Source organism: Apis laboriosa, unplaced genomic scaffold (genome assembly GCF_014066325.1).
Source record: "Apis laboriosa isolate Shangri-la unplaced genomic scaffold, ASM1406632v1 scaffold23_cov150, whole genome shotgun sequence".
Lineage (NCBI taxonomy): Eukaryota > Metazoa > Arthropoda > Insecta > Hymenoptera > Apidae > Apis > Apis laboriosa.
This window is the reverse complement of record NW_025222452.1, coordinates 4,177,948-4,713,980: the sequence shown is the minus strand read 5'-3', so window position 1 is coordinate 4,713,980 and position 536,033 is coordinate 4,177,948. Positions and strand designations below refer to the sequence as shown.

General features: G+C 33.5%; 42 protein-coding genes and 3 non-coding genes across 72 annotated transcripts in view; 19 read left to right on the top strand and 26 right to left on the bottom strand.

The window, feature by feature from the left end:
* The window catches only part of LOC122713299 (glypican-4), a 103,861-nt gene extending 57,122 nt beyond the window's left edge, over nucleotides 1–46,739 (bottom strand). Inside the window, exon 1 of the mRNA XM_043933635.1 lies at nucleotides 46,384–46,739. Coding sequence (XP_043789570.1) covers nucleotides 46,384–46,534 — 151 coding nt within the window. The 5' untranslated portion in view covers nucleotides 46,535–46,739. The remainder of the gene's footprint in view (nucleotides 1–46,383) is intronic.
* Nucleotides 46,740–47,440: 701 nt separating this feature from the next.
* Nucleotides 47,441–51,205, bottom strand: LOC122713261 (WD repeat-containing protein 35). Its single transcript, XM_043933524.1, has one exon. It carries the CDS (start codon nucleotides 51,191–51,193, stop codon nucleotides 47,636–47,638), a length of 3,558 nt encoding a protein of 1,185 aa, XP_043789459.1. The 5' UTR covers nucleotides 51,194–51,205; the 3' UTR covers nucleotides 47,441–47,635.
* A 720-nt stretch (nucleotides 51,206–51,925) lies between these two features.
* On the bottom strand, nucleotides 51,926–56,652 carry LOC122713308 (tonsoku-like protein). 2 transcript variants are annotated; one of them, XM_043933647.1, is made up of 6 exons: nucleotides 56,511–56,652; nucleotides 55,912–56,169; nucleotides 55,629–55,797; nucleotides 55,127–55,542; nucleotides 53,043–55,022; nucleotides 51,926–52,970 (listed from the first exon to the last, which is right to left on the bottom strand). In XM_043933647.1, exons 1-6 carry the CDS (start codon nucleotides 56,521–56,523, stop codon nucleotides 52,012–52,014), a joined length of 3,795 nt encoding a protein of 1,264 aa, XP_043789582.1. In that variant the 5' UTR covers nucleotides 56,524–56,652; the 3' UTR covers nucleotides 51,926–52,011. The 2 variants fall into 2 exon arrangements, with proteins under 2 accessions (XP_043789582.1, XP_043789583.1); XM_043933648.1 differs by lacking the exons at nucleotides 55,912–56,169; nucleotides 56,511–56,652 and having other exon boundaries at nucleotides 55,661–55,797.
* A 13-nt stretch (nucleotides 56,653–56,665) lies between these two features.
* LOC122713309 (guanine nucleotide exchange factor for Rab-3A-like) lies at nucleotides 56,666–60,913 on the top strand. Of its 5 annotated transcripts, none has more exons than XM_043933653.1 (10): nucleotides 56,666–56,802; nucleotides 57,146–57,320; nucleotides 57,430–57,471; nucleotides 58,166–58,469; nucleotides 58,554–58,766; nucleotides 58,847–59,082; nucleotides 59,214–59,597; nucleotides 59,684–59,786; nucleotides 59,859–59,925; nucleotides 59,988–60,913. In XM_043933653.1, the coding sequence occupies exons 4-10, from the start codon at nucleotides 58,245–58,247 to the stop codon at nucleotides 60,065–60,067; spliced, it is 1,308 nt and encodes a 435-aa protein (XP_043789588.1). In that variant the 5' UTR covers nucleotides 56,666–56,802; nucleotides 57,146–57,320; nucleotides 57,430–57,471; nucleotides 58,166–58,244; the 3' UTR covers nucleotides 60,068–60,913. The 5 variants fall into 5 exon arrangements, with proteins under 5 accessions (XP_043789588.1, XP_043789585.1, XP_043789586.1 ...); XM_043933650.1 differs by having other exon boundaries at nucleotides 58,160–58,469; XM_043933651.1 differs by having other exon boundaries at nucleotides 57,146–57,327.
* A 2,313-nt stretch (nucleotides 60,914–63,226) lies between these two features.
* LOC122713468 (juvenile hormone epoxide hydrolase 1-like) lies at nucleotides 63,227–68,015 on the top strand. Its single transcript, XM_043933949.1, has 8 exons — nucleotides 63,227–63,376; nucleotides 66,122–66,233; nucleotides 66,315–66,507; nucleotides 66,586–66,827; nucleotides 66,909–67,024; nucleotides 67,081–67,280; nucleotides 67,375–67,609; nucleotides 67,689–68,015. The coding sequence occupies exons 1-8, from the start codon at nucleotides 63,318–63,320 to the stop codon at nucleotides 67,903–67,905; spliced, it is 1,374 nt and encodes a 457-aa protein (XP_043789884.1). The 5' UTR covers nucleotides 63,227–63,317; the 3' UTR covers nucleotides 67,906–68,015.
* Nucleotides 68,016–68,084: 69 nt separating this feature from the next.
* Nucleotides 68,085–69,009, bottom strand: LOC122713349 (trafficking protein particle complex subunit 4). The gene is made up of 2 exons (XM_043933708.1): nucleotides 68,720–69,009; nucleotides 68,085–68,645 (listed from the first exon to the last, which is right to left on the bottom strand). The coding sequence occupies exons 1-2, from the start codon at nucleotides 68,892–68,894 to the stop codon at nucleotides 68,167–68,169; spliced, it is 654 nt and encodes a 217-aa protein (XP_043789643.1). The 5' UTR covers nucleotides 68,895–69,009; the 3' UTR covers nucleotides 68,085–68,166.
* A 263-nt stretch (nucleotides 69,010–69,272) lies between these two features.
* LOC122713364 (gem-associated protein 6-like) lies at nucleotides 69,273–69,922 on the top strand. Its single transcript, XM_043933729.1, has 2 exons — nucleotides 69,273–69,430; nucleotides 69,513–69,922. Exons 1-2 carry the CDS (start codon nucleotides 69,282–69,284, stop codon nucleotides 69,847–69,849), a joined length of 486 nt encoding a protein of 161 aa, XP_043789664.1. The 5' UTR covers nucleotides 69,273–69,281; the 3' UTR covers nucleotides 69,850–69,922.
* A 471-nt stretch (nucleotides 69,923–70,393) lies between these two features.
* LOC122713236 (serine palmitoyltransferase 2) lies at nucleotides 70,394–79,969 on the bottom strand. 2 transcript variants are annotated; one of them, XM_043933486.1, is made up of 11 exons: nucleotides 79,713–79,849; nucleotides 76,782–76,878; nucleotides 75,928–76,104; nucleotides 74,059–74,213; nucleotides 73,189–73,334; nucleotides 72,905–73,123; nucleotides 72,660–72,823; nucleotides 72,417–72,578; nucleotides 72,070–72,332; nucleotides 71,822–71,951; nucleotides 70,394–71,731 (listed from the first exon to the last, which is right to left on the bottom strand). In XM_043933486.1, exons 2-11 carry the CDS (start codon nucleotides 76,833–76,835, stop codon nucleotides 71,624–71,626), a joined length of 1,578 nt encoding a protein of 525 aa, XP_043789421.1. In that variant the 5' UTR covers nucleotides 76,836–76,878; nucleotides 79,713–79,849; the 3' UTR covers nucleotides 70,394–71,623. The 2 variants fall into 2 exon arrangements, with proteins under 2 accessions (XP_043789421.1, XP_043789420.1); XM_043933485.1 differs by lacking the exon at nucleotides 76,782–76,878 and having other exon boundaries at nucleotides 70,395–71,731; nucleotides 79,713–79,969.
* Nucleotides 79,970–82,079: 2,110 nt separating this feature from the next.
* Nucleotides 82,080–98,131, top strand: LOC122713511 (reticulon-1-like). Of its 2 annotated transcripts, XM_043934057.1 has the most exons (7): nucleotides 82,080–82,261; nucleotides 82,435–83,187; nucleotides 89,381–89,416; nucleotides 96,296–96,503; nucleotides 96,709–96,917; nucleotides 97,275–97,380; nucleotides 97,989–98,131. In XM_043934057.1, exons 2-7 carry the CDS (start codon nucleotides 82,461–82,463, stop codon nucleotides 98,038–98,040), a joined length of 1,338 nt encoding a protein of 445 aa, XP_043789992.1. In that variant the 5' UTR covers nucleotides 82,080–82,261; nucleotides 82,435–82,460; the 3' UTR covers nucleotides 98,041–98,131. The 2 variants fall into 2 exon arrangements, with proteins under 2 accessions (XP_043789992.1, XP_043789993.1); XM_043934058.1 differs by lacking the exon at nucleotides 89,381–89,416 and having other exon boundaries at nucleotides 82,080–83,187.
* A 3,743-nt stretch (nucleotides 98,132–101,874) lies between these two features.
* Nucleotides 101,875–109,053, top strand: LOC122713473 (glycogen phosphorylase). Its single transcript, XM_043933958.1, has 11 exons — nucleotides 101,875–102,472; nucleotides 105,466–105,567; nucleotides 105,733–106,047; nucleotides 106,122–106,233; nucleotides 106,311–106,470; nucleotides 106,672–107,142; nucleotides 107,236–107,350; nucleotides 107,409–107,591; nucleotides 107,660–108,007; nucleotides 108,145–108,474; nucleotides 108,601–109,053. The coding sequence occupies exons 1-11, from the start codon at nucleotides 102,230–102,232 to the stop codon at nucleotides 108,754–108,756; spliced, it is 2,535 nt and encodes an 844-aa protein (XP_043789893.1). The 5' UTR covers nucleotides 101,875–102,229; the 3' UTR covers nucleotides 108,757–109,053.
* A 474-nt stretch (nucleotides 109,054–109,527) lies between these two features.
* On the top strand, nucleotides 109,528–113,476 carry LOC122713255 (galectin-8-like). Of its 2 annotated transcripts, XM_043933513.1 has the most exons (8): nucleotides 109,528–109,816; nucleotides 110,781–110,906; nucleotides 111,373–111,458; nucleotides 111,607–111,811; nucleotides 111,882–112,079; nucleotides 112,161–112,249; nucleotides 112,332–112,526; nucleotides 112,667–113,476. In XM_043933513.1, the coding sequence occupies exons 2-8, from the start codon at nucleotides 110,868–110,870 to the stop codon at nucleotides 112,815–112,817; spliced, it is 963 nt and encodes a 320-aa protein (XP_043789448.1). In that variant the 5' UTR covers nucleotides 109,528–109,816; nucleotides 110,781–110,867; the 3' UTR covers nucleotides 112,818–113,476. The 2 variants fall into 2 exon arrangements, with proteins under 2 accessions (XP_043789448.1, XP_043789447.1); XM_043933512.1 differs by lacking the exon at nucleotides 110,781–110,906.
* Nucleotides 113,477–114,252: 776 nt separating this feature from the next.
* Nucleotides 114,253–116,799, top strand: LOC122713323 (N-acetyltransferase ESCO1). Of its 2 annotated transcripts, XM_043933672.1 has the most exons (6): nucleotides 114,253–114,282; nucleotides 114,675–115,705; nucleotides 115,772–115,991; nucleotides 116,060–116,233; nucleotides 116,315–116,520; nucleotides 116,614–116,799. In XM_043933672.1, the coding sequence occupies exons 1-6, from the start codon at nucleotides 114,280–114,282 to the stop codon at nucleotides 116,735–116,737; spliced, it is 1,758 nt and encodes a 585-aa protein (XP_043789607.1). In that variant the 5' UTR covers nucleotides 114,253–114,279; the 3' UTR covers nucleotides 116,738–116,799. The 2 variants fall into 2 exon arrangements, with proteins under 2 accessions (XP_043789607.1, XP_043789608.1); XM_043933673.1 differs by lacking the exon at nucleotides 116,614–116,799 and having other exon boundaries at nucleotides 116,060–116,198; nucleotides 116,315–116,477.
* Nucleotides 116,800–117,561: 762 nt separating this feature from the next.
* On the bottom strand, nucleotides 117,562–121,320 carry LOC122713303 (probable ATP-dependent RNA helicase DDX43). The gene is made up of 11 exons (XM_043933638.1): nucleotides 121,154–121,320; nucleotides 120,784–121,009; nucleotides 119,830–120,051; nucleotides 119,533–119,751; nucleotides 119,318–119,444; nucleotides 119,072–119,237; nucleotides 118,713–118,955; nucleotides 118,438–118,585; nucleotides 118,107–118,348; nucleotides 117,875–118,037; nucleotides 117,562–117,791 (listed from the first exon to the last, which is right to left on the bottom strand). Exons 2-11 carry the CDS (start codon nucleotides 121,006–121,008, stop codon nucleotides 117,660–117,662), a joined length of 1,887 nt encoding a protein of 628 aa, XP_043789573.1. The 5' UTR covers nucleotide 121,009; nucleotides 121,154–121,320; the 3' UTR covers nucleotides 117,562–117,659.
* A 3,818-nt stretch (nucleotides 121,321–125,138) lies between these two features.
* Nucleotides 125,139–127,547, bottom strand: LOC122713240 (serine/threonine-protein kinase fray2-like). Its single transcript, XM_043933492.1, has 2 exons — nucleotides 127,467–127,547; nucleotides 125,139–126,532 (listed from the first exon to the last, which is right to left on the bottom strand). Exon 2 carries the CDS (start codon nucleotides 126,481–126,483, stop codon nucleotides 125,671–125,673), a length of 813 nt encoding a protein of 270 aa, XP_043789427.1. The 5' UTR covers nucleotides 126,484–126,532; nucleotides 127,467–127,547; the 3' UTR covers nucleotides 125,139–125,670.
* Nucleotides 127,548–128,166: 619 nt separating this feature from the next.
* On the top strand, nucleotides 128,167–137,897 carry LOC122713238 (RNA-binding protein 39). 4 transcript variants are annotated; one of them, XM_043933491.1, is made up of 10 exons: nucleotides 128,185–128,251; nucleotides 128,334–128,407; nucleotides 128,671–128,744; nucleotides 130,834–130,898; nucleotides 132,471–132,788; nucleotides 133,634–133,841; nucleotides 133,911–134,177; nucleotides 134,271–134,446; nucleotides 134,518–134,688; nucleotides 136,176–137,890. In XM_043933491.1, exons 3-10 carry the CDS (start codon nucleotides 128,727–128,729, stop codon nucleotides 136,471–136,473), a joined length of 1,521 nt encoding a protein of 506 aa, XP_043789426.1. In that variant the 5' UTR covers nucleotides 128,185–128,251; nucleotides 128,334–128,407; nucleotides 128,671–128,726; the 3' UTR covers nucleotides 136,474–137,890. The 4 variants fall into 4 exon arrangements, with proteins under 4 accessions (XP_043789425.1, XP_043789424.1, XP_043789423.1 ...); XM_043933490.1 differs by lacking the exon at nucleotides 128,671–128,744 and having other exon boundaries at nucleotides 128,167–128,251; XM_043933489.1 differs by lacking the exon at nucleotides 128,671–128,744 and having other exon boundaries at nucleotides 128,179–128,407; nucleotides 133,637–133,841; nucleotides 136,176–137,897.
* Nucleotides 137,898–138,152: 255 nt separating this feature from the next.
* Nucleotides 138,153–140,594, bottom strand: LOC122713293 (2',5'-phosphodiesterase 12). Its single transcript, XM_043933628.1, has 6 exons — nucleotides 139,599–140,594; nucleotides 139,376–139,518; nucleotides 139,001–139,287; nucleotides 138,756–138,908; nucleotides 138,531–138,651; nucleotides 138,153–138,433 (listed from the first exon to the last, which is right to left on the bottom strand). The coding sequence occupies exons 1-6, from the start codon at nucleotides 140,420–140,422 to the stop codon at nucleotides 138,171–138,173; spliced, it is 1,791 nt and encodes a 596-aa protein (XP_043789563.1). The 5' UTR covers nucleotides 140,423–140,594; the 3' UTR covers nucleotides 138,153–138,170.
* Nucleotides 140,595–154,144: 13,550 nt separating this feature from the next.
* LOC122713181 lies at nucleotides 154,145–174,632 on the bottom strand. 3 transcript variants are annotated; one of them, XR_006346464.1, is made up of 8 exons: nucleotides 174,495–174,632; nucleotides 171,399–171,872; nucleotides 162,875–164,020; nucleotides 157,415–158,086; nucleotides 155,680–156,961; nucleotides 155,054–155,241; nucleotides 154,735–154,827; nucleotides 154,145–154,618 (listed from the first exon to the last, which is right to left on the bottom strand). XR_006346464.1 is itself a non-coding variant. In XM_043933390.1 (6 exons), exons 2-6 carry the CDS (start codon nucleotides 171,564–171,566, stop codon nucleotides 156,125–156,127), a joined length of 2,757 nt encoding a protein of 918 aa, XP_043789325.1. In that variant the 5' UTR covers nucleotides 171,567–171,872; nucleotides 174,495–174,632; the 3' UTR covers nucleotides 155,310–156,124. The 3 variants fall into 3 exon arrangements, 2 of the variants coding, with proteins under 2 accessions (XP_043789325.1, XP_043789324.1); XM_043933390.1 differs by lacking the exons at nucleotides 154,145–154,618; nucleotides 154,735–154,827; nucleotides 155,054–155,241 and having other exon boundaries at nucleotides 155,310–156,429; nucleotides 156,496–156,961; XM_043933389.1 differs by lacking the exons at nucleotides 154,145–154,618; nucleotides 154,735–154,827; nucleotides 155,054–155,241 and having other exon boundaries at nucleotides 155,310–156,961.
* A 4,405-nt stretch (nucleotides 174,633–179,037) lies between these two features.
* On the top strand, nucleotides 179,038–184,136 carry LOC122713519 (leukocyte receptor cluster member 8 homolog). 4 transcript variants are annotated; one of them, XM_043934077.1, is made up of 7 exons: nucleotides 179,038–179,132; nucleotides 179,212–179,350; nucleotides 179,768–180,162; nucleotides 180,254–181,425; nucleotides 181,521–181,854; nucleotides 181,937–182,144; nucleotides 182,748–184,136. In XM_043934077.1, the coding sequence occupies exons 2-7, from the start codon at nucleotides 179,283–179,285 to the stop codon at nucleotides 182,908–182,910; spliced, it is 2,340 nt and encodes a 779-aa protein (XP_043790012.1). In that variant the 5' UTR covers nucleotides 179,038–179,132; nucleotides 179,212–179,282; the 3' UTR covers nucleotides 182,911–184,136. The 4 variants fall into 4 exon arrangements, with proteins under 4 accessions (XP_043790012.1, XP_043790013.1, XP_043790011.1 ...); XM_043934078.1 differs by having other exon boundaries at nucleotides 179,041–179,129; XM_043934079.1 differs by having other exon boundaries at nucleotides 179,077–179,129; nucleotides 179,215–179,350.
* Nucleotides 184,137–185,533: 1,397 nt separating this feature from the next.
* LOC122713521 (cAMP-dependent protein kinase type I regulatory subunit) lies at nucleotides 185,534–192,156 on the bottom strand. 3 transcript variants are annotated; one of them, XM_043934081.1, is made up of 6 exons: nucleotides 189,919–190,383; nucleotides 187,355–187,463; nucleotides 186,713–187,022; nucleotides 186,342–186,608; nucleotides 186,052–186,255; nucleotides 185,534–185,945 (listed from the first exon to the last, which is right to left on the bottom strand). In XM_043934081.1, exons 2-6 carry the CDS (start codon nucleotides 187,364–187,366, stop codon nucleotides 185,773–185,775), a joined length of 966 nt encoding a protein of 321 aa, XP_043790016.1. In that variant the 5' UTR covers nucleotides 187,367–187,463; nucleotides 189,919–190,383; the 3' UTR covers nucleotides 185,534–185,772. The 3 variants fall into 3 exon arrangements, with proteins under 3 accessions (XP_043790016.1, XP_043790015.1, XP_043790018.1); XM_043934080.1 differs by lacking the exons at nucleotides 187,355–187,463; nucleotides 189,919–190,383 and adding an exon at nucleotides 191,977–192,156; XM_043934083.1 differs by lacking the exon at nucleotides 187,355–187,463.
* Nucleotides 192,157–195,513: 3,357 nt separating this feature from the next.
* Nucleotides 195,514–199,322, bottom strand: LOC122713269 (gamma-1-syntrophin). 2 transcript variants are annotated; one of them, XM_043933535.1, is made up of 10 exons: nucleotides 198,701–199,322; nucleotides 198,024–198,128; nucleotides 197,747–197,945; nucleotides 197,191–197,316; nucleotides 196,955–197,119; nucleotides 196,682–196,866; nucleotides 196,433–196,591; nucleotides 196,120–196,344; nucleotides 195,835–196,038; nucleotides 195,514–195,769 (listed from the first exon to the last, which is right to left on the bottom strand). In XM_043933535.1, the coding sequence occupies exons 1-10, from the start codon at nucleotides 198,761–198,763 to the stop codon at nucleotides 195,662–195,664; spliced, it is 1,539 nt and encodes a 512-aa protein (XP_043789470.1). In that variant the 5' UTR covers nucleotides 198,764–199,322; the 3' UTR covers nucleotides 195,514–195,661. The 2 variants fall into 2 exon arrangements, with proteins under 2 accessions (XP_043789470.1, XP_043789471.1); XM_043933536.1 differs by having other exon boundaries at nucleotides 197,747–197,942.
* A 427-nt stretch (nucleotides 199,323–199,749) lies between these two features.
* On the bottom strand, nucleotides 199,750–201,355 carry LOC122713348 (mitochondrial nicotinamide adenine dinucleotide transporter SLC25A51). The gene is made up of 3 exons (XM_043933707.1): nucleotides 201,160–201,355; nucleotides 200,762–201,022; nucleotides 199,750–200,674 (listed from the first exon to the last, which is right to left on the bottom strand). Exons 2-3 carry the CDS (start codon nucleotides 200,906–200,908, stop codon nucleotides 199,961–199,963), a joined length of 861 nt encoding a protein of 286 aa, XP_043789642.1. The 5' UTR covers nucleotides 200,909–201,022; nucleotides 201,160–201,355; the 3' UTR covers nucleotides 199,750–199,960.
* Nucleotides 201,356–201,805: 450 nt separating this feature from the next.
* Nucleotides 201,806–204,908, top strand: LOC122713268 (very long-chain specific acyl-CoA dehydrogenase, mitochondrial). Its single transcript, XM_043933534.1, has 8 exons — nucleotides 201,806–202,082; nucleotides 202,600–202,804; nucleotides 202,906–203,124; nucleotides 203,186–203,614; nucleotides 203,686–203,949; nucleotides 204,007–204,363; nucleotides 204,430–204,645; nucleotides 204,709–204,908. The coding sequence occupies exons 1-8, from the start codon at nucleotides 202,006–202,008 to the stop codon at nucleotides 204,835–204,837; spliced, it is 1,896 nt and encodes a 631-aa protein (XP_043789469.1). The 5' UTR covers nucleotides 201,806–202,005; the 3' UTR covers nucleotides 204,838–204,908.
* Nucleotides 204,909–207,238: 2,330 nt separating this feature from the next.
* LOC122713317 (leucine carboxyl methyltransferase 1) lies at nucleotides 207,239–209,299 on the bottom strand. Its single transcript, XM_043933665.1, has 4 exons — nucleotides 208,920–209,299; nucleotides 208,179–208,362; nucleotides 207,740–208,091; nucleotides 207,239–207,651 (listed from the first exon to the last, which is right to left on the bottom strand). Exons 1-4 carry the CDS (start codon nucleotides 209,127–209,129, stop codon nucleotides 207,447–207,449), a joined length of 951 nt encoding a protein of 316 aa, XP_043789600.1. The 5' UTR covers nucleotides 209,130–209,299; the 3' UTR covers nucleotides 207,239–207,446.
* A 1,189-nt stretch (nucleotides 209,300–210,488) lies between these two features.
* Nucleotides 210,489–224,653, bottom strand: LOC122713173 (putative uncharacterized protein DDB_G0282499). Of its 2 annotated transcripts, XM_043933379.1 has the most exons (9): nucleotides 224,518–224,653; nucleotides 218,093–218,228; nucleotides 217,595–217,769; nucleotides 217,151–217,440; nucleotides 216,892–217,072; nucleotides 214,377–215,495; nucleotides 213,598–213,801; nucleotides 213,403–213,511; nucleotides 210,489–212,001 (listed from the first exon to the last, which is right to left on the bottom strand). In XM_043933379.1, the coding sequence occupies exons 1-9, from the start codon at nucleotides 224,522–224,524 to the stop codon at nucleotides 210,674–210,676; spliced, it is 3,549 nt and encodes a 1,182-aa protein (XP_043789314.1). In that variant the 5' UTR covers nucleotides 224,525–224,653; the 3' UTR covers nucleotides 210,489–210,673. The 2 variants fall into 2 exon arrangements, with proteins under 2 accessions (XP_043789314.1, XP_043789313.1); XM_043933378.1 differs by lacking the exon at nucleotides 214,377–215,495 and having other exon boundaries at nucleotides 210,491–212,001.
* A 689-nt stretch (nucleotides 224,654–225,342) lies between these two features.
* Nucleotides 225,343–236,964, top strand: LOC122713507 (guanine nucleotide exchange factor DBS-like). Of its 3 annotated transcripts, none has more exons than XM_043934046.1 (16): nucleotides 225,343–225,719; nucleotides 231,148–231,243; nucleotides 231,378–231,492; nucleotides 231,560–231,650; nucleotides 231,789–232,019; nucleotides 232,085–232,344; nucleotides 232,465–232,699; nucleotides 233,892–234,086; nucleotides 234,155–234,331; nucleotides 234,421–234,606; nucleotides 234,675–235,010; nucleotides 235,102–235,419; nucleotides 235,517–235,714; nucleotides 235,774–235,982; nucleotides 236,060–236,258; nucleotides 236,348–236,964. In XM_043934046.1, the coding sequence occupies exons 1-16, from the start codon at nucleotides 225,548–225,550 to the stop codon at nucleotides 236,573–236,575; spliced, it is 3,246 nt and encodes a 1,081-aa protein (XP_043789981.1). In that variant the 5' UTR covers nucleotides 225,343–225,547; the 3' UTR covers nucleotides 236,576–236,964. The 3 variants fall into 3 exon arrangements, with proteins under 3 accessions (XP_043789981.1, XP_043789982.1, XP_043789983.1); XM_043934047.1 differs by lacking the exon at nucleotides 225,343–225,719 and adding an exon at nucleotides 226,863–227,058 and having other exon boundaries at nucleotides 236,348–236,963; XM_043934048.1 differs by lacking the exon at nucleotides 225,343–225,719 and adding an exon at nucleotides 230,834–230,852 and having other exon boundaries at nucleotides 236,348–236,963.
* On the top strand, nucleotides 227,527–229,759 carry LOC122713508. Its single transcript, XM_043934049.1, has 3 exons — nucleotides 227,527–227,893; nucleotides 228,283–228,482; nucleotides 228,662–229,759. Exons 2-3 carry the CDS (start codon nucleotides 228,330–228,332, stop codon nucleotides 229,667–229,669), a joined length of 1,161 nt encoding a protein of 386 aa, XP_043789984.1. The 5' UTR covers nucleotides 227,527–227,893; nucleotides 228,283–228,329; the 3' UTR covers nucleotides 229,670–229,759.
* A 3,029-nt stretch (nucleotides 236,965–239,993) lies between the features above and the next one.
* On the top strand, nucleotides 239,994–241,488 carry LOC122713290 (adenylate kinase). Its single transcript, XM_043933626.1, has 4 exons — nucleotides 239,994–240,270; nucleotides 240,360–240,596; nucleotides 240,779–240,946; nucleotides 241,067–241,488. The coding sequence occupies exons 1-4, from the start codon at nucleotides 240,154–240,156 to the stop codon at nucleotides 241,301–241,303; spliced, it is 759 nt and encodes a 252-aa protein (XP_043789561.1). The 5' UTR covers nucleotides 239,994–240,153; the 3' UTR covers nucleotides 241,304–241,488.
* A 978-nt stretch (nucleotides 241,489–242,466) lies between these two features.
* On the top strand, nucleotides 242,467–247,279 carry LOC122713237 (cullin-4A). The gene is made up of 11 exons (XM_043933487.1): nucleotides 242,467–242,925; nucleotides 243,574–243,937; nucleotides 244,026–244,214; nucleotides 244,294–244,440; nucleotides 244,529–244,715; nucleotides 244,787–244,979; nucleotides 245,049–245,350; nucleotides 245,478–245,708; nucleotides 245,796–246,074; nucleotides 246,143–246,295; nucleotides 246,376–247,279. Exons 1-11 carry the CDS (start codon nucleotides 242,622–242,624, stop codon nucleotides 246,469–246,471), a joined length of 2,445 nt encoding a protein of 814 aa, XP_043789422.1. The 5' UTR covers nucleotides 242,467–242,621; the 3' UTR covers nucleotides 246,472–247,279.
* Nucleotides 247,280–248,738: 1,459 nt separating this feature from the next.
* Nucleotides 248,739–252,956, bottom strand: LOC122713472 (mitochondrial intermediate peptidase). The gene is made up of 11 exons (XM_043933957.1): nucleotides 252,853–252,956; nucleotides 251,984–252,137; nucleotides 251,599–251,861; nucleotides 251,325–251,511; nucleotides 251,135–251,214; nucleotides 250,874–251,062; nucleotides 250,647–250,788; nucleotides 250,216–250,554; nucleotides 249,671–249,892; nucleotides 249,349–249,579; nucleotides 248,739–249,268 (listed from the first exon to the last, which is right to left on the bottom strand). Exons 2-11 carry the CDS (start codon nucleotides 252,119–252,121, stop codon nucleotides 248,975–248,977), a joined length of 2,085 nt encoding a protein of 694 aa, XP_043789892.1. The 5' UTR covers nucleotides 252,122–252,137; nucleotides 252,853–252,956; the 3' UTR covers nucleotides 248,739–248,974.
* On the top strand, nucleotides 252,467–260,228 carry LOC122713471 (histone deacetylase 6). 3 transcript variants are annotated; one of them, XM_043933954.1, is made up of 19 exons: nucleotides 252,467–252,631; nucleotides 253,375–253,551; nucleotides 253,622–254,044; nucleotides 254,128–254,225; nucleotides 254,770–254,943; nucleotides 255,035–255,227; nucleotides 255,351–255,410; nucleotides 256,123–256,212; nucleotides 256,301–256,407; nucleotides 256,517–256,660; nucleotides 256,734–256,840; nucleotides 256,937–257,106; nucleotides 257,221–257,561; nucleotides 257,632–257,827; nucleotides 257,919–258,048; nucleotides 258,119–258,667; nucleotides 259,329–259,495; nucleotides 259,611–259,898; nucleotides 259,972–260,228. In XM_043933954.1, the coding sequence occupies exons 1-19, from the start codon at nucleotides 252,620–252,622 to the stop codon at nucleotides 260,047–260,049; spliced, it is 3,504 nt and encodes a 1,167-aa protein (XP_043789889.1). In that variant the 5' UTR covers nucleotides 252,467–252,619; the 3' UTR covers nucleotides 260,050–260,228. The 3 variants fall into 3 exon arrangements, with proteins under 3 accessions (XP_043789889.1, XP_043789890.1, XP_043789891.1); XM_043933955.1 differs by lacking the exon at nucleotides 252,467–252,631 and adding an exon at nucleotides 252,717–252,863; XM_043933956.1 differs by lacking the exon at nucleotides 252,467–252,631 and adding an exon at nucleotides 252,919–253,020.
* Nucleotides 260,229–263,039: 2,811 nt separating this feature from the next.
* On the bottom strand, nucleotides 263,040–265,495 carry LOC122713298 (GPI mannosyltransferase 4). The gene is made up of 4 exons (XM_043933634.1): nucleotides 265,125–265,495; nucleotides 264,649–265,049; nucleotides 264,035–264,573; nucleotides 263,040–263,946 (listed from the first exon to the last, which is right to left on the bottom strand). The coding sequence occupies exons 1-4, from the start codon at nucleotides 265,300–265,302 to the stop codon at nucleotides 263,040–263,042; spliced, it is 2,025 nt and encodes a 674-aa protein (XP_043789569.1). The 5' UTR covers nucleotides 265,303–265,495.
* A 764-nt stretch (nucleotides 265,496–266,259) lies between these two features.
* On the top strand, nucleotides 266,260–270,188 carry LOC122713505 (transmembrane protein 214-A). The gene is made up of 9 exons (XM_043934043.1): nucleotides 266,260–266,466; nucleotides 266,633–266,826; nucleotides 266,933–267,616; nucleotides 267,701–267,911; nucleotides 267,977–268,116; nucleotides 268,944–269,070; nucleotides 269,221–269,486; nucleotides 269,560–269,711; nucleotides 269,795–270,188. Exons 1-9 carry the CDS (start codon nucleotides 266,340–266,342, stop codon nucleotides 269,919–269,921), a joined length of 2,028 nt encoding a protein of 675 aa, XP_043789978.1. The 5' UTR covers nucleotides 266,260–266,339; the 3' UTR covers nucleotides 269,922–270,188.
* Nucleotides 270,189–270,436: 248 nt separating this feature from the next.
* On the bottom strand, nucleotides 270,437–272,652 carry LOC122713506 (putative deoxyribonuclease TATDN1). Its single transcript, XM_043934044.1, has 5 exons — nucleotides 272,471–272,652; nucleotides 272,136–272,315; nucleotides 271,308–271,701; nucleotides 271,043–271,246; nucleotides 270,437–270,918 (listed from the first exon to the last, which is right to left on the bottom strand). The coding sequence occupies exons 1-5, from the start codon at nucleotides 272,508–272,510 to the stop codon at nucleotides 270,813–270,815; spliced, it is 924 nt and encodes a 307-aa protein (XP_043789979.1). The 5' UTR covers nucleotides 272,511–272,652; the 3' UTR covers nucleotides 270,437–270,812.
* Nucleotides 272,653–272,974: 322 nt separating this feature from the next.
* On the bottom strand, nucleotides 272,975–274,924 carry LOC122713286 (dolichyl-diphosphooligosaccharide--protein glycosyltransferase subunit 1). Its single transcript, XM_043933620.1, has one exon. It carries the CDS (start codon nucleotides 274,856–274,858, stop codon nucleotides 273,032–273,034), a length of 1,827 nt encoding a protein of 608 aa, XP_043789555.1. The 5' UTR covers nucleotides 274,859–274,924; the 3' UTR covers nucleotides 272,975–273,031.
* A 408-nt stretch (nucleotides 274,925–275,332) lies between these two features.
* LOC122713264 (ATP-dependent RNA helicase DHX30-like) lies at nucleotides 275,333–280,954 on the top strand. Its single transcript, XM_043933527.1, has 14 exons — nucleotides 275,333–275,365; nucleotides 275,473–275,599; nucleotides 275,753–275,800; nucleotides 275,868–275,919; nucleotides 276,022–276,401; nucleotides 276,503–276,687; nucleotides 276,780–277,766; nucleotides 277,841–278,182; nucleotides 278,439–278,683; nucleotides 278,747–278,951; nucleotides 279,042–279,231; nucleotides 279,317–279,402; nucleotides 279,473–279,721; nucleotides 280,670–280,954. The coding sequence occupies exons 2-13, from the start codon at nucleotides 275,495–275,497 to the stop codon at nucleotides 279,672–279,674; spliced, it is 3,027 nt and encodes a 1,008-aa protein (XP_043789462.1). The 5' UTR covers nucleotides 275,333–275,365; nucleotides 275,473–275,494; the 3' UTR covers nucleotides 279,675–279,721; nucleotides 280,670–280,954.
* A 1,400-nt stretch (nucleotides 280,955–282,354) lies between these two features.
* Nucleotides 282,355–352,019, bottom strand: LOC122713503. The gene is made up of 12 exons (XM_043934041.1): nucleotides 351,806–352,019; nucleotides 350,930–351,264; nucleotides 350,619–350,822; nucleotides 301,991–302,117; nucleotides 300,356–300,526; nucleotides 287,223–287,336; nucleotides 286,967–287,100; nucleotides 286,181–286,331; nucleotides 285,694–286,025; nucleotides 285,300–285,518; nucleotides 285,055–285,157; nucleotides 282,355–284,945 (listed from the first exon to the last, which is right to left on the bottom strand). The coding sequence occupies exons 1-12, from the start codon at nucleotides 352,017–352,019 to the stop codon at nucleotides 282,355–282,357; spliced, it is 4,695 nt and encodes a 1,564-aa protein (XP_043789976.1).
* An 823-nt stretch (nucleotides 352,020–352,842) lies between these two features.
* On the bottom strand, nucleotides 352,843–352,914 carry Trnae-cuc. Its single transcript has one exon. It is a non-coding gene; the product is annotated as a tRNA-Glu (tRNA).
* Nucleotides 352,915–353,387: 473 nt separating this feature from the next.
* Nucleotides 353,388–353,510, bottom strand: Trnal-caa. Its single transcript has 2 exons — nucleotides 353,473–353,510; nucleotides 353,388–353,422 (listed from the first exon to the last, which is right to left on the bottom strand). It is a non-coding gene; the product is annotated as a tRNA-Leu (tRNA).
* Nucleotides 353,511–353,889: 379 nt separating this feature from the next.
* Trnav-cac lies at nucleotides 353,890–353,962 on the bottom strand. Its single transcript has one exon. It is a non-coding gene; the product is annotated as a tRNA-Val (tRNA).
* Nucleotides 353,963–355,016: 1,054 nt separating this feature from the next.
* LOC122713504 (kinesin-like protein costa) lies at nucleotides 355,017–357,971 on the bottom strand. Its single transcript, XM_043934042.1, has one exon. The coding sequence runs from the start codon at nucleotides 357,706–357,708 to the stop codon at nucleotides 355,153–355,155; it is 2,556 nt and encodes an 851-aa protein (XP_043789977.1). The 5' UTR covers nucleotides 357,709–357,971; the 3' UTR covers nucleotides 355,017–355,152.
* A 918-nt stretch (nucleotides 357,972–358,889) lies between these two features.
* Nucleotides 358,890–363,007, top strand: LOC122713278 (lipopolysaccharide-induced tumor necrosis factor-alpha factor homolog). 2 transcript variants are annotated; one of them, XM_043933605.1, is made up of 4 exons: nucleotides 358,890–359,128; nucleotides 360,351–360,536; nucleotides 360,623–360,908; nucleotides 361,457–363,007. In XM_043933605.1, the coding sequence occupies exons 2-4, from the start codon at nucleotides 360,353–360,355 to the stop codon at nucleotides 361,557–361,559; spliced, it is 573 nt and encodes a 190-aa protein (XP_043789540.1). In that variant the 5' UTR covers nucleotides 358,890–359,128; nucleotides 360,351–360,352; the 3' UTR covers nucleotides 361,560–363,007. The 2 variants fall into 2 exon arrangements, with proteins under 2 accessions (XP_043789540.1, XP_043789539.1); XM_043933604.1 differs by having other exon boundaries at nucleotides 360,348–360,536.
* A 62-nt stretch (nucleotides 363,008–363,069) lies between these two features.
* On the bottom strand, nucleotides 363,070–366,921 carry LOC122713404 (acetylcholine receptor subunit alpha-L1). 2 transcript variants are annotated; one of them, XM_043933822.1, is made up of 8 exons: nucleotides 366,578–366,921; nucleotides 365,865–366,092; nucleotides 365,729–365,773; nucleotides 365,533–365,642; nucleotides 365,260–365,440; nucleotides 364,444–365,137; nucleotides 364,131–364,339; nucleotides 363,070–364,025 (listed from the first exon to the last, which is right to left on the bottom strand). In XM_043933822.1, exons 2-8 carry the CDS (start codon nucleotides 366,042–366,044, stop codon nucleotides 363,819–363,821), a joined length of 1,626 nt encoding a protein of 541 aa, XP_043789757.1. In that variant the 5' UTR covers nucleotides 366,045–366,092; nucleotides 366,578–366,921; the 3' UTR covers nucleotides 363,070–363,818. The 2 variants fall into 2 exon arrangements, with proteins under 2 accessions (XP_043789757.1, XP_043789758.1); XM_043933823.1 differs by having other exon boundaries at nucleotides 363,882–364,021.
* An 11,308-nt stretch (nucleotides 366,922–378,229) lies between these two features.
* Nucleotides 378,230–485,757, top strand: LOC122713378 (acetylcholine receptor subunit alpha-like 1). The gene is made up of 7 exons (XM_043933755.1): nucleotides 378,230–378,839; nucleotides 419,460–419,735; nucleotides 448,768–448,812; nucleotides 455,317–455,426; nucleotides 470,502–470,682; nucleotides 476,802–477,890; nucleotides 485,023–485,757. Exons 2-7 carry the CDS (start codon nucleotides 419,478–419,480, stop codon nucleotides 485,224–485,226), a joined length of 1,887 nt encoding a protein of 628 aa, XP_043789690.1. The 5' UTR covers nucleotides 378,230–378,839; nucleotides 419,460–419,477; the 3' UTR covers nucleotides 485,227–485,757.
* A 35,522-nt stretch (nucleotides 485,758–521,279) lies between these two features.
* Nucleotides 521,280–534,564, bottom strand: LOC122713345. Its single transcript, XM_043933705.1, has 5 exons — nucleotides 534,368–534,564; nucleotides 525,400–525,551; nucleotides 524,856–525,184; nucleotides 522,162–522,272; nucleotides 521,280–521,650 (listed from the first exon to the last, which is right to left on the bottom strand). The coding sequence occupies exons 2-5, from the start codon at nucleotides 525,538–525,540 to the stop codon at nucleotides 521,416–521,418; spliced, it is 816 nt and encodes a 271-aa protein (XP_043789640.1). The 5' UTR covers nucleotides 525,541–525,551; nucleotides 534,368–534,564; the 3' UTR covers nucleotides 521,280–521,415.
* On the bottom strand, nucleotides 534,164–535,331 carry LOC122713347. The gene is made up of 3 exons (XM_043933706.1): nucleotides 535,078–535,331; nucleotides 534,547–534,752; nucleotides 534,164–534,478 (listed from the first exon to the last, which is right to left on the bottom strand). The coding sequence occupies exons 1-3, from the start codon at nucleotides 535,249–535,251 to the stop codon at nucleotides 534,331–534,333; spliced, it is 528 nt and encodes a 175-aa protein (XP_043789641.1). The 5' UTR covers nucleotides 535,252–535,331; the 3' UTR covers nucleotides 534,164–534,330.
* Nucleotides 535,332–536,033: the final 702 nt, after the last annotated feature.

Here is a 536,033-nt window from a genome sequence, read left to right as displayed (position 1 = left end):
AAAAAAAAAAAAAAAATTCCTAGCTGGAAATTCCTCGATTCGAGGAAATCGAGACTCGATGAAAAAAAAAAAAATTCGCAAAGATGATAGAAATTTAAAGGAACTCGATGAAGAGTTCTCGATGTCCGTCGAGAGGTTATACCCGTGGACGGGATCGATAACCGTTCGATTCGACGTGTACACGTGTGAGAACGGATGCGACTATGGTTCCTCCTCTCCCTGCTCGAAAACGTGGCATCGATTTCACGCGTTCATTGATCCGTTCGTGCTTTTAAAGCAAATTAATCGCTTTGAGAAAGCATCGAACACAGGTTGGCTGGTAGGTTATGAGGCCGACGTGCATTAATTAATGCAGGAGACGCATTTCACAACGGCTCTATACCCTCTCTCGATCGATAATCCTTGCCTAAATAAGATTTCATTCATTCCTCTTTCTCTCTTCGTTATATTATTCACTCATGGATCAAATGGATTATATATTTTTTTTTTCTTTCTTTTTTTGAAATGGAACCTCATTTTATTCGGCTTCGTTGTGAAAGAAAGTTAACCGCGTTAACCCTTTGAGAATTACTTGCACTTTCGAAACGAGATTATACAAATTAAAGAATGTTAAAAGTTTAATTAATATCCATTTAATCGAGGAAATTTTATTGTTAAAGGCTGAACTGTTTAACTTGCTTTAATTTTATTTTCTCTTATCTTCCTCTTCGTTATCATTCAGTCACGGATTTGCAATCAAGTGGAATTATATTTATTTTTTTCTTTTTTTTAAAATGGAATCTCATTTTATTTGACTGTGAAAGAAAGTATTGGAAGTTTTCTGCGTTAACCCTTTGCGGTAGCACAAGTATACGAAACGAGGTTATATAAATTAAAGAATGTTAAAAAATTAAAATATCCATTGAATCCAAATCAAGGAAATTTTATCGCAAAAGATTGAACTTGTTGTAGTTGCTTTAATTTTATTTAAAGTCGGTTTCGACGTCTCTGTGACACTCGTCTCGAAAAGAGTTAAGTATCCGTCGAAATTGGATTGTAATTAATTTTAACGTAATTGGAATTTCTTCAGTTTGAGTCGTTTCTTTTTTCTTTTTTTTTTTTTTTTTTTTCCCCAATCTCGACGGTCCTCGATTCGATTTGGCCCGATTGCTTCTAATAACTCCATCGTTATTGTCGCACGCGGTTGCTCGCTGGCTCCAGGTGTCCCCCAGTAATTGTAGCTTCTGTCTTTTTACCCTTGTCGTTTTGCCTTTCAATTAAAAACTTCTCCGTTCGATCGATCGCTGTTTCCTCCTTTCGTAAAACTTTTACATTATTCCTATTATTTTTCATTTCCAATAAAAAAAAAAGTTATCTTTTTAAATTCGACGACAAAGAGGAGAGAGAGAGAGAGAGAGAGAGAGAGAGAGAGAGAGAGAGAGAGAGAGAGAGAGAAGTATAGAGATATCGAAAATTAAAGGGAAGAAGCTCAAAAATATCCGGATAAGTTTCAACGGAAATGTTATCCGTGTCTTCCGGAATTACCCCCTAATACGAAGATTATTTACGAGAGCGATATGGCGAAAGCGATTTTACCGTTCCAAGCGTGTACGCGCGGAGAGAGAGAGAGAGAGAGAGAGAGAGAGAGAGAGAGAGAAGGATAAAAGAAGATGGAGGATGAAAATAGTGGTAACACGGTTCACCATTACCTCCAAACACAATTTTCTCGGTTAACGACCGGCGTAAAAGCGGAGGGAGAGGTTGATACACACCCTGAAACAACAAATCGTCCTCGCGGAAGGGAATTCTAAAGCTCGCTCCTTTCGAGATCCGCACGTTCATCGTATTGCAGTGGACCAAACACCATAATAATCACCATCGAGAAACAGATTCCCTCCGGCTAAATATAAAAATCCAACAGGAAGAATAATAAATCTCTGGACGAGGCTGCCATGGGATACAATTTTAATACACGTTGCCCTAAAAATTGTTACAAAAATCTCTGTAATAATTCTCTTTTTTTTTTTCCCCCTCCCCCCGAATAATAATAATCTTCGTCGTCTTCGTCTAACTCTCTCTTCAGGTTAAATTTCTCCTCGAAAATTTTTCTTCTTTCCTCCGAGTCTAACGAGTCGAATTTTGGTCGGGAATTTCTCTGTTGGAAAGTCGGGAGTGGGGGAGAGATGGAGGATCGAGGTAGCTAGGAGCGTGAATCGAACGCTCCGGAGAGATCGTCGACGTGGAAATTGCGGACGAGGCTTTACGGTCGGGAAGAGGAGACACGTGCTGCGGTTCACACCCATCAAGTTAACACGTGTCAACGAGCGAGACGTTGGGCGAGGAACAAAGAGGAAGAAGGAGAGGATGTGGCAGTTAGCAGCGGTTCGATCGGTACGTGGCGCAGTTCCTCGTTAAAGCGTGCGTAATTTCTGGCGGGGTGCGAACGTTTCGTGAGAACGCGCGAAATGTCAATGGCAAACAAACATATCCACGTTGGTTGGAAAGGTTTTAGGTGGGTGAGTTGGGTGAGAGAGTTATCCGTTCTCGCGATAAGCGTTGATAACGAACTTTTTATGTATTTGAAACTTAGATAGAACGAGCAAGTAATCTCTATTCGGGGATTAAATGTTGACAAAAAGTTGGAGAACAAGTTGTTCGATCGAGGATATATTCTTTGCTTTCAATTTTTCTCTTCTTGAAGAAGAAATGAACGTAGGCTAACATAATTCACGTCTGTTCATTTTTGGTTGTTTGAACTTCCCTTTATTGGTAATTTCTTGGACATACACATGAGGAAAATGTGGATAGAAATTTTGCAGAGAGAAAGAATTCGAGATAGAGGATTTATATTTATATTTTTATAGAATCGAATCAATCGAAAATTTCCAAAGTAACTTCGTCCAAAGCTTTAGTAGTTTTAAAGATTCCAAATTATACCTTCTTTATTCTAAACTTTTCTCTCCAAAAGAGATGAACACGATTCACGTTCGTGAAAAATATTCCTCTAATAAATAATTCCTCGAACATAGTGAAATTTAGATATCGAGGAATTTGAAAATATCCAAAGTAGCTTCGTCCAAGTTTTAGTAATTTTAAAGATTTCAAATTATACTTTCTTCATTTGCAATTTTTCTCTCCAAAAAAGATAAAGGTGAACATGTTCGTAAAAAATATTTCTCTAATAAATAATTCCTCAAACATAGTGAAATTTAGATACCGAGGAATTTGAAAATATCCAAAGTAGCTTCGTCCAAAGCTTTAGTAGTTTTAAAGATTCCAAATTATACCTTTTTCACTGGCAATTTTTCTCTCCAAAAGAGATAAAAGTAAATACGATTCACATTCGTGAAAAATATTCCTCTATTAAATAAAATTCCTCGAACATAATGAAATTTAGATACCGAGGAATTTGAAAATATCCAAAGTAGCTTCGTCCAAAGTTTTAGTAATTTTAAAGATTTCAAATTATACTTTCTTCACTGGCAATTTTTCTCTCCAAAAGAGATAAAGGTGAACACGATTCACATTCTTCTATTGAACAATTCCTCGAACATAGAGAATTTTTATACGTGAAATTTAGAATTCGAAAATCGAGTCAATCGAAAATATTGAAAGTAGCTTCCTAGTCCAAAGCTTCAGTAGTGGTTTAACGCGCAAAGATTCCAAATTATACCTTCTTCATTGGCAATTTTTCACTCCAAAAAAGATAAAGGTGAACACGATTCACATTGGTGAAAAATATTCCTCTATTGAACAATTCCTCGAACATAGAAAATTTTTATACGTGAAATTTAGATACGGAGGAATTCGAAAATCGAGTCAATCGAAAATATTGAAAGTAGCTTCGTCCAAAACTTCAGTGGTTTAACGCGCAAAGATTCCAAATTATACCTTCTTCGCTCGCAATTTTTCTCTCGAAAAGAGATAAAGATCGGCGAACACGATTCACGTGGCCATTTTTGGTGGTTCGTGGAAAAATTAAGCGTTCCTCGGGCCCGGTTGATAATTCCTTGGACATACACACGTTGACCGGGGCAGAAACCGTGCTCATTTACGAGAAACAGGTTGGCGGGCGGCCGATACTCGTCCGTTGTACGGTGTACTCGTTAATAACTTAATAATATAGCGTGTAATAGAACGCACGGCCGATGCGCGGCCTTAACATGTAAAACACACAGGCCGAGCATGAAGCTTTTTCTTCAACGCGACCGGCAACAAGCCGATATGTTATTTCAACTCGAGCCATTAACGTTCTCTCCAACCGTGTTTGCACAACCGTGAAACACTTTGATTGACAAACCGAGGAGAACTTTTCTATCTCCGATATATCGGCGATCGGTGTTAAATATACAACCAGAGATTGAATGTTTTATTGGGAATCGATTTCTTCCTCGGCCCAAAATTTTTCCAATTTTTCGAAATTGCATCGCAAAATCAATTAAGATCGTCCACTTCCATTGTGAAAATTTTTTTAAGAAATAATAAATAGAAAAGATAACTCTTCTATCGATAATTAAATTCCATTTTATTTCGCTAAGTTCCAATTTTTATTTCCTCGAAAAAGAGACATCGAGAACAATGATACGAATGGAGAAATTCGAAGATTATTCTTATATTAATTAAACTCCATCCTTCGAAATTTTCTCAATTTCGATTTTTTCGAAATTTTCAAGTTTCAATTTTAATATCCTTGAAAATCCTGAACGAGAGATCATCCAGACAGAACGATGGTACAAATGGAGAAATTCGAAGATTATTCTTGTATCGATAATTAAACTCCATTCTTTGAAATTTTCTCGTTTTTCTCTTCCTAATTTTAATATCCTCGAAAATCCTGGACGAAATCATAAAGGTAGATAAAGAACAATAATACGAATAAAAAAATTCAAAAACTATTCTTATATCGATAATTAAACTCCATCCATCGAAATTTTCTCGAGTTTCAATTTTAATATCCAAGAAAATCCTGAACGAGATCGTAAAGATCATCCAGACAGAGAAATTCGAAGATTATTCTTGTATCGATAATTAAACTCCATTCTTTGAAATTTTCTCATTTTTCTCTTCCTAATTTTAATATCCTCGAAAATCCTGGACGAGATCGTAAAAACATTCAGACAAAAAACAATAATACGAATAGAAAAATTCTAATACTATTTTTATATCGATAATTAAACTCCATTCTTCGAAATTTTCGCGAGTTTTAATTTTAATATCCTCGAAAATATTGATAGAACAATGATACAAATAGAGAAATTCGAAGATTATTCTTATATCGACAATTGAACTCCATCGATCGAAATTTTCGCGAGTTTTAATTTTAATATCCTCGAAAATCCTGGACGAAATCGTAAAGACATTCAGACAAAAAACAATAATACGAATAAAAAAATTCTACACTAACACTAATCTTATATCGATAATTAAACTCCATCCATCGAAATTTTCTCGAGTTTCAATTTTAATATCCTCGAAAATCCTGGACGAGATCGTAAAGACATTCAGACAAAAAACAATAATACGAATAAAAAAATTCTAATATTTATATATTAGAATTCTATTTTTATATCGATAATTAAACTCCATTCTTCGAAATTTTCGCGAGTTTCAATTTTAATATCCTCGAAAATCCTGGACGAGATCGCAAAGATCATCCAGACAGAGAACAATGATACGAATAGAAAAATCGAAAAACTACTCGCGTATCGAGTAATCAAGCTCCTCCTATACAAAATTTTCGCGAGTTCCAATTTTAATATCCTCGAAAATACACGCAGACACGGTGTACACCGTGTATATCCTGAAGGGGCATCGCAGATAGATGCATCGAGATAAAATGGAACGGCATTAACTCTCTGGCGACAAACCGCGTAATCAACCCCCTTCTCCTCCTCCCCTCGGGTTCATTGTCGTCGAACGTTTTTTAACTTTTCCTTTATCGAAACTTTCAGATTTTCTCCTCGGTCGGGGATATTGTAGCTCCATCGAGAACGAGAGCAAACGACACGGGTCTCGACACAGGGTCTCGCCCCTCCCCTCACTCTTTCCAATTCTTTTCACGGCTTACAATCGAGGAGATCGTCGTTAATCCGAAGGAACGTAAGAGAAAAGAGGCTGGAGGAGTAGTAATTAAAGAGCAGACGAGTGTCTGATACCGGCAGTTCCTCCGGACGGGAGGAGAGGAGGAAAAGTCGGGAGAAGTGAATGCCGAGAGACGGGGATTGCGAACATTTAGGGAAAAAAGAGGATAATGGAGAGACGAGGAAGCGGAAAGGATAACAAGAAAAGAGAGAGAGAGAGAGAGAGAGAGAGAGAGGGCAGAGCGGAAAATAAAGGACGGCGAGAATCCTCGGTTCTCCTCTTTCATCCACCGGCGAATATTTTGTCTACAGACGTGTTCGCCTTTTTTCCTCGCCGACGAATATGCTCGGCGGATGAAAGTCGAATTCATCGTTAATCGTGGAGAGGTTAAGTGGATGGATCGAGTCGAAACGGTAAGTCGTGTTAAGGAAGAAGCGGAAGAGGATCCTCCTCCGACCGAGGAGAGACGATATCTCTCGAGCGATATATTCCATTTATGTCAACCTTTTCGCGGTATCCGCGAGCTTGGAACGCGAGAGAGCGATTAGTCGAATGGAAATTTTCCAAGGTATTTGGAAAATTGGAATAAATTATTCCAGAAAGAAACCGAGAGATACGCAGAATCGTTTCAAATTTGTCGTGAAAAGGAAAAAGAAGGAGGTTCAACAAAAATTGAATCCCGCCACCGAGAGAGCAATCTTTTAACCGCGAGAGTTAACCGGCGCTGAGAGCTTCTCAGCGGAGAAGAAAGAAGGAACGGTTTAACGGTTGAGAAAATTGCAATTCGACGCGGCCATCGATCTCCGCCACGACATAAATCGGGCTTCATCGACATTCCGCATTCAATTAGCCGGTGCGTCTCATCTCGAATTCATTATCGATGCAGTCCTTCCTTCGCCTCTCGCCGCGCATACGCCGCGCCGTGGCGCAATGCCAAAACGCGTATCGCGTGAAACGATTCGCCACGAAGCGGTCCGCGAGCCACGGCATTGACGTTAATTGCCCCGATGATGAATGAAGAAAGCGTCGATTAATCGAACGCGACCTCTCTCCAAAAGGTATCCCCTCCTTTTCCAAAGGAAGAGAAACTGGTATCTCGAGAGAGAGAGAGAGAGAGAGAGAGAGAGAGAGAGACCAGGAAGATCGGTTGCATATCCTGAATAAATTATTCAGCAAATGGGAAGAAATGGATGGAAACGTGTATATAAATGGAACGAAATAAGCATTTAGTCTTCTCTGTATACACGAGTTCTTAACAGAAAGAAATGAATGTCTTTGAATATTGATTATTTGATTATTTTTCCACGTGAGCTAATAAAATATGATTTTAATCCATTAGTATTAGAATTAATTCATATCCAACGACGAAATATTCGAAAAATGGAATGAATTCTTATTATTACGCGTTATTTCATTTCTGGATAACGTGTTCAAAGAGGATGAGGAAAAGGAAGAGAACATTCAACCATACTTTTTACAGAGCTGCGTACGTAATTTTTAAAAAATTTTAAAAGAGAGAGAGAGAGAGAGAGATAACACAACGTTGGAAAGGCGAGACGATTTCGCCGAATGAAACGTTCCGCGACGTAAATTACAGCCCCAATAAATCTGCTATCCGCGTTATGAACGATCGGAAAGGGATTGTTCGCGTAGGTGATCGCCGATATACGAGAGGATGGGAGCATAAATATGAAGCGAGACACGCCATTAAAGGGAAAGGAAGGCTTTTTCTCCCACGGAGCGGAGCGGAGGTGAATGTAGGACCGATGCGAGACTAATTGATTTCTCGCGTTAATCACCGGCCAGATAACGCTTACATGTGTAAGTATGGGGATAACACGCCCTTCTTGATCCTGTTTTCCTTCCAACTTGTAATTATTCCACGAAATATTTCATACACGCTTCTCTTTGCGACGCAACTCTCCTTTCCCCTCCTCAAGCTGGACAAAAATTTCTTCCAGAGGAATATTATTTTCTCACGAATACTTTAATACTTTTTACACCCAACTTTTCTCTCCTTAGAAGAGCTAGAAAATAAAAAAGATACCCTTCTCATACAATTACACGTAAAAATATAATAATAATTCCTTCGATTATTATTTTAATCGAATGAAAATGAATGCCTGCGAATAATCAGAAAGGTCGGGAGGTCGCGATTCCCACAGATTCCCCCCTCCCGGATCGGAAAGGAATTCGCAAAAATCTGATACAACGAACCGAATGGTCGGCGAATCGGTTCGAGAATTTGGCCGGGGTCCCGAAACGTCCGCTTGAATTAATGCGTAACTTCGTGGGAGGGGTAGGTAGAGGGAAAGGAGATAGATAGAGGGAGAGAGAGAGAGAGAGGGAGAGAGAGAGGGAGAGAAATGGGGAAGGGTTGAGTATGAGGGAGGAGGGGGCAGATGGTGCTGTCGACTCTCGAGAACGAAAGTAAAAGAACAGGGGCCCCGGAGGAACGTAGGTGTGCGTTAAATGAAAGAGACGGAGAGGAAGAGGAGCGTTTCAAGGCATGGGAGAGGAATGTGGTCAACGCATAAACTATACCACCGTGCATTCCTCGGGCCAAGGGTGCCTATAGTTCGCGAATCGTATAATACGTGCACGCGCGTGCACCGTGGCCACCTAACCTAAAAATCCATCCGAGCATTCCTTCCTCGCGCTACGAATGTTTCTACGTTCGATAGATTTTCTATCTATCCACGTTTCCTGATTAATTGATTATATTCGTGGATGTATCTCTGAAATTAGAGCGGTGCAAAAGTTGACAAGGAGCACTAAGAAAAATGAGAAATAAAATTAGTTCAAAGTAATAACTTTCACGGTATACGTTTATACACGCTTTAAATAATAAATTATTGAAGTAACTTTATTCTTAAAGTTCAATATTTTATCGCCATCTCTGCTTGAAAAAATCTCTTTAACTCGTGATATATTGTCTCTTTTTATGATACGAGTGTGCTAATTTGATAATTTGTGAAATTCATTTTTGAGATGTCGATATTTATTTCGGAGATCAGTTTGATTATAGAAAATTGTTTTGTCATTGTATGAAAATTGAATATGGAGAATAAAATAACGTTCGTTCTACGTTCTACTTATGAATAATTGGATTGTGAATAACGCGCATAAAGGAGACGATATACACGGCAGAGTATCGTTGGCGGAGGAGCTCTACTTGAGACTCTATTCCTGATTGAAATAAAAATCATTTGAATTGTTAACAAATAAATCTCACCCGTTAAAAGTGTTTCCACGAATATATTAATACTCGTACAAACGAAACTTTCACCTTCGCCCAATCTCGATCGTCATTCGTCGTCTCGATTAATAATTATATCACCAAACGAATCACCAGACGAGCCTCTCCCATTTTCGATCGATAAACCTCGTCACGTCGATCGGCGTATTCCTTTGAATTTCGAATGAAATTCCTCGCAAAGAACGAAGAGAAAAAGAGAATGTAACGGGCAATAAACGATATAAATCTCGAATATAAGATTTATCGAACGTTATCTGCCGCGTATAGTTCACGCATAATCGCCGTGCCAAGCCCTCCCCTTTCGATCGTCCGTTCGTTCGAACGAAATCGCGTCGGGTTATCATTTTACGCGCTGATTCCCTTGCTAATTAATCTCCTCTGTTTTGGCGCCGCTTCACGGATACGGATTCTCTCGACGTGAGAAGAAAACGAGCGAGGATGGATGCGATAGGATCGAGGACAGGGAGCCGAGGTTAATTAGGTAAGTTGAGGAAATTCATCGCGACTTCTGATGGAACGCCGCACTGCTTTTTCACCTCCTTTCCGCGATCCTTATCTCGATTTATAAAATATTCCTCGAGAACGATATTTAAAAAAAAAAAAAAAAAAAAAAGAATATCGAGGAATTTTCGAAGCGCGCATCGAAACTACCCCTCGCGCAACTTGGTTGGAGGGTGGTGGAGGTGGGCGAGAGAAAGGCGGACGATTAAAACATAAGCAGGCAGGGATCCACCGGGGCCTGCCGGAGTTGAAAAGCTCCGGATCTCTCCCATTGACTCGAAGTGATTGTCGGCAGCCGTGGTCGTTTTCGGGACCCGACTTGTGTTGGCCACCCTTTCACAAACACCTTGGTGCCTCTCTACACGCGAGCGAAACGTGTAGTTAAATGTGGGAGCGCCTCGGGTCAGACATAATAGTGTGTTGGGCTGCAGGTTAAACTGGCGGCGGGCAGCAGGCAGGTTGAAACGGGCCGAGGAATGCAGCCGGGGCAACCAGGAGGGTAAAACGGAGACCGAACAGGAATCCGGTCTCCTCCGCTGTCTTTCTGTCCGTCCTTCCTTCCTTCCTTCTTCCCTTCCGCCCCGCCGATCTCTTCGCCCGCTCTCTTTTCCGCTTTGTCGAAATGGATCCTTCCTCTCTGCATTCATCCTCCCGAATTCGAGTAGATATTTAATGCTTTTCGCTCATATTAAAATGTAAAATGGAACAGAAGTTGAAGAATTGAACAGAAGTTTTCTTTGTCTTTTTCTGCTCCTTTCCTCTTTTCTTCCGCCTTGCCAATCGTTTCTTTCTACTATCATCCTCTGATTCGAGTAGATATTTCTCTCGTACTAAAATGTAAAATGGAAATCGAACAGAAGTTTTCTCTGTGTTTTTCTACTCCTTTCTTCTTTTCTTCCGTCTTGTTCAATCGTTTCTTTCTACTATCATCGTTTCTACTATTCGTTTCTACTATCATCCTCTGATTCGAGTAGATATTTCGCTCGTACTAAAATGGAAATCGAACAAAAATCTCCTCTGTCTTTTTCTGCTCCTTTCTTCTTTTCTTCCGCCTTGCCGATCGTTTCTTTCTACTTTCATCCTCTGACTCGAATTCGAGTAGATATTTAATGCTTTTCGCTCATATTAAAATGTAAAATGAAAATTGAACTGAAGTTTTCTTTGTCTTTTTCTGCTCCTTTCCTCTTTTCTTCCGCCTTGCCAATCGTTTCTTTCTACTATCATCCTCTGATTCGAATAGATATTTCGCTCGTACTAAAATGTAAAATGGAAATCGAACAGAAGTTTTCTTTGTCTTTTTCTGCTCCTTTCTTCTTTTCTTCCGCTTTGCCAATCGTTTCTTTCTACTATCATCCTCTGATTCGAATAGATATTTCGTTACTAAAATGTAAAATGGAAATCGAACAGAAGTCTTCTCTGTCTTTTTCTGCTCCTTTCTTCTTTTCTTCTGTCTTGCGATTGTTTCTTTTTATTTTCATTTCCTCTGACTCGATATTTAACCTTTTCGCTCGTAAAATGTAAAATGGAAATCGAATAGAAATTTTTCTCCGTGTTTTTTTGTTTCTTTCTTCTTTTCTTCCGCTTTGCTGATCATTTCTTTTTATTTTCATCCTCTGACTCGATATTTAACGTTTTCGCTCGTACAAAAATGTAAAATGGAAATCGAACAAAAATTTTCTCTATTTTTTTCTACTCCTTTCTTCTTTTCTTCCGCCTTGTCAATCTTTTTCTACTTTCATTGATTCGAATTCGAGTAGATATTTGATCTTTTCGCTCTATTAAATATAAAATGTAGTAATACTAATGTAGTAAAATATAAAATTGAACCAAAAAAATTCAGTCTTCTCTGCGCTTTTTTGTTCCTTTCTTCTTTTCTTCCGCCTTGCCAATCTCTTTCTTCGTTCTCTTTTCCACTTTTTTGAAGTGACTCGAATTTGAATAGATTTTTAACACTTCCACTTTAATTAAATTATAAAACAGAAATCCAGTTTATATCTTTCTGTTCCTTTTTTCTTCCTTTTCTTCCATTTTCCGTTTTATCGAAATGGATTATTCCTTTTTATTTACTCTTGAATTTTAGATATTCGATCCCTTCGTTGCATCAAAATAAAACAAAAATGGAGTCTTTCTTTTACTTATTCCATTTCGATATTCCATTGAATTCGATATGGATATTATTTAAACGATATATTTGAAGAATAATCGTCTTCTTATTCGTGGTCAATTTTTCCTAAGAATTTTTCCAATAATTTCTTATTTTTCCAGTCTTAAAACGCAATCATCGACGAATGTAACGAAACTACTTCCTTCTATTCTTTTATCTTCTTATCCTCCACATTTTTCTTCGTTCCTTCGCAACGTGTCCTTTCGATTTTGACTTTTCAATGCAGAATAGAAAAAGATTGAAGGTTCAATCTGAGGAGGCATTAGTCATCAACGATCCTGTCCTTGAATGTCGAATTTTTCTTTCAACCTATTCTTTCGAGATGTTGTTTGCTCTGAGATTCAGATTGATATTGGGAGGGGGAAGTTCTCACGGTAAGGTTTAACGGGTTCGAAGAATTTCGTGCTATTAATTAGCAAGATATATCCTAGTAATATTCTTCTCCAAACTTTAACAAATTAACCCTTTTCAGACATAATTTTTACAGACACCAAAAATTACAATAGTGTGAAATTAAATTAATAACATATTCTTCTTTATTCCTGAATATTTAATTCATAACCACGTTTCATCTGAGAGAATTGGACACGATCAATCGCTTGACCTCATCATCGTATAAAATTCGTTCAAGAAAGTTTTATTTTAATCGCATTACTCTCTCTAATTATTTTTCTTTTCGTATTACTTCACGCTTATTCCCTCGATCAACCATGCAAGACAAATTCAATCGATCTCAATATAACTATTAATAACGAAATACGAATATTTATTTTTTCCTCTTCGAAAAACTTTTAACAATTTCGTATATACGAATAATTCATAAATAATTCATCCACGATTTATTAATTAATATAACGATGTGTCTCTTTATTATTATTAGCATTTATAATTCCAGATTTTGAGAGGGAGAAAGAAAAAGGAAAGACCGTAAGAATTGCCGGTTTCCGCGATCGATTCCACCGATAGTTGCACATTAATGATTCATTATATTGCCCGTGGCCTGTTCGCTCCGCTCGATGAAGCGATCGCTGGCTTAATGCCACGTTTAATGCTACTCGCTCGACGACGATCGTTTCTACTCCTCATCCTCTCCCTCAACGTCACGATAAAATGGATAGCCTGCTTTCGTACAGCCTTTTCCTACGCTACTTCATCCTCAACTTATATCGTGTGTATCGTGAAATTACACTCTCTCTTCATTTTTTTTTCACTGACAATTTTTCGATACGGTACAAGTTGCTCGCGATAGAGGCGTGACAATTTCGTAAACGTCGATTAATCGAACGGAATATTATAAATAACGTTCGAACGTTTGGATCAAGGAATAATTATTAACGTGTAAGCGACAGGCTTAATATATAATTATTATCTGAATCTGAATTGGAATTTCAGAAAAAAATGTGATAGAGAATTAAATGTTCCTCTTGAAAGTCTTAATTATTATAGAAAAATCAAGGGAATAATTATAAACGTGTAAGGGACAGATAATTATTAATATCTGAATCTGAATTGGAATTTATATTTGAATCTGAATTGGAATTTCAGAAAAAAGTGTGATATAGAATTAAATGTTTCTGTTGAAAGTTTTAATTATTGTAGAGAAAAAAAATAATGCTCGAATAAAACGAGGCGAATTTCTCGGTAACAACCGAGACAACAGTTTCAAAGACTGTAACATATTCGATGCAAGATATACGGTGGCGGCTAGTGCTACTTCGGAATTTCAACAAGTGAGAAACAGGATCGAAGTTGCACGAGACATTGCGTTTAACGATCGTCCGACAACTGATCCAACCAGTTTGCTACTTTCATATTGAATTCCGTCGACCTTCCCCCGTTAAATCCATCCGTGCGAATAATTTTCCATCGAATCTGCTATTTTAAATACTATCCCTCTCCATTCCTTCGAATTTCTAATCTCTTTCGAAAGATATATAAGAAACGAAACCCGCGTGAACGCGTATTCGCTGTAAAAATTCAATTATCCCGAAGACGAAATGAGGAAAATGAGAGATGAGTTTACAGATTTTACTCCGTGAAACACAATCCCTTAACGGGTAAAGTGAGTGAGAGTAAAAAGAAAATCTCGTGCAAACAGTCACCTGACTTTCGAGAACCGCCTCTCTATATCTCTCTTTCTCTCTCTCTTTCTTCCGTAATTAAACTTTCCAATCTCTCGAGTCTCTCCAGTCCTCTGAAAAAGGGACACCGCGGGTCGAGACATAAATTTTTCCCTTCAAATATTTGAACATCGCCACCAGAGAGAAGAAGCCTAGTTTTTACCTTCACCGATAAATCCTCGTCCTTCTTTTCTTTCTTTCTTCCTTTCTTTCTTTCTTTCTTTCTTTCTTTTTTCCTCCTCCGTGACGCGGTGCACCGAGGATAAACGGCGGTGAATTACGCCTCGATCTTCCTTTTCGGTTAATAAAGTCGGATTGTAAAAGAGTTATCAAAGGCAAGCGACGCGGATGGTCGAGGGCACGATAGCGGAGGCAACGAAACGAGGCTCGTTTAGGCGGCGCGTCCCTCGGGAGCCGAACATAATCACCTCGGTTCCTCCGCCACTACGGTGGTAAACTGGCGGCATATTCTACCGTGCTTATCGTTTATTACCGTGGCTAACGATACATTAAATTGCACGACGACACGGGGGCAACGCCGAACACGGGTCGCCGAGACACCGTCTGGGAAAATTGATTCCGACGAATAAGGGAAAACGCGTTCGAAAATAAATTTCGCGTTTAAGGGGTTGCTTTGTAAACAAGGAGTAACGAGGGATCCGGTGTTTGAGCGTAAGTAGCGTTGAAAGAGATTTATATATATATATATAGTTTCTCTTCGAGTCAAGGTGCGAATTTCTCTCCATTAATTTCTTTCTTTTTAAAGAGATTTTGTATGAAAATTCCAATATCCAATGATTTTTACGATTCTAAAAAATTCTACTTAGAGAAATAGGGATCAAGTAAAGAAATCTTAAACAGTAATTTATTTTATTCTTTGAATATCATTATATCTATATTATACAATCTGTATTATGAACGAGATGAAAATTTCAATATCCAATAATTTTTACAGTGATTCTCAAAAATTAAATTCTATTTAGATAAATAGGGATCGATCAAATTGGATTGCAGAATAAAATTTGCACGTGTAAAGAAACAAAGCTTAAACAGTGATTTGTTTTAATCTTTGAATATCATTGTACCTGTACTATGCCATCTGTATTATGAACGAGATGAAAATTCCAATGTCCAGTGATTTTTACAGCGATTCTAAAAAAATTCTACTTAGAGAAATAGGGATCGAACACGAATAGAAAAATCTTAAACAGTAATTCGTTTTATTCTTTGAATATCATTACACCTGTAGTAAAATTCCAATATCCAATAATTTTTACAGTGATTCTCAAAAGTTAAATTCTTTAGATAAATAGGGATCTATCAAACTAGATTGCAAAATAAAATTTGCACGAATAAAGAAACCAAGCTTAAACAATGATTTGTTTTTTTATTGTTTGAATATTTTGCACTTTTTTTACACTCGATGTGCCATCTACGTATTATGAATAAAATAAAAAAGAAGAATATATATATATATATATATATATAGACTCGCATGTAAACTAATTGAGGACAATTGAACCGCTAAACGAATGCGAATGCGCCGAGTCGGGGAAAATGCGGTCGTAATGCGCGACAGCCGGAAGAAATTTCGAATCGAATCAGAGGTCCGGATTTGCCGAGTTTCGTCTGCGTCGCGACGCGTCGACCTGTAAACGCACACGTCCAATTTTTCCTTTTCCCCCCTTTCGTTCTTCCTTCGTATTTTCGAAACTGCTAAACGATTTGGAGGAGTGGAGGGAATGATGAGAAGGAAAAAATAATTCGATGTACGAATTATAATACGTGGTTCCAATTTTTATTGAAGACGAGAGAAGAAATATTTAATTTTCAGCGAAAAGAAAGCGAGAGAATTTTGGCGACGAATACTTTAACATTTTTTTTTTTCTCTCTTTAAAGACGAGACGTTGCATCGATCTAAGCATTTCCAAGTGAATAAAAATTATTTCATTGTTATTAGTTTCCAAAAAGAAGAAGAAGAAGAATTTTAACAATCTTCAGAGAAGAGAGGGAGAATTCTTCAGGATCAACGTCTATCGATCGATGAAAAGAAGGAGGGGAAAGAGAGAAGAGGAGCCCTTCGATCTCTCACGTGGTAACGAAACGAAACGTGAAACGAAATTTCACCGACGTACGCCTCACACCTAACCACCTCCTGCCGGATCAATTTAAATGGCTATTCAGAACTGGCTGAGTTACATTAATTGCACCGTCGAAGGAAGTCCATTCATTAGTTTCATTGTTATTTCGGATCGGACAAAACCGACGAATGGCTGCCACCGTGAAAAAAAACACGACCACCACCGCCACTTCCGCCATTCACCGACCCACTCCCATTTTCTGCCCGCGGAATCTGCTCGATCATCCGACAGAATGTTTCATACGTCTCGTCCAACGATATCCATTTTTCCATTTCTTTCTTTCTTTCTTTTTTTTTTTCTCGCTCATCCCGACATTTCATTCCCGAATTAATAATTGTCACTAACAATTGCTAGAGTGACAATTCGTAGATATAATATGTCAATCCTCAAAATTATAGAAAAATTCGTATGGAAACGATCCTCGAAGCTTCTTAGACCAAAATGGGTGACGAAGGAGAATAATTATAAATGCGATGTAATTGTAATACGATGAATGGCAAAATGGCAAAATTGGGAATTTATAAATACAATATTCTCTTCAAAGTCTTAGAAAAAAAATTTTCGATGAAACAAGCTTCTCGAAACGAACTTCTTAAAGTGGAAGAAAGAGTATAAATATAACTTCTCTCTCTGTTTCTCTCTCCTTTATTACCATTTTAAGAATAATCCTCACTCGATAATTACTTTAACGCCAACAATTGACAATTTACGAGTATCCTCAAACTCGCGTGGTAGAAAAATTCTGTACGGTAGAAAATAGAGGAAATAGAAGAAACTCGAGAAGAAAAACAACCCCCAACGAAGCTTCTTGTACGCAAAGTGGGTGGAAGGGAAGAAGGTGGTTGGAATAAAAGTATAATCCAAGGAGCGCAGGAAAGCGGGTGTTGTATAAATGAGAGATGAAGGCGGAAGGAAAGGTTGGCGAATGGAGCGTCGATCGTTGGCAAGGAATAAATAAAGGGACTGCCGTTGCTTGCTTCGCGGAGTTTACTCTTATTAAAAAAAGACGAGGAGAACTGGGAAAAATCGGCGAAAGCGGATCGCGTTAAAGCGGATAAAGAGGAGAGCCAAGAACAAAACGGGTGAATGGAGGAGGAAGGAATAGAGAGGGGAGGAAAAAAGAGAGAAGGAGAAACGGAAGAGGAGAAGAGGATGTGTAGCTCGGGGCCGGAACAATGGCCGAAAATTGCTGGAAGGAAAAAGCTGCGAGACGTAGGATTTACAAGACGGAAACTCTTGGGGATAGGAGATACTTTGGCCCATTGTTCCCGTATTGAAATGATATTCGAGAACGAATATGGGAAGAAATGGATGATATCAATAATATCTCGCCCATTTCCTTCTTTATCGACCGATACTTTTGCTCCATTCTTTTATTATATAATATATATATGTGTATATCTTCTACGTGAAATATTCAAGTTTGTACAATTACTTGAGAATTATTTTCGACAGATTTAATCTTATCGCGATAAATCGAACCGCCTCTCCAAAAGAGAGAGAGAGAGAGAGAGAGAGAGAGAATTCTTCTCGATCGAAAACTGAGATCGGTTAATTACCGATCGAAAGAGGAGAAGTTGGACGCGATTCTCGGCACGATAACACCCTCCCCCTCCCCCTCCCTGTGGTTGATTTAACGAGGCCTCGCGCACGTCCCCAAAAACCCTTCAATTAAGTGATAACGTTACAATGGATCGGCCGGTTCCGATCCTCCGATATTATTGACCGAGGGGCCCCTGCCCCTGCCTCTTCTGTCCCCGTTCCATAGCAACGAATTCGCTAATTATCCTCCGTCCAACCGAACAAAGCTCTTTCATTAACGAGGGCCACCTTCGCGCAACGGCTTCGCATTTTAAACTTTAATTACACGCGGCAATTCGACACGTTTTAATTTGGTCGCGCGACCTATTATCGGCTGCCAAAGAAACAAGACGCGAAACAAGACGCGTCTCCATTCTCATTCATCACTCATTTCAAACCCTTCGAACAGAATATTTCTTGCTCGAGAAAAGAATTTAATTTTTATTTATTTATTTATTTATTTATTTTCTTTAGAATTCCTTCGCGCGGAAAAAAAAAAGGAGGAAGGAAATCTGGATCACCTGACGTTTCTCTCTCTTTCCATCGTTTTTTCCCATCTCTTTCCTCCATCTATCTATTTAATAATATTGTGGTTTAAAAAAAGAGGGGGGTGGGGGGAGAAGAATAGACAAACGATTCGATTTCAATCGGCGGAGCGAAAAATCGTGATCGATATCTAAATCGATACACTTGAACGAAGCGATGCGAGTGTGCGCGGCAATTAATTAAATACGCGCGCCATAAATATTTAACAGCGTTTACGTAAGCGGGTATTTCGTGGATTTGCACGGTGCAGGCTGTGCACCGACCGAGACAGAGATATTTATCGCCGCGATAATTAAATCCCGTGTAATCGAGACAAAAATTTCGATCCGATGATATTCGACGTCTCCATGGTTCAACTCTTTTTTTTTTTTTTTTTTTTTTTTTTAAAATTCGGGAAATCGAGCGCGGAAAAATTATTTTCGACGAAACAAAGTCCAGACGATATTTTATCCCCTATCCGATTTCGAAATCGATCCAAATGCGGGAAACGGAATACGGATTTTAAATTTATTAACTCTTATCGAATATTGGCGTTTAAATAAAAAAAAAAAACACGTCACGTAGAACGTGACGTATATTCAAAGATTGGAGATTGGCAAGAATGGAAGAGAATTAAAAAAAAAAAAAAAATAGATATAGATTCCCTTAGAAATGGGTCAATTTTTAAATTGTTAATACGAGGATATTTGTATCGAAACAGGAATCGAATCGATTAGATCCCGTGAAAATTCTTTTAAGTTATAAATAAATGCAACTCTTATCTAACCATCTTATCGCTTTACGAGCCTCGTCCTTATCTCTCGTGAAACAATCTCGTGGAATATCAATTACAAAGAAACGTTAAACCTCTCCAAATTCTCTACAATGAAATCAAATCAAAATGAAATAAAGCTTTTCGTGATTCGAATTTTATCGTTTGATTACACAAACAAAAAAAAGTAGAAAAAGAAAACAGGAATCCATATCTTTAAAATCTTTCTTGATTTTATCGTTCGATCACATTTCTTTCAAAAAATTTTTGACTTCGTTACTTCATCAACTTCGATCGCATTTTTCCAAAAAGGTAAATATCCATTTTTTTCCTATTCGAAAATAAAAAAAAAGAGGGGGGGGGGAAGAGGGGAGAAGAGTTTCGACGAGAAAACCATCGTCGTATCGAATAGTCATAGATATCGGCTCGATACGCCAAATACGTTTTACGAAATTGCGTTTGCTTTCCAGATAACCACTGTCCACTCGGCAGCCTAATCGGACAATGGCTCGTACAGTTTAAACAACTGTCTGACAAACAATCACGACAGTTCGATGCCGGTTATCAGATTTATTGCCTGGGAACATGGCGCCCCAGAATCGAAACGGAGAGAGTGTGAAGGACCCATTTCCTTTCTTTCTTTCTCTTTCTCCTCCCTCTCTCTCTCTCTCTCTTTTTCTCCCTTCCCATCTCGACCCATTGAATCTCTCTCTCTCTCTCTTTTTCTCCCTTCCCATCTCGACCCATTGAACCGCGTCCGATGATATTCAAAATCACATCTCTGCTCGAGACAGTTATAATTAGCCAGAGATTACGGTCATTCCTTTTTGCGAATGGAATCGATTCCAATTCTGTGTCGCTGTGAAATTCGCTCGACTCATCGTTCCTCCATCGATTAATTAATAAACACCTTGGCAAAGAGGACATTTTAGTTCGTTTTCGACGAGAAGGGAGATAGAATTTCGATAAACGAAATTGTGGCGGAGATAAAACTAATTCTCTGCTTCTCCTCCTATCTATCTCGGTAATTATTTACATTGTATTGCTCTGTCAATTTGAAATACGTATTATGTAACGCGATATAAAGGTCAATGGCCTGACTAATACCGGGTGTCTCACAATTGATTCTATCAAAACGTCGAAATTTTGTGAGATTGGTTTTCTTCGAATTCTTTTTTTTTTTTTTTTTTTTATTAAATCCTTCTTCGAAGATAGAAAAAGTATCTACGTGTGTATAGAGGACGAACCAAATCCCAAATATTGATTTTCATTCGAAAAATTCACAGCTTCGTGAGTGATACATATTTCCATCCCACGATCTTCATTTTTCCAGAGGGAAGGTAAACAAAACCAAGATTAAACCAAGTTTAATCTTTTCTCCGGGAAATAAGGTAGCCAAAAGCACAACACGAAATTTCCAAATCCTGTTTGCGGATCCTTTCTATCTATCGTCCTTTACTTACTTTACTTTTGCTTGAAAATTTAAATCTCTCGATAAGTTGTAGGAACGAAGAAATGATTCTTTATTTCTTTTACGGTGGAGACATTATCCTCTACTTCGTTGAAAAGATTATCGTTGTTTATTGGCAGTTGGACAGAGGATTCCCCCGAACGAAGGGAGGGAAAAACGTTGATAATTAACACGATGATAAAAGGAACAGAACAATCGCATTAAGAATTCGCGTGTATCCTCCCGTCGGATCTCCGATGATAACGCTATCTCGTGAAGTTTTATTCCACGATCCTCGGACCGAGATAACGGATCTAGAGTTCACGATATCTCGATATCACGTTCCCTCGTCCAAGTTTCGAGAGTTTGAACCTTGATTCGAAAGAAAAAAGGAGCAAGTACGATAAATAGAAAATCTTCGAGTTTTCACGATTCGACCTCCTCGATTTTCTCCTAGGATAAAAACCTTCCAGTTTCACAGAGTATTATTATTATTCCTCTAAGTTTATTGATTAAACCCGAGCCGATATTACTCCCCACCGAACGAAACTCCCTCGGAATGAAAAATCATCGTGATTCATCGATTCCTGGCTAAAACTCCCATAGCTTTATTACTCATCCCCGAGGAATGCCAATCGAACGATAATCCCTTGGTTACTTCCGGTCGTGGAGATCCGCCGTTCTCGATCGTTCTCGAAAAAGAAAAAGAAAGAAAGAGGAATAAATCCTTCCAAAAAAAAAGGAACGAGCGAATAAATTGAAGAAAAAGAGAGGGAGAGAGAGAGGGTGGAAGAAGGAAAAGGGTTAAAGGAGAGAGGAACGAAGGCAAAGATTGACCTTCTCTTGACCCAGAGGATTCGTTCCTCCTCCTCCTCCTCCTCCGTTCGAGCGCCATTTTTCGATATAGGGGAATGAAGGAGGGAGGAGGGGGAAGGAGGGGGTAAAGAGGATCGCGACGAGAGGCTGCTGCCTTCGAGAAGGACCCTGAGACGGCTATAAATTACCGGCTAATATCTCATAATTACCGAGCGAACCAGACTCGAGGAATGCCACGGCACCGAGTCAGCGTGCAGGTAAGCCGAACAACTTCGGGACCCCGAACGCGTTTCACGCCAACGAATATCCTCGATGGAAGGGAACCGTCCCCCTTCGTCGCCCACTTCCGCCCATTGTCGTTCCACCAATTTTTATTTTTGGATCTTCGCGTTTATTCCTGGACTTTCCTCCCCCTCCCTCTTCTCTTCTCTTTTTCTTCTTCTTTGCGAGCGAGCGTATCTTCATCCTTTATCTTTTTCCACGAGTGAATTTTATTTATTTAAAATTTATTTAAAATCTATTTTAGAATAAAATAATTCGTTCTTACTTACGGAAGTATTGAATATAAAAGGAATCGTTTCGATTTTTCATCCTTTTGGGGAGGAATTTGTTTTTATTTCGGTAATTCTAAATACGCGTTGTTTCTTTTTTCCTTTTTTCTTTATAAATCTCTTCGTGCCAAAATTGTTCAGGAGGTTTTTTTTACAAAATAAGCGGGGTCGGGTGGAAAATTTGCATATATTCCAGAGGAATATATGCCCTTGTTCTATCGGTGAATCGGCCCTCGCTCAAAGAATCTACGCGTGCATCACGAAAATGCAATTAACTTGCAGTGTGAACAGGTCCGACGAGTTCCGCGGAACAAACATGGAATGTTGGGAAGAGAGGAGGGCGATTTACAAGGGCGTGGAAAAGGATTCTAGGATCGAGGATAAAATCGAGATATTATGTATTCACGATTTAAAAAAAAAATAAAAAAACAAACCTTTTTGCTCCTGAACTTAAACCAATTAAAACGTTAAAAAAATTAGTTTGGAAGAAAACTTCTGAAGAAAATCATTTAACTGGTCGCAGATGTGTAACGATTTGGAATAAATATCTCTCTTACTTCGGTTTACTTCAATCTTGGATCTTAATCGACGTTCAACGATCGTTCAAAGTTGCTCGTAACGCGGGAGTAAAATTTAAGTTCGAGCGTCTAATAGTAGTATCTGTATCGCTCGAGTGCTGTTCCAATCTTCGAGGAAGACTTCTTACCAACTTGGTAAGAAAAATTTCGAAACTACTTCGCACCACTTTGATCAACACTAGCCGCTTGATTCGCGTGTTTTTTCTCGACTATGGCCGCTGTTCTCCTTTCGTAATCCAAATCTTTTGATTCTTCAACGCGAGTGATAATTAATTAATCGTTTAGCGATTCGAAGCTTAATCTTTGATTGAATATCGAAATTTTTTTTATCGTAAAAGAATAAATGTATGTTATTATATCGTGATATAAGCATCGATTTGAGAAGATTATATTTTTAGAACGTTTTGCACACGCATAGTGGTTACGTTATGCTCTCGAGTCCCGCCGCTTCTTATCTTTATTCCTTGCACAGAGGGAACATCGTCCGACGTTACCGGATACTCAACTTCTTCTCGTTTCTTTTTTATTCAATTCGAAAGGGAAAAACAGGTAACTCATCCTGAATTAACAACGATAATACGTAATAAATGGATAATAAAGAGATCGCGTAAAAATTTATTTCTCGAGATTACAATGAAAACAAGTGGACGTTTCAACTTCCGCTCGCATCGCGTTGTTATTTATTCTTTGTCAAAATTTTTATACCCATACCAGTACCTTGAAAAAAGAACATGATACATTTTACGTGAATCGTGGATTTTGGAATGTCCGGCTCAACGTAAAAAAAAAAAAAAAAAAAAAAAAAAAAAAAGGGGGGGAAAAAGTCCAACGAGCGCGTAAAAATGTCGAGAGAGAAAAAGTACAATACGAAAAACAGTCTGATTCGTTCCCCAAATAAATAGAGACAGATGGGGAGTATCGGGCAAGTTTCCTGCGGAAAAACGGTAGGAAAATGGCCGCGAAAAGCAAACACGGAAACTCGTCGCGGGCAACGAGCGTTTCCATGTTATTTCTCTGATTTTTACGGGGAAAACGATGCGCGAATTTCGATCTCTCTCTCTCTCTCTCTCTCTCTCTCTCTCTCTCTCTGGATTTCGTTCGATTTGAACGAAAGAAAGAAAGGGGGAGGGGGGAAAAAAGGAAAGAAGAAAAAATTTAAACGAAACAGGAAACACGTTTTCGAATATTCGAGTTTACCTTACCTTAGATTCTTCGCAATGCACCATGGTTCTTGGTGCATCGAGGGGATGACAAAATCTCCCTATCGAAAAACCATTTCGAAAACCATTGTTCCGATTCTGATGGAGCATTCTCTCGTAGGAAGGAAGAGCTAAAAAAAAACCCGCTCGAATTTCACTTTATCTATCCCATCGTCTCAATAGAGATAGAGGAAAAAAAAAAAAAAATTCAATATTAAAGAAATTCTTCCTCCGATACTCCTTACTCATCCCCTGGTTCAACGCTCGGTTTGATTCGCGCGATTTTACACTTTATCTACAGAGGTACAATTTATCGTGAAAAAGTGGCTCGAAAAAGTTGGACCTTATATACGTCCGATCCGATATAATACACCATGAGATAAATCGTGAAAAAAAGGAGAGAGACGCGTTAAATCATTCGTGTGGCACATTGAGAGGGGAAATAAAGAGGAATCTCCCATCCTCTTCTCGCGATCCATTCACGGATTGAGAACCGTCGGGGCGTCCGCGAGTTTCCCTGTGTGTCGAGGAAAAAAAAAAAAAAAAAAAAGACACGAAGCGTCTCGAGGAGAAACGTGATTCCACGTTGGGGAAGGAATAAAAAAAAAAAAGGAAGACGAGCGTTTCATCCAATTTTCCAGGGCGGCTCGGATCGTCGGTCGGCAAGATGTCCCCGCGCTAGGCCACGGGGAAAGAAGGAGGGGGAGGGGGAAGAAGCTCGCCCCGATGTTTACCAAAGGGATGGTAGTGGAGGGCGGTTAAACAGAAACCCGGTCTATAGATAATGAAAACGCGACGTTCGCATGGACGCCGGCATGAAAACGACGAGACGGGGAGAGAAAAGGCTAGTCGGCCTGACGGAAAAGTGTCCGAGCGTTGAAAGGGCGTCGAGAGAGGGGAGGGGCGAGGAGGCGGCTGATAACGCGAGGGGATGCGGCAGGAGAACGGTGGCAGAGGATAGGAAAAGCGGAACTCGCGAATAGATGGACACCGAAGCCGGAGCCGAGCTTCCGTCTGCTTTTACCGGCCAATCTCTTTCCAAGCCGATTTTTAGACGTCATGGTTTTCCCGCTTTTGAGGAAAATACGCAGCCGAGTAAAGATGGAAATAAGAAAATTTTGAAAAAAGGGAAAAATTTATTAAAGGATTGAATCATTGATAAATAATAGTTAGGAATATATTTATGTTTCTGGAAAAAAGTCGGACAGAGAGATATTGCCATAGAATAAAAGAAAGTTATTGAGTTACAATTAAAAGAAAAAACGGAAGCTGCGTTTACCTCGGCCGAGCTTCTGCTTTTACCGGCCAATCTCTTTCCAAGCCGATTTTTAGACGTCATGGTTTTCCCGCTTTTGAGGAAAATACGCAGCCGAGTAAAGATGGAAATAAGAAAATTTTGAAAAAAGGGAGCCAGAGGAAAAATTTATTAAACGACTGAATAAAGATATCATCTGGTAAACAATAATTAGCAATAATATATCTATGTTTTTGGAAAAAAGTCGGGCTCGAAAGATATTGCTATAAAATAAAAAAAAGTTGTTGAGTTATTGAGTTACAATTAAAAGAAAAAACGGAAGTTGCGTTTACTTAGTGCAGAGGCCGAGCTTCCTTTGGCTTTTACTAGCCAATCTTTTTCCAAGCCAATTTTTTGAGGAGAATACGCAACGTGGCGAGAAAAGAAGAAAATTTTGAAAAAAGAGAGCCAGAGGAAAAATTTATTAAACGATTGGATAAAGACTGAGATCATCATTGGTAAATAATATATCTATGTAGAAAAAAGGACTTAAGGCTTAAGAGATATTGCCATAGAATAAAAGAAAGTTATTGAGTTACAATTAAAAGAAAAACGGAATAAAAGAAAATAAAAATGGAAGCCGAGTTTATCTCGGTCGAGCTTCCGTCTGTTTTTACAGGCCAACCTCTTTCCAAGCCAATTTTTAGACGTCATGCTTTTTCCGCTTTTGAGAAAAATACGCAGCGTGGCGTGTGCCGAGTAAAGATGGAAATAAGAAAATTTAAAAAAAGGGAGCCAGAGAAAAAATTTATTAAACCGAATAAAGAGATCATCATTGCTAAATAACATATGTTCCTAGAAAAAAGTCAGGCTTAAGAGATATTCAAACTTATCTAATTGCCATAAAATAAAAGAAAGTTATCGAGTTACGATTAAAAGACTAAAGATTGATCTGGATCGATCAACGTGGTCTATCAAAAATTCCAGAAAAATCGATCAATCACTCAGAATCCTCTTATCATCTCTGGCTCGAGAGACACCTGGTCTCGTTATATCAGCAAATCAAACGAATATAATTAAGATAATAAAGAACGATTCGAAAGATGATTCGAAAATGCCTGTTGGCTTTATTATAATTGGAATACGAGCGACGATAAATTCGAGAGACTACTTTCGAAGATACCGCTTACGGATTGATGATTTAGGCCAATTTGCCGACGAGAGACGAAGCTGACTCAAAAGAGCGGCGGAGGATCGATACGTTTGTCCAGATAAGTATCTTGACGCTATCGATCAATTAAAAGAAATGACGAAAGAGATTGAATTAATTACGATACGAGTTGGTTAATTAATTTTCTCGTGTGGTTCACCTATTGGATAATAACGCGTTCCACTTTTATTGCTCGAGGGATTCTATAGATTAAATATCGAAGAAATACATTTTTCTCAAACCATCGAGCGTAATTCATAAAAAGAAGAAGAATTGCTTGGTCATCGAATATTCCCACCACAACGCCCCCTACGTCGAAGAACAAGAGACGGGGATGACGCTAGCGTAACTATGCGAGTTTTTCCATCTCCATTTCTCCCCATCACCAGCCGCCCGTGTTATTTCCGCTGTATTTATCTAGGTACGCGATAGGGTGGAGAGAGGCTGGATAAGAAGAGGGTTGGATACACGCTATGACGCATTCCACGGCCCCCAACCTTGGTATTGCGCACCTTCGTGGGCTTCACGACCATGTGTCTCTCTCGAGTGCCTAGTTAACGTTCGTTCGCGATGCATAGATAAGAGACAGGAGTCGAGAGAGGTTCTTAGGTAAGCGTGCTCCACCAATGACTCCTTTTCCAGAGATCGAACGTCAGTGATTTAGAGTGCGTGATGCACGGCCACGGGATGATACTACTATTTTTTTTTTTTTTTTATCTTTAAGAAACACACTGTGGAACATGTGCGCGGTTCCCCAAGCGTTCCTTTTAAAAAAATGTTACACTCTGTGCAACTGTAAACAGGTTGGTCGACACATCGAGGAGAGGGATGTTTGGATGCGTGTCGTGTATCATTCAGGTGGTGTGCACGCCAGATAAACCAGCTTTTTTATTTGAACTTTGAGAACGTAACGACAGATACGAAAGATGTATTCTAACTAGGGTGATAATTGTTCGCAAGAAGAGTTTGAAGATTCGTTATCAAGTGTAATAGAATGGAGCCAATAATACGATTAAATCGACTTCCTATACGTGGTTCTGATAGACTAGTTGTATACTAAATAACTAGTCTTTATTGGAACTTTGAGAATCTAACTTTTGAGAGATATATTCCTACGAAGGTGGTAAGAAAGTACAATATTCGAGATTGAGCTAATGGAGCCTATAATACCAATTTCACTTAGGATTAAACCAATTTCACTTTAGTTATACACTAAATAATCTTTTTATTTGAATTTTGAGAATTTTATTAACTTTTGAAAAATATATTCCAAGGAAGCTAGCCTATAATATTAAACCATAATACCATTAAACAAACTTCATAGATATAATTCTGACAGACTAGTTATACACTAAATAATTTTTTTATTTGAATTTTGAGAATGTAACTTTCGAGAAATATATTCCAAGGAAGCTGTAACCTATGTAACACTTCACTTTAGTTATACACTAAATAATCTTTTTATTTGAATTTTGAGAATTTTATTAACTTTTGAGAAATATATTCCAAGGAAGCTAGCCTATAATATTAAACCAACTTCATAAATGTGATCCTGACAGATTAGTTGTACTTTAAATAACCTTTTTATTTGAACTTTGAGAGATATATTCCAACGCAGGTGATAAGAAAGTACAATATTCGAGATTGAGCTAATGGAGCCTATAATACGATTAAACCAACTTCACTTTAGTTATACACTAAATAATCTTTTTATTTGAATTTTGAAAATTTTATTAATTTTTGAGAAATATATTCCAAGGAAGCTAGCCTATAATATTAAACCAACTTCATAAATGTGATCCTGACAGATTAGTTGTACTTTAAATAACCTTTTTATTTGAACTTTGAGAATATAACTTTGAGAGATATATATTCCAACAAAGGTGGTAAGAAATATTCGAGATTGAATTAATGGAGCCTATAATACCATTAAACAAACTTCATAGATATAATTCTGACAGACTAGTTATACACTAAATAATTTTTTTATTTGAATTTTGAGAATGTAACTTTCGAGAAATATATTCCAAGGAAGCTGTAACCTATGTAACCCTTCACTTTAGTTATACACTAAATAATCTTTTTATTTGAATTTTGAGAATTTTATTAACTTTTGAGAAATATATTCCAAGGAAGCTAGCCTATAATATTAAACCAACTTCATAAATGTGATCCTAGACAGACTAGTTGTACACTAAATAACCTTTTTATTTGAACTTTGAGAAAACTTAACTTTTGAGAGAAATATTCCAAGAAAGGTGTAGCCTATAACACGATTAAACCTCGTAGATATGATCCTGACAAATTAGATGAAATGATATTCGGATGTAATGTGCCATACATTACTTGAACTTTGAGAATGTAACAAAATGATAAGAAAACTATTTCGAAGATACATCAAACACAATATTCGACGAAGGGATTAAATTGACATTACCTCCAACCAGCGCGTATTCCTGACAGATTGCGGCAACCCCGCTCGAAAAGTTTCTAAACCCTAAACAGAAATAAATAGTACGCACACGTCGAGTCTGTTAGTTTCAAGTGGGCCAGATGTGCGGGGACAATTCGATCTTGCTTTAAAAAGAAAAAAAAAAAAGAAAGAAAGAAAAGAAAGAAACGATTAACAACGACACACGTTGCCACCCCAAATAGCTATCCTGTTCCTGGATACGAAAGCAAGGAAACAAAACGAACGCCACACACGTTGCCACGATTGATCGATCGCGAGATCAAAGTTTCCGCGTAATGAGCTCGCATTTGATCCGCGAACGATCACGCGACGTTGGCCCAAGGCCAAGAGGAGAGGGGAGGGGAGGGGAAGAGGATCGCAGGAGTGACCCATTGAGGGAGGGAGAGGGAAGGCATGCGTTTGACGCGTGTCACGTGCACATGTCAGAGCGGACTACAACGCGTCATTCATTCTCGCTCTTTCTCCCGCCCCCTCCCGCCCCCTGTCGACAAGCTTTCCGTCAAGTTCGTTGCACCCTGTCGCATCGATTTTCTTCCCGACCACCGTCCCTTTTCGCGCGATCGTTTTTCCGTTGATCGCCAAGCAAACCCAATCGTTACGTCGATATCGACCTCCTGGAAATGATACCCGACCGGCAATTTCTTGTTTCGTTCAACAGCAGCGCGGTTATATTAGGTATCTTGTCTCTTGAATACTGGAAATCGAGTTTCATTGATAATAGATCGAATAGTCGAATCTAAAATATGAATGTATGTGGATAGGTTTAAGATAAATATACGTCGAACGTTTCAACATTTCAATTCGTCTTTTGTCGGGAGAAACTTCAATTCTGCGAAACTTCAATATCATCGTCTCGAAAAAGATATACGATGAAAGAGAGAATGGAAGAATGTACAAATGATCGAATAATTAAAATATCAATCGTCAGCGTTAAAAGAAAACTTTATTCGATCTACGATGTATCGATGATTAATCCTATACGTTCGTTGTAATAAGAAAGACTTCAATTCTGCGATATTTTGAAAGAAAGAATGGAAGAGCATATGAATATTCGAATAATTAAAATATCAGCATTAAAAGAGAAAAACTTATTCGACCCACATTCGTATACCCATATTCGTCGTAACAAGAGAGACTTCAATTCTACGATATCATGAAAGAAAGAATGGAAGAATATATGAATATTCGAATAATTAAAATATCAGCGTTAAAAGACAAAAAAAATTTATTCGACCCATAATGTACCGATGATTAATCCTATACCTTCGTCAGAATAAGAAGACTTCAATTCTACGATATCTTGAAAGAAAGAATAGAAGAGCATATGAATATTCGAATAATTAAAATATCAGCATTAAAAAAAAAAAACTTATTCGACCCACATTCGTATACCCATATTTGTCGTAACAAGAGAGACTTCAATTCTACGATATCATGAAAGAAAGAATGGAAGAATATATGAATATTCGAATAATTAAAATATCAGCGTTAAAAGACAAAAAAAATTTATTCGACCCATAATGTACCGATGATTAATCCTATACCTTCGTCAGAATAAGAAGACTTCAATTCTACGATATCTTGAAAGAAAGAATAGAAGAGCATATGAATATTCGAATAATTAAAATATCAGCATTAAAAGAGAAAAACTTATTCGACCCACATTCGTATACCCATATTTGTCGTAACAAGAGAGACTTCAATTCTGCGATATTTTGAAAGAAATAATGGAACATGGAACAATGGAACATATGAATATTCGGATAATTGAAATATCAGCGTTAAAAGACAGAAAAAATTTATTCGACCCACAATATAGCGATGATTAATCCTATACCTTCGTCAGAATAAGAAAGACTTCAATTCTCACAATATCTTGAAAGAAAGAATAGAAGAGCATATGAATATTCGAATAATTAAAATATCAGCGTTAAAAGACAAAAAAAATTTATTCGACCCACAATATAGCGATGATTAATTCTATACGTTCGTCGTAATTAGAAAAGAGACTTCAATTCTGCGATATCATGAAAGAAAGAATGGAAGAACATATAAACATATAAACATATAAAGAATAATTAAAATATCAGCATTAAAAGAGAAAAACTTATTCGACCCACATTCGTATACCCATATTTGTCGTAACAAGAGAGACTTCAATTCCGCGATATTTTGAAAGAAATAATGGAAGAACATATGAATATTCGGATAATTGAAATATCAGCGTTAAAAGACAGAAAAAATTTATTCGACCCACAATATAGCGATGATTAATCCTATACCTTCGTCAGAATAAGAAAGACTTCAATTCTCACAATATCTTGAAAGAAAGAATAGAAGAGCATATGAATATTCGAATAATTAAAGTATCAGCGTTAAAAGACAAAAAAAATTTATTCGACCCACAATATAGCGATGATTAATTCTATACGTTCGTCGTAATTAGAAAAGAGACTTCAATTCTGCGATATCATGAAAGAAAGAATGGAAGAACATATAAACATATAAACATATAAACAATAATTAAAATATCAGCATTAAAAGAGAAAAACTTATTCGACCCACATTCGTATACCCATATTCGTCGTAACAAGAGAGACTTCAATTCTGCGATATTTTGAAAGAAAGAATGGAAGAACATATAAACATTCGAATAATTAAAATATCAATCGTTAAAAGACAGAAAAACTTTATTCGATGTATCGAAGGAAAACAGAAAGAAAGAAAACGAATAGTTCACGAATATACATCGAATCTAAATTGAATCTAAATATTCGAATAACCGAGTGTACAACTCCTATATTAATCCTTTACGTTCGTCATAATTAGAAGACGGAAACTTGGTTTCGACTCGATCTGCTACGTATCGAAGGAAACGATATAATAACGGAAAGAGTGGAAGGGTATGTAAAAGGGTTTACTTAACGCTTATCGAGATAGAAATCACGAGCATCTGCGGGAAAGTATAAATCGGTGAATGGCTCGGAACGAGAATGTTCACGACAAGCAGGGAAACGAGGCTGGTTGATTAATATTACGCTCGGAGTCGCGATCTGCATGCAAAGTATCGGTCATCGCATCCGGCCCGGCTTGTAATTAACCGGTACAAACCCGCTTCTCGGACTCGTCCACCATCATAACCGGTAATCGCGATCTTTCCAGTGTATCGACTCGTTATATCGCGAATAATCGACCATACTTTTATATATATATATATATATATATATATATGCAATCGATAAAACAAAATAGCCTTTCCGTTATTTAATAATAACGTAACATTTTCTCGAGTATATCTCTCATCGTTTTCCATTTATCCGATAATTAGAAAATATAATTGAAAAAAAAACTCGACGTGTAAGCAAATCGAGAATGAACGATCTCAAAAATTGTATATGATTATATATAAATACATCGTTGAATTTACCTTTTCCTTCCTCCAATTTCTCTCTTTCTATGATTGACAGTTACATATTCCCGTGTATAATATCGAAATTGCATTAAAGATATTACATTTTATCTGTTTCTGATAAATCGTGGGGAGAAAAAAAGGAGCAGATCCGCTTCCTGCGAAAAATACGAGGACAAAAAAGGATGGGCATGGGAACCGAAACCATAGAAGTTCGATAACCGAATGCAGAGCCCCGAATCTGGTCTCTCCGGCCAAATTCACGAGATTGCGCGCGTGAATGGTGGCCGCAGAATGCACATCCTCCTCCCGAAGGAAACCGGATATTCCTGAGGCTCTCTGGTGACGATAGCGGCACCCAGAGCCACGCATTGTCCCCTGAGAATTTCCTTCTGCCGTGCGGTTTTTGTGCGACGCCACAAGACAAAAGTGCACACGCATGCACGCGCCTCCGAGCAACCCGCCTACAAAAAACGACCATCGCGTCAAGGAATCCGTGCAGATTCCTTCCTCGCTCCTGTCCGCTATGACTAAACTTCCAACCGAGCCCGGCTCTCAAAGCCACTCCTCCGTGAACCGTGCACGGCTAGCTTTTTGAAAGAATATTTGAAAGAGATATTTGAATATTGTCTCGGGGGGGAGGAATTCTTAAAGACGTGCGTTTAATTTAAAAACCTTTGCCCTTTGTCTCGAAATCTTATCTCTAATGCGACAATCTTCTATTAACGTTCGATTTTTTGAAATCGGCGGCGAATCGTGAAGATTAACTCGTACGTCTCTTAACTCGTTCTAATGTTTTTCAATGAAATTTATGAAGAAGTCTCATCTTCTCAAAACGCGTGTAAAAATATTTTCAACGTTTATTTTTTTTTCTTTTTTTTTCTTTTTTTTTTTTGCACCAGAAATCTCCGAGGGGCTGAGACTTGACTCGACGAAAAAATTTGTAAAATTTCATTCATGGAAAATAAAAGTGTTGAAACTCTTGGAAACACTTTCCAATGTGTTGGAAATAGATTCAGAGTTTAAAGGAGGGTTAATATTCCTCGGTTCGTTCACGGTGAATCACGGGCATCCTTGAAATTTCTTTCTCGCTATCACGGCGTCTTGTTACCGGGCTAAGTGGATTCCTCGACGAGTTTTCCGGTTCCTCGAGCGTGTGCAACGGGGAAAACTTGGATATTTATGACACGTTGTCGCGTCCTTTTCCCTTCACGCATTGCGTTTCACGACGTAATTCGTCGCTTTTTCTTCTCTTTCCATTTTTCCATATTGTTATTAAACTTCCAGGAACACATTTTTTAAATTTTCCATTCGACGAAATTTCTGTAAAGATCTTGTATCCCTCTCAAATTATTGATTCGGATCAAAGAGCGGTTTTATTCGCGTTTGAATTCGTGTGACACGAAGCCATAATTCTTCGAAATATTAAGAATTATTAAGTTTCCAGCGAGGGGAGGGGATTATAATTTCCTTTTACCTCGAAATTATCACTGTTCTTCCTTCAAATCTTCTTCCTCTTCTCCATTTAATCCACATCTCGAATAATATCTCATAATTTATAATATTCTGTCTGTCGTTTGGTAATTAATATACCGTTTTTATTTATTCGCGTCGATTTTCCATCCGGATAATTTTTTCTTTTCTGGACATTCTGGAATTTTCGACGGAAAATTTGAAACTCGACGCGATATTTGTATACTCGGAGGAAAAAAAATTTCACACAAATGTGCCGTTGCGAACGTTGAATCGAAATTATTTCGACGAATAAAAATTTTCACTTCGCGTATATCACTTTTCACGATCACTTCGAGACTTTAAATATCGAATAAAAATCAAATACCGATGAATGATCGAAGTCGAATACATAAAACGTATATATAATAATCAATGGATGATCGATCGATCCTCTTATTCTTTATCCCAATGATTACATTCTTTACAACGAAACTTTATTGGAATATTGGAATGAAAAGAAGACGGAGGAATTAAAGATGATATAAAAAAATTCAATCCAAAAATACGGGGAAAATTCAAAAATACGGAAAGAATTGAAACGAAGAAAGAGGAGACGATCCTTTCGACTCGAAGTAACTCGATCGAATGAGCGATATGGAACTGTTCCCGTTTGTTTTGTTTCTACTTGTTGTTATTCGAGCCACGAAACCATCGCAAGATCACGGCAAATTAAATCCGATTATCATTAATCGGATTTAAATACGAAATTCTGTTCCCTCGAAAAATTGTAAACAAATACTTCTCCTTCCTTTAATAAAATTTAAAATCTATTATTCGACATACGATATAATTCTATTATTCGAAGATACGTTTTTTTTTCTTTTTCATATTATTTTTTATTTCATATTTATTATTTTATATATATTTATTTTTCATATTTTTCGAATTAATTTTTTCGAAATTAAATTTTAAAAAGAAGATTAGATTTTACACGTCAGTACGATTGTTCGAGTTTTCGATTATTCTTTAGAGAAGAATTTTAAAAAAAGGAGGGGGGGGGGGGAACGATGGACCGGTGGTAAAAGATACGAGAGGATAAGAGATCGAGACAGCAAACGATCCGTTTCCACGCCAAACAACGCCACCAATCGAGTAATCTACAGTCTCCAACCCCTTCGCGTTTAAAATAGACACGTGAGGAGGGTGTGATAGCGAGAGGAGAAAAATAACGTCGAAGGCAAACGCGAGGGTTAGGCACAATGGTGGAAAGAAGTGGTGCGCGAGGGTGGAGTGGTGGCATAGCATCGCGATAGGGTCCTTCGAAGCCATATTACGTTGCAGCGAATCTACCCCTTAAAGCGAGTTTCTAACGATGAAAAATTCGTTGAAAATCTTTATTGGACGGACGCCTCTTTAACCGTCTTTATAAATATAAATGTATGCTTCGTTCTTAAATTTTTCCTCCTTTTATAATTTTATACGCCGTGATCTTTAATTCCGAAACGAAATAATTTTAAATTTCTGCTCGAGAAAGCTTTTTTTTTTCCAAATTACTTTTACAACGATATAAAAAGAAGAAACGTTTTCCTACAGTCCACGAGATTCACTTGTCCAGCCTCAGCAGAAAGGGAACAAAGTTACAAAGTGATAAAATTCACGACGAAAATTCGATTACGAGAACGAAGCGCTTTTTTAAGCGCTTGCTTTATCACGATTCTTCTTTCTATTATGATTCTTCTTTTTTTTTTTTTTTTTTTTTTTTCGTATAAAGTTCTTCCGACTTCTCGCCACGAGCACGCGGAGAACAATCGCCAGACAGGCAGGATTTAAAACTAGAAAGTCGATGGCGACGCACCGCGTAAGAACCACGTAAAAATAATAAAGTTTTCAAAGGATGGCGAAGGCAGACTGGTGACTCGAAGCAAGGGTTTTGAACACCCGCGGCTGCAAGAGATTGTAGAGTCGGTGGGGGAAACGACGAGTGGACAGAAACTCATTTTCTCGAGAGACCCGTGACGGATCCTCGTCGCCGTGTTGCCAATCTGAGTGGAAATCGCAGCCGCGAACAATCGTTTATCGCGATGAAATCGCAAAATAATTAGAATCGTCGTCTATGGAAACACTGGTAACATCTATTTTTAACCTTTTGCACTCCAGACTCCGTTTCGAACCAGCAACTCCAGACTCGGACCCGCGCGTTCGCTGCGTTCGATGGCCTCATAAGATTACCATAAGATAATTACTCGTAAGATAAGATTACACCTCATAGGATTATAAAGAGCTTAGAAACCTATTTATGAAGCGATATTCTGAAAAAAAATCAAACCTAAATAAATATCGTTGCCGCAACAATCCCAGTGCTGAGTTATGGCATTAACTCGAGAGTCACTTGTTGGAGAGCAAAGGGTTAAAGTTCGTCGAGGAAGCGATTCGAAGGGAGGAGAGAGAAAGAGTAGGAAGTTCAAACGACCGTCTCGAATTTGAACTCCTCGCGCGAATTAAAAAGAAGAAATAGAAAACTGGTTAACATTGCCCCGCATGAATATTTATATAAAGATACGACGTCGATCGATTTTATAACGTTTCGAAATCGGGATATTTATCCATCTCCCCGACAAGACAAATCTTGTACACAAGGAAAGTCGTAAAAAAACGATATACTCTTTGATAAATCTTGCCAACGTTTACAGCGATCGAGTTGGAACGATGAAATCGCTATAATATCCCTCTGAATCTCCTTTCTCAGTGATTCGAACGAAGCGACGAAAGAAATCGTGCCTTCTCCTATTTTTTACGAATTTTAATTGCCCCTCGAATATTCCTCAATAATCAAAGGTTGATACAATAAGCCCTTAAGAAATCATATTTACCAATTACCTTATTTCAAAGAATATGTATAGAATAGATGAACGTTATTAATTTCACATTTTAATGATTTTCAAAAAGATCGAAAAGAGGAAAGAATGGAATGGAGAGGAGGAAAAGAAAGTTTCGGAAACACGATGGAGGCTCGATCGTCGAAGATTTCTTTCGCTTCCGGTTTTTCTCTTGCTCAAGGTTCGAGTCAACGATCGAAAAAGATTTTTCCCTTTCTTTTTTTCTTTTTTTTTCTTTTTTTCTTTTTTCTCCACGACAAAGGAAGACGCGAAGAACCGCGCGTGTAAATACCAGCGTTGTCGTGCAGCAGGAGGCTTTTAATCAACGCGCATGGAAAATTCTCTTTACGCGTTCGCGTACACCCCACAGGTCGCCATTATACGTCCCTATCTGCCTCTTTACACCTGCACACGCGGCTCCATTACACGCCAGACCAACGTTTCACGATCGACTCCTCGATTTCGAGCGAGTTCGTTTTTCTTTCTCCCCTTTTCCCCTCTTGGATTGGATTGAAATTTGGAATCTTTTGACCGATTCGAATAGACAAAGATTATTGATTTGATTGATTTGATCGGAAAATTTGTTTCGAAACTCGAAACAATTGGAGGATTCTCAAACGAGGCGAGAAAGAAAGTTTCTTTTCGATTGATTCCTGGAAAGTTTTTTTATTACAAATAAAATCTTGTCGAAATTTTCGAGGGAGAAAGGTGTGATAAAAACTTTCTTAATTCTTCAATCGTGACGAATTGAAAGGAGAAAAAAAAAAAATCAATCGATATATCTTCGATATCTATCGATACATAAATTTAAAACTTCGAGTATAAAACTTTCGACGATAAAAATTGTTCGACCGAGGAAGAAATATAATATTATATCTGTGCGATAAATATATATTCGAGTTAAAATAAGTTTCGATTTATAGAAATCTTTTTTTCTTTTTTTTTTTTTTTTTTTAGAGATGCAGCGGAAGATTTTAAAATTTAATGATCCTACTCGAAAAATGATAAAAAAGAATGAAAGAAGAGACAGGCAGCTCTCAAGCACAACCGGTAGCGAAAGAACGACTCGATGAGGAGTCGAAGAGGATGAGGATGGACAGCTCGAAAGTTGTCGAAAGGCTATAAAAAGAGAGCGGCTGAACAATTAATTTGTTGGATTAGCAGCAACTTCCTAATCCATAACCGGAGGATCAGTCGTCGCCTTTGGATTAAACGAGCGTTATACCTGGTTCACGCGAGCGAGCACAACCTGATCCGCCATTTAATTAGAACCGGTGGTTTAAAGGAGCAATGGAATATCATATTTATGTCCGATCTCATCTCGCCTTCCCGACATGCCGTGGCTTGTCATCTTAATTAAACTTAATTAACCCAACACGGATTTCCAACGTTGTTCCGCGATACACACACAAACATCTCTCAATCAGAATGTTGGTAGTATCATTGCATAGGATAAAACGATCTCTTTTCCCTTCTTTTATTTTTCCTTTTTCGTATTTATTAAGTATCGATACAATTCGTTCGCAATCTTGTATCTACAAGAAAAAAATCATCGTAAGAATTGGTTGGAAAAAATCGAAACGATCCTTTTGTCAATCCTCTTCCTATTCAAATTCTCGTCCTTTTCCTTTCTCAAATTCAAACATCTATAATACGGCCCAAGAAAAAATATAAATAATCGCAAGAATTGAAGGATTTCAGAAACGTCAAAAGCAAAAAAAAATTTCAAAATTGCAGAAAATCGAAACGATCCTTTTTCAATCCTCTTCCTATCCAAATTCTCATCCTTTCTTTTGTTTTCTCGTATTCAAACATCTACGATACACGCAGGTCCCAAAAAGAAATGAAATGATCTCAAGAATTGAAGAATTTGAGAAACATCAAAAGCAAAATAATTTCCAAATTGCAAAGAATCGAAACGATCCTTTTTCAATCCTCTTCCTATTCAAATTCTCGTCCTTTTCTTTCCTTTTCCATTCTCAAATTCAAACATCTATGATACGGCCCAAGAAAAAATGAAATAATCGCAAGAATTGAAGGATTTGAGAAACATCAAAAGCAAAAAAAAATTTCAAAATTGTAGAAAATCGAAACGATCCTTTTGTCAATCCTCTTCCTATCCAAATTCTCATCCTTTCTTTTGTTTTCTCGTATTCAAATATCTACGATTGCGCAATACCCAAGAAAAAATGATCGCAAGAATTGAAGAATTTGAGAAACGTCAAAAGAAAAATAATTTCCAAATTGCAGAGAATCGAAACGATCCTTTTGTCAATCCTCTTCCTATCCAAATTTTCGTCCTTATTTTCTTTCTATTCAAACATCTACGATTGCGCAGTACTCAAATCCAAGAAGAAATGATCGCAAGAATTGAAGGATTTGAGAAACGTTAAAAGCAAAAAAAAAAAAAAAAAAAAAGAAAAAAAAGGAAAACGCACCAACACCGAAGAAAACTCGAAGTTTCCGAGCGGCGCAATTGGGACGCAATTCCGATGCAAATTGCGCCATTCTTCCCCCACAAAATTTCCATCCGGAAGGCAGGAGAGATTCCACTCCATAGCCCAGATAACTTTCAAGAGAGGACAAAACTTGGTCTCGACCGGGGAACACGACTTCCTCGCGCGTCCCACGACGTTCTCCCCAACGAGTAGTCCTTAGGACGGCTTTTAGCGAGGGTGGGTGCAGAAGCGCGTCGAGAAGGAACAGGGGATCCGCGTATCCCTATCCCGGCCCGAACGTAAGTCGCGTAATGACGCATCCTCGATTGCTCAACCGGGGAAGGAAGCTGCTTCCCCGTGGAAGCGATGAAATCCTCGACAGGAGGCTACTGTCGTGAGTACGCTGACGAGGTGGATATCGGTGATGCACGCTTTGCCCTTCCACCAAGCTTTTTTACTCCGGCGAGTGATGGCCAAAATTATGGAAAGAAAAGAGACAAATCCGAATTTTCGAGTTTTCTGAATTAGTGATTCGACAATTCGACGCAGGAGATAAGGTAATTCGAAAGATTCTTTTGGAGAATGATTCGATTCTTTTTAGAATAATTTCGATGATCGAAGATTATTTACGACATCAAAGATTTAAATATATATATATATATATATATACATATATTTTTTTAATAATTCTTTGAATCGAGTTTTGTTTCTTTCTCTCGAATCCTTGAACGAAAAGAATAAAACCCGATTGTGATTCCCTTAAAGAATAGAAGAGGGAGGAACTTTGGGAAACCTTCGAACGAGAATCGAATGACAAATGGCCATTCATCGGCGCAGAAACATCGGACTAAGTGACTGTCCGACACGGGCAGGCTGCCTTTTTGGAAAACCTACACGGAACGGATCCCACGAACGCGACCTGAAAGGTCTGCGGCCGGCCTTGAGAGAAAGTAGCGGTTTCAAGGAGCCGCGAGGTCGTGTCCACGACGTGGAAAACCCTTGAACGACACTTTGCGTTTTACCTGCCGCCCGTATCACCGATCACCGATCAAAGTAACGGCCAAAATTTATTCTACGTTCCGTCATCGTTTGGAAGGAAAAGAAAGAAAGGAAATATATATGTATATATACACATACGTGTATTCCCCCCTCCCCTTCTATGATGAGTTTGCATACGAAATGAAAGAATGTCCACCACGTATAGAGGACCGCATACACATTTCTACTCGGAAACGTGTTTCTCATTTTTTCTCCCCGCCCGATGCATATGCATCTTCCTCGATCTTCGCGTGCAACTCGAATGGCCACTCGTCCCTGTATACATCAGAATTTCTAATTCCGAAGATGCATCGGGGAAGATACGAACCGTAGCTACACGTTTCTTTTTCCACCAATTTTTATGCCTTTCACAAATTTCACCTCCCTTCACAGCCACAGAAATAACGCTTATACGCCATTTGATCAAATGTATTATATATTCTCTATATCCCTCACTTAAAATCATAATCCTTTAACTGGAAAATCTAATATTCCGTCTAATAACATCTAATATCCCAAAACAGTTGATCGATCCTTTTCGCGAGATGCCCCGTTAAACGAAGAAGAAAGAAAAGAGGAAGAGGAGGAAGAAAAGGTTAGAGGATCACGCGTTGAATTCTCGCGTTGAACGACGTCGAAAGGAAGATTCGAATGGGGCATAAATAATAGAGAGAATCGTGCGATTGTGTCGTGTGTGCATTGTACCACGATGCTCCCGCCGCGCATAGATATCGAGCGGAAAGTGATCGCACGAACAAACGTGGCAAACAAGGTGAGCTGCTTTCCAACTTGTACGAGAGAGAGAGAGAGAGAGAGAGAGAGAGAGAGAGAGAGAGAGACGGAGAAACACGAGAGCTGGTTATTTCAAAGTTGCGAGTTACAACGGTGACCATTAAACGTGGTGGCCTGCCGCCTGTGGAGTACACTTGGGCCAGAGATTGTGTATCTCTCTTTACGAGAAAAGCCTCCTTTCTGCATTCCACGGGATCCTCTTGCGGTGACGACGTGTTTCAGCCTGTTTCCACGGAACTTGTTCACTGTCATAACTTACTCTCGCGACTAAGGATCGTTACATCGTTGCCTCCGTCACTATCCCACCCTTTTTCCCCAACCGTCCGCACACAGCTTCCGAGGAAATTTTTCCACGGGATTTATGCACTCGACTTACCTTCCCTTGTCCAATCCTCGATCGCCCCCCGGATAATTTTCTCTACTTTTCCTTCGTGGCCCACGGTTCTTTATCCCGATTTACGTTTCGATCGTTACGCGGATAGAGATATAGTGAAATACGTACTACGTGGATATACATACGGTAGAAGTAAGTTTTGGTCGATTAATAAGAGTGGTTTTGAATGAATAATAAAATTATCGTATGGTATTGAGAATCTAATGTGAAATAATATTGTTGGATGTAAGAGAAGGAAGTCTCGGATCGTCGGTTTCTTATTTATATTTGGAAAAATAAGTTTCGTCGATTTTCGAAAATGCAACAATGAAATTTAGTATATATGTATATTATAATAAGCATTCTACTCAAAAAAGATCTGAAACCTTTCTTCTGCGTTCAATTGAGTACAATCTGATGGTGTTGTTAAAAGTAAGGAGGCAAGTCGAGAGAATGTAAATAAGATGCAATTTCTTTCAATTCTTTCGAAAGTGAATGATGGTCGGGAATCAATCATTCTTGAAAGAGTAAGTCGAATGTAATTTAATTTAAGAAGTTAAATATTTGCAAGATTTTTCACTTGTGTTCATAAATGAAACGAGAAACTGAAGATAACCTCGATGAGTTATCTCGGTCTAGAAATCTCCAAGTAAGCAGTAACATAATCAGAATGCAAATAAGCTTTATTGAAACATCCTGCGATTAAGATAAGAGAAACTACTGTGAATCGATATTTGATACGTATAATGATCGATGATCGATATTGAGAAAAGAAAAGAAGAGAGAGAGAGAAAAAAAAAAAAAAGGAAAAAAAAAGAATGAAATTCGCATGAAATCGAAATAATATTTAATATTTATTAGGACGATTAATTTATGTATACCGGTTCTTGAACGTTTAATGAAGTAACGTAGTCGTATATCAATTCCGATCCGGCATAACGTGATCTATAAATCAATTGTTCGAACGGTGTAATAGCTTCCAATATTAGTTTCATTTATTTATTTGGACAAGGTGAATTGACTATTCATTTATTGTCATCGCGACTTACATTCTTTTTTTTTTTTTTTACGATAATGAGAAGCTAAGAAATAAAATAAAAAGTAAGTGAATAAAGATTCAAATTACTTTTATCTTTGCAAATTTAACACCGAGATCGAAACTTTCAAAACTAAGAAATCGGAGAAAGGATGATTCATATTGAAAGTTGATTACAGTTTACTCCAATCTAAAGACGATAGCGCTAAGGGTTGATAAAGCGGAAGATGAATCATTCTCAATTTTCCTTATCTTTCGAATACAAAATTTACCAAGAATTTAAAAAAAAAAAAAAAATAATTGATTTCCGATATTGCGTTCAATTATATCTACAAATTAAACGAATAAATAAAAATCATCAAAAGAAATAATGAAATGGAATCAGTTTTCGAAAAGATGTAGTTTCGAAATGATATAGAAGAGGAACAGAGCACAAAAATATTTCGTTTTACAACTCATTGTTTATCCTAAACGGAATTCCAAAGAGGAATATTCTCGTCAGATCTAAGAAAAAAAAGGATGGCAGAAAATTCGAGCCGATTTATCGGACTCGAGAGTGAAAAAAAACCCTCTTAACGCTAGTTTCCATAATGATCCTCGCTCTATTCTATCATCTTTAAGAACACGCTCGTGGAAAAACTAGCGTTCAAACACCTGTTTCAACCTAATTTTAACCTTTCTCCGCTTATTGTTCGACAATTCCTCGTGAAAGAACCAATGGAACCTTATGGAAGAATAAGAAAAAGTCCTCCCTTCGACCGAATGAATAATGAAAAAGGAAAGAAAAACTCACGGGAGGTCCCTGAAAATACCGTGTACACAGTCACGCCAAGGTTGTTGAAACAAATTTTTTCCTTTCAATGGGTAATTGGAAAAAAAAAAAAAAATTGCTATTAAAAATTTTTATCATTCATATCATTGAATTAAAAAACATTAAAAACATAGTGTATTCTGACTGGGTGGTTATTTTTAATTGACAATTTGTCCGAAACTGATCTGACATAATATCAAAGAAATTTGAAAAAAAAAATTGAAACATTTCATGAATGATGGAGCAAAACTTCGAAATAAAAATATCGTCCTCGATAAGTTAAAGATCAGAGATATTCACGAGAGAGAGAGAGAGAGAGAGAGAGAGAGAGAGAGAGAGAGAGAGAGAGAGAGAATTAATCGCGCCGAATATTCCAGTCGAGCAACAGTAAAATCCCCAGATAATACTAAAGACGGCTCGCGTAGAACGTAGAACTCCTTCATAGCCTGTTCAACACGCCGGAACATTTGTTAGCGTCTATGGTGATCCTAAGCCCTGACGGAACTCCCGGAGAAGCCGGTCGAATAGGATTTCTTGCCGGTTTTACAAACTCCGTCCATTTAATCCGCTAGATTCTTTACACTGGATGTACGATGTATGTGAATAATGAACAGGAAACAGAAACGATTCGCGAGGAATATTTATTATATTGAAAAACCGGAATTATTATTATTATTTCTGAATAGATGCCAACTTTTTTTTATTGTTCATAAATTTTTAATATTATCTACCATCTTCAAGAAGTAAAATTCTAAAAAAAGAAAAAAAAAGAAAAAAAAATCGAATATGAATATCAGTCAATGAAATAATTATTTTCGGTTCATCTTTAATAAAATTATTTCTGATTGAGATAGTAAGAAATCGTGATAGTAAGAATGAAAGCGTGACACGATAACAAATGTAAATTAACGTGAAAGTAAATGTATCAAAGTAAACGAAGAATTGTATCAAATATCGCAATTACTAGAATCGAAAAGTAAATGTTATCTCGCGAAATAGTAAGTCTGAAAGTTTAAATAGCAATTTGCACAGCTATTCGTCGCCCTGAATATTGCATTAGGTAGTCGACACATGAGAAAAAGAAGAAATTTCGAGCAAAAAATAAATAGTGAAATAATGAAATAGTAAATAGTGAAAATAAATAGTGAATCGTAAATTTAAAAATTCAGGATCAAAAAAGCGTAATGCTTCTCGGATCCATTTCATTTTCGGATCCATTTATTAATTGTTAAACGCATTTTTTTTTTTTTTACGATCGCGTTGACGCGACGAAATAAAACTGTTCATCGATTTAGATTAATTTTCATCCATACAGAGTTGGCAACCGATGATGCGTCTGGAATTCATCGCTAACTTGTCAACGCGAACGAAATAGAGGGAGTACGAACGATTACGAACGATTCTTGGTTAGAGACCGTGTTTATGACAGGTTAGATAACGTTCATGATTTGAACAGTTTCGAGCTCCTGATGGAATGTCTATGGTTTTGGATTTCGATACTGTAATATAATCCAATCTATGATAACAGTAGGGAGTTTAATGATCACTATCCTTGATAAATATCGCTTTGATTTGATAACATGAAATTAATAAAATAACAAGCAATCTTTGTTGCACAAAATCGTACGAATAAATTATATCGAAACTCGCATGCTTTTTTGTGCGCATGCGCAACGTAGTTAACGTGCACGTTCAACACGGTGCACTATGATAAATCGCGGAACGTCTTGAATATTTTTCTTTCTTTATTTTTTCGTGATATATCATTTGCATTCACTGCTTCATATTCTTCCACGGTTCTTTATCTACCCTGTAAAATCCACACAACTTTCTTTTCATCTCGCCGATAAACACGAATATGATTATATGGAAAAACGAATCAAAAATAAAAATGTTTATAAATGGCGAAATGATTGTACAATTGAACGAAATGTATATGAAATATCCTTGTATATATAGATTTTAATAATTTCAAAAAACATGTTATAACATATATACAATAATAGATTTCTATTAATTTTGCATCGTTTTCTTTATCCGTTAAAAAAATCGAAATTCAGATATATGAATTATTTTTTTTTATTAAATAAATATGTATAAATTATGAAATATAACATATCGATGAAAATTGTTAATGAAGAAATTACAAATGAATTTTTTAATAAAATTTACAATTTTCACCGATAGAAATGTATATATGTTGTATAAAAATTTTCATAGTTATTTATGTATATATATATTTAATATTTTGTATAAATTATTTATAATATATAAATGCATATCATTTATAATGATAATAATGCATTCCATAAGATATGTTTACCAACAGTTATAGAAATCTTCTTAATCACTTATAGAAATCTATAGGATCAATATTTTTTTAACAATTATATACAATTGTATGTATTTACATATACATATATATATTATTTGTTTCTAATTAAAATATTAATCTAATTTAAAAATACCTATTCCGCTTTCACCATTTTAAAAATTATATATCATTTGATCACACTAACGGAACATACGATTCCTTATTATCTATTCGGCACAAGTAAATATACTTTTGAAGCTGGATGTATTTGATTGCACCCACCGATAAAGTCAGACAGGTTCTTTGTACTCGTATAAAGTGTATATGTATATATATATCCGGGTGATAAACCAATGTATTTAGTTATATAGGTGTGAATACTCTTATCCATTAGCTAACTTACGTAGGATAAAACATAAAATTTTTGAACTATATTATAATATATCTATTATAATATATCTAAAATTTTTGACAAACATTTAAAAACATCTATAAATAAAATGAAATATTTGTACAATACATACATCCAATTTCAAGATGCGAAAATTTTTCTTTTATTTGTTTTTCTTTTACGAATCGAGTCCCCTTCGCGAAGAAACGCAACTCATAATTCATCAACTATAAATATTTTTACGTTGAACGTATTCTTCTGCTTTTGAATCATTTTAATGAAATACCATCGAATAAATTATAGATAACTATAAATTATGAGTATGTTTATTCTAATTCTGAACTTCAAATTTTATTATTTGTTTTTTATTCCTATGTTGTACTTTTTTTTCTTATTCTTTTGAGAAATTTCATTGAACATAAATATTATAAATTCAAGCAATTTTTATTAAAAATTTTTATTAAAAATTTTAAAAACTGTCTATTATACACGAAATTTGAACGATAAAATAATTATAATATAAATAATATAAAAAAACGAAATTAAATTAAAAAATTTATCAAATATGATTCTATTCAAAATAAATATAAAAAACTAAAACAGTTTTAATTTTATTTGTTTTATTAATTATTTTAATAATATTCAAAAATAATCAAACATTACCATTATGAACTTTTAAATTACGTCGCAATTTTCAAATTTTCTACTCTCGCGCCATCTTTAAAAATTGTTGTCAGTTTGTTCGGAATGAATCATAATTTCATTCGAAATTGAAATTCGTGATATTAAATAGAAAAAATTCAAATAAAAACTTACATGAAATTGCCTCCTTGGGAATGTCAGTGGCCGGAAAACCTTGCGACTCGAAGTACGATCTGACAGCGTCACATTTCAATCCGGCGCGCACCGTAGTCGTCGTGACGCTAAGGATCAGGATAACACATAATATCGGTAGCATAGCACTCATAATTATTCCCGTGGCGAACACTCGCGATACACTCACGAACTGACGCGACAAATACGCGGGATATAACACTCACGTTTGTACATTCGCGAATAAATGACTTCGTAATCGTGACTCGGTTTGGCAAGCACGTTAGACAATTCCAGGCGGATAGCGCCACGATGATTTCGGTAATTAAAAAATTATAATTCGAAAGAAATGCCGAAAATATTCGTGAAAAAAGAACGATAATCCGATACGATATCTCCTTCCTCCTCGTTCGACGCGCACTGACCGACTCGTGGAAGGAACGCGTGCCGACAGTGGTGCGCGCATGCGCAATATTCAAAAAACGTTTGAATAGAAGAGATTGAAATTTTGTAATACAGTATTTACGCGCCAAATCAGTTGCCATGCGCAAACTGAAAAATTTATTTAAATTTTTTATATGAATTTAAATTTTTATAATCTGGGAAAAATATTCATCAAAAAATATGTTTAAAGAATTCCATAAAATTTTTAATATGGATAATACATAGTACTAATATTAATAAATATTATTATAATAATGGACGGTATTAATATTTCAACTATTGGACGGATATTACAAACTAAATATAATTATACAATTAAATTGCACAAATACATTATTCTTAATAATAGTATATAAAAAATACATTTGAAATGAAAAATGCAATAATTAAAATTAATTAAATTAAAATTAATTCCTAAAGAAGGAAATACAAATATAATTTTATAGATGAGATCAAAAATTATTCTCTTTTTTAGTCACAATAATTGTCACCAACTCGCATGTCTTTAAATAATATATTCTAAAATAAAAATATCATATATTTGCTCTATTATTTATATTATTAATTTAAATAAGCATTGCTATATAATTTCGAATACGAATTCTATATACATATAATAAAGAAATTGTACAACGTCGATTATTTAAATAGTAAAAAGAATTAGAATCAATTCTTTTAGCAATATATAATACATAACTATAAAAAAAATATATTCGACGCAAGTCTAAAGTTCGCTAGCATATTTGTTAAAAGCGCAAACATAAAATATTTATTTGGTAATGCATGCTTAATGCATTCTTATAAGCTTTCATTACATATATGTAACTGTACTATGACATAAGGGACAAGCATTAATATTAACCACATCTCGTTCTGTAGCAACATGATGTCTGCAAACAGTGCAAATCCATGCATTACTTAGATCCATTAATGGTTTTCCAGACATGATACAAGGAGGAAATCTGGTCATGCAATTAGGACAAGCAACACACCAATCAGGCACTAGACTTTCGCAATTTGTACATTCTGCTTTAGAATTACGAACATCTTGAGGACTATGTTTGGTAAAAATTTCCACAGCTAAATCCTCGTATTCTTCTCTGGTCGTCTCTGATATAGTTTCTAGAGATTCTAATTTAACGAACGCCTTGGAGCAAACTGCAAAAGCATGATTAACTGCACTTGATAGAGCAAGCAAACAATAAATATCTTCAGGTTGTAAAATCTCTTCGTATTCCCTTAATCTCAGAGCTGTTTTCATGGCTGCGTCGAAATTTCCTAAATATATCTGTCTATTGGTTAATAAAAGAAAATGATAAGCCTCTGCACCTTTCCAAGCATTTTCTATCACTTGACTATCTTCGTTATTCTCTGTTAATCCCATCACAACGTTGCTTCGACCGCCTTTAATAGCTGGAGTACTATTGATGTGGTCCTCAATTAGCAAAGCTGCTAAGATATAAATCTTTTTTACACGTAATGGATTCATTCTAGTTTTTGCTTGCTCTTCTGCTAATTTAAACAATAGCTTTGCTGCTTCTAAGTTATGATTTGCTTTCTTGTATAATTCTATGGCTTGCAATTTCTTACCATTAGACAAAAGATGATTGGCATATTTATTCAATAATTCATCTATTTGAGCCATTTTATATGTTTTTGCTAATTCAACTGCTTGGTCCCAATGGTTTAAGCGGACACACGTATCCACGGCTAATTTCACATCTCCGTATTTTATATATGCTGCCACTGCCTGGGAACACATACCTACAGAACCTAACATTCTTGCTACTGTTTTTAAAAGAGGACTTTTATCTGGTAGCTGTTGTACTATTCCTGCTAATTGAGCGAAATCTTCTAATTTGTAATAACATTCTATAAGTTTTTCCAAATTTCTAGTCTTTTCATAATATTCTTTTGCGCCTTCCCAATTCTGTATTTCAGTATAATATTCGCCAATTTTATTGTAAGCATATTCCATTTGTTTATCAGATCCGCCGATACCCATTTTCATTAATTGTACAACTCGAAAATAATCTCCTAATTTTTGACGCAATGAAATAGCAAGATCTCTTCTATCCATATCTAAATATAACTTTTCTGCTTCATCATAGTTGCTAAGAAAAGCAGCTACTTCGGCTTTTTTCAATTGATCGTTATGCACGTTCTGCAAACGTTTAATGAATTGTATTCCCAAATAATCTGTGCAACGAACCATTGCATTTTCTGCAGTCTCCAAATCTAATTTTTGTAAAGCTGATTCAGCTAATAAGCGCCACAATCGTGGATGTGGATTGTCTTGAATGAAATTGTTAGCTTCTTTTAATCCTACTTTCATCAACAATTCTCTAGTATCCCTTAAGGATTTTACTTCTAAATCTACTATTAATTCATTTTTTGTATCTTCCGGATTTTGCATGAGATCATCCAGTAAAACGCAACGTATTTCTAAATCTTTAAATGAGCAAATATATCCAGAACAAGATATTGGTTCTTCAGGATCGAATTCTCTTAAAACATACATTCTAGTTTTTTCTATAATTGCTAATAAAGTGGGATTATCTTGTGCCCAGCACATGGCCCATACATCTTTTCTTTCAAACTTGTTTATTTCATTCTCTGATTCTTCATCTTTCGAAATAATATTTTTTCTAGAATCAGTTTCTAAATCTAACATAGTCAAAATACCATTCAAATCCATAATAGCTACCCGCGACGAATCACAATTAATTGCAATCTTGTAAAGCTTACAAGATGTATTGTATCTATTTGTAAGAGTTATTTGAGATAAAGAATATCTTTGAATCATTCCTGATTCTCTACCTATCAATAGAATTTTATCAGTTGCACACAAACAACAAATTGGATCCATAGTAGCTTTAGTATTAATAGGTGCTTCAAAGGATCTGTCTTTATCTAAATCTTGAATGACTTCTGTCACTCCAGTTGGAGTTTCATCAATATGGTAAATCTTGTCTCTTCTAATTCTTCCTGCATGTAACATGGAATTACGAGGAGTACGATAACTCCAAACTAAAAAATTATTCTTGGATGCTGTAATAATCACATTGTTAGTCATTGTTACCCATAATGGGTCCAGATCTATATATTTCGTATCTATTGGAGTGGCAATTGTATTGCATACTAAAAGTGCAAATTGTTCTGATCCTTGAGCAAGATCATTTTTTACCGCTAAAACACAATGATCTCCATATGAAGCTATAGAAATCAATGCTCTTACATTCTTAGTACAATAAGTATTATTTGTTGTATTCCAAAATATAATGCAAATGCCATCCTTAGTGATCTTTTCATTCGTATATACAACAGTGTTACTAAAGTAAGTCCATTTATAATCTAAACGAATATTTGCAAAATAAATGTGAGAGTCAACTGATAAAGCTACTCTAAGGGATCCTCCTTCCCATGCACAACATGTGACTTCTCTACCAGGTATTTTTAAAGTTCTCATATGTTTACCAAATGGAGTATAAAATTGAATAACATTAATGTCTTTTGCTTCTCCATTACCTAATAGTGGTATCATACCAGTTACAGCTAATATGGATCCATAACTATTCCAACAACACCATGCTGCTGTCATACCAGTTTCTATTACAATTGGATTATCATCATTTGTATCTTTCATGAGCTGTATTTTGCCATTTCTGTAACAAACAGCTAAAGTAGGAGAATCTAAGCCAATATAACCATTTCTTCCATCGTACCATTGCAAAGAAACTATTGTTTGAATTTGACCACTATTAAGTGGTAACATATTTAATTTTGTTAAAAATACACCTTGATTGTCAAAGAGATGAACTTCTCCATTTTTTATACCAAATAATAATAATTTTCCATCTGGAGACCACTGTACAGCAGCAAGAGCTATATTTTTTAATTCTTTTCCCCAAATTCTATTGCCATCAACTGAACCTACAATAACTGCTCCATCTTCATAAACTATACATATTTTTAACCCATCTAAACTCCATGCCATTCCTTTAACTATTGATTTATTGCAATTGTTTATCATTTCATCATACCAGGAACCTTTATATAGCATCCAAACTATGATTACACCATTCTGATCACTTGAAGTTAATTTCTGATGTTGTTCATTCCATGTAATTACTTGTACATGTCCATTGTGACCTTCCAAAGTTTGATTCATACTTAAATTACTTGCAGCTGTTAAATTTCTAGACTTTGCACCACTAATAGAACCACTGACATTGGAATCTACTCTAAGCACTTTTAAAAGACCATCTTCTCCACCTATAGCTATATAACCTTCTCTTTGATTCCATGCTATACAATTTAATCGAAAATTATTTGGTATTGCTATTTTTTTACTCAAATATACAAACATCTTTTTCACATTTAATTATCATTAGCTATCTTATATTCTTTGTTAAACTTCTGAAAAGTTAAAATTTCTGAAAGAAATATATTAATATATATATAATTTACAAAACATATGCTATAATTTATTTATTGTAATTTTAATTTTTACAATTGGAATTATTATTACACTTACATTATTAAACAATATTAATATCATTCATTAAAAAACGAAATGATCGTTATTATCTGTTATAAATATTTATTTGTATTATTGTTTTATAGATTGTTTCGTATTTAAGAAAAATTTTTAAACATATTATTTAAATACTCATTTATTATTTAATCATATACATTTTATATAACTTTTACCTAGTTTAACTGAATGTTAATTTTAAGGTTATAAACAATTAAAAAAGCGTGTATACACTTATATATATACGTATATACATATATACTTCAGCATTGTATTCAAAACCGATGAAGTTTCCATTCACATCGATGCTTCTTATATTTCGATTCTTTGCACATATAATAAATGAATAATTGAAAAAATATTTATTTAGATTTAAATAATATATATATTTATTAAACATATATATATAATTTATTGATTTAAATATATATATATACATATATATAAATAAAATACTATAATGAAAAATATTTTTAATTAAAATAAATTTAATCGATAAAAATAAACTTAAAATCAATGATTTACATAAAAATACAGTACTTTAAATTATCAATTAAAGACAATAATGTAAAATACAAAAAATATTTTAAAGTGAATAATTTGTCTGTAATTTGTAATTTATTAAAATTATATATATAGCAAATAAAAATTCAATTTTCTATTTCTACTATGGGTTTAAAAATAGTAAGATTATGTGGCAGTTTTTTCATAACACCCTTTCCTCGCCATAACTGAAGCCAACAATCACATACATTTGAATACATACTTGCAATTAACGTACAAATTTCAGGTTTTTCAATAAATATTCCGGAATTAGGAAAATTAACAATATTCTCGCATCCACTAATATCGATATGTCTTAATGTTGGTGTATGTTCTAAAAGTAAATTCAAAGATTGTACTCCTATTTTTCTATTTCCTCTGAGCACTAATTTCGAAAGATTTGATACACGCGATAATATATTTTTAATATCAATATCTAATAATTCGCAAAAAGTAAGTTCTAAAGATTCTAAATTTATAAATGAAATATTTGTTTCATTAAAAATATTTTTTACCACATTGAATTCGTTAGAAATAGTGTTTGATAAATTTAAATTAAGCAATTGTCTTTGTAAAGTAATATAGAATTTATCTTTATTGATACTATTCCAAGAAATATCTAAATTCGCTAAACTAAAGTTGTTTGAAAGAAACTGAAAATTATGCAATTGACAATATCGTAAATTTAATGTCCGAAGTTGCGTCAAAGGAGTAAAAAGTTTGCACAAGATTTCTTGATTACATGACCCAAGTGGATTATAACTAAGGTCTAAAAACTTAAGTTTTAAAGGTAATTTTTCTAATTTACTTAAACATTTAGAATCTATATCACATCCCTGAAGGCATAATTCTTGCAAACTTGACAATCTTAAAATACAATCATTCAGAACTTCTCCGATTTCATGTAGTTCACCACCAGATAAATCTAATATCTGAACATTCTTCTGATATTCCAAAGTTTTTAATAAAGATATAAGTTCCTCCTTTTTAATATTTTCTTGTTTTAAGCGTAAAATGAATGTGTTTTCGCATGATTTCAAACATTTTAATATACATTCTCGAATATCTAAAAATATAGAAGATACTTAGTATGAATTAAAATTACAAATGTATTAAAGATACTTTAAAGACTGCTTACCTATATTAAAATTTTTACATATCGTTTTATATCGTTCAATAATAGAAGGAGTTTCTAAATGAATTATTTCGCATATCAAATTTTTAACAACATCTCCTTCATTTAATATTGTGAACACGTTATTGCAATTAATCACAATACCATTCATAGTTTTTAATTCTAACTTTACTCTACATCCACTATCATTATAAAATTTAGTTTCAATATCAGTTACAATTTCTTCTATCAATGGTCTGATTGTATTTGAAAATTCTATTTGTATTTTAAATATTTTTCCATCCACAGAGATATTTAAAATAACTGATTTCATAGTATCGATTTCTCCTAATTCAAATCCTGTGTTAGTTGGAATTATAGGTGAAGAAGTATGAGAAGTAGAATTTTTAGTAAATCCAATTGATAACAAAGATATTTGCTGATTTTTCTTTTGAATTTTATTTTCACTAAAGGTTTGTATTGTTTCAGTATCATAATCATTACTATCCTCTTGTATCATATTATATTCATTATCTTTTATTATGAGATCATTTATTTTCGATCGTTTTAAATTTTTTTCATCATCAATGTCTTCGTTACTTGATTTTCTTTTTATTATTGAAGAAAAATTTTCATCAGAGTATTTTTTGTTACTAACACTTTCATTCATATCATCTTCTAACCAATTATCTAAAAGGACCTCCTCACTATTCAAAAGAGGATTCATATTTTTTTTCACAGATGACAAAGATGTTCCAATTGGATCAATTCTATGTTTCAAACTAGCTATAGTTCTTTTATAATCTTCACCTGCAGAAATTTTTTCTATAATTACAGCTTTATCTATGATATGAGTTCTTGAATTACATGGAGATTCATGAATGCGTTTCGAAATTTTTTTTACACTTATCGGTATCATAGCAGATAATATTTTATGTATTTCATCATAATCTCTTTGATCTTCAGGAGATAAAAAATCAACGCGATCCTTCCATTGTTCTAAACAATCTAATACAGTATCGTCTTCATTCGTTTTAAGAATTACATTTGCTCCATGTTCAATTAGAAGCTTCATCATGGTAAAATTGCCACAGGAAGCTGCATCATGAAGAGGAGTAACACCCTGACACATTAAACTTCCAGGATCATTTACATCTGCGCCATATTTCAATAATAATTTAGCAATTTCTACATGACCATGATTAGCAGCTTCATGAAGAGGAGTCCAACCAAAATGATCTCTAACATTTATTAAATGACCAGATTCTAATAATTTTTCTACAATTTCAATATTACCATTAATACAAGCCACATGAAGTTGTGTTTCTCCTTTTTCATTTCTTTTTATTGCAATTGATTTTTTTCTGGTCCGTTTTTTATTTTTTATATTTTCTTTAATTCTCAATTCTGCTTCAACATCAGACAAATCTTCTAAACAAATATCTTCGCCGATATGATTTTCTTCTGATTCGCTTTCACTATCTATATTGCTACTTAATTTCTCTAACATATCTAATTTTACTTTAAGTGCTTCTATTTCTTCAGTTTTACTAGAATTGTTTAAATAATTTAAATGTTCTTTTAAAACACTAGCTTGTAAAGAAACATCATTACAAGCTTTTGCATTTTTCAAAGCTAAATTATAAACTTCTTGAACCTTTTTATCATTTTCTTTAACAGCTATCAATAGATCTGCTAAAAATAAAGCAGATCTACATATTTCACGTGGATCTGTACATAATTCTAATTCTCTATGAGCAAAATCCAGTGCTTCGTTATATTGTTTAACATCTTTTAGAGTTTGTGCTAAACTTAATAAAGCTGCTCCTCTACGATCACTTTTAATCTCTTCTGCGCACACGAGCATTTTTCTATAATATTTGATGGCTTTTTCAAAACACTGTACAGCTACTGCTGCATCTCCTAATGTTTCATATAATTTCAACTTACTACTCGTATTTTCTTCTGTACATAAAGCTTCTTCACTTGTTTGTAATGTTACAACTATAAACAAATTATTTTTTAACATTATATATATATATATATCTTAGTTTTTGTAATTTATTAAAAAAATTTATTAAAAAATTCATATTTAAAATCAAAAATACCTATCCTAAGACATTTTTCTATTTGATTCTTAAAATCTTGCGGTAAATTATTCGTAACATAAAGAGATACCAATATTTTTCGTGCTTCAGACCATCTTTCTATTTTTAAAAGTAATTCTGCTTGAAAAAATCGTGCTTCTGCTTTTAAAATTGAATTATCAATTTCAGTTGCATTTTCAAAATGTTTTAACGCCAACTCATAATCATAATTTCGTTCGCGAATTCCTGCAAGAGCAATTTGCGTTCTATGAAAATCTTCTCGCAAATTATGTGTTTCACATAATACTGCAGCTTTTTCCATTAAATCCACAGCTTCTTGATGATTTTTTTCAGCTTGTAATACCAAACCCAAATTTAACAACAATCGTGCCCTCATTGTAATTAATTCCTTCAATGGAATATCAGTATCTCCCAATCTAAATAAAACATAAGTATATTATTTGTAATTTGCTTATATATATTTAATATTAAATTAACAAAAAAAAATTTTAAAAAATATAACTCATTGCAAAGACGTATGCTCTTCATGTATACTTTTCTTGCATTTGTGAGAATATCAATTTTTTTTTCGGATTTTTCAGGCAAACTTTCAGCCCAACAAAAATATGTTCTACCTAATGTTGCATAAGCTCTTTGTTCTTCTAATAAATTTTTTATATTCTTGGCTCCTTCTATCTAACAAAAAAACTTTTTATAATTATATAATTTTCTAACAATATAAATTTCTATTAATATGAACATTTTGAAAATATTTTTTATTTATAATAAATATTTTAAACACAAACCCAAGTAAAGATTTTGATGTTTTAATGCTTCTTCGTATGTACCAATATTTATATGGATCTCTCCAATCATTCTATGAGCTATTGCTATATTTAATTTATCTCCTAATATATTACAGATTTCCAATTGCTGTGTATACTCCTGTAAAGCTTCTTCATACTTGCTATTTTCAAAATATACATCGCCAAGCTCTTTAACAATTTCAGCTAATTGTTGAAGATTACCATCACGCTTGATTCGTTTCTTTTTTTTAATTAACCCTATTATCAAATCAAGATTCATATATATATATATATATATATAAAATATGTTTAATTATATATAATAATATAAAAAATAATATAAATAATATAAAAAAATTATAATAAAATTAAAATATATATTATGTATATTTATTATATATATTATTATTATTTATATTAATTATGTATATTATTATATAATAAATACAAATTCTCTTTAAAATATTTCAATTTCAATATTATATTTATATTTACCATTTCATGAATATTATATTTACCATTCATAAATATTAAAGCACAGAAAAATAATTTTTAAAAAATTATTTAATTTTTAAAAATTAAAGTAAAATGATACTCACTATCGATATCCATTATTAATTAATATAAATTATTATAAAAATAAGTGATTCACAATTTATTCATTATATCCGAATTTGAACTTCATATACTTAAGAATATACTATCACACAAACACAAAGAGGAATATCAACTGAGAACGTAGGCATAAAGGCACGCACGAAAATATTAGTATCACACGGCAGCAGACGCCTCATAACGGTAAAGAAGAGAGTATAAAGTGCCATTGATGAAGAAACGAGACAAAATTGTGAAGTTACTAGACGTCAAAATTATCATTGATCGCTGAAAAAAGTAAGTGTCACAACTCAAAATTTTTATCTGAAATATTTAAAAAATTCATCTATAACATTTAAAAAATTCTGAAATATCTATGAAGTCATCGATAATTATATTATTGAAATAATTCAAAATTAACCGTGAGAAAATAATTAAAGATTAATACGACATTGAGCACAATTGATGAAATCATTTTAATGCTAATTATATTAAAAAGGCGGCAACGAAAATTCATGTGAATCGTAACGTAGTTCAATTCAATATATATATATATATATATATATATATATATATATATATATGTATATATATGTATATGCATCGGTGTTCGCTTTCATAATTCATCGCCTAATTCAAGATGTGCGTGAACTTCAATGACTTCATAATCTACGGAGCACAAGTACGAGCTGGTACGAGGTAGTACGAGCATTTAACAGTGGGTAACCTGTGGCGCATGAAAGTTCATTCTTCTTGCTATGTGACTATGTGACACTTCAAGTCTTCAGTCGGGCCGTGTTGCGGGTCATGAAAGGGTGATGGGTATTCTTTCATTTTACACATTGACACGAAGTTGACATATTGCGGAAAAAATCTTATGTCGTTCCGCTTTTCTCTCTAATATTATTTGATGATTTTCGTCAGATCCACTAATGGCAGGAGAGTTGCGTAAAGGAAGGTTTATGGGTAAGTTGTAGGATGCTGCTAAGCTTAGAATCACAGCAACTTTGGATCAATAAGCGCGAATTCATTTTTTATCAATGAATTTTACTGATATTATTTAATTGCTATATATTAAAATAAAATTAATAAAATTTATATTATAATAATTGTATGTATTATAATGATTTGTTTATGTAAATAAAAAAATGTTTGACTAACGGAATTATTTTCGCCATACTTTTAATTGCCGAAATAGAGTATTCTAATATTACTTAAAGTATGAAAGATATGCAACAGAGTTATAATTAAAATACTTATGTTTTTGATATATATAATAGAAAACATTAATAAGAATTTATTATCTTCTTTATTTCAATTTTTTACGAAGTTAATAAAATGATATATTTTATTAACATGCATTTTTCTTTTGCAAAAATTTTTATCAAATTAAAATAGATTTATTTAAAGAAAAAGTTACCAATTAATTTTTATTTTAATATAGCAATGTGATTTATATAGCACTATTTCTTTTTTTAAACCTACAAATCAATATATGTATACTATTGTGTAATATACCTGTATTTATCTTAATCATTTGTCACTACTTACAAAAATATTTTAGGAAATTATATTTTTAAAAATGTTGGTGTTAAAATAATTTATTTTTAGATTAAATAATATTTCTTTTACTTTACTGATTAATCTTTTTAAGTTCCAGTTCAACCAAGACCACTTCTGTATTTACGTATATTAGAAAACTCCACAATGTTCTATTGCGATATTGAAATTCACCAACGATGGAAGAAAGAAAACTTACAAACTCCTGTGACACTTTGGCAAGGTTAAACAAGAATGAACATAAATTATATGAAAATCAAAATCATTGTATCAAACCATTATCTATCACATTTGATGAAGAAGATGCCGAAATAATAAACCACAAAGATTCTATTAATGATTCAACAAAACTCAATTATTGCAATAATTCCTCAAAAGCATTATTATATACTAAGGAACCTCAAGTAAATTCTCGTAATTCAATATATTACATCATTAATCATTTATCATATTATATTATATTACAATAATAATATCAATATTTCCAGAATTCTCAAGAAAAAGAACCACCCTCACCAACTACTCTACAATGGGGTAGAGCTATAGCTGAAGTAAAAGAACATGCTGTAGCAAAATTACAAGATGAACTCAAAAGAGCACATGAGGAGTTAAAATTGAAAGATGAAGAAGTTACAAGACTTTCAAGAATTAAGCAAGATGTTGAAGTTGAATTGGAGGAACTCACTGCCAGTCTCTTTCAAGTAAATTTCATGAATGATATTTGTTAATATATTATATAAAAGGAAATAAAGAATTTAACCAAAATTTTATATATAAATAGGAGGCACATAATATGGTGCGAGAAGCAAATATTCGTCAAGCTACCGCAGAACGTCTATTAGAAGAAAGTCGTATGAAAGCTGAAGTTTTAGCTGCTGAAGTGGCAGCTTTAAAAACATTGGTATTAACTTCGACGCCGGCTAAACCAAACTTTCATTTACATCCGCAAATTGATACGAAAAGTCGTCCTAACAATGAGGATAATCAGCAAGGACTTTTTGCAAGAAAACATAGAAGGTGCAAATATGTTTATAATTACTATAAACATTATATTAAACATTTTTTAAATATGTTTTCTTAAATATTAAAAATATCAATAAATGGAATTAATGGTATTTAAATTAAATTTTAAATATTTTTCTATTTAGATCACCATCACATTTCAATTTAAAATATGGTCGAGAGAGTTCTCCACCAGATTCTCCACTAAAAGAACAAAGACCATCTTTACCATCAGATCGAGAAACATTAGAAAGAGATTGGAAAAAAGATTCAGAAAAAGAGAAAGACAAAGAATGCAAAGATTTTGGTCTTGAAGTTGATCCTAGAGTACATACAGAATTTCTTAAATGGAAAGCCAATCCATGTGTAGATAAAGGTGATCCTTTCGTTGACAGAATTTTTAAAGAAGATATCGATCTTTGTCTTGATTTTCCTAACAAAGAATTGGGTACAAAAGTTAGACAAGCTGTTCTTGATGGCATCATTTTTATCGAAGCCATCAGTGATAAAACTAAATTCACTTTTCCAAAGTAAATCTTGTATTTTAATATCGATATATTATTTTTTTTTACTATTATATGAAACATAAATATTTCTTCTTTTTTCATTTTTTTAGAAAATGTGTATTACTTGAAGCACCACGTCAATGTTATTATCGAATGAGACTTGGGGATCAAGAAAATCAGTGGTATAGCATATCACAAATCTGTCGCAATCGAGTGAGTTTAAGTTCTGTAAATAATTTATTAACTGTAAAATATTAGATATTGAACAAAATGATATTTTTGTAGATCATAGCGGTCTGCGATTTTTTGAATTATTTACGCTATATTGAGCGTGGCCTTGTTAAAAGCTCAGGTAAATATTGGTTATTTTAGTTTTCCTTTTATATAATATAAAAAATTTAATTATTGTTATAGTTCACGATGTTTATTGGGAAATTACTCGATTACGAAAGGAAATGGCATTTGCTCGTTTGGGCCTTGCATTATCATCTTAAATGCTTTCCATGGAGGACTTTTTCTAGTCTTAAATGTAACAAATTAGGCCATGGACTTGTTATTATTCATTTATAATTATGAACTGTAGGTTGTTCAAAAATTTTAATCGTTCCAACTCGATCTCTTTTTTTATCTATTGATCGAGATTTTTTTAGAGTAAGTGTTAAAGTTTTAATATATGAAAGCTCTCAGATTCCTCTATTATAGCGTAAAACGCTTTGAGTTATTTAAGAAGAGAAAAAGAATTTATACAAATCAATCTATGAATCTTTTTGATTGAGATTATAATTCTTAAAGTATCAACATATATTTTATTTATAAACGTAATATATTAAAGATTTCTTTATCGATCTGAAATTCATACTATATTATTTTCTAATAAAAATATGTTTTAATCAGTTTTAAAGTGCAATCAAGTATTTCTAAGATATTGGGGAACATGGTGCCTTTTGACTTTTCGCTTATTAATAATGCGTGATTAGTTTTTAGTTTAAGCTTTAAAGTATAATGATGACTTAATCACAACACATAAAAAAAAATGATTACATTAGTTTTCTAATTTATTAGCAATTATAATTATCTTTTTTAAATTGTATAATGGCAGCAAATAATATAAGCCATTGTTTTATTCAAAAAAAAGTATAAATGTTGTAATTTAAAAAATCATATAGAGAAAAATTTCTAAAATTTTTTTTAAATTATTTTTATTTATTTATATATATATACCTTTGGACATAACAAATAAGATTCTAAATTTATTTTTAAAAAAATTTTGCAATTTAATATAAAATTTAATATAAACGTATCATTGAACATTGAAGCACTAAAATTTTTTATATATTAAAGATTTCAAAAAATGCCATAAATTATTTATAAAAAAAATTAAAATATAAATATTTACAATTGCGTTTAATAATAAGTTACATAATATAACATATTTAGAATTTATATTTTTAATTCTATTTTAATTATAAATGATATTTTAGTAAAAATAATGAAAATTATATATCATTTTTATATATAATAATTAATATTTTTTGGATTATTATGAATTTGAACATGAATTTTGTCCAAAGGTACACAGTTTCCCCCAGAAAATATTGTATCATATTCATTTTTAATAATGTTTTCTTTTATTACAAATATTAACTAGTACCTGGTAATTAGTGTGCATATTAAAAAAATGTATACTATTTATGGATTAAGGATTACATAGAACATATATATTATGTCAATAATATATGATTAAATGATAAATATTTGAAATTATGAATATTTGGTTGTGCAGTAGTTAACAAATTATTTTTTATAATAGCAAATTATAGTTATAAAATAATTTTTTATTGTTATTTTTTAGTGCAATGTTTTATTCATTTAATTTATAATAAACTGAAATTAGATATTTGATATACTATATATTTACAATCAAATTTTGTTATTGTTATATATAAAAATTTATTTTAATTTTGGTTGATAAAAAAAATCTATATATGCTATATTTCATCTTTTATTTTAATATGCGAATCAGAATTTTTTTTATTTAGAACTTAAAAAAAACATTTATGCTTTTATTCTATCATAAAAATCTAATTAAATATGTAAAATTGTTTTTATATATTTACATAAGTAAGCATTAANTAAGATATATATATATATATATATATATATATATATATATATATATATTATATGTCTTGTATATTGATGGTGCTTTACAAGAATTATATTTGTATATAATACTTCCAAACCAAACATCTTAAATTAATTTTAAGAATTTGGTCTCTTAGCATGGTTTACATAGTCAATCAAAACAAAACATATGTTTGAATAAAAAAATATAATACATAATAACATATATTTTAAATTAAGATAATTTTTTGCAAAAATCATATTTTTAAAAATAAGATTTTCAAATCAAAATAAATTTTAGTTTATTTTGTACGAGTAACTATCTTTGTGTCTTTATATGGTATACAGATTGATATTCTATAAAAACTGAGTTAGAATTTTTTATTATTTTTCTATATTTAATATAAAATAATAATAAAATATATGTTTGAAAATTTTTAATAATATTCATGCTGTATATATACAATGTTATTGTAAAAGGTTGAACTATAAATATATTAAATATATACAATAATCGAAACGAAATTAAAATAGTAATGACATGTAAATCTTAAATAGTCTTAAATAGTCAATTAGAAATATCAATAATACTTGTTCAAATTATTCAAAGTTGCCAAAGATTGCTTCCGAATAATTTTTATTAAAATATACTGAGTTATATTACTAAACATGATTTTTAGACATATTTAGATTCGGAAAAACTAAAACAATTTTCGCATAATTATATAAAGAAAATATAATAGTGATTATCTGAAAAATCAGTCATAATATAACATCATAGTTATTTAAGTTTAAAAAAAAATTTTCATGTTTATTAGGATAGTATTAAATGTATGATCTTTCGTTATTAACAATCTTTATGTATTGTAATTGTAATTATTTTTTAATCTAATTATTAATTAAATAAAAAAATTTTTTTCAATATTATATTTATTTTTAAGCCTTTTTTTTATAATATTGTTCTTTTTAATATTATTTCATATTATAAATAATGATTAAAAATAATTAGAATTAAAAATAAGAAAATAAAGAACATTTCCAATTGAAAATTTGAATTTGAATTTTCTTATATTTAAACTTATTTATATCCTAAAATTATTTCAAAATTATTTAAAAATAACTTTGTAATTAATATGAACTCAATACATATATAAATAACCGAACTATCGAACTTATTTAAAATTAAAGATATTCATTTATTAAATCAAGCAGCAAATTATTCTATTTAAGAACAAAAATTAAAATTTATTTTCTATTATTTGATTATAATCATGTTTTTTATATTCCTAAAAAATAAAATATAAAAAATATAATACTATTATTTTTATATTTTGTGTAAAAGTAATTGTATTCATACTAATTTCAATTAAAATAACTAAAATAATCCTTGTGTTCGAAACATAACAATTACATAATTATCTTTTACATATTCATATCTTGCATATGATACTTAAAATCGACCAATAGATGGTGCTGAGAATCAAATTCTCTCTCTTATTCTAATAATACTTTGTTGACTAACGTTATTTTTTTCTTTAAATACTAGTATAAAAGTTTGTTGAAGTCTTATTCTATCACGTATTGCTAATTTAGTCAAAGTGAACAAACGTGCGGTACAATATGTGGAAAACAGTAGGGATGTTAGGACTTTGTGTCGCTGGAATATCTATTTATTTATCGTAAGTTTATCAATGTTATAAAAAGATTAATATAAATTGAATACAATATCAGAAATATATAAGTATTTATTTATATAATTTTTATATAGAATATCTATCATAGATATCAATAGATATGTATATGATATATATTTTTTAATTGATCGATTTTATTTTATTTCATGTAAAAAGTACTCCTAATAATATTCAATCTTCATATATTTTTGTAAAAATTATAATTATATAATTTATTATTACAATTTTATATTATATTATAATTATATTTATATTTTAAATATAAAATGATTTATGATTTTAAAATTTTAATAAAAATCTTTTTCCTTACGTAAAATTAATATGATTCTTTTTAATATAACATATTTTTATTTTCTGAATTTTTTCATATATTCATTTATAATTCATGAATTCCGATTTGTATACGTAAGAAAAATGTAAACTTTATTTATACAAATTTATATATATAAAGAATTTATTCATATCATATAATAACTAATTATAAAATTTTAATATTATTTTTAAATATTTATAATTTTTATTTTACGTTTTACATTTAAAATTTATTATAAGAATTTAATCCTTTCATATCTATATATTATGTTCAAATATTTAAAATTCTTAGTATATATTTATATATCAAATTTATTTTTCAATTTTATTTGTATAATATCAACAAATATTGATTCATTCAATATATTATTACAAATTATAATAAATATTAGTAGCTTTAAATATTATTGATTAAAAATCAGTTTAATGCCGTTAATTGATTATAATAAATATAAATTCATCTTTAAATAAAATCAAAATCAATATTCATTAAATATAATTATATTGAATTTAGAGAAATTAATAAAATTCATAGTTATTTCATATTTTAAATTGAAAATGGAAGAGATACATTAAACATCAAAATTAAAAGTAAAAAAATTCTGATTTTTGAATCATTTAATTTTATACTATTATGATTTTGCAAAAAAAAATTATATAATAATTTGCTTAGAAATACTTTACACGATAAAGATTTTATTTTCACTTTATTAAAACAATTTTCAATAAAGATGTTTTCACATTAAAAAACGGAATGAAAAAATGAATATAGTCTTTTTTTTTCAAAAATTGTAAAAAATTAAATTAATTATGGAATTTGATAAATTTTTCTAAGATATAACGAAGAGTTATTTTAAATTTATAAATTCATCATTAGTCATTATTAGTAGTTTAAAGTCCATTCTTTAAGCGGATTCATAATTTAACAAGTAATTTTATTATAGTTTGAATGAAAAGTATGCTATCATCATTAGAATAATAAAAATTATTTTAAGTTTCTTTATTATTTTTCATTTACACACTTTTTGGTTCTTTCGATATACAGATTGTTTTATAATTTGATACAATAAATATATATATTATAAATACATAAATATATATAAATATAATATGATATAACTGAACAGAAAAAAAAAATCAAAAATATAAAAAAAAATTGTTTAAATTCTTGTTTTTGGAAAATCAAGATTAATCGTATATAATCAAGAAATAGATGAATTTTCAAATTCTTTCTCTTTTTTTGTTTTATTTATTTCTAATATTTGATCGAGTGATTAAAATCTATTTTATTATTAATAAATGTCATTAATAAATTTCTTATATTATTATCAATTTATTATTTATTTACTTCTTATTATCATATATTTGTATAATTAAACATATTTTCAAATCATTAATATTCTAAATAATATATAATAATTCATTTAATACATATAAAAACTGCTTATGCAACGGAAATAAGAAATGTCCAGTAAACAAAATTAATGAAAGATGGTTGTAGAAAATTATTGTTTTTATTTTACTTATATTTTAATCATTATTCAAAATCTAATTATTCTATTATTAATATATTTTATTTACATTAAAATATAAAATTCATTGATAATAATAATAATAATTATCAGTTTTGTTGCTTTATAAATACTTTGTAATGATATTTAATCGTAATGTTATCTAATCAAAAACTTGTAGTTATATAAATGATTAATTATTACTTTTAGAACTAAGATTAGATTTTTTAATTTCAAAAAAAAAAATACGAATATTTTAAATCATATTTCATCACTTGTCATGTTCTTAAATTTATGATATTCATAAAATACTTATACTATATGTATATAAATCGATTTTTAATAAGCATCATTATTAAAATATTATGTAAAAAATATTTATATATATAAATAAAAATATTTATATATAATCATTAATATATGAAAATATCATATTTTTAAATTATTAACTTGATTAGAAAATTATCATTTCATATTAAAAATATAAACAGAACAAAATAATTGGTTAATTATTACAAAATGATTATTAATTATAATAATATTTGTCAATTCGAATGATATGATTCTATATAATTTGATAACTGATAATTCTATAATTGAAACGCATAACGCTCATTTAAAAAAACTTATTTTTCAAGATGAATCTTATCTCATCTATCTTCTTTATTATTTGATGAAATACTTATATTTAGAAATTTAAAAAAAAAAAAGTATCGTGAATTCGATTTCATGAGGTCATGACTGAATTTTTTAAAATTATCGAGAGAGAGAGAGAGAGAGAGAAAGGGAGAGAGGGAGGAAGGGAGGGAGAGAGAGATTATACATAATTGTGAATATGAATAGCATAATATATTAAAAAGAATATAATCTATATTTATAATTTTACAAATATGTTTAATAATTTTAGTTCTGTGAATGAACTTAACGTTCCAACTTTACCGGAAACAAATTGGGGATCAAAAAAAAATGAAAAGGAATCTATAGAAATACGACCTTTCAAAATTGATGTATCAAAATCGGTAAATAATCAAATAAAATTATAATTTATTTTTGAATTCTAATTTTTCCATTCATTTTAACTTATCCAACTATTCTTTAAGCTTTTAGATGATTTGAAATATCGCCTGGCACACAGAAGAACATATAAAAAACCATTGGAAAATGTAGGCTGGACTTACGGTATTTCAACTAGATATTTGAATACGGTACTTGATTACTGGAGAGATAAATACAACTGGACTGAGAGACAAGCTTTGTTAAATAAGTATCCTCAGTTTATGACTACTATTCAGGGTAAGGAAAAAAATTTATGCATTTTTATAATTAATAAAAAATTTAATAAAGAAGAAATAAAATACGTAAAAATTTTAGGTTTGGACATACATTTCTATCATGTAAAGCCAACAAATTTACCAAATAATAAAAATTTAAAAGTTTTACCTTTGCTAATGCTACATGGATGGCCTGGATCTGTTGTGGAATTCCAAAAAATTATACCCATGTTAACAAAACCTTGGCCTAATCAGAACTTTGTGTTCGAAGTTATTGTACCGTCACTTCCTGGATACGGTTTCTCCGAAGGTGCGGTACGACCAGGCATGGCTAATGCTCAGGTAATATTGCACTTTCTGTTTTTACAGACATATAAACTAATGTATTTAATGATTTTTCTTTCAAAACTACTTTTTATTTAGATAGCTGTAATATTCAAGAATCTAATGCAGAGACTTGGTTTTGAAAAATTTTATGTTCAAGGAGGAGATTGGGGATCTATTATTGGTTCTGACATGGCTGTTCTCTTCCCAGAAAAGTTAGTAACTACAGTAACATAAAACTTTAAGAAAATTTAATATTATTTTTTTTTAGGATAATTGGTCTACACAATAATATGTGTACTTCTTTAAAATTATCTAATTTTTTCTGGTTATTTGTCGGTACCTATTTCCCATCGTTAATAGGAGCAAATGAACATTATTCAAAATTCTTTCCTGTGAGTGAAATTTTGTCCACTTTAATTGAAGAAAGTGGTTACTTTCATATACAAGCTACAAAACCAGATACTATAGGTATATATTTTGTTTAGGATATTCAAAACTTTAAATAAAATACATAAATTATTAGAAATTAAAATTTTTAATATTAATAAAACTTGTTCATCAGGTGCTGCATTGACTGCTTCACCTGATGCATTAGCAGCATATATTTTAGAAAAGTTTTCTGTGTGGACAAATAAGACATATAAAAAACAAGATGATGGTGGTATAACAGAAAAATTTATGCTGGATGAGCTATTAGATAATATAATGATATATTGGATCACTAATAGTATTACTACAAGTGTTAGACTTTATGCTGAAAACTATAGTTCATCATATAGATCTCTGAAAATTGACCAGTAAGTTAACGTATTTAATTTACAAATTTATAAATTTTTTATTTATACAAAGCATTTAAATGTACACATTTTATTTCAGATTGCCTATAAAAGTGTTTACAGCTTGTGCAGTCTTTCCCAATGAAATACTTATTCTGCCTGAAAGTTTGCTTAAACAAAAATACCCTAATATAATTCAATACAACATTATATCACGTGGTGGACATTTTGCAGCTTTTGAAGAACCCAGACTTTTAGCTGATGATATTTTCAGTTTTGTTAAAAAGATAGAGAACCTTACATCAAAATTCTCATAGAAGCAATCTTATTAAGAAAAATATTCAATAATTTTTATATATACATATAATTATTTATATATTTTTTTAAAATATTTTAATAAATTGTTATGTTTACTATTAAATACAAACAAGAGAATTATCTTTATTTATATTCATTGTATCATTTACATTTTAATATGATATTTCATAATATCAAGTAAGATTTAATCTAATTAACATAATCATATTTTATATATGTTTTACATTTCTAATATTACTTATGAGATAATAATTTATTACTTATACATTGCTAGAACCAGACTTTTCAATATTTTCTAGTAAACTTTGTAAATTAGTTTCAAACAATTCACATCTGATTGGCATTTCTAATGAATAAAAAGGATTTTTTAAAGCATAATCAGCATATAATTCATATACTCTTTTTAACAGAATTTCTATTCCACTTTGAGTGGGTTCTGCCACTACTATGAATTTTATTCCAGTTAATGTTTGATAGCAATGCAACCTGAATGTATCAGCTTCTAAAACTTCAATGCCAGAACAACGTGGTTCAGGACTTAATTGACTGGCAATTGCAAATAAAGGATAAAACATTGAGGCTAAAAAAATTTTTTCATTGGTTGTCATTCTAGCACGGCTAAATCTAAGTAATACAGGAAAATTTTCTGGTTGTTCTAACAGTTCAATCACATCTTTACCATTTTCTAATTCACGTCCTACAACAGGACTATTATTTACTGCAGTTAAAACATGACCCACTACAATAAATAAATAAAATATAATATATATAAATTTTATAATCTTTTAAAAATTAAAGAAATATTATTCTTACCGTTAATTCCTTCTTTTTGTCCAAATGAAACAACAATTTTTTTATTTTCATAATTTAATTTTATATCAAGTGGAAAATTAAATGTTTTTTCATTTTCGATTCGCGGAACATTATGATCATGATTAAAAATTAGTCCGCCTGATTTTGATACAATATAAACACCATAAATAACCATGATTAAATTTTTTCAATTTGCTATATTTATAATTAATATATTAATATATTATATATAATATAATAATATAATATTAATAAATATGCTATAATTAATTATCACTTTTTAATTATACATTGTAAGTTTTTTGAATTTATAGATATCTCAACTAATTGTATATTTACGATAAAGTTGTCAACATCAATTATTTTTTAGGTTATGTTATTTAAATTCACATGAAATTCACTAGTTGAATATTTAAATATTACTACTTAATTTCTATACTATTATTTCTAGTTAATTTTCAGTTAATTAATTTTAGTTGAAAATTTCAATGTTACTAGAATTTAGTTCTTATGATATCATCTATACTATACTTTATTTGCGAGAAAAGTTTTTGTTTATATTATGGGAGAGAATTCGCATTTTTCCCATAAAATTTATAAAAATGATCCTTTATTATTTAAAAGTTACATTGGTATGAAAGTGAACATTTTAACTGAAGATAATACTATGATATCTGGTGTTGTTTATACAGTTGATCCAGTATCGGAAAGGTTAGAATCGTTTATACGTTAATATTATTTAAAATTTTCAATTATTTCTTTATTCATAAATAATTTATAAGTTGTTTTGCAGTGTTGTATTGTTACAAGGCTGCCAACAAAATAATTTAAAAATCATATTTGGTCATGCAATAAAAAATATAAATATCTGTTCAAATCAATCATATGAATTACCAGAATTGTTTACAAACGCTCCAGTAAATATTCTTCAAACCACATTAGAGGAACGAAAAAATGCTGTGATAAAATTACTTCGAGAAAATAGATTCCCTGTAAAAGAACAAAATGACATTTTAACAATAGAAAATATACTTTCTATAAAACCACCATATGAACCTTCTGACTGCATATGCGATAATAGCATTATTTTACGAAGAATTCAAAGCTTTCTTTCTCGTATACAAATTTGAGATTTATGCTTTTTTAAAACAATATTTATACTCTTTATTTAATTGAAACATTAAATAAGTAATTATAAAAAAATACAAATTGTTTTAAAAAAATTGCTTTATTTTTTAAAATCTGAATTATATCTCTTTTTATTACCATAAAATATTTTATTTTTCGCACATCACATATCATCTAAAATAAAATTTTATTTGATATAAATTAATCGCACATGAAAGTGTTTCATTTACAATTGAATTGAATTTTAATATAAATATATAGATGCTTAATATAAATTTTCATTTTTTTACATATATATATTAATGAGAAATAAATCAAAATAATAATTTCTTACAAACTATTTCAATTTGTTAAAATAATACTCATTACTTTTTAAAAATAAATAATTAATTTAATAATTAATTCGTTTAGTGAATTATGAAAAAACAATGTTAAAAAATTTGTGCAATTTTATGAATTTCTTTTATAAATGAATATTATTCTATGATATATAATTGTTTAAAATCGAATAATTAATTATAAAATTATACTATCTGTGAAATTGTCTGAAATTATCACTATTAAAAATGTGCGCGTTTTTAGGTCTTATTTGGAAACAACTATTTCTATTTTTTTTTTTTTTTTAATGATGCTTGACTTAAAGAATGAAGAATAAAAAGAAAACTATAAAACTATAAAATTATTTTTAAAAAATAAATTGTTAACTATAATTTTAATATAATTATAATTTTAATAAAATATAAATCTATTTTAATTATCAAAAAAAAAAAGAAAAATATATGTATTTTTTTGCCTTAAACTTAAACTCTTTGCTGTGGTAATGGAAGTAAAAATCACTGTTTAGATATATTTTTTTTAATTCTAAAATTCTATTTTCTGTATTTTTATTATGAATAGATGAATAATTTTTAAAATTGAATATGTCAAGTACTTACTGTTCGTTTTGTGTGCGTTTATATGTATATGTGCGCGTATTATTAATTTTCTAAAGCATATACGTAAATATAGCAATGATAGAGAAGCAATGATATAAAAAATAGATAAATTTGTAAAGCTTTACACTGCTACATACAGTGATATTACATAAAATATGTACCACAGCAAAAGAGTTAAATTTTGATATAAAATGTTTGATATAAAATAAATGCAATTACAATAGTGCACCAACGCAGAATGCGTCAAAGAATTGAATATTCGAGGAAAAATCTTGCTTCGATTTTTTCATTTCTTTTAGAAAAATATCGAACTGTCTAGCTTCTCTACCGTAGGAAGAGGAAACTATTTCGGATGAATTTTACTTATTAAAACTACCTTGCATATCTAGAATCTGTTGGCATATCACAGCCACCGATATGTGTATATGCCTCTACGAGCTTGGTGCACGTAAAATAAGAGGACAACTGAACTCTGACGCATTTCTAACTTCTCCATTAATATTTTTTAATTCGTTGTACATTGTGCAAGAAGAAATTTGATATTTTTTTCTTCATAAAAATTTCTAATATCATTATAAATATCCAAGATGTAGAAGAAGTATTTTCTTCTAAAATTATTAATTTATAATTTTATATTTCACAATAATGATTTCAAGACGTTCAGAAATGATATTGTTTTTTTCTTATTTGTGATTTAATTAAAAGATATATGCACATCAATGGAAAAGCATATAAAAGAATGCGTGTAGAGTTCTTCCAAGGCAGTGTTTCTCCATAGAAATACCAGGCGCTTCTTTGGAGCAAAGTAAATATCCTAAAGAATCTATTTTTAGATAACAGGTCATTCGGCCTCACCATCGGAATAATATTCTATGGGGGCAGGATCGCGAGATTTACGAGAATATCTTAAACCCAAGAAATCTGCAAGACTTTCAATATGTAATAATACCTAAAGAAAAAAAAAGAGAAAAAATTAAAAATTTCAATTAGAAAATCGATGGCAAAAAATTAAATTAATAAAAAAAATATATATACTTACGTAATCTAATTGTTGTTTAGTATGTGCAGCAGAAAGACAAAATCGTATTCTGCCTTCCATTAATGGGGTTGCTGGAAATCCAACTCCAACTGCTGCTATGTTATATGTTGTTAAGGTTCGTACAACTGAACTATTAATTGGAATAAAAATTATAGTTTTAAGATTCAATTCATTATTTTACATTAAAATATTAATTATAATAATAATATTAATTATAATATATATTAACTAAATATTAATCTACATACCCTATTTTTGAAAACAAATAAACTAACATAGGTACAACAGGTGAATCTTCATTTCCATAAATGATAACTCCAATCTGATTAAGTCTACGTCTGAAGTATCTAGTGTTTCTCGCTAATTGTTTTGTTCTTCTTTTTCCATCATCTGTACCATCTTCCCCAGCTATTATTTTCATTGAAGTTATAATTTGCTGTGCTATTGGTGGAGACATAGCTGCCGCATAAGTATGTGCATGACTATGTATCCTTAAATGATTTATTAATATCTAAAAATATAGAATTATTATTGTTATATTGATATTATAAACATTGTGTTTTTAATTATAAAGATAACTTGAAAATTTTTTTACTTTTGTTCCGGCAATATAACCGCCAGCGGATCCAAAACTTTTTGTAAAAGTTCCCATAAGTATATCCACCTCTCGTGGATCAATTTCATAATAATCACAAACACCTCTTCCACGTTTGCCTAATGCACCTGTGCTATGAGCTTCATCCAAATAAAGATAAGCCTATTATATTAAATTAAATTTTAATATTTTCTAGATATATATTAGAATGGAATTATTATATATGCAAATAAATGTACATACTTTGTACTTCTTCTTGAGCTGCAAAATTTCAGGTAGATGTACAATAGAACCTTCCATAGAATAAACACCTTCCACTACAATCACTATTTTTTTCCAAGGTTTATGAGATTCTGGTTGACCAAAAACTATTGCAGTTTTCAAGCATTTTTCTAAATGCTTCATATCTATAAAAAATAAAATTCAATATTTAAGCTAAAAAATAAGTTTAATGAAATTTTTTTCAGTTTGTTATTTTATAAACTTACTATTGTGCTCAAATACTCTAACTGTAGCACCAGACAATCTCAATCCAAGTATTAATGAGGCATGATTTTTTTCATCGCTTAATACTAAACATCCCTTGCTCAATAATGAGGGCAAATTAAGAGCATTTGTAGCAAAACCCATTCCGAAGACTATAGCGTCCTCCACACCCAAAAACCTAGCCGTTAATTGTTCTAATTCTTCGTGAATTGGCATATTTCCTGGATTTAAAAAAGAAGTTAAAATAAAAATAATATATATTATTACATAAGATAAAATTAATTACCAAGTTCTAGACGACTACTGCAACTAGCACAACCAAATTTTTTCAAAGTTTCAATACTTTGATCAGCACATTTACCATTCGCTTCTGCAAAGCCTAAATAATTGTACGATCCTAAATTTATACATTCTGATGTCGTTCCCGTGAATCTGAATATCAAATTGGTAAATGAAAAATTATAATTTAACTTTAATTTATTTTAGTAGACTGTCATATATTTTATGTTATTTAAAATGCTAAAATGATGCACATATATATTAATCAATTTATTTTATGAAAATTAAGTTAAAAAAAATTAAATGAAATGTTCATTAATAAAAAATAAAATATTATATAATAAAGTAAGATTTCTACAAAAAATTGACAAAAATGAAGTAGAAGTAGAAATGTTTATAAAAATTAAACAAATAAATAAATGTAATAAAAAACAATGAAATTAATCGAAATCCATTTAATTTAATTTTCAAGTTATAAATCTGTTTTCTTGCTCAATCTCTGGTCGTCAAATCTCCTTGAGTTCTTCATTACATTTAATCAAGATAGATGCTTGCCTTCCTGTATCTCCAATCGAGTTGTTACGATTTTCGAATATGTGCATTTGAAATTGAATAACAATAATATCAAAATTAAAATTATAATAATTTCTATTATTTTATAATAAAAAAATTATAATATAATAGTTGTTATATAACTTTAATAAAAAAAACTATATCAAAATGGATTATATATAAATAGAAAATACTATGATTAGTAATTTCTTTTGTTTAAAATAAAATTGCATATAATTCTCAATTTGCATATAATTCTCATTTTAAAGATTTGTAATGTATTTTAATTTAAAATTGACGAATTATTTTTAAAATTTCAACTTACTGAAACGTCCATCCATAATCTTTTGTTATTCTATCCTTAAGTGTAACCGTGGCACCTGGAACAGAACATATTGGCCTGTTCCAACAATCCCTTACTCTCCTGTAAACGTATCGAAGATAAAACTCTTCGAAATGCTCATATAAAGATGCATAACCCTGGAAACAAATAAAATTGAATTAAATTTTTTTTTAATTAGTATTTATTTATATAAAAAAAATTTTAAAAATGATAAAAAATATTTAAAATTAAAATTATAATATATATAACATAAATATAAATAATAAGTTTTATGTAGAAAAATTAGTTTCTAGCATCGGCTGAAATTTCAAATTTATCATTTAAATATTTCAAGGCCGAACAATTCATTATCGGTCAAGCTGCTTTATAACATGCCATATACGGCTATACAGTAATGCGTAGCACTATTCTAACAAATAGAAAAATCAGTATAATAGAAAAATCTATAGAACATTTCAAAATAAATGATATAATATAAAAAAGATTTTAATATATCAATATGAACGTAATTTAATTTAAATTTAAAAAATTTGATTCTTTTGAATTATATTTTTTTAATGCTTTATATATTAATCATTGTTTTAAGTTTAAATTTATATAATGAGTTTCCTTTAGAAAAAATTTTATTTGATATTATGATATATAAATAATATTAATAATTTTTAATTGAATGAGTCATATCATAAGATTTGAAACGTATTATATTTATTATTATTACTTAAACGTTCATTTATATGATAAAACGAAAGAAAGACTTTTGTTTACAAAATGTAAGCGCAAATTTTCTATTTTTCTTCTTTTTTTTTTACTAATAGTTGGTAATTATTTGTCAAATATCATTTTTATATCCTAGATTTATATTTTTTTAATATTATAAGTATATCAAGAAAGATTAGATATCAAAAGCTTCATTTCTGACGCTTCTGTTATTCTAAGATGATAAAACATTTCTAGAGATTTCGTAAAAAACTATTAAATAATATTTATTTTCACAAGTTTTATATTTTCATATTTCCCTTCGTTATATATCATTTAATTATTAATCATTTTATATAATTCTCAATAATACACACGATTAGGATAATTAATTAGGATATAATTTAAAATTATTGTCATTAATTTTTTACATGTATCTCGATAAATCTTATCATCGAAAGTTTTTTTACCTTTTAATAATAAAATAAGTATATATATATATATATTATAGTAATAAGTGTATTGTAGTTAAAAATTGTATTTAAGAAAATTAAAAGCGTAAAAAATCATAAAATCGTTTACTCCGCTTGAAAAAATCTTTGAATGCATAAGTTTTATAATTATGATTGTTTTAAGTTACAATCAATCGAATCTTTCTTTCTCGTGAACAATCGTAATTCAACTCGAACGGAATCGATTTAATTTTTCTTTTATGCGATTCTGTTTCTCGATTACTTTTCATTTTTGACTTAATTATTATTTCATTTTTTTTTCATTATACATTAATAATATTTGAATCAATTCCATTTTTTATATCTATTTTTAATTAAATAATATTTTCAAATCATTGTTTATTAATTTCATCTCAATCTAAACCAAAAATATAAATTGATTTATTATCTTAATTTATAAATTGATTTATTTTAATTTTACTAAGACAAAGATAAAAATATATATAAAAAGTCAAGGATTTTTTAAATTTTTTAACTTAAAAAATTCCACTTTTTGAATTTGATTATAAAAACATTCTATGTTTATAAATTCTTACATTTTTACAAAATAAAAAAATCGATAAATGATCAAATTAAAAGATATTTTAAAGATATTTCAATTTCAAGTTATTTAACTAATTTTTAAATATTTGTTTATTCTTACCTCTCTATTGTATTCTTTTGCAACTCTTGGGGTGAAAAGTAATTGATTTATAAAACCCAGAAACATAAGAATACAGAATCCTAAATGGGTCAATACTGCAGTAATAAATGGTATTCTTTCGAATGACTCCTTTGATCTTAATTTCGTCGGTTTCACCTTTGTTTTTTTCTCTGGAAACTAAATAAAATGTTTTAAACACATTTATATTTATAATAAACTCTTAAATACTGAACAAAAAAATATTTTACATATATTACGCATTACATGTATAGTAATGTTCTGTTTAAATCTTCGAAAATGTTGATATTGAAAAATCTTTTAAACAAAAATTCAAAATGTGAATAATCTTATAAATATCTTATGAATATTTTCTAATTATAATTAAATGTATAAAAGAATATATGATTTAACTAATTTTATAAAATTTATTGTACATCGAAGATAGAGAACATATACAAAAATACTGCATTGCATCTTATATTTTATTCAAATTGAATATTGAAATTTGTTTGAATTTTTAATTTAATCAGCATATTTATTTAAGATATTTTTCAATATCATCAATAGTATGTGGATATTTGAGTAAATCAATTTAAATTAAGCATTTTATATATAGATTAATAAATAAAAATTTATTTCTATTTACTTTATTAAAAAAAATATTTCTTAAAAAATATGAATTTTATATTACATTACATTTAAAATTTTTGAAAATATGTTGATCCTAAATTTTTAAATAACATTGTATATTTCTTTCAGTACTGTATTTTAATTGATAAACAAATAAATTCAAAAATTTGTAATTAAAGTGACCTTGAAGTAAACAAGGACAAGAATGTATTGAAAATACATACGTATACTGTATCGGTTACTGCAGAGGTGATGAACTGGTGGTTTACGAGCCGCATGCGGCTTTCTCCCCTACTTGCTCAAAATCAGACTGCAACTGACCTATTCGAAGTTTAAAGTACGTGGATTTTTTATAGACCAATAAATACACATTCCAATTATTACATATGTTATTATGTAGCATGAATTGATTGATTCATTATTAAATAATATTGCTTCATTTTATTCAAGATTAATTTAAGGTCATTTTAATACAGATTGTCGAATTCATTTATTTTTTTTTGGCTATAATACAGTATTAAAAAAAATATGTAATGTTATTTAAATAATTAAAATCAATTTGATATTTCAAAAAATGTAAAATAAAAAATAAATATGCTTTAATTTAACAATTTCTTTTTAAATATGTGTTTCATAGAATTAAAACATTTTTTTATAAAATAAATAAGAAGATATTTTTTATTAACATCTTATATTTTATTATATTTAATAGTATCCAATAATTCCATTACATAAAATAAAAAATAATTTCAATTATTTAAAGTTTGTTTAGAAATAATGTTTAGAAATATATATTTAGACATAATATAATTATATTATTATATTAAAAATAAGATGGACAGAAAATATATATAATGTTGTTATCATAAGGTTTCAATATAAAAACTAAAAAAAAAAACCGATAAAATAAAAATTTAGTTTTTAGTTTTTATACAAAAAAAAATCAAAAATCTTAAAATGAAATGTTAGTAATATTTAAAATTATTAAAGCTGTTTAAATTATATTTTTTTTCATTGGAAAATATATTTTTCTATTGTTATCACTTCTTGTAAATTCTAATTTTGCAGTTTAATAAGCCAATATATAAAATATTAATATATTATATAAAATATTATACAAAATTGACACTTATAAATTGACACTTATAAATATATTATGTTAAAAGACATTTTAATTTGATTCATAGATGATAATCATGAAAAAAAATTTTCAATAAGATGAAACTGCATTATTAAGAAAATAAAAAAAGTTTTTTTAAATAAAAAATTTGCAGTGGTTTTCATATTTCTTCGACCTGATTGTAATAGAAAACAAAAATATAATATAAAATAAATATAAATATAATATAATAATAAATAAACAAAAATGGAAAACAATATGGCAATATGAAATTAAAAAATAAAATAAAATAAAAATGAAATCAAATCGTTAAACATTATAAATATTAATTTTTATTAGAAAATAAAATATATGAAGTTATTAAATATAATAATCGAAGTATCAATTATTAATATTATAAATATACTTTTTTTTTAAATTTATTAGGAAAAAAAATTATTTTTATATAAATTTCATTATTATACATTATACATTAAATACACAATTATACATTAAATTGTTATATTTTATTTATATATAGCAAAAATAATTCGATTTCCTTTAATTCTAATCAATTTTCTTATTAATCTTTTTTTAATCATATTATAATATTTAATGTTTTTGTTAAAAATATTTTTACAAAAATTTCAACACTATAATTGCTTTAATTTATTGATATTATTTTAAAGTTTATTGCGTTCGTAATTAATTTAATATACATTTTTTTTTCTTAAATTTAATTAATTTTATTATTAAAAATAAAATTTTAAATATAATAAAAATTAATATTTGAAATCTGAATAATTTAATAGATCAAATGAAAATATGATATAAATATGATTTTTAAATTTTTGTTCCTGTTTTCAAATTTTTTACTTTAACTGATATTAATTATTTAATGAGAATATTAAATTCTCTAAATTTTGAGGTTAGTTTTGAAAAAATATTACAAACTATTGAAACGTAATAAAAGTTCATATTTTATATTATTACTTTTTTTTGATAATTGCAAATATTTTTTTGGCAATTGATATTACAATATATTTGTAATATATATTTTTTTCATTGAAATTGATATCTATAATTTTGTTTTCTATATTATGATCATTGATAAGAATTAGGTTAGAAATATATACGTCGAACTGATAATCAGGTCTTTGATTATATATACTTGAAAAATACGAAGAAAAAAATTAAAAAAAAAATATTAATTAATATGACAAATGCGTAAATCTTTTTAATTATCATATTTAATACGTTATATCAGTCATATTGAATGCAAAATTTAATTTTTAATTATTCATTTATTAGAAACAACTCACTTATTTAAAAAAATTAAGCCTTATAATTAATTACAAATAAAAAATTTCTTCTTATAAATTCGTTTTATTACATTATCATATTTAAAGGCATGATTAAAAATTAATAATTAACTTGATTTTTTCAATTTGATTCGTCTAATAAATTCAGTTCTTGCCATTAATATTATAACTATATCGCGAAGTATTTCAACAAATATTCTATGTACAAATAACATACAAAAACATTATTAAAAATCATTAATATGAAAGTAATAAGTAAATAAAATGATATTTAATTCAGTAAAATAAAATTAATTAATGTTAATTTAATAATAATTATAATATCAAATATATGCTTATAAATATTATATAAGAAAAGAGGACTGTTTTATATTGCAATTTCTTGAATTGAAAGTTATTCGATATATCTTACAAATAATCGAAATATAATTAAACACATTTCGTTTGCTCATATGACAAATTTTAGATTTAATTTTTATATACTTTCTTAATAACATTAATATTAATGCACATTTAACAAAATACTTTTGCTACTAACATTAAAATACTAACATACTAACATTAAAATTAAATTAAATTGTATTATATAACGAAATAAAATATATTTAAATCAAAGACATAAAAATCAATAATCATAAACATTATACTAATTTTTAAACGAATTTTAATTGTCTCAGAAATTTTATTTGATAAACTGAATTTTAAAATAAACGCGTGACAGGTAATGATCTAACCTGTACACGTCCATTGCTTTGTAAATCAGCATGGCCGTTGGCTAGGATGTCCTCGTGAAAGGTTAAGCCGTTTCTGCTTATTTTCTGCTCGTATGTATTTAGTCTTTTCCGGATGATAGCCTGAGTCGCCATATTGCAAAGGGCGAATCTTTCACTAACCGTTGTAGGACCGGAGAGAGAAGAGAGAGAAAGAGAGAGAGAAAAGAGAGAGAAGGAGAAAAAAGAGAGAGTAAATGCGTCAGTACAATACGAAGAATAAGCAAAGACTGACGCTCAAGTAAGCCACGCGTCGCGATCACGATACTGGTTGCGCATGCGCTTCGATTTTGCTGACTCTATGACCGCGATTTATGGAGAAATATAGGGATAACGCAAGAACGTACGAGTATGCGCATGCGTACAAGTTGAATTAGCCTGATTATTCTTAAGATTAATATAATTAAGAACAGTAATAATTTTAAATTAATTTTTGTAAATTAAAATTAATTTACTCTTTTTTATATTTGATAATTATAAGCTATGTTATATGATACATTATATATGCTAATAATATACGTCTGTTTATGTTTATTTAAGTTATGATTTATAAGTTATATAAAAACCAATACACATATATTAAATTAGATACATAATTTGATCAAAGTTAAAAAGAAAGAAGATAGTAAAGAAAGAAGATAAAAGAAAAAGAAAAAGAAAAAGAAAAAAGATAAAAGAAAAGAAGATAAAAAGAAAGAAGATAGTAAAGTTTATTAAAATATTATAAAAAATAATTTGTTTATATTAAATTTTCTCTTAAAGCTTTGATAATAAATATTTTTTTAGTTTTGATCAAAAAATATTTTTAATGCAATATTTTTAAAATTTATTTATTTTTTAATTAAATATTTTACAAAATTTAATTATTATTCATCACTATGAAATTGTAATTTCAATTTCAAATTGTGTAATTTAAAATATTGTACATGCGTACTAATGTTTTGCATGTACATAATGAATGTATAGAATTAAACGTTGTAAAGAAATGTGTATTTGATACAATTCAAACGAGAAATTATCGGTAATCATCAAATAATTTTTCGATACTTTTTTATTCAAATTCCATCGTTGACGAATCATATTCGAGGATCAGTTTTTTTTCAGACATCATTAAAAGTCGAAAATATTTATAATTTATAATTAGTAAATAAAATGTTTGTAAAAACAAATTGTAATTTCAATTAATTATTATTTTACAAATTTCTCAATTTACAATTATAATTTGAAATAAATAACATAATATTAAAGTATACAAATGTAAAAATATTTTTATTAATATAAAGGTAATATTTGTTTATTTATCTGAAAATTGAAAATCTTATTATAAAAAAATACAATGGTGATATATATGTAAAGAACAACTCCATTACATATAAAATTGTACTCAAGCATAATTTCTTGCAAGATAAATTACAAAACTGAATTAGAAAACATTATTAAAAAATTTAACTTCTCAAGGAATTCTATTCTATTGAATATAGTAATTTTGTGATCAGTATTAGCATTGTTTTAGATATTCATTTTTATATTGATTTCAAAACATATTCTTTTGATATTCATATTGATTTTGAGCTACAACATAATTAAATTAGATAAACAAAAATAAATTTTGAATCAAAAATTTTTCAAAGTTGAGTACTTTTATAAATTTAAATTAAACAAAATTAATAATCTTTCATTGTTTTTAATATTTTTTTATTATTATTTAATAATATGCTATTAATTAATAATATATTACAGGTATAACATATTATCGCATCTTATTAAGATTACATCATAAGATTATCACATACTTTTAATTTTTCCAATGTGACTCATTGTCCTGACTGACAAGTCCCCTCCTATTCCTTCTTTGCAAAATTAAGTGGTGGGGACAACCAACTTAATTCTTATTGGTTCGAAGTCAGGAGCGAACATTACGTATCAGATCCCTTAATAATAATATTATGTAGTTTTAATATTTTTTTTATTATTGTTGATGTATAAAATTTATTTATTTTTTTTTTAATTTAATAAAAATAAATAATATGTAATATATTATATTAAAAATTTATCATAAAAAAAGGATGCTAGAATTATGATAATTATGATATGTTAATATATATGTATATGTAGATATGATATGTAAATTATTTTCATTATTATATATAAAATTATAAATTAAAAATATATATATATATATAATACATAAATATAACTCAATATTAAAACTTCTAAAAATTTTTATTTTTGCGTTTATTGTCACCCAATATATATACATTCCTGGTACAGACAGGAATAGTGGGGCAGAAACCCTCTTACGCACACCCCGTGAGATATTCCGTCGGAGAACATGCTTCAGAATCGAATCTACCTGAAATAGTGAACGTTAAACCAGTTTTTCATTTTCAATGTCCACTGCTTATCGTTAATCTTTGAATGTGCATCGTTTTAATAAAAAATAAAAAGTTAAAAAGAATAGAATAATTTTTTTAATATTAAAAAATTCAAAAAAGTGAAATTATATAAAAAAGGTAATAAAAACGCAGTGAAACATCAACGTTATAATTGCAAATTACAATTATTTACAAATACTATTTTAATTGTTAAATATTTTAAAAATTATATTAGAAAAAAATATTAGAAAATTACAAAGAAAAGAAAGAATATTGAAAGTATTCTAAAGAAAAGTCAAATTCTATGACAGGATAACACTCCTCGCGTGCAGCAAAGATGGCCGAGTTAAAGGAGCAACCAATCAGAAGGGAGCACGATTCGATGGACGATTTTGAGCATCTCGAACACGTCCAGGATGGACAATCAAGTCATCTTGAAATTCACAACGAGAAAATAGAAAAGAGTTCGAAAAATAATTTCGATATGGAACAGGATATGATTAATTTTTCCTCTAATCAATCATCAAACGAATTAGAAGATCCTAGAAAAGCGACAATGTTACTATTAGAGTCAGAGAAAGAAAGACCGGCTGAAGAAAATAACTTTGAGGTTAGATCAAAGGAGCTCGACTTCTTATCAAGTAAAATAGATGACCAATCGGAGGTTATGACGATTCAACCGGTTAATAAAAAAGAAGAAGAGAAACAAGAAATTGCAGAGAAAGAAGAGGTTAAGGAAACCAAGATTCCGGATCGCGAATCAGAAATCGTTCTTAATACAGAGAAAAAAATAGATAATTCATGGAATATTATCGAAAAATCTCCAGTTCCGGAATCAATTTTGAAACCGGAGAAAAGAGAAGAATGTGTAAGTGAGAATGTGCTTGCTGATATAGAGAAAAAGGAACGAATCAGTGCAACAGAAACTGGAGAATCTGAATTTGAGTCAGAAGTTGAGGTATCTCCAGTAAAAAGTTTCAAATCAGTAAAACAGGAAGTGAAAAGAGAACCAGTGGAAGAAGTGGAAATTGCACCGAAGGAGATATTTAGTAGTATGGGAATAGGTAAGTAAATCTAGTTTTCTATTTTATTGGAATTTTATAAAAATAGCAATATAATTTTTATATTTTTATATTATCATTATTATTATCTAGTAAGTTAAAAAAAATAGTTAAATCTAATATACTTTTTTTGTATTTTATATATATTAAATATTAAATATTTTAGAAGTAATACTCATAAATATTAATAATTAATAACCTACAAAGTTCCGAAAGCATAAAGCGATTAGTGTGAAATTAATTTAGCATCTTTGCACGAAGTGAACTTCCGGTTAGTTACAATATCATTGTTATTTTGAACAGTAATAATGTGATTAGTTATTTTAGATACATCATATCCCTTTTCAAAATATCTTTATTCTCTTTCATTAGCTTATAGCAATAAAAAATTCCACAAAAAATATCTCATATTAAATATTTTACTTTGAATATATTTTTTTGAAATGTATTTAAGAAAATAATGTTATCGTTATACCGTTACTTACGTACAACTGTACATCAAATAACGGTAATTGAAGATTTTACGCTTGAATTTCTATGTAGATTAAATGTTTATGATTCTTATTATACCGCCATTATGTTCTTAAGAATTTTAATAGATTAATGTTATTTTTTTTATGATTATAATTTTTATATAATGTTTATATGCATGTAATAATTAATTGTAAAATGATTAATTTTTATCCATTAAATTTAATTTGAATAAAATGATAATAGCCAAGTAACGAATTATCGATTTTTGAATATATGTAGGTGTATAAAAGTTGAACAAAGTTATAAGTATACAAAGTTGAACAACTATGTATGAGTAATTATATGACATGCGTCAAATGATGTAATATTTTTAGCTTTTTTGTATTATCAATTTTTATTGTTTTTTATTTAAATAATTCAAATAATCCTTTAAATACTTTAGCTTTTTAATATCGAAATTTTTATTGAAAAATAATATAATAAATATGTTATAAATAGTATTATATTGAACAATAGCTAGAAAAAATTAAATATTTTATGTTTTTCATAGAATAATTATTTCTTCAAGACTTTATATATTGATATTTATTAAAAATAAAATATGAATTAAGTGAAATTACATGTTACCACATCACATGTCACCATAGAAGAAAAATGAGTATATTTTGTATATGGTTTCTATACTATGGATCGAAGTAACTTGTATCTTCTCTCTATATTGATCCATAGCAGAGATACCTTACGACCTCTTTTGATAGAACCAATGGGTAAAGCCAACCCATGGGAGAAAATATTTTGCATTAAAAATATATTTTATAAAATAAATTATTAATAATAAATAATATATTATATAAAATGTTAAATTGTTTAAATTTATATCAACAAAATCATATTAATTCAAAATTATCTTTTGTAAGCATGAAATAATTTTTTCATTCTTCTTGAAGATATTTTTATACATGATTTCAGAACGAAAAATTCCATGTGTCTGAGTCATGAATTATTTTCATCGTCATACATTATTATAACATATCACGTTTTTCTTGTTAATTATATTAAAATAAAAGCGAAATAATAATTTTATTTATTATAATATATTAATAATCATCTTATAAATTTAGAATGTAATTAAAAAAAAAATTTAAAAAGCTTATTTTAATTAAAAAAAAAACTACACATTTTAATAAATTTAAGAAATGTAAATTGTATACAATATTTTTTTTTAATTTTTCTCAAACAGATATAGACAATCAATTTATTGAACAAGTTTTTTTTTAATAATTTTTTTTATATATATTTATTTCTATTTAAAGTCTTTAGATAGTTATATTTTAAATTTCGCGTCATCTATCGTCTTACTTTGGAACTCACTAGATTTTCTCACTATAAAACGCGCCATCTTTTATCAACGAAAACAACTACTTGTTTTTCATTCGAAGCCTTATCGCTTTTCAGTGCGTAGCAATGGCGCATTGGGATGGTGGGGATATCTGGAACTGTCCATGGGTCGATAATACTAGTTAGTCTCGTTCTCACCTCGAAGCATAGTGTATCGTTAGGAAGTTGCAATATAGAAATTAAACGGAATATTTTATTTTCCTCAGAATTTGTTTTAAATCATTTTGTGCATTAAAACAGACGAAACAAATCAAAAAGATTTATTTGAATGTGCGTAGAGGATAAAATCAGTGAAAAATAATAAAAAGGTGAAAAAAAAAAAAAAAATAAAGAGTTTGAATCGAAAAGTGCGTCATTTACAACTATCGGCTTGAATTGTTAAGCTAGTGTTCGAATGCAAGTCATCTTTGGTTCTATTGAAACGCAAGGTTAGGAAAAAATGAGAATGGAGCCGGCATGTCCTATGTCTCCTGGGAAGGAGAAAGAAGATGCTACCGCGGTTTGCAAGGAATCATGCTTCGTTGTAGCCAATGGCAATTCTTGCTTCTGGAATATTCTTGATCCATGTATGTTCATTTTTCATATTTGTTTTTGACGTAAGATGAAAGATGTAAAGTATTTAAAATAATATAAAGCACAAGTCATGTACTTGTTTGACGTAGGAAACGAATTGCAATTCATAATCAGTAGAGTGCGTATTAGTCGCAACAGTAGCTTTACAAGCAAATGACAGATTATTATATTGTATTATATTATATTATCTAATATTATATATATTATACTATTTATATTATATATTATATAGTAGAAATAAAGGATTATTGTATAAAATAAATATATTTTAAAAGAAAATATATTATAATACTTTACATTGTAAAATTTATTGAGTAATTTAAATATTATTTAAATATAAAAAATTGGATATTCTTAATTAAAAGATTAATAAAACTCAGCTTTCTTTTATTATTTTAGAACAAGTACCAAAAAAATATGATAAAAGAAAAGTATATTAATACTATTATTGTATCTTAAATTTAAATATCAAGAAATTTCCTGACATAATGTTCAACAATAAAATGTAGAAGAAATGTATATTTCAAAAGAAAATATTGCAGTCAATCTTAATTTTAAAAGGCTGATTTATTATAATAAATAGAGTTCTTTGTTTGTTTTATAAAACTTATATTAATTCCTACATAAGTTAATTTATTAATAATTTGTTTTTCATTAGTAAAATATTTATGAGTAATGAGTATTTTATATATATATATATATATATATATATATATAAAATATAATAAATAAATATATATATATATTGATAAATATATTGATAAATATATTTTTGTATTATTTTTGTTATTATAAATTCATGTTTTTTATTTTTTATTATAAATAATTATAGCATTTTTTAATATTTCAATTTTAATATTTTTACGTTTTCATGAAAAAAAATTAAAAAGGATTAAAATTCATTTTAATCTTATTTAGAATTAAAATTTATTAGTAAATATAATAAAATTTGATAAAATTAATTTAATTAAAAAAAATTTAATAATACATGTATAATATATGATCTATTGTACTTTAAAAAGCTTTCTTTCTTCCTTATAAAAGAGGAGAAATATACATATAAATATACTATGATATTATTTCTGTATACTTTCTATTTATATGTTTTTTTTACTTAAAAATTATTATTCTTAACTCATTGATTTTATTTTAATTTGGATATTTTATAAAGCTAGTTATTTTAATTATGCTTTTAAAAATTTTATTTTCTCTTGATCTTAAAATTTATTTTCTAAAAAACAAATTACAGATTACAAAACAAATTACAAAATACAGATTATAAAAGAAGGGAAAAATTGCTTAACTTTAGAATATAAATGGCTGCTCTTATTGCAGAAGCCTGATTGTTTTCGTTGAAATATAAATTATATACATTATCAAGAAAAAAGTAAGTAAAAAGAAAGCACAAAAAAAAGATAAAAAATAGATAATTATATAGATCCGGGTGCATCGACTATTTGACATGCGCAGAAGAAACGCGATTTGCAAGAGGATTATTGATCGTCGACTATCGGTTTTTATAAATATATTGTACATTCTACATTGTAAATAGCAATTTTTGATAACAAAAAGAGGAAAAAGAAATATTCGAATAGATAATTCTAATATGCCTAAAAAAATGGAACAAATATATACTTATTGCTTAAAAGATGTTATTACTTTATTAATTATTTATTTTATATATCGATATATTAAAAAATATATTAAAAAAATTGAAAAATTATTTTTCATATTTAGAAATAAAAATAAATAATTAAAGAATAAATTATAATTTTAAAAATGATACTTTTATTTATTGTTTATTATTTAATAATTTAATTATCTTATCATAAAATAACATTAATAATTTGATTTTTTAAATAACTTTATATTGCAAAGAAACTTTATATCGTTATATAAATTGATATGATTTTTTTATTATTTAATTTATATATTTGATTGACAATAATCACAAAAAAATTATAATTGAACTAATCCTAAAAAAATAAAAAATTACTTTTAAAATTCGTTTAAATAAACGTGGTCTCATATTATTAAGAAATTGTATTTTAAAAAAAAAAAATATTTTATTACATAAATTTTATCAAACAACTGTTTAATTCTAGTTTTCGGATTATGGATTTATAAAAAATGAAAAATATATAATTGTGTAAACAATGTCTGTAAACAAATTCAAAGTATTATTTATCGAAGAAAATCACGAATACGAATTTTAAAAATCATTAGATTGAAATGTATAGATATCGAGATAGGAGAATATTATTTATTGAAGAAAATCACGAATACGAATTTTAAAAATCATTCGATTGAAGTATATAGATATTGAGATAAAAAATATTAATTATCGAAGAAAATCACGAATATAAATTTTAAAAATCATTCGATTGAAGTTCATAGATACCAAGTTAGAACTCGAGGCCAAAGATTGCGCAATATATTCCGGTACGTTAATTACATCAAGTGCTGTCAATCATTTACTATTTAAAAACATCATTTTTTCTTCTAAAAAAAATCGCTTAAAAAATCTTATAAATAATATCCAATTTATATATTAAAAAATGTTAATTTTGTTCGTATAAATCGAATATATGTTTCTTTTTTAATAGTTAAAATAAAATTCATTTGACATAAAGGAAATTCTATTTAATCAAATTACGATTAACATTATATAACTAAAAAAAGGCAAATAAAACAAATAATTAAATCATTAAAAGGAAAAAAGAAATTACAGAATATAAATGCATTTACAAAAAATTAAAATGAATGAGAATTTGATTCATCTATGAATTTTTAATATTAAACATTGATAGTGAATGAATATAATAATGAAAATATAATAATTATTTCCTCAAATAATTTTAAATTGAATAATGTCTTGTGATTTTACGTTTTTTATATTTGTACATTAGATAACAATCTACATATATATCTCTTACATATCAAGCGGTTTGATAAAATTATACATATATCTATCAAAACTTTTTAAAACATTTTTAATTAAATTACTGATAAATTTCACTATATAATCAAATTATTTCATTACGAAACATTCTTCATTTCAATTTGTATCCTATACGTGTTATATAATAAAAATTATGAATGGAGTTTTTAATATAAAATATATAATTTTTTCACGTACATATTATTTACATATGCAAAACAAAAAAGTAAATTCTGAATAAAATGAATAAAAATCGATTGTACATAAGTTTTGAAACCAATATGGAATCGAAAAAAAATAACTGTTCAAGAATCGATATGCGAATCGAAATAGGGATTGAAATCAGAACAAATATGGTTTGAAATTTCGGTACAATCATATAACAGTTATTCAGAATAAAAATTCTTCATAACCGCTTCGATATTATAACAGTTTTTAGGTTCTGATTTGAATTCTAAATTTTATTTTATATTTTTTTTAAATGAAAGATTGTTAAATATAAATTATACATAATATTCAGAATACAATGTTACTATAAAATATTAAATTAACTTTATTATTTTGTTTTCATTTTTCATCCAACGATATTAATTGAAAGTCATTTCAATTTATATCTATTATTATCTCTTTGACGAATACTAATATTAGTAAGATTAATTTTATAGCATCGTTATTTTTTACTACACAGCATTAAAAAATTTTTTTTTTTTTGTTTTTAATTCATTAATTTCTCACAGATCATTGTAGAGTAGTTTATATAGAATTATATTAATCAATTATACTAACATACTTCGATTCTGTTCTTTACAGACGCATGGTTTAATCCTGATAGACTCAATCCAAAAGGTAAGATATCAAATTCGATGTCGATGTCTATCAATTTATTTCTATGTGTTCAACAATTTTATATTTTATATGTATTTTTTATTTTATTAAATTTTTTTTGTTATATATCTATATTTGCATTCATTCTTCGTTATATTCGAATTATTATTTATATATAAATACAGATGTGCGAGAAAGCATTTAAAAAAAGAAATTAATCAAAATTAATCATAAAAATATCTATTTTATGATTATTATTTTTCGAAAGAGATAAAAATAAAATAATTTATCTTAATATGACTTTACAATTTATATATCATAAATTTAATAAAAAATCATAATTTTACAAATTATACTTTTTGATTGTATGAATCGAAGAATGAGTGTATACTTGATTTATATACAATAAATATAAAATAGATGTAAAGCAAAAAAAACTCTGGCTGAGATATTTATTGTATATAGGATGACCCACTTGGAGCTTATAGAAATACTCCTATAAATAAATATAGTAAATATAAAAAATGTCTTTAATGGAAAAAAAATTAAGATTTTAATGTCAATTATGTTATCTAATACGAATAAATTGGAAAAATTAAGAGAAGTTTTGTCGAAAAATATAAAATTATGTTGAGACAAGTCAAGTTTTTGATTTCTTATTACATTTATTTAAATTTAGTTAAACAGAGATTTGCGAAAATTAATGATATACTGAACAACGAATAGTGTAAATATAAGTAACTTACAGATCTATACTACATAAATTACCATGAGTTTTGTTTGATCTTTGTACCAGCTACAGTCCTTATTCGACAAGATTATTATATCGACTATTAAACATCTATTATTAAACATTCTTGTATTGTGTCTTTTTTCTTCGATTATTGGCTCATAATTTAACACTAAATCTCGAAAACAATTTAATTTTTAAAGAAGCAATTATTTTAAATCAAACAATGAAAATGTAATTGTAATAAAATTTTTGAAAATTGCTATCTTATGAAAAAACTAATTGTATGCAATATCATTATCCATAAATTTCTGAAACATAACTCTCGTTGTAGAATTTAGTTGATGATGTTTTCAAAGCGCAAAAGCAACCATAAAGATACCACTTTGATGATACAATAGACTACTTTCATCGAATTTCCTTCTAAAGATATTGTCAATTATTGCTTCTTTGTGATCCAATATACATATCTTAGTGCAAATAAACCTCTAAATATAATACTATAATATATTATGATTTGAAAGTTGAGGTCATCGACTGATCTCCGTTTTTAATTTCTTCGTTCAAAATTGAAAGTGTTTTTAGTTTTCAAATCGAAGCAGTTTTATTGCAAGAAAATATGCACAATGCGTTTAAAAAATTTGCATAATCAATTATAACGTAACGTGCATAAAATATTTTGTATAACAAATAATCATCTCATTTCAATTTTATAAATTATTAAATGCATATTTCAATGATTGAGAAATATGTAATAGATCATTTTCAATATCATTCAAAATTATAAAATTCGTTTACATTTAATAGTATAAAATGGAATATGACCTAAAACTTTCAAATACTTTCAATTCTATTTGACATAGATCTCATTGTAATTTCAGAAAAATCGACTCCATCGGTAGTTTCTAGATGCTACTTAAAATCTGGTTTTTTTGTTCCCTCGAGTGTAATATTGATTTTCCCTTTGAAAACTGAAACGAGAGCAGTTCGTACATATGTATATGTGTATGGGTCAAGTACCTTGCAAAGAGTATCGAGAAAATGTGTCAATTGTTGAAAACTTGCATTTGAGATGATATTAAAATTATATTGATCTTCCAAGGTTCGATGATCTGTCTTTCGTTATGATAATTCAATCTTGTTTATACAGTAATCCCAACACTTGAACAAAACGTTGCACAGGAAAAATGGATTTGTTTCTCGAGTATTAAATTCTGTATTATGATTAACTTTCTGACTATGGATAATGTTACGAATATGCTACTTATTCCTTCCTTTTGATTTGCAACTTTGTATTGGAAAAGACAGATAAAACAACAATTTTTGTATTGATAATTTGTGAAATAGAGTAAACTTAGAGTAAACTTTGCCAATTGTCCATCTCATTATTCACAAATTTTAATTCATTGTATTTTCAGATAGATTCGAATTAGAATTATAATATTAATAAATATTTAATGGATATTCCGTTAATTTTTTAAGAGATTAGCAATAACATTAGAATAATTTTGAATTGAAACACTTATAAGACAATTCTATTGAATCTCTATTCGTCGTAAAAATCATGACATATTGTGTGATGTATTCTAAAAACAAATCTTAAAATATATTTAACTAGAGTACTCGTTTCCAACTTATTCAGAACAACTGAATGAATATTTCAATCATCGAATCAAGACAATATTCATCCGAATACCAATTTAAGTCTCAGCCAAATGAGCAATTTTGTTTTTCTTCTCAGATATCCTTTCGTTCACTCTGTTCATCTATTCATCCATAAATCTTCCAATCGTTCGAAGAAAAGTTGTTAAAATTTTCCAGAGTGATTTTCTCTTCTCTTTTCCCTTCTCTTTTCATTAAAATTTCAATCGAATGAATTCGTGCCGCGGTTAGAATCCAAAAAAGCCGGAGACGGTTGGCGACCATAGCCGAAGTTAAATATAGTATCCAGCCGGGTTCGAGGCTGTTGGTGCTCTGCCAGAAATCTCGAAGGGAACTCTCGCTTTTTCTTCGGCGAGTCCACAGTATCTATGTCTACCAGAGAGTGTGTACCGTGTTTCTACCAGAATTTTTTGAGTTAATTTCTCATAATCGGTAAAATACGAGTTTGTAGTGTTCGCTGTTAGTGTTCTCTCTTCTCTCTTGTGTTGCGCGAGATCTAAGGAAGGGATAAGTGTATAATCAGCGGATAGAAACATGGCCATCACGAGGGAGGAACGTGAGTAAATGCTGAAACGAATCTGAATCAATTCGATGGCAGGTATATGCTGGTTGTGAACATTGACAGACTGCCAGTTTAACTTTGCTGCGCAGACGCAGTTACGTCAGAGATTTAGAGAGGGAATTTTTGGAAATGTTAATGATTTTTTCTAGTGTCTAAAACTAGGCTAAGATTGGTTATGGTATAGAGATATTCTTAAGATGTAATCTTCAAGATATTATTAAAGATTCTTTTTTTTTTTTAAAAATAAATAATGATAACAAAAGAGATTTTTTATTTGGTTAGAAATTGATTAAAAGTTTTTTAAAAAAACTTAATCAATTATTTTTATTATAAGTTAAGATTTTGATAGATTTTGAATAGATTATAATAAAATTAGATAATAATATTCCGAAAATATTAATAATAATTATTTAATTATTTAAAAAATAAATTGCTGTTAATTGTAGAAATTTTTTGATCGATAAGTGTGATTTTCTAAAGATTACTATGAATAATCAGAAAAATTTCTTAGAGATTTTTTACTCCTCCAAAGATTGGAGCATTGCACTGTTTTCTTTGAAACAGTTGTTACTTTTAGAGCTTGGATGTGATCCAATTCGCCAAAAAAATCGAATTTTTTGTTAAATTTTATTGTGAAAATCATTTCTGATTCAAAAATTTTTTCTTTTATTTCTCATTTCTCATCATTCTATTGTTGCAATGCGACAATTTTATCTAAAACTGAAAATAAGAATATTTTTTTTTATATATATTTAATAATTATATTTAATAATTTTTTCTATCGAAAAAAAATCATTCTATTGTTATTTAAAAAGATGTTTTTTTAGTATTGATATAAATTTTATTTAAATATTAGATTTTATTTGGAATTATCAACAATCAATAGGAAATTGGTACTAAAATCTCATTATTAGAACTATCAAAACTATTTAAACAGATTTTATATCTTTTGTTTTTGTAATTAAAAGATTTTTATTTACAAAATTAATAATTTTTATTTAAATATTCATTATAATAATGTATATATTTAAAAAAATTGCAAATTGGATATTTTAATTTTAAGATAAATGTCACAAATCATTACATATTATTCTGAAAATTTATTTCTATTTTATATTATTAAAATAGAGTGCAAAAAAACAATAACTTTCTAGAATAGTTAGCTAATTAATAGTTATTCTAAATAATTAAAGAAGCTTAATGTGTAACATGATAATAAAGAGAAAATTGTAATTTAGGATCTTTATAGTATATAATTTCTTATGGAAGAAAAGAAATAATGAAAGGTCAATAAAGGGTGAATTCGTCAAGGATAGAATACCAATTGGCAGGTGTATTTCTGAGAATAGTAAAAGGGATAGAGGCAATGGCCGACACTGCGACGCCGGGCGTCGTACTACCGGAGACAACTTATTGATTTTCTACCATCAAACCGCGCCCGACCGTTTCCCTTTATCCTCTTCGTTCGACACGTGATGCTCATAGACGATGTATCTCTATCTTTTATGCTCTAATAAACTCTTCTTCATATTTGAATCTGCTCCAACTCTTGACTCTGATTGAATCTCTTTAATAGTTTGATCCATTTGAAGATGTAAACAATTAAGTGAATTAAATCAACTTTAATATTTTGTATATTATTTGATTTTTAGAAAGTATCATATAGTAATTGTTTGATAAATGTTATATTCAGGTAGATCTTTTGGAATTATAGTGTGGTATTTTTAATAAGTTATTGAAGAAATATTTAAGTTGAAATAAAATATTAAAAAAAAATAAAAAAAGAAATATAAATTAATCGGCAATGAGGCTTTAACTTTAAAAACCTTGTAAATTTTTTACCAAAAAATAATTGATAATTATTTTATTAAAATTCAACCTAAACATTTATTTTTAGTACATTCTTTAATCGTTAACAAGATATTAAATTTTACAATTTTAAATAATATTTTATTTTAAATATAATAAATATAATATATAACATTTTTATATTTGATGAATATTTTAATGCATTTATTCTTTAATATTATTCAATAAAAAACCGTCAGTTGACAAGAGCAATAACTTGAGTATAATATAATAAATGTTTAGAATATATTGAAATTTTAAGATTCATACAACAGAACTTGCACATATACTTCTATGGCGTATCATATAATTTTCCATACAGTCTTCTACTTGACATATTAGTCATCGATTCTTTATCCTCACTTTGAGGACTTTGCTTTCAAAAGAGAAATGATAAAATATGATGATTATTTATTTGTATATTAATGATGACGAATTAATCTTATAAAATATTAAATTATAAAATAGTAAAATTGACAATATTGAAAGTTTTATAATGCTAAATAATTTTAATAAATAGTTTTAAGAAATACTTGAAATAATTTACATTTATCAAGAAATATAAAAAATATAATATATATATATATATATATATTATCAATATTTTAATACAAAATAATATATATCAATATTTTAAATGAGTAAGTATTTCATACAATGAGACGTTGAATCTTTCTTTTTTTTATATCACTTTAATTTTTTTTATGAATTTAAATGATATAAAATTATTCAACTTTCAATGAAATAGAATTCGATTAAAAATTGGGACAAATGACATAAATTCGTTTGGCAGAATTGTACGATGTTGAGTAGGCCTTGGAAACAATTTAATAGAACATCCTTTTTGGATTAGAGACAAAGCCGCAGCAAAATTTGAGAATTTCTATTATTAGGTTCATTCAAGGCTATCCACAATTAGTCGCATCAATCATTATTTCTCAAATATTTAATTAGAGTATAATTAGTTTTATTACCTAAATTTTTGAATTTTTCCATTCATTATGCATTAATTCTTAATAATTTTAGATATATATATACATTATAAAATTATAAATTTATAATATATTTTTTAATTTTTAATTATAAACTGTAGAATATAATAAAAATTTTATTATTAATAATGTAATCATGAAAAATATAAGATATGTTCAAGAAAAAAATAAAACAATACAATACTAAATATCGAATATTACACAAATTAAATTAATTAGTTATTTAAAAAAATCATTAAATCATATTATATTTATATATAAATAGTAGAAAATTTTTTTTTTTTCATTGTAATGCTTATTTTATTTTTCCAGTTGTTCTACTGATTCTTTTTTTTTTCTTTTATTCCATTTTATTGGTTTCTATTTCCCTCTCCCACTTTACTCATTCTCGTATATCACATATCTCTTTAATATTACTAAGATATGTAGAGTTCCATGCGCGAACGAAACCGTGGAAAGAGGTGGCAGTTCTTGCTTAGCTTTCCATGCTTTCAATTTCTTTTATAACGTAGCCTCTTCTCTCGTTAGTTGAAAATGGTGCGAAGAAATAATTCAAGAACACCTGTCGAGGAGTTACCCGATAGAAATAGCGGTGAGTTTATCTCTCTTCTTTGAAAGAGATTGATATCTGATTATTTTCATTAACATATGGTTCAGGAGCACGTGTCTGTAGAAAAATATCAGGATAAAAAGATTTATTTTGTATTAAATGATATTTGAAATTTTCGGAATTTTTATAACTATTATAAAATTATTAGGATTTTTATCATTTTGATCAATATCTTAAATGATATATCATTGAACTTGTCTCAACATTTTAATTGGATTTTGTTGATTTTAGTTGGAAATAAATTATATCTAAATATGGAGTTTATATTTTTAAGATAATTTTATCAAATATTACCCTGTATATGTATATAATATTTTATACAATCTATGGAAATTATTCTGAATATTGAAATAAGAATATTATTTCATTGTTATTGCTTCGACTACTTGTACTATTTGTAAATTAATAGGAGTTTGAAAAGTGTATAGATTACATAATAAAAGTATGGTAATAGTAAGTTTGAAGTTTCTAATAGTGATGTATTTTTCTATTTTAGTGGCAGCTTTAATTTATTGGCGTGATCCAAAGAAATCAGGCCCCGTGTTCGGCTGCATACTTGGCGTGCTCCTCTCGTTGGCCTACTTCAGTCTGATAAGCGTTCTTGCTTATTTGTCTCTTCTTATCCTCACTGGTACCATTGCTTTTAGGATTCACAATACCATTCTTCAAGCTATTCAGAAGACTTCCGATGGACATCCTTTCCAGCAAGTATCATATTTTTGAAAAGATAAAAGTTAATAAAAAAATAAATTTTTTATTTTATACAAATTTGAAATATATAATATTTTTTCTTTATCTTTTTTTTATAAAAAAATAATGTATTTAAATCGTTTCACATTTTATTTTAGAGAAAAAAAATTAAAAAAAAAAATTAGAAATGAAGTAAAATATTAACATTTATAATTTTAGAAATATTTTGGAAATGGACTTAACATTGCCTGCGGAGAAGGTGCATGAAGTAGCAGATGTGGCTGTCGCACATTTAAATGCAGCAGTTTGTGAACTTCGTAGGCTCTTTCTTGTCGAAGATTTTGTCGATTCTTTGAAATTTGGTGTCCTTCTTTGGTGCCTCACCTATGTGGGTTCTTGGTTTAATGGCATGACTCTAATTATAATTGGTAAATTTTATTATTATCATTATCTGTATATGTTTTAAATAATTTTCAATATTTTATAATATAATAATTATATTTTATAAAAAGTTAAATATATAATTTTCCACTGAATATTTATAGATAAAATAATTTTGAGCGAAATATTCTGTTTTTTTTTTTTTTTTTTGCTTCTATAAACAAAAAAATCATATATTCGTTTACAAATATTTATAAGAATGATAACTCAACGAAATATTCAATATAACAAAAAACAAAATTTATAATTAAACAACATATTTATGCCATTATATAATTATTTAAATAAAAATGAGTTTTGAAAAATGATATGATTATATTCGATTTAATCATTATTTTTTACAGGAGTAATCGCCTTATTTACATTACCGAAGGTCTATGAGACAAATAAATCACAAATAGATCAGAATTTAGCATTGGTACAAAGCAAGATCAATGAGCTCACTGCTAAGTAAGTATATTTCAATAAATAATAAATATCAATATTTCACAATAAAAATAATAAAAGTTTTGTGTCTATAAAACGTTGAATTGTTCTTATCAAATGAATTTTTAATATTTAATCTTATTAAAATAATACAAAATTTATTAGAATATTTCTCATTAAATAAAGTAGGATATGATATGATATTGTATTATATACATTGTAAATTTTCCTATTTGAAAAATGGCATATATTTTATTTGTAGTCAGCAATTTATTGTATAAAATATATAAATATAGTTTCGTGATAAATATTGATTGATAAATTAAATCTTTTTTATGTAATTAGTAATTAATGCATTGATAATAAATGTTCGTCGATATAAAATATATTAAAATAATATCTTAAATCAGTTTCAATGAAGTGGAGATTTAATTCTTTTAAGTATATTTATGTAAGTTTACATAAATCATACATATATACATATACATCATACATATATAGATAAATTAGAAGATGTATTTTATATGTATTTGTCATTGAAAAAAAAAATAAAAATATTTTGAAGTGAATTTAGATTAGTGAATTAGAAGTGATTTTAGATTTTCTAAGAACTTGTATTTTAATTGTTTTAGAGTGAAAGCTGCGATACCATTTGGCAAGAAAGAACCAAAAAAAGAAGAATAAATATGAAAGTTTACCACCACGCGGGAACAAAAGAAATTTAAGCGAATTTGCCGGATACTTGCAAAATCCACGCAAGAATGAAAAAAAGAACAGTTATACAAAAGAATGGAAATGATTATAAAAAAAAAAATTTAAAAAAGATAAAAAACAAAACATATAGAGTTTAAAGAAATGATGAGAAAGAAATATTTACAAGAAAATGCAGAATAGATAAAATGAACAGCAAAATGAAATGTTATACCAATGTTGAAAAAAAGAACGCTGAAAAAACCTATTAATTTATAATAATATTATGATATTATATGATATAATATAATATTATAATATGTATATATTTTATTATATTATAATATTATGATATATATTATATAATATATTATAACATATATTATAAATGATTCACGGAAATAAAAGATGTTTTTAGCGTTGTAAGGTTTAAAAACAGGATAATTTTTTTTAATTCTGAAATTCCTATGTACCGAAATAAAAAATGGTAAAAAAAAAGTAGTTACAATAGAAGCATGGCTTGCAAAGAAAATGTAATGAACAAGCATTGAATATATGTATATGAAAAAAAAGAAAGAAGAAAAAATAGTTATATAAAATGAGAAGTATTTCTGAAAGTATAAGAAGATTGAAATGTGAATAGGGTAACGGCTTCTAAAGAAAGGAAAACGAGAAAAGATCACAAGGTAATATAAAGGGAAAAAAACTCGACAATTGGATTTTAATGTCTGATGATGTCGTAAAACGAGTATTCCTTTTTTGGATTTACAAACTGTCCCTATTAATCGAAATAAACGGAAAGAAATAACATTTAGCGATTATATTAATTTGCGATAAGGGAGACGAATAGAACCCTTTGGTGTACTCTGCAAAAATCATGAACGGTGCAATGCGTGTATCTAAGGGTTTTCCGATTTTCCTTCTATTTTTTGTTTTTTCCTCGCACTTTCCCATACCATTCCGAACTGATATTTCTTGTTTACAAAATGATATGCGGTCCCATTAAAATTAATTTTAATTAATTGTTTATTTTTCAGTAAATTTTTTTCATTATATATAATTATTGAAAAATATATTTAGCACAAAGATACATTTTTTTTTCTCCTAATCTTTAATTTTTTGCTTTGAAATTTATATTTTCTTATTTTTCTTTCTTTTTCATTTATTCAAAACACTATGAAAAATTCAATTTTTTATTCTTAAAAATTTTTTATAATTAAAATCAGATATGTAAATAGAATTAAAATAATTTGTTTTATAATACATTGCTTTATTTCTCTCTTTTAGAAATTTCAAATTTGCATTCATATTCTTTAAGCTTGAGTTTTATAATAAAATTGTAATGTAAGATTTTTTAATTTATAATATTATATAAAATATGCACACATTGAACGTGTGACAATAATAGATTACATTAAAATTATATTAAAATGTTAAGAATGAAATAATATAAGTAGTTTAAAGATAAATGGAAATTCTTTTTGTTTTCAATAAATTTTATTTATTTTGAAAAATTTAAATAATTTCGTTAAAGGAAACTGATTTAAAATTTATATTAATATTTTTTTTTAACAAAAATTTCTATAATGATATTTATTATTCTATAATATTTCCATTATTTTTTTTTAGTATAAAAATTTAGATCAGTTTCCTAGATTTTTATACACTTATATATAGTTACATTTTTTCAGTTTATATAAGTCCATATTCTCTTTATCTATTTGTAGTTTTGTTCCATTAATAAAATTTGTTAATTTTATAATTACCAATTATCAATTTTTATCATTTTTCAATGATGATTGGTATTTTCAACAATTTTTTATTTATAATATGTATAATATTTGTTTAATATTTGTACAAAACATGTTTAAATTTATTACTTAAAATATATGGTTATATTTATGGTTATATTATATCAAAATAAGATATATCAAAAAATTAAATTTATATAATTGTAAATATAAATCATGAATTTTTATTGTTTCAGCAAATATCTCTTAGTTTTTACTACTTTTAAAATTTCATTTAAAAAAAATAAGCAACGAAAAAAATAGTTATTAAAAATAACAATTAATTATAATCTTTAAAAATATTAATAAATATGCATAAATTTTGCTTTATGCATAACTAATTGACATAAAATCAATTCTTCATAAAGAAAGAAAATGCACATATGATTCTATGCATGTGAAAAAGAAGGAAAAAAAAATGAAAGAATAAAAAAAGACGAAATTTGTTATTTGTTTTTAAAAATATTGTTATGAGTATTGTGCGTTTTAAATTATTTTTTAAATAACGCTATATATAATGTATTAATATTATTTAATTAAAAATTAAATTATAAATTTATTTATTTTATATATATTATAATTTTATTAATTAAAATTGATTTTTAATATATGTATCTAAAATTTTAAGATTTTATTTATATAAAATTTATACATAGAAATTTACATACGGTTCAATTAAATTTTATTGAGGATTAAAAATCAATTAATTTATATCAGATTTAAAAAATTATAATTTGAAAAATAAATTTTTATTTCTTTAAAATAATATTTTAAGAAATTTGTTTCAGCCTACATGATTGATTAGTAAATAATTATAAGTCTTTAGTGGAATATATATATGCTTGATAAAAAATTACTTTTGAAAAAAAGCTTAATTGTTGTATAATATAGATTACAAATAATGTATTAACATAATATTTTCATTGTCAATTTGAATCTTATGAATAGATTTATTTTCATATTTGATAATATTAAATATCTTGAAGATATAAATCTTTATGGCAGCAATACGATTTTAATCTATAAAAAATAAAAAAAATTAATTTTTTGGAAATCATAAATGGGCCCGCATATCAAATTATTCTGTAATATCGCTCATTACATAATTATTCTTAAAAAAAGAAAATAGTTGAACATGCGCGTGCGTGTATTTGTATCTGTGCGTATGTATGTTGTGTATATGAGAATAAAAAAAGTAGCGCCGTTTCCTCTTCGGCGTTTTCGAAGATTTTTTCTTCGAGTAATATAATTATCGCTATCATATTATTAAGTGTAACAATATCGTTAAACATTACAATGGAAAGTTGTTGGCTGAATTGCGAATTTTTATTATATGGTTCGAAACAAAATTGCGGATACCTGAAATTTTATTCATATTTTTTTAAATCGTATTGCATCATTGATCAATGTATCGAACTATAAAAATTCATACATATAATTCCTTACGATGAATACGATTTAATAAAATATCGATGAAATTTGATTGAGTATCATTACATTTTCAAATATGACGTCTCTAAAAAAGACGATTATAATGGGAAAGGAATGCGAAAAAAATAGATAGAAACGGAAGAAGAAGAATCTTTTTCAGAATGCAAATTGTAATACGCGTATCGCTTATTGACGTTTTCATTATTGCATCTGCATCCGCACGATTAATTTATAAATAAATTATATTAAACAAGACACTGAATCACGAAATATGCTTTCTTTATATCCTTTAAGATATTTAAAACAAATCGAAATATTATTTTATTTAAAATAGTAATTAGATATATATAGTAAATTATAATTTAAAAGAAAAATAGAATACTTATATTAAAATTATTTATATATTGTTAATTAAAAATGGTAATGAAGAGGTAAACCAATATCAAAAAATCACCATAGATGGCGGAAAAGTGTTTAATTTTTCAAAACCCGATCGGTATAATCGTTACAGATCACGTGACAGATAAGACTTTTAATGCGCCTGCGTGACCTTCATACAAGGTGACCGCTTCGAAGATTGCCAGAGATAGGCATGTTATTCGTCTCTGGATAGCACAAGCGTGTGGATCTTCGGAGCACCGGTATTTGTGCATGTGTCGTGAAAACCGGTCATTGTGTCTGACAATTTTCAGAATTAATAATAAAAATATTATATTATATATAGAATATTATTATCTGTGAATGAATAATTCTATAATTTAATTCAAAATATACAATTACGAATTTAATACAGGAATTTTTACAAATAAAAGAAAAATTCATAAAAATAATAGAAATTTGAATTAAATTTAAAGTATTAGAATTGTTGATTTTGTGTAAAAGCAAAATAACAAAAATTGAAAACAAAATAGTTTTATATCGATAAGCACTGTATTTTAAGAAAAAAAAATAATTAAAAAGAAATGTCAGCTTCAGTAACAGATCAAGAAAAAAGGAAACAGATATCTGTTCGCGGGATTGTTGATGTGGAAAATGTAGGAAATTTCAAGAAAACTTTCAATAGACATCTTCATTATACCCTTGTGAAGGATCGTAATGTGGCTACGAGCAGAGATTATTTCTTCGCCTTGGCACACAGCGTCAAGGACAATTTAGTTTCTAGATGGATACGCACTCAGCAATACTATTACGAGAAAGATCCAAAAGTATGCCATTATATTTTTATCTATCTTTATGTATTTAATTTATATATTATATGAAATATTTTATGCATGTAAATTATGATTATAATAATTAACAGTGTCAGTTTCATATAATTCATTTAATAATTACCGGTAAGTATAATTTTCATACTTACCTTATATTCATTGCAATTGTTATTTATTTATTTATGTATAATATTTAAAGAATCAATGAACGAAATTTTATTCTGCATTTTAATAGAATTCACTTTCTAAATTATCTTTTTTTAAATATTTTTTTAATTATTTTAAAATTATTAATTTATTACTTTTTGTTCATATTATCTTTAAATTAATTATATTTAAATAATTGATAATTTTAAAATAAAAATGCAAAAGTAGATAGAAAAGTAGAAATTTCCACTTATTTTTATTATCAATTAATTTAAGTAAATTAGCTCATATTTATCAATGAAAACTTATCTTCTAAACTTATCTTTGTGAAGTAAAACATTGTATGATATTAAATTAAAACAAATAAACAAATAGAAAATAAATATTTGGTCGTAATAAAAATATATTCATTATTAGATAACGAAGTTTTTAAGTAAAATAAAATTAAGTAAAACATTATTTGATAATCAAATATAATTAATATCAAATATAATTAAGTAAAATATTATTTGATAATCAAATATAATAAAAATCAAAACAAACAAAAGGAAAATAAATATTTAATCGTAATAAAAATATATTTCATTATTAAATAATAAAGTTTTTAAGCAAAGTAAAATTTCTGATAAAATTTTTAAATTTTTGTTAATATAATGATCAGTACATTTATATGCATACTATTTATACTTATAGAAGCACTATATTGCAATGAACCTTCAAAATGCAAAATGCAACATGTTGTTGTGTCTATTTTCGGTTGGCCTTATAATCGCTTCATCCTGAGGTCTCAAGCCAAACCATTTTCATTCTTTTCGAAGCAATGTCAAGATAAAATCATTCAATTTTTGAAAGTATTCCAATTACATCTATAGATTATTAATAATTATTTACAAATTTATGATTATTTCATATATACATCGTATATATATTGTTTATTATTATTAATTATTATTTTTTTAATATAATAAGATTTAATTTAATGTAATTAAACTCATATTAATTATCTAAATTTATCAAGAACAATTATTTTTTATCAATAAACAAATTAAATAAAATATTATAATCATTGGATAATTTTTTTATTTATTCAAATATAAATTTTCTTGAAAATATTATTATAAAAAAATCATATTTTAATCATAATATTATTATAAAAAAATCATATATTTAGATTATAATCTAAAAATATAAAAAAAAAACAAAAGAATACGAAGATAAATTTGAAAAATAGCTACAAAAGAAAAAGATGGAAGAATAACAATTATACTATTATATTATAAAACTAAATTATAAATTATTAAATAATAAAATTTCAAATAAAGGAAGAAAATCCTAGAATAGAATAGAATATATAAGATGGAAAAAACATATCTTTAATTAATAATAAATAAGGAAAAAAAAATAAAGTTAAAATTGGGAAAAAGTAATAAATATATTCAATTATAAAAATGTTGAAAAGAAAAACAATTCGATACAAAAAAAATGAGGCCAAAAAAACAGAACTATGATCCATATTCATAAATGTATGAATAGGCGAACAAAAATAAAATAAATATAATATAAATGAGAAATGCTATTATGATTGTTATACAACTACACAAATTTTGATTGAAAATTATTATTAATTAAAATTAATGTCATTATAGCATTTACATATATAAAATAGAATAGAATAGAAATATATAACATATTATTACATAAATAATTTGTAATTATATATATGATTAAAAGAAATAAAGAAAAATTGAACATGAAAAACATCACAAATAATATTTTTTTATGAAGATATTTATAACACTAAATTACAGAAATTGAATAATATGAATCACGTGATATGACTATTAAAGTTTAAGAAGTCACGTTTAATTTATCTACGATTTACATTTGAACAAAGTTATATTATACAAAAGTTTTGAGAATGCTAACTAAGCTATTTTATAACTATTTTAAAAACTATTTTATAAACTATTTTAAAAATTTATATATACAATCGCATTTGAGAAATTGATCTTAAAAAATGAATCAAATTTTATTAAATGAAACAAATATTGTAAAATAATAAAACAATATTATATTTTATATGTAAAATATTATAAATTTTAATTTTTTTCCATAAAAAAAAATAAAGAATATAATAATATTGCTAAAAAAAAAGTATAATTTTCAAAATTCTTTATATACGTATAAAATAAATCGATAAATGTTTGCTTTATTATCTTTTCCAAGATAATTTTTTATTATTTTTGTTTATTTTTATTTATGCAAATATTTATTCAATTTTTATGGATATTATAGTTTTTTTTAAAAGTAAACATCAATAATTTAAGCTATAAATATTATTTATATTATTTTATTTTATTATATTAGCTATAAACGATTCTTAAACATATGAAGAATTTTGGAGTCAATCAAGATCAATTTCAACTAGGCATTATCTTTCATTTCTTTCTCAAATTATTTCAAAATGTCTGCTCAATTTATTTTTATTTGTATCAATGGATTATCAATCACATAATACAAAATCCAATCATTAATTAATTTCATAATAAATATAGAAAAGATACAATAAAATTAAATTTAGATCATTGCAACATGAAATCGATTTTTTTATTGCATTTCGAATCGAAGTTTTCTGTATTTCTTTAAAAAAATATTTGGTATATTTGTATATATAAGGAATACAATTTTCTCTCAAATTATAATTGAATATATTTATTACTTTATTTTTAAATAGATTATCTCTAATTTTTTAAAATTTTATTTTATAATTAAAAATTTTCATAATATTATTATTATCTTTCCTAGTCTATAATATATCTTTAGTCTGTTTTTTTTCTGTTTAGAGAGTTTATTATCTATCTTTGGAATATTACATGGGAAGAACTCTTCAAAACACTATGATTAATTTGGGCATTCAAGGTGCTTGTGATGAAGCTATGTATCAGGTTTGTTTCAAATAAAATTTCTTATTAAAATTTAAAAATTAATTATTAATAAAAAATTTAAGGAAAATTATATAAAAAAATTAATTATTATATTATATTATTATATTTTAATTATATTTTTATATTTTTATATTTTTATATTTTTATATTTAATATTAATTATAGATGGGTTTGGATATAGAAGAGCTTGAAGAGCTTGAAGAGGATGCTGGCTTAGGAAATGGAGGTTTAGGAAGATTGGCAGCTTGTTTCTTGGATAGCATGGCTACTCTTGGTCTAGCTTCTTATGGTTATGGTATTCGATATGAATACGGTATTTTCGCACAAAAAATAAAAAATGGAGAACAAGTGGAAGAACCAGATGATTGGTTACGTTATGGAAATCCATGGGAAAAAGCAAGACCAGAATTTATGCTTCCAGTAAATTTCTATGGACAGGTGATTGATACTCCTGAAGGAAAGAAGTGGATCAATACTCAAGTCAGTACAAATAAAATAAGCTAGTTAAATGGTTAAACTTATTAATAAAATAAAAATATATGTTTTATGGTCAGGTTGTATTTGCAATGCCATATGATAATCCAGTTCCTGGATACAAAAATAATGTTGTCAATACTCTCAGATTATGGTCTGCTAAATCTCCTGTGGAATTTAATTTGAAATTCTGTAGGCAATTTTTTTTATCATATTTTATATTTTAAAAATTAAAATTATACCATGAAAACAAATTATTCTTCTTTTAGTTAATGATGGTGATTATATTCAAGCTGTAATAGATCGCAATTTGGCGGAAAATATCTCTAGAGTATTATACCCTAATGATAATTTTTTTGAAGGCAAAGAATTACGTCTAAAACAAGAATATTTTATGGTAGCAGCAACTCTTCAAGATATTATACGAAGGTTACTATAAATTAATTTTATTATTAATAAAATATATCTGTAAAACATGTAAAATATTTTATAATATTTTTATTAATAATTATATTATATATATATTATCAAAAAAATATATTTAATATAATTTTTAATATATATGATATTTAATTTCAATATTAAATTATTATTATTAATATTTAATAATTTTTAACATATTATTTATAGGTATAAAGCCAGCAAATTTGGTTCAAGAGAACATCATAGAACAGACTTTGACATGTTTCCTGATAAAGTGGCTATTCAATTAAATGATACTCATCCTTCGTTGGCTATTCCAGAACTTATGAGAATTCTTATCGATGTTGAAGGATTACCTTGGGAAAAAGCTTGGGACATTACAACGAGAACGTGCGCTTATACTAATCATACAGTTCTTCCAGAAGCTTTAGAAAGATGGCCGACAAGCATGTTAGAAAGCATTCTGCCAAGACATTTGCAGATTATTTATCATATTAATTTCCTTCATTTACAAGACGTTTCTGCTAAATATCCAGGAGATGTAGATCGTCTTCGACGTATGTCTTTGATCGAAGAAGAGGGTGAAAAAAGGGTTAATATGGCGCATCTTTCGATTGTTGGTAGTCATGCTATCAATGGAGTCGCCGCACTACATTCGGAAATCTTGAAACAAAGCGTGTAGGTATTTTTGAGCATTTGAAATTTTTATTAGTTTAATTTCTTTAATAAATAATATTTTTGATAATAAATTTCATTTTATTTTTATTTCAGATTTAAAGACTTTTATGAACTAACACCTGAAAAATTTCAAAATAAAACCAACGGTATTACACCAAGAAGATGGTTGCTTCTGTGCAATCCAAATCTCTCAGATATTATCGAAGAAGTAGGTATTAATTATTCATAATTTTTCATTTTCAATTTCAATTATTATTATTATTTAGAAAATTGGCAGTGATTGGACAGTACATCTAGAACAACTTTCTCAATTAAAACAATGGGCCAAAGATCCAGTTTTCCAGCGTAGTGTTATGAAAGTGAAACAAGAGAATAAATTAAAATTAACGCAAATGCTTGAGAAAGATTATGGAGTTAAAGTCAATCCTGCTTCCATCTTTGATATTCAAGTAATTACATTAAATTAACCTTTTTTTATATATAAATTTAATCTGAAATATATATTTTTATAAAATAGGTGAAACGAATACACGAATACAAAAGGCAACTTCTGAATTGTTTACACGTAATCACGTTATACAATAGAATAAAAAAAGATCCAACTGCATTATTCGTTCCTCGAACGGTGATGATTGGAGGAAAAGCTGCGCCCGGTTATCATTTAGCCAAAAAAATTATCAAGTTAATTTGTAGTGTAGGAAATGTTATAAACAACGATCCTATTGTTGGTGATAAATTAAAATTCATTTTTCTTGAAAATTATCGGGTTACATTAGCGGAAAAAATAATTCCAGCAGCAGATTTGAGTGAACAAATTTCTACTGCAGGTACTGAAGCTTCTGGTACAGGAAATATGAAATTTATGGCAAGTATATTTTATATGCAATTTATTTTTATATTATGTATTTTATATACAATTTATAATTTTATGAATAATTTAATGAATAATAATATATTTTATGAATATAAATTCATTTTATAATTCATTTTATATTCGTTTAGTTAAATGGTGCCTTGACAATTGGTACCTTAGATGGTGCTAATGTAGAAATGGCCGAAGAAATGGGTAATGAAAATATATTCATTTTTGGTATGACTGTTGATGAAGTAGAAGATTTAAAAAAAAAAGGATACAATGCTTATGATTATTATAATAGAATACCAGAATTAAAACAATGCGTTGATCAAATTCAAAGTGGCTTTTTCAGTCCTAATAATCCAGATGAATTTAAAGATATTACTAATGTTTTATTAAACTGGGATAGGTTTTATTTATTTGCCGATTATGAGAGCTATATAAAAATGCAAGATCATGTCAGTAAAGTTTACCAGGTGTGTCAATATATAAAAATATTTATATATTTACATAAAATCTATAAAAAAATATCATGCAATTTTTTCAGAATAATGATTATATTTTTCGATTATTGTATTTCATATTTTAATTGATTTTTTTAGGACGAAAGCAAATGGATTGAAATGGCAATTAATAATATAGCTTCTTCAGGAAAATTTTCATCGGATCGAACTATTGCAGAATATGCTCGTGAAATTTGGGGCGTTGAGCCATCTTGGCAACGACTTCCTGCACCTCATGAGCCACGAGATATTTAATTCATGACTTTTTATTACGTATATTAATAATAGTTTTTTTTTTATTTTATTTTATTTTAGTGAATATCTTCTATAAACGAGCATAATTTTACATCAAAATCAATAAAATAAGAATATTAATATAAAATTTGATTAAAATGATTTAGAATTTCTTAAAAATTTAATTCATTACTTATTTATTTATTTATTACTTCTGCATTGAGTGAAATATAGAATCAAATAGCATATTGTAAATTATTCACTTAGTAAAGCATGTACTGCCTTAATTTTTCAAAAATTTATATTAACACTTATCAACTGATAATTTAAAGCAAAATTAATATAAAAAAATAATTTATTGTATTCTTAAATTAAAAAAGATAAATATCAATTATGGATATATACAAATATATATATCTTTTTTAAAAAAGAAGAAAATATATTTCTAATAGAACAATCTAGTCGAAAAAAAAGTCACAGTAGCAATGAAATAATTTTACTAATTTTTACTAATATTTTTCTACTTGTAAATAAAGTATCTGAAATAAAAATAAAAAATAATGAATTTATTGATTGTTGAAACAAAAAAAAAAGGAATTAAAGAAAAAATACATATCTATACATTTGCAATATAAAAAAATTTACAAATATTAATATAATGTTTATTTTCAAGTTTTGAAAAAATTATTATATTTAAAGAAAAAATATAATTCTACATAATAAAATATGTTATAAATACATTTTTTTTTATTTTTTAATGATTATATTCTAAGAAAAATTAATATTAAAAAACTTTAAACTTCATAAAAATGAATCGAAGTTTTTTAATAAAAAAAATAAATTGTTTTTTTAAATAAAATTGCTTTTTATCGAATGAAATATATATTTGTGAATAAATCAAAAAACTAAATAAAGATATCGCTATTACATTAGAAGTGCGGCTTAAAACGAGGCGTTTCAATAAATCATCCTTGAAACTTATTAAAGGAATATGTCTGTATATCAAGTTGAAATTTTCATACAAACAAAAGAAAATGCTCTTCGTGAATTTTCGTTTGTCGATGAAGAAACAGTACCATTAGTGAGTATTGATCGATAATATAATTAAGTCATAGATAATAGAAATCTAGATTTACCAATTGAATAAAATATACATATCTTACCTATTCTTTCAAAAGAATAGGTTATAAAACTGAGTCCATCATTCAATAATGGAAGAAGTTAATTGTATAGTATATAGAGAAATAATTGAAGTTTTAATCAAGCCAAATTTACATTGCTTTAAATATAATTAATAATTAATTCTGACCAATTTAATGTTCATCAATTAACAATTGTATATTTTATTCAATTAACAAAACAAATATCTGCTTTATATTATTTCATACAAAATAAATTTCTATCAGTTCTGTTTATTAATTTGAGTTATAAATAGCTTGTGATGAATTATATTACATTATATATTCAATTAGGTAAATATAATAAATGTATTGTGAATATATTATTATTTTTTTTTTGTAATTATATTTAAATATTAAAACATAGATAATATAAAAAAAGATTGAATTTTTATTTATAACCTATTATGTATATATGATATTAAATATAAAAATATATTTTGAATTTGTTACATTACAAATGTTTAAAATATTTTCTTATTTTTTAAATTTAGATATATATATATAAATATTATAATAAATCTCATTACATTGAGAAAAAATTATGAATTGAAATATTCTATAAAATTGATTAATAACTATAATCATATTGATTATGCTAATTTTAAATTATAAGTTTAAAATATATAAGTATCTATTAATTTTTTTCTATTTTAATTTTTTTTAATCTAAAACTTAATTTATCTAAATCTTATAAAAAATATTAAAATACAATTTATTATAAATTGACAGAAGATTATATTTATAAAAATTATATTTTTTATATTAAAAATTATGAAATAAATATAGCTTTAAGTTAGATATTAAGATATAATATAAGATATAATAATAAAATGTTTTTTTAATTCTGTCTTTCTCTTCATTTAGATTCAAATAATTGTGAATACTTATCTTATATTAAGAAAATGAAGATGAATATTTACACAAATAGTAAAATAACCCCAATGGCGACTAATGTCGAAGATTCGTATCCGGACTCTGACTAGTTTATATGTACTGTTTTACAAGCACTTATACTATCGTATTACTATCCTTTTTCTAATTTTTCTTTTATCTTTATTTATGATCTAAATATCTTTAATAAAAAAAATTATTTTATTAATAATACATTTCATCGGTCATCATTCTCAGAGTAAATAATTATATAATAATATAATAGGGTAAATAATTATATAAATGATTGAACAGTATTAGATTAATGATTTTCCGTAATGCAATAAAAATACATTAAAAACACTTAAAATGAATGCAGTTTATTATTTTTAAAATCTTATCTCTATATTCTGGTGATTGCACACTAAATAAAAACATTAATTAATTAATATGATTTATATTTATTCTCATATGGAATGTTTTAACAATATAATTTTCGCTGGTAATTTATTTATTTTATTTTAATAGTAAATTTTTTTATATAATGTATTTTTCTAACTAAATATATGCACACATTATATTCTAGAATGCTTCAAAACCTGTTCCATTACAACCTCTGAAACCAACATCAGCTATCGTGATTACAGGATATATTCCTCCTGATGCTTTGAGGTGATATCTTAGCGTAAGAAAAATCTTATAATCGAAATTTTTATAAATTTTAATAATCATATATATATATATATATATATATATATATATAAAGAAATCAAAAAATATATTTGTTAAACATATTATAGATTGTTAAATATTCTTATAGATTTTCAGTTAATTTATTGTGCAAAAATGCTGAAAATATTGCATTGCATTTTAATGCACGATTAGACAGAGGTTATGTGGTTCGAAATTCAAAATTTAAGGGTTGTTGGGAAGAGGAAGAGACTTGTTCTCCTGCAGGACATATTGCTTTTCGGCGCAATTCCTATGTGCATGTTTTAATTTTTTGTACTGCTAATGAATATCAAGTAAGAATTAAAGATTGATTGATATAATTATAAATTTTATAGCAATATTTTTCAAAATTAATTTTATTAGATTGCAGTAAATGGAGAACATTTTTGTGCTTTTGCATATAGAATACCTCTTGAAGATGTAATAAATTTAGAAATTAATGGATCATTAGAAGATGCTAAATTTAGACAATTGGAATTATTCGTTTATCCTGATCCAAAATTATGCAGACCAAATAACATTTTAACTTTAAAAATTGATCAACCACTCGTCGATTTTCTTGTAGGTTTTTTTTTAAATACTATATTTTATATTTGTTTTTATTAATTGAAATTACTACTAAATATCAAAAATTATATATAGAGTGTTCCAATCACGGTAAACATTGAAAATGAATTTAAAATAGGAACCAGACTTTTCATTGCAGGAAGATTAAAACTTCTTCCACATTCGTGAGTTTTTATGATTTTTAGGATTAAAAAAAATTCAAACAAGAAATAGGGAATAATTAATTTTATATATATTTGATTATAGATTTTACGTAAATCTACAAAAAGGAAAAGCAATTTATCCACATCCAGTAATTGCATTACATTTAAATCCTCGTTTTTTATATGGCAGCAATGTACCTTATGTTGTAATGAATTTCTGGACAAATGGATCTTGGGGATACGAAGAAAGACACTCAGGTCATTTGTCATGGATGCCTGGTCGTGATTTTCTTCTGACGTAGGTTAAAAAAAATACCCTACAAAAAATTTTATTCAAACAAATATAATTAAAGATATTATTAATTAATTTTTAATTATTTTTTTTAAAATTTTTTTTTGTTGAATTTTTAATTCACATTTTTATTGTTTCTTTTGTAGAATTCGATGTGAATTCGAAGCATATACAATATGGTTAGGAAACAAAATGATTGGTGAATTCAAACACAGATTACAACCATCCATCATTGATACTCTTAAAATATCTGGAGATATTGTGCTTCACGAACTAGCTATAACATATTCAAATTAAACAAATTTTTGGTTTGAAAATTTTTAATTATTTGTTATTGATTATAATGATTTTTTTTTATCCTATTTATCTTTCCCGCTATTTACAAAGATAAACTTTTTGGAATAATATTTCATTATTGATTAAAGTTTATTTATATTATTGACAGATCATATATGATTCTCAGCTCAGAATAATTGCACAATCGAAACACAAATTGATAATGTTTTATCAATATTTCATTTTCTTTACTTGAGTAGTAAAAAGTTTGGATGAAGATCGAATTAGTTTAAAGAATTGTTATAAAAAAAACTTGAAATTACATATAAAACTCGTCCATGCTTGCTATGATTATCAATTTTTTCAAATAACAATTCGTGTTTTGATTGCACAACTATTTAGAACTTGTTGATGTATAAATAGATAATATATTCATAGGATATTTTTAGAACAAATCAAATATAGAAATCAAATCGAAAAAGTTAGTATATAAAAATGTTCTTTATTTATTAAGTTTGTATTAAATGAAGCGAAATGAAGATAGAAAAGTTCTATCTATCATTTCATTCTGTTTCTGCCTCACTTCATTTAATGTAAATTCTAAATTGATTATAATTTAATCAATTAACATTTTCGTGTATTAACTTTTATATTTAATTGACTTTATTCTTCAAAATTGATCCGCGAATATATGTTATGTATAATAAAATATATCTTGTAGATAATAGTAGATTAATATATATTTGTTAAATAAAATTTTAAATATAATTTATATTGTACTTTTCAAAAATCAATATTTCTCAAATATTATGTTTATCATTTTTTTTCGAAGAATGTAATATAATATAATAAAAAAAATAATATAAATTATAACATTTTACATTAATATATTAATTTTTGACATATAATAAAGAAAAAAAAAAACTATTCTAAAAATTTATATATGTAATAGTCATAATCAAATTTAAATAATGTATATAAATAAAAAATATATATTATAATTTTATTCATTAAAATAAATATTTTTCGAATACTATATTTTAAAAATTAATTACAATTATAAAATATATTTAAATATCTACATATTATATAATATTAAAATAAATTTGTAAAATAATTATTTTCATATTAATTTATTTTTAATACCAAAAATTTAAAACTTAATTTTTAAAATATATTTTAATATTTTTAAATATGTATATATATTATATGTATTATATATATATATATATATATATATATATATATATATATATAATGACTTTTACATTCATTTTGATCTTTCATATTTTTTACATAGTGTTTCCAATCACTTACATATATAGTTTCAGGTAAAAGTAAAAAAGCGCGAAAGCAAGGTAAAGTAAAGAATCAGAAAATTTTTAGCGGTTTTGAATTGTCAATTGTTATATGAATGTGTTATATTGTTTTATAATAAATTTTATTATTATTTATAGTTATTATAGAAAAATAAAGAAATCTAATGGTAACATACTTTTAATTAACTATTGAAAAGTTAAAAAGAAAAAAAATAAATAAAAATATTTTTATATCTATTATTTTTAATATCGAATGATTCTTTATGCTTCTTTAGGTTATTTTATTTGTTCACTATAATCTTCAAAATATATTTTATTCGTTTTTATTAATAATAAATATAAAAAATATATTGATGTTATATTGTTTTAAATATAATATCAATTTGAAAATATTATGTTCTTTTATAGTTTTTTTTCATTATAATTATAATATCTTTAATTCCAAAATCAAAAAGATTTTATTCATTTAATAATTTAAATAATAATAAATCAAAATAAAATTAGAAAATTTTTTTTCATTTTAATGATTTAATAAATTTTTGTCTTTTTTAATCAACAGAATCTTTATCAAAAACAACTTTCACCTGAAAAGAAGGAAAAGATGTCAAAGAGATGTGCTTTAGATAAATTAGAAAATACGCCTACAAAATTATTAAAAACTGATACAAATCATTTAATGTCAAAAGTTAGAACAGCTTTATTTCAAGATAAAAATTGTGAATCAAAACTAAAAAATGTAACATTGAGTACTAAAAATTTTTATAATTATTCTGAGACAAAAATTTATAAGATCAGTCCTGAAATACCAAAAGAAAAACGTCAAGAATATCATATAAGACGTGTGCCTTATCATAGGAAATATATTAAAAGACATTCCATAGGAGGTATCAATGCTGGTGTATCACATAGTATCAAAAAACCAAAACCAAAAACAAATTTAATTAGTACAAAATATAATAATAACATAGAAATGATTAATGATATATCAAACAATATACAAAAAAATTTATCACAAAAAATTAAAATACCAGAATTGGAAATAGTAACTAATACATCACCAGAAATTGATCTTAATAAACGCTTTTTCAAAATTAAAAAATCGTCAAAGAAAAGTTCTTCAGCTATAGTAACTATAAGTAATAATGTAAAATTAAAAATTGAATCAAATGGTAAAATGGTATTAAATCAAAAGAATGAAAATCAATCTCATAAACAGCAAAAACTTGTAGACATTTCTTTTGATGCAACTGATTTATCAGTAGATGAACCAGAATTAGAAACTACAATAGAAAAAGATAAAGTAGCTAATATATTAAAAATTCTAGAAAATGATTGGGCTGATGATGATTATGATACTATGGAAGTATTAACTAATGAAAAACTTGAACATGTTTCACCATTAAAATCAGTATTAAATAATGTCACAATGTCACCAACAAGTGAACTAAGTAATATGACATTAACTACAAATATCAAAGATATTAGTATACCAACTGTTTTGAAGAATATTCCTTTAGATAATAATGAAAATACAGAACAAAAGTATTATCCATTATTTAATAAGGGATATTCTGCTAATAAAGAGTTTAAGTAAGCAAAGTATTTAAAATATTTAATTAATTTCTAAATCATTTCTTATAATTGTATCAATTTTAGTGAAATTAATAAAAAATTAAATAATGGAAAAGAAAATACAAATTGGCAATTATCTATGAAATTAAATGGTTGTGATAATCAATATCAACTGGATGTTGGACAAAAAAATTTTGGAGCAACACAATGTATAGAATGTGGTATTGTGTATCAAATAGGAGATCCAGAAGATGAAAATGCTCATTTAAACTGTCATAATAATAAAAAAAGTTTAAAATTTCCGGTATGTATAAATTATATATATATAGCTCATTTAAATAATAATTTGGACATTTTATCTTGAAAATTCAGGGTTGGAAAACGGAACGTGTAGTTATAGAAGATCCTCTTACATCAAGTCGAGTAATCTTAATAGAACCAGGTGACTCAAAATTATGTTGGAAGAAAGTGAATGAAGTTTTAGTATACGTAGACAGAGATTTAGGATTAGGTGACACAAAATTATCAGATTATGAACAAAAAAAAGTAATAGCAAAAAATACAAGATAAAATAATTTTATTAGAAATTTTATTTTTAATAAAATTTTAATACAATTAATTATTTAGGTTTATTTATATATAAGAGATAAAGTCATCATAGGAGTGCTAGTCGCAGAACATATAACAACTGCATATCGCATGATACCTGAATTATTAGAATTAGATTGTTGCACAGCAGAAAGTAGTCCTGCTAAATGTGGTATAAATGTTGTATGGACAGATTTAAGTCATCGTAAACAAGGTATAGCTACTAAATTGGTTGATATATTAAGGTAAATATCTATATTACTTAAAAATAATTTAGAAATTTATAATTATATATTAAAATATATATTAATAATTAATAATTTTTTTAATTATTTCAGAGCTAATTTTTATTTCGGTTATGTTATGTCTATAGATGATATAGCATTTTCAATTCCAACTCCAAGTGGAAAAATATTTGCTGAAAAATATACCAAAACACGAAATTTCAAAGTATATAGTTAAAATTTGATATTAATAAAAAAATTCAAAATTTATAATAATAGTACAATAGCTAAATTTATAATAATTTGTGTACAAAAAATATATACTGTGCAAATTATTATCAATATATTTTATATTTACAGAGAACTTATTTTTTTTTATTGTTTTACTTAGTTTACATTAATTAAATAATTTAAAATTTTTTACTATGTTTATTTGAAAATTTATTAAAATTTTATTTTATTTATTTATTTCTAAACAAAACTTTAAATATTATAGTTATAATAATATAACATTACTATTTTTACTATGAAATATTTTTATTTATTTTAATATTTTATTACTATGCAAATTCAAATATTTTATTTAAATACGTAATTTATTATTTTTATAGTACAAATACAAATAAAGATTAGTTTATTAATTTTAATACTTTATTTTTTTTTTGTATTTTTATTTTGTACACATTTCTTTTTTAAATATTTTATTACATCGAATGTTTGTAAAAAAAAAAATAAAAAATAATATCACACAGTTTTTATATAAGTTATATTTTTATTCAGTTTATATCCAAAATATAAACAATTAACGGTAACATTTCTTATAAAACTACTTAAAAATTACTTAGAAAATAATAATTAATGAATTTTAATTGAATACATTTACTATATAAAAAATAAAATATAAAAAGGAAAAAATACTAATTTTACTTATGGTACAGAATAATTCTTTATCGAATCATCGATCATTATAACATTATAGTGTTATCAAAGGCAAATATTTTTTTTCGATATTACACTACAATATTATAACAATAGTAAGAATTAATTACTTTTGAGGAAAAGATTCGATTTCTATATAATTGTATGAAAAATAGTTTTTATAATAATGATTAATTTAAGAATTGTCAGAAACATATACTTATAAATAATATAAACAGGAACTACCATCTTCTGTTTCTTGACGAACGATTATAATCATATTTATCTAATCGTTCAAAGTGTTTATCATTCGCTCGCTTTCCTTTCCATGCTTTATGACGCTCAGCCATTTGATATAACTCCTCAGGTACTTCCTGTATAAATAAAAATACATATATAAATATATACATATATAAAAGTTGAATCAATATAAGTATATAAATATATTAGAACATACTTGGTTTGCTTCTTCTAAAATACTAATTAGATCCTTTGCGTGTGTCCAATCTTTCCTGGTCATGAAGGTAATACTTTCCCCACTACGTCCTGCACGACCGGTGCGACCAACTCGATGAACGTATTCTTCTATATCTCTCGGAAAGTCATAATTTAATACATGTCTAAAATAAATTTATTTGATTAGAATTTAAGTTTGATTAAAATTTTAAAATATATAAAATTAAACATACGTAATATCTTCGATATCGATGCCTCTACTGGCAACATCTGTGGCTAATAAAATTTGTACTTCACCAGTTTTTAAGTCTTCTAAAGCTTGTTCACGATCTGACTGTTCTCTTCCCCCGTGTATGCTTTGACAATTAACACTTTGTAAAGCTAAATCACTTGCTACATCATCAACTTTAGTTTTCTTTCCAAAAAATATGATAACTTTATCATTCGGAGACATTTTACGGAAAAATTCGTACATCTATTAAAATAAGAAAAGAATGTTATACACAATTTTATGTTTTAAAACATTATTCAAGGTATTTTTCATTTGACAATGAAATTATATACCATATCAGTTTTTTCTTCTTCGTCAACAATATAAACTTTTTGCATAACAGTATGCACTGTGGCTAGATCAAGAGATCCTACAAATACTTGAATTGGATGTTTCATATATGATTGAGCTAAGCGTCTAACACCTTGAGGCCATGTCGCACTAAAATACAAATGTATTATTTGGTATTGTTACATATACATATTGCTTATGGTATTATAATATTATATTGGTTATGGTATATAAATAATATTTTTTTAATTTTGTTTTAATACCAAATTTTGTATACCTTGTCATTACTGTTTGTCTATCAGGTCTAATGTCTAATAAAGTTTTTCTGATTTGAGGTTCAAATCCCATGTCGAGCATACGATCTGCTTCGTCTAATACCAAATATGTAATTGAACTAATATTTAAAATTTTTGCCTCTACAAGATCATTTAATCTTCCAGGTGTTGCTATAACGATTTCTACACCTTCGGTCACTACATTTACTTGTTTTTTACGACTTCCACCTCCATATAAACACACCCTAATAATATATTAATAATATATTTATAAAAATATATTTATAGATATATAATTTTAAAATGAAAATATATTAATTATATATAATTATATTAATTATATAATTATAATTTTACTTACGCTTTTATACCATGATAGGAATATTTATTTACTTCTTTTTCAATTTGTAATGCTAATTCTCTAGTTGGTGCCATAATAAGGACATTTGGTCCTTTTCTTTCGACTCTAGGTATTTGTTGACCTTCAATATGAATTAATGCAGGAAGTAAGAATGCCAAAGTTTTTCCTGTAAATATATTAATAAAATAATTTATCCTTTACAGATTATATCATTATATCACAATATTATATCATTTATTAATATACCTGTGCCAGTTTGTGCTATTCCAATAAGATCTCTACCACTAAGGAGAATCGGCCATGCCTGTGATTGAATTGGACTTGGTTTAACAAATTTTTGTTTTCTAATTTCATCGAGTATTTCAGGATATACCTATAATATTTATTTAAGTATTATATTTTTTTTATAAATATTCATTCAGATATATAGATTAATAATTTAGATCAATAGATAAATTTACCTCGAAAGCTTGTTCAAAAGTTTCAATGGGATTAGGTATTTTTAAGAGGTCTGAATTATTTCCTTTTTCTTCAAATACATGTTTAACTTCTATATTATTATTTGTTTTTCTAATATGAGCTACTTGTTCCTTTGTCATAGCTGTAACTGTTGGATGCTCTTTATAAAAGTTTTTAATAATTGGTGCAAACTTCGACCATTTTTCTTTTTGATATTCATCCTAATCAACGAAAAAATTTATAAATAATATATATAAATTTATTTTATATTATTTTTTATTATATTTTAATTAACTTACGCATTCTTTACTCGCTGCTGTCCAGTCAAAATTGCGAAAGTCAATCTTCGGTTTAGTTTCATCTTGTTGTTTTTGCTCTATAGAAAATAAAGGTTTTATTTCTTTTTGTTCTATAGGAACATCTTTTAAACTTTCTTCGATTAATATTTTAGCCTGCTTTTGTGCTTCTTTGGTCCCAATGATTGTAACTGCAGTAGTACTACTACCAGTAGATCTGTCAACCTATGATATAATTATTTATTTTTTATTTATATAATATTTATAATATTTATATATATATAATATTTTTTATTTAATATATAATAAATTAAATTTTGATTTTTCATAGTTTATTATTATATAAATATATTTTAATATATAGATTTCAAAATAATTTAAAAGATAAAAATATAATTTCTATTTTTTATTTTAATGTATAATAATACATAGTAATATTCAAATATTATTAGTACTATGTTGTACATTAAAATAAATAATTTAAATAGTAAGATAAATAATAATAAATTAATATAAATAATAATAATTAATAATAAATTAATAATTAATAATTAATAATAATAATAATAATAATTTAAATAATTTAATAAATATAATTCCTACTATTCAAAATACAAAATACGAAAAACTATATGAAAAATTATATGTCATAACAAAATATTTTTTATTTAAATATTATTATTCTTATTATTTTAAAATATATTCTAATATTCTATATATTATAATATATATATACTTATAATATATTATAATAATATATATATATACTTATAATATATTATAATAATATATATATATATACTTATTATATATTATAGAGTTATTATATATTATAAATACATTTTAATATTCTATATATTATATTCTAATTATTAGTCTTATTATTCTAAAATATAATTAAATATTGTCTTTATAAAAATAGAAAAACAAAATTTATAATATTTAATTAATACTTACGTGAATCTTAGTTTTTGTTTTATCTTGTAATTCTCTTATGTTACTACCACTTTTTCCAATTAATTTTCCAATTTTTTCAGTATTAACTTGTATTACAAACTTTTGATTGGAATTAGATGAAACAAAATTTGAATAATGTTCTTTTTTACCAGTTCTATAATTTTTAAAATTATTTCCATTGCTATGTTTTGAATGAACTTTTGTATAATTTTGTTGGAATTCCATTCTACAAATAACGCACAAGCAAAATATATTTTTATTTGATTTTTAGAATTATATAAATTATGTAAAATTAAAGAATAAAATTATAAGAAAATTAAGTTATATTATAATGAAAACTATAATTGTATTTTTCTTAAAGTTGTAATACCTTTAATACACTATTGATTCTTGAAGATCAAAAATCTAAATCAACAACTTCTAAAAAACACTCGTGACGATTGAAATGGCGATTCTAACCACTACTAAACTACACAAACCACTAAACGTTCACAACTTCAACCGTTTTCGGAAAAAAAATCTTCCCAAAACAGACTGCTGGAGTTGCAAGCAGAGTTGTTACTACTACCCTACTCTAGCTATTAACTAGCGTGGATAAAGTTCGTCGGTTAATAAATATCCGTAGAAAAGTAAAAGAGTGGGGAAGTAATGTTATACCACGTGACTTAGTCGAGCAAATCATCGCCTCTCGCATGTGCAACATTACTCCCCCACTCTTCTATTCTTCAAATCCCTTTTGAATTTGCCACATGCATGATTGAAGGAGTGGGAGAAAGTATTAGTAGTGACAGAGCTTAGAAATAAAAGGAGGGAGAATAACGGGTATTCCATTTGTATTGTATTATCAAGGAAGGGATGAAAAGAAGAGATGGAAAGAGATAGAAAAGAAAAAGAAGGGAAAAGAAAAGAAAAAAAGGAAAGAAAGGAAAAATCTTATTTACATATTTAAATAATTTCTAATTCAGGTAACAAACAATGTGTAGTAAATAAAATAAATTGTAGTAATGTGTATATAACTTTATATGAGATTTTGTTTAATTGATTGTATAATCAATGAAATTGATAATACAATATTAGCGGCATTTATTATTATAAGTATCTGATTTTATAAACTTGTATAAAAGTCTTTTAAATTTTAAATTATAAAAATCTTTTATTTAAAAAACATATTTATTATTTAATATATTATTACTATAATATATATATATATTAATACTATAAAATATTATTTATAATCTTTTATTAAAATTATGTTTAACAGATCAATTCATTTATATATTTTATAATTCATATAGACTGCTGAATAGAATATAGATTCTTCCGTGATTGATATACTTTATCACATGCTTATTTATTTTAATAAAAATATAAAAGTATTTTCTAAAGTATGACATTTGTATTTTTTTTTAATATCTATGAAATTTAATTAATATTTTTAGTTAATGAAAAATAAAAATTTTATATTTTACAGAATCATTCTTTTATTAGAGACTTCAAAAGCAATAGTTGGGATCCAATTCACATAATATTATATATAATAACATCAAATATGAAAATCATGGTTAAAAAATCATTGCTTTCGAATAATACTTCTTGCGAGAGAATTATTTTATATATGAATTTTTTTATATTAATAATATTAAACTTTTTTAAAAATAATAATGTTAATAAAATTTTTAATATTTCTATACATATTTGCGTTTCACTTACTATTCCGTTTTCCTATTTTATAAACTTTATTTATATACAAAAGAATTATACCTGATTTTATTACCCTTTATAAAAGATGAAAAAGAAGAAAACCATTAAATCTATTGAAATTTTCAAATTATTATAGGAACAAAAGAGAAGGGAAAGGAAGGATTTATTTAAACAATTTCTACCACAGGTAATAAATAATATAAATTATAATAACGTGTATATAGCTTTACACAGACGAAGTTTTATTTGCGATTTTATGAACAACGAAACAGATAATACAACATTAAATAGCGGTATCTTTCAATATAAATATCTGAATTTATAAAAATCTCTTAAATTTTAAATTAAAATCTTTTGTTAAAAAAATTTATTTAAATTGTTTAAAATATTATTTACAGCTTTTTATTAAAATTATAGCAGTTCAACTCATATAGATTCTTTCATAATCGATATATTTTATCACATGCTTCTTTATTTTATATAGAAATATAAAAGTATTTTCTAGAATGTGATATTTGTATCTTTTTTTATATATTTTTTTATAAATAATAAAATATATCTACAAAATTTAATTAATGTGTTTAGTTAATAAGAAATAAAAATTCTACATTTTACAGGATCATTCTTTTATTACAAGCTTTAAAAACAATCAGGATCTAATTCTCAATATTATACATAGTGACATCAAATAATAATATTATTGCTTTCGAATAATGTTTCTTGCAAGAGAATTATTTCGTATATGAATTTTTTTATATTAATAATAATTTTTAATATTTTTATATACATTTACGTTTCATTTACTATTCCATTTTCCTATTTTATAAATGAACTTCATTACATTGTATACAAAAGAATTATACCTGATTTTATTATCCTTTATAAAAGATGAAAGAAAAGAAAACTATTAAATCTATTGAAATTTTCAAATTATTATAAAACGAGAAGGAAAAGGAAAAATTTATTTAAACTATCTATTATTTAAACTGGTAATGAACAGAAAAGTAAATAATATAAATTATAATAATATATATATAATAATACAGACAAAGTTTTGTTTCTGATTTTATAAATAATGAAACAAATAATACAACATTAAATAGCGGTATCTTTTAATATAAATTGAATTTATAAAAATCTTTTAGATTTTAAATTTTAGATTAAAATCTTTTTAAAAAAATTTGTTTAAACTTATTTAGAGTATTATTTATTTTTTTATTAAAATTTTATTAAAATTATACATAGCAGTTTCATTGATACTATTTATTTTAAAATTCATGTAAATTCTTCTGTGATCGATATATATTTTATTCACATACTTATTAGTAGAAATATAAAAGTATTTTCTAAAGTATGATATTTATATCTTTTTTTTATAAATAATAAAATATACCTAAATTAAATTTAATTAATGTGTTAGTTTATTTTATTAATTTAGTTAATGACAAATAAAAATTTTATATTTTATCTATATTATATATAAATCTTTTTTTACAAAATCATTCTCTTATTAGAGGCTTTAAAAGCAATAGCCATGATCCAATTCATATAATTACAATATTACATATAACATCAAATAATGATACCATGCGAATCATGATTAGTACTTTCAAAATCTCTTGAATGAAAATTGCCTTATATACAAATTTTATAATATTTTTAACAATATTAAAATTTTAAAAATAATAATGTTAATAATATTTTTATATACACATTTACATTTTATTTATTCTTTCCTATTTCATAAACGCGCCTTGTATATAAAAGAATTATATCTAATTTTATCATCTTTTATTTAAAAGGTGAAATAGAAAAAGAAGAAAAACATTACATCTATTGAAATTTTCAAATTTTTATTCTTTTAATCACCGTAAACAAAATATACCGTTAAGGGATAATGTACCGTTAAAGGATAATGTACCGTAATAAAAGTTTCTATTTCGTTATTCTATAAAATTTATGGTTTCTAAAATTATATAGATCTTCACATTATATATTTATTTTCTATATTGAGGATAGGGATTAGAAATATTAATTTACATTTTTACAAAATTTAATAATAAAATGTAATATTTAAATTTCTATTTGTATTTAACAGTTGCAGTAAAATAAAAAAAATATTAATTAATAAAACTAAATAAGAATTAAACTATGATCAATTTATTAAATATTATTTTACAAACAGGAATTATTTGATATTTTAAAATTGTAAAATCCTGTTATTATGTAAACAATATCACTATAGAGGCAGTTATAATTTAATGCCTCTTGTATTATATATTTCCTGGAAACACTCCGTTTGCAATCTGTTCATTCCATTTTTCTATCCAAGCATTTGGGCACATCGCATTAAATACTTTTTTGAAATATTGACATGCTTCATAATCTTCACCATGTCGTTTTTTGCAACGGTGAAAATCCAAAAAACTAGTATAACAATATCTGCATTTAAAATAAACAGAAATAAATAACATCATATTGAATATTTATAAATATTGGAATATAATATCAATTTGTTCTTTGTTTACCTTGTCTGGTTTTGATTTGGAAATCTTGGATCATATGGTGCTGTGTTTGGTTTCAATTCGATGGAGGGAGTTATTGGTGTCGCATTTCCAAGTTCTGTATATTTAACCATATTGATGCTGCTTAACAAGTTACAAGTTATTTAATCTATTATATTTATTGAAAGCGCTACAAACAGTCACCCTCCCTTTTTCCCACAAGGCAAACTCTTTACATGTTTGTCTCTCGCTCTAGTCCTTTTGTCTCTTGCATCACTTAATACACTATCACAAACATTAATTACTTCTTCACTTGCAGTCCGTATTATATTAATAATATTTTTTAAGTTGAAATATTTAATAATTTGATACTATATATATCTATAATTTCTCATTAATATATACTGTACATTCTATCTAATAATTGAAAAAAAGAAAAAATTTTGCTTGTATATGTTTTTACAGAGATTTTTCTTGTTAAATAATGAATAGATGTACTTAAAAGCTTTCTCAAACTTAAATAATTTTAGTACAAGTAGATGTCTTATTTAAACTTGGTTCATAGCTGTTCTTCTATATTTAAATGCAACCATAATTTAATTAAAAAAACACAGCATCTTTTGAAAGCACATTCATTGTAGATAAAACAAAGTAACAAAATAGGAAATAGAACTAAAATCAGCTATTTAACCAATGGTCTTGTGTTGTCTTCTTCCTGACAACAAACTTCTCTGTATTTTTTCACTTCAGCCATATATAGTGACCAGGCATCCTTAGGTTGTTCAACAGTTTGTTCAGTCTTTGGCTTAGCAACCATTCCAGTTTTTAAAATTCTGCCTCCTCGCCTCTTTCCTACCATTAAAGGTGGAGGAATAACAGTCTTCTCTTCCAAAACAGAAGTCATTGGTTTTTGTGCAGGTTGCATTTGTTCCTGCATTTTTTTAAACATTTCCATAAAGCTACCATCATTTTTAAAAGCATTAGATTGTGGAGGAACAACTGGATGAGATATAGTTGTTTCTGTATTATCTTCAGCAATATCCGATTCATATGATGGTGCTCTATGATATCTACGGCTTTCTCTGCCTCTATGTCTATCTTTACTTCTATTACGACTACGACTACGTCTCCTATCTCTAGAACGTGATCTTCCTCTTGATCTAGATCTTGATCTATCTCTTCTAGAATATTTTCGTGATCGATCTCTATCTCTATCTCGATCTTTGTCTCTATCAGGAGAACGAGATCGTCTGTGTGATCTACTTGGTGGAGATTTTGAAGTACTGCGTCTTCTTCTACGCCTGTCCTGTGGCGAATCATTTCGGGATGTTCTACTGCTTCTATAGTCCGAAGGTGAAGGTGAACGACGTGATGACATTCTGTTTTTGTACCCATCATATGTTGTATAACTTGCACTATACATAGGAGGCGAAGGCGGAGCTGGTGGTGAATCTGTATTGGACTTGGAACTGCGTTCATGCCGCTTTGAATCCATTGTTGCGCTTGTGTGCCTCTCTCGCCAGGCTGAATGGATAGATGGACACCTATAAGGATAGAAACTGCCTTCTATAAGTACACTGTCCATTTCTTCTTACCAAGCCTTTATCTGATTGGTATTTAATGTACGCGTTTGCAAGAGACAAGCAGACTTATAGCGAGAGAACAAAATGTATTTTAATTGCCATTAACATGAATAAAATTCAATCAAAGCTTAATTAAGATTTTATCTTCAGTTATATTTGAATTATTGAATTAAACTTTATCTAATCATTTATTATATTATAAAATATATTATAAAAAATCTAGCTTTGATTGTATTTTTATTTAAATATATTTTAATATTTTATTACAAATACTAATTTCTAATAAATAACCTATTTTTTTTATAAAATAATTTTATATTGTTATATAATTCTATAATTTCTATATTTTGATATAATGATGTTTATAATATTCTTATTTATGAAATTAGAATTTAAATCAGTTGCATTGTATGATAATTTAAATCTAGTAGTAATGCCTATATTAAAGTTCTGGAAAATATATGAATTAACATTTGATATGTTAAAAATTAATATAGAATATATTTTCAAAGATAAATTTCAAAAAATTTCAAAAAATTTAATAACATTGATTTACAATTAAACGTAACATATATTTTTTATTTTGATATTGTAATGAAAAAAATTAGTAAAATTAGCTTCATTATTTATTTTATTTATTATATATTAAAATATTTTAAAATTTTCACCGACATAAGCAATAAAAAGAAAACAAAGAAGCATAAAAAGATAAAGGACATAAAATTTGATAGAAAACCTTTATCCATAATTAAATATGATCTTCAATTATTATATAAATTAGTTTCCATAAAAATATAAGTAAAGTTTCTATAAGAACTTTCTTAAATATGACATTGACTATATTACAGTTACCTAAATAGCTTATAATTACACGAAATATCTTTATATAAAATACCTTAGTCAGCCGTGCGATTGAAAACAAAATGGCCACTAGGCAAACTGCGCCAAACTGTTACGTCATACATGTATGTCTAAGCACAGTTAAATCTGATTTTGAGAAGATTTGTAAGAGTAAAGAATATATTTCTATATTTCTCCGACAGAGTTCGCTCAAAATTTAATTGTATGAAATTTAATTTTATAAAATCTTTTACTCGTTAGAACAAAAAATATCAAATTATTATTAATTATTAAAAAAAAAATTTTAGATATTATAAATGAACTTAATAAATTTTATGTATTTTATATATATATATTTATATACATATTATATCACAATTAATTAAAATAAATATTTTATGAAAATTTTTATAAATTATATTAGAAATAATATCCATTTACAATATAAAAGATGTTAAATTTTATTTATTTATAGTAATATTCATAATGCTTTTCTTAAGAAATAGTATTATTTGAAAATATTTCAACAACAACAGTTAATAATTATTAAACAATTAATAATATTAATTTACATAAATTATTAATAAAAATTAATAAAATATTAATAAAAAAATCTTGGAATATTTTTGAAAATTATAGATAAGAATTTGAAAACCGGATAGAAAATAAAATATCTATTAAGTAAGGATGATATTTGATTCGAGTATTCATATCCGGTCTTCCATTTTCTTTTCGTCATCATCGCATATAATTGCGTTCTTGTTCAGTCACGTTTGTTATCGATCTTGCGTTTTTAGTAATTGTAAAACATTTAAATTGTATACGAGCGTTCGTTAGTCTGTACGTTATATAATATCTTCATAGAGTTTTCATTTCGTCCATCGTATTTTGGATTATCGAGTGCTAATGCGTGGTATTTCAGAAAGCTCTCCGACTCGCGCAATGGCGGAGGATTTGGATGTCGAGGCAATGCTGGAGGCGCCATATAAGAAGGGGGTAAGGCTTAATTTTTTTTTTTCTCTTTTTCTGTGTGTCTCGGTTTGTTCCTTCGAGATCCTGATTTTTTTTTTATCCTATAAAGTTTACCTAATCTCGACGCACAAGAATCCAATACGGTGCGTACCGTTTTAGATATGTTCTTTTGTATTGCGATCGAGAAAAATGAATCGTCCTTTCCTTTCCGTATATACATGTAGAACAAAGTACGTCCTTGTCTCATACCGACTATTGATCAATACCTCCGTTTTCTGTACTTATAGATGGTACGTAACATGTACCCTCGCGCTCGTAGGATGTTCGGCAGCGAGTTCCTAGAATGCACTTGAAATACGAGGTATTAAGAAAAGCCATCACTAACATCATTTTTACTTAATTCTTTTTTCTTTATTTATTTCTGATTTTTTTTAATTTCTTTTTCAAAATCGTAACGTTTATTATTTACGACGTAGATAGAATTACTATTGCCACCATATCACAATTATAAAGAGACAAAAAATATGTAAAACGAATATTCTTTATTAATTTATATAAAAAGAAAAGAAGAAAATAAATATGAAAGATGGATCTATTAGGTGCTGTTCTGCCATGTGCCATGCTATTCTATTAATTTTTATTATATGTGGAAAAATGAATTAACTGGTTTGTATAAGTATCGAATACCTTTTGTATGTAGAATCAATAGAATCATTGTCTATAATATCTTTTGCGATAGAAGGGCATAATTCCTATTGATTTCTACTATATTTTTTTGCATTGTTAGGTGGAACAATAAAGGTATTTGTTGGATTTCAAAATCTCTAGCACTCCCACATTAGCTTTGTTTTCTTTCAATTCATAGGAAATTTATTAATATATCTTTCTTATAATTATATGTTGATTCTCCTTTTGTATAGAATTATATATTAATATAATTAATTATGAATAATTGAAAAGACAATAGGTAATGAAGAATTATATTTTAATTAATATAAGTATTTGTAGTATTTTAAATTGCAATATATATACATAATATAAGAAATGAAATATAATTTTTATTAAAAGTTCCACATTTTTTACAAATAGGAATATATAATCAGATGTAATTTATTTGGCAAATTAAAATTAAATACTTAAATATATTTTTTAGCATGTAAAATATATATTAAGAAATAATATATTCAATATATTATATATAATATTAAAATTATTAAAATCTATTTTTTTATTCACAAAATGAACTTTTATTTTTATTAACTATATGATTATAAATTAAGAATGGTAATATATAGAATGTTATTTTTTGTAATGCTTATCATTTTTCGTCAACATAATGTATTTTATTTCAAATTTGAAAGTACATTATTAATATTTCATAAACAAAATGCATGGTAAATTGGCAAGCAGGAATAAATTATATGAGAAAATCAAATGAGAAAATGTTTTAAAATTATGGTTAAAATTATGGGAGATTGATAAATTTAGGGGATCGGTTTTATTAATGATAGATTGAAAGAACATCAGTAACATATACATGTAACACCATTATCATCATTTCATTGTATTAATGCCATATACCATGTGTATGTTCGCTTTTAATTATGTGAAACATTTTCTCTATACAGCTAAATCATCTTGTGATATATCTACTGGAAGCTGCAAATGATCGTTGATCGTTTTATTCCTATTATGAGATAATTCAAATCAATTATACATTCAGGGGCTATAGGTTAGCAATTAGGGTTCACATCTCGTGTTACATTAAAAACGTACTGTCTTTGATGAGGGCTCTCTTTTACAGAAGAAAAAGGATGTGTGGTTGGCCATTGGTAGTTTAAAGACCAAGGCATGCTCAACCCAAGATTGCAATGCTTTCCTAAAACCCGATAAAACGATTGGTAAGTTTGAGCCAGGTGTATGCGAGGCGTCGCAACACTATGCTCGCCCCGTCTCTGTCTCTCTCTCTGTCTGTTTCTCTCTCTCTCTCTCTCTCTCTCTCTCTCTCTCTCTCTCTCTCTCTCTATCTCTATCTCTATCTCTATCTCTATCTCTCTTTTTCTCTTCTCTCTTCTCTCTTCTCTCTTCTCTCTTCTCTGTGTCCTCATCTCAGCCCCCTCAGACCAATATAATCAACCTGGAAAAAGAGAAAGAGCACGAGAGTGCACCATCGTCCAGCAGCAAATAGATCTTCGATAACAGTGTTCAATGGAGAGTTATCTACATGGTTACAAAATTAAAAAATTTTTTTAAATTAACAGAAGACAGAACAATTCATTATTGATATATTTTATTTTGAAACTACTGTTAAAATTTAAATTGTACAATATGTACACAGTTTATCTTTATAAAATTTACTAACGTTCTATGATTTGCTTTTTGTCCCCTTGATCGCGCGTCCCTGCCACATCGGCTGGCTGGCATGGCATTCAACTGTTTGCTGTTCGTAGGAGCAGGACTCCTCAACCAAAGACAAATCATCCAAGGAAAATGGGTCTAGCCGTAAATCATCTGGGTAAATATATTTTAAGTATTATAATTAATACAAATGATTTGTGTTTATTATCAACATTGTGTCCAATAGATCATTACATGATTTAAAAACATATAGTAATTTCTATATAAAAAAATATTTTTAGTTGATTCTAAAATTAATTTTATCTTCTTTTTTTCTTTATAAACCAGTACAAATATTCACCATTTATGAAAATAATTTAATAAAATGATATGCTGAATTTAATATGCTTAAATTTATCCCTTTGATTTATTACCAATTTCTCATGTATGTCAATTCTGAATGTTTCTTGTTATTTTTATTAGATTTTTATATATTAGTTTGATTTTTTTTTAATATCTAAAATATAAAAAATTTTATTTTAATTAAGAAATAATAAGCAAATGAATTTCAAGATTAGTTATTCAAAAAATATTATAATTTATGAAATAATGTAATTAATGAAAATGATAACAAACATAAAAAAAATTAAGTTTTGATTTTTATTTTATTTTATTTTTTCTATATATCATTGTTAATTTTTTTGTATACAATACTATCATAGTAGATATTTTAAATAATACTCTCTAAAAAATAAGAAAAATTTAAAGAAAAAAAAATTTTAAGAAAAATTATAAAAAAAATTAATAAAAAAATGAATTAGATTTTTTAAGTTTTTGTTTCAAATAAATTAAACTTTTGTTAAGAATTGTTTTAAATAGAAAATGTTTTTAATTACAAAAATATGATTTTTTATAATATTTTAAAATTAAGTTCTGATTCACTTTTCTTATGTAGAATGATTTATAATATATTAAAATCTTAAATTTTTATAAATGAACTACTTTGTCTGAACCTTTAGCTTTATAGATTGAAATATATATTCAATTGTCAATGAATATTTCAAACTATAGTCATTTGGTACGTACATATAGTTGTTTGAAGTTATATTCTCTTTGTTATAGACCCCATACAATTAGTGTAAATGCTGGTTATTTTCATAATTCCAAAGGTTAGACCTGAAGATGGTAAGTGTTTAGGAAGAATATCTGTAATACAGATTCTGTTAAAAATTAAAAATGTAACCAAGAAAAACACAATAATAAACAAAATAAGAAAGGTTATTAAAATATGAAATATTTATTAAAAATATTATTTAATAATATATTATTAAATATAATGATGTTAATTATTCTTATAATATTGATTAATTTATTTGTTTATTTTATATATTGATTAATTTATTTTTATTAAATGCGTACCTTTAATTATATCATTTAATAAATAATTATTAATATTAGCTATATATACTTTTTTGTTTCTTCATTATTTATTTATCAAATTATATAGAAAGTATAAACTGATAAAAATTTTGAATAAATTTCTTTATTACTAAGGGTTCGGATTAGTAAGTTAAATTCTATGACTTAAAATATTACATTATACAAAGTAAACTTAAAATAATCAAAATTCATTTATTATATATTCAAATAAGCATATCACATATATCGCATATATTATAAATTATAAATTACTTATATAAATTTTATTAAAAAATATTTTAATTTAAATTATTTATTTTTTTCTTTATAGGAAGAGCAAGCATCGTTCTCGTTCCCGTTCTCGATCACGAGATCGTCGAGAGAAAGATCGTCGCGATCGCGATCGAGATAGAGACAGAGAAAGAGATCGTGATAGGGATAGAGATCGTGATCGCGATCGTGATCGTCGACGTAGATCAAGATCAAGAGATCGGAGAGACCGCGATAGAGACAGAGACAATAGTGATAGAGATAGGGATCGTCGGGATAGAGATCGAGATCGAGACAGAAGAAGAAAACGATCTCTCACACCAATTACACTTCCTAGAGCAAGATTACCATTTGGAAAAGGTGTCAGTCCCCTTGGCATGTAAGTCCAAGCGATTTTATTGAATATATAGAATGATATAAGAATAATTCATTCTAAAGTATAAAATTTTAATATAAAAATTTTTATTAAGAATTGTATATATGTTACGCCAAGGCAAATTTATGACACGATCAACAACATCGCTATTTTTGAGAAAATCCATTTTTTTTAATTTTTATTTGTTAAAGGTTCAAATGGGTAATTTTAATTAGCCAATTAATACATATAGTTTTAGAGTCATAAATCAGTTTCAGGACTCAATAGCGAAGGCCGTGCCATAAATCTTGGGCTTAATGAAACGAATATTGTTAATAATTCATCACTAAGCCTAGTAATACATCTGTTAAAAGTTTTAACTTCAACTTCAAATCTCAAGAAAATTCACAGAGTCAACACTTTTGTATATTGGATCTCTGTTCCTTTTCTCTTGACACAATGGATGCAAAAGGATCCAAGAATAAGACAGGCTGAAGATCTTAAAAGTGTCAATATTTTTCTTTTTGAATAAATTCAAATATAGATTCAGATTCAAGATTGAGATACATCAATATTCACTTTGTATTCACATTCGCAAAACAAAAATAATTCGGAAATTTATTCATTTGATTACAGTTACAAGTCATATTATAAATATCAATTCTTTAAGAAGTCAATAATAAAAAATATAGTTATATCATATAATTTCGAAAATAAGACAAAGATGTCAATGAACATTATAATCTAAATATTAATCTGTATCCACAACAATTTCAAGAGTATCATTCTAAATATCTTTATATAATATAATAAGTAAATTTTAAAAATGTTAATATATTTTTAATTTTTATATTTTATATTTATTTTAGCAGAAATGATGAGTTAACACCAGAGGAACGAGATGCCCGAACTGTTTTCTGTATGCAATTAAGTCAGCGCATACGTGCTCGAGATTTGGAAGAATTCTTTTCCAGTGTTGGGAAAGTTCAAGATGTCCGACTTATAACATGTAATAAAACAAGAAGATTTAAAGGTATAGCATATGTGGAATTCAAAGATCCTGAAAGTGTTACATTGGTAAGTTGAAATATAATTTATATTTAATATTAAATTTATTATTAATTATTAAATTTTCTTTTTTCATAGGCACTTGGTTTATCAGGTCAAAAGCTTCTTGGTGTTCCTATAGTAGTACAACACACTCAAGCCGAAAAAAATCGTATGGGTAATTCCATGCCAAATCTAATGCCAAAAGGACAAACTGGACCCATGAGATTATATGTTGGATCTCTTCATTTTAATATCACAGAAGATATGCTTCGCGGTATTTTCGAGCCTTTTGGAAAAATTGACAATATTCAATTAATTATGGATCCCGAAACTGGACGGAGCAAAGGCTATGGATTCTTGACTGTACATATATATATATATTATTATTAATATATATACTATTATTAAATTCAATGTATTCATGTGTTTATTAAAATATATTTATTTTTATTATAGTTTAGAAATGCCGATGATGCAAAGAAAGCTTTGGAACAATTAAATGGTTTTGAACTTGCTGGAAGACCTATGAAAGTTGGTAATGTTACAGAACGTACAGATTTAATACAAGGTCCATCTCTTCTGGATACAGACGAATTAGATCGAAGTGGTATCGAACTTGGTGCTACTGGAAGGTACAATAAAATTAATTTTTTTTTATAAAAATTAATCAAATTACATATAATGAACGTTTAAAAATGTTTAGGTTACAACTAATGTTTAAGCTAGCAGAGGGAACAGGACTTGAAATTCCTCCTGCAGCTGCAAATGCATTGAATATGGCTCCAGTTATGTCAACGCCACAACCACCTCCACAAGTTGCTCCTCCTATAGCAACACAGTGTTTTATGTTATCGAATATGTTCGATCCCCAAAAGTAAGTTATTTTTTTAAGATAAATAGAGATAAGTAGAAATTTTAGTATATCTCTAGATCTAATGTTAATTAATTTTATTTCCATGAAATGGAATAAATTATAAAAAAATTTCATATATTGTTATATATGTTAGAAATAATAACATTTTTTTTAATCCTTAGATTTCCAAGTGAAGATTCTAGAGTCTCATGAATTTTTATAAAGTTTAACATTTTAAATATATCCAAAATCTTTAAAATATTACTATATATTAAAATAACTTAAATTATAATTAATAAATTATATATATAATATTAATTATATAAATAATTATAATTATAATTAATAAATTAAAATAATATAATATTACTATTATATTAAAATAAATATTGAACAATTTTAAATGTAAAATATAAATATTTTTGAATATTAAAATATTTAATCCTTTGCTCTCCAACGGTGACAGTCAACATTTGAGTTAATGCTATAATTCCAGCGGTGACTCTCCGGTACCAGTGAGATTATTGCGGCAATTTGAACAGCAACAATATTTATGTTTGATTTTTTTAGAATATCGGTTTATAAATAGGTTCCTAAGCTCTTTACGTATAATCTTATGAGGTGTAATCTTATCTTATAAGTAATTATCTTATGGTAATCTTATGAGACCATCGAACGCATCACGCGCGGGTCTGAGTCTGCTAGTTCGAAACAGGAAGTGCGAAAGAGTGCAAAGGGTTAATATAAATTTTACAGAAAAAAATAAAATATTTAATTGTGGAAAATTGCAAATTTGATATTCTAAGGATTAAACGGTCAGAGCATATTTATAGGCCCAATGGTAATTACTTTTCTTTCCATTGAGGGGATTGAATATGCTAAATAAACTATGTTATCTAAAAACAAAATGTCATATATATATCATATTATATGTATATTCAAAAATGATAACATAATATTTTTTTAACTTAGTATTAATTCAATTAAGATTAGTTTAATTAGACTTAAGTTAATTAGGAATTAACTAGAAATAAACAATTTAACTTAGAATTCTAAGTGGGGTCATTAAATTCACAGATTTGTTAAAAGTAAATTATTTTTAAATTTAAATCATTCTGAATGTATAAAATTTTTAATAAAAGTATAAATTAATATTTATATTAATTAATATTTAGCAATTTTATTAAATATACTTTTATATTAATAATTATAAAAAATTTTAAAACATAAAAAGAAATTTGTAAATTTTGCAAAATTGTAAGAGAAATTACGCTGCTTAGTGTTCTAAGTATTAAAAGATAGGGGCATATCTGTAGACCCAGTAGTAATTATTTTCATTCTACTGGAGGGAATGAATATGCTAAATAAACTATGTTATCTTAAAAAGATTTCATACATATTGTTATATGTATGTTAAGAAATGATAACATAACATTTTATTAAATAATTAAATAATGCTTAATAGTTGTGAAAATATTAAACTTTAACAAAATAAATTTTCATTTCAGTGAAACGAATCCAAATTGGGCAAAAGAAATTCGTGATGATGTTATCGAAGAATGTAATAAACACGGTGGTGTGTTACACGTCTATGTGGACCAAGCTTCCCCTCAGGGTAACGTTTATGTTAAGTGTCCGTCAATAGGAACAGCAGTCGCAGCTGTCAACTCATTACATGGTAGATGGTTTGCTGGCCGAGTAATTACAGCCGCTTACGTGCCAGTTGTAAATTATCATTCGTTGTTTCCGGATGCGATGACCGCTTTACAGTTATTGGTTCCGAGCGCTCCGCGAAGGGGAATGTGATCTTAAACAGTGCAAATGCCAATTACAAATATGTAAATTCATATAGTATTACATTTTTACAAAAAAAATTTTTGTTACTATAACAAAATCGTTAAGTGTCGTTTCAGATTATACAGGTGTTACAAAATAACAGCGATGCATCTGCATAAAATTTTCATATATGAAGATAATTATTATTTTTTTGTTTTATAAAAATCTTCTATTATTAAGTATCTTGACCAATTAATACAAACTGAAAACTTATTTTTAATATATTTCTAAACACTTTAATTAGAATATAGAAACAAAATTATCTTTTGAACAGTTATTTATTAATATAATTCAATTATAAAAAAGTATTTATGTATATCTACTCGTGTATCGACTTATATTTCAATAGATTCAGTGCAGCAAAATCAAATGACTATTGCTTTATTTAAGTATATATGCAGCAAATATTTAATTATTCTTTGTTATTACCTGTAATAATTAATAAATTGAATAATTTTTGACGCTTAACTTGTTAAAGTAAAATAAAAGCATTGTTTTACTTTTTAAACTGAAAACAAATTATTATGAATTATAAACAAAGTAAAACGATTAATAGATAGTAATTCTCAATATATGTTGAAGATGATAATATATATATATATATATTATAATATATATATATTATATTATATATATATATATGTATATAATAAACTTTTCTTTACAACTTCGTGATTGTTGGAAAGTGCACAGCAGAAATTCTTTCTTTAGAAGATAATAGATATGATGAAGTAAATAGAAAATTCTTTTTTTAAAAAAAGAGAAGATCTGCAGACAATGAATGTTATTAATAAATATATTTTATTAAATGTAATAATGATAAATATAATGTTTAATTTAAAAAAAAAATATATAAAATTAGTTTAAGGTACTAATTTATACATTGGTCTTTTATATATATACATAATAATATACATGTATGATCTTTGTTATTTAAGGATAATTTGATGAGCAAATTTTTAATATAAAATTTAAAAAAATATATTTATAAAAACTCTTTATTAAGAAGAATTAATAGAATAATTAATATATATAAGACAATGAGAACATATACATTAATCGATTCTATCGAATCGTATTTCTTTTATTCCTGCAGATCTTTATTAATTAAAAAAAAAATTATTACAATAATTATGTAAAAAATTTTGTAAATTATCACTGTTCCTTCATATATGATAATATACTATTGCAACTTCATATTAAAATGTGAATGTATACTTTCGTAATTATAAATTAAAAAATTAATGTGATAATATCATATGGATGTGAGGACTTTCTAGAATATAAATGTAAATGCGCAAATAACATTTCTTCGACAACATTTATTCATTTACATTACTTTAAGTAAATTGTAGTATAATTAAGATTTTCATTTCTTATTTTAGAATAGAATATAAAGATTATTTTTTAACTATTTGCTAATTATGTATTTAATAATTTAGATTACAAATAATATTTTGAAAAACAAAAAAATAATTTTATTGTGTACGTTTTATAAAAATTCTACATACAAAATTGAAATTATTATTTAATAAATTAATAATAATTAAAAATAATATATTTTGAATCATATATAGTTAGATTAAATCCCTTAGAAAAAAGTGATAAAAATGTGAAAACATATTTTTAAATAAATTTGTAAATGTCAATTTTGATGATATATATTTTTATTTTAACCATTTTAAATCAACACACAATGCTATATGATCACTTGGGCATACTATAGATGGAAGACCAGTATATGTACTAAGTTCTTCTTTACTTGGCATTGGTATAACTTGTTCAACTGCCAAATAATCTGTTTGATAAAATATATAATCTAAACAACCAGAAAAGGTAGCAGTATAATTTGTATATTCTGGAATACCACATGCACTAGCCAAGTTTAAATCATGTTTAATAGATATATTTTGCACATGTTCTTGAGGATCTATAATGATAAATAAATAAAAAATATGTTTATTCATTTTTATACATTTTTATAAATTATATAAATTATTATAGAAAAGAAGAATAATAAAACTAACCAGATATCCAATCACTATGATTACTTGATACATAATTTTGGGTCATTAATTGGTAAATTGCATTTTGTGGTGTACTATTAAAATCACCGCAATATAAAATACTGACATTGCATTCAGGATTCTGTAAATTTTTTATGTATAATTAAAAATAATATTATATTTTTAATAGTAAATTTATATTAAATATTTCACAATTTTTAATTCATTAAAATTTTCCATAAATACCTCTTTTTTTATTTTTTTAGAAAATGTATGTAAATATAATAAACCATAATAAGCTTGTAATAACCGTATATGATCTGCTTTTAACCGAAAATATAAATGTGTATTACCAACAATTAAGATTTCATCATTTTCTTTAGATCGAAGTACTATTGACTGTAATATATTATGTATATTCTAATTAATTATATTGAAATATTAAGTATTATATTGTATCATATAATAAAAGAATAATCTTATTTGGATACCTGAATAATTGTATTTCTGTTTAAGAATGTTTGTTTTATACTATCATTCTGAATTTGTGACCAAACAATATTAAATTCATTTAAATTTATACCTTGAGAAATAACACTATAATTATGAGATAATTTATCAAATTTTTCCTGGTTATAAAATATAGCAAGGCCTTCTTTCAAATCATTTTTTAAATTATATACACTATTATAATTTAATGCAGTTAATGACAGTTGTAAATCGTTTTTATAAATTGTAGCATCTACTTCTTGAAGACATATTATGTCACTGTTATATCCTATAGAAATTCAAAATATCAAAAATTAATTTAATTTGTACAATGAAATATTTATTATATTTAAGTTGAAAGAAAGAAAAATAAATACCTATTAATTCTTTAAGAATTAGTAATTTTCTATAATCCATAGATAAAGCATAATGTGGACAATATGGATACAATGTATCTTTGGAAATAGAAGTTTCTGAATATATATTTGCTAATATGTTATATGAAGTTACTCTGAAACTTCTGAAAATTTTGTTTTAATAATTATATAATATATTTTTAATAATGATAAAATGAATAATATATATTGAATTAATACTAACTTTTTATTACATAATTTATTTTTAGTAAAAGCATGTCTAGTATCAAAAGGACATAAACCAGGTCCAATTTGAACGACATTATTTGATATAATTTCAATCAGAGGTCCATATTCCATATTATTTCTTGGTATGCATGATATCTTTAATTGACATCCTACATCAGATATAGTTGGAACATAAAAGAAACCTTCTCCCACATGTATCCATTTTTTGTTTTCTTTTTTATACCAATTAAAAATTGAATTTACTTTATTCACATTTATTCCTTCAAATTTAGAGGGATAAATCGGAAAACCAACTAAAATGCTTGTTGGTAATTCTATTTTTGAAATATAAGGTACATTTTGTTTCAATACATATTCTGTATCAAAAATCACTAATTTTATGTCTGCATTATTTTCTAAAATTGATTTACATGTTAAATCACCATTAAGGATAGAATGATTTTTTATAAATTTTATTTCATTATCTTCATTCATTATATTCATTTCTATAAAATTTTCATTGTGTTTTTTTTGTTTTCGATAAATTGTTTTTATTATATATCCATAAATATTTTTATGTATTCTTTGAATAAAACAATTTATAGATTCATCCACTTGCCTTTGAAAATTAAATTGTCTATTCACATTTAAATCAGGATTAACATAACGAAATGACATTTTAAAATTTTTACTTCCTTCTTCGTGAAATAAAATAGCTTCATTCATTTTTAATTGTATTATTGCTTGCGAATAATTTTTTAAAAGTGTATTTTGTATTTTTGGAAATAATGAAAAAGAGGTTAAGTATCTTACATATAAATTACGAATTAAGATTATCATTTTGTAGAAACATTATTTTTATCTATTTTTTAGCACAATTTTTAAAAAAACTATGAATGTTTAAATATACATACACATATATGCGTAAATAAATTGGAAAAATGTGAAACCAATAATCAAACTACTTTTTATATCGAGAATGAAATATAATGTTCGAAACTATTAAACGCCATCTTTTGAAACTACACTAATACAAATACAAATACAAACTATATATTAATACAAATACAAATTAATACAAATTATATAATAAATATTATTGATAATTAATTACATTATATAACTAGAAATTAAAATTTTTTAATTTAGAAGAATTTCAGAAAAAAAATCAAAAGAAAAAAAATATTATGCATAGAAAAATATAAAAATATATAAAATATATAAATATAATTTAACAGAAATATATTTTAATGTTATTAAAACAAACATTATTTGAATATGTTATCTTGTCATGTATCAGGAAATATTATATTTTGTGAGATCGTCATTTTAGAAAAATATATCTTAAAATTTAGAATGTATCTGTATAATATTTATATTTTTTACATTAAAGATTAGGAAATATTATAATTTTAAAAGAGAAATAATAAAAATATAAATTGTACTTTATCTATGATTATATGCAAAAGCAAATAAATAAACAAGAAAAGTAAATGATGGTAAAAAAATAAAGATATAATAAAAATTAAAAAATCATTAAAAAATTAAAAAATCAATGCATTTCTAAAGTACCGTAATAAATAATATATATATATATATATTATACATTATATATATATATATATATATTAGTTTTTGATTTATAACTATGTTAAAATAATCAATATATGATAATTTATATAGATTTTTTAATATTTTGTTATATATTTAGTTAAATTTTTCTATTTGCTATAACATTTTATAATAATTTATTGATTATATAATATTAATTATGATATTATTGTAGCTAAATTATTGATGTACTAATTTTATTTAAAATATATTTCAAATATTTCAATTTTTAAATAGAAATTTAAAATTTATATATTATGTGTCATTTCATTATATATTGTAAAATTGATAAATTATATTACCAAAGTAACATCTTGTCATAGTTGTTTATTATATCTCTTTTCTTGTTCCTGTGTAGGAGTGGAATAATGGAATTATGTAAAATGCTAAGAAGCTGTGTAACAGATTATTGTCCAAACAAATGGTAATATCAATTGTATTACAACCATGCCACGCCTTGAATTTTATTTATTGTCTCTAACTTTGCATGAGGATGTATTATTTATTCTATATATCCTAAAAATCTTTTGATATCAAAAAAAGCTTGTTATTTGTTATTGTTTTAAATAGAAATGAAATAGAATGATATTTTCAGAAAAGATGATATTTAAGTTAATCTATTATAGTTATAGAACGAATTCATATTTTTTAGGTATTGATTCAGCATTATTATGGAATAAATTAAAAAATTAGTAGAAATTAGTCTGCTAGTTAAGCAAATTATATTTGCCATCCAAAAAACATAATTTCTACAAACTATTAACTTCAGATACATAAAAAAAATTTTTTGCAAATAAATGTTTAAAAAATAAATATTAAAAAATAATTATGAAAATGAAATTAGATGTTTTTAAATTATATATATATATATATATACATGCAATTAACTGATAAAGAAAGATATCCTTTTTAAAGTTATACTTTACAGTACTGAAGCAAAAATGAAATAAAATATATATAGATACAATTGATGTCGCTTGTTTTCTTTACCCTTTAATCTTACTTACACTACAAATTGTTTTTTACATTTCGAAAAGATTTTTTGCAGCAAATATGATCGTGAAATTATACATGTAGATAGTATCTTCATTCATCGAAAATTGAGCAAATTAATGATAATGATTATGATAACGATGATGCACAATAGCTATCAGTTTCTCTTTTATAACTTGTTCGAATAATTATTTATTTGATACATTAAAAATAATACATTATTTCATACATTTAAAATTTTACGAAAAATAAATAATTTAATTAGATCTAGATGTTTGCTTCTAACGTGTTTTCTATCAGTAGAAATATATGGAACAAGAAATGACATTACTGAAGAAAGAATCAATGTGCAAATTAAATTAATTTTATATAAGATTTTATAATTTTTTATCGATTAGAGATAATTTATGAAACCACTTGATTTTCACAATTAAATTTAAATAGAATTTTTAATTTTAAATAGATTATTTAATGACAAATTAAACGATAATATATTTCTTATAATTTCTTATAGATGTAATAAAAAATTATTAACGATGAAAATTATATACTTGAATATAGTAAAGAATCAAGTATAGACCGATGGAAGGCAGAATTATAAAAAAAAGACGATCATTTCCGTTCATTAAAGACTCTTACTTAATCATTTTCAAATAAAAAGAAAATAGTTTGAAGAAACTTCCTGTTATGATACAACATAAAAACCGATATAATAATTCTAAGCAATTTTCTTTCGCTTCTTATTGATACAAGTTTATTGATTAAAAATTTTGAAAATAGTTAAATATCTAAATAAATCACAATAATGACATTATCACAATGTGATAATGATACAATATAATATTAATATTTATTCCTATATTTTTTATCGTATAAATTGTTTAGATTAAATGATAAAAAAATAGAAAATTGATAAATCTTTATATATTTATATTATCAATGAAAATCATTGCACAGTTGTTAGACAAGATTTAGATTTATATATTCCGTTTAGATTTATATATTCCGTTATATGAAAACTAGAAAAAAAAGTTATATTGGTCATTATAAACATCCAAATTATTACAAAATTATTTCACAACTGCAAAATTAGATAAACATTTTTATTCTTTCCTTATTTTTTCTGTTTCTTCTTTTTACATTATATAAAAATGAATTTTATCTGTTATAATTATTTTTTTAAAATGAAATAATAGAAAAAAACATATTAATTTTAATTTAAACTTCATATATATTTTATATGAATTCATTTATATTTACATATATTTTTAAATTTATTTTAATATTGTTAGTATACATATTAGTTATATGCTACAATATTACTATTATATAAGACAGAAATTACTAGTTAAATCTATTTCATATCAATTTTCTATTTATCGTTTACATCATCATTCATAATTTACGTAGAATATAAAAATCATTTCTTTTTGTATAATTCTGTCAAATTTCAAACAATTTCTAATCAATGTTTCGATACAAAGGATCAAAATTATGATAAATTGATATCAGTAAAAACTATCCGCCAATTAATCAAATAGATTGATCTATTTGCCGATCTATTTGAAATTATATATTCATGAGCTCCTTGAAAATCCTTGTTCTAATTCTTTGCTATGATTCATAATTAATATTTATCATGTTATAGCAATAGTATTAGTATCGGCAATAAACTTTTTTCTGCGAATATTATGTGAAGTTTATCGAATCGATATGCGATGAATCATCAAGTATCTTCAGATAATGCAGAAAAGTTACCTGTAAGCGCCCTCGAATAAAAAGACGCGTATCTTTTTTTGCTAGCAGAAAAAACTCACTCAATAATTTTTTATTCGTTTATCTGATGTATAAGGATAAGAAAGGAACATTTTGACATTCGTTACTGATTTTTATTATAACATTTTTCAAGCATTAAAAATATAAAACACGGATAACACGATCGACAATCTTTCTATGATTAATATTCCATCTCGTTAAATTTGTCATGCTTCATTCGACTAATTTAATATTAAAATTTACAATTAACATTCCATATATGACTATTTAAAATGCAATATATTTTATTAATATAATTATCTAATATTGTTAATCTTAACCATGGAAATATTTTTTGAAAAGTATATTACATTAAATCGATCATTGTATAAATATTGTTGTCGAACAATTGTATTATTTTTTATATTTATATATATATTTTTTTTGATAATTCCAATTTCTTTGAACAATAGAATCTTCACAATTATAATTTCCAAAATCGAGAAACAATTGTGTTATCAAAATGTTCCGTATACTGAATATTCAATACTAATACATAAATGTAATTAGATGTATAATATACATGCATATGGATAACTTTAACATTAGGAGAACGAAAAAAGACTATCATTCAATCTCTATATTCATTCGTGAAATCGTTCAATAATAAATATTGTTTCAAATTTTTCTAAGAATTAAATAAAAAAAAAATAATAAAAAAAAAGATAACTATAATTCCCGTAATAATATACGGTGGAATGTAAAATTTGGAACAACGTAAAATTTTTTCAAAATCTCACGAAACCTTAAACCTTATCATGCCACTCATTCATTTATCTCAGCATCTTTGTACATCCTCAAAAAACAAAATTTCACGGACTAAACCTGTAATCCATATTTAGAACATGACGCAGTTCGGTTAATTTAATTAAACGTGGTCACAATTTACAAGACGTTACAGTTTCAGTTTTCTGGCCTTTCGTTTTGGTGGCCCTTTCCCATGATCTCTTCAGCTGGAGCCTTCTACCGGCAACGAACATTCAATAAAACACGGATTTTAATGGGCTGAAACAATTAACTCGGATGAGTATGCTCTAAGAAAGTGGACAAAGATCTTTATGATCTTACGATCTCCTAGGAAACATCTGCATTTGTCAAGCGACTCTATTACTGCTTGAATCCTGGGCATTAAGCGACAGACGCGTTCACATTTAATTAGTGACAGATGGAACAATTTTATCTTCTATGTATTTTACTCGCAAAAGAAAGTGTTTTGTTGCGGGATAGGCTAGATTTGAAAATTTTTGTTTGAAAATTTATGAAAAGATAACTTGATTTATTGATTTTTTTTTTTCAGACATTCTTGTTTTTCAGCAAATTTTAAACTTTAATTGTTAAAAATTTAATTTAGATTCAACAGAATAAGCATTATTACTCGCTGAAATAATTTCGAACAAAGTTTACTTTAAGTGTACAATTAACTTTATTTAAAATGTTTGGACATTTATTCATAAACTATTATAGTTTCCGCTTTTTATCCGCTTTTTATATAATCTTTAATCTATCTTCTTCATTACAATTATCTGGTGATTCGATACTTTTAATAATAATCTATTGAAATAATTTTATCTTTAATTTGGACCGTTAAAATTTTCGTTCAAAAGATAAAATTTATAGTTTTATATAATGTACGTAGAAAGTACTGTATTGTACTATGCCTGTACAATAATAAATTTCGATAAAGCCGTTTTAAAATTTTGTTTATTAACAAATTCACAATACGAATACTTTACGAATACTTTCTCCATTTATTTGTATGGTCTCTTTTATTTTTACAGGTACAGGTATAAGGGATATGGATTTGAATTTATTGCGATATTTAAATCTTTTCTTAGAATTTTTGTTAGAATTTTAGAAGAGTTTAAGGAAAGTTTGAATTTGACATTTTCCAGATTTGTGAAAGTTCTTTTAAGATTTGAAACTAGGTAATTGTACTATTTAACAAATAGTTAACAATGCCACGGCATTTGAAATTTGAATACTTAACAAAAAGAAATTAGAAACATAACAAGAATTTATTGTTACATAACAATAATAAAAGTGCTTAATTGTTATGAATAATTTTTACATTTAACATGAACCTTTATACATTTTATCTTATCTTTTCTATAATTTAATTTGCAGATTATCCAATTCGATATATTTTTCTATATTCTACATTCCATTACTCTACTGCATAATTCTTACTGCATAACTCTTCATTCGACAGAGATCGCATTTTTCACGGAATCGAATCACAAGGGATTATCGATTAATCGTCAAACGCGATTAATATTGCGATAATGATATTGGAATCGAAGAAAAAAAAAAAATATTAAATCGCGTGTCACGTATTTGGAACATCGATAGATAATCGAGATGGTGACACGTTAATCGAACAATGCATTGGTGGTGGCGTCGAAAATAAATCAATTCGCCATGCGAAGAAGTGAAAGAACACGCGGCAGCCGGCGGAAATAATTTATTAATTATTCCGTATAAATCGTGGCGAAAAAAGGGCATAAACACGGGTGTCCTTTCACTCCAGAAACACCTTGACATTTTGAGGCATGGGACGGGATGATTTCTCGCGTCGGAAGACGATGGAAAGTCGTCAACTTACTTCTCGAACAACACGTCCCGGAATTCTATCTCAATGTAAATTGCATGTCTAATTAGCGTCTATCATTTCTCGATTCATTCCTTAATTTTTTGCTTAAGTATATAGAGGTATACACGTAGGATATATACTTAGATTTGTTCAATTTTCTGCATCATCATCATCATCATCATCATCATCATTATCATATATGGAGAACACGCGCGTTACATTAATCGCCATTTTTGTATCTCTTCTTGACAATCGTCGTATCATTTTTCCAGGCATTCAATTAGGAAATAATGATTGATACACGCACTATCGGCTACATGATGAACAGAATAAAATTCCACTTATCCTCATAATGTTACAGTTTGATTTAGTTTTTATTAGAACATTAGTAACTGTCGGTGTATATTTGTTCGTTTAATGAAGCGATATCCGCATTGCTAAACATTATTATTATTTTGCTACAAAGTGTTATTCATTCTACAAAAAAATCTAGATATTAATAATGCTCGTATATTGGAATTCGTTGAAAAAATTAAAAAAAATTTTTCGCTTTTATATTTTGAAAATTAGTAGGATTATATATTCAAGAAACGTAAGCTTCTTGGTTGAGATGTTATCCAACAGAATGCTGACAGAAATTTATGAGCTATTAACGAAATATTACGACGAAAAAGAACGAGACTAGTTCTATAATGATTTTATGAAACGATTAAAGTGTATATTAATGACTAGATCATTATCAGACAATTAGTCCTCCTTGGTGGACGATCGTTTGGTTGATTGGTATGGTCAATAAATAAATTATATTCTTAGATTCTTGGTCGTTAATAAAATAAAATCACCATGATCTCATCGGGGATGAAACAAATTAGGTTGGTCTCTATTTTGATCATAAATTTCGCTTGTAAAGTGACGCGACATCCGGTTTAAAATGCGTGCATAATTTTTATAAAATAAATCAGATAGTCGGAAGAGATTGCAACGTCGAATAAACTACTCGATCATTGCAGAATCATTTGTAATTTAAGTTATTTTATTAAGAGAGAATATATTAATCTCTTCCGTAAAGATTAATTTATTAAAAGATAAGCTCGAAGCGAGCCAAGTCTATGCAAATAAAATTGCAATCTAATGAAAGTTTTTATCGTCATAGTCTTGTTAATCCGAAGCCATTTCTAATTTGCATAACTTTACTTAGGAATACATACATCGGTCTTCTTCGGCAAGAAATATGTACGTAATGACGATGGAAAGCTGGATCGTGTATCGTCGAAGATAATATAACTATCTCGAGTTTAGTTTTCATATAATATGATCAATAAATTAATCATATCATCAAGAATGAGAAAAATAAAATTACTGATATTATTGTTCATCCGTTATTAAAATTATTCTTCTTCAACAGATGATTATCTCGTTGAAATCGGGCATCAATTTCTTCGAAAGAGAGATAACTGATACAAGATATCGCGTTTTCACGTCCATATTAGGAATTCCTTTTTCTTTACACGGCTTCTCGTTCTTTGGAATCGAATAAAATCTCGTATAGGAAAAAATGGTTTCTGGGTGATTTATAAGGCTCGATATTATGGACAACCGAACCAACGAGGTGAACGTTCCGTTCGAAAACTTTCCTCCTCACTTTGAGACAAACCGATTGATAAAAATAGTTTCGTGTTTCTATGAAGCAAATTGCGATCAGATTCCATAGCAGGAAAGTTCGTTTTCTTTGAAAAATTATTCTTTTAACTTAGTTCATTCACGTGTTGTTTAATCTCTTAATTGATCCTACATCGAATCTACCGATCATGATTATTGATGATTCGTTTCACGATTCGAGCATGTTTCTCTCCGCGTATAATTCTCATCGTTTCAAATAAATCTTTCATTCAACGTCATTAATCGATAAATCATTCATATTATTAATGATTTAAAATTCTATCCCGTATCATTGCTTATTTACAATCAGATATCGATACGGATAAATAAAAGAGTGATATCCGACGATTTAAGAATTCGAACGATCCAAATAAACGTTAATAATAATAAATCTTGCCAATTGGACAAAATTAAAAGATCAATTTTCTTCACACACTTCCTAGACAATTAACATTATACATAAAACGTGTATTCTAATCTTTCGACAAGCCGGTTTTTCTTTAATTTAAATCCAATGATAAAATTCGTTGAAGTGCTATAATTTCTTCCTTCTTATCTCTGGGTGCTACACGCACCGCGTATACATCGTGAATCGTTCTCGAAGAAGAGATTACAATCCGAGGTCAAACGAGGCTGCATAACACGTAGAATACTACCCTGTGCCGTGCTCTTCGTGAACGAGAAACCGGTGAACCTGTTTCCCAGAGAAAATATGCACCGGGGGAATGCGTAACTTAACCACGTGGTGAAATATATTTCAGCCACTAAATTATGATATCGAAACCATGTGTACAAAGTGCCGAAACGGCTTTTTGCACGAGGGACAATTCGAGTTTTTGCGGTGAAAGTCATCGGTCTTAAATTATCTGAAACTTTAATCATCCAGATTGTACATATCCGAAACTTTAATCATCCGAAATAAGAAGGAAAGTTTGATTGGACGGGAAGTTTGGACCGGGGGCTTATCTTCGCATCTTGAAAAATATTTTTAATCTCTGTAATTCTAGAAAAAAATCTATGGATTTAAAAATAGAACAGACACGACTGAAATATATTCGAGGAGAATTAACATTTTAGAAGTAGTGGTTATTAATATTCGAAGATTCGTTTAGAATTAGCCGATTCATAAATTTGGAAGGAAATTTATTTAGAATCTCATTAGAATCTCATTACAATAAATCTAACAATTTATCATCGCGTGGAAGAAATATTAATCTCTCACGGAATCAAAAGATCCACGAGAAATCTTCTCAAAGACAATCTTCATCGTGAACAACACATTTCTCCAAATTAATTTATTTATTTTGTTGTATATTTTCTACTTGAAACGAGGTTTTCGACTTCGTTTTAATTAACTTGTTGATCGTTCTACACTTAAAAGTCATCGAGTATCGTTGATATTTATCGAAGTGCAGAAAAGAAAAGAAAACGTACGATGTTGTTGGGCGTGTTATACCGATTATTACTTATTGCACAACATATGATTTACAGAGATCTGACATTAGGCTCCCAGCATGTCGGCCCCGTTACCGCATTTCAATGAAAATTGACAGTTAACGTTGTAAATAAAAAGGAAATACGCTTAAAAAATTGGATCGGTATTTGCGATATTTCAGTGTCAATGAATCGGGAAATATAACCGTATAACTTTTCGAACGACCATGGAAAGCGAATCATCAAGAAAATCGATTAGATCTCTCCTTGTCAGAAATGTATGTTAAATGAAAGTGAGTACGAGACATACAAATACAGATTATCGGATCTGATTTATGTGCTGTCAGGCTATTGTTTCGTTTAAACAGAATAGAAAGTGAATTTTGGATTGACATAATTTGTTCGTTGACCAAACTTTCGATGGACAGGCAATATTTCTTCTGGCGATGTATCTCTTTCTTTTTTTTTTTTTTTTTCTTAAAATTTTTTTAATATACACGCACAGTATTCTTACGTAAGGTAACGTACGAAATTTTAATATCCGATCGAGCGTACATATTGTGGAAAATTTGATCGAATTTTCGATTTCGTGGAAAAACGTTTTCTTTAATAAAAACTTCTACTAGATTTTAACGTTATATCTGAGAAAAAAATATATAATTTCTGAAAGTTGAGATCGGTGAAAGATCCGAGTGAAAAAATCTCGAGATCGGCGCACAAATAATAGAAAAAAAAGCATGGATGAAGATCGAATTGCAATAGATGGAATACGTGCAATCATTGGATAAGAGGATCAATAACCTCTTACAGTAATTTTGCTTCTACTTCTACGCAGCGTGTTCACCGTAAATGATATACACACGATTGCTTCTTCGCTTGTTCGCGAAGATGTTATTTAACTTGTTGGAGAAAATTCTACTCGATAGAATCGGTTAAAAAGATAGTCGACGATCGTTAATTTAATTCCTTCCAAGATATTCACAAGATACAATTAAACGATAAAACTAGTCGCTATACTTTTTCTATCCTATCCTTTAAATTGTACAATATATTAGAATTAATCGTGAAAGTTAACAGTGGATATTGATGAGTTTTTCAATCAAATTGTTAATAACAAGCGACCCGTTATCCGTTCATCGTTTGGTGAAATAAACGAGAAACGATCGCAAAGGATTATCGTTAAATTTCTAACCGAATAAAACAAAATAGAAGGTAATATAAAATACGGTCAATGGATTATCCTCAAGGACAAAAATCCAATAAATCACCGGTGACAATACTTGAGTCGATCAAATAGAAATATTATCGTAGAAAAAAATTCTAACGGGCAAAGATTGGTATGGCGTGCTATAATGGGCCAGGGATCGGTACATGCTATTTCGTAGCCGTCATGCAAATCGAATCAACTTTTTCTTGGAACAGACTCATGGACAATCCGGGACAAGCAGGTTCCCTTGAGTAACCACGGCGAACTGGTTTTAACATAATATTTGGCCTGCGTTCATATGTGTGGAGATATTTGTTACGCGAACGAGGTATAATTATCGGCGACAAACGTGCTTTCTTTCGTATCTCAAGGCTATTACCGAGGGATGCTATTACGATGTTAATCGAGGTGAAAACGTGGCATCGTCTTCTCGAAATTAGAGATCTCTCAATGGAGGTACGTACGCTTTACCTTGGATTTTAATTTTAGAAAAGAAAACGTGTCGTTTTACGTATAAGTATGAATAAATATTAGATCTTAGATATATTTATAGATTCGCTAGCTCGTTTAAATTGAGGAAAATTAAAACTGGTTAAGGATCGATTGAATTTTATTGGAAGATATATGAAATAATTTTTCGTTGAATATCGTTATTATGTTTATTTCATTTGAGAAGATTAAGGATAGATAATAAAGGATTGATCGATTATTTTAATCGAGAATAATCGATTTCGATAACGCGATCTGAAAAATTATTAGTAGAATATGAATTAGAGAAAACTACATTCCTGTCATATTAGCTTTGAATAGAATGTATAATATAGAAAAAGATATTTTTCAGGTAATATAGAGAACGTGTTAAATTTCTAACCGAATAAAACAAAATAGAAGGTAATATAAAACCGGAATGAGGATTTGCATGTACAGGATGTGATAATGGAAGAGAAAGGTTGAACACATGATTGGCAATTTTTAAACCCGAAATTCTGTGTATTCTGATCGAAGCTTATTCACGTGACAAGTATCATATATGCGAAACAAGGCCGGTTGCTTATATTCAATGCTGATGCCTGTATGAACTTGATCCATTAGCATTGTGCAACGTGTTGTAGGTGCGTAGGCTACTCGTTTTACTCGTTCGATTTAAAACAGCTCACGATTGCAAACGTGGCTATTTGCGTTTCATGATTGCCTTAACGCTCGTTTTTCCTATTTACTAATTCTAATCAGATTTAATAAATTCATTATTTGATAAATCCTACAAATGCATCCTTAATATTATTTGATAATTTTAAAGAGGAAAAGCAGCAAACTTTCTAAGAGAAAAGATTCCAAGATTGAAATGGTTCGAAGATGATTCAACATCGAGTGAATATTAATACCTTGTTAGAAGTAAATACGTGAGTAATGCGTTTAAATTATTATATATATATATATCTCGACGATCGAAATAAATGAGGTGAACGCAGGTTAATTAAACGCGGTCTAATGGATAATGGAAAATAACACCGCTTTCGAATCGATCGAATTATAAAACTCGATAACCGGCAATCTTGTTACAGTATTGCATAATATTTATCTCTGTCACATTAACGTTGAAAATACTTTCAAGATTATCGAAAGTGCGACCGATCCTTCTTTTTGCCAATTAAATTTTACAAGATTTATCGAACAAGAATTATGATCGATCTCGCGCACGAAGGCTGCGCCAAGCTCATCTCGATCTCGCTCACGCAAACTTCTAATTATTATCGATTCATATGTGAGACGTAGCTTTAATTTTTCACTCTAAAACTGGTTGGTCAGGTTCCATCGAGTTTTCTCTCCGATCATCGAGTTCACGAGGTCAGTACGCGATTCCTAAAGGTGAAACGAATCCCGGCGATCATCATCAGGAACAGGAACAGGGCAATGAGATCGTGGCAAGCGGTATTGTTCAAAGAATAAATGAATGTGTGCCATTTTAAGATCACGAATCCACGAGAACGATGACCTTAAAAACTTAACCACGGCCACTGACCACGATGATTCATCTGTTTGCTCGCGCGTTAGAGAATCGTAATTAATTTTCAAAGAGATTATAACGACGCTTTCTTCCGAAATAGAGGCTCAAAGAGGTCATTTTTCAACTCTTTCTTATATATCTTATACCTTGATCACGTTTTATTTTTAAATATATAATATATCGAATCATAGTGCTCGTTACGAATTATGAAAATACTTAATCCACAATTTATTTAATTCGTTTCGTTTGGAAACGTTTCTTACTTTCGCGAGGAATGAATCTATGGAGGGTTTCATCTCGAAAATTTTATTCATTTTTCAAAAGTGAAAGGATTATCGAGATGCTCGAGATTTACGTTTTCCTGGATTCTATAAAAAACACGATTACGTACTCGATTATGTATTACGGTAATTTTAAGTTAAAGTTAAAAAGGAAAAAAATCTGTATATTAATTAATGATCGTTTCCTTTCACTGAATCAATTGAATCGTAAAAATATTGATCGCGGCATCTGTATTCCGTGATATTTTTTCGAACTCTGAGAAAGCAGTATGAAAGGAAACTTTTTAGGGTAACAAGCGTGATAAATCAAGGATACGACGAAGAAACCACTTTCGATCTACTATCTTCTCTTTTTTTCCCTCTTGTACGTTATAACAGAAATTAACAATAATTGTTAAGTAATTCTCTCTAACGCTACTTTATATAATACATTTTACCTCTTTTGTTATTCGTTTCTCAATTTCAAACGCAGCTGCGAAATTTATCGATCTTCTCTAATTATACGTTTATTTTATAAACCGTCAATCTAACGGAATATTATTAGAGATCATTATTCATTTCATGTCAATTAGGAATATTATTGAACAAGATAATCGTGTTTAAAAAGAATTCATGCCAGATAATTCGTTTCGAGCCATCGTGGTCTTTTAATGATTAATAACCATTAGCTACGAATGTTGAACGATAGAATTTCGAAAAGCTCATGAAAGCTAGACAAATTGACATTACATTATAGATCCTTCTGTTCATATATCATCGATATATATATAGATTTTTTTTCCTTCTACGTGGAATTTCGTGGTCATTTTGATTCAAGGCAAAGAAGACATATGATCTTTGAAAGCAAATATTAACTTGCTGTTTGTGGAACGTTTATCAAACATTTACATTGGAGATTCGATGTAGATTACGAAGTAGATATAAACTTGACACGAAATTTTTGACTATGAAATTCAATAATTATGGGGGTTTTTCGATTCTTAAAAATATTTTTATATTTCGAAACTGTGTGGACATGGGTGATTCGAATTCAAGATCTGATAAAATATTTTTCTTATCTGATGTATCATTTTATATGTATTTCTAAAGAAAAAATAATTATTTTGAGATTATAGAAAGATACATTCCCTAATTGCAAGAAGGAAAGGATTTCTTGATTTTTTTTCGTTCGCCATTTTATATATTGGAGTGATTATAATCTTTCAAGTCCAGATATTAATTTCGATCTCCGAATTAAAATCTCTTATATTTAAATCAAATAAAGTATAAATTCTTACCGGATTTCGTTTATTAATTCGCTCTTGGCCTCTTTAGATCGCTAGAATTTCATGTCGTTCATAAATATTTCCATAAAATAAGGTCACGAAAGGTCCCGCAAACGGAACTGTCAGATACTACAGAGCAACGAGACGTTTTCAATGAGATAGTAGCTTAGAGTCGTCTATAAATCAGAAATAAATAGCACATCGTTGTATTCTAACGTTTAACGGAGCTTTTAGCAAATATGGTAGCACACAGAGGTCTTCTACGATTAAACGATTGAGTGTTAGTACTTACATATATATATATGTATACAAAACTTCCGTTCCTCAAGAGAGAGTAGAAGAACTATCTTCGATACGATACGATCTTGAACAGCTCGAAGAAACCCTTTAATTTAAAGAGAAAATAACGTAATGATTGTTATATGTTTTCGATAAATCACAAGAAAGTCTATAGTGTTGTCTTTTAAATGAGAACATAATTAAGAATCTAATTGTAAGAAACTAGTCATTGTATTAGATTGATTCCACGATTAAAGAAATTTAATTTTGATATAAAAAAATGACAACCTGATAATTATGATTGTATTTTAATAGGGCCGGTAATTCATTACGTTTTTTTAAAAAGGATCCTCTATCCAGATGCTTTTACTTTGATCTTGACTAGAAAGTTTTTCTAGATGAGTATATCAAGATAATTCCAGGATGGAAATGGTTAAGCCGTATTAAGTTACCTTTGATTGATAATGGAATTAAAATTATTCTTTCCTGCTGAAAAATATTTGTTAAAGTACTTATCAATCTGAAATGAAAATAATAATTTTTCAGTGATTTTCAGTAATGTTCATCGCTCGCAAATTCAATTTTATTGTTGCGTATTTTTTTATACAAGTAATATACTTATATATATATTACAAAAAAAAAATGGGAATTCATTTATAACAGATTAAAATACAGAATGTCACAAACCTTTCTCATTAAATCTCATTCTTCAAATTCTGAAATCTTATTAATATTCATCATGTACGCATGCGAAGAAAAAAAATCACATTTTTTACATAATTTTTTTTTCCGCAATTACAATAATTATATAAAAATTTGCAATTCTTTCAATTATGAGTTAATAACGTGGATAATACTTTTTGAACAGAAAGAGATAAAAAGAAAAAGGAAAAAGACATGAAAAAAAGGAATTCAGGATCTGATGTAATGATTTACAGGTTAAATCGATACGTCTTACCGTAAAACAACGATTTCTAGGAAAAGGCGGTCGTTCGTACTGTTATGGTAACTCTCGGATTACCAATTGACAGTGCTACTTTCAAACGAATCTAATACTTTCTATCGTTCGATTACATTTGCAGGCTGTAGCAATTCGATCGATTTATTCATTGAATTGCCTCGTCAAGCACTTATCGTTTTAACCACTTATCTTGAAAACACCGGGCAAAAAGCATCTTTGTACAATGGTTGCTCCGTTGATTATAAAAACCAGCTACACATTTTGCGATTGTCAATCCTATAGAGAATCTAAATTTCATGATACAAGTCTGATTCATAACCGCGACGTGTACTTCATTTCTTCAATTTGTCACACAGATTGATTTCATCGAGTCGAAGAATATATGTACTTGTTATTTCTTTATCTAACTAACCGCTAAAATATCTCTTCGAATACTTAACAATCACATAGACGGTTTAATAGCATCTCTTATGTTATCGTTACAATTCCCTTCTATTCCATTACTTTTAGAAATCGGTGTTAAAATACTTAATTCTTGATCCGAATTAGGTGGTGTTAACGTATCAGTAGGTGTTCTCGAGATTATTCGCGTTTGTACAGTCTTAGACGAGTCTCTCACAATACCTTCCAATTGTGAACTGTTCGTTTCCATCAGATTATTAACGGTACATTTTTTAAAATGAGTCCTCATATTACTACTTTGAGAAAATCTTAATCCACAATTTGGACAAGAATAAGGTTTAGTCCCTGTATGATAATTAAGATGAGTTTTTAGATGATGTTTCTTCGTGAACGCTTTAGAACATAACGTACATTGATACGGTTTTAATCCAGAATGTAATCTCGTGTGTAACGTCATATTCGATCTATCGGCGAAAGCTTTTTGACAAACTTGACACTGATAAGGCCGTTCCCCGGAATGCGTTCTAAGATGTTGTTTTAACAACATTTTCCTAGAAAATGCTTTTCCACATTGTTCACATTGATGCGGTTTTACTCCGGTATGGATTCTAACATGCATATTGTAAGCGACTCGCTGATTAAAACTTTTACCACATTCCGCGCATCCATATTCTTTTCGGTTACGATGAATCTTCATATGGGAACTTAGATAGCCACGGTCGTTGAAATATTTGCCGCATTCTGGACAGGTCGCTGCGAATTCTCTAGTGCCCTCATGCACGCTTCGGTGGTACTTGTAATTTCGTAGTTGTGAAAATTGTTTACCACAGTCGGTACAACGAAAAGGTTTTTCTCCTGAATGCGTTCTAACGTGCACCTAAATTTGCAATGGAAACGACGAATTTTTATCACTTGTAGATTTTTTTATTAATTGTAGCTAATTTTAGTAATTAATTTAGAGAATTTTTGTAATAAAATAAAACAAGAATTGTAAGTTGCAAAAATTTGTTATAATACTTAGAAAAAGCAATAGTTCGAGTAGATAATATAGAATAAGAAATTGTAAAGAATTATAAATAAAAAAAGCAGAATTTTCTTATTTTGTAGGAATTATTTTACAGGATAAAAAAAATCAAACTTTATTACAGTAATTTGTTCCAATGATAATTATTTGAAATTTTAGCAATACAGGATAAGGAAGTGTCAAAAAAAATCGCAACAATACCTTATACCGACAGTCGTTAATTATAAATGTCAGTAACATGAAATATTAAACAAAAACGAAAAAAAAAGAAGCAGAAAAAGTTATCGGAAGCCAATCAATCAATACCTTTAGAGAGGCTTTGGTAACGAAAGTCTTGCCACACTGATCGCACCTATGATTCTCCTGTGCTCCTTTTCCCCGTTGAACAGCATCCTGACTAACGATGGCATCATTATTGTTCTTATCACTGTTGATAATAACTCTCTCAACAAGCTTATCATCGATTCTCGCCTCTTTCTCCGAGTTCTCAACTTCTAGGTTTGTAAAACGATCGATTTTACCGGTCGACTCGATCGTATCGCAAAGTCTGCTAACAGGATGAGAAATTTCTAACTTCTGTGGCGATTGAGATAGCGTTTGCCCGAAATAGCCACCCTTTTTATTGATATTTATCTGACTATTCTCCATAGGACACGGCAACGTTCTCGTTGTAGAAATTACGTTATTTTGAGATTGTAATATCGTCTCATTGTTTATGATATCATTGTTTATCGATGTAACCATTTGCGTAATCGTCGACGAAGGGATTTGAGGGGAATAAAACTCTTGAGGCCTCGATACCAAGGTAGAATTTGCTTCCAATAATTTGCTACCATTATGGTACGTGACTTCGTGAGTAGTAGGAACTTCAACACCGTAATAATGATCCGCAGAGTTTTTAGAGAACTGTCGATTAGGACTGATAGAGATCACAGAAGATCGCGTAGTTTCCAACACACGTAGGTTTTCCTCGCTTCTCTGAAACAAAATCATCGAAACCTTTACTTCCTTTCTCTATTTTCTATCTTTCATCGCTGGTAATTAATGTTATTAATTATACAACTTGTACACTTTAATTAATCTCCTCTCTCTCTCTCTCTCTCTCTCTCTGTTTATCCGATTTTTTCGTTTAAGTTTAATCACTTTTTTAAAACGATTAATTGATTAGAGAAAATCATTAGAAACGATTGAATTTAATTCAGCTCGGAAGAAGTGTAAATTCGATCGATATAATTATCAATTCTTAATTAATTTTTGTTTTCAAGTTACAGGATCCAATTTAACTATCAATTAATTCTGATTTGTAAACATTTCATACATCTATATTTGATTTTACTTTATCGGCTTCGATCCGGTTTTCGCAATTTATCATTTCGATAACATAGCATCCATGGATCGGTAATTCCAACAAAAGCAGATGGAAATTAGAACGTACGGTTATCTAAGTGGAATATTACGCGAGGAATATATTAAATGATAAAAACAGTAATTTAATACTACATTCTCTAATGATATTTAATGTATTATCAAATTATGTTTACGGAAATAGCCAAGCAGTGACAATTATTTTAAAAATATAACGCAACATGAGAAAATAATGTTGCACAAGATTAAGTAGCAATAGTATGCATCATATCCTTGCATGATCTTAATTGATAAAGCAAATAAATTCGTAATTTTTATTCCCAAAAATATTAAAATCTTTCACCCGATTTCTACTTGATTTCTACGCCGCTCAAGTATCAATTTTCGCATTTCGATAAAACCATGCGTGCACGCGTATCAACAACACACTTTTTTAAAAAGAAAGGTGCATCTTGTTGCAACTGTGAGTGAAAGAAAAATAAAGAAGAAGATTTCGTGTTGAGATACGTAGAATCAGGTTGCGCAAGGTTGTAAAGTAATCGGAAAAAATCTGGAGCATATCAGTGCACGTGTCGAAAGAGAAAACGTTCCTCTCCAGATTACTTGTAATAACACGTAAAAGGGTTTCTCGCAGCTGGCCGGTGCTACCAGCTGGTCTGGCACCTTCTGGCACCAATCTGGAAAAAAGAAACGGAGTGGGAAAAAAAAAAAAAGCAATGCGACAGAGAATGGGGAAAAAAGGGGGAGGTCCAGACGGAAAGGGAGAATGAAGGAAAGGAAAAAAAAAAAAAAAAAAAAAAAAAGAGCAAAGAAATTCATCGTGTGTAACTGATAGTTTCATTAATAAGAATGACATTGGGCCAAGCAGCTGGTGTTGTGGACACATCTTATCACCTGGCACCATCGAATTAACCGTGGCCCGTTAAATGAGTGGCCTGCAGAGAAGTGCACACCCGGAGAAGCACTGATTCCTCTGCATATTTCAGCAGAAGAAAGCAAAATGAACGGCTGGCATATCGGGACGCGCACGATTCAACGGCGTGCTTTCATTTGTGGTGAAAGGTCGATGAAGAATAAGTGGGTTCTGCTTGTACTCCCGACTCTTCTCGCTTCTTTCTTGTTTCCTTTATAAATAACAAGCGATCGGTTTGTACAGGGTGGTTTGCATCAATCGGTCGTTATGATTTTCGAGCAACCGTATCGATAATTTAATAAAAAGATTAATAAAAAAATCGAGGGATAATACTTCGAAAGTATAATTCTTCTTTTCTATAAAAAAGGAAATCGTTTAGTCTTTTTTTTTTTTTTTTTTTTTTTAAATCGTATCTTGGATTAAAAATCACTTTACAATTCTCTCACGATCATTTTATAACCGTGTCTTGTCTCTAAGATCGTAGCAATCGATTTTCATTAGAACGTCTGGTACACATTTGATAGAGACTTCATGTTGTTCCTCTTATTTTTTTTTTTTTTTTCTTTCTATATCCCTCTCTCGTCGAGATCAAAATAACGATGTATTTTGAAGATATCGTCGATGAAGATGCTAAACTGTAACACTTTTAACAATATAGAATGATCGAAAGATACGGATTTGACGGATCACGTTCGATCGATCAATAATGAATTGTATGCAAACGATTAACAAGGACCTAGTTTCGTTTTACCGATTGATCCCTCTATACCTTTATAGTTGGTACGTTCTAACGTCAAATGAACAATTTCTGCTCTACTTGCATCAGCAACGATAGGTACATTCTTCTTTTACGATTGACAAGGAAGATAACGATTTCAGTCATGAAGCAGAAATAGGATTGGCAAAGTTACCGGCCCGATTAACCTTTTAACCGAATGATTTGGAATAAACAATATTTCATGTGCTCGGCATGCGAATAGTTAAATCACAGATGGCGGTTCACTGATCGTAGTATCGCGTGTGCATTCGTTGCAAATTCAGCAAGTAACGTGCTTATGTAGATTTTTTTCTTCTTCTTTCTTTTTTTTTAAATAAAAAATAAAATTGGCAATACAACGTTGGCAAAAGTCTAGGTTTAGTTGGAACAAAATTCGAAAATTTTTATTTTCAAATTATTCGAGGAAATGCACTAACGATGACGAAGCGGTGATGTTTAACTTTCGAAGCTTAACTATTAGATATTATTCGATCAAATTGAAAAACACCGGTTAAAGAAGAAATCGAGTTCTGAGATAAATGAGTAAAATATTTTAGCTATCCTCTTCGAAGGAACGAGTTCAAATTTTAATAAAATTTTAATAAAAGACAAATGGTGGAAAATATATTTAAAAGCCATATAACGTTAGACCGATCGCGGACTTTCCATAAGTGTTTTATTCCTGAAACGGGGACGATCTCGAGCAATACAGACGGGTGAATGTTATGCAATGACCCGAGCATGTTCGAGAGATCATCAAACGCGAGAGGGAAAAGGAGGAGGTGGAGAAGCAAAAGAGCGGAATGCTGAACGCAGTGATTTCGCAGTAAAGATTTACAAAACGAAGGAAAGGGGGGAGGAGGAGGGTTAAAAGAAGAAAGAAGGTAAATATGCATTAAACGGTCAGCTGATTTTACGATGAAAATACGATCGATATATAATAAGGAATCCCGTCTTCTTTTTGGCGCGTCTAATTTGCAAAAATAAGAAAATATCCGCGATAATTCTAAAAAATAATTATGGAAAAAAGAGAAGAATTAGAACGTGTATAAAACATCTACGTGATGTTTCCACTCGATTAGCTTTTAAGACGATTCATCCTATCAGCGATAGGATGAATCTCGTGTCGCGGAAGAAAAATGCAAATATTTTGTTAATCATTGGATACATTGACGATTCGAATCAGTGACATTTCCAACTTCGAAGAAAAAGTTTCAGAAGTTGCTTAAGCTTTCATCTCTGATCATTAGTTCCAAGCATTTCCATTTCCTGTACAATTTTACTTTAAGAATGAAATAACGGTCCTAGATAAAATTGCTTCGTCATTTGCCACGAATACTAATAATTTAATTAACGATGGAATAACGCGTTCAAATTAGACGCTTCAAATTTTTGTGCAAATTCTTTTCAGAACGAGGGAGAAACACGAGGGAAGAGATTGTATTGGAATTGAAAAAATTAAATTCAAATCTTGTTTTAAAAATATTAAAAAAAAATTTCCTTGCTATCACTATAGCCTCCGTATGGTAGGGAATCTCGAAGGATGAGAGCACGGTCCCTCCTTCTTCTGATCAAAAGCCACGGATAAACAAGTTACTTTCTGCACGAAAGGATAGAGATTGCTACCGAGTAAGATTAGTAACCCGATCTAAGCGAGATCCGTGTATGCAACGTGATGTAACAATATGAAGGCACGGAACAGAAATCGGTAATTGTATCTGGCCGATAATCGACCGAACAAATTCATCGAGCGTTGTGCAATTGAAAATCCGACGTATTACGAAAAACTCCTCGAGTTACTTTATCGTGCCGAATTTTCTGCAATCTCTCTCTCTCTCTCTCTCTCTCTCTCTCTCTCTCTCTCTCTCTCTCTCTCTCTTCCTCAGCGCATCAAAACTCAGTGCTCTAATTTTCATGAAAGTAGTGAAAGGAAACAGCTATCTATCTTGGCAATATCTTCTGATCTTATTTTCTGATGGAACAGTCCGACAACCGAGAGAGAGAAAAATCTCAAAACTGTTATGAAGCGGCTCCATTTTAATTTTTTATCACTTGGAAAGATTATAGATCAATTGTAGAAAACGTTCTAAATTCGTTTCGTGGATAGGTGCAAATGTATCCATAACATAACGAGTTCTCGTTCATTATTCCTCTCTAATATATATTCAGAACATGGAATCGAATGTTCGAAGAACGATAAGTTTACGAGATAAATAATATTCTGAAAGGAATAGTGTAACGGAGAAGTGTAATGGGCACCTTGAAACAGAAATCTCGACTCGCGTATAACTTCAAGCAATGCGAGATGTTTTCAGAATATTCAATCCCGTGTAGAGCTAATGGAAGCTGCGGAGGATCATTTAAATACTCTTCTATTATTTACGCAACGAAAAATTCACCGTTAATATTTCGAAGTTCCTTCGAAATATTGCTCCCCCAATCAAACGAAATCGTACGTGAATAATTTTGCAACCGTATTAACTCTACAGATGGATAAGTAGATTCTTTAAATATCTTTTATACGAAATATTACCAAGCTGGTTCGTTCAAGTTACTTGATACATATCTACTTATAATTAACATCTCTTGATCCATGATTTTTCTTGCAGAAGAATCCTAATCTCCTCCTAATCATCTCTAACATTTGTAATACCACTATATCCTATTCTACCGCAAAAAGCAGGATTATCGCGCAAAAAGAAGAAAAAAACAAATCACAAAAGACACTTACAACGTTCTCGACGTGAGGCTGAAGAAGTGCCATCGGCTGCATTTTCGGCAAATGATAAGGCTTGACAGTCTGTTTCCACGGCGAATCTATCACCCTGTTTGCCACTTGTCTCCTCGGCGATCTCCAGACGAAACAACTCTCACGACACGTCAAATCTTCGCCGAAATCCGCCCTTTCGCAGGATCTAGTAGATTCCGATATGGGCGCGGTTCTAATCTGAGCGGGGCCGATCCGAGAACGAATCACGCTAAGACGATCCTCGGCAATCTTCCCTTGCTCCAAATTACAATCACCATACGTGGATAAATCGTTTCCCAGAGCGTCTTCTTCGTCCCCGATACGGGGACTTCGGCCACTTCTCATCCTCGCCTCGGGCTGTTCCGATCCACCATCGCGAGGAGGATCGTAGGTCGTCCCCGTCGAGAAGGATAACAACTCGCCGCGCTGTCGAAAAGCCTTCTCCGAAAAATCACAGCCGTTAAAATGATTTTCCCAGTGGCGATTCCCAGTCGGGACGTCGCCAACCCTATCGATCCTCGCCACCACGGAGATGGGACGATACCGCGCGACGTCCGGCTGACTCGTCCTCCCCTTATCCTTATCCGAATGCTGATCTACACCGTGAACCGTCTTTTCCCGCGCGACGCTCGCGAAAGGAGGAGGAACGGGCCAGTACGAGGTTGTAGAGCAATATTTACTTGGCCCGTATCTCGATCCGGCAAAGTTCATCGATTCAGGAAGCGGTCCGATTTCTCTCGCGGTTTCCAAGGACTCGATCGCCGGATAGGATTCCCGTTTGGCCGCGGGATCTTCATCTTGATTTATAGAACGGGGACGGTTCAACCAACGGTCGCAGCACGGATACTGATCGCACCGAAGGTACTTGGGGTTGATCTTCACGTCCTTGATGTCTTCCTGCTTGCAATCGGATTGCGCGCAAGTCATTACGAGGGGGACGGGCGGAAGCGCGATGTGGAGGGCCTCGGCGGCGTGGAGGAACGCGTTGAGACGAGGGCGAGGGACCGTCGCGCTTCCCGTGTACACGAAGCCGAGGATCGCTGCCAATTCCGGGGCCTCCACCCCTGCAAGGATCACCGTGATGGGCTCGCAATGGGTGGACGTTTTGCTGTGCGCGAGCAACACCTCCTGAAAGAGAGAAAACAAGGTCGGAACTGGATTATTCGATCGAGAGAGAGTTTCGCGAATATTTTTAACGAGCATTCGTGCCTAGATTATACGCGAAATTGTGAAATTTCGCTGTGACGTGGCCAACTTCCTGGCTTCGGAGTTGGACGACACGCTGCATTCCACGCCGAGAATTTAAATTCCGCGTGTGCGTTCCAGAGGGGAGACCTCTTTCGGTTCTGGGAAAAGGTCAGAGATGATCTCGTATCCTAGATTCGTTCGTTTTGAAAGAGTACTCTCGTCTCTGCTAATTTTATTCAACGTGCGGCCAAGAAAGAATTTAAGCGACCGTTTCTTGAGATTTTATAACGCGATGAAAACGGTCTTTTTCGCTAGATGAATTATCATAAGTTTATCTCTCGAGGTTTTAACGTAACTCAACTTTTATCATAGATCGAAGACAGTTTTAGTTGGGACGTTTACTTTCCTTAATGAGCTTTATAATTCTATTGGTCGTATAAAAAGAATTTTATACAGGAATTTATAATAGTTTATAAAATTTCATCGACTATCTGAAAAGATTTTACTTCAACCACGAAAGATATTTTAAATGAAATTATAACGAGTTCACCTCTTGATCTCATCTGTTCACAGAGAGACTTCATCTTATCTATATTATAAATGAATTTTCGCTCGAAACGAGAGCGAAATGAGTGGTATCCTTGCGATATCCTCTTCCAATGCGATTAGAACGTGCAACTATGTTTCTAATGCAACCGAACGCGTAAGTAGAATCGGTGCGAGTTCTCTAAATGGCTCGGCCGGATCGCGATCCACGTCCGTGTGCGCGATGCAAAACATTCAACGACGTAAGCGTTATCTTGGATCATAAATCTTCAGAATAGAAGAACGCAGAACGATCGTGCATTTCGAATTGGCAAGAAAAGAATATTCCGACTGGTTGTATGTGGTGAATGAGAAAATTAAATGAATCGAGATATTTAACCGTATATAGCATACGGTGTAATAAGATTGTGAAAAGCTCGTTGTGATTATATAAATTACTTCAAAGATAATCGAATATTAAAAAGCAATAACTTAGAAAGATAAAAATAAGTAAAAAAGTTCAAGGTAGACTGGGTTAATAGGTTGTATGCCTTGTATAACACCGCTATCGATAAATTGCTCGTATATATAATAGTATAATATCATTTTTATGTTATATTTATAACGAAAAATAATGATTTCTTGATTGCTTGATTGATATGTCCTTTTCGATTTCCTATGATTTTTTCTTATTATTTCGACGATTCCATGATTCTGAACAGAAAGCAAAAGAATGTATTGAATGTAATTCCTCGAGTACAAAAATTTTGAGTCTGAACTTATCAAATGGACCAAGCCATTGAAAATGTCAAATGTCGCCAACTCTGTTATCAATTATACGTTTTTTACTTATTATAAATGCGATAGAATTAAGTATCATTGCTCAGAAAGCAGTCTGTCGTTCTTTTTTACTGTATCATACAAAATACATTAATAAATGCAAATAAATATATCGGCGAATCTATGAATAATCGAATATAAAGATAGCTGCAATTCTATCAGATTTGAATTTTTCATTTTTTTTCTTTTGGATTGCTGTACGTACAAATTAAAATGAATCCAAAAAATTAATGATATTTCGCAATATGTCGTTCGTAAAATGAATAAAATAGAATAATTTTCCAATAATATGCGAGATATAAAATGGATATAAAAAAAAAAAAATAAAATAAAATAGGAAAAAAACCCTAGAAATCGGTAAACATTACAAGAATTTAAAACGAAGAGAAAAACCAATTGAAAGTTTCGAACACTTTTAACACGTAATTCATAGTAGAAAATAATTTAAAAGATAAATTATTCGATATCAACGACTCTTTTTACACGTAATAAGTAACGTATAATTATTACACTAATTTTCTAACGAGATAAAACCGTGAACGATAGCACAACGTAAGTAATGGCCATCATTAGAGAACCGCAGTGAACTTTTCTTTGATGCATAACCAGCCGATGTCACGATGAGAGAAGCACGCGGATGGAGAAAGGTTGCCGATCGATTTCGTATCTCGAGAAATCATTTTCAAACGTATATACATAATTATCTAACCCATAATTCTGTTTTTCCTTCTTTTCCCATCTATAAAATGTAACAACACCTAGAGAATTCCATGAACATTCTGAAAATAACTGTTCCATTAATCTATATTAAAATTAGAACGACGTGATTAATAAGTTTCCGCTGTTTTGTACGAATAAGGTCAAATTAATTAGAATTAGCAACAACGTGATTATTTTTACTACCATTTTTTGCCGGTACGATTATTTTTGTGAGAAATGTAGAAAACATTTTATTTCTTTCACTTTCTACAATTTCCGGTATTAAATAATTAGTAGAAATCAGCTCGATATCGACGAATTCACGATTATATTTTAGTATTATACATAATACCTTTCCATTTATAATCAGATTAACTAGTCTCTTTTTCTATTCATTTTTCCTATCCATTCTATCATGAGATATGACGCATCAAAAAGAGAATTAGTTTTCGAATATTTGTTTTATAACCAATGAATCAATTGAATGAAATGTTAATGTGGCAGATTTAAAGTAATTATTGTATTAAATTTGTATTAAAATTGTATTTATAAAATTGTATTTATAAAATTGTAAAAAATCAAAGAAAAATTTTTAAATAAAATTGTAAAAAATTTCTAATTATTCCTAATTATAAAAATTTTGACAATAACAAATCAATAATTTGATATGAAACTATTGTGAAACTATTGGAAAATACAATTTAGATAATCCTATAGAATCAAAAATATCTCGATATTAATTTTCAATTATATCAAATTAAAAATATCATTTAACATTGAAAAAATAAAAAAAATCTCTAAATATGTTTTATCAATCATTTAACTAGTTGTAAATTATAAATTGAAATTATATACTTGTTGCAAGAAATGTTACACAAGATGTAGTTCCTGGATCATTTTATTATTTCTACTTTTAGTAAATAATCATCCATAATAAATTATTCTATTAAAAAGCGGTACTATATTGTTGCATTATTAAAGAATCTAACAAATGATATTAAAAAAAAATTGATTCGAATCGAGATCTCTTATAAAATAATTTCCGATGTTGTTGCACGTAAGGATTAATCATGGTTTTACATAAAAAGTTGAACAAATATATATCTGTAAAATTTTTGTTATACATCTAATATAATATTAAATTGTTTTACAATTAATTCTATTTTTAATTACTAAAATTTTGCAACAATTCTTCAATTGACTTTTTCATATAATATTATTTATCATTATTTATCATTTATTTTCATTATTTATCATATATTTTTTAGAAAATATTTTGTCGATAAAATAGAAAAGTAAAATAATTATTGAATAAACGAGTAAATTTAGGATTGCAATAATTTAAATATATCCCATGTATATACATCCATTTTTATCGATTTTAATGTCGATAAAATCTTAAAAGCTTTTTTTGTCAAGTGATTAGAAGAGCATATATTAAATCACACTATATATATATATATATATATTTAATAAAAGAACATTTAATTTCATTTTATGAATTCATACTATGTTTTACCACTTATACCGTTAAATCTATAAAAAAATAAAAAAAAATGTTTTGCATGATTATCATTAATTAGAAAGAATTTAAAAATATTAAAAGTCCATCCGATGTGACTATTTGATTTTAATTTTAAATTTTCGACTCAAAACGAAGATAAACACATTCCATCGTGTCATCATTTTTCAGTTCTCTAAAAATCAATTTACCTATTAATTTCTTGACTAATTATTATTAATTGATTTAATTTGTGAATCCAAGATAATAAAATTATTAATTAATTTCAATGAAGAATTTGATGGAGATTACAATATTTATATATGTACTGTGATAAAAAGATGATAACATATAAATACACACATATACATATATAAAAAATAAATAAAAAAAAATAATGAATGAAATTTTTTATATATCGTTCAAAAATATTTAAATTATAAATAGGAAACAATTTTTAATAAAAAAAAACAAATTTTACAATATAAATACATAAATCTGTAAATACAATCTTAAAAATATAACAATTAAACAAATATTTTAACCAAAATTTTCATTTTCTTAAAGATAAAATATAAAACAGTGAATGGAGTAATTTCAATGCATTTATAAGAAATAAACGAGCATAATATAAATAATATATATATATATATATATATATATATAGATAATATATAATATTATATATTATATATATAGATAATAGATAATATATATAGATGTATGTATAAATATATATATATATATATATAATATATACATATATAGTAGTATGTAGTAGATAGTTGCAAAAAGATAATTTCATTTTCCATTTACAAAAGGCACATTGTACATAGAAAAAGATCAACAGCTTGCATACACGAGACACGTCATTCATTCTTGTTTATGACAATTCCCTAGAGAGGCGACAACGTGTACTATCTTGAATATAGTGAATCAACTGCTATAAAATAGCTGCGTGCAAGTATTTTAATGGTACCGTAAGCCGCTATCTGGTAGATCAAGCGCGGCGTTTAGCATGCATCAACTGGCTTAACGCGTACAGTCCTACGTGCTAGAACCTCTCTTGTGCTCTTTTCAAGTGACCGAAACGGTAAATGATATCATTAGAGTGCACTGACCCACGAATATCGAGATAGATTATCAACATACACATATATTTATAAATGCCATTGAATTTTTTCTTATAAAACTGTCTATCAAGATAGTATTTCAAAATATATTCTGTTTATCGATTAATTGATGAAATTAATTATCTTAATTATCTTCGCATTTTGTTAATTACAACAAAATTCTAATTCTAATTTAAAATTAAATGAATGCTTTATCTCGAAATTATAATTTTTAATATTAATATTAATTCCAAAATTAATATGGAATTAATATGGAATTAGGACAATCATAAGTTAAATTATTAAAAAAACTAGTTTTGATATTCTCATCATCAATTTCTAAGATTAAAGATGAAGTTATTCTGATCGAAGATTAAGTAACATTGTTTTTCTTCTTGATTACGAAATGATTCGCTGTGCATGGAGACACATTAGATTTCTAACTCAACTACCTATCATTCCAGCTACTTTTCTATTTAGTTCGTCAATTATTTCAAACGTAAAACATGTTCCATCGGATTTTGGCGTTGACTATCTAAAAATGGCTCGAGTCAGGAAGCGTGACATTGAACAGTAATAGCCCATACGCGGTGCAAAGAAAATTTCTGGAATGGCATAAAATAAAATGTTTAGTTATTTAAGTCATCGACGTAACAGAGAAATTGTAACAGAGTGTATAATATGGCAATTAACCGGATGACAAAAATGGTAATGAAAGAAAACGAATCCCGTAAATAGTATTCATTATCGACCGGTTAAACGTGAAATCCGAAATTAGCAATATCGAGACAACTTTGTCATTTTGTATGTTTGTTTTCTCAGAGAGAGAAGGGGGGGGAGAGAGAGAGAGAGAGAGAGAGAGAGAGAGAGAGAGAGAGAGAGAGAGAGAGAGAGAGNAGAGAGAGAGAGAGAGAGAGAGAGAGAGAGAGAGAGAGAGAGAGAGAGAGAGAATGAAATAGAAAAGGGAAAAGGAAAAACAACAAATTGTATGATGCATGAACCAAGAACCTTTCACAGTGGAGATTTGCAAGATATAATTTTTAAGATAAGTTCTCCAATGTTTATCGGGTAAGCAATTGAACTGAAAACGATTACCAGAAAATTGTAGACTAAGTCGACAGGTAAACTAGAAACTTTGCAAAGATGTGGGATAGAGAATGATGATTATGTAATGGCATGGATGGATTAAAGTTCGATGAAAAGCATATCAGCAAATAGAAAGGAAAAAAGAAAAAAAAAATAAAATCTATTTCACGTATCTATGGAAAATATATAAAACCTACCATCGAATATTTAAAATTAAAATTAAAGTAAATGTAATTGTTTAGAATAATTTCATTATTATTGAATATTATTTAATAAGAGAATAAGAGAATATCTCTTGATTTCTAATTCGATTTGAATTAATTAGCATCATGATGATATGAAAACTGAATGATTAATTTCTTTTGTTTGAAGATTAATTTCTATCTTTGTTAGAAATCTAAAATTGTTATTATAATTATTTTAATACATACTCATTGAATATATCTGATTATCATAACAGAAATTAATGTACAAATAAATAAATTTTAGACCTATGATAATTTAATTATTTCAATTAGTTTTGTTAACGTCTAAATGATTTTTAATTAAGAATTAAAAATTAATTTATAAGTAGCATTATTCTATGAATTTTTTGATTTATAATATAATATTAATGCATATTTGTCTCATAATTATATTTCATATGTATGTAATACTTTCCTGTTTCTTGTTCAATTTCTTAGAATATCCTTTTCGTTTCAAGAATCATATTATTAACGATAAATTCTACGCATTTTATTAAATCAATTTAATAAATATAATCATCAACTTTGTATTTTATGATTTCAATGACTAAACTCTTCAATCATTAGACTTTTAAAATGCAATTTTATTGATATTATTTGTGTTTATTGATCTTCTTTATTCGTATGTTTAATATTTAATATTTAAATTACTAAAATATTATAGCATAATAAAATTTATTTAACGAAAGTAAAGTTTTTAAAAAAACGAGAAGAAAAGAAAAAATTAATTTCAATTCGCTTTCATTATCTATTTAATTTCACATAAAGCGATTCTATTTGTATCGTTTATTATTCTAATTGAATTAGAATATCTAATATCTAATAGTTAACGATTAACGTGATTCATCATATCTTTAAACAGAAATTAAATCATTTTATGATGGACTTTAATCTCCATTAGTTATATTATAAATATTTGATTGCAATCAGTATATTTAGAATGGTATTTTTTTCATATACAAGCAAAGAAGTTACATTTATGAATGGCCGATATAACGTATATGCGTTTCTTTTTTTATTTTTCAGTATTTGAAACACTGTTGCTCCCGTAAGTAGCAATAATTTATGTTTTTTATTATAAATTTAATATGATATTACTATTCTATATATTATTCTATATAATTATTGATATTAATTATTAATTATTAACTAAATCATTTTAAAACAAAACATTTGCATAACACACTTATATTTGGATAAATTTTGATAAATTTCTTATTGTATCTTGTAAATTTCATTATAAAATTATTTTGTAAATTACAAAGTTTTTTCTTTCTATTAAATTCTCAAAAGTGAAATATAACACTGACCTGTAAATAAGGACTGGCAGCTGAAAGAACCAAACGATGTGCCAAGAATTTTTGTCCACCAGGACAACAGAGAGTCACATCGGCAAATCTTTGGGACAGCATCGCTTCCTTTAGAAATTCTCCAACATCCGGCGCCCGTCCAGAAACTCGGATCACTTCTCCCATCATGCTCCAATTTGATTACGATAACACACTAATTTTTATATTTTTCAGTCGGTTTAAAACAATTTGAAAAATCACCATGTGTTCCAGTTTCTTTCCATAATATGTTTCATTAGCAGAATATGTTTGTTAAATGACGTCAATTAAGATATGATTCCATTTTGTTGATTCACGTTTCACTTTAAAACACTGATTTCCTTATTAAACGTATCCATATGATGAAATGATCAAGAATTGTTATTGAAGTTTCTTGACGTTATAAACGAAAATCAATTATCTGTAGAATAATTTCGATGTCCAATATAACCAGTGCTACAATAGAAAGAAACAAATTCTGATCAGATATGAATTCTAATAAAAAGTTTGTAAAACTTTTAAAAACTTTTAAAAAAACTTTTAAAAAAACTTTTAAAAATGATTCGATATTCAAAATTTAATTTGTTCAAATAATTTTTCTTATAACTTTTTATTCATATATATTTTTCTTATAAAATGCAGCTGACATGTAATTGATAACTTTTCTTGATGGTTTGATATATTTAAAACATTTTATAAAATATATTATGACTATTAATTTTAGAAAACTTCATTTAATAAATTTAAATTTTATTAAAAATAAATAATTAAAATATATATAAAAATCTTCTCCATTTATAGCTCAAAAATAAACAATAATATTTTATTAAATATAAACATGATTTGCAATATTCTGTGTATCACAAATGACAAAGTATATATATATATATCATTTATTTATAAGCTATAAATATCCACGTGTAGAGAAATAAATTGCCTAATAATTTCTAGAGTGAGATATCATCACTTTATATTATAATAGCAGAAATTGATGAAGGCTTATATTATTATTATATTAGTTTATTACTTGATCTAGCGGTATGCAGACCACGACTAATATCATTGTACTGTGAAATTAGTTTGTGGCCAAGAAATTGATATTCTATAAGATACCCTAGCAAGCAAAACATAAAACACGTAAGTAGATTAGACCCTGTCATATGCGTGGTTGAAAAATTTCTCACGTGTTTGCGATTTTAATATATACTAATTTTAATATCACTTTGCATATGCTTATCAATTAGAAATAAAAAATATTATATTCTTAAAATTTTTATAATTAATATAATTTACTTTTAAGATTGTTATACTCTTAAATTCTTAAAGTTTTTGGAATTTTAAATTCTTTCTCGATATTGAATTTTCAGAAAGTCATGAATTATTATGTTTTTCAATTTCCAAATTTTTTAATTATTTAGTATCTAGATTTTGAAATCTTTGAAATTCATAAATTTTCACATTCGAAAAGTTGCATAGAAATAAACAAAATATATACATACTTATTGTAAAGTAAACTTATTAATCTCTTATTAAAGAAATTAACTGCTAAATTTATAATCGAACGTATACTTGTTCCCTTGTCAAATAATTGCCAAAATGATTTAGAACGATTTGGTAGCTTTGATACGTTTAGTTGTTATTACAATAAAAACACTAAGCTTTCAATTTGTATCGATACGGAATTATTACTTTCAAATTTATTTAAATTTACAGAATTAAAACAATTAAAATATAGAATATATAGAACATAAATTGGAAGATCAATCTTATTGCAAAGTTAATATTTTATATTAATTGTTGTAGAAATATATATATATATATATATAAATGTTAAATGTTTTAAAATTATTTACCAATTATCATAATTTATTCAAAAGAATCAATAATTAATGAATAATTATGTTAAAAGATTTCAATATTGTTTAACAACTTAAAAAATAATTTGCAATATTTTTGATAGAATAAAAACGAAATGTGTTCCATTAAGTACAGCAAAATGTTTCTATAATACATATATTTAATATACAATATTTAATATTATATCCATTATTTGTTTTTTAATTTGAGTTATATTTTAAATTAGATTTGTATAATCTATATATATATAGAATATTATCACAATAATATTAATTAAATTTCCACACCAAATACTTATTCTCATAATTAATTAATTGATCACGATTGATTAATCGTGATTGTACAAATTTCGGTATAATCTCGATATTTTCTTCATATTTCTAATATAATTGCTACGTTATTGCAAATCAATTTATGCTATAATATTATAAAATAATTCGTTAACTCGTAAATTTTGTACAAGTTTTTGTACATATAATGACTTTTATCTTTGATTTTCCACTACACTATTTTTTCCAACTTATTATCAATATAGAAATTTATCAAAATTTGAAAATTTTTACATTTATCTTAGAATTATATAATTTTATTGTATATTGAAACATATTTATCAATTTATTAATTTATTGTTTCACACACTTCGCTATCTTTATACACTCCATATAATTTTAGAATTCATTTATTTATATCAATCACTTTGTTAAATTGTACTATACTTTACACTACAATAACAGAAATCAATCGATATTCAATTATTTAAATTCAAAGTTTGTAAACATCTTCATTGATTTGATATTTCGATAATCGAAATCTATAATCGAAAGAATTTAAGGTAAAAATTTTAAATTTAATAAAAATTTAACAAATTTATCAAAAAACATAGATTTATTAATATTATATAAGTAAAATTATTTAAATGAATGTTTAATTTTTATCATATAAAAAAAACACTCTCTAAGAAATGTTCACTTTCGTTGATTCCAATGCAAACATTTCGCATTGCATCTAACCTCTTTATGTAATTGATTAGTTCTTTAAGAAATTGTTTAATCATTTATTTTCATTATTTTTTTATGTTTTCGGCAAAAATCATTATAATAAAACAATTAAAATTAAAATATCAATCAAAGATTTTGTTGTTAGATAATAATCTGTTTCGAAAGAAAATATTTCCGTGAGAAGAAAGAGTTTTCAAAAGGGATGACAGATAAAATAACTAACCGTAGAGAACGCGTTTTTCTCAGATGATTCAATATTGTACGTGTTAAAACAAGTATAAAAATCCAACATGATAAAACAATATGCAGAATAGAATAAGAGTTCACTGAGAACTCGCGGTAATTCTGTGAATCACAAAATGATTACGAGATACCCGTCGCTGAACAACTCAGCACGGCGACTGCCATATGAAATCTTCAGGTGAGTAGAAACCACCTCTGCTCCTTGCAGTTTCTCAACGGAGAGAGAACTCGAAAGAACTCCTCCCATATCAATGTTTTACTCCCTCCTTAAAAAGTTACGTTTCTCATTTTGCTACCACAAGTCACCAATTATGACATCAATTCAAATTGATTAAGTAAAATATAATTATTGTAATTTTTTCGATACTATTATTATTTATAAATTGAAGTTTCCTAATTTCGTTGTATTATTTTTTTTTACAAAAAATTCGTTGATTATTTGATTAACATGTGAATAAAAAAATATATTGCAATACAATAAAAAATATTAAAATCGAGTAAATTACATCTTTTAAAAAAAAAATTTTAATTTTTATTATAATATATAATTTTATTAATATATATCGTCATAATTTATTATTTGATATTTTGCAGGAAGAAGAAAGTAGAAATCTATATATATGTATATGTATCAACATTCCATTGAGAGCGATTCGATTTTAGATAGGATTCAATTGCTATTTTGCATCAAGAAATATTGATGAACTCTTTAAATTTTTTAAAAAATCATTTACGATTAAGTTAATCATCTACAATAAAGTTAATGGATCAAGATGTATAATTCTTAAATAGAAAATATGTAAAAAAAAAGATTTAGAGTGAAAGCGATAACATCATATTGCAATTTACGTATATTTTAAGGAATATTTTATCAGGGTCATGGTAATTAAGCGAATACGAATATTCATTTTCATTTATATCGTTCAAAAGACAAATCCCTAACCTATCTTATTATCCATTTTATAGAATTTCAAGAATTTAATTCAATTATTAAGAATTATATTAATTCATCTATAAAAAATAATCATATTGATTAATATTTAATTAGCAAAATATTCTGTATCCAATAAATTGTGAAATCTATAATTTCGATACAAATTCTGCAAAAGATTTGTAGGACATTGCTAATTTCGTCTCAAACACGTGGTATTCGCATGTAACATTAAATTTGTTAACACAAGGTGAGAATGTTTTCCAAATTGATTATCGGATAAATACAAGTTGTGTCAGTTCCCGTTTTACTCATATATTAATCTCGTTGATATTCATACATTTATATTATGAATTATTGAAATTCTAATTTCTCAAATTTTTATTTGTACTATTATTATTGTTGAAATAAAGGAGGCACGTATAACATATATATTTACTAATTTCATTTCTTTCGTAAAAAAATGTTAATTTATTTTAATAATATCTTGATAAAGTTACTTAATAAAACTCATATTAATGATAGATTAGTTTTTAAGAAGTCACTTTAATTATAATATAATATGTAATATCGATAAAATTTATCGATTATTATAATGACATTTTATTTTATAATTATATCGATAAAATTTTAATTTCGAGTTTGATATCGATATTTATCGTCACTTGTTTAATTTGATTCTTTTTAAATAGTTCATCGTTTTTATTGCGTTTGATTTTAATAATTTGCAAACGATCTTAAAATAATGAGCACAGATACAAAGGTAAAAACATGGTCACCCGCGGTTCCTTGTAAAATTCCAGACAATATTATATCTTCACAATTCGCATCCCAAAAAGTGTTTATTCCATCTTATGAAAAGTACGTAAATTAATTAAATTATAATTAGATTCAATATTTATATTTTTTTTATTAATATATTAGAGAAAAACGTCCTTGTATAGAACAATTATTAACGAATGAATATCAACGCATATGGTGGCAAGAAAAGGAATTATGGGACAAAAGATATGGAACAAAGAAAACTACTAAACAATTATTGCAACGTATGGTAAAATAATAATAAAAAATCTTTTTTGATAAGAAATATTTATATAAAATATTGATTAAGTTTATAAAAAATAATTTTATATAACTTTTATTAAAGATAATCAAAAAAAAAGTAAAACCTGTTATCGATATATTAACAAAAAATATAAAACCAAAAAGGAAGAAAGGAACAACAGTAACAAAAATAGTCCAAACAAAAGAACCAAGAGATATTACGGAAGAGAAAGAAAAAGTTTCTCCGAAAAAAGAAAAAACAGCAGATGAAATCAATGAAAATAAAAATGAAGAATCAATATAAATTTTATAAAAAATTACTACTATCTATATTCAAATTTAAATTCAATTTTTAATTCTATAATAATATATAGAATATATTAAAATACTGTGGCTCATAATTCAAGTTCAATGCTCATTGTTATTATTATTCAAATTTGAAAAATCGCAATAACTCTGATGCAATGTTCATTAATATTAAATTATACTTATTTTACTTCTATTCACGAAATATTTTTTGTATTTAGAAAAAAAATAAAAAATTTTAATTATTTTTAACTAAACCATGAAAAACAATGTTATTCGTCAATTAATTAATCTTGCTATTTTTTGACTTTTCTACAAGGAAACTGAATTATAATCCTAGCAAAAATAGATATAAAAAAATAATATTTAAATTCAGAATATAATAACAATCGTATATTAATGACCACTTGGTTATATAATTTTAATGATATTTTTTTATTTTTACAAAGATTTTTTAATTATTACTTACCAATCTGTTCTGATATGATAAAATTATATAAAATCGCATTATTACATGATTGCACTTTGTTGAAAAACGAAAGTGGAAAATGCTGATGCAATTAGCAACTATAGTTGAGTTTGATTTTCAGCATGAATAGAATTAATTTTTATGGGGAAAAAGAATGTCGTATTCAGATTTCAGTTTTTCAGGTTTTAAGTTTTTCGCAATTATATAAGATTTACCTTATTTTATAAATACTGAACAAATAACACTTTTATTTCTCTTAATATTTAAAAAAAATATATTTTAAAATATGTTAAGTATATATAAGAGAAAAGTACTTGTCTTATAGTACTTATCTTCCATTGTTTATTGTATTACTTTAAATATTACTTTCTTGTTTAAATATTTTATGTGTGTTCATTTTTTATTTTTTTTTTTAATCTTGAACAATATTTTTGAAAGAAAGGTCCACAACTTATTCAAGGTAAACAACATACCTCTATCTATCAATTAACTACCTGATATTTCATCTATAAAATAAGATGAAATAATCAACATTATTGCATCATAATGAATTTATTTATAAAATAATATATTCTTTATTTTAAATAATAGTATGATAGCAAAAATATGCTTTATGATAATATTCTTCTGAAATATCAAAAAAATATCGTCAAATATGTGTATATATATAACATATGTATATATTAAACAAATATATTAATAGCAATATATAACGTAATTTGCAAAAAATGATATATTTAAAAAGTGCTAAATTTATTTTTTATATATTTTTATATTTTTAATAAAAATATAGATAAATTTTAAATAAATTTATCTATATTTTTTAAAATTAAAATTATTATATAAAATTATATAATAATTATATAATAATTATTATATAAAATTATTATATTATAAAAGACTGATTCTAATAATATGTGTAATCAATTTAAATTTTGAATGAAAAAAATTTTTATATTTATAGAAATTAGATTATTTAGATAAATTAAAATATGATTAAAAATCAAAATATTGTTTTTATTTCCATAAAAAGAGGAAAAAAATAATATACAAAATAATATAACAAAATTTAATCACAAGATTTATTAATTGTGAATTAAAAGATTAACAGATTACAATTTACAATTCTATGTATATATTTGAATCTATCTTTAGTCATTTCAGCAAGAAAAAAACAACATAACTACGTACGTACAACTTCATTCGATATCCTTCGAATATAATGTTACAATTCGTGCTAGGCCATATTCCATTTCTATCATTTTGTTGCAAAACTAGATATTTGATTACGTTATACTATCGCATTAAATAACAACTATCGACAATTATTTTCTATATGAATGAAAGGGAAATTGAAGTAAATTATCATAAGTACAATGCAATTTTGCACTCGATCGTACATATCTAGATGCTACTTTAACAATAGAAAAAAATTAAATTTATAATGAAAAAAATTACATAGTTTAAATACTATGTTTGAGAATTATTTATTTTTAAAAATATTAAAATTGAATTATTACTATTGAATTATTACTATATTGAATTATTACTTATAATGTTACTTTAAAAATTTTTGATATATTTTTTACAAATGTATTGCATTATAAACCAATATAATAATTATTAATAAATATATATATATATTTATTAATAAGTTTTTAAATTTATTTATCAAATATTAAATATATACATATTTCACAAAATTGGCGCGTGAAAGATGACAGTGCTGCCGTCTGACAGAGAATAATATATTCCTCAGCACCATTTTAGTTCATTGAAACGGTTAGTCATTTCGAAAGCGTTGCAATTCGATAAAATGTATTCGAGAATATTTTAAGAATTTTATTTCCTGGTCTAAAAAATCCGTGGTAATACAAAAGTTACGGCAACGGAACGTAAAGTGTACAATTGTTTAAGCAATTCTGATTTTGTTCTTCGGTATGTCAGAAGGCGAGGCTACAGCGTCGCAGAAGAAACAGCAGCCATTTCAACAACAGCCACAACTTGGAGTAGGCTCAATGGCGAATATGGCATGGCAATATCCCTCGCCAAACAATATCCATAATATGTTTTCTCCATATTCAGGGTAATTACTGATTACAGATTTAATTATAAAAATTATTATTTTATAAGTACATAATGAATAATATGATATTTTGAATAAAAAAATCTTATAAGCGTATTAACAACGCATATAGGCGTAACATTCAATGATTTAATAGCTTCTTACTTTACCATTGTTTTTACATTTTTTATCCTTTAAAAAAATAAAAAATAATTACCAAAAAATAATATTAAAAACGAAAGAAATGAAATATATGTGATATATATTATATATGATGTATATAAACATTTTATAATAGCCTAATTTTAGATTAATGTATATAATATATATATATATATAGGAAATTATAAAACTGAATATTTCATAAACAAAATAAATTGCAATATATAGTGAATCAAAACTAAAATAATTACTTTTATATATAATTTTTTTTTATAGACAATTGTATGGACCAGGGTATCAAAGCGTACCTCATCAAGGACAAACATTTAGTTATTATCATGCAATGATGCCTGGATATGGACAACCTTTTACTCCACAGCAGATGCAACAGCAGCAGCAGCAGCATCAACAACAACAACAACAACAACAACAACAGCAACAGGACAACAATCAAGGAAAGCAGTTACATCAGCAACCACCAGTACCTGGAACTCCAATGTCTTTGGATGATGATTCTGAACTTCCTCCTTTACCTCCTGGACCTCCACCATCTGTGCAAACATCTCAGCAACACAATAATCAAGTACAACCAACAATACAGCCTCATCCAGGTTATATGTATAATGCATTTTCATATGGTACTTGGAATGGAATGCATAATGATATGTCTCGTAAGTTTACTTTTCATAGAAAATATAAAAAGGAAAACATTTTCATTTTATATATAAAATAATATTTTGTTTTTATCTTTTTTTGTTTTAGAATATAATAATCAAATTCGTTTCAATGTATACAACAAAAAGAATGGTTTAACCTTTCTCTCTCCATCTGGCAATAGTGGAGCTGCAAAGAAAAAACGTAAGCGGAATAAAAATTTAGCAGCTCAGTTCAACAATAGCTTTCAGGCAAACAATTCAACGACGAATTTTGTACCGGGTCCTAATCTGAAGACCGAGTTACCACCTTTACCTCCTGCACAGCGTGAAGTAGTGGCTCCTCTTCCACCAACTGAAGAATCCTCCACTCCTACTACACCCACTATCACAACTGTTAATAATACAATTCCTAGTGCTGGTACACCAGCTGTAGGTACTCCCTCTATTGTGACAAATCCCAGCCCAGTTGGTGATTGGCCTGACAGCTTGAAGAATTATGTAAATAGGTGTTATGAAAAATGCAAAACAGCAGTGGATAAGGATCAAGTTGAGATTATATTAAAAGGAAAGATTACGCGCGCCGCGAATGATGGCTCACTTTGGGTGAAAGATTGGGACCAAGAACCTTTGCCTAGCATTCATAGTGAACGTATGACTATGACGATAAAACCTCAAAAACCGGCCTTGAAATTAAATAATTTACCAAATCCACTGATAAATGCACAGGGAGGCTTGCGCAAGCCAGGTCTCTCCACTTCTCTCGGGGCTCGGCTTGGCGCTCGTCTCTCTGTGAATTACAAACGATCAAGGTCGAGGACTAGATCAAGATCAAGATCAAGATCAAAATCAAGATCGAGGTCGAGGTCGAGATCGAGGTCAAAGTCGAGGTCACGTTCAAATACACGTAGCCCACCATCACGAAAATACAGACGTAGTACATCGTCGTCGTCGAACGTTAGTGATCGGGAACACGATTATAAATCATTAAAAACGAAAAAATCTACTAAAAGCAAACCGAGTCACAACAGCAAGAAAACAAAGAAGACTAAACAGATGAAATCACATTTCTATTCAGAATTTGGTTTAGCTACAGGAAACACTGAGGAATTAGGATCCAAGGAGAAATTACAGCAACGTGCTGCAAGATTTAACGATACTATTTCTAGGACAGTCAGCAATGGTGTTAAAGATGATTCTTCTACAGATTTTGATTTTACTGGACTTCACATTGTTGGAATATGCAAGGATATAGAAAAACCATATTTACGTTTAACATCTGTAAGATTTTTTTTTTTTACTCAAATTTTCATCAGTTATCAAATTTATTTGAAATTAATCTAAAATTGATTTAAACATTTGTTACTTTTATATAGGCTCCAGCTCCGTCCGCTGTTCGACCGGTAAGTGTACTCCAAAATTCTTTGGCACATGTCAAGAAACGTTGGGTGGCTGATCAGGACTATAGATATGCTTGTGATCAACTTAAATCTATTCGTCAAGATCTTACCGTCCAAGGTATTCGAGATGCATTTACAGTCCATGTATATGAAACACACGCTCGCGTCGCTCTAGAAAAAGGAGACCATGAAGAATTCAACCAATGTCAAACGCAATTAAGGATGTTATATCAAGATGTTGGGGGAGAAAATCGATGTGAATTTATTGCATATAGAATATTATATTATATTTTCACGAAAAATACTCAAGGTTTTTAATAATTTTATACAATTTAATAACAATACAATATTTTTTATATATAGAAATTAAAAAATTAATATTTTTATTATAGATTTAACAACCATTTTAGCAGCTTTATCAACAGAAGACAAGAATGATGAGTGCATAAAGCATGCACTAAAAGTACGTTCAGCATGGTGGTTAGGCAACTTTCATGCCTTTTTCAAGTTATACACTTCTGCTCCAAGGATGGCAGCCTTTTTAATGGATTGGTTTGTTGCAAGGGAACGCAAGAATGCACTGAAGAGCATGATAAAGTCGTATGTACTAAACTCTTTAGAAATCATTCGTATTTGTTTTTATTAATAAATATGTTTAGTACTTTACAAAAAATTAATCACAATGCAAAAGAATATAATCAATTGAAACATAACATAATTCTATATGATTAGATATATTTAATTGATAAATTGCTAGTTAGTATAGTTTTTTTAACTATAAACTAATTTTATTTAATAATTTTTTTGCAATTTTTTAAAACTAATGAAATATATTTTTTATTTTTAGACAATCTTTAAGTATATTTCTATAAATAAAATTGACAGAAATATATTTAATTGTTTTTTCTCAAATTTTAATGGATAAATACTATCTATTGTTAATTTATAAAGAAATGGAAAACTATTTCAGAGATTAAGCTTTTCGAGAATGGGGAAAGTGAAAAATTGCAAATAATTTTTTTACCAATTATAATTATATAGATTTCTGTTACAGGACATCGTAGCCGAAAAATGACTAGTTTTGTAGTTATTATTTATTTTCATTGTACTATATATATATATACATATATATATATGTTTGTACATTTTTTATATACATATATTCAATGCATGATCTAACGATACATTTCTTCTGCTGTTTAGCTACCGGCAAAATTTGGCGGTTGATTTCATCGTAGCAGAATTGGCCTTTGAATCTTTGGACAAGTTTTATGAATTTGTCAATGAATTGGGGTTGGTTTATGCTGATCCTGAACAACATCTAATCGACTGCAAGACAAGCAGTGGTTCTGTAGGTGCTTGGTAAAAAAGCAACATCACTCTTTTTTCGTGGAAGATGTATAAACAAAAATCATTATTGTGCACATTCATAGGCACAAATTTGTGTGTGTATATGCATATGTTTTCCAATTATGCATATGTAGGCTTAACATATGCATATGCATGTGCATATATTTAATTACACATTGATCACTGATAATTCTTACCATCCCCTAATCATTGTTCTCTTCGTTGATCGACGTTACAACAGTCGAGCAACAATTTGTAAATGAAAGTTTTCCCCGCAATAATTTGTACATATACGTGTCTCAATCTCAGCCCAACGCAAACGAAGAATGCATTTACAGGCTGATGTGAATTGTACAAAAAAATTAGGATGACCGTTTTAAAGTCGTCCGTAACTACCTCAATAGACTTCGGTATGAAACCGAGTTCGTAGTAAATTACGAAAAGAGAGAGAAAACAATAGAAAGTTATCTTCAGAGAACGAATATTTCTTGTTTGGTCAAAACTTCAAATTTCTTTGGTCACAGCTGATCAATTCTCTACAATTTATTCATGTCATATGAATTTTTAGTCTTATCTCTGGTAATTCTTTTTCCAAACAAGATCCACTAAAAGAAATCGGATTTTTTTAACTATTTATCAAATCTTTTGCTCTATACAAGGATCTACGTTTCGTCATTTCGAAGAACTATCGATTCGTAGTATGAATTTGCAATTATTTCTACGATAAAAAATATAAAGAATTGGAATCAATGAAAATGAATATATGTAATTACTATGAAGGGTTTTTTGGTAAAAATTAAAATTATTGAGGGTTTGACAAGAAATTGGCATGCTCGACATTTCGTTGATGAAGAAAGAAGAGAAAAAACATGGGAAGAACAAGTTTTGATTTGGTGGTAACAACAACATGAAACATATGTTCTAAGAAAATGAAAATATTCGATGAATCGTGTTCAAGAATCAACAATTAGAAACTTTTAACGGGACAAATGCATATTGGTATCTAAATCATTCTCGTGTGTGAAGAGTGATTATTTTTATCTTTCTAAGTGTTTACTACAGGACAATGCTTTTTTTCCTTAACAGTTTGTTGTCGATTCTCGAGTGTCGAGAATTTTATCTTTATGTTTTATCCAAAACACAGGAGTACAGAGGTATATAATGAAAGAAGAAAGATTTCATTGTACGATCACATTTGAATATAGTGTTGTACGTAATAAATTATTTAATTTTTGAATATTATATTACTTTTTAATCTATGTTTAAAACCTAATATATTTAGATAAATCTAAATTATGATTTTATTATTAATAAACATAAAATTTATTATGTATATTTAATATTTGAACAATGAATAATTACTAAAATCTATAATTTTTTTCTAAGTCATTAAAAATTATATTTTGATATATGATAGTCAAATCTATTCCCAAATTATATATAGAAGTATAATGGATCTTTCATAAATCATAAATCTTCAATCATTTAATTAACATATGATTTTATATTAAAAGATTTAATTGATAATTAAAAAATAAATACATACTTTGCTATAACTTTTCTTTGTGTTAATAATTTTCTACATAGAACAAATGAGTTTATTTCAATTTAATATTTATTTTTACTTTAAAAATAATAATAATACTTTAAATAATATATATAAAAATTTTTTTTTATATTTATATGAAAAAAAATAAAATTTTTATTATACAATAAAAGTAATAAATGTTCAGAAAAAATTTAAAATAAATATATTGTATTAAAAAATACAAATTTGTTGCAATTAAATTGTTAATTATATTGCAGATATGGAAATTGAATAAAGCATATTTTAATTAATTAATTTCAATGATCAAAACCTGTTTTTTTATTGAATTTATAATGTGATAAATTTGTATAAGCAATCAACGCAATTACTTAATATAGAATTTTTTTAATCAGTTCTTGTGCACAAATTGCCAATAAAATTGTGCGATGTTACAGCTGAATTTTAGTTTTTAAATTCATCGCCACATAAGTATTTAAATTACATATTTCTTTTTATAATTTTTTTCCTGATCTCATATACGTGTAAATTAATCATTCAGTCGTGTAATACATATAATAATTCTACTTCACACGTTTTCAAAACTATAAAATTCATTTAAAATTTCATTTAAAATAAATAAAAATATTACTATAATAGAAAATGAAACCTATGATTCAATAACATAATAACATTTTTTTTATTCGTTCCATTAAAGATCGAAAAAACTTGTCAACAAGTGGAATTACAGTTATTAAATTGTTTCCAAATACTTTCACAGGTTTCGAGTATTTTAAAGAAATATGTTTGTGTAAAAGTAGCTAAGATTTGATTTCTATGACGCCTGTATAGCAAGTTATAAAGTACGTAATAACCTAATATATTACGAAATTTAATTATTCATTTTGCATTATAAGAATTATATATGTTTTTGCAAAAATATATATCAATTGCAATATAATAAACAATAAAAATTCGTATAACAAAAAAATTCACAAAGAAGAAAGATAATGTTTTTAAATTTTAAAAGAATCATTTAAGTTAAATTTAAATTTAGTTATTTAATAATAGTTGTAAATAATAGTTGTATTTTTGTCAATTTAAAAAAAAAAATTTTTTTAATAAAATTTAGATTTGTTACGAAACTTTTAAATCATCATTTATCATAATATTCATGATATGATAAGTATAAATTTAATAAACAGTTATATATTATTTAACATATATAATTCTTAACACGACTATATCGTTATTTGATATGATACAATTACTTACATTATTCAAATAAAAAATGTTAATAATGAAACGTACTAAAAAAAAATTAAAGGCTGATAATATCGCTGATACAGTAATTTATACGGATAGGGACACAAAACTATTATATTGGGTGATGTTGCGTTTCAAAATATCTGCACACGGTCCTAAAACTCGTTCAAATCTTGCTCTATCGAGTTTTACACACTTTAAAGGACCTCGCGCAACAACAGTTGCTGCCCTTGGCCTATCCAATAGTAATGCAATTTCACCTAAAATCAATAGAAAATTATTACTAGCATACCATTAAATTTATTTTAAAAATTTATAATTACTTAATTACATAATTATTAATAATAATTTGAAAATAGAATATACCAAAATAATCAGATGGTCCTAAACGACCAACTTCCGCTGGTTCTTCACCTTCTGAACGTTGTTGTAAAACAACAGCTGTACCCTCAACAATTATATAAAAATCTTCACCTGGTTCACCTTGTCGAACTATAGTCTCACCATCATCAAATGCCACTGGTTCTAAAGCATCAGCTACTGTGAGTCGTTCCCACTTATCCAAAGATTCTAAAAATAACAATTTTGTATAAAATTAATAATTTTAATATATTTTCATGGAACGTAATTGTTATTGTATAATAAACGTTATTTACCCAAAATTGAAACTCTGGAAAGGAATTCTTCGTACATCTTTCGTTTTCTTATAGTAGAACCCATAAGGATTCTTCGATAAGAATCTCTATCAATACCCCATAATTTCACATCTGTTTTTGCACGAACAGTTGCAGCACGAGGAGTCCCGTATATTAATGCAAGTTCACCAAAACTTCCACCTTCTCCTATTGTTGTGGCTAATTCACCATTAACAAAGATTTCAACTTCTCCTTGATCGATTACATAAAAATTGTCGCCTTCGTCGCCTATTAATATTTGACAAAAAATATTTGATTCAAGCAATTAAAAATACTCGGTTAATTAATTAATAACAGGAATAATGTATTCAATATATATTTTTTTTAAGTACCTTGCCGAATAATTGCTTCTCCAGGCAAAAAAGTAACAGGGAACATAGCATCAAAAATATCAGAACGTTCATTCTCATCAAGATGAGCAAAGAGGACGTTTTTAGCAATTGCTTTACTCAGGGCAGCCATTGTTTTATAATCCTTAGGTACGACTTTTTTGACATAACTAGTCGCATCTTCTTCGGAGACTGGCTCCGCAGAAATGCCTCCTCTGCGTCTGGGAACTTGGGGACCTTGTTGCCCAGCAGGTATGTCCTCGGTATCCTCTGGACTAGTTGCAATTTGTTGCTTAGCATCATGAGCTTGTTCCTGAAATCAAAAAAACAAAAGTCAATTAATTTTATTTTCAAATAAAATATAGTCAAATAATTTTTATTATATTCAATATATGTTACACATATTTTGATTTTTCAAAGAAAGAATTTATCAAAGAAATTTTTTAAATTTGAAACTTTTTAAATTATTAAAAAATTTAATCTAAGAGAAAAAAAAAATAAGTATATATTGTTCTATTTAAGGAATATCCCTTATTCGATTAGATAATTTCATTTTCATATCTACTTTCTTTTGTTTATATCATGTAGATTAAAATATTATCAATTAGAAAATTCAATGCTGTTCATGTATTTTGCTTTACTTGCCTGTTGCACCATGTCGAAAGTTGATGTTTTCCTATCTTCGATTTTATATCAAATCAATAAATTTTTTTTTAAACTTTTGCTTATTTATTTATTCCAAAACGATGCAACCCTGAAAGATTCACGTAAGACAAACAAGCCGCTTTTATAAGTCAATTTTGCTTAGACATGCGCAATACATAATATATGTCCTTCTTTCAATGAAATCATATATTTTCAATTTCTTAAATATATATTGCAAATATATTAATTAGATCACAAAAAATATGCATTATTTTTTCCACAGAAAAATTTGATATGCCAAGATTTCTACTTTTTTAATTCATAGTTAATAATTTTTAAATGACAAATAATACAGTTTATTTTATTTTTAGCATTCTTAACTTTTTTCAATGATAAAAAATATCAAATCTTTAAAAATTATTCTTTTTTAATGCATTTATAAAAATTTAAATGATTAATCTTTCAATAATAAAGAATAATGAAATAGCTAATACTTTATCAGATATTTTAAAATAAATTTCGTTATATAATAAAAGTAAGTAAGCAAGTAAAAAAATTTCTATTAAATATTTTTATAAGTATCACTTTATGTTCTTCAAAAATTGACTACTTATTATAAAATTATATTAGATAAAATATTACACAGCTTATGAACGATGAATATCGATGAAAAGGTGAGCAAATAATGTCATAGGTCACTTGCCGTTTTTATAGATGAATGCCACCTTATAAATGCGCAATATAATATAAAAACATTATAACAATATGATTTTTTCCTGAATCTTGTATATTTTATTAAAATTCAATTAAAAACAAAATCGATGTATAACACGTCGATGTATAACAAATTTTCATTTCATACATAATTTTTAATTCTCATGAATTTTGGTAATGTTTAAATATTCAAAGATGAGATTTTGAATTTTTTCTTACATATACAATCGTTAATTGGCCTTTTTGATATATTTACAAACATAATTATTATAATAAAATTTAGCATTAAGCAAAAATTATCACATTTTATATTATATCCAAAATATAAAACAATCGATTGAAATAACAATGATAAATATAAGGCACATTTTAGATACCGACAATTATAATAAATCGCATCTCTATATTGACTAAAATTGTTCATAAACTATTTGCAAACTGTAAAACTATTATATGGTATTCATATATATTAAACAATTCATAAACAGATTCTTATTATTTATATAGAGATATATAATTATTATATATATAGAGATGAATTTGTAAACAATTTATTTAAATATTCACATTGTTGCGATCATGTTTTATAAGCTGTTCGTGAATAACAGTATGATACACATATTGTCAAGGACTTACAAGTGAAATTCAATATAGTAGTAGCATCATTTTTTGCAAATATTTTAAAAACAAAGATTAACTGAAGATTGTATATAAGAAAAAGTTTTTTGAAATTTTATTTTCTATAAAATATTTAAAAATCATCAAAATTTATAAATTATCTGTCGATATATTGATCAAAAATTTATATACTCGTAAACACTAAAATAAATTAGGAGTTATTCGTTTTTTTTAAAATTATAGATATTAAATATATTATATAGATTATATAGATATATTATATAGATTATATATTATATAGATAGATAATTATATAGATATTAATTATATTTATTTTTTTTTAATTTATAGATTATATTTAGAAAAGTTAATCGATTAAATATTAATTTATATCGAATAAATATTAGCGATTACAATTGTTTCAAATTAATTATAAAAAAATTTTGTTAAAAATCAATTATAATTTTTAATTTTTTCTTTTATTACTCAGAATTATACAATATTATATTTTTATGTTAATAAATTCTTAAGCATTTGCAAACTATTAAACAACAACTATTTATAACAACTCCACATTTATTTTATATTTTTTAGATTTTATTAACTGATATTAGTTAAACGAATTAAATTTTTTGAAATAAGCTATAATAAAATAATATCTTTACATAAATTATATGATAAACATATTAAGATGATTTGCATGATTTGCAGAAGAAAAAGATATGCAAAAATATATATTTGAAACATTTAAAATAATACTATTTTATGAAAGTTACAATAATATCAAATTTGAAATAATAAAACAATAAAGATCAATTGATCAATGATTTTAACACATGCTGAAATGATATTTGACATGCGTACAATTAAATATTATGTGCGTTATATTATAAAAAAAAATTCACATCTATCATTCGATATCATTTTTAATAAATTATAATAAAATTCCATTTCATATTTCATGATTTATTTCTTCATAAAAATTGTATAAAAAAAATATAAAATATTATCATTGATTGTTGTTATTATCGTTGTTATGCATAAATTGCTTAATAGTCATTAAAACAATAAATAATATAAAGTGTCAAAGTAAATTTGAAATTGTTCCTTACTCAATAAACAATACATTCAAAAATCGGAAAATTACATATAATGATATTAATATGCACAAATGTTAAAACATATAAAATATATATTGAACAATATAAATCTTGTATAAGATTCTATCATACCTCGTTCATTATTTGTTGATATTAATTCGATATTTAACACAAAACAAGCAACGTCTTTTTTATTCAATTATTATATAAATTTCTTCACTAACACTTGTTTCACATACCCGAATAATTGTGAACGAAAAAAACATACAAATCACAATTACGAATCTTTCCTGATCGCGCGTTATATATCTAATGTGTGTCGCTTGAATTTTCTAAGGTCTCGCCAAATTCGATTAATACGACACAATCTTTCGTAGTATTTACTTGCAAAGTTGGTACTGTGTGCTAGATGATATTTTATGTTATAAAATAATGATATTTTTCGTTAATGCAAAATTGAATCGATAGATAATTTATTTAGAGATGAAATCCGAATGGATGACAACATACTTCCGGTATTGCCCGTTTTAAACACATTATTGCAGCGCGCTTCGCACATTTTCGAGGACGACGCATTAAATACCTATACAACTTTTGTAGTTGTTGGCTAAGGTTGTGCGCTTAGTTATATTTCGAGCATATGCTATATTTAGAGCAGCCCCTGTAGTCACACATACTCTCTTTCGATATATATATATATAGTTATACAGTAATAAGAACTGATGTCAAGTTTCTTTTTTTGTTGCTCTCATATTATGTTTATTTTAAATGAGAAATAAAAAATATTAATCATTTTATGCAATATGATTTTATCCATTATACAATACAAAAAAAAAAAAAAAAAGAAATAACCAAATATCCACTGTTTATGAAAATTTTAAATCTTAAGAATAATGTTGCAGAATTCCAAGGAAAATATATATATTTAAAAATTCTATATTTTTAATATAATTATTTTAAAAACATCTTTTTTCATTATAATGAAAATTAATTAAAATATAATATTGATTATTGTTAAAATAAGTATTGCTTATAAATATTTATATATAAAAACACAAATATTTGATGATAAAAATTATAGAAAATAATAGTGTATAATATTTTTATAACTAACAATATTTACCGCCATTCTCGCTATTTATCAACATCTATTTAAAAAAACTAATAAAATGAATATTGAATAAATAAATAAATAGTCAAATAGTTAAATTAATATTAAAAAAAATATTTAAAATTTTGTATATAAATCTCTAAATTTTATTTCGATTTATTTCGTGATCACATTTTACGCTTTATTTTAATTCATTCAACAATGGCAAATTTTTAAATGGTTGTTTGTTTAGTAAAAAGTTCCTTATAATATCGAACATTTATTATAATATTAAATATTACGCACATATTTAATATATATATAAGATTTTTTTCTAGCAGCATTGATATATCAAAGCATGATATACAAAAAGAAAATAAATAAATAAATTATAAAATGTCAAATTAAAAAGAAGTAAATTATTAGAAAATATAAAATATAATATTATTTTAAAATTAAAATGAAAAAAATTAAATTTTTGTTACATTACTTTATTGCATTTTATTTATATTATATTAAGTGCATTGAATACATTTTATTTTTATTATACAATAAATACAACTTTCAATTTAATTATTTTTTTTAATTATTTAATTATGTATATAAAAAATCTATTTAATTATATATAGTATAATTTTTTTAAATATAAAATTTTTAATTATAAAATAAAATTTATTAAATTGATATATGTACAGATTGATATATATCAATCTATTTGTATTGATCAAAATAACTTGTTTATAAAATTGTAAATAAATTCTTTTTATAATAATTTTATGTTAAAATTTTGTATTAAAACAGTAATAAAATAAAATAAAACAGTAATAAAATTTATTGTATAGTATAACATATATGTATGTAGTTTTATTAATCTTAACATTTACTAATCCTTTGACAAATCTATAATGTAATGTATACAATTTATCTAACATTTTGATATTTTTTTCTCACATTTATTTTATTATAAATAAATAGTCATCTTTAAAATATGAGAAAATACATCATAAAAAAACTAGATTACTAGATTTATAAGTAACGATTAAATAAGTAAAAAATAAGAAATCTAAGGTTATTTTAATAAGACATGATTCAATACATACCCGTTCCAGTTTTTGAAAGTATTCTCTCAAGAAAGATATGGGATTTTCAGGACGACCTACACACAGCTGCACTATACAGTCTTTTAAAACTTGTTGAATATTGTGTCTTTGTACGTATTCCTCGCACTCTCTTAAACTTTGCTCTTCTTCGAGATTCGCCGCCATATTGATACACGAGTTGACACGTTATAGCAAATACCTCTTCAACAATTCCGTTCTTGGCTTTAATAGTGTAAATATATTATTTCTTATAGATAACTTCAATTGTTTTATATAAAGAATATCGATACATCTAAATATTTATATTTCTCATTACAGTCTATAATTAACTTTCTATAATATCTTTTCCGAGATTTTAATTTAATAAAGAATATTGATATTACATATATGTAAATTTGAAAATAAATTTTCTTTTATTTCATTTTTGTTTCAAAAACATATATCTGTAATTGTTTAAATAATTTAAATAATATAATAAATTTTTTATTAAAATTTAATAAAAATTTTCTAACTCATATTTCTATATATAAAATATTATTTTTTATACATAAATATTTATATTATATATATAATTATATATTATTAAATATATATAATATATATATATATATATTATATATATATAAATATTAAAAATAATGAAGATTTTTTTTCTATGATGAAAATATAAATAAAAATTCTCTACATATTATAAAACAAATATAATTAATAATTAATATATTATATATGGATAGGTGGTAGGAAAATTCAAAAAAATATTATAAATTTACATTTATAACTTTCTAACAATAATATATTTTAAAACATATTGTCAATGGGTGGATAAACATTATAATACATAAACTATATTTTAAAATATAAGATAAATATTTTTTGTATGTTTTCTTGTCTTTGATAATTGTATTTCTGTAATCCCATATCATTCTGATGTCAATTTAAACAAAGTTTTTCATTATTTAAATAAAGAAAAAGAAGAAATGGGATTTCAGAATTATCAGTTTTAAATTAAAATATTATTTAAAAAATGTATATATATTCTATATACATAATGTATAATGTATTTAAAAAAAAATATTTATATGTAAATATCAATACATTGTAGAATTCACAAAAATTATATTAACATTATAATGAATTTAATTTAAAATAGTTATAATAATATAAATTATATCATCTATATTAGTATTTATATTTATTAAAATTATATTTGATTGTATTATATTTTAATTAAAAATTTACCAAATTAGATATATTCTATTCTTTATATTTATGTATAAATAAATATTTATTATTAAAAAATTATAGAAATTTTCGTGAATTCTTCAATGATTTTATTTAAAAAAGTAATTTCTTAAATAATAATTAATGATAAATAAATATGTTTATCATTGTTCAATTTTTATAGTTCAATTACTTATTTTACTTATTTAATCTAATTGTGCAGTTTTTTTTAATAATAATCTAAATTTAATTATAGAATATATGCGGTGTATATATATAATAAAAAATAGCAATGTTATAGAATATTGCAACATATGCATTTAATAATTGCAATTGTTTTAAGAATGTATTGATTTGCGTACATGTTGGAATTACTGTTATGTTCCTTTATATTTTATTAAATTGCAAATCTAACAAGTGATTGACTATGAATAATAATTCCCTGTATCTGAATTTTTTTTTATAGTTTTGATCTTTCTAACAACATTAAAATTTATAAAATTCACCGCAATGTTTCTGTAATTAAATTCATTAATTAGTTGCACTTAATATCTAAATCATATTATTATTTAATATTATATGCATATGTTTATTTTATAAATAAATAACATTAAAAAAACATTATTTTATCAAAAATATTATAAAATACTAAAATATAATAAAATAATTCTTTCTAAAGTGCCTTTTAACTATGATAAATTATTATAATATTAAAAATTCTGATAACAATTTAGTAGTTTAGTTAACTTTTGAAAATAAAACAAAAAAAATTAATTATATTTTATATAAAAACAATTTCTTTTATGATTGTTATTGTAATATATATATATTTATAGGCACTTTCTACAATTTTAATTGAATATTTTTAAAATGTGCAAATTAGAAATAAAATTTTTAATAATTTTTTTATTAAAATTCTATTAAATTTTTTTTATTAAATTTCTATATAAATGCTAAAAATATGTCTTTTTTAAATAGTAAATCATTAACTAAGAAAATTGAATAATTAATTAAAGAATAAATTATATATATTTTTATATGTAATTATAAGCACATACAGTTTTATTATTTTTTTGAAGTAGTTATGATAAAATTGTCATATTTTAATAATAAAAATTGTGTACCATGATTAATATAAAGTGCAGTTTGTAATCTAAACAGCATTTGTTTTGTTTCTTGATTTATTATACATTTATTGCTCTAAATAGATTTGTAAATTGATAGATTAATTGCATATTGTATTATTATAAATTGATAGAATAATCACAGAATGTGATATTTGTTTTAAGTAACTTTTAATGTAATTAGTATTTTAAATGGGAATGAAATCATACAATGTAATAAGTTATCATGCATAGTAGAATTTTCATATAATAATAAAAAAAATATCTAATAAACAACATTTTAAATCTATTTAGATTCATATTGAATGTAAAAATGAAAATTTATTAAAAAATAATTAAGAATTTAACTACTTATTAAATTTATTAATGCTAAGTTTCAATAAATTAATTTTTTTTCTTATAATTTCTCTCTCATTTATATATATATTTGTAAATAAAGTTGTTTAATAGATGATCACCATGATCTACTGTTATTACTACTTATTGCTATTAGATAATTACACCATAATTTATTTCGTCTTAAGTAATACTGATTTATAATTAATATCAAGTTAATATAATTTTGAATCTGTGTTTAACATAATATGAAATTTTCTAATATAATGCATATTTGTTAATATTAAATGCATAAAATTTGCTGTTCTAAAGTATGCTTAACTAATGAATTTTTTTAACTTATTAATTACATCTTGTTCATGGTTTTTAAGGCACCAGATATAGATGAAAAAAAATTTAATACATAATATGCAACTTATTGCTTAAAAAAGATTGCCTTATCATTGGAACTTAAAAATCATGAACGAGCACAAGTTTTTTTTAAATTTCTAACTTAAGATTTTTCTTTTCATAATAAATGCAAATATGATTGTTACATAAAAGAAAATAAAAATTTTAAAACAAAAGTAATAATATTTGTATTTTATAATCAATTTAAAATATACCAACAAAATATAAATTTATTAAAAAATGTTTAATATATTGAATATAAAAAATAAATAGCAGTGCTTTAAGTTATAATGCTTTAAATTAATAATAAGATACACAATAAATAAAGTAATTTTTAGTAATAAAATCACTATGAAAAATATGAAATTTCACTATTATTTTATAGAAATAAAATTAGAAACATAAAAATAAAATATTTATATAATTTTCAAAAACAATAAAGAGCTTTTTTAAAAATTGACTAGTATTTTATGTTATTAATCTAATTTATTAATTAGAATATTTCTGTTTATGCAAATATGCGAATATTGAATAGTGATCCATTTTCTGATTTATTTGGCATAATACTTACTTCATTTTTAATTACTTCATTTTTAATAATACTTACTTCAATTTTATGGAGTTGTTGATGTTAAAAATGTTGGATCAACTGCAGCAACCTTTGCAGTTAAAAATGCATGCATACAGAATAATAAATTCTGCAATTGAGAACATTCCAATTCCTACAAATGAAATGTAGAGATAATAAAATTTATATATATTAATTCTGCTTATAATAAATAAATACCTTTGTCTCAATAGCAATACTATCCGATTCTTGAAAGTGTAATTTTAATCTACTTTTTCCATCATCACTAGATCCTCTTAATTGTGAAAATTTATAACGCCATACAGTCTCTCCAATGTCATCATAAGAAAGTGTAAAACCTTGAGTCCATTCTAGAGTCAAACCTGCACTTTTTCCATTAAAAGTAACTGGAAATGTTTTACTCTATAAAAAATAGAAACATGTATAATAATAATAAATTTTAAAAATAATTTTCAACAAAACACATAAGAATCAATTACTAACTTTCAAATGTGTAACAGCCGAACATACTGCAGTATGCCATGCTGCTTCTACTCTTAATAGTTCTTGTCTAGTTTCGACACTTAAATATCGCGGTGGTTTACCTGGACTTTGTGCTAAAAAACAATGTTGTCTTTCATCAACATTTTCGGATTCTCGCATTACGCGAAACATTGTTTGATATACTTTAAAAGTCAATGCACATCGTGACCAATCTCCTATATTGCACTAGAAATAAATTGTTAACATTTATGCACAACATGAATTGTTAAAATTTATTTAAATATATGTTAATTATAATATTAGTAACACTTACAGGAGGTGTTTCAAATAATAACAAATCAGGTCCTTTTAATGCTAAAAATCTTGGTCTATAACTTTGCCATGGTTGATTACTATTACTTACTGCTTCATTAACCCATCCCATATATTCTATACGTTCACCAACTCCAAAATTGCGGTTATATAATTTCATCTAAAAAATAAATAATTTATAAACAATTATATAGTTATTACTAATGATAATTAATAATAATAAATTAATTCAGAAAAGAATATTTTTCACCTGTAAATGCGTTAAACCTGTAATATTATCAGTTATATATTTTAACCACTGACTTAAAATGGCACTATCATCACAATGAATTACACCAGTACGTGCACCATTTAATCCTCTTACTTCAAACGCATTTCTTCTTAATTTATCTGTTCCAAAGATATATCTTGTTACATAAGCCATCATTAATGGAACTGAAATTACATAATATTTTTTTAGAAAAATTTCATCTTCATTTTAAAAAATTATTAATTTCTTCAAAAAAAAAAAAATGATTAAAACCTGTTATAACATCTATCCATTTTTTATATTGCATTGAAGTAGCAGATGCATTTGAACTTTGTCTACTATGACCACATCTAGAACTATCATTTTGTCTATTAGATGATGATAACCATTCATCTTCTGATCCTCCATTTGCAACATTATCTAATTTCTCTTCTTTTTCTAAAAATTATACTATTATTTTAAACCAAAATTATAAAAAAAATGCTTAAAATTTATTAAATAATATTTACCATTTTTTTGTAGAAATGGCTTTGCTGCACGATAATGTTTTACTGTTAAAACTACTATATCACCAGCATTTCTTAGAATGTTGACAGCATCATCATGATTACATGCAGTTATATATTCTCCATTTACTAAAATAAAAATATTATTTATAAAATTAAAATTATATATTTTACAAATAATTTTATAACTAAAATTATTTATTAAAATTTTATAAGATTGAATTACTTTAAATAATTCTATTATTATATATATATAATATATTATTATATATATTATATTATATATATTATAATAGAAATAATTTCTATTATTTAAAAATAAAATTTTATAATATAAATAGTATAAATGAATAGCCAACAGAAACATTATTTCAAAGAGAAAAGCCAATATTGACAGGTCTGACACAAATAGGTATTCAAGACTATCTATTATATATATATAAACATTTACTTTTTTAATATAAAAAAAAATATTTAAAATTTTATGAAACTTTTTAATAATTAGTATTTAATATATTATATTAATTTTATTAAATTTAATAATATATATTAAATTTACCTTTAATAATTGCATCTCCTACAAATAGTTGGCCACATTGATCAGCTGCTTGGCCTTTATAAATTCTAGATATAAGTACAGGAAGTTTATGTTCTGCTCCTCCTTTTATACTTAATCCTAAGCCTCCAACTTTTTGTCTTGTAATTTGTACCATTCTTTCTTTAGCATCTAATGGTGGTTTATTATGATTCGCTGTCTGCTGAAAATCAGTAATGTTTTTTATGTATGCTGTATAAACAAATCTTATGATATAAAACAATGATATTATAAACTTTACCTCTAAATCTTCTCTTTGAAGTTTTAAAACTTCCATAGACAGATGTAAACGCATTGGTACTGGTTTACTTTTTCCATCACTAACACTCACCATCCCTGTTCTTACCTTTTCAAATGTATAATAAAAATTAAATCTTGCATATTTTAGTTAAATTAAATATCTTTAAATTAAAAATAAAATTTTATTAAATTATATTATAATTATTATATTGTTCCAATGCTTTGTATATTTATTATGTTTTAAAAATATATTTAGTATTTATAAAATATATTTATTATATATATAATTCATTTTACATTCACGATTTCATATTATTATTTATATAATAAACTAATATCTTTTTTTCTTATATATTTTATTATTTACATAATTGCAATTGAAATATGAATATAAAAATACTATTATATTATATAAATATTATTATTATATATTATTATATTATATAATTATTATTATTATTATATAATTAATAATATTATTATTATTATTTTTAAAATGCATTTGTAATATAAATAATTTCTAAAATTAAAAAATATAATTTTATGTTTATTTTATTATTTTAACTCAAAGAAAATCAACAATAAATTTGATTGTAAAACAAATATTATCTTTCATGAATTTAAAAAAAAATAATAAGTAAAATATATTTAAAAAAATAAAAAATATTAATTTCTCACCTTCAATTTCTGATCAATCTTCTCCTCGATCGGAGTACTCATTTTCGTTGCGTTGATTCTCATTATTTAATATAATTATGCAACTAATAAATGCAAATCCCCGTATTGCTGAACGCAAATTGCCGGGGTTGATAAAGTTTGATAAATTGGTGGTATAATAAGGAACATATTAATTTCACACAAATTGTTCAACACAATTATGACAAGTATTTGAACAATGAAAAAATGAGATCATATTCTTATTGCTTATTAAAAAAAATGCATCAACATATTCATAAAATATATATAATCGAGAGTATTTTAATATAAGACACATTATTTATTTTTCAAATTATACATTATGATGTTTTAAAACACTCGAATGAAGCAAAAACCTCGTAAACCGGGACGCAGAAAAATTGGAGTAGGCTAAAAGTAGCTAAAAGCCCGCGGCTGAGACGCATCGATTTATACAATGCAGCGCGCATCAATGGTATTTCATTTGCTTCAAATTGCGGGAAACACAAAAATTGAAAATTGCAATCTTAATATCAATTATTCGAATGTTATTTAAATTTTATGCATTATTTGATAAAACTATAATATACGATATATTCAAAAACCTTAATTCATAAAAAATAGAAAATAATATACAAACAAAATAGATACTATTATATTATATTCTTTGTAAATTTAAATTACTAAAGCTAATATTTCGTTTGTTGTATTATAATATACAATAAATTACAATATTTAATTCTATTTTTAGAAACACAAAAAAAATGTGCATTACATATATAGAAAAAGTTATTAAGACAAATTATTAAGACAAAATATTTTATCATATTAAGTAATGCACATTTATTACATGAAACAATATTAAACAAAATACATAATACGAATTTTTATTAAGTATATGACTTGATTATCATTTAATTTTCTTTTTCTAAATGCATAATTAAAGGAAAGAAATATTTTTTTCTTTAACAATGAATAAAAAAAATAAATTTATACAATTTCGTACTTTCTTTATATAAATCACTTTATAAACTAAGTTTATTAATTATAATTTACATTGATTTGTTTTTAAATAAAAAAATAATTTTTCATAATATTTTTATCATTATTTTTACATTTGTTATGTTTTGCACTTTGCTATTTCATTGCAAGAAAAATGTGCGAATAGCTTGAATGAATTAAAAAATATTATATGTATATATATCGTACAATAGAAATATTTTTTATTAAATAAATTTAAATAACAATTTTTGAAATAAATTATTATGAGAACATGATTGTTTTTAGAAAATCATAGGATGCATTTATAACTCCCCAACTTATAAATGATCTTATACAATTTAAATGTACACCTTTGTAAAATGACATTACATTTCTATTTCTTGCAATGTATATTTCTCGAGTAACAGTCATAAACTTTTCAAAGTTGCCTCCTATTTTTGATTGCATATGTATTTTTATTACATTCATAGGATAAAATACAGTACTTGTGAAACCACCTATTAGAGCACCATTAATAAAACTTGTAGATAATGATTCTTGTTCACCTATCAATTTTTTTGATTGTTCTTTCAAAATAAAGAACATAAGATTAGAACAACTATTTCTATATATAATTGGGACTAATCCACGATAACATTCTGATATACCATGGTTTTTTAATAAATATTTAAATGCATGAGAAGTATTTTTAAATTTATCATGATACCGCCAATCTTGTAACAATGTTTGTACCCTTTCAAGGGGCATAAGTATAGCCTCAACAGTACCAGCAAAATGCGCTGCTAATATTCTAGTTAATACATCATTATTTGTTAATGTACACAAACGTTCCTTGCAACCTTCATACATACTAAACATTACACTAACCGAAAGAGTTTTTTGGCAAAGAGGTGGTAAAATTCCACGATATATTAATCTTATTCCCTCTCTGGATATTTGTTGAAACGCAGTATTGACTGGAACATCTTCTAAAATCTGTCATAATGATAAAAATTTATTTAATATATATTTATTTAAAATATTAAAATATTATTAAATAATTTTTTTTATTTTTTTTCTTACCTGTCTAAATATAATTTTATTAATAGGAAAAGTAATAGATACATTAATTACTGCAGCTCCCCAACCACAAACAAACTCTTTGAAATCATTATTATTAAGTGTTAATAACGATCTTAATGAGACATTTTGTGAAGCAATGTTACTCATATTAATATTTTATGTAATAATTCTTTTTGACTATAATTTAGAATGTACAATCAATCATATTTATGTTTTTCAAATCATTCTCCTTAGAAGATTTGAACTAAATACATCGTTTATCTGTAATTAATAAGTAATTATATAAATTCAATATTTAAAATATTTAAAATATTTCATTATTGTTCACATTATGTAGTTTTTAAATATTCTGATTATCATAGATCACAAACATATGATTTTATAAATATATAACTTACATTTTGTGCGATTCATAATTCAACCCATATCTTACTTTATGTATATCATAAATTTGACGTAAATATACTTTTTAATTCACCAAATTTCTATCATGCATTTCCTTTTCAGTACTACGAACAGTACTAATTATTCATGTGTTGGTTATGTTATTAGGATTTTAAACTTCTTTAAAATTAAATAAAATAACCAATTAAAATATACATAATATGTATGTGCGAACCAATCAAAATTTTGAAATAAAAATATCAAACTTCAAAATCATTTAGTAATAATGTGTTATATTTAGAAGATATATAACTGTAAAAATATTGTAAATTTGTAAACGTTTATAAAAATATATATATTTTTTATATATTTTTTATATAAGTATATAATTTTCTAACAGAATATAAGATGTTAAACTAATATAAATAATATTTTTTTTTAATATCAATACATTAACATCACATGTAAAATATCTTTATAAATACATCTATAATAATCCATAAATAATCAATTAAAATATAAAAATATAATTATAAAATAAATGTATATATATATATATATATATATATATATATATAAAATAATTTAGATTAGCTATTATTGTATAGTTAGTTATATGCATTTCTATATTATAGGTAAATACATAAAAATCAGTGTCTTTTTAAGTTTAGTTCTCTTTTTGTAATACTAATATTGAAAAATTAAAAATTCTTGTTTTAATTTCTTCTAAATATAAAATATATTATTTTTTATTATTATTTTAGTTTTATTTTAAAATATAAAAATAATAAAATCATTTTATTATATATATATATGTATATATATATTTAATCAAATTTGTATATTATAAAATCTTAAAAATGCTACAAATTTCAAATTATATTCGATTAAAATCGCAAAATTTTATCAAAATCATGAACAAACACATGAATCTAAGGTAAAGTATTTACTATTATTATTAATTGTAATTGTATAATTTGTATCATATCGCATAATATTAACGAAATTATTGCATTTCATTTATATGAGCAATGATTTATACATACATATATATATATATATATATATATATATATATATATGGACTTTGAACAATTATATATATTTATACATATATGCAAACTATACATTTTGTATAAATTAATATAATAATAATTTGATAATTAATAAATAATATGTATAAGATGCATATATAAAATTATGATATATATTTATATATAAATTATATATATTTAATAAATTATATATATTTATATATTTAATATATAAATTATTTAATATATAAATTATTATACATTAAAATGAAATAAATAGATATAATATGTAAAAAAATGAATAATGATTTATTTTTGAATATAAAAATATAGATTTTATATAAAAAGTTATAAAATTCTTTTAATATTCTATAATTTAGAATTTAATTTAAAAAAATTATTAAAAATGATATGTTTTAGATGTTTAGCAACTCAAGCTGTTGTAGAAAACATAGTAGAAGAAAAAACAGAAAAAAATACAGCTATAAAATATCAATCTTTTGTCAGAAATATTTTTATTAGTCAATTAGAGAGTAGTCAAATATTTCCATTTCCAGAAGTATTAACTGAAGAACAAAATGATACATTAAGATTATTAATTGATCCTATGGAAAAATTTTTTGAGGTAATAAAATTATAATAAGAAGGAAATGAATAAAAAATCTTTTTTTTTTTTAAATTTATAATTGCAATTTATTATTAATTGATTTAAATTTTTGTTTAAAGAAAGTAAATGATCCAATGAAAAATGATGATAATGCATCAATAGATGAGAAAACTTTACGATCAATGTGGGAACTTGGAATATTTTGTCTTCAAGTTCCTCAGGAATATGGTGGATTAGGATTAAATAATACTCAATATAGCAGATGTGTTGAAATATGTGGATATAATGATTTAGGTATTGGTATCACTTTAGGTGCACATCAAAGTATAGGATTCAAGGTATATATTTATTTATACATAGAATATTTTACATGGATATAATTTAATTTAATTTATACAGGCAATACTTTTATATGGTACACCAGAACAAAAAAAAAAATATCTTCCAAGAGTTTGCAATGGTGATTATGCAGCATTTTGTCTCACAGAACCAAGTAGTGGTTCAGATGCTGGTTCAATTCGTTCTCGTGCAATAAAATCTGCAGATGGTTCACATTATATTTTAAATGGCAATAAAATTTGGATATCAAATGGTGGTTTAGCAGAAATAATGACAGTTTTTGCTCAAGTTCCTGTACAAGATCTAAAAACTGGTAAAATTAAAGATAAAGTTACAGCATTTATTGTTGAAAGATCTTTTGGTGGTGTAATAAGTGGACCACCGGAAAAAAAAATGGGTATTAAATGTAGTAATACAACAGAAGTATATTTTGAAAATGTTAAAATACCAGCAGAAAATATTATAAAGGGCGAAGGACAAGGTTTTTCGGTATCAATTTATTTACATAAAAAATTATAAAAAATTTAAAAGGATATTCAATATATTTTGTATTTTATTAGGTTGCAATGAATGTTTTAAATAATGGTCGATTTGGTATGGCTGCTGCTCTTTCTGGAACTATGCGTTATTGTATTAAAAAAGCAATTGAACATGCAACACAACGAGTACAATTTGGACATACAATAGATTATTATGGAAGTATTCAAGAAAAATTAGGTCGTATGGCAATGTTACAATATATAACTGAAAGCCTTGCATATTCAATTGCGGGTAACATGGATAATGGAAGTCAAGATTATTATTTAGAAGCTGCAATTTCTAAAGTAAGATTAATTTAAAAAGATAAAGTTGATATCATTATTTTAAAATAATTGTTCTAGTGTTTTGCATCAGAAGCTGCATGGTGGGTTTGTGATGAAACTATGCAAATATTAGGTGGAATGGCATATATGAAAGATACAGGTCTCGAACGAGTTATGCGAGATTTACGTATTTTTAGAATTTTTGAAGGAACTAATGATATTCTTCGTATTTTTGTTGTACTTTCTGGACTTCAACATGCAGGAATTCATTTGCAACAATTAATGTCAGCAATTAAGATTCCTACTATCAATTTAGGATTAATATTTGAAGAATTAAGCAAAAGAGCAATGCGAACAATTGGATTTTCATCAACACGTAATCTTATTCAATTAGTTCATCCCAGATTACACAGTAGTGCTACATTATGTGCTAAGGTTTATATTAGTTTATAATAATCGATATTAATAATTAATTATTAATTTATAAATAATCATTTATAGAGCATAGAAGCTTTTGGTCAAATTATAGAAGGTGCTATTATTAAATATGGACCAAGAAATATTGTGGAGCAACAATTTATTCTTAACAGACTAGCTCAAGCAGCATTTGATATATATACTATGGCTATTATATTAAGCAGGGCATCTACATCTGCAAATAAAAATCTTCCAAATATGGAACATGAACTTCTTATGGCAGAAACTTGGTGCAATGAAGTAAATATACTTAAAATTAACTTCAATTTATTTTTATTTTTAATAAATATTATTTTATTGTAGGCAACTAATCGTGTGAATAATAATTTAAAATTTGATAAAAAATTGAATATATTTAATAATTTAAGTAAAATTTCAAAGAATATGTGTGATGTTGGTGGATGTGTTCAATTAAATCCATTAGGCTTTTAATAATAAAATCAATCAAATAACTAATCAATAAACATAGAATTGTAAATTATTTACTTAAAACAATAATAATTAATTTTTAATTATTTTTTTAATTATTACAATAATTTTGAATATATATGAACTTTAAATGCATAAAATATTCCAATATGAATTAAAATGTAATATTAAAGTTTAATAGTTTTGTAACAAAATTAAAATTTTTTATATGAAATAGATATTATAAATAAACTTATATAAAAAATATACACATGAAAGTAGATACTGTTTATTTTTCATTGAATCTCATAAAATAGTGAATTGAATGCTTAAAAAATAAAACAACGTATAATAGTTCTTTATATAATAAATTAAATGTAAGTATAGAATTTTGTTTTATCATACATTTCAAAATGTTTGATAATATTACTCTATATATAAAAAAAAATACTATGGTATTTTAATTTATAATTAATATTAATCTTCGATTATCTTCATTTAATTGTAATATAAATGCATAATTTAACAATATCACAACATTACACAAAGGTAAGAATATATTTTTTGACAATTTTTTTATCTGTCTATAATATGGAAGCACATAGAATATAGCCATTGTATGATTTAACTTTTACAGCATCCATATAAGACATTAATAACATTAAGTGAAGTGAAATGAAGTACATGCAAAAACAAAATTGCATCTCATTATTATGAGAAATATACTTAAGTTTGAGAATCAAACCATCAATTTTTTTTTTATAGTGTATAAAAAAAAGAAAAAGTTATTATTGATTATATAACAATAATTTTGATCATATTGAAGTATAAAAATAAAATAATATATTATGCCTGTTATTTTTTTTTTAAATATGTAAAATTTTATAGATAAATAATATGATTTGATAATAAATATGTTGTTAAGATTTTGTAACTATACATTGGCAGTGTTTTTCTCCAATTTATAATAATTATTATTTTTAATTTGAGTCTCAAACTTTAAGTTATTAAAATATTTAACACATATAATAAATATTATTCAAATGTAAATAAGATGGCATGAAAGTATTATGATGAGGTATGATTTTATTATTAAATGTTAAAACATGAAATTGGAAAGAATTTACCATTGTGGACAGATATAACTGTAATTCATAACTTTTCAGAAAAATAGAATATTAGATTATTTCTTGATATTTGTGTTACTCCAGGTATGTAATTTTATCTTTAAAAACATATGAATTCCATAACATGAATTCATAATCTGTAATATATTTGTGTGTTTCTCCTATGTACTATACCTTATGGTCTAATAAGCCTTTATAAGAATATCAGTAATTATATTATATCATGAATAAAAAGAATAATTAAAATTAAATAAGAATCAATGTATTAAAATATAGAAACAAAGAACGATTTCACGATTAATTATTAATATAACAATTTTTTAATATCATGTTTATTTAATAAATTTTCTTCTTTATTAATTTTGATTTTCATATCAAATTGAAATTTTTTTATAAGAAAACAATATTCTTCATATTTTATTAAATTATATTTAATATTGTTCTCAATAATTTCATGAATTAACTTGAATTCATTAGAAAATTGATTCAAATATTATATAATTGGTGTATTAATCTTTTATTTTTTAATGGTAATGTTATTTTTTTTTTTACATTTTTATAATTTGCCTATTATATTTTTACGAAAATAATAATAATGGAAATGCAACTTTCTGCATTTTTTTAATAATCTAAATGATTGTTTTGTAAATATACAGCAATTGTATTTTAATTAAATCTTAAATTTATATAAATGAACATTTATAAAATATATTTTAAAAATGAACATTTTAAAAATAAATTTTCAAAATATATATTATTTTTTTTTCATGTTTAGTGAAATCACTCTTTCGTTGTATCTATTATCTTCATAAGAAACTGCATATATAGAACTAATCAATAATTTATAATATTATTTAAAGTTACGATTTAGTAGGAAATTTATAAATGTAATATATAAAAGCTTCCAAGTACAAAGTAGTAAATAATATAGGAAAACAAAATTGTTAATGCTGAAATTAGTTTTAATTAGAAAATTAATTTTACAGAAAATATAAAATAGAATTTTAAGAAATTAAAGAAATATTACATAATTGAAACTTTGTATTTTTTAATGTTAGATTATATTTAGTTGCTCAAAAAATATGAAAGAAAATATGAAAGAAAATTTAAAATTTCAATAATACTATTTTAATATCATAGTCACAATATTTATAAACTAAAGATTATTATTACCAAATAAAATTAATTAAAATTAATTTTTATGTAATTTTAATGTAAGTCATCATGTAATTCTATAAATTATTTCTTCACAATTTAAGGATATATGAAGTATCTATATATATATATATATATATATATATATATATAACGGAAAAAACTATATTATCATAAAGCAAACATTACATTATTATAATAATCTATACTATAAATTTATGATTAAAACTTATTAATTTTAATAATAAACAATGATTTTGTATCATTAGTTACCACATATGTACTTATAAGCTTAAAGATTTTTAATGACACAGTATCACTACCTGGAGTAACTTATAAGAGTTAGAAAAGCTAACCCTGTGCTATAGACAAATTTTTAAATGTTTGTCCATTCCAAGCAACTGAGATACAATAATGTTGCAATAATTGAACTAAAAGTTCTCGCTCATCCAACATTTCTATATGTTCGATTCGACTACGATCATCTTGAGGCAGTGAATCATAGACTTCTACCATTGTCCATGCATTAGAGCCTTCCCAACTGTTTATTATAAAGCTGAAATATATAATTTTATTTATATAACTTTTATAATAAATTCTTATAAATTTTTCTAAAAAATAAACATAAAAAGAGATAGATATACCGTCTTTGTTGAGTTTCCAAAGATTCACAATCTTCTACACCTGCTAACAAACATCCACGACTACGTAAATTAGACAACATAACTTGGCCAAATTTATCTTTCATGTTCACTTGTTCATAATTAACAAAAATACTATTTGGAAATTTTCCAGCAAGCCATTTTAACAATGCAGAAGCTGCACTAGTGTCTATATATACTAAAACACATTCTGCAAGGAACATGGTTGGAAGATTAAAATTAACTTCTGCTTGTGTTAATTTATTAATAAGTTCAGATATGTGCCGCAGATCTATTCCCACCAAATGATAATTGGCAGCATGTAGATCTGTTGTTGAAAACCTAATTTCTCCATCTGCAAAATAAATTTTAATTAATAAAAATTTGCATAAAGATAGAAAAATTATAGAATTAATTAGAATTTAATATTATAATTATGTACCTTCTGTATTTAACATATCTATCAATTGTTTATGTTTTTTGATGTGATAACATTTTCTAGCAGTAATGCTAGGAAAATCAAGTTCTATAAAATTTGCTGGACTCTTTCCTGTTTCCTTAAGTCTCCAATAAAGTGTATCAAATCCAGCACCCAAGTTTATAATTTGTCCTTCTTCACCAGATAGCTATATTTATCACAAATTAATTTTATTTGTACATTTTAGATAAATAAATTTATCTATATATTTATTTTTATTTAAATATAAAATTAAAATAATAAATATAAAATTTATTCTATATTTTAATGTATTTAATGTATTTTTTCTTTTTATATAAATTAGCAATTATAAAAATTTATAAATAATAATATGAAAGTATATATACATTATGCAGTTTTATTTAATCATTATATTTGAAACATAAATAATTAAAACAATTTTTTTCATCTTTTGTTAATTAAAAAAATTTTAAAAATCATTTAAAAAATAATGTACTTTCAATTGTTTGTTATTTCTATACAAAATATCCAATGTGTATATAAGATTGACCTATTTTATTGTTTCATGATAAAAGGAGGACTTCGGAAATTAGGACAGGGCCTCGGCCAGGTCAAGGTTTCCGGCATTGCATGTCCTTTGCTACTCAAATCAGCTGTATCCCGGATTGTTTCTATCATGTTCTAGGTTATGCCAATTTTGAAGATACAAAAACGAAATCTAAAGGAAAAAAAACTAGTACATACCTTAAGGAATTTGTCAACGAACACCTCAATTCCTTTTACTCTCGCATAGTAACCGCGATTGATTTCAGGTGCTTTTCGACCAGTTTGTTTTACGAAAAAGTTGATAAATGGATCGGACCAGTAACTAAGTTGCACAGCATATCTTTTACACTCACTTGCATCATCATTAGTGGCCTGTATGGCCTCATCATCAGCCATATCTTTGATCATTACACCAATTTCGGTTCACTTCAGTTATGATAAATCATTATTCGAAGTTTTCTTAATGTAAAAACCGTTACTTGTCACTCATAGAAAATTGTACAAGCGACCATACTACTTAAGACTATATGGAGACTGCCGTAGACTCGCATCGCATCTACTTGCGGCGCAAGCTTGCACCTGCTGTGCGCGTTATCTGACAATAGGGATATATTCCCTAACCAATATTTTAATACGTAATAAATTTTATGTGTATAAAATTAATATATTTTAATATAGATTATTGTTATTTGTAATTTATTTTAACTTGCAACTTTCATTAACTATATTATATATATGATATATATGATTATATATTATATATATGATAATAATTATATTTATTATTATTAATTAAATTAATCATATTAAATTGATCAATAAAATTATTTTATAATAAAAGATTTTTAAAAATGAGTTTGAAGTGTTTTTGGAAAATTGAAAAAAAAAAATAAAAAATGAAATTAATATAATTATAATTGATATTGAATAAATTATATTTGTAAATTAATCAAAAAAATACATTTTTTTTTTTAAGCATTTCTATATAATAATGCATTAAACAAAAAAATATGTAATTTCATTATTTATTTATCATAAAATTAAATATAATAAAAAATAATTTATTATAAATAAATTTTCTGTTCTATATTATATACTGATATGATTATATATGATATATATTGATATTACATATGATACGATATGATATTGATATTGATATTTAAATTTAATTATTAAATTTTGCTTACAAATTAAAATGGATTATTTTTAAATGATAATAAATAAAATTATATATCTTTTGATTTTAATAAATGTATTTAAACACAAATGTCTGACAATTTTTTAAATTAAAAATTTATGTGATGATAAAATGATTGCATATTATATATGTTATGTGTATATGTATAAATATAGGTACAAATTGATACATATAAAATGTATAAATATATAATTATTTTTTATAACATTTTTTGATCAATTGTTCTGTAAAGATATTTTTGTGCATTTTTATTAAAATAATGTATATTTTAATTAAGTTAATCAATCACAGCTACTCATACATATGTTATTAAATAAGTTGAAGCTAATATATGAGTAAAAAATTAGTTAAGACACATTAAAATAATATATATCATTATAATAATTATACAAAAAATTATTCCTTCAATTGTATTTCATTTCAATATATGCAAACAAATAGATAGGGATAATATAAAAAAGTTTTATTTAGTACTGACATATAATTAAAAAAAGAACATATGTAATGTAATAAAATATATATAAATTATGAAACAAAATATTATATTAAAATATAATATTATCTAACAAAATTTCAAAATTCAAACAAATATCAAATCTGTAGGTGATACTATTTAACATATATTAAAAGTATAAAAAATTATAAGAAAAGACTAGTGAGTATCACCTTTTATTCTTTTTATAGCTTCTAGAATTTTTAAACTTTTATGTAAAATATTTAAATAATTATTGTCAATTTTTATGATTTAATTCTATTCTATATCTGATTTTTTAATAACCGATTTTGCAGCTATAGTTTTCACTTTTCTTTTAGGTGGAACTGGAACTAAATCAGAAGTACTAGATGTTGGAATTTCAGAAATAGTAGTATCAGTAGAAGTTCTTTGTGACGATTTTATACCTTTTTTAACAACTTTTAAAGTCTTTTTTTGTTTATTAAAAGAATTGTTGTCTATTGTATTATCATCTAGTCCTTCTTCTGATTTTAATTTTTTCTTTGTATTCTTTTTTACTATCTTTTTTGTTACTTTTTTTTTAGTATCACCATCATTTGTTTCTACAAGTTCTCCTACTGATTTTTCTGTAGATTTTTTTACTATTTTTTTTATTAATTTTTTTTGACTTATTGAATCAAATTGACCAGTTTCTTTAATATTTGTTGAAGATGAAGAATTTAATTCTTTTATTCTTAAAGGTCTAACTGGAGATTTGTTTAATATTTTATTTGTTTCATATTCTGATCCTATTTCATTTAATTTTATTGTTTCTTTTATACAATATTCATTTTTTTTTTGTTGTTCTGTTTGTTTTTGCAATAATTTCTCTGGTATTTCAAAACTATTTGAAGATAATGTAGGTTCAATTTCTACAAATTGAGGTTGAATTTGTTCTACTATCAATGAGATTTGTGAAGTTTCTTTTGATTTTATTGACAATTTATTTAATTTATTGATAGCATCAATACTTTTTATATTTGTGGTATTATCTAAATTTAATTTCTCTTTATTTTCTATTGAAAGTTTTGAATCATTAATATGCATTTTATTTTCTGTTTCTGTTAAATGAACTGATGTTATTGTAGAAGAAAGATCTTCTTGCGATATTATTTGAGAATCTAACACAGATTCTGCAACTTGAATTGGAACAGGACTAACTGTTAAAATTTCAGATGCAGTTAATAATTCTTTTGCATATTTTTCATCTTTAATATCTAGTTGATTCATTTGATGAATATCTATAGTAATTTTAAAATCTTTATTCTGTAATTTGTTTTCTAGTTCTTTTGTTGAAATTATTATTTTCTGTTCTCCAATTGAACAAGATTGATTTAAATCAGATACTATAGGTATATTAATCTGTTGTGAAATTTTATTTAATAATTCAATTGTATTATGTTTTGTTATTTCTTCATGAGATGTTTGTAGAGAAAGATTTGTTGCAGGAGAAACTATAAATGTATCATTTTGTGATTCTCTCGAAATATCATCTTCATTCTTTTGATCTTCCAATAATTTAGGTACATTTGTGGTAGGAACATTATTAACTAGAGATTGTTCTTCAGTATGACTGCTTGTTTGAGCTAAATAAAGAAAAAAAATTATATTATATTTACATTTATATAACAATTTACAGAAATGCAATTTAATATATTTCTTGCTTACATTTAAATTTTATATCTTAACAAGATATTTAATAAAAATGAATTCTATATTAATATAAAAATGATCTGCAATATTAGAAATATGATATTACAATATGATGAATTTATAAATAATATTTTATCTATTTAGTTATTTTTTTAATACATATGATATGAAAAATAATTTTAATTTTAATTCTACAAAGGATGATGATTATGAATGAAATTGTTATAGCAAAAGTGCTCTTATAAAATACTGTTTAATATACCAGATATTTTAAATTAATTTAAAGCATATGGAATATAAAATTAGTACTACATTATACAAGCTTAAAAATGCAATGATAAAAAAAATGATAATAAAAATATCATGCATATATGCAGTAATTGTTATTTTAATTTTTGGTGCAATATTAAATATATAGCAAGCTTAAGGTACTTTTGTGATTAATATAAATAAATCACATATATACAATACAAAATCACAAAACATTTTTTATAAATTATTCTAAAGAATTTAAAAAAATTTATCAAAGAATAATTTCAGAAAAAAATTATATTTATAAAATTTTATGTTTTACATTTCTTTAACTTATAAATTAAAGAAATTAAAATCATATATAATATTAGAATATTATAAAAAAATATGATTTATTATAAAATGTATTATAAAATATTATAAATGATATAATTTTTATGATGCAAGTTTTAACATATAAATGTGCTTGTTTAGTTATATATCACAAACTCTTTTAATTTATTTAAAATTCGCGAATTTATGATGATGCGAGTTCTCAAAATATTTACCCCATTAAAGCAAAATGACATTACAAGATGTAGCAATGCTATGGCGCCAGGATCTGTTAGTTGCTGTCCTCCGTTCCTGTTTCAAACACTTAAACTTGATAAACTGTATAAAAAACATATTGTTTCATTTGTTTAAATTATGTCAAAAATATGCATATATTATTAAATACAATTTGATTGTGTTCAAATTAAATTCCTATAAAAATCTTCATGAGTGTAAATGCCACATGCTGTATTAACAGGGAATAGGGAGGAAATAAAATCGCAAAGCATCTTTATAAAAACAGTTAATTAATGGCTTTGCATTACGAGCACTTTAATTTTTAATTTTATATGTATACAATTTATATTATCAAAAAATTTTATTACATGAAACCAATATTTTGAATTCTTCCTGCTTTTATATAATAATTATAATTATTATAGAATAAAAATTTATTAACTTTAAAAATTGTTTTTTTTTATTATTTTTAATTAAATAATTTCTTCATAAAGTATTTATAAGAAATAATATAATATAAAAATAATACATACCGGTTCTTTTATCCATTTCATCTGTAGACTTAATAAATTGAGTAGTTTCAGCAGATTTAATAAATTCATCAGTTTCATCAATTGTAGTTTTAACAGATTTTCGTATTTCCTAAATCATATATTATAAATATATTTCTGAATAAATTTTATTTTCCAATTTTATTTTGATTTATTACATATTATTCAATTAATTACTTTAGGAGGAGATGGTAATCGTGGAGGTGCAAGAGCAAGAGTTTCACAAATTTTTTTCCAAATGTTATCAAAACTATCTCGACCCATATAATCTATTTGGCCTTGTTCCCAACTTTGTTTTCGCATATGTTCTTCTAATGCAATTTGTTCAGAGCTTCTCGGTTCACCTAATGTCATTTGAGCCAAGGCACCAGCAAGACCAGCCTATAGAATCAAAAAAAGTTGTTCTATTTAAAAATTTGCAATATAATAAAATTAAGAATATAAAATATAAGAATATAGATTAGAATTATCAATATACATTCATATATACATTCATAAAAAATTACCTTACATGATTGTCATATTTAATAATGAGACTATATAATGCATATACCACAAACATGAAACAACACAAATTTAATAACACAATAATAAAAATAGATCATATAAAATCAAAATTATAAAGTTATTTTAAACAATTATTATTTTCTAAAATCACTTTCTTTTCTCTATTATAATATAGAATATGGAATAATATAAAAGAAACTAAATTTGTACTAATAATATTAGTATTGTAAAAATATATAATAAAAAAAATTTAGGCAACTATATTAAAGCTGCAAGTAATGTCCCAAAAACTACTAAATATACAAGCAATATATTTAAAATTATAATGCAAGTACTAAAGCAATACAATAAATGAATTTTAAAAAATATAAATAAAATTTTTTAAAAAACAATAAAAAACAAATTTTAATTTTAAATTAAAAAAAAAATATATGGGAATAATTACTTACATTTGAATTATTTAGATCATCCATTATATGTGGATCAGATTGCGTTGCTACATTGTGGAAATCTATACAAGGTTTGGAATCAGGATGAGGACTAGTAGATATTAATGTACATGTTTGTTTGTCTGTAATGTTCATATTTTCATTTTGTTCAATATTTTGTTTAATTAAAATATTATTCTGATAAGTTATATTATTTAGCATAATATAATGTTGATCATGAATAATATTGACATTTAAAGAATCATAAGTTTGATTTTTTTGTTCATGATGTTGAAAATGTTGTTTATTATTTATATTATCGAGCATTTGATAGTAATGATCATCATGATGATCACTATAAAGTTTATGTGGATGTTTTACTTCTTCTGACAATGATTTATTATTATTATTAGAAGAATGTTGATAAGTATGTTCATAATTAATATCTTGTTGTTTTGTTTCTTTTGGTAATATATTATTATTATTATTATTATTATTATTATTATTATTATTATTATTATTATTATTATTGCAAGTATTTTGAGAATTATATTGATAGTTGATAGATTTATGTTGATATTCACTAGAATGATGATTTTGTATATGATTATGTACAGGTATATATTTTTTTATATTGTGTTCAAGTTGAAAATAATTTGGCTGTATCTTTAAAATAGTTGTATCATCAGAATTAGAAAATGAATGTCGTTTTTCAATTTTATTGATAAATTGATTAGATTGTTCTTGATTTTGATGATATTGAGTATGTAAAGAAAAAATATGTTCATTATATTGTTGATTATGTTGTAATTCCCTATTATATTTTGGAGATGATTCATGAGTCTGTTGAATAGGCTTTAAGTAATTAAATTGATTATTTAATACAGATACAGGTGAAGAATTGCTGTTTACAGAATAATACTGTTGTTTTTCATTATTTTCTGCTTTATAAATAATTGAATTATTTTGTACATAATAATTTTCCCATGGATCTTGAAACTCTGAGAAATCTGGTGGTTCCAGATATATGTCATTTTGCGTTTTGTCTTGTATGTCTGTACAAATGGGACTTTTTGGAACATAGGATTCAAAAAACATAGGAGAAAATTCGTGCCAAATTGGTGCCAATGTGCTGGTAGCCTATACAAGCATCATGCCAAAACAGAAAAATGCACATTCAATTGGTTAGTGGGAAAACTAATTTAACAGTGTCCATTTTTCTAATATTAAATTTAATAAAAAATACTATTAAAGAGTAATTATAGAATAATTTTTAGCATACTTAAAAATTTATAATTATAAATTTATATGTTTATTTATCTTTTATGTATTTGTATATGTATTTTATTTTTTTAAATAAAAAAATAAAATATAATTTACATATTATACTTACATTCTAATACAAGTTAGGACACTATTGCAACTACTACAATAATTACATAAGATAATATATATATATATATATATATAAAAGAAAATAGTAAATGTTACAAATATATGTATGAAGGAAGAGAAAAAATGGACACTGATCTAAAAAAAAGATTACAAAAAAAAATGAAGTTAAAATATACTAATAGCTGTAATATTCCGACAATTTATAACATTTAATAATATTCTACAAACATAATTTTTTTAATATAACTTTTTTTATATATATTTATATATATTTTTATATATATTTTATATATATTTATATAAATATATATATATATGTATACAATGTACATGTATATATATATATATATATATATATATACACATATACACATATATTATTTTAATTCAGCTATTAATATTTAAATTGAAAAATATATTAATATGAAAAATTATAAATATATTTTAATAAATGTAAAATTATAAAATACCATTCTTAATTAATAAAAATAAATGTAATAATATATTTCTAATAAAAATATTGTGTAATTATTTTTAAGTAGTTATAAATAGTTCTTAAATCAAATATCTATTTCTAATTCTATTTAAAATTCTATTTGAAATAGTTACATGCATATCAAATTTTAAAAATTTAAAACTTCTAAAACTAAAGGATTAATAAAGATTAGAAAATTAAATTTTTTAAAAATCTCTTAATTACTTATTAATATTAAATTCTTAAATATCTATTAATATTGTAAAACATTAATTTTTATATACATAATAATAATACATTTTTATTATGTACAATATGTACAGTTTTAACTATATTTTATTAAGCATATTTAGATATAATAATGCATGATTGTGTTTTTTAAAATGTATCTATAATATTTCTATTCAGAAAATTTTTACAATATAATAATATGATACTAACAAGAGCAATATATAAAAGCATAATATGTGAACCTTACCTGTTTTTTTAATAAACTATAGTGAAACTTATAAAAAAGTAAAAAAAAAAAAAAAATTAAATGTTAAATTCTATAATTTTAAACATTTATAAATTATATATTGAACTCACTGACTAAATTAAGAAAGATTTATTAAGTTAATTATAAAATTAAAATAAGATTAAGAAAAGATTTATTAAATAACTTACCATTACAGGTGATAATTGAGAATGGACTTTTTCACAAAATATGTTCCACCATAATTGTAATAATGGTTGCAAGTGTGTAGAACCCATTGGTGGTTGAACAACACCAGTTAATGTGTCGAAATACTGTAACCATGGTTTTGTAATACCAATAAAATGAATTATTCTAACATCATCTCCAAACCTAATAAGCAATATATATTATTATTTTATTTTTGTTTATGTTTATTCCTTATATTAATAACAAAAAATATTTTCTTACTGCTTGAATGCAGGTAGATAAGAGTATGTAGCAGTAGAACACATATTATAAATAAATGGTAAATGTTTAGAAATATCTTTTCTAGCCCAATCACTAAAATACATATTCAATAATCCTTGGTCACCACCATCAAATGAACCTTTAGCAGCAGCAAATGCAGTAATAGAAGTGAAAGTTTGTTGAGATGGTCTATATACAAATACACCAGAATTGAAACAATCAGGCCAACCCACATCAGGCGCAGCAGATAATTCTTCTCTCTCAAATAGTTCATCACAATTTCTGACAACCTAAAATATAAGCAATATAAACAAATTACAAAATTCAAAATTGTTTTAAAAATAAATTATGTAATTAAAATTAAAATAGAAATTAAAAAACTCAAAATTCTTTTAAAAATACAAATAAATTTTATGATTAAAATATGTTATTTCATAAACTTACAAGTGTATCTGCATCAAGAAATACACACTTTTCATATTGAGTCAATCTCCAGCAATGAAGTTTGGTGAATGTAATACCTAATTCTGGTCTAGCTAAAAGTGCCAAATTAGCTTCATCTTTTGAATCAAGTACATTTACTTCCATTACTACAGAAAAGATTCCTGAAAGTTTTTCCCTAAATACAAATACACCAGAATAAATACAATTGAAATTAATATTTTAGTTGTATAATAATAATAAAAAAATATAAATAAATCATAATTTTATTATAAAATTTTATTATATTATTATAAATTATAAATTGCATTTACAATATGAATAATATATAATAATAAATGAATTTACAATATGAATAATATATAAATACATTTATAATCTTTTTTTTTTCGTTAAAAAATATTTATTGAATTAATTCTTTTATTATGTACGTACATATATGCACATGCATGTCTATTGAAAAATATCAATTTAATTAAAAATCATTCAAATTTAGCCTACCTCATTATCTGCGTTACTCCAGGAGTAATCAAAACAGCTAATTCATATTTCGTACCAACTCGACGTAAAGAATGTGCCAAAACTAAAGCTCCCAAAGAATAAGCATCATTGGTAGCTAATGTAACCCAAGCATATTCTTAAAATGAAAATTAAATTATTATCAGAAATAATTAATTAGTTAAATAGTTAAAAAATAATTAATATTATTTTTTCATAGTTATATATATACAGTATGTATTCATATAAATTTATAATATAATATAAATTTCTTGTTGATAATCTTATTAATTCACTGTATTTTGCATCTAAGTTGATAAGCCATGCATGAAATGAATAATCCGACATTGAAATATTCATTTGTGAATAATCTTTAATGTTATATCATTAAGAATAGTTAAAATTGTTAGATTAAATAAAAAATGCATTTTAATATATTTAATAATAACTATTTTAATAATAATATATTAAAAATAATATTCTAAAGTCTGCTAGTACTATTGATACTATTATTTATTTCTTATATATTCGTTTTATTTATTTCTTAAAAAAAAAGAAATTATTATGTAAATTTGAAAATGATTCAAACAATTATCTAATGCAATTAATATATAATAATTAATATATAATTAATAATATACAATATATAATAGCAATAGAAACAAGAATAACTTCGAATTGAAATAATTTTTCAATTTTTTATACTTACTATAGGGATTTATATATGTATACAATATTTATATACAATATTTACAAATATTTAATAAATTTTTTTTATTTAACAAATATTTAACATATAGAAATTAATATTTATAATTATATTATAAATTAATATTTATATTTATATAAATGAATATATTATATTTTTTAGAAAATATTTTAAATTTAATTCCAGAAGCACAGAAAGTATGAATACTTTGAATCTCTAATACGATAAAAATAGAGGAGGATACGCATGTCAGAGATTCATTTGATCTAAATAGACGAACTTAAATGTTCAACTTGTTTTTCAGCAATAAGAAATCCAACGTTACCGTTTTATTTATAATCCTTTCTATTTCTATTTTGTAAATGTCATCACTTAATTTGTTTTAGTTATGTGATGAATTTTAAGAAATTCAATTCTTAATTGAATAATAAAAATAATATTTTTACTTATTTATCTAAATAGTATTTTTATTCCAAGAATATGATAAAAAGAAAATATAAAACTTAATACATACATTGTAAAAAAAAAACATTTTACTACATTCTTATATGATAATTAATTATCAACTTTTCAGTTTTTTTAAAAAATTTTTTTTTAGAGATAGGATTATAATAAAGGATAAGAAATATTTTTTATTTATTTCTTGCTACTTCATATTCAAGAAAAAATTATTTGGATGAAATTAACATATCAGACTATCTATGAAATAATTCTATATATATGGAAGCAATAATTAACAAATTAATTATTTGAATAGATTTATAAATACTTATTTAATAATTAATTGTTTTCTGGAAATATTCATCTAAAATCATAATAATCAACATAGGAAAACAATAAAATTCAATCAATTCAAAATTTACTACGCAATATGTGTTTCATGAAACGAAAAGTAGCTTCATATAGTTAAATCATATACGTAATAATTCTAGAATTATTCTCCCCTTCTTAAGCCTTGAAAATATACCGTTCACGTTTCTGGAAAGCGTTATACGTATCAACATTGAATGAGATATTAAGTTTCCAACGTTAAGTAGATTTTATGAAATTATCATTATAATCAAAGGAGAGATACTTTTGCAAAATATTGTCATTTAATATGATGAATTGAAAATTTCTCCAATAAATAATTACCAAGTTATTAAATTACATTAAATAGAACTAATATCAATCGATTCTATTGTATAATTCATCAATAAATATAATTTGCATATTTAATTATATTATGATATAAATATTAATTCCATTATCAATATTATCAATATTATTTTTTAAATCTGAATTCTAGAAGCATATTTTACTATAGATTTATCATTATTATTATTATTATTATTATTATTATTATTATTATTATTATAGAATTTTATATATATATATATTTCTATACATAAATTATATTTCTTAAATATATATTTCTATATATAAATACATATATATATATATATATATATATATATATATATATATATATAGAAAAAAATGATTTTCATTAGCAATAAACAAGTATTCTTATAATCGTTATTTGATGAATTTTTTTGAATGATTAATAAAAATTCAGAGTGATCAAATAAAAAAAAATTCTTTTATTTTTTTTTAATATTTATAAAAAATAAAGTAAAAGAAATAAAATCTATTAATTCTAGGGACGTTTCAATTATTATCTATTTCAGTATTAGTGTTAATTTAAATTATGAGATTAACAGTTTGTTATCAAATTCATGAAATACTTAATAGCGTTTCAGAGTTATTGTGAATAACATTGATAGAATTTCGTAATTTATCGCATGATTTTTTAAATATCCAATTTATAAAACATTATTATTAATATTTCTTATTTATTACAATTGAGAATATTCACGAAAGTAGATTACAAAGATTTAAGTAAAATTAAATGCAAGGAATGCAAAAGAACTATAAATTATGAACATAAAAAGAACAGTGAAAGAAAAAGAATAAATATAGAAGAAAAGCTCGGATTTCTGCTACCGATATATACCGAAACACAATGCGATAGATCGCATCGAATTTTTATTTTTTTATAAATCTTAAGCAAAATTTTTTATATATATATATATATATATATATATATATATACAATATTTATATTGATATTATATAATGATTTATATATATATATATATATAAATCATTATATATAATCAATATATATAAATCATTATAAAATTCAAATCAAAATTAATAATAAAAAACTTTTAAAAATTGAATGTTATTTAAATTATTATTATAATTCTCAGTAAATTTATCTATAATATAAAATATAGTATATTATATAGATTTATAAATAATTATTAATAATATTTTTAATAATTATTAATAATGTAATTATATTAATTACTTAATATTACAAAACAAATCTTTAATATTAAATAAAAATATTATATTGAATATTTTTGTCATTTCTAATATTCATTTACTATTTCTACACGATACTTAGAAACATCAAGTGTATTACTAATGCATATTAACTTAATATTTTTATTATTAATTATATTATTTGAGCAAGAATAAATAAATTTGATTCAAGTTACAATATAATAAATATAAAAATTAAATTCATTTTTTTTAACAATATCCTGTGAAAAAATTCTTATAATTTGTTATATTTATTTCGTAATTACATATAAATCTAAGATAGTTGATGATTATGATGCATGTTAATCTCAAAGCTTCTGACTTTCCTTGAATTTGGCAATGATGATTCTTTATTTATTTCTGATATGTCGACATTATTGCAAGGTAAAAAACATTTATCTTGAGTATGAGAAAGGTAGTACTCGGCTTCTCGCATATTGTAATACGCAGACGAAACCCGAGAGGCAGAGTGCCGGCGTCGTTGTGCCACACAGGTTTATATTTATACAAGCCGGCCAGCTTATAATAGCAACCCAGCCTCGCGTTTGTACAAAATGCATTCATATAGCTTGCCTTAGGTCAAGCACTTGTCTCTTAAGTCTGACCAGATTTCCTTATACAATCATACTTCAGATATATGTCTACGAATCGACACTTTCTCCCGCGTGCTTTTCTACGAATCAAATAATCCATTGTCATTATTGCGCTTATCTTGATATGATGTTCATAAGATATAATTTTCTCGATTACACAGTTCTTTTAATTAGAATATTTATTCATGAATTTTTCATATTTTTTCGAATTATATGTATTACGATATTAGAGATCAAATCTTTTTGATTGAATACTTCTGAGAATTTAAAATTATTTAAAATTTTTTTTTTGGAAATTTTTAGAATTCTAAAATTAGTTTATATTCAAACTTTCTAATCTCTATCTTGTTTTGTTTTAATGAAAAACTTAACGAAAAAAATATAATTTGCAAATAAAATTGTGAAAATTAATTTACTGAATTGATTTATTGAATAGAATTTGATCATTAATATCTATTATTTGAATTTAATTTTATGAATTTATATGCGAATTGTTGTGAAATTCTATAATTGGAAAAAAAATTTGTGAAATGAATTAAATTTAAATTGTTGAATTAATCATTGTCTAATAAATACAGATTAGTAAATACAGATATCGAAAAATTTTTATGAAAAGCTTTTTGATTTAGTAGATGTATATTTATAGAAAATGGATGATATAAAAAAATTTTATATGTAACTTGTAAAAAATAAATAAAAGAAAATAATGAAAGTTAATAGAAATTTAAAAAAAAGAGTATTTGAACAAAAAAATTTAGATTACTTTAAAAATATCAAGATATATTATGTTTAATTAGAATTTTATAATATAAAATTTATATAATTATAGGAATTTTTAATAATAAAAAAATTCAATTCAATGATCATATAATCAGATTATCAAGAATATATAGAATGTATAGACTCGAAGAATGATTTTTATTAAGTTCAATTTAGATAATTACTATTTTAAATTATATAATTAATTTTTTCAATGATTTCATATTCATAATAAATTTGATTTTGTCAAATCATACTTTTATTTTTTTTTTCTTTTTTTCAAATATTATTAAAAAATACCTTTAAATTAAATGTCATTATGTATTTCGTGAAGAACATTCTGATCAAACGATACATAGAATTAAAGATAAAAAAAAAAGAAGATTTGCACTTAACTAGAAATTCATTCTATAAAAAATACGATTACAAATCATAAGATGCATCTAAACTCTAGACGAACATTGTAATCTAGAATTCCGTCCACTCTAGACAAAGGTCAAGATTGAATCTATGTGTATAAAAATAGTGTACGACTATTTCGTGTCGATCATAGTACAATGAACTTAACGATTTAAACTTTTGTTCTATTTTTAATATTTTTTATAATGATGTTTTTATAATGATGTTTCTTCATATGTAATACTTTTTTTCTAAAAATTGTATTTTAATACATTTCATAAAACTAAAATTTTAAATAAAAAAAATCCAAAAAAAATTTGATGCTAAATTTTTTTTATTCTTTTTTTATTCAAATGAAGATTCCTTAAGCACATATCATAGCTTATGGATTACGTCATCATAACGTGTCGATCGATAAATGTATTAATATTAAGTAATCATTAATTATTGAAATTTTCTATTTTAGTACAAAAAAAAGGTATTAAAACTAAAAATAAATATTTATACTAAACTGAACATAATGAAACGCAAAAAATAATATCTTGTTCTTTTAAATAAATATATATATATATTAGATATAGATATATAATATATAATGTAATATACATATATATATACACACACACATATATATATATAGAATAATATTAGTAGAAAAAAATAGATTTTTTTACTAAGTCGAAAAAAATTTCATTAGGTTCAAAATAAATATAAAGAGAGACGAGATTTGGCAAAGAGCCGTAATTTCTCCCTCCGACTGCTAAGAATAAACTAGTAGGAATCCAACACTTATCTTATTTTATGCAAAAGAAATCTTATTTTTATAACGAAAAATAATAAAAAATGAATACACATAAAGAATAAAATCTTTATAAATATTTATATTTCACATTTTAAGCTGATGCAATGTGTATTTAAATATAATTTTTTATAACTTAAAATATAATTTTTATGTGATATTAATATAATATATAAATTAATTATATATATAAAAAAATTCTTTTATTAAAATATCGAAATATTATAATTTAAAGTTTATACTTTAAATTTTAAAAAATATGACACATATATTTGTTTAATTATGCTCATATAAGAACATAATTATATTTTTTATTAAAAAAAAAATTATAATTTATACATATAATCAACTTTAAAATAAATAATAAAAAAATTATAAAGTACAGAATATCAAATTCGCGCCAAGTTTCTATTCTAAGAAAGAAAAAAAATTCACGCATGCGTATAAAGAAAACATTGTAAAGCTGAGCGCGAATTGGACCAATTTTTGTGAAATAAATCAAAACGAAATAAATGTAATTTAAGTTGTTAGACAGATATTATAAAAGAATAGTTTTTTCGAATGTAAACAATAATTTACATAATTACAATAAAATCTAAATGCGCACGTTTTTATGCATTAAGAGGTTATTGTACATTCTCTATGGAAGATGTAATTCATATGAAGGTCATTAGGTCAAGACCGGTTACCGGCGACGTTATCACAGATCCTAAATGAATTCTCAATGAATGTAATTTTTGAACAAAATACGTAAAAGAAAAAAAAAATAAGATACATAAATAAGAATTCAACTTACCACCCATGGTTTTAAAAGTTTTATTTCTTTGTCAATAGATTGATTTTATACACTCAACACTTGTTGTTGACCGCTAACAACTAACAAGCGGTACATCAGTATCTTATAAGCGCTACAAAACGAGTGACGACTTGCGACTCTCCTTCCATGTCACATCGCTCTCCCCACTCTTAATACTACTCAGTACTTATTCTATATTATCGACTGAAGGTTCTGCAGATATTATTACTTCTACCATGAACAAAATATATGATAGATTTTATGATATTTATTTTTATTTTAACATATATAGACATATTATTAACTATCTTGTGATTTTAATACTCCAATTTGGTTAAAATCCAAATTTTAAAACGATAAATGTTTTGAATTGATAAATGATCGTGATCATTTTTTTAATCATTTTTGAATATATTTAATAAATTATATATAATATAAAATATAATTTATAATTAAAAGAATTTATATTTTATTTTAATTTTATTTTAAATTTATTTACAAAATTTTACATAAAATTTTCATATTAAAGAAAAATTTTTAATATATCTTTATATATCTTTCTCTATATCTAATAATATATTAGACAAATAAAAATATGTAAAATATATTTAAAAAATAGATAAAATAAAAAATTTAATCATTTATCTTACACATAAATCGAATAAAAATTAGAGTTATAATAAACAAATGCAATAACATTTAATAATTAATATTGTAAATCTGATAGCTATTCGCGACATCTATCGCAAAAATATTGCAGTAAGATGCGTTTAGTTCCGGGCGTTGCTCAACACAAATAAACATGTATCGTGTAGCGGGAGACGATACGATAGTGAACGAAATTAAAGCGATTTGTTCGCTTGTGCGCTATAATTCTTCAAATTTTAGTGCAAATAGTTTGACATTGTAAAATGTAGCTAATCCTTTAGAACGAAATCGTCGTGGCAGTTGTAAAACTGCAACTCCATGAGATCAATTCCATTTCCATCTCTAGCACGTTGACATTTACTGAGGAGTGGCGCGCAAAAAGATGGCTAGCTCGCCGACCAGTATTGAAAATCAAATAGACAGTTTTTTGGAACAGTTCAAACGCAGTGCCTCCCGCGCGATGGAGGACTCTCATAGATCTACTTACAATGCATGCAGTAGTAGTATCAGTCATAGTCGGAGTGGGAATCTGGATCTCGAGATCTTGGAAGCTGGTAAGTTTTCAAAATTTTGTAATTTTAAAACAATATATTGTTTTTCTTTTATCATGTTTAAATTTTAATTATTTTTTATGATTCTTCTTAATATTTCATTTGCTACTTTCATATACTCTCTTAATTTCCTACTATTGTCGATTGATTTTTCGGGCGTTTCTTGTATATTTCGATGCATTTATCTTTTAACAATATTGTCAATATGAATATATTTAAATTTAACTTTTTCTATGATTGTTATTATGATTGTTATTAAGTTACATTTAGTATAATTTTGTTTAATGTGCTTTATTATTATAATATTATTACAATATATTCAGTTTCTTAATGTTATTAATATATATTTTTTGATTTAATTAATATCAATAATACACACACACACACACACACACACACATTTTGAATAGAATAATAATTATTTGATTATATTTACTTTTATGATATAAATTAAAAACTATAATATATATAAACAAAAAATATAATTATATTTTATATATCTTTTGAAAATAATTTTTATTATAATTATATCATATAATGAAGAATATAACGAGAATATTTTTTAACGTATAAAAAAATATATTAATAATTTTAAATGAATTTTTTATAATTTTTGAATCGTCGTTTTCAAATTGATAGTAAAGTAATATCTTAATGAAATTGTATGTACTTTAATTAAACACTGACAGTGACATGCTGCAAGTCACGTGTAGTTGCCCCTCTTTAGCAATTGAGTCTTTTGTGATTGGTTGTTTCATCATATCTTTGCCTTTATCATGCATTATGGCGTTATACCTTTCTTAAGTTACGATAGAGGTCGTCGTCTGCTGTAGCTGTTTTATAGTGAGAATTGAGGAGTAATAAAGCCGTAGTATAAGATATATTCAATAGGCTCGTAAAAAAAGTATTAAATCAATGTATATTTATTTTATAATTATAAATTTTGCATATAAAATATAGTAAAATTAATTCAATATTTTATTCTTGTGCGAAGTGAGAAAATTATAATTATTTTGAAATATAAATGTGCATAAGAATAATTGAAAATATATTACAATGTTCAAATAAGAAATAGAAACCGGCACCATCATGAAATTTTGTTAAATTATTATATATGATAAAAATTAGAATGTAGTATGGTGTATTAATAAAATAATTTTAATTTAATATAACAATATTAAATTTTTCCGTGAAGTGTTGATTTTAACAATAATATCGTGTAATATTTTGTAACATAAAAATCGAATATAGTGAAATAAAAAAAACAGCATGATTCTTCGACGAAAATCGATGCATGGTTGCAATTGTCCCTGTCATCAGCATTGCTCAACGAAATGTACAGGTTTGAATTATATAGATTTTTAATATTATCTAATTTAATTTTATCATTAATTTCATAATTAGAATTGTAACAGACTATTTTATTTCCTTTTTATAGTTTGAACTAAAAACAGATTATTGATTTATGGGAATATCTGATTTATTTATATGTAGCTATAGTTATGTTACAAATAATCAATATCAATAATTCAATAATTATAAATTTTTAATATAATTTAATTTGTTTAACAATTTATTATGAATTTTAATTTTATATTATATAAATATGTTTTAAATATTTGTACAATGTAAATATTTTTACAATGTTAAAATATATGTACATCATATGAACAATTATACATATATTTAACATATCTCAAAATTTTCACTATTTAAGTATGTTTAAATGTATCATGAATTGAAACTAAAATAAATTATTCTTTAAATATTTAATTCATAAATTTTATGCAATGTAAAATCTCTATATAATACATAATATAAATGTCATTTGTATAATGTGATGATTCAATGCAACAATAGATTTTTCTTGATTAAAATTTTTAAAATTTAAATAAATTATTGAATTGTTATTTAACAATATTTTTGCTTTATTAATATATACGAATAAGTGGAGATTGTTCCATTTATACGGGACTGGTATCGTTATCCCCTCCACGAAATATTAAGAACTATATAGATTCGCTATCTCTTTGAACGTAGTGCTTTATAATGTTAACCGGTATTCGAATTTATGAGAAATTATTACTATGACAGCATATATTTTTAAATGTGGCATTTTTTAAAAGATATTATAATTAACTTCGTGAAAATAATTGTGAAGTTCAGTTAAAAAAAAGGTAAGTAAAATTTGACTTGCCACATACCATAAAAATGAAAAGCCATTGTTACGTGTAGCGATTCTCAACCATATCGATATTAAATATATTTTTTTAAGTATAAATCGAAAAAATATAAATTTTTATTCTTTTCTTCATTTATATTATTTATTGAATTTTTTTATCGTTCTTTATTTTTAAAATACTTTTTTATTAACAAATATATTTTAAACAAATATCATAATTAACATGAATACATAAATAATATTATATCAGCTGATTGTTTAGAATCTTTTTATTCGAAATTTTTATTATAATATTCTCTAAACATGATATTTAATTTATATTTTTAATTTTTGTAATTATTTCTATTCGTATAAATTTATCATTGAAATATTATTGTTTACTAGAATACATAGAATATTAAGACACCTAACTGTATAATATTAAATGGAATATGGATACTAATTTATGTGAAAAAAATGAGAAAAAAATGCAAGCAGATATATCTTTACAAGATACTTTACATAATAAAAATCACAATTTAGAAGTATCTAATTGTCATTATATGGTTAATGATGAGTTGACATATATACAAGCAAGAGAAAAGGTAAGTAAATTTATTTTAATCATATAAAATAGATTAAGATTTATATGACAATATCAATATCAATATCAATTAATCATTATTTTTATAATTTTATATTAATATAATATTAAAATATAAATTTTTGTTAATTATATATTTTTAATATTTTGCATAATATATAAAAGTTTTTTGTATTACAGAAGATACATATGGATACAACAAGTAATATCAAGCAAAAGAAGAGAATAACAAAAATGAAGGTGAAGAAATATAAAAGTGAAGGAGAATCAAGTTATGAGTCAACAAAATTAGAAGATAATTTAACTCAGGTATTGGAAAAATTTAAAAGAGGATGTGAATGTCAAGATGATCAGTGTTTTAAAGGTTTAAATCCTGAAACAGTATATCGTCACAGACTAAATATTGCAGAATTAACCAAAGCTGAACATGATATGTATTTAATGGGTGTTACTATGGCCTGTTTAACCAATCCTTATGAGACAGCAAGACATACAGAACGACGTAGATTACGAGCACAATATGTATATCAGGGTAGAAGAGTTTGTTTAGATGCTTTTTTATATTTAGAAAACTGTACACATTATCAAATAAAACGAATTAGGAAACATTTAATGACCCATGGTGTCACTCCACGAGTTCATGGAAATCATGGAAAAATTCCACATAATACATTTTCATTAGATATTTATAAAATTGCTACAGAATTTTTAAAAAATTTTATTGAATTACAAGAAACAAAACAAAAGACTAAAGTTGCAAAAAATGCACAATTACATCTTCCATCAGATATTACACGTAAAGTAGTATATGATTCCTATATACAATATTGTAGAAAAATATCTCCTGATATAAAAATAATGGGATATTCAACATTTAGAAGATTTATGAAAGTCCAATTTCCACAAGTAAAATTTGCTAAATTAGAATTTATGATTAGAAATCAAAATATGCAGAATCAAGGATGTAATAAAATTGAGTTGGACAAGAAAAATGGAACTAATGATGGAACATCTGAATCAGCAGAACTAATAACAGAGGGCAGTGCCTTATTACCTTTATTAATTGCTAGTGAAACAGGACAAAGTGATACTTATTTTTTAACACCAATTAGCAAATTACAAGATGGTATGAGTTATCAAATAACTACAAGTGGATTTCTAGTCAATAAATCACCATTACCTGTTTAAGATAATATAATTAATATAAAATAATATTTAAAAAAAGTCATTTATATTATAAGTACAATCATAAATATAATGTATATGAAAAAATATACATTTAAGAAATTATTTAAATAATATTTTAATCATTAGATTTTATATAATAATGTATAGATATATAATATAGATATATAATATATAGATATATATATAATAAAACATATATTTTCTTCATATATTTATATTGTCATTATTAAAAATATATGAAGAAGAGAAGAAAAACTAACAAGAAATAACATTAATATTTGCATTAATATATAAAAAGTTATTAGTTATTAAATGTTTTATAACATTATTCATATTATTTTTTAATAAAGAAAATAAGTATCATATTTTTATGTAAAATTACATTTTTCTATACATATATAAAAAAATAATTGAAAATAATAATTATAATTTATGTAATTGTATTATATATTATGAAATTATGTATTATGTAATTATATTATTTCAATACTTACAATTTAACAGATATGTAATAAATAATAGAGATAATAAATGATTTATATTTTTGCAATTTGAATTTTTTCTTTATGTAATCCTATATGTAAATAAGTACACATATACTTATTTGTAATGTAAATGAGTAATACAATAAATAAAATTATTTTATTAAATATATATAGTTAAATTCCAATATATATAAATGTTAAGAATCTTTGCAAAAAACATTTGAAGAATCAGTAATGCAGTGTTTCTCAAATTATTTTTAAGATGTGTTACACATTAAATTAATATATTATTTTATATATTGTTAATTAAAATCATATATCTTTTTATGAAAACCAAAAATGAACATAAAAAAATTGTATTAAAAATTCAAAATAAATAAATATAAAATAAATTCATTTATAAATTAAAAATATATGTATATTTATTTTGCAATACTTTTAAATATGATATATTAATATATTTTTATATAAAACATTTTTATATAAAACAATATTTTATAATTTATGTAATGTTAATTTAAAATCATATATCTTTTGAAAGCCTTTTACTTTACAGTTATAGAAACATTGCAGGTACAGCAGAAAACTGTAGTTTTAGTTAGTTGGAATCAAGGTCACATAAGTAAATATTACATAAGTGATTGTCTATATAATTAGATAATATTATCAAAATATTTATTTTAAATAACTACATAATTGTAAGATTCAATAATCATTTTTGCCAGACATTATTAATATTTATTTATAATTTATTTATAATATAATTATTTACAATATTTATTTAAAATTTATTTAAAATTTATTATATATTATTATTTAAATATATTATTTCATGTTAATTTCATTTATGTTATATTAAACATTATTTAAACATTATAACTATAAAAATAATATATATATATATAAATATAAATATTATAAATTATATGTAATATTATTTTGTATTTTTAATTTTTAAATATGTAATTCATTTGAATTCATTTGATTTCATAGAAGATGTAGAGAGTATGACAGGTGAGATTGAAAATGGAGATTTGGCAATCCGTGATGTTGCAGACCTTCTTCAATCACAATATGCTATCATAGCAGGTAACATTAGATAAAAATTAATATTAGATAAATATCAAATAAAATTTAGTCATATGAAATTTAATGCATTATTAAAAAATATATTTTAAACTTATTAAATTTTTTAAATAATATATTTTGCATAATATGTTTAGGAGGAAAAACTCGAGAAGGATGTCCCATAATTACTTTTCCTGATAATGGTAATTTTCAAAATTTATCTGATTTGGATTATCAACGTCTCATGCTATATCTTACATCTGTACCAACGTAAGATTTTAATTATTATATAATATTATATAAAAAATAATTTAAAACATTATTGGATAATTTTTAGATTACAAGAAGCTGATCTTGGATTTCATTTAATAATTGATAGAAGAAATGATAAATGGAATTCTGTAAAAACTGTGTTATTAAAAATTTCTGTAAGTATATATATATATATATAAATATATACTTACAGTATATAAATATATATTCTATAATATACTATAAGTATATATTCAGAAATATAATAATAACAACATAATAAAAGATTTTAATGTCATTATTTTATATTTTAGGGCTTTTTTCCTGGTTTAGTTCATATAGCATATGTTTTACGTCCAGCAGGATTTTTACAAAAAGCTATTTCAGAAGTGTCAAATAAATTATTTAGAGAAGATTTTAAATTTAGAGTTATATTTTTAGCAAATATTGCTGAGCTTCATGAATTCATAGATAAAGATCAACTAACTGAACAATTGGGTGGTACTTTGCCATATTGTCATCATACTTGGATACAAAACAGAATTGTAAGTAAAATAATAGAAATAATCACTTATTTAATTTAAATTGTATTTTGTATTTCTCTTTTTAGAGCTTAGAAAAATTTTCATCAATGACTCAAGACGTATCTTTTGCATTGGATTCTTTCACACGGCGCTTAGCCGAAATTGAATTTCCTAATAATACTGTTGCAACTACATCTTTATTATCTCAACAACAAGTAGAATATAATGAATTAAAAGAAGAAATTCTTAGTGCTGCAAGACATGGTGAAGCATTACTTGATAGTGTAAGACAATTAACTGGCAAAGGAACAGCTGATAGATTAGGAAATGTGGCAGCTATAGAAAGGTTTAAGATAACTTTACATAATAATTTTCACAATTTACTTTCACATTATAAAGTTTTAATTATTTTTTATTATTATATTAACAAAAGAAGAATTAAGAATAAATTGTTATTTATTTTTAGATTACTTGTTCAATTAGAAGAAACAGAACGTACTTTTGATTTGTTTTGGACACATCATAGTTCTCGTTTGAGACATTGCTTAGCATTGAGACAATTTGAAGCTGATTTTAGAGAATTACAAGCAATATTAGATCAACATTTAAAAACTATAGAAGAAATGACGGAAGTAGGAGAAACTCAAGCAAGAGTTGAACAATTACTTTGTGATACATCAGCATTTCAAAGAATATGTAGAGTATGTATTTATTTATATATATATGTTTGTGTGTGCGTGCGCGCGTGCGTGTGTGTGTGTGTGTGCGTGCGTGGCGCGCGTGTGTGTGTATGTGTATGTGTGAAAGAATGTGCATATATGTGTGTTCGCGCGTATATGTGTATATATATATATTAGTTTATTATTAAAAGAACACTTTAAATTATAATGCAAAGCAACAAAAATATATAATATATATTTATAATATATATATATAATAAATATCTTCAGTAAAAAAATATATTTTAATAATATCTAAGATAAAAAAAATAATTTATTTAACAAATGATTTTAAATATATATATATATATATATATATATATGTATATATATATATATATATCTTAATTATATTATTTTCAACTATATATAATTATATAATATATATAATTATTGAAACTATAATCAAAGAAATATGAGCAATATTAATATTAAAGCTTTAAGTTTGAGAATGTTTACAATGCACTAAGGCAACAAGGTATAATATTCAAACCAGTAAAATAATAATAAAATAATAAAATTTAAAAATATTAGAATTATGATATGTAATTAAAATATTTGTTATAAAAATAGACAACAAATTTTAATAGAAATTCTGGTTTGGATAACTTTATATGTAGTTACACATACATATAATGCACATCATGCACAAATGTTATTTTGCACCGCTTTTCTCATTTTGTCGATAGTCCTATTTGTTGCATACCATGTGGATTTGGGTCTTGGTAAGCAATCCACTCAACAAAATACATATATTTTCTAATAGATTTACATTTTTAAATATGATAATAATTTAATATTTCAATTTTTTGATTCTATTTATTCTATTTTAAGATACAATAAAAATTACTATGTTTTACAATTCATAAATTTTATGAATTAAATCTCTATCAAATCTTTAATTATGTAAAATATATATATTCAATTATTATAAATTAAAAAATTATTCAATAAAAAGTAAAAATATAGAGATTTAATTTATGTTTTATATTGGCATGATGGATTTTGAGAATGAATGTCATAATTATGTCATTTTATATGCACGTAAAATAGTATCTTTTTTAGAATATTTTTTTAGATCAAAAAATATCAATTGATAAAAATGTTTGATAATTGTAGTTTTTTTTATTAATGTTATAGTTTTAAACATGAATAAAATTAAATAAATTTATAGGGAGATATAGAACGAGCAGAAGAGGTAATATCTGCTGGTCAACAATTATTATCTGGAAGGCATCAATGTCCTACAGATGTTGTAGAACCAAAATGTGTGGAATTACAAAGAATTTGCACTATTTTAAGTCAGAAATTGGAAAGGCGATTACATATGTTAACCAAATGTAGAGAACTCATGGAACGTATAGATAAGGTAAATATTTATATTTAAATTTATTTAAAAAAAATCTATTTTTAAATATTTGTATTGTATGTGTATAGGCAAATGCGTGGTGTACTCGTGGAATAGAATTACTTGCATCACAAAACAATGCAACACCACCTGATCAAGCACTTCAAGAGTTACAAGAATTAATAGAAGCTGCTGAAGAATTTCATCATCCAAGATGTATTTTTCAAGATTCTATAATGCCAGAAACTAAAGCTCTTATTACTCAAGTATGTTTTTTTAAGGAATAATCATTTATATAAAGTTATTATAATAGTTATTATAATAGTTTTACTTATAAATATAATAAATATAATAGGTTTTACAAAGAATAGAAGATGTATCTTTGATGTGTGATAAAAGAATAATGACATTAAAACAACAATTAATTAAACCAGCAAGACCAGTTCAGACTGTAACACCTGAACCAATTAAACCATTGCAATCACTGCCACAAATTGTTAAACCTGGAAGAATTCTTAAAAAGGCTAACACTATGCCAAAAGTAAATTATTATTTTATTTAATTTAATATTTTTATTTATTATTTATTAAATTGATTATATTCTTCTAGATGGAAATGAGTCCTATAGAAGGAGAATCTTCATCACCAGAAAGTGAATCTAAGGATATAGAAGCTTTACGTTTAAAACGTGGACATGTTTTAACAGAACTAGTTGAAACTGAACGAATTTATGTTGCTGAATTGGGTTCTATAATCAAAGGATATAAAATGGAATTAACAAATGAGGGAATGACTCATTTAATACCAGCAGTATTAATAGGCAAGGGAGATATTTTATTTGGGAATTTAGAAGATATTTACATTTTTCATGGAGAAACATTTTTAAAAGATTTAGAAAATTGTATTTCAAATACTGAACTTGTTGCATTATGTTTTGTACAAAGGGTAATTATTTATAGATATGTGTATATATATATATATATATAATTTTAATTAATTATTACACAAAATTTATTTAAATTTTTATACTATTTAGCGAGAAGTGTTCTTCAGATTATATAGTTACTACTGTCAAAATATTCCAAGATCTGAAAGATTACGAGAACAGGTACAAAATGAACCACAATTTCTTGCAGCTTGTCAGCAAAGACTTGGTCACAAATTACCTCTTGCTGCATATCTTTTAAAACCTGTTCAACGTATAACAAAATATCAATTATTATTAAAAGATCTTTTAAAATATAGTGATGAACCATCGTGTTGTACTGAATTACAAGAAGCATTAGATTGTATGCTTGTTGTATTGAAATGTGTTAACGATAGCATGCATCAAACTGCAATTACTGGATTTGGTGTAAGTTCATTTTCAATTTATTAAATTTTTATTTTTTTTTATTTAATAATATTATTTTATTTAATAACATTATGATAAAAATGTATATTTTTTTTAGGGAGATTTAAATGCACAAGGTGAACTTTTATTGCAAGGTTCTTTCAGTGTATGGAGTAGCAGTAAACGAGAACGACTTCTCAGGTTAAAACCATCACAACGCCATATATTCTTATACGAAAAGGCTCTTATATTTTGTAAGCATAGTAAACCCCAAGCTCATAACAAAGCTACATATCATTTCAAAAGATATCTAAAGGTAACCTTTAACATTTCATATTTTTTGTATCATATCTAAAAATATTCTGTTTTTATTAGATGTCACAAATTGGACTGACAGAATCAGTAAAAGGTGATGCAAGACGCTTTGAAATTTGGTTACAAGGTCGTGCTGAAGTGCATACGATACAGGCATCTACAGTTGATGTCAAACAATCGTGGGTGCGTCAAATTAAAGGTGTTTTAATGTCTCAATTAGCTGAACTTAAGGGAAAACAAAATTCTGCTCTTGGAAAAACAAATCACAAGTATATATTATTATTATATTATATTATATGACAAATTAAAAATCTAATGATAATAATTTTTTGTAAAATATTTATAGACCTTTACGACAAACGATTTCATGGGAAGCTCAAAGCAGTATTTCAGGATCATTGAGAACTCTTTCAGTTGATGGTAGCAGTGTTATATCGCATATTACAGATATTTCACAATTAACTGAAGATGATGTTGCATGGAGTTCAGAGAATAGTAATACTGATGATGAAGATGCTTTTAGTGAAAATCCCGGTCCTGCTCCTGTAAGTTTTATTTCTGGTAATTAATTAAACAAATAAAGATTAATTAGATAAAGATTAGTAATAAAGTTATAAATTTTATATCTAATCAGGGTGGAAGATATATAGCATTAGCTGATTATTGCGCAGTTGGTCAATCAGAAGTTACAATGCGCGAAGGAGATAATTTAGAACTTCTTAAAGTTGGATGTGCTGGTTGGTGGTTTGTAAAATTAATAACTACTGGAATAGAAGGATGGGCACCAGCAGCTTATTTGGAACCAATAAATCGAAAAACATCACGCAGTTCACAATCAGTTAACAGTCAAGAAACTATTTGAAATAGGCGTCTAACACACTAGAATTTCCTAGTGTGTTAGATTCATATTTATATTCAATAAACAGTATCACTTATTGAAGTGTAGCATTAACAATCATATATTGGAAAGTTTTGTAATACAAAGATATAATCAAGACTTTAAAAATTTTGCATAAATATATATATGAAATATATATATATAAAATATATATATGAAATTTGTTTTAAACTGTATAATATAGCAATATATGTTTGATTAATTGATTAATCTGTGAATAATTACAATTATATATGATATATATGATATCTGAAATAAAAAATTAGATTATGTAATCCATAAATTTTAAATAAGAAATCAGGGAATGAAAAATGCATGAACTTTTTTACTAGATAAAGCATATTATGAAAAAATTTGTTCATGAAAGTGCTTTATGCAAGCAAATAAAATTTGCATTTAGATTTATTCTTACAAAGTAAATAATATTTATAGAAATATATAAAATATATTTATAGGAAGATAGATTAAAGAATATATGCACGCACATATATGAATATTTAAATTTACATGTAATATGTTTGCTATAAGTTATATAGATTTTCATTCGACTTAATATATTTCAATATTGCAAAAAAATGAAATGCAATCATTTCAATTATATATTTCAATTATTATTTCCATAAATTATAAGGAATTAACAGTGCAATTTGTAATATGTAATTTATCCATACTTATGACTTGTGTAATATTATATGCAAATATTCCAAAATTTAGATTAAATTTGGGATATTTTTATTTTGATAATTTATTATTTTGGTAATCTATTACGCTTGTAACATTTTTTAAATAACAAAAATCATGAATAAGAGAAAGAAATTAAATATATGTTATTTATATTTTTTACTAAAATTATATAGATACATATTATATGTATTAAATATATATAAAATTTATTTATAAATTTATTATATTATTATTATATTATTTATAATATTTATTTATTCTTATAAATATTTATTAATTATTTATTCTTATATATAATACATTATGAACTATTTTCAATATTAAAAAAAAAACTTAAAATATGTATGAAATATCGAAAATCGATTAAAAAATTTTTAAAATTTTTAAAATTAAAATAAGTAATCATTAAAATATTTATTTAATGATTTTGTAAATGAAAATTTAGCAGTTCTTGTTATTAGCATAAGCGAAAATAAACTGTTAATAAATCTTACAACCAAATAACTTTATAATAATATATGATTTTAATTTAATAAATAGCTTATTATATATTTCGTTAAAATTTTTTACTAGATTTAACAAAAAAAAAAAACAAAAGATTATAAAGTATTAAATAATATATATATATAAATTTCCAAAATTATAAAAATTAACACCAAGTATCATGCAATATTTAATACTATAATAAATTCTAGAAATATATATAATATAATATATAATATAATATATATATATATATATATAATGTTTCAATAAAGAAAGCAATTTTAATTAGCAATTTAGAATTAATAATTCATTTCTTAAATATTTAATAATAATAAAATAAATGTAATATATAATTTATACTGAAAATTTATATAAATGTCAAAGAATTGAATAAGAAATTGTTAAATATCAATTTTTAATTTGTAGATAAATATGCAATAATTATTTTTATTTTATATTTATGTGTATAATTGAAATAATAATTTAATTACTTGAAAAATGTTATTTAAATATAATTTATATATTATTTATATATAAAAAAATTCTATTGTGATTATAAGATAAATATATATTCAGTACAAATAATTTATTTTAATACTATGAATATCAGTAAAATCATATTATAATATATGGCTATAAAATAAATATGATATTTGAATAATTTGAATAAATTGAAAATTAATAGTTACATTATTAATATTCTATTAAAAAAATGTTCATTTTTGAGCAAATGAAATGATATTTTTCTTTGGTAAAATGAAACAAAAAACATAATTAATTTACAATAATAATGATTTAATTTATTGTATATTTTTATCTATTTATCATTATATACCGTCCTAATATTGACTATTATAAAATTTGATAGAATGAATATATTTTATTTGATGATCAATATCAATAATTTATTTGTTTTGCATATCTATTAATATTAATATTATGAGATACTTTGTATATTGAAATATAACGTTAATGAATTATAATAAAATTGAAAGAATATGTTAAATATTTTTAAGAAAATATAGCTTTAAATTTGATTAATTAATATTATTTAATGTAATGAGTAATATTATTTATTTTCAAAGAAAATTTTAAACAATACAATTTAAATATTTATTTTTTACAGTTTTCATTATTATTTTTATTCAATTTTTATTTTGAAATATGTACTTTAGTATAAGAATATTTTAGAATTTTTTGTAGATATATAAATTGACACATAGACAATAATTATATACCCAATAAATGAAATAATTCCATTACAAATATATCATAGATATTATAATAATAATAATAATTTTTAAAACAAATAAAATAATATTAATATATTTCTGTTTAGAAATATAAGCAGACAAATTTTATAGAAAAAGAATATTTTTTACATTTGTCTTTCTCTCTATATAAATGTATATATTATGATGTAATATTATTAGAAATATTAGCTTTATTTAAAATTTTGAAATCTGAATTGAGTTAAAAAAAATAATTATAATTAAATTATCGATTTGCGTATAAAGTATTGATTAGTTAAGTTATAACGCTTTAATAAAAAATTTCTTTGTTTTTTTTAAATAAACTTAATATTTAATTTATTTTTATATATACATAAAAATAACAGAAATATTAAAATTTTTTTTTATGTAAAATATAATTAAGTATTGAGAAAATTTTAACAAAATTTTAATAAAAAATAATTTAATAATTTTTTGTTCAAACATTGAAATAAATTAATTAAATTAATATTATGATGGTATAATAATATTTTTATTGTATTTAAATAAGAAAAGTTTATTAATCTTTAATGAATATGTTAAAACTTATAATATTAATATAATTAATATTGTATTTTGTTTAATATATTTTGTATGACATTAAAATATATATATTAAAAAAATATTGTTATTTAAATCTATTTTAATATAATTTTATTTATTATCATTTCATGATGTAAATAACTAGATAAATGTATATCTAAACTGCAATAATTTAAAAAAGACAAAATAATGTAAATGTGATTATATAAATAAAATTTATATTTTTTTAATTAATTAATAAAAAATGTTGTCTATTAATGATTAGTTAATTTTATAACATCTAAAATTACAATTTAATTCTATATCATAATCATAATCGATTTAATTCGATTTAAATCGATATTAATTTAACTAGAGAACGATAGATGAGGTAACTGTATATACATGATATACAACGAACCATTTCGTTGTATTCTTTTGGAAGATTGAGAGGAAATTGATATTTATTCGTTACACTATTTATAATAGTGTTATGTACTCTTGATAGTGAACTTTATATAATCGGTTTTGTAAATTTTATTCTTCTTAAATTTTATTAACTGTGATTAATAACAAAAAATGGCTCCGCATGTAGAAACAATACCAAAAGAAATTTTAGAATTTCCAAAAGATGTACCGAAAAATGGGATTAATGCAGTTTTATTAGGACCACCTGGTAGCGGTAAGGGTACACAGGTGAAATTTATTTAATCTATAAAATTTAAACTTAATATTTTTAAAATATCGGTCCAAATTATTTAATTAAATGTTTTATTATATTTTAGGCACCATTATTGAAAGAACGTTATTGTGTATGTCATCTATCTACAGGCGATATGCTTAGAGCAGAAATTAATTCTGGATCTGCTCTTGGAGCTGAAATTAAAAAAATAATTGATGAGGGTAAATTAGTCAGTGATGATCTTGTAGTTAATATGATTGATCATAATTTAAACAAACCTGAATGTAAACGTGGTTTTTTGTTGGATGGTTTTCCTAGAAGTGTTCCACAAGCTGAAAAAGTAAGAAAGTTTAATTCAAAGTTAATATCATGAATAATTAATTTCTTTTTATTTAACTTATAAAGATTATTATATATATAATAATCTTGAAATAATATTAAAATATGAAAAGTAAAGCAAAAAATATTTAATTTTTTAATTAAAATTATAATATAAATTATTTTTTTTTTCTATTTAAACAGCTTGATCAAATGTTAAAGAAGAGACAAACTAAATTAGATGCTGTGGTAGAGTTTGGAATTGATGATAATTTGTTAATAAAAAGAATCACAGGTCGTTTAATTCATCCTAAAAGTGGTAGATCATACCATGAAGAATTTGCTCCTCCTAAAGAATATATGAAAGATGATGTAAGCAATAATAATTATTTTTATTAAATTTGTAATTACAATTTTTTTTACATTATAAATTACAATTTGTAAATGAAATTAAAAATTATGTTGAGCTGCAAATAATTTTTTTGTTAATAGATTACTGGAGAACCATTAATTAGAAGATCTGATGATAATATAGAAGCATTGAAGAAACGATTATCCACATATCATACAGAAACTGTACCTTTGATCGATTATTATGCTTTACAAGGGATTCACTATTATGTTAATGCAGCTCGATCTAGTAAAGATGTTTTTAAAGATATTGATTGCATTTTCCTAAAAGCAACTAAACAACAGGAAAAAAAAGGTTTCTTTAGTCGATTCTTTTAAGATGTTGAATGAAAAAAAATTACTCCTCATTTTTTTCTTGTAAGTAAAAGGGCAATATGTAGTTAATGGGAAATAGTTTTAGAATCAAAATAACTTTCAGTAAAATTTAGCACACTTTAATATGATTTTGAATATAAAGATAATTTATGTTACTTTTAATCAATAGAATATATATTTTTTGTATATCTATAGAGTATATTTAAGACAAAATGTTAAAAAAGGAAAAAATTAATGACTTTAATATTATTTTAATTGCCAACAATTTATATATTCAAAACATTATCACAAGCTAATAAGTCAAATGCACACATTTTAATAATAGAACAAGTTTAATTTAATATTTTGACATATGATTTATTATTTGACTGCATAATTGAATGACATTTATTTTTATATAATAAAATGCATTATTTGTTTTAAAATTCTGTTATAGAATATATTTTCATTTTTTTCTACTCTTTTGTTACTTTTGTTATTATGTTTATTTTGAAACATACATTTCTTAAGACTTTTATATCTTTTGTATAAAATATGTTATTTCTTACATTTTTTTTTTAATTTAAGTTTATATTTGGCAATTTTTAATATGAAACAAAAAATCCAATAATTAGGATATTTATATAAAATGTAAATATAAATGATAAAATTTTAAAAAAATAAAATTTCAATATTATTTTTTATGTAAGATTTTAATACATATATATATATATATATATATATATATATATTATATACATATACATATACATATATATATGTATATAATATTTTATACGCACATATGGTTTTATAAATTTTAATTTTGCATTTTAAAGCTAAAGGAAGAAATGTATGAATAGAAGATAATATATGTTTTAAGATATATTACTAATACATTAGATTAAAATGTTTGTGCATTCTTAGATAATTTTCCAAGATGGCTATAAAATAAAATACAACATATACTAAAATCTATTTTCCATAATTCAAATATATATTAGTATACAATATTTCTGTATGTATATCGAAATATAGAATAAAATTTCTAATATTCTAAAATATTTTATTTTGTTTCTTTGAAAAAAGTGTGAATGAAATTATAATGATTAAAAGTGCGCGGTAAGCGCGCGGAGAGCGCCGCGTAATGTATCGCGCATGTGCATAGATTGCCAATTGTTCGTGAGTTTTGTGAGAAGCAGAGTTTGGGATAAATAAGTTTTTCCGCTTGTCGATTGGAGGGATAAAGGGGTAGAACCAGAGAAGGAGAATTTTTTCAATTTCTCAGTGGAAAACTGTGTTTTCCGTGTGCTGAGGGCCGGTGGCCGAGTGATGCACGCATATGTCTAGGCTCGGGGGAACTCAGGTTCTAGCCACAGCACAGGTGAAGAGGACGGCTGCTGATCACGCAGCGGTGTTAAACTTTGGTGCTGCAAAACGCAGCAAGCTGTCCGCCGTTGCGGTCACGGAGATCAACGAGATTGAAAACATGACGGATACGGCTGCAGCCACGACTGATACCCAAAAGAGAGCCAATTTCTCAGCTTTAACTGTTGGGAATCCAAACGGCGTCAACAAGATTTCACCAAGTTTGGCAAGCGCAAAACCTGGTACAGCTAGAAAACTCGTCATCAAAAATTTCAAAAGTAAGCAAGACCATGGGACTACTTAACCTCAAAATCAGCTGCTACTGTTCATGAAGATTTTTGGTGTAATTTATGATTGGCAATGTGCCTTCGTGGATTACGACATCTTTTTTAACATGATTTTGTAATTTTTGTGATATTCTTTTGCTTCATATTATTTAACGAAGGTCAAATTAATTCTAAATGCGATTAATAAAAATAAGCTGACATAACCTAACTTGACATCATGAAAGAATGAAATGAATAAACGTCTTTAAGACGCATTACTTGTTCTTTATATATTTATTAAAAATTTCATATTGATTGTATAATTAATTAAATATGTTAGTTCGTGTATTTATATTTTTAATTTTATTAAATAAAAATAAAGAATAAGTACGAATGAGCTATTTTAGTAATAATAGAAATTTCAAAACGTATTTATGATTCAATTTATATTTTTCAATTTATTATTATTTTTTTATTTTATTTTAAAATAAATTATTTTTTAAAAAAAGGATATAAAAGACATTGTATCTTATATATGTATTATTAATACATATTGATTATAAAAAATATATTAATAAGTAAAAATATTTATAGAAAGAAAATTATATTTACATAAGAAATAATAATAAATACAAATATTATATTAAAAATTTTATATAGATAAACCAAAATTACCAGAAAATTATCAAGAACAGACATGGGAAAAATTACAAGAAGCTGTAATAGCAATACAAACTAGCAAGAGTATTCGTTATTCATTAGAAGAGCTTTATCAAGCAGTTGAAAATATGTGTAATCATAAGATGGCATCCACATTGTATACAAAATTAACAAGGTTAACAGAAGCACATGTGCAAGCAAATATAGAACAATTTTTAGCAGAATCAATGGATAGGCATATATTCTTAAAAAAAATGAATGAATGTTGGCAATCACATTGCAGACAAATGATTATGATTAGAAGTATTTTTCTATATTTGGATAGAACATATGTATTACAAAATCCAAGTATTTTATCCATTTGGTATGTTTAAAAAATTTAAAAATGTTATTAAAAATTATTAAAAATAAATTTTTTTATATTTTTTTGCTCAGTATTTGTATTATTTTAGGGATATGGGTTTACATTTGTTTAGAGTGTATATTGTTTTGAATAACTTAGTTCAAACACGTACAGTAGAAGGATTACTTATGCTCATAGAAAAAGAACGTCAAGGTGATACAGTGGATAGAACACTTCTTAAATCATTGTTAAGAATGTTATCAGATCTACAAATCTACCAAGATGCCTTTGAAACTAAGTATGATTTTATATATATATATATATATATATATATATATATATATTATATATATTTTATTAAATCTTTATTTCTATAGATTTTTGGTTGCTACTGAAAGACTATATGCTGCTGAAGGACAACGACTGATGAATGAACATGATGTTCCTGAGTACTTAGCACATGTGGACAAACGACTTCAAGAGGAAAATGAACGTTTGTTACATTATTTGGATGCATCTACAAAGTGAATATTTATTTTATATCATATCAATATTTAACTAATTATACTAACTATAGTATTATTATTAATTAATATTAATTTAATATTATAGATGGTCCTTAATACACACAGTAGAAAAGCAATTATTGTCTGAACATATTACCAGCATTTTACAAAAAGGATTAAGTGGTTTACTGGATGAAAATAGAATTAATGATTTATCTTTACTTTATAATTTATATAGTCGAGTGAAGAATGGCCTTGTAGAACTTTGTCTAAACTTTAATTCTTATATTAAGGTATTTTATAAATTGTTCAAATATTTACAATTTTAATTATATGTAGATACATTCTTTATTTTTGTTCATAGAAAAAAGGTAAAACCATAGTTATAGATCCTGAAAAAGATAAAACTATGGTTCAAGAACTCTTAGATTTCAAAGATAAAATGGATAATATAGTTAACACATGTTTTCATAAAAATGAGAAATTTGCAAACAGTTTAAAGGAAGCTTTTGAAGCTTTTATTAATCAACGTGCGAATAAACCTGCTGAATTAATAGGTAATATTGTATTTTTATTTAAATAATAATATTTATTATCCATATTTAATTTATTTTTTTTAATTATAGCGAAATTTGTTGATTGTAAACTTAGAGCGGGTAATAAAGAAGCAACAGAAGAAGAATTGGAAAGATTATTAGATAAAATCATGGTATTGTTTAGATTTATACATGGAAAAGATGTATTTGAAGCATTTTATAAAAAAGATTTAGCTAAACGTTTATTAGTTGGTAAATCAGCTTCTGTTGATGCTGAAAAATCCATGTTATCCAAATTAAAACAAGAATGTGGAGGAGGTTTTACTAGTAAATTGGAAGGAATGTTCAAAGATATGGAACTTAGTAAAGATATTAATATTGCTTTTAAACAGGTAATAATAAAACTTATGTTTAATTACTTATTTTTAGTTTATTTTTAATTTAATATATTTACAAATTATTTTTTATATATTATTTATTTAATTATATGATTTAAACTTTTTTTATATTTTAAATTAGTATGCAGGAAATTTGCAAAGTGAATTGTCTGCTAGTAATTTGGATTTAACTGTTTCAATACTTACAATGGGTTATTGGCCAACATATCCTGTAATGGAAGTAACATTACCACCAGAAATGGTTCAATATCAAGATGTATTTAATAAATTTTATTTGGGGAAACATAGTGGTAGAAAATTGCAATGGCAACCTACTTTAGGACATTGTGTATTAAAAGCTTGGTTTAATCAGGTATTATTGATATATGAATGTATTAAATTTATATTAAATAGTTAATTATATATTCCATAGAAATATTTCACTTAAATGTCAAAATAGGGCAACAAAGAACTTCAAGTTTCATTGTTTCAAGCATTGGTGTTAATTTTGTTTAATGATGCTGACAATTTGTCCTTGGAAGATATAAAAACAGCAACAAATATAGAAGATGGTGAACTTAGAAGAACTTTACAATCTTTAGCTTGTGGAAAAGCCAGAGTGTTACAAAAAAATCCAAGAGGAAGGGATGTTGCAGATAATGATAGATTTGTTTTTAATGCAGACTTTACAAATAAATTATTCAGAATTAAGATAAATCAAATTCAAATGAAAGAAACGGTATGATCTTTTAAATAATTATTTTCTTTTACATAATACATAATTAAAAAATATATTATTTATTTTAGAATGAGGAACAAAAAGCTACAGAGGAAAGAGTATATCAAGATAGACAATATCAGATAGATGCAGCTATTGTTAGAATTATGAAAATGAGAAAAACACTTTCGCACAATTTGTTGATTAGTGAATTATATAATCAACTTAAGTTTCCTGTAAAGGTATTGCGATTTATAAAATAATATATATTATGAAGATTTTAAATATATTGAATTATATAATTATGAAAAAAATTTTTCAGCCTGCAGATTTGAAAAAGAGAATTGAATCTCTCATAGATAGGGATTATATGGAACGAGATAAAGATAATGCAAATGAGTACAATTATGTTGCATAACCTGAACCAAATACCAAAGTCATTTTAGACTGGGTGGTCACTGTGTTTTTTAGCAAAAAAACCAATTTGTTTTGGTGTTTGCTCATTGTGAATGTGACATGTTGAACAAGAAAAAAATGAAAAACTTATAACTGATTGAATGTTAGCATAATGTTGCATTATGTGATCAGTTAATAAAAAAAATAGAGTGGACTCTATAAATTCGGTTTTTATAGTGCGTAATGAATACTGGACAATTGAGGTCATTTTTAAGATAGTGCTTTACTGTTATTATTCTTCTGTTTATGGATTTCGCTAAAAAAGGACCATGTGCAAAATATCTAATACAGCATTTAAATATATCAACAGTTTTTTATGCAGAACAGTTTTTCACAGCATACAGGTCTAAGAAGATAACATAGAATATTCTAAGAATTAAAAAAAATGCAATGACCGAAAGTGGGAATGCGTTATTTATAATAAATAGAAGAGATAGTGTATTATGGATATTGAACTGGTCATTGAAATAATTTTAAACAAATAGAAAATATATTATGAAATAATAATTCATGTACTGAATATGTTCATTACATGAAAAAGTACTTCATTACAGAATTTTAAGAATACCGAAAAGGAAAAACTACGGTACGTTCATATTGAAAAAAATGAACAAAAAAATATTTGAAGAAATCTTATTAAGAACATAATATTATGAATTTCTATAACAAATTTTTGTATATTACCTTATAATACAGAGTTTATAAATCCAATAGGAAAACACATACAATTTGTACAAATAATGTCCATTTTTGTCAAAAAAAAAAAAATAGTAAAGCAATACATATGTAAATTTATAATAAATTTAATAATAATATGAAACATCTTTCAAATAGTGCATGTTTTATTTATAACCTGCATATTATTAAAATTAATATTTTTTAATGTATTTTTCTCTATTAACAAATGTATCTTTTTTATGAAGATAAAAAAAACAAATAGTAAAAGTGTTTCATATTATTATAAAATAAGTACTCTGCCATTAGCTTTACAATTTTCACTACATATGATAAATTATAATAACTATTTAAATATAAATACAAATAATATCATATTTACTTGATACTTACTTTTTGCATATCTTTTGAGTGAATTATAGCTTGATAAAGTACAAGTTTATAAAACTATATGAATCTTCTATCTTTATATATAAATTAAAAATCAATGTGATATAAATTATTCTTGACTAATTATCAATTTAATTTATATAGATCACGATATAAATTAAAAATTTTAATAATTCCGTTTAGAATAAATTTTTTCAATTTGTAGATTACAAAAATATTATGTTTTACAGTATTTTCATCAACTATGATTTATTAATATTTCAGGAAATTTTAAAATTATGCTTTTAATAACATATTTCTTTATTTTTTATTATGTAAAATTATTATTCTTTTTTTTAGTAACTCTGTATTACAAGGTTATTTCACAAATGAATGTTAAAGAAATAATTTATTATTCATGTAAATGCTGTGCAAAATAAAATTTCTAGCAAGATAAAGTATAAATAAAATTACTGTAACTATATGCTAAATTGAATACAGAATTTCTTATTATCTTATTTACTGTAATTTAAAGATGAAAACAAAAAATTATTGTAAAAAGAAGGTCCAGTGCTTTTTTGTGAATACAAATATCTAATTATATTCCATAAACTACATAAGAAAACATTTTCAAAAAAAAAAACAGAATTTCATAACGTAGAAATCGATTGTTATTGAAAAAAAGAAAATATATATATAAATAAATATATTATTAATACAATCAATAAAATTTGAATCATCCAGTGGCTTGTTCAGTCATTTTATGTGTAATTATGAAATAGCTTATTAATGAAATTTTGTATAAACAAAAAAAATGTTGATGAACCATTAGGTAATTTTAATGCAAATCCTATGAAAAGTTTTAATATATATTAAAACTATCTCCCAAACGCAGTACATGGTAAATTCATATAAAGAAATCATTTTAAAATAGATTCAAAAAGATAATATTTTCATGTTCTTTCAGAATTTTGTTATTTTATTTGATTTCTTTTAGAAATAATGCAAGAAAATTATAAATGATTTAAATTATATAAATTGAATTTCATAAATTACCTTATACTGCGTTTCCTCTGTATTACATTCAAAAACTTATTTTTGTGTAATCGTTCGTAGATTTAACAGATTGTAAATAGGATAAGATTCCATACTTGTAATAAAATAAAAGAAAAAACTCAAATTATGTTTTGTGCATGATATTTACATTTTATTTACAAGATAAAATATTAAATTATAAAATTATTTATGTTTTTACAATTACGATTGAAATAATGATGTATTTCTACAATACTTATTTTAAACGTACTATAAATTATCATGAATATTTTGTTAAAAAAAATTATATACAAGAAAATTTTATAAGTATTTCATATCTTTAAAAAGATATTTTTCTAAATATATAATCTTTTTTAGTGGTTTTCTTATCCTCTTAATTTTTCTACGTGTTTGGTTTTTATATCAATTTCGTAAAGCAAAGATTTTGCAAGATTATTAGCATTAGCCTGTTTATTTAAAAAATCAGATACTAATTTAGAAGGAAGCTTTCCACCTCCGTGAGCTAAGCATTCTTTCCAATATCGATTGCCTGCCATTCGATTGAAAGGATCTGCTTGAAAATATGTTTGCCATATCCATGAAGCAATTGCTCGAGATACTAAATAAGAATAATATTTCGCACCATATCCAACTAAATGAGAAAATCTTAATTGCCATGCCTAAAAATATAATTTTTTATTTATAATTTTTATGATTTATAATAAATTATTATAAAAACTAAAAAAAAAAAATTACATACTGTATTTTCAATATAAGGAAGTTCATAGTATTTTCCTTGTATTTCTTTCAAAATTTCAGTTGATGATTTTTCTAATTGTCCACTGTGATAAACTTGATCTAACATGCTATAATATATTTGATTTTGTAATTCAGAAGCACAAAATATATTCTTTGAAGCATATAATTTATCTAATAATGTTATTGGTATTTGTTCAAAAGTTTGAAAATGTCTAGCAAATGTGGATACAACCTAATAATATATATTAATATATATAAATTATAAATGATAAAATTTATTTAAAAATTATTTAAAAAGTTGATTATAATTTTTAATAACTTACTCTTGGATCACTTGCAAAATATTCCATTAAAATACTTGGAACTTCTGCAAAATCTGTACTGCATCTAGTTCCTGTTACATGCTGATACTTTGTTCTACCTAGCATAGAATGTAATGCATGACCCATTTCATGGAATAAATTTTCTACAGAAGAAGGACTAAGTAGACATGGTTTGGACCATGTTGGAACTGGTAATGATAACATTAATACTACTATAGGATTCTAAAATAAACATTTGAATAATGATAATGATGAAAAATATTATTAAATTAAAATGTATATATACAAGGTATTCTTTATTTTATTAAATTAATAAAAAAAGTGATTTAAATAAAAATTAATCAACATTCGGTTAGCAATTATAAAAGTTATTAAAACACATTTACTAGAAAATTAAAGTTATCTTATCAAAATACTAACTAATCTTTTTATTTAAAATATTTATCGGTTTATTCTAAAAAATTATGTGATTGTTATAATGAATACCTTGTATATGTATATATATTCTATATAAATTTTCTATTTTTTCTTCATTTAAATTATACCTGATAAGATCCATCAGATAATTGCCTTCCACCTCTAATAGTAAAATGACAATCTTGATTAGGTTTTCCTTCTCTTTCAAAAAAATCACAATATATGTAACCCAAAACTGCTTCGTTTTCATCTATTACAACAATTTTATGTACATTATTTGCCCAAACTTCACCAGATAAAACTGGTACATATTCCAATCGGATACCATATAATGCTTGTATCAATATATTAATTCCATCCATACAAGCACCAAGTGAAAAATATGGTGCAAATTCAGTAATAGATATATTTAACCAATTTCTTTTTGCTTTTGCTGTAAAATAAGCTGTATCCCATGGCATTATTTTCTAAATATAAAAAATAAAAAATAATGTAAATTATTAATTTAATAACATTTTTTTAAATAAAAATATTATAAATATCTAATAAATATCTAAACCTGTTTTATAGATGATTCAATATTTTTCATTTTTTGCATTTCATTAAAATCTTGTTTTGTTTTAGACTTTAAATTATCATTTAAGATATTAAGAAATTCATATATTACTTCAGGTGTTTCCATAGTACTTCCTTTAACAGCTCTATAAATTGTTTACTTTTAATACATATAAGTATACAAATAATACATATTAATTTTAGTTTTATCAATAAATATTTATGATCTACCGATGAGCATAAGATGAAAATCCACATAGTTTAGCCAAAGTATATCTAGAATTTAAAAGTTCTTGTAGGAGATATTCTTGTTCTTCATCAGGATATAGAAATATGCGATATGCTGTTTCTCTAAGTAAGCAATTAGGAGAATCTACATAAAGTCCTTGAACATATATTTTATTATCCTTTTCTGTGAAACTAAAATATTTTTTAAAAAACATTTTAAATCTCATATTTTAAATAAAAAAATTATTTACTTACGAAACTTACTACTGTCTTATATTAGGTGGAACAATACTGGAATCTACTGCTCTTGTATTATTAGCACCTGTCATAAATTTTTGACCTATCTATTTGGAAAAAAAAATTATATAATAGATGTTTCTAAATATATATATATATATATATATATATAGTATAAACATTTATATAAATAAATAAAATATACTAATCTATATACTTGTAATATATAATAATTCAACTGTACAACTTTTTCTCTTATAGATTCTGGTAAATGAATAGCACATAATTCAAAATCAGATAAGAATAATGTTGCAACATGTTTATCTACTATAGATGTTTTCTGAATATCTTCATTATATACTATGTGTTTCAATGCATTATATAGTTCACGATGAGTATTTAATCTAAAAAAATTTGTAAATAATTTTTATATTTTTTTGAAAAAATTATAAATATTCATTAATTTTTTTAATATTTTTAAAAGTAATTACTTCTCTACAATACCACTAACAGAGAGACAAGTCTTCTCTGCAGCTGTAACAAACTGTTTTTGTGGATGTGCAATTCTAATAAACTCTGCTAAATCTGCAACTTTACATAATGTATCAGACATATCATCAAAAATTTCTACCATTTTTCGTTTTCTATTTTGACTCATAGCTTCTGTTATAAGTGCATCTGTTTGAGATATTGCTTGATCTCTTAAAACATTAAATCCTTCTGATGTTTTTAATTCAGATATTCCAAATAATCCCTATAAAAAATATCAAAATTTTAAAACTTAATATATTTTATACAAATAATTATGAATATTTTAAAAAATATATATTTTTTAAAATAATATAAAAAATATAATAATGTAAAAAATATACTCACAGTTTCTTTTCTCAAAAAATCAAATCCATATTTTTCTTTATTAATAGAATTGAATGCTGTTGCAAGAGATGACCATGTATTTACATTCCTATATCTTTTGCAATTTCTTGGAAATTGTTTCTTCAACATTTGGATCATTTTTTATAATAATATACTATAATATATTAAAAGTTTTCAAGAATAGAAATTATTATATTCATTCAAAATATTATAAGTCAAAACACAATTTAAAGAATTTTTATGCAAACAACATTTGAATATTAATTTAAATTATAATGATAAAACATGTAATTAAAATTTTTTTAAGTAATAGAATAATTCATATATAAAAAAATAAATAAAATAAATTATTAACAAATTATTTAATCTTTATTTTCACATATAGTCATATGATTATAATATAGTCATTTGATTATAATATTTATTTTTTATGAAATGACAAAAATATTTTTAAAAGTAAAATAAGTTTGTTATTGTACATTTATTAGAAAACGATATGCTAGAGGTTATAAATATGTATAATGATTTATATAGTGTATTTAACAGAAAGTAACAATCTTAAGATATGTGATTCTATTTTTGACTGAATGATGGCATTACTGTGATTTTAACTAAGTCTGTAGTTACAAGTTAAAAATGGTGTTACAAGTAAAAATATAAATTTTCATTAGAATTATATGAAAATAAAATTGAAAGTGAAAATGAAGAAAAAACAGAACAGATATGTTTTAATAAAAAAAATATTCAATTTATAAAATAAATTTCTTTTGATTGACAAAAGTTCAAAAATTTTTCATTTGAGTATGATTTGTTTATTGAAATAATTTGTTAGATAATTCAATTTTCTATTAAATTTTGAGGTTACTTACGAATATAAATGGTGAGAAAATTAATTTTTTCAATCATATGTAGTTATTTGAACAAAACGAATATAAGAGGTTTCTATATGTCAAGTAGAAGGGGTATATGTTCTTGTGTACTATCAAGGATATGTCTTATATTGTTCATATATTACTTGATATCACTTAATTTATTCCGTAATAATTTTTTTAATTTATATAATTAGACATATTTTTACTTTTGATTTTATTGAATTGTGTAATTTTTTCAATTATGTTATTTTTATTATATTTATTATTTTTTATATTTATTATTGTTATTTTTATGTTTAATAATCTTTTATAATATTTGATTTTTTTTTTATATAAATTATTTTATTCTTAAATTAAATTACAATATCATATAAAATTAATATATATATATATATATATTATCCAATTCAGGATAATATATTTATTTTTATTTTTTACATTTATTTGTTGAAATCTATTTTTTTATTTTTCATTTATATTTATCTTATCTAAAATTAATCCCGTTTTGTTTTCTTGCAGTCTAATTCTATGATATGTAAAGATTTATTCACTGCTGTTAAACAATTAGCAGACAGTGAGATTGAATTAATAAAGACTATAGAAAATTCAAAGAAAACAAATAATATTAAAAATATTAAAAATACTATGTCTACGACAGATAAGAAAAGTGTCAAAAAGTCTACAAAAGTATTCAATGTAAATATAAAAATCATAAAAGAATAATTTAATGATAATTGTAAATTTTTTATTTTTTTCATTTGATTAGGTTCGTCCATCTGCTGCTTTAATAGCAGCTAAACGTGAAGCAGCTCAACAACGTATATTACAAGGAAAAAAATCTAATGATGTTTTTATACATGATATATATCAAAAAGCTATTGATGCATATAATATAAAAAGAATGGAAACTGGTATTGTATTTGATCATTCTATGGCAGAACATAAATGTCTTTGGGATTCAAATTATCCAGAATGTCCTGCTAGATTGATAAGAGTTTTACAGAGATGTGAAGAATTGGGCTTAATAAATAGATGCAAGTTGATAACACCGAGATTAGCTTCAGAGAACGAAATACTTATGAAACATAGTCAAGAACAAATAGATATTTTAAAGAATACTGATGGGTGTACAGATACAAATAATTTAGAATTATTATCATCAAAATATGATGCCATTTATATACATCCTGTATGTAAATAATTATTAATTATGAAGTAAAATAATATATTCATTTTAAATATTTATATTTAAATCATTTAAAATTGCTCTAGTCTACTTATCGATTGTCTCTATTAGCCGTGGGTTCAACAATAAATTTAGTAGAAAGCATTTGCAAAGGAGAAATCCAAAATGGAATGGCTATTATAAGGTAATAATATATAAGGTAAAATAATATTATAAGGTAATACATATATATATAATTCATATATAATATTTCAAAAACTAACTAAAAAACTTTTTTAGGTATGTTTGGTAAATAATTTTAAATTAAAGATATATACTATATACTATGATTCTTTAAATTTTTTTGATTCATTTAAAAAATAAAATTTTATATGTTAAACATTATATTAATATTTTAAATATTTCTGGATAATTATCTTTGAATATTATGTATATTATATATATATTTAATATTATGTTATAAAAGGATAAATTTTTATTTTAATTTTTAGAATAAATTAAAAAAAAAAAGGTTATAAATATATATTGTAAAAATTTTATACAATACTATAAAAAAATGTTGTTTTCTTAAATAATAATAAATGAACTAAGATCCATAACATATATATGAATATATATTTTTTTATTTATAGTGATTTAACATGCTGGTAAAATTTTTCAATTTTTTCTAGAATCCAGAAAAAAAAAATATTAATGTTACTTTTTCCATTTTCTATAATATACTCTAGACCACCAGGACATCATGCAATGAAATCAGAATATTGTGGATATTGTTTTTTCAATAATGTTGCAATAGCTGCAGAAAAAGTTTTATGTAATAATTTAGCTAATAAAATTTTAATTGTTGATTGGGATGTACATCATGGGCAAGCTACTCAACAAATGTTTTATGATAATCCACGGTATATAAATATTTTTGTAAACATTCTATTATCTATAGATATTATAATAGTATAAATTTAACTAATAATTAATTATAAATTTTATATATAGAGTAATTTATTTCTCTATTCATCGTTACGAAAATGGTGAATTTTGGCCAAATCTTAGAGAATCTAATTTTCATTTTGTTGGAGATGACTTAGGAGAGGGATATAATTTTAATGTGCCACTTAATAAAATTGGTATGACTAATGCTGATTATTTAGCTATATTTCAACAAGTTTTATTGCCAATGGCCTATGAGGTAAAAATATTACATTATTATAATTTATTTTAAGTAATATAATTTAAATAATGTAATTGAAAAAAATATTAATATAAATTCTGAATATGATTTTTGAAAAAAGATCATTTTTAATTATTCCAGTTTCAACCAGACCTTATAATAATATCAGCTGGTTATGATGCAGCTTTGGGTTGTCCAGAGGTAAAATAATAAATATTATTTACTTTTTCTTATTTGATTTTATCTTAGTTTAATTCATATCTTATCATTGTCTGGATTTAATTTGATGAAAAATAAAAATGAAAAAGTTTAAATATATACATATCTCAGAACAAATGATATGAGAGAATAAAAAATAATTTTACATGCAAAAATAAATAAATAAAAAAATATATATATTTTTTTTATTTTTATTTTCGAGTTTGAGAATTTATCATTTAATTAATTTTCAATTAGATAATTAGAAAAAAACATCATAAATATAAAAATGAAAAAAAAATTAGTTTTAAAGGAAATAAAAATTAAAAATTCATTTAATATTAATATTTGGTTACTTTTTAACTGTATATATTATATTCAATCTCTATTTTTCAAGAATGAAAAAATTAAATGTATATAACATGTAAAATAAACTTTTATCAATAATTTTAGAAATTAGCCAAATTCATTTGTAAAATTGTAAACTGATACACTTTGATTTATTTGAGTTGTTTGTTAATTTTGATTTACTCATTTGATTTCACTTAAAAAATTTTCAAATTTGGTTTTCTCAAAAACTAAATAAAAAATAAAAAAATGTTATCCTTTCCCTTTGATTTACAAAAAATCGTATATTAATAAAGTATATATATCTATGAAGAATTTTAATATTTTTGTTTTATTATTATTATATTTTTGTTTTATTAATATTTAGGGTGAAATGTTGATAACACCTGCATGTTATGCTCATTTACTATCATCATTATTATGTTTGGCTTCTGGAAAAGTTGCTGTTATATTAGAGGTATAATATATTTTCATTCTATTATTGAATTTTATTGTATATCTATAATTTTTCAAATATATTATTTTCATTATATTTTTCATTGCAGGGTGGTTATTGTTTAAAGTCATTAAGTGAAAGTGCAGCATTAACATTGCGTACTTTGTTAAACGATCCATGTCCTATGTTAGAAACTCTTACATTACCTTCAATAAGGTAAAAAATACAATACAAATACAATACAATACAATAAAAATACAAATATGTATAATTATATAATTATATAATATTTAATCATGATTATATATATTTAATATAATTTTAGTATACGTGATACAATTTTGAATACAATTTATACACATAAACCATATTGGAAATGTTATCAATATCAAGATACATATAGTATTAATAGTACACCAAATAATAAAGAAGAAAATGCTAATCAATATTTACCTATAGTTATATTCAAGTAAGAAATTAAATTATTTTTAACAAAATTTATTATTATTATTTTTAATTATATAAATATTTATCTACTTCAGAGAAACTGATGTTAGACCAAAAGTATATGAAACTCAAAATTGTTATCCAATTCAAACTCAAGAAATTATTGAAATAATAGAAAAGCAACTGAATACATTAATACAATGTAAGTATTTCTAATTTGATAATTTAACAATTAATTATATACATATAATGTATATATATAATAATATAAAGTTTATAAATGTAAACTTTCTTTTAGTTACTAATTTGTCTAAAGCACCTAATAAAGTATGTATTGTTTATGATGATAGAATGCTAAAACATTACGATATATCTGATGATAATCATCCAGAAAAACCACATCGTATTAATATTATTTATAAAAAATTTCAAGAATATAATCTACTTGATCGAAGTTATGTGCAACAGGTATGTAAATTTATTTTTAAAAAAGAACTTTTGCACTGTTATGCTGATTGCAATGAATGCTAACATCAACATTTTTATTTGAAGTATTAATTTTCATTATCGATTATTTTGAAGGGACGAAGTGCAACAAAAGAAGAGTTATTATTAGTCCATACAAAAGAATATATTGATAAAATAAAAAATATAAAAAATTTAAAATCGAAAGAGTTAAAGAAGCAGGCAGAAACATATAATTCAGTTTATTTACATCCTGAAACATGGTCAAGTGCTTGTGTATCAACTGGATCATTATTACAAGTAATTGATAGTGTTTTGAATGGAGAAAGTCAATCTGGTATTGCTATCATTAGACCTCCAGGACATCATGCTACAGAGGATGCAGCATGTGGTTTTTGTATTTTTAACAATGTAGCTATAGCAGCTAAATATGCCATAGAATTTCATCATGTAAAAAGGTATTACAATTGACTTATTTTATATATTGACTATATTGACTATCGATATAAATAATAATATAATTTTCAGAGTATTGATAGTAGATTGGGATGTACATTATGGTAATGGAACTCAATCTATTTTTGAAGAAGACTCTAAAGTTTTATATATATCTGTTCATCGTTATGATAATGGTAGTTTTTTTCCAAATTCTAAACGAGCAAATTACTCTTATGTTGGTTCTGAATCAGGAGAAGGTTTCACTGTTAATATACCATGGAATAAGGTTAATCTTAGAAGATATTCTGCGAAGTTAATATTAATAAAGTAGAATTATTGTAATTATTTGTATTATTTGTATTATTTGTATTATTTAGAAAGGAATGGGTGATGCAGAATATATAGCAGCGTTTCAGCAAATAATAATGCCAATTGCTTATCAATTTAATCCAGAATTGATTTTAGTTTCTGCAGGTTTTGATGCCTGTATTGGTGATCCTTTAGGAGGTACAGTACTATTTTATGAATATTCTTTATTATTCTAAAATTTTATATTAATATTTTCTTTATTTTTAAGGTTGTTTTGTAACACCAGAATTGTATGGACATTTAACACATTGGCTATCTTCTTTAGCTAATGGCCGTGTTATTCTTAGTCTTGAAGGAGGTTACAATACTAATTCAGTTGCACATGCAATGGCTATTTGTACGAAATCATTGCTTGGTGATCCTTTACCAATATTAGAAAGTGGACAAATTCCATGTGCAAGTGCTGTTCATACTATCCATAATGTTTTAAAAACGCAAAAACAATATTGGCCAAATTTAATATTTAATTTATCATTACCAAAAGAAAAAATTCTTTCTAAACCTAAAGTGTCATATAAAAAGACAAATGAACAAATTATAAACAACGAAGAACTTTTAAAATATTCTGAATCTAAGATAGCATTGGAAGAAATTGAGACAGAAAAAATGCAAAATAAAAAAATTGCAACCTGGAAATTAATAAACAAAATTAAAAACGTAGATGAAAAAGATCTTAGTGACAAATTAAATGAAGCGATTGATTCATATTACGAGTCACAAAATACTCAACTTAATGATAATACTTTCTATTACGAAGGTATGATAAATTAGAAATATATGTATATACAAAGTATTAAAAAAAAGATCTAAAACTTCAAGGGCTTCTAATATTTAAAAAAAACAAAAAATATTCAATTATGTAAATTCTTAATTTTTTCGAGTAAAATCGATTTTTATCATTTATGAATATTAGATATCGTAATTAAAATTCTTTGTTGAATATAAATAAAGAGATTTATTTAATACTATATTAATTCAAAATTATAAATATAAAATTATTATTAAAGATTATTCATATATGTAAATAAAATAAAAAACATTGGTAAGATCATATATAAAATATATTTGTCATTTCCATAATAAGATATTAAAGACTGAAGAATAATTATTTTTCATATTATATAATATTAAATGCATTGAAAATTTATATTTGTATTTGAAGCAATCTTTATTAATATAAATAATAATCTTATGTTGAACAAATATATTTCTAAATCAATCCTTCACATGATATTGAATGTATATGAATTTTTATAGTGATAAAAGATGATTTTATATCGAAAATGATTTATATTGATTGGATATTTTTGTTTCTTGTGTATTATAAGCCTTTAAGCTTTTAAACTTATTAATTTCTTATATATCTATAAATCTAATATCTATAAAATAGTTTATCACATAAAGAATTATTTTTATAGTTTCTAAATATACAAAGACATGTATGAATCAAGATCAAAAAGAAGGACATTCTAATGAAAATTTTACCAATTTTGCTGCTGGTAGTAGTGGTAAACAGAATGAAAGAATAGTTAAACAAACAAGTGGCAATAAAAATTTATATGATTATTTTTCAGAAAATTTACAAGTAATTAGTATTTAAAATTTTTAATATTATATATTATATATTTAATATTATATATTAATTAAATATATTATTAAATTAATTTTCATTATTTGGAATTTTTTATAAAATTCTATAGGCACTAATAGCTGGAGACATGTTTGCAGTGATACCTTTAAGAGAATGTCCACATTTAGATAATATTAGGGATGTGCCAGCTTTGGGAATTGATGTACATTTACCTTGTGTAGAATGTGGAAGTACTGCTGAAAATTGGATCTGTCTACAGTGTTATATTATTCATTGTGCGCGTAATATTAATCAACATGGTGTATTACATGCTGAAAAAATGGAACATCCATTGGCACTAAGTTTTAGTGATTTATCAGTTTGGTGTTATAAATGTGAAGCATACATAGATAATCCAGTAAGTTTTAAATATTTGTTGTAAAAATGTTTATTTTAATATGATCTTTTTTAATGTTTAATAATATTTGTAGCGATTATTTGCTGCTCGTAATGCTGCACATCAAAGCAAATTTAATGAGGAATTGCCATGGACATATAATGATGACTGAAATAAAAATATATTTAAAAAAATTTGCAATTAACTATGTATTTTATAATATCTGTAAATCTATAAAGTATATACTTTTATTTCTGTATTATGTTTAGATAAATTGTTAACATAATTTATGTATTATAATATTTTATAGCTTTTATCACAGACAAGATATAGAATAGATCTAACATTTAATGCATTTTTTTATTTTATGCCTTAAAGATAGAATTTTTTAATCATTTTAGTATTCTTAACATTATCAATTCAATTTAAAATAATATTAAAATATTAATAATAATTGGAAATTAAATTTTCATATAAAATTAAATAAAAAAATAAAAAATAAATTTTTATATAAAATAAAAAATAAGAATGTTTATATAGAATTAAAAAATATTTTATTATTAGAAAATTTTTTAGATATATATAAAGTATTACATATATAAAACATTATATATATATATATAATTATATTTCTATAAATTATGAAACAGGTAAATGATTATTCCACACTTATGTACATATACATATCTTTAATTACAAAAAATTGCTTTTATTAAATGAAGATTAGAAATAAATTTTTATTTTGTAATTATTTTAATAAAATATTTTTAAGAATTATGAAAAATATTATAATGATATATTATACATATTATTTATAATTTATTTTTTATCTTATTAGATTTTTATTTATAATTTATTTTTTATGTTATTATATTTTTATTTATAATTTATTTTAAAAACGATGCTCAGTTTTAATCAATTACAATATTAATTCACAAATTAGTCTCATGAAAATTAACATATTATATTTTTTTTTTTAAATGAAATTACATATTTACTATATTCTTAAATTAATTGTTTTCTAAAATAACATTTGATTTTTTTAAATATTATAAATTATTTATAATATATTTATATGAAGTAATACGATGAAATATATATAATTATAAATTAAAGAATTAGACACATTATAGTTTTAAAAAAAAAGTAATAATAAAAGCATATTCAATTGACAATCGATATTTTATGATCGAGGATATATCGAGCAAGTGAAGAGATAGTGAAAAAAAAATAAAGATAAGATAAAAATTCAGGATTTATTTAAAATATCGCAAAAGAAATACAAAAACAGAACAGAAAATAATAGAAAATAGAAGAATAGAAATGGAATAAAAATTGATCTTCAGAACTCTGATGCTAAAAATATTTTCTTAAAATAGAATAATTTTAAAATAATTAAAAATTAGTCTAAAATTCAAATTAAAATAATAAAATTAAAGACCATTTTCGGAACACAAAAAATTGTATATTTCTTATAAGATGTTTCTTATAAGATTTCTTATGTTTAAAAACATCAGAATACTGATTTTTATTCTATATTTTTATTTCTTCTTCTATTTTCTATTATTATTATTTTGATAAAATATAAAGATATTTTTATTAGTATTTTTATTAGTACCTAAGATATGCTGAAAATCAATTTCTTATCATATAATTATATCATATAATTATATATAATATATAAATATATCATATAATTTCTATCTTTCCATCATTTTTTTTCTTTCTTTATATGTTTTATTCATTAATTATATGTTAATGAAAATTTTTATAAAGAAAAACTTTCGTTAAAATTGTTTGAAATTACCTAAGAAATCTTCACATATACGTGTGTGTGTGTGTGTGTGTGTGTGTGTGTGTGTGTGTGTGTGTGTGATGTATATATACACATATATATATATATACATATTAATAATATACATATTATAATTATATATTATACAATTATAATATATTATAATTAATAATATACATATTAATAATAATTAATAATATACAATATTAATAAATATATATATATTATATTTATAATCCATATTTATTTATAATCCCAATTTGTTTAACAAATATATATAGTGTATTCTAAAAATGTAGAAATATTGATTAACTGAAGATTTCTGAAATAATTTCAAGTAATAATTTCTTTTTTTTCAGCTTTGTTAACGAATTATTAATAAAAAACATTGGCCAATTATAATTTATGGATTAATCAAGTATTAGATATGTGTTATTGGTTAAGCACGAACAAGTTCAAATAATATGTGAAAACTTGAATATAATAGAAACTTGAATAATACTTTTTTATGGAAAAAAAAATTATATCAAATTATATTTTATTCAAAATAAATTAATTTGACTACGTATTCTGTGTTGGCCAGCATTTTTTTTGTTAATAATTTATTAATAATTTATTAATAAAGTCGTAACAAAAGATTTTACAAAAGAAAACGTTGCTTGAAATTATCTTAGGAATTTTAAATTAACTAATCTTTTTATTTTTAGAATATCTTATATATGTTATATGTATAAATTTAGTTATCAAAATAGTTATATTAATTATTTAAAAAAAATTGAAATATACATTATTTTTATTTATTAATATATTTTACAAAATTATATTCAGTAATTTTATTAATCTATTTCTTTATATTAAAATAAGTTAGATAAATAACCTTAAATAAGCACAAAATAAAATTATCAAGATTTTAAAAATTAAATTTTATGTTATATGTTATATGTAATATAATACATATAATGAATTTAATTCTAAGAAATTATTTATTTTAAGAAAATAAATAAAAATACTATATGATAGTAGTTTTTATATGTTCTTGTATGCAACATTATAATTTGTATATTATGCAATAAAATTTTATTTTTAGAAAAATTTAATAATATACAATTTAAATGTATTATTTCTCGTATATATCAAATATGTTTATAGTTCTTAGTTTAATGATATGAACTGTTTAAATGTAATAATATTTTTCTGTTAAAAATTTTAAGAATATTTATACATTATATGATATAATCTTATATATTTAATACTATTGCATATAATAATAAATGTAATTATATTATATCGATAAAATATTAATAAATATATATATATATATTTTATAACCTATTTAAATTTTATAGTTATAATTATAACAATTTTTTTCAGGATATATGTACAGTTTTATATTTATTATCTATCAAATATTCAATTCGTATTAATAATAATTGGAACTGTTGAAACGTTTCCAGTATATTATTCATAATTTCAGTCAATTTTTCTACTGAAAATATAGTTAAATGCGTAAAACGCGTAATATTCTTAGTAACTTTTGAAAATGGTAATTTTTCAATGGTAACATGTGGATAAAATTTATGTACAATATGATAATCAAATAAATTTATATTATTTTGAATAAAAATAAACTCTTCCAAATCTGTAGCTGGAAGAGCATAATATAATCTATATGGTACTTTTTTAGTAGCATATTTATATTCACATTCATGAAGTTTTAAAGCAATAACATTACATACATCTTGTATAGATTTTGAACCTTGTTCATAAAGATAAAAATCTTTTATCAATTTATATTTATGATTTCCACTACTTACATATGTCTTTCTAGTATTTCTTAAATGTAGAAGTGCTGTTGGTATAGAATAAGTGTGTGATGTAAATAGATGTATATGTGTAAGATCTGGTTTTGCTTTTAATTCATTTGCTATATGAGATGATAAGGGTAGAACTCCACCTTGATGAGCAAACCCATAAAAAAATGTTAATGCAATGTTACATATAAACCATAAGATCTGTAATTTATTCAACTTATTTCTTTCTGTTGTAAAAGTATTTTCATTATTTCCAGTAATACGAGTAATAGTATCAACTCCTGATGTTTGATTTATATTTGGTGCATACAAAAAAGTTAGAGGTAATAATGTTGGTATAATAAATCTAGGCTCTTGATGTGGAAATATTGACAACAACATAATAGGTATAATAAAAGATGTTGTCATTAGACCAACAACACTTTGTATCCGCGGCAAATTTAACCATTGCGCCTTTAAACCACTGTAAATCAAAATTAACTATTTTATTAATTATTTTATATTTCATATTGTATACAAAATATTATTACAACAATAATTTCAATATTTACCTATATAACATTTTTCCAAATGTAAGAAGGCCAATAACTCCAAGAACATTATATAAAAGAGGTACATTTACTATAAAATGTAAATAATGAGGATGCAAACCATGATTTTGTAAATTTTTAGTATTTGAATTGTATCTGAGAAAATTGAGTGGTGTTACCACAAAGTTATTCATGCTAATGTCAAGATTACCTATTTCTGCCATTGTTAAATAGCCAAAATAAAAACTATCGACTAAAATAAAAAAGATAGTAGTAGGTATTCCACAAGCAATAAAAGTGAATATTCGGACATGGAAATGCCCAAATCCTACACTTTTAGAACCTAAACCTCTTTGTAACCAAAAGAAGATAGGAATGAAGGCAAATGCAATAAATGTTGGTCTATTAAATATACCAATTACAGTGATTGTTGCAATTTTTATACAATGATTTAAAGAATGAGGAGGCAATGAAGCTTTAAGTTTATAGTATTTTACTCTTTCTATTCCAGTTTTTGCTTTACTATATTTATCTGATAAATAGTCACTTTGGACAACTACCTAAAATGATAAATATTATTATTTTATAAATTGTATTTTATAACTTATCAACAAATTTTATTATAAATATAATACCTTTTCTGAATGTGCCATAGAATATGATGCATAATATAGTAATAATGCTGTTAATACCAATTCAATGGTATTTGATAATGTATGAGTAGCATAAACAAGCATAACATAGGAACTGGCATAAATAATCAGTCTTATTTTGTAATTTTGTCCATATATGTAACAGATTTTATACAAACAATAATCTGATATAAAAGATAAACCACATACTAATAAACGTGGAAATAATATAAGAAAATATGGTGATTTTAATGATATATCCAAATAAAAAAGTGTATATTGTGAAAGTTTTTTTAAAATCGAATATGGTATACCAACTATGATTTGAGATATTAAAACAGTTCTTATAGGAAAAGTTGAATTAAATTCCCATGGTTTATTAACATCAATGTCAAAATGATCTCCTATAAAATGATTTCTTAAACTTTTTATAATTTATTATTTAATTATGATCTAAATAATAATAATTTTTTACCTACCAGATATAACTTCAATAGATTGAAAATATTCATCAGGATGAATGTATCCTGTTTGAGGAATGAATGTCAAAATAATTCTTACAATAACCAAGATCCAATAAAATCCCATTTTTCTTTTTATTGGTATAGCAGGTTTGTATTCATCTATAGATCTACGATATTCATTTTTGAAATGCATTTTTATTAATAAATAATTCAGAACAATAAAATTAATCAATTTTTTCGAGATGTCACTTTAATAAGGTTAAAAAAATTGGCAAGAATCTTTGATTTATTAAATTAATCATTATTTTTAATTATCATAAAATATCTAACATATGTTTCAGTCAAATATATTTTGTTTTATTATATTGTTTTTATTCAATCACGAAATATTTAATGATTATTGTTGAAACATAATGTTCTTTTCTATAATTAATTGTTCTCGGATTCATAAACAAAACCACGTGATCAATATATAAAGAAATTAGAATCGAATACATGTAATGTATAATAAAATAGAAAATTATTTTAAGTTACTATTTTTATTCACAAAATTATATGTTGTCATTATAAATATGAATAACATAAATATAAATTTCTATATTATAAAATCTATAATAATCAACTATCAATCAAATATAATATTTAATTAATTCTAAATATATATTTTTGAAAATAAAGCATTTATGCAATTGGTATTTTTTATTTCGATTTTATTTTGTGCTCTAAAATCTTTCTTATTTTATTTACTGTTATGGATGAACACATAAAATTAGATTATATTTGAAAACATTAAAAGTAAACCTTAAGTAACAAAAAGTAAAAATAATTCAGAACAATAAATCTTTTAAGTTTTAAGTGAATAATTATTGTTAATAAATTTTAATTAACTTAAAATAATTATTTAATAAATAATAAATTAGATAATATTTTATAAATGTTCATATTATTTATAATAAATAAATGATAGTAAAAAATAAATTATAATTTTTTATAATTAATCATACTATTTATAATGAATATAAAAATAATAAAAGTATTATATTAATTATTTTTTTTTTATAGAAAATTATTAAAAAAAATTATTTCATATAAACAAAGCGCGTGGCAATTTATTACGCATGCGCGACCACGTACGATATTTGGACGACAACACAACTGCCAACAAACACTTGTGCCTTTTGATAGTGTTATTTTATTAACTGTTCATTTGTTTATTGCATATATTACATTATGTCCAGTGGTGGATGGGAATTAGTTGGAAGAAATAAGAAGGATAAAAACAATGGAAAAATTAATAAACTTACAAAGGCCGAAAAAAAGAAATTTATCGAAAATGCACCAAAAGTGGAAGATTTTCGTAAGCAATTTTTGTCAATTTTTAATAATTTTTCATTTTTTTTATAATATCAGTAAAAATTTTTAACTTCTTTATATAACTTTTTTTATAAAATTTTTCTATATATGTGTTTGAAAATATTTTAATATTGAATTACATTATATAATAGTAATAATGTTTTTTTCAGTTCCTTTAAGTCAAGTAAAAACTTTATATGATAACTTAGATAACAATAAGGAAAATAAAAAGCCATCAAAGGAGAAAGAAAATAAAACAAAAGAAAATGAAGAAAAAAAAAAACAACAAAAACAACAATCTGAGAAAAAAAAACATGAACTTAAAGAAAAGCCACCAAAGTCTATAAAAGATGCATTAAATATGGTATATATATATATATATATATAAGATATATATATATTTTTTAAATTTGTCATTTTTTTTAATTTAAATATAATAAACTTATTATATAAAACATTATTTTTAACAGATTAATGTAGCAGAGCTTCACAATGTTTTCATTAATAGCCAAACAAGATTTCCTGAAGCTCCATTAATTTGGTTGAAAGATCTTGCTGCTTTTCTTAATATAAAAATACCTGTTGATAAAGAAGATGTAATCTTCTCTGGAAAATCTAAAGATTATCCTTTAAGTATAGTACCTAAATCAATTTCTTCCATATTAGAAAAAGCGATTGACATGGCAGGCAAACAAACAGTACAACTTTTTTATGAAAATACTCTTACTAGTATGGCTACTGATATGGTAAAAGGATCACCTGTTTTGGGTCATAAAATATTTTTGCAACTTTTAGCATATATTAATCCTGAAATGACAATTGCTAACATTTCCAAATTAATCAGAGTAAAAAACTCTTATCAAAATAGAAAAAATATTGGTCTCTCTATATTGTGGGCAATATCACAAGCTGGTAGAAAAAACTTAGCTGTGGGTTTGAAAGTGTGGCATGAAGTAATGTCTCCCATGTTAGAAATAAAAAGTTATTGTAGTTATGTAGCACAAATTTTAAACAATCTTGTGTTTGGACATGAAACATTTCATGATCTTAAACCAGAACTTTATCTTGATATTATAGAAGATATATGTTCTGGAAAACTTAATATTTCTGCCTCTATAGGCAAAGAAATTAATAATAGCATTGAAAAATTAAGAGTATGTTTCAAAATTTCAATTATTGATTATTGACTATTATAAGATAATTTTACTGAAATATATAATTTTTTTTTATTTTTTCAGTCAATTTTATTTAAAAATAAAAATATAAATTATGTGAAATTATTTGAGATATTAATTACAAAAATTACACAAAAAATACATGCAAACTATAGGGATGAATTAATTAAAACACTTGTGACTTGTTTGGCTACAGATTCACTTTGTTTTTCTGTTTGGAAATCTATTTATGGCAAAAATTTATATCAATCTCATTTGATTTTATCATATATTGGTAAGATTATATTTTATAGATGTATGAAATAAAATTTAATTTATTTACTACTTAATTTTTTGTAGATACTAAATGGCATGTTTTATATGCAACATTGGAAATAAAATGTTTGAAAGAAACATGTATAGTATTTCAAACAATTAATGAGAGATGCAAAAAGAGTAAAGATGAAGGTTTTGCTAATAATTGCAGTAAATTATGCAAGGTAAAATTATAATTGTTTTTGTATTGAATATAAACATCCATATGTATTATATAAATAATATTTTACTTTTAAAATTAAAATGTTACAAAAAATGAATAATTACTTTAATATGATACATATTCTTTATATATAATAATATATTTAAAAATATATTTGAAATAACCCGCGTTACTTCTGTTTATGTCTTACGTATGCGCAAAGCAATGTACTGTTAGAATACGCTACGTAATATATAAATCGTGTTTTGCTAAATTTTCTAGATTTACATATAAAAAGACGTGTTTAAACATATATATATAATTTTTTAGTCACAAATTATAAAATTCTATTTATATTCATATTTATTTTCGCAAAATTGTGTGTGCGATATTTAAATAATTTCATAAAATTTAAATCTCAAAGTTTAGGGGTTAGGTAAGTTTGTTTTTTCGAGAGAAGATTATCGATCGCATATTGTCTCTTCGACATTATTACTGACGATATTAATATCATTCATCGCGTTATACTTTTTTTTTGTAAAGAAAAAAAAAAAAAACGAATTATAGACAATATTTTAAAATAAATAATTTAAAAGTTATTTTCATTCTTTTTTATCAACTCTGTGGGTAAGAAGTACGTATTCAAAAATCAAGAGTGTAACATGTTTACATATATACTATATATATATATACTATATATATATATAGTATATATATATATATATATATCTATGATACAACTGTTTTTTATATTGACCTTTAGACTTGTTAATAAAAAGAATATTTCAATGTTTCAAATGATAAAGAAATTACTACAACGTATAGTGTTTTATTAATCATTTATTACAGGTATTATTATTGAAAATGACAGCCTCTGCCAATAAAAAATTTCCCTGGAAAAAGGGAATTATTTTGTTATTACTTTTTATTAGCGTCATTCTTGGTTATGATATTTACAAACATGATGATTTTAAAGGTAATAGATAAAAAAATATTTATCTCATTTATGATATTAATTATTTATTAATTTTCATATTATAATTATAATATAATAATTATTATAATAAATTATATTATATTATATTATATTATATTATATTATATTATATAATAAATAATTTTTTAGCATCTAATACAAATAAGTTCTTGAAAAGAAGTGGATTATTTGCCTGTGGACAACAATCATGGATTATAATGCAAGAATATTCTTATAAAGCGCTTGAATTTATAGAAGCTACTTCGCCTGAATATTATAAAGCAACTATTGAAACATGTCAACCTTATATTAAATTAACTGGAAATGTTTACATTATAATAAAAAATCATTTTCTTAAAATTTATGACTATATTCTGGAATATATTGAAAAAAATAGTCCTTTGATTATACAAACAGTAAGTATTAATGATTTTAATATATAAATTATATATAAATAACAGTATTTTATATATTTTATACATTTTACAGATAGAACATTATATTCCGGGAATGTTAGATGAAATTAAATTACGAAGTAATCAAGGATTAGAATACATGAAAGTGTATTCAAATTTATGTGTAGAAAAATTAAATGAACATTCAATTGCAACTCTTCAATGGTTAGAACATAATATTTTTGTGTAAGTATAAAAGAGATCTTTGATTTATAAATAGTTATGAAATATTAATAATAAATAGCTTTAAAATATTTTTATTTTTTTAGTGGAAAATTGAGTCCAGAAAATTTGCAAAATTATGCTTCAAAAGCTATTGATACTACACAGACATTGGCAAGTCAAACTTATGATTGGGTTTATGAAAAGGTGCAAACTCTTTCTAAAGTTCCATGAATGAAATTTATCAAAAGTTATGTACCAGTTTTATTTTGGTGATAAGGAAAATCTCCTCTCATACCTCTGCATTTAGTTCTATAATTCCAAAGTTAATATTACATATTTCCAAATATATTGTGGTGGCCATTTTGCCTGTGATAAAAATGTATTATATTCTGATTGATTATGACATTTTAAAGATCTACATATTTAATGAAAATGTCAGTTTCTTTTTTACGTTAATATTGTCAAAATACTTATTAAAGTAATATATAGACTACACTATATGTTGTACAAAACTTAAAACTTCTTTATACATTCACTAATATATTTTCATTTAATTTCTCCAATATGGTGTTCACAATGATAATATAAAAATTGATTTATGATCAGACAGTGTATTTAATGAAATTACTTTTTGGTATGTTTTTTTTTTTACAAAAATAAAAGAGGAGTATAGAATAGTGGTTAATATTATAATACATATAGAGTATTAAGTTAATATCATTGGATACAGCAATAAAAAGAATAATATTTATAAGACATATAGAATAATGTTGATAAATATAGATATAATAATATAATTATTATTTTAATTATAATTATAATAATGCTAATAGTGCAACTCTGATGATGATTATAGTGATAACAATAATTTTAACGAAGAAAAAAATAAAATTAAAATTTTATATGAAAAGAGATCTATGAAATGTGACATCCATCACATCCATAGAACTATGCATATAAAAATGAATTCCTTCATTTCCTTGCTTTTCAGAAATGAATTTAGTAGAAATTATTTTTTTTTTCTTTATATAATTTCACAGCATTTTTCCCTGATTATATGTATGAGCATACAATACTAAAATGCACACTGATTACAAAATTAAGTCAGTCTGAATTAATGTGTTAGAGCTCATGAGGAAAAAAAACTTTCATTGTGTTTTTATATATTTGATTGCATAAATATTCTTCTTCTTCATCTCTAATTCGTGCAAGTATTTCCAAAATTTGGCTGTAAAGAAAAAAAATCAAAATTCATTTCATAATTAAAATCTACTTGTCTTTTATTATATAATCAATGTGAATGTAATTTAATCATTTTAAAATTTACTTTAATAATTGATTAATATATTTACACTATGGTACATGGTTCATTTCTTCCTTTAACCATTTTATCGGGTTGCCATTTTTCTTTTTTAATACATGGAAAATTGGTAATAATATCTTTTGCAGATGCATGTGTAGGTCTTATTTCACACCATGGACAATCAGTTTCTATCATTAATTTATCTGATGGTATAGTTGTAACAGCAAAAAGATTTTCTTCTGTTTTAAGAGAACTATAAATAAGATTATATTAATTATTTGATTTTGTATAAATTTATTATTTATATAACATACCATCCATTGATGCCAATATATAATCCCATTTGTAAAATGGAATTAGCTTCTTCTGGATTCCCATCAAAAGAATGTACAACACCAGCTGTTAAAGAATCTTTATGTTTTCTTAAAATTCTTATAAAATCTTCAGTAGCATTACGACAATGTAAAAACATTGGTAATTTCAAAGTGGTACATAAGGATAACTGCATTTCAAAATATTTTTTTTGAATATCTTTGGAACAGAATTGTAATCTGTCATAGTCTAATCCTATTTCACCAATAGCTACAATTTTGTCTTTATTGCCTGCAGCTAGATCTGACAATGATTTCAGATATGCTTCTGGATCATCATTTTCTTCAAATTCATTACAACGTGTTGGATGACAACCAACTGTAGAAAATAATCGTTCTGTAATATATATAAGAATTAATATGTAAAAATATTCAATAAAATAAAAAAATAATATTGTAGGTACCTAGATATTTCCATTGACATGCATTTTGTTGTTGGAGTTAAAGAATAGAATTACAGCAACCATTGCATCTCTCTTTCACTGGTTTCTTCATATGCAATGATTGTATTTCAGTTTAATAATAAGAAATAAATAGTAGTTGTACATTTTAATACATATAAGTTTTACCCTCACAGTTGAAAGCCTGCAAGGTGTACAAAATGTTAATTGTATCAAAATCATTATATATGTCTCTAAAACATTAATGTCTTTATAGAAAAATAAATTAAAACTATAAAGTATTATTGCCTGTGATAGAGAGACGCGATAGTATACTATAAATTAAATTTAATAAATATTTTTTTTCAATATTTTTAAAAAAATATCTCACCATCTGTTCGTGCTATTTCGAGAGCTTTTTTACTTTCTTCTATATTACCGGCAGTGATTATAATTTTTGAAATATTGTTATTCCAACTTCGTTCTAAAACTTTATCCAAATCTGGCAGATGTTTTTGTGACCCATGATAAATTCCTTGATACATAGGATCTGTCAAATTGGCCCCAATATCTATATTGAAATTAACAACGGTACAATATATTATCTGTTAAACTATAACCTTTTCGAAAATATCTTTAAAAATAACATAAAGATACACTGTAGTTTATGTAAAAATATTGATCATTAAAATGTTAATACAATCACTAAATAAAAAATTTATTTACCTATAAATTTTCTTAAATTACTCATTCTATTTCTAAGCATTCAACTATCAGTGAAATGACAATTTTCTTAAACACGATACTGTTTGAAAGGTTAGCAGGTGTCTTATTTAACCGGCGTTGTGTACTAATACACGAGTTTAGTTGATATTCGATGTTCCATGAAAATAGAAATTATACTTTCTTATCATTTTATATATGCAAATTTAACAATAATAGAAATTAATATAACTTTTATATTATTTTATATTATTTTTTATTCTACATATTAATTACATATTTTTACATATTATATTCTTATAAAAATTTCAATTTATAATGAATTAAAATACGCATTTTTTAAATTAATATGTTATAATTTTTAATAAATGTTAAATGTATAATTTATTACAAATTATGTTTATTACAATTTTTTGAAACAAATTTACATTCATTACAAATTTTAATTCATTATAGAAGAAAGGTAAAACTTATTATTTAAAAATTTTAGCTATTGCTAAATTATTTTTATAGAATTTTTTATTCTCAAATATTTTTTATGTCAAAATATTTTGAAAAATTTTGTTACTGTAAAGATTTTATAATAGAATTTATTTTTTCAACACAGTCTTCTTTTTTTTTTGTGATAGCTGCTTCTGCTTCTACAAATTGTTGACGTCCTATCTTTCCTGGTACTAATTTGTCTACATATAATGCTTGTTGTTGATTATAAAGTTCTTTCAAATTTCTATCATATTTTTGTAATTCTTGAACACGATCATATACATCTATTGATTCTCCTTTTAAACGTTGTATAATTTCCGTAATAGAACTTGTTGCATTCTTATACTCTTGATTAATACCTTTTACCACAGATAAGAATGCATTGGCATCTTTATTTGCTTTAAGATATGCTAATTGATCATCTAATTCATTATAAGAAGTTACTCTACGATCTTGTGCAGCTAAGATCTTTTCACACTGTCCAGCAATTCTTAATTTACTTTCTGAAACTTCATCTTTATCAATTGAAAAATCAAGTCTAACATAAGTAATTACTAGCAAAAATAATAAATATAAAGCAGCAGCTACAAGTAATGGTTCTTGTAACATTAATATACGTGGAAATGTATATTTTAATTTAAAATTTTGAATATGATTTTCAACTAAATTTTTTTTAGTAACAGAAATTACTGGACGACCAGTAGTATCTAAATAAGTATAATGAAGAGAATCTGGTAAACGTGTTGTAGGATATGGCAAGTTAAGTTCAATATTTTTAGAACCTTCTGGCAAAATAATCTTTACAATTAATTCATCTATAACCATATCATCAAAAATATGATCCAATAATCTCATTTCTAAAGTATATAAATCTCCAGAATGAAATAAATATTCATAACTAGGTACATTATATCCAACTATATATTTAGTTTTCCAACCTCCAAAAAGTGGAAATCTTGGACGAAGATTTAATTCAACTGAATCTTTCTTAATACGAGTATGTGATGTTGAAATGTTACCAATTTCATCTCTGTAGTAAATATCTGAGGCAGCTGCAGGTAAAATAGTATCAAAGCTTTGAATACTTGCTTCCCATGATTTTGATTCTCTGGCAAATTCATATCGTGAAAATGAACCTTTCAGTAATGCTCCAGTATGTAATAAATCAATGTGTTCTTCTACTGCTATATTACCCCAATGTGATATTTCAATATTTCTTTCAAGTTTGGTAACGGTAAGGAATTTATTATTGTTTTCAAAATGTATGTTTAATTCCTCATAAGAAAATGGACTAAGTTTCTCATATGGACCATATGTGATAAATGAATCACTTTGTGAAACAGGTTTAAATTTAGTATAGCTTTCAATATTACGTGATGGTAAAGATACAGTAGTTGTTTGCTTTATTATAGTATAAGGTGTATAAAGATAAATATTTCCTATGTATTTTACTAATTGCTTTTCTTTTTGTGTAATCTCTTTGGGATGAGGTATAAGCTCATGTGTCAATATCCATTCTATTTCAACAGACATAGTTCTCCCAGGAGACAATGGATCTTTTAATTCAATTTGATAAAAAATTTTATCTGGATAAGCATTTACCTTTGCCTCGTTTAATTTTAATTCAACTCGTACTGGTTCTCTATAAGCAGCTATATAACTAAGACTATTCTTTTGTTCAGGTTCTAATGAAAAAAGAAAATTTCGTATATGGCGATCTTTACTTCCATTTTCTAATACAAGTCTAATTGTAATTTTTGTTAATTGAGATTGCAAATCGATATGTTTTTCCACATTCTTAAAGTTTAAATCAGGATCGATGATATTGATAGCAGCAAAAGATTGGATATATAATCCAAAAAATAGCGCGAAATTCCATATTAATATAATTAAATTACTATTAATCATATTTTTTACGTAGGAATTTATTTCACTGCTGTTTTACACTTTTAACTAACCGGCAAACAGGTTACAGTCGACATATCATAGACGTGGCGTTTATATGAAACTATGTATAATCTAGATAGGAAACTAAGTTACAAAAAACAGGTTTTCTAACAAGAAAATAAAGTTTTTAATTTTAAATTTTTACTATATAACAAAAAGAAGAATAAGAGAAATAAAGAAGAAAAAAAAAAGAAAAAGACAACGATAAATTATAATTTTATATTTTATATATGCAATTTCATATTCATATTTTATATTTTAATTTTATTATGGAGAATCTAACCTTTTAAGTTTAATAATTTCGTATTGCAATATAAATATTCGTATTGCAATAGAATAATAAGTATAAGTAATAAGTATTCAATTTGTATTAATTATTTGAAAGAAATATAAATGAATAATAAAATTAATTAAAAAAATGATATTATCCAAAATTATACCTAATTTAAAAAAATTATTATGTAGTCAGTAAGTAATATACATGTTTATAAATTTATTATATAAATATAAAAATAAAATATAAAAATAATAATTGGAAATATATCATTTTAATATATCATATTTTTATTAAACAGTTTATATTACACAAATCAATATATGTGTAGATCAAGTTTAAAGAAATTTTACAAATATCAAACAATATTTTATTGTCGTTACAATGAACAATCGAAAATAAATGCACAATATAATTCATTTAATAATGTAAGTCATAAAATTTTTATTTTATTTAGAAACAAAACAAATTAATAATACTTAAATATTAATTATATTTAAATATTTATTAAATATTATTAATATTTAAGTATTTATATAAATACTTTAATATTAATATAATTTTATTATTTTTTTTTTAAGCTACATGATAATAAAAATAAAACTGAAGAAATAAAAAATTTTACACAGGTAAATATATTAAATTTAATTATAATATCAATTTAAACATGATATTAATATTAAATTAATATAACAGGAATACAAAAAAGATATAATAAATTCTAATAACTATATGATTACAGAAAAAGGTAAGTAAAATAAAATAATATTAATTTATATTTAAGCTATATTTATAAATATTATAATATATTAAATTTTATTAATAAATATTCTTATGTAATAAATTTCAGATATTGAAAAATTACATCCAAATCCTGTAAATGATCTTACAAATATTTATAAGATTGTAACTAAAGAATTTAACGAGCAATATATATTATATACATATACAAAATTAGCAGAAATGAAAACGAAATGTGTCATTCAAGTTACATGGCCTTACAAAACATCCTTTTCCAGTGTAGCATCTAAAAAAAAAACAGCTGCTAAAAATGCAGCATTACAATGTTTAAATTGGTTATATGAATATAAGAAGATTAAAGGATCGAAACCTATATTATATGATCATCAAAATGAGAATAATTTATTAAATTCTCAAAAATATCTCAGTATTGATCTTACATCAGATTTAAAAATTGAAATAAAATCTCTAATTGATATCTTTGATAAAGTAAAGTTTGCAATATGTAGAAATATATATTTAATATTATATAAAATATATAAAATATGTAAAAAAATATTTTAATATATTATAATATTATATGATTTTAGGAAATGAAATCTATAACAACAGTGCCATGTACTATTAAAAATAATGAAGATAATTTGGAAAAAGTAGTAGAAGCTGATGTAAATGCCAATTCTTTAGATTTCAATCAAATGCATTATAATCAATTTAGAAAAAATTCTAAAAAAAGAAAGGATCAAAATAAAGATTTGCCTATTATTAATTATAAGTATATATATATATATATATATATATATTTATATTTATACATAAAATTTATTATAAATTTATTTAAAATTCAAAATAAATTTATTCTTTCAGGGAAGAAATTCTTAATAGTTTACAAAATAATCAAGTTTTGGTGATTAAAGGAGATACTGGATGTGGCAAAAGTACCCAAATTCCACAATTTATATTAGATGCATATAAAGAACACAATAAAATATGTGAATGTAATATAATTGTGACTGAACCTCGTAGAATATCAACTATTTCTTTGGCTCATCGTGTTGCATGGGAAAGAAATGAAAATATAGGCAATACAGTAGGTTATCATGTACGATTTGAAAAAAAAATACCACAAGTTCAATATGGTTCAATTTTATATTGCACAACTGGTATATTTTTGCAAAAATTAAAGTATGATCGTACTTTAAAAAAAATATCACATATAATTATAGATGAAGCTCATGACAGAAGTTTACAAACTGATATATTATTGAAATTACTTAAAGATATATTGAAACATAATTCACATAAAAAACTTATAATTATGTCTGCAAGTATAAATGCAGAAATATTTCAACAATATTTTTCCTCTACACTTATTAATATTCCTGGAAAATTATATGATGTAGATATGCATTTTATTGATGACATTCATCTTTTTGATGATTCATTAAATTTAAATGATCTAATGAAAACAGAAATTCCTTTTGACAAAATAGTAAATTTAATAATATGGATTATTACAAATAAACCACCTGGAGCTATTTTATGTTTTCTCCCAGGTTGGCAAGAAATTAAGTATTTGCATGATATGCTTCAAAACACAGAAATGAAAAATTTATTGATATTACCTCTTCATTCTAAAATACCTAATCATATTCAGAAAAAAGCTTTTAAACCAGCTCCTAATAATTTTACAAAGATTATTTTAGCTACAGATATAGCTGAAAGTGGTATTACAATTCAAGATATAAAATATGTTATAGATACTGCTATTAAGAGAGAAGTACAATGGAATGAACAAAAATCTTTATTTAATTTAAATTTTAGTCGCATATCACAAGCTAATATTTTTCAGAGGTAATTTTTATGCCATATATATTGCAATTTGATTTTCAAAGAAAAGATTAGAATATATATTTATTAATATATAGGAAAGGAAGAGCTGGACGTGTACAATCTGGTGAAAGTTATCATTTAATTACTCGAAGTGAATACAATAAATTAGATTTATACCCAAAACCAGAGATACTTAAGCTCCCATTGGATGAAGCAATTATCATCAGTAAAACATTAAGTGATGAGAAAATATATGATTTCTTTAATAGTATGATTGATTCACCTAATGAATCTACAATAATTTCTACTGTGAATACTTTAAAAAATCTTGGTATTCTCGATGATGATGAAAATCTTACAAGTTTAGGAAAATATGTTTCATATATTTCATTAACTCCAAAACTAAGTAAAGCAATAATATTGTCTTGCATTTTTCAGTACGTAATATAATTAATAAGAAAGATTTATATATATATATATATATATATATATATAAAATATACTTTATACTTTTCTATAAAATTAATTATTTAAATAATTTTTTGAAATTTAAATCATATTTATATTTTTTATAATTATATGATTTTATGATTGCACATCTTTTATTCAATATTTTTATAAAATTAAAATATTTTCATAAAATTATTTTTAATTGTATCTATACGAGATAGATATATTTGAATATTTTTTCAGATGTTTAAATCCTATACTATTAATTGCCACAGCATTTTCTACCATTAACCATCATGTTTCATTAGATCAAATATCAAATATACATACAATTTCTAAGAAAAAAAAATTGGAGTATCATAAAACGAGTGATCATATAGCTGTATTAAAATATCTTAATGATATTTTAAAGAAAGATAAAGATAATTCATCATTTTCTTTTATTTATAATTATGATAAAATAATTCAAACAATAAAATTGATACAACGTAAGTCTATTAGATATTCGAAGATATATAATAAAATTGAAATTAATTATTAATTATTTATAGAATTATGTCTAATACATATAAATGAACTTATAAACTGCAAAATGATTCCATCTACATTTGATTTTAATTATTTAAATATAAATGCTAAAAATAATGAATTAATTCGAGCGATTTTATTTGCCGCTACAAATAATTTGATAAAAAGAAATGCTTATGGTTATAAAAAAAAATATTTTACACATCAAGCAAATGTTTTAACAATGGAGTTAGTATAGTATTTAAAAAAATGAAAAAATTTAAAATACAATTATAATATATAGAAAAAAGCTGAAATTTATATAATAATAATTTTTAGAAATAACAAAATTGTTAAAATTAAGAATGAAAGTGTAAATTATAATCGAAAAGAATGGCCAAGTGATTTATTAACTTATATTGATAAAATGGATTATACTACGAGATATTCTTGTATGATTTCTGATACGAGCATGATATCACCATTATCAGTTCTATTATTTAGTCAGAATGATGTTCAATGTGAAAAAGTATATTTTCTAAAATATAAATATTAATATATATTTATAGATTTTTAATTTATAAATTTATAAATTTTTACTTTTTTTTTTGCAGATACAAAATGAAGTTTCTACAGAAGAAGAAAAAATTATTATTACTATAAATGATATAAAGAATATAAATTTGATTTGTGAATCAGAGTTTGTATTTATATTTTTATCTTTTTGAATGATTATCTTAATACTTATTTTATATGTTGTTCTTTTCTAGGACTGCAGATCTATTATTAAAATTTCGAAATATATTATGGAATGTTGTAGATTATATAATTAAATATGAAGGCACAGATGAAAATAATTTAAAATCAGTTAAATTATTCAAAGATCATCTAATGGTTTTAATTTTAAAAATATTGAAAGAATCGTCAAGAGATATTGATGTATTTAAGGAAAATGAAGATATTATTGAATAATGAAAAAATTTAAATTAATAAAAATCAAATATTTTTAAAAACAAAAAGTATGTACATTTTTAATTATATGTAAATATACAAGTAAAAATAATATGCATATAGATAATATATAGATAAAATATAGATAAAATAATATGCATATAGATATATATGCTTAAAATATAAATGAATATTATAACAATTCTTTATCCTTCATTCATCAATTTTAAGAATATAAATTTTGAAATTTATTTCAAAATATTTGTTTATTTATTATAAAATTTAATATATATTTGTTTTATGTATATATTATATATTATATATAAAATTTAGATATAAATATACATATTTATGGGATAATGTGTATTTCATTATAAATCACAATATATAATTTTTCTATAACAATTTATCTATAGTTATGTAATGTTTATATTTTATAAAATTTTATATAAATAATATATAATCTTTTAACTTTAACTTAGTTAAGTTTAATACTTACGTTTTCTTTTTTATTAAATTTTTAAAATCCCCCTTTCTTCTTTTATAAGAAGAATGTTAAGAAATTGAAATTTAATCTAAAATTTATTTTTCTTAAGTCGTAATTATTAATTGTATTAATTTAATGATTTTATCACATGATTTTATACATTCCAATAAATCTTTGTCGAACATTCACAATGTTTATAATTTTACAATACAGTACAGAACATTCATAGTTTTGTTTATATACATATATATATTTATTTTTAAAAAAGATTTTTCAACATGAATTAGAGATAGTTATTAAAAACATTCGAATAATTATATATAATTAATCAATCGTAGAATTTCTATATATATATATATATATATATATATATATATTTCTGTTAAATCAATTTTTTAATATTTATAACAGTATAATAATATAAAGTGCATAATATTTCTGGTTTTGCATAAAATATATTAACACTGATTTATTATAGAATTATAAATATATTTAATATATTAAAATCTAATTTATATACATTTGACAGGTACATTGAAGCGTGCGCTTCTAATATTTTATTACAAGAAACAAAGTGTGAGGAATAATCCTTATTGTTTTGCTTTTAATTGTTTAATAATTTAATACATTTTATTCTTGCATATAGAATTATAATAAATTAATGAAATAACAAAAGGAGATATATATATATTAAAATTTATCATATTATAAATATAAAATATGTATGAATCTATTTTGATAATAACAAATACAGTACGAAAAATGATACGTTTCCACGTCATATGGTATTATTAAATAAAGCGTAATATTTTGTAACAATAAAATCAATAATGAATATTAAGTTATAATTAAATAAAATTTGAAATAAATTTATAAATAATCGATGTCTTGTTTGATAAATATATAAAATATGTTGTTATAATTCTCTTTATTTAATGACTATCAAAAAAATAACAATAACAAATATTAATAACAATGATAAAATAATATATTAAATTTATAAGTTTGAATAACTATATTCTAAAAATGAAACAACTTTACGTTATGTATTTCTAATGTAATCAAATTTCTTATACATATTATTTAATATAAAAATGTTTTTTTATTTCTTTAGGAAATTATTATCACATCGACTAGCAATTAAATTATAATCTAGATATAATATTCTTTAAAGAATAGTAGAAATCATTTTAACAAACATCCATATAATATATTTTTATAAGATAATATTGCACTTCCGGCCTTTTTTCTATTATATTAAATTACAATGGCAATTTATAATTATTGTCAACCACACGTTTTTTATTCGTTTATTCTAAGATAAGTATATAAATATTTTCTTTTTATCAATATCAAGAATATAAAAGTAAATAAACATTCCTTTTCATAAATATTTTTTCTTTTTATAATTTGTTTTTAATATATTGTATAAATATAGTATAGTAAACTATAGTATAGTAAATGCACATTACTTTCAGATTTACTCATTGTCAGACTTAATATTAGTAATTAAATTATATATTTACCCGTTTGACGAACTTTTAAACGCATTTCTGTTTCATATTTAATTTAATTAAATAAATAAAAATTTACGCATAATTAATTTTATATCGAGAAAATGAATAAACAAAATTAATATAAAGTAAAAGAATTAAAATAAAATTAATATAAATAAAAAGAAAGAGATGAAAAGATAAAAAGATAAGTTTATAAATTAAAGAAAACTCTACTTAAGATTTTACTTAAGACTATGAAAGATAAGATGCAATTGTGAAAAAGTAAAATAGATATGAATTTACTGGCCTTAAATAATAATTAAACAATTGTATTATTAAACAATAGTAAATAAGTATGTATACAAAAAGATTCGTAGATTGCCATGAAAATCTTTATAGGATAATCTTAGATGGCAACTTAATTTTGATTTTTACTCATTTCAAATATATTTAATACTGTATTTTTACGTTTTATTTTATTAGCCTTTGAAAAAGACAAAAAAAAAAAAAAAAAGAAAAATAAATAAATAAAAAGAGAAAAAAAAATTAGAAATATGAAGACATAAAAAGATTCTATAAGTTACTATTATAATCACAATTCTTAATTATGATCATTAAACAGGCATAATAATTACCATCTATTCTAATGTATCATTCTAATTTAAGGTTTCATTTAAATATATATATAATTTTAATATTTACTTTTTATCGTGCATAATTAAACTGATTCTTTAGATCCACACGGCGGAAGAACCGTGATAAAACTTTCAGTTTCGCTATCGCTGGTGCTAAAATTTGATTTTTCTAAAACTCTATTCTCATTTTTGGCACAAAATGGTTGAATGTAAGAGTTTTTCGTTCCAATTTCCATCCCTGAATCATTATTTTTCAACAAATTAGACACATTTGAAAGTTTGCGAAAATTTCCAAAGAAAACACTGTCCGTTCCAACACTTTCTGCACCGCTCTCGCTCGCTCCATCACAGACGGATTCGGTTTCATCAGTTTCCGAGACGCTACTCACTTCGTGTTTTAGCAGTTGTTTGTGCGACCCATTACTATCCGTGCTACTTAAATATCCGCTATCTTCTATTTTCATTCGTGGTTGCGGTTGATACCCGAACAAATGATTCGTGGAATAATTGGTAACGGATTCGTTATTTCTGGAAGGTCTTGTCAAATGTTTTCTTTGGAAATCTTGTTTCTGACATTGATCGAGAAATTTCTTTTTATCCTTTTGAATGCGAGAATTATACCATGATGCAGATAAATTAGTCTTTGACTTTTCTCGCATGCAATTGTTTCTCGTTTCATCTATCAATTGATGCTTGCATTCTGTCATCGACTCCTCGGCTTGTTGTCGTTGAACCTTGTCGGAGTAAGAACAATCAATGGCCCCTACGTGGAAATAGTCACAGGGGACAGGAGAACCGTTGCTGGTCGTAGGGTCACCCGCTTCGGCAGGACTCCTGTCCCACCCGTTTTTTGACACAGAGTTCGATGATAATTTCGTATCTTTCACACGCCGTGGAGGTTTTGGATGCTGATAGATATCCTCCGTGGGCGGTAATGGTACCACGTCCGGTTGATTGCTCGGTTGTCGTTGTCTTTTCAACTGTCTTATTTCGGGTGTTAAATACTTACATTTCTTCCAAGATATGGAATCTTCTAAATGGCCGTTCAACGATTTAGTGCTATTATTCAATTCCTTGGAATTGGATTTCAGCCTAGCCTCGTAGATTTCTCGAAGACTTCCGTAGCCACGATGCAAACATGGGCCATTTTTCCCCGAGTCTTGATCACGAAAGCTACCCTTACTTTTGAGAAGAATTTGAGCAGGCCTTTCGAGAGAATCGACATAGATCTCATCGGGAACGTCTTTTTCATAACTCGTGCCGTCGTTGATTTTCAACTTCATCGGTTTCCTGTCTAACGTGTCCGGTTCGTACTCAGACTCGTCCTGTTTTACATAATTTTTCGGCGAATCTTGAACTTTAATAGTCAAATGTCCAGGATTCTCGGCCTCGTATTGAATCTCTGGCCCAGAATCGTCGCTGCAGGCTGGACTATCGTAGCCATCGTTCACATACACCTCGCTAACGAGGGAATAACTCTCCGATTTTTGAGAAGAGATTAACTCCGGTAGATTATTATAATACCCTTTTTCGAAAATATCTTTATTTAATTTATTCGATATCATCATCTCACCAGTTCTTGGATTGATCACAGCATTTTGCATCGTCAATTCTTCATCCATTGGCAGAGCTGTGGACAAAGCTGGGCTCGATTGATCGGTGGATTCTGGCGAATTGGACGATTTCCTGCTGGATTTCGACCGTTCCAAACTATCCACTTCGTAATCAGCGATATTCTCCGATTTCGAGTGATGTTCAACCAACACCTTTGCGTCAACCATTTCACGGATAACGGCATCCATGATACGTTTCGCTGTATTTTTAGCATTTGGAAGCTCGTTGATCATGTCCGGCAATTCTTTTTTCGATCCTGTCGAATTTTCGCCCGATTCATTCCTTCCTTTCCGCAACGAACCCTCCCTCATATTTGCTCTTCCTTCCTCCTTCCCATTTTCATTGCTAGAAACAACCGCCATGTTCTCCTCTTCTTTATTTTCTTCTTTCTCCGCCGTCCCTTTCTCCAGAATGGCGTTCTCTTCCATCTGTTTGATGAACGAATTTTCGATGGCTTTCCTCACCTTGGTGTTGATGACTTCATCACCGTTGCCCCCACCTATCGAAGTATCCCCGTTTCTTCTCGGCGAATAATAATTGGATTCCTCGAACATCGATTTGGTCGAACGTTTCGAAACGCTGTGTCGATCGTCCGTCTCGAGAATTTCGCTCCTTGCCACGTTTTGAAACGTTCTCATCATCATTTGTGAACTCTCCTTCCACGAAGAAACAATTTTTCCCGACAACAAATTCCCTTTCGCATCCGTGTCGAATTCTCGTTTGGCCAATTCCTTTAAATACTCTAAATTCTTGTTGAAGGTTTTCGTGTTCTCTTGAAGGGTCTTTCGAGCTTCTTCCGCGTCTCGCCAACGTTGAGGCGTCGACCTAACGTCCGCCAACCATGCTCGAACCTTACTCTCACCCGGATTTAACTGATCGGATTCTGGAAGAGTAGGCGTGTCTCTGAACGTGTCCGTCGTGCAGCCGGGGCATCCGGTGCATCGTTGCGACTTCCGTGATTTGGTGATAGAGCTTCGAGTCGAATTCGAGGCCGATTGTTGAAGCTGATTCTTGCCCGTCGCGTCGCATTGTTCCGTGTTCGTTTCCTCTTCCGGGATCCCTGAATTTGTCGACAGATCGAAACACTTAAGATCTTTTATTAATTTCTCGAGAGATTTTTTTTTTTTTTTCTAGTCGATAAAGAAAGTAAATTACTGTTATCAACTGACCGACGAGGATAGGGACGAATTTCTTTGCAGCCATTTTGTGCTTCGCTATGGAGATGACCTCCCGAATTTTTATAAGAAATTCGATAGCTGCTGGAGGAGGCGCCTAGAAAAATTCCGGGCTGTCTTCAAATTAAATCTCATAATTAAAATATAATTATAAAAATTATTTCTCTTTTCTATTCAATTATTCAATATATTTTACACGTTATCTTTACGTTTACGTTTATATAATATAGCCTTCTTACGAGCAACAATTGTCTGTCGAAGTAAGCGGGATTGAAGTATAACTTTCTTCTCTGAGCTCCAGGTAATACGGGAACATCCTGTTGATGTTGATTATCCACGGTTTCCACGACTCGCACATCCTCTTCTGGCAATCTTTCCCCTAGAATGGAACCAGTTCCAAAGCAAGCTTCAGACTGTTCCATGTAAATGCAATGGGGATGAACGATAGCCGAAGTAACCTGTTCCGTACATATAAAATCAATCATAAATTCCCTTGGAAATCGATGTTTTACAATATTCGTGCATATGTCCATGCTAGAAGAAATCTGATTAATTAATTAATTAAAAAAAAAAAAAAAAAATGAAAACAAGAATGGAAACAAGTTTTAAAAACAAGTTTTTTTTTTCACGAACATTTTCGAATCCCTGTTCACCGTCGCTAGGTGGAAGATCATCCCCCAGATCGCTCTCCGTTAAACCACTGTTAGTATCGCTCTCGAAGTGTCTCGAAGCAGCGAGCAAAGGGTTGCTCTTCACCAACCCACTCACTTCTCGGCCAGGGGCCAAGTTTATTTCCGGCTCCTCGACGATCTTTCTCTTCGCCTTTTTGCTGTGGAGGTACAGGGACACGCTCGCGACGTAGATCAATGCAAGGATCACGGATGAGAGGCCGATGGCCGTGTACTCGGTCGCGGAGAGCCCTTGCGACAGTTGCGTTGTCGAGGAGAACATCACTTCTCGAACGTCTGCAACGAATCGAAGCGAAAGTAATTATCCTCTTTAATATATTTTTATGTTTTGAGTTGAGCAAAATTATAAGATCAGTGATCAGCCTATATAATTCAATTTCCTTGTTCGAGAGGCGGATTAAAGCGATTTAAAAGAGAGGAAGAATACCGACTGCTTTTGGACTGTGAACCAGCCACCCTGAAAGCCACGCACGGGGTGAAGACACCGGGGAGCTTCGACTTCTGAGAGGCGTCTCTGCACACGAGTTTCGCTGTCACCACGCGACCCTCAGCCGCTTCTCTCAGCCCGGTTTCGCCGATCCACTGCAACGATTCCAAGATTATTCCGTCAATGATAGAAAGTATATGGAAAGTATATTGTTTTTGCGGACGATGATTTTTGAAATGAGAAGACGAATCGAAACGAAAAGATTTTTGAAATATTCGATCGATAAGGAAGTATCGTATCATCATATATTTCGTCGTCCGCGAAAGTTTTTCTCCGATAATGAAATTTAAACGTGTTTAATTTTCTCAGCAATCGAACTCCTTCAAGCTCCCTTAATTAACCTTACGTCGGAGGCTTGTACACGTAATGGAGAGGAAACCAGTAAACGGCTGTCTTTCATTCGCTCCGAGAATAAGTATTTTGAGTGACGTTCAAAATACGACACATGCTTCCCGTTCATCTTTATTTCATTCGATCGTGGAAAGAAAAATTGATGTTACAAAAGAAAAAAAAAAATGTGTGAATAAAAAATATTTCCTTTGTTTTATCGATGAAACGAGGAATTTTAAACAGAGTGGAAGAAAGGGTGGAAGAAGAAAAATGGGGGCATCATAACCTCTTCGAATAGGAAAAATGATTCTGAATCGTTGTAAGAACGCGTGTTTCTTCCTATATTATTACATCAACTCTCTTGATTGACTTGTTTCGCGCCGGTGCAGTTTAAACAAACCTGTAGAAACGTTCTTCCTTCGTCACGAAACAGCCTGAAGGGTGGCTCTGTGTCCGAAAGATTCCTCAACTCTGACCATCCTGCTCGCCCCAATTGCTGAGCCCCAGTTATTCCGCACACCGGCGTTGTCACACCTTTGCGCGAAAAGGGGAACACATTCAACTCGATTTGTATTTACAATTACAGAGTTGCGTAATTGTAATAATAACGTTCGTCAACGTTCGAATTACAGCGAAAAATTAGTAAATTAACTTACCTTCGAAGCGTATTTCCGCGTGAGGATAGATTATCTGGCCACGTTGAGGTAGAAACACGTATGGCACCCTCTCGACTTGGCCTGTGCCGCTCACGAAACCAGCAACGTTGCATTCTAAAATCATCGAGAACTTTACATTTTTTCTTCTGATAAATCTGATATTTATGATTGACAAATTTAACGAGCATCGTTAAATTTTGTTTGATCACAATTTCTCCCTTTATTTGTTCACGAATGGATGGATAAATAAGATTAATGTAAATTGGAATAAAACTTTGGAGGAATATTGGAGGAATATAAATAAAGAATTTTTTAGAATTCGATCGAAGAGAGGAAAGAGTAAATTAAGATGTCATTCTGCCCGTGATGCAGCTTTAAGTTTCCTCGTGACTGACAATTTTCTGGCGTATGCACGAGATGGCGTGCAATTTTCAGACGTTCTTTTTTTTTTTTTTTTTATCGCCCGCGGTCATCTGTGGCGCAATTATGCAGCTCATTTAAAAATTTCGGATGCCCTGCACGCAGGTGCAATGGAGAAAGCGCTTCCTTTGATCGGGAAACGTACAAAGGGGAGCATAAATGTCGGCATTCTGTTAAAAATATTGTTACTTGCCATGAACGTGACGGAGGAATCGTCTTTTTTGAAACAACACTTGCGTCCAAACTTGTAAAAGTTTTCATTCGTGCGAAGAACTTTTCTTTTCTTTTCTCTTTAAAGAACGGAATTCTAAATTTTAATTTAAAAAAAAAAAAGGAGAATAATCTTCCTCGAAAGAAAGTAACAGTCGAAAGAAACTGGAAGAAGAAGAAGTTTCACAAGTTTTATCTGTAAATATATTTCAATTAACCGTTCTGTTTGTCTCCAATATGATCACATCGATTTTTGAGGATTAAAGCAATAGATCCTCGTATTATAGAATTATAAGAATTCCACGTTCGAAGGTTCTTTACGCGTCTATGTCCAGAGATATCGTTGCAAAATACGTTGTTTAATTCATAATTTAATTAAACAGTTACGGAGTTAGAGGAGAACCGGTCGTTAAAATGTTAATCATTTCGTCGATGGCGTCAAATTGTCAGACAAAGTTCATCACGGATAATTCGACGCCTAATAAAAAAAATCTTATAGTCTTAGAACGTTCGAGCTGTTTTTATTGGTCGATATCGAAAATATAAATAATATATCGAACGACTCTTGATCTCTGGAAAAAGAATAGTTCAAATACTTGAATGGATCATTTTTCCCCAAAGAAATTCTTCACATCGTCGTATATTTATAGGAATTGAAGAATTTATAGAAATTGTTTTAAAACGTTCGAACTGGTTTTGTTACAGAATAATGCAAATTAACGAGTGTCGATATCGAAAATATAAATAATATATCGAACGACTCTTGATCTCTGGAAAAAAAAGAGTTCAAATGCTTGAATGGATCATATATTTATAGGAATTGTCTTGGAACGTTCGAGCTGATTTTGTTGCAGAATAATGCAAATTAACGAGTGTCGATATCGAAAATATAAATAATATATCGAACGATCCTTGATCTCTGGAAAAAGAATAATTCAAATGCTTGAATGGATCATTTTTCCCCAAAGAAATTCTTCACATCGTCCTTTATTTATAGGAATTGAAGAATTTATAGGAATTGTTTTAAAACGTTCGAACTGGTTTTGTTACAGAATAATGCAAATTAACGAGTGTCGATATCGAAAATATAAATAATATATCGAACGATTTTTGATTTCTGGAAAAAGATTAGTTCAAATGCTTGAATGGATCATTTTTCCTCCTCCCTTCCAAGATTCTTCACCGATCACACCGTCATATATTTATAGGAATTGTCAGAATAATGCAAATTAATGGATCATTTTTCCTCCTCTCTTCCAATATTCTTCACCGATCACACCGTCATATATTTATAGGAATTGTCTTGGAACGTTCAAGATAAGGTTTTGTTGCAGAATAATGCAAATTAATGTCGATATCGAAAATGTAAATAATATCGACGTTCGAACAACTCTTGTTCTCTGGAAAAGGAAGAATTCAAACGCTTGAACGGATCGCTTTTCCTCCTCCCTTCCAACATTCTTCACCCATCTCACCGTCATATATTTATAGGAATTGTCTTGGAACGTTTAAGCTAAGGTTTTATTGCAGAATAATGCAAATTAACGAGTGTCGATATCGAAAATGTAAATAATATCGACGTCGAACAACTCTTGTTCTCTGGAAAAGGAAGAATTCAAACGCTTGAACGGATCTCTTTTCCTCCTCCCTTCCATTCTTCACCGATCACACCGTCGTATATTTCGTATATATATATATTTATATTTAAATTGAAGAAAAAGGAAGCTTGTGAATTCGTGATAGGAAACAGTAGTGAGCCGCAACAGTCGCAAATCGCGCGACTCGGTACCGGTTCCTTAACGAGAGAACGCCACGCGGACAATATTTTCCTGTTTATCAAGATTTAGGCGTTTGAACACGTATCATCCTATGCGTTCCACGATTCGCTGACAATTGGAAACGAGTTTTTCTGGAAGAACTGCTGCCGTTCCCCGCGGATCTATTTCAGAAGAAATTTCGAAACGTCGAATGGTTAATGAGATTAACCGGGTTTTCAAAATTATACACGCTTTACCCTTGAAATATTATTAGACCTTGTTCTAACGAGAGATCTCGGTAACAGTACCTCATCAACCGATCGCAACAGGTTTACAGACCGATCTCTATCTATTATGGATTTACATAATTTGCGGTAAAAAAAAATAACCATTTAACAGATTCCTTTGATTGCTCAACTGTTCAAGTAAGATCACGCGATGTAAAAATGTATGGATCGAAGGCCGAATAACGTGTCAAACAACTAATAAAAAGGAATAATTGATAAAGAATTATCTATCGAATATAGTATAAATTCAATTCATGAATGTAATCGCGAAAGGAATAATGCACGGGAACCTGTACACTCGAGTAAATTTAAAATCAAGCGGCACGACTGTTCAAGTAAGATCATCCGATGTAAAAATGTATGGATGACGGATCGAAGGCCGAATAACTAATAAAAAGGAATAATTGATAAAGTATTATCTATCGAATATAGTATAAATTCAATTCATGAATGTAATCGCGAAAGGAATAATGCACGGGAACCTGTACACTCGAGTAAATTTAAAATCAAGCGGCACGACTGGGTAACCGTATGTAACCGAATGGAAAGGCTCGACAAGTTACATGTTTGGATTACATTTCATAGTATAGTAGCATTCATTGTTCCTTCCTAAAGGAGAAAGCCGAAGGAAGAGAGTCATTGTACATCTTTCGTCGACTTTTCTTTTTTCGAATACGCAAGATATACACCATACGTGCGCCGAAAGAGAAAATGCACGATCCTGGTCTATCGCATGTGCATTACATATTCATCCTGAGGTCTTGACCCTGATCGCTTGAATTTATCTCAACGTTCTACTAATTGCTCGACTCGCTTGATATACGGTAGCTGTGTCATCGTTCGTTGTGGAGGAACATTTGGAACAGTGTTCGCGTTTCATTTTCGAAACTTTTTCGCAAATTCTTTTTCGTGTAATCTATTTATATTCGTATTCGCGTTTGTCCCGTTTCTCGTGCAGAGAACTAGAACTAGGAAGGAGTTGATTCTGAATAATTTAATCGTTGGAGCAAGCGTTTGGAAAGATTCGATTTTTTTTCTTTTATAATTGAATCAGAATATGGGATTCGTGTTTTTCGAGATTGTTATATAGTTTGGTGGATCTTTCGAAATGTGGTTGATCACATTTCTCAGGATTGTCTCAATTCAGATGAATCCAATTCTTTCTTCCTTACAATTCTCAGAAATGATATAGCGTGTCTCCTCGTGCCTCTCGTTTGGAATTATTAATTCGTCGAATTTTTGAGATAGTGATCGTCACATTTATCCAAATAATCGACAGGAAGAGTTGTTGGTCGGCCTTCAATAATTGAATGGTTAGAACAGTAAGCAAAAGATCCAATTTCGGTTTAATCCTTTTTTTTCTTACGTTGAACATTTGCAAAAAAAAAAAAAAGAATGAAAGATGGACGTTCGAAGCAGCACTTCAAAGTCGAAGAAAAATCGCATTCAGATCGATGTTTCGATAGAATAGGTTAGAATAGAAAAATCCTATTTCAATCTTTTTCTTCTACACGTCGAACATTTGTAAAAAAAAAAAATGAAAAATGGAGTGCTCGAAGTAGCACTTCAGAATCGAAGAAGAATCGCATTCAGATTGATATTTCGATAGAATAGAAAAGCAAAAAATCCTATTTCGGTCCAATCTTTTTCTCCTATGTCAAACTTTTATAAAATAAAAAAAAAAAAATGAAAAATGGAGTGCTCGAAGTAGCACTTCAGAGTCGAAGAAGAATCGCATTCAGGTCGATGTTTCGATAGAATAGGTTGGAATAGAAAAGCAAAAAATCCTATTTCGGTTCAATCTTTTTCTCTTATGTCAAACTTTTATAAAATAAAAAAAAAATGAAAAATGAAGTGCTGAAAGTAACACTTCAGAGGCGAAGAAGAATCGCATTCAGATCGATGTTTCGATAGAATAGGTTAGAATAGAAAAATCCTATTTCAGTTCAATCTTTTTCTCCTATGTCAAACTTTTATAAAATAAAAAAAAAGAAAATGAAAAATGGAGTGCTGGAAGTAGCACTTCAGAGTGGAAGAAGAATCGCATTCAGATCGATGTTTCGATAGAGGCACGCTCCTACTTTCGATCTTAGAATTTACACAGAAAGTGTATTCGAAGAAGAGAAATTTGCGGTTAGGTCTTTTCAACGAGAAACCGTTTTCGCGGACGACATTGTAACATCATGACGCGGAATCACGATCGCGAAACGCGTAAATTGCGGCTCGTGTCCATAATGGTTTCACTCTTCACGCGGTTGTAATGTAAAATCTCGATATTTAACGGGTTCTAATGTTTATCCAAAGAAACGTAACCGTTCAGAACAGGGTATAATATATGTAATTCGATTAAACATCTTGGTTTTCACAACAACACTTCTATCCTTTGTCTATTTCTGCTTTCACTTTTTTCGTGGCTATAATAAGACGAATTCCTCGAATTCATCGTTGCGAAAGAACTTTCTATATCTATTATATTTTATATTAATTCCAACGCAACAAACAATTGCATTTCCTAATGTAACGCGTCTCTTTCAAATTGACGATGGCCGATGCAAGTATTTATTAGTAGGAGTCGAAACCTGGTCGAAACCGGTTATCCGAGAGAAGAACACGAGGCTTATTATTATTTTAAAAAAACTTAACATTTCCTCTCTCCTTATCGCTCTATCGCATCCATCGTTATCATCGTTATCATTTTTATCGACGAAAATTTTGTATACAATGTATGCACTTGCTCGGTTATTCCGAGAAAAAAATTTCTTTTTTCATTCTTCGTCAAAAATCCATGATCAATCCTTAATTAAATTAGACATCAACGACCCAAAACGGTTCTCGTAAAAATTTCACCTCGTTCAGACAATCAACGACGATAATTTTCTCACAAACTTTCATCAAGTTGGAACGAAGGAATCGCTTCAGGAACAGACGCGTCGCGTCTTTAAATCGTTTAAATTAGACACACGACTCACACACACACACACACACACACGCACAGGTGATTCTCTTAAACGATTCTCTTCCCGTAAACGCCGCTCAACGCAACTATTTTCTCACTTTCATCAAGTTTGGCGCGAGGAGGAGAGCCGATCGGTTCTTCTTCGATCCTCTCCTACTCGAAGAAGCGATCCATCTCGTTAAAAGTGTCCCACTCTTCTTCTCGCCGACACGATTTACGATAATCGATGGAAGAGAGCAATTAACGGAAGCCTGCCGTGTCCCCGTTTCGCTCGTAGGAGGATGCTCGATCGGGCTACCCGTGTCTCCTACGATCGAGCAAATGGATAACGAGCAGTTGATTAACGATCGGCAAACCCGACGTGAAACTGGTGAAGATACGATACATGCCTATGCGATGAACCTTGACCTTCGCTCGAAGATCACGACCGATCTTCCTCCTCCTTTTTTCTTTCTTTCCTTCTCTCTTTCTTTCTCTCCCTTTCTCTCTGACGGATAGAGCTTCGTAATGGAAATCGATGAATATATATATATATATATGTATATATATTTGCCGGCGATGGGCGAATATCGATACGATTTAAATAAATTAAACAACGATTTAAGCGAATTCGACTCATTCCAATTATTTGAGCAAAGGAGACGGAGTATGGAAAGCATGAAAGTGTATAAAGCTATATGAAAACGAGAGAATCGATAAATTTAGAGAATTACCAACGAAGGATTCTCGAGTTAAAGTAGCGAAGCGAAGCGAGACGAAATGTGACGTGCATACGATTATAGATACCGAACGATCGAAGTGATAATTATAGAATAATTATAGAGAGAATGAGTTAGCAATTTGGTAATTTTATTTAGGATGATTATTGAGCTATTTCGTATCTTATATATAGCTAGTTCGGTTTGGACGTTAAACGTTTCCATTACGAGAGATTTATTTATCTTAATTAAAACGTTACTTCGTTTACACAGAGGTAATAATCGAGGAGAAGAGAGAAGAGATTTTCAATTCGCGATAGGTATTCGACTTGCCTTCTGTTCCCTCCCCCCCCCCCTCCCCCCCCGATGTACGATACAATAACGTATATAATCTTTCGATTCGATTGGAAATTTTACTTTCTTATTTTTTAACGCTTACGCCGATTTCACGGTCCTTTAATGAACGAAGATAATTTAGAGACGGGGGACGGATATTCCGTTCTGTCAGAATTAGAAACCACGGGTGGAAGAGATATTGTTCCTTGCGGTACTTTTGATCAACTCGCGCGGCCTCCTCTCCTCTACGACAGCAGCTGTACACCAGTGCCGCAAATCTGTTATTTATAGATTGCACAGGACACACACGCGGCCGGGCCTGGAAAACGGCAAAGAGACACGTTTGACACGACCGGTTGACCCCTCGGAGAACGCCGAGGTCCACTAGCTTGTGCTCAGACTTTTTTAATTACCGGCTACCACGAGTTACGTGGTGTCGTGTACGGCGCACGATGAAAAACAGATACGTACCTATTAATACGTCCTCGCGTTTAAAACGTTTCTCGCGTTACGTGTTCAATCCATATCCACGTATCCATCCTATCCATAAATTATTCCTACCTATCTAGGAACGAGAAGTCGCGTGAAATTCAGCCATTATTCACTATCCACAAGTCGAATAGAATCTCTCCCTCCTTCCAATCATCCTTTTCTATTTTAATTTTCCTCTCTTTATTATACATTTCCAATCGATATTTCGTTGGAATCTCTCCCTGAAAATTTTCCTTCGAATCATCCTTTTCCATTCCGATTTTCCTTTCTTTATTATATATTTCTTTAACGATGTTCGAAGATTCCAATCGATATTTCGTTGGAATCTCCCCCTGAAAATTCTCGAATCATCCTTTTCCACTCGAATTTTCTTCTCTTTATTAGATATTAATTAACGAAAGTTGTTCGATGTTCGAAGATTCCAATCGATATCTCCTTGGAAATTCTCTTTCGAATCATCCTTTTCCACTCGAATTTTCCTCTCTTTATTATATATTTCCTTAACGAAAGTTCCCTTAACAAAAGTTCGATGTTCGAAAATTCCAATCTTGTTGAAATCTCTCCCTGAAAATCCTCTTTCGAATCATTCTTTTCTACTCCAATTTTCCCTTTCTTTATCTCTTAACGGAAGATGTTCGAAGATCCCAATTGATATCTCGTTAGAATCTCTCCCTGAAAATCCTTCTTCGAATCATCTTTTTCCCTCTCTTTATTATATTTATATTTCCTTAATTCGATGTTCGAAGATTCCAATCGATATCTCGATATCTCGTTAGCCATTCCATTCCTCGAAAATGGAATTCGCAAGAGGCCATTATTCACTATCCAAACCGAATAGAATCTGAAAATTCTCCTTCGAGTTATCCTTTTCCAATTTTCAAATTTTCTTTTCAAATTTTCCCTCTCTTCGTTATATATTTCCTTAACGGAAAATTCTTGGAAGATTCGAATCGATATCTCGTTAGCCATCCCATTCCTCGAAAATGGAATTCGCAAGAGGCCATTATCCATTATCCAAACCGAATAGAATCTCTCCCTGAAAATTCTCCTCGAGTCATTCTTTTCCATTCAAATTTTCCCTCTCTTCATTAACGGAAAATTCTTGGAAGATTCGAATCGATATTCATTATCCATCCCATTCCTCGAAAATGGAATTCGCAAGAGGCCATTATCCACTATCCAAACCGAATAGAATCTGAAAATTCTCCTTCGAGTTATCCTTTTCCATTCAAATTTTCCCTCTCTTCATTATATATTTCCTTAACGGAAAATTCTTGGAAGATTCGAATCGATATTCATTATCCATCTCATTCCATTTCATTCCATCGCCATTATCCACTTATCCAAACCGGAAACTTAGAATCTGAAAATTCTCCTTCGAGTTATCCTTTTCCATTCAAATTTTCTCTCTCTTCATTATATATTTCCTTAACGGAAAATTCTTGGAAGATTCGAATCGATATTCATTATCCATCCCATTCCTCGAAAATGGAATTCGCAAGAGGCCATTATCCACTATCCAAACCGGATAGAACCTGAAAATTCTCCTTCGAGTTATCCTTTTCCATTCAAATTTTCCCTCTCTTCATTATATATTTCCTTAACGGAAAATTCTTGGAAGATTCGAATCGATATCTCTTCCCGTTCCTCGAAAGCGGAATTCGCAAGAGGCGAGATGAAATATACTCCTGTTGTGTAAACAGGTAAGGTAACGTCATTTCTCTCCTCCCCAAGAAAAGCGGGAAGAGGGAAGAGAGGTAGGAAATTGATGGTAGGAAAAGCGTGAAATTGAACGAAGGACGCACTTTATCGAGGCGGCGCGACACGGCCCTGGGCCCCGCGAAAGAATTTACTCGTCCATCGTGGCCGACGTGACTGATGCCCCGCTACGGTTCCTCGTGACAGAGCTTGGGGATAATCCTTAATGCGATAATCCACACCGGCGAGGGTACACCGTTAACGCAGTGTGCACCGTTCGGCCGGTGCTTTTAACGCGAAATCGATGGAGGTCCCGAGGGGAGAGATATACGGCTGCTGCCACAAGCTTCCCGCCCGATAAACAGGATTTCGAATGTGTTAATATGTCGCGGAGGTTATTTGATTTAAGTTGCAACGATCAAGTTGTTGAATCGTTTTAATCAACGACGATGACTTGAAAAGAATCACGAGGATGATCGTTCGATAAAAGATACACGGATACTTTGTCAAAAAATAGGATTCGAGTGAAAATTATGCGACAGTTTTGCATGTTATTAAAATTTACGTTCCATTGAGATAGCATCAGCTCGAAAGATATCCAGTTTTTACTGCATGCGTTTCTGAATTGAATTAAGCAATTTATGTCAAAAAAAAAAAAAAAAGAAAAAGAAATGATACGATAATTTTTTAACACTGTTCAATTCGATTCATCTTATTTACAACGCTCGCGAAGGAAATAAAACTGGTTAAAAGAAGAAGACGGAGGAGGAATAAGCGAGATAAATAAAAATCTGAATACAGAATGTCTCTTTTCCCGAGATAAGCTATTTTATTGAGCTGATTATCGATGATGGAAATTGCATTAGCGGATGTTGTGTGTAAACAAGGAAACAAGATGATGGAAAAAGCCGGACGATCGAGAGTTTTCGATGAGAAAAATGATTAAATTGCAGGTATTTAAGATATCGGCGATTGGTTATCGCGAACGGAACGATCCAAGAATCTCTCGCTAATTTCGCGCGAAGAAATTCTCGTCCGGCTCGCGGCCGGACGAATGCAAGACGCGAGTCGAGGAATCGGCGAACGTGCGGAATAAGTAGAAAAAATGAAAATTACAAACTCAGCCAATGCGCTATTGACGTAAGTAATGCGCGTACGTGCACAATTCACAAGCGTTATTGCAATTAATATTAAGATTGGCTGGATAGGCGTGCGTGGATAGGATATTTTACGGTTTATAGGCACCGGGATGATTAAGGTCACGCGTGAAACAATGGGACACTTATTCATCGAATTGAATTCTCATTAAACGAATGGGCCGAGTTTGAATGAAAATCAATCGTTTGTTAGAAGAGATACCATTGAAATTTGCATTGGGAAGGGTAATTAATTTATGGAAATGGTAACGGTACAACTTTCTCCTTGACGAAGTATGGTGGTTATTCGCTTTTGGAATCCTCAGAAAAATCTAACCTAAGAACAGCTCGAAGCGCTGCCTCAAACTGCTTGCCCTATGAACCTGAGCCATTGTATTATTATTAGGATAAGAGCTCGAGGGTTTCAGCCCATTGAGAATCTTCGAAGTGTGACCTTTCGAAGATGAACCCAGAACGATAAGGTGTATCATTCCGATCTCGCAAGGATCGTAAAGATTTTCCAATTAAATATTTTCGACAATGCGCGCAGATATAATTTATGGAAGCGAATCTTTTTTCAAAAATTTCCATTACCGCGCATTGGCATAGGTAAGATAGTGTAGGTAAGATGGAAAACGACGTTTATGAAGAGGAAATTACAGCTTGTTAAGGGGAGGGATCCTTTCCCTGCAGCGTACATCAAATGTAAGACGATACGTATATGAAGAATCTTTATGACTCGGCAAACGAGATATTACGTTATCTAATAACGTTTCTGTATATATCGTAGCGTACCATTACATCTGTTTCTTACGAAAAATTAATGATAACGTATCAAGTTTTCATTGCAAAATTCTTTGTTATTCATAAATTTTCAACATAGATTCTCTCGCAAACACTGTAAATCTAACGTAAATTATTTTCATCTCGCGACGATTTTATTAAACGTATTTCTTTTTTAGCGTCTTTTTTAGTATCTTTTCCGTCAATCGATAATAATCTTTTTTGAAAGTTTTAGATTTATTTATTTCGATTTTCGTGTTTGAATAAAAGATTTTTGAAAAGATTTCTCAAGTGACGATAATTTTGAATGGATACCGTTATACGAACAATGCTCGGAATCGAAGCCAACACGAATTTTCGTGCGTTCATTTCTTATGCAGGCATCGAAGTCTCCAGTTGTTTACGGCGCGATATTTCGCGCTGATAATTTTCGCGAATAAATTTATAAAACGAGTTAGAGATCGATCGTAGAAACCGTTGCTAACACCGTCGTTAAAAATCATAAAGATCTTAATCGAAGATAAATCGAATATATCACGTATCAGTTTTTTTTTTTTTTTTTTTTTATTTATTCGTTGCTTGCAAATTGAAAAATGTAGATATCGATGAAATTTCTATTTCACCGATGTGCGTTTAAATTTCTACTTTGACATTTTGAATAATTCTTTTTCTTTTTCGATTTTTTTTTTCTTTTTACTTTAACGCTACGCATTATTAACATTATTTCTGTTTTACCGTTACGAATCCATCGTGTTAAAATTCATATACGTTGACACATGTTGCAATTATCCATAATCGTACACGCTTTTGCATTTAAGATTTTGTAATCCGCCCATCATCGGCGTGGACGGTAGTCGATAAAGATAATATTAAAACGTGACGTTATAACGAGATTTTAAGTATAGTGCGTTACATGCCTCGGTTCGGCTATCGTTCGGCGCCGCGTTGAAATCAGAAGTACGAGGTTTGCGGTTGAACCGCTACGAGAATCGGTTATTAAAGTTCTCGTGAAATTCGGGCCACACGTAAGACAAATTTTAAATTGCAAATTAATCCAATTTGTCAGATCGACAATACCAGTCAAATAACACCGATTTAACCACACGTTTTACGATGATTCGGCATGCGAACCGATCAATCCTTGTTCGCTCATACGCAACCATACATATCTATCTATTCTATCTAGATGCGATGGATTTGCTCGATATATACATATTGAAAATTCCCATAGAAAATTTCGATCTCCCAGAAGATTAATTTCGTTTCACCGAACGAACGAACGAACGAATTATCACGATCGTTTCCACGCGTGCAATCTTTCTCATTCGATCGAAACTCATCCGTAAATAACGTAACGTTGTAGCGCGAGGACAATTTGCACGAACAGCTAGAGCAATCATTTCTGATGACACGGTTCAATTGAAAACGGTATATGCACGTGACCGAGTAGATCGGATGGAAACGGAGGTGAAGATACCCGAGGTCTTTGCAACACAGTTGCAAAGGGGAGAGATGCGAATCGGGGAAACGTAATGCTACGTAGCGGAATAATGATTACACCGAGAGAGAGAGAGAGAGAGAAAGATTGAATTACATATAAAGTTGTAAACTTTCTTCCAATCACTCGATATGTCCATCCGTGGAAATTTGAAACTTACTTTTCCAAGCTTGTTTACACAAATGTGTAAATAAAATATTCATCCGCGATTCCCCGTTTTTTATCCTTTCTATTTTACGCGCCTCGAGATCCGGGTTATAAGGTTAAGCGTAAGGAGTAATTGAAATGGAATACTTTGGAAAACTCGAAAAATTTCTATACAAACGTATTTTCCATCGATTTATCGATGCTTTATCGATACTTATCCAACCATATATAGAGGCGGTCGAGAACGTTGTTTAAAAATTCTCAATTTGTACACAATAATGTAGGGCGTGTTCGTGAACTCGTGGACCACTTGGGGACGGTGCTCTCGGGATCGTTCTCTCGGAAATTGCGTGCAGAGGATGGGCTTCGCCTGGCCCGGGAGGGGATAAGTATCCTGGGATTCGTCATCGATCGCGTTTATTGGAGGACCTTTGGAGATCACAGCGATTCGGGCGAAGATCGAGGAAGAAACGAGCCATCGCGTACACGTACGCGTACACGTGTGTGGTACCGTTGCGTGCACTAGATTCTTACGGGATAATCGTACGAAATCGGTACGGAGGGGAGGGGGAGATCGACCATCTTCTTGCTTCCCCTTCCCTCGTAACGACATGGAAAAAAAAAAATAAATAAATAAGGAAAGAATCTCGAACGTCTCGGACAAAGGGGAAAAAGGTTTGATTGGAAAATCGGAGAGGTAATTAGAATCGCTTACCGTGAATATCGTTCACGCAGATGTGAAGATCCTCCCGGAAGGTGGGTAGCCCGTAGTTGCACTGGCAGGTGCAAGTGTTGTTAGGAGGAACGAGCCCTGCGGTCGAAGGGCTACGCGTGTAAGGGCTGGCTGTTCCGCTGCTGAGCACCGTGCAAGCCTCCGTGCAGGAACCTGGATAATTTTAATTTTGATATTAAGAAAGAGAAAGGGAATTAATTTATTCACTCGCGCAAATTATGAACGATAATAGTCGTTTAATTCGAAACTTTGATCGACCAAAGATTTTTTAAAGCGTATATTTAGGTATATAGGCGTAAGGGCTGATTGTGCAAACCTCCGTGCAGGAACCTGGATAATTTTAATTTTGATATTAAGAAAAAGAAAGGGAATTAATTTATTCACTCGCGTAAATTATGAACGATAATAGTCGTTTAATTCGAAACTTTGATCGACCAAAGATTTTTTAAAGCGTATATTTAGGTATATAGGCGTAAGGGCTGATTGTGCAAGCCTCCGTGTAGGAATCTGGATAATTTCGAAACTTTCAATCTTAATATTAAAAAGAAGAAAAAGGGAATTAATTTGTCGAAGCTTGTTAATTTGTTCATTCGTGCAAATTATTAATGATAATGGCCGTTTAATTCGAAACTTTGATCGACGGTAACCAAAGATTTTTTAAAGCGTATATTTGCAAGCCTCCTGCAACGTGGATAATTTCGAAACTTTTAATCCTTTATCTTATCTTTAAGAAAGAAAAAGAGAATTAATTTTTTAAATCTTGTTAATTTTTTAAAACGGTATATTTAGATATATAAGAAGGCGTAAGGGCTGGTTGAGCATCGTGCAAGCCTCCTGCAACCTGAATAATTTCTTTTAATCTCGATATATATTTAAGAAAGAAGAAGAGGGAAAAGGGAATTAATTTGTTCATTCGCGCAAATTACGAATGATAATCGGTCGATCAATGTGAAAGCATGTTCAATTTATTTAAAAGATCCTCGGAACAAATCGTTCCAAAATTTCACGATGATAATACAAGTAGTATATCAGAATTGTCGAATTCGAAAAGTAATTATCGATCGCTTGAAACAATTGGCTGGTAAGAATTATATTTATATCCTCGATAGTCCGTTCTTTTTTTTTTTTTATATTATCTTATCGTAAAACTTCCAATCTTTCCAGAAGGTGATGTTGGGGAAAAAATTGGTGTACGGTACGTAACTGTACTCGCGCACGCTATCGCGCAAACAGACGTTCGGAGATAAATTTGCAGGGGAAGGGGAGGAGGATTCATCCGTGGCTGGACGGGCAGAACGCGACATATAATCTGGCCAGGTGAAATACAGCTGTCAAATCGTTACATTGTAATTTCATGGTTAATCTGTTACGAGCTTTTTTTCCCCCCTCCTCCCTCCCTTCCCTCCTGTTTCCTTTGTGCTTCACGGCACCGCGCGAAACCCTGCACAGGCACCGTTCCTCTTTTCCGTTGTTTTTAATATCGAATCCCGTACGATCTCTCCTCTTCCTCAACACGGTTGCGCAAAATCATGGGTACGCAATTTACGGTTTCGTCCTTTCTTCGAAGAGAGAGGATGCGCGCCGCAAGAGACTTCGTAATTTCCGCTTAATCCTTACCTTCCAACGTGAAAATGTCTCCATCGGAGTGCCTGATGACCGAAAGCTCTTGACAACGAACAAACTCGAGAACGTTCAAGATGCCCGCGAGGACGAGGACTAGAAGACGCATCTTCTCCGCTGCATTCTGGAACAAAGTGGAGCGAATTATTGCAATTTTTTTTTTCCTCGACACGAGAGAGAGAGAGAGAGAGAGTTTTCGAGAAGAGGAACGGTCTAAAGAAGATTGTTTACCTTCGATCTTGAATCTTTAATATCGTCAAAAGCTTTCGTTTCAAAAAAAGAAACTGACTTGTCTCTTTTTTTCGAGCGTGTGATTGTCACAAGACGAATCGTCCAAGATTAAGGATCCTCGAGGAGCGTATCTCGCTTGATGAATCGATCAAAATATTTTCTTTGAAAAAATTGAATGACTCTGCTCTGCCTCGTTGAATTTTGTTTGAGCGAATCGCGATGATGCGTTTAAAGAATATATATATATATATTGTTCGCCTTCAAATGATCACAGTTTTCAAGTTTGGGATAATTAATCACGAGGATGATTCACATGATTCGGGTTTGGCTTTTGAAGGCGTAATCGCTCGAAATTAAAGTAATTACAAGGTTGGGGATAGAGTCGCGGTACGCCTCCGTTGACTAATATTAATAACGATAATTAATCAGCATTAAGAGGTTTGACGATCGAGCGAGTTGCTCCCTCGAGAGTTGTTCCCTCGTCGTCTTTTGCAACTGTCCACGACTATTTAGAGATTAATCTCTTCTTCGATAAAGACTGTGCGCGCGGAGGGACTCCTCGCGCCGTTAAATCGTCGGCTGTCGGCGATTTCGCCCTGACAAAAAAATCACCCATGGTTCATCCGTTGGCAAATGTTAAGCATTTACTACATCGAGAATATTCTTCTGGTGTTCATCGTGGTGTTATAAACGGAAGTTCATAACAGAAAGATTAATTTGTAAGAAACTTTTAAAGAAAAGAATATCATCGAATATAACTCGTTTCCGATTTCGTTCGCGACATTTTTTTATATTTTACTTCAAATAAAATTAATAATAAAATTAACAAATAATAAAATTTATTTTAATCATCGTATTTTTGCATTTGGAAAGGAAAGTAAAATTGTTTTAAAAACGGAGAAAAATATCGCTGTTAATTAAAAAAAAAAAATGGAGATAAAATTTTTCCTCCATCTCGTTTTTCCTCATAGTCGCAGAGAGTCAATAATATCTCCCCTAATATGACGGATCTTCGCGAAATTACTGCTTGTATGGCAGCCTGTCCAGCGAGGCATGCTGCTTCGGTGGTCGAAAAAAAAAAAAAAAAAAAGAAAAAAGAGAAAAAAAAAGAAAAAGATCGAGGAAGAATGTTGCAACGAGGTTGAAGGATCGCATCTCACCGCGTTTACGGTAAACTACGGCATAAATTACACGTTCGATGCATGTCGCGAGCCGCGCATCAGCGCAACGTCGTGTGTCCAACGTTATGCACAATCGAGCCGATGGCACGCGTGAGATAAGGAGGGAACGATAATGGGAAAACGGCGTAAGAAGCTGCATAAGAAGAATTCCTCTCGATAAGAGAAACTCTTTTTCATACATTTGGCCGGATGCCAAAGGATATCCGATCAAATCTCGATCTCGAACGATCTTCCTAGAAATGGTGAATGGTGGAAAAAGAAGGAATGTTTCCCCTCCCCCCTTTCCTCTCCTCTTCTCGCTGCTACTTTATAACATCGAATCAGCGGTTCTCAAAACGCATCGCGGATCGTCGCGACAAAATTATTTTTCAAAAGTTCGTATCTTTCTCACGAACGATCGATCTCACGCAGCTCGAAATTTTTCGTATTTTTCGTAATTAACGAAGAAAAATAGATCGAGAGAATTGCGAGGAATTGAGATAGTTAAATTAGGAATGTATATTATGGTTGAAAGGGAAAAAAAGGGGGTGGTTGGATGAAGTAGCAGATGGCACTGGTAGTGACAAAGATATAAGGGGATTTGATCCATCGNATATATATATATATATATATATATATATATATATATATATATATATATCGAGCCTTATACCTTTCTTGGGGACACGGATGCTCCTCACGATCAAATTTAAATAGTTTGCGGGTAAAAAAGAAGTTTGGTCGGATGCTCGATGGTCGTTTGAAGAAACGGGCGCGTTCCTTCACCAATCGTTGTCCTCTCCCTTTTTAATTGCTTCCAAAATGAATAGCTTCTCTCACGGGTATCGCGATACCGGTTCCATCCACGGTTCTTTTCTTTTTTTTTTTTTTTNTTTTTTTAAACCTTTTCTTCCGTCCCGTACCAAAAATTTACGACGAGACATCTCGTCTTGACGGACAATTTTTATCTAACTTCCTTTCGATATATCGGCGCGAGATTTAAATCTCGTTTAAAAATCTTAAAAGGGAAACTCGAGTCGGTCATGATAAAATTTCAAGTTAGGGAGACACGTGCGTGATTCGAAAACTTTTGCAGATATTAAAATTTTATCGCGCGTCCTCCGCGAGAAAAAGGATATATTTCCACACTTTATGCACACAATGTTTCGGATTGGTCTCGGTTGAATTGCCAACACGAGAGCCATTATGGTAAAATACGTTTCGGCTTAAGCCCGCGGAGTTACGCGGATGGCCGCCAGGTCAGAGGGTATTATTTTACGCGACGGAGGAATTTACAGCCGATGCGTTTTACGTATCGAATGGTAGTTAGCGTGATATTTTTCTTCCCTTCCTCCTTTTTTTTTTTTTTTCTTTATCATCCTCGGAAACGTCCTCCTCGAGCAACGCGAGTTTCATCGAAGGAATCAGACGTCTTCGAAGCCGTACATACCACTTACACACTTTTAATCGAATCGTGAAAAGGAATGACGAGGAGGATTGAAGCAATAATATATCTCGGCTAATAAATCAAAATTCGATCCTTCGGGACGAAGGGGAATCGACGTTAAACGTGATATTTGATCGAAGTTGGAACACGAAGGCGATCACGATTATTCTCTGAAATGGTGAGGTGGAAGAATGCTGATCTGTTCCTCTCGAGCACGGAGAGGGATATCTTAAACGAGATAATTTATCAAGCTAACAAGCTCGATACTTGTTTCCAAGTCGTATACTTGTATTTAACATTTTAACGTCGCGATTAATCACTGTATATATGTCGTTTTGAATATTGGACTTGGCCGCATAAAAAAAAATGGATCACTCAAGGGAACGTATTATTTAGAGCATCGGGAGGGGGAGGGAGACGGCTATTCGAAAATAAGCGCTCGTTACGCATTGCGCATCGTGTAAGATGCAAATCCTTTTTTTTTCTTTTTCTTTTTCTTTTTCTTTTTCTTTTTTTTTTCCTTTTCTTTTTTTTTCGTATCAACGTTGCTCGGTTTAAAGCCGCAACGGCGAAAAGGTAAATTGAGGGTGTTCGATTTAATGCCCGTCCAGTTAACGGCTCCGTATAATTAGTTTCGTCGGACAAATTATACTTTTCATGATTTTCAACGAAACGATTACTTTCTCGTTACGCGATACGTATGGCCACCTTTTCCCCTCCCTCTTCCCCGCCTCGAGATATACCCGGTATATATATATATATGTATAATCGGTCGAGGGATGAAAATTCGACGATCGAAATGTCACAGATTCGATCCTTTGTTCGATTATATCGAAAAAATTACTCGTTATTTTCAATTTTATTAATCGTTTCTCGTCGATACTTTCCGCTGTAGATAAGTCGTTTGACGACTTTGCGTGTTTGCGCGATGAATGCGAATTTTGAAATGCCTTTCGTCGAATATAAATATGTCGTTTAAAGGCATTTAAAGGCGACATGGAAGGGGTCGAATGGAAGGGGTCGAACAATACTATGTATATATATATATATGTGTGTAATAATAGAATTTATCTAATATTTTAATATCGGAAACTACTTTCGTTTTTTTTTCTTTTTTATCGCGTTGAACGCGTTTCACAATTGCGAAGAGACATTTTTTGAGAATATATATATGTTGAGAAATGAGTTCGTGTTTTGAAATTCAGTTACTTCGAATTATTTATGACTCGCATAATTCGTGTCGAGGAATGATCGCTCCCGTAAATCATCCAAAAATCAACGTTCTTCGTGAATTTTTATTATTTTTTTTCCCCCTCTTCTTCTCCAGGGAATTTTTGATTACACCGTATTAATAATAATAATAATAATAATAATAATTCATTCATTCCCGAAACATCGATTATAGTAAATCTTGAGAAAAACGTTTTATTAAAATTATTATTCACCCACCCGTTTTTTCCCTTTCCCTCCCCCCTTTTAATCAACCAAGGAATCGCGAGAGTGTGTCCGAGTTTCTTTTCGATTTAATAGCCGCCATTAATCACACGATGTATTTCTCCCCTGAAATTAATTCACAACCACCGAATGAATTCGCGACATTGTTACGCAATTAACCTCCTCTCCTCGCAATAAACTCTTTATAAAAACTGCTTGCCGCGCCAATGATATATTCCCCGTTTACAATGCTGGTTTAGTAACGAGGTTACCCTTAATAAATGAATAATTATCACGCCATGATAAATTTATAGGAAGTTGCTTTGGACGATGCTCGGCCATGCATCAAATATAATCAATCGATTATATTTCAATTATATCCGTGTACCGTTCTCCCGAATCAAGCGCTTTCTTTTCTTTATTATTAATCTCCCCTCCTCTTGCTCCATGATTTATGGACACGATTTTATAATAATTTCATCATCAACTTTAAGTCATCTTAGAAGATAACTTCCAATCTTGAAATTAACCAATCCTCTTTCTCTCTCTCGAGAGAGAGAGAGGGAGAGAGGGAGAGAGAGAGAGAGATGCACCGATTTCTAAAAGCAGGGACAATTTAATTTCAAGACGTACGTGGACAAATTGCCCACGATACAAGATAAGAAACGCGTGCAATTAGCCTGCATTTTCACGGACACGCGTCACCCGATCGCGATCGAGCACGTTCGAGCTCGGGCGCGTGCATTTCCGTCTTATAATTTCGAAATTATGCAAAAGGAAAGGGTGAGCGTGGTGGACGAGGAGAGAGGACCGCGGCACGAGATGGTACGTGACCGATTATCGACCGGAATGTCGCGTTCTGTGTCAAGGTGGATGCCGGTAGAGATTGCATCTCACTCACGAATCACGCCTGGCAATACGGGATTTATCTCCCTTCTCGAATCTGTCAACTATCCGTTTCCTATCTATGCCCACCGTGCACGCTTCCTTCTCCCTCTCTTTCTTCGAGCGAAAGGGATTTGGTAAAAAAACGAGGCTACGTCTCTCTCTCTCTCTCTCTCTCTCAGAGAAAAAGAGATATATTTTTCTGATTTCTGGCGCAGATTAAATTTTAATCAATTAACTTAACTCGATGTTGTAAATTTAGTCGATGTACGATCGCCTATCTCGATTTCATGATCGTTTTTCTTTTCGGCTCGATTGGTGGCGATTAAAAATATCAACGCCATATGTCGCTGATAGACGCGTGCGTTTGTTACGTCGAGTTAAGAAGGAAGAGGAAGAGATAAAAAAATTTCGCGCGTCACGCTTTTAAATCGGCCGCTCAAGAATCCAGAGGAAGAAATCCATCGATACGAGAGTGTTCAAAGAGTGGGGAGAATGAAAAAAGAGAAAGAGAAAGAGAAAAAGAAATGATCGTGAATCGACACGTTTTGCATCCCGCCTGTTTAACACCTGTTGGGGCTGGATGAAGATGTTTATTAAGAGGAGAAGTTCGACGCGTAATCGATGATACGTCTCGAAGGAATGGAACGTGGATCGTTTCGAAGCTATCATTTTCTTCTTTCTCTTCTTTCTTTTTCCTTTTGCAGTTATTCGTGTCGTTGAATGGCGCGCAATCAATCTCTAAATGGTTCTACGTGTTGTAGAAAGAGAATTGGAAACGTGGGGATAATTCACGCGAAATCCTATTTTGGCGAATGAACCGATTAATCAACGATAAATCCTCCGCCATTATCAATCTTCGAAGACGGATCCTTCGAAGCGGATGAATCTCGCTCCGTCTTAATTATTTTTGAAAATTAAACGAGACATATCGCGCCGTTTCCCGTGATTAATCGTCACAATTTCGCACAGTTTTGTAATTTTCTAATCGAGAACAAATATCGGTTAAACAGGACGTGTATCTTACTTTTTCATTTCGCTGAATGGAATTATGGATCGTTAATAAAATTGAATTCCCTCCAAATTGTTTGGACTTTGATATAATTTTACAGTTCGAACAACATTCTATTATTTTCACACGTCATCTCATTCTCGTCTTTCTTCGTTGCTTCCATTTCTTCAGATCTATTTCCTTTCCAACGTTACCAATCATTAAGCCGAATTTTATCGCAGAAGTTAATTAGCTTAACATGCTTTCGCGTTCAATAATAATTTTACGAAAATACGAGTTTATTATAACCGAGCCTAAAGTGGATCACATATCGTATATGTATCGATGTATGATACAAAAGTGAAATAATAAGATTTAGTGTAATGGAAATTTCAACTGATATAACCTCGCCCTTTTTTCTTTTATAATTAATATCATTAACGATTTGTAAATATCTTATTATATAAAGAATCGAGTTTGATGAAAAATGGATAGTGGAACAAATAGAAAATCGAAATTACTTGATCCTCGATTTCCCATCGAGCGATACTCATTCCTTTTATTTGGCATCAGACTCTTTGAGTAAGGGATGTAGAATCGATTTGTGCTTTCTTCGAAAACCTCATCTATAAGAAAAATGGACGAGAGTTTAACACGATATTTCATCTCACTATGTTTCTTACATCTCATCTCTATGTTTTTTTCTAGTTTTTTTTTTTTTATTACGTATTCCGTATAATTACAAGTCAATTATGAAATTTTTATTCGAATGGCACACGCCACGTATTTTTGTTATGGACGAGATACCGTTGTCGAAATAAACATTTCTGACACAAAATGCTATAAAAATAACACCAACGTCGTTGGAATTTTAATATCTCTAGGATTTTAATCTCCAACTTTATTTTGTTTTCGCGCAAACATTGGAAGTTTTTTTCTTTTTTTAACTCTGTCGATCGCTCGATAATCGCCATTAGAACGATTATCCCCCCCTTTTTCATTTATTTCACAAAGCAATTCCTTTTGATTCTCTCTTTCTCTCTCTTCATCCGTTAATGCGTTAAAGTATCGCGTTATCGGGGATATTATTAAAATACCGTTTCGCGGGAGTTGTTCAATCTTCCAGCCGTTATCCAGTTTTTGCGATCGGCACACATTATCGTGATTACATTTCCACCCGCTGATGTTAAATAATAGCGTGAAATCAGGCGGATCGCTTTTAAGCCATTCGTTGCTGCTGCGCTTCGACCACACTCCAACTGTCTTTTCTTTCACGTGACTCGTGGAAAAGTCTCGCTCGTGTACATTTCCTTTCTCGTCTCTAAATAATTGTTCACCAATTTTTATTTCCCGCGTTTCGAACAGAATTTGAAATTTAGACGAATATAAAAGAAAATATATATATATAGGCGCAATTAGACAGCCAAGTCCCCTTCAATTTTACATATTTCCAAGATTACAACGAGATTAAAACTTGTTTCCTTCCTTATGATAAAAACAACGAATCTTGTTAATTCGTGCCTCCGACAATTTACGATGAAATTAAAAAATAATTTTATGAGACTACTACTCGTCTCATCATTTGAAAATTTCCATTTTTTTTCTACTTTATTAGTTATTAGTAGCTCTTCGAAAGATCATTCGACGATTCGTTGTCAATCGATATTAATCAAACAAAATCGAATTCGAAAAACAATTCTCCCAAAATATATCTATAAATAAATGGTTTAGAAAACCGTCTAAATAAAAAAAAATTCATAAAAATCATAGAAAGATGAACGAGACGATCATCGTTACGAAAATTACTCGAGGATAGTAGAACAAAATTTAATTCGAAAATTAAATTTATCGTCCAAAACGTAATAATAAACGCAGTGACAATATGTATAAAATAATATAATATATATATAATAAATATATATAAAATAAACGTAGTGACAAACTTATAATATTCGAGATTACAACTATAACCATACATACGTGCCACGAATAAGTGTTAAGTTCGAGCATTTTGACGAGTACTCAAAGTGTCCCAATTCTCTCGGATACAAGATTCCAGATTCCAAGACTAGTATATTACAAGTAGCGCAACTCGTTGTAAGCAACGAATGGCCACCTCGACGAGTATGATCATAATCGAACTTCGAGAAACGAAAGTGTTCGTTCATGGCCTCGAAGAGGAAGAGAACCTCTATAATTTACCCATGGGACGAAGAAATTTACCATTACAGTTTCCAACGATTCAAGGAATCCTATTTTCCCTTCGCACGGAACAAGAATTTTACGTCTCACCGTCAATCAGATCTGGCCAACGGATAGAAGAGCCCGACATTATTCACGCTATTTATTTCACGCATTTTTATCCGTTAAGTTTAGAATTTCAAAAGGAGGAGAAGAGAGAGAGAGAGAGAGAGAGAGAAGGAAGCGATGCTTGGTCCAGTTCCCCCTCCCCTTTTCGCCTTATCTCTCTCGAGATAGAAAAATTCGAGAAATCCTCTCGAAAATTGTACGATCACATGTCACGTGAGATTCTCTATATATCGGCGTCTGTTTGCCCTACCTGCCGATGACAGTCGCTCGAGGCGAGATCGTCCGTGTCTTTATTAACCTATAAATTTCGGTAATTATGTAAATTACTCGGGAAGGTAATATTTACTGGCCGTAGCAACGATGCTCGATAAGCGAGCGAGTTGGAAAGAAAAAAAAAAAAAAAAGAAAAAAGAAAAAAAAAGGAGGCTCTCGAAGGCAAATGAACTTTGATGCAAGAAACGACGTGGACGCCTCTCCTCCTCCTCCTCCTCCTCCCTCTCTCCCTTCTATTGGTGGCGCCCTGTTTGAGTAAAAGGGAGGAGGAGGGGGAGAAGGAAATATCGTGACGGTGTACACGATACTTAAAGTGTGGCCAACACTTGTGTCGAACGATTGTAACGTCAGGCGTGGAGGAAAATCCTCCTCCTCCTCCTCCTCGAAACGAGGATCGAAAGAGAAAACACTCGTCGTGGAGAAGAGGAGCGTGTTTGAGAGGAGCAAACACCGAGGTTCGTGTTGACGGCTCGACTTCCGATTCCACCTGTTCGCGCGAGATCGTAAAAGAGATCCGTTTACCCGTTGCAATATTTGCGGGTACATGTAACGAGACACGTATAAGCCGTCCCCTTAATCCCGGGGAGCGAAACCTTCCAGTTTGCACAAGTGAACAAACTGACTGGGATTGTTCTTCGCTCTTCTGAGGAGAAACCGAAGAGAATTCTGTTTTACGCGCGTTAGTGAAAGTTGAAAATGTCTTCTCCTCGAAAAGAAGTAGATCTTTCTCACTCTCTCCAAAAAAAATTTCACTTCCTCCAAAGAAGAATTTCGCGAATTCTTGCGTCAATGTTATAAATAATTACTACTACTAATAGCGTCTTGATGGCTTTTTCATTATTGCGAGTAACTGTGAATCGGCAGCTGGTACGGATAGAGCGATGATGAATCGTGCGTTGTACGCGGTGGGTGGCGGCAACGTGTCTCTTTATTCTTTTATCCACTTTGCACGGTGTTGAGAAACGTATTGGAACACGCGTAGAACAAGTTACTTTGACGCATCGTGCGAGATTTATACGATGAATATAACGGTACATATTTTATTTATTTTATATATTATATATATATTTTTTTTACAATTCTCGATTCGATTTTCAATTTTCAATTCTTCTTTCTTTCTGATTGGTTCATTGGCAAAAGTTTTAACCTCTCAGCATTCGTCGAGCATCGTTGTCAATCTCGAAGGAATAAATAAATAAAGGGAAATTAACGATTCGGAAGAAATCGTTCTTCTCCTCGAGAACAATTTGAAGATGAACAATTTGCTAATCCAATTCGCAAAGAATTATCAGGATGCCTTGTTGCCGATCTCTTTGCTGTTTTTCACTATTGATTTAAACATCCGTGATTCCTTTCACGGAGTCGAATCGAAGAAAAGTTTTGAAGTTAATCTTGCACGGCAATCTTCGCTCGCGTGCAAATTACTACAGATGACTACATTTTTAAAAGATGATAACTCGTTCGAGAAGAAACGAAATCGTTTGAGCATCGCGAATTACGAGATCCTCCTTCGTGAATCGTAATTGCAACCTGGCCAAAACCACTTACGCGAAATTTACTACGACGCCTTCTTGCTTACATTTTTACGACTATAGGTGCAGGTGCCGTGTAAATAAGAACGAAGTTTAATCGATTCCAATGTCGATTGGCTTTCAGATATTCTCTTCGTTCCATTCGATCAAGAGTAATTGTAAATTCTTAACCTCCTTTCTTCCCTTCCCGTTCTCGAGGAGCCAAATTACGCGAAATAATGTAATCCTTCCCAATTTTTCTCCCCTACCTTCGACTTTTGCGCGACGAATCTATTTATCCGTTTCTCGAACAATAAACATTATAGAAACGCGTCTCGAGGGATATTTTGCAAATAAGCCCCAACAATTTTGGAATTTTGGAAGAGGGAATATAATAAAGTTTCCTGAGAGATGGAAGAAGGTGATGAAGAGCAAAAAACAAATATCCATTTCGTATCAAGAAAAAGAAAGAAACTTATGGGACACTCTAATAGAAAGGCATCTCGAGTATTTTGCGAATAAGCCCCAACAATTTTGGAAAGAGGGAACAATGAGGCTTTCCAAAAGATAAAGGAAAGTGATGAAGAGCAAAACAAATATCGTGTATTCATTTCGTATCAAGAAAAAAGAACTTATGGAACTTATTATTAAGAAAAAGAAACTTATGGGACAGCCTAATAGAAAGGCATCTCGAATATTCTGCAAATAAACCCCAACAATTTTGGAAAGAAAGAATAATGAAGCTTTCTGAGAGATGAAAGAAGGTGATGAAGACTAGTTTCTCGAACTACAAACATTATAGAAACGCATCTCGAATATTTTGCAAATAAATCCCAACAATATTTTCGAAAGAGGGAAGAATGAAGAAATAGAAATAGAAGAAGAAATAGAAGAAGGTGATGAAGAGCAAAACAAATATCGTGTATCCATTTCGTATCAAGAAAAAGAAACTTATGGGACAGCCTAATAGAAAGGCATCTCGAATATTCTGCAAATAAACCCCAACAATTTTGGAAAGAAAGAATAATGAAGCTTTCTGAGAGATGAAAGAAGGTGATGAAGACTAGTTTCTCGAACTACAAACATTATAGAAACGCACCTCGAATATTTTGCAAATAAGCTCCAACAATTTTGGAAAGAAAGAATAATGAAGCTTTCTGAGAGATGGAAGAAGGTGATGAAGAGCAGTTTTTCGAATTACAAACATTATAGAAACGCACCTCGAGGAATATTTTACAAATAAATCCCAACAATATTTTGGAAAGAGGGAAGAATGAAGCTTCCCAAGAAATTTTCAAGAAAAGGAAAGAAACTTATGGGACATCTTAATAAAAACACACCTCGAATATTTTGCAAATAAGTCTCAACAATTTTGGAAAAAAAATAATAAGGCTTTCCAAGAAATAGAAGAAAGTGATGAAGAACAGTTTCTCAAACTACAAACATTATAGAAACACATTTCGAGGAATATTTTGCAAATAAATCCCACCAATATTTTGGAAAGAGGGAAGAATGAGGCTTTCCAAGAGATTGAAGANGAAGAATGAAGCTTCCCAAGAAATTTTCAAGAAAAGGAAAGAAACTTATGGGACATCTTAATAGAAACACACTTCGAATATTTTGCAAATAAGCCTCAACAATTTTGGAAAAAAAATAATAAGGCTTTCCAAGAAATAGAAGAAAGTGATGAAGAACAGTTTCTCAAACTACAAACATTATAGAAACGCATTTCGAGGAATATTTTGCAAATAAACCTCAACAATTTTAGAGAGAATAATAAGGCTTCCAAAGAAATAGAAGAAAATGATGAAGAGCAGTTTCTCAAACTACAAACATTATAAAAACGCACTTCGAGGAATATTTTGCAAATAAATCCCAACAATATTTTGGAAAGAGGGAAGAATGAGGCTTTCCAAGAGATTGAAGAAGATGATGAAGAGCAAAACAAATATCGTGTCATCCATTTCGTATCAAGAAAAAGAAAGAAACTTATGAGACATCTTACTAGAAACACACTTCGAATATTTTGCAAATAAGCCCCAACAATTTTGGAAAAAAAAAATAATAAGGCTTTCCAAGAATTAGAAGAAGGTGATGAAGAGCAGTTTCTCAAACTACAAACATTATAAAAACGCACTTCGAGGAATATTTTGCAAATAAATCCCAACAATATTTTGGAAAGAGGGAACAATAAGTATCCGTTTCGTATCAAGAAAAAGAAACTTATGACACTCGACTATGGAACGGATCTTGATTTTAATTCACGGCGAATAACTGCGGCCGATATCGATCGATCCTGTCGAATGCAGGGGGAATGGGTCATGAACTCGAAAAGCGCAAGAACTCGCAACGATATTAAGCACGGTATCGATCATCGATCGTGTCCAATCCTCGTCTCGTTTAATGTTCGTTCGCGGAGTTAATGCGTTGCCTGCGTGATCGCCTCGATAGGGAGAATGGAAACTCGTCGAAATTGCTAATGTGCCCCCTTGCGAAAGTTGTAAATAAAACGAGAGTCTGCAACTTGTCCCGAACGATCGAGACGGCATCGATGCCTTTCCTTTAATGGTAACTTGGTTCCGTTCCTCTTCGTGGCGATAGTTTTCGTTTGTAGATTCAACTTCCGTTTCGACGTATATGCGAGAATAGAAATTATATGACACGGATCTTTCGTTGAAAGAAGAAGGGATAAATGTGCGGATATTAAAAAAGTTGAAAAAGCTTACCTTACCTTAAGCAATCACTTGTAAAATTGCCACTACAATTATTTGCAATTATTTGAACATGAATTATCGAAGTAACTTCAACTGTTAAATTTTCCATTTCACCGTGCATTAAACATAAAAGGAAATTTAAAATTCCATTTTGAAATGCGTCGTGATCTCAAAAATAATCAAATTTCTTCCGCTCTGCTGGTCAACGTAAGAATGTATCTATGTAGAATATATCTTATAAACTTCGAGTTTAAATTTCTTGGACATCGAGATCGATGGAGACAATGAAGAAAATTTGTTTCGTCTTCCCGAGATTTTCTTTTTCCGTATCCCGGGCCTATAACATCTATGTCGGGGCAATAACTGTCGAGTTAAGAAAATGAGAAATTGGACGGATGACGAGTTTACAGGAGAGTTCGTAGGAGGTTGCTGACGAAGAAGCAATACGATAAGCGGGCCTTTTAGTGGCTTGGAACGAGTGAGAAATGATATCCTGTCCGTTTCGGTGAAGGTTGATTAAACGCGGCTGTCTCCTGGACACCACTGCTACATGAAAGCATCGAACGGTTGGGCAACGTGTTAATATACGTATATAGGCTATATATCAGAAGGCGAGCACGAGGTGTGCCGCGATCCTCGAACTTTGTAGACATTATTCTTAATCTTTCTATCTCCCTCTCTCGTTTATTAGATACCTTTACGTATAATTAAAAATTCTTCCAACCGAGGAATCCATTAACCCACTATATCCGCTTTTAACCGAATATCGTAAGATAAGAGGCGAGTGACGAATCAACTCCTTCTTCAATGCTCTAACGCCTTCAAGGATACAATTCTTTTCACGAACGGGAAGAGACGTAATGTCCACCGAAGCGTAACATCCACTTATTTCGACTTATCAGTGGTGGCACACTTTGAATAAAAAAAGAAAGAAGAAAAAATGGAACACATACCACGTTTGGATACTAATCTTCGAATAATAAAAGATTGGCTTGCGAAACTGTTTAATAGCGTCCACCAGCCTTCCTTCCGCGTAATTTAATCCGTGGAGGAGGCTTAAAAAAAATCGCGGCCATGCTGCGAGAGATATACGCGCAAGGGGGCAGTAAAGACCGTCGAGAAACGACCCCGATATCTGGCGGCGCATCGGGAATTTTAACGGATAAAGGCACTCTTCTTCCAGTAAACGATTTACGAAAACTGGACGACCAGCTTTTTATGCAAATAACAGATTAACAGTGGATGCGGTTGGAACAGCAATTCGCTGCCACGGCAATAACGTTGCAAAAGACGATGAAGTACGCACAAGGATCCCGGCCATCTTGTAATTACAAAGATAACCGCGCGGCTCCAGCGTGAAAATCATCGTACGAGCTCGATGTCAAGCCGGATCGAATCGAATCGAATGGGGCCAGAATCGAGACGAATCTGACGATCGTAAACGCGCATTGGATGGACGGAAGGCGAAAATCGTGTCGCTTCCGCATATTTGTGGGGATCGGATGGAGAAAAAGAGAATGGTGAGAATTTTGAAAAAGACGAGGAGAAGAAGGCGCGTACAACTTCGATCAAAACGTGCCTTTATTCTGGGAGAAATAATTCTGAGAGAGAAGCGTTTAAAAATTTATTTTCATCTCTTCGATTTATCGTCTTCCAATACGACTCGATTTTTCGCATTTATTACAATTCGATCGAACGGAGTATTCGTTCTGTTAGTTTTAAGAAGAAAACGCGATACGTGATCGTTAATACGTGCACGTGGATTATCGGAAAGAAACGGGCGGAGGACAAGCTTGGTCGAAACGGGTCGAACGAGTCCGTCACGCGTAATCGCACCGCGAAACGACCTGGTCCTGTGATTATCGGTTATTAATTTTAATCAAGCTCCCTTTGATACACCCGTCTCGGTGCCCCTGGCCACGCTTTCATCCTCGTTAATTCGAAAATGGGATTTGCCGCGAAGTGAATTCGAACCGTGTAATTAGAACGAGTCTGAGGGAAGGTAAACAATAATGGCCGGAAGGAACAACGAGTAAAAGGAAAAGAAAGAAAACTTGAAGAAAGTCAACGAATCGGGGATTGCATAATTTGTTTACATTACATTCAATTGTTATATTATATACATATCGATAATTACTGAGCGAAGATTTAATTTAGAGAAAATTGAAAATTAAAACTTTCTTTCTTTCTTCTTTTTTTTTAAATTTTTTTAAACGGTGTTGGTATTGATATTATTGCAGAGGGGATATGCAACGGATGATTCAATACGTTGGAATTTATAATCGATACACTCCGTGGTGAAATGGCGGTGATAAGAGTTACTTTCGGCAAAAGTATCGCTTTTACCTGGTTGCGATTTGGCTGGAAGGAAACTCGTTGCCTTCTCGATATTGCAATGCGCCTTTCGATCCCGCCACCACTCTCTAAATTGCTGTTTTTAGCGGTTCCTCAGGCTCGCGCATGCGATAAACCTGGCCACGTTCGACCAGGAAATTGAAATCCTTCTGAAAGATCTATCGAATTTTTCGATAAACCTTCCCATTAACTTTAAAACATAGATTTTTAACCGGGATTTTCGACCTCTCTCATTCACGAAATCTCATCTCGGCCGAAGTTAAATTTGGAAACCTGTATTCGAAAATATCGACACGTGCAAAAATCTGTGACACTTTCGTGAATGAGAATGCAAAGTGTTAAACTATAAATCGCAACATGAATCTTATTTTCTGATATCTTATAAATTTTGTTACGTATAACAAAATAAAATATTCGAACGGAGAAAAGGATAATTAAAAAATAGACGAGATAAAGATATCGATGAAACCGTTTAAAAAGTTAAATCAAGAAATTATCTTCCTTCGCCATTAACCTATGCCACCTCTTCTTTTCGATAGTTTCCAACTGCCGTGGAATCGATTATCGTCCACGGAAGATTTTACGATATATATTCAGCATATATCGAGACAACGCGTGCATCACATATTTCATCTTGGCCAAAGTTAAATGTATTCGAAACTATCGACACGTGTAAAAATCTGTGACACTTTCGCAAATGAGCATGCAAACTGTTAAATTATAGATCGCAACGTGAATCTTATTTTTCGTTATCTTATTATAAATTTTGTTACGTATAACAAAATAAAGCGATAAAATATTCGATTGGAGACAAAGATGTCGACGAAATCGTTTAAAAAGTTAATCAAGAAATTACCTTCCTTCGCCATTAACCTATGCCACCTCTTCTTTTCGATAGTTTCCAACTGCCGTGGAATCGATTATCGTCCACGGAAGATTTTGCGGTATAATAAGCACGCAACGAGGCAACGATATGCATCCCATATACTTGGTTTACCACTGGCTGAAAACGAAGCGAGCGAATCACGCGTCCCACGGTGGCGCGTTCGAGTGTATAGTCGCACTTAATGCAAGTAACCGCGACTCGTGTTACCGCGACGTTCAAGCACCATCAGATCCATCGATGCGAGTAACACGGGGTTACATTAACCTCGATGCGAGCGAATCGTTTTAACCCACCGTGGGATCTCTTATCCGGTTAAACGGAATCAAATTTTCCCGCCAATGATTTTCCTCGTATTCGGAATGTACAATACGATCTAGGGACTTAGATGAAGATGGAAAGATTTTTGATAAAACCGGTTGAAAAAAGATATACCAGAGTTTGAAATTGTCCAAAGGACAGAGGATTAATGGCGAACATTCCTCGGGAGAAAATTGCGGGACGACAATTGTGCTTGCGCGAAAATATTTCTTCCTTGATGGGATACGCGAGATATGCACAATCCCGCGTTGTGGTTTAACGTTTAAAACTTCCAACGTGCAACGTTTCTCGCTCGATCGTTAAACGAGACGAGATTAGACACGACGTAGTGTTGAATTATTTATGAAACTCGAAACTTAAAACGAGCTTAACGATTTTTTTACTTCCGTTTCCATTATCACACCTGTGAATGAATTTCACTCGCGTACATTGCGAGACGATGTACGCGGCCATAAATCGATCCCTCACCTTCTAATTCCACCCACCACGCGCAGGTGATGGTGATTCATAACCGTATAGGAAAAATCACGGGAGCGCGCCTCCATAAGAGATTTATAATATGCCTCGATGCCAATTTCCGCGAGACGGCTCTTTGTCCGGATGGAGGCCGCCCCTGTTACCCGCACAACCACTCGAACGCGTCGTGGCGGCAAGCTATGCAGTGCGTATCTCGTGGTCACCGATGGGAAAAAGGTTGGAAGCTCGCTGGATTTATCACCTTCTCTCGTTCCGCTCTCGCCTACGTAAAGGTCCCGCATCCCGCCATCTTTCATCTTCCTCTTTTCTATACGATTTCCCCCTCCTTCTTCAACGTTGCGCGCTAACCTTTCCAATAATTATCCCTTTGCGCTCGACGACTATTTCAGTCGGGTGAACTAACGACTGGGGATGATTTTACACGAGTGTTATCTTATGGATAAAATGATTTACATACACAAAATTTACAAAAAGCATTATATTTTATATAATAATTTATACGTATCTGGATCTTTAAAAATATTAATTTCTGTTTTCTTTTTTTTGGGGGGGGGGGGCAAGAAATCTTACGATCTTTTTTTGTTGCCATTGAAATCACACGCTTCCTGTTTAATTTGATTGTAAATTATCGATCGATCGAAGCTTGATCTCGCGGTTAATATATCCTCTCAACCGATCCATTAAAATTTGTACAAATTGACAAGCTTTCGTTCTTCTGTTCTTTTACTAACTTGTAAGGAATGTAAAAATTAATCAAATCGTTGCTTTCATTTTCTCTATTATCACTATCTTCCTTGAATAGGATCCGTGAATAGGATCAATCTTGTTTCTCAACTCAATTATTCAAAATTAAATTCATCTTTGCTTCGGTTAATTTCCATTTCTTTTTATGGTTTTTAAATTTTATTATAATATTTTTGCCACGATTGAATGAATCTGAACTAACATTGGATATCAAAGTTGTCATGGATCATAGTTTTGGAGGAATATCTTATCTCCATTTTAAAGTATAAGTTCACAACATTTCCTAATAAAAAAATAAAGAGCTAAAGAACCTATTCAAATCAATACCGCGCTCTTATTAATTGGAGATAACGAAATCTAAATAAAGTCGCTTTTCATTCGAGTTGCCTCATGAAAGCTTTAATTTTATTTTCTATTTTCTATTCGTTTCTTTTCTATTTTATCATAACTCATATTATTTTTCTAATTTTTTAAATATACTTGTAGTTATATTTTTGCTATAAATAAATTTATAATGAAATAATAAATTATAATAAAACGCAATATCGTTTTCGAAAAATTAAATCTCCATGTAATTTTGCGTCTCGAGCGCAAAGGGTTTATAAAACAGCGAGTCAATTTCATCGCAAGGAATAGTTTCCAATTGGAAACTACGATTTCCAACGAAACGTTTCAATTTCTTTTGCTCGAATTTCATCTTCGATCGAGTTCTAATCGACAGCAATGACGTCGTTGAAAAAAAGAGAATCGCGAAATGATTTCACGGATTCATTTGCATAGAGACGTCCACGTAGAAGTCTAAATGTGTTTGCGCGCATCGACGATAAAATCTGTTTATCCGGCCCGTTCGTTTCTCGTTCCCTTCTTTATTTGCCCTCCCTCTCCCTCTGCTACTTTTCTCCTCGTCTCTTGCCCTCCCCCCTCCCGTTTCCTCGCCTCGAACCTGTCGACTTTGACTAAGCAGCTTTGTGCGAAGGAATTGCAAATAACAGGCAGGAAGAAGTCGCGGGCTACGATGCTCTTACGGTTCCAGCTTATTCTTATTCATCAAAGGGCACGAAGACCGATCGTCTTTCAACCAAGACGGATTTCTAAACGGCAGGCCGAGTCTGCGCCATTTCGTTAAAATTAAAAATTTCTTCCCTTCATTGTTACCGATTTGCCTTCTCTTGCTTCGTAGCAATATCATTATTATTCTTCGTTTCCATTTAATTCAATCCAATTTCTTATTTTAATATCAAGTATTTAATATACTCGTATTACATAATTATTACACGTTGATATAACAAAGATGCACAGGTTTTTAATTCGATTTAATCGTAAACGAGAAAGTAAATTATCTTCTTCCTCGTCCAACTCGTTGTTAAATCCTTCAAAAAAGTGTGGTCGTCGTTCCTTCGATGAATTCGTTATTATCGCAACGATCCCGCGTTTCCGATCATCGATCTTTCCGATCGATTCAAAGTCGATTCGTCTTTCAAGCAAACGTTTCTTCCGATGAAGCGTAAACCTGTTTCCGATTTATATACTGTATCGAATTCGAAGCCTTCTGAATTCTTTCTCGCCACGTGGTTCACGCGTTCGAAGGGGAATCGTTGAAAATTTCGAAGAAATTTCGAAAATTTCATTACGAATTAGAAACGAGTTAAGGTGACGATTAAAAGAAGGGAGAAGATTTGGAGAAGATTAGATTATTATTATAAGTATTGTGTATGCCTTCGTTTATTCCGTTATTCTTCGGGGGAGCCATCGACTCGACAGAATTACAATCGGAAAATAGAAGTCTCGTCAGTCGATTCGATTTCCCCCTTTGCCGATTTTCCACGGTCAAAGGATGGAACGAGCCGCCGCTTATCTATATAAAATTACTCGCCGCTTGTGCGCACAACAATCGAGCATCCTGGCGAACTCAAAGCGAATTGGTATTTTATCTACTTTGAAATAAGTAATTGCCACCTTTGTCCAATTTTTATCATTGGAATCGACCAACCACGGTGGCCAACCGTATGATGGAAAACCAGTTTCTCGCGTGTTTTGCGAGACGATTAAGGAACGATCCTTTCAAGCTGTAATAATAACCCCGAGCGCAAGAAATATCATTTTATCTCCGCCGTACACCTTAGGATTCATCAGGACTCGACGCCTTTGTTGCATCGCGTATACCTCTCTAATCGAGGCAAATCTCACGATTAATTTATTTCGTCTCGATATTCGAGAGGGTTTAATAGACAGATGTTTGGACTCGTGGAGAGCCCCGTGTAATTGCCTTAAATGAAATCTCTCTCTTTCTCTCTTTCGAGTCTGCCTTTATCGACCGACCAGGGTTAAATATCGATTTCCTTATATGCCTGTCCTCTTCGAGATTTTCGAAAAAGGGGAGGGCTATTTAAGTCTCACCACCATTGGAGGATGTTTCAAATTTTATCTTTCGAAACGTTTTATTCGAGATATATATTTTTCTCTTCGAGAAATCGTGGCGATTGTTGCACGCGCAACAAAAACTTCTCCGTTGCTTATATGGTTTATGATACGATTAAAGATCAAATCTCTCTCTCTCTCTCTCTCTTTCGAGTCTGCCTTTATCGATCGATACCGACCAAAATTAAATATCGCCTCGGTTATTCCCTTGTCCTTTTCGAGGTTTTCAAAAAAAAGACAGGGCTATTTAAATCTCATCATCATTGGAGGATGATTTATTTTAAATTTTATCCGATTCAAGATCTATTTTTCTCTTCGAGCACGTGTATCGTGCTCGAAAAATTATGGCAGTTGCAACAAAAAACTTCTCTCTTGCCTATTATAATGATTTAAAATGATTAAAGATCTCTCTCTCTCTCTCGAGTCTGCCTTTATCGATCGATATCGACCAAAAAATAAATATCGTCTCGATTACCTTATTCCGTTATCCTCTTCGAAATTTTCAAAAAAGAGAAAGACTATTTTATTTTTTAAATCTCATCATCACTGGAAAATCACGCCTATTTCAAATTTTATCTTTCGAAACGTTTTATCCGAGATCTATTTTTCTCTTCGAGAAATCGTGGCAATTGTTGCACAAAAACTTTGCCTACACGGTTTATGATACGATTAAAGATCAAACCTCTTTCTCTCTCTCTCTCTCTCTCTCGAGTCTGCCTTTATCGATCGATACCGACTAAGATTAAATACCTTATTCCCTTGTCCCCTTCGAGATTTTCAAAAAAAAGAGAGGGATATTTAAATCTCATCACCATTGGAGGACGACGCCTATTTCAAATTTTATCTCTCGAAACGTTTTATCCGACTTGAAATCTATTTTCCTCTTCGAGAAATCGTGGCGATTGTTGCCACAAATTTTTTCGTTGCCTATACGTTGCCTTATGATACGATTAAAGATCAAATCTCTCTCTCTCTCTCTCTCTCTCTCTCGACACGTCGAGTATTTTATCGGAGCGACCTCCACCTTGGTCGCCTGTTTTCCTCGGGAGGAACGTTGTCGTCGCCGTTTGGAATTTCTACCAGAATCAAGGCGGAATCACACGTTCCAAGCGTGTATATAATTAACGAGCGTGCGGAGGAGAAGCGTTGGGGGAATTCCATTCGACGAAATTACATTAATACGATATCGAGCGAATCGGATGGAAATATACGAAGGTGTTCGGATTCGGTGAGCGGAACGGGACTTTCATTACGCGCGCGTATACATATTCATTCGGCCGATCCCGAATCCGTTAGATCGTTTTCAGTCCCGAGTTTTACTTTTCCGCCACGCTCGTCCAAACAGATTTTCGAGAGATAATTAATTATTTATACGCACCCTGCCCCGTTAATGTATCGTTAATATCGCGGAACCCCTTTTTATCTTTATCCGCCGATCGATCGGTATTTCCGAAGGAAACCCTTCAAGCAAAAATAGCAGACTGTTATAACGAGCCACCGTTGGAGCGAACGAGCCCATAACACGTGCCACACATTTGCCCCCGTGGATCATCCTAGATACAAACTGTTCGAGGAAACTCGAGTCTCTTCTTTTCGATTTATTTTCGCGAAAAAAAGCGATTGAGAAAAATAAGGTGTCCAAATAATTAACCCTTTGGTCGCGGATACTTTTAACATGGCCGATCGTTTTAAAAAAGAAAAAAAAAAAGAAAGGAAAAAAGAAAAAATATTTTAATCAAATCATAATATTCTTATGGCTGTTAATCACCACAGTATTCAAAAGTATTTATTAATTTTGGAAATAATTGTCATAAGTTGTTCATTAAAATATTTAAAAAAGTATTCGTATTTCTCACACTCTACATCAAAATTAACATGTTTATATATCACATGCAATTAAAGGGTTCGAATCGAGTTGTGTCACGCAGGATCATCAAGAGTTTTTCAGTCAAACTTGTCCACCAATTTTTCGAGATGTTGTCCATTGTGTCCAAATCTTTCTTTTAATTAATTTAATTAGTAACGACGAGAGAGAAAGAGAGAGAGAGAGTTTAATCGTCTCTGAAAACGTGACAGGGGAGAAATTTAATTTACAGGTTCTTTGAACTTTTGAAAGGAAAAGGAGAGACTTCTTTGAGCGAAGAATTCCTTTTCACCAAATTTCATATTAAATTAAAAAAAAAAAGAAAAGCATATGCGTGTTCCTCAGGATGGAGAAGTTTCATTTTGCTGCTCCCTTTGGAAACGGGGATTCCATACCCGGAATTCATCGGGACATAGGGAAGACTCATTTCGCGATTTCTCTCTCGAACGAGAGTGGAAATTTCACCCCGGCCCGGGATACCGTGTTATTTAATCAAGAATGGCGATAAAGGAGGGTACGAAGAAAAATAACGATCAACGATCAACGTTTTCGTAAGTCAATAACGGGAGAGATAACGATTTCTGTTCCCACGGAACAGATCTCGTGAGAGACAATCTCTATATCGAGCAATTTTCGAAATTTCACCTTTCATTCGACTTCCATTTTCACGCGTCTCGATCAACGCGAACAACACGCACAGTGGTTCGACAATAATAAGAGTTGAATTGGAGCAAAATTGTTTTGAACTGAGAGGAGATTTAATCTTTAGGAAATAATTGTTTTTTATTATTATATTTGAAAAATGTGAAATAACGTAAAAATGTAAGTAAATATACGAAAAGAAAAATTAACATTGCATTTAATTGAAGCATAGAATAAAAAAGAAAAAAAACGTAGTGATCGATATATAAAACAAATATATACAAATATGTAGAAAGATAAAACGTATGACGTAACTTGAAAATCAATAAATGCTTAAGTAAAAATTAGAAAAGAACGAAACAAAATTACAGTTTTTTAAATATGGATTATAACATTAAAAATATATTTACAATTGAAAATGTGCTAGTCTTATTCACTATTTGAACCTGAATCCGATGACTTGCGTAGAAAGGATGAGGTACGAGGGAGGGAGGAGAGGATTGGACAATTCGCATTACAAATTGACAAGAGAAGTGATCGAATCTGTTCTATTGGGAGAAAAAAATACAAAAAGTCATTAGTTGCTCTCATATTCATACAAAAAAATGTGAGTGGCAGATGTAGCAAAAAAATTATAGCAGGCAATTAATTTAGGAAACGCTTCAAATTTGACATGCAATAAACTGGACCTCGAGAATTGGAAATGGTAAAGAAAAAAAAAGTTATAATTATTTGCTATATCCTATCCTATAAATTATCCGATGAATACGAGCCAGATATGGGATTTAAACGGTCATAATTTAACAAAATAACAATAAAAATAATGAGACTGAAAATTAAAATAAAATGAAAAAAGTATTGGAAGAAGACATATTGCATACAGACCGTTCAAACATTGAAAGAAAAATTGTTAAATTAAAAAATTAAAATTAAAATGATTATTATTATTATTATCAATAAAAAATTTAATGTATGGTTGTTACGCATTAAAACAATTATTTTTCTTATAAATTTGAAAACGAATTTCGTCCAGTTAACATTACGTTATTCGAACCACTGTCGATACTCTACTTTATTAAGACGAATTTCTATTAAAATTTTTCTATTTCGTAGAAAGAAGATAAAAAATGGTATTCGATTTCACTTTTTTTCCTGAAATCGAGCCACGCCACACGATCGACCGTGAATTAAGACGTATCGCCTCAACTTTTACGACCTTTCAGATTTATGGACCACAATTCCCTTCTTCTTTTTTATGCCTCTATTTACGCGGTATTACGCGAAACGATTCGAACGAATCTCTTCCAGAGATTATGATCAACTAATAAAGGAACTTTAACGTCCACGTGAAGGAGGTGAGAACTGGTTAAACATCGCTCGCTTCCTTTTTTTCCTTTTTACACACGCAGATAGGGTAATTATTTACCGAATTTATCCTTTTATCCAACTCGAAAATTGCCAAAGGGAGGATTTCCTATAATAATAGGATTAAGATCGATCTTCTTTTTCCGATTATAGAATTATTATTATTAGAATTATTAGAATTATTATTATTAGAATTATTAGAACTATTATTAGATTATAGATTCTTTATTATTAGATTCTTTTTTATTCTTTATTTTTATAGATTCTAGATAGATTTTAGATAGATTTATAGATTCTTTATTATTCTTTATTATTAGATTATAGGTTTCTTTTTCAACAGAGAAATCGAATCGATTCGAACGATTACCACTCTCTCTCTGATGATCCGTGCTCTATATTCGACACGTATATTATCCCTGGATTCTTTTCTTGTATAAAATATTCGTCGAGGCTCGAAGCGATCCGATATCCGATCCGCGGGGAGGAATTCTTCATTAAGAAGATTTATCCGAACCGCTGGGAGCCGTCGCGTTGAATATTTCTGTTCCCGCAAGCGGATTTTTATCGCTAAACGAAACGTGGAAAAATTATTTAAGATTAATTTGTAATTAATCTTGCGGGATTAAGTTACACGATAACTCGAAATGTTTTTCTCTCTCTCAACGACGAGATAAAGGAACGAGAAAGGAAGAAGGTGAAAAGGTGCAGTTCCAGGCCCAGAGACGAACCCAGAGACAGCTTCATTCCCGATCCCCGTTTCAACTGGACACTCGACACGCGGAAAAAGAGGAGGAATCGAAGTTGTCCCCCGAATGGAGTGGCGATGCCACAAGCGCGCTTGTCCGGGACTCGACGACAAGATAGAAGAAAGCTGTCGCGTACGATACTCGAATCGAGAAATATTTGCACGACTCGCGAGGTTCCGCAATTCTTTCGACCAACGATCGCGTGGGAATCGGATAACGTTACGTATTAATGGGGAACATATGGCGATCGATGGACAAATGGATGGACGGGTAAGATGGAAGTGGACATTTGTTACAAATCGATCCGATCCGGCCACGGATATTATTCGTTCGAACAACATCCAAATCCGATATTTTAATCTCGAGTCGAGTCGTTGTAACAAATGGTCGAACGGTCTAACGGTGTTTCTTTCTTTTTTTTTTTTTTTTTTTTTTTTNTTTTTTTTTTTTTTTTTTTTTTTTCCCCTCTACATCCACTTTCTGATTTTACTTTTAACAAACATATTTGCGATATTTGAATTTCTAACGTAACGAGATTGTAATGTTCATTTTCCCGGGAATTTCTCTCTCGTTAAAAGTGCATCAACGAGGAGGATGATACACAGGGCGATGCTGCGGTATAACGCGATTCAATCGCTTTCCATCCTTGCCCGCTTATTATCGAGTTATACCACTAACTGGAAACGATAACTCGCGAAAGTCATGGTCGAAGGTAAAATGATGAAAGTAGGCGCCAAGTTGCGTCGTATTCGTACATTTTCACCTATAAATTTCCCGATGAAACTCTCTAGAGACGCGTACGTCTTCCCTCGCTAATCGAGGAATATTTTTCGAAAAAAGTCTCGATTCGATCTTAATTTAAAAGGAAAAGAAAAAAAGAGGGGGGGGGGGGAATATTTTATACTCCCTCGAAATTTATTCTTTAATTAAAATTCTCTCGAAAATGGAGGAAGAAATACCTTGGTCGTCGCGTTCGAGTATTCGTCCAATTCTCGAGAAAGGTGTTCGAACGATTCACGATGAAAAAAGAAAAGGGGGGATCCATTAGCTGAGTATCAATTACCCAGAGTATATACAATCACACTTGATCATAGTTAATCGGCCGCCATTACGCATCAAGTTGCGTTATAGATAATTATAGACAAACGTGTACGCTTTTCCCTCGCGATTTTTCTTAATTTAAAAGGAAAAATTAAAGAGGAAATATTTCATACTTTGAAATTTATTCTTCAATTAAAATTCTCTCGAAAATGAAGGAAGAAATCCATCGTGAGTATTCATCCAATTCCGTCTCGAGAAAGAGTATACACTTGATCATAGTTAATCTGACAAAACCAAGTTGCATCGAATTCATACATCTTCACCTATAAATTTCCCCACGAAACTCTGATAAACGCGTACGTCTTCCCTCGCGATCGAGGAATATTTTTCGAAAAAGGTCTCGATTCGATCTTAATTAATTAAAAAAAATGTTATACTTGTAGTCCCCCGCGAAATTATTCTTTAATTAAAATTCTCTCGAAGAAATAAAAAAAAAAAAAAAAAAATTCGTCGTTGCGTTCGAGTATTCATCCCCGGTTTCCGTCTCGAGGAAGACGATTCGAATTGATTCGCGATGAGGGAGAAAAAAAAAAAAAAAAAAAAAAAGAAAAAAAGGAGGGATCCAGTAGCTGACGAGTCAATTATCCAGAGTATATACAATCATACTTAATCATACTTAATCGGCTGGCATAACGGGTCGGCGGTCGGATAATGCAGCGGGATAAAAAGCTTTCGTTCGTTAAATAAGCGGCTGTTAAACAACGCCTGTCCTCCTTGTACAACGTTGCACACCTGTTCATTTCGTATAGCTCGGAACCAACCGCGATTCGTCTTCGTTAATTTATTCCGTCCGTATTTCAGCGATGCTGCATGAATATTCTCTCTCTCCTCGAGGAGAGGGGAAGAAAATTGTGCTCGTTCGTTCGTCCGATCGAAGATGTCCGGTCGAACAAAGTCTCGAGGCGCAGGGGTTAACGCGTGTTAACCGTTGTTGTTGAGCGATGCAATTACAGTAAGTTGCATTTTACGGTGCATCGACGGTGGTGGGAGGATGGGCGCAGGATGAACCGTACGATGAATTTGCGATAATTGAACACGTGTGGCGAGTGGAATAGGAAAAGCGGAGAGGAGGAGTAAAGGCGAATCGCTTAACTTTTCGATTAATCGATTTTTTTGATTATTTTATTGCTTTTCTTTTGCTTTATTTTACGAAAAAAACACCCGGCTTTTCGATTCGATACCTGATAGATATACTGCTTGCTTGGACGAGAATTTGTCTTTAACGAACATCTGCGATGAAACAAGCGGGATCATGACGCCAGATCACGTGGACCAATTTGAAGATTGTCCTTTGCTTAAAACCTCGAGTGGCTCGAGGTCTAAGAAAAAGTTAAGCCGCGCGGTGAGGATCCCCTCATCGAAACGGAGGAGGCACCTTTTTTTGCCCTTGCCCCGTGCTTCTCGAAAAGGATGCTGGCCATTACCGAATGTTTCTCCATGTATCATCACGTTTTTGTAGAGAACGAGAATTTGTACACGTTTCCGTTTTGCGCGATAACGCGAAAGAAAAATATGGATCGCAGGAGTCGCACAGGAGAGGAGAGGAGGAGACGAGAGGGGGACAAATGTTTTCTCAACGAAGCAACGAAAAATGATCCTCCCCATTATCTCGCGCCATTGACGCGGACAAAAATTCCTTTTTATATAATTTGATAATACTTATTGGACAAAAATGAGAGGCGCGTTTATTTCCCGCCTCAGGAGTTCACAGGAACAACGTTGGAAACATTAACAGAGTTCGAAACATTGTGAAAAAGAATTCTCAAAATGATGTACGATTACGCTGTCCGGAAACCGGTTACGAAGATTTTCACGTTACGTCGGGAGGAAAATATTTTATCGGGAAACCAAATTCTTGTAAAATATCGTATACGGCTTATTACCGTGACTGTTTGATAATTTATGTCAGATTATCGATGGATACCCGTTGACGTAGTTGTAATTGCTTGGATTTATTAATTGGCGTATTTGCTTCAAGATTAATAATAACCGTCCAACGAGAGACCTCCGAAGGAGACGAAGAGTCAGAAGTAAGCAAGATCTATCTATATCTATATTTTTTCAATTTTTTTTTTCAATCGATCCAGTCGGTGGGAAAGTAGCGCGAGGAAATCGTGTCTATAATTCTCCCTGCTCCCCCTCGTTGGCCCCTCGCGCCAAATCTACGAGGAGCTCAAGAATGACTTTCTCTCCGTGCAATTTATGAATTTATCCGATTTACATATCCGGTTAAATAATATTTCGTATGCACGAAACATTTTAAACCCACCCCGATCTCCAACCCGGTTGCCCGATCTCGAAAGACCGAAAATTAAAAGAAATATCGAACGATTGGCGAATAATAATGGAGCGGCGGTGTGGCAAATCGAGGCGAAATCCTGCTAGACGTAACGGTATCCACGTGTTTAACTAACCATCCCCGGATCGTTTCCGCGGGCCACTTGCGGCGCCGATCGTTTCGTCGCATCCTTCGATAACATCGCGGGAAAATATTCCCACGGGAACCGATATCGCGGATCGTCCTTTTCTTCCCTCGAATGGATCTGGTTCGAAAAAAAAAAAAGAAAAAGAAAAAGAAAAAACGCCACGACGATTTTTCGGAAGGACATTAACAATGTTACAAATGATCCTCTTTGCGCCTGCTCTCTCGAAGATCGGTAAAAAAAAAAAAAAAAAAAAAAGAAGAAAAAGGAAGAGAAGGGAGAATTTATCGCTTCTCGCAACGGTAAGAAGAAAGATGAGCGATCGCTCGTCTGTCGTCCTTCTGTGACCTGTGTTTCGAACCTCCTATCGCGCGGACACGATATTTTATCCCAAGAAAAGATTACAAATTGTACAACGATGCATTTTGAATTATTATTATTATTATTATTATTATTACTTTTTGGTTAAAGAGAATAATAATAATAATAATAATAATAATAATAATAATAATTACATATTCAAGATTTCGATATGGAAATTATCTACGTCGCGTAAAGAAAAGAAAGATGGAATGGAAAAGGACGGTGGAAGGTTACGCGGATCTTTTTCTTAGATAATTGATGGGCAGGCGAGAATCGTAAATTCGAGCCCTTAAGGAAGGAACGACTGTCGTTAACAGTCTTGGTTAACTTTACTGCGAGTAATTCAGCCGAGCTAGTGTCAACGCATTCGTTAAAGACCGGGCCGCGTTATCGCGACAAAGACACACCCGCCATCGTACCAGTTTAACGACTAAATTCGGCCTTTGGATACGCGTCGTCACCCTTTCCCTTCCCCCCTTCCCGCATCCGGATTGTCGCGGAACCGTGTCTATGGAAGTTTTAATTGGACAACACGGTTTTTTAACGAGTTTCCACCAGTCGAACGAGGTATCGTTATTTATATGTATATATGTATATATATATATATATATATAGACACATAAAAAGAAGTTTTCTTTCTTTAAAAAGAGAGAGAGAGAGAAGCTGCGGATATTTTGCGCAAGAAACTCGTTACGATCGAGTTCTTATTCCGCCTTATGGAAACGCCGAAAACAGGATCGGATAAATGTCTCGGCAAATTGTTATCAACTTGTACATCTTCCCTTGAAAACTCTCTTCCACCACTGGTTAATTATCCAGTTTTTCTGCGTCTTTTTTTTTTTTTTTTTTATTTTTAAACCGAGCTCCGAGTCGTGGAAATCGATTAAATCCATCCGGAGAACCGGAAGATCGAGCCGTTCCCGAGAAAAAGAAGAAAGGAAAGGAATGGAAAGGAAAAAAAACGCCTGCAAACGGTTATTAATTTACATCCTTCGCGTAACGTTCTTCGAAGTAAAATCGTCAAGCATGCTTATTTTCTCCGTTCTAACGTGTCTCCATCGTTAACATCGGAAATTATATATCGGATATCTCGTTCCGAGATGATATCCCGAATTTCCATCCGAACCGTATCCACCGCACGCACGATATATATATACGCTTCCATATTACTTTTCTGTCCTCTTGTGTTAATGTTATGACGTAATTTAACGCGTGTGTTATTAGACGCTTTATTATGTATTATTCAAGGGGGCCCAAAGGGGAGGAAAGGCAGGAGCCAGGAAGCGAGGAACTCGATTCTGAAACGCGCGAGGGAACCTGTTCCCACCACTCCCCTCCCCTACCCTCCCCGCCCCGATCACAATTAATTGGGCACGAGCGAGAGAACAGCGAGGCGTCCGCCTCGTTAAAACGATTTACGAAAAACCCTCGTACGCGATTCTTCCCGCGTATCGACAGCCCGACCGATTATCGAAATTGACGGTTAATTATCGCCGCGTATGATTATGATACCCTCGTAAAAAAAAAAAAAAAAAAAAAAAAAAAAAAAAAAAAGTAAGGGGAGTAAACTTGTTCCCCCTCCCCCGAGGAGAGGGATCTTTCCTCGGATTATTAAAGCGCGCGGATCGTTTGTTTTTACGATGTTTGATTAATAACACGGCTCCCGTTTGACGAGACAATCTCACGTTACGCGTATCCCCATCGGGCATACCAAGACGGTGGATCAATGGATCCTGCCCATTGCACGTAATTTTGGGGGGAATTGTTACGAATACACGTACGGGTGATTCGAAAATTGGAAGTTCGAAGGGATGAGAATTCGATCTTTTCTCTTCGTTATTAGGAGAATATTCAGAATATTTAAAATTTCCATTTTTGGGAAAATTGAAAGCGATGAGAATTCGACCTTTCCTCTTCGCCATTAAGGGAGCGTTCAAAATATCTAAAATTTCCATTTTTTTTTTGGGAAAATTCGAACTTCGAAACGACGAGAATTCGATTTTTCCTCTTCGTTATTAGGGGAGCGTTCAAAATATCTAAAATTTCCATTTTTACAAAAATTGAAAGTTCGAAGAATGAGAATTTGAATCTTTTCTCGTTGCCATTAGAGAAGTATTCAAAATGTTTAAAATTTCCATTTTTGCGAAAATTGAAAGCGACGAGAATCCGATCTTTCCTCTTCGTTATTAGGAGAGTATTCAGAATATTTAAAAGTTCCATTTTTGGGAAAATTGAAAGTTTGAAGCGATGAGAATTCGATCTTTTTTCTTCATCATTAGGAGAGCGTTCAAAATATCTAAAATTTCCATTTTTTTGGGGGGAAAATTCGAAGTTCGAAACGACGAGAATTCGATTTTTCCTCTTCGTTATTAGGGGAGCGTTCAAAATATTTAAAATTTCCATTTTTACAAAAATTGAAAGTTCGAAGCGATGAGGAATTCGATCTTTCTTCTTCGTTATTAGGGGAATATTCGAAATGTTTAAAATTTTCATTTTTGCGAAAATTGAAAGCGACGAGAATCCGATCTTTCCTCTTCGTCATTAAGAAAGTGTTCAAAGTGTCTAAAATTTCCATTTTTACAAAAATTGAAAGTTCGAAGCGATGAGAATTCGATGTTTCGTCTTCGTTATTAGGGGAGCGTTCAAAATATCTAAAATTTCCATTTTTGTGAAAATTGAAAGCGACGAGAATTCGATCTTTCCTCTTCGTTATTAGGAGAGTATTCAGAATATTATATAAAATTTCCATTTTTGGAAAAATTGGAAGTTCGAAGCGAACTGAGAATTCGATTTTTCCTCTTCATAATTAGAAGAGTATTCAAAGTGTCTAAAGTTTCCATTTTTGGGAAAATTGAAAGTTCGAAGAATGAGAAACTTTCCTCGTCGCCATTAGGGGAGTGTCCAAAGTGTTTTGCATTTTTCGGCGAAAGAATTTTACGAAAATCTGGCTGAGGGGAAGAGGAAAGAAAAAGAAAAGATGTGAGACTCGTAAATGATCAAGAGTAGGAGAAGAAAAGATAAATCAAACGGATTGATTGGGGAGGTACGAATAATACGGCGGAGGTTAAAGTAAAAATGAGTACCGTATTTCGAGATAATTACCGGGCTCCCCAAAGACGACACGTTTCCAAAGAGAGACGTGTATCATAAAGCAGCAGTTTTTTGTCGGCGGACATGGTTGCGATTCCCCGCAGGTAGCCGCGCCGGCCGGCTGTTCCGTTCGCGTGCATCGCATTCCGGGAAAGTAAAAAACGGGTCCTCGCTCGATTTATGCGCGAGAACTAGCGTGTGCCTTCCGGTCAGCCCTCCCGCTTTTCTCGTTTTTCACTTTCTTTTTTCTTTCCATCCGTCCGTCCAAGTGTTATCCGCCTCTTCTATTCGTCCCTATACACCGCTCGGTATACGTCTTAATACGGGCGCAACACGGAGGGCAATTAGTCGTTTCATCCGTGTGATACGCCTACGTCTAAGGCAAGGAGGAAACACGCTTCCTGCTGAATCTGCTTTTTTTCCCCTCCTCCTCCTCCTCCTTCTTCCTCCTCCTCTTCTTTTTTAATATTTCATGACTTTACGTGACCGCCTCCGTTTCCACAGGATGAAATAACTAGGTGGGTAGAAGAGGAGGAAGCAACCTAACCTAAGAGGTTGCTTTGCCCCTTTCGATTCTCTTTCGAGGCGAGCGAAGACGCGAAGGGGGAAGAGGGGGGAAGAGACGAAATGCCAGGATCTGGAAATTTCAATTTTATCGTTTTATAGATCCAAGGCCGCGTTTCGAAGAAGAAAAAAAGAAAAAAAATAATGCAACGCTCGGATAAGCATCGTTGCACGAATCAACATGGGAGGAGTACACCCATTTCTCCCTGGTTCACTCCTCTCGGATCCGCTCGGCGAACGAGTTTGCAAAATCGAGCGATTCGAGCGGGTCCCTTTGTATAAAAAGTAAAGGCGAAATTAATTATTAATCGCATTTTTGCGTGTACGTGAGCGAGCATACGGGGTCGCGTGTGCATCGGCAGTCTTTCAACCATTCCGTCGAAAGGATGCGGATTTTTTCTCTCTCTCTCTCTCTCTTTTTCTTTTTTTCTTCTTTTTTTTTTCCCCCCTTTTGTTTCTCACGCAGTCGAGTTTCCGAGAAGTCCGCCACACGATCACAGTTACGCGCACCTCGGTTCGTCATCTCACGTCTCCCTATCCCCCTACCCAATTACCTGTCCACCGTGCAAACTGATTTATTTGACACGGATCGCGGACACAATAGGCGGCCGTCTGCTATACTTGGCTCCGCGCGGCAACGGATCATCGCTCCTTTCCACGAACGTTATCGAGTCGTCGTAAAATCCACGCGTCCCGTCTTAATAACGACCCATCGATCGATCCCACAATCGCGATTCTTCTTCCTCTTCAACCCAACCGCTTCGTCCGCTTTATCGGTAACAACTTGCCGACCGAACTTCTCTAACAAAAATCTTCCTCTCTTCGCTCCGACTTCCCCGATTCTTTCCCGGCCTCGCCTCGAACGAACCGATAGGCGCCAACCATTCGAGTCGCTCCTCTCTCCGCGCTAATGAGCACCACCATCACGACCTGTTGCCCGGCGAATACCCGCTAAACCTCGCGTATATACGTGGCCTATACGTTGGCAATTACGTCGAGGAAGCTAGTTGAGAAGCGGTTGTATCGATCATCGCGGCGTGACGAAACGCGATCTATCGCGCGATTTTATTCCACGCCCTCGTGCGAACCGTGTTTCTTTCTCTTTCTCTTTTTCTTTCCTTGAACGAATATATTCGAGGATCGAATATTTCTCGCTGCGAAATTCTCTCGAAACGTTCCGGAACCGACCTTCCGTTGAATGGACTCGAAAATCCCTCTCGAGGGGATTCGCCTGAGAATACCTGAGAATATTCGTGAATCGTTCGAGAATAATTCTCGAGTTAAAGAAAAGAAGGAAGAAGGAAGAAGAAGAAGACGAAAACGAAGATTTTGATTTTTTGAGGGATCGAGCATCGATCTCGAAACTGAAGAGAAAGATTCTGCGTTAATAGAGAACGAAAAAGAGGAAAGGAAAGAAAGAAACGTTGGATGAACTTTCCGTTTCGGCCGTTCCTCTCTTCCTGCGAGTGTAAATTTATGCCGGTTATTATAACCGGGATGCGCGTATAAGCGCGTGTAGGCTAATTAGAAAACGAAAGGGTTCGTGCGCCGAGAGGGGGGAGAGGGGAGAGCGCCGGCCGGGGCTGATGTGGAAACAATGTGGAAAAAAGCAGCAGCGTATCGAGGAAGAAGCTCGTTCTCCCGTAGTTTCGTTGGAATACGTAAACTGACGCAGACATCCTGATCCTTCTTTCGACGTTAGTTATCGGTGAATCGAATAGTAACGAATTGTAGTAATTACACGAACGAGGATATGATATTTATATACAAATGTAAACTGAATTGTTCTTGATTTCGCTTTTTTTTTTTTTTTCGTTAATTAATGAAATGAATAAAACGTGTTTCTCATTCGTTAAAACGTAACGTAGTCATTTTCACGTAGGAAGAGATAACGGTATCAATTAAGATATTAAAACGCATTAATATACAGAGGAGGCGAACGAAGATCAAACGTCAAGATAAAACGTGAACATCACGAGTTTGCAAATCGAGTTTGCTTTGCGCTTGGATTCCCTTCCGTGCCAACAAGGTTAGCAATGTTGCGGTCGAGCTTTTTACACCTGCAACCTGTTACTCCAGTTACGATAATTCGAAAAAACAGTTTTTACGCGCACATTGTACGCTCGAAGGAATAAAATATTAGGCAAGGAATAAAAAACACAATTTTTGCAATTGTTGGAAAGTTGGAACTTTCTACGTCGTACGTAATAATTTTAGCGGAGAATTTTAGAATATTTAAGATAAAAATCTAGAAAGGTTTTTTCAAAATTATCTTCAATTTTTTTTTTTTTTTTTTTTAATTAAAAATCAAATTCCGCTTATTATAAATTTCACGTGTATATTATTGGGCAATATGAAAATCTCATTACGGGAAATATTCCCGTTATTAGCCGATCGAGGTATCCTCGAAGCGCGATTCAATTCTCTCTTTTTTCTCGGATGATTAATCAACGTGGCATCAATCGATATTCAGCGGTTCATTAATCACGCACGGGGATCGATAAAAATCTTTCGGCAAATGAATTCGAAATGGATGCAACGACGTTCCTATCCGTGATGAATTTCTCATTTTCTTACCGGGAAGAGGGAAGTCATTTATTCTTATTTCCCGGGAAAATTCAGTAACAAGATCGTGACTTAATGAACAGGGGAGGAGAATCTTTAAATCACGCGAGCGGGTACCCCTTTCGGCTCGAGTGTCAGCCCGCCAATATATCACATCCTATTACCGTTGTCGAGATCCTCGAGGACGCGAAAATGGATGATCAGGAATACAGGAATTATTTTCTATCTCCAAGTTTAAGTAAATCCACCGATGTATATATATATAATTTGACAAAAGGAACGAAAGGAAACGAAATGATTTAATCAATTTACCGAACGAAATTATTATAAAGTATTCGCGTTCGTTTTTTTTCTCGAGAGATCATCGATTTTTCGATCGTTTTCTTCAACGAGAATACCTGTCTCTCTCTCTCTCTCTCTCTCTCTCTCTCTCTGGAATCGAACACACATTCGAAGATATTAATGAACCGTCAAGGTTGGCAGGCACAATCGGTCCACCGACCTTTTCCTAGCGGATTCCTTTTATTTTTCTCTCTCTCTTTTCCTTTTTTTCCCACCGACAGATTGATGACAGATTAGAGAAAATCGTGAGACACTTTATTGTGGCAGTAGTTGCGGTACCCCTGGTTACACGAGCGAACGTCAAAAGGTAATTGAAAACTTTAATGAGACACGTGTTCCATCGGCTGGGTGTTCATTATCGGCCGAATGGGAATAATAATCGTGACACACGAGACGTGTAATTTTTTTTCTATAACGGGACAAAAAAGGAAGAAGGAATTCCTATTATTAGGAATAATTCATAACACGATATCATCGATGGAAAAAAGAAAGAAAAAAAGAAAAGAAGAAGGAGATCGATCGAGGAAACCGGATGGGAGCGTAACACGTTTTCGACGCGCTTTTACTTTCGTTATAGTTGTTGTTGGTTAAGAAACGTTGTCGAAGTCGGCGTTATTAATTGGAACAAGCGGATAATTGCGCTATTCGTTTAAAAAAAACGAGCGTATCATAACACACTCTCCATCCTTAGTGAAAGTCTAAGTCGCTCGCGCTATCGCCCTCATCGGCCCGCGTCTTTCCGCGTGAAACGAGAGCTGTTCGATCGCTTAAATCCTCCCACCTTTTCCTCGTTCCATCCAACTTTTCGCTCCGCGATGTAACACGCTCTCTCTCTCTCTCTCTCTCTCTATATATATATATATATATCGATTCAAAAATAATCTCTTAATAATATCTCGGATTAATCGGTGAAAAGAAAAATTAACAAGAATGTTATGTAAATGCCGCGTCCAATTTACATAATCGTAAAGTTACGAACATCGATTCTTCCGCCATTAAAGATAATTGCAGCCATCCATCTCTTTCTTTCCTCTTTCCTTTCCTCCTCTCTTCTCCTCTTCTCCATCGTTGCGTCTCTTCTTTTCTTCTCTTTCTTCTCTTTTTTCCCGACGAAGACGACGTTTGCTCAATGGAGGAAGAGAGGCGACGACTACTACTACTACTACTACTACTACCAACAATTCAACCCCAACAATTTCGTCGACTTTTTATCGATAATAGCGGAATGGAAAAGGAGAAGACACGAGCGATTATTATCAAGTTTCAAGATGTGTACAAGATGCGTAACGAATTACGTAGGGGAGCCGCGTCGAAATCGCGAACAGTTTCGAGATTTAACGACACGAGTGATTAGATTTTCCTCTCCTCTTAAAACTTCTGATCGATTGATGGCGATGGATTTCCGTGGAAACGGAAAGAATTTTCCGAAAAGAAAAAGAAAAAGAAAAAGAAAAAGACGGAGATTCACGAGCAGTGTTGCTTTTTCTTTTTTTGAAATTGAAAAAAAAGAAAAAAATAAAGGACGTAAAGTACGCGAATACTACCTCGGAGGAGACGAAGGAGAGAAAAAAGAACGGGGGGAGGAGGGGGAAAAATGTAGGAAAGAGATAAAAACGGGACGGAACCGTTAAGCGCGATAAGTCTTTTAACGTGGCTAACAAGCAGAGAAGGAAATTACATAGGGAGGAATAAGAGAGGCTTGCTGGTGGAGTGACAAATATGTGTAATATACGATATAACGCGGAGGAAACCTGAATTATTAGTTACACGATGTCCTTGTCTACAATGTGCCACGCGGTTGTAATAAATTGGCGTATAAACCGCCTGCATTCCATTTTACCATTCGTTCTTTTTCATTTCGAGTCGAAAAAGTTAAAGAAAGCCGCCCCCTGATATTCAATTACCTCTCCAACGAAAAAACTACGTTTCAGGTAACAGAAACTTGCTTATGAATGAAAATTTTCATCGAGACTATTACGAGGTTGTCTACTATGAACGCGAGCCAAATTATCTCGCACAATGGAATTACGATTTCTATTCACCAAGATTGAATGTTCGTTGATCGTTCGCTTCGACTTGTTTCCTCGAATTAAATTTTCGACGCAATACACCGAGAGAATCGCCAGTTGAAACCTCGTCGAATTCTCTCGAATAATCGCGCTCATTCGTTTATTGTAGATGCTATCTGTGATAAATAGAAGTATTAACGAAACAGCAACAACGAGGAAGAGTTCGCGGAACGATGATACGTCGAATTTTATTGCTCGAATCGTGCATTCGAATCACTTTCGCGAGACCTTTGATCGGAGCGCAATCACCGTAATGTGCGATATAATCGAAATCGGGCGAAACTACTTCGAATCGGTACCCCTTTTCGGAGAGGGCGCGAGGTTCGTGCCTGTTTGATTTGCACGTACACGTCGGTAATGGACGAGCGGGGTGCGCTAGGTGTCGGTTATGTAATTTTCGAAACAATTTCATTCGTGTATTGTGTATAATAACGGAGATGATGTACGAAAGAATGATGCTCGATCTCGAGGGTCCGCAATGATAGCGTGGAGAAAAAAAAAAAAAAAAGGAAAAAGAGAAAGAGAAGAAAATAAAGATTCGACTTGAGAAAAGGAAAACTCGAAGGAACTGGATGAATGACGTATCGTCGAAACGCGATATTCCTGGATCGATGGATTATCGATCGCGAAACGTGAAAGTCAATCGGGAGATTGAATCAATAAGCTGTAATTCAAAAATGTATAGGATGAAAATATGGGTAAGAATTAAGCTCTCAATCCGAAGGATGGCGAATGACGGGGAAAATTAACTTGTTCGAAACTTCCGCGTACGACATATGCTCGATTGTTGTATGCAACGAGTTTGAAAAATTGAAGGAGAGGAGTCGTTGGAATCCTCCGATTTATAACCAAGTTGTAAAACCGATAAAATTTCTATCGGTGAATGCTAACGAGATACGAAAAATGGTTAACCGATCGGCCATCTGTTCCTCTCGATAATTAAAATCATTCTCTTTCACAGTGAAACGATGTGATGTGAAAGAACGTGGCGTGCTATTATCGATTAATTATCATCTTTTTTGTAAATCTTCTTATCTCTTCTTTTCTTTTTTTTTGAAATGTTAAACGCAACGAAAATCGTTAATTAATCGAGAAAGAAAAAATATTTTTCTTTAAAGCCGATCATTTATTTGAACAGAATATTCTCTTTTCCTCTATCGTTGGATACATTTCTCAATTTGATAATGGTAATGGTCGATGGATATTTCAATCGGGTATCGATTATCGATGTTTGGAGAAGGCGAGAGAGGAGGAAAGATAGGATCACGGAAACTGGAGTATCGAGGCGTGGCAAGGCTGAATGAACGTGGTAAAACCCGTCTAGCGAATGAAGGGGAAGGTTGCTCCCTAGGTGAAACCCGGCGCCGGTTTCTAGCACGTTCACGAGGCCTCTTTGGTCTTATTTCACGGGTATAAAGTGGGTGTGTGTGTCGAGGCGGCTTCTATGTGGCCTTGCAAGGTCGCTTCTATACGCCGTCATGGAGAAGATTCTATCTTTGCTCGTTTCCTCGTTCGATTCCTGGACGCGAATATCGGAACGCGACACGAAGAATTTCCGCAATTTTTACGACGCAGTGTTGCCGATTAAGCGAAAATTAAACGATTCAATGGCCAATCTCCCGATCGAAAAGGAATAACGGTGAAATTAAATCTCTCTAATACCCCGAAATAATAATTTAGAAATTATTTATGTTTGGAAGAGGGAAAATATCTAGTAATATAAAAAATGTTGGGAAGGATTGAAAACATTTTTTTCGATCCTTCGAAATTTTTCTTAAAATTTTTAACGCCTTTTTAATAGCCCATTTTTTATTCCTTTTTTTTCTTTTTTTTTTACGTCTCAATAATATAAATTGATAGTGTCATTTTATTTAGAAATAGAATTTATATTACGATATAAATCTTTCGATTCGATTTTCTCGAATAATTTTGACGTTATTTAAAAAAAGATATCCCAATAACGAATGCAAATTATTTCCAGAGATTTTAAAATCTCATTGATCGATGTTTCAAGTAAAAGAACGAAACGTTAAAAAGTTTTACTTTAATTCGACTTTTATTTTATTCGCGCGATAATAATATATTAAACGATTCACTTTTGACGAGTTATTTATATTTATACATATATCACTACTCCTTGTATGAATGTTATTCGAAATCGATAAATAAATTCAACGATCTTTGTACTTTTTTAAATACATATATATTTCGAAGAATATATTCGCGAAATAGAAAAACCATAAATTCCACAAATTCAATTAATACAAAACATCCTTCACCGAGTTCGTCATTATTTTGACCGAACGTTGTTGGAAAAAAAAACCGAATAAATTTTTAACGAATGATTAATGATCGAGAGAAGTACGATTTTTTTTTAGTAGTTCGAATATTATTAAATCGATACAGACATCAACGTGTGAAAAATAACGGTTCAAAAGATTTTCTTCGACTATTATCTTGTTAGGGGATCAAGAGTTACGGCAGCTATTTAACGCGAGACGATACGATGATTAATTCGATTTCGTTAATATTTTGCGCCCCCCTTCTCCATCTCCCTTCTTTTCAATCTCGTAAAATATTTTTTTTTTTTTTTGCGGTATTTGAAAAAACTTGGACTCGAGTAAACTCTGGATTCGAAAAACGATTAGAAAAGAAAAAGAAAAAAGCGGACTTACCTGTTAAATTTCAACTGGATTCGACGAGCCATGCGGTGAATCCCATCGATCACAGCGCTCGATGAAGATCGACGATCGATGATAGCACGTGCACGAAGTTTGTCAAGCAATCACACAGTCGGGATAATCATCTTATCTCCACTTCTCCCTCGGGAAATTTTTCCTCTCCTTTTCCTGTTCTCTTCACCTTCTCTCCTTTCCAACGCAACTCTGTCCATGCTCTTCTCACGTGGAACCAGGATCGATCTCGTCGATCGATTTTTCCATCGATACTTGGTACTCGCGTCGTTGACTGACGAGGGGGGAAGAGAGTAGTCACTGTTCCCTTCCTCGACGAGGAAAAATAATCCTACGAGAGCTCGCCTCGCACAGGATAACCCCACATGTTGTCAAGAATCAAGTCACTCGATCCGGGGAAAAATTTCAGAATCGGTCTCCTCGAATCGATCCTTCGAACCACATCCTACCGTTCGCAGGACGCTTCGATATCGATACCGGCAAACTCTGTATCTCATTCGAACTCATGACAGCGGAAAAGGAACGAGGAGGAGAGGAGAGGCGGTGATCAGATCGGTGTTGCAACGAAATACAACAATAACCAAGTGGTTATTGTCTCTCTCTCTCTCTCTCTCTGTTCTCCAGGGAACGACGAACCGAGCCAAGGCGTTTTGAACGAGCGAAGAAGAGCAGAGCCTTGAACTTTCCTTCCTCTCTGGCGAAAAAGAAATTCGAACGAGCGAAGGTTCGAGGGTTGTCACGTGGGCCCAAGGGCGCAAGGTGAACGTATTCTGCGAAGCGAGTTATAAAACCAGAGACAAGCAGAGAGAAGGTAGGGTTTCGGATCCGTGCCGGCTGGTGGTCGAGTAGTTTGTGCCTGAGAGCGCAAGCGGAGCTACGACCATCTTACTCCGTCTCCTTTCCACCACACCTGCTTCTTTCCTCCACTGTGATTCCTCGTCCCTCTTCAGATCCTGCGTCGCGATCCCTCGGAGAATTTCTTTCTCTTTCGGTTGCTCGTCTTGCTAGATGACGCCAACCTCGAGCGATGGCCTCGAACCTTTCGCGCAACTTTCGAATCTAGCGCCTCTTAGACTCTATTATCCCCGCGATTTCGATCGCGATATCCTCGAACAAACGCTCTATTATTTATATCCATTTATCGATCGTCGACGAACGACGACGAACGCGCTTTCTTCCTCGACTTTCGTCACTCGTCGTAAAGTCCCGTGATTCCCTTTTCACGATAGACAGAGGCACGCTTCCATCGCTAGACCCCCCTTCCCTTCCCTCCCCCCAACACCTCTGGTCTTTATATTTTTTTTTCCCCTTTGGTTATCGCGCCTAGGCTAATCGTGGCCTAGGCTAATAACAAATTGTCCCTTTTCTTTTTAACAACACTCGTTACATTCGTCGTTTCTTCCTTCTTACCACTCGTTTTCCTCTCTCTCTTTCTCTCCTTCCTATTTTTCTTTCTATCTCGAATCGGTGCGTTCCCGATATACACGGCACACGTATACATATCCTATTCCAACGACTCCCTTTTTTGGAGGATTAATTTTTCATCGACTTTTTATCGATATCAGGAGAAAAACACTAGGAGCAACGTTTATAGCGTACGTAACGATTAGCATTGGCCATTGATCTACGTCTAGGCCGATGTCATCGACTCCGGCCGAGAAACACGGCTGGTATTCTTGCTCCAAAAGAGAGGAGAATCCAGCCTGGCTCTACGGTATAACTTATTTTGTACACAGAAGAATGGACTATTCATTTTTAACGGGAGGGGGGGACGGTATCGGAGACAATAAAGACGATGAGTCTTTTCACACAGTCGAATAAATGTTAGAAAAATGACATCTCAGCGCTAAGAAATTACATTTTCTTTTTCTCGGATCAAAATTCAATTTCCTCCTTTTTGCGGAACATAGTTGGAACGGTGGAGAGAAGTTCACGAATATCGAAATTTTAGATTAATTTATCGATTAATCAGATTGTTTTCATCTGATTGATACGTGTCGAGCGTACGATGAACCGCCTCCATTCTACTTCCATTTCGATACTTCCGTTTCGAATGGCGCGCGCGACTAACGGATGCAACTTGTCCCCGGCCTCCTGCGGTCACAATTCCTCGTCCCACTAAAGGAGGAGCTAGATGAGATGATCCACTCTTCGACACTTCATCCTTCGTTTCTTTCTCCTACTTGCCGACTTTTTTTCGATCTTACAGAGACACTAGAGGCGCACTTCATCCATGACGTAAGTATCTCGTTTGACACCGGTTCGCGAAAAGAAAAATGTTCTTCAGACGCGTCATCTAATCTAATAGAAAAAGGAGACGTTCGATTCTATCTGTTGCGCGAGAACAGTCGTTTCGAATAATTCAAAGGTAGATCGAGACGAAAGAACACGGGGATTTTTTTTTTTACAAACTCGAGTTCGAAAGAGCGATCGAAGAAGAGGATAGGTATTCGTCGCACTCGTGGACACTGATCATCCGTGGAAAGACGGTTTGTTTAGCGATCCGTAGATTTAGAAAAGAAGGTTGAAAACGGGGACGACTCTCGTGTGGCGGTGGAGAGGAACACCAGCTTTGTGACGCTTTGTTCACGGACGAACACGTGCCTGCTCAACCAGGCAACCAGGCCCAGTTTCTACTTTGCAGATTATCATAATCATAGTCACGAATGGAACATTTATTATATATACTTGTTCGACACGAAAGTCGAGAAACGAATTTCGTAAAATGATTTTCAAGATTTTTTTTTTTTTTTATTATTTTTTTTTAGATATTGAAACTTAAAAGAAAAAAAAAAAAAAAAAAGAAAAAAGAATAGAAAAACACATTTATTCGTTGCGCGAACATAGATATGGAATTGAAGATCCCATTAGCATGTTATATCTCTAACGTGATGATTCGACAAAGAGAATGGTTACTGTATAAACGATGACTATCGAAAGTTTAATTATGATAATTAGCCGAAATATCGTATCACGTCCAAAGATCGATAGATAAATTAATAATTTACGATTATTAATCGCTGAACCAACCGAAATTTTCGAATTTTTAACTTAGTAGGAAAGTAAAGGAAAAGAGACAGAAGAAACGTTAGAGAAAGAAGAAAAAGAAAAAGAAGAAAGTCAGAGTAGACGTATATAGATAGAGACAGCAATCGATTGACTCTTCTTTCTTTTTCTTCTTGTTTTTTTTTTTTTTTTTTTTTTTTGTTTTTTACGACAACGAAACCGAATTTAGACGATTAGTTTCAATAAAAGCGAGGTGACGAGAGGCGAGCGGGGAAAAAGGTTTGATGTGCGTGCACGTATACTATAATTTTTTCTCCCGGCAGGGAGAGAGAAAAGAAGGCAGTAAAGCATCGGATGATAAATTTTGAATTTTAGCAGCCGGTTACGGTGTGTCGTCGGTGCGCTCCTACTCTTGTTGCTCGTCGTCGCTCGAATGGAACTTAGGCGATTCGGATTTACATACATCTACCGATACTTCAACGGAAATTATAATTTATATCCGAGATAAGACGGCCGGTGTATATGGTGTATATATATATATACGTTATGTATTCCTCGTATGGAATATCGTAGCCCGGTAACCGGGTAAGAATACGTATCCTTTCACAAATTTTTGACCGACGCGAGAGTGGCTCGCAGCTGGAAGGAAGGGATTTCGATCCCGTGGACAGATTTATTGCAAAATTTTTCGGGAGGCCATGTTTCTTTAGGATTTATCGACCGATATGGATCGAGTTTTACAAGAGTTCGGCAACGTGTCTCGAATAAGTGTATCGCTGTTTTCCTTTTTTTTTTTTTTTTTGTCTTTTTTTAAGATTCCCTAGTAAATTCGCGCACGAATTCAGAATGGAATGGAAATACGATCCTCTCGTATGTATTTTAAGCGAATAGTAGTAGCTTGGAAATGGGCTACCACACAATCGTGACAGGCCGTTTCGAGAGATTATACGGTTACATCGGGACCAGCAGTTTACCGTAGAATCAAAGATGCTGTTTTTACTCGTTTTTATCCGGGTGCACGGATGCCGGGTAGCGAATATTCACCTGACCACCCGGAAGATAATTAAAGAGCAATCTTTGGTATTTTTGTTCTTGTATTTTTTCTTCTCTCTCTCTCTCTCTCTCTCTCTCCCTCTCTCTCTCTCTCTCTCTCCCTCGGATATTTTTTTATCGAGTATACGCTCTTCCGGTTTAACGATAATCTTGGCCCAAATAGGGAAGATGAGCTGGAAATTGGGATGATCGCGCGCAAAGTATTGGAATTTTAATGAATTTCCAATTAAATTAAATTTTCGCAGTGAGTAATGCGCGAGTATTTCTCGACTCGTAAAATTCGGGATTAATGGCAATTGAATTGGTTGAAATCGAGGAAACGTTTGGTCGAAAGGGCTGTACGCGAGTACCGTTAACGGAATTTGTAAAATTTCTTCCTTCAATTAAATAGATTTACGATTCGGGGGAGAGGGAAACGAGCGAGTCTATTTACTCCATTTCTTCCCGATCTTGTAAATCATCGGTTCACCGTGATCTCCGTTCCCGAGCTTTTCTTCGAATCGATCGACCTTCCATAATTAAAATCCTTAGCCACGTATTGTCTTACTCTTTTTTTTTACCATCGAGTTTTCATTCACGAGTATTTCCTTTATTTTTAATCCGATAAGTCGAATTCCAACGTTTACGCAACTTTATCATACGTATCAAGATGCCTCGAAATTTTTATACGGTGCACGGTGTACGGTACACGGCGAGTACACGCTTTTTTTCCTCTTCTTCTTCTTTTTTTTTTTTTTTTTTGTAAATGGATGTAATAATCTCTCGATGCACATGCCTCTTCTTCGCGAATGGCACGATGGAAAATGGCAATTTTTATCGTATTTGTAGTATCGTGTGGCCCGTTTCGCGCAACTTTTCCTCGATTTATAAAACGTTATTATACATGCGGCGATACGATCGAAGAAATGATCGATCGATCCCGCTTTCCATCCATCTCTTGGAGGACTCCCCCTCCCCCCCCCCTCCTTGGAGGAACGCCCACCGAGAAAAATGGCCTATTAATTTTTCTCGATTGAATTAAAAAAAAAAAAAAAAAAAAAGGAAAGATGAGACCGATTCATTCGCCCCTATAAAAATTCATTACACCGATCCAATTAATCGTTCGCCCCCTTTCGTGAAATCCATTAAGTTTTCTACCTTGTCATCGAACTGTTCTTCCTCCCTCCTCTTTCCTCCTCCTCCACCCGGCTCACTTGTCCAGCTTGCGTAGCTCTACCCACGTAACGAATTTTCGTTCGCGCGAACGAAGCTCAATTCAACCGCTATTCTAACCGTCTATTTCCGCCTCCGATCGAAGTTAGAAGGTGGATACAAAATTTCCAACCATTTCTCACATACGAATTCGAGGCGGACTCTTGACGAGAGGCGGATGACCCACCCCCCCCTCGGGTGTCGAGGACGCGGCTAAAAGGAATGAGAATTTGGAATTTGGCTGTTACTCCAGTTTCTGGAGGCTCCAGAAACTGCGCGATCGGGGGAGGAGGGGGCGAAGAAGGATGCGACGGATGAAGGCACGGGTCAGGCGAGCGGCGGCCGGATCATTTTTTTCGGGAGAATCAGATGAAAGGACTCGTACGAAAATTTCACCGGTGAAATTTATGCTATGTCCCCCTACAGAGGAGGAGAGTCGAGTTCAAGGCGCGATAAGTAAGGAGAGAGATCGGCGGGACCACACGCGGAACAAACGCTTCATTTTTAACGCTGGATCATAATCCCTCCCCGTCGTTGCGAGGATTCTTCATTTTCTTTTTCTTCCTTCTTCCTCTTCTTCTTCTTCTTTCTCCTCCTCCTCTTCTTCTTCTTGTTTAAATCTTTATTGGCGCGTGTTCGCCGCAATTGATTTGTCTCGCGATAAATTCACATTAGAGCGGGCGATAAAACGAATTATTGGGTAATAAAACGAATTTTCCTATTTGCATTCCGCGCGATATATCCCCCTTTTTTTTTTATCGCGAATCGTATACGCGATTTCTGCGAGATAAGGGGGTACGTAAAAGGAAATGAACGTTTACAACCATAGAAAATGGTTCCTTTTTTTTTAATACTTTTGCGTAACGCGGTTAAAGTCCACCTCGGCACGCTCGTAATAATGTAAACATATTGGAGAACGTTTCGAGTCGAGATAATTCGATTTCTTCTAATCGGAATGATACGATCGTTCTTTTACTATCGATTGTTCTTTTTTTTTTTTTTTTTTTCGAGAAAATCGTTGATTCTTTCGAAAGCCACGCGAGTGGAAAGGAAACGGGCAAGAAGAGGCGAATAATGATCGGTTCATCCTTCCGAGGGGAAGAAAAGACGCAAGACGACCGCAAGAAATGGACGCCACGGCAAAAGAGCGACAGCCTCGCCGTGGAAACGTAGGATACAAACGTATATAGAAATGACGGTTGAAGGGGACCTACAGTTAGATAACATGTGCTGGACCGACCATCTGTCTAGGAAGCAAGTGGCGGTGGAATGGCTGGCGGAACAACGACATCCTCCCTCCTTTTCTTTCCTCACGATCGGGACGCGATCTTCCGATACGCGACGAGGCAGAAAATTATTCCCTCGACTTCGAACGAATTGTATACGCGTAATTATTTTCCTAAGAGGATAGTCCAGGGATTAGAAACGATTGAATTAAACGCTACCGAATGATGAAACTTTAATGTCCTCTCTCTCTCTCTCTCTCTCCCTCTCTCTCTCTCTCCTCTCGCGGAAGAGAATTTATTGAGCGCGCTATAAAAGTCGATGAATAGACAGCCCCTTGCCGCGGAATATGAAGAAGAAATATATTGCACCTACGTGAAATACTCTACGATTTATTGTTCCTTGAACAATCGTGCGTCTCGAGTTTACAATTCGATTCGGTACAATGGTACAATAAACTTATTATCATTAAAATAAAGAAGAAGAAGGGGAGGGAGTTTTTATTCGAGAAATATTTCACAATAATTTAAAACGCGAAAATTTGTCCCGTTCGTTGATGAGAATCCGAGAATCATCTTCGATACGAGACAGGTGAAAACGAAACAGCACTTTGTTTCGTTAATGCTTGGCCAAGTTGGAGTGATATTTATGTAAGCTCGGTTAAATGAAACGAAAGCCGCGTTACGAGGGCAGGTGGGGCGCTATAAATCAGGGCAGATAGTCATCGGTCAGATCAAACGGGAGATTGAAAACGCGGAGAGGAGTCCTGGTAAGACACGAGCCGTTCTCGTGTTTCACAGTGATGAACAGAGGATGGGCAGAGGGCGGTAAAAGGCGTTCGCCGTTTAATTACACCGTCGAATTTCCATCATCTTTGCCCACGACGAATAAATATATACGTTTTAACTCGGACGTTAACGAGCCATGCGAAACGATCCGCGCTGTGATTTTGTCGATACTTTATCGCCAACATTCACGCCTAGTAATAAATTAATCGACGGTCGTCGATTTCCAATCGTAATTTCGTTTTAATCGGATTCGACGAGCGATCGGCTTCCGATTCGTCAGTCCACGAATGAACAATTTTAACATTCACGAAGACGGTTAAGAAATTAATTGAAGAAATTAATAAAAATTAAGGAATCAATTTCTCTCTCTCTCTCTCTTTCAAATATTGACAAATTTTGAGAGAATTGAAGATAGTTTATTATTGTAACGCCATTATTAGCGTGCAAACAGAACGGATCGGCAAATTCTCGAACAATTTCGTTCGACTATTAATTTGCAAGGTTATTGGCCCGAACAGGATTCCGCCGCGAGCGTGATGAGGGAACAGATTGTCGAGAACATTAACGAGCATTGATGAATTTTTTTTTCAAAAAATAGGGTTTCTATTCTTACTTTTACATGGTTGTGAAATCATGATGATGTTGGGCAAAGCTTCCGTTTACCGTTTTTAACCGGGGAATATTATAATCGATGCTTCTTTGCGCGTTAATTCTTGCATGTTAATACGGCAATAAAGACGGCAGAACGACGGTGTTAATGATCCGTTAAATCCATGTTGTTCAATAAGGTAAAAAACGAGTAAGATCTCTTTATAATCTGCAATGCGAATACGTATTCTTTGGATGAAACGCTATTCTGTTTTGTATAATAAAATTATGGTGTATCTCATCTACGAACCACGATAAAAGTTTCCAAAGACAGAATGTAAAATACACTTGCTCTTAGAATTATAGATTTTCTGGTGAACACCGTGGATAATGTGAACACTTGAGCGATATCGGTCAAACGCTCGTGTTGCCAGCCCGAGAACCATTGACTTTTATCCAACATCGAACTCTACGAAATAATTCATATAATAATTCATCCTTCCTTTTTCTCTTTTCCTTTTTCTCGCAATAATCCGTTTAACGCTTGATGAGCGGTAAAATTTCATTCATTTTTCCCGCTCAGTGATTAAAAACGATCGATCCAATTAATCCTTACCGCGTAACAGAGCTCGTTCCCTAACCAACAGATGTAGAAGAGTTGAGACATAGCAGCGCTAAGATAAATCCCGTACTTCATAATATTCGAACTTTGCCCTCCGACCTGTTTCGACCGATGAAAATCGATCATGATACACACGAGCTGGCGATTATATCTTCATCGAGTCGTATCTTACCACAACAGCTTGAAAACCAGTCAGACATATGATCGAGGTGCTGGAAAGCATCTGAACGAACATGCTTAAATTGTATATCTCGTTGTAATCCTTCGATATGATTACTAATCGTTGATGAAATTGAACACACTTCTTGTAACGATCGAGGAATCTATTATTATTATTATTCCGTTTTTCCTTGTATACATTGTATCCATCGATCGTCTGTAAAGAAGAAAGGAAATTTCGAAAATTTAATTCTATTTTCTATTTCTATTTTCAATTTGAAAAATTGAAAAGAGATTGAAATTCTTTTATCTTATCGTATCTACCTGCTTCGTTTCATAGTTACAATTTTCAAAATTGACATTCAACGCGTCCAACAGCATCGTGATCAAGCTGCACTTGAAAGTCGTCATGCTGTCCATTACGATTATTCCTAACAGACCGCCAGATACGGCGCAAGTTTCAACGAAGAAACTGATCTCGTGCCAAGGTGATACGGTCGTGTTCAAGGGATACTTTGCCCTGATCGGCAAACCATTCTCCATAGGCGTGAAGCACAACAGTGCGAATCCTAGGCAAGCTCCTATCCCGCAAAATCCAAAGAACATCACTTTGTTACGTGTGTGATATTTGTCGATAATCTTCTTAACGCTTTCGAGTTCTGGAAAAAAAAAAAAATTCATCACGATCAATCGGGTTATTAAACACAGAGACAATTGTCCGTGCTTTTATTTAATTTCGGCGAGAGTATGAGAGAACGTGTTGATTCGCCAATCAACGAAAGAGCGGTTGCGAAATACGAGAAATATGCCGAGTAATTCTGAATAAAAAGTTCCAGGTTAAGAGGAGGGAAGGTTGTGAAGGGAGAATGGGATAGAAGATAGGGGTATGGAAAAGTGACCAAGTGGACCTGAATTAATGAAGTCAACGTGCATCATTTGCTGCGTCATTTCACATCAGAGATACGGGTCTCGACCGTTCGCTCTTAATTTTAATCTCAGAGGCGTTTCACTCATCTCTTTTTCCAGACCAAGATTCGATGAACAGAAATGATAATGTTTGAACGAAATAACGATGATTACGAAAAAAATGTCGAAAATGTTAGAAAAACGTTTCTCGTTTTCATTAATTGGATCGTTCGTAGTTTTTCTCTCTAATTTTTTCTTTTTTTTATACAATAACGTAAATTGAATTTCACTCGCCGGAAAATTCGCAGAGATCGTCGCCACACTCGAATATATCGTGCAACAATTTTTTCATTTTTCCTCGATGAATTTGAAGGTTCATCGCTTTGAATATCACAACGAAGATGCCAGCGAAGATGCAACCATCGTCGGTTGTGATCGACAAATTATCCATATTCGCGTAAATATCCGCGAAGACGGTGATCGCCAGGATGCACATCGTTACCAACATCCATACTTTGTACATGAAATACGCGTATTTTGAAATGTGCGAGCAACTCGAATCGATTTCTCCTAGACCACTGTACCTGTATGAAATAGAAAATAAACACTTTCTTCGTAAAAGATATGAATATTTTTAACAAATCTTTGCAATATTATTCGTAATAAATAAATTATTGCACGAACGATAAATTTACTGTCTCGATTCTCACTTCAAATAATTAATTTTAATGCTCGTTAATCTTCGAATTGATTTCATCCATTCGTGACCGGATGCATGAGCCATCTGTCTCCCTACGACTACGAGTAAGTGGAAAAGTTTTCTTGAAGTCGCTGTATACGTGCGAGTACGTAATTTTGTTTGCGCATTACGTATGCATGTACTTTAATCCTGACAAGTTACCATAGGTTATTTTCAATCATTCTGACGCGATACCTCTCGAGAAAATTGCGACCGTTTTTCGGAATTATAGAGTGGATGGTAATACACGTGTTGGGTCTCCAAGCCATTTCCGCAAATGTCGATAAAAATGGCAGTGATTGCATACCGATAGACAAGCGGAGCTACGTCTTACTAGGCATTTACGCGAAGAATAAGAACAGTGTAAGGCAACAGTGTTGTCGAATAACGACTGTATTTTGTACATCAAATAAATCGCGAATACGGTAGCTAATGAATGTTTGAGATCTAACGTGAAGTACGAGTAATATTTCGAAGATTGTAGATAAATTTAGGGACTTGCGATTTCTACTTTGACGCAAGATTAATCGGTAAAGTAACTTTAATTGAAAGTAAAGGTAATTAATTAACGTAAAATAAGAAAAAAAGAGAATTCCGGTACCGGGAATCGAACCCGGGCCGCCTGGGTGAGAGCCAGGTATCCTAGCCACTAGACCATACCGGATTTTCGAACGTGTGCTTTTTCATTACTCGACATAAGTTGATAATAGAAATAATCAAGTAGTAGAATTTATAATTAGTACAACTTAAATGTAATAACGCGAAAAATTCGTTAAATTAATTATTTACAAGCATATATTTCTTGTGATATTAAAAAATAATTTAATATTATTGTATCTAATACACAAAAATACATGCGTCTAAAATTTTAAAGAAACTGTTGAATCTAAAACAAAGCGAAATATTTTATGGTTATAAAAATAAAATAATTATTTTATTTCGCTATTCTCTCGTAATATGATATTTTCCATTTATTTCTGTGGAATAAAAAAAATAAGCATTTTAATGAGAATTGAACTCAAGAAACGCGGCGCTGGTTATTCGCATCCGAAAATATTTAAAATTATTTTTAACAAAAATTAAAAAATACAAAGTATTTTTTCGGAATTAAATGTTTATAAAAAATTAGAAAAAATTTGTCAGGAGTGGGATTCGAACCCACGCCTCCAGATGGAGACCAGAATGCACATTGCTTCAGTCTTGGACTGAAAAGGGGATTAACCTTGAGTCTGGCGCCTTAGACCGCTCGGCCATCCTGACACTTGATAGCAACGTCGTTTAAAATATACAACATGCTTTTGACACGATTGCTACTATATAGATAATTACTATATTATATAATTGTCTCTAATGCATTTCTTTTTTTAATAACATATATATTATAAAAAAAAAATGTTTTCATTTCTATTTTATATTGATAAATCACGAATGCAGTATAAAATATATTATTATTTATACAAATATTAGTATTTTTAATATTTTTTTTATATATGTATAGAAAATATTAATTTCTAAAATAAAAGTAATTTCGAGAAAAAAAAGAAAATAAAAAAATATAAATAAATTTATTCTTTAGCAATGTTTAAAATGTTTATTTTAGCAAAAATATGAAGTGAAGAATGAAAAAGAGAACCCCACATGTTTCCGCCCGGGATCGAACCGGGGACCTTGTGCGTGTGAAGCACACGTGATAACCACTACACTACGGAAACTACACTTGGTAAATTTTCATAGATATTTTATAAATAATATACATAATCTATTTAAAAATTAATATTTTAATATAATTTTTTTTATTAATTTTATGTCAATTGATATATATAAAAAAAAAAATTATATACTTTTCTACAAATTATAAAAATAAAATAATTCTGCATTTAATCATGAAATGAAGAACACATTTTTTTTTTTTTTCAATAATTGAATATTTATTTAGATTTCATTTTGTGAAAGTGTAAAGGATATTAATTCTTTCGGCCTTTGTTATTACTTTCGTGTGTATATAGGAATTTAATGATTTCATAAATTATAAATAAATTATTATATTATATTTCAGCGAGGGCCTAAAGGATTCAATATTGTATTCAATGTATATTATTAATATATTTACAAAATTGCAATAAATAATATATCGGAAGTAAAGAATATTATCTTATATAAATTATTTAATATCATAAGATTTTTACACTATCAAGTGTAAAATGCATCTATTGTTACTAAATGGAACTACTAACATTGCGCATTGCGTACAATGTACTATCGAATACTTATACTATATTTAATACAACGAGCATTTAATTGATCATCAATAATTCGGATTTTATTTTCTTTAAATAATTAACAATATAATAAATATTTGATTGTATTTATCATATTTAAATGCAATACTTATTTTCTTAATTGAGATCTGGCAAACATGCAAATGCTATTTTGATTGAGGTTCAATATTCTTAGTTTTATAAGTATATACTATAAATCGAATCTATTTCATGATTATATAATAAATATTGATTGACAATCGAACGAAAGAGGGAAAAATGAGTATAAAATTATATATCTTTATTATTTATATAAATTATGCTTGAAGGATTTGCTTCCTGAAAATCTGAAATTGAATATTTGCGAAATAAGAATCTATTGATTGTATTTTTAAATAATATTAAATGTTTAGAAAAATTTTTATCGATATTTCTTTAATTTTTCTTTAATTAGAAAACGATAAAAACTTCTCTGAATACTTAATATAAAATGTACATTTAAAAAAAAATGATAATGTGCATTTGTATGTTCTATTAAATTAGTAATGTAATTGCTAGACACTGTACAAAAAATAAAAAAATAGAGTAAAAAAGAAATGTTAACAGAGAAGAAGTATAAAATATAATAAACTTCTCAGAAAAGTTTATTTTTTTTTCTTATCGCAGTCAGTGGTTTTTTGTATTATCAATTTATTTCGCTGCCTAGTTACTTTGGTTGTTGGTCGATTACATGGTGGAATTTGTTTCAACCCTTGTTGTGATATTTTTGCTGGACTAGCTGTACGTGGTGGTGTTGGACCTTTCAAAAGAGCTTCAACATCTGCTAATCGTTTTCTCAACGTTCTATTTTCACGTTTATATTTCGCAAGTTCGGAATCTTTGTCCAATCTTTCATGACCAGAACTACTAGTTTCTTCTGCAAAATGTCTAAACATGAGATGTAATTTTTCTTCATGTTCCCTTTGCATCAAAACTATTCGTCTCTCTGCTTCCAATTTAGTTTGTTTTAAAGCATTTGTTAACGTTTGAATTTGCCATTCCTGAGTTTCTATATGACTTTCCAATTCAGCTGTTTGAACTTCCAGATTTTTTGAACTCTCTTTTAAATCGATTACCTTTAGAAAATATTTATAGAATAAAGTTCTCATTTCACCATCTGAAAGTTTCGCCAATCTTTCCATTAACATTCTTTCCCCCTTTTCACGCTGTGATTGATTTTCATCGAATCCCTTCCGTCCACAAATCATTTCATTCTTATGCTCGATCATAGCATCGATCGCCTCGATCGTTTCTCCGCATTCCAATAATTTCCTCTCTTCTACAGTGGACAGTGTCTTTTCTTTTTGAAATTTTTCATCTAGATCGCATTTCTCGTCCACTAAACAATCACGAGTACGTCGTAGATTTCGAATTTCGTGACGCAAAGCTTCCTTTTCGTCTATATCCGCCGTTCTTTCTAAATCCATCGATTTTTCTTTTAAAACATGATCAAGATGCGATATTCTCGCGCTAACGTCTAATAAATTCTTTTTTTTATCAGAATAATCGGTTTTAGATTTACTATTATTTTTCTCATCCTCGCTTTCCGATTGCATCTCCTTCAACTTGGAAGCTGTTAAATTATATTTTTCTTCGAGATCACGAATTTTTTTCTGATCCTCTGCTAATTCTTCTTCTAATTGTTTCTTACGTTCCTCCTCTTTTTTCAATTGTTTCTTCAATTTTTCCATTTGTTTTCTAGATGTATTTAAGGAACTTTCAAGTTCTAATACTTTTTTAGCAGAATCACCTGCAATTTGTTTTATCATTTCAATATCCATCAATCTCTTTTCATAATGAATGGCCATGTTTTTATATAACTCAATCTCTTTCTTATGGGCAGACTTTTCTTCTGAATCTTTGTAGATGGAAGCATTTTCAGCTTGAGCCAATTGGCTTCTTGTATTATAATATTCTTCTTCCAATTTACTCCATTTGCGTTGAAATTTTTGTTTTGCGCTAGCGCGCGCATCTGAATTTTTTATCATATCTGCGATGAATTTTTCTTTGATTTTAATAGTAGTTTGTAGCTCTTCTATACGTTTATGAGCTCCATCTAAATCTGATTGAATTTTTTTCACTTGAGTTTGTTTTGCCTCGTTATTTAATGTCAATGTTTTCAATTCCTTAATAGGCTCTGGCATTTCTGTTGTTTTCAAAGCATCAATTAATAAATCTGGTGAATTATCATTATGAGTCGCATGATTTTCATTAATAATTGTTTCAGATTCACAATTGTCTAATATTCTTATACTAGTAAATGCTGAAGTTTTATTATCTAAAATTTGATTTTGGTTAGGTTTAAGGCTATCGTTGAAGGCTAATACTTCATTACACATTTCAGAACCAGGAAGCATTGAATTCCTCCTGGAATTTGGATTTCTAAGTGGAACAGCTCTAGTTACAAGGACATTATTATTAGTATTTATAGATCTTGCCACAGTTGGAATAATCTCTATATTTGTTTCTCTAAATTCATCCCTTGTAGAATCAACTATTCTATCTGTTTCTATCTTAAGTTTATTCATACATTCGTCTAATTTTTCTAAGAAATCTGGATTTTCTGAACTAACATCACTATGATCTTCCTCTTCTTCTTCTTCTTCTTCATCATCATCATTAGTTTCAGATAATTCACTTTCTGAACTAGATAAACAATTTATTTCAATTTTTCTTTCCATTTGATGTATAGATTCATCTGTTTTTTCATCAGTTTCAGTTACTTCTTCTATCCTTTCTAATGATCTTCTTGCATTTTCCGTATAACCTTGTAAACTACCAGTATCATCACTAGCAATACATTCTTCGTATTCTTGTTTCATACAAAGCCATTGTTCAATTTGATCTTGTTCTGTATGAGGTAAAATATTACTTGTCATAAGCTTAGTAAAAAGACCTTCTGCATTTGAAACTAATTTTGACCATTGGGCTGCTGCAAATTCTAATCTAAATATATCAGCACTAGAACTACGCTCTCCTGATGTAGCAGAAGTCATTGTATCATGTGTTTCATCTCCTGTTTGCTCACTCTCTTCTTCTGTAATATGTTGTTGCTCATGATTATTATGTGGATAAGATGGCACAGTATTTATATATGGTGTATAACATTGATGATTGTCCAGCACTGTTTGATGATGGATCCAAGGTGTATAATGCATCATTTTGAAAATATTATATTATACAATTTAATATAATAAATATGGCTTCATTCATTTATATATAATATAAATATTTAATGAATATCTTTTAATGATCTCATTTTGTTTTAAAATACTATTCTTTTATCATTTGAAACATAAAATATAAATTTATTTTCATGATTTCTAACCTATAAGGAACTTTTTGTGTTCCAATCTTATATTTAAATATTCACTATTATATATACTGCTACATTTTTGTATATTCTAATAAGTAATGTACAAAATTCAATTAATTATAATTTCAAACGTATTTGATAGAATGTTTTATAAACTTCTGTATTCAATAAGTAACAGAAATATCTGGCAGAAACTGTTACCAACTTATGATTAATATAGAAAAGAAAGAAATATACTTAAGATATTATAAATTTGTCGAGATTACTTATATTGAAATTCATCGTGTGAAATATATAAAATATAAATTGCATGGAAATAAGCAAAATACAACAAATTATTATAATAATAGATTTATGAAACGAATTCAAAAAAAATTCCTCAAAAATTAATTTCGTAATTAAATTAAATTTTCAGATTATAAATAACTAATATAAAAACGCAATGTATAAATATGTGATAATAAACATGTAAAATACAGACTGTTAAAAGAGTAAACAATTTTTTTGAATCACTTATCTATTGGCAATTCTGCCAATAAAATTCAATTGCATCGAATTTGAAATATTTAAAAATTATTATATTAATCAAATTTATATTTTTACTTACAAAAATGAGTTAAGAACTGACTTCTTTTCTAGACACTTATCAATTTTATCTCTTGATAAATATATTACACTTTTTTGTTTAAAAATCGAACCACACCATCATCCAAACGCGGCAAAAGTTTGCACGATACTACGAATCAAAATGAATCAAATAATGTTTTAATAATCAAACAATATTTTAGTATTTTGTTAATATTTGTATATTATATATATATAAAAAATTTTTTGACTTATAAAAATAATAAAAATTTTATATAGATAATAAAATTTTTATCGATTGATTATATTTTAATAAAAATTATTTGCACATGATATTATTTAAAATGTTCCGCGCCATTTTCCTGAGTTTCGTTTCTGGAATGATACCAGTGCTATGATTGGTCATTGGCAAAAATTACAACAGACTCTTGTCTGTCGTTTCAGTTATGTTAATGTGACAGTTTTTGCCAAGTATTGTGTAGTTTTCTTCATTTTTTTTATAAATACATGAAAAATGTTATATAATGTTACGAAATAATTAACTATCTAATAGTACGATATGTATATTAATACTTCTATGGTGCATACAAGTCATTATTAATTCGGAGTGTTCAACTATAACTAACCTCCTCTTCGCAAATAGCGACTACGTGACTTCGAAATCTTGAGAAATCAATTTGGTAAGAATATTATGTTTTTTTATTTTTCTTTATAAAAAATTTATTCATTATTGATTATGTAGGATGATTATGTAGGTTAGTTTATATTATAATCTTAATTGAAATAGTTTTATCAAAAGTCTGAAAAGAGTTATATCGATGCATTAAACTTTTACGTCATATGCAACGCATCTAAATTAAAAAAACCAATATTCATTTCTCATGTATGCTATTTACTAATTAGATACTTATATAATCATATATACTTTATTTGATGTAAAATTATTATGGATTTAACATTTATTGAAATAAATTATGAATTTTTTTATATTTTATAAAGTTTTTAACTTATATAATATATTCTGAATATTGTTATGACTAATAATTTAAATTTGCTTTGACTCGTAGACTTTGATATGTACATTCTTTTATTGTTAGTGTCATATATTTGCGTTTGAAAAGATCTTTTATTTATATCAATGACTTTCAATTGATATGACATACTAATGTACTACGATAAATTCATAAGTCACACTCAAGATTTTTATATATAAATTGAAGAAAAGTAATAAATATAATTATTTCCAAATTTCTCAATATTTTATTTTCATTTTGGAAAGGGAAAAAAAATATTTTTCTTTGAAAATTAGTAAAAAAAATATATTTTAAAGAATTTAATGCTTTTTTTGATATGTCATAGAATTTTAATAATTAATTTGTTTAATGTTTTTATTATATGAGATAAAAAAAATTGAAAATTACTGATTTAAACTAAAGATCTTCAAAATAATTTGTATATTTGATTTATGTATCAAACGTAATAACTTTGAAAACTTTGTAATTCTCGTGTTCACATTGAATCGAGGTTAAGTGATTATTCGAATATTACGTTTGAATAATATAATCCAAGCTTGAAGCAAGACCATAACGTAATATCTGATGGAACAAAGAACACGAATGTAAGTATGATGGGTTCTAAATTTTCTAGAAACGGTTCTCTAAGCCAACATACTTTGCATTATCTTTATTACTTAACATCCGTTCAACTTTCTATTCGCACATAAGCACTTTCGCGCTCATTTGTCTATGTTTGTTTATGTTCAAACGTGATAGCATCCATAGCATCCAATTCGACCTATTTTTTTATTAGAGCTAGATTTATTCGGTATGCGATTGATACATGCGATAGTACATGTATTTTGTATAAGATATTTAAAATTGTATTTAAATATTATTTTAGAAGAAATGGAAAAAAATATGGCGTTTGCTAGTGGAAGTACTCAACCCTCAGCTCCTCCACCTTCGGCACCTCCTTCTTACGAAGAGGCTGTTGAAAATGCAGCTCGTATATCTCGGCAACCAAACATTCCAGTAGGAATTCCATATCCAGTGGGACCATCTTCTATGCCAATGTCATCTTCTATGCCTCGTACGTATTATTTTATTTTTATATTATAAATCAATATAAATTTTTGATGATACACAATTGAACGAATAGATTAATTGCAATTTCAGATAACGCTCCTCAGATAATTCCATCGAATCAGACGACGGTGCCATATCCACCGAATTATTCTGGGCCCAGCGAATCTATGCCACAGCAACAGACACAATATAATGCAAATCCGAATGCGGTGCCTCAACCGGAAGTCCGAGTTGTATATCAGCCAATGATTTATTCTTTGAGTCCAAATCCAACAAAAACAACGTGTCCCACTTGTCATGCTAATATTAAAACTTCCACAATGTCGGATCATCAGCGATGTGCTCATCTATGCTGTATCTTGCTCTGCTTATTTGGGTGAGTGTACATTCATTTTTTAAATATTTGTTGCATTGCTTACGCTATAAAATTGCTTTTGCTGCTTATTTTATTTTTAATTTATCTTTTATTTATTACACACATTTTCTTTGTGTTTTTCTTACAATTGTTCGATACAAATATAATAGACCTTTTTAAAAATTACGAATAGGAAATATTAAGAATATTTGTAATAATTTTATTATTTATATTATTATTATTAACACGAGTTTTATATCAGAATACATGCTTGATTGTTTTTCAACTGACTTACTATTGGCCTTGGTTTTGTTTATCGTTTTTCATTCCGACTTAAGATTAGTATTGCTTTGTAGAAATAGCGCACGGATTTCCAGTTCATATTCACTTTCGAAACACTAAAATATTTATATATGGGTCCTCTTTACTTATAATATGGCTCTTCTCCTAAGCTTTCAAGAGTGCACGGTTTTTTCCAAATATGTTCTCGTCTTGTCTTGGTGTATGTGGTTTTCTATTAGATCCTAAAAAAAAAAAAAAATTTTGACCGATGTTCTTTCAAATTTCAGATGTTGCCTTTGCTCATGCCTACCGTATTGTATGAGCAACTTCATGAGTGTCCATCATTTCTGTCCGAAATGCAAAAGTTATATTGGTACGTGGAAAGGTTGAATCAAACCTGGGACACGTCAATTTGTATATTGTTACGCGATTCTTTATATAATCAAATACATTAATGTAATATGTATTATCGCACATTATATGTATACATATTACATATTACATATTACATATTACATTATGTATTAGTCAGTATAACATATATGGGAAGTAATCGATATTTCCCTGCTTATCGCGTATAGCAAGTTAAGAGAAAGATTTATCCGACAAGATTGTCATAGATCGTATTACTATACATTCATATATGTGACGCTTATTCCTTGCAAGATGAGATCTGAATGCAGTATACTACAATGTACAATAGTCTCGATGATTGTAGATTTCATGTTGATCCGATATAAGTGAGATGATGTGTTCGAGTGTGTTCATGTCGAATTTAGAGATAGCGTGGGTAATACTATTACAGATATTTTCGAGTGTTGAACTAATGAGCAGTATTGTTTTTACTTGCATTTGTCATATTCTACGTAGCTTTAGGAAAATTTTCTAGGAAAAGAAAGACAGAGAGACAGAGAGACAGAGAGACAGAGAGAGAGAGAGAGAGAGAGAGAGAGAGAGAGAGAGAGAGAGAGAGAAATTCGCATTCGGAAAGAAAGGAGAAACGATGTTTCTTCTGGTTGGTTGAACCAAGGCGAATTGTTCTCTTATTTCTTTCAACGTGTTTCATTAGCGTATAAGAAAAAAGGGAACGATTAGTCGATAATAAACATAGAAAGTTGTTCCACTTCTTGTTCGCAACAATATTCGTGCATTTTTATTTTTGTATTTTATTGGTGCTTCCGGGATTTTATTATGAAATACATTCTTGCATATTACATAGTATATAGAAACTATAAGTATGAAAAATGATATTTTTATGCAGATTGCGAAAGGATTTGCATATTGAACGAAAACTATTCGAATTATATTATCAAGATTATCTATTTCCGTTTTTGAGTGGTATCATACTTTTGTTCAAACAATTTATATGAAATATTAATTGATTACTGTTAGAAATTCTCTTTTATAGACGAATGTATCAAACAGAAAGAATAATTTTGTGCGTGAAAGAAATATCTTCGAGCTTCCCTTGCAATTCCAGGAAGATAATATTTAACGACGTAATAGAGATTCACACGCTGTTTGATGTTTCACGTATTTAAGATTTTGACTCAAATATTTCTATGATTCTACGCATATATTTATCCTCGCTATACTATTTTGTTCTTTTTACGTATTATATATATTATATACACACACATATATATATATATATATGTCTTTTGAATCAGTTACAATGATTAATATTAATGTCAAGTTCTCATTCTGAATAACATCGCTATTATCTCTTGCTTTATTTGGTTCACGTGTAATTTACATGAAATTTTTTAGCGTTTTTTATATATATACGTGTATTTTGAATGTACGATATTTTTCTTGTACGTGTTTTATATAATAAATTATATTTTGGTTTTTGAAGTGTATATATATATGTCGATAAAAATGGGAAAATTGAATTTGATCTGGTTATAAAAAAAAAAAAAAAAATAAAATATAGCACAAATCGTATAATCACGAATAAACGATAAAATGCATTATAATTGTCGTTTATTTAATTTTTATAGTCATACAAGATATCGAACGAGTCCGAATATATATATATATATTTCGTTTTCTTGAAAACGTTTATTGAAAAAGATTGATTTTATATTTTTTAATAGTTGAAAAAATTACGTATATACTATATAACAATTTTCTTGATTGCTCATCATCAGGAAGATATCGATTCGAGCAGAAAATGTTTCTCCCTATATGCGTACTTATTATTATAGACTTTGATGGGCAATTGATACTCCATTTTGTATCTCCTACGATTCAAAATCGATATTACAAAATTTCTACAAGTAATATTGCAATCTTTTTTTTTTTTGTTTTTTTTTTTTTTTTTTTTATTTAGCTGAACGGTTAACACGGTTTATTGTTAATTCAAGAGTACTTAATCGTCATGTGCGCGTAAGTACTATATACCGTCGAGTACTTTTAGACATTTTGAGATATCGAAAATCTTATATCTTCTAATAAAACGTATATAAAGTATGTAGCCAAGGGTGTTGATTCGCGGTTGGACAAATGCGTCTCGCAACGAGTTGAGAAACAAGAAAGTGAAGGGAAAATCTTTGATTGACGCGGCATTGTACTATGATAAAGTCTTTAATAAGAGATACATCGGCACCCCCTGCGCTCTCTCCGCAACGCCTACACCAAATATTTCTACACGAGAGTTTCCAAAATATCACCGTTAGGAAGGAATTGTTGCTGGGCCACGGAGGAATATTCCATGTCGATCGGTTTGGTGTTGTCACGAAGGGCCGGTGCCTCGCAGAGAATGATGAACGTGCCAACGATCGAAGCTATAGTGAAGATCCATAGGAAAAGTCTGTCGAGAACCATCGCTACGAAACCCCAATCCTGATCTTCCTGTCCAAAACGGATGTTCAAAATTCGTGAAATTACGCAATAATACGCCGCAAACATCTCCCCAACACTTTCATCCACGCTTTCATTCGAAAACACCATACATACCGCGTTGAACTCGTCTTGCCGTTGTATGTGGTGCTGAATGAACATCACGTTGTGCAAAGCTTTCTCGAGCTCGAAAGGATATTTCTTCCTGGGCGTTACGTCGCTCAGGGACTCGTCCAACCCGGACATCACCGTGGGAAGTCCATTGTATCCACCGATCCCTCCCAAGAATCTGTTATGCGCGGTCGTCGTGTGCAATCCGTTGCATCCTGAAACCGTTGCGTCGTTACACCCCCTCCCCCAACGCTCATATATATATATATATTTTTTTTCAATCGGTACGTCATAAGAATGGAATAGGCACGACACTCACCGCCGATTCGTTGATGACGAGCGGAATCAGGGGACGAGACTATGGAGGACGATTGCACGGCTGCAGCGACAGCGGCGTTGAATTTGCTCTTCTTCCCGGATCTTCCTCTACCGTGCATCTTATGAGCGGCAAGATCGTTCAACAGATCGTCGGGCACCCTCATTAAAAGAAGTTTCGGTAATCTCCTTATGAAAATCTTCCTCACCCAAGGGGCCATTTTATGGGTGCTCGGCTTGCGGTAATGAACGTTCAATATGACGATCGTTATAACTACCGAGAGGCCGACGAGGATCATGGTGAACAGCAAGTATTTGCCGAGCAATGGCAACGCCAACGAGGTGGATGGTATGATCTCCGATATTAAGAGGAAAAACATTGTTTGAGATAGTAGGATGTTGATGCAGAGGGCGATTTTCTCGCCGGAGTCCGCGGGCAAGTAGAACGCGAGCACCGACAAATACGAGATGCTCACACATGGGACGATCAAATTCACCGTGTAGAACAACGTTTTTCGGCGTAGAGTGATGTTGAAGAAGATGTCGGGATAGGGCTCGTCGCAACACGGGTAATATTTCTTGTGCCGTTCGGCTGGAACCCCCAGTATGTCCCACTCGACGCTAGGGTAGTACTCGCGAAGATCGATCCCGATCTCCACTTTGTCTCCCATGTTTTGATTGATGTGTTTCAAGTCGATCTGAGCAGCGGATTCGAACAGATCAGGATTCAGATTCAGGGATTTCGATTTCGTTTGTCCAACAGTTGGTCGAATATAGCGGAAAGAAGTTGTTTTTTTTTTTTTTTTTTTTTTTCTTTTACCTGAATACCGTCGTAAGTCCACGAACCGAACTTCATGAAGCAAGTTTGTTGATCGAACGGAAAATATCGAACGTCTATCTCGCACGAGGATTTGAAGATAGCCGGAGGTGTCCATAGTACCTTCCCCGTGTAATGTAGGATAGCTTTGGTCATCGTTGTGACTCCGTACTCCCCGTCCGCGCTGAAACCAAATTTGCCAAAAATCGATAATCGCCAAAAGGAGAAAGGATTATTTATGGATTATTATTGGATTTAGATTTAGTGTTTGCGTACTTATTGTAGAGCACAATGTCGGGAAGCCATATGTGCTCGCTTGGTACGTAGAGTTCGGTGACACCTCCGTACTCTGCCGGATCCCATTGAAACTTGTGATCCTGCCATTCCTGGGCAAATGAATTCGATTTCTCGATTAACCGATGCTTCGCCCGATAACGATAGATTCTCGATAGAATCTCGATCGAAGACTTACGTGCTCGAGCCAAACGTTTGTCGTGAGAATTTGATCCTTCAAATTCTGCAAATTTTCAATTATTAATTTCGTTACTCTGAAATTTCGAAATGTTGTTTATTATTATGTATATGCATAATAAAAAAAGGCCACGCACGAGATCGATCAGTTGGGACAGACGAAGTCCTAGTTTAACGACTACGGTGTCGTTGTTATTCGAAACGGGGCGTATCAGCCGATTGTAATTCGACAGCAAATCGTCGTACAGCCTCTTCGCGTCCGGATTGCCGTGGCATATCCTTGCGGAGAGGATCAAGATGATCGCCTGAAGTATCATTTTAAATGGTAGCGTAGCTAGTTTCCGGATTCAGATCCGATCGGCATCCTGTTTATACAGAAAATTGTTGTAGAAGCTATATATTGGAGATAGATGTGTAGATATCGTAGACTTGTTGCGTTGACTTCTTGCTTCTTGTATCTTTATCGAAATATACGTAACGTAAGTAGTAACGTTTTCTTTTAAGATTAAAAGTTATTACTTCGACTCAAGATGCAACCGCGTTTACGATATTTACGATTAGTATAAAGTATCTTCAGATTTTATTCTGAAATGATCCGGCATAACTATTCAATTGATAAAATTAATATAAATTTCAAAATTCGTTTTCAAATTTCTCGAAGCTATGAAAATGATTCGAGTTAAAATTCGCTCGAATTGTTTCAAGCAAAATTTCGAGAGGAAATTTTAAATTTCTTTCCAATAATAATTCGCGAATAATTCGATACAAAAGGAACTCGACCAAAGCGATCGATCGATCGATCGATCGATCACAATGTTTACAACAAAGTATTGAACGAATAATTACGTACTTCAAGTACTTCGAGTGCTCTTCCTCTCACGAGAGTCGATCTCGCGTCTGCCGACGTGTCTCATAACGAAGCGTCCCGATTCCTCGAAACGTTGACGATTGGTGCGGTCGGTCGGCGATCGGGGACGCGACGCTCTCGCATCACTGTGACGCGTCGTCCCGTCGTTTCGTTGCTCGAAACGTCGGCGATGGTCGCGAAACGGCGCGGCGGATGAACGGAGAAATGGTATTCTGTATACAGCCAATGGACCACTGGATGATGTTACGTGCATCTCGGATTCTCCGGGATCGATACACCATTGCGCATGCACCGGCCGAGGGTCGAGGGTGGCTGCGCGTTTTCAACGCCGCCCCAACGGCGCAGCTTCTGTTCGTTGCACTCGACAGTGGAAAAAGAGGCGCACGACCGCCGCTTCTGCACCACCATCTCTCCGCCTCCACCTACGCCTCCCTTCCCTGTCTCCCCCCCCTTTTTCCCGTTTTTCCAAATTTTCTACGGAGTTTTCCGTTACCGGGCGAGAGAAAACCTCCAACGCCCAGGGAAGCGTTACGTTTACGTTTCACGCGCGATCTTCGAATATCGTGTAATACGAACGATCGCCGCGCGAGAGATCGATTCTCCCGTCGATCGATCCTCGAGATTTAACTCCGTTGAATTAATTCCGTTGAAACGAAGGGATGAGGGAGGATGAAGTGAAAATATACGCGTAAACCGACCGTGTTTTTCTCATACTTTATTAATTCTCCTCAAAGAGTTGGAAGATTTATTATTACGTGAGACGAGTATTTGAACGAGGGAAATGGGATTGAGCCCAATTGAGTCGACCAGCTTCGAAGAAAAATCTTCCTCTCCTCCCCTCCCCCTCTCTCTCTCTCGGTTTTCTAATTTACCTAACGAAGGTAGGGGCGAACAATAGGGAGGAATTTAGGACTAGGCTAGAATGATATTTGAAAAGGGTTTCTGACAACGCTCTTTATTCCGTTGCTTTCTCGTTTAATAGGGATCTCCAGTCTCCGAGCGTACATCGGATCGAGCGAACAGTTCGCGATCCTTTAACAACGCGTTTGATCGCTTTTTCACGTTTTCTTTCTTTCTTTTTTTTCATAAACGACTTAACTAGGGTAAAATTTTATTTGGTTAGCGAGGGAGGATTTTTCTTTTTTTTTTTCTTCTTCTTCTTCTTTCAACGCCCATCGCGTGCATATCGCGGTAAATGGGATTATTTTTCGTCGTTGCACGAAGCACTANTTTCACGTTTTCTTTCTTTCTTTTTTTTCATAAACGACTTAACTAGGGTAAAATTTTATTTGGTTAGCGAGGGAGGATTTTTCTTTTTTTTCTTCTTCTTCTTCTTCTTTCAACGCCCATCGCGTGCATATCGCGGTAAATGAGATTATTTTTCGTCGTTGCACGAAGCACTAGCAAGCGTGTTAGGGAACTAGTTTCGAATGGAAGCAGATACCCCATTTCCGTACATTCGCGTACATTTTATTACCTCGTCCTTAAGTATTTTTTTTTTAATAAAATTGACAAAAAACTGCAAGTTGTTTAAAGATCAAATATTTACTGCTCCTACTCTTTAAACGTCCACACTTTGACAAAAGCGCCTTTGAACTCGGCACGCTTTTAACCGGTAATTTTTCTCGTAACGAGAATCAATTTTGCTTCTCTCTCTCTCTCTCTCTCTCTCTCGAGACGGAGGGATATCTTGAACTGCAGAGTGAAGCGCGTCGGTAAATACGCGTGGACGGCGTTACATCAAAACCCTTTTATTTTTAGGAGGGGAGGGGAGAGGGAGGCGAGTTTACATTTCAACTCGCGTTCAAGAAATACGGTGATGTGTTCGTTAAGGTAGAAGAAGGCCACTTCCCATCACCGATATCATTTTTCTCGGCCATACGACGGCCATTATTATACGGTTCCTCTCCTCTGAAACATTTTACCCTTGCAAAGTCGTTCTCTCGCAAGCTTCATCCCGCCACGATAATAAACGCGATTGTTTCTTCTTCCAATTAGCAAACTGACGAAGGAGTGACCAGCTTCTCTCTCACAGAAACTTGTGTTGTAATCTTGTCGCAGATCAACGTTTGCGACGATTAGAAGATTATTCGATCGATGCATGCCCCCTCCAGATTCATTGAAATGATGCATGCCTTTCTTCTTCTCGCGCTTTCCATTCGTTTCCAGCTGCTTCGAAGCGAGGATCCTATTACTTATCGAACCAGAAAGGGAGATTTATGACCTTGTTGTATTTTTCGTCACGCGGGAAATATTCGTATTGTTCGTATTTCTCGATCACGCAGAATTGTATATATTTCACTCTGGCTGATGGAGGCGAGTTATTTTTACAGGTTTCGACTCGACCGAACGAATCCGTGAATTTATTTCCACTCGAAGAAGAAGCTTCAGGAACAGGAAGGATAGGGTTAAGGTTAGACAAGAGACAGAAACTTAGAAGAAGGCGAGATGGAGGTTGAAACGAGCAGGGACTAATAATCCACCGGTTAGATAAGATTAGATAATAATAAAACCCGTGTTCACGTGTTCGAGTGTTACGTGTAACTCGTGAAACATTATTTGATTGAAAGCAGCTCTTATATAACGAAGGCGTTGCAAAGTATTTTTTTTTCACGCTTTATGCATCGCGCTTTCTTACAGAACCGTTTTACCGGAATGGGATAAGAACTTGTCTTGTGTTGTTGTGTTGTTGTCTCGAGTAAAATTCAATCTTTCTCTCTCTCTCTCTCTCTCTCTCTCTTTCTTCCCCTCTTTCTAAAAATATATACATACCGCGGATATAACGTACGATATCGTATACGCGCATACGCAATTTCACTCGGAGATTCCTCGAATAATAAAATATATCATCACCGCTCGTTTCATTTTTCCTTTTCAATTACTCTCTCTTCGTACGTAGGGGATTTTCTCCGCGTCAGGAAAGACGGAGGGGAGGGGAAAGAAGACGAGAAACGAGGGAAAAACGAGAAGAACAAGGACGGGGCGTGCAATATGCATAACGTGAATCCAGCCCGGAGACGTGGGAGGTATAATAGCTGGCGCAAGGGTTTCGAAATTGGTTCTCGGGGCATTAATTAATGTGATGTCACGCATCGAGCAATCTTCCATCCTTTATCCCATTCTACACACGCACATACACACATACACATGAGGGAAACATTCAGGGAGGCTAGCACAGATAAGTGTGAACCTAATCGTTAGATTCTTTCGAACACACTTGTCCCTTTTTCTCTGTTTCCCTCCAATAAGAAGGGTTTTTCCCCTTCCAAAAACCCCCAAAAACTTCCAAAATTGCGCTTTCGATTACTCTCTCTTCGTACGTAGGAGATTTTCTCAGGAAAGATCCAACGATCGAGACACGTTTAAACGAGCATTGCCTGTAAATCGTTCCCTTTCGAAATATTCGAATCGAAAGGTATCGCGTCACGTCTCACGCGATCTCATATTTAGTTCGAACCAGCTCTCCTTTCTCTCTCTCTCTCTCCTTTCCCTCTTCCTTTAACTCTCTCTATCGGTTGAAATTGTTAGCCGCATTGTTCAAGAAAACGACATTTGTTCTCGCAATTTCGAGGCAACGCCAGAGGTTTCCCCCGGCATCGTTGAAATCCGCGTTGTTCGTTCACCGGGATGGTGGAATTCTCTTTGGAATTCTCCTTTCCCCGGGGATTGTTAGAGGCCGGTGGTATCGGTGCTCAGCGGAACAGAGATTTCAGAGGTTAATAACGATCGTGGAGACGGGTTTTAATTCCCCCTATTTGCGAAAAACATTATCCTCTTTGACCGACTACCCCGACTTTTAATCCGTTCTATTTACCCTGTCCCTGTAGGATTATCCGTCAATAATTAACGCTTGACCTGTTATATATATATATAAAGATATACTTATATACACGCACACACACGCTCGTATCCAAGATTAAGTGACTCGAAATTACTCCTCCATCGCCCCGCGACACGTATCTCGTATCTCCTTCTGGCTTCTGGGGAAAAAAGAAATGGCATAAATTTCCATAAACGTCCAGACTCGTATTATTTCCACGAACGACGCGACTGGGAATACGAATGTTGAAGAAACTTTAGAAAAAAAAAGAAAAAAAGAAGAAAAGAAAAACCTGCGTATTTCATCCAATTTCGCGACATCCCCTCGCACTGTTCGATAGTTAAGGCGAAAAATCGTCCAATACAATTTTATTATTTTTAAAAATAATTCGTCATCGCGTAAGCGACAATTCGTTTCTTGATTTTACTTGGAAATTCGCGAGGTCAATTCAGGTCTGAGCCAGAGTAGAGCAACGTAGTATTCGAGGGGAATGCGTAACCGGATATACGTATGTATCTGGCAACGTTATAGAGTGGCAGACGAGCGATATCTCTCGGTTGATCGAGAACAGTTCTTCCTTCCAATTTCGTGGCTTTCCGTCTTCATCCTCCCTCGCCCATGCGACACACGTCGCTCCATTCGATCTTTTCCCCTTCTTATCCTCCCTCCTCCCCCTTCCTCTCTTTAATCGCATCATTCGCTCGAGAGTTTTCATCCCTTCGCTAAGCAACACCGTTCGAACCGAAGAGAGAACATCTCGGACAAAGGGGATAAGATTAAAAGAAAAAGAGAGAGGAGGAAACGTGATTATAAAGTAGGAAAGAGAGAGATTCGCAGCCGCGTCGGGAATAATGTCGCGCAACTGTGGAATGGGGTAACGGGGCAGTCGCTCGAGCAGCCGCTTTTTAAATCCGCTGCGTTGGAATGTATATCGCGGAATAACAAATTTATTCCCCGAACTGGTATAATTCTACGTTCCTTCTTCCTGTAACTGATAACTTCTTCCTTAACATTATCGTATCCCTCGAATAATTGTGAGCGAGGGTAAAGGGGGAGGGAGAGAGGGAAGGGGATCGTTATCCACACGATTTATGCGTTATCCAATTCATCGATGGATTTTCGTCGAATAGAAATTCTAAACGAAATCCTAAACGAACGACGATAGTCTAGTCTTCTAATTAATTCTAAATATCTGTTATTATTCCTTGTCGAGAATTAACGCGTGCGTTTTCGGAACACGAACACGATTATCCGACGCTGAATTTGTTATAAACTTATACGTACTATATACGTTACAAATTGCGCGCGATGTGTAGAGGAAGAGAGAGAGAGAAAGAGAAAGAGGGGGGGGGGCGCGTGTGTAGAGGGGCGCGTATTTGTGCGCTCGTTAGTGGTTGCAAATACGTCTCCCCCGATGCTGGGAGGCAAATTCGAAAACAGTCACGGTTCTATTATCTACCAGTGGTGGTGCAAGAACCGCAACAACCGCAATGAGGAATCAATATTCAAAAGGAATTTATTTGTGTAAGTGGGCCATGCCGTGCTTGTGCATATACCGTGCAATATTCTACATTACCGTCACATTGTTTCCGTTCTTTAATCCACGCAAGTTTCGCCTAAATTTAGTAATAAAGCCGTTATCGTAACTCGTGCCATTCGCAACTGTTCACGCCTCTTAATTATTATCGAGGCCCGTTAACGAAACAAATAGCATCGGCCAACTTTTCGCCCCTACGATATTTCGACCTGAACGGAGATAAGAGATAATTTTAATCTCCGCTCCCGATTCGTTTCAATTGTCGGCCGATGGTTCGTACCCACTCGTGCTTTTTCGAACGCGTGAGCGAATCTTTCGAGATGTCGATATTCGAAGGCAGCTTATCCGTCTTCTAAGATCGAGAACACCTTTGGGAAATACGTCCGGCACGTGGCACGAGCACCACCACCACCGTTTCAATTTTCGCGAGGCATTGCGCGCACCGTTGCAATCTTATCGAAGATCTTAATGTTCTTTTTTTTTTTTCTCACACGTTTCCGCAATATATTTCCCCTTTCCCTCCTCCTATATTATTATACTTCGTTTACTTTTTTATTTCGTTCCTCCATTTTCTTTTTATTCCTTCTTAAATCCCACGGACGGACGGATCGAGCGGGAGAGATCTTAATCGAAATCAAGATTGACGCAATATAATTATAGAATCTCCGAGCTATCTTTGGAGATAATTAATTACCTAAATCGGGATTCGAACGCGTCACGGTACAGCACGTTCACCCCATAAGTCAATCGCATGTGATCCGTTTATATTTTTAACATATTTCATTATAATAGTTTTTATATTAGTTTTTATATTTCATTATAATAGTCGGAAGGGAAAATTGAATTTCTGCGTGCCGATTTTGAAAAGCGAGGAAGCGATTCTTCGCCGTGCGAAGAAATCCTCCGATTCCGTCCGAATCGAATTTCTGCAACTGGATCGTTTGGATTATCCTCTCGCACCTTCGAGCAATAACGAATCAATTTACGTACCGTGTACCATAAATGCCAACCGGTCACCGATCATGGCTCCCATGAATTATTGATAACTCCCGTGTATATACATATACACGTGCATATATACACACACATATATATATATATTCGTTTCGTCGATTCCCTGCTCGATGCACAACCGCGTTCGTTTCTCGCGGGATATATAGCTATCGGATGCGCGAACAGTTTCGAATTCCGTTGAATTTTCGTTAGCGGAGTAGTGGCCCTAGCCTCTCTCCATCCGGATAGGGCGTGTTCGCGTTGTCCAAAGGCTGTGCAGAACAGTAGTGGCAACCCTCGAGGAATTCCGGCGTCTGCGCCCCCTCCACCTCCTCTGCCCCCTCCTCCCCATCCCCCGAAACAAGAACTTCACGCATACCCGTTTATTTTGGAGAATCCTTGTAGATCGGGAGGCACTCGGAAATACCTCGCACATACCTATATCCCAGGCCAGGATACAACGGACCACCGCATATCTGAGGTCGTCTCGCGTACCTGGTTGCATTTACGTGCACGCGTTTGTCACATATTTTCGACCCGTTTCCCTCCCGATTAACGTGGCTCGAACCCACGATCGCGTTCGAATATTTCGCGTTGGAAATTTGAAACGTGAACGCGCTTGCGCTCCCTTCACGCCCTTTCCTCTCGTTACTTCGTTTTTCTTTTCTTTTTCCCTTTTTTGTCACGCGCTCGCTCGATCTCGATTCGAATAGGATTCGTCGAATTCGAAAAATATCTTCTCTCTCGTTCTCTCCTTTGAAATTTGTGTACGCGTGTGTACACGTGTGCGAATATATATGCGCATGTATACGTGTGTATACAAGGCGAATAATAAGGATTCAGGGAAGGGTTCGAAGAGGAGGAAAGATTGGGTGGAAATCCGTCGCTTTATTCTTGGAGCGAGCGAGTAGCGTGGAAGAGGAGATCTCCAGAGTCAAACGAATCTCAGTCAATATCCAGACGTGTTCTGGTCGCTTGCTCAACAAGTTACAACGGTACGGTTTCCGATTCGTATCGTTCTCGCTCGCCACTTTCGCGGCATTAATGCACCACACTTTTCTCTCGCGCTCTTAATAATTCAATAAGACGTTCTCTTTTCTCTCTCTCTCTGCCTCTCTGTGGGTGTTTTAATTCCAAGAGGCGAGATCTCGAGCCTTTGATCGAGCTGCTAATCGGAACGAATCACTCTCGAGTATCGTTTCATTATATCTATCCATTATTCCATACCGTTTCTAAATAAAATGTTTCGAAATGGGAAGAAGATGAAAAAGAAGATAAAAAGGGGGCGTAAAAATTGGAAGAATTACGGTTCAACGACTCGTCCAACGTTAACCGCGATCGGGTGGAAGCACGGGAGAAGATTTTAATCGTCGATTTTAATCGTTTTAATCGTTTTCTCTTCTTTCCTCTCTTTTCCACGGAGGATTATGCGTTCATCGATAACGATATCCGTTCGTACAGCTGACCCATTAACGTCTTTTGCCCTTTAGCTAGGTAAAAAAAATCTCACTCACCGTTTCATTAAACGTAACAATTTCGAGCTCGTCGAGAGAGAAAAGGGTTACAGAGGCGCGAGAAACGGGCGAAAATACGAGGCGAGGAAAAGAGGAGAGACAGAGGCTGCGGGGGCTATGTCCGCATCGGATAAGGCTTCGTTTCTATTGTACAATTTCAACGAGGAGGAAAGAGAGGAAGGGGGGGGGGAAGGGCAGAGAAACCTTTGGGGGGAGGGAGAAGAGAAGAAGAAAAAGAAGAAGAAGAAGAGAGGAGAGACGTAACGCAAGGCGCTCTCTCTCTCTCTCCCTTTTTTTTCTTTCCTTTTTCGTAACCACCCCCGAGCCCCTTTGCCGCCTCTGCACTCCGTTCAGCACCCTCTGACGAGTCGACCTCGCACCGCCAGTGTCAGTATCGACTGGGATACCTCGTGGAGAGAACAGCAACGAGGAAGGACAGAGGGTAGGCGAGATGCTGAACACGTACAAGTGGAACGGAAAGCAACGGAGTGGATGGGGGCGAGAGGGAGAAAGAGAGAGAGAGAGAGAGGGCGGTTCGTGGATGCTCGGCAAGGGTCGTGCACAGTGCCGTGCTTCAGGTGTACCTATCCTCGGGGAAATTCTCTCGAGAGAAAATCGCGCAACCCTTTACCCCGAATCACCTAACGGGATAAACGAGATAAACGATGCCTCGCTCTTCGACTTATCGTCTCCTCTTCGATGATCATTCTCTCGTAATAGACGAGAGAGTTTCGTTTCGAGAAAGATATCGACAGAGAAGGTAGAATTCCGCGTCTCTGGATCCCTGTGCGTGATCGTATCGAAAGGATCTCGATCGTTATGAATATCGTGCGAAGGATCTCGAGGAATACAGACAGGGGGGGAAGGTAGGAAAAAACGGAAAGGAAAAGGGTGCGGGTAGGACGCGCGTAGGACGCCTCCTCGAGATTTCCACATGGTCTCGCGTCCTCTCTCTCTCTCTCTCTGTCGTGGTGGTCCTAGCTCGGCTAGGTTCGGGACGGTTCGGGGACCGGTCCGTCCTGTCGGTGCTGCCACATGGCAGCGCGTCTTTGTCGTCGTCGTCGCGTTTTGCGGGGTTCGCAAGCTTTCAGGGGCGGCACCTGGTTGGTGGGGGATCACGGTCGTTGTACACGAGAGCAGGACGGTAGCGGCGGCGGTGGTTGCGCGCAGGGGTGGCGGCGATGCTCGGCCACGTTCGGCCGAGTTCGCGAGTGATCGGCAGCGTCTCGCGTCGGGGCTTCCACATGGGTTGGTATTGGCTCCCGGGGCGCAGGGTGGCTTGTGCGGCGGGGCTCTAACCGGAGAGAGATTCTAAGCGGCGAGAGTACAACGGAGCGAGGCGGCGAACGAGCGAAAGAGAAGAAGAAGCGGCGAGGGGGGCAGAGGAAGGGACGAAGAGGGCGAATGCGCGGACGAGCGCGAGCGAGAGAGGGAGAGATACACGGCTCGCCACAACATCCCCCCCGTCCCGCCACACCTCCTCCTCCTCCACCACCTCCTCCTCCTCCTCCTCCTCTCTCTCCACCCTCGGAACGGGCAGAGCGTCAGTGCTAAGGTGGGTTGCTCGGTCGGAACATTGGCGGAGAGAGAGAGACACGTCCTGGGAGTGCCTGCTGCACCGACACGATTCCCTGGTGCAGGACCCGCAGCAGCAGCAGCAGCAGCAGCAGCAGCAGCAGCAGTAGCAGCGGCAGAGAGAACGCGCGCACCGCTGGAGCGAGAAGAAGATGAGAGATCGACTCTGGTGACACTCTCCGATCGACACGCGCCTAAACCACGTACACGCGCGTAACCACGCACGCGAGAACGGGACAGAGAGAAGCGAGAGAGAGCACGCACACATAGACGCGCGCACCCACGCACGCACGCACGCACTCACGTACGTACGTAGGTATCGGTATTGGGAAGAACGGGAACGCGCAGCTGGCAGCATTCGCTTCCGTTCCAGGAGACGGAAGGAACGGAGAGGCAGCAGCCTCGCGGTTCAGGAGGAGACGCCGATGAGGATTTTCGGTGGATGAGAGCTAGCTGCCGCTTCTGCTCTGCTGTCGTCGTCGGTGGTGGTGCGTAGACCAGAGAATACGGTGGCGTGGTACGGTAGTGGTGGTGGTGGTGGTGGTGGTGGTGGTGGTGGTGGTGGTGGTAATAGTAGTAGTAGTGGTAGTGGCGGTGGTGGTGGTGGTAGCCGTGGTCGTGGTGGTGGTGAGATCTTGGACGAACGAGAAGCAAGCCGTTGAAACCACGCTCGGAATCATCATGAGAGAATCGAAAGGGTGTTGGGCGAAGTCGGTCGAAACGGTGGACACGGCTGGAACAGCAGCCTTCCGTTTGATCGGTTGAACGGTGGTGCACACACGTATGTACGTGTACCGTATCGCGGGGAAGAGGACAGAAAAGGTGGACGAAAGGGAGAGAGGAGGAGGAAGGAGGAAGAGAAAGGTGTGTCGAGGAGACGAAAGTCCTCGGTAGGAGGTGAGCGTGGCTCGCGAGGGTGGCGGTGGCCGATGGCGAGTGATGGTGGCGGTGGTGGTAGTAGTGGTGTAGCGGTGAATGATCGTCGTCAGCCTCGTGGAAGAGGCGGCCGCCGCTTATGCGGGCTGCCGTGCGTGCCGCATCATCGCCAGCGAATGATCCGAGTCCGCGGAGGATAGAAAGTTGGTCGGAGAGGAGAAAGAGGAGAAAGAGGAGAACGAGGAAGGGTGTCGGTGTAGCGATCGGCGAACCACCACCGGTCGCTCCTCGAGTCGAGATCGTCGTGGTTGTCGCATCGGATCGCAAGGTGGAAGTTCGCGTCGAAGGGATACGAGAAGGAGCAGGAGGAGGAGGAGGAGGAGGAGGCGGAGGCGGAGGAGGCGGAGGAGGCGGAGGAGGAGGAGGAGGAGGAGGGGGAGGAGGGGGCGGGGGAGGTGGAAGAGGAGGAAGAGGAGGGAGAGGAGGAGGCGGGGAAGGAGGAGGAGGAGGAGGAGGAGGAAGAGGAGGAGAAGGAGGTGGCAGAAGTCCGCAGTCGTCGAGCTGGCGGCTGGCAGGAGCCGCTAGATCCCGCCGGTTATGGCAAGTTGGATCGCGCTGTCGGATTTCTGCCGGAGAACCATGACGAACGCGTCGTCGTCTAAAAGAACGAACAGGTTACGAGCGAACGGCACGAGCGTGATCAGAGCGACGTTCTCGACGAGGAACGGTAGTATCCCGTTGACGATTACGACGACGAGGAGAACGACGACGACGACGACGACGACGACGACGACGAGGACGACGACGACGACGACGACTGCGACGACGACGACTGCGACGAGGAACGCGGCACCAGTAGCATTAGTAGCGGCAGCATCGCAGAGGAAAAATTCGAGTTTGAGAAAGATGTTGGAGTCGAGGCAGATGTTTGGGAAAGCAACGTTCGCGTTTAACGACACGTCGATCGTAACTGTGATAACGACGGCGACGACCACGACCACGACCACGACAACGACGACGACGACGACCATGATGATGATGATGATGATGATGATGATCACGATGATCCTGTCTCGTATGCCCACGCTGTCGTTAGCCGTGGTGGACAACGGTGTCGCAGTAGCCGGCTCGCACGGTCTCGGGTCATCGAAGGCCTGGTAGCGCGTAGGTAACGCGTGTCGTACGGTGTTTTGTTTACTCGTTGGTATCAGTGGTGTTGGTGGTGGTGGTGGTGGTGGTGGTGGTGGTGGTGGTGGTGGTGGTGCTGGTAGTGGTGGAGGTGTTGTTGTTGTTGTTGTTGTTGTTGTTGTTGTTGTGCCGTCCGGATCTCTTCTCGGGGCTATCGTCTATCTCGTATCTATCGGTATATATCATCGGTAGTGGTGCGTGGCCCTGTTCTCCGGTGGGTGTTGTTGGTGTGTCGGTGCGCCGTCCCTACCCACTCTACCGATCCTACCTGGTTGCGACGTGGCGGCCGGCCGCCGGTTCCTCGTTTCGATAGCCGCGTACCCGCACTGCGGTCGACTCTCGGCTAGATACGAGGGCCGGTATTCGCGCGCGTCTCGGTGACAGTCCTCCCGGTGATTGGCCACGAGCACGACCGCGACGAGGACCGCGACCGCGACGGTTACGCGTCCGGTTTCACGCGCGAGACAAGCTTACGACGACGACGACGACAGTGACGGCGGCGGCGGCGGCCACGGCACCGGCGACAGCACCCGCTACGGCCACGACGTCGGGTACGTGGGGGATATGTGCGGGTGCGCCACGTCCACGCGACGAGGACTGGGGACTGCTGCGGGTAAATCGGCACGGCGCACCAAGTCCTCGTGCTCCCTACACAGCAAGCCCGGGATACGGTAGCTCGTCCTTCACCGTTACTCCTCATCGACGCCCGCGGGCAATGTGCCCACCCGCCGGCAGAGCAACGTGAGTCTATCTTTTATTCTCCTCCGCTTTTTTATTTTTTTCTTTTTTTTTCCGCCCAATCGTTCGTTTCGTCCATCTCGTCCATTTCGTCGTTATTAATTCCTCCTTGTTATTTGCGTAATTAATTCCTCGTAACCTTGTTTCGAATTTCTTATTGCCTTTCTTATATCGTATATTGTTATCTATAAATGTATACAATCGTACGTCGTACGCGTTCCACGTATCCAAATTCTTGGAATTCGTAATACGCCAGCTGTGTTATGTTTACGTGTTTCGTAGAGAGAAAATTTCCTTGTCTCTCTTGTGTTTATATTATATGTATACACGGATAGCGTACGCGCGATCGTTTCTCATTTCGATCGTGTCGTTGAACCCGTGTACACGCGACGCTGTGGAACTGCGCCATCGTTATTTCTAACGCGACAATAGTAAAACGCCATTGGTATTTCATTTATGTAAATAAGCGACAGTCTGCACACCGGAAATTTCGCGACAATTCTACGAGCGAGAGATGTTGCGCGTGTGAATTAATTTAATTAGTCCGTCGATGCGAATAATTTTAAGGGCGTTGTCATCGTCACGTGTCCACCCTCGCGAGTGAAACAAGAGCGTATAATTAAATTCTTCTCTCTCGGCTTCGATCAGGTGAAACTTTAAAACGTAACCTTTCTCGTTTCGCGAACAACTAATCGCCTTCTACCTCTCTCTCTCTCTTACTCTCTTTTACTCTCTCTCCCTCTCTCTCTCCCCCTCGTTCGAGGATGATCTCCTTTTCAAAGTGGTACCGATCCGTTCGCTTTTGTAACGCGAATCTTAAAATGGAATCGAACATTGCGGGAACCAGGATCAAAGCGAGATTCGTTTTCTTTTTTTTTTTTCGCGAAATATTTAAAATCGACATGCAAGCTAAACTAACGTGTCTCCTGCCGTTTCGTTAATTATTTTTTTTAAATTAATCTTTCTCGTTCGCAGTTGTACTCGGCTCGAAGTCGAGTACGAAAATATCGGTATCGATAATCGATCGATAGAATAGAATCTCATCCCTCTTCTCAAAAGGGAATCGATCCGAGAAAACGAATCGATCGATTCGCCTAGAAATCCTGGTTAAATACAAGGTGGAAATGTTTTTTTTTTTTTTCTTTTTCCCCTTATTTGGACCGCGTCTTTGCTCGAATCGACGAATAAATTGCTTCTATCCCCCCCTCCTCCTCCTCCCCACGAACTTTTAGGAAAGCCAACCGAAAGCTTCTATGGAATCGCGCGAAAACGTGGGAGTGCTTTCAAGGGTGTCGTGGTAGGTCTTGGGCGTAGTCCTCTAGTTTCTCTCTCTCTCTCTCTTTCTCTTCCTCTTTTTCTCCTATCAACCCGTTCTCTCTTTTCTCTCTCACTGCCTTATTCTTTTTTCTCCCTCTCGATACCATTTCCCTTCGATATTTCATTGATACTTTGGCGTTTCGAAATGGAATCGTGGTGGAAAATTTTAAGTGAAAAATCATCGTTTCCACTTTTCCGTTGCGGTTCCATTATCTATTCCCTCGTCGTGCAACGTTGCACGATGGAAACGATGGGCGAGTTCACACGACCATGTACATATTTATATATATATATATATACGTGTGTAGTTTCGAACGTACGAATCCATTACGATTAAAATTTACGTTCGCTTTTGCCGACAATATTTACGCTGTGCTCGCGTGACGCGAATTCACGTCCCGATCTCTATTTCTCATCGTTTTCATCGTTTCACACCGTCGATCGTGCAAAAATCGTAAATCCAAACTTTTTCAACTTACGCCTTGATACGCGTGATCGCGTTAAATCAACTCCACCCGCACTTCCGATAAACTCCGTTTTAATCCTCGTCGTTCGTATCGTATTATCGTAAGACAACATATTCACGGAATCACGGATGTGATTTTATCCCTCGTCGATTCGTTCGTTCGTTCGATCGATAACGTTCGTTCTCGGATCTAATATTGCGAGTTTCGATTCGAATCATTAATTCGTATCGCAAACAAATTTCCCTTTAACCCGTTTCCGTTTACAGAGACAACACGAGGGCACATCTCGATCGCGATATCAACGGATATTCCACCGTCGTTCGTCTGCCGATCCACGAAATTTCTCTGCCTTATCCGCGGGATGTCCATCAAAATCCGTTGGAAATGGTTTCAACGCCATCGACGAATCGATGCTCCCCCTTTCACCCGCGTCTACCTATGAATCTCGTGAAACAAATCCAATCCTCGTTCCTTTCCTTCCCTCCTCCCTTTCTCCTCCTCTTCCCATCGAATCTTGAATCACGTGCGCGTCGACGTGGGTTTAAGATTCAAGGTTCATCGAATCATTTGAACTGTAATACCGATCTCGTATCTTGCCTCGAGATCCTTTTTTCTTTTTTTTTTAAAGGGACGAGAAAGGTTTTTGGACGATTGGGCGGCGCTCGTTTCATCGCGACCGCGGACACGCTTCCGGACAAAGGTCGACACTTCCGTGGCGTGGCGAGCGAGCTCGTGTCTCGGATGGAAATGCCGAACGGTCGAAAACCTGCTGACGCGGGGCCCACTTCCGCCCCGATCCCGATTCCCTGTCATTTTATCGACGAAATCCTTGATTAAACCACTCCTGACCCTCTCTCTCCCTCCTCCTTCCTGTTCAGTTACCGTTCAATTTTCGATGAAACATCGGAATTTTCAGAAGCGTCGGTATTATTATCGTATATCCCCGACCGATAAAGATATATATTCGCGTTTATCGCGTTTCAATTTTATTTTAACAAAACGTTGCCGCAACGGCGGTTGTACAGATTTTTATCTCTATCTTTATTCGTTGTTCCGTATATACGCGCATGTACACCCTTCCTACACGACGACGACGACGACGACGACGACGAGACTTTACTCGTTTAATTAAAATTAATTTCCACTTTCGATCTTTTCCGCGTCGATTTATAAAAAAAGGGGATATCGGATTTTTTTTGCTCGATAAAAATGCAAACTTTTTCCATCGTGTGTGCGGGGTTTAAAAAAAAAAAGAAAAGGAAGAAAGGGAGGGTAGAAGAAACGTCATTAAGGGAAGAGAGGAGGGGAGAGGATTGTCATCGTCGGTCAATCGTTTCTCTTAGACGTGACGCGAACGTGATTTACCGACCGGGATATATTGATATTCAAATTTATGATCCCAGTCATGGCTCTGCGCAGGGACGAAATTTACATTCGAATTAACGTCTGCCTCCACCTCTGCGGTGGCCGAGGTTTCACGTTCCCTCGTCACGTTCGCCAACGTTCTTCGCGAAACTTTCTTTCTTTCCTTCTTTCTTTCTTTTCTTTCTTTCTTTCGTTCCTTCGTTCGTTCGTTCGTTCGCTCGTTCGTTCGTTTGACCCGATGCCAGGTATTTCGTGGAAGAGCTCGATCCGCTCGATGTTCGAATTAATTCTTCAAACTTTCCACCTTTTACCGCGCGAATATTAATTTTCCACCGTGTACACACGAGATCAACGTAGAAAATTGTTCTTCTCGCGTTTCTTCTTCTTCTTCTTCTTCTTCTTCTTCTTCTTGTTCGAAATCTCGAAAGGGAGTTAGAGGTTATTTTCTCACGAAACATTGAAATTTCAATGAAGTTCGTGAAATTATACGTACAACTTTTTCCCTTCTCGTATAATAGAGACTTTTCAAAAAACAAAAGTTTTATTTTCCGTCGAGACTTTCGTTTCTGCATCGAAATGCGGATATCGTGGATGATCGTCGAAGGTGTTTCGTATACCGATTGGCGATCGTTGAATAAAAATTAAGGCAGAGTGGAACGAGTGTGTAAAAGAGAGAGAAAGAGAGGAAATAGAGTCGATTCGTGGCCCGGTCCTGACTAATCTGTATCGAATTTACGATGATTTTCAATCGGCCTCGAATTTTCTACGATGATCCTGTTTGTTCGCGCGGATACCCACACTCTGTAACGCCACACTTTTTATCGCTTGCTCCCTGATCCGATTTTCTGTTTCACCAGATGAGCACGCGTATTATCGCATAATCCGAAACGTTTACAATCTTCTGTCCTCTTTCCCTCCGTTTTCCTTCTTTCTTTTTAATTCGCCGCAATCGGTATTGGCCGATCGAAATCTTTCTATGGAATTCCAAAGTTTGATTAAAATCCGTGAAAATTACGATATAATTCCGTAACGGAATTTTCGCTTCGATTCACGTTTTTCTCTGATATAAATAGAAATTTTTGTTCTTTTATTCAAGAGTTAGAAATTCGATAGAAATCGAATTCGATCGATTCGGAGAAAACATTTTCACAAATAGAATTAGCAGAACCAAAGATCGCGATTAAACGCGAACACGTACATATCCCTTTTCAAAATGTTATTTAACCCTCTATCGCATGAATTTTTATGAATTGAAAAAAATATATATGGCTGTCCTCTTCTTTTTTAAAGCATTGTACGTATTTTGCAGAGCACACATTTTTTTTATTGAAGATTCTCCAATTGGGAACGGAATGCAATAGAGGGTTAATTCTCTCTCTCTCTCTATATATATAAAACTTTGAAAATTTCCTTCGCGACAACACTTTAATTTCTCAAAATTACGAGATTACCTCGATTGTTTCGATATTCTTCCTTCTTCGAAATGATCCCCCCTGTTCTCGCGATCATTCGCGCGATGGAGAAAGCCAATAATTAATAGTTGGAGGGGCGCACTTTTATCGGCTTTTTTTTTTTTTTTTTTTAATCTAGAGGGTGAGCGACCGAGGGATGGATGGGAGTACACAGGTTAAAGCGACCGAGTTGGTCGGTCACTGTGAAGTGGTGGTGTTACACCACGTAACCAAGTGGACCGCACCCACCGCACCGCTTCATTTTCTTACTCGTAACGTAAATTGAGTGATAGAATGCGAATACGCGCCTCTCCACCAACCCCGCCTCTCCAGATATGGATTTTTTCCGGCCGAGGGAAAAGGAAGAGAGTGTGTCCCTCGTTAATTTTTTTCCTTCCATCCCGAAACGAGAACGGAGCGATGCCTACGTCGCGTTAACTACCGTTCTCCGTTTTTATCGTCCGCGCGCGGATCGATTTTTGCCACCGAGATTTTTGTCGACCGCTTTCGAGCAATTCTCGTGGGAAATCCGTCGAGCTCTCCCCGAGATTTTATTTATTTTATTTATTTTCGTTCGAAATAAATTCGTTCGTTTCCTCCCTCGAACATCCGGGAAAAATGGACACACGAACGTTGTCGCGTGTCGGAGATTTACATTTTTTCCTATTTTTTTCTTTCTCCTATATCTTCTTTCCTCTATCTTTGTTGCTTTGGTTCCCTCTTCATTGTAGTTTTCCATCGTGGGGATGGAAAAGTTAGGATTAGGCCGAGGCACTATGTGGAATGAGTTTAACGCGATCGAAATCAAAGCTGGGCGTGGCTACCGTGAAAATTTCTCCACGAAGAAAATCTTATAAGAATCGTATAATTTCTTTTATCGATCAAGCATTTCCACAACACGAATTAGATTTGTATCAAAATTTAAAATTAAATCTAACCATTTATCGACGCTCTTTATTTTAACTTTCACTTGCAGAACGATATTAAAATAGTAAATGTAAATGTCGAAGCATGCATATTTTTCGTTGTTTCACTTCGTGTTTGAAATAATCAAACATGTTCCGGAAATAGGCTCTTTTTTTTCAACATATTTCCTCGATTCTTCGTTTAACATAAAACTAATTCTCGAATTTCTCGCGCATCCAACGTTCGGTCGATTTGGTTCGAAATTTCGCGAGACGAAGAAAGGAATAACACTCGCCTCGAAATAATCGTGAAATAAAAGAAAAATGAAAGGAAAAAAAAAAAAAAAGAAAAAAGAGTGGCGAAAACACGAGGGAAATTGCGAGCTCTTGGAGAGAACCGCCGCGAAATCATCAAATTGCTTGTTTAACGAGTCAAGTGTGTGTGCATAGCGCTTCGTTTCCTTGCCTCCTTTTATCGATCTGCCTCTCGAGCAATGCACTCGAACTCGATGTCTGAATGCGGATATTCAAATTCACGTTGCTCACCGGCTAAACTTTCCGGGATAGCATTATAGCGCGATATTTTCGGAACCAACGAATCGAAGCAAACCCTATGGTTTCTCCTTGCATTGATCTCCAATTATTTCCACGTTTAATTTAATTATCTTCAAGTCGATTTGCCTCGCCGAACAAGTTTTTCCTTGCCCTTCCGTTGCTCCCTGCGAATTATTTACCTGGGAAATTTCAATCCAATTTTCCATTGTCACGCCAACATTTTCGTTCGTCGAACTTTTTTCGGATAACGTATTATTCTTTCTCTTGCGTGAATTTCACCCTCGAAACTCGGAGGAATCAAAGACCCTATTTGCCCGATCAAAGAATGCTTATTTTTTACTTTGTAGACGAAGAGGAAACAAGGAAAGATATTTAAAATTCGAAGATTGGAAGATCGAGGACGAAAGATTTGGAGGAAGAGTAAAAAAAAGAAAAAAGGAAAAATGGCGAGCGTGTAGGATTCTCGCGATCGATAGATGGGGTACGTAGTGGCAGCCAGGCATTGTTTACGCCGAGTAAACGATTCAATGCTGAGAAATTTGCGACGAAATTTTTTTTTTACCGTTCGATGGAGAAGGTTAATCCCCTCCTCGTCGAGGAACGCTGCATTTTTCATTTTGAGGTCAGGACCGATTTAGCGAGGGGCTGCAGGTTGTTAAAGCTGCTTTCGAAGCGATGCTGCGAAATTGCGTGGTTCTCCCCTCCCCTGCCATTTTAAATCACTCGAAACGTTTGTTTTAAACCCCGTTCTTCCCAACATTCTTCACCTCCTGCCCCCTCTCTCCATCGATTAATTAATTATTTTTCTCTGTCGTGTCTCTGCGTTAATAAACCAATAAACGTAACTCTCTCTCTCTCTCGACTCAATTTAAAAAAAAAAGAAAAAATTTTTCGAAACGACTCGTGTTTAATTATTGTTCAATCGCGTTATGGAAAATAGATTGCTACGCAAAAGCGAAGGATAGACAGAGAGAGACGATCGAACGATCGACGATCGAAAGAAATGCGTAAAGACGCGGGGGTCGATCGTCCCCCCCCCCCTCCCTCCTCCCCCCCGCGTATCGAGGACGTTGATTTTTCATCCGGCCGTGGCAAGTATACACAGACTGCATTTTTCATTTCGAGGCTATTGCCGGCGAATGCGGGTTAAAGCGACCGAGGTTGGCCCCTCGCTATGAAGTGGCAGTGTTGCACTCCGAGGCCAAGAGAACCCGTCCATCCACGGCACTGCTCCATTTTTCGCTGGTCAGAGAGGCCACCAGCCGATACACGGGATACAGCCACTTTGTAATGCAAATGTTTCGCAATAATAATTTCATCCCCCTCTCGCGTACACGTAACACGTATCCACGTACGATATTAAACCGTCGTCTCTGTTTCGCGTGCGTGCGTGCGTCTCGGTCGCTTTGGGTGGAACAGAGAGAAATAATGCAAAAGAAGGAAGGAGAGAAAGGGAGGGGGAGAGAAAGGACGACGAGCGGTATCACCGCGTTGATGACCGAGTCCCGAGGAAAGCAAGGGAAATGAAGAGAAAATAAGAATTTCTGAACAGCCTGTGGCGAACCACTCTCCTGCGGACCACTCAGTCACGCTACTGACTGGTGCATAATCGTGAATGATGCACGAGGGACGCGCCAAAAGTAAGCTACACTCGTCCGGTGAAATTCTGCGATTGTTATTTTTTTAATGAGCTTGTCCAGTTGTCCAGAGCTTTAAACTAACCAACTACCCCTTGGTACGGGGGATTTAAACAGTCGGAGGAAATTTTTTATTCCACGATTATTCGCGACGATTATCTTTCCACGAGATGTGAATATATATGTATATTATAATGAAATATTAAGCAGGAGTTTGTTTAAATACGTAGAGATAGGCGTTTCTAATCCAAAGAAGAGAAGAAGAATACCTTCGAGAATTTGTGTGCAAATAACGTCATCGTCCTCCGTTGTGATTTGTAATTTAAATAGAAGCTTCGCCGTGATATTTTACATATTGCGTTGCCTCTGATATGCATAGTTATTTTTTTTTATATGCATAAGATGTTTCCCCGGCTACTAAATATGTATGTAATTCCAACGGAATGACGCTGGAATTCATTCGGAGTAAATATTTAATGACGAGAAGAAGGTACGGTTGATTTCAATTGAGATTTCGAAGATTTATTATAGATTCGAACGTAAACTTTGTTTACCCCTTGTACTGCATCACGCGAAGTCTCGAAAAATTCATTCTCCCCGCCGGTTAATTTTAACCGAGTACGAAGGGATGCATTTTTCTGTTTTTCGGTAATAAATTTTGAAAAATTGGTTTCCAAACCGGAAACAAAAAAAAAAAAAAGAAGAAAGAAAGGAGGGGGGAGGAAAAGTTTCCATTCGGGATATTTTCAATTTATTTATCCTCGCGGAAAGTCGTCGGATGGTATGCCACCTGTTACAGTACACCCCCGTAGATCGATAGACAGTAAAAACGAGATATTCCCGAGATTATTGTTTACCATGGAGGGCGATCGCGCGCACTCCAATAAAACGAGTCGACCGATATTATTGGGTGTTGCGCGTAGAAAGTTGTTGCTTTTATTATTATTAAAATGGGCCGACGTCGATGCATCCGTCCGAGTATTAACGCGAAAACGTTATTGACAACTTGCCATAAAAAGAATCCTCGGATCCGATTTTTAAAATACCGAAACTCGCCAAATACCAAAGCTTGAAACTCGCGTTAATATTCGCGAATTTACGAAAATTACGATTCGCGAGAAGAGGAGGATCCGAGCAATATTTCCAGCCTGGAATTTTTCCGTAATCGCTTTTGTACGCCAAGAGTGTTTAGAAATGGTCGTGCATCGACCTCTTCCGTTGCCTCTTCCCTCCGACTTCATCCCTCTCCCCTCTCTTGTTTCCGCATTGCTGATCCCCGCGGTTAAGCAGTAAACCGCGTGTTTAAGCGCTTTAAGGGATCCGTTCTATTCTGAAATGGTCGGAATACGGTTATTAACGTTGATTCCAACCCTCCGTTGTTCCAACCCTCCTCCCTGTTTACCTTCACGAATCTTTCTTCCCGGCCAATTTCCACCTCGATTTATTTTTTTTTCGTTGTGCGCATACAGAGAAGAGATCGAAAAGATCGGTCAAAAAAATATTGGAAGGCGTAGACAGCTTTTGGATTTACTTACGTTGCAAGTTTCTCGCGAGTTTCGAAAAATTCGTCTCGTTGAGAAATATTCGTCGCGTGATTTTAACCACGGCGTGGCAAACGATAATCCACGAGGAGGAAGAATCCCCGAAAGGAAGGATCCCTAACGATTCTTTATACGCGCGTCCAGATTGTTACTCGAACGCCCCGGAATCGACAGGGTTCACTGAACTTGGGAACTTTGCTCGAAGGAAGAGTTCCGGCTGAGCGATGATAGAGGGGCGGGAGAGGAAAAAAAGGGGGTGGAAAGGAGGAGAAAACGAGCTGCAAAAAATTGTCCTCGTTAAATACGACGACCTCCATTTGTCTCGCTATAAAGAGATTTTATGGCCGTCGAATAGCAGAGGATTCTTCCCCTCCCCCTCTGGCTTGAATTATTTTTAACGCACGATCAAAGATCGATACGATCCCGCGTTCGAATCTTTCGACGCGGCGATTTTTTTTTTTATAATCCTTTGGCTCTTCGTACTTTTCTTCTCTTTTTTTCTTCCTTCCTTTCTCTCTCTCTCTCTCTTTTTTTAATATATTTTCCAATACTCCGAGACTCATCGCGTTCAATTCCAATGGCCTCTCTCTCTCTCTCTCTCTCTCTCTGTTGATATTTCGCCGTGCAACAAACGAAGAAAACGCTCGCGTATTCTCGCGGAGGGACGCCGGTTTCAATTTCCCTCCGGTAATTGCAATTTATAACAAAACCCTCGATGGTCTCGATCGCGAACAAAACGCGGAATATCGCACAGTTTTTTTCATCGTCCGATGGAGTAGGGTGGGTTGGAAGGGCGAGGGGGAATAGAACGCTTGAAATGCGTATCCGGGCAGTCTCGAAAAAAGAAAAAAGGAAAGAGAAGAAGAAGAAGAAGAAGAAGAAGAAGAAGAAGAAGAAGAAGAAGAAGAAGAAGAGGTTTCTCGAGAGAGGGAAAGGGATGTGGCAAAGGGGTTGGTCGAAATAGAAGGCGGTCGAAGGAAAAGGGAATTAAACAGCGGCCCCACAAATCCGGCTCCCCCCACGTCCGCGCCAGAGGAAAAAGGTAGAGTTTAAACTGTGCGTGGTGAAGAATGAACGCAACCGTTATTCTCTCACCGAATTTTTCGCGAGAAATTATTATTACGATTATTCGAGAGACGAGACTTTTTAATCGACGCGATGCTCGATAATTCGGAATTGATGGAAATATTTCGAATTTGAACGGAGTTGAAAAAGTTGAAAAGTGAACGGATCGACTTGACGTTGAAGAATTGGATATTTTTCTTTTTTCGATCGATGTAATGTCGAAATGTATTGAATCGATGTATCGTGCTTTGGAGTTTGTATATACGTAAATTGCACTATGCGTAAAATGGCCCTGCGAAGGTCGATAATCGAGGCCGGAAGACCTAGGTGGAACTTTTCACGAACCTGTTAAAGTTTCGAGGGTCCAGCGTGCGAGAGGGAACTGCTCCTATCCCATTTACCAACTGAATCTCTGCCGAAGTTGGAATAGTTTTTCTCTTGTTTCTTTAAGTTGCACGACTTCACGGGAGTCATCTCTCATCTCTCTCTCTCTCTCTCTCTGCAAAGAGACGCTTCCTGGATAAAGATAAAAATCTCGAGAGAAGATTCTTTCTTTTACCGTTTATATATATATATATATATCTTGGTGGGCGATTTGCATCAAAGCGTTTGCTGCGTTTTTATTTACATTTCGCGGTACGACGATCGAGTTGCAAGTTATTAGCGTCGGCCATAGTTTCACGTGCCACTGCCTTTTTAAAGGGATGGAACGTTGTAATCGACTCCGTGACGAGATATACTTCCCCCTCCCCTTCTTCTTTTTCTTCTTTAAAACAAATCGATGCATCGAGGCACGTTTCAACGCAATCGAGGCATAATCTTCTGTCGTAAAACTTGTGCCCTTATCAATTTCGGTTTATCGTTTATTTATAGAATTTTATGATCGATGATAGCAAATGCTGCTCGTTCTTTTTTTCTTGGTGTTTTCGAAATTTAGTTTTTTCCAATTACGGTTGGCAAATTTTTCTAGATTTTTAAACGGCAATTTTCCAGAGAACGCGCCTCGCTTTCTGCTCTTTTCCAAACGCGATATACACCGCGGATGCGATGATACGGCGTCGTCGAATTCTCTTGCTCTGAATGGGCAAAAACACTCCGCCAGATTAAAAAATATGGCACCGGTCCAGCCGAACGACTACACTTTCGACTTCTTCCCTTCCATTTGGCAAGTTGGTCGCTCGTAAAAATTCGTCAGGGTTCATTGGAAAGGACGTCGGGTACCGAAAATTCCACCGTCATTTTTCCCACCACCACCCCTTTCCACCCCATGAAATCATTTTCCTTCGATATCGATCCGGAACATCCGGCCCATCTCTTCCCATAAATCGATGTCGTCCAACCAGTCATCCATTTTCGCAGTGGTCGCCGCGAAAACTTGCACGCTTTTTCTTGGAAAATGACGCTCCCTTCGATGAGGCCAAACTCGGGTGCCAAACTCCTCCGATCCTGAAGGGCGATCCTGATTCGAATGGAATGGCGTGGTTACTTTGTGAAATCGAACTGTTTCTTTCCCTCATCGGCAAATTATTCTTCACTTTTCCGCCAAGAAAACTTTACTCTTTAAAAAAAAAGAAGAAAACTCGCGTGAAACGATCTGGGAAAAGAGGAAAGAAACTTGGAAGAAAATCGGAAGAGAACTTGGAAACGTTGGAGCATCGGTTTTTTTCGCTTCTCCCTTTCCTCTCACCTTTGGATATTTCTCCTCTCGACATTTTCCCTCCCTTTACATTATTTTCCATTCAGATCGAATATACAGTCGGATTTCTTTGATCACCACGACATTCTTTCTCACTTGCTTGGACGAGACGAAGGATTTATCGCGAAGATTCGGTCCAGGGATGAATTATTCGAAAGCGGAGCCTTCCGACGAGCTGTAGAAAAAATACGCTCGAAATACGACTCTCTACTCTTTCGTTTCACGTGAAACGTGATCCTTAGTTGCTCATCTCATCGATCTTCTGGATAAGTTAATCGCTACGATACGAGAGAGAGAGAGAGAGAGAAAACAAATTCGAATGAACCGCGAAATACTTTACCGCTCTGATTATTTTCGAGGAAAAGGAAAAAATTAAGAAGAATCCTTTAAGCAATCCTTTCGGAGCGTGCAAGCAACAGTACCGCGTTTCACTCGCCTATTCCCCTTTTACTTGCACAGCGATACCAGATGAAATCCTTTTAATCTCCGGTTTCAAAAGGGGGGGAAAGAAAAAAAAATACGTGTAAAATATCTCCCCAGTCGAATAGGTTTCGAGACTATATATATATATATATATACCTGTGCATATTCCTCGATGGTATCGCGAGGCTTCGGGGTTTCGATTTTTCTCCCGTTCCTTTCAAAACGCAACGAAATGAAAATGCAACCGGAAAGTCATTCCCACTTCTATTCCTCTTGCGTGTATGTACGTGTATCCGTATATATGTGCGCGTATGCGTGTGTGTAGTACGCACGTTTTTAATGGTCCCAGCATTCATATTCATTTTCCCTTTCGTTTCGAATGTATCGCGTTACATTCGGATGTCGAGCGTGGCGCAACTTGGTTTTTCCTTTACTTTTTGATCGTACGCGCCACCGTCCTGATTTTCCGCCGTTTTCCCCCCTCCTTTTGTTCCCGCGGGTTTGCATTAATTTTTTTTTCTTTTTTCAAAAAAAAAAAAAAAGAATCGTTGTCCGCCCCTACTCAACGAAACACCTGCTTTCCATACGAGTGCACGGAAGATCGAATCCGGCGAGATCAGTCGTAAAGAGAAATAGGTTAGAAAAGTATCTCGTGGATAGCGAGATATCGATACGAGTCGAATCGCGAGTCAATTCGAGAGGATCACAATTTCCGTGGGATCGAGTCGATCTTTCGAGTCGAATTAAGGAGGGAGGGAGTTGTATCTTTTTTTCTGATCGAATCAAAAGCTACGTCATCATCCGATCGTGCATTTTTCAAGGCACTTTAACGGATGAAAGCCGGGGAAATATTTCGAGGCAAGTTTAGAAGAAGAACGGTTTCATTTCGTCTCTCCCACCCGAGTTGTTCCCTCGTGTTCTCGACACGACACTCTTCGTTACACCCTTCCGTAATCCGGAATACAAATATTTTTCTCCACGCTGCGCGATGAATAATATATCGAATAATGTGTACTCCGTCATTTCCATTTTTGTCGAGTAACAAATTGTAACAAAAAAAGTAACAAATTGTGTGATTCGTTCCGAGAACATTGCTCTTTGCGATCTCGATCGATCGAAAGATCGGATCGAAACCACCACCAGCGTCAGAAGTAGCGCGCCACGGTACCAAATTAAAGTTGCATGGACGAGGATGACTCGTCTTTGACGGTTCTCTTGGGTCGAAATTGGAGGGTGGGTTGGCTTGGTTGGTTTTCTTGGCGAACGGTTTTACCCCCATCGGCCGGGTAAAAAGCGGTTAGCTTGGGAAATTTATCAATGAAAGTAAGCCGCGCCGCTGGGGCCTCGTAAATACTCTCCACCACTCCACGTCACGTTGGCTGAAACTCCCTGTAGATGCGTTACCCGCCGGGATCGTTCATAATTCACCATCCGATTTGAACAAAGTTTTCCAACTGGCACGATTTGCTTAATGCTCCATTGTCCTCCTTTTCACCTGTCCTCGTCAACCTTCCTATTTTTGTATCCCCCTTCTCTCTCTCACTAGGTGGAAGAATCCACCCCCCGCCCCCACGGTTCGCCGACCTTTCGATTTCCCGAAATTACGAACGAACTCGAACGAATTTCGCCCCAATTCGACTCTTGCGGCGGTTAATTCGGTTCCCTTCGTTTGGAAAACTTTTTAATCCCGACTGTTATTTCGCCACTTTCTGGCACACTTTCGGTCGACTCCCGCGCTGCTCCCGTGCTGAAAGTTGGCGTGGCCGGGCGGATCGATGCGCGGCCGCGATGCGAAGAAACGGTGCGTAACCCTCGCTGCACCTCCAATGAATTTTTCCCCTTTCTCCCCTATTCTTTAATACTTTTTAATCTCTAAAAGTATCAATTAATTTCCTCGCGTGGAAATCGATCGAGAATTGATCGAGACGCGGAGAAAGATTAGGCGAGAAAAGCGTTCCCCTCCCCATTGGGCAAACGGAATAAATGGCGTTTGCTGTTCACCCCGTTCGTACATCTGAATCTATTGTTATTTACCTAAACCCGTTCCCAAGCTTGCGCGGATATCCGCGGTAACGGTATTACCGCGGCGCTACCGGGTAGTAACTTGCAATTTAGAATTAATAGGGATGAAATCATTTGTTTCGCTCCCCCTCCCTTATTAACCTTCCGGGGAATACACGCGCGCAGCCGTGTAAATTGACGACGTTTCCCTCCCTCTACCTACCTACTGAGAAATTATCTCGGAAGATAATAACGAAGGAGCGAAACGGTGTGAGCGGACGGTTTTGAGATATTTCGATAATTTATCAACGTCGCGGTTGAACGGCCGTCGGGTTGATCGTTATCGATATCACCTCCCTCCCCCCCCCCCTCCCCCGTGGAGAGAATCGACGAGCGCCGTAACCGGATCAGCACGTGTTTCCGTGGTTTTAATTAATCGCAATCCCCGATCCAAATCCAATTTTACATCGTCTGTTTAACCCTTCCCCTCCCCCCCTCTGCCCGGAACTGCCTATCTCTTTTTCATCGGGGAGGGAGAAAGAGGAAGGGAGAACACCGCGTTTGAATACCGAATACGCGAATCAATCGCGTCGAAGAATTCGCACCGCCCCGTGCTCTTTTAACGAGCGTATTCTCTCTCTCTCCCCCTCTCATCTTTTAATTAAATTCCTCGAATCGACGGGGCGACGGAGCCTCTTCTCTCGGAATGGAGAGGAGGGGAGCGGACAGTCTCCCACGATTCTCTTCACGAGCGCAAGATCAGCTCCCTCGATCACGAACTCTATCCAAAGGAAAGAAATCGAGTAGGATCGGATCGGGGCGGCTCGATCGAAGGGGGCGGGGCACGAGGAAGAAAGAAAAGAAAATTTCCATATCCACGCGATAGGAATACGATAGATAGCTCCCGATACAATTAATTACATCGAAACTGTGTATCTAGCCTTCTCGACGAGCTCCCTCCAACTTTTACTCACTTAAGCGTAACCTCCTCCTCCTCCTCCTCCTCCCCCCATTTTATCCCGCCTCATCCAAGCCAGCCAGGTTGTTGGATAATTTTAATTCATGGCCGTGCTTGCGCCATTCCTGTCCCACCCCCGCGAGGAATATTAACGGCTCGCTGACAAGGGGTAGAATATTTGTAAAACTATGCATAGCCCAGGGATACTTGATGGGGACATGCCAACGTGCGGGTGGAAATATGACGAGCTTCCAGGGAAAATACCCCAGGCACCAGAAGCCGAGGTGAACTAAAAGCGCTTTAAACTGTACATACACACGTATATATATATATACACATATACATATATATCCGAGGAGGATAGTTCCCGTATATATACGTGTACGTTCACACATGCACCTGTACAACCTGTTCCTGTGAAATACCGCGAGGGCAAGAAATGCGAGGCAGCAGGGGGCGCTCCCTCCTCCTCCTCTTCTTCTTCTGCTTCTTCTTTCTCGCGATTCTAAAAGATTAAAGTATCTCGGTTAATTAATGCGGTCTCTTTCGTCGGTGGTTTTAAAGTGGGTGGGAGGAGGGGTGGACGAAAAGGAGATAAACGATGGGATACGTCACCGCGCCCCTCTCTCTATATTCTTTCGTTGTCCATCTTACGAAATGACGATAATATCGAGTGTCTCTAAATGTTTAAAGTTTCACGATCAATGAGAAGAATGGTTCAAGGTTTACTATGGGTGGTTACAGAAGGAAGAGCGAGAAGAAAAAAGTAATTACGATAATCGCGATTCGAGAGGCTTGGTCGAGGAAGAAAGGGGAAATACACGGGGGATAGGGTGGAATTTTTTTGGAGCGAATTGGAAAGGAGGGGTTGTCCATAATTTACCAAGTTTCGCGTCTCGTGGAATACTGGTTCGACGCAGCGGTGTTCCTCTTTAACCCCCTTGACACGTTTTCACAGTCGATTCGAGGCAACGGCCACTCGCCGCGCCTCGCCTCGCGGAGCCCGGCTTCCTAGCTTTTTATCCCTGGACAAATTCTGCGGTTTCCCCTGGCAAGATTCTATCCTACAAAAGCTACGCTCCTTTTGACAAACTTGCAATCCAATCGACAAACGAATCGATTCCCGGGGAGTACTCAATGGCCCGCCTTTCGAGTCTCTATTTTTCTCCTTTTCTCCCCCGTACATCCTGGTGCACCACCATCGTATACTTTGTATACGTATCAACTTTTCCCTCCCTCCCTCCCTCCCTTCTTGATTCTCGATCCAATTAACAAAAGTTTAGAAAAGTAATTTTTATTCCCCGGAGCGATATTTTTCGTGTTTAATTCTTAAACGAATTTTGTATATCTTGAACATCTTTGACAATTAAATCGTAAAGTTTCTCTTGAATTTTCCTCGAGCTCTCGAGCTCTCAACGGGACGATCCATTTTTTAAAAAGGCGCGATCTCCTCCGGGATCGTCTCGAAGGGAGATCATTTCAGGAACGATAATATTTTTAAAGCTCGGTATAATTCGTAATATATGTTATCTCGTATAATAATAAATGAACTCTCCCGGCATACACTCGTCGATAATTCCGTTCGCTCGCGTTCGATGAAAAAAAAATTCCGAAGATTTTTTTTACATGGCGTATTTTCCCCGGTATTTTTATTTTTATTACAGAAAAGAGAGAGAGAGAGAGAGAGGAAGAGAGAGGCGGAGGATAGATATTTCTCTGTCGTTGCAAAATCTGACCCGGTTGTTCGTTTCGTCACCGCTCCTTGCAGATTTACTGCGCGAATCACGCGGCCGCCGGAAGTGACGTTTGCACATGCACGCGCGATTTATTTTCCGAGAACGAGGGAGAGAACGAGGCGCCCCCATCCACAGGCCGCACCATCCGTCCCGCCCCGTTCCGTCACGCTGAATCGACCAGCCAAGCGCGCTTTCAACACCGCCCTCTTCGCCGCGTCTTGATTTCTCAGGGCTCGAGGTAAGCCTCCCACCGCCCCCGACTCGTCCTCGACGTCCGCTTTGATGCTGGTCACGCGGAAGTGCAAATCTTCCCTCAACCCCGTTCCGCGGCCGGGGAAAAGCCAGCCACGATTTTGTTTGTCTTTCCGATATGCCGTTTCGCCAACGATGTTGCTTCGTTAAGCGTGTAAATAGAATAGGCGCTTCTTCGAGGGGAGGAACCGTCAAACTCGCGTCGAGAGAGTAATTTTACTTACCCTTCCTGCTTCTCTCTCTTTACTCGGATATAATAAGTTGAAGGAAGGATTCGAAGGATTCGAGATGGAGTTAATTAGAATCGAATTGATTTGAAAAAAAAAAAAAATACAAGGTTCGAAGATAGCGTGTTTGTCGAATTTCGAATTTATGAATTTCTGAACTATGATTCTCCATTTTCGATCACTCATGAAGAGGGGAGGGAAAGAAGAAAAAATAAACAGGCTCGTCACGATCGTGGAAAACAAGGCTGATCACGCGAAGCGTTTCGAAGCTTGGACACGGATATATATTCTTTCCCTTCGTCCCTCGATCGATGGATGTTGGAGACGGATATCTCGCTGATAAATGTTCTTCCGAAAAAAAAAAAAAAAAGGGAAAAAAGGAACGTAAAATTGACGTATCGATAAACTGATCGAGAAATTGGTTTTATTTCACCGATATTCACAACCGATTAAATAAATCGCGAATATTACTCGTTGAAAATTGTTGGTAATAATCGATCGCGTGTATCGTATTCGGATTCTTTCTCTTGTTGCGCCCTCCTCCTCCCCATTCGTCCGTTCGAGAACCAACGAAATATCGATATATTCGTTTTCGAGTCGTTCGATTCGATTTCGATCGAATTTCGGCGCGTCGAAATCATCGAGGCTCGTTTCCTCCTCTCGAGTCACTGGACCCACGCGACCCCATTCAAGGTCGACTCTCGACGACTCTCCCACCCAGATCCCATCCGGGTTAATCAAGGTCCCCCGGTGCGGTTGATCCGCTTAATCAGACGGTGGCTGAGAGGTTAACGACATGGGCGTTGCCTCTCGTGGGCGGAGTTTGGGGGGAGACGCGCGTGGAGAAGAAAAAGTCGCGGGGAACGCGGGAACGCGCATCTAAAATTCTAGAAGCTTTGTGCCGTGTCTATCTGGCGGAAAGAGAGAGAGAGAGAGAGAGAGAGAGAGAGAGAGAGAGAGAGAGAGAGAGTATGAACACACAGGCGATGGGGAGGAGGACACTATGAAGAGGAAGTACGACACGACGTGGACGACGCGCGAGACAAAGGAAACGATGGAAAAGAAGAAGCAGAAGCATCCACCGTGTATTATTTTCCAGGATGATGAGGGCGGCTGCGCTGGCAACCCGTAGCTAAGCCGGCTACGCCTTTTAGGGGGACTGCTGCAGGCTGGAGAGACCAGGATGAGAGGACGAGACGTACAATTAGTAGCGAGGCTTCCCCTCCCTCCCAACCTTTTCGCCGCTTTTTCGTCCGTCGACTCGATCGTCAACTCGTTCGCTGCCTCCCTCGATAGCAGTTGCCTTCCCCCCTCCCTTCTCCCTTCTCCTCCCCTCCTTCTTCCTAAAACCATCCATCGATGAATTCTCGAACGCTGGAATAGGAATGGAATGGGATGGCGCAGTAAGGGGAAGAGGAATGCAAGCAAAGGTTAAGGAGAAATCGGGATCCACGCCTGGAAGGGTGAAATTAGTTCGTGCTCTCTCTTACGTGTAACGGGAATGGAGACGAAGGTAAGGAAGGAAGGTAATACGGGATGTTGTTCGGGCGGGGTTGAGGAACTTGCGAAATGACTTGTGTGGAAGGTCTCCTTTCCCTCTCGCGTTTAAGGTTCGACTACGCCTTCGGAAACGCAATTTCGCTTTGTTCGCCATTTCTTGGCGTATCACGCGGCGAAGATTCGAAGCTAGGTTCAGCGAGGAAATGTTATTCGAAATGGTATATAAATTTAGTGGAGAGAGGGATTCGCGTGGCAAGAGGAGAAGGGAAAAGCGGGGGAAATCAGAGTCGGAAGAGGGAAGAAGGATAATTCTTTCAACGTTTATTCCGACACCGGAGCTTTCTTCTTCTTCTTCTTCTTCTTCTTCTTCACGGTTGCTTGAATTTTCGAGCAAGAGTTTGCGGGAAACGGGGAACAGGAAGAACAGCTTTGTGGACCCTGTCTACCCTTATCGCGGATTCCAGGCCATTGTCCAGATCCCGGCTCGGCCGAGCATAAAGTTTCATCCTCCCTCCTCGGTTTTGCCTTTTCTCTCTCCCTCTCCCTCTCTCTCTCTCTCTCTCTCTCTCTCTCGACCACCACCGGTCGGCTGCGTCGGGGAACGCATTAAGGGATTGGGGGCGGTGAATCAGTGGAAATTAGTACGGCGAATAACTTGCAATTAGCCGGTGAAAGGCTATCGTAATTGAATTATCCGCGATGGGGACGAATTAATAACGAAAGATCGTAATCGTTATTCGCGGATTATTTCGCGAATTGTTCGAAATTGGACGCATAGGAAGGCGCGAGAAAGGAAACGCCTTTCCCATTATCGTCACAGGTGACCCAGTGACACGCATCAGCATTCGTTTCGCCCCGCTTGAAAACTCGACACAAAAAAGTGCGCCGCGAAGACGCCATTGACGCGCCGTGAAAGTTTTATCGACCGTCGTCGCCGCTCCCCCTCCGCTTCTCCTCCTCCTCCTCCTCCTCCTTCTCCATCCACCTCCAACGTTTTTTCGTTTTTTCCTTCGCCAATTCATACTTATCCCTCACCCTCTTACTCGAGAGGGACGATTCTCGATCTTATCGAATCCTTCTCTTCAATCATTATCGCTTTCGATCGATTATCATCGGATTCAGATTCGGGGATCTCTATCGTGGATTTTTGTTTCGCGAGCAGGAAGAGAAGGAGGGGGAAGAGGGAGGAACGAATCGTTCCTCTTCGACTTGGAGATTCTTGGAGATCGACTCGATCAACTAGATTCTAATTTCGAAGGCTCGTAGTGGAGAGGCAACTCGGTTTTGGAAAGGTGGAGCAGCAACGTGACCCGATTCGCGGTGAAGGCGCGTGAAAATCGTCCCTGTACAAATATGACGGGAAGCAGGAGAGGGCAGGGTGCGACATTTCATCCGGCGGAGGACTTGACTTTTCGTCCTAATTTCGCATTAATCGATTTCGACTCGCGTACGTTGCATGCACGCGTCGACTGCAGAGAGAGAGAGAGAGAGAGAGAGAGAGAATTGAAACCGTACCAGGACGTACGTTTTCCTCTCTCTCTCTCTCTCTCTTTTTTCTTCCCGCCATCCTTTTTTTCTTCCTCTCCTCGAATCGTTGTAAATCGAAGTCGGTCACAGCTGCGGCTAACGGTCCGAGCTTTTATCTCTTCCTAATGAAACTCGATTCCACGATGGCGCAGCTTCAGCTCGAATAATATTTAACCATTGGATTTTTATTCCAAGAAGAGTGGAGAAATATGGTTGGAAATTTTCGGTATTATAATAGGACCGAGTTTGAACCGAGTAGTGAATAATCGACACGATCGATTTCGACTGAGATAGAAGAAAAGAGAAAATGGAAATGTTGGAAAATTCGGAGGCGAGAGAAATTAATTTCGAAAATGCGGGACGATGATTCGGAGGTTGCCATCGTTTTGCGGCGGCAATCGAACCGCGTTAGGCTGCTTTCTCGATGTCGTTCGCAAAGTTTCCTTCCGAACTCGGGTCGAAACGGGTAGAAATAGCTCGGTGGCCGTTCGTAATGGGCAAAGTTAATCTCGAATCGTCTGTTGTTTCGTTGGGGTCAGGAACGACGAGGCGTGGGGCGTGCGCCAAAAGAGTGGCATTCAAGATTTAGACGAAGGGGGAAAGTTTGTGCCGAGTGTAAAAAGTTGTCGGAGAAAAAAAAAATTCTCGAAAGAAGGTGAAGAAGAATAGATCCTAATCCTTGCAAATATACATGCGTATAATACAAGCATCGAAATATTTTCCAATCGAGGAGTGTTTCCCCCCTCCTCGATATCGCTTATTTCACCCCAAACATCCGAATGGTTAACATCGACGCGGGAGGAAATAGGGGTGTGGAAGGGTGAACGAGATCTCGAAACGTTTCGCTAATCTCGAACATCAATATTAGCAGTGAGCCTTAGACATAGAACTTGATTAGCAGGGCAACCGATATTCCACGTTTACATCATCCGTTTACTCGAGACTTCCCGATGGGGCATATCGTGGTGGACGATATTGACGGCTTCGAACACCGCCTACAATTTCCGTGTCCATTCCAGATCTCTCCCTGCCTCGATACGATACCTTTGAACGTTTGAACGCTACCTCTTCTAACCTTTCCACTTCCTGTTGTGTCTTCATCACCAATGGAATCACCTTTAACCGGTCGAAACGTATTTCGATTCGAGTCGAATTCTCGGAGAAAATTTAAGCGCAATTTAAAGCGCGAAGGGATATCCGTAATCGCGTGTGGGTATCTCGTCTCTTAGTTGGACCAACTAAATACGATTTAGAGAGGTTAGGATCGTTTCTGAATCGTGAAATGGAAGAAGCGTGGTCGGAGATGGCGTGTGGTTATCGCGAAATAGATAGGTGAAATAGCTTCTTGCTGATATCTCGTTCGTGTTTTATCAGAGATTCTATCGATATATATTCATGACTCGTAAACCTTTCAACTATTCCATCGAAACGTTTTAAGACAATCGAAAATATATACCTTGTACATACATATATACATACGTACTTGAGACGATGATGGTACGATTTTCATCGTAACGTTCTCGAGTATTGGCTTTTTTAACCAATTTTTCCCCTTCTTGTTCGAGTTTCTTCTTTCGAATTAATCGTTGGATAAAAATTTCATCCCCGGAATGGATGAAGCACCCTTCTTCCGGTCATCGATCTCTGCCGTTCCTTGTTTCCCAACTCGACAAGTTTAAAATGAAATTCTTGGCAAGAAGTTGGGGGTCCCTTTCCCCTCGATCAACTTGCGCGAAATAATTGAGAAATTCATCTCGTGATAATATTCGTCGAATATTAGAATTAAGAAAATTCGAGACGGATGTGGAAAAATTCATCGCGAACCGAATTGTCGTTTCGAGTCGAATACCCTCGACGCGGAAAGAAGACGGGAAAAGCGGAAGTCATAGTCGCGAATGAAAAACACGCGTTAAAAAGCGTTGCACAATCGTCGAGAAAACGTTGGGATTGCAACCGCTTTCAGACGATGGAAAACACGTTAACACGTTTTCAGTTTGCTAAAAGTTTGCCTCGACCGGTGAAAAAATATTTTTCACAGATTTTTCTATTTTCTTTCCCCTCCCTCCTTTTAAGGATCTGTGTGCCCTTCCTCTTACCGGATCACCATTGTCGCCTCTCATCTGCTCCCTGCCATACCGCTTCGCAATTTTCTCTTTACGCATCTCGTGATTCTCGAGACGAGGAGAGGCGAGAATTTTTATTATCGATAAAATAAAAATTCCCTCCACGATGGTAAACACATCTCCATCGAGGTTATCGCTTTCTTCGATACCGGGTTATCGACCACGGTAAAAATATATATATCCCAAGTATCGTCGATCTTTTTCCCCATAGAAATGGCGGATAACCGCGGCGTCCTTTTTTAGGTCAAGGGCCGCTAAACTGACCCTTCGTCGCTCGACCGATTAATAACAATTGCGCAAGGTATCTATAGATGCTCTATCCCTTAAAATCTTCGTATACAAAAATATATATTTATAAATATACCGATCACGTTTCGTAAAAGCGCGATCGAGAAGAAATATATTATGAAATTCTTTTCATGGAGGGGAATTAGCCGTACGTAATTGTTGTATAACGGGTCAATATATTTTCACCCCCTCTTGCGCGTTAATCCGTGGAATTAGAAATTTCAAGTATGCACCCTTCCCTCGAAGCACTCGAAGTGGAAAGCTTGGGTGCACCCGTTCACGCGAGAGAAATGGTTTGGCTGGCGTCGCCAGATATTTACCGTGGCTGAAAATAATTTTCAACGGGGGTGGGTTGAATGGCGTTACGAGTTAAGTATACCCATCAAGAATTTTCCGCTCGCCGCCAGTTATAGCGACGTATATAGTATATCGAGTATATAGTATAGTATATATATATAGTATATACTTTACAGCCTTCGAGCGACAGATTTAGTTTGCGTAATTTAGTTGCTTTTACGCGGTTAGCGGAAGGGGCAGGGAGGGGAGGGTTGTATCCTAAATTTAATATAAACTCGCGTCATTGTTAGCCGGCGAACTTTTATGCGCGACGATATTGCGAAGCGACTTATTATGAGCCGTTCTGGGTTGGTCAACGAGGGTAGGGGGGGAAGGGGGAGGAGAATTCGCATTCGACGAAAGGAACCGGTCTCTTTGAGCGAAATAAATTTCCTTTCCCGCGACCGCTCCAATTTCCTAACCATCCACCCGTTCAATCTTCGTCCGTTATTTACATTCTCGATGTTGTTTCCCCCCCCGTTTGTTTGTTTACACTCGTGTTCGCTCGTTTATGTTTTATATACGCACGTACAGTCGCCGGTTTATTTTTTTTTCTCGACGAGATTTGACATCGACGTTTAGAAACAGAAGGGGTAGCGACGATTTCAAAATTGATAAAAATAAATATCGATCCGTATCATCCATGTTTCTTCTTCTCGAAGAAGAAGAAGAAGAAGAAGAAGATTTTTCTTTTTTCCTCGCGGATTCCCCGATTGCCTTTTTCTCGATTAGACTTAGAATTAGGCAAAAGTTTCGGACGAAAGTTTCGGCTCGCCGCCCGCAGAGGGGGCGAGTGAATAATCGAAGAGATACGTCTTCGAGCCGTCGTCGAAGCGGGTTCAAAGTTGGTTCAAGTTTCGCGTTTGGCCTAAATAGACACGCGGCGGTACAGGTCGATTCCGGAGAGATGAATTATTTAAGGAGGGAGCGCGGTGAAAGGAGGAGGAGGAGGAAAAACACGGGAAGGAGCGTGTGTGATGTGTTGGAGGTTGGCTCGTTCCAATGGCGCGGAGCAAATTAATAAAGCGGCCACTTTGAACGACGATGCTTGACCTTTTGACGCCTGATTAAAATAGAGCGCGACACCTCCCTCGCCCTGATCACCTTAATTAATCGCCGCTGGAATCTGTCTAGACATTGTGACCGAGGATGATAATAAAGTAAATAACGCTTCTTCTCGATCTAACCTCCTCGTCGTGATTAATCGATATCGATCGTTAAATTGCAACGGATTGGCGAGAAATTTCACCTTTCGAAAATATTCGTCGAATTTTTCTCGATCGAATTTTTCCTCTTCCCTCGAAACGGAACGGCCAACTTAAATTACAAAATTTCCTGAATCGGGTTGTTGCCGCACTTTTTTTTTTTTTTTTTTTTTTTGCACAAGTTTGTCAGCTCGGAATCGAGCTCTTTCCCCCACGGTTTCTCCATTTCTCCCACGGTTTCCCCTCCTCTCTTTTTTTTCCCCCCTCTTTCTTTTTCCTTTTTTTTTTTTCACCTGTTTCCAAGGCAGACCCCATTCTCTCGCCCCGCTCTCTCTCTCTCTCTCTCTCTCTCTCTCTCTCTCGGGCTCCGCCGCTTTGCATAATTTCTATCGCTGCAAGTGGAGCACAGAGGTGCACGTAACTGCCACACGCTCGCGCGTTTTACGTGTACGTGCATCGTTCCCGCGCACCCTCGTTCCACGCAACGCCGTGGGGGTAAATTGACACGAAGAGAACGCGGGCGCACGGATACTTATTAGCGAGCAAACAGCGACTCGGTTTTTTCGTTGCGCGATGCTCGTATTTCTCGATCGACTTTCGTCTATTCACGTTCCGTATATCATATATATAATTATTCTCGATATACAGCGGTTTACATTCTCCTCGAAAACTTAAAAAGAAAAAGAAAAAGATGATAATTGAATGAAGCTTCGTTCATTCGCTAGTGGATGTTGCTGAGAATCGGTGTGTGATTAAGGAAGCCGATCCTTGTTCGAGCCTTCTTAGAATTCGTGGGCAGAGAAAGGGATATTCGGATTGGAGAAAATTATGGAGGAGAACCGATTCGGGTGGGGGAATGGGAAGGGGGCGAGGTTGGTTGGTTGAACCGATAAATTTGGATTAATTTCTAAAGAGGGATGTGCCGCGTTAATTTATATAGGGGAATATAGGGAGGGATTGGCGAACAGTGGGAACGTTGGTTTCATTTTCTCCTGGCTTTAATCGATACAGCCGCTGTCCTAAAAAAAGAATTCGGGTTGTATCGCGCGCGAAACTCGGCTGGCTCATCTATCATTTCCATTTACCGATTTCGCGATACTTCAGGGGTTCATGGGTGTGTAACACGCGGCAGGATTTGCAGTTATTTAATTTATTGGAAATTAATTAGATTCGCTTAGCTTGCCTCTCTCTTTCCCTCCCCTTTCCTATCTATATTTACGATCCTCGATTTAAACTGTGTTTCAACCGATTAAACGCGAATCCTCGGTCTAACGTGAACGCGTGAACTTTGTGATATATCAGGGCGATAAAATGGTTGGCCGTTTAAAAGTTTGGAAACTCGTTAAAAAGTTAAGGAAGAATAGGTTTCGAAAGATCGGAAGTCTCGCTTAAATTCGATCAGATCGTTGACGTTAAAAGTTAATGTACAAATTTTTTTTTAATCCCATCGTTATCGAATCTTTTTTTCTTTTCATCTTTGCGATCGTTTTTCCTTCATAACTGGTATAACAATACCAGATGTGATCCTTTCTCCGTACCCTGAAGAAATTTTATTATTCAACTCGAATCGAATTTATTTTCGTGTCGTCGAAAAAGCGGGGATCGATATTCTCTCTCCCCTCTCCTCCTCTCTCCATCCCATCTCATCCCATCGTCATCGTCGCCTCGAAAAGTTTAATCGTCCATTTCCGTTGCAATAAAAGAGACAACGAAGCACGCTTTGAATAGAGTTTTTTCTTTTTTCTTTTTTCTTTTTTTTTCTTTTTTTTTGTGAGGCCGCTGATTTGCTCGTTCATCGAACCTCGTTTATCGCGCGATAACAACAACGCCGTCCGACCAACGTGCGTAACGTGGATATATCCATTGCGAGGATGAAGGAATAACGGATAATTTACGCAAGGAGGGAAGCAAGGAGGGAAGAAAGGGATGTTTCAACCCTTTGCGCTCGACGAGCCCCTTTTTTCGGGCGAAGTGGCAACAACTCGAGAACAACGAAAAACGTTTTATTACGTGACGAGTGTCTTAACTAAAAAAAATAATATTCATAAATTAAATCCTTCTCAATAAAAAAGAGGAACACCGAGGAAACGCACTTCACAACATTTCACAAATCGTTACTTATTAATTGGATCACGAGATAATAAATGAAGAGGTGAAAATCACGAAACGTCGTTGAGAATCGTCTCTCGAGCGCGAAGGGTTAAACGCGATTCGAAATGGAAACCGACGATGACGAGGAACACGTGGCGAATCGATTCGAAATTCGACATGTGATGGAAAAAAACAAAAAAAAAAAAAAAGACGAACAATTTCCAATTCCGTTTCGTCTATTGTTCGAGGTTTGTGCTCCACTCGGGGGGAGGGAAGGGATGGGGGGGGGGGAAGGATATCGACGAGCGTTTTTTTTTCTTGTAACTTATCCGGTGGGAAAAATCGGGTTGTGCGTGTTTTGCGAAAGCGCGGGTCGACGAACCGCGTAGCTGGGAACACGGAGATACGAAATTCCGTTCCGCTTGTTATTTTCCGCGGTACACTGGAAAATGTTGGCGCGAAGGATTTCCCCGGGAAGCCATTAATTTGCATCCTAATCGAGGAAATCATTACTTTCACCGGGGTATGGCCCATTTACAAAGTAAACAGATTAACCCCCTCCGCGCCATGAATATTTAGTTTTAATGTTAATCCTTTAATTAATATTAATGCACCGTTATCAAACATTGGGAGGGTGTGTTTAAACTTTTGGATCGAATTAAACACGTTTCCCCCGCATGCGTACACACGGGTTGAAGGATAAATAGGAGGAGGAACGATCGAAAGTTTCCCTTCGAAATCCTTTTTTCCTTTTTCCTTTTTTTTTTTTTTTTTTGGTTTTTCTTCCCCCAGATTTTTTTCGAACGATAATATCTTCGTTGAAAAATCGATTACGCTATTCCACTTATCATAGATGTTAGTAGAGACGTTCGGCAGAACATTGCTTGATTTGCAATTTTTCTTTTCTTTCTTCTTTTATCTAAAAAATTCCAAACGAGATTCGAGTCAACACGGTCCAATAAAATTGCTTCTACTCGTTTTACCGATCGTTTCCAATCTTCAGGATGAAAAAAAAAAGAAAAAAGGAAAGAAAAATTTCATTTTTCATAATTCAACCTTTACATTAATTCCATTCGAAATTCAACTCGCTCACGAACGAGTTCGTCTTCATAATCGTTGAGTCGCACTACTTGAAGCGGTTGACCCGCGACACGTTGCGCCGCGTAATTATTCAACGCGTCCCGTTGCACACGTTTCTACGAATCCACCGATCCTCCCTTACTTTTTTCTACGAGGCCTCGTTACGCAAGCAGCCAAGGTGATTCAGAGATCCTCCGTCCCGGGATCGTACGTCTTCTTGAAGGCAAATTGCCCAGGGTTCGCGTCACTGTGCGGTGTTCCAGTTATAAATAACGGTCGGTTACGTGAGTAACCTGCCGAAAAAGGTTGCTTTATGCGACTCATACCCTTCTTCTCCTTTCTTCTCTCTCTCTCTCTCTCTCTCTCTCTCCACCTATTTTCTCATTCTTTCGCCCAGCGCTTTACGTGCTCTTACGTTCATCCTATTCACTGCGCACACGAAAACTGGAGAGATGGAAAAAAATTTCCAGAAATTTCCCCCGCTATTTGCCCAGGTTTCTCGCTACTACTAGCTTCGAAAATTTTGTACACCGTGTACAAAACGAAAGTGGATTCGGCAATTGGACGGGGCCAGACGTCGAGAAAATATCGTAATCGACGCGGGCAGCGGCGATAAATCGGGCGGTGAATCGGCGACTAATGACGAGTCGGCCGTAATAGTTGAACGATATTACACTGTCTCGTCGATAACGAGCAATATTTCAATGCGCCTCCCGTTATTGCCACCTGAAGTGACGGCCATGATTGTAAATCACTGAACGCGATTACCGTGGCCCGCACGATTCCTGCTTTCCCAACGTGCCGTTAATAAACGTTCCTTCCGACTCGAGAGCGTATATGTAATATTTTTTCCCCTTTTTCTTTCTTTTTTTCTTCTTCCCTGACCTCGAGAAAATTTAATTCAATTCTCTCGAGCTCGGAACTTACTCCACGTTTGTTTCGTTGCATTGATCGCATCGCGACCACTTCGTTGCGAATTTCATATTTGCGAATTGTTGAACGGAAAAGAGGATCCTCGATCATGAAATGAGCATAAAAATTCAAAAAGAGGGTGTAATTTAGGGTTGTGGAAACGCGATTTATTTTTCACGTGTGCATCGTTCCGAGGCGAAGAAGAATTCTTGGTAAAAATACCTTGGAAAATGGCAACAAAGTGTATGCGCTATTCGAACTAAATAACGCTAAACTTTCGATCTGAAATCGCGTAGCATTTCCTTTCGGTGGAAAGTGCACGGAGGGGAGAGGAGAGAAGGGAAGCGGATTCGGTGAAAAAGGAAAAACTTTGGAGATGGACTCCACCTCGCGGAGTGGGGGAGGGGATTTATCGCGACGCCCCGTTGCCGAAAATTACCAGGGCCGAGCTCTGATGGGAAGAGAGACGAGCTAAGGGATTTTCCACGAGGGTCGAACCGTAAGAGCGTTTTCTGGTGATTAGAGTTCGACCGACCGACCGAATCAACCCACTGAACTCCGATAAAAAAAGAAACGAGAGAAGAGTTTGGCCGAGCTCTCCGAGTTGAATACCATACGTGTACAGGGTGTCTTCCACATCCGCATAATTCTTTTCCTTTCCAATATTTTCCTTTTTCTTGAGAGTCGATTGGTTGTATCTCTATAATAGTTTGGACAGGAAGAAAAGAACCCAATGTATTTCCTTAATTTTTTAAAAAAGAGGGCGTCTTCCATAATTCTCTCCTTCTCGATATTTTCCTTTTTCTTGGGATTCGATTGGCTGTATTTCTATGATAGACGCGTAGCTTGGACAGGAAGGAAGCAACACAACGTATTTCCTTAATTTTTTAAAAAAAAGGGCGTCTTCCATCCGCATAATTCTCCCTTACTCGATATTTTTCTTTTTCTTAAGATTCGATTGACTGTATTTCTATGATAGATGTGTAGCTTGGATAAGAAGGAAGCAACACAACGTATTTCCTTAATTTAAAAAAAAAAGGGCGTCTTCCATAATTCTCCCCTACTCGATATTTTCCTTCTTCTTGGGATTCGATTAGCTGTGACTCTATAATAGACGCATAGTTTGGATAGGAAGGAAGCAACACAACGTATTTCCTTAATTTTTTAAAAAGAAGGGCGTCTTCCATAATTCTCCCCTACTCGATATTTTCCTTTTTCTTCGAGATTCGATTGGCTGTGTCTCCACAATAGACGCATATTATTTCCTCAATTCGAAAAGAATTATCCGATTATTAAAAAAAGTAGAAAAGATAGAACGCTTGTATTTCTTCCTTTCAAAAAACGATTTTGAAAACCAGGGTATTAGAAAGATATAGAGAAAAAGAGGGGAAAACAAAAAAAAAAAAAAAAAAGAAAAACAAGCGCGAAAGCCTTGTCCGACCAAAGCCGGTCCGTTTCCACTTAAACGCCGTTGTTCGCTTTTACGTTCCGTTCTCCGTCACTCCGTTACTGTAAAGGATTACAACAGAGGACAGAGGATTTGGCCGGCAAATACTGAAATAACGCGTATCGCGGAATCAAGATTGCACGGTCGGATGAACGGCCGACATTTTTATCGATATGTACGTAGATACGCGTCTCGGATACGTGTTCGATCCTTCCACGCGCCATGGAGAGGGGGGAAAAAAAAGAAGAAGAAAAGAGAAAAAAAAGGGAAAGGGGAGAATTAGAGTATATAAATATTCGCGAGGAGACACCCGGTAGATTGCAGGTAAACCCTGCTGGTGGATTTATCGATAGATTGAGCCCGCGTTAAGACTCGCGTCCGCTGGCATCGGGGAGGGAGGGAAAAAAGAGTAAAATACCGACGGAGGAGGAGGGGGGAGTGTATCGATCGGGCGAGGAATCAACGACGAGCGGATCAACCGTGCGCCACGATAGGCACTGCACAGTTGTTAATTGTTGCTGCGGCCTGTCCGCGGAATGGGCATCGGCCACCGTTCTAAGATTTATTCCCGATTTCGGATATCGAGCTCGTTTCCCCCGTAATCTTTTAATCCTGCCTCCCTGGAGTACACTGCGATACAAGACAAGATCCTCCCCCCTCGGATTAGACGAAAAGGGTCAAACGGGCGGAAAGCAGATTTCCATCAAACGCGTTCTTTTATTTTTATTATATATTACTTTTATTATATATTACTTTTATTATATATACTACTTTTATTATATATATTACTTTTATTATATATAGAAAGAGAAACAGAGAGAGAGAGAGAGAAAGAGAGGGAATAAAACTCTCCCCCTGCGTCTAAGTAATTTCGCAGTGAAAGAGTTCAATCTCGATTGCATACATTTTATAATCGACGCTTCATATCCCTCGACTTTTTCGTCCCGATTAAATTTAAAAACGGGGGGATCAACGAGGGTAGATCGTGTTGAAATAACCGGGAAAATAATTGCTCGCCGCGAGGTTAATCGTTTAAGAACGGGGGAAAAAAAAAGAAAAAAACGAACGGTTTCCATGTTTTTTTCCACCCGCTTTTCACTTTACTTTCGCGAAAGGCATCGACGTCGTTCCTTTCTTTCCCTTGGGTTTTCTTGAAATCCCCCGGTTGCTTTCATTCTCGCGGTTAATTCCTTCCTCGACAGAGTTTCCAACGCAACAGAAGTTTCGAACGCGAGTTTCTCCTTCTTCATCCCAAGATGCAAAGATTCACGTCGCGATGAAAACCGTAAACCAGGAGATTTTTTTCCATTTTAAAAGTTCCTCTCCTCGATACAACTATTTCACGCGCTTGTGACTTTCAATTAAAAAAACGAACTGCCCCCTGAATACCGGGGCCTCCTTCCTTTCACGCGAAAGACGCTCGGCCACGCTTGTCACTCCCCCTCTCCTTCCCTCCCTTTCCTGTGGAGAAGCACGAGAGAACGACCCCGATGCCGGACCGGTTGATTTCGAACTGGTTGCGATCCATTAACCAACGAGGGTCGAGTGGGACAGAGACTTTTTGAAATCGGCCTCTCGTACGATCACGGCCGCTTGTTCGACGGCCGCTTTTTCAGCCTCGTTCAGGTCGTTAATTTGCCGTGTTATAAAAAAGAAAAAGAGAGAAAAGAGGAAGAAGAAAGAGAGAGAGAAGAAAGAGGGAAAAGGAAAGGGAAGGGGGCGAGGGAAGGAGAAAGGGGCGGAAGGGAAGGGAGAAAAGAACTCGCGTGTCATTGAGCTTCGCTGCTTAATTGGGTTAATGAGGCGATGGACCCGTCACGCGAAATGATAGGTCTACTATCATCCTTGTTCGAAGAGGTCGAACCGGTCCGGAAAATTCATTAGGAAAAATTCTCCATCCACGACGCTGTAAACGCGCCGTGTTCCTTCCTCTTTTTTCTTTTCTTTCCTTCTGATTTCAATCTCTCTCCGCTTTCGTCGTATACGAAATATGTATGTAGATCGTAGAAATTGAAGTGTTCCTGCGCTGAAGATATTTTCGCGTATTATATCTGGACGGATCGCGTGGTCGTACGATTCGAGGATACGAACGCGTTTCGAAATAATTCTCCTGTTAAATCTGTCTATCGAGATACGATCGAGATATTTTTTTTTCAAGCATTTTCAATTCTCAATCGTTGGGAACGATTTCATTTTTCATCGTCACTGTTTGTTCGAGAAATAGAGATTCGTGGAAAGGAAGAAGGAAAGAAAGAAAAAAAGGACGAGGCTTGCTGTTTCTACGAAACGAGAGAGAATGGAGGGGGGGGGGGCGAAAAGAAGAAAAGAAAAGAAGGAAAAAAAGAGTAGATCCGTATAGAAAATACGCACTTGTGGCGAAATACGTTTGACAAGGGTGAAAATCCTGGTGGCGGAGCACATTGGGGCGCATTGGACGATGCAGCGTGTACGGGCGCAGACGTTGAGAGCCGTTGAAATATCTTTCCCCGGATATGGTGCGCGTCAGTTGCAAAGCCGATATTTCAGTGGCGCAGCATATAAACACGAGTAAAAGGACCATTTCGCGCGCCCTCTCCCCTCCGCCCACGCGGATGCACCGAATTTTCGATTCCTATCGAGCCTCGAGTCACAATTCGAGAGCATCTCGAATTTTTTTCCTCCTTCTCTCCCCTTTTTATCCTTTCTCAATTTCTCGAAACTTATGTAAAACTGTATGTAACGGGGCAGGGGAGGATGAGAATTCGAAAGGGGGAGAGTTTGTACGAATATCGTTCGGTGGTCGAATATCGCCATATGGAATGTTAAACGCGGCGACGCTGCGTTTGACAGTGGAGAGGGTTGAACATTGAACGTTGGCGAGCTGGGACAGGATGCGTTTGATGTGTACGATCGATTGCAAGCTTGTATCGCGTAACGTGTAATACGGCGATTTAAAACAGGGGAAAAAAAAAAAAAAAAAAAAAAAAAGAAGAAATATGTTCCAGAAATATGACCGATTCAAACTCGAAGAACGGAAGAATTAAACGTAGGAACAGTTTCATTTTTTTTTTCTCGGACTTTGCGAATCTTAAACTGCTCGGGAAGAAAGTTTGATGTAAAGAGTTTTGCTCTCGTTGAACAGGTTTGAGGTTATGGAGAGCGGTGAGTATTGGAGAGTGTGGCCTGGAAAGTGGTGGTTTCCAGTGTGGCCGAATCGACGTCTTCTCTCATTGCGATGCGGATCGTACGTATATATAAAGCGACGTTTCGAATTAGTTTATCCATATGGATTGAGATAGTCGGTAGGTGATGGTCCGGATTGCTTTCCATTGTGAGCTGTTCGTTCGACCCACGGCCATTCTCTTCTCAGTTTGCATCTAAATGTCTCCTCCCCCTCTCTCTCTTTCTCTCTATCATCCCGTCACTCCTTCTATTATTGAATTATCTACACTTGACGCGCGAATACCGTTTTCACCGGTTCTTCGCTCTTCACCAGTCCTCGAGTCCTCCACTCCTTTCTTTTAATTCGACCGAGAAAGTGGCAACTGTGAACGCCATATTTTCTCTACATTTTCGTAAAGTCAGTTTTATTCTACGATACGTATTTGATATCGTTCCAAATTCGATCGATTTGACGAACGATTAATATAATTCGATATTAATAAGTGAAAATAAGTATAACTTAGGGTAATCAGTTTTTTGGAAAATGTTCTTTTTCTAATAATAGACGTCCACGTTGGAATGGAAATTTTCATAGAGGAAACAACAGGACTTTTTTTCCAACCGCCTCCTATCCCATGCAGCTTTCCTTCCAACCAACACCTCCACTTTTTTTCTTCCCAAATGGCCGAGGATTAATCCTCGTTTGGCTCGTTCGCGACAATTTATGCGAGAATTCGGGGGACTTTTCTTTCTTTCTTTTTTTTTTTTTTTTTTTTGCGAGTAAGGCTCGCGTTTCGAGACGCGAGTAAAAAGTGTCGGTCATTAGGAGGAACGAAAATGCGAGCCAGTGGGAAACGGTGCCAGGTTCGCGTGTTCATGTTGTTGTTTGCACTGCTCGAGCTATTTGCATCTCGACTGCGAAATTCGACTACGTTGATGATGATGAAGTGGGAGATATAAAGTGCTTCCCCCTGTTCTCATTTTCATTAAAGCAGAGGGAGGGGGGAGGAAAAGGGAAAGGTGTGCACATGCACACATACACACGTATCAACTTCGTCACGCTTCGTTCATCTTAATCTCGAATTTGTTTCAAAGTTTTCCTACCATCTTTTTGCTCGCGCTCCAAAAATTCTACTGCACGAATCGAAAGAGGATTTCGAAAGTAGAAAAATCAGAATTTTCTTCGATCTCGCGTGGTATCGTTAGAAGAACGATTCTATAAATAAAAAATCGCGAACGAACGAGTTTTCTCGCCGCTTTTGCCCCGATCGATAGAGCGTTCGATCGCAAAACTGGAATTACTTTCTTTCCTCGTCGATTAATTGGCGACGTCGCACGGATGGATCGGTCATCATATTTTTCCGCCCATATAATTTTCCAGCCAGAATTCGCTTTCGTCGTCCCCTGTCCACGGGGTAGAAATATCAAAATCGATCGTGAACGATGCTGGGTGGACGTACGGATCGACTATGGCGATACATCCATCCTCGATTTGTCCGAAAATTCAGATTCTTCCCGAGATTCAGATGGATGCAGATGGAGAGACGATTGATTTTTTCTTCCTCCCTCCAATTGACTCGCTACCCTGGAACGCACGACCTCGTTCGTGTGCTCGCGTGCAGAGCGTGTGTATCGTTCACGAGTGGAGAAATGATATAATAAGGGAGAAGAATTTTCGAGAGAAGATCGATGCAACGATCCTGCGTTATCGATAATTTTTATTTTTAAAATTTTTGTAAAATTGACTATCCTCTCTCTCTCTCTCTCTCTCTCTCTCTCTCTCTCTCTCAAAATCAAACAAACTCGTCGCTGCTGTCCAAAATTTCCTTCACAATGGACGACGGAGGATAATCAATCTTGGGGAAATAAAAATTCCCCCGCTTGTTTATGGAACACGGTGTACAGACGTCATAGACAACCGACGACACGGGCGGGACATGGAAGGCCGTTTTGGCCGTTGGAATCCTCCAATCCTCCTACGTTGTCACGCGTCAAGCGGTACACGATCCATAACCATCCTGCAAAGCTCGAGGGAGAAACCGCCCCCTGTAAATCTGGCCGCCTAGCTGCTCTAAATTAAGCCCGCGCGTCTCGTAGGTTAAAAAAAGAAGGAGAGAAAAAAGAAAAAGAAAGGAAAAAAGGATCTCCCTTTGAAAAAAACATTGAAAAAACGTTCGGAAAGAAGAAGGGTTGATTTTATATTGTCGTTTACATCCTTTACCGACACTTCTAAAGACTCAACCCTTGCTTTTTGCGTCGATCCGTGTCGTTTTAATTAACCTCTGGGATCTCCTCGTTGTCCTGTGGTCACGAGGAGAGAGAGAGAGAGAGAGAGGGAGAGAGCTCGCCTCAATGCCTCCCTTGTTTAACCTCTTCGTTACCAACCTCGCTTGTTAATCGTTACAATCGATACCCCATCGTAACACCACTGGAAACCTCGATGATTACGTGTACATTGGCCGCGTGTCAGACGTTTCTCGATTAAAAAAAATCATTTTCACCGGATCGGAGGAGTTTCGAAGAGAAATTCGTTGGAAATTCAAAGATCCCCCCTTCTTTCTCTCTCTTTTCCAGAGAGAGAGAGAGAGAGAGAGAGAGAGAGAGGGAGAGGGAGAAAAAAGAATGGAAGCAACGCAAGTTTTTCACCTCCCTTTTTTTTCCACCCCGTTAAGGCGACGGTTTATTTTCTTCCCGGCTTTTCACGGCTAATAGGCAGACCGGTGAGCGAAACGAAATAGAGAGACGGTCCAATTAATGCGCCACCCGAACGTGTGTATAAAAGCTTAGTTAGCGGCTGTACGTGGCGCGAGATTCGATTAGCCCAGTTGCAACGCTCGAGCTGCGCCGGGGACACTGAACGATGACGACGTGCATTCATCCCGCCTTCCTTCCTTCCTTCCCCTCCCCTCCCCTTCTTGCCTCGTCTCCTTTCAATAAATGCACGCAAAGTTTCCCCGTCTAAATCTAATAAACCGGACGTTTAACTAGCCGTTGTTGCTTGTTGCCGCTACTGCCGCTACTCCCTCGACACTGGCCCCCCCTCCTTACCCCCCCTCTGGTTTCAATCAAGTTTCCCCTTTCATTTTTCATTTTTTCGTTTTATCGCTCCGTTTTTATTTAATCACACTGCCCTCCTCTCTCTCTCTCTCTCTTTCTCTCTCTCTCTCGTACGATCTCAATACGCACGACGTTATTCGTGCACGGCTCTCTCGAATCAAGATATTTCATCCAGATCCTCGGTTCGGATCGAGTTATAAAATATTTCACGAGTGACGCGGCGGCGAATATCCGTCGAGTTATTACATTCCATCCTTCTATCTATCTATCTATCTATCTATCTATCTCGAACGAGAGAGAGAGAAAAAAAAAGAAAATACGTATCAATGTAATCGATGTAATCGATCGAATTCTCGTTCACGAAACGTGTTTCGAAAACGTGTGTATATTGAAAGGGGGAGAGGGGTCGCGATTCGAATTCCGTGCGGAGGGAATTTTGGAGGCCGAAATTAATCGAGGGAACGACGATTAAGGCGCGTCAGTCATCCGCGACGAGACCTTCCGCGGACGAGGAACTCGGCGAACTGTGACGAATTGCCAATAAACTCGAATCGCGAGTCCCGTTCGATGCGATTTTATTTATTATTCGACGAATCGGGACGTTCGTACTCTCCCATCCGTGTGTTTTTTCTCCCATTTTAACGAACCGTCTGAAGCAAATCCTCGTAATTATTTCGTATCCCGTGCACGATATAAGGGATAACCACTGATCTAGATTGATGGACGCGTCGATCATTATCGATTTATCCATTATATCCTGCTCCTTATGCACTCCGGTGTGGTCGGTATATAAATCGACTCCACCACCCTGTTTGTTATCCTTCAACCTTGTTGATTACCGTACCCTTTTTCCTTTTCAATGGATTATTTTCGGTAAAAAGAACGTGCATATATACGCGTGCAAAGACAAGATAATCCCTACGAATAATTAATCGATCTTCGCGTTGGAAATAGTAGTAATACATACAAATTCCCTTACAATATTTTTTTCCTTCATCGACGAAAGCAGATATCTTCGAGAGGCTCCTGGATGAAAAATCTTAGGCCGCGTTCTAAATTATTTCTATCAACCACCTTCGACATTCGACGCCGAGTTATAAATCACTCGGAATATGTCGCCCGAGGATCGAGTAATGATCCCCCGTTAAATTCCCCTAAGTATATATATATATATATATATATATATATCGAGAGAGACTCGATACCAGCCACCCTCGTCCTCCCAGGAGATTGACAGGGGACGATAAACTTGGAAGCCACGCAAGTCCATCGCGTCTTCGATCGAGGGTGAAGAAGTACGTGTACGAAACGAAAGGGGGCGCGAGGAATTTCTCGGTAATTAAATTGGAAGAAGGGGTGGAGGGGAAGGGATTGATAACGACCTCGGGTTATCACAGTCTCGATAAAGGAACTCGTCCCGACTCGGTCTTGGCCACCCGCCATTTTTCATTTTCTAATACGGGGAAATGGTCCATCGGCCGGCCCACACCGATAAAAACCTTGGGGTGAAACTTTTTTCCCGACCGAGAGGGGGGGCTTCTCTTCTATATATCGACTTTTTTCGCTGTGGTTTCGTCGTGAAAAATGTATATTTCCGCGATATCGGATATTTTCCACGTTCTAATTTTTTTTTTAAATCGTTCGCATTTTTCTTTCTTTTTTTTTTTTTTTTTTTTTTTTGTAATTGAGACGACTTTCAACGAAAATCCCGTTCGATCGGGGCGCGGATCTATACTACTTGGAAGGATTTATCGAGGAGTTTAACGTGGATCGTGGGGGATCGCCTTGTTTTTTTTCTTGTTATCTGTGTAATTAAGAGATATCTCGTCTTTCCTTTTTTATCCGTTCGATGGGATTTCAATTCAGCGGCGATTGGAACGCGACTCGTCCGAGATTTGACGAATATTAAATTGTTGTTTCCCGTTTTTGCGCCGTTGGACGATATCGATAATAATAACGATATCCCAATAACTTTATCCACCGCTTTTACTTCCGTGGATCCGTTTCACTTTTACATGCCACGGGGTGGGCACGTACCACGTCGTAATTACTGTCGCTTCGCGATGGACGCGCAAAATGCAAATGACTGCGGGAAAATCAATAAATCGGCGCGTTTCGACGCATTAGTCAAACAGACAGGAACGTTGATACGTAATGTCAGCACGCGTGCTTGGCGTTTAAAATAGAAACCGTTGATTAAACGTGATGCCCGATTCTTGTAAATTTGCAACCCCCTTTTATCCTATCCTATGGATATCACGCTCGAGAAACGAATCGAATTTTTCCCTTAGGAGAAAACAAACAAAAAAAAAAAAAGAATAAAAAAAAGAACAAACCAACAATTTTTGGATCGAAAAAGACGAAGCGTTGTTCGTTTTTTGATCGAGGAACGTTTGTTAATTTAGATGAGAGTTATTTACCGAATAGACGTACACGTTGTTCGATACGGACAAAACGTATCTCGAACGCATAATTTTCGCGCATTGGAGAGTAGAATAGCGGGCAGATCCGATGCATTGGGCGAATTTCCAACCGAGTTGGAATCGATACCGCGGCCCATAAAATCGTAAATACGGGGACAGTTCTTGCGGATATGCAGTTTCAACGGGCGTTTCGATTGTAATTTTACGGCCGCGGTATCAATGAAACCGGCCGTGCCCCGCCAATATTTATCCCCCCGCTCGGCCGAATGGAATGTATAAATTTCATTTGCGAGCCGATAATTAATACGCAATACTTTTTACGTAATTTTCCTCGTAATTAACGGAATCACGGGGGTTGGTAATATCGGGCGAGATTTATCTTATCGTCCGCGATCCGCCAACTCTCTAACGTAACGTAAAAGTGGTGGTATCGACCACCAAGGAAGGATTTTTACGCGTTCGTTATTTCTATAGAAACGCACACCGATGCGTCGTAAAAAGAGAGAGAGAGAGAAAAAGGTAGAAATATAAAAACGGGACGGGATCGTGAAATACGAATTATTAAATTTTCATATACAAAATGATGTTACGTGAACCCTCGTAGATAGTAGTACGTTTCGCGCAAACGTATTTAAATGTTATTCAAATGTTACGCGAGGAATTCGAACGAAACGTTTATATGTACAAATATATTTCCCGTGTATTCTTTAATAGCTCGCGTTATTAATAAATAATTTCGATAAACAACGTATTGATTCGATCTCTAAAAATTCTCTAAAAATTAACCAACGAAATTATTCAAATATCGATCGATATTTCCTTTTCCAGAATGATATCGAGAGGATTGTTTGCAACGTCGCGTTTAACGTTTTAATCTCGATCGATGGAAAATGTATCGGTGGCGGCCGCGTGGGAATCGGGCTCGTTTATATTCAGAATCAAGGAAGGAACGGCGAGAAGTGTAAATCCCCGGATAATGCGGGAAAGTAGCTTTTCCCGGGCATATAGGCGGCAGTACATTGATAATGGGCCGCAGGTAGGTCAGCAACGAAGCGATAAAAGTTCCTCAAGAGGTTCCTCCTCCCCCTCCCCCTCCTTCCTTTCAGCGACACAACAATGCCCTGTTCAAGCCCTCCTTCACGGCCGGTTACGCTCTTCTCCACGGCTAGTAAATGACTTTCGTCTGGCAACCAACTTACCGCCTCGCTACCGTACCGTGATTCGCTTGAAAAGTTGACGTCAAAGCATTATCGAGACGCCGACAAGCACGTGTCTTGCGCGCACGTACTCGTAAAGAGAGTGACACCACCGCCCTCCCCTCTATTCGAAACTGATTGTTGATCAGGGAACCGCCCAACTTATCTCTCCTTAAAGATAACTCGTTCTTGGAAACTCTCGAGGAGGATGAAAGGGGAAAGAAATTACGTTGCGATTACGCGTAAAAAGAAAAGAAATTCGATAATAAATATCCCGTAAACGAGATATAAGAAATAATAATAAGATTGAGAACGACGAGTTTTCCGAGTTTTTATCTGGACGAATTGTATATAAAGCGTGCTAAGTGATGGATGGTTATGGAGGGTGTAGAGGGAAAAGAGGAAAATTGAGACGGACGATGGAGCGTCGAGAGAAAGAATTGAAGCGTATCTATCGTATCTATCTTTCTTTTTCCAATATATATATATATAATATATATACACACACATTATATTATACATTACATATATACACTTAACTTTGCATGAGATTTACGATTAAATTATCAAGTGAAGGAGGATGAAAAGGATGGTTGGATATCGATAGCAAGCTAATATATATACATGATAAGATGATATATACATATGATGATTGAAAGTATGGTCTAAGTCACAGAAAGTGAAATTGTTATGGTTTTCAGGGGTGGACAAGGCGTACGATGCTTAGGGATGCTTGGTCGAACGACGGTGGGAAAGGCTGGTGGCGATGGTGGTCTAGGTTGGGCGGATTGCTGGCGATGGCGACGGCCATTTCCTGTCTTGTTGCCCCGTTTCCGGGTGCCTCGGCCAATTCGGAAGCGAAGCGTCTCTACGACGACCTGCTGTCCAACTACAACCGCCTCATCCGCCCCGTTGGCAACAACAGCGATCGCCTCACTGTCAAAATGGGACTGCGCCTCTCCCAGCTCATCGACGTTGTGAGTAGACGACCCTCTCCCATCTAACCCGTTATTACGCCATATTATTGCGATCCTGCATTCCACTCACCTCGTTATTTAATTATTTATCGTCAACTTTTGCTTGATATAATAATAATTATTCCTTTCCTCCCTCGAACGCATATTCGAAATACGAATATGTTCGACTCAACGAGAATCGAAACACCCGGCGTTTGTTACTCACTTCGAATCGAGAGATTCATGGAACGTTGGGAAATGGGACGGACACGTATCTCCGTATGGACGGAGTCGCTCGTCCGCGCTACTTGCGGTTAGATAGAAGTTGAATTCCGGCTGTGTTTCCCAGCCCCGGAACCGGAACTAATTTACAGGCGGTGGCGAGCGATACGCATAGCGCTTGAGCCATTAATTGCCATAATCTGATCGCAAGCAATCAATCGTGTCTCGAGGTGGGCCGAGAGCTTCGCCTCGCGCCAACCTCTCTCTCTCTCTCTCTCTCCAACCTCCCGAGGTCATCTTCTCAGGATCGGATCAATGCGCTACAATTACGCGATTGTGTCCGACCCGAGCCCCCTCCTCCCTGTCGCATATAGGCGGCCCGCACCCACCATTGGGCGAGGGGAGGGAGCCGCATTGTCCTCCTTGGTTATTACATTCGTGTTACATGCTTATATAGCCCGGCCCCTGAATTTCAGCTGTAATTACCTCGATCGACGGTTGTCTATAGACTAAATATACGTGTTCCAAACCCTCCTCCTCCTTCCTCCTCCTCCTCCTCCTCCCCTCCGTTCAGACTATAATTAATTTGTTATCGGTCGGCCAGCCACACGAGGCTGCTCGTCCTCGCATTCGGTTATCATCAACCGAATATCGACGTTGTAATTTCACTAAAGGGAATGGGTATCCATTTTCTTACATGATTTTTTTGTTTGCTGTAAGGTGTATTTATTAAGAAAATGGGGGAGAAGGGTTTTTCTTTCCTTTCTTTCTTCCGATTTTAAGGTTGGCATTGCAAACGAGACAGAGACGGTGGAAGCTCGAAAGGGATTTGAAGATCGGACGAAACGATCGATCGGGAGGGAAAGAATTAATGTTGATTGGAGAGTGGGCAATAAGTAAGACAAGGCCGAAGATGAAAAAGAATGTCAGGAAAATCTGTCGGATCTTTTCGCGGATCCTTGATGGAAACGTGGGTGGGGGGAGGATGCGTTAAACTAGCCGAGTCGCGTAAAATAAACTCTCCTCGTTCTATGCAAAAGGAGGCGAGACCTAATTGTCGCGTTTATAGAGCGGCAAAGTTGCAAGAATTGGCCAACGTTATGCGATTAAATCTCTTTATCGTTGTTTGCTTCTCTGAAATCGAATTAAAATCGATCGAGGCGAGCGCGTTCAGAGGGAAAAAGAAACAATAATTAACGGACGGAACCCGGTTCGAACCGGTTTTATCGTGACGTGAAAATGACACGACAGCCACGCGTGGAAAACTTTTCTCCAACTGTAATTATCGCGCTCGTTCATCTACGCGAATTCCCCCCTTGGAACGACATTCTTGTTGCCCGATTCTACTTGGATGCGAATCGACAACGGGAGCCAAGCTCGAATTACGCGAGACGGTTGCAAGCGTTCGAGGAAGGAATAAATTTCGCCAAGCAATTTCATCTTTTACAGAATATTTTACACCAATTTGTTTAACCTTCGGCGAATTAATCGAGGAATTATTATATTTCCCCCGTCGAGGGAAGACAAATCTGTTGAAAAACTGTTCAGAGCTAAGATTTTCCGTTTCCACTTCCACCCAGACACGCACATTTCAAAGTGGACGAGAAATAATTCGTGAAATAATTCGATCACGAGGCGGGTGCAAGGAAGATTTTTAAACGAAGAGTCGGCAGAAGAATTTATTTGTCTTTTCATTTCCTCCGCGCGAGATATCCAACTGGGTGGCTGGTTTAACAAAAAAGGCTCGTTAACCGTGATCCCCTTGTGTGGGGATGATGCGCGTATTTCAATAACGATCGCGAGGCAAGGAATGAAACTCGTGGATACGGGTCGACCGTTCGTAATTTCTCCGCGACGTGGGAAGGAAAGGAGGCCACGGGAGGGAGGAAAGAAAAGAAAAAGAAAGGAGAAAAAGGGGCGAGTTAACGAGCGGTAAACTGGACGAACTACACGGGAAACCCATTTGGCGAAGCGTGGCGGTGACGATTAAAATAACAGTGGACAGTGGATGCCGGTGATTGTTGCACGCACGACGTTCCAAGACAACGACACGCGCGTATATATAAATATATATACACACACACACACATACGAAGCAGGCTCTCTTGAATCGGAATTGAAAGCTCGCAGTCCCCTATTGAACCGAGCATGATCGGGCTTTCAGAGTACGATCCCCTTTTCGACGACGTGGAATATCCGGTCGAATCGATTCTTACCACCGATGTTTCCCTCTTTCAGCCGTGGCCACTCTCCCCCCGTGTCACGCGACACGGCCAACGCCCACTTTTCACGGCCGACGAAAGCTTGGGAATCCGATCAATAATCGCAGGCTAACCGTGGCCGATTGTTTGCCACGCGTAAGTGGATGCACGATGGGACGCCTTTCCTTTCGTGTGTCCCACGTGTCGAATCCTCGACGGGAGAGATTTCGAGCACGGTTCTCGTCCACGCGCGTAAAAATGGGGATCGATAAAGAAGTAAGAATTTTCTAATAAGAATTTTCAACAGAGAGAGAAAGAGAGAGAGAGAGAGAGAGAGAGAGAGAGACTTTGAATCGTTTTTTAATCCCGTTTAAAAATTCAGAAAGAAGCGTCTCTGGCGATATAAAAGATAAAGCTCGCGATACGCGAAGAATTTGAACGCTTTGGAACGAATCGAACGGATATGGAAGGGAAGAGTGGCAATAGGTTAATGGATGTGGCAGGCGTACGAGGAGTACCGTGTCCCAGAAGAGCGACGAGGGTGAAACGACGAGGCGTATACCCATTATTTACACGGCCTCCTTTCTGAAAAAGAATGAAAGAAAAAAAAAAGAGGGGGAGGGGGACCACCTTCCCTTCGATCTTATAAAGATTAACGAGCCACGCCACGCGTATTTTTTTAACCGGGCAAAGAGTAAAGTAGCCCTCGCCACGAAATATCACCAACTCGGCTCGCTGTATCGCGAGGGGATTTCTCTCGCTGCTTTCGCAAACAAGCGCGCGGAAAATCGGGGCGAAAGGAGGAGGAGGAGGTGCTCCGTGAGATCGAGCAAATATTGTCGCTTCATATATGCTTTCTGGTATCCAGGCGGCGTAGAAAAACCACGATTAAACGCCGGATGCTTCGGTGGAATGTGAAAAAAAAAAAAAGAAAAAAAGAAAAAAAAAATAATCCGACGTGTCTCGTCAATGTTGATTTGTTCGAGTCGATGATTCGATTCGATCGATCGTGTCCTTTCGCATAAAGCGACGAGGTTTGCATCGATCGTACGAACGCGAGATGAGAGACAACGATCAATTTCGCGACGAGAAAGAGGAAAAAAGTAAATAAATAAATAAATAAAATACAACTAAAAAACGGATGACACGAATTCGAGGAAACTCGAAGAGGATTTGGACGAAGTCGAAAGTTGGAGGGGGTAAATCGGCAGGTAATCGGTGTGCAATCGGCATCGATGATCGAAGTGGTCCAATTAAAATGGAGGAAGGTGTAATTGAAGTGCGCGCACGGAACAAGGGGAAACGGTTAAGTCGTGTTAAAGCTGCAGAGAGAAACGATTTGACGGTTCGAAGGGCACACGGCCCTTCTTCTCGTGATTCCAATCCCTTCGTTTCTTCCAATTAAGCTTTCGCGATGCTCGATGGTTTTTCTTTTGGAGGGGGAGGAAAACGATTCTTCGATTTTCGCGATTATGACGGGAGGCCAAAAATTTGACGATCCTTTTTTTTTTTTTTTTTTTCTTTTTAAATTAGACACCTTTTTAAAACGACAGAATTTAATTGCGCCGGATCCCCCCCTCTCCAGATTCGCTTCTTGACGCGATGGACGATGACGACTTTAATTAAACGTTGGATGATTGGCCGCGTTTCGATTCTGTTTTCTCGAGAATTTATCAGGGGATCGGTAAGTTGTAACTATTTTCCCTCTCCTCTCTCTCTCTCTCTTGAATTTAATATTCATACGATATTGAATTTTAAAATAAAAAATTCGCCGACGAGCTCCCTCTCTAGGAAACTCGTTGGCCGAGGCGGATTAATCGACACTGGATTCCGACAATTTTCTAAATTAGTCCCCCTCCCCTCTGCTCTCCACGCTGATTGGATTACAGGAACGGGACAGAGCCCGGCCTCGCTTTCGGATAAACAATTAAACCGAAGCTCCGTTGTCGATCGCGTTAACATTAACCCGTGCAGCTGCGGAACTTGGGGGGGGGTGGAAGGGGGAGGTATATTTCGTCCCGGTAAATCGAACCAGGGAAATTACGCTTCTCGATCGAGTTAAATCGAACGAAGCGAAACGAAACGAAACGAAATCCCATTTTCCATATGTAAAGTAGTTTCTCGAAGGAAGGGAGAGGAGAGGGATTTTAGGGACGCGACGCGAATAAGGATTCGCTCGATATTCATCGAGGTTGATCAAAAATGAAAAATCACAATGAAATGGATGAAGAAATTTTTTATCTCTCTCTCGTATGAGAGGCTTCTGTTCAGAACAGAAGGGGAAAATTATCGAGGGAAACGAGCGATCTCCTCTTTCTACGATTTTTCATCGAGGTGTCTACGATTTTTCATCGAGGAGGAGGGAGGGGGAAGCGAGACTCGTTTAATTCGTTCCTCCATCACTGTCAATTAGCTCGTGTTTCGTCCCGCAGTTAGGTCTCCTCGCGATATACACCCCTCGGCCGAGATACATCGGTGATTCGAAGAGACAGGAACGGTTGTTAAGGTAACGTTACTCGCGGTGGATCGTGTTCCTTCGTCGTTATCACCCCCTTCGCGATAACGAAGACTTTTGCTCGTTAGGATCGGGTGGAGGAAGTTGCTTCGACAGCGATTCGACCGTGGTTTAAGGACCGCCGGGTAGAGTATAATAATGGCCAACCCTGTTGGTTCAAGGGACCGATCTCTTAAATCGACTCGATTCCGGGTAAATTCGCTTCGATAAATTTCTATCCGTTGAAAATTCGGAATGTTTAGTATCTCGTGTCGGGTCGACGCTTGGATAATTGGATCGGTTGAATCTTTTTGTAAAAAAAAAAAAAAAGAAGAAAGAAGAAAGAAGAGAGAAGAATTTGAAGGATAACGGCAATAATCTGGTATTATCTCGTTCGGTTAGAATTTAATCCATAGTCGGTGAAAATTGTTTCGTTGAACTTGCCTACGTATCCAATAAAACTTCGAAAATCGTCTTACCGCTCGTCGCATCGCTTAAAACGAGCCAACAGCGTTCGATCAAAGTTCACGAAAGTTTCCAAAATATTGTTCGAAAACCTTGTCATTCGTTGCCCGTAGTTTCCAAGTCAATTTTAAGTTTGACGCGGAGTGTGTCGAGGATAACGTGAAATTTGCATAAAATTGTCAGAGGGAAAGAATCCTTGATCGAACGCATTCGTCCGTTAATAACGTAATCGCGAGCGAAATTTATCTCGTCTTTGAAATCAAAAAAAAAAAAAAAAAAAAAAGAAAAGGAAAGGAAAAAAATAAACTCTCGACTATTCCTCTCGGTTCGAAAGAAATCCTCGACTCTCGTTGGATAAAAATTACTCGTGGTTTCGTGTTCCCCGGAGCATCGAGAGAGGCTGGGATAATTGGCGAATACGGTTCTAAATCGCGCATAATTAACACGGCGAGCAGTCATTTCCTGCCTTATTACCGGTCGACGTGAATAATTCAATTTCCCCTCGGCCCTCATAGGTGACTGATCTCGGCCTAATCCCGATGATTAAACGCGATTCCAGTCATTTCTGACGCGGTCGCGTAGACGGCAAACGGGTTAAGGAACTCTGGAACCGGAGGAAATTCCTAGGAAGATTGCAAACATTTTGCCAACACGAACAACCAGCCAACCACGAGCAAAATAGAAGCTATTTATTGTTCACTGGTGGAAAGAAGATCTGATTAATTTGAAAGGAAACGCCTATTCTCATCATGATATCCATTACAATAATAATAATTCAAAACGACGATCTGTATTCGAAGCGTTAGAATCCAGAGAATTCTAACGTATCGATATAAAAATTTTCTTATCACGTTTCGTAACGATAATTTAATTTACAAACTAATAATTTCGAAATAATTAATTAGTTTCGAAAATCGTCTCAGTCTTTTAGGACGATTATCCTAATAAATGGAAAATAATTTACAATTTTCGTATTACCCGTGCAGCGTCAGGATCGTGAACAAAGTGGAGATAGGCGAAGGCCCCGAGAGATTTCTTTCCACCAGTGAACAATACCAGAAGTAGCAGAATCGAAAATTGATTCCTTTTCGAAAGAGAGGCTCGATCTTCCACGATGAAGAATCGAGGGCGGGGAGATAAAAATGTTGCTCCTTCCTCCATACAAAATAATTACACATTTTCCCTTACTTTTTTTCACCGGTGACTAACCTCCCTAATTGCGATAGTTAAGCTCGCAATTCTGGCGATCTCTGGCAGAAGAGAGACAGAGAGCGGGAGAGAGAAAGAGAGAGAGAAAGGGAAAAAGTGGATATTACGAGCTGGCTGGTCGAGTGGTTTTCATGCTCGAGTCGAGATTTTCTTCGCGTCCCTCGTTTCGAAACAACGCCGTTGCCGGAATATTCTCTTCTCGTTTAATTTATTTATACGGTGGCTCGATAAGTGGTCGCCGATCGAAAGCCCCGACCAGACTAGACCGATCTGTTCTCGGTTAATTAAATTTCGCCCAGTTTTCACGAGCTCGTTGATAGCTGGGACGGCGGTGGGGGATCGTACCCTCCGCCAGCGCAATTACGACCCGTGTAATTTTCCACGAAAATTTTCCACGATGAGAAATCCCTCGACGACCACCGTTTAATATTAATACGCAACTTGATACGCGAAAAATTGAACAATTCTCCTAGTTTTCTCGAGACGAAAAATATCCAAAGGGATATGGATTCGCGTTAACCAACGAGGAGAATACAACCAACAGGAGGAGACAAAGTTAGAGAATACGATTCTTTTGTCCTTTTGCGTTACACCCCTCGTTAAACCGCTTATTAAAAACCGACTCTTTATTAGAGGAGAGCGATTCCCCATCGAATCGGGTCACGATAGAATCGCGATCGTTGGTCGAAAGTTTGACCAGTTGCTTGGATAAACCGACCTCTCTCTCTTCGCTTCGAGAGTCACTCGTCTTCTCGCGATCGTCCCCACCCTACCTAGACTCCGTTCGTTCCTTCGAGTGTTCTCGATTTGTTCTTGTTTCTATCGTTCCCTTCCAGAACACGATCCTCGACTCGAATCGTCCTTTTCTCGAACGATTCTCAAAAAAAAAAAAAAAAAGAAAAGAGAATTTATCTCCCCACCTACGGAAAGAAAACGAAAGAAAGATCCTTGGATCGGTAATTTCCTTCCGTTGGTTAGAGGAGAGGTTGGCTAGGATCGGATCGGATCGAGCGGCGGAAAGAAAAGCGCGGTGGGCCAACGCCGCGCCGCCAACAATGCGCGATCGATATCAGCACGTTTTGGGCCGCGCGGCTGCTCACCCTTGGCGCGGAAGGTGCGCGCGCGAGTACGCAAAATTGATGACGGTGTACCGACAGATCGGCGAGATTCGAGGGAGAGTCGAATCGCCCTCGCCTCTCTTGTTACCGGCCACTTCGGGTAATTAAGTTTCCTGTAGTTTTCACAGGCCAGTGGCCACGGCCTGGTCGTCGCCACTGGGATCCAATCGCCGTAACTGCCGGCCGCAACTCCTATCGAGGGTATCGAGCGACCCCCTCCCCCTCCCCCGGAAATTAGAACCCTTTGCCTTTCCTCCTTCCATTTTCTTCTCCCTTCTCTCTTCTTTTCCATCCTCGGAGGGAATTTCGAATCGGGATTTTTTCGAAGATCCCAACGATATAATTTGTTTATTGATCAGAGCTTTGAAAGAGTTTAATAATAAAATTGTTGATTCGTTTATTTTCGGTTAATAATAATCAGTGGAAGTTTGTATTATTTCTGCGGCCTCTCGCGAAATACGAGAGTCCTATTCTCGTTCGCGCAACTATACTCGTAACTATACTACAATGACCGAGTTATTCTATTTGCCCGGCCCGTGGCTGTTTTATTCCACTTGTCCGACTATAACCGTACAACCGTTTACCTTACAATGACGGACTTGCTCCATTGTTGGTCCATAACCGTTTTCATTTCGCTCGTCCGCCGTATCCACTTGTCGGGATTATAAACGAAACGGATTATTACTTGCCGATTAAATTTTATTTTAACGCGAAATGCGATGCCTCGGTTCGTAGATTCGACTTTTTTTTTTTACAAATACCATTCGATTCGATTCGATTCGATTCGAGGGATCGATGTTGGCGTACCGCAGAAAAGGAGTTAGCTCGCGTCTCGCGAGTTAAGCTCGGGAAGAAACTTTGCCTCAAAGCACGTTCTTGATCCGTTGGAACAGGAGGGGAAGGATAGGAATGGAACGATCCAACCTATTACGCGACAACCGGCAACCGTCGAGCATTCTCTTCGATCCCGTCGCGGCTTTGTCATCAGTCAGAGGCGAGCGTTGCTCCTCTTTATAAGTCGTCGTTCGATCTCGCGTCCCCTCCCCTTTCGTCTCGCGTACCCGGTGACCCACAAGTCGGAGTTATTATCGGTGTCCAAAGGAATGCAGGGGGGAAGGAGGAGGAGGGAGAGGGAGAATGGAATTGTTTTCTGCGCCGTTCGTTCGATCCTGCGCCACGGAGACACTCGTCGAGTCGTACATGCATGTGTACAAGAATAATCGGGAACAGAGGAGTATAGGACTTTGCTCGATCGAAGGTACGCGTGTAACTTGGAAATATTTTTCTCCGTTGCAGAAGCATTCCTATTTCTTCATCGTGTAATATCTGTAAAATTCGTGTAGCGTTACGTATATACACGAGTGATCTCTTTCGAATTAGAGAAAAGATATAATTCGCGAGGAGTATTTCGTTCAATTCCAATCCAATGAGTTAATATCGGTGTTCAAAGGAATTGGACTCTGCTCAAACGAAGATAGGTGTATATTTGGAAATATTTTTCCTCGTTATAGAAGCTTCTCTCTATTCCTCCATCGTGTAATATCTCTAAAATTCGTGTAGCGTTACGTATATACACGAGTGATCTCTTTCGAATTAGAGAAAAGATATAATTCCAGTTCAATGAGTAATATCGATGGACTCTGTTCTATCGAAGATACGTGTATTTGGAAATCTTTTTTTTCGTTATAGAAAATTTTCTCTTTTTCCATCACGTATACACGAGTGTCACAATTAAAAGATTCGCGAGGAGTATTTCGTTCCAATCCAATGAATTAATATCGGTATTCAAAGAAATTGGATTCTGCTCAAACGAAAATAGGTGTATATTTGGAAATATTTTTCCTCGTTATAGAAGCTTCTCTCTATTCCTCCATGTAATGCCTCTAAAATTCGTGTAGCGTTACATATATACACGAGTGACCTTTTTTTTTTAATTAAGTAGAAAAGACATAATTCCAATCCAATGAGTAATATCGATGAACTCTGTTCTATCGAAGATACGCGTGTATTTGGAAATCTTTTTTCCTCGTGTAATATCTCTATTGGAAATCTTTTTTCTCGTTATAGAAACTTTTCTCTTTTTCCATCGTGTATACACGTGTCACAATTAAAAAATTCGCGAGGAGTATTTCGTTCAATTCCAATCCAATGAGTTAATATCGGTATTCAAAGAAATTGGATTCTGCTCAAACGAAGATAGATGTATATTTGGAAATATTTTTCCTCGTTATAGAAACTTTTCTCTTCTTCCATCGTGTATACACGAATGTCACGATTAAGTAGAAGAGACTCGTCAAGAGTATTTCGTTCAATTCTAATCCAATAAGTTAATATCGGTTCTACTCGATCGAAAATACGTGTATTTTGGAAATCTTTTTCCCCGTTAGAGAAGCTTCTCTCTGTGTAATACTGTGAAATTTATGTAACGTTACGAATACACGAGTGATTTCTTTCGAATTAAGTAGAAAAGACATAATTCCAATCCAATGAGTTAATATCGGCGTGCAAAGGAATGGAATTGGATTCTGTTCGATAAAAGGTACGCGTGTATTTGGAAATCTTTTTCCCCGTTAGAGAAACTTTTCCCTATTCTTTCATCGTGTAAGACCTGTAAAATTCGTGTAACATTACGAATACACGAGTGATTTCTTTCGAAAGTAGAAAACACATAATTCCAATCCAATAAGTTAATATCGGTTCTGCTCGATCGAGGATACGTGTATTTGGAAATCTTTTTCCTCGTTATAGAAACTTTTCTCTTCTTCCATCGTGTATACACGAGTGTCACGATTAAGTAGAAGAGAGGAGTATTTCGTTCAATTCTAATCCAATAAGTTAATATCGGTTCTACTCGATCGAAGATACTTGTATTTGCAAACCTTTTTCCCCGTTAGAGAAGCTTCTCTCTGTGTAATACTGTGAAATTTACGTAATATTTATGTAACGTTACGAATACACGAATGATTTCTTTCGAAAGTAGAAAACACATAATTCCAATCCAATAAGTTAATATCGGTTCTGCTCGATCGAGGATACGTGTATTTAGAAATCTTTTTCCTCGTTATAGAAACTTTTCTCTTCTTCCATCGTGTATACACGAGTGTCACGATCAAGTACAAAAAGACTCGCGAGGAGTATTTCGTCCAATTCCAATCCAATGAGTTAATATCGGTGTTCAAAGGAATTGGACTCTGCTCGATCGAAGATACGCGTGTATTTGGAAATCTTTTTCCTCGTTAAAGAAACTTTTCTCTATTCTTCCATCGTGTAAGACCTGTAAAAAGTATATACACGAGTAATCATTTTCGAATTAAATAGAAAAGACGTAATTCCAATCCAGTTAATATCAAAGGAATGGAATTGGACTCGAAGATAGGCGTCAGAGTTGGGCATTAACCCAAGTTGAAAAAGTAACTGGTTAATTAAAAATTTCGAACAAAGTCTTTACTTTAAGTAATTACTTATTTAAAACGCTCGAACAACATTTATTCTATATCTGTTACAATCCGCTTTTCGTACAACCTCGGTTTGCCATTGCAATTATCCGCGATTATTATTATTGTCTTGAGCAATTAATAAATTATCATTAAACTAACCTTACTCGTAACTATTAAATTTTCCCCATCGCTGGTATACTTGGCGTTTTATATACTCGGAGATCTTTTCTTTCCTCTTCGCGTACTTTGAATCGCGCAGCATTACACATCGTTTCGAATCGTTCGGATCAAATATAGGTATCTTGCCACGCGTTACGTATCTCGAATCGTACACGCGAAATGTTACATATACTCAATAGCAGGGGAAACCTGATCCGAATACGTTGATTCGAATCGCGAAGTGGAGCGAATCTGGCACGGGTCAGACATGCGTAGAACGGCGCGCGTATCTTATCTGCTGCAACGCGCGCGTTAAATCTTGGCCGCTTAACGCGGTGGAATCGAAGCTCGAACAAGGGGAGGCTTTTTCCCACGCGGTGGAAACTCGATCGATCTCGGCTCCAGTCGAGTCGTTCAATGAGAATGCAACGAGAATACCTCGGCCCAGCCAGGTGAAAGCCAGGGATCTCGGGGGTCTGCGTGAGTCGAGAGAATTTTGGATCGAAAGGGTGAGAAGGAGAAAAGCGACGGATTTTTCACTGTTTGCGCAATCTTCAAATAATAATCCATTCAAATTTATCTTCGAATCGCTTACACGCGCCGCGTACGTATTCTTCGCGTATTCTGTCGTGGATTACGCTCGTGGATCTCGCGAGGGTATGGATTCGTGGAAAACCCTTTGCTTTCGGAACGGAGTCGCGTAATTATCGGTGTAACCTCGATTGCGCTTCTGCTCGCGGTGAATGGGCGACGAATTAACACTGTAAATAAAACCGTAGTTTTCTTTTCTCGTGCCGCGTTCTCTCTCTCTCTCTCCCCTCTCTGAAGAGAAAACTTCGGTCAGTGCCAGATTCGTCGGCATCGCGTCGAAAAGATTCCAATCAGTTTCAAAAAGTCCAGCGATGACTTTTCTTTTCTTTTTTTTTTTTTTTAAAGAAAATCTTACCAAGTCGTATTCTCGAGTTGTTCCATCCCTTCGTCTCGAAAAACCCTTGTCATCGTCCCCTTGTCGTCAAGAAAAATATTAACGTGCGAAAAAAGTGAAACGGAACGACTCGTTGGCGGAAACGGAGAAAGAGAGAAAAAAGAGAGAGAAGAAAAACGTAATAGCGGTTGTTGGTGATGTTGGCTGCAACCTTGTCTCTGGAATACGTTCTCGCAGAAACGTTATCCGGGCAGAGGGAGGCAGGCAGTGATTTAAAGCAAAAGCAGGGGCGCTCGAGTGGCAAAATACACGGTAGTTAGGTTGCGTTAGGGGGAGAGATAGTCGGAGGAGGAGAGGGAGAGGAAAAAGAAAAAAACGAGGAGGAAAAGCGCATTAAAGATAAGACCGCGGAGCGCGTATCTCGGCAATGAGCGCGCATCCCTTTCTTCCGTGGGTGTATCGTGGACTCGTGGGGAGGGACTGGAGGATATCGATTTTCGCGTAAAACCCGCTATCTTCTCTGTTGACAACCAACAGGGAGGGGTCGAAGATTTCTAGCGGCGATCCTCGAACAGATTCGTTGGACACCTCGTTCTCCTCTCCTCTCGTCTCCTCCTTTTTTTTCACGCCTTATCGCGTGGACCGAGAAGAGATTTTCAAAAGGAGGGAGAGAGAAAGGAGGGGAAGAAGAAAAAAAGGAAGGAAAGAAAAACACGTCTCGAGCACGCGTGAAACGCAGTGCGCTGGATGTGCGGGGACGGGGTGAGGGTGAGATCGTAGATCCTCCTCCTCCCTGGATTTTACGGCCCTCTACCTTTCCCTGATTATAGTTTTCTTATCGATGCGCGGCCACCTGCTAGCTTTTACGACCTCTCCCCCCTCCCCCTTTTCTCCCTGACGACTTTTTTCTTTTATTGGTTTTCTCAAATGGGCCACCTTTCTCCTCCCTTCCTTCCCTCCGTTGCGCGAGATCGAATCCCTTTGCTTTGTTTTATATATATATATATATGCACGAATGATACGAATTAATACGAATAATACGCGTTGCTCAAACAATCACTATTCATCATCATTTCGAATTTACCTTGACTAAATCGAAATAATTTGTAATAATAATAATAATAATAATAATAATGATTAATTCCACGATGACGATAATTCACGCCAATTCACGTCCCGGGAGACAAGGAAACGCGGGGGTGGAAGGGGTGAAGGAAATGGGGTCGTAAATAAAATTCACGGGGGCGGCGTAAAAAGTATCGCGTCGTAAAGGAGGGGGAGGGGATAGTAAAATAAAGACAAATATCCCCGTGAAAAGTTTCGACTCTCTCTCTCTCTCTCTCTCTCTCTCTCTCTCTCTCTCTCTCTCTCGTGGGGGAAGAGGAGGAAGTGGTAAGACGCTAAGGAAAAGGGGTTAACCTAGGATTTCTATCGTTTTATGCACAGTGGTTGGCGTTATGACGAGCCGCCTCGTGTATCAACGTGGTATCAACATTTGTTCACATTGGTTTGCTCACGGAGGAATTTCTCTCTGTTCGAATCTGTATCGAACCGAGGGGTTAAAAATTAGCTGTTGCCTTCCCTTTATACGGCGTGCACAGTTCGCCGTTTGGACAGTTTCCATCCGGCTGTTTATCCGGATGGACCTGTGGAACGGACAAATAGAACTCCATCCACTGGCGCTCTTTCATTTTTCAGAGCGCGTGGATAAATATAAAGGAGATACGGATTATTCCGGTGATTAATTTCGCCGTTTCAAAATTAATAAACGGTAATTCACTACGTTTCGGATCGGATAAAATAATTTCTCTCGGCCGAGAGGTGGCGAAAGAGAATTTCCGCGAGAATTTACAAACACGTACGTTTCTGGAAATCGGATGATGAAATCAATTATTTCATTTTTCGCCAAAACGTAATGTTCAACGTTTGTTGTCCAACGTTCGATGAAATGGAATCGTAATTCGACGAAGCTTCGAAAGTTTGAAACCGATTTAACAAGAGTGATCTTTCCCCCCTCCTCTTTCTACTCTCCTCCCTTTCTCTCCCTTTATTTAATAAAACTCCGCGACACGTCAAAATTTTCCCTCGTAAATCGCGATAATCCACGTCTAGTCGACCATCCCTTTCCTAAAGATGAAACTTTACTCGTTTCTCGAGCAGTTCGTAATTCGCAAACACCGTCGTTGAAATCGACGCAAAAAATACGGTATCCGGGAAAATCGCGGTGAAGGAAACTCGAGGGCGCCTCGCTATGCCATAACGTCGTTTAAAGAATCGCTTGTCCCAATAATCGGCCATCCCGAATTCTCCTCGTATCGCCACAATTTCGAAACGGTATCCTCTATCGTAATTGGTCATACTTTGACGATAATAATAATATATCCTTCTCTTGGAGGGAGAGTTCTCGTCGCTTCGAAGTTGCATCCCGCGAAGTTGGCCGGTCGTGCGGAATAAAGGATCCTTTCTCCTCAAAGGAAAGGTTGGCCGTGGTTTCGGGCGGAGTTTCGAGCCGGAATCGATTTACACGCGTCGCGGGGAGGGAAGAAAGTTTTCGGCTCGCTTGATCTAATTCGTCGGTAACTAAATTTCGTATCCTCGATTAGAGAGCGGTGAGAATGGAAGGGGAAATGAACGCGAATGCACGCCATCATTTCCACGGATATTTTCCGACCGGCGGGGATAACATGTTTGAGAAAGCGGTTGAAAAGGAGGAACCCCTTTTCGCCAAGATTCAGAGGAGGGGATCTATCTCTTCAATATTCCACGGTGTCGGCGCGGTATATTAAACGAGCCGGAGCCTTCATCCTTGGAACGTAATCTGCATATGTATTTCAAATTCTGAGCTGACGCGTCAAACAACAATCTGCATATGGATCGCGGTATTAGTATGGATCCCCAGCTTGCCGGCCCCGTTAAATAATTACGTGCATTGTTTCGCGAAGCGAAAGGGAAGGGTGGGGAGAGGGGGAAGGGAGGTCGAAGGTGGCTGGCAAATTAACCGCGTTATCGGTTCGAACGCGAATCGTTCGATCGAATGTGAACAACGAGCGTTGAGAAAGGAAACGTTGCGCAGATCATCCGTCAATGGGGGGGCGAAAAAAGTAGAAAATGAAAAAATGCCGACGGCATCGTTGCACGCTCGATCAAAGCGTTTCGAAACATCTTAAAAACTTTCTTAAAAAATTGCGTTTTGCCAGTTTTGCTCCGTTTCTTAACGTTGAATGCGTTGAACGCATTCCCCCCTTCCTCTCGTCATAATAATAAATACCTTGTTCCAACTGAATGAAGAAGATGATTCTAGATATCTAGATCGTGTCGCGTCTTTCTCCTCGCGATTTTTCATCGAAAATCTGAATTTTCATTTTCTACCTCCCTTCCTCCAATCGAACATCCTCGTGGAGAGTTAAGAAAGTTAAGAACGACGGGATGATCCGTCATCGGATAAATTGCAGCCAAGTTTCGTCTCATCGATGGGCAGAGAGAGAGAGAGAGAGGGAGCGAGGGATGAAGGGGGATAAAAAAAAATACTAATAGAAGCAAAGTCTGGTAAAGTTTGTTGGCGCCAGGGAGGAGGCGAGGGGGGTGCACGCGTGCTATATAGACCGCGATACGCTCGAACGAGCGCGGCAGCCACTAATTAACCCGGTCTTTAATTACTGCCGGCGCTTAGCATCTCGACCGCGGATGCTCGCCGCGTGAAATCGGGTGGAACGATGCCGGTCGCGGCATTAGCCTCTCCTTTACCACGCGCGCGCACACGTACACATATACACGCGCGCGAAAGAAGGCGCGGCTGCGCCCAAGATAAAGAGGAAGGATGCGCTTCTCCTTGGCCGCCTAGCTCGTGCCCCTAGGAGGGTGGGTGTTGAACCGTATCGTGGTGGCGATCGATCGGCCAGTAGCAATGTAACTAGCAATTGCAACTTGCTCTGGAGTAAAGAACCGTGACGTATTATTGGAAAAACGTGTGCACGTAAATCGTGGTTTCACCGATTGTGTTAAGATTTCTTTTTAAAATTCTTCTCCCCTTTCACGAACTTGGTCGTTGATCGACGAAGATTAATCGAGGGAAGAGGAATTAGAAGAAGCGTTTAACAATCGAGTTGAAACAATCGAGGGATGAAGAGGCCTTTCATCTCGTCTTCTCGATCTTAGAAAGTATCTTCGAGTTTGATGAACAACAATCCCTTAATTAACGGCTACATTGAAAGCGTTTGTTTGCTCGATATCAACAACGTTCCTCTTTCTCTCGCGGTAAGAGAGAGGATAGATTCTTTTTTAGAAATATTCTTCTCGTCGTTTGGGAAACGAGGAGGAGGAGGTTAACTTTCAGAGAACAGAAATTCCATCGATCGATGAACTCCTTCCCATTCATTTTTTTGAAAAGTCATTTTGACGAGGAGATATAGGGGAGGAGGGGAGAGGAGAGATGCGGCATCTGGGAAAACGCGTCGCGTATCGATTGCTGATCCCTGGGACGGGATTACCGCGAGATAACGAGGTTAACAATAACCGATCGCCCGCGATTCCTGCTTTCAATTTGCACGGCTGACAGCGACAGCGTACCGCGTGAATATGCAAATGAAAAAAGTTTGGCGCGAGTTGGAAGTTTCTTTCCGTTCGTTCTCGACCATTTTCGGGGGAGGGGAGGGTGCGGAGGGAACTTGGAGGAGGAGGAAATGTCGAAACGCGGCCGTCTTTCGATAGACGCTCGCTTTCCATCTCGGCGAAACTTAGCGGATTCCCCGCGAAACCGAATTCCTCCTGAAAAGAAACTTTCCCCTTCCGTTTGAATTCTCCCGATTCTTTCTTATTTAACGGAACTGGAACCTACTGGACCGCGAAATTAATAAACCGCGGAAGGAGAGAAGCAATTACGACTCGAATTCGACTCGCGTTCGAAGTCATCACGATCGATAAAGATCGATCCGTTGTAGAAAAAGGCTCTCGCTACAAGTTGGAATTATTGCGGCAAAAATCCTGTAATAAAAACGCACCATCGAGGGGAATCGCAAGTTATCGATATATATAATTAAACGGAAAATATTCTTGAGAGAGGGAAAAGAGAAGAGAAGAAGAAGGGAAGAGAGATGAGAAGAAATAGGGGGCGCGGTCGTGGCGCCACTCCCCGCCGAACTGATTTAAGGGTGGTGGCGCGCTTTCGAATAACGCCGTCATTATCGCAGTTAACAGGCATTATCGCCTCTAATCAGAAGTATATTTATCGGACGGGGTGGGGTGGGAAGTGGGGGGGAGGGTGGGTGGACGTAACCGCGGACGAAGGGTGGAAACGAGCGGCCGTCGCCCGGTCGCCACGCCCGTTATTATTTCACCGTGGGGCGCAGTTGTAAAAGCGACGTGCAGCTGCAATAGCTGCCGCCGTTTGGCCGTCCGTGGAGTCGTTGCAGCCGGGAGTGCAGCAACCGCGGTTCGATGACCCTCGGTCGGATTGCAGCGGCGACGCTCTCGCGCATCGATACGCCTCCATATTCTCCCGACAAAAGTAACGTCGAAACGTCTGCCCCTCTCTCTCTCTCTCTCTCTCTCTTTATTTCTATCCGGCAAATTTTCCATTACGCTCGAAGCGTGTTGGGGGCCGTTATCCGGGACGGTGGAGGGGGAGGGATACAGGCAAAGGGGAGTATTACACGCGACTCATTCGGCGATAAATAAAAGGAGCCATCGGAGGTGGAGAGGAGTCTGGTATCGTATCCCTTCCCTCCCAAGAGGAGGAACACGGTTTCCACGATGGTTTCGCGATAGTAATCTGTTTGACTTGTTGTGTCGTAATCGAGTTATTCCATCTTATTCCGTCCAATATTGACTTTTTCCATTTGTTTGGATATCGTTTCCGGCCATCGACCAGACTCGTACAATATTATTTACAGCAGTTGGAGATTTTCGAATAATACGTACGTTTTTATATATATACGATTATATTCGATTTACACTTGGATCAGTTTTAATATTATTTTTATTATCAGTTATTATCATTCGAGGATGAAAACGGGGCGAGGGGATTGCTTTGCGTCGAGGCTTATTTGTCGGGCGGATCTCAGGGGGGAGGGGATGTTTTTACGAAGGCGGGAGGGAAAGCTGGATGAAAGCTCGCTCGAGGAAACGGTGTATAAAACACTTATTCGAAAACTGGTGTTGATGCAGCGGCGTACGGTGTGCGTTCTATAAAACGATTTCCCAGAGATCGCGCTATAAAACGATGGCTCGTAAAAGCGGTTTGGAAGATGTCCCGGAAAATGTGATCTCGCGACATGCTGTACGATCGCTAACGAAATTCTTAACAAAGGGTTCGACGTGTTTCCCTCTTGTTTTACGACGCATCGACGATGCATAAAAAGGGGATAAAAAAAGAGTCGGAAGGACTTTGATAGGACTTTTTTCTTTTCTTGCTTTCTTTTTTCTTTTTCTTTTCTTCGATATCGATCCTTAAAATTTCGTTCCAACGAAATTGATCAAAACAATCTCGCCGAATTTCGTTAAAGATAAATTTTCCCCGAGTTTTTTTTCCTCTCTTCTCTATTTCTATTTTTTTGAATTCATCGAGAGAAAAGAAAGACAGTGGAACGGTTAAAAATCCCGTCAACCGGGATATCGTTGTTCTCAGAAGAGAACTTTCACTTTTGCGCCTTATCATCGTGTTGTTTGAAACTTCGATGCGAAAGAATTTACCCTTGCCTTTTTCCCCCGATTCACGATTCAATCGGTTGACGCGAATCGAATTTCTGTCGAAGGATAAAATTTATCGGCCCACTCTCAGATCCATCCTTTCTCTCTCTCTCTCTTTTTTTTTTTTTCCTTTTTTCGAATCGATCGAAAGTTAATACGAGAGGGTAAACAAAATCAAGACAAAAGAGAGAGAGAGAGAGAGAGCGAAAATTATCACTGGATAAAAGAGTCCAATGGACCGCTCTTTCAGGCCACTCTTTTTTTAAAACTTTCATTAACAAATTAATCCCTCCAGCCCCCTCTTCTCTCCGGATCAGGGAAAGTTGATAGATACGTTTGAACACACCCTCGACATTTTTCTCTCTTTCTCCCTTTTGTTATTCGGCGTTAATCGATCGTGCCATCTCGTATCAGACTAAATATCTATTTCAATTTCGTTCGAACAATGGGACGTGCGAAAAATCGATAATTTTTTAATTAAACGGGGCAACAGTGACACGAGATCGATAATAACCTCCCCCCTCTTGATGAATATCAAACAGAAATTTACCTATACCCGTTAAAATAGACGCGTTTTTGGATTACGATACCGATTTGGACCACGACACTCGTAACAAGACTTAAGAAGAGAGAGAGAGAGAGGGGAAGTCGACGCGTGTTGAATTGCTCGTGGTAAAATCCTCTCGTAAATGCGGATAATGTTTGTGTAGAAACGTTCCGCTCGTCTGCATTATGCAGCGGTTTCATGCGGCGTTAATTGATAGTACATTTAATTACGATCCGTTTAGTTGGGCGGGTTGCTCGTTTGGCAACAACCTCATCAGCCTCATCGGGTCGATATTGGCGCGAGCATTATTTTGACGTAGACCACGTCGCGCGTGAAAGGAAGATAGGAAGAGGGGGCGCATAAATAGAATAAGAAAGAAAACTCGCTTCGATCGTGCGAGCTGTGCAATGCAATCGTCGCCCAAATTATTTTTCTCTCGCAACGTTTATTATGTATTTCGTGTTTAATCGTTTATTATGAACGCTCGTACGCGCACATATCGTTCGCGGCAAATGCAATATCGTTTCACGGGATAAATTTTATCACCAATATTGTCGCTCGATAAGAACTCGAATACCGTATCGGAGGAAAACGGAGAGAGTTTCGGGATTAATTGAAAAGCTGCGCGGTTAGTTGAGATGAATTTGCGGATGGAAGAAGAGAAGAAGAGGAAGGGGAGGAGGGGAGAGGAGGATAGTAAGCCAGGCAAAAAATAAAATAAAATAAAATAAAATAAAAAAAGGCTGCGTTCCGCGTCCTTTGAGTCGAGTTTATCGAAATCGAATTCTCGTGAAACGCATCTGGAATTGATATCGCGATTCGCGCGCTCCAATTGCGACGTGTGCGTTTTCCGAATAATTACGACGCGTTCGTTTTTCGGGAATAATTCTACTTGAAACGGGCGGGGAATCGAGAATAGTTGAAAAGGAGAGAGAGAGAGAGAGGGAAAAGAGGCGAATTCACGTTAACAGAATTCGAACGGTTGGGAAAAATTTTCACAGGCGTCCTCACCGATCATGATTCGCTCTGCTTCGTATATTCCTTCCATCTGTATCGAAGGAACGAACGATTCGAACGATCGGATAAAGGAAAATCGGGATCGGAAATCGCTTCCCTCGAAACCTTCGTTTTCCACGGACGGGGAAACGGAATACGGAAAACTTGATTAAGGAACTGTTTGATCTCGTTTAGAATATTCGTATAGATCCTTGGACGCTCGTCAGCACGGAAATTTCAATTTGGCTCGCTGGATTGGGAGAAAGTGAGAAGACTGGAAGGGGCGGATAATGGATACAGAGATAGAGACAGAGAGAGAGAGGGAGAGAAAGAATCCGGCGACGAATGGTCGCTTGTTAACGAACCAATAATCCGTATTCGAATGGATCGAGCGGATCGATCGGCTCGTTGATCACTTTCTCACGGCCGCCAGTCCTCTCCTTTTCTCTCCTTTCCATTTTTTCGCTCAACGATTTTCCCCAAGCGATCCGTCGATTTATTTGAAGTAGTCGGTGACAGATGGAAACAATATATATATATATATATCGAGAATTGGGAATAAAAGTAGACTCTGATCGGCCCTCCGCGTCGATTGAATACCGTTCGTGCCGAGCGGAAGTGCTTTTTCGATATTTTTAAATACTGGATCCTCGATACTCGTCTCTCTCCCCCTTTTTAATCGCGCCAGATTTGTTACGCGGCCGAAAGCAAGAAACGTGTATATCCGAAATATACGACGAAGTTTCCGCTTCTCTCCGTTCCGAATAACACGCATCATCGTAACGGATTACTCTTTCGGATGCGTTGAGTCGATCGAAACCCGAAACTAATTGGGATACGCGAGGAGAGGAAGGGGAGGCGAATTGTAAGGGGAATCGCCTCGAGGCCCGGCTCGGGATGCTTGATAAAACGGATAACAAAGGCAGGGATCGGTCTGCGGATGGATTCTCGTCGAATTGGGCCGCCGTATAAACTTGGCGAAGCCGCGAGTTTCGAGGACGCTCGCGAAACTTGGCCCCCGCTAAATGGATCCTCTTTAAGGGAGAGGATGGTCTCGTGCCGAACCGAACTAATATATATCCTCTTAGCAGGCCGCGCTAATTGGATTTGTGTCCATAAATTTCGCGATAATCCTCTTTCTTATATATATATACATCCTGTCGTTGAAATCGGCTTTGATCCTTCTCCCGATCGATTCTTGGTCGACCGGAATCTCGAAGCGGAATCTCCAACCGAGAATATATCCCTGCCGATGCTGATAAATCGGGATAATCATCGCTGGGATGGAGGAAATTAACCCTCCCAGGATGTCGTGGGATATACTCGTTTTCGGGATTTGACTCGCGCAAAATTTGACAGTGACGCGGCGGTGGTCGACATTGCGTTACGTTCGACTAGGAGGAAGTTGGGAGAACTTGAACGGCTTACGGAGAAGGGGAGATTAGCTACAACTCCTCGGTAACTGTCCTGATTAATAGTGTCGTTAATCACTCGTCGAGGATCGTCGTCTCGGGGAGATATTTATTTTATCGTCGTTTTTATCGTCGAAAACGAAGAGGATTATGAACGATGGTACAGCACGTGGACGCGGAAAGTGAGAGATTGAAAAAGTTTCGAAAAAAAGAAATAACGTTGGATTGACCGACCAGGTTTGATCCAGGCGAACGAGAGGCCGTGGGGATTGTCGTAAATGACAACCGGCAAATTGCTTTTCTCCGTGTCCTTTTTTCATAGCAGATAGTAGACGGCGGCGCTTTGACGCCGTTCAATTTTCAAATCGGTGACGTCGTTTGCGCGCGCACTGTTCGATCCGTTTGAATCCTTGGATTGAAACGGATTGGTGTTCGAATTGGGAATCGAATTGGCCAGGATGGGTGGGGATACTTGTGCAAAATGCAGCTCGCTTCTTTTAACTCGACACGTCGGACAACGAGTCGACACTTATTTCCAAGAAATAGCAATCACGGTTCGAACAAGGTGCTTTAATATATTCGTCGTTATAATTCAATTTCGATCTCTTTTAGCTGCATCTATCTGAAGGAAGGTACGATAGTTAAAATTCACTTCTTCTTCTTCTACCGAGAAGCTTCTTTGTTCCGTCGAGGTTTAATTAGATTTACCGTCTTCCAGAAGCGGAGCTCCTTCTTCCTCTTCCTTTTCTTCTTCTTCTTCTTCTTCTTCTTCTTCTTCTGCGGCCAATGAAATTTTACTTTGGCACAAAGAGGGTGCACTTTAGGTCTGATCGACCGCGTCCATTCACTCATTCTCGAGCGGAAAATTACCGATTTCTTTGCGCCTGTATCGAGAGAAAGAGAGACCGTTTCCTTCGATAATTCTCCTTAAAAAAATTCCAAAGTTCTTAATATCTCCACGAAGAAAAATTATATTCTCTCTCTCTCTTTTCGAGATGCGAAGATATTCGTTAATCGAGATTATCAGAAATTTTACTCGAACGTCGACGTTAATCTCGTCTCGAGGGAAAATCGAGGAAAACGAAAGGCCAGAACCTGTCGCTTCTATTTCTCGAAAGAGTTAGATAGACATTTAACGAGCTCGCCTCTTAAACAGTCGTTAGCGCGCCGTTGACATTTCACGGGGCAGGGAATAAAAATAATCCGCCATTAACTCGTTACTTTCCAGGCCGAGTTTCTCGTCTGACTCGTCCAAACTTGCTCCCGCAGTTTGGTCATCGTCCCTCTTCTCTCTTTCCCCCGCCCGCCCGTGGATAACGCCGGCTCGGATCGACCCTTGGTGTCGAAATCGGACTTGCTCGAAATCGGAGCGAGCGGAGCGGTTTCGAGAAACGCGAGGAGAGGAGAGATGAGGGCGAGCGCGACTCTCCTTTCGAGAGGACGACGTCAAAGCGCATCGAGTTGATTCGGTGGCCGAATGCAATTAAAACTTTTCTACTCGCAACGGTTAATTTGTCTTTGTTGCCTCGACCCCGCAGGAAACTCTCTCTCTCTCTCTCTCTCTCTCTCTCTCTCTCTCTCTCTCTCTCCCTCCCTTTTGTTACGATCTTCCGGCAGGGAGCTTTGCTCCCTCCAAGCCGTTTGGAACGCGCGAGAGCAACGCCTTTCCCCCTCGTGGATAATTGTTGGCTTTTCGGCCGGGGGATCGATCGAAGCAAAGGAATCCGACTCCCTTTCACCCCCTTTGCTTATTTTTGTTTAATCAGCCGAACGCTCTTCCCCCTTCACTAATTTCACGCCGTTCTTATGCTTATGTGGGGAACAATCCCTTTCTTTCTTCTCTCTCTCTCTCTCTATTTGAACTTCTCTTCGTCGCGTTGGAAATCTTTATTAATTTCTTCCCACTCGTTCTTCAAAATTTTTTCTCGCTTTTACTTTTCTTTTCTCTTCTCCTTCTTCTTCTTCTTCTAATCGAATCTGGAGGAATATTCGAACACGACGAGAGAAACGAATGGTGGAGAAGAGAATATATATATATATATAGGATGAATATGAAAGAAACGGAAGAAGATGAAAGGAAATCGAAATAGGTTACGAATGAACAGCGGCGAGACGAGGATCATTGGCAAGTTGCGAATTAAAGAAAAAAGAAGGAGGACAGGAATAGGGGAGGGTAGGAATAGGATCGCGCGAGTCGAGCCACGCATTAGAGGGTTAATTGGGGGTGAGCAATTAAGTGTCACGACGAGAGAGAGAGAGAGAGGGCCGCCTCTCGGATGACATATTTCCGTGATATTTAACCGCGCTATCCATTGCTGTCCGCTGTGTCGAGCGCGACAGGAGCTCCTCCACGCGGGATAAATTCCTCCACGCGTTATATTTTTTTCTTGAAGGGGGAGGAAAGAATATTTTCAATATTTTGTGTATCGAAAATAGAGCCGCAATTCTTTTTCCTCTTTTTTTTCCTCCCTGTTTTGACTTTTGACTTTTCTTGTCGAAAAAAAAGTGGAATGATGTCGGTTCGTAAACCGTTTACAACGTTTCTCGATCCAGAGAGAGAGAGAGAGAGAGAAAGAAAGAGACGGAGCTTTATAGATTCTTTCGTGGTCGTAAAGAAGGTTCGAGGAAGTCGAGGAGTAGATTTTTATGGGTTCTTTGGAGGAAACTTTTATTATATACCTGATTATTTTTGCGAAAGTTTTCACAGTTTTTTGTTTCACTTTTTCTTACAAATTAGAGAGAAGCGTCGAATATGCGCGCGTGTTAAATTTTATCGAATAAGATCAGTGACAGAGATTAATCGAGAATTATCAGGGAAATTGGAACGACGAAATCGAAAGGAGATTCTCTTCCTTTCTCCACCTTTCGAAATAAATTCACGAGTAGGATCGCAAAAGGATGGCGTCGAGGCGAGTCTTGAATATGCGAACGGGAGGTGGCGGGCGTCGTGGCGTCGCCTTGCGAAAAGGCTGAAAGGAGGAGGAAAAAGGAAGAAAAAGCTCCTTCGCGCCAGCTGGCCAACCCTTTTTTATCACCAGTCTGGTTCCATCCCCCCTTCTTGCTGGCCGGGATGTTCAAAAATCGCTTAGCCCCGGCAGATGGGCGGTCGATAAGGTGAACCACGGGCTGATTTACGACGTGGAACTTCCGCTCCCTCGTACGTCCGCAGGAAGATCGGTTTTCGGCTCCTTTGTCGATTGTCATCTCGACCGACACGTTTCTTGCATCGGATGCTTTAATTCGTGCTCTATACACGTCACGGTTGAACCGAATTTTCGAAACTGTTTTCGCGAGAAAAGGAAGGATCTCTACCCCTATATTCCATTCCCACCCTATGTTTCCCCCATCCCGTTCTTTCCTTAATAAATATCGACGAACGACGACGTTTCGTAGACGTTTTTCTTCCCCTTGGTTTTCACCTAACTTCCAAACAACGACGAAAGAGGACCGTTCTTCGTGATGGCGTCCCTCCTTTTTTTATATCCTCGTGTAATAACAGTAAAGGAAAATCGTGGAAATGGAGTCTGCTCTGTCTCCGGCAATTTTAACGAATCTTCCTTCCTCGTTCGTACATCGACGAGGGAAAAGAGGGTCGCTCGAAATTCGGAAAAGGGATTGCTNGTGTAATAACAGTAAAGGAAAATCGTGGAAATGGAGTCTGCTCTGTCTCCGGCAATTTTAACGAATCTTCCTTCCTCGTTCGTACATCGACGAGGGAAAAGAGTCGCTCGAAATTCGAGCAATTTTAAGCGTCGATGAAATTCCTCGCGACGAACGCTCGTCGCGAGAGCCGGCTACCTTTTCCGTATCGAGGGGACGCTCTCCCCTTACCTTAGATTCGTATCACGATTTCTCGAGATACACCGACGTTTCCTTGCTGTGACGTTACGTCGGGAATTCTCATACTCGATTCTCGTAGTTGGAAAGCGACCATTTTACACCCTCTCCTCGAAGCTATAAGGTTCGATTTGTCAAAGGGCTCGAATGTAAATAAATCCACGTCCAATTTCGCCTCCCGCCTCCCGCCTCTCCATTCAATATCGTAGCCGATCTGTCGCGTGCCTGGCTTTATTACAACGGGAAATGTTTAAAATCCTCCTCTTCTCCCCAGTTCCTCTTCCTCGGGTGTTTCTCGAATCGATCCCTTACCTTTTCATCCGTAAGAAGAAGAAGAAGAAGGAGAAGAAGAAGGAGAAGAAGAAGAAGAAGAAGAAGAAGAAAAGCAACAAAGGAGGGACAAGAAGCTACCAGCAAGAAGGGAGAAGGAGATGGTGCGAGAGCACCACCACCACGCCCCTTTTGAATATTTCCTTCCTGAACCTGACCAAGCCCTTTCGTCCAAGACCTTCTCTCCACCGTAGGAATACATTATGCACGGTCCCAGTGCATAATTCTCGCGGCATGGGGAACAAAATTTCTCGCCGACGAGGCGCCGCGCCGCTTGAAAATTTCCCACGAAAAATTCTCTCCTCTCTTCGAAGAGAAAAGAAAAGAAAGCGATCGAACACGGTTCCTCCTCCTCTTTCTCTCCCTCTCCCCTTTCTTCTCTTTCTCAAAATTTCTCCGAGGTGTCGTTAAACGTGAGCACGAATTCCCAGAGCATGCGACGCGCGTGCATCTCAACGCGTCGCGTAAACTGGTAAAATATATGGCGGACCGGGAGATCGAAAGGCAGAGTGGATAAGGGTTGGAAAGCGAGAAAACGCGGTTAAGGGGGGCCCTCGAGGGCGGATAAGACGAGGGGCCGAGACGAGGAAAGTGAAACTTGAAATTACACGCGACAGTGGAAGAAAGAGGGGGAGGGGGAGGGGGAAGATACGGTGTAACGGGCGGAAAATGGATGATCGGTGGTGGTGGAAAACGCGTTGCTCTCCGTCCACCCATTCTTTCGTCTGTTCGGGGGGAGAGGGGGTCGAACTGTTCTCTTTCCGCATCCAATTTCCATTACCACACGTTACACAGATCGGTTACACCGAGGCGATGCGTTTTCTGGGAACGTCGCCCGGTGAACGAGTACGCGGGATACACGGTGTTTACGCGTAGGTGGATGGCTAGAGATAATCGAGCCACAGTTAATCCAACGTTGAAAAAGTAAGCTGGTTAAAAATTTCGAAAAATTACTTTTTAAGTAATTATTGAAGTGCTCGAATAACATTTATTCCCTGGACCGTGGTTGGTTACCGATTATTTTCGTATTTAGTATTGCGCGCCTTCAACTTTGATGAATTATCGAAGCAATTAATTATTTTTTAAATTTTTCCCCATCATAGTTGATTTGAAATCGTCTGTGTTATAAACGCGTGGCAAAATATTGCATCGAAGACCAGAACCACCATAAGCGGTTTTTCTTTTTATTTCTCTCTTACCCTCGATTCCAGGGTAGTAAGCGTTTCTCCAGAGGAAACACTTTCAACTTTGGACCAAATTCTCACCCGTATTTTATTCGGGGACAAAAGGTCGGCATCCAGGTGAAGCAACTGGCGCGTCCCCCTGGTGCGACGCGAAGTGAAAATATTTAAGTCTCGTATTTCCACCTTACGTAACGCAAATTTTCTTAACGTTTTAAATAACGCGCGAGATAAACCCGGCTGCACGGCGAATTCATTTCAACGTGGCGGGTATAATTGCAACGCGCAGACAGTGGTGTCTCGGAATAATTTTTTATTTCTGGGGACTCGAGAGACTCGTAACGTTTTTGGATGTGAAAAGAACGACTCACATTTATGAAAAGATTGATCGGTGATCGTCTCAAACGATCGATATCATTTTCCGTCGAAATTGCCAAATTAGGAGGAGAGAATCGATTAATTTATTTTCGAGGTTGGGCGGAAAAAGTGTGGAATAATTTTTCCACCGGCCAAATTCTTGCAACGTTACAATGGATCTTGGGGGACAAAAGCATTCGAATCACCGCGCGTAATTGCGGCAGGCGTTGGCACCGGGAGCCTCTTCTAATCCACGCGACAGTGTGTCCCCGTTGGAACACATAATTCTCGCCCTCTTTGTGAGAACGAGTCGTAGGTTTTGTGTCACGGCTTATCTTCCTTCCTTTTTCTTATTCCCTTCCCCCCTTCCCTGCACGCTGCAGTTTTTCCTCCGAGAAACACCAAGGGAGGGAGGGAGGGAGGGGAAGGGAAGCTGCGTGGTGGAAAATCCTCGCCACGGATAAATCCTTGCGCACGGGAAAAGGGTCGAACGAAAAGGGAATCGTTTGTCGAAAAACAGGAATCTAATTGCCAGATCAAAGGATTTGCTGCAAAGGCGCATCCTTAACGACGCTCCTCTTTCCAAGGATCAGGCGTCGATCTCCGAGGATATCTCTCTCCTTTCATCTCGCCACTCTTGCCAATGAAATATCCCATTCTCCCTGAATATTTCGACGTAATAAGGCGAGGACTGAATTGCGCTTGTCTGGAAAATTTTACGAGAAAATGGAAGAAAGATAACCTTTATACTTATCTTTCTAACAATTAAGTTGCATCTTGTCTGACTGCTAATTGTAAGTTAAATTATTCTTACAATAGGATTCTCTTCCCTATTTGTCTCGTTATTAATTTCTCCACCTATAAACTTGGATTCGAATGGATGAACTGGACGAACCAATGAAACGAGTAAAAGATTTTCATTTTCGTTCTATAATACTCGATGATAATACTCGAGTAGAGCAATTTGTCGAACGATGGTACCTAATAAGTTCAACATAGAGTTTGCTCACCTTCCGTAACTTCAAGTTATGTTAATACATGCTTCCTAGTGTGATCGAGTTAATCATAGCGGTAGCTCGATTAAAGATCGAAGAGGGAGAGACGATGGAGGTGAAATTCGATTATCGACGGAATAAAATATCGGTGATAAATCGATGATCTTTGTCAAACTTATTAGAAAGTATAAATCGTCCGAGGATCTATATTTCGAACTCGAAGAACTCTCTCTCTCTTTCGACGAATATACGAGATATCGAAGTTAGTACGTACACACAGGTAAGATGATTTGTAGGGTTGCTCGATTGGTTCGAGAGACTCGTCTACTCTTTTCCCGACTATCGCTTCGGTATCTTTCGAAACTCGATAAAACCCTTACCCTCCCTCCCTCCATCCCTCAGGTAATTAGAAACTCTCGAAACTGTAGAGTGCCTTCTGGAAATAATACGATCTTCAACCAGCCCTTTCTGCTTTCTTTTTCAGAACCTGAAGAACCAGATCATGACGACGAACGTTTGGGTGGAACAAGTGAGTACCACGCTATTTTACTTCATCGCTTGGCCGAAACTTTTCCTTCGAATTTTCAAAAAAAAAAAAAAAAAAAAAGAAAAAAAATAATAGTAAATTTGTGTAAGAAGCAAATTTATTTTTACGAAACTCTTCTACTTCAAAATTTTTTCTTTCTTTTATCGTAACTAATTTAACATTTTCGCGAGTATCGAATCAAATTCGTAGAATTACAATTCTCGAAATAGGAATGAAAAACTGAAACTTTAACTCGCGGCTGTTTAAAACTTTCGGCTCATTAAATTAATCTCCTCGCGCCGAGGAGAAGGAAACAGAGAAAAAAGAAAAACAATGTCGTTCGACGCCGGTATTCGAGCGAAAATAAACACACGATGATTTCATTCAAAATAAACGCACGACCGTCCCAACTTAACGAGCCGTAACGTGTCGTCCTCAGACGCTCGATAACCGAAGAGGAGAAAAGATCGCAGAGCTCCGAAAATTCCTGTGCTCCAGCAACCGAAAACCATCGATTGAGAGAGAAAAAGAGAGAAAAGAGAGAGAAAGAGAGAGAGAAGAGAGGATGGAATTCGCAAGGATGGATTCTCTGTCCCGTCTGTTCCCGTCCGATTTGGAATTTCAAAGCGGGCGAATTTCATTCCGCTTCTGTTCGAGATCGAAATTCAAATCGAAAAGACAGTCGATTCTTATTGACATAACACTTCTCGCGAGGTATCCGTCTATCTCCGATACTTTTATCTCCGCTCCCTTCATTCGTTTCCGGGAATTTTCCAGGCAAATCGAATTCGACGCAATTTTTTTTTGACGATCAACGAAAAGGAAAGAAAATGTCGAAGAGGATTGAAATAAACCGAACTTTATTCCCGAAGAAGACGGAAGCATTTGCTCGGCCAAGATCGCAACCATTATCGTGATTAAAATTCGCTTCGAATCGAATGTTGAACGGATTTCAACGCTTCTGGAAGGTGCGAGGAATTTTTCTTTTTCTTTTTTTTTTTTTTTTCTCGTCTTCGGCAGAATTCGTAAAGACGAGCTGGCAGCCTGTTGGTTTTTCATCGGTTATTCTTCTCTCTTGGCTTGGCCACCGACTCGTTCGTCCGCGTCAATGGATCTCGCGCCTCTTTTTCTCGCATTTCGGAGGGGAGGAGGGATGGATAGAAGCGCGCCAGTCAGCCAGGATCGTCTGCCAACCGAAGTGGCTGTCCCTTTATCAGTCGCCGGGAATTGTTTGCCATTGTTGGAGACGGCAAAGGAAGTGGAAGAAGCCCTGGCTTCTTGGCTTCTTTCGGAAGTTCACCGATGCCTGCGAAGTACGTAAACAGCCGCGATGAACGAGTCTCTACGAGTTTCCTGCCCCCGTGTATATGTGTGTGTGTGCGCGTGTGTGCTCGACTTTTCGATCGAATTATTCGCGATGTGTATTCGAAATGAAATGAACGGATAATTGGATAAAGCGACGAGGAATTTATCGATCGAGGAATTAATACGATTCTTATGAAAATCGAATACGAATACTCTGGCGGCTCGATCTTATCGAGATTATATATCGAATCTCGATCTCAAGAATCTCGATTTATTCGTTGCCGGGGAAAAAAGAGGGGGGACGCTGAATATCGCGAGAATTGGCCCGATGATGCTCACAGATAGGAATACAATTCCATCCGGAGTTTCTTCTCCGTCTTTCGAGGCTCCGTCACGAGAGATGGAGGAGGGGGTCAGTTTATCTTTCCGGAATGAAGAAAGAAGAGCAAGATTGCAAGATTCGATGGTCGTTCTCGATAAGCAGTAATCGTTGGAATAACGAACGGGGGAAAAGGAAGATTATTTTTTTTTTTTTTTAATTCGACGGGAAAACTCGTTTCTCCTCCCGTTCTTTGTTGCCGTTTATCGTTGCTCGTTGCAAAGCCACGACCACGAATTTAATAGAGCTCGGTGGCTCGCTCAATCGAGTTTCCCCGGCTGTTTGCCGGAGGAACGGTTGTTTAATAATTGGAATACAAGGAAGAAACAGCTTTTACCAAAATTGGATCGAGCAACTGTTCCCTTTCACGCGCCGTTGAAGATTTTCGAGACACTGACGAGGCGATAAAAACTTTATTCGGATATCTCGGCTATGCTCGGTTTATTTTATCTCCTCTATCGTGGATCGTTTCGCTTATTACTTATTATATTTGATCAAAATGAAAAGTGATGGTTGCGAGAAATCCAAGCTTGAAAAGAAGCCAGCGACACGGTTATTTACACGGATGCTTAAGCTCGAATAATCATCGATTCATTCGTGGGGAGGCAAACAGCCGAATCTCGGTGAAAATCGGCGGCATTTATTCTAGAATGGCGGCATTGTTGGATAGGAGCTGGCGTATCTCGCACTTCCAAGCGCTTTCACCGCCGATTGCGAGCCTTGTCTCGGCGTACATCTCGACGATTCTGACCCCGCTGCCAACAGCCCTGTTCCACTTGCTCGATTACAATTCCACCCCCTTCTTTCACCCTCTCAAGCTTGTCTCCCTTTCTTATCGAAACCGAAGTGTCTCCTGTTTTCCTCTTCTCTTAGATGATATTTTCTATCTTTTTCTTTTTTTTTTGTTTTATTCCTCGTTCGGAATAAAAGCGCGGAACGATGGATGGATTATCGATAGAAATCCAATCTTTCGACGCGATTTAAACGCGATACCGATCGAGCTTAATGTCCGGCATTATCGATGCAGAAATTCCATTTCTTTTCCATTTGCGGGAACCGGTTAATCGAAGCGGAGAGCGATTCGTGTAAATCGGTAAAAGGATATTTAAAGGCAATTTCGGATAGTCTCGTTTCCTCCCGAGAAGAATTTATCCCGCCACGAGAATTAATACCACTCTCCCTGGCAACCCTCCAATTTCTCAACGAAAACAGCACCTCCTGGATTTCTCCCCTCGACGAAACTTAGAACCTTGGGTCGTTAATCCCATCATTCGCTGTAATTCTTCGAAAAAATATATATATATATATGTGTGTGTGTATTTGGACTGTTGCAGAGTCTATCGAGTCAGATATTTTATCAAGCGTTTTTAGATATTCTCGTTCTCGCAAATTTTCGAATTAACGTTGGAAGTGTCGCTGATTCTTTGAGATTTGGACAAAGTCTAGAAAGTAAAACGCCATAAACGAGGAAAAATTTCGGGAGAATAGGCTCGAGATTCGAACCCTTGACAAAGATATATAAATTTAATTAATCGAACAATGTTTCGTCGTGATACCTTTTTCGATGATGATATTCACTGTTCTTGGACGTGAATATTCGAATGGAACGGGATCGTCACATTGAAATACGCAAATTTCTAGATATCCGCGAATATAAAGGATATTTGCGCACAGACAGATCTGGATCGTGGATCTTTTCTTCTCTCGTGGACGTCGATGAGGAATCAGCTTCGTCGTTATCGAATCTCGTTTAAAGATTGTTTATTTTCCTCGCTATTTTTAAACTTGTGGCGAACCGTGATTAACCCTTCTATCGATCTTCTTATCGTATCTTTACCCCCCTCCTTTCGAAATTAATTATACGATATTTATTCGAATCCACGGATTAAATTTTCATCGAATCTCGAGTATCGAAATAAGAGTGATAATGTCGCTGTGGACACGCGCTGTGTATGCCAGACTTAGAAGTAAAAATATCAAAAGCTGCCAATAAAAGTATCTGGAAAGTAATCTGGAAAATTTACGTCGCAACGTAAAAGTTGAAACGTTCCCTCCCCCCACCATTTGTCTACTCTTCGTCTGTACACATACCATTTCGAGGCTTATCCAAGCCAAGGAAATTTCGAATTCCATCCTAGCTCGAACTCCGTCGCAAGTCTCGCGTATAAAAAGTCGAAAACCGAAAACGTTTGCCAATCTTCTGTTTCCACCGGCGAAGGATAAGAATGGAATAAAATACGGGATCTCGATAGAGCGATACTCCATCCCGATAGTGGAAGACTAACAAGCCTTATTTGTCGAGCAGTTTCGAAAACGATATCCAAACCAGTTTCCCTCCAGGCAACGACGAGCGATCGTCGTCGAATTGGCGTCGTCGTTTTTTTTTTTTTTACTTCTCTCTCTCTCTCTCTCTCTCTCTCTCTCTCTCTCTCTCTCTCTCTCTCTCGAAACGCGTGGTCGCGACTTTACGACCTCGTACGGTCCTCCTCGGCGTATCGGTGCCTCCCTCCTCGTAATTTATCGTCGATGGGGAAGGGAATAGAAAACTTTTACGGGCCTTGCCTGTATCCTTTCCAACCAACGATCCCACATTTTTATTAATCCACTTCCCTCGTCTACCGGGCTAAATCGGGACTCCCGAATCTCGAAAGCTCGAGCGAGGAAAAGAAATCGATCAGCCAAATTATTATTTTACTTATTTATTTTTTTTTTTTGGAATTTCGATAAAGAGGAAATTGGTGACGCATTATCGATCGAGGGGAATATTCGCTGCGGCCAAAGTAATTAATTGGTACTTCGGCACAATTGAATCGCAACGCACGGTGTAATCGAATATAAGGATTATAAGGAGGATCCTTTACGGAATCGTGCTCGACCCGCCTTCGAATTCTTCTCGAAATTCACGAAACGGGATGCGGCAATCGCGATCGATTTGAACGAAGCGGAAGGAATTTTTTCTCGCCCAAACTTTCGACGAAACTTGGCCAATTGCGGCCGGAATAATTCGCGCCCGTGAAAATCGACACGTCTCTTCGTTCCTTTCGAGATCCGGTTTAAACCGATCTCATTTCCGAATTTTCCGAACTTTTCCTGAAGGAGAAGTAACGAATAGACATTTGGAATTCGAACGAAAGGGATTGGTCGCGATTGACGGTATATCTTTTTTCTTCCGGTACGTTAGCCTCGAATGTTATATTATATACGGCTCGATCGAAACACGATTTTATTAAAAATCGGCGACAAATGTCATGCGCGTCAAAGGATTTTTAATTCGGCGCGTATTATTCACGATCATCGAATTCAACGAACAAATTCGACGATGGCGGGTGCTTCCCTCCTCCTCCTCCTCCTCTCCCTCCGTCGATCGATATCATTTCGGTTCAACGCTCAGGTACAACCGAGAGGCGTTTTATTTTATTTTATTTTTTTTCTTCCTTTCTTTTCAATATTGTTTTTGCAAGCGGCGAGAAGAATGCGGCTGGAAACCATTGTCGGCCATTGTTGTCGGTATTTGGAGAGATTCCTGAACCCCTTAGGAAGGGGAAGACGGTTGAGACGAATCCGTAACCGGAAACGACTCGAGGCAAGTTCGGGCCGCGTCGGTTTGCGAAAATGGGAAAATAATCTGTCCTCCCTTGTAAATTCTTTCGAATCCCGACTCTGCCGATCTTTTGCCCATTTCCCATGGTGCAAACATTCGGCCACAAGTTGGCCGGAGGAAGGAAATTGTTCTTTTATTCCGCGATAATTCGCTTCTCGGCGAGTTGGATCGGGAAGGGAATCAAGGCCGGAAGCGACGAATAGAAAAGAACGTCTTACCGGTGGGGATAAAAGAAAACTCACGGTTGTGGTATCTCCGCGATTGCACGAGGCTCGTGGGGCTCGAAATAAAGGAAACGGAAGGAAGGAAAGGGTCCAGTAATTACTTTTCCATCCTCTTAATCGGTCCGCCCCGTCTCGTCCGATCGAGATTTCGAGATGAATGCCCCCTCCTTGGATCCTTCCTTCCTTCTTCTCCTTCTTCATCCGTCTTCCCCGATTAATCGATTTCGAGAGAGATCCGGAGGAAAGTTTCGCTATAATTCTTTTTTTTTCTATCTTGTATTTGGAAAAGAAAGAGGAGACGAGGGATTTTCAAAGTGGTTCGAGAAACTTATTAACACCGTTTCTCATGCGAAGCGGGAATAATAATTCGATTCGAGGAAAGGAAGGGAGGAAGCGATGACCGCGATCGAAGCGAGTTTGCGAACGAGACGATGTTGCTATTTTCGTTGGAGTAGCAAGTTGGCCACGTTCGAAAGTAGTTATTAGTTCGAACGGACCTCGAAGGCTAATCTAATCTCGGGATTTATCCCAAGTTTCCCTCCCCTCTTCCCTCCTACGTTGGTTATTGCCGTGTATTTCGATCTCGATCCAGAAACTCCCTCCCTTTGCTTTGTTCCTTCCTTCCTTCCTTCCTTCCTTACTTCCTTCCTTCCTTACTTCCTTCCCTAAATTACGAATCGTATTCGAGATTATAAATCCGATTCGTTACGATTAAGTTCACCACTCGTCTCGTGTTGCAATCGTGGCTCGTTCCTCGTTACTTGGGAATCGATCACACGTTCACTTTAACTTCCGTTAAGAGTCGATTCCACGTAGCTCACGTCACCTTGGTGGAATAACCCGTTTAAAAGCCGACGGGGGAACGGAGGGAGGAACGATTATCTGTCGTGGAATCGTGGTTAAAAGACGCCCGGCTCGGTTCGTTTTCTCCACCCCGTTCCCCCATCGGCGAACGAAAATAAACGGGGCTTATTTTTGCTTTTGTTTTCTGCTTGCAGGAGTGGAACGATTACAAGCTGAAGTGGAACCCGGATGATTATGGCGGTGTCGACACCCTCCACGTGCCGTCGGAGCATATATGGTTGCCGGACATTGTTCTTTACAACAAGTAAGCCGCTCGATCTAATTATCGGTCACGCGACTTTTTCTTCTTTTTTCTTCTTCTTTTTTTTTCACGAAGAGTTAATCCAACGCGGCAACGGCCGCGTTGGATTAAAAAAAGAAGAAAAACGTTACGGAAAACGAAAGATGGATATCGATATTTTTCTTTCTCTTCTTCTTCGACAATTTCGTACGTCGAAATTAACAACGTAAATGACACGCTGGAGAGATTCGACGTGATAAGAAAAAAAAAGCGACGATGAAGTACAATTACGGTCGAGGATCGTGCAATTCTGCCGGGAGACGTGTTGCGCGAAATCGCAACAATTGCGGCCGCAATTTGTTCGTTCGACCGATTTTATTTTTATAACCGGAACGGTCGAGTTAAACAGCTGCTCGAAACGTTCGCGGATATTACACGGAGTGTACCACCGGCTCAATATATATATATATATATATATAACTCGTATCGAGTTAAACGCGATAAACGAAATTAAAAATCGAAAAAGTTTCTCGAACGTGTTTTTCTTCCTTCCACGTATATTTATTTAACGATATTATTTATTTATCGATCGAAGAACTCGCCTCCTCCCGAGAATAGGCTTTCGAATATTAAAAATCCGGGATAATGGAAGACAGTTAAAAATTTCAGATTCCCAAAAAAGTTACACGCGCGAACACGATCCCGTGTAACGCGATCCGATGTGAAGGGGAAAAAGGGGGTGAATTATCGTTGGGGGGAAGGGATATTCAAGGGAGCTCAGGATATTTCATCCGTTCTTTCGCGTTAATCTAGCCCAGGTTGATCCCCTTTCTCCCATTCTTTTTCCGCCAGGCCAGTGTATCGGAGGGGAGGGGAGGGGGGCAGTCACGCCTCCTTCCTCGTCGTCCGTCACCTCGGTCCGGCCATACTTCATAGGATTTTAGCGCGGGGCACGGTATCTCGTAAACCGCCGCGGAATATTCCGCGCTGGTACGTGACGTTTCCACACACAGGAAGAGAGAGACTTTATCCTCTGGTAAGGATCTCCATTTTGAAAATCCACGCCTGGAACGGGACACGCACACGTATTTCCTAGCTAACGCTGAGAAATAGGATGTACTTCGCCCCGAGGACGATACTTTTACGAGGAAGTGGAGTGGAGTCGGGACGATTCTTGTACGCCTCTCCACTCCGACTTCGTATACGTTCATCTTATTTCTACTATAACGAAAAATCGTTGGAAAACTTTCGGATCGAAACGAACGCGTTCATCGATCGAGCTATTCAACGTTTTCGAGTTTGGAATTTTCCTTTTCACGAAAAAATTTCCCTTTTCGAGAAAGTTAATTGGCGAGGAATTCGAACGTCTTCGCCCACCGTTTTTCTCTCGTCGAAGTAACTCTCGAAACTTTCTCTTCGATTCGAAGGGAGAGATCGTGAGACACTCGTGAAAAATTGAAAAAGCAAATCGCGGGGACTGAAAAATTTTCGCCTCCTTTCGTTCCTCCTCCTCTGTGCAAAGGAGAGAGAAAGAGAAAGAGAGAAAGAGAGAGAGGAACGCGCTCGAAGCTTCTCGAAGCGTTCCCCCCCCCCCCGCCTCCCTCCCTTCTTTGACGAGGGAGCGCGCGATCAAACTTCCCCCTCTCCCCCTTCCCCCCTTCGTATGCGACGACGAGTACGTCTCATTGTCGCTTGGAAACGTGACAGGCTTTCGGAGAAACGGCGAAACGCTTTCGACGAGACGAATCTCGGCCAGTTTTATTTTCAATTACGCACGTGGAGTGGAAACGCGACACGGCCACGCGCGTCCCACGATGATAAATCATAAAGAACGGCCGTTCTCCAAGTCGAAACTCTCGACATACATTACGCCCGTTTCAATTACTCGGGCGTAGAGGAGGAGGAGGAGGAGGAGGAGGAGGAGGAGGAGGGAGGGGGACGAATCGATTGTCCTGGCGGCGCTTCGAAAGGCTCAAAGTATCGGAGGCTTTGTGCGCCCCGACAGCAAATGCAAATGCGAATGCAACCGCCTCCACCGCCCTCCCGTCCTTCCTACAGCAGAGGGAAGGGGAGGGGGACACAGAAGAGAAGTAATTTGTATGGAATATTCGAATCTGATTAATAATTCACCGGGGTGGAATCCTGGAACTTTGCCAGAGGGAGGGGAGGGGGCCGGGGGTTGCGTTTGAAACGGGCCTCGCGGAGGGGGGTGGCTCGCAGTCGTCACCGGCGGCGGCTCGAAAGGGGCTCGTCCTTCGGCGATTTCAGGACATCGATATCAGGCTGGCGTATAATCGCGGCATTGTCGAAGGATGAATTTTGATGGACGTTCGCCCCCGATTTCAACCCCAACCCCCCGAAGACCCGGTGACCGTGTTCCTTTGACGCGATCGAATTTTAACCCCCTGTGTCGAGGGCGACTCGAGGCTGTTTAATAACTTGGTCACGGTTTTATATATATATATATATATATATCGATGGAGGGGCGGAGGAAGGGGAGACAGGGCGAATTATTTATTAGCGCGGAGGGTACGAGCACGTAGCGTGGTAAAGTTCTCGAAAGCGAGACGATTCGTTCGATGCTTGGAATTCGTCGTGATATCTATCCTTTTTGGGAAGAAGGTAGACTTGAGAAGGGTCCTCGTATCGAATCGAATCGAAGTCAAGTTGCTCCGATAAACTCGTCCTGCCCGTTCGATCTCGTCTCCTTCTCGACTCGTCCGCGACAAGTTTCACGATTCCCCGTCGCGATGATATCGACTTTAACTGCCCTCCCCTCTCTCCTTATTACACCATTTACACTCGATAACCATTTACCATAACCATTTCGACTGAAAATACACCTCGGAAGAAATTGTTGTGAATAAAAAGAAAAAAAAAAAAAAGAGAAAGAGTCGTCGTAGTTCGAGGAAAAGTTGAATTTGAATTTTATCTCGTCGATTATTAATTTTTCTCGTAACATTTTCCACCCTCTATCTAAACATTTTCATCATCGCGTCGGATGGATGGATATATTCGCATCGCGTCGTCGACGAGCATCATCCCCTTTATTCATCGTCGAGCGGGAGAGAAGTGCACTCTACGAGATGGATACGATCGAGTGGCGACGAGAGCTAAGACGAAACAAATTTCGATCTCGAGGAATCGAGCGGATCTGCTCTTGTTGATCGTAGATCAACCCCGAGGAATAGGAAACTCGCGTGAATCATGGAGTAACCCTTTTCCATTTTCGATTGGTGGGAACAAATCGAGCACAATGGAGGGGACGTTCTTTTTTTATTTCGACGAATAAGTTTCAAAGAATTCCAGAGCTGGTAACGATTTCCAATTATTTAGAAAGTAAGTTCGATCGAGTTCGTCGAACTCCATCCAACTCCTTCTCTGCGTTTGATGCACGACGAGACAAAATTTCATCGTTCCTTTTCTCTTCTTGTCCAGGATATTATAAGCTTCTTGATTCTTATCCCTCCCTCGGATCCCAGAAACCAACCTTGAATTTTTAATTCCCCGTGGCCGAACGTACGTACACCTTCCCCTTAATATTTTACAACCCTGCATCCGCTTATGAAAGCAATTTCTATGTATACATGTAAATTAACCGACACTCGATGGAAACGTTTATTAAACCGAAGAGAGGGGAAGGAAGAGAAGGGAATTTCGCTATAAAAAGAAACTTTGTCACGAGTTCGAACGGGGGTGAGATTATTTCGGGAAAGAGGGGAGTGGTGGCGAAGTTTTCCACGGGGAAAATCGATAAGTCGGGGGGGAGGTGGAGGGTCGAAAGGATCGAGTCGCAATCGTCATTAAGATTAAATTTAATTAAGAAACGATCGAGGGAAACGCGTCTCTTTTATCCCCCGATAAAATCAATGGAATCGATACCGAGCCGCATTCGATATTAACCCGCGATAAATCTGAATTCGATGAATTCCAAGCCGAATATCGTGCGATTATTCCATTACTCGTCGTCGAGCTTATCGATTGTAAGGAACGTGAGGCTTTGTGAATTTTCTTTAACGAGGTTTGCCTCGAAACGGATCGTCAACGGATCGTTTTCCTTCAACCTTCAACGTTATTTTATTTCCTCATCTTAACAAGTCTTTGCACGCCTTGCGTCCGGCCTGTGTCCGACCTGTTCCACTTACCACGATGATGGAAATTTAATTCTTGAGCAATCGCTCAGAATAAGACTAAGACAAAGTAAGACTATATTTTTTAGATTGGAAATTTTAGATCGAAACAGAGATTGCAACGTGTGTCCAACGAGGGAGGAGATAAAAACGAGGGGATGGAATTTTGGGTATTGAAAAAGAAGCGGAGGAATATTCAAATTTCGGATATTAAATCTCGAGGTTCATAAATCTCGTGGAAATTATCGGTTCCTTCTCTCGAGGGCGTTCCACGGATTTCCCGGTGATATAAATATTCACGTTCCATCCCTTTAATTGTGGAGTACACGCGAGAAAGTTGCGGATTTATTAGAAGATTGGCGAAAGATGCAAGCTTGCGTATACTGCAATATTCGCGTAGGCAAGCGAAAGGATGGGAGCAAGAGATTCAGTTTCATTTATCAAATTTCATTTCTCTGTGCGGCTCGTGTTTAAATAGAATTTTCGTTCGGGAAGCTTGATAAAAGCAACGGGCTATTCGCAGGAGCGGAGAACAATAATGGTAACGATATTCGCGGTTAATCGAGAACCGACGTGTTTAATCGAAACTTGGATACGTTGTATATACGTTACACATATATATACCCTGTTAGCGTGTTGCTAGTAGTTGGAAAATGAAAATGAAAAGGAACGTATCCTCCGACCGCGATTCCATAATCCGTGGTAATGATATTTAACGTAGATTGTTTGCGGCCAGTTGCCAACCAGTTTGATGGCCGAGTATTAAAATTAAAACAGATTCCCCCGTTCTTTTTTGCTATTTTCGCTACCCTTTCGCTCTAAAAATTTAACTCGGCAATATTCGTGTAATATCTCATTGAAAAAGAAAAAAGAAAAAAGGAAAAAAATACGAGACGAGTGAATTCAAAGATCTCATCTCAAATCAATAATGGTAATTGTGATCGTTCGATCGTCGAGGATTTCGAGGAAATCGATGAATATTTATGAACGAAAATCGTTGCTCACTTCGTTAATTGCGCATTATTAGGATCGTGTGTGAAAAACATGACAGGGAGTCGAAACTAGTTTCACGGAGGGGGGGGGGGGGAGGTGGTAGGAGGGAATGATGTATCGGGGGAAAAGTTGAAATTACATGGAAACTATTTCCCCGGCGGGTCTATCTCCTCTCTCTCCCCCTCTCCTCCCCCTCTCTGTCTCTCTCTGTGTATCGGAGGAAAAACGATTTTCGTTGAAAGTGATTCAACGGAGGGGGCGCAAAAAAGTGGAGATCGGCGGCCTCGTGTATTGGCTCGAAACAGATAGGACAGGATCCAATAAACTCGTGGAAGCGTCGGGGCGCAATCAACGATGCAAATGGCCGGCCGGCCCGCATAAAGAAAGCCGCATACGAAAGGAGGGCAAAGTGTTTTTTTTTTTTTTTTTTTTCCGTACCCTTTTTCGCCTCGTCACGCGCGCCCTTGCATCTGGAGAGATTTTTGATCTTTCTTCTCTGGAAACGAGAAGAGAGGCGGGAGTGTGATCGAGTGAGATTAGCTAGTGGGTGTGGTTCTTCCGTAGGATGGACGAGCACGTTCTTCGATTAATCGTTCGTTCCGTAGGAATATTCTGGAAAGGATTTTAAACCCGTCTATTCCGGTCGATAAGGATGGGATCGATAATTTCTACTTACCGCTTCTACTTGCATTCGGCCTAGCGACAAAGTAACGGGAAGAAATCGAGTTACGAAAGAAGGAAGGAAGGAAGGAAGGAAGGAAAGAAGGAAGGAAAAATTGGCACAAAGGGAATAGGTAACGATACCGTTGCCACTCGTTGCAATCAACATGGGTAAATAGGGAAGCGGGCAAAAGGGTTGGGTACAATGACCCGCAGGACGCGTACGTGCGGGCTGCCTGCGCGAAATGCAAAGTTAAAATATGCAGGGAACGTACGTGAGCCGGAATCTCGTTACTCCATTATCGCCGGATTACTGCGCCTCCAGCTCGTCCCAGACGCGCAGTAATCCGGTCGCGGCTCGCGCCACGGCAACGCGTGTTAACGAAGTAACACGGCCTCAAAGTAACCGCGCACCTGGACCCCTCTACGACTCTCCGCTCTCTCGCCTCGCCTCCTCCATATTCCGCCAATTCCCCTGCCCCGCTCGCCACGCGTTTAACCTTTAAAACCTCGTTCCTACGCGCCTCATCTCCGACTCAGTTGCCCGCTCGGAGTTTCAATTAACTCTGAGCCCACTGTCAGCCTTCCGATAAGTTTGCGTTAAGATCGTATAAATTATTCTTGGGGAACGTTAAAAATAGTCCCAAGTTTCGAGGCTTTAGGGAAAAGTCCGGGGAGAATGGAATTATTCTTTACTTTTTTTCTTCTCTTTTCTTTTCTTTCTTTTCTTTTTCATCGGAGAGCAAGCGTTTAATCGCACAAGAATAGAACCTCGCTCATCGTTCCAATCCTCCTTTATTTTGGCAATTTAGATTTACGAAGTGAGAAAATACATCTCTCGATTCTTGCATCTTCGTGCATCTTCGACACTGTTTCTTGGAGATTCCATCCTAGCTCAATTTCGCTATAAAATACAAAAGTTAAATGCAATGTTATAACGTGACGATAGAATACAAAGATTAGATTCACTTTAATTCACTTTAGTTTATTAATTTCTCATCGTAAATCCTCGTTCTCATCACGCTTCTATCGTACGATACACGTCTGACGGCGTCACGATGATATATTCGTTATAAATCCGTTGTAAAAAAGGGAACGTATGCCCCGTCACTTTTCCGCTGTGTGCATCGTCGAGTCGCCAGAGGCGCGATAACGATATCGAGAAACACATCGAAACAACACGCTTGAGCTCGTAATGTCGTGGTGGGGATGTTGACGCGGAATTACATCTCCCTCCTCCTCACTCCTTTCTCCTTCCTCCTTGGAATTTACCGGGCGTCGCCCTATCCAATGCGCGACGCAACGTCGAGTTTATGATTCATAGGTGGCGCGATGAGTCGAGGCACGCGACAACCTCTTCCTCCTCCTCCTCCTCCACCCTTCCCCTCTGAATAGCGTCCTGCCCGTACTTATCGCGCGTACACGGTAATACGTTTAACGTAAGGCGAGCGTATACGAGGCGGGATACGTTCGAATTAAAAGGAAATTGAACTGTTCAACGGGACTATGAAATCTCTGACTCGTAATGCTCGTAAGTCAACGGGTAAAGTTCCGCCCCGCGAGTGCAAATTAACCGAGGTTACGATTTCATACGCGATGCGCCATATCCATCGTGTGTATACTCTCTGCCGTTCTCTTCCCCCACTCCTCTCCTCGTTTGTTTCCTCCTCCTTCGTTAGCCGATTAACGCTCTGTTTCGTATTTAACGGGGAGATTTATCCGCTCCTCTTCCGAAGTGGAACAAAAATTGAAACGTTTTCCATGGAAATTTCATTCCCGATTCCCGGGATCCAATTTACGGGAAAATGAAATTTTTTGGATTAGCCCGATAAACTGGTTTGAAATTTGGAAAGAATAGAAAAGTGATTCTCCCGAATCGAATAACGGAATGATGATTCGATATTTATCGAACAATTATTGCCCCTTTTGGAAATCTTGATCCGTATAAAGAATTGATACATTCGATAAATATGGAAATAAATTTCAATTTTCGTTTAATAAAAAACGAAACTCGTTGAATTATTTATTTTCCTATATTCATACATATATACATTGTTTATCAACGACGCGTGATATTCGATTTTTCCTTCCAAAAAAGAGAAAAAGAAAAAACAAAACTCGATCCCAATTCTCTCCTCCTCAACTTCAAAAGGATAAAATCCATTTCTATACACCGTACAAATGTCGCGTGTCGCGTGTATAAATTAAAAAAAAGAGTAATAAGAGCGTGGAAATAAAATCGGTCGCAGAATACTGACATTCCCGGAGACGAGACGACATATCGCCTTTCATCTTCGCGCCACGAGCGCGCAAACCTCCCCGAAGACGATCCCCGCTCACGCCAGATGATCCCGAGACGTGGAACAACCCTCGAAACAAATCCTCCACCCACCACACCCCAGGTACTCCCCGAAATGGAATTATCTTCTTTGTCGAGATTTCTATAGCGAGCCCTTGTTCGCCCCCGTCGTGTATCATTGCTGCTCGCTCCCCTCTCCCCTCAGCCGCACTTTCGTCACCCTTCCCCTTCGTCGACGTCGACGTCGATGTCGAGTACTCGACATCCAGGCTCGCGTTTATAACGGCCCGGCTGGGCGGGCGACCCAAAATGTGCCAAGTGCACGTGGCCCTGTTAGGATTTCGAGGCTGCACCCCTTGCACGGAAACCGCCCACTCGATGCCGAGCAAACGCGCCTCTCCATGCGCTTTTCCCGCATAAACACGCGCGTCTCGTCGCTTCCTCGCTAATTGAAATGTCGGTGGAGGAGGAGGAGGAGGGGGAGGAGGTAGAGGTAGCGCGTTGATTGCTAATTGGCGTGTTTCGGTTTCCAAGTGGCGGGGATGTGACGATGTTGTCGTCGTAGGCGGTCAAAGTTGAGCGCGCGGTTGCAGATAGAAATTACTAGGAAGGGAGAGAGTTTGATCCCCTTTGAGCAATCTTGGATTTCGAGAGTGTCGCTCGATTTCGCCTCGAAGTTTCGAAAGATGTTTCCTTAAACTTTAATATCGCGCGGTTAGGAAGGAGGAGGAGGAATTAATGCGTTATTCGCGAATTTTTGGGGGATAGAATTTTGGAAGGTTTGAAAATTTCCCCTACGTATTTCCTTCGTGGTGGACGAAAGACAAAGCCGTGGAACCGTTATTGGTCACGGATCGCCGACCGTTGCCGCGAAATCCACATAATCTTTTTTACTCGGCTCGGCTCCAACCCCAATCGCGTGCACCCGGCTCGTTTATCTTGTTTCGACTCCAGCTCCCCGCTATTCCCGTGTTTCAACAAAGGCTTCCTACGCTCCTACCCTCATCCTATTAACCTTCTCTCGAGCTATCACGAACAATTCCGTGAAGAAAGACTTTTAAGATTCTAATTTGTAAGACTTTATCCATATCGCTTTCTTTCTTTATTTCCTCTTTCTCTCTTTCCATACATTTATTATATTTATATATGTTTGACGTCGATAGGAGAAAAATATCGAGGAAACAGACGTGCAAAATTATTGTTGTTATTGTATTGCGACTTGTTGTTCGATAAACCGGATAAGTTGGACAAGCATTTTGGGATATTTTGGTTATTTTGCGATTCAATCGGGCGAACGAAATTATGCGAATCGGTGATATTTCCATAAAACGGGGGTCGCAATAGAAATTTCTCCATCGAATATATTTTCAAATTTGCCGACGACCATCATCTTTTCTCCGGATAGGATAAGAAACGTGTCCTGAAACACATTGAATAGGAGGGGAGGGGAAATTACACGTTCAATTATATCTTTTCGATTAGTTAACGTTTAATTGTCTTTTTAGATATACATATATATAATTCTCTTAGAAAAAATATCAGAATCGTCGATATACACTTTCGATCTTGTGATCCAAGATTCGCCGTCGAAAGATTTATTTCCTTCGATAATTCCAGCGTTGGGGAGGTCTACGTGCTCGCTGACGTGGTTCATTGGGATTTACGAACATTGTTCCCCACGAAGGCGAACGGAAACGTACGTGTTGCGATCCACCAGTCAGTGGAACCGTTCCCTATCCTATCGAGGGAAGCCCTCGATCACGATCTCTTATCCTTTCTCGTGCCCGCTTTTTAAACGTATTAAAGAGGGATTCCGTATCTCCCATATCGAATATTAATGTTTTTAGTGATTTATGAACCCACCCTCCTTTGTTCGCCTTTCCATTACGGTTCTATCGACTGGAAGGATTCGTCGTTGCTTACCCGCCTTTTTCTCTTTCTCTTTTTCTTTTTAGAAAGATAACGGATTGTTTACGAGTAACTTACTCGGCAAATTATTATTCTTATTATCCTTTAAAAATGTCTTTCTTCCTTCCCTTCTTCTTTTTTTTTTTTTTTTTATTTCTATTTCATTTTTCGAGAATTCACCGTATATTTAAACTTTAAACGCGCTTTCGTAAAGATCCGGGATCAAATTTAATATACTTTTTTTTTCTTTTCTCTCGAACTTTCAATTTTTCCGTGATAAACGGTTCAGTTTTTAATAACCGTAGGATATCTGCTTTTCGTGGCAAAAGAAGCGAGGCAAAGAAGAAAAAGGGAGGGAGAGAGAGAGAGAAAAAAAGAAGCAAGAAAGAAAGACGGATCTTAATTAAAACTGAAGTTAAACACTGTTAATAATCTGTTGAAATTAGTAGTACGAGTTACGAGCTGGCAATTAGCGATATACCCCCGTGTAAACGAAAGAAAAATACGCTCCCCCGGATAATCCTTTAATAGGAACGATAACTCTCGACCCTCGTCCTGAGAGAGAGATCGCTATCGACGAAAATTTATGTACTGCGCTTCTTTCGTCGGAATTCCTCCTTCTTGCCAAGTTCTTCTCTTCTTTTCTTCGAGGCGTCTTTCGAAAGGAAAAGAAAAAAAAAAAAAAAAAAACAATGCCGACGCGAGAGGAGAAAAGCGCGTGGACGTCTCGTTGATCTCGCGATCTCTCATCGATCTCTCACCAAGATTCGATTTTAATTGGCCGGAATGGGATCTTTCTCTGCTCGAAGGAGGAGGAGGAGGGGGAGGACAAAAACGGGCCGCGGAATATCGCGTCGTACCACTGAAACTTATATCGATCCGCCGACCGTGCCCGTGGAGCGTTTCCAGTAGCGTATCAAGCTTGGCGGCGCAAAATTCAACTTCGATTTACGAAAATTTTCAGGATCACGAATTGTATTCTCCAATTTTTCCATTGGGATTCGAAAGATGGTGAACACGCAAGGTAAATTCCTGTTAAAGGAGAGGGATTTTGAGAATGATTTTTTGAGAGAATGTTTAAAGAAGAAGGAGTCTTTTTCTTCGACATTGAGTTTTGAAATATACATAACCAGTCCTGAAACTGGAACATTTTAATATTTTTCCTAATTATAGTAATTATTGTAAACAGAATTCGCTGTTAGCTTTGATAACTTATTACGAATACTTTTAAAATTATGCACTGAGATGCATCAAAGAGGACAATCAGAAGACGTCTGAGATCAAACCTGCGTTCCAGGTTTCGCGTCCAAGAGTTGAGTTCGCTCGATAGCTCGAATACTCGAATTTCGAAAGAGCGGATGCATCCACCACGAACCAAGTCCCAATTTTACTTTTTCCTCGTCCCCAAAAAAAGGGGGGGGGGGAGATGGAAAAGCGGCAATTAGAGACGGTCCTTTCTTATTTCTAATCCTGGAGGAGGAGGAGGAGGCGGAGGAGGATCGAGCTCGGCGGGGCGTGGATTAACTCGTGGAATTAGTTTAACGACTTAAAGTAGTCCCGAGTTTCGGCCGCCTCTTCCCTCGAATCTCGCGTCTCCCGGCCAATTCTCTTAGATAATCCGTACAGATAATGGAGACGAGTCGTTCTCGGTGTCTGTGACGCGATTGAAACGCGAGGATAAACTCCTCGAATCTCTCCCGTGAGTTCCACCCTGTTTCGAACGACCAGAGGAACACGCGAAGAGGGATGCAAAGGAACGGATCCAGTGACAAATCCAGGGACGCATCGACATCGGCAGGGATCGACCGACGAAAATTGAACGTCCTCCACCAAACGATGACGGAGGACAATGAATCCTTCCGTATCTTTTCTCGTGATTCGCGTTTCATCATCCCCCATGGATGGGCGAAAAATTTAAATATAATAGTTACTTCGATAATTTATCCTTTCTCGAAACATAATAATAATAATAATAATAATAATAATAATAATAATTCGCAGATAAAATGGCGGAGATTTACAGAGAAAAATTGCGGATCAATTAAAATAATTACGAATAAATTATTATTATTTTAATAACAGTAATCATTCAAAGTAATTGTTGACAGTGAAAAGAATAAATAAAAATGTACGGCTTTATCTGAACGAATATATTTAATTATATGTGTATTATCGAAGAGAAACAAACAGATACCAACTATGAAACAGTGATGTTGCTGGCAACATTCAATAATAAAAAAAAAAACACATATAAAATTTCAATGAACTTTAAATTCTATAACAGTAATTTTATTTTTCTATCATTTTATATCAACGCTCAACAATCTGGCTCAAGAATCGAGAAGATAGAAAAAAAAAAAAAAAAAAAGATCGATCGAGAGAAACACTAGCTCTTTCGGGTTAATAGTTTCGACGTAGCTCCCATCCAAAGGTACCTTTCTCGTCCCCGTTGCAAGCTTCGTTAATTACTTACTCCCTGCCGTCGAATCGTGGTCGGTAAGCGAAACGAGTTCCTCCCGAGTCTTCGAGGAACAAAGGTCCGGGCTTGGTGGATTCGAAGCAGGAGACGCGGTGCGTTTAGAACGTCAGCCTTTCGTGGCTCGCTCGCCGCGGAATTATAATCGACCGGCGGACGCATTGTTCTCCCCCCTCTCTGGGTGGGGGGGGGGGAGAGGGGAAGCCTCGGGTCGCATCGACTTCCGCTCGGTCTCCGAGCAATTTTGCACGGTTAATCCCCCTCCTCCCCCCTCACGAATTAGCCGGCGGCCCGCTGCTAATTCTCGGTGTATCGAGCCGTGCTTATGCGAATTAGATAGCCCTCCCTATACAGGGATTCACCTCCCTATATAATCCACCGAGCGTAACCCTCGTGGACACGCGCGCACCCTCGATCGAATCCCTCCTCGCTGGATTTATGAAACGATCGTCGTCGTATCTCACGAGAGAAGGGGAGGGGGAGAGGGTCGAAGATGCGGTTTCACGCGCGGATATCATGGAGCCTGGCAACTATTTATTGCCAATGACGGAGCGCCTCCGCCTTGTTGCGCGCTACCTCCTGGAGGAATTATTACCACCACGCTTGCAATTAGTGGTAATGATATCGAAGTGGCCTCCTGTGTCCTGTGATAATAATCTCCACCCCTGCCGTCTCGATGGGGAACGACTATCACGATCGTTCGATGATTTCGATGATCAAGAATTCAAGAAGTTTCCTTAAGGGATGGAGCAAGAAGTTACGTCGTTGAAGAAAGAATGGAAGGAAAGAAGAAAAGAAAGGGAATATGTTTATGTATATAAATGTGTATATATATATATATAAAACTCGAGAATGAGTCGTGGTTTCGAAAGATCCTTCAACTAGAGGAGAGTAGGTTCTCTAGGTAACCTGATTACAAGGATGAAGGAAAGTTTATCCGATGCTGGAGTTTCGTAGCAAACAAAGCCCCCGCGACGATCAAGGGGTCCCGGTTTAATGCTAAACGCTGCAAATCCGCTTGCACGTGTCTTCAAAGCGGATTACAACCGGAATCAAGAGCGCGAAACTATTCTGCGGTGTTTCTATTCTCGACTGCGCCGATGACGTTTGCCGTTTTTGGTAATCGGTCGAAAGTGACGAAGCTGCCATTCCCGACTTTCATCTTTCCCCGTCGCGATAATAATCCGTCGTGATCATCTCCGCTTTCCTAATATTATTCCTCGCCACCACTTTGTTGCCGCTCCTTTCAATACTTTCTTCGCTCGTCCTTAATATTTAGGACAATAATGTTGTGAAACGTTGTTGGCCAAAAGTAGCAGTAAGTAAAAGAGTAAGAGTGTATTTAATAAAGAAAATAGGAATAAAGTGTGTTGTACAGATCGTGGAAAGAAAATCAGCGATTCTCGATTCACGCATAAATATATTATCAAGATAATGAAGTGAACATTTGGACATCGATGAACTGAAATTTATCGTTTCGTAATAATATTTATTTCACTTTTACGCACGATGTAATAACATTCTCCAAGCGTCACTTTCTTTTTTCCTTTTACGGAATAAATACAAAAGATTACTTGGTAACAAGAGATAATTTTACAGGCCTATTTTCGTAAGTCTTGCCGTTAATATTTCATTTACGATAAAAAGCCGCACCTTTGTTTCGGGAGGGGAGGGGGTTGCACGTGCGCAACCCCAATTCCCAGCAGCGTTTATTCATCCTCGAGGCTATCCGCTCGAAATCACCTCGCACCTGCCGCCTCGCCTCATATTAGAGATTCAAACGCGATTCTCCGCGCGATTTTTCAATATCATACCACGACTCTGCACCATAGAATCCAATTCGTTGCAATGTTCATCGAATCGTCCACGAGAGATCTTTCAGGCTCGTGTATAATAATATTCGTATTGTTGGAGAAGAATCGAAGGAAAAAAAGAAAGAGAAAACGGAATTGAAAAATCGAATCGAATTACGAAGCGACGATTATCGAGAAAATGAGGATTGAAGGAGGGGAGAGGAGGGTAGGGTAATCGACGAAGGGGCTAATATAATATAAGGTTGGAGGGGGGTGGAAAATAGCGCAACAAGTCGTGCAATTGCAAGCAACGACAGCAGCACCCGCGCGTATTGTACCCGTTATCCCGCCGAGTTTATTCCTCCACAGTTGTGTGTTTCCTCCTATGTGTGTGTGTGCGTGTGTGTAGCGCTCCGCGCGCATTTCCACCTTTCATTGTTTATCGCCGAGGATTTTCTTATCTCTTATCTCCGATACCCGCTGAAACTTTGCCTCCCCTCTCCATCCAGTATCCTCTGAATGTTCGAATCGAAGTTTATTCTTAACGAGAACAAAAACAGAAAAGGAAAGAGAAAACAGGAGAAGGAGAAGAAGGAGGAGGAGGAGGAAAGAGAAGAGAAATATTTTTTTCACGAGTAGTTTCGTCGTAACGAGATCGATTGGATAAGGATGAAACGATAGGTAGGTAGGTAGATAGGTAGGTAGGAAAGGAAACGTGGTTGTGCGTGATTAATTAATGAAAGGGGCGCGCGAATTTCATATTGGAAGGGGGGAGGGGGCCCTAACGAGGGCGGGTAAAAAGGGGACATAAATCAGGATGGACATTAATTTTGTTTTCAGCGCCGATGGCAACTACGAGGTGACCATTATGACCAAGGCAATTTTGCACCATACGGGGAAGGTCGTGTGGAAACCGCCTGCCATCTATAAATCATTTTGCGAGATCGACGTGGAGTACTTCCCCTTTGACGAGCAGACTTGCTTCATGAAGTTTGGTTCGTGGACTTACGACGGGTACACGGTGAGCAATAATAATAATAATAATAGTAATAGTAATAATAATAATAATGATAATAATAATAACAATAATAATAATAATAATAATAATAATAAGATTCTCTCGACTCGACATTCTCGTTTTTACCATTGATCGATCGATCGTTCCGTAACAAAAACGAAAAACATCGTATCCAACGATGGGGAAAATTTAATAAGTCGAAGTTACGAATAAAGTTACTTGGACAATTTATTGTTGGAAATATAATGATAATAATAATCGGATATAATTGTAACGGCCGAGGTTGTACGGAAAAACGGATCGAATAAATGTTGTTCGTGAGCATTTTAACGAGCAATTACTTAAAGTAACTTTATTCCAGATTTTTAACTTAGTTACGTTCTCAATTGTGAGTTAATTGATCCAACTCTCCGCACGATATCCGCACACTCTTTTATTAATCCTTAAAATTTTCGAAATTATTTCTCGATCGAGTTTTCATATTTTCATGTATATACACCCTTGATACGCTCTTTCCTTTTATTTCCTCTCGTCCCCTTCCTTTCCATTTTCGAGATTTTTACCCGTCACGGTCAACTGTGACAAAAATCGTGTCCCATCTCTGGAGACGTAACTGGAGATTTTTCTCCTTCTGCCCCCCCTCCATCGAAAGCATTCCACAAACGTTGGGCGTTGTTATCGAAGCTTGGATGGTGGCCGTCGTCGCGTAAAACTTTATGCTAAATAAAACCACGGGATTCCGCGGGATCAATGGAAAGCCAGTGGCTGGAAAACTAGTAAAAAATTCCATAACAGCCAGTTGGCCGGGGGGAGGGGGTAATTTGGCAGGATGTCGCCGCGGTTTTACGCGGCCATTCGATCGGCCAATTTCTTGGGGAATATCGTTTTTGGGAAATCGATATGGAATTTCGTTCGTTCGATAAAAAAATTGGATTTCAATCCAGTGTATTTCTTGAAGTGTATTTCTTTCCGGCGAATCGAAGGATGGAAGTAAGATGGAAAAAAGAAAAGAAAAAGGAAGCAAGAAAGAAGCAGGATTACGCTTCCTAGAAAAAACATTTCCCGTCGAAAATATAGTACAGCGTTGCGTGCGAGTAAAAAGAATGTGCAAAAATCGAGGAACGAGAGATTGGTTTAAAGGTAATCCATTTGGAATAACATGGGCGTTCTCGGGATTTATTTGCAGATGATGATACGGGAATGGGATAGAAATGCGGGGAAATTGTTAAGATGTTCTTCCCTTCTAAGGAAGGGAAGATTGGAAAAGTAAAGAAATGTAAGACCTGTCGGTCGGACATGGGGGATTGGCTCGGTGAACCGCGTTACAATGCAAGATATTCGAACAGGAAGAAACGCATCAACGGAACGTCGACCGAGCTCTCTTTTCGGAACTCGACTACTTTCCCGTGTTATACATTCGCTTCCATCTCGTATCCGATTTATTACATTTACATATATTTCAATCCACGTATGCATTTTCCATCTCCTTTTTCTCTAAAGCGGTTTCATCGATAAATCCAAAAATATTATCGTTTATAATCTCTCGTCGAGGAGAAAGAGGAAGAGGTTGAAAATATCGAGAGAGATCCGATTAATTCGATCACAATCGAAAAACGAACCGATTGGTTTCGAATGGCAATTTGGCAAGAGTTTCAAATTTCTTTCAGAATTTTCGAAGAGCACCCGTTAAAGGCACGATCGTGTTTCTTATCCAGCTCCTCTTACGATTCAACGAGCTATTCCTTGAGAAAATCGATCGAGTTGTAAATCCTAATCAAGAAACTTTCCAAGCTTCGATTTCGTTTCGATAAATTAATTTCCCAAGTCTTGAGGGAAATTTTCAGAGAAAACACTCGTGTTAATCATCGTCCACTTAATTCGATCGAGGCATATCAAGTCGGGCATCCGGAAGCGGCAATCAAACCCAGCGTTTCCGTTCCAAATTCCATCGATACGAATTCATCGCGTGGAATATAAATGAGGCGGAAGGGTGATGGAATTCCGGGCAAGAGTTGGCCGTTGCCAAGAAAACGTTGCCCTCGAAACGTTTCATGTCGCGTCTAAACTATTTATTAGAAGTCGGAAGTTGTGCGCTGACAGTTTCCCCTTTGCTACTTTCTTTCTTTCTTTCTTTCTTTCTTTCTTTCTTTCTTTCTTTCTTTCTTTCGAGCCCACCACCGCCAATCCTTGCTCTGAAACGGTTCGAACTCGGCTCCCCGTGTTTCGTGTTGCATATAACGAATAATTCATGCCGGTGCAGAATCTTCGATGAATTTCTTAGCCAACGGCTCGGTGGTCGCCGTTCTTTCTCCGAACGCGAGCTGGAAATTGGAATTCCACGTTGTTCTACGCGTCGAAAACGCGTCAGAGAGCAGGCACAAAATTTCACTAGGGGAATGAAGTTGAATAATTTAAAATTGGGGAGATAGATTTTTAATTGGAAAGACTCGTACGGCTCGTTGGGTAATCGGGATCAAACTCGTATAAAAGTAGATATAGAATTATTTGTGAAAACATTGGGTTTATTTTACGTTTTTCCACTTTCTGCTCACTACTACCCAACTTTAAAATAAAAACTTTCCAGTATCCTCGAGGATCTTGGAGGAAGTTGTCTCTACCTCTTCGTGGCTTCTTTCGAAGTTTCTTTCTCGTTCTTCAGGTTAGCTTCGAAGTCGCCGCGTTAATTTCTCATCGTTTCTCGATATCGTTATAAATAACATTCCCTATCCCAAACTCGTGTCCAATAATGGAAAAGCGTTGGAAAACGCGAGATCTTCCAATGGACTCGAGAATTCATTTCTCTTTTATTTTAACATTCGTTTTAAGGGAAGAAAGAGAAGCGCGAAGAATCGACGTTTTCTAGGTCTTCCTTCAAAATCGATCTTAAGAATCGTCCAGATAATCAAATTTTCCAGTTTGACGCGAGATTTGTCGATCCAAAGTGAGCAATTTTATGCTTAATAATTGGAAAGGAGATAAATTAGAAAACAAATTTTCGTTATTATCCATTTGAGCATCTCGATCTATCCTTACGAATATTTCTGTCCTAGCATCTTTGTGCCTCCCAGTTTCAAAATTGACAAAGTTATTTCTCTACGTTACTCCCGCGCAACAAATAAATATCATCTTTCGAAAGTAAAAGAAGAAACTTTGGGAATTAAAATGGATGAAAAGAAATTCTTCCGGGTGAAATAATACATGGAGAGAAAGTGGAAGGAACGAGAGTAGAGAAGGCGTTGAAAAGGAAAATCTGGTATAATTGATCGGCTGCACTTAGCGGCTTTCAGCTTCGAAACATCCTCTCAGTGTCTTAAACATCTCCGGCAGCCTAAAACGGGGGTTTAGGCTTTCTACCCGCGAGAAATATTTCACGCCCCTATATAGACGTGTCTAATCTCTCGACACTGGAGCCAGGCATCGGGAAAACGTCACGATTCATCGACCCTGCTCCTCGCCGGTCTTCTCCCCTCTCGCCACCGGTGATGAAACTTTTCCTCCCTCCCCCGTCCGGTTGACGGATGCGTGCCTTTACACATTTTTTCCTCCCTCTCTCGAATTCCATCCCCCTCGATCGATATACGAAGCGATCCTCTGCAAACGCTCGGATGTCTATCGATTCTCGTTTGATCACCAAAGCGAAGCTACATCGATTGTTGGAAATATATACTTTATAAATTCGCTGATTAAACTAACGGGAAGAGGAGGAGGTGAAAGGCGATAATCGATATTCCAAAACAGATTTCTAATAATTCGCATCAAGAGATCGATTTGTTATTCCTCAGCGCGAATATTCTCAAAAAATTTGAGGAAAGGAAGGAGTGGAAAGGAAGAGTAATTTCGCGATAGGGGTGGATCGAAATCGTTCCCCTCATCCTCCTGTGGAGGCACCATCCGTTGACCTTCTCCCGTGGATGGACAGATTTATCCACCGTCCCAACAAATCCAGCTGTTGGTGGATTTGAACAACCATCGCGGGAATAAATCCCGCGTCCTGAACGATAAAACCGTTCCACGGCGGAATATCCATTCCGTTCCATCCCCCTCGACCACTTCCAACCGTGGACCACTCGAGCATTTCTCCCATTTCGATCCACCTCCGCTCTCCTCCGCTCTCGATCGCGTAATCCGTTTTGACAACGGCCAGAAGCGAAGAAATATGGGGCGCGCGTGTTCCATGCTTTTTCCCGGAACGACACTGTCGCTCGAATTTGATAACGAGATGACGAGGAAACGTTCCGCGAAACGATGGAGTGGCGATGAAGCGTTTCGAGAGGCGAATGGGGATATTAAAACATGGTTAATTAATAAATAAAATATTTTTATATAAACATACGAATATATATATAATATATATAATATCTTCATAAATGATAAAATTCGCACGTATTGTAAGAATGAAGAGAGGGGAGGGATGGAAATATCCTAGCAGGAAAAAAATTTTGGTTATAATTAGGGAACGTTGGTTGATAAACCCGTGGAGAGGCGTGGAAATATAGTCGGTATATCGAAAAACAAAACACGTACGCTCATAAACACCGACGATAAGTGTATTACCCTTCTATTTCTGCCGCGGCGCAAATACTCGGGGAGTAGACCGAAGCTATCGATCCGTTCTATATATATATGTATATATAAATATATATACACGTAACGAGCAAACAAGGTTCGACATTCGACGAAATACGGCCGTTGACAAAATTGCAGGAATGGGAGGCTTTAAGGATTCGCCTGTTAGGCGTGCAATAAAAATTCCGCTCGACTCAACTTCAACCCCTTCCACGATGGTAATTATCAGAGGAATACGATAGGATAGGATTCCTTTTTTCGAGGCATAAACTTATAACGCGACTCGGCGTCGATTCGCTCGAAGGAAAAGTAGGGAAGGATTCGATCTACTTCGAGCGCGTCGTTTCTCTTCGCCAAGGGTTTCGAATCGCGAGGCTCAACAAGTCGTCGTCGAAGTCGACCGTCTGGATGGATATAACCGTCGAACAATCTCGCGTTTTCTCTTCCTCCCCTCCCCCGCTCAATTAGGGCTCGATCGATGGATCGAATAGACACAGTAGTTTGCGCGACTATTCAACCCTTGCCGTGTAAATACGCCCGATACTCGGCGAGGAGGGATCGATATCGCTCAGACGGATGATTAACAGATATAATATTCGAATGTACGGAATGTATTCCTCCTCCACCTTCCTTATATTAATCAAGGAGTGCTCCTATCCAACTATCGTTTCGAAGATATTGAGATATTGCTATTAATTATGAGTTTCGACGAGAGTTGAAACGAAGAATACGCGTCAAACGAGAGATAAACCACTTTGAAGTCTCGTGAGAGGAGAAATATGTGTGAGAGATGTTGCGTCAGTCTCTAGAGAAGCAGTTTTGAAAGGAGAGTGCGGTTTAACGCGCGGCGATCTTCTCGGCGAAGCTGTCGAAAGATCCGAGAAAAGTGCAGAGGGGGTGGAGGAGGGATCGAGGAGAGGTCTAGCCAGGGGGGTAGAAGTTCGATGGAAGAGAGATTTGGCTCCGTTCGCCAGGGGAGTTTATCCCCATTCCCGGATACGACGGGAGCGGAGTGAAATCCACCTTAGCCCGCGCCCATTAGGGGTATCCAATTTCTTTCGTTCGCTATCATCGACTTTTCTTCTCCGGCTGATCCTTTCTCCTCCTCCTTTCTCTCTCTCTCTCTCTCTCCAAACAATCGGATCTCGAAACGGAGGGGAAAATATAAAATCGGATGAAAATATCGGGTGGATTTTCATTCTCGATCCGAAAGTTCGTAAACGGGCCTCGGAATGGTCGCTTTATTTTTGGCCGAGGCGTACCTCGTTTCCCAGTTAGGACGGCGCATTCTAAGGCGAGATGCACCCTTATTATTCATCACACTCCTTCTTCTCCTCTCTTCTCGTCCCCGTTCCACTCTTAGTCACGTACACCAGAGGAAATCTATATATGTGTATGTACACGTTACTCTCTTTCTTTCCCGAAGCATCTCAATTAATTGGAGATATTTCGAATGAACGAGGGGATTATTTAATTGGCGCGTTTCCGGACGAATTAGGGAGAAAGTTGGGAAGACACATACGTAGTGTAATCGTTTTGTTGGTTTTGTTGCGCAGGTCGACTTGCGACACCTTGCCCAGACCGAAGACTCGAACCAAATCGAGGTCGGGATCGACCTGACCGACTACTACATTTCCGTCGAGTGGGACATCATAAAAGTGCCTGCCGTGAGGAACGAGGCGTTCTACATATGCTGCGAGGAGCCCTACCCCGATATCGTGTTCAATATCACCCTACGCCGCAAGACCCTCTTCTACACGGTGAACCTGATCATACCGTGCGTGGGCATATCTTTTCTCTCGGTGCTGGTGTTCTACCTGCCGAGCGACAGCGGGGAGAAGGTCTCGCTCTCGATCTCGATCCTGCTGTCGTTGACGGTGTTCTTCCTACTGCTCGCCGAGATAATACCGCCCACGTCGTTAACGGTGCCGTTGCTCGGCAAGTACCTACTGTTCACCATGGTGCTGGTCACCCTTTCCGTGGTGGTGACGATAGCCGTGTTGAACGTGAACTTTCGATCGCCCGTCACCCACCGTATGTCGAGGTGGGTGAGGGTGGTGTTCATACAAGTGTTGCCGCGGTTCCTTCTCATCGAGAGGCCGAAGAAGGACGAGGAGGAGGAGGAGGAGGAGGACGAGGTGGTGGTGGTGGGGAGGAACGGGGCCGGGGTTGGCGCGATGAACGCCAACGGGGAGGCGGTCGGCGAGGAGGACGACGACGACGACGACGGGGACGACGACGACGACGACGACGACGTGGAGGCGGCCAACGGGAAACCGGCCGAGGGCATGCTCACCGATGTGTTCCATGTACAAGAGACTGACAAGTACGACGCGTACTACGGCAACAGGTTCAGCGGGGAGTACGAGATACCTGCCCACGGTCTGCCACCGTCGGCGACCAGATACGACCTTGGCGCGGTGGCCACCGTGGGCACGACCGTAGCGCCCTGCTTCGAGGAGCCCCTACCCTCGCTCCCACTGCCGGGGGCTGACGACGACCTCTTCGGCCCGGCCAGCCCCGCATACGTTCACGAGGACGTCAGCCCCACATTCGAGAAGCCGTTGGTTCGCGAGATCGAGAAGACCATCGACGACGCCAGGTTTATCGCTCAGCACGCCAAGAACAAGGACAAGTTCGAGAGCGTGAGTATATTATGTGTATATACAAACACGATCGAACGTATTCTCTTATTTCTTATTCCGAGATCCGAGGAAACGACTCGAGGCTCTCCTTTCTCCATCTTAAATTAAAATATCGCCTATCGGGATAGGAAATCTTTTTTCGATTCTGTCAATTACGTTCAAACACATATACGATATATTCTCGTCTATCTTTTGAGAATAATCATCGAAAATAATAAGCGATTGGCCGATATAGGAATGTAATACATAATCGCAACGAGGATATTCACGATATTCCACGATAGAGGATTGACCTGTGAGGCGGCTAGTATCCGCATTAATTTTGACACGGGTATTCGTCCTGAGCCAAACGTGGGCTTGCGTCGGGTATCCTGTAACGTAACGCGTCACGAGTTACGCTCTGTCGCGGATCGATCGCGTTTCGCACGATCGAACGTTTATCATACCGTTGAACCATCGTTTCCGATCGCTTTCTGCCGTCGAAATCGTTGGAATTCGAACGGGCCATTCGAACAATATTTTCATTGGAATTTTGTAATTTCCTTTGTAACGTCCTTAAAAAAAAAAAATGAATCAAGCTACTCTAATCAAGATTTTCGAAGGAGAAGCCGAAAAAGAACGATAACAAAAATCGACAATTTTCACTTGGATGCAAAAATCTTGAAGGGACCCACGCTCTCATCCGACCAAGAGTACTCGCGATAAGCTTCTCGCTCGCGATCGTTTCGCATCAATCTTCCCAGCCAACACTTGCTCCGCCTTCTTCGTGTTGCATATCCTTGGCAACCTGTTAAACTTCTCGACGCGTGGTGAGGGAAAACTTGTTATCGTGGGAGACGCGTGACTCGCCAGGCGCCGTGGTTGGCGAAATAAAAAAAGAAAGGAGAAGATTGTTGAGGTAATGCAATAATAATCCTTAGAGGTGTACTTTAAAGAAAACGTTCTGACAAAAATCGGACAACTTGCTCCAGTTGAACACAAGTCCTCTGACTCGAGATAGAATATATAACGTATCATTATATCATTTTGTACGAGAAAGTAGAAAGTACAGGAAAGGAACAGGGATCGATGAAATTTCGAGAAAAAAAAAAGAAAGAAAGAAAGAAAGAAAGAGAAAAAGAAATGATAAACGCGTAGCGAGGAGGAAAGTTTCGGTGGGAAAGTTCCTTTGCTGGGCGGATGTAAAACTTGGGAAATTGATTCTGACGTTGACGGCGGTCCCAGCGCGTCCCGAAGTTGAGACGTTTGTCCGGGGCCGGCCGTAAATTCGAACGAATTTATGCTCCCCTATTTCATATTTGCGCGGCACACTTTTCTGGATCCATCGTGGTATCGAGTTTATTCGCGTCCCTTGGGGGAGCGATGACTTCTCCTTTCCAAGGAGATCTCAAATCTCCGCCATTTCTTCCCCCGAATTTCATCGTGGAGCCAAACCAGAGACTTCCCTCTCTCCTCTCGCTTGGAAAAAGCAACGAAAAACGATCGACTCGTGAACCCCGTTCGCGTTGTCTGTCGCGACACCGTGAAACAAGTTCGTACAAGTTCGAGTTCGAGCTTGCCTCGTTCCCAACAGGGCGAGAATGGAAGATGGAATTTTGAACCATCTGTGAGGTGATATGGTTTCAGCTACGTGGTTCACCAATCGAAATATACGTCTCGAATAACGACGGATTCGTCGGTGTCGTGACGAGAACTTGGAAAATATAATCAAAATACGATACTATATTTTTCGATGTAACGTTGTGTACAGGGTTTAAACGATCGAACTGTGCGTTCCGTGAGTAAAAATAAAAAAGGAATGTTAATATCACGTTACATTGAAAAAAGGATTACGTTTCGAACATCTTAGGGATTTATATATCACTCTCGATCAAATTTCATCTTTATCTTGTTATTATTAATCCTTCGTATTCGATTCTTGCCGCGAGTGAACGATACACAATATTCTTTCACTGTTTCCCACATAAAAATAAAAATCTCGGGGGGCCAATCGACTCGCTGTTGACTTTTAGTGTCACATTTTTATTGCAACTTTTTTTACAAAAAAGCGGATTTATATATATAGTTTGATCGTTTGGTTCGGGGACACCCTGTATATGCGACGTTACGTTTCGATTTCTTTAATAGAAATATAAATGTGATATATTTATCTTCATTAGAGAAGAGTACCATTCGTTATGGAAATTATCACCGATTTGGCAATGGCAACGTATTATTTTCGATTATTTTTAGAACATTCCTTCGAAAAACTGGGAAAAATTATACCATACCTATCATTAGATGATAAATTTCGAAAGGAGTTAAGGATGCCAGAATATCTCCCCGATAATTTCTCCCGGTAATAAATAGGAAAAAATAGGAAATGGGAAAATTTCCAAAAAAAAAGGGGGCGAATCCACGATACTTTCCACATATTTTTCCGAATTCCCATGTCGTATCGAGGAGCGGTTTGCCGCATAGTTATCTCGAACGATCTTCTCGTATCTCGAGCGGAATCGGGATCTGGACGGAGCCAAAGGCGGGCCGTGGCCAAATTCGATATATCGAGCCCTCGAGTCCCGGAGATGCCTTGATTTCCGCGCGCTGGCCGCATCAACCGGGGCGACTTCCGCTTGCTTGGGAGGAGTCAACCCCCGGCGGGGGCTGACGGGGTGTGGGGCAGGGGTGCTCGAGGATGCGGAAAGTCGCGCGGCGGCGGCGTTCATAAATTATCGAACGCGAGCTGTCCGCCGTTGGAACGCACTGCGGCGAAGTTCCGCTCCGTGCCAAATGTGGCCCGCGTGAACCAAGCGTGGACGCGAGAACGCGCGCGACTGTGCCACTTCCTGCCCTGCGAATTGTTTCGCGCTTTCGGATTTCCATTTTCCGCGAGTCGTACCACGAGTCGATTTTAAAAGTGGAGAATTATTATTAACAGTTTGTTTGAAAAAAATGAAACGAAAGTATTATCGTTATTAGTTGGAAATTGGAAAACGGAAAGAATTTGGAAAGTGTCGAAGGTTAGGTTTAGATTAAAATTGGTTTCGCATAGATTCCGATTTCCTTCGCGCGTTCTAAGAATCTTAGATTGATTTGAAAATGGAGAATTATTATCGTTAATAATTTGTTTGGGAAAAAATAAAACGAAAGGTTTAGATTAAAATTAGTTTTGCAGAGATTTCCTTCGCGCGTTCTAAGAATCTCAGATCGATTTGAAAAGTGGAGAATTATTATCGTTAATAATTTGTTTGGGAAAAAATGAAACGAAAGGTTTAGATTAAAATTAGTTTCGCATAGATTTCCTTCATGCGTTCTAAAAATCTCAGATTGATTTGAAAAGTGAAGAATTATCGTTAATAATTTGTTTGGAAAACGAAAAGAATTTGGAAAGTATCAAAGGTGAGATTTAGATGAAAATTGGTTTTATATAGATTTCGATTTCCTTCGCGCGTTCTAAAAATCTCAAATCGATTTGAAAAGTGGAGAATTATTATCGTTAACAGTTTGTTTGGAAAAAATAAAACGAAAAGAATTTGGAAAGTATCGAAGATTTAGATTAAAATTAGTTTCGCATAGATTTCCTTCGTGCGTTCTAAGAATCTGAGATCGATTTGAAAAGTGGAGAATTATTATCGTTAACAGTTTGTTTGGAAAAAATAAAACGAAAGGAATTTGGAAAGTATCGAAGATTTAAATTAAAATTAGTTTCGCATAGATTTCTTTCTAAAAATCTCAGATTGATTTGAAAAGTGAAGAATTATCGTTAATAATTTGTTTGGAAAACGAAAAGAGTTTTGGAAAGTATCAAAGGTTAGATTTAGATTGAAATTGGTTTGTTTTTTGAGAAAAAGAAAAAAAAGAAAAACAAAGGAAAGAAATTTGAAACAAATTCGAAAAATATAGAGTCATTATTAATATTTGTTCGTTATTTTGTTCAGGTATATATAATACTTTTCGTATTGTATTCGGGGAAAAATAGGAAGGAAAATGTTAGATCGGGGGGAGGTTATAAGTTGTGAGAAAACTATGGAACTATATTATTCGTTATCGTGCAATATCTCAAGCGGCGCCGATATTCCTGACGCGTATTCGCTACTCGTGGAAAACTATAGAGAACGGTATCGATCGAGCCTCTGTTCCTCAATTTTCTTTATGGCACGTTCTTTCCCCGCTCTTCTTCTTCATTCCCCCACGCACGTTTTCTTTACTCTGTTATTCACAAACGAATTCCTCCTTTCGACGTTCCACTCCCATTAGATAACGTCAAGCGATATATACTTGATAAGATTTCCCTTGTTGTTGTTCCTTCGAGAACGATGAAATCGAAAATTGATACAGGATCGATTAATAACAGCGAACTACGTACTCGATAAATTCCATTTAATTTTTTCGAACGTAGCTAGAAACTTCACTCTCGATACTTCGCCCGAAACCGAATCGAAACCGATATACTCTAATAATAATTCAACAACCATCGCGATTCGATTCTCAAAGCTCCTTTTTTAATATCACTTTACGTATCTACGAACCGCTTTTCGAAAACGCTGAAAACTGCATTTTCGCGCGTCTGCAAAAAATCGGGCAAACGGTCGAAGAACTGACGCGGCGAAACGAGTGTTTCGAACGGATTTTATGGGTCGGCGGTCAAACACGTAACTTCCGGGGGAACAGGTGCGTGGCCTGTCGCGTCCACGCGGATTCGTTAAGCTCCGCCAATGTTCCCTCGTTTGTTCCCGAAAAAAAGAATCGCCGTTCCTTTAGCGCGACACGCCCTTTTCTCTCTCCTCGTGGATTCGTAAAAAAAAGGGGGGGGGGAGAAAAAAGAGAAAAGAGAAAAGGAAAAGAAGAAAGGAAAGAAAGAAAGGGAATAACTGAAAGAGGAGACGTGACGTCTTGTCGTCGTCGACCGACTGGAACGGCTGGAAACGAACGAAAAGGGCTTTGTGCGTCCATATTCTCGGGGGTGGTGAACCCTCTAGCCGCGTGACCCGTGTTAACCGCGCTTAATTCGGTTAATGTCCTTCCGCATGTGCTTTCTTTCCCGGGCAAATATTACACGATCCCTGTACATCATTCTCAAATCTGCACGGGAGTGAGAACTGCACTAAAGAAAGGTGCCAGATGAAAATAGCTTTGGGAATATCCTGTATATTGAACGAAAAAAAATCGGCTGAAGTATATTTCTTTAAAGTGAACTCTTCTATTCGCAAAAATCTAGAACTTTCGAATATTGCTTCCTATATCGTGTCTTTTCTTCTAGATGTCTTCGACGCTTACAAAAATCGCGTTTTAATTCGAGCAATATTGGGAAATTATACTAGATCGATACTTTCTTCCTATGTGCAATTAGACACAAGTTATCATTGCTTCACAATCGTGAAAGCAATTTAACGCCGATTTTCCTGATTCGAAAAATTGATCAGTGTTCAAATGTTCGACGATCTAAAGATTCTTTTTATTTTTTTCCTCTTTCAAATAGGAAACACGATACATCGATGGAAAAATGCGTAGGAAAATTTTCTAATCCATGAATCGGTGTCAAATCGGGCAATTGAATTTCGTCGTTCGCATTTCATAACAGTTTCGCTCTGTCGCAATAGGGTAAAAACCGAGGAGCGTTCGGGTGAAGGCGATGGTCTCGTGAACCTGAGTCTGGTTTTTGAATGTGAATGGCCAACGAGTAGGAGGGAGTAGGAGAGAGAAAATAGGGAATAGAAAGATATAGCGGAGATAGGGGCTTGGATACTGATCTCTGGATCCCCGGGAAAGGACATCGAGCGTCGACGAAATTGCCTCTTGGCACCCAGTCGCTCGCGAGAAATGGTAAAATAGTGGAGGGAAGTCAAGCTCGTGGGAAAAAAGTCGTGCAAGTCTGTGGTTCTGTGCACGGTTCGTTGCGTTGGAACACGATGCGACGCTGTAATTATAGGATGGAAGAGAGAGAGAGAGAGAGAGACGCGTTTCTTTCTTTCTCGACCTGCTAATGGACTCGTTAGCGAGACTGACTCTTGTGTGTTTGCAAGTTTACAATAAACAGCGAAAATTAAAATACAATACGTGGAGAGTTCAAAAGTTCGATCATCGTCGCGTTTTTCACGACGATTCAGAAATTCTCTTAACCCTTTCAACTCGATGGATTTGTCAATTTGAAAGTTCGAACATGATAAGGAAGGAGCGAAAAAGAATTGGTGGTATGACATATCATCTTCTGGTTCTTTCAATATCAAATAGGAAGGAGATGGAATTTTAGAGAAGAAGATATTGCGATTAAACAAATTTTTCAAGATCGCGTTTATTCCTTATTTCCTTTCTTCGTAGACTCGAGTCACTCGATCCATCGATCTATTTGCGAAGGATGTTGGAAGGGTATCGAATAAGGGTTGGTCTATCGAGACTAAAAGCATCGTATGCGTGGAACCAGTTGGAAAAGGAATTGAAAAGAGGCAGATATATATAGGCGTTTGAGGGGAAAGTGCGATAAAAGTATCGGGTGTCTGTTTTATCGTCCACTTCCTCCCTTGTCAAAAGGAATCGAAAGGAGTCGATACACCCCTTTAGACGAAGGATCGGTTGTCCCTTCCCTCTTCCCTCTCTCTCCCCTTTTATATATACGTCGCGTGTAAAAGATCTGTTCGATTGAAAGTTGGAAAGATAGGACTCGCCTTTTAGCTCCTTAGATACGGAAAGTTCCCTGAGATACCGGTGCTGTGTGCTGGATTTTTCCTTACACATTTTAAGAGATGATACGCGTGGAGGAAAAACTCGAGAGGAATGTTTCTCACTCCTCCCCGAACATAGGAGTCTGGAACGAAGGGGAGGAATGTTCAACCTCCACCTTGTAAAAGGGACTAACGGTCGGTCTCGTCGAACGAGATATTATATTTACGACGGTATCCGAACTCTCGTCCCTTCGCGATCTCTCAATTCCCCTAATAACTCAATCCCCTTTTCCAACCGATCTCACGGCGTGTACACGGTGTTGCGCACGATTCGTTGCGAAATAACGAGGGGTGTGACGATATCAATGACGACATCCGTCGTGAAGAATTCAACGAGCGAGAAGGACGTTTCGTGTATTTTTGGATTAAATACCGAAATGATAATTTAACGACGAATCAAGCTGACGCGAACCCGATATGAATTCTGTTTCCAGGTGGAGGAGGACTGGAAATACGTGGCGATGGTGCTCGACCGGATCTTCCTCTGGATATTCACGGTGGCCTGCGTGCTCGGCACGGTGTTGATCATTCTCCAGGCGCCGAGCCTCTACGACACCACGAAGCCGATCGACATCAAATATAGCAAGATCGCGAAGAAGAAGATGATGCTGATGAACATGGGTCCCGAGGAGGACTAGTCGACGATCCCGCGCGGCCCCGCGCCGCGTCCACAGCGGCAGCTGCTCCGCCGTCGTCGCAGTCGTCATCGCGACTATTTTTGCCGGCATCATCGTCGTCATCGCCGTCGCCGTCGTCGCCGTCGTCGTCGTCGTTGTCGTCGTCGTCGTCGTCGTCGTCGTTGTCGCCGTCGTCGTTGTCGTCGTTCTCGCCATCATCCTCGCCGCTGCCGCCGCCGCCGCCGCCGCCGCCGCTGTCACCATAATCGTGGTCGTTGTCGTGGCCGTTGTCGTACAACGGCCGCCGCCCATCATCCAAACTGCCGATTTTCGCGTCGACGCGCAACAGGACCCTCTCTCGATCGCTGCCGCCAGAGATGATCGGATCTTCACGGAGGAACACGGCCAGGAAACGATATTGTTACGCGAGGAGCGACAGGAGGATTCCACGAGGAGGTGGCGTCGATCTTTCCCTCTCCGAACTTGCGAGCACGGGGATCTTATCCTATGGATATATTCGATCCTGAGACTGTTTCGAGACTGGGAGACGTTGAGTGTTGAGTACTGAGAAGGGGAGGGAAGGCGAGAGAGAGAGAGAGAGAGAGAGAGAGAGAGAGAGAGAGAGAGAGAGAGAATGGCGTGGAGGAACGAGAGGAGAGGAGTAAGGAAGAGTAGAGTAGAGAGAGGAGTAGCGATGAGCGAATGAGAACGAAAGAGGTTAGCCGAGATTATTGAGAGAGAGAGAGAGACGAGAGGAGGAATTGGGGAGGGGAGGGTAAGAGAGGGGAGAAAAAGTGCCAAATACGCGAAACACACGCGCAACGTATTTTTGTAAATCTGGTTTCATACGTAAGGCTAGAGTCGTGCGGCGAGACGTCGAACTGCCCGAACTGCCGATTTTATATAAGAAGACGTTTAAGAGACACACACACACATACAAAAACACACACAAGGCATACATTACTTGACACACTTAACACACGTATATACATATATACACGCACGCAGATATATAATATACTCGTACGCGCACATTACGAGGAGATCGGTTACGAGAGGGACGATACCCGCGATTTCTTTGTCATGCATCTTTGTGCGCATCTACACGCGCATACGTAACACACATTTTTGGTGGTAAACATTTGCGCAGGACCGCGCGTTACAATTTATACGTGGCGAGAAGGGTTAAAACGAAGAATGGGGGAGGGAGAGGGGGAAGAAGAAGAAGAAGAAGAAGAGAGATAAAAATGAAAAAGAATAAAAAAAGAAAAAAAGGACGAAAAAGCAGAGAATGCATCGACGAGAGAAGATAACACGCGTACACGCGTATGCGCACGCGTAGTGCGTAAACACGCCACAATCTGTCAACGTGCGTAGATATACTCGGCCGACGATCTCACACAACAACGTACGAGCACATACACACACACACACACAACGCGATATATTCATCCCCATATTCTCGACACATCGTATAATCACGGGGGTGCGCCGCGCTCGCGCGGGCACGACACACGCCGACACGCACAACCGAGCACACGAACATAGGAGCTTGGAACCAAAAGGGGGGGGAGTCTCGCATGGAGCGCACGACGAAGGAGGAGAATTGCCATTATCAACGGGACGAGGAAGAATGGGAGTCGGTCGAGCCGGTGATTATCGTGCCAGGAAACGACGCGCGCTGCCCTCTCCCCCTCGAGCAACGCGAGGGGGAGGACACGAAGGGAGGTGAGAAAGGAGGAAGGGAAACACCCTTCGCTTCTTCTCCGTCTTTCTTTTTTTCACCACGGTTTCCTTCCCTCTTTCGACAACTTCTTATTTATTTCTCGTATAACCAAGTATCGAAAAGTTTCTCTTTTCGACGTGACCCAGGCAATTAATCCCGTTGCATAAAATTCCTCGGTGAATCCGCCTCAGGCGTGTGAACGAACGTTGTTCCAGCGAGCACGCGTTTATCTGGCAGTCATCGATCGAGTAATTCCATCGTATGATATCGAGCGGACGATATCCTTCTTCGTCGTGCGTGTTTCCAAAGAAATATATCGGGGAGAGAGAGAGAGAGAGAGAGAGAGAGAGAGAGAGAGAGAGAGGGAGAAAATGTGTGTGTGAAAGAGAGAGAGAGAGAGAGACAGAGAAAGGAGAAGATCGCGAGAGGAGAAGCTCGCAAACAACTGCCAACTTTAGGAGCAACGGCCTCTTGAGAGATCCGATCGGTTCTCAGGGGGAGGAAGTTGGGGAGGTTATCGATAAGTTTGAAGAATGGAAACGGCAGGGCGGGAGGAGATGTTGTTTGGCAGGAAGATTCGACGTACCAGGGCGCGGCGCTATCAGCGTGTTTCTCCTCTTCCTTGGGGTGAGGACCAATCGAGATTCGTCCAGAAACCGTTTTTTCTATCTTCTATCTTCCTGTCTGTCTATAATTCGCCGCGTGATGGACGAACGTGAGAAATCCGTGGCGATCTCTCCTCGTTGGAACGGGAAATTCGCGAAAACGACCGAGGGAGACGATCGTCGTATCGGTACCGATCCTATTTGATAAAAAAAATATCGGGGGAGGGAGGGTACGGCGATCTATCGATCATCTTCGATCCATCCGATGATTCCATCGATTTCGAATGAAATTTGCCTCTTTCGTTTTTCATCGAAAGAAAGAGGGAGAAAGAGAGAGAGAGAGAGAGAGAATCCTTCGAACCAATTCTCAAAGTTCCTCTTTATTCCACGCGATTTTATTTTATATACGTCGATCTCGACGCTCGAGGGCAAATCTTGGAGAAGGGAGAAAATCGTAGGAAGGGAGATAAGGGAGTTGGGGGCAAGGATCATCGACTGTTTATTCTTCGCTTGCGACTTCGCTTCGTTAAAGTGGACGCGAGCCATTTCGAATCCGGAGGGATACGAGAAAGAACAATGAGAACGGGTTCGAAGGGTGTTTCCCGGCTGTGCGTTCCAACGACGAGGAGATTATCGGATGTTATTCGGAAGTGGGCGCACTGGTACGCCGAAAATCCTATTACTCCTGTTACGAAGGGCGACACGCGTCTCGTCTCCCCGTTGAGATTCACTCGCTCCTGGGAACGCGTGATAGGATCCTCAATGGCCCAAAATGGATAACACACAAATCACGAAAGCTTCGAGACGTTGGAAACTCGTCGATGCCGGTAAACCGTTGTTTCTCTCGCGCCACAGAGAGACAGACAGAGAGAGAGAGAGAAAGAAGGGGGGGAACACCTTATTTCGATACGCCATGCCTTGGTATACACACATTGATATTTCTTACGTCTTCTCGAGTGCTTCGCGCTAACGTCCTCGAGCGAATCGTTCCAACGTCTCGAAAAATGCTTTCCTCCACCAGTCTTTCAAGGTACCCGAGAACTTCCGGAGAAAAGAGAAAGGGAGGGAGGGAGGGAGGGAAGGAGAAAAAAGAAAAAGAAAAAGAAAAAAAAAAAAAAAAAGAACAAACCTCAAAGTTCTACGAACTCACGCTTAAGCCATTCAGTCTTTCAAAAGCATCGACCATTCTCTCGGTTCGAACGCGACGCTCAAAGCGTGCTCGATTCGAACGTTTATCGATCGAAAGGATGATCCACCACGTCGAACGTCCATCGTTTGGCCACATGTACCAAAAAAAAAGAAAAAAAAAAAAAAAAGGAACGGAGATAGAGAAAGAAAGAGAGAGAGAGAGTGAGAATGTGAGAGAGAAAGAAAGAGAGAGAGAGAGAGAAAGAGAGGGAGCAAGGGTGCAATATAGAGTGCGGAGCAAAGGAAAACGAGACACGAAGCTCATTGGGTGGGCCGGCGAGCGCGTTGAACGCGCACACTCGTGCATGCATACACACACAGAGAGACATTGTTTGTACACTGACAGTGAAAATACGAAGGAGACGAAGGAGGAGTGGAGGCGGGAGAGGCTAACTGCACGGCCGCTCCCTCCATCCGCGAACCGGTATATAATAATCAATTTATTTGCTCACGTAAAGGTAACGGTATAATATATATATTTAATATGTGCATATTAGGTAATAAATAAACAGGAGGTTAATCACACGAAATAATAATAATAATAATAATAATATTAATAATAATATTAATAATAATAATAATAATAATAATAATAAAAATAATAATAATAAAAATAAAAATAAAAGAAAGAACTGAACGTAACCCGAGGACGATTGACTCGGGGCAGCCCCGAGTGGGGGCCTTGGTGATGGTGGTAGTGGTGGTGACGGTGGTGATGATGGTGACGGTGATGATTGATAATAGTGTGGCAGCATGGGAGGACGTTGTATCGTGTTGAACAATCCGATCCGATGGACAAATATGGGATGGAACGAGCGCGAGTGTCTGTAAGAAAGGGGGCAGGGAGAGGGGGAGGGGGAGGGGGACGATGCTTCCGCCGATCGAGTTGTTACGAGGAGTGTCTTACGAGGAGGAGGGGGAGCGGAACGCGAGATAAACGCGATTTCGCGACACCGTTGCGAGGATTAACTTTCCTTGACGCAGTGGAGCACAACTTTTGTCCGAAAGTTTTTGGTAAACTGCCAATTTTTATGATTTATCGTTGTCGAGGGACGATTACACCGCTCCTTGTTGGATGATGGTTTGGATATCGGAACATTTTCAAAATCAAAAGAGAATCTAGGGAACTTTGATTCAACTTTATCGATCGAATTTATTAATTTTTTTTGCTGCAGAGAATGGCGGGGGAAATATTTTTTATCTTCGTTTGTTTTTGCGAAATCAATCTTTCCTCGAGTTTTGGAAATTCGATCGTTGCATTTCTTCCTTGTTTCCCGTGTTATTAATTTACGACACGGCTTATTACTCGAGCCTTCGAGCGTGCTACGTTATTACGCGACGCGTCACGATGGGTGTTGCGTCGAATGGGGGAATTAAACTCGTCGGATTCTCTTTCGAAGGGCGGAACGAACGAACGTATATAACGAAACGGGATTTTGCCCGAGAAATCGACTCGAATTCCGATCTCTCTTCTAATTTCCTCGAAAATAAAATTCGATTACGCGGATCGATCGATCGATCGATCTCTCTCCGCCCTGCGGAAACAATGCTTGCCAACGTTGAAGCTGTATTTCGAGTTTTCGAGCTAATGGAAAAAGATCGTTGTAATCGCGAGGTCACGTTACATTCGTTTCGTGATAATTTTCCCTCGAAACGTAATTAACGTATTAATTTATGTTGATTATTGCAAAGCGAATTGACTCGCGAGAGAAAGGTTTTTGATGAAATTTCGAGATTCTCCGTTTGCTCCGTTTAGTATCCGGATTCGTGTTTCAATTTTTCATTTTCGAAATAGAAAAAAAGAAAGAGTGGAGGGAATAAAATAAAATAAAATGGGCAATAAGAATGGAAAAGGAAGGGAGAGCGTAAAAAAAACGTAACGTAACGCGTGGAAAAGTTAATCGACACAACGTGTAGCGGATTGCTGAAACGCGCGAACGAGTAATTTCAACAATAATAAAACAATGGCGGAACGGCGGCCATTGTTTCATCGCTTCCCCTCCCCGTATCATCCCATCGCCTCGTCGATAACAATAATTGATACGATTAGAACGTTAAGGATGAGAGAGACGTGAAATAAAAAAAACAAACGAAAAGAAAAAAAAGAAGAAGAAGAAGAAGAATAACGGACAACAGAAGAAGAAATTAAGTTATAGAAAAAAAAAAAAAAAGAAGGAATAATCGAAATAAAGAAACGAAAACGGTTTGAGGAAATTTTAATGATAAAAAAAAAAAAAATGATAAAACCGTTGTCTCGTTAAACGTTACGTTAAGTTGATATCCGTTGATAATAAATGACAATGAAACGTAAGGGAGGGAGAGGGAAGAGAATAAGAGAATAAGAGAAAGAAATGGAAGGAAGAGGTCGAAGGAGGGAGGGATGGGAATTGATCGGTCGTCGTCGTCGTCGTCGTCGATTCGATCCACCCTCGGTGTTCCCCTTTTTTTACGATCGTATCGATCGACGACGTATCGGCTTGAAGGGATCGAACACGAGATTAGGTTTAAATCGTGTACATTATTAATAATAATAACAAGAACGTAACAAGCGTAGCCGTTGTCGTTTTAGCCACGTCGTAATCGGGCATCGTTGCGATCCACTGATCGAGGGGTTGTTTGATCGAAGGGCCCGGCGTTTATATATTATGCGCGTGTGCGCTAATGTGGGAATCGGAGCCTCGTAACGTTGTCGTGCCTGTGTTCGTCCCTATTAATAACATTCGCCCCTGTAAAAATCGTCGAATTCCGATCGCGCGCTTTTCCACTCTCGAAAAACGATTCTTCTTTTTTTTTGTTCTCCAGAAGAATGGATCAGAGGTTCCTTTCGATCGATATATCTCCTTCCCATATCGCTCGTTAACAAAAGAATACGCGTGATATTTGCAAACGAGTCATTTCATCGGCTTTTTTCTTTTCAGTCATTCACGGTTTTTCTTTTTCTTTTTTTTTTTTCTTATAGTCGATCGAAGTATCCACGCGATTTGTTAACGTTTATCAACGGATTGATTCAAGCTCAATCTCACTTGGTTAACCCCCTTTTTCTCACGGTTGCGGATTTTTCGCGGTGTGTATCGCGAGAAAGAGATTCTTCCCGGTTGAATAGAGCCGCTCGAGGAGGAACGATGAATAATCTCTCGAGGTGAATGGGGACGCGAAATAATTCTGTTTCATCCGGTTTCCGAGGTGTCCGAGTGTAGGATGTATCCAGGACGAAATTTCTTCTTTTTTTTTTTTTTTTTTTTCTTTCCTTTTTTTTTCTTTTCTCCATCCTCGCCGGGGGTAGAGTCGTTTCAGCGTGCGGACGTCGAACAAGGCTGCCTGGGCAAGGGGTTGTGAAAGGCCGGCCAGGCGAAACCGAGCGTCGTAATTGAATTTTTCAGTCGCCTCGAGCCTTCGTAGACGCACGATTCATTAGCAGTGTAAACCCCAGGGCTCGAAATTAGGGCGGGCATGTAAGGTAAACGAGGGAACGAACGCCCGGCAAATGGATTAAAGCGAGCGAGTTCTGATTCGGCGAACGTGCGCCCGTTCTCACGGGGCCAAGGAGGGAGGCACGATTATCACGGACGTGTCCACCTTTCCCTTGGATGGACGAAGGGAAGAGGGACTGGAGGGTTTTTGATTAAAATTTCGAGCTTCCTCCTCCTGCGAGGGTGCCCCTCCTTCGGCCGCGTTTACCTCGCCTCGCGTGTCTCTCGTCTCTTGTCCCGGGATCGAGGAACGGATCTAAAATGGTGGGTGGAAGAAGCGCGCGATCGGAAAATGTGATCAATCAGGTAAAGAAAAGATAAAAGGAACACAAAAAATACAAAAAAAAAAAAAAAGAATGGCGAAAAATCCGTCTTCCTATCTTCGTGTTTTTCCAGTTTCTCGCTGTTCTCGCGTATCCGTTACACCGGATACATGGTTACACCGATAACACCGTTGTTTGAAGATTACATACATACACGCAATCATACATACATATATACATACGTACATACATACTGCATACCGTGTGATTGTGCGTAGAATTTATTTAAAAAGAAAAAAAAGAAACAAAACGAAACAAAAAAAAAAAAGAGTAATATTATAAAAGGAATAAGTGTTTACAAACGTTTAAAAAAATAAAAAGAAACACTCGCGCGCGATAGCCTGATAAGCGAACTCGACAATTTTTGCGTAAGTGATAATCTCGTAAGCGTTATTTACCAAAAATAGATAGACCTTTTCTGATTGTGACCCTCGTGGCCAGGATTTGTCACGATCGAAGCGCGACACGGAATGAGAATATCGTAACGATAACGACGTTTTGATCGAGAAATCGTTTTTCTTTTTCTCTTTCTCTACTTTTTTCTTTTTTTTTTTTTTTTTTTGTTTTTTTTAGTCACTTTCGTTCCTCAGAATCGAATTCTCTTCGACGATTAACGCTTTAACGAATCGATCGAATATCTTCGAGGAATTTCAACGTTTGAGAAATTAAACGCAACGGATCGCGAAATATTCTCGTGTAATCGCCAATTCTTTTGGATTTTCGCGATGGGCAAAAAAAAAAAAAAAAAGGGATGGAATGGATGCCGGATTGGAATTGGTGTATATCGGGGTGTGGAATTGATGTGGTCCGGGTCACAGTCGTCACAAACGCTCAAATAAATCAAGTGTACCGTGTTACCGTGTCACAGAGGCTTAAAGTCTTCCGTGGGGCATTCCTGACAAAGAAAGACGATTTTCTCGGGTTGATCCGCAAACAGAATGCCGAGCGAAAGGGAAAACCGGGGCGAACGCATTTATACAACCCTGTATTACATAGAGAAATTGTCGTCCAATGGACACACACACACACACACACACACACACACACACACACACACACACACACACAAAGACACACATACACGCACGCACACGCCGTCGATTTAACGTGGGAACGTGAAAGAGGAATGTTAAACCGTCCATAAAGAGAATTTACGTAACAAGTACGACGAACAACAGGGATTTTTCGTTTCCGTTTCGCGAACGGGAATTTTGTACTTTTCATCCGGTGAATGGTTCACTGCATCGTCCGATCGAATAACCCCTATTGTTTCTTCGTTCTTTTTTTTTTTTCTTTTTTTTTCTCCCACCCCTCTCCGATCTCCTAAATTTCTATTCCTATTTTTTTTATATATTTTTTTTTATTACAATTTATTTGAACGTTCTAACGACGTTATTAATTTTATCCTTGTTTTTTCCCCTCTTTCTTTCGTTATAAAAAAAAAAAAAAAGAAAAGGTTTCTTTCTCTCTCCATTTATCTTCCATTCGATAGAATGGAATTTTTTTTTTTTTTTTCTTTTTTAACATCAGTTCGACAATCATAATACAACCATCGAACGAACGCCTCCTCCATAGTCGTACGCGAATCCTCACCATAGAATCTCATTATCGAAACAGGGCCACATCTCTTTACTACGGGACAATTTTTCACGTTTTCATCGAGACGCCTCGTAAGACTCATAGAAAAAGAAAAAGAAAAAGAAAAAAAAAGAAAATAAGAGAAAAATGAAAAAAAGAGAGAGAAGAGAAGAGAAGAGAAGAGGAAGCAGAGAAAACTTTTAGATTGCTATACGAACGATCGCGATACAATTGGAGAACAGTCGAGTCGACGACATTTCGCGGAATGAATCGCGGGAAAAACGCGATGGGTGAAGTTGATTGCCACCCTCGCTCGAAATCATCGCGAATTTCCGCCCTCCCGAGACGTTCCTCCCCCTCCTCCGTTGGCGCACACTCGCGCGCCTGTCTTTTCGCGATAGACAGATTTTCATCGTCGAGAGTTTCGAAGATGAAGCGGACAGTGTACTGCCTTTTCGAATTTACCTCATTCCTCACACCATTTTTTCCCTTTCTCTTCGAACGAAAGGATAATAACAAACGAACTCGAGTAAGCTCGGTCCGTTCGAAGCGACGATTCGAAGGGGAGTAAAGGAACGGAGTAGGGAAGCGGAATGGAAAAATTGGCCGCGGCTTCCTCGATCGAAATATTATCACCCTCCCCGGAACAAAGAGCCGGTATACAAGTAGCAGTAACAAAAAACATTTCCCGCCGTATTTTCATTTCTTCGAGCCTCGATGTCGGATCGACCGTTCCAACCGATTTTTCTTTTCTCGAACGAACACAGTAGAAAGGGGAAAAAGAAAAAAAGAGAATAATAAACAATTGCAATTTTACTACGTAGATCGATGGTAATTTTCGAAAAATCGACGAGATCGCCGATCACAGTCGCGTTCGCCTCGAAACTCTTACGCCTCGGGACTCATCGGGGAGCCCCTCCCTCTCCCTCCTCCTCCTCCTCCTCCTCCTCCCTCTCCCCTCCGGTTCCGTTCGATACTATATATATCATTGGATTCGAGGGGGCGCAATATTTTTCTACCGTGTAATTTCGTACTTTTTCCAATCCTCTTCGATCTCAACAACCTTTTCGCCTGGCGACGTGTTCGAGGCTCTCTGAGATTCCTCTGTCGATAACTTCGTTCACGCGGCCGCCATTAAATCGGTCGGATTTCCGCGACGCGCGAGAATTTTCGCAACCATCATCATCAGGGATTCACCGCGTTCACGACACACACATACACACACACACACAAACGAACACTTGCCAAACGCATGCACACGCATGAAGACAAGACACGTATCGGTTTCGGAGGTAGCAGCGGAAGGAGAAGAGGGGCGAGGGGAGCTTCGAGGGCGCCTCAACCCCTCCCCTTCCCCCCCTCGTGGCTGCTCGTCGGGATTAATCATCGAAGTCACACGACTTGGTCACACCGCGGGATCGAACACAAGGATTCGATCGAATCCGATACAGTTCTCGCAGACTCGCGCGAGAGTCAAAAGATCCGCGCCTCGCGACGGGCGGAAAAAAAAAAAAAAAAAAGGAAACGAAGCCGCTTTTTCTTTTTTCCCTTTTTTTTTTCTTTTTTTCTTTTTTGAAAGGATGGTGGCTATAGGGATCTCTTCGTGTGTTCGAACGGATTAAATCGAAATCTTTGCTCAACGTTGCATACGTGTTATATATATATACATATATATATACATATATATATATATAAAGTAAAGTAAGATGATGTTATCGTCTAGTGTTGAAACATAGTGTTAACTAACACGGCCAGGGGGTGGGTCGTTCGTGTTTTTTTGCGGCCACGTCGTTGCCGTTGATGTTTGAATCAATGTTGTGTTCACGCGTTCACGTGCGTCACGGGAATAAAGTGGGTTTTTTAAAGAAAAGAAAAAAGGAAAAAAAAAAGATAGGGGAAGGGAAGGAAGGAAGGAAGGAAGGGACAAGCGAGGGAGGGAAGAGGAACGCGACGCCATCGATGCGCACGATGTGGGGGAAGGGAGGGGTGGGCCGTGAACCTGTGGGGAGGAGAGGAGAGGTTCAAAAAAAAAGGGGTGGGAGTGTGTAGATTTATTAATGGTAAACGATAGCTAATAATGATAACTAATAACGATTTACTAATAACGACGCTAACGCTGTAAGGATAAATGAAGCATAGTAATAACGAGTAATAACGATAGCACGTAAAAAAAAAATTAAATAAATAAATAAATAAATAAATATAAAAGATAAAAAATAAAACGCAGTAATAAACTACCACTTAAACACAATAAAAAAAAAAAACGAGTTACGGTAACGTTAAACCTAAGAGTAAAATAAAACGAGAAAATAATAAACACGCTAAAGAATAAACAAACAAAGTATCGAGTAATTAATTAAAAAGAAAAAAGAAAAAAAGAAAAAAAAAGTACCCTTAAAACAAGTATATCGAGCGCTAACTCTACTATCGACGATTACGAAAACGTTATATACGGTATGTATTGTTAACGAATTCCAAAGAGAATTGGAAGAGAAAGAGAGAGAGGAAAAAGAGCGAAACGGTATAAGAGGATTTAAAGCGGGCAAAAGAGGAAGAAGAAGAGAAAAGAAGGATCGTTGTTTGACGAACGAGAGAAAGAGAACCCGATAAAACTCGTGTAAAACTGATAGTATTGTTAAGACAATCAGACACTTATTGCTCCGGCCACCTCGATGGCCATCCGTGAATATTTGTTGTCGAGGTTTATCCCTCGGAAAAAAAGAAAAAGAAAAAAAAAAATTGGAAGACGAAGACGAGAAGACGGTAGGAGAGGGAAACGAGAAAGGGGAAGAAAAGTGTGTGGGAAGCTGGAATCCGTCGCGTGTCCCTTCTGCGTCGAACGAAGAGAGGACGAAGAGTGGAAGCGACGACCAGCTAAGAAATCTTTCCTCAGTAGCGAATAACGAAAATGGGAATATAGAAGAAGAACGGAATATTTCGAAGAAGATTTTGACGGAGATCTTCGACTTTTACCCCTGCATCCACCTATTCACCCACCCTCGTCCAAGGAAAAAACGAAAATCTCGGAAGGAGGAGAGGGTTCGATCAGTGGGGAACGGAAAGAAAAAGGGAGGGGAAAAGGAGGGAACACGGCACGTGTTCGTCGAGTGTGCCGCGGGACGCTTTTTTCTACGCCTCACATTTTCTACGGTTTCAAAAAAGAAAAAAGAAAAAAAAAATAGCACGCAAAACGAACGATTGTTGCGAAAAACGAATCAGGGTTTTTTTCAACTCGAGGGAGGGAGGAGGAAGAGAAGGAACGATGCACACGTGAGGGAAGAGGGAGAAGGGAGGGGGGAAATTGAGACGATCGTCGAGAAATATTAATCGAGCCGCGCGTTGGGGGTGTCGAGGAAGGCCAGAAATGGCGAGCCTCGTCTCCCGGGGGGAGGGGTGCGGTTTTCGCACGCGAGAGAGCTTTGGCATCGTCGCGAATACTCATGGAAAATATACTCGATATACGATACACGCGAGTTGCACGCGTGCGTACGTTCGAGGAAAGCTTCGTTTCTGACTGACAACGCTTTCGTTTTCATCGTCGACCGTCACTTGTAAATATAGGTTTTTGTATAAAAAACAGAAACGAAAGTGTGAATCCCACGAATGAATTCGGACCACCTCCTCTCTAACCACCCCTTTTGCAAACTCTCGAATAAAACTTTCCTTGGATCGATCTTAAGTGATCCCGATTTAAAAAAGGCGAACTATGCACGCGTGCAAACACAGAGTGTGCAGACACAGCATACAAATACATACACGCACGCATGCATACACACACATACACACACATATACGACGAAGGAAATACCCTCCCTCGTCGAACGCATTTTTGACTCCCTAGCAAGCTGAGGAAACACGAAAGGAAGCGAAAGGAGCGGAGGAACGGAAAAGGCACGGTTTCACGGAGACGATCGATTTTTTTACCGATCGATCGATCGATTCGAAATATCGAGCACCGTTCGTTCTTATGAACCGTCTCTTAAGTTTCTTCTCTATCCTTCGAGGATGGAAAATTCAAAACCTTTAACCCAGTTTTTAGAGAATTCTTTCGGTCGCGCTTTCCTTTCTTTTTCTTTTTTTTTTTTTTTATGATTTCGTTCCGTACATCGTCTTCTGCTTTCGCTCCCTTTTCCCGTTTCCCGTGATTCTCGACGACGATCGAGACGGATCGTGGAAAACGCGTTCGAGAGGGTGGGACGTAACGAAGGAAACACGTACACGCATAAAACACGTACACGTGAATATATACATAATATACTCATAAGAGGAGAAAAAAGAAAGAAAAAGGAGGGGGAAAAAAATGGAGGAAGCGAAGGTGTTAGGTAGAGGAGAGAAACGAGGGAGAGATTACGACATTGATGTTGACGACGATGATCAACGATAATGACGTGATGGTGTGTGTTGTCGATAAGGAGAATGTAGAACGAAGGAAATGAAAGAGAGAGAGAGAGAGAAAGAGAGATTGAGAGAGATTGAGAGAGATTGAGAAAGATTGAAAGAGAGAGAGAGAGAGAGAGAGAGAGAGAGAGAGAGAAAGAGAAAGAAACATACGAACATTTTGTTATATCCGTACGTAAGAACGTAGAACGAGGAACGTGTGTGTTATTAAGGAAGTAAACGTATCGAATCTACAGTTAAATGTTTACGATAAAATTACGGGTAATTAAGAAGATTCTAGATTTTTTCTAACTAATCGATTCGTACGGCGGACTCGTGCCAATCCTCTAGATTTACGACCTAAAACGAGATATACAAATGAGATGAAGCTGTTATCCTATATTAAGTCGGCTTGGAAATAAGTATTTGATTATACGTATTTATCGTGCGACCGGTATATGTATGCCTGGACACACTTGAGTGCCTGACTAGCCGAGCGAACCTAACCTGTTTGCCTGAAAGCGACCGTGTGCGTGAACGGTAGAACGATGAAACCACATAGCGGAGAGATACGCAGAATAAAACAAATTGAATTTGATAAACAAAATAATAATAATAATAATAATAATAATAATAATATTAATAATAATAATAATAATATTAATAATATTAATAATAATAATAATAATAATAAACAATGTAAGTTATTAACCTGGTGCGCGTGTACATGTTGCGAGAGACGACGAGAGGTGTGGACGACGAGGATCGAGAGAAAGAGTAAGGAAGGGGTGAAGGGGAGAGAGTACGACGGCGGTTAGAGCAACGAGTAAAAAAACAAACGTCGTCGAAAGGAGATTCCCTTTCTGTTACTCGAACTCGTCTCGAGTTTAATTCGGCGAGAAGCGATCGGGGACTGTCGATCGCGAGGCTCGGATCGATCGAATTGGGCGAAATTTTCGCGCGCATTTTCATTGGGATCGAAGGAGGCGGCGGGATCTCGAACGATCCCGACGCGAGGGAGAAGTGTCGATGTCGTCTCGCGCCTCGACGAGTCTCTGCCCGCTTTCGTCCGTGATTATATATAAATATAAATGTGTGTATATGTATATGTACGTATCGATCGCGGTATCGAATGGAAATCGAGAAGAAGATAATCGAGCGTCCGCTCGAAATCCGCCGTCGAAAGGGTTTCACGCGCCCGATGGAACGAGATCGTCATCGACGAATCGCCGATACGCTCGTCCCAAGCGTCGTGTTCGTAAATCCTGCTTTTTCTCCGATGGAACGAGTGAAGGGGGAGTAAGAATAAAAAAAAAAAAAAAGGAACACGATTTTAACCCGATCGATTTTGGGGAAGCACGTTTCGATCCGAGGGGGAATCGGATAGATTTATCCTGGACTTGTTTCAAATTCGTTCAATGGGGAATTTCTCGAAATTTTAACAATTTTTATCGGATAGATTTGGAATGTAGTAAAAAGTTGTACTTCCAACGATTATTGATTATTTTTTTCACAAATTGATCCAATCCTCGATTGGAAATTTCGAAACGTGGTTCCAACGCTTAAAGGGTATAAGACGTGTGTGAAAGAGAAGAAGGGAGGAAAAGAAGAAAGGAATTTTAAAATTACCGGATATCGGTAAGATGCGAACGTTTTATACAATTTTTAAACGGAAAAGGCCGACGAGATTTCGGCGATGCTCGTCGACGTCGCTGCGAGCGCATTAATATGGCGGCTGCTCGAACAGCTGATTGGGAAATAGAAACGTTGTTTGTCACGATCGGTTCGATCGGTCGTCGCTGCGTGGCGACGGAATGCACGTTTAGCAGATTTATATCGTTGCGCCAGTGCGACGAGACGGTATAATGATATACATATGTACATATACGCGCGAAATATGGGAGAATATTAGAGTTGGGAGAGGGAGTTGGAGAGAGGATAATCGATAATGTCGAAGGAAATGTTTGGCGCGAATCAAGCGTGTCGTTTGTTGCGATTTAACCATTGTACCGTTCACACAGATTCCTTCGTCACGATTGATATTATCATCACTATATTGTACTTACCATTATTGTTATCGCGACTGTTACGATTATTTATTATGGCTGATCATCGTTACGATTCGCTTTCGCGTCACGACGAGAAGCGGCGATATCGACGCTCGAACGAGCGCAAGAGTGGAATAATGGAATAATGGGAAAATTAATCAGGGTGAAAAGCGTCGAATTGAAAGGAAGCGACGATCCGACGGAGAACGAATGAAAAAAAAATTTGTTTTAAATAAACAACAACGAATCACCGAGAATCTTCCGTTGTTAACAATGCCGATCTCTCTGTCTATCTGTTTGTCTATCTGTCTGTCTGTCTGTCTGCCTGCCTGTCTGTTTGTCCGCCAGCCTGTCTGTTTGTCCGTCTGCCTGTCTGTTGTCTGTTTCTCGTGCGTCTGTGTCTGTTGTGTCTCCGAAAACCGAGTGCCACCTGCCCATCGTGTCCGTATTATCGTGCCGTGCGTTTCTTTTCTTTGTTCTTTCTTTTTTCTTTTTTTCCTCCCCTACCATTCGTTCCGCGACAACCCCTGCTGGATAATTCCTCCGCCAACGAACGCGTAATCGACGACGAAAAGGGGGGAGAGACGATAAAAAAAAAAAAAAAGAAAAGAAAAGAAAAGAAAAAAAAAAGAAACGGAGGAAGGAAAACACGATCCTTTCAGCAGGGGCCGCCGATCGAGCAGCGTCTCCAGTGTCAGTGAACGCCCAAGGCGATCATTTACCAGCCCGAAGCGCGACCGTCGCGAGCCTCTCGAGCCACCGACGCATACGATAGACTGTACAGTAACTTTTACGAATCCCTTTGTACATCACACTCAGCGACAGTAGTGCCTAGTAGAGCGGAGCAGCCGGTGGGGATGCGATCGATGGCTGGCCGATTAGTCCGTCGACGAAATTTCAAACCCCCTTCCGAGCTCTCGTCACTTAATCACAAATCGCCGTTTTTTAATTCGTCCACGTTTAATCATCTCTCTTTCGAATTCGCTCTCTGTTCCTTTCTTTCTTTCTTTCTTTTTTCTCTCTCTTTCTCTTTCAACGACCGGGGTTAGTTTAGGAATCGGTCCAGCTCGAAACGAGTTTTTTTTTGCATCCCCTTGGCGCATCCGACAACGCGATCGAGGCTCGCGAGGGCCGGCCACTTCTACCGAGGTCTGTAAATAATGAAAAAATGAGAGAAAAAAAAAAAGAAAAAGAAAAAGAAAAAAAAGAAAGAAACGCGTCTCGGATATATTCCTCCCGCGGACATCGCTCGATCGTCGATCCCCCAAGAAAACGCTCGGCGTGTTCGAACGCGCTCGATCTCGTTTCCAACCGCCTTGTTGGCAGGAGGCAAGGGCAAATGGCACTTAAATCCGTCTTACAATTCCTGAGATTGCGATTCAATTGGTGGTGACAATTGGGGTGGGGGAGGAAGGGGGGGAGATGATGAGTTTGATGAGCGGAGGACCGAGGGATGTGGGAGAGAAGGGTGTCGATAGCGGGGATGAAAAATCGTTTCCGGGGAAGGGGTGAGATTTGGAAGAGGGGAGCGAACGACGGAAGCAGAAACGCTATGTAATATATTAATTAATTACCTAAATAATGGAGGAGAGCCAAATACCTATACTCTGAGAGGAGAGTATACACGTGACGACTCATACGTACATACACGCATACACGCATACATACGTACATACATACAAACATACATTACATAATATACATACGTACCGTACAGGCGTTCGCGAGAGGAATACATAATAAACACGTGTACACACGGTTACACAGGAGGAACACAGGAGTCGAAGTAACACACAGTTTAGGACACGCGCGAGCACGTATTACACGACACACGCCTATACACGAAGACATTACACATTACGTTACACATACCGTTACACGTACACACGTTATGTATGGATAAAAAAAAAAAAAAAAAAGAAAAAAAAAGAAAGAAAAAAAAAAAAAAACTAAACTAACCTATTTGTAAGCTAACGTCTACACTCTACACAACTATCCACGTATGTAAAACGATTGAAATAAACGAGCGGTTAAAATTATTGTTTAAAAAATAATAAACGTATTGAAAAAATTGGTGGCCTCGCAGATGTTACCTGTCACACCGATACTCGAGCCAACTCTTTACTTTTTCTCCGCCTTTTTGCACAATACCGTCGTCGATCTTAAACAACGAATTGATAAATTCTTCCTCACCGTTCGTCGATAAAAAGCATTGTGCAAGGGGGCGCAATTATTAGCGTACGTAGAGTAGTACGTAGCAAAGATCGTAGAGTAGCAAAGATCGTAGAGTAGTTTTGCGTTTAGATTCGATTATTAATCGAAGGAGAGAGAAAAAAAAAAAAAAAAAAAAAGACAGAAAGAAAAAGAAAATCCAATCTCAACATCGATGCAACCTTACCGGTCGTCCATTTTTTTTTCATCCCTTTTGTGGCTTCCGCGCAAAAAAGTACTCGTCCGGCTAAACCATTAGGAAGTATGACGCGTTACTTTCTAACTCTTTTTTTTTTCTCTTTCTCTTTCTCTCTCCCTCTTTCTTTCTCTTTTTTTTTTCTTTTCATTTAATAAGGATCCATTATCGGCGGCTTTTACCACTAATACCCGCCGAAAAATGAAGGGGACGAGAGCAACGGAAACATTGGACGACCCTCGCTAATGCCCCTTCCTCCTCCATTTCTCGTTCCAGCTCTCGTTCCAGTCGATCCTTCTCTCCTCCTCGGTTCCCGCCGTTCTCTTCTGTTTTCGTGGATCGGTATTGTTGCCAGAGCAAACATTTTGGAGCGGGGTCGATGTTTTCACGATCGAGAAACGGCGAGAAAGAAATTACAGGACGGATTGGAAGTAAGTATTAACGAAGTATTATTTAGACGAGTTGGATGAATATATAAACGTATATAAAACGGCGAATTGAATTTTCGTACGAATTTGCGAACGAATAAATATAATAGATATAGAGAAAAAGAGAAGACCGCGTCCCAATTAATCACACCTACTACATACCTACCTCTCCTCCCCGATGGGAGAAAACTTTAAAATTACGAAAATAATTAATCGACACGCGCACCTTATTGGAAAGATAATTGCGTTAGCCGAGGCAACAAGCAACGAGGCCACGGTTATTATCCGTGCAAACACTTCCCCTCACCCTCCTCCCCTCCTCCTCCCTCCCTTCCCGCCGCTAACGATCAAACTTTAAGAAGCTTGTCGTCGCTTTACCCTTTAGATCCCTGAGGATCAACCGTTGGACGATTTTTCTCCCCCTTTTGTCTCCTCCCCCTTTCTTCTCTCTCGAAACTCTTCTCTTCTCCCGAATCAACGTTTAATTTTAATCCACTATCAACGGGGGAATTCATTTTGTTTCCAATATTTTTCTTCGCGCTCGCCGCCGAAGATTGGGGCGACCACCATTCCGCTTTTCACTTTTCACAGGAAGCGAAGTGGAACGGAAATTGCGGAATTGGATCTCCCCGCGAAGAATACGTCCCCGTGGAAGAATTAGGATGAAGTTTGAAGTAGAAACTTGCAACAGAGGGCGAGAGAGAATCCCCTCATGAACGTGGGTGTATAAAGGACAATTAAGGCAATCTTTTCTTTTTCTTTCTTCTTTTTTCCTGCCCATCCTCTCTCTCCACCCCTCAAGCGAAACACAAATCGACTCCTCTCTCTCTCTCTCTCTCTCTCGTTCTCCGCGCAACGTTCAACCGCGCCCCATCGACCCCGTCTCTCTTTCTCCCTTCTCGCTCGCAGTCTCGCCCGGATAATAAATTTAAGTTAATTAAAGCCGATTCCTCGTGGAAGTTGCCTCATTACGAAGGCAGGAAGGTCTACGCGCCGGATGAAATCGCAACACAGAAACAATTTCATTTTAATTAAACGCTGCTGGATGGAAGGATGCATAGAACAAAAGGTGGGGCTCTTTGAATAATACTTAACGCGGATGCGTCCACGTGGAAATTCACCATTATGATTTCGTTCGATTATGGAAATACTCACGTTACGAAAGAGTGTGTTAATAAATTTCCTTCCACGTACACGATTCCTAAACATCGAATATATTCGATCAAAGATACATATATTCATTCCTCGCAAAGATGAAACCAATCATCCCGATAATATTGCGGATTATAATTATTTTGCCTTTGATGAAATATATATACATAAAGGTGAAATTGAGAGGGTAAACCGCCCCTTCAATTTCCAAAATACTTCTCTTCGACCGCGGTTACAAATTAATCGTCCGATGGTAAAACGAGCCAGAATCGGAATATACCGCATTCAATCTTCGTTGCGAAACGAAATCCTGCTCCATCCCAATCCATCCGCCCTCGTGGCGGGCGAAAAACAGAGAATTCGGCGGAAAACATTTGTCCCACGACTCGCTCGGATCGACCCATCGTTCCATCGTTCGAGAGTTTTCGTGGCATCGGTATTAATATATCCCCTTGCGAGTACGGTTTCTTTTTTTCCTTTTTCTTTTCTTCCCTTCTTTTTATACACGTATATACACGCAATCGCTTGATTCAATCGCTTTATTCTCCTACAAATAGGAGCACGCACTAACCTTTCCTTAACCGCCGCCGTTTTTCCTTTTCTCTCGTGATAATCTGTTTAATAAATCAAAACACGCTTTTTTCCCCTTTTTTCCCCGGTTCATAAACGGCGTGGAAAAGGTAAGGATGTCGTACACATTGTCGGATAACAAGTGTTATCGGTGGTCGAGATTAATTACGTTTCTTGCGTTTTCTTGCTCGAACGATTTCCCGTGCCGTATCGAAATATCACTGTTTCGCCGATTTTTAATCTTTAATCTTTTCACTTTCCTCGCTATACTCGTATAAACGATTCTTTGCGATTTCTTTGCGATTAATTACTTTGCAACGAGAGGGGAGAAAACAAAAGGATTTCATAAGAGAATGTTTTTGTATAACAACAACGCACGGATAAAAGTCTACGAATTGTATATTCGAACTATAATTATCTTACTATAATCTTTATTATCGATCCCCTTTCCCCTCGATTCCCAACTCTCTTTCTTCTTCCAATATTCTCAAATCTTTTCCCCCTGCAATTTAAAGAAGAATATGCAACCACCGGTAATTCATTAGGAAAATCCTCTAGCTTCTTTCCTTTTCAAGAAAAATCACCATACCCTGACTTTTAAAACGGATCTTATTAAGAAAGCGCTGTATCTTCTCCCTTCTCCTTCTTTTTCTTCCTTCTCCCTACCTTTTCCGCATCGTTGCCCCCTTTACTCCCTTACATTCCCTTATTCGTCTTCCCTCTTAATAATTTTCTTCCCTTACTCCCCTTTTACTACTCTCCAACATTTCTCCTCAAAGTGTCGCGTGCGTACCACCGAGGTATTTAGTTTCCCCTCCTCTGAAACTTTGAACAAACTCGGGGCGAATTTTTTCTCTCTCGAAACGGATCGAGCACTGGCTCAATGCTCAATGCGCTCGAACGGAGTACAACCTCTCATTGCAAACTTCTCGTTGTAATAACAAAACGACAGCAGCGAAATGGATGGATAAAAATGGACAAGATTTCGATTCGACGGGAGAGTCGAATCGGTTAATCGTTCGAGGAGGAGGGGAAAGAGATAGAGAGAGAGAGAGAGAGAGAGAGAGAAAGAGAGAGAGAAAGACGATAAAAGTTCCACCGCCGTTTACCTTAGGCGGCTACTTACGGCAATTTGGTCTGTAAATAATTCTTCCGGGTCGGTTGCTAGTTTGACTGGGAATGGCAAATATCGCTTCCTCCTTCCTCCTGCCCCCTCACCCTGGTTGGCGAAAGAAACGGCAAGGAATGGAAGTTTTGCGGCAACGGTTTACGATGATATTCGTTTGGCGCCCTGTTACCGCCAACTTGCTGCGGCCCGCTCGTTTGCCAACAATTTGTGCCCGTGCGAGGGAACAACTTGGCAAGATCCCCCTTTCTGCCTCGGTTCCAGTAGGAGTAGAGCGGCCTCGCCCTCTTATGGATATTTAAGTCGCGAGCAGAACCTATATTCCGGGCACCGTTTAAATTTAATGGACAATGGAATTTCTCACGCGTGTGACTCTCCCGCCCTCCGAATATATAAAAATTTAATTCGACTCGCGTAATAAATAAGTAAAACGCGCTTTTCCTCAGAGATGGCGTTCGCTTCGCGAATAGTTGTAGTGCACTCAGATGATATGAATATATATAGAAGATATAGAATCCTCGGTGTCTGAATTTCATTTGGAAAAAATTTTTAATTTATCGATTTCGAAAATAGGTAAATTATAAATTATCTTCTTTTTTTTTTCAGCAGATGATTGGCGCGTAACAAGATTGATATAATGTCGAGTCGGAATTGAACAGCGAAGCAGCTTCTTTCTCTGAGTTATAAATATTTTTATATTCGGAACGACGTCTGTTGTGCGTAATAAGGGCGTTTAAGTAATTGGTATTCTTTTTTTTTTGAAAATTTTATGCAGCTCCACCCGTGTAAATTCCATCCGTATTCGATATCCTCTGGCATCTCTCCGGATAATTCTTTGAATTTTTTAAATCCATCTAATATATCTTCGCCGTTGGACAGACGAAGATGTTTGGAAAGAGTGCGCTTCCCGAATGTTATTAATTTCAACTTCCTTCCCGTAATGTCCGATGCACTTGCGATATTTTTTAATCGAATGCATCGTAACCATTTCGTCGAAAATATTCCCGCGGTAAAAGTAATCGAATCGATTGGAACGGGGATATCTTTCGAATGTACGAGCTTTCGTCCGCGTTTCACGATAACTTATCGATTCCTCTCCATTTATATGTATTATTCGATATTGTTCTTTGCCAACTCGCGATGATTACTCGGGTATAATTTTTAATTTTCGGGATTTTCGAGAGAAACAGTTCTCGAAAGCGAAAGTAGCAGTACGTGTATTCACATCAACTCCGGTATACGCGTATAATTAATTCATCCCCCCCTGTTTGCTTTTGCCGTGCAAACGCAATATAAACGCGATTCTATTAATGAATAAATTCTAACCAAAATGATCGTTGCCACTTGATAATAATTATGCAAATATTACGCGCATATCAAAGTAATGGCCGTCATATTTAGTTTCGTATAATATCGCAGGGTAGAAAAATGTGATATAAAATAAATCTCTCGTCTAATATATTTTTGTGTTTACGCGGTTAGAAGGTTGTCGTGTAATCATTTTCGCGTCGGATGCGATATTATAGATTCAGATATACGACGGGTAAAACGGCTAACCTAGTTTTTACATCTTTTGGTGTTTTCTCGTTTGTTTTTTGATAACATTAATGAAATATTTTAGATATAATATGAATGGTTTTAAAAGGGGAGTAATGTAATGTAAATTAAATTTTTCATAAATGAACGCGTAAAGGCAATATAAGGGTCAAATTGTTTTCTTTTTAAAGTAATATATATTTTTTCATACATTTATAAATGCAACAAGTTATTCTCTATAAAAATTATCGAATTATAGTAGAAAAATTATTAATTTATGAGATATTTAATTATCTTCTAAAGTAATAATTTTACTACGATTCATATAATTTAGTATTTTTTATAGAGAATTTCGAGCAGCATTCATAAATATATTAAAATATATATGATTGCATTTAAAAAAACAAAGTTGATATTCATAATTTCTTTATGCGTTCGCTTATAAAAAATTTAATACACATCAGAGTGTATTCCGCCTGAAACCATTCAATTTCTATCTGAAATATATTCTTTTAAAAGGTAAGTATACAATGGTAAGTATTTAGTATTAAGAAAACTGTTGAAAAAATGATTGAAGATCATAAAAAAAAAAAAAAAAATAGCTGTAACAGGTAAGTACGGAATGGTAAGTATAGGTAAGTATATAAAATCGAAAATTTGGCCAAAATATTAGTCAAGAATTTTAATAATTTCTGGAATTTGATGTTATTTCCAAGAATTTTACAAATTCGAAGAATTTAACATCATTTCTAGAAACTGTTAAAATTCATGGAAAAATTTCTTGAACGACCTCCTATCATGTCATGTTCTCCTAATACAAAATCGAATTTTTGGCCAAAAATTTCGTTCGCACGAATATTTGAAAATTTCCAAGAATTTTAGAAATTCCAAGAATTTGACGTCATTTCTTGGAAAAATTTCTCGATCGACCTCCTATCATATCATGTTTTCCTAATACAAAATCGAATTTTCGACGAAAAATTTCGTTGGTTCGAATATTTCGAAATTTCCAAGAATTTGACGTCATTCCTTGGAAAAATTTTTCGATCGACCTCCTCTCATATCATGTTCTCCTAATACAAAATCGAATTTTTGACGAAAAATTTCGTTGGTTCGAATATTTCGAAATTTCCAAGAATTTGACGTCATTTCTTGGAAAAATTTCTCGATCGACCTCCTATCGTATCATGTTCTCCTAATACAAAATCGTATTTTCGACCAAAAATTTCGTTGGTTCGAATATTTCGAAATTTCCAAGAAATTGACGTCATTTCCAAGAATTTTTGAAATTTTTAGAATTTGACGTCACTTCCAAGAATTTTAGAAATTCCGAGAATTTGACGTCATTTCTTGGAAAAATTTCTCGATCGACCTCCTCTCATATCATGTTCTCTTAATACAAAATCGAATTTTCGATCAAAAATTTCGTTGATTCGAATATTTCGAAATTTCCAAGAAATTGACGTCATTTCCAAGAATTTTTGAAATTCTTAGAATTTGACGTCATTTCCAAGAATTTGAGAAATTCCGAGAATTTGACGTCATTTCTTGGAAAAATTTCTCGATCGACCTCCTATCGTATCATGTTCTCCTAATACAAAATCGAATTTTTGGCCAAAAATTTCGTTGGTTCGAATATTTGGAAATTTCCAAGAATTTTAGAAATTCCAAGAATTTGACGTCATTTCTTGGAAAAATTTCTCGATCGACCTCCTATCGTATCATGTTCTCCTAATACAAAATCGTATTTTCGACCAAAAATTTCGTTGGTTATAATATTTCGAAATTTCCAAGAAATTGACGTCATTTCCAAGAATTTTTGAAATTCTTAGAATTTGACGTCATTTCCAGGTATTTGAGAAATTCCGAGAATTTGACGTCATTTCTTGGAAAAATTTCTCGATCGACCTCCTATCCTATCATGTTCTCCTAATACAAAATCGTATTTTTGGCCAAAAATTTTGTTCGTTCGAACATTTGGAAATTTCCAAGAATTTGACGTCATTTCCAAGAACTGCTAAAATTCTTCGAATTTTTTATACAAATTTTGTCTAACTTAAAATATTTTTACGAATTTCAATACTTACCTTTCTCGATACTTACCTTTATACTTACCTTTATACTTACCTTTCTCCTTACTTACCTTTTTGCGTCATACTCGCAGAAAAAACATTTTTTCATCATTTTACTTAAATCTAATTATAAAATTTGACATATTTACCTGTTTTATACTTACCCTTTTACAGCCTCTTACCCTTTGCTGTCATCCTTTGAATTGTCATTCTTTCATAAACTGAAAAAGAATAAAAAATACATGTACGAAAAATTACATACAAAGTTAATAGTTTACATACAAAATAAGTAATAATAAATAACATACTAATTAAAATATACGTACCTTCCATGTTTTTTAAAATAGATGACTTTTCTTTTTCGATTTTCTTTTACCTAGAGTTAATCCGATGGGAAACAATATCGTTCGTTAAAGTAGTTCGATCCGTTTCGAAGAATTGCTACGATGAAAAAAAAAAAAAAAAAAAAGAAAAGAAAAGAAAAAGAAAAAGGAGAAAAAGACTATCGAGAAATGAGGAAATACCGGAAGAAGAAGATCCTTGGCTAACTTCAACGACGTTATCTCGCGAAGTTACGGTTGGCAGTTTGGCGTTTACCAGTTTTTATCAGCAGGAAGCAGTCTAGGTAGTTATCCCTTACACTTTCGGACGAATGACTCGCAAGTTTGTAAAGTTTCATTGAAAATCGGAACCGGGCGGGACGGGCGAAACCTCTAATTAAACTTTCGCGATAAACAAATTACTATTTTATTAAATACTGCTTAAATAATATTTCATTCGAGTGATTCTCCTCGTTAAACGTTTCATTTTATCCACGATTTTTATTTCGATTTAATATATATACACATATTTTATACACAATGACATAAATAAAAATAACGCAGTTGAATAAAATCGAATTGCTTAATCCAAAGATCCTTTGATAGAGGATTAAGAGAAGGAAAGATCTTCCCCCGTCGATATTTTCTTCGACTGTACGAAGGGAGGAACGTTAATTGCCCCTAAGTAACACGATACAGAGTAATCGAAACTCCATCCACCATCCCCAGATCTCATCCTCCAGCATAATAACGCGAAGGATACATCCAGAATTCCTCTTCGATTCTCGATTACATCTCCGTATTTATGTCTCCAGACGAAAAAGAGAGAGAGAGAGAGAGAGAGATAGAGGGAGAGAAGGAGTATCAAGCATAAAGAAGGTCACTCGACAGTCTGAATCCCTGTAAAACTGTTTTGACGGACGCTTTCCTCCCCCTTCCTTCTCCAGTGCTTTCCCAACACACTTCTCCGCTCGAGATCCTTTGTCGTTCACTTAAAGGAGTCCTGGCTAAGTCTGGATTTCCAGACTTCTTCCACTCCTCCTCCTCCTCCCCCTTTCATCCACCCTCTCACCCTGCCCTCAGACGACAGCAACGCGTTGTAATATCGTTCCTTCGCAACTCTCCCTTTCTCTTTTCCAACCATCTCCCCGGAAAATATTGGATTCCGACACGAATTTGAATTTCGCACAGATCGTCGCGGTGTGGATATCTCTCAAGTCTCTCTCTCTCTCTCTCTCTCTCTCTCTCTCTCTCTTAACCTCTTAACCTCTCTCTCGGAGAAGGGGGTTGTAGCCTCGCTCCAAGGGAAAAAGTTTTATCGAGGACGTTTGCGATACTCGTTCGCGAAATATTCTAACGAGTGGACCGCGTTTATACACGGATGGCTCGGTTTTACGAGGGGACGGCCTTTTTTTTTTTCTTTTTTTACGAGAAGAAGAGGGTAAAAAAAGCGAATCTTCGGGATAATTTATTTTCGTCCGTTGCTATATCCATATCGTCGATTTCTTCCTCGCGAATCGATCGATTTATTTTAGGCAAGAGATCAGAGATCGAAGGGAATTTCCAATAAATATCGATTTCCCTATAAAAGTGTCGTAACGAAATCGAAAATATATAACCATACGACGAAGACGACATCCGCGTCGAAAGTGTACGAAAGGGAGAAACGGAATAATATTATGGAAAATACTTTTTCCCATTTCTCGGAAAATGCGACGCGATCAATCGTCGCAGGATAAGATTATCCCCTTGACACGCGCTATATTTGTACACATCTCGAACAAAATGTGAAATTATTCACAGAGATTTTACGTCGAGAAGGGAGAGGGATCAAAATTTCATTTAACAGCGTTAAAAAGACCAAGGCAGGTTGTAGCTCGCCAGGAGATGGATGCGCTAATGCGTTTCTTGGTTAAGAGATAAAGTTGATACGGCCAGTGTCGTCGAGCGATTTTCCAACGAAAAGGGGAAGGGCTGTTGCCGCGCCCAACAACCCTTTCGCTTTTCGCGGCAAATTCCATCCTCCTCCCTCTTTGACCGACCAACCGTCGCTCCTCTTTGAAACTTGGCAACGCGAACGACGAACAGCTTGTACAGCTGTACACGGGACACGGAATCGCGAGACGATTATTCGCGTCTTTGCCGCTTGTGGTGGGGAGAATCTCGTTACGTTTAACCTTTGGGAATTGGCCCTTTGAGGACGATCAGAGGACGGGCGTCACGTTCACGTGACAAGTAATTCCAGCTCGCGTGCACGGTTTGCCCCTCTAATAACGAAACACACACCGTTCGAAAACGGTAATGGTGGGTAATCTCGCGATGTAATCTCCCTCCTGAACGAAGGGAGAAGAAGATCCTTAGGGGGGATAAGGGGACAATCGAATCTTCCCCGACGAATTCTTTATCCATCCCCCTCCAGTTTTAAATACTGGAAACGTTTCTGAGACGAGTATCGTGTGTATTTTTTAGGGGAGGGGGATAGGAGAGGGTGTGCTCGCTCATCCTTGAATATTGTATCTGCGAGTGTCCATTTTGGATGGAAGAAACGAAGTTGTTTCCATCCACGAGCGTGTTTTATACGAATACTCGAAACACGGTTTGGAAGAAAACTGTGCTCGAAATTCTTGTTGGAAATTTATATATACCAAAGGCGTTCCTTTTCTTTTTTCCTCTCTTCGAGAGAAGAGGATCTCCACTTTGGAAAAAATGAAATTGTTCCACGCGAAGAATCTGTTTCTCGCGATTGCTCGAGAGTTCCTCTCCTGCCTCTCTCCCCTTCCCCTTCCTTTTTCAAATACTCGAAACGGTTTACTTCCGGTGAAACTCTTCGAAGATTCTTAAGAAAAATTATCAGAGAGTATTCGTTGCCACACTTTCGAGTATCCGAGTTCGGGAGGGGAAAGATTTTAGAAAAGAAAAAAAAAAAAGAAGAAGAATCATTCGAATTTTATTCGAAAGGGATGAAAATTGGCGTCGTATCGATTTCTCGGGGAAGCATTGTACTCGAATTACAGGCGACGGTGTAACGGGGGGCCGTTTTCAAAGATCGCTCTGAACATCCGGCGCAAGGCGATAAAATTGCAACTTGTTCGACTAACGATCCAAAGTTTAGATTGCAACGATCCGCCTCATTGTTTCGGAGCGGTAACAATAAACGAAAAGCTGCCGGCGACCGACCTGCTGCAATTGTCACGAAAGTACCAACCTATCCAGTCTCGTCTCCATCCGTTTCGAACCGCTTGCGGTTCCACCCGTACAAACAGGCGAACCCGTTTCGTCGCGTTTCTCCAGAAAGGGAATCAAAGACTACCCCAACCGACTCCCCTAACGGAGGATTCGACCGTGGAAGAAACCGAATACCACCGAGCCTCGTTACAACTTTCCCTAACTTAAAAAAATACTCGTAAAAACAAAAGTATCTTCATCTAAGTTTAACGAAGAACAACGATTCCTCCTTCCTTAAGCAAAGAGTGAAATTACAAATTGTCCGAGTATATAAGGATTAATTTACAAAAGCAGGCCCCTCCCCATCCCTTTCCCCCGAAATGATGCGATTAATATCCCCACAATCGAGGGAGACGAGGCACGTCCAACTTCACAACGAGTTAAAGGTACACCAGTTTTTGGGGAGAAACAAGAGCCAAGTACGATTGGGCGGGCAATCAAGAGGGCGCCTCCTTCGCGAGAGAGGGAGCGAGAAAGAGATATCGCGGGAGGCAATCGTCGAGCTGCTCGTGGAGGCGATACGCGTCCCACGAAACGAAGTTAATCGAAAAGAAGCAATTTGTCGAAGGAAAGAAGGAGGAGGGGGAAGGAGGAGGAGGAGGAGGTGAAAGTACTGCGGCAGAGGAGGAGAAGAGGCCTCCTGAAAGAATCAATACCACCATCCTCGCTCGTCGCAGAGAGTTTTTCGCGGCTCGCCTAACTCTATCCGGGTTGAAAAAGAAAAAGAAAAGGAGGGGAGGGGGGACGGGATTCGCGAGGCTCGCCGTGGCGCGAATGAATAATCAAACGAGGCGAGGAAGGGGAAGGGAGTGGTGGACGGGAGGACAATAACGGGAGCCCTTTTGTCCACACTTCCACCCTCCCCTCCCCTCCCCGTCGAGACAGATTATTAAACCCTTAAGCGGCTGCTGGATGGATGATACGGGGCCCGTGTGTTCCGTCGGGATTGCGGAATTGTTCGAAAGGAAACAACGAGAGAGAAAGAGCGGAGCAAAATGTTTATTGGGCGTCTCTTTCTTCCTCTCCTCTCCCCTTATTTGCTCGAGAATTTATTTCGTTTAACGAACTCTCGCCAGGAAACTCTTATTCTCGGGGCGAGTTTAATTTCCCCTCGTGTGCTTATTTAGAATTTAACGATTTACGAGTCTCTTTTCTTCTTTTTCTTTTCCTTACACCTATTCCTCGGATAATGTCGATCGTTGTTTATTATTCGCGGATAATGCGAATCCCTCGTTGAACGGGGGTATGGTTTGATAAATCCAGATCCGAATCGCGGGTAACCAAAGTCTCTTTCGATTTCGATCAAATTCCATCCACGGTCCCATCAACGTATATAAAATCTGACTCTTGACCGAGTTCAACCGAGTGTGTATCACCGAGTTCGATTTATATCGAGAGAGAGAGAGAGAGAGGGAGGGAGGGAGAGAATTCGATACAACGAAAATTCAATCTCCGTGATTGCTTCGAACGAGAGCCTTATTAATGAAACGGGTCGTTATATAGGCAAGGGAGGGGGCGTCGATTTTAAGACGAGAAAAGAAAAGATTGCTCGTTATCGATCGAACAACAGTTGTCGATCGTCCACGAGGCGAAATCGAATTTCCATCGTTTAAACTCCTCTCCCCCTGTTTAATTATCACTCTTATAATACCGCGTAACCGGACCGTTGTCCGGCGGGATCGTAACCGATTCTCGTCACGTCACGGCCGGCTGCTGCCAATTCTTTTCCTTTCAATTTGAACGTTTAAACGGGCGGGGGGAGGGGGAGATAGTCAAGTAGCAGGACGTAGCAGTTTAATCCTTTATGAAGCGGAAAGTGGCGAGGCAACGTAGCCTACGTGTTCCGCGTTTTAAAGCATAATTTAAAGAAATACGGGAACCGCTTCTCGCTCGGGCAACCTCGATACTCTCTCCCTCCTCCACGTTAATAACAAACCTCTATCTGTTTCTCTTAATCCAGAGAATATACGAATATAACTCTGTTATTTCAAATATTTGAATACCGGTCTCCACGGGCGAAAGAAAATTTAACTCGGTCGGATTTAGATCGCAATATCACGGCCCACCGTGATCCGCAACACGAGCTTCAACAAGAATTAATATTGCTCCGATTGAAATTCCAATTCCGAATGTATTTCGTTCCGGAAGAAAAAAAAAAAAAAAAGATCGATCTTAAAGGGAAATTTTTTCATCCATGGATCGATCGATATAAAAGGAATGAATAAATAGACGGATAAAGAAAATTCGCGCTCGAATCTCGTCCAAGTATCGATTACCGCGACACGCCACTTTGCGGGTAAACACCAGCCGAAGAAACGATTCAACTTTCCATCTCGGTCGGCTGCCATTGTTCCAACAGACAATCAAACAAACCCGTCCTTCCCCACCGATGTTAGCCCTGACTTTGATTCCCGACGACAGCCACTTTGATTTTCTCCATCCAACGTCCCGATCAAACGGACGGGAAATTTATCCTCGATCGAAAGACAAAACGTCATTCTTTCGTTCTAACCACGAGATCCTCCCCGAGATGAAAATTTCTAAGTCAATTATCCCCATAGATTAATAACCATCGTCGTCAAATTTATCAAATTTATCCTTTCGTCGCTGTCTCGCGAGATCCTGGCCGTTCAAACGTCCCGCTTTTCGTTTCGAACGTGCATGAGTATGGTGGTCACGTCGTCCATTGCTTCGTAATGAGACTAATCGAATATTAGAGAATGCGATCGGCAACGTGCGCTCCTCCTACCCGGCTCATATGGCCTGTTTGCAGATTCAAAACGCGTGACTTAGCGATCGTATTGCCTTTGTTATCGTGGGATGATACCGTTTCCGTGCGCAGACCGATAATTTCGATTTTCGGAGAAATAAAGAAAAACTTTTTTTCCGAACGAATCTTCGTTGCCTCGATTCCGATCCTTTTCTCTTCTTTTCTTCCTTCTTTTCTTCTTTCTCGTTATTCCAAAAATTCTAAAGTAAACCCGTTCGACGCGGATTGGGGAGAGAGGGGAGGGGAGAAAAATTGGTCGAGTGGACCAATGTGGCGCAAAAAACCACGAATCTGTTCGAAGAACGGAGGATCATCGCGCGAGTCTCTCCATCGTGTGACCGGTCTCGATAGCCACTTTTGTTGTGTGTGCTTGAACTTTTCGTAGGGAACTTTCGTCCCGAGAAAAAAACCGGCAGCTAACTTTTCTTTTCTTCCTTTTTTTTTTTTTTTCCAACGCAGCTCGTTTCGAAACCGGGAAAAGTTTCTCCGTTCGTCGACGAAAACGAAAACGAAACCGTGTCCACTCTTTATTCGAGCACAACTAGAATCGATCCGTCCATAATCCATAATCTCGCGACAGAGAGAGAGAGAGAGAGAGAGAGAGAAAAAGTTCGATTTCGATTCGACGCGTAATGTAATTGACGCGGCCAAACCGATTGTCATGCAAGATTGTCTCGGAGGAGGGACGTCATTCTGAATGATGATTCTCCCTCATCGATCACTACCCATTAACCTAGCTCCCTCGGGTAATCTCCTAAATTAAATTCTATCATCCATTGCCGTAATGGGAATAATCAGCCACGATTTACCGCCAATAGAAATTAATCATTCCTCAATTGCAAGAACAGCTTACGGTTAAAGAGGAAGGAGAGAATAGAATTCTTATGAATTTTGAATTTTTCAAAGCAGAAGAAGTAGCCAGAATGAAAGGGTTGATTCGTTTATGAATTATGGATGCATCGTGTTTTCAACGAGGAGGAGGAGGAGGAGGAGGAGAAGGGTACCGGTAATTCCGAAAATGCGCTTTGAAAAACCGTCTTATGCATAAATGCCTGCCTCCGATACCGTGGTGTGGCGCGGATGAAAAGCGTGGCGGCGAGGAAAAGCGACAGGGGAGGGGAAAGAAAGGAAGGAAGGAAGGAAGGAAGGAAGGAGAGGCGGTGGTTCTTTGCTTCTTCTTTTTTTTCGACCCGAGGGAGCCGTGGTTAACCGTACGGAATCGGCGGTGTCGTGGAAAAGAGGGTTGTTATAAGCCGCCTTACACCACGCCCGGCTTGGCCCCCGAACCGGGGCGGTGTCACTGTCACGGAATCGATATCTGTTCGCTCAATTTTCTTCCCAGACACGGTCCAACTTCTATCTCTATCGTCCCCTATTCTTTTTCTCCTGCCGAAAATGGACTCCTCTCTTCCTCCCTCTTTTTTTTATCCTCTCTTTTTTCTCTTTTTTCTCCTCCCTCCAGAAGAGAAGAGAACGGCAGATGGACGACGCGTCGATGTCGCTTAACTTTTTCAAAATTTCATCCCGTTCTTACGTATTCTTGCCTCGAGGAGGAGTCTGGCAAGATTTTCTCCTTGTACGAGGGAGAAGAAAAAGAAAAAGAAAAAAAGAAAATGAAGGACTCGGGGAAAAGGGGAACGGAATGTAACGAGGACGATCCCTACCTCTCGCTCGGTTGTGTAGTCGTACCATACAAACAACGTTCGTCCCATTTAAATATCAATTTAAAGCAGCGTTCGCTACGTATCCCGCTATGTAGACCACGTCCTACCCACCGCCGTATCCCACATCGCTTCTCATCCACGGATATCAGCTCTTTACGAGGGTTTGCGATGCGTCACGTCCGACCACGTACAAGGCTTCTCTACTAGCTCATCTACTTACGCTTGGTATTCCACTCCGTTGTCCGTGGTGCACGGCCAACGGTATAACCTATTTACCCACGTGTCACGTCTGACTACGCCCCGACTTGTTCCACTTTATCCCTTTTGCGCGGGCTACATCGCGCGTTTAAGGCAATTCGATCCTGTTTGAAATGTTCCCTGAAATTTCGATAAATTGTTACCCGATAAATTTATGTGTATGCTTTACAACGAGAAAAATAAAAAGAGAAAAAGAAAGAAGAAAAAAAAAAAAAAAAGACACGTCCCCCGATCTTAAATAAATCTCGCTTTTTCTTAACGACTTTTACGCTTTTAAAAGTAATATGAAATATAGTTTTATACTCGGCCGGGCAGCGGCAGTTTTGAAACAGTGAGCGCCGCTTTGAAAACCAACGAGGCGAGCTTATCTCTCATCCGTGTCATTTCCTCGTCAAACATAGGGGAATCTGAGTTGAGAGTCCATTGCCGGTGGGTCAGTGAAGCGTTGCTTAACAAACGACGCGGTGAAAACCTCGAAAAACCTTTCCTCTGTTTCTCCAATTCTCGGGTAATAACGATAAAAGAGTGTAAAAGTAGTGTACAGTGGATCGTTGAAGGATCGTGACGGGGATGGAAACGGATGATTCGTCACGAAAACAGAAACGTATCGTTTCTCTCGACTCGAGAGAATAAATCCAAAATCAATTTCTTCTCTGGGACCTGGGGAGAGAGCTTCGCCCTTGTTGTTCATCGATGGAAACAGTGACCAGGCAACGCGAAACGATTTTTCATCTCTTATCGTCGACGAGGTCGCCTCGTCGTCACCGCGAGGCGAAGCCGGAAACTCGATGCGTGCGCGCGGAGAATCGAGCCGAAAGGGAGTGAATCTGGAGGAGAGGGGAAAGGGGATGAAGAAGAGGAGAAAAACAAACGACGCCTCTGATTGAAACGTTACTATGATTTGTTTACTACGCTTTCGAAATCGACGCAAATTACGGATACGCAAGAATCCGTTATCCTTGTGATCCTTATTAAAAATCGTAATCTCTCCATTGTAAAAAAAAAACGGATGGAATTGAACGAAGATTCCGTGGATGTATAAACACACGTATTAACGAGAAAAATAGTACAACAAAATTCACTCGTTCGTTCGTGATTCCAGATTTTATTTATATCCGAGTATCGAGATCCGAATAACGAATGAAATGATTGGAAAAATATACGGGAAAAGCAGGTGTCGCCACGATTTCCATTTCCGGTTTAATATCTCGCGATACTCCGCCCGTTCGTCCATCTCGATCCGCATCTCTAAGCAAGCGTGGACCACGCTCGTGGCCGATCGTGCAAAATCGGGAAAACCGACACATCTCGATTCTCGGCTGTTCATAGTTTCCTCCCCCGTTCGAAATAGTTTTCGCGATTTCATGCGAAGGTGTTCGATCTAATCCTATTACACCAGGGCCAGGATCGTAACAATATTACAAAAGAATCGTTATTATCGATTCGAGTCGGTGAACCGAACACGAACCCGGATGTATCCTCTTATCCGTCCTCGTGCACTCGCTTATTTCATGCCCTCCCCCAATCCCATCTAACCTTCCTCCTTCACCGATAGGTAAGCTCATCCAATTACCGAAAATGTAGCGGTGCACGCTAGTAGTACGTTGCACGGAGTATCGCCATTCTCGAGGCTGGTTTCGCGCTTACCTTGCCGCCGTATCGCCTCTCCTGCGCTTCTTTCTTCTAACCAGTTTACGTCCCGGAACGTATTCTCGCTGCGGGGGAAATAATCCTCAACGATTCGCCTTCCATTTAATATTTTGTACGTCGATACGGTTCGTTGATCGACGGATCGGAGAATAATCTTTGCTTCGTTATTCAGATTTTTTTTAGTGTGGTATTAAGATTGAAAATTTTTGGAAAGAATATCTTTGGATATCTCTTGGCGTAGTTGATTATTTCTGAAAGATATTCGCGCAGATTTTTCAAGTCTCTAATCACTTTGGATCGATCGATCGTCGAACTATTTTTGCTTCGTTCGTCGCTGTTCAGATTTTTAGCTGTGGTATTAAGATTGAAAATTTTTAGAAAGAATATCTTTGGATACTTCTTGGCGTAGTTGATTATTTCTGAAAGATATTCGCTTGTTACGCGCAGATTTTTCAAGTCTCTTAATTACTTTGGATCGATGGATCGTCCAACTATCTTTGCTTCGTTCGTCGCTGTTCAGATTTTTAGCTGTGGTATTAAGATTGAAAATTTTTAAAGAATATTTTTGGATATCTCTTGACGTAGTTGATTATTTCTGAAAGATATTCGCGCAGATTTTTCAAGTCTCTAATCACTTTGAATCGATCGATCGTCGAACTATTTTTGCTTCGTTCGTCGCTATTCAGATTTTTAGCTGTGGTATTAAGATTGAAAATTTTTAAAGAATATTTTTGGATACCTCTTGACGTAGTTGATTATTTTTGAAAGATATTCGCGCAGATTTTTCTTAATCACTTTGGATCGATGGATCGTCGAACCATCTTTGCTTCGTTCGTCGCGATTTTTGGATATATTATTATTGTATTGATGTATATATATTATATTATCCAGATTTTCTAGATATTCTAGGTATGGTATTAAGATTGAAAATTTTTAAAAAATATCTTTGGACGTTACGCGCAGATTTTTCAAGTATCTTAATCACTTTGAATCGATGGATCGTCGAACCATCTTTGCTTCGTTCGTCGCGATTTTTGGATATATTATTATTGTATTGATGTATATATATTATATTATCCAGATTTTCTAGATATTCTAGGTATGGTATTAAGATTGAAAATTTTTAAAAAATATCTTTGGACGTTACGCGCAGATTTTTCAAGTATCTTAATCACTTTGGATCGATGGATCGTCGAACCATCTTTGCTTCGTTCGTCGCGATTTTTGGATATATTATTATTATATTGATGTATATATTATATATTGATTATTCTAGTACAATATTAAGATTGAAAATTTTTAAAGAATATCTTTGGATATCTCTTGATCACCATAATCGATTATTCCTAAAAGAATATTCGCTTGTTACGCGCGCAATTTTTGGAACGTTCGAAGAGAATAATCTATCCTTCCACTTTCGACAATATTTTTCCATATATATTAATATTCATCGTTTGTTAAATAACTTGTGTAACAATTTCTACAATTTCCAAAGAACATCTTTGAATGTTAAACACGATTTTAAACGATATTCCTACATTGCTTCTCAACGTCACATTGCTTCTCAAAGATCAATTTCAACATAGAAAAAAAAACTTCCAAAAAAAAACTGCCTTTTCTCCGCGCTGTTTCTTTCTCTCTTTCCGAATCAACCGACCGATTTCCCGCTCCCTTGAAATTCACCCTTCTCTCAGGCAGCTGGGATCCGGCATCTCCGTTATTTCATGTTGTACCTGGCCCAGCCCCCGTAAGAGTAAGATTCGTCCGTGTACCCGGGCGGAAGCGGAGGGCTCTCAGCCGCGTCGTATTTCCCGAGGGCCATGTCGATCAGGGAGAAGCTGCATCCGGCGAACATGGCGGCGCAGTCGTGCCCCTCGTGCCCCGCTTTCCGTGCCCTGCTGTACGCGTGATGCTCCTTCGGCTCGTGATCGAACAACCGTTTCAAAGGGAAGCTGCAACAACACGAGAGGGAAAAACGTAGCGCGTCTTGCCTCGAGGATGGGGGTGCAGCTGCGTCTGTGAAAAGGAATCGGAAAAGGGGGTGTCGATGTCGCGAATTACGAGAGAGAGAGAGAGAGAGAGAGAGAGAGAGAGAAAGAGAGAGAGAGAGAGAAAGAGAGAGAGAGAGAGAAATTTAAAAGGGACAACTCGGTTTCTGTTTCTTGCACCAGGAAAGGAAAGGATCCTCCCAAGGTGAGTGAGTATGCGTGTGTGGGGGACAGAGCTCTTTTCAAGCTTATTTGCTTAATAAAATTCGTCTCGATCCCGTTCCTTCTTCCGAGGGAGGACGAGATTATTCCGAAATCCCATCGATCCCCGGCCAAAGCTCATCAGAGCTCCCCTCCCCCCCTCGAAGAGGGAAGAGAGAAAGGTGGAGAATGGGGAATCCGCGCAGCTGGAGCCCCATATTTTTTCTTTTTCTTTTTCTTTCTTTCTTTCTGCTCCGTCCCTGGTGAACCTTACGAGAACGATATCCTCATCATTTCCTCGACCAGGGTGTTCCCTTTCGGAAGCAATCGTTGCGAGGCCTCGCAGAGGGCGCGAAGGATACACGTTCTTCCGTCGAAATTCATCCTGAAAGAATGGAAAATTGGAAAAATTAGAATGGGGAAATCGAAGATCTGGAAAAAAGAATAATATTATCCGATGTACGAGAGAGAGAGAAGGAGAGGGGCTCGAAAAGATTAAAATGTGGCGGTTATTCGAGAATTATTCGAGAAGGAAGGAAGAGAAATTAATAATGTATCGTTGTTAAACGTGTTTCCAGTTACACAGTGGGAGGAGCGGCGTTTTCTCATCTGGTCTCCTTGCAGGAAGATTAAAGTTGCCTTTGAGGCGGCTGCGTATCAAAAATTCGTTCCCCTCCCCAATAATTTCACTCTTGATTTGAGTGGCCGCCGAGCCGGCTGCGATCGATCTTTCGAAAGAAAGTTATCGCGCACGTTGAAATATGAAAGTCCTTGCAACCTATGCTCCCTCTTGATATATATCAAAAAAATAATAGGTTAAATTACGGAACGCGTGTAACGCGCCTCCTCGAGAGAACGAAGAACGAAGAGTAATCGATGACGGTGAGTTGTTCAAAGGGGGTTGAAGTGAGAAAAGTGAGTGCAAGAAACAAGAAGAAACAGAGTTTACGGATTTTATCCCCTCTTCCGTGAGATGTTCTCCCTCTCGTTAACGGACATCTTTATTCGAACAATACCTAATATTTACTTGCAAGAAAGATGGGGGGATGGAGAAACAAGATCGTATCCCGTGGTTCGCCAATTCGGTTGAATGTCTGCCATTAATTCGGAGAGATTCGTCGAAAGGGAGAGTACAATCTCGGATAGAGAAAGAAACTGAATGAAATTACCGGCAGAATGGAACTCGGACTATCTCGTTCCCTATCTTTCCCTCCTTCCCCAAAATCTTTTATCTTTCTCGATATCACGAATTTCTCCAGATTCTAAATGTCTGCTATCCTTTGCTTCTCAAAAATAATATACCTGCACAATCACGATCGCCTCGACCAACTATTTTATTTCGAACTCGAATTCCATTGAATTAAGGTAATTCTTAAGTTGTACGAATTATATATTCAAAGTATCCGATTTAACGACACGACTCCATTCGTAATTTTATTTCATACTGGTTATATCTACTGGGGTTAGAAGTTGTAAAACTTCTGTTCGAGAAATTTTCTTAGAGCGAATACGAATGAAAATTACGTTGAAAGGAAGGGCAAACAAGAGGAAATCGTCTCCCCCGAATGGCGAAAAATTGATTTTACGCATTGAAGAGAGGAAACCGTTGTCATATAACGAAACGGTCATTTTGAAAGAGACGACGGTATTAGAGGGTGCTTAAGGGTGGTAGTAGTGGTGGATCGGATGACGGCGCCTTATCCAGACTGGAACTGGTTGTTGGAAACGGTGGTCGGTAGTTGGAGCTTGTTTCTGAATTATCCTCTCGGATCATTTCTCCGGTTCCAAGGCTTAACGACAAAGGGGTATGGTTTCTTCTTTTTTTTACGCTTCGTTTTTTAGCCAGATATTTCACCAATGGAGAAAGCTGCTTGATTATTTTTCTCGAGGAAAAAGGTTCACGAAGAACGAGAATAAAACAAGTCAGACGGGATCTGACGCGACCTTTCGAAAAGATTGAATCGGGCGTCTCGTAAATAACGCAATAAGTTTGATCGGTTTTTCAATATGTGATCAGCGACAAAGATAAAGTAAAGCCGAACAAAAAAGAAAATCGAATAAAACGAAATATTAAATTTATATATATATATATATATATAAAGTCACGTGTAAGTTTCGAGTCACGTGGCGAGATCATGTAAAGAACACATCAAAACAATTGGAGGAGAATACAGAGAGGACAAGGGAGGGGGAGGGAGGATCGATATTCCTCGGTTTTTCCACGATCTCGACAAACTTATACGACCCACCATCGTCTTCCATCGAATCCTCCATCGTCACGATACATTGACGTTTTACACTAACTTGGCCGAAATACATCACCGCAGATGACACGGAAAAAAACTCGCAGACGGCTCTCCATAAAGGCCGACGACGGCTTCCCTCGATCACGTCCAGACTACTAAAGCCGCCGTTACGTTTTATTATCGAGGCTGCCACTCGAGGCTGGCGCACTTTGTGCAAATTTATTCGTCCCTATGATTTTCAAATGGGAGGAGATCGGCGGCTTTTACGCCGCCAAAATGGATACATCTCCCTCCCCTTCCCTCCCCTCCCCCTCCCCGGGAACATTTTATCGAAGCCGAAGGTTCGAAAGGGAGCGAGTTTGGTTAATTTTTTTTTTTATCCAACGTATTATTATTCATTTCCGCTCGCTTTATTCCTCTTCCCTTTTTTATCGACCGTTGATAACCAACGATACGATCGTAAAAAATGGCGATACGTAACAACGAAAGAGCAATAGATGCCTTAAATTCTCAGACCAGAGTCGCCATTTTGCTCTTACGAGAAAATCCCCTTTCTCCCTTCTTCCTTTTTTTTTTTGTATCATTAAATATCTCTCCGATCCCACGCATAGATCGTCAGCCATTTTTCGTCCACGATCCAACGATCTTTGCTTCTTTTATGTAACTACGCTTTTCTCAACGTATCTACATGAGGATAGGAAAAATTTCTCTTAGCGGCTTACGCATTCATAATGGTCTCCAGTTTGTTGTAAAGTTCCCGTCGATGTCTACGCTGCAGGTAATAATAGTCAGGCTTGAGATACTTTCTTTTTCCGGGTTTCACGTAATATTTGTCACTGTTCCATCCCGAATACTTGACCACGTTCTTGTCGCTTGTCGCGTATTGGCTCCCGTATTTCTTCGCCGGTTTCACTTGGTCGTGTCTCAATTGTAAGAACGGTTCGAGGGCCGGTTTGCTTTCGTTAGGCAAGTCGTAAGAGATGCCCCAATTGATGCCCTCCGTGAAGATGTTGTCAGGTGTCACAGTGTGCACCGTCACGCAAAGAGCGATCTGTAACAGCGAACGATTATTATTTATAGAGGGGGAAAGACAATTTGTTAAAAGCAAAAGAGTCAGAGACAGAGATAAAAGAAAGTGTTTCATTCAAAAAGATTAAGGAATAATGGATCGTGACTATATATAGTGATTATTTTCGCTACGTGATTAAAATTAGAATAAGAAAAATTAGAATAAGATTCAAGTAGAAGAAAGAGAATTGAACTTACGGAGAAAGTTGAACCCTCGGGAAAAACAACGTATCTCCTTCTCCTGGATAAACGGGTGTCGCTGTCGGAATTGACTCGATAATCGCTCAGCAGAGTGCAGAGAATCAAAAGTAGAAAGCAACACGCTTCATTTCGATTCATGGTCGAGATTCCTGAAAAGAGAGAGAGAGAGAGAGAGAGAGAGGAGAAGAAAAGAAAAAAAAATAAGGGGTGAAAAGTTAATCGTTTCGAAAATTCGAAAATATTCCTCTGAAGATAGCTGACGCCAGATGGCGTCACTGCACGCACGCCCCATCCATTCATCCCATGGATGGAATTCTATTAACGTTAAAAAAAAATAAGTAAACGCAACACCGGCCAATTATCGGCGTTAAATCAATTCCAACGAGGATTCCCAGTTGGAAACGAATCCCTCCGTGTCGTGCCCATTTCTCACTGTTTTCGAACAACTAGATCGAGCCATGGAGAACGCGGATGGCGAAAGAAAGGAGAAGCCGTTCAGCTTCATTTGTCCTCGTCTCGTGCTGCTGTTCTAATTACGAGATGAGTAATGGAACTGTAATAAAGCGGCCCTCCTCCATCCACCAGCGACCATCCACGTCAGTCAGGTTATTCGCGAAGAATGAAATAAACCATCGGCGACTCTTTGCTTCGGTTTTCGAAAAAAAAAAAAAAAAGGAAAGAAAGAAAGAAATCGGATCGTAAAGCGCTTTTCTTCGTTTTTCTTCGTCGAAGAAAGACATCTCATTAATCCGAACAGGCAATTTTCCTTTTCCATGGTTTTTTTTTCACGAGCTATTCTATTTTGTCCCCTGCCGACGACCGCGAGATCGTAAAGGAATTTGGAACAACTCTTTTCCGTCCGAGCAAAATCTCTCCGCAATAATCGTTCAAAGAGTTTTTGGTGGAGAAAAAGAGGCGTGGATGCGTGTTGTTGATAATGCCCAGCGTGTTAAATCGCGATTATCGCACCGCTTTTGCGCGAGAAGAGGGATCGAAGATTGATTCGATTGCTTCGAAACAAATCTCGAACGATCGACTCGAACGAATCAATCAACGAATCGACTTGATTAAACTGCGCGTTAACTGCGACAGTTGGAATTCGATTCGAAATTTTTTCTTTCTTTCTTCCTTTGGAGGGACGTTTCTATCGAACGATCGATTGGATCGATTTAACCCGAGACTCTTTAATTTATTTCGCTCTCGAGGAAAGCTCTTTCGAGGAGGCTTCCTGCATAAAAAATGCGTGCAATTTCCCGACACTCGAATCTACGTCCCCCTCCCCCACTTGTGACGCGTCTCACGTCCGAGATTCCCCCGTAGAACACCGTCGAATACCTGCAGATTGCATCGGGCAATTTAACACCAGACGTTAGATAATAATTCACCAGTTTGACCCAGCAGTGGTTCAGATACGGGGACATTCATTGTCGACCTAGTGGAAAAGATCGATAGGTCCGATACATCCTGGAGCCGGCGGGTTCCATCACGACGATGATGGAAACCTCCGGCGAGATTTCGCGTTTCCTCCGCCTCTCTTCCTTCTCTCCCCTCTCCTCGATAATTTGTCACACGGTTTCGATGCGGCGCCGTTTCGATGATAAGCGCTCTCTTAATATCGCGAAACGTTTTATTATAAAATTATGGCGGAAGATCGAAACGCAGTGGAAGGAATTCAGTATTGGATCGGGTTGCATACTTGGAGGGGTTCGATGAACAACGTCGATGGAAGAGAAGGTCGTGGCGAAAAGTCCACTGTTAATTCGCGTGATTCCTTCGTGATCATCCATCGATCCATCGTTCGAATGGCCCTGCAACTCGCCCCTCTCCTTTCTTCGTCTATCTCGCCCCTTCGTTCGTTCCAATTCCTCTTCCGTCTATATTCCGTATTCCTGTCTCTTTATCTCTTCCTCTCTCTCTCTTTTCTTTTTTTTAACCGTGAATTTTGATAAGGAACCGTTCTTTTTCACCCGGAAAGCTCCATATTTTCCTCTCCCCCCTGTTCCATTACCGGCAGAACATTTGAAAGAAGATATTTGGGGATTTCGTGGATCTCGTCGCTTTGTCACGTTGACATTGAATTTGACGATGGACTCGTAAGGAAAGGATTCTATTCGGGAAATCGAACATCGAGTATTGCTACGCCACTCTAAGAACGAAATTTTTGGATTCGTATTTACGTATGTATATATATTTATAAAAAGGAAAAGTCGATTCGATTCGATCGTTAAGAAAAAGTGTCAAAACGAATCTATCCACCTATTCGTCAATGATAAAACACATTTGCAATTCCTCTTTCGTATTCTAGGGTTATGCATCGCTCCTCCCTCTTTTGATTACACCCTCGTCGTCCCGGGCTTCCATCTTTCTGTCTCCGCCTCGAGGAATTTTCCCCTTTGTCGTCGCCAACAGGATATTGTCGAATACCTCGAAGGAAGTTGTAGGCCACGCTTCTCGTCCGATCTCGTGAATTTTCCAGGGGAACGAGGGGCTCGCGATTGCGTTCTCGCGATCACTTCGCGTGGAAGAATGTTCCCGTGGAAGCTCGCGCGCAGGGGCGAAACCGGATCGGGCGCCTTCGTCGCGATCTTTCGTTCCCCTTACCTCCGCTCTTTTCCTATTCCTCCTTTTTTCTAACCTGATCCGTTGTTATTGGAGCGTGCGTAATCGATCGATTTCTAATAAAACTTCTAAAAGTGCGCGCGCAAAAAAAAGAAAAAAAGGAGAAACATGTTGCGATTGGAAGGAAAAATCTGGTGTGCATATGCAAGTCTAATCTTGTGTTGCAATTCTAAATATTTATTATATTATCAATCCTGTGCCTCGATTGCTCCCGATCGTTCCAACAATTCTATTGTTCTTGTTTAAAAAGGAAAAAAAAAAAAAAAATTATCGCACATGGCGCAGGAAGTCAGTTTTCCATCATCCCCTCTTCCCCCTCCCTGGATGAAAATGGTTTTACGACCGCAGCTGAAACGTTTCCACTCTGTTGCAAGGAGGAAATGTTGTATTTTCCCATCGATTTTTTTTATACGCGTTTTCGTACCAAATCGGGGAAGCGAAAATTGCCACCCTCGTTCCTCGACCCCCCTCGAAAAAGCTTCGATATTCCGTCGTCCCGTTATTCGGCTGAAAGCGATCGAAAACGCGGGGATGATACGCGGGGAAATCGATCGACACGCTTTGTAAGGAGACACAGTACCGTCCTTTCGAATTTTCGTCGCGACGAAACGAGAGAAACGAAAATGGTGGAAAACGAGGAGGAAATCGTGATCGCGATCGCTTAATTGCCTTTTCTCGCGATAACGAAGTCGTATCAACGGTTGCCTTTGCTCTCTCTCTCTCTCTCTCTCTCTCTCTCTCAAGAAAAATTGAAACGCGCCAACTCTTTTTCCGCGAGAATAAAGGATCCAAGGCGACTTCTCTTTCTTCTTCTTCTTTTTTTTTCTTATTCAAAGAAAACGGGGTTGGGGGTTAGAAAATCTGCGGTAAAGAGGCGATAACAGAGGGTATCGACGGGAGGGTAACGTTCGATAACTTAAACAACGAGATCCAATCATATGTGCGATTTAAATTTGGAGAGGAGAGAGAGAGAGAGAGAGAGAGAGAGAGAAAGAGAGAGAGAGCATCAAATCGAATCGAATGAAAGTCTGATCGAATCAGAACACCGCCCCCGTTTGCCCGTTTCCCCGGGAATCTATTAGGCGAGTCAACACAAACGATTGAAATTTCTCAACTACTTTCTCTACCCTCGTTCGTTCGTTCGTTCGTTCGTTCGTTCGTTCGTTCGTTCGTTCGTTCGATTTGCCCTCCGTGTAACTTTGCGTACCATCTGAATAGTGCACACGCGATTCCATCCTGGCTGGAAAAATGTTTCCCCCCTCGATCGGGGGGGGAAGGGTGTACAAATATTGACGATTTCGAATAGGCTGAAAATCCTGTACGGATCGGTCTCGTTCCATGATATTTCGATTTTAATTAAGAGAGAAGTAGGTGATGTATAAATATTTATATATATATATATATATATATTCCGCACGAGACAACGAATAGAGAGTTTTTTTTTTGAAACGCTTGTTGACGCTCACTTTATTTTAACGGCTCGTTACGTTGGTTAACAGGCGGTCGCAAGCAGATTGCTCGACAGATTATTCTCGTTATCGACAGATTTACTCAACGGATTATCAACAATTCGGCTAGATTTCGGCCATTGAACGTTCGATTTTATTCTCATCTCACACCGAATGTTTTGATTTCTCTGAAAATCGTTATTTTATTTCGTCCTCTTCTCCTATCCTCCTGACAAATGTACAACGGGGAGGGGGGGGGGGAGGGGGCGTGGAATCGCTTTGTTTACTCTCGCAACAGTTTTTTTATCGAAAAACTGTTTCGGATAAAATTCGAATGATTTTTTTAAATGAAAATCAAATTCCTTTTCAAAGTCGTCGCAACGAATTGAAACGAATTCAACGAAACGATTCGAAATCGAATCGCGTGCGGGCGTTGGAACGGATTTTTTAAAAATATTTTCTATCGATTATTTATGCTCGGCTCGATCGAGGAAGAAAATATGGAACTTTATCACGATCATCGAACGAGAAATCGCGAAAATTTGCAAATTCGGTCGACAACTTTTAACTATTTAACTTGATTCCGAGTTGTCGAAGAAACTTATCGGTGACTTTTGAATACACACACGCGCGCGCGCGCGCACACACACACACACATACGCATACCGATATCGATCGTCGAGCATTTTCGCGAGCATTGGACGCGGCCATATTTCAAGGAAGAGAAACAATTTCGTGAATCGTCGCTGCGATCCGTCAAAAACGAGGTCGAAAGAAAAACGAGCGCCACCGAAATGTCGCTAAGCGATGCAATAAACGACTCCCGCGAAACCAGATGATTTTCGGGGCAGATGGATGCTTTTGTCGCGCGCGAATTTTCGAATGTTTTCCTCGTTCCATGTCCATCGTAGACAACCAAGATAAATTTGCTCGATATATTTTTCTCGTCGATCGATGATCGATCGCCCGTTGTCGCACGATACCACGCGGAGAATGAAATGGAATTTTCCTTGATCCACCTTTAAGGAAGCAACTAACAAGTAAACTTCTAAATCGAATTCCTGCGACCTGCTATAAATCAATCTGTGACAGTGCAGTGGATAGCGTCACAGCGCGCACATCCAATCATTCGATCGTCCTCGTGTTCGAATCTCTCGTTCACCAATTAGAGAGAGAGAGAGAGAGAGAGAGAGGAGGAATTTCGAACTAGAAGAGCTTTTCGACGAGCTTTCCTCTCCGATTCTACGATTTCATCCGGTGATCGATCTCGAGCCTCGTCGTTGTTTCGTATCGATTCGCAAAATTTACTTCATCTACGCACATCTTTACGATTATATATATTTTTGGAAATCGAAAAGTCTTTAACGATTGGCTCTTTCTTCTCTCTAACACTTAGAACGTAGACCCTTTTCCAAAAAAGGGGAGACAACCCTTAAAAAAAGAAATTGGAAAAAGAAAGGAAATAATTCTGATCTTCTTCTTCTTCCTTTGTTGCTTAATTGACAAACTATATTCCATCTACCACCATCGCTTTATCGATCGAAGATATACGCGATCTTCGAAACTCGTCTCGCGCGATTTAACTGGGCATCGAGCAACAACTATAAATAGCGAAAAGCTCTCGTTTCACGTGTGTAACATTTCTTCTTCCCCCCTCCCTCCATCCCCTTGATATCGAAAGAATCGTCCCGGTTGATAAACGATCGTGCGAAAAAAAAAAATCTCTTCTCCGTTAATGGAAAAATAAAAAAAAAGGGGGAGAAGGGGAGAGACCAAGCGGAAGGGATGAAGTCTTCCCCCTCCTCTTCCCTCCCACGAAGGGAAGATCGATCCTCCTCCCCGTGGAAGTATCTTGTAACTCAGTTCGGTAAACTCTTTAGGAAACAGGAAATTGTTAGCCCCGGCGTGGAAGGGCGGCGTGGGTCGGGGAAAATGATCGATAGGTGACGGTGGCCGATAACTGGAAAACACGGAAGAAGGGGGAGGGGGTGGCAGCGGCAGTGTTTCGGCATGAACGATGGCAACGACGTGATCTCACTTATCGGGCAACCGTATTACCCTGGCATAACCGCCTCGTTTCTTCCCTTCTCGTTTTTCCCTTCTCGACAAGGGCGGCCACCTCGTTAAGGATCGGCCGAGAAATAAATATCGAAGATCGAAGACTTCCTCCGATCGGATCGCGTGGAAGAAGCAAAGACGAAAAGTGGACGAGATTCGATTTCGAGAAAAAATTTGGCACGTCCTAGAATTCTTAGAGAAAGGATGTGAAATGGACTTTTGAAAATTTTCGAATTTTTCATTTAATCTAGTTTGAAGGAAGATTCGAAAGGAGGAGGAGTCCATCCATCCAGTATATATATGTATAAATTTCCTATTCTTCCGAAAGACGTTACGTCTGTTCAAGATTAGAAGCGAGGAAGAAATCACGATGAAAAACACCAACTATTATAACTATATAATATATATATATATATCCTAAAAGATCCGAGTAACGCGCGTACTCGAAATTTCTTGCAGAATTTTTCACTGTCTAAAAGAAAAGGAAAAAAGTAAAAGCATCCTCTCGTATACGTACACCTCACGAAACTGAAGAAAAGTTGATTCTCGCTTGTTCCAAATTCCGGCGTGTATACCGCGTATATCAAATTCAAATTGGAGGGAAAGGAAAAGGAACTCTTGTACGGAATCTCTGTACGTAAAAATGGTATGGTACGTAAAATTGGTATACCACTCACCGATACCACCCACCGAGGATCCTCCGCTGACGTCTTCCCAAAGAATAAGGCAAGTGTGAAACGGCTGCGTTATTGCTACTATTTCGAGAGCAGAGCGGCCATTGTCAAGTTTGTTAGCAGCGCGCCATCCCCCCCTTCGTTTGCCCAACAATTAACGACTACCTCGAAACCGAACGTGAAGAGACTGCACGTTGGGTGGTGCTAATTACCGCCACCGCTATCCAGGCTGCCAGCTTGACATTTCGCGTCTCGCGTGCCGCGATCGGAATTTTAAATTTCACGCGGAAGAAAGATGGGAAGAAGATGATTGCATCTCGGACGGTGATCCCATCGATGCGGATTTTCGCGGTTGGACGAGAAAATTTGGATCGATTGGATAATTTCGCGGAAACTTCGTGGATCATGACGTTCACTATGGGTTTTCGAGGAGGCGTTTAAGAAATTTATCGAGAGGAGATCGAAAGTTGGATGGGAAAGGATAGGTTGTCAGAAAATTTTTAACAAATACTTTAACAAACGTGGCCGATCGAACAATTTTTTCACTAACCTTAAGTGAGAAACACGTATTATCGTCTTGTTACGACGACAAAACGGACGAGAAACGTCCCTTTCTAGAGGGGACTTTTTCGCGTGGAAAAAGAGTGGAAAGGTTTGGTAGGGAATTTTTTCGAAAAAAGTTCCTTCGATACCTTTTTCATTGGCCCCACGTGCCGATTACATCCGATATAAAGAACTACCTTATCTCGAACTTTCGAAAACTTGCCACGTGCATGGAAGAGAAGAAGAGGGGAGGAAAGGAGAGGAAAGTTTGAGCGTCGAATACGAATTTAACAAACATCGAAAAGTACCGTATATTTTCAACGCGATAATTCGATCGAAACGATAATTTGCTCGACTTTACACGTCCATCCGTAACGAACGCGACTTCAAACAGACTTTGGAGTTCGATTACCACGCACAGGCTAATTCGACGCCCCGTATATACGGTGTTTTGATTTCCAATTAGTTCGAACTAAGAAGAGACCAAAAAAAAAAAAAAAAAGAAAAAAAAAGTAACTGTTCTCGAAAAGGAAAGGGGGGAAATGTCTCGGACGGTTTCCCCTCGATAGGAGTGGAAGGTGGAAAATTGGGTCGCGTAGCGGTGGAAATACGCCCGTCGGGACTCGTTTCCACGCCAGTTGCACGAGAAGAAGCTCTTTAAGGAAGGAAAAATTAGCGCTCGTCCACCGAATTTCGAGAGGAGGAAGAAGAAGGGCGAATGATTGGATCCCCGTGGTTTCGCTTTATTAAACGGGGAAGCAACCGCGTGGACAATCGATACGGTTCTCCGTGTAATATCGGAGCCGAAGATGGAATCGCGGCGCGGTGGACGGCGAGCGCGATTACTTTTGACGAGAATTTTGAAAACTTGCGCGAGCCCGGGGTAAAAACTTTGTTCGCCACGGGATAGAATTTCCGGGAGATTGAATGCCTCGTCTTCGGTCGTTGCTTTCGTAATTTCTTCGAGAGGGGAGGGTGGGAGAGGGAAAGTCCCGTTTTATTATTATGTGAAATACTCTCGACGAGAGATTTCCGCGTATTTCGAAATTCCTTTTTTCCTTAATTCAACTTTAAGGAAGAAGAGCGGAGACGATTTTTCATTTTTACGCCATGCTTTATGCCACGTTGTTTCGTCGACGAGTTCTCTTGAAATTCATCCCGAATTCGGAATCTTTCCTCTCGCGCAGATTCATTCCTTTGTGTAACGTTTCTTTTCGCTTTGGATGACGCGAATAGATAGGATTAGATTTATTCGATCGACGTATCTCTCACTTGTCGCTCGAATTATCGAATTATCCGATTTGGAGGATGGAGCACGAGTCTTTTTTTTTCTTTTTCTAGAATAAGAAAAGCTTTATTCTTAACCTAGATCGTTGGAATGGTACAAATGAGACAGTAGCAGCTTTAAGAGAGAAACAGGGCAGGGGTAAGCAACTTCGCAAGGCGTCTCGGTTCTATAAGCGACGTCGTAGGAATCGACTCGTCTCACGTTGTCGACGTTGCTAAAAAAAAAAAGAGAAAAAAAGGAGAGAGAAGAAGAGAAAAAGAAAAGAGAAAGAAGAAAGAAATAAACGTGTGGATAACGGTTATTCGATACAATACAACTTCGAGCAAATATTGTACCTTAATATCAATCGGAGGGCATCTTCCACGAAGGAATCGCCAGGTGGACTCAACAAAGTTCTCGCCTCGCAGATCGTTCTCAGCGTGCACTCTCTTCCCGGCAAGTTTTGGCTGGAAGTCAAGTTTCCCTTGGGAGAAATGTGGACGAGGCAAAAAGTACGCGGAATACCTGTTCGTACCTGTTCAACGCCATCTCAAAGGTGGCGTACAACTCTCGCCGATGACGTCGTTTCACCATCCACTGTCTCCTCTTGTACTTCTTGTACTTCTTCTTCCTCTTATAATCCTCCGTGGTCGGTATAGGCCAGATCATGTCGAACTCGAACACCAGATTCCAATTACTCGGCAATCTGACGGGAATCGGTTGCAAGATGGACCCTGTCAACTGAGAAAAAACGAAACAAAAAAAAAAAAAAAAAAATCCCAAAATTCATTGCCATCTTACAACGCGAATCGAACCAAGCACATCGATCCGAAGAATGGACTCCCTTCTTCGCTCGCGAGAATAAACGAGAAAAGGATAAAAAGAAAAGAAAACGACCGATTCACACCGGTTCCTAAAAACCGTTCCTCCGATCGTGAAATCGACGCGATTATCCTCGTATTCTCACACTGTGTGTTTCCAACGATTCTTCGATTCGCGTATTCTGCCGAGAACGCACTTTTCCCCACTTGGTTGCGCCACTCGAAACCAAACTGCCGATACTTACCACGAACGTGCTGCCCTGTGGAAAAGCGAGACGCCTCCGCCTGGACAGCAGCAACTCCCGCGATCTTTGACAAGGAATGGCGTGGTCGGTGTCGTTACGGTGACACCCGTCGTCCCCGAGGAGCGGCTCGAGGATCCTTGCCAGAATCAGCATCACCGGCCACAAGCCCCTCATTTCTCGGAATTACCAGCTGAAATCAGCCGTTTCGCGGTGGCCAACGACCACCGTTCCCAGTCCTCTCCTGGGAGAGCGAGTTTTTCTGGAAGGATTACGGCAACATTATTCGCGGTGCGGGTTTTGCTCCTCCACTCCGCGGCCACGGTAGATACAAGCACGCCCTCTCGCTCCGTGTTTGAACTTTGTGTTATCGCTTCGTGTCATCGTCTCTCTCTCTCTCTCTCTCTCTCTCTCGTTACGTAACGAGATCCTCTTTGGGACCCTCTTCGTTGGCTAATCTTCGGTAGAAAAAATCCGATTCGAAGGATAAAGAAAACCGATCGAAAGATTTTCGATCTCGAGGAGGATATAATCGATACAATACTTTTCCATCGATGATAAAATTTCATTCGAATGTATAGCGATACTCATACGAGATTCGATTCAGATCGAAAATTTCGATAAAATTTAAATTTGAATTTTTCGAGGGGGAATCTTCGAGTCGACGATTGAAAAATGGACAGAGAGAGAGAGAGAGAGAGAGAGAGAGAGAGAGAGAATTCCTATCGAATATTTTTATACTTTCTCGTCGTTATTTAATTAATATTAATAGTCTCGAGGAACGAAATGACTCTATCGTTGAATTGCGCAACGCGTCGCTCCTCTATTTTTGCCCTTATAATTGCAGAAATTATCCCGAACGAGGATAAACAATGAACGCGTGTATAGGAGAGGAGGAGGGTTGATGAATGGAAAATAGGCAGGTAATTAACGTAACGCAAAACGTTCGCTCATAATTA

Coding starts and splice junctions, on each gene's coding strand:
- LOC122713261 (XM_043933524.1), bottom strand. CDS start 51,193: ATGTTTGTATATTTGAGTAAAAAAATAGCAATACCAAATAATTTTCGA.
- LOC122713308 (XM_043933647.1), bottom strand. Junction 55,543..55,628: donor AGCATACGTCTTTGCAATGA/GTTATATTTTTT, acceptor TGTTTTATTTAG/ATTGGGAGATACTGATATTC. Junction 55,023..55,126: donor AGAAAAATGTCTTAGGATAG/GTATTTTTGATT, acceptor ATTTGTTTATAG/TTGTAACATTACAAACAAGT.
- LOC122713309 (XM_043933653.1), top strand. CDS start 58,245: ATGGAAGAAAGAAAACTTACAAACTCCTGTGACACTTTGGCAAGGTTA. Junction 58,470..58,553: donor TATATACTAAGGAACCTCAA/GTAAATTCTCGT, acceptor CAATATTTCCAG/AATTCTCAAGAAAAAGAACC. Junction 59,787..59,858: donor CACAAATCTGTCGCAATCGA/GTGAGTTTAAGT, acceptor ATATTTTTGTAG/ATCATAGCGGTCTGCGATTT.
- LOC122713468 (XM_043933949.1), top strand. CDS start 63,318: ATGTGGAAAACAGTAGGGATGTTAGGACTTTGTGTCGCTGGAATATCT. Junction 66,828..66,908: donor CAGGCATGGCTAATGCTCAG/GTAATATTGCAC, acceptor CTTTTTATTTAG/ATAGCTGTAATATTCAAGAA. Junction 67,281..67,374: donor TACAAAACCAGATACTATAG/GTATATATTTTG, acceptor CTTGTTCATCAG/GTGCTGCATTGACTGCTTCA.
- LOC122713349 (XM_043933708.1), bottom strand. CDS start 68,894: ATGGTTATTTATGGTGTTTATATTGTATCAAAATCAGGCGGACTAATT. Junction 68,646..68,719: donor ACAAAAAGAAGGAATTAACG/GTAAGAATAATA, acceptor TATTTATTGTAG/TGGGTCATGTTTTAACTGCA.
- LOC122713364 (XM_043933729.1), top strand. CDS start 69,282: ATGGGAGAGAATTCGCATTTTTCCCATAAAATTTATAAAAATGATCCT. Junction 69,431..69,512: donor GTTGATCCAGTATCGGAAAG/GTTAGAATCGTT, acceptor GTTGTTTTGCAG/TGTTGTATTGTTACAAGGCT.
- LOC122713236 (XM_043933485.1), bottom strand. CDS start 79,844: ATGGCGACTCAGGCTATCATCCGGAAAAGACTAAATACATACGAGCAG. Junction 74,214..75,927: donor CAAAAGAATACAATAGAGAG/GTAAGAATAAAC, acceptor ATTTGTTTCCAG/GGTTATGCATCTTTATATGA. Junction 71,732..71,821: donor CTAAACAACAATTAGATTAC/GTAAGTATATAT, acceptor TTTTTTCTTTAG/GTATTATTACATATTGAAAG.
- LOC122713511 (XM_043934057.1), top strand. CDS start 82,461: ATGGCCGAGTTAAAGGAGCAACCAATCAGAAGGGAGCACGATTCGATG. Junction 83,188..89,380: donor ATTTAGTAGTATGGGAATAG/GTAAGTAAATCT, acceptor TGTTCTTTACAG/ACGCATGGTTTAATCCTGAT. Junction 96,504..96,708: donor TCCGATGGACATCCTTTCCA/GCAAGTATCATA, acceptor TTATAATTTTAG/AAATATTTTGGAAATGGACT.
- LOC122713473 (XM_043933958.1), top strand. CDS start 102,230: ATGTCAGCTTCAGTAACAGATCAAGAAAAAAGGAAACAGATATCTGTT. Junction 107,143..107,235: donor GAAATCTTGAAACAAAGCGT/GTAGGTATTTTT, acceptor TTTTTATTTCAG/ATTTAAAGACTTTTATGAAC. Junction 107,592..107,659: donor CTTCCATCTTTGATATTCAA/GTAATTACATTA, acceptor TTTATAAAATAG/GTGAAACGAATACACGAATA.
- LOC122713255 (XM_043933512.1), top strand. CDS start 109,727: ATGTCTGTATATCAAGTTGAAATTTTCATACAAACAAAAGAAAATGCT. Junction 111,812..111,881: donor GTACTGCTAATGAATATCAA/GTAAGAATTAAA, acceptor TAATTTTATTAG/ATTGCAGTAAATGGAGAACA. Junction 112,080..112,160: donor AACCACTCGTCGATTTTCTT/GTAGGTTTTTTT, acceptor AATTATATATAG/AGTGTTCCAATCACGGTAAA.
- LOC122713323 (XM_043933672.1), top strand. Junction 115,992..116,059: donor AAAAAAGTTTAAAATTTCCG/GTATGTATAAAT, acceptor TTGAAAATTCAG/GGTTGGAAAACGGAACGTGT. Junction 116,234..116,314: donor CAGATTATGAACAAAAAAAA/GTAATAGCAAAA, acceptor TTAATTATTTAG/GTTTATTTATATATAAGAGA.
- LOC122713303 (XM_043933638.1), bottom strand. CDS start 121,008: ATGGAATTCCAACAAAATTATACAAAAGTTCATTCAAAACATAGCAAT. Junction 119,445..119,532: donor CTTTTGAACAAGCTTTCGAG/GTAAATTTATCT, acceptor TAAATATTATAG/GTATATCCTGAAATACTCGA. Junction 118,038..118,106: donor ATCGATATCGAAGATATTAC/GTATGTTTAATT, acceptor AATTTATTTTAG/ACATGTATTAAATTATGACT.
- LOC122713240 (XM_043933492.1), bottom strand. CDS start 126,483: ATGGATTCAAAGCGGCATGAACGCAGTTCCAAGTCCAATACAGATTCA.
- LOC122713238 (XM_043933488.1), top strand. CDS start 128,318: ATGCGTGGTATTTCAGAAAGCTCTCCGACTCGCGCAATGGCGGAGGAT. Junction 134,178..134,270: donor AAGGCTATGGATTCTTGACT/GTACATATATAT, acceptor TTTTTATTATAG/TTTAGAAATGCCGATGATGC. Junction 134,447..134,517: donor GAACTTGGTGCTACTGGAAG/GTACAATAAAAT, acceptor AAAAATGTTTAG/GTTACAACTAATGTTTAAGC.
- LOC122713293 (XM_043933628.1), bottom strand. CDS start 140,422: ATGATAATCTTAATTCGTAATTTATATGTAAGATACTTAACCTCTTTT. Junction 139,519..139,598: donor AATAAATTATGTAATAAAAA/GTTAGTATTAAT, acceptor CAAAATTTTCAG/AAGTTTCAGAGTAACTTCAT. Junction 138,434..138,530: donor TCATAGTGATTGGATATCTG/GTTAGTTTTATT, acceptor TTATCATTATAG/ATCCTCAAGAACATGTGCAA.
- LOC122713181 (XM_043933389.1), bottom strand. CDS start 171,566: ATGATGGGAGAAGTGATCCGAGTTTCTGGACGGGCGCCGGATGTTGGA. Junction 164,021..171,398: donor CTGCCAGTCCTTATTTACAG/GTCAGTGTTATA, acceptor TCTCTCTTTCAG/GAGGTGTTGCTCGCGCACAG. Junction 156,962..157,414: donor TTACCAAAGCCTCTCTAAAG/GTATTGATTGAT, acceptor TTGCAAATTTAG/GTGCACGTTAGAACGCATTC.
- LOC122713519 (XM_043934076.1), top strand. CDS start 179,205: ATGTCAGAAGGCGAGGCTACAGCGTCGCAGAAGAAACAGCAGCCATTT. Junction 180,163..180,253: donor AATGCATAATGATATGTCTC/GTAAGTTTACTT, acceptor TTTTTGTTTTAG/AATATAATAATCAAATTCGT. Junction 181,426..181,520: donor CATATTTACGTTTAACATCT/GTAAGATTTTTT, acceptor ACTTTTATATAG/GCTCCAGCTCCGTCCGCTGT.
- LOC122713521 (XM_043934080.1), bottom strand. CDS start 192,141: ATGGCGGCGAATCTCGAAGAAGAGCAAAGTTTAAGAGAGTGCGAGGAA. Junction 186,256..186,341: donor TTCCAGAGTTTCAATTTTGG/GTAAATAACGTT, acceptor TGTTATTTTTAG/AATCTTTGGATAAGTGGGAA. Junction 185,946..186,051: donor AGGACCATCTGATTATTTTG/GTATATTCTATT, acceptor TATTGATTTTAG/GTGAAATTGCATTACTATTG.
- LOC122713269 (XM_043933535.1), bottom strand. CDS start 198,763: ATGAGAATCAACGCAACGAAAATGAGTACTCCGATCGAGGAGAAGATT. Junction 198,129..198,700: donor AGATTGATCAGAAATTGAAG/GTGAGAAATTAA, acceptor ACATTTGAAAAG/GTAAGAACAGGGATGGTGAG. Junction 197,120..197,190: donor GCCATTTCTACAAAAAAATG/GTAAATATTATT, acceptor TATAATTTTTAG/AAAAAGAAGAGAAATTAGAT.
- LOC122713348 (XM_043933707.1), bottom strand. CDS start 200,908: ATGAGTAACATTGCTTCACAAAATGTCTCATTAAGATCGTTATTAACA. Junction 200,675..200,761: donor ATAAAATTATATTTAGACAG/GTAAGAAAAAAA, acceptor TCATTATGACAG/ATTTTAGAAGATGTTCCAGT.
- LOC122713268 (XM_043933534.1), top strand. CDS start 202,006: ATGCTACAAATTTCAAATTATATTCGATTAAAATCGCAAAATTTTATC. Junction 202,083..202,599: donor AACAAACACATGAATCTAAG/GTAAAGTATTTA, acceptor GATATGTTTTAG/ATGTTTAGCAACTCAAGCTG. Junction 204,646..204,708: donor CAGAAACTTGGTGCAATGAA/GTAAATATACTT, acceptor ATTTTATTGTAG/GCAACTAATCGTGTGAATAA.
- LOC122713317 (XM_043933665.1), bottom strand. CDS start 209,129: ATGATCAAAGATATGGCTGATGATGAGGCCATACAGGCCACTAATGAT. Junction 208,363..208,919: donor TCGTTGACAAATTCCTTAAG/GTATGTACTAGT, acceptor TGATAAATATAG/CTATCTGGTGAAGAAGGACA. Junction 208,092..208,178: donor AGATATGTTAAATACAGAAG/GTACATAATTAT, acceptor TTTATTTTGCAG/ATGGAGAAATTAGGTTTTCA.
- LOC122713173 (XM_043933379.1), bottom strand. Junction 217,073..217,150: donor TATCTACCTGCATTCAAGCA/GTAAGAAAATAT, acceptor ATTGCTTATTAG/GTTTGGAGATGATGTTAGAA. Junction 213,802..214,376: donor ATGATCTAAATAATTCAAAT/GTAAGTAATTAT, acceptor TTGATTCTATAG/GCTGGTCTTGCTGGTGCCTT.
- LOC122713507 (XM_043934046.1), top strand. CDS start 225,548: ATGGCTAGCTCGCCGACCAGTATTGAAAATCAAATAGACAGTTTTTTG. Junction 234,332..234,420: donor CTAAAGCTCTTATTACTCAA/GTATGTTTTTTT, acceptor TAAATATAATAG/GTTTTACAAAGAATAGAAGA. Junction 235,715..235,773: donor ATTTCAAAAGATATCTAAAG/GTAACCTTTAAC, acceptor TGTTTTTATTAG/ATGTCACAAATTGGACTGAC.
- LOC122713508 (XM_043934049.1), top strand. CDS start 228,330: ATGGATACTAATTTATGTGAAAAAAATGAGAAAAAAATGCAAGCAGAT. Junction 228,483..228,661: donor ATATACAAGCAAGAGAAAAG/GTAAGTAAATTT, acceptor TTTGTATTACAG/AAGATACATATGGATACAAC.
- LOC122713290 (XM_043933626.1), top strand. CDS start 240,154: ATGGCTCCGCATGTAGAAACAATACCAAAAGAAATTTTAGAATTTCCA. Junction 240,597..240,778: donor GTGTTCCACAAGCTGAAAAA/GTAAGAAAGTTT, acceptor CTATTTAAACAG/CTTGATCAAATGTTAAAGAA. Junction 240,947..241,066: donor AAGAATATATGAAAGATGAT/GTAAGCAATAAT, acceptor TTTTGTTAATAG/ATTACTGGAGAACCATTAAT.
- LOC122713237 (XM_043933487.1), top strand. CDS start 242,622: ATGTCTAGGCTCGGGGGAACTCAGGTTCTAGCCACAGCACAGGTGAAG. Junction 244,716..244,786: donor ACTTTAATTCTTATATTAAG/GTATTTTATAAA, acceptor TTTTGTTCATAG/AAAAAAGGTAAAACCATAGT. Junction 246,075..246,142: donor AAATTCAAATGAAAGAAACG/GTATGATCTTTT, acceptor TATTTATTTTAG/AATGAGGAACAAAAAGCTAC.
- LOC122713472 (XM_043933957.1), bottom strand. CDS start 252,121: ATGATCCAAATGTTGAAGAAACAATTTCCAAGAAATTGCAAAAGATAT. Junction 251,862..251,983: donor ATTTTTTGAGAAAAGAAACT/GTGAGTATATTT, acceptor TATTTTTTATAG/GGATTATTTGGAATATCTGA. Junction 249,269..249,348: donor TTCCTTATATTGAAAATACA/GTATGTAATTTT, acceptor TTATATTTTTAG/GCATGGCAATTAAGATTTTC.
- LOC122713471 (XM_043933954.1), top strand. Junction 254,045..254,127: donor ATGCCATTTATATACATCCT/GTATGTAAATAA, acceptor AAATTGCTCTAG/TCTACTTATCGATTGTCTCT. Junction 259,496..259,610: donor ATTTTTCAGAAAATTTACAA/GTAATTAGTATT, acceptor AAAATTCTATAG/GCACTAATAGCTGGAGACAT.
- LOC122713298 (XM_043933634.1), bottom strand. CDS start 265,302: ATGCATTTCAAAAATGAATATCGTAGATCTATAGATGAATACAAACCT. Junction 265,050..265,124: donor ATCTATTGAAGTTATATCTG/GTAGGTAAAAAA, acceptor ATCATTTTATAG/GAGATCATTTTGACATTGAT. Junction 264,574..264,648: donor CTATGGCACATTCAGAAAAG/GTATTATATTTA, acceptor TTATCATTTTAG/GTAGTTGTCCAAAGTGACTA.
- LOC122713505 (XM_043934043.1), top strand. CDS start 266,340: ATGTCCAGTGGTGGATGGGAATTAGTTGGAAGAAATAAGAAGGATAAA. Junction 267,617..267,700: donor ATAGCATTGAAAAATTAAGA/GTATGTTTCAAA, acceptor TTATTTTTTCAG/TCAATTTTATTTAAAAATAA. Junction 268,117..268,943: donor ATTGCAGTAAATTATGCAAG/GTAAAATTATAA, acceptor CATTTATTACAG/GTATTATTATTGAAAATGAC.
- LOC122713506 (XM_043934044.1), bottom strand. CDS start 272,510: ATGCTTAGAAATAGAATGAGTAATTTAAGAAAATTTATAG. Junction 271,247..271,307: donor TATATTGGCATCAATGGATG/GTATGTTATATA, acceptor TCTTATTTATAG/TTCTCTTAAAACAGAAGAAA. Junction 270,919..271,042: donor AATGAACCATGTACCATAGT/GTAAATATATTA, acceptor TTTTCTTTACAG/CCAAATTTTGGAAATACTTG.
- LOC122713286 (XM_043933620.1), bottom strand. CDS start 274,858: ATGATTAATAGTAATTTAATTATATTAATATGGAATTTCGCGCTATTT.
- LOC122713264 (XM_043933527.1), top strand. CDS start 275,495: ATGTGTAGATCAAGTTTAAAGAAATTTTACAAATATCAAACAATATTT. Junction 275,920..276,021: donor CTATATGATTACAGAAAAAG/GTAAGTAAAATA, acceptor AATAAATTTCAG/ATATTGAAAAATTACATCCA. Junction 279,232..279,316: donor ATGATGTTCAATGTGAAAAA/GTATATTTTCTA, acceptor TTTTTTTTGCAG/ATACAAAATGAAGTTTCTAC.
- LOC122713503 (XM_043934041.1), bottom strand. CDS start 352,019: ATGTTGGTAACGATGTGCATCCTGGCGATCACCGTCTTCGCGGATATT. Junction 350,823..350,929: donor GTAACTATGAAACGAAGCAG/GTAGATACGATA, acceptor TCTTCTTTACAG/ACGATCGATGGATACAATGT. Junction 285,158..285,299: donor TCGACAGACAATTGTTGCTC/GTAAGAAGGCTA, acceptor GAATTTTTCTAG/GCGCCTCCTCCAGCAGCTAT.
- LOC122713504 (XM_043934042.1), bottom strand. CDS start 357,708: ATGATGCATTATACACCTTGGATCCATCATCAAACAGTGCTGGACAAT.
- LOC122713278 (XM_043933605.1), top strand. CDS start 360,353: ATGGAAAAAAATATGGCGTTTGCTAGTGGAAGTACTCAACCCTCAGCT. Junction 360,537..360,622: donor AATGTCATCTTCTATGCCTC/GTACGTATTATT, acceptor TTGCAATTTCAG/ATAACGCTCCTCAGATAATT. Junction 360,909..361,456: donor ATCTTGCTCTGCTTATTTGG/GTGAGTGTACAT, acceptor TTCAAATTTCAG/ATGTTGCCTTTGCTCATGCC.
- LOC122713404 (XM_043933822.1), bottom strand. CDS start 366,044: ATGATACTTCAGGCGATCATCTTGATCCTCTCCGCAAGGATATGCCAC. Junction 365,643..365,728: donor CAAACGTTTGGCTCGAGCAC/GTAAGTCTTCGA, acceptor TCATTTGCCCAG/GAATGGCAGGATCACAAGTT. Junction 364,340..364,443: donor TCGTCATCAACGAATCGGCG/GTGAGTGTCGTG, acceptor CAACGGTTTCAG/GATGCAACGGATTGCACACG.
- LOC122713378 (XM_043933755.1), top strand. CDS start 419,478: ATGCTTAGGGATGCTTGGTCGAACGACGGTGGGAAAGGCTGGTGGCGA. Junction 419,736..448,767: donor TCTCCCAGCTCATCGACGTT/GTGAGTAGACGA, acceptor TTTCTTTTTCAG/AACCTGAAGAACCAGATCAT. Junction 477,891..485,022: donor ACAAGGACAAGTTCGAGAGC/GTGAGTATATTA, acceptor TTCTGTTTCCAG/GTGGAGGAGGACTGGAAATA.
- LOC122713345 (XM_043933705.1), bottom strand. CDS start 525,540: ATGAATCGAAATGAAGCGTGTTGCTTTCTACTTTTGATTCTCTGCACT. Junction 525,185..525,399: donor CCGAGGGTTCAACTTTCTCC/GTAAGTTCAATT, acceptor TCGCTGTTACAG/ATCGCTCTTTGCGTGACGGT. Junction 522,273..524,855: donor CTGGAGACCATTATGAATGC/GTAAGCCGCTAA, acceptor CCATTCTTTCAG/GATGAATTTCGACGGAAGAA.
- LOC122713347 (XM_043933706.1), bottom strand. CDS start 535,251: ATGAGGGGCTTGTGGCCGGTGATGCTGATTCTGGCAAGGATCCTCGAG. Junction 534,753..535,077: donor CACAGGGCAGCACGTTCGTG/GTAAGTATCGGC, acceptor GTTTTTTCTCAG/TTGACAGGGTCCATCTTGCA. Junction 534,479..534,546: donor TTTGAGATGGCGTTGAACAG/GTACGAACAGGT, acceptor CTTGACTTCCAG/CCAAAACTTGCCGGGAAGAG.